Consider the following 576716-nt stretch of genomic DNA (forward strand, 5'->3'; position numbering starts at 1 on the left):
CTTTCAAATGAAATTTAAAAAATCTAAAAAGTGATAACATCAAAAATGTGATTTGTCATCAAAAACAAATACAGCTCTACCTCTGCTGTCGTAGCTAACGGTACATATTTTGTATTGCTGTCATGGACCGTACTTTCAGTTGCCTTACTTTCGACCGTTAGTATAAAAAACCTAGAATTTACTTCCCCTTTAGTTCTTGAAGTGATCAGAGCAGTCTCTTCAAACAGCTCCTTCATACCTATTAATTCAAAAGACTTCTTCAGGTAAGACAGCCAAGGAATCCAAGCCTCCCCAGTCAAAGCTAGGCAGTCAGAAATGCAGGGGCGAAAAAAGCTGCCTATGGATTTAACCATGACCTAACCCATAACAGTGATGGTGCCAGACTCAGGGAATCAGCCTAATTCTTCATAACAGATCAGTGGCTGTGCCCTGAGGTATCATTAGTAATCTCCATAAGAAGCTGTTTTCTACTCTTTGTAGGGAGTTTGTGTGTGCATATGATCATATGCTCACTCTATACGCTCCTGCAGTGATGCATTTAGTTTTGAAGAGATGGATCAGGGCCAGCTTTTGCGCAGTGCGAGTGGTGCTGCCGCACCGGGTGCTGACCTGGATTGGGAGGCGCTGACCTCAGGGGGCGTTGTGTTTAGTAATAACTTAGAAACTTGTGATTTAAAAGCACCTGCTGAAAAGTTCCTTGTGCGTCCAGCCTTCAGGAAACAATTAAAATGTCAAAATTAATCTTGTGAATAATGTTCCTGCCAGGGAGAGAGATGGAAGTTCTGTCTAGCTGAAGCTTAGACTCGCCATAAAGTAGCGCAGAGGGTTAATATGCCTGCTGCAAAGAACAGAGCTATAATTTATGCGGATAGCTGAGTGGATTAGTAAATCCAGCCTTTACAAGTGAGTTAAAATGAATGTATGTGAAAGGGGGGTTATGGAGAGATGAGAGGCCCATTTGCTGGTTGGAAGTGAGGGAATCCGAGGAAGTGGTCATGGGTAGAGGGGGTGGGGATGCCAAAAAAGACTGTTGCACAGGGGGCCACCAGTGCTAAAGCTGGCCCTGAGACTGATTATTTCTTAAAAACGTTTCTGACCTAGATTTTGGGTTAAATCTGAAAACTAGCTCTGTATTGCTTTTAAAATAATGGCCACTGACATTTAAAAGTGGCTTCCAGGTCAAGGATGAGCTAAAAGTATCCCTAGGTAATAAAAATTACTTACTTTCTCCAATACCGAAGTCTCCATTATGAAAGTTTTAGATTTGGTACTGCAGGGCCCACATGTTATACCAAAGGACTTTGCATGGTTTATTTTAAGATCTACTTTGGATATATATATGTAGAGAATGCATCGAAAGGAATTTGCAGGCCATTTGTCGTTAGCACTGCATCATCCGTATAGAGTAAAGTAGGAATTTCTTGCCCCCACTCCTATGCATGGAATATTCTACCCTAGCTTGGCTAGATGTTTTGATATACCATTAATATATAGCAAGATAGGAAAGAATCAAGAATGCAGCCATGTCTTATCCCCAAGTGTTTTTTATAAAGGGGGTGGTTTCGCCTTGCAGACTAAATAGGACCTTCACTGTCAGGTTATGATGTCATCGTTTGAGCAACAATAGAAGTTCAGCCTCTACTCCCATAGCTTCCATCAGGGTCCAGAGTTTTGCATGGTTCACCAAATCAAAGACACTAGATAGATCTATAAATGCTAAATGAAAGGACCCATTTTTTGCCTGGACATATTTACCAGATATTAGGTAACGGTTAAGATACTGATCAATTGTGCCCACCTCTGGTCTAAAGCCAAATTTCACATTCAACAACATTTTTGTTCTATGGCTGATGATTCCAGGTGCTCTAACAGCACCCTTCCAAGAATCTTCATGCTGGAATCTATTAATAATATGGGTCTATAACATGATGGACACTGGAATAATAATGGCAGTGTTCCAGGAATCAGGAATATGCCCCTTTAACGTGTTCCTGAATATATTTGGTAGCTGAGGTGACCACAAGTCTATATTAGATTTAATAAATGTCTGCTGACACCCCATCCAGGCCTGAAGCTTTCCACAGTGTGCATTTATTGATAGTCTTCACTACTTCACATACTTCTATGTGTAATGTGAGATCCTGGGTTCCTAACCCACTCTTAGCTAATTCTCTATTAGATTGAGTACTAGAAGGGGTGTTTGCTTCAGGATGGAAGATAGCTGTAAAATGGGCCACCCATAGATCTACGGCAATCACGACCTCAATCGTTGGTGTGTGGGTATCTGTGAAATAAGGCTGGTTAATCGTATCCCAAAAAGGCTTACCATCTTTTAGTGAGTCTGCTTTTTGTAGATCTTCCTACACTAATGCCTAAATCTCAATTTTCTGCACCTGTATTCTTTTTTTGTACAAATGTCTTGCATTTTTAATTTGTGCTACCGGTCTAGGATGTGTCTTAGAAGTGTTTCTAGATTCCTGTGGGCTGGCAAACATTCAACATTAAACTATCTAAAAAGGGATTTATCTCTGAAAAGGTATAGCAGAAATATGATTATCTGAGATGGCTTTGCATATACCCTTGAATCCTTCTTGAATGCAATGACCAGGAGTGTTTTTCGACAGACAAATAGATACTAAAGCTGAGTGCTGCGAAACTATTATCTCATAAAATGATCTGGATTCACCTTTTCCCAATTAATTTTGAGGCCCTTTATATTTGGTTATACAGGACTATTGTGCTTAACTCGTTTGGTAGCCCTTATTTGATGATTCAAGGCTTTAATGAAAGGGTTATGATCACTCATGCATTTGACCTCAACTTTAAAGTCCTGGATAGGAAATTTAAAATCAGAGGATAAAAGAATAAAATCAATTGAACTCCCCATGCTGTTACGCGTAAAAGTCGGGAGTAAAGTTTCACCTTTATCGACCATATTGTTTGCTAGGACTAAGGCATGTTTTAAAATAAGGCTATTCAAAGCTTCCCCATAAGGTTTGTGGTTGGTAAAGGTGGGTAAGATTATCATCATAGGCATTCATGTAATCGCAAACCTGTTTCGCACTCTGCTTGCAGAGCTTAATGTTAAAATCACCTGCCCAGATTACCACAATCTTGCATTTTGCCTTCAAAAGGAATGAAGCCATGAAATCATCAAAGGGAACAATAATCTCCGATGCCCTGGTCCTTAAAATTATTATTATTAAAGTTAAGCAGCATCACATCATGCTCTTTCACACAAGTCAATAAAGTGACGAGGAAGAAAGGGGAAGACCAGATCTTAAACACTTTAGATGAAGGAATTTGAGCAGTGATTAGCAACCCCAGGTCACCCTTGGCCCTACCAAATGGGGAAGGATAAGCAGGCTCCAAGAAGGCATGGTATCCCATTAGGTGAATATTGTCTAACATTCATATTTCCTGTAGACAAATATTGTCTCTAGAGCTTACAAATTAAATCCAGTCTGGGTTCTCAAGCTTTGTGCGTATCCCTGTAATGTTCCAAGAAATCCCATTGCAGTCCTCCTCTGCTGGAGTCTCGCTTGGACCTTTTCCTTTATAGTGTGCAAGTAAGGGAGGGGAGGACTCGGAAGATGATAGTTCAGTTGTAATTCAATCCGCTTGATCCTTATTGGAGATGGGCTCAAATCTTTTTGATGTTGGCCCTGAATAGGAAGTTGAATAGAAAGGAGGAAAAGATTGTAGAGGAGTTCTGGGTGGTATGTAGAAGAAGCCCAAAGGCAGGGCTTTTGTCCTACTTTGAAAGTGGCTGGATTGATTTAGCCCTATTAAGGGTTTTTTGCCATTACCTCACTTCTAAAATTAATTAAATAAGTCACTGTTATCCATTGTTGGCATTGTGCCCACCTAGTCAACTCTTCGCACATCATTAATTTGGTCATGTGGTAGACCAGGACTACTTACGTTTTTATTTATTCAGTGCACCACCTTAGTCCTAGGTTGATCATAGTCTTCTTTTGAGTCGCTCCTTAAAGGAGGACACCTTTTGAGACTAATACATAAGGTGTGCCTTGCACTGGCAATTGGAGCACTTTAAGATTCATATGATCCTGTAAGCAATCCCTGTTTTTTATGGTTTTAGTGTTCTCCTGAGCTAAAGGTTTATCTGGCACATTCTGATTGTTTTGAAGCTGTTTGGATTATAACCCCTTCTGTGCTTTCTACTGTCCTCTACGTGCAATTTTTCCCCATTGGATTAATTATCTGAAGTGTCTGATTAACAAGGAGCCCTTGCTTGTATTTGTTTCCATGCTGAGGTGGCCAGGCCAAGTAATGAGAGACCAGTCTGAGACCCCTTTTTGATGGCACTATTCAAGGCAGAAAGTTGCTTCTCGACTTTATCCAAGCAACTCGTTTTTGGTTTGAACGCTGCATTTAAAACGTTTGAGATGCAAGAGGGACTCTCGCTGCCTTTTGGGTTTTAACCCACCCTCCACTCTTTTCCTCTTTCCACTCTTAGGTATAAGTTGATCCTCACAGCATCAGCATAGGCTATATTGAGGAAGGTGAACAGAAGTTACTTTGCATTAACCCATTTAACTCCACATAAGGTGCCCTACAGGAGAACTACAATAATACTGTACCTTCAGGCATAGATTAAAATAAGGTGGCCCAGCACAGCCTTTTCCTGCCATTGATGGGCATAGACGGGCCCGGTCTTGGCCTGGGTACATGCCCGGGCGCATCCCTTGCACATCCTGCACTGCGGGAGCAGCTTGCGCTGTTTAAATGCTTCCTGTCTCGGACTCCTCTTAGGGCCTCAAGCACGCTGGCGGATGAACTCCCACCCCAGCGGCACCAACAAAATAAAGTGCAGGCAGGGAACTGCTCCAGGAGGTGCTGCATAGTACGGTTCTCCTGTTTCTAGGCACTGCAAATGACAGGTATTATTAGTTTTCAGTTTTGGGTTGGGCTGGGTTGGCTTTCATCAGAATGGTATAGGTTTCTGTGTTCTGTCACCATGGTACCATGCTGCTTGATAAGCAGTTATTAAAAGCGAATGCACATAATCAGAGCCTCCGGTCTCAACATAAAATCTAACTTGTGACCTACAGATATCTCAGCGTGTTATGCACGGTGCATCTTAGGCACAAACTATAAAATGACAATTTTTATTATTTAAATGAATCACAGGAAACAGAAAAGCTACACTGCAAAATATTCAAACAAGAAATAGAAACCAGGCAACGTATGGCATAATGGCCAAGAAAGTGTCTTCTTGACAGGGTGATTATAATGTTAAGAGCTTATGTCGAGCTCGCCGTGCGAGTCCTTACATAGAAAGTGGAGCTGCGGGAGTGAAAGCGTCAATGAGAATTGCACAAATTAACATACAGAAAAATGCATTCAAACAGACCACACTGCTTCAATTATTACCCCGAAATGGGCATAACAAATCTTAGTCACTGGCCACTGAGGCGAGATCAACGGGTTCCTGTTGAGCCAAGTATCTATGTCCAGCTTTTCAGTGTATCTGACTCTTTCATTTGCAACATAATCTCACCTCTGATATCCGGAAAAAGACCCTGTTTCCAGTGATAGGTTTTAACCAGCTTTGGCTGTCAGCTTCATAAAAATCGTTAAAAAAATCATATCACCCATAAAAGCATAATACAAACTCGATCATTTCAACAAGCTTAGCAAATAAAATTACATTCACACATAAATATAAATCGAAGTGCAATTGAAGGTTACAATGGAATGCCAAAACATTGTATTTATCTTTAGAAAGGTAATTCTGTATTTCAGAAAAGAGAAATGAGATGATTCTTACATTGCACAGCCACAGAGAGACTAATTGAGTATTTTAATAAGTTGGATCAGAATCCTTGGGGATTGAAGTTCATGTATGTAATTACTCTTTAATGTCTGAAAGCAAGCTAGGAAGTTTAGACCTGTGTCTTTAAGTGATGAAAAATGCTTTCAAAGTGTCATTTTTAGCAAGGAGACAGCTACCAATTCTATTTTATTAGGCTAAAACAGTGTTTAAAAATAAAAATGTTTTTTTTCTATCTGTTTGAAAGTTGGCATTGGTCCCCTGTTCCAGTGTCTACTCCCCAACAAACTTTACATTTTTAAAATATTCACAAAGAGAAAATGGAAGGTGTACCAAAGGAACATCTACCCCTTTCCTAATAGGATAACAGCTCCTTTGAGGTGGTAGTAACTTTTCAATGTTGGTGATCAGATTTCCGATACAAAAAGTTGATACTTAGCATGCTGATTCAGGGCCGTATTTATACTCTGGTTGCGCCGAATTTGCGTCGTTTTTTTCGACGCAAATTCGACGCTAAACTAACGCCAACTAACGCCATATTTATACTATGGCGTTAGACGCTTCGGGCGCCAAAGTGCCCGGAGTGTGCGTCATTTTTTAGCGTGAACCCCTTCCTTGCGTTAATGATATGCAAGGGAGGCGTTCCCGTCTTAAAAAATGACTCCCAGGCCTTTACGTGGTATTTATACTCCCGGGCAAAAATGACGCCCGGGAGTGGGCGTGGCCAAAAACGGCGCATTTGCGCCGCTTTTTAACGCCTGGGTCAGGCATGGCGTTAAGGGACAAGTGGGCTCAAAATGAGCCCAGAGTGCCCTCCCCTGCCCCCAGGGACCCCCCCTGCCACCCTTGCCCACCCCAGGAGGACACCCAAGGACGGAGGGACCCATCCCATGGACATTAAGGTAAGTTCAGGTAAGTATTTTTTTTTTTTTTTTTTGTGGCATAGGGGGGCCTGATTTGTGCCCCCCTACATGCCACTATGCCCAATGACCATGCCCAGGGGACAGAAGTCCCCTGGGCATGGCCATTGGGCAAGGGGGCATGACTCCTATCTTTACAATGATAGGAGTCATGTTGATGGGGGATGGGCGTCGAAAAAAAATGGCGCAAGTCGGGTTACGACGATTTTTTCGACGTAACCTGACTTGCCCCATTTTAAGACGCCCATACGCCATTTTCCCCCTACGCCGGCGCTGTCTGGTGTACGTGTTTTTTTTCCACGCAAACCAGGCAGCGCCGGTCTGCTTGCGCCGGCTAACGCCATTCCATAAATACGGCGCCCGCATGGCGCTTCAGAATGGCGTTAGACGGCGCTAAATTTTTTGACGCTAAACTACGTTAGCGCAGTTTAGCGTCAAAAAGTATAAATATGGGCCTTAATGCTATTCCGAGGTGGCAGATGATATGACAACCGGATTTCCAAACAGAGAATGCTCAAAAAGTGTGATTCAAAAAGCTAGGATTCTAGCTAATCAGAATGTGAGGAAACAATTGCTACAACTGTTTTCACTGCAACAAAATGATCAGTGCGACATCTATATTTTTAGGCATAGCATAAACATTAAAATTAACAAGCATTGGCACACAATATTTGCAGACTCTGTTCTTAATAACATTCTTTCTCTCGCTTTGTTAACAAGCATTTTATTCCAAACGGCGAAATTTTCAAGGATGAGGTTAAGTGATGTTGGTTGTTTTGACTGTGGAAACTATGCTTGTTTGTTTTATCTGACTAGGTATCAAGAAATAACAGAAAGCAATGAGGAAGTATTTGACACTGGCTAATGTCTAAATTGTAGAACCACAGACATTGTGTATAAATGACAGTCCTTATGAGGGTGGTACAATCCATCAATTAAGGATTATTGTAGTGAAACACATCATCAATACGATCAAAAGCTGAGACGAGAAATGCCAATTTCATTGTATTTGATGGAACAATATGGCAGTGAGTATGCAGAATTAAGACTAAATTTGAGGTATTTGGAGTATAAGATGTTGTCGACCTTGAGACTAAGGGACTGATTTAAGAGCACCTAGTGGCATCCTAACAACACAGGATCATTGTATTCGCTAATGTGGCGTTAGAGGGCAAACAATGGGGCACCATATTTACAATGTGGCGCAATGCATGCATTGCACCACCTTGTAACCCTTTGCAATACATTATTCCTGTGCAAGGCATATTGTATGCAAAGGGGGCGTTCCCCCTTTGGGGGGGGGGTGAAAAAATGGCGCAAGGAAATCTAAGAGATTTCCTTGCGCCATTTTTCTTGCCACTTTTAACGCCTTCTCAGAGCAGGCGTTAAAAGGGGGCATGCCATTGAATACAATGAACCCCTATGTACTCTGCAAGAGTAGCAGCAAAACTTTGCCTCCACGCCTGTTGAGTACATCAGTAGTGTGAAAAAAAATGATGCTATTGCCCCCTACCCTGCATCATACTGCGCCATATTTTCAGTGTGGCGAACATATGATGGCGGTAGGGGGTGCTAAGGGGCGCAAGGAAAATGGCGCTGTACTGGGTGCAGTGCCACTTTTCTTAAATCAGCCCCTAAATAGCCTGAATATACATATGGAAACATCGTGTTTCCTTAATAAGCAGTAACATCGTGGTATCTGAATCTGTTTATTTATGTCGAATTTTGTAATCTTTGCAATAATGCACTGTAATGATGAACGTGATCATATTAACTTGCCCAAAAAAGTCTTGTTAATCTCATTCATTTTGTGTGGTAATATGCACACAATAATAATAAACATATAAACACCAGGAACTAGATTACCCACAATTGCCAACAGTGTTTTTCACCTCATAACGATATCTTGAGGGAATTGTATCTGGTACAGTATTTTAATTTTATTTGGAGCACTGATGATGGTAGTTGGGTATCATTAGCACTCACTGGTGAGGCAATGGATTATTATATTATATATCATGCTGTTATTGCTCTTTGACATGCAAAAAGAGTATAAATGGAATCAAATACATGTGGTCATACAAATTTGTAGTATCACTGGTATTTTAGTTTTAGAGTGTTAAGAATGAAAGCCTTTTCCAGTTCAGATATCAGAGGTGTTATGCTGCTTGAAATGAATTTGTATAATGGGATTGGTTGGCAACAGTGGAGTCAATTAACAATGTGCAATAGATGTAGGCGAAACGTCCATGTTGGGTGTGGCTGTCAACACACCTTTTTGTAAATGTTGGCACTTTAATTTTGAACTTTGAAAAATATGGGTGCATAATGTATCTCATTTGTATTTTTTTTTTTTATAAAAGATGTTTTTTGAGTATTATTGCACATGCAGAGTGGGACAGAGGAGTACTGTGGTCACACTTAAAGGGTGTGCAGCAAGGGCTGATTTAGGGGACTAGTTATTTTGCAGAACAGAATAGTCGGCAAATTGGGACACTTAACAACAAATGTTTTTATCTTATCATACCATCCGGCCTGTTTCCTTCAAACAAACTCAAATTACAAACATATTTACATTAAATAAAAGTGTCTAGTTTTGATGTACAAATAGCATATGATCCCGAAATTTCCATTGAAGTTTAGAGAGGTAAGTGGTATTTTCCCTCATGCTCCTTCAATTGACTTTAGGGGCAAAAGAAGGCACGGAAAACTTTTATAATATGACCTCGCCTAAGTGCCCACATAGATACTCGAGCACGTCTGCATCGTACCACATTCTATGACATCATAGCACCCTACATAGCTATGCCTGCACGTAACTGTGGTTGGTTCACATTGGCTTCTTTTAATGGTTCATTTACTATCGTTACTCGAATTCCACTTGGATCACCACGGAAGTGAACATATTAGAGGAAAATAAATGTTATTTGCCTTTTTTGTAGTTAGGATATCTAGGCCTAGGGGACATAAGCGGTCCACCTATGAACTATTTGACCAGGAATGTAGCAACACAGGTGCCAAGAAGTAAGAGGACACACAACTGTAATATTTATCGTGCTAAAAACCTGGGAGCTGCCCTGTGCATAGGCCGCAGAATCTGTTTATTAGTCAGCATTCTTGGTTTTCACATCTTGAGTGACTGAAAGTTGACACAGAAAGGCAAGAATAACGGTAGCAAAGAGCATCTGCAGACACCTTGAATAAGTAGGGTTTATGCACATTGTGATTTATTCCTTAACTTCACATGATTTCATTTAAGGTTGTGGTCTAATGCTCTGTGAGACTGGATGAAAAGAGTCTGGGCGCTTCTGCACTTCATGCACATGCAGTGGGCAAAGTATTTGGGGGCATATTTATGAGTTCTTTGTGTCATGCTTGCACCACACAACATGGTACATGAGCGAAGCAGATATCTAAGTCAGATTTCTGAAGCCACACAAAGCCACTTTGCATGGTTTTGAATGGCTTAAAAATCTGGAGTAATGCAAAACTTTGCAAACTGCTGCATTGCACTACTCTGCGCAAGGGAGGTTTTACAAGGGCATTGTGTGGGTGTTCCCAGGCAGCTCACATGGTTTTCAATGTCTTCCAATATTTACCAAACCTGGTAAACCTGGGAATGTGCCAAAAAGGCACAACAATGAGAAATAGCTTTATTTCTCCTTGTTACTTCCTCTTCCTATATGTGCTGTGTTAGACTTGGAATCCTTGGCGTGGCCTCCCCTAACGTTTTGCCTCTGTTTCCCACATTGTTGATGTGTGCTGGACTCTGTTTTTGCTGTTTATGATACTCTGGGCACTGTACCACTGCTATCCAGTGCTAAAGGGCAAGTGCTCCTATGTAAAATGTATGTGTAATTGGCTTTCAAATATGGTTGGCATATTTTATTTACTAGTAAGTCCCTAGTACAGTGCAGTAGAGGTGCCAGGGCCTGTAAATCAAATGCTAGAAGTGGGCCTGCAGCACTGGCTGTGCCACCCACATGAGTAGCCCTGTAAACATGGCTCAGACCTGCCACTGTTGTGTCTGTGTGTGCAGTTTTAAACTACCAATTCGACTTGGCAAGTGTACCCTCTTGCCAGGCCTAAACCTTCCCTTTTCTTACATGTAAGGCACCCCTAAGGTAGGCCCTAGGTAGCCCCATGGGCACGGTGCAGTGTATGTTAAAGGTGGGACATTTACTTATGTGTTTTATATGTCCTGACAGTGAAATACTGCCAAATTCGGTTTTCACTGAGCAAAGTCTATCCCTCTCATAGGTTAACACAGGGACTGCCTTTAATTATTATTAAAGTGCAGATTCCCTTTCGGAGCAGATAGAAATTTGGAGTTTAGGGTCTCTGAACTCACAAATTAAAAATACATCTTTTTGTAAAGTTTGTTTTTAGATTGTGTGTTTGAAAATGTCACTTTTAGAAAGTAGGCATTTTCTTGCTTAAACCATTCTGTGACTCTGCCTGTTTGTGGATTCCCTGTCTGGGTCAGTTTGACAGTTGGGCTGTTTGCACCTCTCCTCTAGACAGTGACACAAAGGGAGCTGGGATGTATCCTGCATATCCTGATGAGCCATTTGTGCTGGGAGGGAGGGGAAGAGTGGTCACTCACACCTGAAGGGGCTGTGTCTGCCCTCACACAATGCAGTCTCCAACCCCCTGGTGTGTGTCTGGGGCCTGGGGCCTCATCAAGGCAGGATCTTACAAACAAGAAATACTTTCCTTTGAAGTTTGCCTACTTCAAAGGCAGAAAGAGGTACAAGTGGTGGACCCAAAATCCTTGGAAATCAGATCACTTCTGGAATCAAGAGGAACCTCTGCCAAGGAGAAGAGCTGAAGAGCTGAGGAGAAGTGCTCCCCCTGCCTGTGACTGTGCCTTGTTGGGCTGTCCTGCAGGTGCTGCTTCTGCCTGTGAAAGGGGACAAAGACTGGACTTTGTTGTGCATTCATGCTTGAGAAGAATCTCCAAGGGCTTGAACTGAGCTTGCCTCCTGTTGTTGAAGTCTCAGGGCCATCAAAGACTTCCTCTGCTAGCACCTGGACTCTGTGCTGAGACTCCTGCCCTGCCAAGTGGTGCCCATCTAGGCCCTGAGCCCTTGAAAGGTGAAGTTGGCAGACAAGAACTGAAAATCCACGCAGAGACTGCCGTGCGGGGACATTTTCAATGCAGCTGATAAATGAAGCGCCGCCGGCTTAGTGACTGAAATCAACGCTCCACCTGCATCTCGGCTGAAAGATCGATGCATCGTGGCTGGAGAAACGGTGTACAACACCTGCTTACAGATGCTGATAACGACGCAAACCCCACGCAGCGCGTTTTTTTGATACGGTGCAACCGGATTTTCCACGCATCACCGCTGGACATCCAAGTCAACCCGACCCTGCGTGGATCTGAGGTGTCCCGTCTGGAAATCAACGCATCCCTCTCTTGCGATGGAGAAAAACAACGAATCGTCGAACACGACCGGAGAAGGAAATGACGCACGGCCTCACTTGCGAGTAAGGATTCGACACATCGCTTTACGCTAACCAGATACTTTGTGTAACAACAGCATTATCAATGTTTTCTAAGGATTAAGACTTTTTCTTTTGAAAATTCATATCTTGACTTGTGTATGTTGGATTTTTGTTGTTTTGGTCTTGTTTGATTTAGATAAATATTATTTATTTTTCTGAACTGGTATGGTGTCCATTTTGTAGTGTTTTCACTGTATTACTGAGTGTGTTGTACAAATACTTTGCACATCACTTCTGAATTTAAGCCTGCCTGCTCGTGCCAAGCTACCAAGGGAGTGAGCGGGGGTTAACTGAGAGTTATTCTCCTTTAACCTAACTAGAGTGAGGGTCCTTGCTTGTACAGGGGGTAACCTGACTGCCAACCAAAGACCCAATTTCTAACATTGGTGATCAGCGGTGGCGATTGGACTTGTATTTGTACTTGACATGCAGTGCTTAAATGTACACTACTGTTTTTAGCGCAGACCATTACGTGACCACATACAGCTGGTTTTTGCTTTTTCTCTTTTTGGATTTATTTTCTTACCTCCATATTTTTTGCTGATCTTTTATTGACTTTTGAACTTCATTGGGAACTCTTTTTCTGCCTTGGAACATTGCACTTTTGTTGATTCTTCATCATGTCTCAATCTGTAGATGCATCAGCTGGAGCTGATTTTGACTTAGGGAAACTGGAGAGCTATACAGTTGCTCAGTTGAGGCAGTTCTGAAAAAATCGTGCCTGTCTTATTGAGGGCTAAGGAGGAGCTGCAGAAGGCGGCACTGGGGGCCTGGGGCACAGCCAAGGAAGCTGTAGGGCACACAGAGGGGGAGGAGGATAATCAGGAGATGCAATCCTTACACAATGGTATAGTGGGTGGGCCTGTTATGTCCAGCGAGAGAGTCTCCAGGGCAAGTAGCAGTGTGTCATCCAAGGATCTGACCCCTGAAGAGTTACAGGACAGACAGGCAGAGAGGGCTTATCAGTTGGACTTAGAGAAGTTTGGGATGCTAAGGGAGAACGGAGAAAGGAGGATGTCCATAGAGGAAAAGAGGATACTGCTGGCTCATAAGCTCAGCTTGAGGGAGCTGAATCAGAGGAGTCAGTCCAGTAGAGATGGTGGCAGCAATATCACAGTGCAGCCTGGGAGGAGAGTGTACATTCCTAAGACCTTGTGAAGGATTACAAAAGGGAGGATGACATATTCTTGTGGTTCAAGGGCTATGAGTCTCCTCTCCATACGAATCTGGTCCCTGAAGCTCATTGGGGGGTCTGTGGAGGCACTTTAAGGTAGAGGGGAGGGATACTCTGATATGCTTGGGGGATCCTCAGGGGCTCACTTACTCTGCCATGAAGGACGCCCTACTCACAAGGTATGGTTTCACTCCTGAGCAGTATAAGGACAAGTTTAGGTCCTATAAGAAGGAATCCCAAACATGGTTGGAATGTTTTGATTCTTTTTGCAGGTCACTGGATGGTTGGGTGAAGGGCAGTAAGGTGACAACGTATGAGGGGCTTTACAGTTTAATTGCTTGAGAGCACTTGTACAGTTTATGTTTTCCAGAGCTGCGCCAGCACCTGATTGACAGCAAGATGACTGACCCCAGGAAGCTTGCACACGAAGCGGACTGCTGGGCGAGCACCAGGGTCCGGAAGAGGTATTGGGGAGACCATGGCAAGGGGAGCAGGGTCCCTCTCAGAAGAAAGGTGGGGGTAAGGGTAAACAGGGGGAGTTCTCAAAAGGGCCCCAACCTAGTTCCCAGGGTAAAGATTTCCACCCCCCCAGTGAAAAGAAACCATGGTTCTCCAAAGGGAAACCTGTGGAAGGGGTCCCCTTCGTAAGTGTTATGCATGTGACCAGGTGGGTCATGTGAGAGGGGACCCCAAATGTCCCAAGGGTACACTGGCACCCACTGGTGCTCAGTCACAGGGTATGGTCAGCGTATCCCTTTGGGAGGAGTTGTTTCCAGGTGGGTGGGTGCCAGCTGAGATGACCCTTGTCTCACTAGGGTACAGTGAGATGGTCCAGAGAACCCAAGTGCCTGAGAACACTAAAAAGTACAGGCAGTGAGTGACCATTAATGGGCAGAGGGTGGAGGTTCTGGAAGGCACAGGAGCCAGTGTGACTACAGTGAGGAGTCATCTGGTGTCTGAGGAGCAGATAGATCCCCGTGTACTTCACCAAGTAGTTGCAGTGGACAGCTCAGAGCGCCTGTGCAGAGTGGCGCAGGTTCCCTTTGAATGGGGGGGTCTCAGGTTCCTTGAAGGTAGCTGTGAGTCCAACCATGCCTATGGATTGTTTGCTTGGCAATGACATGGAGGAATCCCCTTCGAAGGATGTGGAACACAGGTCACACTTGGAGATGCTGGGTCTGCCTGGGTGGGTATGTGTATCCACCAGGTCAATGGCAGCCGTCAGAATGGTCAGAAGCCCCTGGAGCCTGAAACAGTGGCCAAGGAGACTGCCAAAAAGAGGAAGGGCAAGGGGTGTGGATAACCAACCCCAGAAGTTCCCATGGTCCAGGAGGAGGCAGAGTCTGAGGGTGACACCCCAGAGGCTTCAGGGAACAGGTGGCTGAGCTGGGGGAGATCCTTGAGCTGTCACAGTGGCAGAAGGAAGGGTGGCCGACCAGGGAGGCATTCTGTGAGGCACAGACTACATCCCTACTCTAGTGGGTTTGTGGCAGCAGGCTGCAGATCAGGTGAATGGTAGGGAGCCAGGATCTCACCTGATTTACTGGGAGGACTGTCTCCTGTACAGTGAGCCTAAGGCTGCTGAGCCTGGGTCAGCCCGTGTGCTGGTGGTACTCGAGTGCTTCAGAGCCTACCTACTGAGTCTGGGTCATGATGTGCCTTTAGCTGGACATTTGACACAGTACAAGACCTTTGAATGGCTTGTCACCTATTTTTACCGGACTCCTAATGTGAAGGCACTCCGATGCTCATTGCAGGTCTTGCCAGACTTGTCAGGCAAGTGGCAAGAGTGGGGGAAATGTAAGGCTCCCCTACTACCTTTTCCAGTGGTTAGTGCCCCCTTTGAAAGAGTCAGTATTGACTTTGTGGGACCCCGGGATCCAAAGACAGCTATGGGCAACAGGTTCATCCTGGTCTTGGTGGACCATGCCACCCGTTACCCAGAAGTCATTCCTCTAAGGTTAATCACTTCCCCTGGAGTGGGTCGTGCATTGATGGGCATTTTTACCCACATGGGGTTCCCCAAGGAAGTGGTATCTGATAGGGTTACCAACTTCATATCTACTTATATGAAGTCTCTGTGGAAGGATAGTGGGGTAACGTGTAAGTTCACCACTCCTTACCACCCCCAAAGCAAAGGTCTAGTTGAGAGATTCAACCGCACCATAAAAGGCATGATCATGGGCCTGCCAGAGGCAGAAGGGGGACGTCCTCTTGCCATGCCTTTTGTCCGCCTACATGGAGGTGCCTCAAAAAGGGCTTGGATTCACTCCTTTTGAGTTAAGCATGGCCACCCTGTCAGGGGATATTTGAGTCTGGTGAAGGTGGGCTTAGAGAAAGCCCCCAGTAAACCTCCCCAGATGTATTTAGCTACATGCTGGCCTTCAGAAACCAGACTGCTCGCTTCAGATCTCTTGCACAAGAGAACCTGGAAGCAAACCAGGCAGACACGAAACAGTGGTATGACCAGAATGCCACTCTGGTCGAGTTTCAGCATGGGCAAAAAAGTGTGGGCTATGGCGCCAGTGGAGCCTAGGGCGCTCCAGGACAAGTGGACTGGGCCATTTGAAGTGGTGGAGCGCAAGAGCGAAGTCACCTACCTTGTGGACTAGCAGACTCCCAGGAACCCCTTAAGGGTCCTGCATGTGAACCGTCTCAAGCCACACTTTGAGCGGACTGATTTGTGCATGCTTCTAATGACAGATGATGGGGTGGAGGAACAGAGTAAGCCTCTTCCTGACCTCCTGTCTGCTGGAGAAAAATATGGGTCTGTGGAGGGAGTGAACCTCTCCCTCTCCCTGACCTCAGAACAACAGAGGGACTGTCGCCAGGTATTGGGTCAGTTCGCCTCCCTGTTCTCCTTGATCCCAGGGGTCACACACTTGTGTACACATGATATGGACACTGGGGACAGTCCACCCATTAAACAGATGGTTTGCAGGGTGACTGATAAGGAAAGGGCTAGCATCAAAGATGAGGTGTCTAAGATGTTATCCCTAGGGTTCATTGAGTTTTCTAGTAGTCCCTGGGCCAGCCCTGTGGTCTTGGTCCCAAAGGCTGCTGCTCCTGGCGCCATGCCAAAACTCTGGTTCTGTGTGGACTACCAGGGTGTCAATGCAGTCACTAAAACTGACGAGCACCCCATCCCCCGAGCTGATGAGCTCATCAATCGGTTGGGAGCTGCCAAATACCTCAGCACATTTGATTTGCCATCTGGGTAATGGCAGATTGCCCTAACTGAGGGGGCCGAAGAGAGGTCAGCATTTTCTACCACATATGGGCACTTCCAGTTTAAAGTGATGCCATTTGGAATGCAAAATGCCCATGCCACATTTCAGAGGTTGGTCAACCAGGGTTGACTGGGCTAGATGACTTCAGCGCAGCCTACCTGGATGGCATTGCAGTGTTCAGTTCCACTTGGGAAGAACACTTGCAGCACCTCTGAAAAGTGTTGGAAGCCCTTCAAAAGGCAGGCCTTGCTATTAAGGCAAGCAAGTGGCAACTAGGGAAGGGTTCAGTGGTGTATTTGGGAAAACCAGGTAAGGAGTGGCCAGGTGGCCCCCCTACTGCCAAACATTGACACCATTCTGGCTTGGGAGCCTCCCGAAACCCCGGCTGAGGTGAGGGCCATTTAAGGCTTCACTGGCTTTTACAGGAGGTTTGTCAAGGGGTATGGCACCATTGTTGTCCACTTGAATGAGTTGACTTCAAGAAGCAACCAAAGAAGTGATCTGGATAGAGGCTTGCCAGACCGCTTTTGATGCCCTAAAGGCTGCCATGTGCACAGCACCTGTGCTGACTCCAAGGAGTTTGTTGTGCAAACAGACGCCTCAGAGTATGGTATAGGAGCAGTACTCTCACAGCTTAATGAAGAGTGCCTAGATTAACCTGTAGCCTTCATTAGCAGGAGGTTACTTCCCATGGAACGTAGGTAGAGTGCAATAGAGCATGAAGCTTTTGCTGTGGTCTGGGTGCTGAAGAAGCTAGGACCCTACTTGTTTGGGACTCACTTCCGGGTTCAGACCGACCACAGGCCCCTCAGATGGTAAATGCAGAAGAGAGGTGAGAATCCAAAATTGCTGAGGTGGTCAATTTCTCTACAGTAGATGGACTTTACAGTGGAACACCGCCCTGGAACAGAACATGCCAGTGCTGATGGTCTGTCCAGATTCTTCCACCTTAGTGAGGAGAACTCCCATGAGGTTGGGTAGTTGCTTCCCATTTTCAGCTGGGGGGGACACATGTTAGACTTGACATCCTTGGTGTGGTTTTCCCTAACTTTTTGCCTCTGTTTCCCAGGTTGTTGATGTGTGCTGGACTCTGTTTTTGCTGTTTTTGATACTCTGGACACTTTACCACTACTATCCAGCGTTAAAGGGCAAGTGCTCCTATTTAAAAGGTATGTGTAATTGGCTTTCTATGATTGGCATATTTTCTTTACTAGTAAGTCCCTAGTACAGTGCACTAGAGGTGCCCAGGGCCTGTAAATCAAATGCTACTAGTGGGCCTAGAGCACTGGTTGTGCCACCCACATGAGTAGCCCTGTAAACATGGCTCAGACCTGCTACTGCAGTGTCTGTGTGTGCAGTTTTAAACTGTCAATTCGACTTGGCAAGTTTACCCACTTGCCAGGCCTAAACCTTCCCTTTTCTTACATGTAAGGCAGCCCTAAGGTAGGCCCTAGGTAGCCCCATGGGCATGGTGCAGTGTATGTTTAAGGTAGGACATATACTAATGTGTTTTATATGTCCTGACAGTGAAATACTGCCAAATTTGGTTTTCACTGTGCAAGGCCTATCTCTCTCTCTTAGGTTAACACAGGGGCTGCCTTTAAATACAATTAAAGTGCAGATTCCCTTTCTGAGCAAGTAGAAATATGGAGTTTAGGGTCTCTGAACTCACAATTTAAAAATACATCTTTTTGTAAAGTTTGTTTTTAGATTGTGTGTTTGAAAATGTCACTTTTAGACAGTTGGGCTGTTTGCACCTCTCTCTAGACAGTGACACAAAGAGAGCTGGGATGTAGCCTGCATATCCTGATGAGCCATCTCTGCTGGGAGGGAGGGGAGGAGTGGTTAGTCACACCTCAAAGGGCTGTTCCTTCCCTCACACAATGCTGTCTCCAACCCCATGGTGTGTGTCTGGGGCCTTGCCTGGGCAAGGCAGGTTCTTACAAACAAGAGAGACTTTCATTTGAAGTTTGCCTACTTCAAAGGCAGAAAGGGGTATAAGTAGTGGACCCAAAACCCCTGGAAATTAGAGCACTTCTGGAATCAAGAGGAACCTCTGCCCAGGAGAAGAGCTGAGGAGAAGTGCTGCCTGTGACTGTGCTTTGTTGGGATATCCTGCAGTTGCTGCTTCTGCCTGTGGAAGTGGACAAAGACTGGACTTTGTTGTGCATTCCTGCTTGAGAAGAATTTCCAAGGGTTTGAACTGAGCTTGTCTCCTGTTGTTGAAGTCTCAGGGCCATCAAAGACTTCCCCTGCCAGCACCTGGATTCTCTACTGAGACTCCTGCCCTGCCATGTGGTGCCCTGTCCAGTCCCTGGGCCCTTGGAAGGCGAACTTGGCAGACAAGAACTGAAAATTCACGCACAGACAGACGTACAGGGAACTTTTTGATGCACTTTCTACAACGCGGCTTAGAAACAATACGTTGCTGGCTGTGCAGCTGAAATCGATGCTCCACCTACATCGCAGCTGGGAGATCGACACATCGTGGCTGGAGAAACGATGCACAATACCTGCTTACGGAGGCTGATAATGATGCAAACCCCACGCAGCGCAGTTTTCTGATACCGTGTGACCGGTTTTCCATGCATCATCCCTGGGCGTTCAAGTCAACCCGACTCTGCGCGGATCCGAGGTGCCCTGTCTGGAAATCGACACATTGCTCTCTTGCGAGGGAGAAAAACGGTGCATCGCCGACCCGACCGGAGAAGGAAACGACGCATGGCTTACTTGCACGTAAGGATTCTACGCATTGCTAACCATGTCCAATGCACAATCACCCATGTGGCTTTATTTTTGACGCTAACCAGGTACTTTGTGTAACAACAGTATTCTCACTGTTTTCTGAGGATTAAGGGCCAGATGTACAAAGCAGTTTGCACGTCATAAACAGCAAATTTTGCTGTTTGCGACGTGCAAAAAGCACTTTGCAATGCACAAACCTCGTTGTGCGATTCGGTAACCTGGTTACCGAATCGCAAAACGGGTTTGCGAGTCGCAATTAGGCAGGGGTGTTCCCTTCCTAATTGCGAGTTGCAGTGAAATGCACGATTGGTTTGTGACCGCGGTCACAAACCAATTGCAGTTTGCACCCTTTTGAAATGGTTGGTAACCCATTCGCAAAAGGGAAGGGGTCCCCATGGGATGAATGGCACTCCAAACATTTTTTCAGAGCAGGCAGCGGTCCTTTAAGGAAAACGGGCTGCATTACAAAAAAAAAACTGCTTTATTAAAAAGCAGTCACAGACATGGTGGTCTGCTGTCTGCAGCAGGACACCATCCCTGTGAGGGCCGCCATTCGCAAGGGGGTCGCAAATTGAGATCCACCTTATGATTATTCATGAGGTGGGCCTTTGCGACCCCCTTGTGAGTTGCAGATGGTGTCAGGGACACCATCCAACATTCCGAATTGCGACTCGCAATTTGCGGGTCACAATTCGGAATGTTTCTACATCTGGCCCTAAGACTCTTATTCTTTTGAAAACTCATATCTTGACTTGCGTATGTTGGATTTTTGTCGTTTTGGTCTTGGTACAAATACTTTGCACATCGCTTCTCAAGTTAAGCCTGCCTGCTCGTGCCAAGCTACCAAGGGAATGAGCAGGGGTTAACTGAGTGTGATTCTCCTTCACCCTGACTAGATAGACGGTCCTTGCTAGAAAAGGTGGTAACCTGACTGCCAATCAAAGACCCCATTTCTAACATGCTGCATTCTGCAGCACACACAGATAGAGGGATATGTCCTAGGGGATTGTTTCTGTGCAGGAAAGAGCCCCCTCCTGCCCAAAAGCAATCCTGCATGCAACTCAGGCACCCTTGCAGCATTAAGCAAAGGCAGCTCAGGGGGAACATGACAGGAATGAGACATAATTCTTATATAGAGTGCATGTCTGCCCTTTCCCAGTGATGCAGTGCAGGGCAGCAAGGTGAGGCTGCGCTGCACTGTGCCACTTGCCCATAAATAGGGCCCTTGGTGTTTTTTCAGTGTGTTGAGTGCATACGATGTGACAATAGACTTTGTTAATGCAGCCTAGGTTTGGCTTCTGTATGTCACTCGTACACCTGAAGGATTTTATGACTGTTTTTAAGCATACCAAAAAACTGGGACAAAAACAACAGCACTTACTTTTCACAGACAATAATCGGGGAGGAGTATCAGGCAGTGTTGATAGAAGGTCATTAAGAAGACAGAGATATTGAAGTGAAAAATTGACTACCCCGGAGCCTTAACAGCTGCAGATTTACATGAAGGAGCCAGACATTGCAAATTGTTTAAGATTGTGTAAGCAATCTGAATGGGTGTTATGTGGAAATATGCATACAAAGCCCACGCTGTAGAAGCAATATCCTGTGAGCACCGTGCAATGACATCATCACATGTGGATCATGGGATACGGTCAAAGTAATGCTTGATGCAGTGGTCTGTATAACACATCAGGTGGATGTTGGTGGATATTGATGGTGTCTCATTTCCATGCTGTAGAAAACTTGCAAACTTTTCTTTGGGGTGGGGCGTGTGATACGGCTGTGCAGTTGAATGACAGCTGCCAATCTGAGAAAGCCATAAATCTGAAAAAGTATGCTTTGACCATACCAATGAACTGTTGTCATTTGGAAGGTGAAGTGGTCAGCCACATTACTTAGAAGTAAAATTATGACACTTGTGAGGATAAGAAACAATGGGACTTGTTGCACTACATGCTCCCCTGCAAAATTGTTTTTGAAATGTTACATCAGTAACTCTATCAATTTTGGTATGCCTGTACACATTTTTATGTTTTGCTTGTATTCTATTTTAAGTCAGCCATAAGGACAGCAGTCCTGTCAAGAGGAGCTGATACGACAATGGTGTAATGGCTATATTTTCCCCAGTTCTCAAACCAGCTTATGCAGCAATAATGAGGCAGATAATGACAGGTAGAAACATATGTAGTCGGAATCTTTGATGCTTGCAAAAGGCTGAAGATTGTAGCAGTGAGGAGTCAACAGCAATGCTTCTTGGGGCGAGGCGGTAAGCTGAAGAATAGGGTGCAGAACGCTGAAGACTGGCACAGGGTTGGGGGTATAGAGAATCCGTAGTGAATTAAGGTCAGAGTAGCTGCACAATAGAGAGGCAAAGTTTGGGTGCTGTTCTATGGGGCAAGAGAAAAGAACGGAGACACAATGGGAGGCTAAATATCTATAAATAAGCAGAGGAGTGGGAAGAACCGTAGGACACAAATACAGATAAAAATGGAAACATGACTCACAACAGGAAAGTGTTTGTAATACTTGCTCCTATGGGTACTGCACAAGCACAGTAGTGAAACGAAGCTCAATGCTCTGCAGTGGCTTTTATTTGTGTATACTGAAACTGGGAGGCTCTTATAGCGTCCTGGATGGTGCAAACTACACAGTATCTCCATCCACCCATAAATACACCTGATGCATCTTCCTGTCCACACTGCCATTACTTGTGTAGCCTTCTGTTTCCACTGAAAACACTACTGTACCAGTTCTCTCATGGCAGCAATGAAGCGGTGTCAATCTGTTTTCGGCCTTCAAGAAGGCATGATTGGTGGCAGTTCACAGGACAGTATGTTGGTAGCAAGCAGCAAGGCTCTGGGCAGAGGTGCTGTGGGTATCAGTTAGTTGATTTGATAGTAAAGCCCAATTCGGGAGATACTGAAAATGCATTCTTGATTTTATGCCTGCATTTTTCTTTTCTTACGGAACATCTTGACCTATTGTCTTGTATATGCAAATTGTCTCTATATGCGCTCCATTCATTTATTTGATCTAGACCCCAATACCAAATAGGGAATTGTTGGATCATGGTTGGTTTCCTATAGACAAGACATCTTAAGTCAGACCACTTCTTGATTTACTTTTTTTGGCTGTTTTGAAGTAAGCCACATAATGAGGAGGGTGATTTTCTGTTGTACATCTGATTTTCGATCTCTGTTGTATCATCCTTTTCTATGCTTTCTTCCTTAATTTACCCACCTTTCTCAATGTACAATAATTGTAATGCACACTACTTAATCTCAGGATTTTTTGTTTTCTATTTATGTAAAGTACAGGATAGGCTCTTTTTTGCATACAAACCTTTTACATACAAAACAATACGTCAACAGTAAGAACACCACATTGCGTGAGTTGGGTCTTTTAGAAAACAAATTGTGAATTTCACGAACATTTATTCTCTCTACCTAGGTTGACTATTCACCACTTATCAATGCCCCTTGGGACATGCCCAGCTCACTCGACTCATGTTCCACCACTTTTCAGTCTGCACATGGATCGCATATATCCAAACTTCTTTGTACTGGTCTCAAAAACAGAGTTGCTGCATTGGTTAGTTGAGTAAAGATTGTCTTGACTTCACTAGTGTCAATCCCATTTAGAAAATTACATCACTTCCTTAGCAACAGTCACACTTGTGTATTCCATATGGAGTGTGTGCCTAACAGTCATCATTAACTGACGTTTTCCTTGACTTTTACCGCCTCTCACTGCTGCTGACTATAGTATTCTCAAATCCAGCCTCCTCAATTTACCTGGGCCTGCTTGAATCTTAACATACCGGAGCAATAATATGAATTTTGGGGGTAAAGGCTTACTCACAGGAACAAGAATTTTGAAGACTATTAATGCAAATGGGATTTACCAATTTATAAATGCCAACAGAGTGTTGAATTTCTGCATAAGGAATTCCAGGGTTATGGATGGGTTTGTAGGTGGTTCTGTGTTGTTCTACAAGCAAAAAGTGGTGAAAACCCACAAAGCCCAATCTGTGTGGGTATTCATTTCTCTCTATGGAAACTCACACAGTTCTTCTCCCTGACAGGGCAGAAGCAAGTGTGTTTTCAGAGCAGGAATGTGGATGGAACAGCTTCATAATTGACAGGGTTGTTGTTGATAGGGTTTACCTCAGACAAACGGGGAAATTTAAGGATTGGCAGATTGTGTTTCATTAAGCCAAGGTAGCAGAGGCCCATACTCCGCTGTCCTGGTGGACCACAGTCCATCATATTTTAAGATCCTCACCAGTGCTGTTTAGATCTCTATGCCTTGAGAGGAGATCTCTATGCCTTGAGAGGAGATACCGGCATGGTAGCTCCTCTTAAGGCACTGTATGTTTGCTCAGTGGCTGCCATGTTTTATGGGGGCCTCCAAGTAAATATTCTTGTTTTTCAAACACAAATTCTCAAAGCAGAAACCTTTTTTCAAACAACAAAATGTTTAGGTCGAGTCTATCAGACAGCACTTCTTTCTAGTTGATAAAGACTCATTATGGGCTTACCAAGAACTTACAGTGGGCTTAAAGTCCACCCATTGCTTATCTTGAGAAGCATTATTTTACTCTAATTTCCTTACTTCTAGTTTAATGTGTTGACTCGCCCATCCTGTTCCATCTTGTGTTTCTCCCTGCCCTGCAGCATGGCCTTTTACCATCCTCTTTATTTGGCTACTTGCGTCCTTCCACTGCTCACTTTTTGAGAACTTATTTTTTATTTATGCTTAAGGACTCCATGAGAGTGCATGTATTTTCCAGCTCGCTGCCTCTCCCTCATGTGATCTCCGAAATCCCTATAGTACTGTCATGACCACACAAACTTGCCAAGTCAAATCAAAGAAGTGCATGAGAAAATCAAAGAGATATCCTCAGTGGAGACAGCAAAGCCCAAACTGGAAGAAGGTTTGCAGAGTAATCTTGCCCTTATTTCAAAGGAAGAATCAAGAAGAGAAGATCCAAGATGGCCGCTGTGAGTCCTGAAGGTTAGTTACAGTTCTAGTCTTGCAATCGGTTGGTTGCTAGGTTACGAGCTCTCCAGCTGGAAGCCTTGCACTTCAACTGAGGTCTGACAGGAATCAGCTGTGTGGAGAGAGAGCACGCTTCAGAACAGAAACTCCTGTGAGGTAAAATTACATTTGAAGATTATATTACAGAAAACGGATAAATATTGTCAAGGTTTATTCGAAGAGTTTGATAGTAGACCATTCCCGTGGAAGTCGGCATGACTACAGAGTTAATGTATGAATTAACCTTATGTTTACAAAGTTCTTGTTTAAGACATTAAAGTCAAAGAAAAAACGAACTTTAAAAGAGCAAGTATCTACAAATGTCAAGGTTATAAACAAAGGCCAAGTTTAAAGGAAACTGTTAACAAATAAGCATTTACAAATTCAATGGTAATAAACCAAAATAGAGTTTAAAAGAGAAACGAACTTAAATAAACAAGCATTTACAACTACAAGTTATCGACAGATGTCGAAGTAAGGAAGGAGAAACTAACTGTAAGAAACAAGCATTTACAAATACAAGTTATCAACAAATGTCGAAGTAAGGAAGGAGAAACTAACTGTAAGAAACAAGCATTTACAAATACAAGTATGGACAGAAGTCACAATAAGACAGGAGAAATTAAATAACATCAGCTGATTTGAAGAATACATTATCACCAACTATATATATATATATATATAGCAACATAAAACCAATCTCTAACAAAGGTTGAGAAGTTCTTCCAGAATCAGTAATAAGCATTTTTTTAAGAAGAGCTATCATTTATAGAGAGAAGCAAGACTACAGAGAACTCAGGGTGAGTGAAGAAATAATAGAATTAAAGAGAATTAAGTGTTGAGAGTAGAAAGTGAAAAACTGATGTTGTATGTCCCTAGTAATTGCGACTGTGACTCTTGCAGGTGCTGTATCCAATCTTAGATGTGAAGAGGCAGACTGAGTGCTGGCGTTCATCATCTCTGTGGCAGTCTCTCTACCATCCCATTCCCCTTTCCCCCTCCGGGGTACTCAGCACGAAGAATTAATATTCGTTGTGAGTAGCTCGGGTCGGGACTGAGGAGTTATCTTCTGCTTCTGAGGAAATCGAATTGAAGTATCCTGACAAGTACTCCCTGTTTCTCTCTCTCTGGTACATCTTCCTCCTGCCCCATTCTTTATGTTGTTCTCCCCCTCTTGTGCTTCTCCCACCACACCTTATGTTGTTGTGACCCTTGTGTGCTGGTTGCCCTCTTGAGTGTTTTTACTCTGACCCTCCCTCTATGTTCTTCTCCATTCTGCCTCAAATATCTTTTGTGCTTTTCCCCTGTGTTGCTATTTTTCCCACCACGTGTTGCTGTCTCTTTCTTGTGTGCTACCTTTCCCTTTCTCCACCCCATCACCTACTCATCCTTTTCTCTCCCACCTTTTCTCTCCCACCCAAATGTTCATTTTTTAATATTGTGCGCTTTTGCGTGAAGTAAACTTCATTGTTGAAATCACTAATCCTAGAAGTGCTCACCATCCTGGATTGATAAATGAAAAACAAGAAAATGGTGCCTGCATCATTCCCCAGGCACATACATGTATTAAGATGCAAGGCATGTAAGCGTAATGAACTGCCCTTCACAGGGCGGATGGACTGCGGTACTTAGACCAAAGGCCCTAAGTCCTTTGGACTGTTGTATGACTCTAAATACAGTGAGCAGACCATTAGTTTGGCAGACAGAGTCCTCCACCATGTTTGTGGCTGAGTGCCCTGCCACCCAAACTGTAAATAACCACCCCTAGTCCTTCCCTGTGGAAATTCAAAAGAAGGTGCAACATGCAAATGCATGTTTTCAGATAAATTCCACTTGCATTATTGCATAGCTGATTATAATTCAGCATGAAGGAATGCATACTCATTTCAGGGTTCTGGAATGCTGCACTTTGCTACGGATTTCCAAATCTGGCCTAGTAATCCTTTTAGTATTCCAAGAAATGTCTAAGCTTGCTTCAGAAAGACGGGTAACCTAACAGAGAAAATCCTGGACTTGTTTTTTAAATAAAACACTTTGAGTGGGTCGGTAATCAGTTCCAGATCTATTTCGTAAGCCAGTGTGCATTAAAATATAAATGTAGTTATCTGATGGTATCAAATTAGGCTAACCCATGTAAACCAACTCTTGAGTCACAATTTCAAAACAACATTCCTGCATTCATATCTGAAGTATCAGTTTGTTGAACTCATTGGCATCATTCAAAAATGCACTGGGATTGTGATGAGTGTTTTAAAAATAAACTTTCTCACTTACATGAACAAGTTAGAAACATGCACATAGGTGACATATAAACCAGTGACTGTGCAGGTATATTTAGACCATTTATTTTAAGGTAATTTTCTGGTGCCTATCATCATACTCTGAGAGCTCCAGTCAATATTTAAACATCCACTTGTCCATCCCCAGCGCCCTACACAGAAAAGTATTGACACTCTTTACAGGCTAGGCATGTAGCATTTTACTATTATCTGAATTTTAGTCCCTAATATTTAATGACCGATGCTGTTCTGCGTCTTTCTCCAAATACGTCCAAAATATAATCACTGTTATTATGCAGGTCATTATTTAAAATCGTATTACACACAGTAGAAGACAGGCTGCAGCAAAAAGTGCAGAGATATAGACCATGCTTAGAGTGAGTCAGTGTTTTCTGACCCCTGAGTCAACCCTTCTTTATGTAGGTGTCAGAATTAGCTTTTTTCCCATGCATTAATCACGGGGTGCGTTAAATATCTCACCCGTCTTAAATTTCAGTATGAAATTGGAGTGTACAATGCTTTTTGTACCTTGCAGATTTGAGTACAGTAAGCACCAAAATCTGAATATTATTTCTCAGACACTCTAATCGGCGCTATTTAAAGCACCCCATAAATAACTTCAGATACGCAGGGATGTGCTGTATTTATGAAACCTGTGTTTTCCCTAGCACTGGTGCTAAAATTAGCTGCCTAGCACCTACGCAGGCACCCTTGCTCCATGGTAGAATGCAGCACACATAGAAGTAGCAAATGGTCATTATTTAATTATTGTTTATGTGCAGGAAGGGACTCCTTTCTGCACATAAGCAATCATTCCCTGCAACACAGGCGTCCTGCACATAAATAATCATTCATGGCGTTTTGCACTTTCTATGTGTGCTGCAGAATGCCTCACATTTAGGAAAAGCAAAAACAAGGATAAATAAAAGTGTTTCTCCTCTTTGCACCGTGCTAACGCCACCCCTGCGGTGGCGTTAGATTTTGCCCAAGATATTTGTTGTAAATCTGGGGCAGTGTCAAAATGCAATGGGTGTTGCGGTAGAATGCTCACAGCAACACCCATTGCACGCTCCTTCACGCTAAGTGATGCGTGTAAATGTGGTGTATTTACAAGGTGGCATTAAGCCACAAAAAGTGACTTAACACTGCCTTATAAATATGGTGCAGAGCATTGCTCCACCAGAGCGTCGCTGAAAGTGGTGCTCGGGTGGCACAAGGGCCTTTTAAATGAGGGCCTCAGTGTTTAAAGTAAAACAAATGTGTAAAAAATCGTAATTTACGCAGTGCAAAATTATGTGGGCTCAAGTTGAATTATACTGGAGAAATTCACACAATTTTGGAAATGTACTTGTTACATATAAATCCCCAAATTACACCATTATGCCACTTCCCATATTTATGCCCCATTCACAGTAAAAATGTACCAAACAAATGGCACAGGAGCAACAGTACGCGAGTAGCTGTTGTTTGCTGTGCTATTGTTTTTTCTACACTACTTATTTAGTAGAAAATCCATATTTATGCTGAAATAGCATGTATTTTCATGAAAGCAAATTCACACACCCCTAATGCAAAGTTCACATAGAAGAACATGCTCTAGAACTCAGCTGATAAAACCCTAGCAATACCTCTCAAAGATAATACATCTTAAGAGGTAAAGAAAACAATGCAATAAGTGAATAACTCTGGGCCTAACCCAGGACATCAAAAAACTCCCCATGTTGGCTGCACAACAAATGTGCACTATTCCGCCAACGGTAGTGTGCTACCCCTCTGCAAAGGTGCTTTGACCTCTTGTTAATAGTATGAAGCACTGAATAAACACATACCTACAGTACGACATACACGTGCCCTTCTGTCCTGTGAGGCCATGATAATGTCAAAATCTCTATTTACATAACCCATCCCTATAATCTACAAATGCACATGCTTTACTTAGATCCTGTGCTTTTAATTTCGATCCATATGTATATGGATTTTGACAAACAGCTCAGAATTCTGGGGTGTGCATCAATTACCACATTCTGCAATTTTCTCCTGAAGCCTGAGAAAATCTATTAGGATAAAAGGTTAAGACACAAACGCAAGCCACAAAGTAATCAATGTAGTAAACACTAATTCAGCATGCTAGCTTCATTGTGAGGTGGGGAACTCATAGGAAGTTAATTATGTCACCCATTCAATACCCCACACCATGGTAGCAGCAATTACAGTGTGCACTAGTCATTACCCAAAAGCTACATAATTGGGAACCATGGTCTTAGTCAGAAAAAGGTACACAGCTTACAATATACTAGTCTCAGTTTTGGGTCACCAAGCCCACCTAGGTTGCCGATGTTTGCTTTCTGCTGCCATGTCACAACCTTTAACAGTCCTGATAATGTATGTCCAGTAAGTCCTCTAAAGTATTTATCTGTGATTTTACACCTGCTCTTGCTTCATCCCTAACACACCTTTTTCATATGGCTCTGCAACTAATGGGTAGAGGAAAGGGAGCATCAATCTCTTTTTGAAGAAGTCAGACTTAGACCACCGGGCAGAAGCTAACTATAGGCTCATCTTTTATTTGCTGTTGGTTAATAGAATTTGTGAGAGATTCTGGATCAACAGCTTTTAAAAAATCTTCAAGAGCATCTATTATTAGATGCCACCTGGATGGGTTTAAGGCCTGGATTGGGTATATGACTGCCCCTATAGTTGTATTGAATGACATCAGTAGTCTTGTCTGTTACCTCCAAATGATGATCTTGAAGAAAAACATTATTTTTTATTCTGTGGTACCTAAACGTTTGTCTTGTTAATATTGTCACAATTTCTAGATTGAGCTATGCAAAAGCTTGCCATGTGTGGTGGGTACCTAAAGTACTTACACCTTATACCAGGCCCGGGTTAGTGTAGTGTAGGCAGTGTCCAAAAGCCAGGCTCTCTAGAGGTGGCTGTGGATGAGCAGCCAAGGCTTATCTAGGAGACATGCAAAGCTCATGCAATACCACTGTAGTCACACAGCACTTACACACATGAAAGAAAACACTCAGTTATACAAAAATAAAGGTTGGAACAATTCACCACAAAATACTGGAAAGGCAACCTACCTTTAGTAGGTAAGTAATACACTAAGGGCCTGATTTAAACTTTTTTAGAGCCACATTTGTGTCATTTTTTTACGCAAAAGTAGCGCAAACTTACAGAATTCAATTATATTTTGTAAGTTTGCGCCGCTTTTGCATCAAAAAATTACTCAAATGTGGTGCTAAAACAGTATAAATCAGGCCCTAAATATATACCCTAGTAATCAGCAACAGGCATAGAAAAGGTTAGAAAACAGTGCAAATAGCAATAACCAATAGTGACCCTAGGTGGAGCACAAACCATAGACTAAAATAATGGAATGCGAATAAGGTACCCCCACCTAGGTAAGTGAAATGTTTAGAGATGAGCTGGGAGTACTAGAAAACCACAGAGATCCCCCAGCGACCAGGAATGCAGGAGTAAAACACTGGATTTTCCACAAACCACTCAAAAGGAGGAAAGGAAGAAAAAGAAGACACTCAGAAGAGACTGCAAGAAAACAAGTGGTGGATTCTTGAAGAGAGAAGACCTGTAGAGAGAGGGGACCAAGTCCAAGAGTTACGGTGGAGTCCAGGAGGAATAGGAGATATAACCCACCCAGCTGTGGATGCAGGAGTTGGCCGACTGTGATGAAGAACAGGTCAGTACTGCAACCCTTGAGCCGGAGAAGAGATCCTGATGGATGCAGATGAAGTCTCACGCTGGAAGGAAGATTTCAGATGGGTGTCGGTGCAGGAATTCCACCAACAAGCCTTGGAAAAGGCAGACTCGCAGTTAGTGGAAAAGAGGTGCTGCCGGGGACCAGCATGGTCCAGGGGGACTCAACCCAGGAGGCGGAGTCACAGGGGACCCTCGGTGTCACAGAGAGTCCACAGGAGCAGAGACAGCACCGATAGGAGTCCCACAGGACGGAGACACAGGAGTTGCAGAAGAAGCCCATGCAGCACTACAAAAGAGGAGAACCACGCAGGAGGCTGTGCTTTGCAGGATGGAGTGCTGGGAGCTGGAGCTACACGTCGCCTGAAAATCCCTTGGAGGAGATGCAAACAAGCCTTGGCAGCTGCAAGAGACTGTCCTGCGTGGGAAGGCAAAGGCTTACCTCCACCAAAGTTGGACAGCCGACAGAGAGGACCAAGAGGGCTACTCCGGATCACCACCTGTAATGCAGGATCCACACAGCTCAAGATGAGGGGAGATCCGCGCAGCCGGGCTTTGCTTGTTGTAGGTGCCTGCGGTTGTTGGGAAGTGACTCCTTCACTCCAAGGGAGATTCCTTCTTCTTATTGTGCAGGCAGAAGAACACGCACAAAATGGCGTCTCCGCACTCACAAAGTCCTGGAAAGAGGATCTGGATTTTGTGGATTTTAGAGAGATTTGGTGGGGACTGTGGGGTGGGCAGGGGGCATGCTTCTTCTCTTTTGCTGCTTCACCTATTTGAAGCGCACTCCACCTTGGCCTGCGCAAAATAGAGACCATTCTATGTTTAGGAAGGCTCTGAAAATTAATCTATGGGATTGATTATCTTTGCATGTTGCCTGATGTTAGTCATTACAGTGCCAAGATACTTTAGGGCACTTGTTACACTTTATAAGTAACAAGTCAACTCAATATCCTGCATCCATAGGTCTTAGATACATTTGGTGGGTGCCCTCGGGGAAAAGACACATGGCTGGTGGCAATTTTAGAAGGCCTCAAGCAGGAATTATGAATTGTGGCTCTTCTCCTTTGGTGACGGAGCATTGCCACTGACATCCACCACCTTGCTGAGGCTCCCAACCTTTGCGATTCCAACTCACAAATATCATAGCTTCACTTTAACCCAATTACCATTCCTTTTGGCACTGCACAATAGTTCTCTCCACTTACCCATTTTAAGGATTTCCTCTTTTTGCTTTATCGTGTCTGCTAAACAACATGGCCACTTCATACTTCCCTCTCTACCCCTCATTAAAGTGAAAGGCGTGCATCAATTCTGACAAAGTTTCTTCTTAGCTAACCTGCACTTTCAAGCTATTTTGATCATATCCTTCACTATGTGCTTTGCTCTCTTGGCCATGCTATTAGCTTGGTGATTATACACTGGTGTCTTTCAATGCTTCACCACAAATTGTTTCAAGAAGTCACACTTTTCATTGGCCATCAGCTGAGTGTCATTATCTGTCACCAAATTTGAAGGCAGTCTCTCTCAAAAATATTTTAATTAGATTCTTTACTGTGCTAGCTGTGTAATTATTATAACAAACTGCACTTCAAGCCATCTGATATGCACATCACCAACACAACCGCAGATTTCTGTGACTCCTGCAAACACATCATAGGTCCTATAAAGTCCAAACAGACCCTCACCCAAGGAGCCACAGGAACCTGAAAATAGAGTGTTTTTCTTCCACTTAACTTCAGTCTTTTCTCTGCCTTTTTGCACTCCATACACTCTCTTACCACTTGGATTTTCTTTGATGCAATTTATAATCATTGTTTGTTCTATTGCCCCTCATGTCCCAATGCAAATATCCTCTGATGTAGCCTCTAAGAAGGGACACAAGTTTCCCATCACAATATCACACCATCAGCTCCAACTAAAAACTCTGCTCAAACCTTAAAGAATGGGTTTACTCCCAAACTCAAACCGCTCTCTATTATAGCGGCCTTTAGAATAAAGCTTCTCACCTCTTTCAGCTATCCCTCATGATTAGCCATAGATACCCATTTGTCAGATTATATTGCGTCACAACTCTCCTGGCCACTGTGTCCTGCACACTTGCCACCACATCCTCTAACTCACTCACCTTCCCTCAATTCCCCAATTGTTCTAGTAGGTAAGACAGGCAATCGCCTTGACTATCCTTCCATCTGGGAATTTATTCTATTCTGTGATTCCAGGTCTGTAACATTGAAGCAAGCCTAGCTAAACTAGCCTAGGCATTTGCTGCACTACTTGATTGCACCACTCTTACCAATGGTTTACTGCCCATGTGTATAATCACAATCATACTGTGCAAATATGACCCAAAAATACTCCACATTCCATTTAGCTCCCAATACCACCTTCTAAATAGCAGAGTAACTTCTCTCTGAGTTGCAGAGCAAGAAACAAAATCCACTCGCTTTACTGTATTCCATACACCTGTGACAACACTGTATTCATTGTATTAACCATAATTAGTTTTATTCCTCCCAGCAAAGTATGGCATCAAAACTTTGATTTCACATATTTCCATTTTGATGTTTTGAAGCATTTCCTTCTTCATAATTCTCTACTCAAGTACATTCCTAGTAAAATTCTCAATGACTCAGGTTAACCTACAAAACTCCTGATAAACTTGCTTAATACTCAATTAAGCCAGTTAAGGGTCTCAATTATTCTTTGCCTCATGGCTTGGATGCACATCTAATAGCACTCACCAAGCCTGACTTTGGTTCGACATCTCCTTGGGGAATTGTGTATTTTACATACCCACACCTTTTCCTCCAGAAATCTACAGTTCTCTCTCTGCAAGTTCAATCCTACTCTTTTCAATTTGCCTTGAACTCCCTTAAATGCTAGCATCTGGTCTTCCCAGTCTTTCTGAAAACTAAGATGTCATCCTGCAAGAATACAACCTGGTACTAGTCCTTTAAAACATCTGACATCAGTCTCTGAAAATGCTAGCGGACGACACAAGGCCAAAGGATAGACAAATGAATTGAAATATGTCGACTGGAGTCAAGAAAGCTGTTAGGTCTTTTACTCAGAGTAAAATGTAACCTGCTGGTAACCACCTCTCAAATTAAGCTTTAAATAGCACTTTGTATCCCGTAACAACAGGACCAACTAAGATCCAATCTCTAGGTGATCTTGAAGTCAATTAATTCTTGCTGACTGTTAGAAATGGGGTCTCAAGTTGGCAGAGGTATGCACCCTTGCCCAAGTAGGGACCAGAATCTTAGTCAGGGTAAGTCACACACAATCCAAATTACCCTGTGCCCACACTCTGGTAGTGTGGTATGAGCAGCCAGGTGTAGCTATAGAAGGCAATGTGTAAAGTATGTGTGCAATAAATCATACAGTAACACAGTAAAAACACTACAAAAATACACCACACAGGCTTAGAAAAATAGATAACATTTATCTGAATAAAATAGGGTCATGGCGACAAAGATCCAATAAGCACAGTTAGAAATATCACTTTTAAAAGGATGAAAAGAGTCTTAATCCTTAGAAATAAACAATTGCCTCTTTGTTACACACAGTACCTGGTAAGCGTAAACAATAACGACACCCAGAGACCACAGAGGAGGAGATGCATGGAAAAATAGGGTGTTGCGTCGAATTTCCAGGGGTGACACAGACGATGTGTTGTTTCTTTCCAGGCTGCAAGGAGTTTGCATTGTTTTTCGGTGCACAGTCTTGGTTCCTCACTGCGGTGTGGGAATATTTTGACACCCAGGGACGATGCTGGGAAAATCCTTGACGTGCTGGAAGGCACAGGCACTGCGTCGATCCGGTAGGTGATGCATCAAATTTTCCACTGCAAGGCAGGAGTTGCATCGATTTTTCAGTAGGGAAGTCGGGGCTCTGTTGTTTGGGTCGGCTGTGTGGTGATTTCTCATTCGCAATGCAGGCTTTGCTTCAAATTCGTCAGGCTGAGTGCCAATTTGCAATGCGCAGGGAGTTTCTTGAAGAGATGAAGTCTTTTTGGCCCAGAGACTTCAGAAAACAGGAGGCAAGCTCAGTTCAAGCCCTTGGAGAGCACTTTTGGGGAAGGCAGAGTCCTTCTCAGCAAAGTCAGAGGCCAGCAGGGCAGCAGGGCAACAGCAGGGCAGCAGTCCTTCTCAGCAAAGCAGTCCAGAGGAGTCCTTTGGGCAGCCAGGCAGTTCCTCTTGACAGGGTGCAGGTCCAGAAGTGTCTGAGTTGGTGGGGTCAGAGACCCAGTTCATATACCCAAAAATGCCTTTGAAGTGGGGAAGACTTCAAAGAGTGGTTTTGAAGTGCAGAAGTCCCCCTTTCAGTTCAGTCCTACCTGTCATGTTCCCAGTAGGGGGTTAAGCAGTTCATTGTGTGAGGGCAGGCCACTGGCTTTTCAAATGTAAGTGTCAGGCTCTCCACCCTTCCAACCCAGAAAGACCCATTCAATAAGCAGACAAATGCAGTTGTGACTGAGTGTCCTGTGTTTGTTTTTGTCTGGGTGAAATGCACAAAGGAGCTGTCAACCGGCACAGACCAGACGTTGACTGGAGACAGGCTGTAAGGCACAGATGGTTTTTAAGTGCAGAGAAATGCTCACTTTCTAAAAGTTCCATTTCTAAAATAGTAATATAAAATCCGACCTCAACAATAAGAAGGATGTTCTATTACCATACTGGCCATACTAAACATGACCCGGTTACCCCTTTCAGATCAGAATCTACCAATCAAAAAGTGTACGAGGGCAGTCCTAGTAATTCCTCCTTAATAATTAAAAATGAAGGAAAAGATAGCACACACTATGGGCCTGATTACGACCTTGGCGGATGGGATACTCCATCACAAACGTGACAGATATCCCACCCGCCATATTACAAGTTCCATTATATCATTTGGAACTTATAAAAAGGCGGAGGGGAAATCTGTCATGTTTGTGACGGAGTATCCCATCTGCCAAGGACATAATTAGGCCCTATGTCTTTTTCTCTGATATCTAGACTTCGGGCTTGCAGTTAAGTAACCTTTATTACTCCAAAAACCCTTTTTCTTGTACCAGTACTTACTCTATGAGGTGTAGGCACCACATGGCCTACCTAGAGCCAATCAAAGAATAAACAAAGACACCCTCTGTCCTGCCTCAATGTCCCTCCTACCATTATGGCAAGAAAGAGTGCTGGAGTCCACCACATTTGTATATCCCCAGGCTGCAAGGGAATTCAGGCTGTAAATGAGCACTGGGCAGAAGGGTCATAAGAACTGTTGTGAAAAAAAGGGTTTAAAAGTAATGAAGATTACATGTAAGTAACTGAATCATTACCTCCTCAACTCACTTTCTCATACCAATATTTAGTCTATAAGGGTGCCTAAGAAGCAGCCATTTCACGAGTAGACCTGCACTGTACACTGCCACGCAAGACTGTATCTTGTGAAGCATAAACAATAGAAGTCTGTGTTCTAATCCAACTACTCAAAGTCAGAGTAGAAGCCTTTTGTCTATGTACAAAAAAACACCAGAATTAACAAATAAAATGTACTTTGTCTATATTACTGTGATCTTGACAAATACATTTTCATAGCTCTTAAAACATCTACAGGCACAATTACTGTTATGTCTAAAAACACGGCACAGCAAGGGAACTTGCTATGCTGCCTTGTGTGAAAGGGAGAGAGCAGAAATGCTCAATATTTACAAAGATATGGAACATTTTTGCATCTCCTTGCACAGGCGCACTGTGTTACAAGCAGGATTGTTTCTGTGCAGGAAGGAACACTTTCCTTCACAACCTTCCTGCACAAAAACAATCTCTAGAGGCATATTCCTCTTTCCTCATTTGCTGCAGAATGAAGAATTTGTACTGCAAATTGCAATCACGTGCATGTGCTCAGGGAAAGAAGGAAAGATCTAAAAGCACACTGATTTACTGAGAGAACCCATTCTGAAATGTTTGCCATGATCCTTAATACAGGAAAACATCCCATCCTCCACCAAAAGGGAGGCACCAGAATGAGATCCACCTCCTTCATTGTCAACAGTTTTGCATTTTTTCCGCAACAACCCTGTCCTGAAAATTTTAAGAAGAAAGCTGTAAAAAGAGCATTCTCCACATTAGTGAGGAGATCCAGTTGGAGAGTCCCAGATTTTTGCCATTCCTGTTACAGCCTGTTTAGCACTAGCACAACATGCTCCAAAGGCAACTTTGTTTGATTAACCCATCCTCTGAAATTTACCAATCAGACCCTACCTGATAAATGCTTGGGCCTCATCTGGCCAGACACCGAAAAGGATACCTAAGTTACAGAACAGAAAATTGGCAAATCGGGTGCAGACAATTTTTGCAAATATTTTTACCTTTGCTTCTGTTGAGAGTCTAGTAGAAATTGCTCAGTCTAGCAGAAATTACAGAGGTGATTGCTCACTAGGTTTTCTTACTTCAATTTCTCACCAGCTGTAAACTAGGGGTAAAAAACAACACTGATGTTTGAGAAACAGGTGAGAAAAACACTATTTATTACCTTTTTTTAAATGACAAAAGATGTTTATTTGATGATAGTACATAAAGTATGGTGACATGTATTCAGCAAGTAACATGTAGAATTATAGATGTATAACAATGAATTATGGGGATGTTCTCCAATGAGGGGTTCCAAGTGATATCAAATAGACAACAAGAGTGAAGCTCGAGTGGTCTATGATGTCACTCAGAACCCCGAGGGCCATATTTTATTTTGCGGAGGACAGTACAGGGCATATCAGGGATCTCTATGCTGGTGTCGCCCATGACTAAATAGCTGCATTATTTCATTGTGAGTTTTGTTTATAGCTTTAAAATATTGTTGGTAAGCATATGAGGATGGTTAAATATCTTATTAGGAAGAATCTCACAGTTGATTAAGCCACAAGAGAGATCACCTACAAGAAATGAATACTCTGCTCGTTATATCGTCTTACTTCCTGTATAATTGTTAATGAAATAAGAACTACAGTTTGGAGTCACATGCCATAGAAAAAGGCCCACTGGCGAAAAAACATGTGTCGGCTGATGATCATGTACGTGGTTAAAAGCATGTAAAACAATAAAGATGACCAAAATATATCTCATGGACTTGGATTTATGGACTGACTTTTCTGGTTATTTGTTCTTCAACAGTGTTACTTAAACAAATTGTTGGTCCAGTAGATAGTTTTAGAATAATGAAGGAGCTATAGATAACATAGACTTTCCTCCCTGACCCATATTAGAAAAATAATTACCTTACCTGCCATCCTTACCCACCCCACCCCCTTACCTGCTTTCCCCCCCCCACCCTCCTGCAGCTGCGCTTTCTTCTTTAAATCAAAGAAGGCAAGCAGCCTGGAAGGGCTTTGTAGCAACAGAGGATAAGGAGTTTTGTTCTCAACTGTTGCTATGTCATAGCAGTGAGTTATGAGCTTTAGAAACCGAAACAAAGGATACATGCTCTCTATGGGAGCAATACGTGACAGACTGTGTAACACAGTAGAAAGTATCTTGCATTAGGGAAAAGCATCTTATATTTAAATGATTAGAAAATAAGAGAGTATAGAGAACTAGGGAATGAGGATTCTGAAAATAAAGAGGTGAGTAGCTGTAAGCAATGTATAGCAAATGCTGAAACATACTCTAAAGGCTACTGACGTTGAGTACAAACTTTCTACATATAAAGTTATCAGTCACAGTAAACACAAATGGTGCCCTCGGTACACTACTGAATTTCCGTTGTGTGCATGCCCTTTGAGGACAATGGGGCGTTCTAAACAACTCCTTGACAGGGATGCAAACAAATCACACACATTGGTGTCAAACAGAACCAGTATAGGTTGGTTGGTGAAGCATGCCTACAAGGGCGCAGTGGTGACACATATTGTGATAGTGTCTCCATATTCACATTTTTCACCATTTCAGGCCCTCATTACAAATTTGGTGGTCTTTTCAGAAGACAGCCATGTGGTGGCCGCCAAAAGACCGCCAGAGTTGGCGGTATCCTGACTACAGTATTACGAGTCACATAGTGAAGACTGTCCAAAAACAGCTAAAAATCAGACATCACCAGGCCGGCCGAGGGCGGGAGAGAGGCAGTCCCATCACCAGCCCCGCCACGCGGACAACATCTTGCCCTCCAAATTATGACCCACAAATCAGCATAGCGGTCCTTCCACGGCGGTAAACCATTGGTGGTGCGGGCCGCCGCGCTCAAAAATGCACCCCCAAAAGAACCTAAAATCACCACACCTAGGACACATACACACATCAGACACACCAACACACACTAAGATAAAACACCCCTCACACATCCCACAATCCATTGAAAAAGGAATGGTTCACACAGACCCCGAGCTATTGGCATACCAAAAATATAGCACATATACACCATTGGAAAACTCACACTTCACACACAGAACGACTGCACACAAACACCACAACCCACCACCACACTAACCGAACCAACACACACCCCATCCAGCACCAAACACACCACCCTTGCGCACAACACCCCCCGATCCACTTCACTGCCACCATGTCCCCACAAAAGCACCCACGATTCACAGACAAAGAGTTAAGGGTCATGATTGATGAAATTGCCATGGTAGAGCCACAACTGTTCGGAGCACAGGAAAATTGAGTTATGGCAGAGGATCGTCAACAGGATCAATGAAGTGGGCAACCATCTAGGCACAAGGGAGGATATCAGGAAGAGGTGGAACGACCTATGGGGGAAGGTGCATTCCATGGGATCACAACACCACACTGCCATCAACAAGACTGGTGGTGGGTCCCCACCTCCTCCTCCAGAGTTCACATAGTGGGAGGATAAGGTCTTAGACATCCTGCATCCTGAGGGCCTGACTGGAATAATTGGAGGACTGGATTCCGGTAAGTCACTAACATTTCCCTGCCACCAATGACTCCTGTACAGCATGTATCCCAACCACCCTATCACTTCCTAATTCAACCCACCTCACAATTTCTCCCCCCACACAATCACCCAGTGCCCCTCCCTTGCATGCCACACCACCCCTCTGCCACCATCCCCAAACAGTCCACCCCTATTGCACGGAGGGCACTCACAATGGCAAGCATCACAACTCCCACAATGCATGACTCCCCACACATGAAAAGCTCCCAGTCCAACATCACAGTGGAACACCTGTACCTAAAACCATTGTACCAGCTACAATAACTGGGTGATTTGACTGTGTACCACTAAATGGCAATGACAGCTATGCTATTCACAATCCACAACCCTCCATGGATCATGAAACCAATTCCACAATCCATCAACCACTAACAATGTCTGCAGTGCTGCATCTGTCATTGCCATTATGGGGAAACAAGTCAAGCCACTGTATGCATCAGACAATGATACAAACAAGTACACCTCCACAAAGTAACTCTCCCCCTCTCCATCCACAGGTACCCCTTCCACACCCACCCTGCAGACAATGCCAGAGACAGACAGCCCTCCCCAGGATGAAGGCCCCAATGAGGACTACAGCTCTGCATGTCTGTTCATTGAAGATTTACTTGGCCCACCTGGGACATCTGGTCAGTCCACCACCACCAGCCACACCCTGCCCACATCTTAGCCCTCCACCAGTGTGAAAACAACAACACAGGCAAAACCTCATACCCAAACCTGTGTCCCAAATGCTGTTCAATCAGCAGTGTGCCCCACAGTACAGGGACCTGAGTCTACCCCTCACACCCTAGATGATGAAGGTCCTGGTGTACCTGGCCATGGGCACACCGTGCCAGGGGCATAGGCACAGGGGGCCAGGGCCAGTAGAAGGACACCTGTGGGCCAAGGGAAGGGGCACTCAAGGGAAAGGGCTGGCCAGGAGGCCATCACCCAAGTCCTGGGAGCATATCAGAAATCCTAGGACAAGATGGGCTAGATACTATCCACCTTGCAGGAGAACTAGAGGCTGCAGAGGGAATACCACTAGGAGGCCATGCAGCAGTGGCAGAGCCTCAATGCCTCCATGGCCACCATTGCAGGTGTGCTAAAGGAACTCACATCCATCTTGTGTGCATCCTCCTCCCACCAGCATGCCCCTTCCACCAGCTATATATCATCTGTGCCATCCACTTCCACCTCAGCTAGTGGAATGGAGGCCCTGCTAGAGTACCCACAGGCCACTAGCACCCCTTCCCCTGTAGCTGAGGAACCCTCACACAAATGAGGTCATCCATCCAGACATCCTGCAGGACCTGATGCCAAGACCACTGCCAGGAAGTGAGACTCTCCTGAACATTCTCCCTTGTGTGCCATTGATATTCCCAGTTGACTATCCACTGTCATCTCTCAATTACAATTTTACAATTTATTTTATTTATGATTTGGAACTCGACTGAGGTCCACATAAAAGAAGAAAGCAGAAAATCACATTTACCATTTACATCTAGCTGAGAACCACATAACATTTACAATATTGGTGAACAGAAGGTCGGATCTGCAATTTACACTTTACATCCAATCGAGTACCAAAAGGTGATATAAATGAAAAATATAGTGAGATGTTGCATCAAAATCCTATGCCACCTGACATGCCTTACAACGAAAGTTTCTTAAAATAAGCTTAAAAAACAATTAAAAAATTAAATATTTTAAAACAAAAACTTTCATTCAGAGGATCATACAGGGCTTGGAGAAACTCGGGCACTGACAATAGAGAAAACTGAAGATGAATTGGATCTAGCCATTTACGCCCAAATCAGGCAAGAGAAGGGCAGACAAATAATAGAAGGGTGTAAATCTTGGGAATCCGCCAGACAGAAGTTACACTCTTCTGCAGAACCGTACCATTTTGCCAATAGTGTATTCAAAGGGAGCAATTCCTGTCGGAGCAGCGCCCAAAAGCGCCTAACACTATGAGGGATGTTCCAAGTGAAGTACGGTTGTGTTTTTTTTATTACTAGAGTGTTAACTATATTGCATAAAAACTTCTTTTTTTACAGGACTCCAAGTCTTGGCGGAAGCTCAAGGCCCACGTTGCACTCTTCAAAGTCACCCTCAAGAGCAATGGGGAGAGTTCTAGAACTTGGCTGCGATCCAGCGCCAGCATCTCCAGGGCAGTAGAGAAATTCTTACAAAAGGCAAATTTGGGCTTGCTATTATCTAAAAAAAGTTATTTCTTCAGAAATTATCTTAAAGTGTTTTCCTCACTCTTTAAAATTGAGGTAGCCAATCGTGTAATCCCTGCTAATCCTTGAGCATACGCGCTTCGAAGCCCCATTTCCAGTCTCAGAGCCGCCACTGAGGCTGCCGTATTAACTGCTAGTAATGTTCGGAGAAGTTTACCTTCTGCCTGATTTAAGAACCCCCATTTGGAGGTATCAATGAGTTCCACCCCATATAGCAGGGATACAGGAATTGTAACTCGATAAGCAGATAGAAGGTAAGAGAAGTGCCTTCTCCCTGTAGCTGTATAAAAGGCCCCCAGACCTCTTGCCTGACATTCAGCCTTTGCTTTATTAGAGGCGATGTGGGCAACATCGCTAAGGTTCCCGCTCACTATTTTCCCTAAAAAGGGATAAGATTTGAAAATTTCAAGGATTTGGTTGCCCAATGTCCACTGATAATTGGGGAAGGTCATCTTTTTTTTCCCCAAGAAACAAAGGACCTTACTTTTAGATATGCTAACCTTCAAATAATGTAAGTCAGAATATTTTGATAAGCGCTGGAAGCGGTTCTGTAGGCCTTTGGGGGTTAAATCAAGGATTAAGATGTCGTCCGCATACAACAGGCAACAAATTGGACGCCCACCCACCCGTGGGGGAAAACCCTTGCCCTTGGACAAAAAGGAGGGGAGATCTGAAATATAGAGGGAAAAGAGCAGGGGAGCCGATAGGCATCCCTGTTTTAACCCATTAGATGTAAAGATCTTATGGGATAAACCTCTATCACCCCCCAAGAGGATTCTGCACCAGGTGTTGGAGTGGAAGGCAATTATTAACTCCAGAAGTGGTAAAGGTATCCCCAGGCTGCATAGCTTAGTCCATAAAAGATCTCTGTCTACTTTATCAAAAGCCGTGGAGAGGTCTATGAAAGCGGCATAAACAACCCCCCCTCTCAGTTTTACATATTTTTCAGTAATGGTTTGCAGCACCATGATGTTATCTAGAGTGCTATGTTTGCGCCTGAATCCGGATTGTTCCAAAGGGATGATGTTATTCTCCTCCGCCCAAGACATTAGTCTAGAGAGTAGACATTTGGTGAAAACTTTTCCCACCGCATCAAGGAGGGCAATCTGACGATAATTACCAGGACAAGATCGATCACCCTTTTTAAATAAGGGTACAATTATACTGCCGACCCACGAGGGAGGAATACATCTGGAATAGAAGCATCTACTAAAGACCACATGTAAAATCTTAGTCCAAGAGCTCCTATCCTGTTTTATAACTGATAAAGGCAGTTCATCTGGCCCCATTGCAGCGGAGGGGCGCATTTCACCGATAGCACAGTCAATCTCTTTTATTGACGGGGGAGGGAAAGTGAGAATACCTGGAGACTCTGGAAACCGGAAAGGTATGACCCCATTTGAAGCATACAGGGAGGAGATGAAATCTGACATCGGGCTTCGGAGATTGGAGCGGGGGGGGGGCGAATTATAGACCCACAACCTTGACCCACTAATGCCCAGAAACGCCTAGCCTGGTCCTTTGTAGCGGCTTCCCGGAGCTTAATCCAGAGCCTGTCCCCTGCTTCTTTTGCAAGGCGGATCTTCAGCCGCTACTTTCTCCTTTTTAATAGAGCAACCCTGATTTTCCTTTCCTCAGAGAAAACTAAAAACTGGGCCCTAACCATGTTATTTATTTCTCTGTTTAGGTCAAGCAATGCACGGGGAATAGCTTTCAGAGAGTCATATACGGCCTCTGGGGGCACATAAGCATTAATTAGAAGCCGTGAAGTAGGACCTAGCGTAGTATTATGCAGATGAATCGTAAGTGCCATAAAGAGGTTGCTGGGATCTTTACAGCAGGAATAGTCCCAATTGAGAGAGTTGGATAGTAGACAAGCTACCCCCCCCTTAGCATGACCTCTTCGAGATGAAGAGGCCTTACAATCGACTACAAAATAGTCGTCCCACAATAGATCCGTGTCTGCCCAAGTCTCCTGGAGACAGATTAAATCTGGTTTAAGTGTACTGAGGTAGGATAGTTTTTCCCTGCTAAATTTTACCCCGGCAGCATTCCAAGAAATTATTTTTAAACCTCTATTAGGAAGAAGGTTGGAGTAAGTCCCTGGATCCCCTCTCTTGAACAAGAGCTCCCGAGAGTCAACCCCAATCATCGAGGGCATAGGTGGTTTGAAGATTCGGAGCATGTTGTGTCTCCCTCAATAGCACCTGTCTATCCTTCCCTATTAGGGAAACTCTAAGGGCCTGTAGGTCTGATCTAGATCTACATAAGGAAGAGTCAGTGCCTTTAAAGTGGACCGGGGATCGGGGTCTCACAGGGCTCTCAGTCACAAACGTTTCCCCTCCGAAAGTGAGGTAGGGTAAGAGTGGGATTACATCGATCCCCCTACACTGCAGAAAGTCAGCGTGAGAGAGGGCCAGGTTCGCCACATGCAAAGAGCGAAAGGCGACCCTCGCCCTGAGAACTCCACTAACCATTATTAGGGAAACAAGGTCAATATCATAACTGGTGATGTGTTTCAGACAGGTAGATTCAGAAAAGCATCTTAACAAGGTGGCCCTCTTTAGAATTAAATCGGCATCAAAAATGGGAACAAAGTCAACAATCTGAGAGTTCGTGTTATAGCTTGCAGAGGGAGCTCCTTCCCCAGGCAACGAAATAGAGGGTTCAATAGGGATGGTCTCCCGTCTGAAGGGCAAAAATGGGGAAACAGTTGGATTCAAGGCTGGAATGGAAGAAAGGTCAGTTGAATGCATGCTTACAGGACCCCTTTTAGTGGAGTTGGGCCTACGTAGTGAGGGTGGACTAGGCTGCTTCACGAGTGGCTCTATGTGGGTTCGGGGGGAGGTTGTCCCATCAGTTATCACTTCGGGGAACAGTACTTTCCTTCTCTTTTTCCTGCTAATCTGTCAATTTATTTTCTTCGATCTCTTATGTTTTTTCCCACCTTTGGCGATGGTTGCCCTCTCAAGGACTTCTACTGGGGATGGCAAGTAGGGGGAGATTGTTGGCCCATTTTTTTGTGTGACTGCTCTTTCGAAGATGGGGAACACCTTCACAGGGGGCTGATGGCAATGTGCCCGGTGATTGCCTTTCAATGTGGGAGAGTCAAAGATAAATCGAACGAAATCCACAGGGCTAACCAGCAGTGGCTTCATATCACTAGGGCGAATGCCTTGAAAACTCCCCGCTTGGGTGCCTGCATCCATGAACGTGTGCATTTTTTGTGGCGCCCTGGGAAGAGCCCGGGAAGCCCTCTGGTTGACTAAAGACTGTCTAGAAACAACATTAGGCTGAGTCGGGTCGAGAGATACAAGCTACTTTTGGTCTTTAATCATCTCAGCCAAAATTGCTGTTACAGAGTCAAGAATACAGTCTGAGCCCCCTACGAATTTCTCCAGGAGCTTTAAAATAGAAGCAAGGAGATTTTCGAAATTAAACAAAGAAGCTGAGAGCCTGACCTCTGAATCCAGAGGAGGAGTGGGCTGGATTCCGCTGATGTCCAGAGCCGGCGACACAGACAAATGAGATTGAATGTATAATGAGTCTTGTAACAACGGAGTACTATTAAACAGCTCCAGACCAGTAGGGGTCGGCAGGCCCTTGGATCCGAAGATCGCAGGCGGACTCAAGGGTTCTTTTACCTGGGGGCCGTATCTCTGAACTAAAACTGGGTCCAAGTCCGGCAGAGTGAAATCACAGGGTCCGATAGCCATAGACATTGAAGAGGTGATGGCAGCACTTTCCTGAGAGTTTTTCGGGTCCTGGTCGGCTTGGGAAAGAGAGCTGACTGACCAGGCAGAAGAAAGAGAGGGAACATACAGCGGCCCCGACTGGCTCCAAACGTGCCGGACAGACCCAGTAGGCTCAACAAGAGGGGCAATAGGGCCCTGCTCCAAGACCCCAGCTCCTCCTCTCTGGCTTGTTTCCGCCTGAGATGGCTCGCTTGAGAGCCCCCCTGAAGACTCCCTAGGAGGACCTCCAAGGGACTCTGAATCCGGGGATGCGATGGAAATAGCTTCACCTTTTGATTCCTGTGATGGAGGATTCTCTTTACCCCAAAAAGAGAGAAGATGCTTCTGCGGTTGTCCCTTCAGCAAGAGAGACGAGTTGGTTTTGTTCCGAATGGGGTTGGATTTGGTTTTCAGACAAGACTGTCATCTCTCAATGTTCACATGCCACTTGGATATTGGACCTGTACTTCCTACAGCTGGATCAACTGCTCTTATGATTTAATACACCATGAACCCACTCATCACCCATTGCGCTTGTAAATCACAATAAACACCATTGCTCACAGCTACTGCTTACGTGTCTTTATAGTAACATGTATGAATTAACTGTTGTCAAATATGTCAGCCTATTTAAACCATTAAACAGCAATCTGTAAGATGGACAGAAGGGGGATGCACATGCAGCAAGTTTAGTAGTAAAACAGACTCATCCTCAAATCCTGTGTCAAGGGATCCACCAACCAAGGCAGGAACCTCAGTAGGTGTGGTGTATTGCCGCTTCCGCATGCGAGCGGTCTCCACGGAGACGCCGAACGCGTTTACCTCGAGCGGTCTCCGCGGAGAGCGGGTGCACGTTACGGAGAACGACGGTTGACGGACGTCGGATGGCTGGGGCTCAAAGAAATAAACTTATTTAACATACTTTGCCGGATCTTCTTGTTTTCTTACCTGGACCCCATTTCACATTGGCGACGAGGATGGCTCAAGGTGCCCCAACATCGTATTTGGTGACTCCGAAGATCGATTTGGTTCAGCTGTTTTTTCCCTGTTGGTCTACAGGCCGTGTGAAGCCCAAAGTTAGTGACGTGAGAAGCGCACAGCAGTGGAATTAATTGGATTTGATTTTGTCGAGTGTTATGCTTGGTATGCTGTTTCCTGGAGGCGTGGCCTAAGGGTTTTTTTCCCTTAAAGGGATGGTTTCAGCTACAGCATTAAAGGGGAAGGTGTTCTTTGCTGTTCAGCTGTCATAGACAGTTTCAAGAGGTGAAGTGGCTGGATGGTGACAACTGTATACGGTGACAGGCACATCTTCAAGAGCGCATTAGCCTGTCTCGTTGCTGTTCAGCTGTCATAGACAGTTTCAAAAGATGAAGTGGCTGGATGCTGACAACTGTGTACGGTGACAGGCACACCTTCAAGAACGCATTAGCCTGTCTCGTACATTGCACAGTGACAGGCACACTTTCATCATCTAAGAGCATTTTATATTGTTGTGTACATTGTACAGTTACTGGCACACCTATTTGGGTCTGGTGTATTTATTTTCATTAAGTACTTCTGAACAAACACTCATTTAATGGAAAGTGTATGCTGTTTATTTAGAATTTGTAGATTCAGAATTTTGTTGTAACACAGGACTAGCATTATTTTTAGGGAAGTGTTTTAGTTGGTTACTAAAGAATAACTAAAAAATATTATAATGCAGAATGTAACACCCCCTCCTTTCTTCTTAAGTAGTCCAGGGGATCCTACATATCCGTGGACTAAGTGGAAGAAAATGTTTGTTCATTACGCTAGAGTGTGTGGACCGACACTCAGTGCGGAGAGGAAACACACACTTTTGATGCACTGTTTGGGGGGAGAGGGTCAAGAGGTGCTTGAAAACTTACCAGATTTAAGTATTGAAGAGTCTAGAAATCTAAATGAATATGAACTCTGCATTAAGAAATTAGACAAACATTATATTCCGAGAGTCAGTACGATAATGGAAAGATACTATTTTGGCAGAAGGGAACAAGGAAAAGATGAATCGGTGGAAGAGTACATTACAGGTTTGAGGAAACTAGCAGCGTCTTGTAAATTTGGAACATTAGTAGATGAAAGAATAAGAGATCAATTTGTACTAAGGTGCAGTAGCAACAAAATAAGGGAGGAACTGTGGTTAAAAGACGAACCACCTTTGGAAGAAGTGATATTAGTGGCAAAAGGAGAGGAGCACATGCTTAAGTGTGTTAAAGAATTAAGTAGTAACAAGGGTATGACTGGAGAATATCCGAAGGTGGATGAGGTGGTATGTGAAGTGAAAAGCAAAGAGCTTAGTGTAATGAAGAAAAAAGATGATGAGTCTAAGTTTAAAGGAGAATGTTTTTGTTGTGGGAGGAGTGGCCACAAAGCTAATGCTAGCAATTGTCCAGCATTGAATGTAGTGTGCAATGGGTGCGGGAGGAAAGGTCACTACTATAAATGTTGCTGTAATAAGAAGAAAAGGAATGGAAGTAGAAGCATGACGAGAGAGATTAAAGAGGTGTCTCAGGATGTGGTTTTCCAAGTTAAAACAGGTGGAAAGAATGAGGAACATCCGAGTGAGGTGGTGAATGTAGAGGGTGTTGATTTGTTGATGAAGTTTGATTCCTGTTCACAATTAACAATTATTTCCAAGAAGAGTTTTGATTTATTAACAAATAAAGATAGAGTGCTAAAAAAAATGGATGTACGTACAGGTGGATATGGTGAACAACCAATAAAAATGTTAGGATATTTTGAGGGTCATCTTGAATTAAAAGGGAGACAATTAGTTGGGAAGGTCTATGTGTCCAACCAGGGGGACAACCTTTTAAGTTGGACACATCAGAGATTGCTAGGGGTTGTATTGAATCCAAATGCACAACCACAAGTGCAAGTGCAGTGTATTAACGGTATTGAAGGGGAGTTAGTCTCTGAATTTCCTGAAGTGTTTGTGGAGAAGTTAGGTTGTTTGAAAGGATACAGACATAGAATTAAACTGAAGAAGGGTGCCATTCCGGTAGTATCTAAAGTGAGAAAAAGTCAGTTGGCACTACAAGAGTTGGTGGTGTTAGAACTTAAAAGACTGCAGGATTTGGGTATAATTGAAGAAGTGGAAGCAACAGAATGGTTGGCGCCCATAGTTGTAGCAAGGAAGGGAGATGGAGACATCAGATTATGTGTGGACCTTAGGGCCTTGAACAGAGAGGTTGTAGTTGACAAATTTCCCCTTCCTAATATTGAAGAAATTGTGTCCACTGTTGGGGGAACAAAATATTTCTCGACGCTAGATTTAACATCGGCATATCATCAGGTAGAGTTGGAGGAAAATTCGCAAGAGTTGACGGCATTTATTACATCTTTTGGTGCCTTTAAATTTAAGAGGAGGCCTTTTGGACTTGTATCAGCAGCTTCTGTGTTCCAGCACATTATGCATAAGATTTTAGGAGATGTAGGTGGAGTGAAGTGTTATCAGGATGATATTTAGATTTTTGCAGATACAGCGACAGAACATTGGGAGGGTGTGAGGGTGGTTTTGAGTAGATTAATTCATGCAGGTTTTACTCTTAAAAGGAAAAAATGTAGGTTTGGTCTAACAGAAGTGGAGTACCTGGGACATTTGATCACAGGGGAAGGCGTAAAACCCAAACCTGAGTTGGTCACAACAATAAAAAGATTATCAACTCCTCAAACCAAGGATGAAGTGAGTTCATTTTTGGGGATGGTAGAGTACTATGGGAGATACATCAGGAATTTGTCAGAGAAGACGAAGAACATGAGAGGACTTTTAAAGAAGGGAAAGGAGTTCATTTGGGACACTGAATGTGAAAATGAATTTGTAAAAATTAAGGAAGAGCTGAATAATGCTCCGTGTCTTCAGGCTTTTAAACCGGGCAGGCCTACTATTATTGTCACTGATGCCAGTGCCAAAGGATTGGGTGCGATTTTGATGCAAGATGACAAAGGAAAGAAGTGTTTGATTGCTTGTGCATCTAAAGCTCTGAGTGGTGCCGAATATAATTACTCAATAATTGAAAGGGAGTCGTTGGCTATACACTGGGCACTAAAGAAATTCAGACATTTTGTCTGGGGTGCAGAGTTTGTAGTGTTTTCTGATCACAAACCTTTGGTGGAGGTGTTTTGCAGCAAAAGTTTGAATTGTATTTCTGCAAGGATAAGAAGGTGGATCATTTCTTTACAAGAATTCAAATTTAAAGTAGAATATCTTCCGGGCACATTAAATTTTAGTGCGGATTGTTTGTCCAGATTAGTTGTGAAAGATGGGAAGGAGGGTGAATGTAAAGTATTACCTGGGCAGGAGGATGATGCTTGTGAATTATTCTGTGATGTATGTGAAATTTCATGTGGGGTGATAACTGAGAGTGAGTGGAAAGAAGCTGTGAAGGATGATGTATAACTAAGTGAGGTGTGCAAAGCATTAGAAAATGGAAGATTTAGATCACTGAATAGAGTATGGAATTTGATAAAAAATGAATTAGCAGTGGATAATGGGATGCTGTTGAGAGGCACGAGATTAGTGCCACCTGAAGTGTTAAGGGCTAAGATCATGAACCAAGCACATGAAGGCCATCTAGGAATTGTTAAAACAAAAGAAAATGTGAGGGAAAATTTCTGGTGGCCAGGAATGGATTTGCAGGTCGAACGAGTGGTCAGAGAGTGTATTCAATGTTCACTGAGTGATAAAGTATTAAAAACTCACAATGTACCGATGTGTTGTAGGAAGTTGCCATGCAAACCCTGGGAGGAGGTCGCTATAGACATTGTTGGCCCTTTATCAGGGGAACATTTTACCACATATCTGATTGTGTTAATTGACTTATATTCCAGGTGGGTAGAAGTCAAAAATGTAGGTGATGTCTCCTCTTCCAGTGTGATAAGTTTTTTAGAAGACATTTTTAGGAAATAAGGTTTTCCAAAATCTTTATTATAAGACAATGGTCCACAATTTTGTTCTACGATTTTTGAGAAATGTATGAGTGAGTGCGGTATCAAGCACAAGAAATCAGCAATATATCATCCTGAGACAAATGGTGCAGTAGAGAGATTTAATACATTTCTCAAAGAAAGTATCCAACTGGCAAAGGCGAACACTTTGAATTGGCGGGCGGAGTTGTTGAAGAGGATCACAACTTATCGGTTTTCTCCGCATGCTACCACTGGAAAATCTCCTTTTGTACTGTTCAAGAAAAGGTTACCTAATACCAAGTTGTGTCCCGGTTGGATGGAGTGGAGGAAAAATGGTTTCAATTTAGACAATTCAGATTAGCGAGATAGAGAACTAAGACTCATAGAGAAGAGAAAGCAAGAATTTGATGCAAGGAAAAAGGTTTCAAATGTGGACATATCTGTGGGTGATATAGTGAAGATAAGGGCACCTACAGGGTGTGTAAAAGGATCAAAATTCACAAGACCCTATGTGGTTATCAAACTATTTAAAAATGCTATAAAAACTTCCGATGGGAGAATTTGGAACATGAAGCGAGTTGTTCGGATTAAGGATGTGGTTCAACCGGAATCGAGTATGGAAGATAATAACAGAGGAGGATTTTGGTCAAGATCACAAAATGACAGCTCTGATGGAGTGACTAGATGTGATGGGATGAGGAGAAGTAGTCGGAGGAAAGTCTCTCCTGAGCATCTTAAAGACTATGGTGGTCATTATGACCCTGGCGGTATTATAACCACAGGGCCAAAACGACGGGAGCACCGCCAACAGGCTGGCGGTGCCTCCCGGCGTATACCACCGCGGTCGCACCGCCGGGGCGGGCGGTTTACCGCCACAATGGCCCCGGCGGATGTAATCCACCAGGGCAGCGCTGCTTGCAGCGCTGCCCAGGGGATTACGAGTCCCCGACCGCCAGCCTTTTTCCGGTGGTCTGAACCGCCAGGAAAAGGCTGGCGGTACGGGGAGTCGTGGGGCCCCTGGGGGCCCCTGCACTGTCCATGCCACTGGCATGGGCAGTGCAGGGGCCCCCTGAGAGGGCCCCATGCGGCTTTTCACTGTCTGCTGTGCAGACAGTGAAAAGCGCGACGGGTGCAACTGCACCCGTCGCACGGCCGCAACGCCGCCGGCTCCATTTGGAGCCGGCTCCTATGTTGCGGCCGTCATCCCCGCTGGGCCAGCGGGCGGAAACCAAGTTTCCGCCTGCCGGCCCAGCGGGGATCTCCAAATGGCCATGGCCGCATTGGCGGCCGCATGGCGGTCAGATCTTGGAAGGTCGTAATGACCCCCTATGTCTTGAATTAATTGTAGTTGTACTATGGTTATGATAGGATGGTTTACTCTGTGTTTTTTTAGTAATAATATAGCATCCTCTTATTTATTGTGCGTATGTACGTAATACAGTTTTTAATGTTAATGTTTGTCAATTCTAAAAGGGGGAGATGCGTGGTGTATTGCCGCTTCCGCGTGCGAGCGGTCTCCACGGAGAGGCTGAGTGTGTTTACCTCGAGCGGTCTCCGCGGAGAGCGGGTGCGCGTTACGGAGAACGACGGTTGACGGAGGTCGGATGGCTGGGGCTCAAAGAAATAAACGTATTTAACATACTTTGCCGGATCTTCTTGTTTTCTTACCTGGACCCCATTTCACAGTAGGACCACCCATATTACCTTCAAATACACCAAGACAGGGACAACCATCACAACAGGAGTCCTTATTGCCCAGCCAACATACATGCAGTACATTGTCGTCCTCCCCAGTACAAGTATTCAAGTGGCATGTGAACACAAAATACAATAGCAGATCCACATTTTCAAGACATCCATTCCACAATGTTCAGCCCTCACAGCTCACAGTACCCTACTAAAAGCAAGTTCCACTGTTAATATGAGTTCACTACCATATCCGTCCATTGTGTACAGTGAGGATAAGTTGTCATACTGTTGACACAACCCTGGTTGCCAGTCCTTTTGCAGTTGAAACTTTATTACGGGACCATACAACATGGCCAATCCCTTGCAGATGTGATGGCGCCAAATGCACAGTAAGCACAGCACTGACATATTAACAGTAACACCTCCACTGATGGTCAAATTCTAATTGCCACAAACCATCACAGAGGGATAGCTGCACTTACCACCTCCACTGATGGCACACACCAGGATGAGCTATGTCACAAGGCAGACAGGAGTACAGTTCACATACAAGACACTTGACAGATACTTGTAGATCGTTGGAAGTATTGTTGGATCAACTCTGTCCTCGAGTCAGCTACATCCTCATCATTTGCCTCCTCATCAGTGTCTATGTCACCATCATCAGCCACAGGTCCAGTTGCCACCTCCTCAATATCCAGTAATGGTATGTGATGTCTCAGAGCCAGATTGTGTAGCATGCAGCAGGCAACTATGATCTGGCAGATCTTCGGTGGTCTGTAGAGCAGGGCACCTCCTGAGACATGTAGACACCGAAATCTGGCCTTTAGCAGGCCCATGGTCCTCTCCAAGACATGCCTCGTCCTGCCGTGGGCCTCATTGAAATGGTTTTCACCTTCTGTTGTTGGATATCTCACTGGAGTGAGCAACCACAGAAGGGGACGATAGCCAGAATCACCTGTGTGCCCAAAGATTGGACCGATCACAATATTGACAGAGACACAGGGTAGAATGTGAAGTGTCATTACAGTTGCACACATACTATTGGATACATACCAACAATAGCAGATCCACATTTTCAAGACATCCATTCCAAATGGTCCAGCTCTCACAGCTCACAGTACCCTACTAAAAGCAAGTTCCACTGTCAATATGAGTTTGCTACCATATCCGTTCATTGTGTACAGTGGGAATAAGTTGCCATACTGTTGACACAACCCTGGTTGCCAGCCCTTTTGCAGTTAAAACTGTATTGCTTGGACCATACAACATGGCCAATCCCTTGCAGAAGTGATGGCAGCCAAATGCACAGTAAACATAGCACCGACATATTAACAGTAACACCTCCACTGATGGTCAAATTCTAATTGCCACAAACCCACACAGAGGGATAGCTGCACTTACCACCTCCACTGATGGCACACACCAGGATGAGGTGTGTCACAAGGCAGACAGGAGTACAGTTCACATACAAGATACTTGACACATACCTGTAGATTGTTTGAAGTATTGTTGGATCATCTCTGTCCTAGAGTCAGCTACATCCTCATCATTTGCCTCCTTATCAGTGTCTATGTCAGCATCAGCAGCCACAGGTCCAGCTGCCACCTCCTCAATATCCAGTAATGGTATGTGACGTCTCAGAGCCAGATTGTGTAGCATGCAGCAGGCAACTATGATCTGGCAGATCTTCAGTGGTCTGTAGAGCAGGGCACCTCCTGAGACGTGTAGACACCGAAATCTGGCCTTTAGCAGGCCCATGGTCCTCTCCAAGACATGCCTCGTCCTGCCGTGGGCCTCATTGAAATGGTTTTCACCTTCTGTTGTTGGATATCTCACTGGAGTGAGCAACCACAGAAGGGGACGATAGCCAGAATCACCTGTGTGCACAAAGATTGGACCGATCACAATATTGACAGAGACACAGGGTAGAATGTGAAGTGTCATTACAGTTTCACACATACTATTGGATACATACCAACAATAGCAGATCCACATTTTCAAGACATCCATTCCAAATGGTCCAGCTCTCACAGCTCACAGTACCCTACTAAAAGCAAGTTCCACTGTCAATATGAGTTTGCTACCATATCCGTTCATTGTGTACAGTGGGAATAAGTTGCCATACTGTTGACACAACCCTGGTTGCCAGCCCTTTTGCAGTTAAAACTGTATTGCTTGGACCATACAACATGGCCAATCCCTTGCAGATGTGATGGCAGCCAAATGCACAGTAAACATAGCACCGACATATTAACAGTAACACCTCCACTGATGGTCAAATTCTAATTGCCACAAACCCACACAGAGGGATAGCTGCACTTACCACCTCCACTGATGGCACACACCAGGATGAGGTGTGTCACAAGGCAGACAGGAGTACAGTTCACATACAAGATACTTGACACATACCTGTAGATTGTTTGAAGTATTGTTGGATCATCTCTGTCCTAGAGTCAGCTACATCCTCATCATTTGCCTCCTCATCAGTGTCTATGTCAGCATCAGCTGCCACAGGTCCAGCTGCCACCTCCTCAATATCCAGTAATGGTATGTGACGTCTCAGAGCCAGATTGTGTAGCATGCAGCAGGCAACTATGATCTGCCAGACCTTCAGTGGTCTGTAGAGCAGGGAACCTCCTGAGACGTGTAGATACCAAAATCTGGACGTTAGCAGGAGGCCAATGGTCCTTTTGAAGACATGCCTTGTCCTGCCGTGGGCCTCATTGAAATGGCTTTCACCATCTATTGTTGGATATCTCACTGGTGTCAGCAGCCACGGAAGGGTAGGATAGCCAGAATCACCTGTGTGCACAAAGGTTGAACCTATCACAATATTGGCAGAGACACAGGGTAGAATGTGAATAGAAGTGTCATTACAGTTGCACGCATACTATTGGATACATACCAACGAGCCAGGCCCTCTCTCTCTTTAGTTTTGCCATCATGTGCAGGACATTGCTGTTCCTCAGGATGTAGGAGTCATGCACAGATCCTGGAAACTTGCCCGTCGCTTGTGAGATGTACTGGTCAGCGAGACATACCACCTGGACATTGATGGAGTAAAAGCCCTTCTGTTCCTGTACACTTGTTCATTGACCCTGGGAGGAACCAAAGCAATGTGGATGCCATCTATGGCCCCTAGCACATGAGGGATATGCGAAAACGCATAGAAGTCAGATTTAACAGTGTGCAAATCTGCATGTTGGGGGGAACCTGATGTAACTATCCATGTGTTTCAGTAAAGCACACAGTACATCGTTCAACACTCTACTGAACATAGGCTGTGAAATCCCTGCTGCCAAGCCCACTGTCATCTGGAAAGAGCCTTAGGCAAGGGAGCGTAGCACAGATAAGACCTGTACTGTGGGAGGGATGGCTTCTGGATTATGGATGCCTGGTAAGAGGTCTGCTTCCAACTGGATTCATAGTTCCATGATGGTCTGATGGTTCAGACGAAAAGTCTGAATTATGTGTCTCTCTTCCAAGGTAACAAGGTCGTCTAGGGGCCGGTACACCGGTGAATTTCTCATTCACCATTGCACGATATCTAGAAATGAGAGAGAGGAACAGCCACACGTTGATGTCGACAGTTCATATACCACCTAACACTATACATGTAGTTTGGTTACACACACATTTGGTTAGGCCATCTACGAGGCAGCAACTGACTGCACATGTGGGGGCATATTTATACTCTGTTTGCACCAAATTAGTGTCATTTTTTTTTACTCTAATTTGGTGCAAAACTAACTCCATATTTATACTTTGGTGCTAGACCCCTCTAGCACCAAATTTATGGAGTTAAAGTCATTTTTTGAAAGTGGAGACCTACTTTGCCTTAATGAGATGCAAGGTAGGCGTTCCCGTGCAAAAAAAGACTCTATGGCCTTAACGCCATATTTAGGGGCATATTTATACTCTGCGGCATATTTATACTCTGTTTGCACCGAATTAGCGTCATTTTTTTTTACTCTAATTTGGTGCAAATCTAACTCCATATTTATACTTTGGTGCTAGACCCATCTAGCACCAAGACCCTGATTGAAACTTTTTTTGCACCGCATTAACGTCATTTTATGAAGCAAAAGTGGCGCGAACTTACAAAATATTGGCCCTCATTTATACGTTTTGCTGCAAAACTGCACTAACTCAGTTTTGCACCAAAAAGTTTAGCACCGGCTTGCACCATTTCTGTGCACCAGCCGGGCACCATATTTATGGAATGGTGCAAGCCGGTGCAAAGGGTAGGCTAGAATTTTAAAAAATTACTTTATTAGGGTGGGGCTGGCAGTATAGAAGAAGAGGGTTTAGCACCAAAAAATGGCTTTAGGCAGGTTAGAGTAAAAAAAAATGACTCTAACCAGATTAGCGTCATTTTATGGGGCTAAACCTACCATGCCACATGACTCCTGCCTTAGAAAAGGCAGGAGTCATGCCCACCACCCCAATGGCCAGCACAGAGGACAGGGGTCCCATGGACATGGCCATTGCACCCTGTGCCATATATGGGGGCCCATTTCAGGGCCCCCTATGGCACTTTCAAAAATAAAATGCACTTACCTGTACTTACCTGGGATGGGGTCCCCCATCCTCGCAGTCCCTCTAGTGTGGGTGGGGGTGCCCCTAGGGCCTAGGGAGGGAACCTCTGGGCTTATTCCATGGTGTTCCACCATGGAAATAGGGCCACAGGTCCCCTAAGACCTGCCCTGACCCTGGTCTTAAAAAATGGGGCAAAGCAAGCTTTGGCCCATTTTTTGACCCCTCCTCCCTCCCTTGCACCATTTTTACATGGGAGTATAAATATGGTGTTAAGGCCATAGCGTCATTTTTTCGCACAGGAACGCCTACCTTGCATCTCATTAAGGCAAGGTAGGTTTGCACTTCCAAAAAATGACTTTAACTCCATAAATTTGGCGCTAGACGGGTCTAGCACCAAAGTATAAATATGGAGTTAGTTTTGCACTGAGTTAGAGTAAAAAAAAATAACGCTAAATCAGTGCAAACAGAGTATAAATATGCCCCTTAGCGTCAACAAATGATGCTAATCGGTCAGAATCATTTATTTTGACTCAAAACTGCCTAACGTCATTTTTTTTTAAGCTAGCCTACCCTTTGCACCGGCTTGCACCATTCCATAAATATGGTGCCCAGCTGGTGCTAAAAAATGGTGCAAGCCGGTGCAAAACTTTTTGGGGCAAAACTGCCTCAGTGCAGTTTTGCACCAAAAAGTATAAATAAGGCCCGTAGTGTCATAGTTATCAGTACACTCACTTGGCTATCCATGAATGTCACATGTGTGAACCTTGGTATGATGTGTGAACATGGTAAATCTATGCACATGCCACTAAAGATCATACATGACGCACTTATCATTCACCTACAATACACTAGATACATGTAAAATGGCAGCCGCCTGTCCTGCAAGCACAGGACAGATGAAAGTGACCTAATTCCCCTGGTGTTAGTCGTCATGGCAGTAGGCGGTCGCAACCACAGTGCAACTCCTCATTGGATAACATTGTTGCCTACGGGAGACTGGGGACAATGATGATCACCGCCTGCAGTAGCGGTCATGTACACGGTGGCCGTGACCACCATTTTGTGTTGCATAGCTCACTTGACTTCGGACGTTAGTGCAAGCAAGACCTCCACTGCATGTGCTGCTGTTTTCTGTCTCTGGGAGCCATTATGACACATCCTGCAGGATATAGGGCCCCTGCCTTCACCCAGGACGAACTGGAAAAGCTCGTGGGTGGGGTCCGACCCCTGTATGGACAGGTGTATGGGGCACAAGAGCAGCAGGTGAGTTCAATGTTGCTGTCCTGTCTGATTGTGATGTGTGTGGGGTTGAAAGGCGTGGAGATGATGCACATGGAGTGGATGCATGCAGATGGCAAAGAAGTAGGTGTGGAAGTGCTTTTAAGACATGTTGGTGTGGTCATGAGATGTGTCTGATGTGTGAAATCCACTGCTGTTGGTGTGATGCCACTCTACATGACTTTCTCCATCTGTCCGTGTAACCCATGCAGATCAGTGTACATCAGAAGAAGGGGATTTGGTGTGCCATCACCAAGCAAGTGCAGACCCTGGGGCTCCATGCCCAGCGGAGCACCCTCTGCAAAAAGTGGTGGGAGGACCTGAGACGCTGGGCCCGTAAGAAAGCTGAGGCCCAGCTGGGCATGTCCTCCCAACAAGGGAGGGGCGCCTGTTGGATCCTGACTCCACTAATGGCCCGCATTTTGGCAGTGGCCTTCCCTGAGGTGGATGGGCGCTTGAGGGCAGTACAGCAGCCACAAGGGGGTAAGTATGGACTCACACCTTCCTAATTGTAGGCATGTATGGGTTTGGGTTGGCTACTAGTTTGCAGATGTTGTGTAGATCATTGTTAGTTGTACATCAGCTATGGGTCTGAGCCACCCTAGCAGGAATTGTATTGATCATGTGTGTCAGTAGCATGCAGACAGTGACGCATGAGGGTAGGAAAATGAATTTTGGATATTGTCTCCTGACATTTGTCATCTTTTGGGTGACCAGCTCCTTCCATCAGCATCAGTATAACTGAGGTGTCAGGGCATTGCCATCACTAATAGTCTGCCACTATCTCAGTGGTAATTGGTGTGATCTAAATCAGCTGCCCCAGACTTTAGGTGTTGGTGGTTGCAGGGGACAAAATGTTACTGGCCACATTGCTTATGGATTTGTTGGCATGCCACCTTGCCATGCAGGTATCAGTAGAGTAAGGAGTATAGGGTAGGTCTAAGTTTACAACAATGGGTTTGTGCCAAGTACTGTGCTACTGTGCATTGTATGATCCTTCATGTAATCAAAAGTGGCAATGTTCCCACATTATTTGGATTTGAGTTCATAGCTCCTGTTTTACCTCTGATTTTCCAAAGCTGAGCATATCAATGTGTAGGCGTGCAACGGAATGGCATACCAGCAGTTGATTTGTGGTTGTCAGTGTGTGTGAATGATGTGCATGTATTGATCCATTGCTCCCTTTCTTTCTATCCCACTATCCCTCCCTCTCTTCCTCTGTCTTTGCGTGCATCAGCATCATCAGGCGAAGGAGAAGGGGCACTGGCAAGTGAGGAAGCAGCAGCCCACGGGTCCTAGGAGGCTGATACCAGCGGAGTTAAGGGGACCAGTGGGAGGGAGGGCAAGGGGAGTGACAGAGGAGACCGGATCTACAGCATCCTCTTTGGATTCCTCCTCCGGTGGATGCTCCGTGGCGGACACATTTGGGACAAGCCCAGCTTCATCCTTGTCTGCCACCCCCTTTACCAGCACCGCCCTCCCTGTAGCTCCCCACCCAGTTGCCTGTTCCCGCTCATCCAGGAGGTAGGGTGTCTCCTTTGCTGCAGGCACCTCTACTCATGTCCCATTCAGCCCTGCTGCCCTCAATGAGGAGGCTATTGACATCCTGAGGTCCATCTCTGTTGGACAGTCAACCATCGTGAATGCCATCCAGGGTCCGGCATCACAGATGCAACAGACCAATGCCTTCCTGGAAGGCATTCATGGTACCCTGAATCGCCTGCAGAGATCCTTTCAGGCTCTGGCCTCCTGGTTGACGGCAGCTAGTGTCCCTTCATCTTCCTTCCTCCCTCCAGCTACCTGTGCCCAATCCTACACCCCTTTCCCTACACCCATCCAGAGCATACAGTCAGACCAGCATTTATCCACCTCAACAGACACGGTTTGCAAAGACATAAACAGGCACCACAAGTCCCACCACCGCCATGCACACAGACTAGAGACACATGCAGACACAACAACATCCACTCCCTACAGTCTCCCCCTCCCCCTCCACCTCCACCCTCACAGTCACCACACTACTCACACCTGCTTTCACCACATCAACACTCCCAGATCCATCCACAAGTCCCCTCATGCCCACCGTCACCACAATAGCAGACCCCATACATCCACCCCATTCACCGCATGCACACTCACCACTACTACCGACACCACCACATGCAGCACATCAACTTACCTGCAGGCACCCCCCCAACAGACACTCAACCACCCACCCTGTCTTCTCCCTGCACCTCCCCCCTCCTCCCAGGACACCAAAACGCCTGCACTCACCCACCCAACAGACACCCAGCACACACATGGCTTCCACCACTTACCTGCACCGAAGGATCCTACCAAGACACACCTCTCAACCACTCCCACCCATTTTTCCCATGACCGCCCTTGTGTCCCTAAAAAAGGATTACTTCATGAGTTTGCCCTTTTCCCTCCCACTGACACTGTACCTGTTTCCCCTGAGCACCCTCATACCCTCCCCAAACCCAGTCCTTCCACCTCCCAATCCTCCCATGGCCCCCATGGTACTGCCCCTCCCACTCGCCCTCCCCCAGAAAAGACTACCACCCCCCCAAAGGGCATGGGTCCTCCTCCAAAGGGCCGTACAAAGGGGAAAGCCACCCCCCCCAAGTCAAAATCTGATGACCCCCCTCTCAAGGCAAACCCGAAGGTCCCCCCTCTCAAAGCCAAACCTAAGGACCCCCTCTCAAACCCAAGCCAAATGACCCCCCTCCCAAACCCATCCCCCGCCTGCCACCCCCTCATCGCCCCTGAAGTGCTTGCATGTCCAATTGATGCCCCTGACATGTAGAGGACACTTTGCAGGCAGGAGTCAAGTTGGGGCCAGATACTCTGCTCAGTGTGTCTCGAGCAATGGACACTTTTGGACTGGCCAGTAGGCTTGTATATAGTTGGTAACAATGATGGAACCTTTATTTTATTACATCTGCACCTGTCACCCCTTGGTGTTGAGGTTAATAACCTTGTCCTGCCTTTCCTTCCACATGTATGTGTTGTATATGTGTGATTTGGTGTGTGTCTTCTGTGTAGGTGATGTGTTTGTGTAGCAGTATGAGTTGTGTGGGTGAGTTGTGCTATGGAGTTGTTGTGAAATGTTGTGCTGTTTTGTTGCATTGTGTGGCAGTGATGCGTTTGTTGTGATGCAACTGTGATGCACTTTGTGTGTTGGGTGGGCATGGTGTGTGATGTGACACATTGTTTGGTAGTTTTATTGTTTGTATTGATTGTGCGCTGTTGTTACATGTTGCTGGAAGTATGTGTTTTCCTGTGGAGGTGTGCGTAGTGCCTCTCTACCCATGCGTTTGTGTGGTTACAATGGAGTTGTGGTTGCGTGACTGGGTGTTGTGTGTGGATGTGTCTGGCAGTGGTGGTGGTGTGTGTGCAGTGTGGTGTGTGTATGACACGTGCATGTTGGACATAGTGTGTGTTGTTTGTGTGTGTGTGTGTCTGCAGATGTGTTTATTTGTTGGTACGGGTGTATGTTTGGGTGTGTGTGTGTAGGCGTGGCTAGCCGTGTCTGGAGTTGTGTGTGGGTGTGTACTAATGGCCTTCCCTACAGTGTGTGCTAGGTGTTTGTACTTACAGGTGTTGTCTTTGTCACCATCGCTAGTTCTGGAGTTGCATGGCCAGCAGGAGCAGTGGGAAGACTTCCAGTTCGGGTTCCATGGCGGCTGCAGACATGTCTGTGTTCCTGAAGGTGAATGTTTCCTTTTATGTTGCTCATTACCGGCAGGCTTTTTGTAGCGGTGAAACTGCCCTGAAATTGTGGCAGTGTGCTGGATCGTAATATGGTCAGCGGGAACATGGTCTCCACCAGCCTGGAGATGCCTACCACCGGCCCTGGCGGTCCGCCACACTGGCAGTACTGGCGGTGTTTTGGCTGTGTTCTGTTGGGAACACCGCCCTGGTCATAATATGGCACTCTTCTCCGCCGGCCCGTGGCGGTGACACCGCCATCACCACGGTGACGGTCCTCTGACTGCCAAACTCGTAATGAGGGCCTCAGTGTTTTCATGTACAAGTTCACAAAGAGGCTTTTAAAGGCACATCAATGGTATTTTAATTAATGTAATCGTTCGGCCTATCATTCATTTGCATTAATAAATATGAAAGTTGCAGCTCCCAAGTCACTCAGTGGGCTGATATGAGGTTCTTCTTCATTCAACGTTTTATTAATAACACGTTGACAGATTGCAGTTATTTATTTCGACAAAAATCCCTTGAAAGGTGACAAAGTAATGTTGACCACAGGTGAAGGTACTTTTTTCAGACTTCAAGGGCTCCGTCCGTCAGGGCACAAAGACAAACGGAACAATTCAACTGAATGATACTAAGGTAGGCTGGTTTCTGGAGCTCACTCTAGGTTATGTATGTCTGAGGAGTGAGGGGTTACACACACTACCATTGTATCAAACATCCACAAATGTAACTTATCTATCAGTGAAGCCTGGAAACTACTCGAATGAAGGGGAACGATTCTCAGATTCTTTATGCGTATACATTGAAATGAGTTGGACTAGATGGTCACCTGCCAAACGTGCATACCAAGAGCCAAACTGACAGAATCGGGATCCACAGATATTTAGTCCCACAGATTTAATTTGGTATGGCGGGAAAAGCACTTGAAATAACAAAAATCACGCCTGGTAAATTTAAAGGTTTAAACATTTTGAAAGACCTTCCCCACATCTCCTGGGATGTAAGTAAAGGGATTTTTCCACAGAGCAGCGCATAGTTCTAGAACGGATTTCTTCTTTTCTTTCTATATGATGTGGTGGTTGGCGTACCTGAGAGCAAAGGCTTCGCTCCAGTCCACTGAAAAGTCAGCAGATGAAAGAAGCGGGAAGACCAGCAGGTCCCGATCCAGCTATTCATCAGGGGCGGTGTTTCCCATGAGGTGCAGACATGCTTCAGTTTCTCCTGGAAAGAAAGCTAAGGCTTCTGAATTGCCTATAAAAAGAAAGAATGTCTCATAATATAATGAATAGGGCGAGAATGATATAGCAAGATGTAAAAAGCATTACCATATGTAATCCGCACATTGCAAATTTACATTGCCACAGCTTGTTAGTGAGGAGTATGCCTTGGAAAATATGAGTACACTTTGAATAGAATAGAAATCAGTAATTTGGATTAATTTCCAATGATAGTCCTGTCAGAAATCGTCTCAATTCATGGACACAACTATATAATTATGAGATTTCTGACTTTTCTAGATATTTTAATCAATCGGGTCACATAGATACTTCAACGAAACAAAAAATCAGTGCTTAATTTGAGCAGGTATTTGCCAGGGCTTTGGCCCAGAATTAATTTTAAGACACTGGGACATAATCGAAGAACTTGCATTCATGATTGTACTTACTGTGCTGTGATGAGATAGGTGTATATTTTGCAAGAAAGAATAGCTGCTGCTGAGCAGCCTTACTAGTTACAAGCTATTTTTTATTTAAATAATTGCACTACTACTATGGGGCAGTTGCTTCAGTGGCACCAAAGCCCTTTCGTATGCCCCATCACACCCCCAAAACAGGGAGAAACAGTGTCTTGCCTAAAATTGCTTACTTTGATCCAGGTTGTAGAAAGCCCACTTTTTAGTGTCAACATGTCTTCGGTTCAGCCATTTAGTAATGTGGGACTGATTGACTGGGCTGGCTAAAATTACGTTTAGATTTAGACCTCCTGTTGTAACAAATAGATCTCATGTCGACCCATGGAGAGGATTAGCCAGCAATGTTTTTTCTCTGAATTCTGCTGCTTGTAGCTTGCTTGATTATTGCAAAGGTCAGTCAACAAAAGCTCTGAAAGCAAAGAAAGAACAAAATGGGATAGGACACTCACACCCCACCTAGAAAAACACGAGGATCAATTCAACTCTGCATATGTGAACACTGCTTATTTAAAATGTTGAAGCAGATATGCTAATTAGAAATATTAATTAATGTTTATGTGTTTTGGTTAACTAGAAGTTGATAGAAAAATTAAATAGAGAAATGAATGTGCACGTTTGAAAATGTGCCCACGAAGAGTGGCTGCCAATATTCACAAATTATAATAAAAATGACAAAAAATGCGTGAAATAATGAAAATGTGTGATACTAATGTAGTAGTGTGACATATTAATCTATGTTTTGCATTATATTGTAGAGTAAACTTAGCCGAAATTGTGTTCTAGTTGCCAGGCCTCACGCAGAAGCTGAATTATTAGCGCACTGTAGAGAAGCAAATGTGTTGAACTGACCATGACCACCTGTGTTAATAAAATCTGCTTAGCTAGAATTTTCTGCAATTTACCGACGGACAGGAGATGAGGGAATCAAAATTGTATCAACCCCGGTGTAAAGCAGACAAAGTATACTTTCCCAGGACTCGAACAATAGACACACTTACTGGAGAGGAAGATGCAACATTTTCGATACCTGATGAGACGGATGATGAGGACATCGTACAGTGAACCAATCAACAAAATAAGAACGGCGTAATATTAGAATTCATAAATTTGCAAAATTAATATTATTGAGTAGAGTCATATCTGGCGATTAATTGACCAATTTGGAATTAGAGGGATGGACTGAAAAACTTTAATAAAAAGTCATGACAAAGGGCAAATACTTCAGATGTGAAGGGTGAAATTCTGATGCCAGAAGACGCGATTCGAAATTCTGTCGTTGGGCTCATGCTCTGACAGCCTGATACGTTGCTGATCGATTGATGACCTGAAGACGAAGACTGACTTTGTTGCTGATTCATTCCGTGGATAGGTAGCTATGACAATGTGACTGATTAACTGTGTGCCTTTCTTTCTAGGTACCAACTGCGCTGTTTTTATAGTTTTTCTCCTAGCTAGATGTTTTTCCAAATTCATGTTCTAAATTGTTTTCGCATGAAGTCCCACATGCTAAATGCTAATCTGGGTTAGGTAAGGTTTCTTTGGGTGACGTTGACAGCGACAAATGATTGACGAACTGACTGCTGAACTCTGGTATTGATGTTACCATATTCATCTTTGTTAGCTTATACTGAAGCATTAGAGCATATGTTTTCTCAAGTTCTGATTAGATTATGTTATTGGTGATCACTAATGAATTAATTCTGAGCTAATTGAATAAAGTTTGAATTAATCCGATGTATTAGAATTGTAACAAATAGGGAAATAAAAATTGTTAAAACGTTATTGGGTTTTGGTTATTGATGAAATGTTGATATAGTGTCTAAGGATTAATGATTCTCTTAGTGGTTATTGATTGGTTGTATTGAATATTAATAACATTAGTCACTACATGGCTAGGATACTCCATGTGATCCAAAAGGTTAATCGGCCTATACGCGTCCCCTTGTAAGTTTACTTACTAAGGACCAGGCGTGCTAGCAGTTTTTGGTAGCAGCTTGATGGTTTGTTTCCTTGGAAATCTAGTTATGTGATGATTAGCGGTTGTGGTGGTAGTTTAAGTAAGGGTTAGGGGTTCATTTTATGAGGTTTGAATTTTTGTTTTTCAAAATGGCAATTGTAGCAAAGATGGTGTCCCCTTAAGCCCAAAAATGACTTTCCCAGATCCTGGATCCCGCTAGTAGAGTTGGGTATGTTCTCTGCATTCTAGTGATAGTGTGAGAGTGGTAGGTTGCGCTTGCAAAGGCTTAAGCAGACAGCAGGTGAATTGAGACGTATCTGGGAAAAGTAGGGAGTTTGCGTACTCCAGGTGAAGTTTAGTAGGAGTGTGCATACTCTGCAGTATGAGAGTAGGGAAGTCATCAAACTTCACATGTGTGTGGCGCTTTGTGCTAAAAAATTGTCCACGTGGTTGTTGGTGATGTACGGACCCTGCGTGGTCTAAGACTCCAGAGTATATTGACAAGTGTAGGAGACACTTGGTTATATGTTGTAATCTGTCTGGTTTAGTAGGTTGATCGGGTGCGGTCAACAAGTCGGTGTGTGAGATAAATGAGTAAGAGAACATTTCGACTGAGATTTGGCGAGTCCCATGTGCACCAGGACAGACCCACTGATCAGTTCAGAGTGAAATTCACGGGTCGAATTTTACTTGCGAATGTTGGAGACTGAGAAAGAGGAATAGCTGCATGACTGAAAGAGCCATCAGTGAAAATCAGTAAGGTTTCTGAAGCGATTGTGTACCTTGCTGTAGTAAACCAGCTGATTTGTTTTTGGTTATTGGGTTTTTGGTTAGTGCTTGCAATAATTTGCATTAGTTTTCGTGTGAGTTGGAGTTCAGGAGGACAAGCGGTAAGCCTTTGTCAGCTGCTGTGTGTGAGTGTGACGTCAGAGTGAGCCGTGCTGGGATCGGTTGGCTAAGTAAGAAGAGTCGCGAGTGGATTGGCAGCCGTCCGTAAGAGGCAATTGGTTGAGAAAGTGGGTGAAAGGAATCTTGGGAGTAAAAGTCATTTCCTTATTGAATAGAGTACACAAAAAGATAGCAAAGATTAAGTTTTTTAAAGCGTTCAGGAGTGCCATGAAGGGTGATTCTTGTATTAAGGCGACAGCTGGGGAGCCTACCCCACAGGAAAATTCTCCAGCATTTATTGTGATGGAGGAGCGAGGTGTCGCGCCATGCCTTTGGTTGAAAGAGTGGTGCAAATTGACAGAGAAAGAGGGAGCTTTAGCGTTTCCAGAGCATGGAACGTTCAATTTGAGAATTTTGGATCAGTTGCAAATGACATTATATGAGACAAAGCCACTTCCGAGACCAACACAGTTTGAGGCTTTAACAGTTTGGGAGCTTATAGCAAGACAACAGCAAGAGATGAAATTCCAGAGGAGGATAAGGAAGGTAGAGAAGTCCTTAGCAGAGGCAAGATGGGATTGGGAACAAAAGTGGAGAATGGTGACATTTCAGGGCGTTAGGTTGTTTCCTGCTGTCGCAGAGGAAGATGAGTCAGAAGAGAAAGAGGATACTAGAAAGAGTGATAAGAGTTCATCAGGGGGTAAGAAGAAGATAAAGACTTATGTAGAAGAGGAGGATTCAGATGTCGAGGATCTTATTACTCAGGTACTGAGGGACTGACCTCTACCATATGTGGTGTGGAAGGGGGGCCCAAGTACTAGTTCTGCTCCAACTGCCCCAGCTCGAGTGTCGGGGACAGAGGAACCAGTGCAGACTGATAATGGACAGGTACAAGGGGTAGTGCAGAGTACTCCTAATGCAGTGACTACTTCAGTGGTCCAAGCGCAGATAGACCCACCACCAGTACAGAGAATTTATCCAGAAGTACCGATTCTTGAGACAACTTCGAACTTAGTGGTTCCTACGGAGCAGGTGATTCCGAGACCAATGTTAGTTCAGACTGAACCAACTCCAATGTTTTTGCCTCAGGCACAGCCACAGGGTTTGCCGAAGTTCACACCAATGACAGGGACACAGTCAGATGTGACACCAGTGATGAATCAGAGTATGGGAGTAGTCCTTCCACAAAATGTGAGTGTCAGAGTGGCACCGGATGCAATATCGCTGCAGATTACTGTTGGTCCAGCGGTACCATTGTTTGTGCAAAAGAAGCCAATTGCAGGAGAACAGGGTGAAATGTCACAGAGCCTCGTGAGGAGGGGAGTGAGAAATCATGTGCGGGTATTATCATCCATGGATCAGACCTTTGATGGATCTAGACCGTTAATGGACCTTAGTCCACTTGTCGCGCTTCCAGATGCCATAAATGGCCCAAGTGCCAGTCAGAGCTTGAAGCTTTTGATGCCGCAAACTCCAGGTGCAGTGGTACAACAGATGCCAATGCCGAATGCAAGTAACATTTCGTTACAGGGATTGACAGCACAGCAGTTGAGTGAGTGGTTGGATAGTTTGAATACGCCTCGAAATGCTTCCACCTGGGAAGAGCAGATTGACTGTGTAAGGCTAGCTACAGAAATAACTGAACTAGTCGAGGGATCAATGGAAGTGAATAGGTTAGAATCCTAAACAGAAGAAAAGCTGAGATATTTGTGTCTGAGGATTACAAGAGAAGTAGGCAATATACATCAGAAATTGGCAGATGTGGCAGATAAACATGACATAGAAATCGAGAAAACAAAACATTTGAAACAAAGTTACAGATTAGATTTTGAGGCAAAAGATTTTGAGCACATGAGGTCAGCAGGGATGAAAGCGCATGTAAAGGAACTATTGCAAAGTGCTCAGATTTGGGGAGCATTAGAAAAGTGGGAAGGCAGATGGGCAAAGAAGAAGGATAAACAGAAAGGAGATTTACAAGAAGGGTCTGAAGGTGTTCAGAAAGAAAAGGATCCAGTAAAAGTTTTACTGATGAGTGAAATTTCAGGTGGGCAATTTGTTCATGTTCCTTGGCACAGGAGTGATATTTTGTCATACACAAATGATTGTCCAAAACTGAGAGAGAAACAGGTTGAATGGTACCAGCAGACAGAAAGATGTGTGAAACGTTCTAAGTGTCTGTGGGAAGGCTTGAATACCCTGTTGGAGATAGTGGTTCCAGCTGACTTGTGGGTTGAGTGCAAAAGAGCAGTGGATTGGCCGACAAGTGAACCGGAAAGAGATAGAGTTACAGGTGCACCATCACCTGAAGTAATGAAACATTATTATAAGGTGATTGAGTTCCTGAAGATGAGAATTTCGCCTAAGAATATATATTGGCAGAGAATTGACAGGACAGTGCAGGAAGTGAAGGAGTTGATACACACCTATAATGAGAAATTGCTGAAAGCGTTCAAGGAATACAGTGGTAAAAAAGCAATTGAGCCGAAAGACACGTTGCACTTTGTTTTCAGGATCGTGGAAGGATTGAGACCTGAAGTAGGGCAGATGATTAAGAGTCATTTGATCTGTTGGCAAGCGAAGCCGATTGATGAGGTGTTGCAGAATGCAAAATACTGTAGTGGTGAGATTGAGTTGAAGCAGAAAAAGTTGAAGGAGAAAGGGATGGTGATGCAAATTAAGGCAGCTCAAACAGGAGTGCAAGGAGCCTTAGTGCAACAGATACCACAGCAGCAGGGAACTGTCATGTTCCAACCTCAGATGAGAGGTAGGGGTCATGGAGTCAATATGAATCGTAGTCCGGATTTGAGTACTGTAGTGGTTCAGAATGATGTGCAAGGGATGAAAAAGATGTTACTGCGTCATCTGTGCGTAAACGTGGGACACTGGAAGCGGGAGTGTCCGTTGATGGTGCAAGATAGTGTTGTTCAGCAAAGTGGTGATGTCAATACATTCCAAACTGTGAAAGTCCGTAGAATGAGAGGACTTAATCCGAATCTTCAGAATCAAGTGCAGAATTTTCAACAAATGCAGCAGGTGCAAGTGCCGCATGCACAAGTGACACAGTTGCAACCGATGCAGCAGCAGGTTCCTATGGTACCTAGACAGCAAATGCAGATACCTCAAGCCCCTATGGAACAGCAACAGATGATGCTTACTCAGCAGGCCACAGGTCAGAGACAAGACAGAAGTAATGATACAGTGCACCAATTCCCGTTAAATAGTGAGAATGAAATAAACAATGAATGGATTAGTGTTAGTTCGGATGAAGAACCATGTATGCTTGCAGCTTCATTAGAAGTAGATCAGAGAGGACCCTTTGTGAAATGAAGGGTGATGAGTCATAGGGTTTCATTCTTAGTGGACACAGGAGCTACACGCTCTACAGTGAGGAGTGCAGAAGTGCCGAACTTACCTCTTTCAGGCAGAACAGTTCAGGTTGTAGGAGTAGCAAATAGACAGTTGATAAATCCAATCACACATCCAGTACAGGTTGAGATTGGCAACTTTCAGGGACTGCATCAATTTGTAGTTTATGACTCGAGTCCAGTATCTCTACTGGGAAGGAACTTGTTGTGCAAGACCAAATGTTCCATTAGTTGTTCGACTGCTGGAATAGCGGTTCAAACTAATAGTGATGATGAGGAAGAACAGACTCCTGAAACTGAGAATGAAAACATTAACTAGAGTACCCATTGACTGAGTTTTTCCCGATGTTTATGGTGAAAGAGTTGCATGCAGACTAGCAGGGAACAATACAGGAGAACGTGTGGGACCTGAAGGGTAAAGAAGTGGGCTTAATCAAAGGAGTGGAGCCAATTAAAATCACTTTGAATCCGAATGTGGTGTTTACGCAGCTTCCGCAGTATAACATGGCACAAGATGTTATGAAGAAAGTGGCGCACACAATTAGAGATTTTCTGAAACAAGGAGTTTTGAAAGAAGTGTTGAGCAGTCCATGCAATTCACCGATAATGGGGATAAAGAAGCCATGTGGGAAAGTGTGCATTGTGCAGGCTTGCGAAAAGTGAATGACATGGTGGTCAAGTGTTGTCCTGAAGTGTCGAACCCAGCAGTAATATTGTTTCAGATTCCATGCGATGCAGAGTGGTTCACAGTGGTTGACTTTTCACAAGCTTTCTTTTCTGTGCCTCTAAATGAGGATAGTCAGTTTCTTTTTAGTTTCAAATTCCTAGACAGAATCTACAGCTGGTGCAGGCTTCCTCAAGGGTACACGAGTCACTGTCTCTGTTCAATCAGATCTTGAAAAAGAATCTGGAGTCGTTGGAACTACCATACCAATTGGCTCTAATGCAGTACATTGATGATTTGCTAACTGTGTCCAAAACGAGGGATGAGTGTAAGTACGACTCGATTGCCCTGTTGAATCATTTGGGAAAATTTGGACATAAGGTGTCACCTTTGAAATTGCAGTACATTCAGAAGTCAGATAAATACCAGGGACACCAAATTGAGAAAGGGCCAAGAAGAATTTCCAGAGAAAGGATTACAATGATATTGCAGAGAAGTCCTCCAACTTTACAGAGAGATGTCAGAATGTTTCTGGGAATGGTAGGTTATTGTCGCCAGTGGATTCCAAATTTTGCTGAGATTGCCAAACCCTTGCAGCAGCTGACACATAAGGAGGTTACTGTCCCCATAACCTTAGCTGAAGATCAGATGAAAGCGTTCACTGAGTTGAGAGAGAGTTTGTGCAGGGCTCCAGCGTTGGGAATGCTTGATTACACAAAGCCATTCACATTGTTTTGTCATGAACGTGATGCTTGTTCTTTGTCTGTTTTGACACAGGTCCATGGAGGTGCTTATCGCCCAGTAGCATATTTTTCAGCTACCTTGGACCCAGTCGCAGCAGCTTTGCCAGGTTGTCTGCGTGCAGTTGCCGCAGTTGGTCAAAGCCTTTCACAAGGTGAGGGAGTAGTAATGGGATATCCTCTGACGGTAATGATTCCTCACTCTGTTGAGATTTTACTGACAAGGACGAAAACACAGTATTTGACTGTTGCAAGACTGACAAGGTATGAGACGAGCATTCTAGATGCTCCAAATGTAACATTGAAAAGATGTACAGTGCTAAGCCCGGCAACATTACTTACAAGTGATACTGTTGAAATTGAAAAAGGGGAAGACATTGAGCATGATTGTCTTGAGGTAACTGAACTGTGTACCATACCAAGGCCAGCCATCAGAGATACCCGATTGGAAGAAAATGACCAATTTGTCTTTGTTGATGGCTCATGTCTCAGAGATGGTACAGGGACATTGAGAGCAGGATATGCTATATGCACACTCACAGGTACATTGAAAGCTTCCTGGCTTCGAGGTGTATATTCAGCCCAAGTAGCAGAATTGGTAGCTCTTAGTAGAGCGTGCCATGTTTCCGCGAGACTGAGAGTCACAATCTATACTGACAGCCAATATGGATTTGGAATTGTTCATGATTTTGGTCAATTGTGGGTGCAAAGAGGTTTCCTGACCTCTACTGGTTCACCAGTAGGAAATGGCGACAAAATAAAAGAATTGCTGTACGCAATATAGTTGCCTGAAGAAATTGCCGTGGTAAAATGCAGTGCACATCAAAAGACACAGGACTACATCTCACTAGGAAATGGATATGCAGATCTAGTTGTAAGGTTTTGGGCATTGAACTGTATATCATTCAAAGATAAGTGGGAACTGATGTCAGAAAAAGGTAATACATGTACAGGTTTTGCATTGAAAGTGATTGATACTTTGGAAGAATTGAAAACTTTACAAAGTAATGCTGACAAGGAAGAGAAATGTCTCTGGGCCAAATTAAAATGTGTTCAGCGTCCTGATGATATATGGGTTCCTGTGGAGGGTCAGATGGTCCTGCCCAATAGTTTATTGTGGCAAATGGCCAGGTATTACCATGGTCAGGCACACATTGGGAGGGATGCCAGGGTTAGGTTGTTCAAGATTGACTGGTTTAATCCTAAGTTCAGGCAGGCAGCAGAGGCTGTATGTCATCGCTGCATAATTCGTCAGCAGCTAAACGTGGGAAAAGGGACAGTGGTGAACTTGAGCCACAATGGAAGAACAGGAGGTCCATTCAGCAGAATGCAATTGGATTTCATTGAGAAGCCTGTGTGTGGAGGTTTGAAGTACGTGTTGGTAATAGTGTGTGTCTTTAGTCACTGGATTGAAGCATACCCTACAAGAAGGAATGACAGTTTCACAGTAGCAAAGTTGTTACTCAGGGAGTTGATACCACGTTTCGGGTTTCCGATTTCTTTAGAACCAGATAGGGGAACTCACTTCAATAACGAGGTGATTAAACTCTTATGTGCAGCACTAAACATCGGGCAAAAGTTGCATTGTAGTCATCGCCCTGAAGCATCAGGACTGGTGGAACAGATTAATGGTACCTTGAAATCAAGAACTGCAAAAATGTGTGCAGCTACGAATATGAAATGGCCAGATGCATTGCCTTTGGTGTTGATGTTGATGAGAAACACATCTGACAGGAAGACAGGGCTGTCACCCCATGAGATCCTCATGGGCAGAGAAATGAGATTACCAGCAGTTCCAGCCAATGCACTTGTAAACATTACAGATGATATGGTGTTGGACTACTGCAAGGGTCTAGCTGATGTGGTTCGCTTTTTCTCTCAGCATGTGCAGGCCACCACCCTGCCACCCATCCATGATCCAGGGCACAATCTGAGAGACGGTGACTGGGTCGTTGTCTGGAAGCATGTTCGCAAGACGTGCTTAGAGCCGTGTTGGAGAGGTCCATATCAGGTGGTCCTGACAACTACGACAGCTGTGAAGCGTGCAGGACTCCCGAACTGGATACTCACGAGCCATACAAAGAGAGTGGTATGTCTGCAGGATCATGAAGAAGCGTTGTTGAAAGCACCAACAACAGCGAAACAGGTCGCCGCACCTGAATCAGAAAATGAATCAATAGAGCCTGAAGTTGAACCAGAGCTTGTGGAAGATGGTTCTATTACCCCTGTAAGAGATGAGAATGAAGAATTACAGGAGGGTGCGGAAGAATCAATCTCAACGGATACAGCAGGAGAGCTTAGCTCAGCAGAGGTTCTCCCAGAAGCAGATGGTGCTGAAAAGCAGACAGAGCAAGTGCCAGACCAGGAGGGGAAAAGAGTTGAGACGGATCAAAGCCAAAGTGATCCGACTCCTCCTGAGCCCGTTGCAGGTCCATCAAAGAAAACACCATAGAGAAAGAAAAGGAGAAGAGTCCAATCCTGAGAAGAATATTGACAGAAGGATCAAGAAAAGGATCAAGAAAAGGAGATAATTGGCCTGAATCACAGATAGGGAAGAAAAAGGAATTGGTCATAAACTAAACAATAGAGGAGGAAGTAGATACTTCGAGAAAAGAAGATTTGAGTGAAGGAGAACTAAGTGGTGATCGAAGGTTGAAAAGATAGAGAATAGCAAGTCGACGCTATGCAGGTCCTGAATGGGCGTATGCAACTACAAATGAATGGCAACACAAGTTTATTCCTTCGTCAGTAGAGGAAGGAGTTACGTACCATAGCTTACCTTTAACCTACGGAATAAGCTGTAGCTTGCTGCTAACAAGGTTCTATAATCAAGAGTATATACAATATTTTTATTCTAACCATGATGTTGTGTTTTCATTTGTTCCTATTATTAGATATCTGAGAAAAGTAGCTAAAGAGCATGATATAGTATTAGTTAGAGGATTCTTTGAACCTACACTAGCATTTGGACCAGCCTACGCGCATTAGAATAACCTTACGTGCTTGAAATGCTTATTACCGTCTTCCAAGAGGATGGTATGGGACATGTTATTTGGGGATAGTTTTCCCAAAGATTTACCAGATAGATGATTTGAAAAAGTTTCCAAAATTGACTGAATTACATTATAAGCGACAGAGGAGGGAAACCTCTTCTGCAGTTGTGGGAGATATCTTTGGTGCAGTGATTCCTTCAGTGGGAGTCATCCTAAATTCGATCAAGATACGAAAGTTGTCTACTATTGTGGATAACATGCTGTCAAACTTTACAGTGGCAATACTCCTGATAGATACTGAATTAGCCGCGGATAGAGCTATGACACTTCAAAATAGGCCTGCTTTAGACATTCTTTTAGCGTAAGACGACGGAGTCTGTAAGATGATTAATTCTAGGCATTGTTGCTCATATATTCTGGATAACAATAGGGAGATAAGAGACTTAGGCGGTCATTCTGACCGCGGCGGTCGGTGGTCGCCGCCCGCCAAGCGGTTCCCGCCGAAAGACCGCGGCGGCCATTCCGGCTTTCCCGCTGGGCCGGCGGGCGACCGCCAGAAGACCGCCGGCCGGCCCAGCGGGACAGCCCCTTCAACAATGAAGCCGGCTCGGAATGGAGCCGGCGGAGTTGAAGGAGTGCGACGGGTGCAGTGGCACCCGTTGCGATTTTCACTGTCTGCACAGCAGACAGTGAAAATCTTTGTGGGGCCCTGTTCGGGGGCCCCTGCACTGCCCATGCCAGTGGCGTGGGCAGTGCAGGGGCCCCCAGGGGCCCCACAGCACCCATTCCCGCCATCCAACAGGCTGGCGGGAAGGGGCTCAGAATCCCCATGGCGGTGCTGCAAGCAGCGCCGCATTGGCGGGTTCCCTGGGCCAGCGGGAAACCGGCGGGAAACCGCCGGCTCCCCTTTTCCGACCGTGGCTTTACCGCGGCGGTCAGAATCGCCCAGGAAGCACCACCAGCCTGTTGGCGGTGCTTCCGCCGCACTCCGCCATGGCGGTCATGAACCGCCAAGGTCAGAATGACCCCCTTACTCACTAATCTGACTAACTCAAGTAAGGATTTAAAGGAATTGAAAGAACCAGGTGTTTGGGAAAAGGTTGGAAAAGGATGTGCTTCAGTGGGAAATTGGCTTAGTCAAATTTGGAATGGGCTATTATTAAAAATCATACAAGGAATATTAATTGAGATTGCTTGCATATTAGGAATATGGGGCTCATGTAAATTATGTCAAAAGATAAAGTTGAGAAGATCTAAAAATAATCAGAGGAGGGAAGAACGAAATAGGGAAAGAATTTATAGGGAAGATTTGAGGAGGAGACAAAATTAAACAGAAACCGAATTGTGAAATGATGGTGAAGAATGGTGTGATGACATATTTAGTCATCAGAGGAGGGACTGTTGAAGCAGATATGCTAATTAGAAATATTAAAGAATGTTTATGTGTTTTGATTAACTAGAAGTTGATAGAAAAATTAATGTGCACGTTTAAAAATGTGCCCACGAAGATTGGCTGCCAATATTCACGAATTATATTAAAAATGACAAAAAATTTGTGAAATAATGAAAATGTGTACTAATAATGTAGTAGTATGACATATTAAGATGTATAACCTATGTTTTGCATTATAGTGTAGAGTTAACTTAGCTGAAATTGTGGCCTAGTTGCCAGGCCTCATGCAGAAGCTGAATTATTAGTGCACTGTAGAGAAGCAAATGTGTTGAACTGACCCTGACCACTTGTGTTAATAAAATCTGCTTAGCTAGAATTTTCTGCAATGTACCAACGGACAGGAGATGAGGAATCAAAATTGTATCAATCCCGGTGTAAAGCAGATGAAGTGTACTTTCCCAGGACTCGAACAATAGAGACACTGACTGGAGAAGAAGATGGAACATTTTCGATACCTTATGAGCCGAATGAGGAGGACATCGTACAGTGAACCAATTAACTAACTAAGAACGGCATAATATTGGGATTCATTGATTTGCAAAATTGATACTATTGGGTAGAGTCATATCTGGCGATTAATTGACCAATTAGAAATTAGAGGGATGTACTGAAAAACTTGAATAAAAAGTCATGACAAGGGGCAAATACTTCAGATGTGAAGGATGAAATGCTGATGCCAGAAGACGCGATTCAAGATTCTGTCGTTGGGCTCATGTTCTGAGAGCCTGATGTGTTGCTGATCAATTGATGACCTGAAGACAAAGACTGACTTTGTTGCTGATTCATTCCGTTGATAGGTAGCTATGACAATGTGACTGATTAACTTTGTGCCTTTCTTTCTAGGTACCACCTGTGCTGTTTTTATAGTTTTTCTCCTAGCTAGATGTTTTTCCAAATTCATGTTCTAAATTGTTTTCGCATGAAGTCCCACATGCTAAATGCTAATCTGGGTTAGGTAAGGTTTCTTTGGGTGACGTTGACAGTGACAAATGATTGATGAACTGATTGCTGAACTCTGGTATTGATGTTGCCATATTCATCTTTGTTAGCTTATGCTGAAGCGTTAGAGCATGTGTTTTCTCAAGTTCTGATTAGATTATGTTATTGGTGGTCACTAATGAATTAATTTGGAGCTAATTGAATAAAGTTTGAATTAATCTGATGTATTAGAATTGTAACAAATAGGGAAATAAAAATTGTTAAAACGTTATTGAGTTGTGGTTATTGATGAAATGTTGATATATTGTCTAAGGATTAATGATTCTCTTAGTGGTTATTGATTGGTTATATTGAATATTAATAACATTAGTCACTACATGGCTAGGATACTCCATGCGATCCAAAAGGTTCATCGGCCTATACACGTCCCCTTGTAAGTTTACTTACTAAGGACCAGGCGCGCTAGAAAAAACAAAATGGCAAAATCAATTACTTTGGTTCTGTGCAAAGCTTGTTGGGGATCAAAGTAACACATTATATAGTACTTCATATCGGAATTATGTCAGAGAAAGGGCATCAATAATATTGGCTGCACAGGGCAGCACCAGCATTGGGCTATGGCAGCATCAACCACAAAGAAAAACTTACGCCACAAGTTAGAGGAATCTATAGATAATAGGACAACAAAGCCCATCACCAGTTTATATACATTCTAAGTAGTGCTTAATTTGGTTGCAAGTGGGGCCCACCGCCCTCATTTCTGGGCACCGGCACTTGTTTGTCCTCAAGAGACTTCGACCAAGAACAAGAGGGAGAATAACATAAAAAGGGGAAAGGAGGAGGAGGAGCAAGGAAGACAAACATTTGCAATACAATGGGTCTCACGTTTGCTCGAGTTAGAGCTATTAGAGTTGTATATTCCTAACTCAATTTTCTTGCCACATAAATTGAAAATGAAAAGTAAAACAGTTAACATAAGTAAGCCAATTCAAAGCATCATGGCCGCCATCAGCGTGAGCGCAAAGGAGAGACACAAAAGGAAAAAGATCTATGTAACAGGGTCGATGGCCAAGGCGGTAACAAAATTGCCCCAAGGAGGGACAAACGTAAAGCATTTACCAACGATAACAAAGGATTTTTGAAAGGCAAGCCCATGAACGAGTGATAGTGATGGGTGTACGCTGGGCCTGGTTAAAAGCCCACAGATAGATTACAACACGTCAGAGTGCGTGGGTGCTCGACCTAAAAAACTGTGTCAAATAATGAAAGTATGGAATTAAAAGAAGCCAGACGTGAGCCAGAGTAGCAGGGAGAGTTTGATGATGGATTAAAGATGCATAAGATGGAATCAAGACTATGCAGCCTTACTATTCAGTACCAAGACCTTCTGCAGCGCCGATGCAACTTCTGAGCAATTGTTGGGGCCCAAGCACTTAGGGCCTGATATATACTTTTTTAGTGCCCCATTTGCGTAATTTTTTGATGCAAATGTGGCGCAAACTTACAAAATATAATTGAATTTTGTAAGTTTGCGCCACTTTTGCGTAAAAAAATTACGCAAATGCGGCGCTAAAAAAGTATAAATCAGCCCCTTATTATTTTACAAACTATGCACTGGTTCTAAGATTTGTACTTCTGTTTTTTTCTTCTACAAGTCCCTATTGTGTTTTAGTACCTACTTTTTAAAGACAGTCTCATGAGTGGTTTTATTTTATGTGTTTTTTGTGTGATGTGCACCACTGACAGTCATTCCATTACTATTGTGGTAACACACTTATCATTGATCTCAAATTAAGTAACACTGCAGTATTTTCGTACTACAGCACTCATGGTGCTTATCGAGCATCGTCGGCAGTATTCATGTTTCACTCTCTGTAATTTTCTGTTTTTTGCCAGTAGGGCCACCGTAGGCCAGTGCTTAGCAGCCATGTTATACACGACCTTTAATTATGACCTACATTTTATCTAGATCTTTAGTACATGCAAGTGCATGGCATACAATTTCACAATTTTCATTTAGGTACTTCCTGTACTTCCTGTACTTTTCTTGTAGCAATAATCATTTATGCTGATACTGGATTTTTGGCAGTGCTGCTTTCTTTTTGTAGCTTTCTTTCAGGTCCTGCTTTTTTATATTTCCTCTGTTCCTTTATCCAATGGAGAAAGTACGCAACAGATGTAATTCACTCTTTGGCGTGGCTCCTATACTGGAGATCAATTGTCATAAGCAACAAGGTGAATGCCTAACACATTGGTTGTCAGCCTTAAACAATGTGAACCCCTATTTTACTCTTTTATTTAAAACACACAGGGCGGCATTTAGAACCTGCTCTTAAATATGGCCTTAATGTCCAGCAGGATACACCTTTTCTGAGAGTCACTACTGGCTTATTTGGGTACTCAGCAATAAAGAATGAGGAATAACTAACTGACAGTCTTCAACACCATATCCCACCACATGCTGATCTAAAGACCCCTCCACATTGGCATCCAAGGGGACACGTTCAGATAGATCACCTCCTTCTTCACCGGAAGACCCCAGAGGATCCACCTCCCAACTTTCACCGCTAAACCCAAGGAGATCACCTGTGGTGTCCCCCAGAGCTCATCCCTCAGCCCCATGTTCGTCAATGCATATCTGACCCCGTTGGCCAACACTTCAGATCCCATAGTCACAACATAATTTCCTACCCAGATGACACCCAACACATCCTCTCACTCAGTGACGACCCATCCACCACCAGAGCCAACTTCCACAGATGCATGACAAGCGTCGTTGACAGGATGAAGAACAATTGCCTGCAGCTGAACACATACAAGACGGAAGTACTGATCTTTGTCAATAGCAGCAACACATGGAACAACTCCTGGTGGCCATCAGACCTAGGACCCACTCCCTTCGACCACGTCAGAAACCTTGAAATCATCATTTACTACAAGCTCAAAATGAAACCACAGATCAACGCCGTCTCCTCCACCTGCTTCCTCACTTTGTGCATGCTATGTAAGATCTTCAAGTGGCTATCCCTACACAAGAGACGCACTGTGACACAGGCCCTCATCACCAGCTGACTGGACCACGGAAATACCCTCTACATAGGAATCACCGCACACCTCCATACAGAATGCCGCAGCCAGACTCATCCTCCACCTTTCCCAATGGACTCATATTACACTCTACCTCTGGCAATTCCACTGGCTCCCCATACAGAAGAGATGCCAATTCAAGCTGCTGACCCATGCACACAAGGCTCTACACAACCAAGGAGCTGCATACATTAACCACTGCCTGAACTTCCACCAGCTGTCGAAAAGACTACACTCTTCCTCCCTTTCACTTGCCCACACTCCCCACACATACTGAAGCATAAGTGGAGGACACTTTTCTCACATCATGGCAAAAACATGCAACAGACACACCTCCAGACTATAACCCCACTTCCGGAATTCCGAATGGCCCTCAAGACTTGTCTGTTTGAATAAGCCTCCAGTAGCTGCAAATGGCTGGATACTCTATCAGGTGATTAGTTGTGCTTTATAAATCCTGATTGACTGATTGATTGAACGGTTACAAAGTTACTGCTTGTAAAGCTCACATCTTCACAAGGAGTTTACCAGGGAATACACTTTGCCTATAAGTATTAGGAGATCTCAGGCTATTACCAGTAATAACATGATGTGGCAGAACAATGAAAAAAAAAGCCTGGCACTCAATTACAAGATATTTTTACTTCTCTGCCAGGTTCTAACGGCAGGTTCCAGGTGTGATTGCATCTGTTATTCCAAATTATACTTACAGAGTCTCTCCCACAATTAGTGGCATTTGAATGCGTCTAAACTGCATTAGGCACCTGTCCACCAGATTATTATGTCCAGGAAAGCTGTGCCAGGCTACTTCTTTTATTATGCTGCACTGGGCGATTAATGATTAATATGTGTTCTTAGCTCTTTTATTAGCTTGCAGTTAGTACCTACGGCATCCATCATGCGGCTTGATGAATAGTTATTGTTAAGTAACTCATTTAATGGCACGGCAGAAATGCACCACACTTCTTTACCAGAAGCCTTGAGTCAGTGCACGATCCTCGTGAGTCATGTGGCATGCAGGTTTCATGGGAGAGCTGAGTGTTCCGCAAATCTCATACAGGTTTCACCATGCGCTCTCTATGTTCCCCGTGCCTTTGGATAGGAAGGTTTATTTATTTATAAAATGCTGAAGGTTTGTTTTCTGTCTGTAAACGGGACGTTTAAAAGAAGATTATTTGATTTTCATTGTATATGCTGAGTGGATAGTTACCTGCAACTAGGCCGACTGGGACATCATTTGTGTAATTATGCAACTATTTTAGTACATCTGTTGAGGGATGTTTTTTCTACAGGTTTTTCTTTTATGTCTTTCCTCACAGCTTATTTACTAGTTAGCAGCTATTAGTGTGTACATTTTGACCAGCAGAAGCAGGTAAAGCAGAGAAACTGCTCTCTTTACCCAGTTGCTATCTGAACAGCTGAACTTATGCATTATTATGCCTAACGCAAATTTAAACAGGCACTTGCCATCAGGTATAACTTCAAGCAATGAGTAAACACAATTGGCAAGTTAAATGCTGAAATGCCAAACAGCCTTAAATCATATGACTAAATGTCCCAATAGCCATCAAAGAGAATGTTTGAAGGTTTCTAAGTTAATTTGAATGACATGGCACAGATGGCCACTCCAATATCCCACTGGCCAAGACACAGTGAATTAGGAGACCCATTCTGGAGCTGTCACATATTCCACAATCGCTCCTGCTCCCTTAAGTTTACTTGGAGATGTGGCTAGCAATAAAGATCCATTGCAAGACTAGGTGCAGCTGATAACTTTTCTACAGCTATGGTAGTCATACAAGGGTGAGATGTAAGAGTCCCAAAAGGCTGCATGCTGTCAGAACAGCTCTTTTTCAGTGTCGAGTTTTCATACAAAAACAACATTACATTCTGGAATTGGTAAATTCTGGTGTAGGTCAGTAAACAAGCCAGAATAAAACACTTAGAAACAATGATTTGTAAAAGCAAAGGCCATAACTGGAGAAGTTATATCCCAGTGACATGGTACCATCTGATATTTAGCATGATCTTTTGAAAATAGAAACAATTGCTTATCCCTGAGACAAATCATCAAGATAGTCTAACTTGAGAGGCTTTTTTGCCATTCTTACGACATAGGAAGAGAGAAACTATATAATAGAATTTATGTGCCTAACCAAATGCCAGTCAGTGTTTTTGTCAGGTGCCAACATTTCTATTCTCAGCAAACAAATATTAAATATGACTAACTTTTTTTATTTCAAGGAGGAACAGGACCATACCTTAACTGGTTGCACTTTGTGGCCGTATTTAGTGCCACTTCGGCATTCCCTTGGCTGCCTCATCTAGATCCGCTATTTTTGTTTGTGGTCTAGTGGTTTGACAGCTTAAGTCAAAACCTACAAAAGCCACTCCATGATGCAGATGCAAAAAGAGACACACGAGTAATTAAACAGCGGCCATTCACCCTGCCACTGCCTCATCTTGGTGCTATGTGCTTGGTGGGGAGGTTTCTCTGTCCTTTTAAAACTGCATTTTAACTGTTTCTTAACTGTTTTTTATTTCAAGGAGGAACGGGACCATACCTTACCTTGTTGCTCTTCGTGGCCGTGTTTAGTGCCACTTCTGCATTCCCTTGGCAGCCTCAACTAGAGCCCCCATTTTTGTTTGTGGTCTAGTTGTTTGACAGCTTATGTCCGCCCCTACAAAAGCCACTCTGTGGCACAGCTGCACAGTGAAAGTGCACAGTAGGTGCGCTTCTGGCACTCAAAGGCAAGCACATCTGTGCCGGTCTGCGACCAATCAGGCCAGGGGGCAGAAGCCCTGCCGGTTTTTATTCATGCAGCTCACATACTCCGCTAGCGAGTTAAAATCACTTAATGAAGAACCAAGCACTAACAGCCTTCACTCCATGGCACCAATGACACGCCCCGTAAACTCTGGAAGACCAACCTAGGATTTCATGGCCAAACGGAGGTAGCAATGAGGCAACGTTATTGACTCCTTAAGCAGACAGGGTCAAAATGTTACCGCTAAACTGCAAGTCACTCCCAAAACATAGTACTGAGATTTTTACCCTCCAGAAGATAAAACCTGGATGCTTTGTTTCTCACAAGACATGGCAAAATGAAAATTTCTACCCCCGATAATTATGTCTCTTCCTCACGGGTACTCTATCACTATGCTTGATAGGAAAAGCAGAAAAGGTGGCGGATTAACCATTATCTTTAAAAATAAGTATAAATGCACCTGTATGCCAATCGACATTACAGCTAGTGAATACCTTATATACTCAGAAATTAACATGAAATGTCTATGAACTAATGCGTAATAATGCCGCATAGAAAATGTATTAATGTGTTTTGCTAAACGCGTGCTTGAAATGTGCCCACGGGGAGTGGCCGCCAATGTGTACAATGATTAATCAAACTGACTAATGATGTAGAATTAATATGTTAATGTATGGTTTTACACTAAATATAAAAGGGTTATATGCTAAAGTTCTGCTAATAAAACATTAGGCCTTAGTTAGCACGAGTCGAGGCCTAGCTGCCCGGTTTCATATTAAATGTGTTTTTCTAACGTACAGTGTGCTGACTTGCTGAAGGACATGAACTCGTATTTTTCGAAAAGCTAGAACATGAGTGTAACCATAGTAGATCCGTTCTCATGAAATTCGACTTGCTCAAGGAAACATTCTTGCTGAATGCAACAGTGTAGACTAGTCACAGGTACAAGGTAGCCTGAACCGGTACAGACAATGGAACCACTGACTGAAGATGCGAAAAGGACCACGAGAGTATGAAATCATACCAGACATTCTACCCGCTGAAGACGTCAATCATAAGAACCAATAAACTACGTGAGAACTGTTATGGGGTGACAATTTTGATGAACTCACTGGAAACCTATTGGATGAAGATAGTGGGGTGCCAACCTCAACCAATCAAGAATTAGGGGACTGTACAACAGAAAAGGGATAAAAACCCTATGACACTGGGAGCCATTAGGAGAGAGGGGAGATGCTATTGCGAAATTGTATGACCCAGACACTTTGTCACTCTGCATAGAGACTTTTCTGTTTGGTTCTTCAAACCAACCTTGCCCTTACCTTGCCCGTTTATACTTTACCTCCTTATGAGGGAAGTACCCTTTTACCTTGCCTTACCAAACTTTGCTGAATTCCTGGCTGATGGCGAACTAACTGATGTCCTGAGGACGAAGACTGAATCTGTATGCTGACCCAATACGGAGGGTAACTATATGACAATGAAATTATGATTGTCCGTTTGTTTTTTCTTTCCAGGTACCAACTGCTTCTTTTGACAGAGACCATAGTTAGATGTTTTCTAAATTGGTGTTGCTAAATTGTTTTGCATGAAGCCCAACATGCCAATGCTAATTCGAGGTTAGTTAAGGGGTTCACTAAACGGACGCAAATAGACAAATGACTGAATCTGTGCTTTGTTGAATAATGCGCTAACGTCACTCTGCTAAGGATAACCTATGTTGACGTCGTGCTATGTTCTAATATTCGTGATCCTTGCTTTGATGAAATCTTATCAGAGTTGCCATATTGTGACAATGCTAATGTGTTTCTTGGTTTTGAGACTAATAAACTTACTAGTAGAATTGTAATCAATAGGGAATAAACATCACAAAATCGTACTAAACTGGTGTGGTTATTCATGACTGAAAGGTCATGGTGGTTTCTGAGTCTTATTAATGTCTTTGACTAATCTGAATTGTCTTGTTATGGTAAATATTGATGACGTTAATGTCATATTGATTGACATGTTAATCAGTTATCTCGTCCTAAGGTGTCTTCAATCAGGGTCGAAAGATTCATTGGCCTAAAACGAGTCCCAGAGTGTATAAATTAGTCATAAAGGGACGCGTTAGCAGTTCTGGTAGCAGAGCGACGGTTTGGCCCTTTGGGGGCCCTAGGACAAAGGACCATTGTTTAGAATTGTTTTTCGAGATAATGCAAATTGGAGGTATGATGTGTCTCTAAATTCCCCATGACTTTCCCGGAATCTCGGAGCTTGCCTAAGTGAGTTGGGTATGTTCTCGGCGTTTTAGCATGTGTGGTGTAGAATTTGCGCTTGCTCAGCTTTTGCATATTGCATATGATTTGTGAAGTTTGTGTGGGTTTAGGCCAGGTAATGTTGTTTTAGGAGAAGTGGGCGTACTCCGCAGAATGAGAGTAGGGAAGTCGGCGAACTTCATGTGAGTGTGGCGCTTTGTGCTTAAAAATTGTCCACGTGGTTGTTGGTGATGTACGGACCCGTCGTGGTCTAAGACTCCGGAGTATATTGACAAGTGTAGAAGACACTTGGTTTATGTTGTAATTTGTGCGGTTTAACAGGTCAATCTGGCGTGGTTGACAAGTCGAGTTTGAGTCAAACTGTGTGAGTGAAACCTTCGATGGAGATTTGGCAAGTTCTAAAGTGCACTAGAACGAACCATTGACAAGTCGAGAGTAGGATTTGCGGGTCGAATTCTGCTTGTGAGTGTGGGAGCAGAGAAGGAGAGAGTGGCGGCCGAGGCTTCAAGTGAAATCTCTGTAAAGTTCTGAAGCGATTGTGTTACCCTTCCTGTAGTAAACCGGCAAATTTGGGTTTTTGTTGTTAAAGGTGCTTGCAATATATTGCATTAGTTTCTGTGTGAGGAAGACAAGCCGCAAGACGTTGTCAGCCGCAGTGTGTGTGGGTGTGATGTCATTTGAGCCGCGCTGGGATAGGTCAGTTGCTGAGAGAGGTCGCGCACGGATTGGCAACCGTCCGTGAGAGGCAATTGGTTGAGAAAGGTGGGTGAAGAGTGTTCTGGGAATTAAAGTCACTTCCTGATTAGATTCTAAACAAAATAAAAGACGCGAAAATGAAGTTTTTCAAGGCTTTAAAGTGTGCCTTGAGGGGAGATACATTCATTACAGCGAGTGTGGGGGAGCCTACACCGCCTGAGGGTACTCAAGCTTATATTGTAATGGAGGAGAAGGGAGTCGCGCCATGTCTGTGGTTAAAGCAGTGGTGCAAACCTGCAGAGAAGGAGGGATGTTTGGCGTTTCCGGAACGTTTAATATAAGAATTTTGGAGAATTTGCGATTGATGTTAAGTGTGCTAAAACCACCCCCGAGACCAGCTCAGTATGAGGCATTATCAGTCTGGGATTTAATGGCCATACAACAGAGGCAGCAGAAATTTATGGGGAGAATGAAAGGAGCAGAAAAGACTTTAGCAGAGGACAAATGGGATAATGAGACCAAGATGTGGAGAAGGGGAATAGTTGATGGAATTAAGATGTTCCCGGCAATAATTCAAGAAGATGAGACACAGGGAAAGAAAGACACTTGTAAGACAGACAAAGGCTCTAGTAAGACAAAGGAGACTCAGAGGTCTTGGGTAGATGAAGATGATTCAGACGATGAAGAGTTTCTTAATCAGTTGTTACATGATCGCCCGCCACCATATGCCATAAATGATAATGTACAGAGCACTAGTGTGGGTTCTGAAGACCCGGCACAAAATAAGGGAATCACGAATACAGTGCAGGCAAGTGATACAGTTTTGATACAGAATGGTGTCAGTGTACCCACTGCGCCAGACACGATTCAGAGGCTCTATCCTGATGTCCCAGTATTGGAGACAACTACAAGTTTGATGGTGCGGCCTGATCCAGTATATACGAGATCAAAGTTAGTGCAGATTGAGCCAACTCCACAATTGCTGCCCCATCCGCAGCAACAGGTGGTTCTGAGTTACACTTCTGTTGTAGGACCGCAGTCAGCAGCTACAGCACCCATGATGAATCAAGCAATGGGAGTTCATGCTCCGCAGGGTTTGAGACTTGGACAGTCACCAGCTGCTATATCATTGCCAATTACTGTTGGTCCACCAGTACCGCTATATACGCAAGGTAAGCCTGGCGTATGTGATCAGGGAGTAATGACCCAAGAGGCAATAAGAGGAGGGTCTACCGGAAACTTGCAGGGAATAGCACAGGGAGGACAGACAGCCGAAAGGTCTAGATCCTTGTTGAACTTTAGTCCGATTGGGGTTCCTTTGGAGACGATGAGGCAAGCAGGGTTAGGTACGCTAACCCCACAGGGTAATGAGTACAAATACGACACAGACACCAATGGTGCAGTCTGGAAATGTCTCATTGCAAGGCTTAACAGCGCAACAATTGAACAAGTGGTTAGACAAGCTCAACACTTCGCAGACTACTACAGTGACCGCGGAGAGGTCGGAAAGGGACGAATACCTAAATTTTGTGAGACTGGGTGTAGAAGCCACAGAACTAGTAGAAGGGACAATAGGGGTGAACAGATTAGAGTCATACACGGAAGCAGAATTGAGGTACCTGTGCCCCAAAATAACCAAGGAAGTGAGCAAGGTGCATCAGAGGTTGGCAAACTTGGCGGACAAATACAGCATACACATAGAAAACACTAAACATTTGAAGAGGAGCTATAGGTTAGAGTTGGAGCCTAAAGACATCGATCACATGAGTTCTACCGGAATGAAGGAACATCTTAAAGAGATATTACACAGTGCTCAAATTTGGGGAGCATTAGAGAAGGGGGAAGGCAGATGGGCAAAGAAAATAGATAAAGAGAAAGGTGACGGTCCGGAACCAAAGCAGGCAAAAGCTGCACCGGACACAGGTACAATAAAAATGTTACCAATGAGAGAAACAGCTGGAGGGGTTTTAGTTCATGTACCGTGGTCTAGAGGTGACATTCTGTCATTCACAAATGATTATCCCAGGTTGAGGGAGAAGCCGATAGAGTGGTGCCAGCAGACGGACAGGTTTGTGAAGCTTGCAAAATGTCTCTGGGAAGACTTGAATACCCTGTTTGAGATTATAGTTCCAGCTGATTTATGGCTTGAGTGCAAGAGGGGTGTGGATTGGCCGACAGAGGAGCCGGCAAGGGATAAGGGGCCAGATGTAGGTAGCCTTTTGCACATCGCAAACTGCGAAAAACACACCTTGCGACGTGCAAAAGGCCAAACGCGATGCACAACCGCAAATTGCGAGTCGGTACCGACTCGCAATTTGAGGCTGCGACTCGCAAATAGAAAGGGGTGTTCCCTTCCTATTTGCGACCGCATCGCCATGCTAAGTTGCTTTATGACCGCGAATGTGGTTGCAAACCAACTCGCAGTTACCATCCACTTCGCAAAAGGGAAGGGGTCCCCATGGGATGCCTTCCCCTTTGTGAATGCCCCCAAAAAATTTTTTTCAGAGCAAGCCTGCTCTGAAAAAACCGAAACCAAATGGTTTCAGAAGTTTTTCTTTTTGCAGCTCGTTTTCCTTTAAGCAAAACGGGCTGCAAAAAGAAAAAAAAAAATGCTTTATTAAAAAAGCAGTCACAGACATTGTGGTCTGCTGTCTCCAGCAGGCCACCATCCCTGTGAGTGCATGGACTCGCTATGGGGTCGCAAACTGAGACCCACCTCATTAATATTCATGAGGTGGGTCTTTGCGACCCCATAGCGAGCCGCAGAAGGTGTCTGAGACACCTTTCTGCATTTCGTTTTGCGAGTTGCAATTTGAGAGTCGCTATGACTCGCAAATTGCAAGTCGCAATTTTATACCTACCTACATCTGGCCCAAGGTTACTGGAGCACCGTCTTCTGAAGTGATGAGGTATTATCATAAAGTGATTGGGTTTTTGAAGCAGAAGGTGTCGCCGAAGGTGACTGATTGGCAGAAAATTGATCGAACCTCACAGGAGGCTAAGGAGTCGATACATGCTTACTATGAGAGGTTGTTGAAGGCATTCAAACACTATAGCGTCACTGAGGTCATAGAACCGAAAGGCATGAATCATCTTGTGTTCAGGTTTGTTGAGGGGCTGAGACCAGAGATTAGCCAGATGATTAAAAACCATTTGATCTGTTGGCAAGCGAAGCCGATTGATGAGGTGTTGCAGTATGCGAAATACTGTAGTGACGAGATTGAGCTGAAACAGAGAAAGTTGAAGGAGAAAGTGATGGTGATGCAAATTAAGGCAGCGCAAGCAGGGATGCAGGGAAATGGAGTCCAGCAGCTGGTACAGCAGCAACCACAGGGAAATGGAGTGTTTCAGGCACAACCAAGAGGATGAGGTCGAGGAGGTTTTGTGAACCGCGGTCCAGATATTAATACTGTTGTGGTTCAAAATGATATGCAAGGGATGAAAAAGGTGTCACCATGTCACGCGTGCGGGGGCGTGGGGCACTGGAAGCAGGAATGCCCAATGGTGGTGCAGGATGGTGTTGTTCAACAAAGCAATAATGTCGGTACATTTCAAAATGTGAGAGGTCCAAAAGTGAGGGGTCAAAATCAGAACTTCCAGAACAACATGGTTCAGATGCAGGGTCTACAGCCCATGCAACAGATACAAATGCCGTGTGTCCAACTAGCACAAGTGCAACAAGTGCAACAGCAGATTCCCATGGTACCTAGACAGCAAATGCAGATACCTTTAGCTCCAATGGGACAGCAACAGGTGATGCTTCCTCAACAGGTCACAGGTCAAACGATGAGTCAAAATAACACAGTACAACAGTTCCCATTGCGTGGTGAGGATGGAATAAACGATGAATGGTCGGATGATTGTTCAGATAGTGATGAGTGCAGGCTTGCAGCGTCCCTAGAAGTAGATCAGAGGGGTCCCTATGTAGAAGGAAAGGTGATGGGTCATAAGGTTTCGTTCCTAGTTGATAAAGGAGCTACACGCTCTACAGTCAGAAGCCCAGAAGTTCTGAAATTGCAACTTTCGGGGTGTACCATAAGGGTGGTAGGAGTAGAAAATCAGTTCCTGACAAATCCGATTACAGATCCGGTCCAAGTTGAGATTGGTAACTTCCAGGGATTACATAAATTTGTAGTCTGTGACTCGAGTCCCGTATCCCTACTGGGGAGAGACTTAGGGGGTCATTCTGACCCCGCCGCCCGCCGGGCAGAAACCGCCCAAAGACTGCACTGCGGTCAAATGACCGCGGGGGTCATTTCAACTTTCCCGCTGGGCCGGCGGGCGATCTCCAAAAGATCGCCCGCCTGCCCAGCGGGAAAGCCCCTGCAAAGAGGAAGCCGGCTCCGAATGGAGCCGGTGGATTTGAAGGGGTGCGACGGGTGCAGTGGCACCCGTCGCGATTTTCACTGTCTGCTAAGCAGACAGTGAAAATCTTTGTGGGTCCCTGTTAGGGGGCCCCTGCACTGCCCATGCCAGGTGCAGGATTCCCTGGGCCAGGGGAAAACCGGCGGTTCCCCTTTTCCGCCGCGGTCAGAATGGCCCGGGAAGCACCGCCAGCCTGTTGGCGGTGCTTCCTCTGCCCTCCACCCTGGCGGTTTGAAACCGCCAGGGTCGGAATGAGGGCCTTAGTGTGCAAGACGAGGTGTTCAATTACCTGCTCCAATGAAGTGATTGAGGTGCAGACAAACAGTGATGATGAAGGGGACGATGGTCAGATCTCAGAACTAGAGACGGAGATGGCAAATGAGGAATACCCTTTGATAACCTTATTCCAAATGTTCACAGTGACTGACTTACCAGCTGAATTACAGGGAACAGTGACAGAAAAGGTGTGGGACCTGACAGGAAAGGAAGTGGGACTAATAAGAGTAGTGGAACCGGTTAAGGTAGAGGTAAAGCCAAATGCAGTGTTTCCCCAGGTACCGCAGTACCATATGGCACAAGATGTCCTTATAAAGGTGACACAGATAATTGTGGACTTTGTGAAGCAAGGGGTTCTGAAAGAAGTGCTGAGTAGCCCGTGTAATTCACCAATAATGGGTTTGAAAAAGCCTTGTGGGAAAGTTCGAATTGTGTAAGACTTGAGGAAAATAAATGAGATTGTGGTAAAATGTTGCCCCATAGTCCCAAATCCAGCCGTGATCATGTTTCAGGTTCCATGTGATGCAGAGTGGTTCACAGTTGTGGACCTGTCTCAAGCATTCTTTTCAGTGCCTCTTCATGAGGACAGCCAATTTCTCTTCGGTTTCAAATTCCTGGACAAGGTTTACAGTTGGTGCAGAATTCCTTAAGGGTTTTCTGAGTCACCTTCCATCTTCAATCATATATTGAAGAAGGATTTGGAATCATTGGAGTTGCCTTTTAGTTCGACTCTAGTACAGTACATTGATGATTTGTTGATTGCGTCCAGGACAAAAGAAGACTGCAGGTATGACACAATTGCCTCACTGAATCATTTGGGAAAGAATGGACATAAAGGCCCTCATTCTAACATTGGCGGGCGGCGGGCGCCGCCCTCCTGTCGGGAACCGCCATATGGCCGCTCCGCGGTCGAAAGACCGCTAGAGCCATTCTGACTTTCTCGCTGGGCCGGCGGGCGCTAGCCAATATAGCGCCCGCCGGCCCAGCGGGAAAGGGGCCTGCAACACTGAAGCCGGCTCCGAATGGAGCCGGCGGTGTTGCAGGTGTGCGACGAGTGCAGTTGCACCCGTCGCGCTTTTCACTGTCTGCTAGGCAGACAGTGAAAAGCATACTGGGGCCCTGTTAGGGGGCCCCTGCACTGCCCATGCCAGCGGCATGGGCAGTGCAGGGGCCCCCAGGGGCCCCAGGACACCCGTTCCCGCCAGCCTGTTCCTGGCGGTAAAAACCGCCAGAAACAGGCTGGCGGGAAGGGGGTCAGAATCCCCATGGCGGCGCTGCTTGCAGCGCTGCCATGGCGGATTTGGGCAACCGGGGGAAATCCGGTGGGAAACCGCAGGACCCGGTTTTCTGACCGCGGCTTTACCGCCGCGGTCAGAATGGCCCAGGAAGCACCGCCAGCCTGTTGGCGGTGCTTCCGTCATTTTAGCCCTGGCAGTCTCGGACCGCCAGGGTTAGAATTACCCCCAAAGTGTCCCCAAAGAAGCTGCAATACTGTCAGAAAGAGGTGAAGTACTTAGGTCATTTGATTGGGAAAATATCCAAAGAGAGAGTGACAGCCATATTGCAAATGAATCCCCTGAAAACAAAGAGAGATGTTAGAATGTTTCTGGGAATGGTGGGCTACTGTCATCAGTGGATCCCCAATTGCTCGATTATCTCTAAACCTTTGGTAAGGTTGACGGTCAAGGAAATTCAGGATGGCCCGGGTGCCATAACCATGTCTGAGAAAGAGATGAAGGCATTCATGGAACTGAGGGAAAGCATGTGCAGGGCACCAGCTTTAGGTATGCCTGATTACACAAAGCCTTTTGTACTGTTTTGTCATGAACGTGATGCTTGTTCTTCGACTGTCCTGACACAGGTCCATGGAGGTGCAAACCACCCAGTAGCATATTTTTCAGCTACTTTGGACCCAGTCGCAGCAGCCTTACCGGGTTGTTTGCGTGCAGTTGCAGCAGTTGGTCAAAGCCTCACTCAGTGTGAAGGTATAGTGATGGGACATCCCTTAACAGTAATGGTCCCACATTCAGTTGAAATACTGTTGACCCGAACAAAGACTCAGCATATGACAAATGCACGTTTAACCAAATATGAAACAATTATACTAGGGTCACCGAATGTATCCTTTAACCCCTTCGCTGCCAGGCCTTTTCCCCCTCCTGTGCCAAGCCTTTTTTGGGCAATTTGGAGCAGTTTGCGCTTAGGCCCTCATAACTTTTTGTTCACATAAGCTACCCACGCCAAATTTGTGTCCTTTTTTTCCAACATCCTAGGGATTCTAGAGGTACCCAAACTTTGTGGGTTCCCCAGAAGGAGGCCAAGAAATTAGCCAAAAAACAGTGAAAATTTTGTTTTTTTCAAAAAAATTGGAAAAATGGGCTGCAGAAGAAGGCTTGTGGTTTTTCCCCTGAAAAGGGCATCAACAAAGGGTTTGCGGTGATAAAATCACCAGCTTCCCAGCTTTCAGGAACAGGCAGACTTGAATCAGAAAACCCAATTTTTCAACACAATTTTGGCATTTTACTGGGACATACCCCATTTTTACGATTTTTTGTGCTTACAGCCTCCTTCCAGTCAGTGACAGAAATGGGCATGAAACCAATGCTGGATCCCAGGAACCGCAACATTTCTGAAAAGTAGACAAAATTCTGAATTCAGCAAGGGGTAATTTGTGTAGATCCTACAAGGGCTTCCTACAGAAAATAACAACTGAAAAAGAAAAATATTGAAATTGAGGTGAAAAAATATCACTTTTTCTCTACGTTTTACTCTGTAACTTTTACCTGCAATGTCAGATTTTTGAAAGCAATATACCGTTACGTCTGCTGGACTCTTCTGGTTGCGGGGACATATAGGGCTTGTAGGTTCATCAAGAACTCTAGGTACCCAGAGCCAATAAATGACCTGCACCTTGCAGTGGGTTTTCATTCTATGCCGGGTATACAGCAATTCATTTGCTGAAATATAAAGAGTAAAAAATAGCTATCAAGAAAACCTTTGTATTTCCAAAATGGGCACAAGATAAGGTGTTGAGAAGCAGTGGTTATTTGCACATCTCTGAATTCCGGGGTGCCCATACTAGCATGTGAATTACAGGGCATTACTCAAATAGACGTCTTTTTTACACACTGTCTTACATTTGGAAGGGAAAAATGTAGAGAAAGACAAGGGGCAATAACACTTGTTTTGCTATTCTATGTTCCCCCAAGTCTCCCGATAAAAATTATACCTCACTTGTGTGGGTAGGCCTAGCGCCCGCGACAGGATATGCCCCAAAACACAACGTGGACACATCACAGAAAACAGAGCTGTTTTTAGCAAAGTGACTACCTGTAGATTTTGGCCTCTAGCTCAGCCGCCACCTAGGGAAACCTACCAAACCTGTGCATTTCTGAAAACTAGAGACCTAGGGGAATCCAAGATGGGGTGACTTGTGTGGCTCGGACCAGGTTCTGTTACCCAGAATCCTTTGCAAACCTCAAAATGTGGCTAAAAAAACACATGTTCCTCACATTTCTGTGGCAGAAAGTTCTGGAATCTGAGAGGAGCCAGAAACTTCCTTCCACCCAGCGTTCCCCCATGTCTCCCGATAAAAATGATACCTCACTTGTGTGGGTAGGCCTAGCGCCCGCGACAGGAAACGCCCCAAAGCGCAACGTGCACACAGCCAAATTTTTGAAGGAAAACAGAGGTGTTTTTTGCAAAGTGCCTACCTGTAGATTTTGGCCTGTAGCTCAGCCGCCACCTAGGGAAACCTACCAAACCTGTGCATTTCTGAAAACTAGAGACCTAGGGGAATCCAAGATGGGGTGACTTGTGTGGCTCGGACCAGGTTCTGTTACCCAGAATCCTTTGCAAACCTCAAAATTTGGCTAAAAAAACACATGTTCCTCACATTTCTGTGGCAGAAAGTTCTGGAATCTGAGAGGAGCCACAAATTTCCTACCACCCAGCGTTCCCCCACGTCTCCCGATAAAAATGATACCTCACTTGTGTGGGTAGGCCTAGCGCCCGCGACAGGAAAGGCCCCAAAGCGCAACGTGGACACAGCCAAATTTTTGAAGGAAAACAGAGGTGTTTTTTGCAAAGTGCCTACCTGTAGATTTTGGCCTGTAGCTCAGCCGCCACCTAGGGAAACCTACCAAACCTGTGCATTTCTGAAAACTAGAGACCTAGGGGAATCCAAGATGGGGTGACTTGTGTGGCTCGGACCAGGTTCTGTTACCCAGAATCCTTTGCAAACCTCAAAATTTGGCTAAAAAAACACATGTTCCTCACATTTCTGTGGCAGAAAGTTCTGGAATCTGAGAGGAGCCACATATTTCCTTCCACCCAGCGTTCCCCCACGTCTCCCGATAAAAATGATACCTCACTTATGTGGGTAGGCCTAGCGACAGGAAAGGCCCCAAAGCGCAACGTGGACACAGCCAAATTTTTGAAGGAAAACAGAGGTGTTTTTTGCAAAGTGCCTACCTGTAGATTTTGGCCTGTAGCTCAGCCGCCACCTAGGGAAACCTACCAAACCTGTGCATTTCTGAAAACTAGAGACCTAGGGGAATCCAAGATGGGGTGACTTGTGTGGCTCGGACCAGGTTCTGTTACCCAGAATCCTTTGCAAACCTCAAAATTTGGCTAAAAAAACACATGTTCCTCACATTTCTGTGGCAGAAAGTTCTGGAATCTGAGAGGAGCCACAAATTTCCTACCACCCAGCGTTCCCCCACGTCTCCCGATAAAAATGATACCTCACTTGTGTGGGTAGGCCTAGCGCCCGCGACAGGAAAGGCCCCAAAGCGCAACGTGGACAGAGCCAAATTTTTGAAGGAAAACAGAGGTGTTTTTTGCAAAGTGCCTACCTGTAGATTTTGGCCTGTAGCTCAGCCGCCACCTAGGGAAACCTATCAAACCTGTGCATTTCTGAAAACTAGAGACCTAGGGGAATCCAAGATGGGGTGACTTGTGTGGCTCGGACCAGGTTCTGTTACCCAGAATCCTTTGCAAACCTCAAAATTTGGCTAAAAAAACACATGTTCCTCACATTTCTGTGGCAGAAAGTTCTGGAATCTGAGAGGAGCCACAAATTTCCTACCACCTAGCGTTCCCCCACGTCTCCCGATAAAAATGATACCTCACTTGTGTGGGTAGGCCTAGCGCCCGCGTCAGAAAACGCCCCAAAGCGCCATGTGGACACAGCCAAATTTTTGAAGGAAAACAGAGGTGTTTTTTGCAAAGTGCCTACCTGTAGATTTTGGCCTGTAGCTCAGCCGCCACCTAGGGAAACCTATCAAACCTGTGCATTTCTGAAAACTAGAGACCTAGGGGAATCCAAGATGGGGTGACTTGTGTGGCTCGGACCAGGTTCTGTTACCCAGAATCCTTTGCAAACCTCAAAATTTGGCTAAAAAAACACATGTTCCTCACATTTCTGTGGCAGAAAGTTCTGGAATCTGAGAGGAGCCACAAATTTCCTACCACCCAGCGTTCCCCTACGTCTCCCGATAAAAATGATACCTCACTTGTGTGGGTAGGCCTAGCGCCCGCGTCAGGAAACGCCCCAAAGCGCCATGTGGACACAGCCAAATTTTTGAAGGAAAACAGAGGTGTTTTTTGCAAAGTGCCTACCTGTAGAGTTTGGCCTGTAGCTCAGCCGCCACCTAGGGAAACCTACCAAACCTGTGCATTTCTGAAAACTAGAGACCTAGGGGAATCCAAGATGGGGTGACTTGTGTGGCTCGGACCAGGTTCTGCTACCCAGAATCCTTTGCAAACCTCAAAATTTGGCAAAAAAAACACATGTTCCTCACATTTCTGTGGCAGAAAGTTCTGGAATCTGAGGGGAGCCACAAATTTCCTTCCACCCAGCGTTCCCCCACGTCTCCTGATAAAAATGATACCTCACTTGTGTGGGTAGGCCTAGCGCCCGCGACAGGAAACGCCCCAAAACACAACATGGACACATCAAATTTTTTCATAGAAAACAGTGCTTACCTGTGGATTTTGGCCTCTAGCTCAGCCGGCACCTGGGGAAACCTAACAAACCAGCTCATTTTTGAAAACTAGAGACCTAGGGGAATCCAAGATGGGGTGATTTGCGGGGCTCTGACCAGGTTCTGTTACCCAGAATCCTTTGCAAACATCAAAATTTGGCCCAAAAACACTTTTTCCTCTCATTTCGGTGACAGAAAGTTCTGGAATCTGAGAGGAGCCACAAATTTCCTTCCACCCAGCGTTCCCCTAAGTCTCTCCATAAAAATGGTACCTCACTTGTGTGGGTAGGCCTAGCGCCCACGAAAGGAAATGGCCCAAAACACAACCTGGACACAACATATTTTTTCACTAGAAAACAGAGGTGTTTTTTGCAAAGTGCCTACCTGTGGATTTTGACCTCTAGCTCAGCCGGCCCCAGGGGGGGGGGGAAATGCCCTAAAATAAATTTGACCCCCCACCCCTCCAAACCTCCCCCTGCTCAGGAGCGACCCTTGCCTACGGGGTCGCTCCCTCTGCGTGACATTGGCGCCAAACAACAAATCCCCGGTGCCTAGTGGTTTCTGCCCCCTTGGGGGCAGATTGCCCTAAAATTTACCAATCTGCCCCCAAGGGGGGCGGAAATGGTCTAAACACAGTTTGCCCCCCAGGGGAGCGACCCTTGTCTGATGGGTCGCTCCCCATCTCTAAAAAAACAAACAAACAAACAAAAAAACACAAAAAACAAATTTGCCCTGGCGCCTACAGGTTTCTGCCCCCCCTGGGGGCAGATCGGCCTAATAATAGGCCGATCTTCCCCCAGGGGGGGCAGAAATGGCCTAAAAAAAAATTGCCCCCCAAACCTCCACCCCCCCCCCCGGGAGCGACCCTTGCCTACGGGCTCGCTCCCCCTGCGTGACATTGGCGCCAAACAACAAATCCCCGGTGCCTAGTCGTTTCTGCCCCCTTGGGGGCAGATTGACCTAAAATCGACCACTTCTGCCCCCAAGGGGGGCAGAAATGCTCTAAATACTGTTTGCCCCCCAGGGGAGCGACCCTTGTCTGATGGGTCGCTCCCCATCTCTAAAAAAACAAACAAACAAACAAAAAAACACAAAAAACAAATTTGCCCTGGCGCCTACAGGTTTCTGCCCCCCCTGGGGGCAGATCGGCCTAATAATAGGCCGATCTTCCCCCAGGGGGGGCAGAAATGACCTAAAATAAATTTGCCCCCCCAACCCCCACCCCCCCACCAGGAGCGACCCTTGCCTATGGGGTCGCTCCCCCTGCGTGACATTGGCGCCAAAAAACAAATCCCTGGTGCCTAGTGGTTTCTGCCCCCTTGGGGGCAGATTGACCTAAAATCGACCACTTCTGCCCCCAAGGGGGGCAGAAATGCTCTAAATACAGTTTGCCCCCCAGGGGAGCGACCCTTGTCTGATGGGTCGCTCCCCATCTCTAAAAAAACAAACAAACAAAAAACAAACAAAAAATTGCCCTTGCGCCTAGAGGTTTCTGTCACCCCTGGGGGCAGATCAGTCTAATAATAGGTCGATCTGCCCCTAGGGGGGGCAGAAATGGCCTAAAATAAATTTGCCCCCCCAACCCCCCCCCCTCGGAGTGACCCTTGCCTACGGGGTCGCTCCCCCTGCGTGACGTTGGCGCCAAAAAACAAATCCCCGGTGCCTAGTGGTTTCTGCCCCCTTGGGGGCAGATTGACCTAAAATCGACCACTTCTGCCCCCAAGGGGGGCAGAAATGCTCTAAATACAGTTTGCCCCCCAGGGGAGCAACCCTTGTCTGATAGGTCGCTCCCCATCTCTAAAAAAACAAACAAACAAAAAATAAAAACACCCAAAAAAAATTTGCCCTGGCAACAAGAGGTTTCTGCCCCCAGGGGGGGCAGAAATGGCCTAAAATACATTTGCCCGTCCAACCCCCACCCCCCCACCAGGAGCGACCCTTGCCTACGGGGTCGCTCCCCCTGCGTGACATTGGCGCCAAAAAACAAATCCCCGGTGCCTAGTGGTTTCTGCCCCCTTGGGGGCAGATTGACCTAAAATTGACCACTTCTGCCCCCAAGGGGGGCAGAAATGCTCTAAATACAGTTTGCCCCCCAGGGGAGCGACCCTTGTCTGATGGGTCGCTCCCCATCTCTACAAAAAAAAAAAAAAAAAAAAAAAAAAAAAAATTGCCCTGGCAACAAGAGGTTTCTGCCCCCCCTGGGGGCAGATCGGCTTAATAATAGGCCGATCTGCCCCCAGGGGGGGCAGAAATGGCCTAAAATAAATTTGCCCCCCCAACCCCCACCCCCCCACCAGGAGCGACCCTTGCCTACGGGGTCGCTCCCCCTGCGTGACATTGACGCCAAAAAACAAATCCCCGGTGCCTAGTGGTTTCTGCCCCCTTGGGGGCAGATTGATGTAAAATCGACCAATCTGCCCCCAAGGGGGGCAGAAATGCTCTAAATACAGTTTGCCCCCCAGAGGAGCGACCCTTGTCTGATGGGTCGCTCCCCATCTCTAAAAAAACAAAAAACAAAAACAAAAAAAAAAAAATTGCCCTGGCGCCTTCGGCCTAATAATAGGCCGATCTGCCCCTAGGGGGGGCAGAAATGGCCTAAAATAAATTTGCCCCCCCAACCCCCACCCCCCCCCCCTCAGAGCGACCCTTGCCTACGGGGTCGATCCCCCTGCGTGACATTGGCACCAAAAAACAAATCCCCGCTGCCTAGTGGTTTCTGCCCCCTTGGGGGCAGATTGACATAAAATCGACCAATCTGCCCCCAAGGGTGGCAGAAATGGTCTAAACACAGTTTGCTCCCCAGGGGAGCGACCCTTGTCTGATGGGTCGCTCCCCATCTCTAAAAAAAAAAAAAAAAAAAAAAATAAACACAAAAAAAAAACTTGCCCTGGCGCCTACAGGTTTCTGCCCCCGGGGGGGCAGAAATGGCCTAAAATAAATTTGCCCCCCCAGCCCCCACCCCCCACCCCCCCCGGGAGCGACCCTTGCCTACGGAGTTGCTCCCCCTGCGTGACATTGGCGACAAAAAACAAATCCCTGGTGCCTAGTGGTTTCTGCCCCCTTGGGGCAGATTGACCTAAAATCGACCAATCTGCCACCAAGGGGGGCAGAAATGGTCTAAATACAATTTGCCCCCCAGGGGAGCGACCCTTGTCTGATGGGTCGCTCCCCATCTCTAAAAAAACAAACAAACAAAAAAATAAACACACAAAAAAAATTTGCCCTGGCGCCTAGAGGTTTCTGCCCCCCCTGGGGGTAGATCGGCCTAATACCAATAGGCCGATCTGCCCCCAGGGAGGGCAGAGATGGCCTAAAATAATTTTGCCCCCCCCTACTCCTCCCCCCGGGGAGCGACCCTTGCCTACAAGGTCGCTCCCCTTGCGTGACGGCGCAAAAAAAAGACCCTGGTGCCTAGTGGTTTCTGCCCCCTGGGGGCAGATTGACCTAAAATCGGCCGATCTGCCCCCAAAGCGGGCAGAAATGGCCTAAATACATTTTACCCCTCCAGGGGAGCGACCCTTGTCCAAGGGGTCGCTCCCCATCTGTAAAACAAAAAAACAAAAAAATCCCTGTTGCCTAGTGGTTTCTGCCCCCCTTGGGGGCAGATCAGCCAAATCAAAATAGGCTGATCTACCCCCCAGGGGGGCAGAAATGGCCTAAAATAATCCCCCCCCCCAGGGAGCGACCCTTGCCTAAGGGGTCGCTCCCCTTGCGTGAAATTCACGCAAAAAAAAAACTCCCTGGTGTCTAATGGTTTCTGCCCCCCTTGGGGGCAGATTGGCCTCATCAAAATAGGCCAATCTGCCCCCCAAGGGGGGCAGAAATGGCCTAAATATAATTTGCCCCCTAGGGGAGCGACCCTTGCCTAAGGGGTCGCTCCCCACCTAAAAAAAAAAGAAAACATAACAAAAATAAAAAATAAAAGAAATGATCCCTGGTGCCTAGAGGTTTCTGCTCCCCCTGGGGGCAGATCGGCCTAATAATAGGCCGATCTGCCCCCAGGGGGGGCAGAAAAGGCCTTCCCAAAAAAATGCCCCCCCTGGGAGCGACCCTTGCCCAAGGGGTCGCTCCCGTTGCGTGAAATTCGCGCGCAAAAAAAAACTCCCTGGTGTCTAATGGTTTCTGCCCCCCTTGGGGGCAGATTGGCCTCAACAATATAGGCCAATCTGCCCCCAAGGGGGGCAGAAATGGCCTAAATATAATTTGCCCCCTAGGGGAGCGACCCTTGCCTAAGGGGTCGCTCCCCACCTAAAAAAAAAGAAAACAGCACAAAAAAAAGAAAGAAAAAAAAAAAGGTCCCTGGTGCCTAGAGGTTTCTGCCCCCCCTGGGTGCAGATCGGCCTAATAATAGGCCAATCTGCCCCCAGGGGGGGCAGAAAAGGCCTTCCTAAAAAAATGCCCCCCCTGGGAGCGACCCTTGCCCAAGGGGACGCTCCCTTTTGCCAATTTCATTGAAAAAAAAAAAAATCCCTGGTGTCTAGTGGGGTTTCAAAAGCCGGATTGCAAGCAATCCGGCTTTTCAAAAGCCGGATTGCAAGCAATCCGGCTTTTGAAACCTGTGAGAGACTTCAAAGGGAAGGAAATACATTTCCTTCCCTTTGAAGCCTCTCGGGTCCTCCCCCATGGGATTGAAAGAGAAATGCAAAAGCATTTCTCTTTCAATCGCGCTGGAAGCTCTGCTTCCAGCGCGATGGGGGAGACCCTGTGACTAATCAACGCGCGCTCGCGCGCTGACGTCACAGGGGGGGTTGGGGGGTCGGGGGTGGGAGGGGAAGGGCTTCCCCTTCCATCCCTGACTTGGGGGGGTGGGGGGAACCCCACAGAGGGAGCGCTAGCGCTCCCTCTGGGCTCTGTGCACAGGACGTAATGGTTACGTCCTGGGTACAGCAGCACTGTGCCTCAGGACGCAACCATTACGTCCTGGGCACAGAAGGGGTTAAAAGATGTACTGTATTGAACCCAGCAACTTTGCTTCCTATCGAAAATGTGAACATTGATGATGCCGAGGAAGTAGAACATGATTGTCTTGAGGTAACAGATCTGTGCACCAAACCGAGGCCTGACATTAAAGATACTCAATTGGAAGAAAATGATTACATTATCTTTGTTGATGGTTCATGCCTGAGAGACGCAGTAGGAGTACTGAGGGCTGGATATGTCATGTGTACAATCACTGCTATCTTAGAAGCTTCCTGGCTCGAAAGAGTATACTCTGCTCAAGTGGCTGAATTAATTGCTCTTACTAGGGCATGCCACGCAGCTGAAAACCTGAAAGTCACTATCTATACAGACAGCAGATACGGATTTGGAATTGTACATGATTTTGGCCAACTATGGTCCCAGAGAGGTTTCATGACTTCTTCTGGTACTCCAGTGAAAAATGGCGAGAAAATTAAGGATTTGTTGCACGCGATTCAGTTACCTCTTGACATTGCCGTGGTGAAATGCAATGCTCATGTTAAGTCACAAAACTTTGTGTCAATGGGAAAGTCGCAAGATTTTGTGCATTGAACTGTATATCGTTCCAAGATCAGTGGGAATTGTTACCTGAAACTGAAAATTAAACATGCACAGGGTATGCATTAAGGGTGGTTGACACATTAGATGAGTTAAAATCATTGCAGGGACGTGACAGTAAAGAGGAGAAACGTTCCTGGCAGAGAATGCAATGTGTACAGAGATCTGATGACTGATGGGTTTCAGAGGAGGGGAAAATGGTTTTGCCAAACAGTCTTTTGTCACAGTTTGCAAGGTTTTACCATGGTCCAGCACATGTTGGGAGAGACGCAATGATCAGGTTGTTCAAAATCGATTGGTTCAATCCGAAATTTCAGACAAGCTGCAGAGGTTATCTGTCATAGGTGCATCATCTGTCAGCAGATGAATACGGGAAAAGGGACTGTGGTGAATTTGAGCCACATTGGGAGAGCAGGAGGTCCATTTAGCAGAATGCAGATGGATTTTATTGAAATGCCCGTGTGTGGAGGACTGAGATATGTGTTGGTGATTGTGTGCATTTTCAGTCATTGGATTCAAGCTTACCCTACACGTAGGAATGACAGTTTCACAGTAGCAAGGCTCCTGCTTAGGGAACTGATACCACGTTTCGATTTTCCGATCTCTTTAGAATCAGATAGGGGCAGACACTTCGACAATGAGGTGATTAAGCTCTTATGTGCTGCATTGAACATTGAACAGAAGTTGCACTGTAGCTATCGCCCTGAAGCATCAGGACTAGTGGAACAGATGAATGGTACCTTGAAGTCGAGAATGGCAAAGATGTGCGCCGCTAACAATTTGAAATGGCCAGATGCATTGCCCTTAGAGCTGTTGTCAATGAGAAACACACCTGACAAGAAAACAGGACTGTCTCCTCATGAGATTCTTATGGTTCGAGCTATGAGATTGCCCGCAGTGCCTGCAAATATTCTTGTGAATATCACGGATGATATGGTGTTGGACTACTGCAAGGGTCTGGCTGACGTGGTCCGCTCTTTCTCTCACCAGGAGGAGGCTACCACATTGCCACCGATAAGTGATCCAGGTCACACCCTGAAAGCCGGTGACTGGGTTGTTGTCAAGAAACACGTGAGGAAGTTGTGTTTGGAGCCACATTGGAAGGGGCCATATCAAGTAATACTGACAACTACTACTGCTGTCAAAAGTGCAGGTCTTCCAAATTGGATACATGCCATTCACACAAAGAAGGTGACGTGTCCAACTGATGAGGAACTTGAATTGTCCAAAACAACAGCTGTAGAGAAGGAAGTCTCAGGGCCGGAGAGTAATCAAAGGGGAACTGAGACTGAAGGAGAGCCTGCTGAGGACGGCTTAGTCACTCAAACAGCAAACGAGTTCCAGAGGGCTGACAATGAGCCTATCTCAGCCGAGGCAACAGGGGAACCGACACAAAGAGAGGTTCTCCCAGAAGCAGACGGATACGGGTTTGAAGTTGAGCCCATAACAGACCCTGAAGGCGAAGAAGGTGAGGTGGCAGAGGGTCAAAATGTTCTGACTCCTGAACCGCTTGCAGGTCCATCAAGAGAAAACACCATAGCACAAGAGGAGGGTGCTGTTCAACGTCCTGAAAGGCCAAGCAGAAAGAAAACACGAGGTAACTGGCTGGAGCCATAAGCTGCAGGGGAGAAAGTGATCCCTAACGACCCAATAGAGGAGGAGGTTGATACAACCAGGAAACAACCAGGAAAGAAGATCTCAGTGAGGGAGAGTTGCAGGGTGATCGCAAACTGAAAAGAAAGAGAGTTGCCAACAGAAGGTACGCAGGTCCTGAATGAGCGTCTGCAACATCAGCTGAATGGCAACAAGAATTCTTGGCTTTCTGTTTTGATCGAGAAATCCCAGGTCAATATTACGGTACCTGAATTCAACCTTCAGAGACTGTGCTAAATTGAAATTGAAATTGAAAACTGAAAAGTTGAGAAAAGAGACTGATAAATTACCGGATGTGACACTGTTCACCTGAATTGACTCTGAAAAAACGGGTATGACCGGGTATGACAAACTGCTAACCTGATTTGACAAAAGGGTCCTGGGAGTGAGTGAAACGCTGTAAATACTTGCTAAAAGAGAGAGACTTTCCACAGAGAAAAAAAAATAAGCTTTTTATATCGTCCTCAAGTTAATTGTTTGCTTTGTATTAATCTGCTTTCTGATTCTTTACAGATCATGAGTTACACTAGGGATAATAGTAATAAGGGTAGGACTCGTGCATGTTTGGCTGTTGGTGTGGGAATTATGTGTGCAATAATAATTATAAGTGTGATTGTGGGAATGCCATTGGTGGATAAGAAAGTGACTAACAATGCTTCAATTCCTGAGACTGCTACACTAACACCATGGGAGAAGTTTGAGCAGGATACAAAATATATGGATGAGGGAACTAATTCAAAAAGGGAACTATCTAAAATCCTTGAGAAACATGCTGATAAACGTCTATCTAATTTTTGGGAAAAACATTCCATCTTCCACCCTATTCAAACAGGATTTCGGCCAGGAAACAGCACTGAGACCACATTGTTAGTGGCTGCTGAGGAGCTCCGAGCCACTTTGGATTGGGATGGATCAGCAGCCATGATCATGCTGGATCTCAATGTCACTTTTGACACTGTCTCCCAGTGTACTCTAATTCAAAAGCTGGAAAATGTTGGCAATACAGGCTCCACACTTAATTGCCCTAAGGCATTCCTGAATAACAGAAGCCTTCAGGCCTGCGATGAGCTCCCCAAACAACATTCAGCAGCCCAAGCACTGGCTGCTCTACATTGGCTTCCAATACTAAAAAGAATCCATTTCAAGGACCTATGTATGGCCCACTGAGCACTGCAGGGAAAAGGTCCCCTTTTGATTCGAACATTGGTCTGCCCTTACGTGCCAAGGAGAACATTACATTCTGAGAGCTCATTCCTTCCGACCATTCCTAAGGTCAAAAGGACTAGGGGGGTCATTCTGACCCTGGCGGTAATTACTGCCATGGCGGAGGTTGGCGGTAGCACCGCCAACAGGCTGGCGGTGCTCCGCCGGGCATTCTGACCGCGGCGGTACAGCCGCGGCCAGAAGCGGAAAGCCGGCGGTGTACCGCCGACTTTCCGCTGCCCATGGGAATCCACCATGGCGGCGCAGCTTGCTGCGCCGCCATGGGGATTCTGACAGCCCATACCGCCATCCTGTTCCTGGCGGTTCACCCGCCAGGAACAGGATGGCGGTATGGGGTGTCGTGGGGCCCCTGGGGGCCCCTGCAGTGCCCATGCCAATGGCATGGGCACTGCAGGGGCCCCCGTAAGAGGGCCCCACAAAGAATTTCAGTGTCTGCTTTGCAACTGCACCCGTCGCACCTTCCCACTCCGCCGGCTCCATTCTGAGCCGGCTTCCTCGTGGGAAGGGTGTTTCCCGCTGGGCTGGCGGGCGGACTTTCGGCGGTCGCCCGCCAGCCCAGTGGGAAAGCCAGAATGACCGCGGAGCGGTCTTTCGGCGGGAACCGCTTGGCGGGCGGCGACCGCCGTCCGCCGCGGTCAGAATCACCCCCTAGGTGTGGCAGAAGCTCCTGCGCCTTCCTGACTGCCAGTTGTGGAATGCCCTTTCTGCCAATCTAAGACTAACTCAGCCGCAATTATCGTTCAGGAAACTCTTTAAAACCCATCTATTCTAATTTTAGCATGATTGCCAAGATCTTGCAGGTGTGTTTGTCTCAGTGCCGGGAGGCCCTTTGGGGTAGCTGTGCGCTAATAGAATGTATAGAATAGAATTAAAGTCTCATTCCTTTCCTAGAGCCCTTTGCAAGTGACAGAGAGAATGCAGAATAGGGAAGAGCCAGGTAATAGAGGAGGTGTTTTGGGAACAGTTTTTACAGCTGATCATTTTATCAGAGTCCAGGGTTCATATCCTCTAGCTTGAACTCCACCTGAAGGGAATCAGAAGCTTTAGGTCCTCCTTGAGCCTCGTTAAAATCCACTCTACATAAAGGAGAGAGAAAGAGATGGCAGATTGGGAAACATTCTGGCTACACGTCAGAGATCACCACTTCCTCTTTTTTCTCTCAGATAGTAATTGCCATGGAAATAAAAAGAGGCTGTTTGTGGGGAGAGTGGATGAGCATGCAAGCTACCCACTAAAGATGCACATTGCCTCTTTTTTCATTCAGTATAAGGAAGAATTTCCTGATGATGGTTAAGAAGGGAAGGATCTGGAGGTGTCAACTAATCCCCACCTTATGGTCAACTCATGGATAATGTCTTCTTTGCACACAAAGGAATGGGATTATGACTAATTGAAATGAATATCATTGGAACATCAAGGATATGCACAGAAAGTAAGAGGAAGACATTTAGGTATCATAGACACACAAAAAAGAAACTGATAGAGATATTGTATTGATTGACTTTATTACAGATATTGTAGGAAATAACACACTGTGAAAAAAGAGTGTTTTTTTGTTCCCTCCATTCTTTTGTAATTTGAGATGATCATTTACAGTCCCACTTTTATGCTTATTTTCCAGACAGGATGTTTGGACCCACTGTTTACAGTTTAGAACTGGTTTGGCTCACCACCCTTCAGCGACAGTCAGGGGACATGCTAAATGCACGTCAATGGTGCCAGCACCCAGACTTTCACTACACAGGGAGTCTTGTTTCTACAGACTTACTACACATTCACTGCACATACATACACTGACATGCACATGGAATGTTACAACAAAGGTCTAGGAGTCACACAGAGTCACTTCCTGTCACTGCCTGTCATTACCTGTCTTCACACTTAGGCCCATATTTGTACTCTGTTTGCGCCAGATTTGCGTCATTTTTTTTAATGCAAACCTGGTGCAAACTTAAGTCCATATTTATATTTTGGTGCTAGACATGTCTAGCGCCAAAATATTGGAGTTCACAAACTTTTTTGTCTGCGGGAACCTACCTTGCGTCAATGAGATGCAAGGTAGGTCTTCCCGGGGAAAAAATGCCTCTAAAGCCCTAGCGCCTTATTTATCCTCCCTTGCAAAAATCACACACAGGAGGAAGAGGGCCTTAAATAATGGCACTAAGCGTGCTTAGTGCCATTATTTAATGCCTGGGTCTGGGCAGGCGTAAGGGGACCTGGAGGCAGATTTCCATAGTTGGAGACCATGGAAATTGACCCCAGGTGCCCTTCCCTGTCCCCAGGGACACCCCCACCCACTTCTACCCACACCAGGAGGTCACCCACGGATGGGGGACCCATCCACGGGTAGGTCCGGGTGAGTATTTTTTTTGTGGTCCAACGCCGCTCGGGGGCCCTGACTTGGGGCCCCCTGCACGCCACAGGCCCAATGGCCATGCCCAGGGGACATTCATCCGCTGGTCATGGCCATTGGGGTGGTGGGCATGGCTCCTGAATTTACAAGGACAGGTGCCATGTCCATGGGGGTTGTGTGCCAGAAAATGGCGCTACACTGCTTAGAGGCAATTTATTTTGACTCTAAACTGTGTAGCGCCATAATTTGGCGCACAAGCCCCATTTCCCCCTACGCCTCCCAGGGCCTGTTTGCATCCTTTCAAAGGATGCTAACAGGGCCTTAGCGCCAGCTAGAGCGATTCCTTAAATATGGTGCCCGGCCGGCATATAGGTATGGTGCTAGCCGGTGCTATACGTTTTGCCGCAAACCTGCGCTAACGCAGGTTTGCGGCAAAAGTATAAATCAGGGCCTTACAGTCTTAGCTTCTTTGATGGACTTTCAAACAGTTCTGCTGCATAAGTACTTCCACAATGTTTTAAATTGCCCTCAGAGTTTTGCACACTACTTATCTGGTGCTATAGCTACCACTTATGGTTCTCAATCCTATCATAGCTGCCAATGAGAGCCCTTTGTTACTCAGAGTACTTCTGTGGGCCAGCTGACTCCATGTATCTGCAGCCTTCCTGATCCTGCCTTCAACTAGTCACAGGTTCTTATGATCTTTAGCTCCTGCATATTAATTTTAATAGTCATTGACCTCCTTTGTTAGCCATTGTCCTGTTTTGCTGACTTTAGTCCTCTTCAATTCTCAAACTCTTTCTGCCATCTTTCTACCTTTTTACCTATCCATAATTAAACCTCTCTGCCAAGTTTCAATACTTCTTTCATCTGATCCAAACCCAATCCTCAGTACCAGCATCAGAAAGCATCTGCTATCAATCATAGCTCAGAGGGTAACAGTCCTGGTGTTTTATTCATGTTGCATGCTCTACTTTTTCAGAAAATACTTACCATTAGTTCTATAATTGGGCTGAAAAACGTTGTGGTTTCTAGGGGTTGACAGCATATGAAGCATGAATAAGAAACATTTACAAAAGGGATTTCTTAATAAATGTGGCCTAGAATGACAAGGCGTCTCCCTGTTCTCACTCTTCTTCCTTCTCCACCCGTTCCCTCTATGTCTTGTGGTGTTGGTCCTCCTGCTGCTTCTGTTCTTTTTCTGGGTTGCTGTGGTACTCCTGGATCCTTAGCGCGAGTCACCATGCTACTGATTCTAGTCTTTCCTGACCCTGGTCTCTGGTCTTCCTGGTCTTGCTCCTTAATGGCTCTTTCTGGTTCTGGCCTTACCTATATATGCCCTTCCTGGTTCTCATGGTCCTGGTGCTAGTGAACCTCTCTAATCCTACTTATCTGCTAAGTCCTTTTCCAACTGGCCTTCTTGTCCTGGCCCTTTTGAGTCTGGCACTCCTAGTTCTCCTGGTTTGGGTGATCCTGATGCTACTGGCCCTACCCCCTTGTCCTCTTGGTCCACTTGGTACTTACATTAATTGGTCCTTTTTATCCTTATTAGGTCCTCTTGGAGTGGGCCTGGTCATCTTGGTCCTGTTTTGGTCCAAGTGGTTCTCCTGGCTCTGGGTACCCTGATCCTGCTCACCCTGGTTCTGCTATTCCTGGTCCTGTTTTCCACTTGGTACTTCAGGTCCTGGTCCCCTGGTTTCCTCCCCCTTGGCACACTGGCCTCTCTGCTAGTACACATTATGCTCATCCATATGGTCTTTGGGTCTAATGGCCCTAGTTCATCTGCTCCTTATATGATGACTTCTTCTCGTCCTCCTCCACTTGGCCATGAGACACCTCACCCTAGTCCTCTAAGTCCTCCTACAATTTTTAATCCTGGTTCTGCACTAACTCATCCTAATAGTCCTAATCCTACTTGTTCTGATCATCCTGTTCCAATCACCCGGCATTGTCATACTGGGTCTTGTCATCTTTGCCCCACTTGCCCTGGGCCTCCTTTTTGTCTTCACCCCGTTCCTCCTTGTCCTGATCATCCTGGGCCGTTTTCCCTTTATCTTCCTGACCACCTTGGTTGTGGCTCCATCGGGCCTCCTTGCCTTGGTCCTCCTAGCTCTTGTTCTTCTGGCTCTTGTTGCTTTTCCATCTGCTCCTGATCCAACAGGTCCTGTTCTCATACACGTTCTCACCTGGTCTGCCTCCAAGAGCCATCCTTGGTTCTCTTCATCCTGCTCCTGCTAGTCCTCCTTGCTCTGGCCCACCTGGTGTCCTTGATACTTCTCCTTTATCTTCCTTGTTATTCTTTGTCCCTAGCCCTCCTGACCATAGCTCCCTGGCTCTTGATCTTCCTAGTCCTGCTTCATATGATGCTAATCCCCCTGACCCTTGTACTCATGGTTCAACACCAACATGCCATGGTCCTCTTAGTTCTGATCCTCCTTGGTCTTTCCATCCTTTTTCTTATCCTCCTGGCCATCCTGTGCCTAGCTCTTAAGCCTGGCCCTTCTGCCTGTGTTCATCCTGGTCCTGATCTTCCTTGTCCTCATCCTCCTTTTTCTCCTCGTCTTGGTCCTTCTGGTGCTTGTACCCCAGGTCCTGATCCCCTTTGCCTTAATTTTTCCTGGCCCCTATGTTACTGGTCTCCGTGGTCCTCTGTTCCTGTTTTTTAGAGCGTATTCTTCTGGCTGCAGTTGCCTGGGCCCCTGGTGTCACTCCTATGGTTCTCCTATTCTTGGTTTTCATGGTCCTATTCATTCTCATGGACAAGAAACATTCAAACAAATATGCCAAGAGATTCATGAAACTAGTATTGATTCCATTCACTCTATTGACTGGGAGCCATCACTTCTTCACTCACTTCTGTAGCAAACAGCACCCTTTCTCCATTTTAAGAGAATAACAATGGAAGAATTTGGCCATGTCATCCTGACATGCAAATCTGGCTTCCCTTAGACCCCTGCCCATCTTGCTTTTTAGTGTTGGCATTAGAGGTTATTAATCCAGTTTAATACTCTTTTTTAACCTGTCATTAACGCCTGCCTCGATACTTAATATCTGGAAACAGGAACAGGTGATTCCTCTTCTTAAAATGCCATCATTAGATCCTGCTACACTTTCAAATGTTAGACCCATCTCTTTGCTCCCAGCATTTGCAAAGATGTTGGACAAGCTAGTCAACAAATATCATATTATTTGGAACAATATAATCCCCTTCATTCCTCAGTTGGGTTTTAGGTTAAGACCTTGGGCCTGAATACTCCATCACAAACATGATGGATACCCCGTCTGCGGTATTACAATCCCCATAGTATAAAATGGCAACGTAATACGTTTGTGATAGAGTATTCCCCTCCTCCAAGTTCTAAATCAGGCCCATAGTATTGAAATCACACTGCTGGAAGTATCACAATCTAATAAAAATAGCTTAGACCAGGGACAAAGCGCTGCCTTAATATTGTTGGACTTAGCTGCTTTTGCCACCATATCCCAAACAATTGTACTCCAACGGCTGGCAGGCATGGGTATCTGTGGCTCAGCTCTGAGGTGGATCCTATCTTTTCTAAGCAACAGAATACAATCAATGACTCTTTCTGCCTTCCTCCTCTGGTCAACAACACTTTAGCATGGGATACCACAGGGATCCGCCTTGAGCCCAACTTTATTTAATGTCTTTATGGCCCCACTGACCTCCATCATTCAAGCACATGGCATAACCATGGTATCCTACGCAGATGACACACAGCTTGTTTTGTCTTTTGGAGATAATTTGGGCAGTATGCAGGGGGCGTTCAAAGTATGTTTAATAGATGTAGTCAACAGGGTGAGAACAAAAAATGCAACTCTGATAAAACATTCACAAGGCAAGATCTATTGACTGGTGATCTTAGGAATTGGAAACACTCCATCATCCTAAGACTGTTGCTAAGTACTTTAAGTCAAGTTTAATACAGAGTTATCTTTCCATTCTCAAATTCTGTCAGTCACAGGGATCTTCCTTTTGTTATAGACCTTATTAAGAAATATTGTGGAGTGGCTATCCATTGAGATGAGGAACACTGTCGTACATGCTTTGATTACTGCAAGGTTAGACTATGCAAACGTACTCCATCTAGGACTCCCAAAGTATCCAACTGACTGTCTTCAGATTGGCCAAAACTCTGCTGCCAGATTGATCTTAATGATTATTCATTATCAGTTAATCTCAACACATATGACACAGCTTCAGTGGCTGCCAAATCATAAAAGAAGTTTCTTTAAATCTTTGGTCGAAACAGTGCATTACACCATTGCCCCTATATATCTCAGTAATAGTCTGGCTTCCTACCACCCCACCATGGCTGTAAGCTGATCTGAAGTATGCCTTCTCCAAATTCCTACGGTCCAGCTAATTAAAAGAGACAGTCAACCCTTCAGTTATTTATCAGCAAAGGCATGGATGAACATGTCCAGTACAATTTAATTCCATTTTGTTTCCCTGTGACACCCCATACTCTTTGTGTTATTTGTTGTGCACCCAGGGGATGCAGTATGGGGTCACAAATTTTTCTCCCCTCCACTCCCGTTGTTTTAAGATGAACATGGCCAAAGCCTTATGCCACACTGTGGATGAAATTTAACTGCATGCAGATGAAAACATGGCTTGTTAGCACATCTAAGTCTGGTTCCGATTGCTGTGTTGTCTGCCTTGTTACACGGTTGAAACGTGTCTTTGGGCAGCGGTAGCGCTCTACAAAATATTTCAGTGACAACATAATGATTTAAATTCTTAAAAACACGGAAATTCACTAGTTACAATTATCTCCAGTAACTATAACTCGTGCCCTAAGGTAACTCATGACATGTTCTATAACATCATTGATAACATCACTGCAGATTTTAAAATAACATTATTGATGAGAAGACTGTGCATAGGGAGGACGCAAGTTATAGGTACCTTAAGGCACGAGTTATAGTTAACAGAAATAACTATAATTGGTGAATTATAATTTGTGCCTTAAGGTAAATATAACTCGCTTTCTTGCCATGCACTGCTAATTACCTCACATATTACAGGAGTCATGACATCTTCTATGGCATCATTGAAATGATCACTGCAACATTTGCAATAAAATTATTGATGAGGAAACTGTGCATGGCAGAGGTGCGAGTTATAGTTACCTTAGGGCACGAGTTATAGTTACTTGAATTAACTCTAACTATAATTGCTGGATTTGTAACATGTTGTACATTTGCAATGTGAGCCTAACTATAACATCCTAGTACCCTTTGTTTTTTTCAGTTAACATACATATATATATATATATATATATATATATATATATATATATATATATATATATATATATATATATATATATTACCTACTGGCAGTTGACAGTAGGTAGTTATAGTTAGGACCTAGTTTCCATTGGAAAAGAGTTTTTGTTTTAATAATAACTTTGGCGCCATTTGACAAATCTTGATGTTATTTTCAAAACTAGTTTGCCACTCACTTCAGCTGCTGTCTGCAAACTTTCAGGGTGATTTGTCAAGTGGGGCCAGGAGACCGGGGGTCCCAAAATGGATTGTCCCCATGCAATTTGCCATAGGGATTTTTAGACACAACTACATCCCGAACCACTGGATGGAATTACACCAAACTCGGCAGAAAGCTAGATCTTGGGCCGGAAAGATCTGCTTTTGTAATTTGGTGTAAATCTGTTCAATTGTTTTGGAGTTGTTAAAGAAAAAAGACATGTATATCTACAGACACAGATCCACGTGCCAAGAGCAATGCAGTGATTGGCTGGTCGCAACCTGAGAGAAAAGTTGCGGCCACCATTTTGCGAACTAGGGCACAGTTCCAGGGGTGTGGGGAAGGGAATAAAGATTAAATAGGATGTAAGGGGTCAGGATAGCAGTATCCAGACCCCATGGGACTGATGAAGGGGTCTCTGAGGAACTCCTCATGGGCAGGAAGTTACCCAAAACCTTTTTTCCAGGGCACTTAAGGATCTTCAGATCTTATACGGCACTCAGTGCAGCCCTCGTGTGGGGTGAACCCATGACAGATCCGCAGATCCAGACATCAATTTAAAAAAATACACCCACCCACTCACTCACACACCCACTCACAGACCCACAAGGCCACTACCACATCCAGTCACAGATTCACACTCAGTCACAGACCCACACTGCCACTCACACACCCACTAACACACCCACAAACACACTCACACACCCACTTACACAGCCACACAACCACTCACACAACCACTCACACACCTATACAGCCACTCACACACCCACATAACCACTCAAACACCCACTCACAGACCTACGGAACTACTCATACACCCACTAACACACTCACACACCCACAAAACCACAGACCCACTCACTCACCCACACAACCACTCATAAACCCACTCAAACACCCATACAGATGCTCACATGCCCACTCACTGACCCCCAAAACACCCACACACCCACTCACAGACCCATACAGCCAATCACACACCCACTCATACAGCCACACACCCACACACCCTCAAAGCCACACACATCCAGTCACACACCCATACAACCACGCATACATCCACTCACAGACCCACAGTGTGGGGTTGGCTGTATATGGGGAGTTGGCCGCAGGGCCTGGCCACAGGGTCAGCTGCATGTGGGGGCACAGGATCAAGCCATCTGCTAACAACTCCCCCCATAGGCACGGGCTTTGCCCGTGCGCAATGGTGGTAGGATCAGAATATGGTAATTAAATATTAGTTTACATTAAAAAAAAACTAGAAATTCACTGAAAAAAATCAAAGGTTACAAGGACATTATAGTTAGGAAATAGAACTAATAAAACCTTAGAAATTCACTAAATAAAACAGAAGTTACAGGGACGTTATAGATAGGTTCAGATTTTATGCACACAAAACCATAGAAATTCAGCAGTTCTAGACATACGTATCTCAAGAAACTATAACTCGTGTCCTAAGGTAACTATAACTCGTGCCCTCACCTTGCACTGCTAATTACCCCACATATTACATCAGTCATGACATTTTCCTTGACACCATTGATAATATGAATTATTAATGAGAAAACTGTGCATGGGAGGGATGCGAGTTATAGTTACCATAGGACACAAGTACAGTTTCTTGACATAAATATAACAATAACTGCTGAATATATATATATATGTATTTTGAAAACAACAAAGGTGAAGTAATGTTATAGTCAGGTATAAATGTCAGTTAAAACGTGACCAGTTACAGTTAATTGAAATAACTATAACTCGCGGACCTTCCATACACACTATTGTTATCAATTATGTCATTTCAGATGCTGCATTGATGTTATCAATGATGTCATGAGCGATGTAATATGTAAGGTCATGAGCAGTGCATGGCAGGTGATAGCTACTTCAGTTAAGTATAACTGGTAAATTTCAGTGGTTTTTGGAGTTTTTTTTTGTTTAAAACATTATGCTTTAAATGACATTTTCATCTAACTATAACATCACTTTAACCTTTGTTTTTTGCCAATAATTTCTAGCGTTTTTATCATGTAAAGTAAGATATAAAAAGTGTACTTAACTTGTTTTGTAAAGTAAGATATAATTACTATAACATCACCAGTGGCGGTTTCTTCCTGAGGGCAGGGGAGTCTCACCCCACCACCCGCTGTGAGCCAATCAGGAAAAATAAAATGGCAATGAAAAGATTGCATACTCTCTCTCTCTCACACACACACTCACACACATTGATTACAAGCTGGTGACCCTCGTTACATGAATCCAACCCTTTCTCAACCCATTCCATACATTGTGAATGTGGGGGAGACATTCTGGCTGTCATTCACAAAACTGTGGGCCCTTTTTTACCTGTAGGATATAGGTATGAGCATATTCTCTCCTATTACTCCCTCGTCATCTACCTAAGTAGACATTCTGTCAAGAAGTGGGAAACATCCTGTGTAGGAAAGGGAGGAATCAGAGAACTGACATGCCAAAGTTGGACTTGATGCACCAAAGATTAGTGGTAGGTAAACTGAATATTTTCATTGTTTCCATTTATGCATTATGAGGATCTGCCCTAAAATACATGCTGATTTTGACACCACCAAAAACACCGTGAATGCTGACATACATTACATTTTAACATGAAACCCAACAATTATCGCCTTGCAAAGTACAGTAGTGCTTTGGCAAAATCTGCAGAGATAGAGGCCCCCTCATGGAATATGTAATATCAAATAAAGTGTGAAGCGACAAGTATGAAGAGGCCTCCATGGCACTGCCCAGCAGACCTCAGACATGTATACCAGAGATGTTGCTCCATCTTCAGTCTGTCCCTTGAGCTGTAATTTCCTGTGTTGATCCACCTGAGATACAGATGATGAAAGATGGTTCATTCTCATAAGATAACCTAATGGCTTGTTGCCCTGATCTACGTTTACTCAGTGTGGATATTTTTCCCCTTTTGGGAGTATTCTCAAAAGGTACGAAGTCCTTCAGTTTAAAGGCTGTGTTAAAATGATGTTGTAAGACCAGACAAGACATTACAGATACTGCTGGGTTTGGGTTTTCCCAGGTGCAGTAGTACTGCATACTTTTGCGTTCCACAGGGCTGATAGGGGATAATGCTGATATATTACATGTTTTCCCCTTTTCTGAGCTGCACTTGGAACATTGGAATATTTTCTCTGCACAAATTCTATCATATTTTACACAGCAAAATATTTTTCAGGGTATACGAATTCCTAAGAAATGCTTCTTATTCGTGCTCAGAGCACAACATTACATGTTTTTTCATATTACTTGTATTGATGATTCAGAACTTTCAACTTGGTTTTAATGAGTGCATAATAGTCAAATGTCCTGAAGTGAGTTTCCCAGTCCAAATACATTTAAAATGATCAGCCGACATCTAGTAGGGGAAACACCTCCTCATACCTCATGCAACTATCTCAGGGAAAGTATTCAGGACTAGCTCCTAATTCAAGTACCACTCTGAAAGTGAATTTACAACAAATTATAGAACATGTTGTAGAACTAGGGCACTAGGAATGAACTGTAAATATAGGTCACAATAAAAAAAGCCCTACAAATCAGCTAGATGATGGGATGAATTGATGGTCATGGAAATGACTGCCTTCAATGACAAAAAGTTCAGTGGGCACTCTGGCATAGGTTCATAGGCCTGTCATAGAAAGCTGGCAGTACAGAGCGAACTCAAGGTTCAGAGTAACCTTAAAACTGCAAGATGTGCATTGCGTACAATTCCCTTCTGGCAATGCCACTGCAAGTCTTCTGGAAAGCCCTGATCACAGCCTTCATAATCTACAAACTTTTCACTGATCACATAGCATGGTGCACAACCTCTTCGAGTCATACTAACTTCACAAGAATTGTCAGGTAGCTTTAAAAGCTTTTAAGGTGGACAGGCATCTGGATTGCATCAAGGCTATAGCCAGTTTACACCAATAACTGAAGCTGGTTGAAAGTCTAACACGAAAGAAAAACTCACCTTGGTAAGAGTTAAAGGGAAAGAGCACCAATTCCGGAGGCTCCACGAGCTACCTCATTTAATGAAACTAAGATTCCTGTACAAACCTAGGACTACCCCACAATTATCCATGTCTGCTCCTGATCATACGGGATTAGACAAACTGGTATATAAGCAAACCAAAGTTCACCTGCCCACTGGACAGTCAGGGTCCCTACCCATGCCAGAGGGCCACTAGACCATGTGCAATACCATAGAAGAAGCATATTTCTGCACCAACATAGAACATGGTTGAAGGAATTGCATACAATAGAAACTTTGTTAAAGGTCACAACATTCTGACTGAGGATTTTAGTGCATATAATTTGTGAGTCTTGAAAACACATTTCCTGTAATTAGATGCAGTAAGATTGCTTGCACAGTCATTAGATATTTGCTGGACCTTCAAGGACTCTGTAATGGGGTTCACCTGTTGAGGTTTTAACTGATCTTTATTAATATTTCACCAGAATATCAATGACTAAATATCGTGGTGCCAAAAATATTAAGGCTTATATACTGACAACCAAATACCATGATTTTAAGTAAGTACATTTAGGTAACTTAATATATATGTATCTTAACAATATATATTTTTATGATACATGCATGGGGAATTGATTTGTAAGTTTCTACTTACGTGTAGGCACTTACCTTCTTGATATTTTGGTTCTCTATTTTTAGTCCATGATGATTGAGCCCCATGATATTTGGACTTGATTTTCCGACATATAACCACTGCTACCCTAGTCTTAGATGAAAGGAGTGTATGCCACGAGAAGCCACCAGGTAGTTGAGGACTCCTGCCACTTTAAAGAACCCTTGATCTCTGCTACTTGATGCCATTCAATGCCATGCCATCCAATGTCACACCCAATCCCATCATGCTATTGTCCATGCTAATGCATGGGGCTGGATGGTCTATACACATCAATACAATAAAGAGAATGCATTGTCCAGTCACCAATTGATTTTCCCATATGAGGCTGCAGTGGTAAAGACCAGTCTCTGTCATTGTAGTATGGGGTTCCAGTAATGTAGAATGTAGTAATCAGAGGTGTGTGATGACAGTGTAGCCAGATAAATGTAACAACCGCTGCATACAGCACCTTAGACTCTAAGGCATGAACGATATGAACACCCTACAATTCCATCACAGTGTATTGAGAGAGGAAGTAGAAGCTCATGTACTCTCTGTGGAAGAAGAAGGACAAACTCTTTGGCAGTTTTGTACAGTGCTGCAATAAACTCTCCTCTGAAAAGGCACTGGGTGGGCCTTCTTCTGATCTGCGATTGTCGCATGTGATGTTCAAATATTATGCCCTATGGTTGCACATTCTTCAAAACTGCTAAGCGCGCACCAATGCAGCCAGCACATCTTTATTCAATGTTAGAGGACCCATTCTTAAGCTGAGCTCTAACCCTTGGAATACATACTGTTGTCCTATGAGTATGAACAAGAAGCATTTCTAAGAGGATAAGATAAATAAGGAATTAAAATGACATAATATGGATCTTGCAGCTTTATTGGAGACAGACACTTTCCTGGAGCCACCAAAAGGAGGATGATCTGGGCCTTGCCTATATTGAAGGTACTGACTTTTAAATGTGTTTACCTTCTTGAGTGGTTTTAAAAAATATTAGGGAAAGATGATAAATATAAGTATAAATATATACCATATTGTACTTTAAAAAATCTGATGACTACAAGCAAAACGTTCTGAACAATACAGACCAATCACTTGAAGGTGAAGAAGTTTGTGTCTTCATGATTCAAATATTATAGTGACTGAATACTTTAGTTGACATCACCTGATTCTATAAATCTGCACCAGTTTTCTTTTAAAGAAACACTTCCATACGAAGGCCCTTTTTCACGCTTTATTGCAAACTCAAGTTCATAGATCCAATATAACTGATTCCACCATTTATTCACCCTGGAATTGTAGCACTAATCAACTCCTGGACGATCCGTAATCCACATTATACACATAAGAAGCATTCCTTCAGCATAATATCTCACTTGTACCATGCACAGTACTGCTATATATATTGTATACATGCAGAAATTAATCCATTGATTCTTGACCAGAATTCAGTCGTATACATTCAACAAACATGTAAGTTGTGTCTTGAAAGCCACACCCTCAATCTTACCCTTTCATTTAAGTAGGGTTGATGGTGTGTAATATAACATATGTATAGTTTCAATTTGCTGCTATTGTAAATTGGGAGCTCTGCAAATGTTACATCCTGTTCGAATGCATTCGCAATCATCTTTTTGCTAATATTTCCCTAATTTCACAGACCATTTAGCAGAAAGGCTATCAAGGCCATCATCTGTAGTACTAATAAAACATTTTACATTATTTTGTGTGTGATTAACTGAGAAGTTCTATTAATTCTATTTTGCGTGTCTTCAAATTTAACATATATATTTTAAAAGTCAAATAATTCTCACTTTTTAAAAACAAAACTTACCCATGATAGATTATATTTTGTCTGTATATCAGAAAAAGTTTAAAATAATCAGTTCTTAAATAGCTCACCAACAATAGTCAAGGTGATAGGGACTATTTTTGTACCATCAGCATTATTAAATATGCTTAGCAAAGATAAGTAGTCCTTAGAGATGAGAATAGGATTAAATGGAAGATATTTTAAACAATATTACCCATTCTTCCCAAATAATTTTAGCAAGATTTATACTTTTGAAGCATATTCTCTTCAAATAGTAAGGGCAAATATATTTCATAGAAAGCAGCTAGCTTTGGGAACAAGGGCCTGAATTAGAATGCGACACGTGAAGACGGGCGTCAAAAACCTGTTTACTCATCTGCTGCCATGGATGTCAATCTGTCCCTGCATTTTCCTTCCTTCTTCGTCAGTAAGATACCCTAAACAAGACAGAGACAGCAATGAAAAGGTACTATTACGTCTGCTGTATTTAGAGTATAATTTCCATTAACTGAAACATGGCAGTTCATCCCCATGCCTTTGTTGGAAGAAAAAGAAACTCAGGGCCAGATTTACATGGCCCTAGCTCCACCTTGCGCCACACTAGTGTCATTTTTTATGCTAATGTGGTTCAAGGAGGTAATTTTTGCTGCGCCATATTTCCAAAGTGGTGCAATGCATGCATTGCGCCATTTTGCAACCCATTGCACCACATTATGCCTACGTCAGGCATAATTTATGCAAGGGGGCCTTCTGATGTTAGGAGGCCTGCAAAAATGGCACAGTGAAATCTACAGATTGGCCTAACATGCTCCATGGTGCGCTGTAATGTAAATATGGGGCACAGATGGTGTCATTAGGTGGGGCAGGGGCAATGCAAGAAAACTGGCAAATCAGCACTGATGCAGCAGTTTCTTGTAAATATGCCCCTAAATAACCAAATTCTGCCCACAACAAACACAAAACCTACTCTGCTACTCCAAGTTCAGGGCCTTTATCTGGCAATGCTGTATGAACAAAAAAAGTCAATCCATGTTTAACAGAATTGTATCCAGTCTCCCTGTCCAGCCATATGCAAGTTTTACAAATGTACATGGTCACACTAACATATTGCTAACATTCTATAACTAAGCTGTTTTAAATGTTTAAAAAAACACACATATATTACTATTTCACATTTGGAGCGTTCATCAAAACACAAACAACTATTGAGAGCCTGACCTAAATCCCACTTTACCCATTTGCCACACACTCCATAATCAGATGAATCAACCAGGTATCCCAAGTACATTGTTCCACTACCCAATCGCTGAAAACGTTGCATCTAAAAATCTTCCACATTATAGCAAGGGCTGGGCACACACTCACATGCCAGGCATTGCACTCATATCTTAAACACAGATGTGGGTATATGTAACGTAGAAAAAGGACGACACGTATACCACAACATCTCAAATTATTGTTCCATTTATTCACAAAGGTATTGGTATTAAGTTAAGTCTCATACACACACACTACCAATCTGAATTCCACTCACACTAGGCTTTTACAACACTACAACTTCCATCAACAGTTATAGAAAATAGAATTAACCACATCTTCCACAGTACAACTCATGGTAAATCTCTGGACCGGAAAATGGAAGTAAACGTTTAACCTATGCAAAATATTGGAATTTGCAATCACAAATAGCAAACAGTATTGCATTTTAAAATCAGAATAGATCTTCAAGCAAACATAGAGAAAAAGTTGAAAATGAAGTATTTTATTTTATTTTTAAAATAGAAGAGTATTCAATGTATTATGCAACAAAATGAACAGTGTAGACAGAATAGACAACACAACTCTTACTCCTCCGAGTAGCCAATGTATTATGCAACAAAATTAACAGTGTAGACAGGCTAGTGTCTATCACAATCTTTTTGCCTTTAGGCTCCTGGCACTGGGCTTGCCTTACAACAATTGTAGCAATGCTCTCCTCAGGGAATTCTCCATCCGCTTAGAGCTGATGTTATTCCGGGCACTTGCTTCTTGGAAGGACGGTGAGATTTTAAGGATTTTTAGGAGGGGCAGGGCCAGATGTTTCTGGGAAAGGAGAGCAGCAGTTTTGATGAAGTTTTGGAGAATGGGAGTGTTTTTGGGTATGGGAATGTTTTAGGGTTTTGGTTGTGGTTGGGATAGGTGGAATGGCGGAGGGAGGTGAAAGGATTTGGTCAGAAAGAGCAATTGGGTTGGTCTGTGGAATGAGATCAGGTCTTGAATGGATTCTGGTGGTGGAATGGAGCAGGGATTTAAATGGTGTTGGAGGAATGAGGCTGAAGGAGGAGATGTTGGGACTGGAGTACCAGAAACACTGGTGCCAACTAAGGCACTAGGAAAGATAGAACTTCTCTGTAATGCTCATTTAGTTGTGATACAACAATTCAGTATGCACCTTCATGTGTTTTGCCACTGGAAAGATGTAGGAAAGTCCCTCTTTTCGGCATGGTTACCCCCACTTTTGCCTATTGTCAGTGTGATTAGACTGTTTTCACTGGGATCCTGCTAACCAGGAGCCCAGTAATTGTGCTGCCTCCCCTAAATTTGATTGTCTTGGTACCCTTTACACCACACAATTGGCATACTGGTGTACCCCTGTAAGCCCTCATATATGGTACTTAGGTACCCTGGGCATTGTTACACTAGGGGTCACCCATGGGCTGCAGCATGTATTTTACCACCCATGTGAGCCCATGCAAATGGTATCTGCAGGCCTGTCATTTGCAGCCTGCATGAAAAGGTGCATGCACCCTTTCACTGCTGGTCACTACACCAGGTCACTCTAAGTCACTCTTATGGTAGGCCCTTCCAGCCCCTACAAACTCTAATTCCAATTCCAATTCCCTGGACTTTGTAAGTGTGAGGAAGCCATTTTAGCTATGCACTGGCCATGAGTCACTATCTATGGTCCAGCTACATAATGGTAACTCCGAACCTAGGCATGCTTGGTATCAAACATGTCAGAATCATACCCCAATACTGATGTCGGTATTGGTGGCAGGATTCCCTGCACTCTGGGGGCTCCTTAGAGGACCCCCCAGTATTGCCTCTCACAGTCTTCCAGCCTACCCTGCTGCAGCTCCTTAGACAGGATACTACCCTTCTGCTGCTTGACCAGCTCAAGCAGGGGAAGGCAGAACAAAGGATTTCCTGTGGGAGAGGTTGGGGTGCAACCTTCTCTCCCTTGGAAATAGGTGTTAAAAGGCTGGGGAGGGTAGCCTCCCCAGGCCACCAGCTTGCTTTGGTGCCCTCTTTGCATAATCTGGTTTGCACTCTGCTCTGGTGCAAAACTGCACAAAGGAAAGGGGTGTGGCCACTCCTCTATCCATCACCACACCAGGGGTGGTGCCCAGAGCTCCTCCAGATGGCCATTTGATTCTGCCATCTTGAAACCAAGATGGGCAGAGGCCCCTGGGAGTATCTGACTGATCAGGTTAGGTAGATAACGTCAGTGACCCCCTCTGATAGGTGGTCACCTTGCAAAGTGACCAAGCCCTTTTTTGGGCTATTTAGGGACTCCCTTGCAGGAGGGTCCCCAGATTCAGTGTGCAAGATTCCGCCAGGACTACTCTGCAAGTACCTCTTCTGCTGCTGGTCACTAGAACCGTTGCTGCACTTTACAGGAACCGAACAAGACTGCAACACTGAGATGACCTCTCCTTGCAACATTGTTTCAACGGCTTCTGTCAGCAACTTGCAACATTTCCATGGCTTTGCATCCTCTGGGGTCAGCAAGACTTCAACTGCACCAAAGAAGCAAGAAGGAATCTCCCTTGGAGTGAAGGAGTCACTCCCCCGCATCTGCAGGCACCTAAGGCAACTACGTCTGGCTGTTGAAATCTGCTGGCCTCTGGACCTGTGAAGATTCTCCAACACAGATGGTAGTTCTGAGGGGTCCCATGGGTCCTCTCTGCCTTCTGGCCGACTTGGTAGACGGTGAGCCCTAGCCTCCTCCTCAGGATGGAATCCCTGAGCACCACAACTGTTGCAGCAACTAAGGCTTGTTGACTCCTGCTCCAAGGAATTTTCAGGCTCCAAGTAGCCCTGGCCCCCATCACTCTACCTCTGCAAGGGCAGTCTGCACTCTGCTGCTCCAGCAACGTGGGACTCCTCTTCATGTGTGCTGCCTGGGCCTCACTGTGACTTACTGTGCCTGCTGCTAGTGGGTTGCTCGTGGGGGCTCCAACTGCTTCTGCTGGCTCACCTGTCTTATTGGGGTTAGCCTGGACTCTGCTTCAAGGTTCAAGTCCGCTGGACCTTGCTGGTCCTCTTCAGCCCAGCAAATCTTATTGCATGTGCTTGTGCTTGTTGGCGGTCCTCCCGGCCACTTACCCATCTGCAATCTGGCGACCGTCGGACAGCTTCTAGACAACATCCTAGACAACTGGGCTCTGCAGCTAGACTTTGTCCACCACTGTTGACCCTGGTCTTCACCCACAAAAGGGTGAACATTGCCTCCTGCCCCACTTGCACACTCCTGTGTGGACTGGACTCTGTTCCCTTCTTTTACAGGTCCTCTTCACACAGAATCCACCTTTGGGTTCCATCTGCCTGTTCCTGTTCTTGCATTGTTTCAATTCCAATCCCCATGTTAGTCGATGGGACGACCAGGTAACTTTCCTCTGCTCTCCTAGTCACTGGAGGTCTTCTAGATACTCACCTCTTGGGGTTCAATACTCTCCCAGCCTGTGGCTAGCTACTCCATATCCTCTGATGGGAGACCCATTCTCGCTTTCCACTAGTTTAGTATATGGTTTGGCTCCGCTTCTAGGGCCCTTGCTAGTTCTTGCTATTTCTAATATTTTTATGCTCATTCCTAGTACTTACCTGTGAATATTTTGTGTGTACTCACCTCCGGAAAGGGGGAATTGCCCATAGTATTCTAGTTCAGTGCTACTACAATAAAGAACCTTTATTTTTGCAACACTGTGTGGTTCCTTTCATGTATGATAAGTTACTGTGTGACTACTGTGGTATTGTAAGTGCTTCACACTCCTTCTAGGTAAGTCTTGGGTGCTCACTACTGCTACCACTAAAAAGCCCTGACTTCCTGGACACTGTAACTATAAGGGTTGACTGGACCTGGTATAAGGTGCCAACCCCATACGTGTCCACCACACACCAGGCCAGCCTCCAGCAATACAACAATGAAGAACCCTTCAACACTAGCACCTCCTTTTTAGGTTGCGCCTGCACAGGATTTGTGCTGTCCTTGTGAAGTCTTATGTTACTAAACAAACATTATTTAAAGGGTCTAAGAACCCACCCCTACTTTGCACTTACTTACCTGAACTTCCCGTTTGTTCATTCAAAGGCCGCGCCAACATCGCTTGAATTTACTTGCTTTTTATTGGCTAGCAAGTCATTTCCTGCTCTTCTGTTCTGCTTTTGCCATTGCGTGGAGCGTGGCTGAAGCACATCTTCTGGTTTTTGGTGATTGGTTACTTGTTAGTGTTTGCCCACGAAAAGATGAACTGAAATCGGGTCAATTCACAATGAAATGTGTGTAAACATGTCAGCCATCGTGCAATGAAGTATCAAGTGCAGATGTAAAGCAAGCAGCGATTGGGTTCATTATGTTGTGTTTTTCATTACTTAATATTTACATTTTTGAAGAGCAACAGTTGTAAATATTATAATTCTATGTTCAATTCTTAAAGTACCAGTCACTCATTTTTAAAGAAAAGTCATTCCCATATTTGGGTGACGTTTAATTTTTAATTGTTATTCTCTCAGTGGCTTATTATTAGATAGTCACAAGCGCAGTTATCTTGCAGACATTAAGGTCATGATTTGAATGGTGCAGCAGGTGCAGTGGAACCGGGCCACAGGGTGTCAGAACCCCTCTAAACACATATTATTGCTAAATGTTACTACCAATAATGCTGACACAAGTGCAGTCATCTAGCAGGCACAATGGTCATGGTTTCAATGGTGCAGCAGGTGCAGCGCCACCAGGTACAAAAGCTGTAGGCACCCCATTAAACATGTATTATTGCAACTAAACCGGCAGTTACAAGTGCAGATATCTTGCAGGCACTAAGGTCATGATTTGAATGGTGCAGAAGGTGCAGTGGCACCGGGGACAACAGCTGTCATAATTCCTGTAAACACCAAATATTGCTATATTTTACTACTAAACAGGCAGTCACACATGCAGTTATCTTGCAGGCATTAGGGTCATGACTTGAATGGTGTTGCAGGGGTGGGTGGCACCAGGCCCAAACGTTGTCAATACTCCTCTAAACATCAAACATTGCTATGTTTTACTACTAAACAGGCAGTGACAAGTGCAGTTATCTTGTAGGCACTAGGGTCATAGTTCTAATGGTGCAGCGGGTGCAGTGGCACCAGTGCTAAAAGGTGTCAGAACCCCTCTAAACACAGACTATTGCTAATTTTTAGTACTAATCAGGCAATCATAAGTGCTGTTACCTTGCTGGCACTGGGGTCATGATTTTAGTGGTGCAGCTGGTGCAGTGGCACCGTGCCCAAAAGCTCTAGGTACGACACCAAACAAAAATTATTACTACATTTTACATCTAAACAGGGAGTTACAAGTGCAGTTATCTTGCAGGCACTAGGGTCATGCTTTTAATGGTGCAGCAGGTGCAGTCGCACCAGTGCCACAAGGGGTCAGAACCCCACTAAACACAGATTATTGCTACATTTTACTACTAAACAGGCAGTCACATGTGCAGTTACCTTGCAGGCATTAGGCTCATGATTTGAATCGTGCAGCAGGTGCAGTGGCACTGTGCCCAAAAGCTCTAGGAACCCCAGTAAACACAAATTATTGCTAAATTGTACTTCTGAACAGCCGGTCAGAAGTGCATTTATCTTGCATGCATTAAGGTCATGATATGAATGGCACAGCATGTGCAGTGGCACTGAGGTCAAAAGTTGTCATACCTCCTCTAAAAATCAATGATGAATTTAGTGGTGCAGGAGGTGCAGTGACACTGGGGCCAAAAGCTCTAAGAACTCCTCTAAGCACCAAATATTGCTATATTTTACTACTAAACACAGGAAGTCACAAGTGCAGCTACCTTGCAGGCTATAAAGGTCATGTTTGAATGGTGCAGCAGCACCGGAGCCAAAAGTAGTCATTACTTCTTTAAACATCAAATATTGCTGTATTGTACTGCTAAACAGGCATCGCAATTGAGGTTACCTTGCAGTTAAAAGGGGCATGCTTTGAACAGTGCAGCAGCACTTTACTAACTATACTCTAATACAGTGCCATAATAAATAAGGTACAAATTATGAGTTTGGAACCCTGAGATATTAATTCAACATACATCACCACATAAACAACTATTAACGGTTTATCAAATTTAAAACAAACCTTTTTCTAATCCTTACAATCCAGTTAGTAAGATAGAATGCAAAAGAAAAACACAAAGGCAAAACCATCAGCTTTGCCAATTCTTCTGGTGTCAGCCACGACCTTTTGTTTTCCCCAAAAGAATCGTTTAAATTTTACTTCTGTATAAAAACATACATTGGGGGTGATTTCAGTCAGCTCTCTCCATCCATTGGTCTGTTGTGATGTCTTTCATATTTTGTTGCCGCCTACCACAGCATATAAAATGTGACAGTGGGTCCGCCTACTTCATTTACTGCCTTCCGTCACATTGAGTGTTGGCATTTTATCTCATTACTGCACCGTGAAGAGAATCTGTAATAGTGTACCAGCTCCTGTTCAGCCTTGGGCTCACAACCACCTCCTAAAGTACATCGCAGTCTGAGGATACACAATCACACTTTCCACTCGTTTTTTATTGTCAGTTAATTATAGGCAAGCAGCCCATCCTGATGCCTTGTGTGTGCCCCACTGCATTCCTCCAACATGACACTTCTCCCCTCACCCAAACATTCCATGGCTGCAGAGAGGTCTGCTGTAAAGATTTGAGCTCAGTGAGATACCCACTTTAATATTTTGTAGGCCAAAGTAGCTGGCTTACAAAGAAGTAAACATAAAAGAAGGAAAAACATGTTTCAATTGCCCTGCTGCTTTTCTATGTGTGTCTGTCTCTGAATCCAGACATTGGCTGTGATTGCTGCAAGCTTGTGAATATTTACAAACATTGCATACAGAAACTTTTTTGCCTATCAACGGATCTACAGCCAGGGCTTAATTTGTAAAAGATTGAGTGCCGGTGCCCGAAGCTCAGTTTGCCTGCAGCCAGTAAGATTTGGAGGGTCGTCAGATTTTCCAACGATCATGCTGGCATTTAATGTTAAAATATAGTATACGACGAGCAGGATGCCTGAGAGGAGCCTGAGGGGCAGTGGAAGGGGGGTGGGGGGTATGTGGAATGGTAGGGAGGGGTACTGTGCAAGAAAAAAATATATATATTTTGTATTTTGTAAAATAACCCACATTTTTGAAGTCCTAGACGGGAGAGTGTGTGTGTTTTTGTCTGTGTAAAAACCTCTGGTGAAATCCGACAGACACCTCACCAAACCCGACTGAAATCACTTATACCCAACTATTTTTCCCAAAATACATTTAATGGGGGAGGAGGGGTTACACCCAATACACCCCTTGAAGCTACTCCCCTGATGTCGGCGAGCCGAATGCCCAGGCTGCACAGCCTGAAAACCACCTAATGCCTCTTAACTCCAATACCCAGCTCTCACTGTCCCTTAATGTCACTCTTGCAAGCTCATGCTTTCCCCCTTTGTTGCGGGTTTTCAGTCGTTCGCCTCCTTCGTCTTTCCGCTTTGTTTGATTTCCATTTCCTGTTCTCAGAAAAAGTCTGCAAAGGCAATATAGTGACATTGATGAAGCAGAAAATGAAGGTTTTGATTTATTAACGCTTAAACGTAGTGCTGAAATAATCATGTGTGACTTTAACCGAACTAATAAAGATTGTACGGGGACAAAATGTGCCCTCAGAGTAGTTTGCCATCATTTGTACGCGTGCTTTATATAACGTGGTGTATTAGAATTGTACTAATCCGACATAATCATAAACGTGTGCTACGATTTGCTTGTTTGAAATGCTTTAGCTTAGCATTACTTTAGCGGAGGCTTTGGCCTAGTTGCCTGGTCTCACGGTTTAGATGCTCGTATTTTTCCACTGTGCTAATAAACGTGTATTTTTGCTTGAAGCTGTACTTTTCCACAGAAACTGTTCACATGCTCATCTTAAAGTTAGTGCCAGCTTGGCATATTTTCTCTTTAATTCAAGGTCGACTTGCAGGTGCGGACAATGGAGGCTCTGAAAGTGAGCTAATTGGGAAACAATGTTGCGATTTGCGTACCCATCTCCAAGGATAATGTATGCTTAAGTAAAAGCTTGAGAACTGTCGTTTTTGATTGGTCAATTTGAAGCTAACCTATGAACCCTCCAATGGAGACCCTACTGGATTCGAACTGTTGTCTATAAAAACCAGGTGCACAAGAAGAAGGTAGCCATTACCAGCTCGATACCCGCCATTTTGCAGACTTCGTAGCTCTTATGGCCCACTTTGCTGCGACGCCATTTTGAGAGACTTTGATTCTTTCTCTAATCGAGAGAAAGAGACTTTAATGATTCTTGCCCTAGAGACTTTAACTTTGATTTGATCCCTTTGCATGAAGTAATAGTTTTACCTTGCCGCCGTGAGGCAATTGCTCCGTTCACCCCTGCCCCTTTGCCCAGTCCCATGCCGATCGAAACGGTACCCATGCTGACCGAAGAACGGTACCTGTGAGACGAAGACTTCCTTGTATGCTGATCGTAATTGGTAAATATGAAAGGAAAATTGTAAAATTGCATTGTGTTTCTTTTAGGTAACCAACTGCTGATTTTGATAAGGGCCCTAGCTAGGAGTTTTCTAAATTAATGTTGCTAAATTGTTTTTGCATGAAGTCCCACATGCCGATGCTAATTTGAGGTTAGATGAGGATTCCATATGTCGCACGATGCAATTTGAGATCTTGTTATGCTGACTAAATGTACGCAATTAGCCCATTACAGATTATCGTATTAGTGCTTTGCATTGCTGTTATCGAATGCCTTGTGATTCAAATGCTACATAGACTGCACCTGTTTCGACGTTATGGACAGCTATTAATGTTCATTTACGTTTATCATTTGGTGTTGAGACACATTTATATTGTGCTAGCTTTGTTAATATAGGGAAATAAATTCACTAACTTTGCAATAAACTGGTGTGGTTATTCCTGGCTGAAAGGTCAGGGTTCGCCGAAATGTATTCTGGATTAATTGTTAAGTGTTATGTTGTTCAAGGTGTTGCTTATGTTCGTTATTGATTATCGATTTGATGAGATTGACCGATTAAGAGTACAGAGAGTTCCCACTAAGTCAAAAGATTCATCGGCCTAAAGAGCGTCCGAATACAGGTAAAATTATTACTACGGTTCGCTCTATAAGTAGATGGTAGCAGAGGATGGTTACGTCTTTTGGGACCCTGTACTATTAAAGTACATGGTGTTGAATTAACGGTTACGCATCTTGAGACCCCATTCGAGAAGTTGAATTAGATTTTTCTTGGATAAAACTGATTGACAAGATGATGATGGGCTAGGTCCACCGCGACTTTCCCGGGATCTCGGAGCTTGCGAATGGAGAGAACGGAGGTGTGGAATCAGCGTTGGCGGTACTAGTGATGGTATGAGTGAAGTTAGGGTTTTGCGCTTGCACAGCTTATTGCCGCAGGGTGTGTGAAAAGGTTGCGAGGATTTTCTTTTGAGGATAGCGGAGGTGCGACTCCGAGTGTAGAAGTAGAGAAGTCGTCGAACTTCATAGAGATAACGGAGGTGCGGCTCCGAGTGTGAGAGTAGGGAAGTCGTCGAACTTCATGTGCGTCTGGCGCTTTGTACATAAAAAGGTCCACGTGTTTGTTGTTGTTGAGACGGGCCCTGCGAGGTCAAGAGACTCCGGAGTATGTTGATCCATGTTGTGGTTTGGGCGGTTTAGTAGGTTGATCGGGCGTGGTCAACAAGTTGGTACGTGTGTTAAGGAGTGAAAGAAACTTCGACTTCGGGCTTTGACAAGATTCTAAGTGCACTAGAACAGATCATTGACAAGTTGAGAGTAGGTCTGCGGGTCAGATTTGCTTGCGAATGTGGGGACTGAGAAAGACGGAATAGCGGCCAGAGGCTAGTGAAAAGTCCCGAGGCTAGTGAAAGGTCCCTAAGGTCCTGAAGCGACTGTGTTACCCTTCCTGTAGTAAACCGACAGATCTGTTTTATTTTTGGTAGCTCGCAATATATGCAAGAAGTTGTTACGAGAGGAGGTGAGTGAAGGAAGACTAGCCGCGAGGCTTTGTCAGCCGCAGTGTGTGTGAGTGTGACGTCACTAAGAGCCGCGCTGGGATAGGTTGTTTGCAGAGAAGGGTCGCGCACGGATTGGACGCAGTCCGTGGGACTCGATTGGAAGGGGAAAGGCAGGTGAAGAGTATTCCGGGAATTAAAGTCACCTATTGATTACAAATCGTGTGGAATTAAAGTTACCTATTGATTATAAACTTTGTGAAATAAAAGACGAGAAAATGAAATTCCTTAAAGCATTTAGGAGCGCGATGAAGGGGGAGTCTTACATTAAAGCGAGCGTAGGAGAAGAGACGCCACCCGAGGGTACACCAGCTTACATTGTAATGGAGGAAAAAGGGGTAGCTCCGTGTCTTTGGCTAAAGCAATGGCACAAACTGACAGAGAAACATGGGAGCGTAGCGTTCCCGATACATGGGACATTCAATATAAGGATCCTAGAGAATTTGAGATTCGCGATGTACGACATGAAGGTGCCTCCAAGGCCAGCACAGTTTGAGGCTCTAGCAATTTGGGAACTAATGGCCAGACAGCAACAGCAGAAGAAGTTCGAGACCAGAATGAGGAAGGTAGAAAAGACCCTAGCGGATGCTAGGTGGGATAATGCACAGAAGGTGTGGAGGTCAGATGTATTGCAGGGGATAAAATTGTTTCCCGCAATTACTAAGGAAGGAGAGGAGACAGGGAAGAAAGCTACCTGTAAGACAGACAGAAAGTGTCCCAAGGATAGAGAGGACGAGGAAAAGTTGAGAAGAGAAGAGGAGTTAGAAGATGAGGAGTTAATAATGGAATTGCTGAACGACCGTCCACCACCTTATGCGGAAAATGGACAAGGTCCAAGTAGCAGTTCTGCCCCTCCGGCACCGGTACAGAACAGTGAAACACAGAGTCCAGGAGCGTCATCGGGATCTAAGGACCCGAGTCTGCTGTTCACCCCGCAGATACCGCAGGTTAGGAGAATATATCCAGATGTGCCCGTGTTGAAACCGGCAGAAAATTATCAGCCGCAGATGCCAGGGTACTACAGCAGTGATAACACTGCAGGAATGATCCTAGAGCAGACCGTAAGGGGAGGACAGAATGGTTACAACCCAACAATGGCACAAGCTGAATCAACTCAGTTTTTGATGCCTCAAAAGCAGATGCAGGGAGGAAATGCACATGTTCAAATGACGGGGAGCCAGATGGGCATGCCGGCAGTGATGACCCATGGTGTGGGAATGAACATGCCACAGAACATGGGGAATGGACAGAACCCAGACGCGATATCCTTGCCCATTACCGTAGGTCCAGCGGTACCTCTGTATAGTCAGCCTAATTCGGGTCTGAGCAGTCAGGGATCAATGCTGCAGAATGGGACAGAAAGAAGGTGCATAGAAAACACTCCGGGGATAACTCCGATAGCGACTCAGCCCAATGGGTCTGGATCCTTGATGGAGTTTAGTCCCATATGTGCTCAGTCAACACTGGTGAGGTCGAGCCCCCCACTGATAATACCTCTCACGTCGAACACTGAAAAGCTGCCACAGCCATCGATGGCAGTCGATGTGAATGCTACACTGATGGGAGTAAATGCGCAACAGCTAACCCAGTGGTTCAACAGTCTAAATTCCACACAAAGTTCAGACAGTGGGAAAGGAGAAGATTACTTGAATAGGATGAGGCTGAACATGGAAGCACAAGAATTGGTGGAAGGGAATATGGGTGTGAACAGATTAGAGTCCTACACGGAAGAAGAGCTGAGGTATCTATGTCCAAAGATCACGAAAGAAGTAAACAAGGTGCATAGAAGTTTGCAGGAAGTAGCGGACAGAAATGGGATTGACATAGGCAAGACGAAACACTTGAGCAGGAGCTATTGGTTGGATTTTGGGACTACAGATTTTGAACACATGAGATCAGCAGGCATGAAGGCACACCTTAGAGAATTATTGCAGAGTGCACAAGTGTGGAGATGCTTAGACAAGTGGGAAAGCAGGTGGGTAAAGAGGAAGGATAAGAGGAGGGACAGTGCTACAGAACACAATGAGAAAAGACCGCAGAGTAGTGATACAGTAACAATGTTACCAATGAGGGAGACAGCAGGAGGAAAATTGGTACATGTACCATGGCACAGAAGCGACATTCAGTCTTTTACGAATGATTTTCCCAAACTAAGAGAGAAGCTGATTGAATGGTATCAACAGACAGATAGGTTTGTGAAGCTTGCAAAGTGTCTCTGGGAAGACCTGAATACTCTCTTCGAGATTGTGGTTCCGGCAGATTTGTGGGAGGATTGCAAAAGAGCTGTAGGTTGGCCGACAAGTGAACCAGAGAGAGATAGAGAGACGGGTGCACCATCACCTATGGTGATGAGTTTGTACTATAAGGTGATTGAGCATTTGAAGACGAAGGTTGCCGCGAAAAATGTGGATTGGCAGAAAATTGATCGAACTGCCCAAGAGGTTAAAGAATCGATTCATAGTTACTATGAGAGGTTGTTGAAGGCGTTCAAGAATTACAGTGGCACGGAAACGATTGAGGCAAAGGACATGCTCCATTTTGTGTTCAGATTTGTGGAAGGGCTGAGACCAGAAATAAGCCAAATGATAAAGTCGCATTTGATTTGCTGGCAGTCGAAACCAATTGATGAGGTCTTGACTTATGCGAAATACTGTAGCGACGAAATTGAAGTAAAACAGAAAAGGCTGAAAGAGAAGGTGATGATGATGCAGCTTAAGGCAGCTCAAACAGGTTTGCAAGGTCTGCAAGGTTTGCAGGGTTTGCAAGGGATGCAAGGGTTCCCGCAGCAGGTACCGCAACAGCAGTTGCAGTTGCAGGGAAACATGGCGTTTCAGCCACAGGCCAGAGGCAGAGGCAGAGGAGGTTTTGTGAATAATGGTCCAGATTTGAACACTGTTGTGACGGGTGTGCAGGCAAAGAAGAAGGTGATGCCGTGTCACGTGTGCGGAATCGTCGGTCATTGGAAACGTGAGTGCCCGATGGTGGTGCAGGAAGGTGCAGGTGTAGGTGCAGGTGTAGGTGCAGGTACAGGTGTAGGTGTTGGTCAGCAAAACAATGATGTCAATGCATTTCAGACAATGAGGGGACCGAAATTGAGAGGTCCAAACCCAAATTTTCAGACTGTAAATCAATTGCAGGGATTACAGCCTATGCAGCCGCAGCAGATGCAGATGCCTCGTATGCAGATGACGCAAATGCAGCCGATGCAACAGCAGTTACCTATGGTACCTAATCAGCAAATGCAAATACCTTTGGCACCAATGAGTCAGCAGCAAGTGATGGTTCCTCCGCAGGTAACGGGTCAGGTAATGAGTACAAACGGCACAGTACGACAGTTCCCATTACACAGTGAGAGTGGAATAAACAACGTATGGGAGAGTGAAAGTTCAGGAGAAGAAGGAGATTGTGTGCTTGCGGCATCCTTGGAAGTTGATCAAAGGGGTCCGTACGTAGAGGGAAGAGTAATGGGTCATCGTGTCTCATTCTTGGTTGACACGGGAGCCACGCGTTCAACTGTTAAGAGCAGTGAAGTACCAAATTTGCCACTCTCAGGGAGGACAGTTCAAGTGGTGGGAGTAGCAAACAGACATCTGACGAACCCAATCACAGATCCGGTACCAGTCAGCATCGGTAACTACCAAGGGGTACATCAGTTTGTGGTATGCGACTCAAGCCCGATAGCACTGTTAGGGAGAGACCTGTTATGCAAATTGGGTTGCTCGATCATGTGTTCAAACGAAGGGATAACAATACAGACAAGCAGTGATGGGGAAGAAGAGGACAGTGTAGAGGGGGATGAAATGGAAACGGTTGATGAAGAGTATCCTCTGATTTGTCTTTTCCTGATGATAACTGAAGAAGATATCCCAGCAGAATTACGGGAAACAGTCGGAAAGGAAGTGTGGGACATGACAGGGAAAGAGGTGGGATTGATGAAAGGAGTGGAACCAGTAAAAGTGATGGTAAAGCCCAATGCAATCTTTCCCCAGACCCCACAATACCACATGCCACAAGATACCCTCATGAAAGTTGCTCAACTCATTGACGAATTTGTAAAACAAGGGGTACTGAAAGAAGTGTTAAGCAGCCCATGTAATTCACCGATAATGGGACTAATAAAGCCAAGTGGGAAAGTCCGACTCATGCAGGATTTGAGAAAAATAAATGACATCATAATAAAGTGCTGCCCAGTAGTACCGAATCCAGCTGTGATAATGTTTCAAGTCCCTTGCGATGCTGAATGGTTTTCAGTCATCGACTTGTCACAAGCATTCTTTTCTGTGCCTCTTCATGAGGACAGCCAATTCCTCTTTTGTTTCAAATTCCTAGACAGAGTATACAGTTGGTGTCGAATTCCTCAAGGGTTTTCTGAGTCACCGTCAATATTCAATCAAATTCTAAAGAAAGATTTGGAAGAACTAGAATTGCCATTCGAGTCAACCCTAGTACAGTACATTGATGACTTACTGGTTGCATCAAAGACAGAAAGCAACTGCACAGCTGATACCATTGCGCTATTGAATCATTTGGGAAGGAATGGACATAAAGTGTCCCCTTCCAAATTACAGTTCTGCCAGAAGAAAGTGAAATACTTGGGTCACCAAATAGAGAAAGGGTCACGGAGAATAATGAAGGAAAGAATTACAAGTATACTCCAAATGAGTCCACCTAAGACAAGGAAGGAGGTGAGGAAGTTTTTGGGAATGGTGGGATATTGTCGCCAGTGGATTCCCAACTTCTCGTCTCTAGCAAAGCCCCTACTGAAATTGACCCAGAAGGATGCCCTGGATGAAATTGAGCTGAAAGGAGATGAGATGGATGCTTTTGTTGAACTGAAGGAATGCATGTGCAGGGCTCCAGCTTTAGGTATGCCTGATTACACGAAGCCTTTCACACTGTTTTGTCATGAACGTGATGCATGTTCTTTGTCTGTCTTGACCCAAGCCCATGGTGGCGTAAACAGACCAGTAGCGTATTTTTCAGCTACTTTGGATCCGGTTGCAGCAGCACTCCCAGGGTGTTTGCGCGCCGTAGCAGCAGTTGGTATTAGCCTCACTCAGAGTGAAGGAATAGTGATGGGACACCCAGTAACAGTCATGGTCCCTCACTCAGTTGAGATACTTTTGACCCGCTCCCGAACGCAACACATGACTGGAACAAGACTCACAAGGTATGAAACGATAATTCTGGGCTCACCGAATGTGCAGCTGAAAAGGTGCACTACGTTGAATCCAGCTACCTTGCTTCCTGGAGAAAATGCTGAAATTGAGAACGCTGAAGACGTCGAGCATGACTGCCTTCAGGTGACTGAATTTTGCACAAAACCCCGACCGGACATTAAGGATACCAAGCTTGATGAAAATGACCAAATTCTTTTTGTTGATGGTTCATGTCTAAGAGATGGGATGGGGATTTTGAAAGCAGGATATGCTGTATGTACTGTAACAGGTGTCTTGGAAGCGGGATGGCTTCAAGGAGTCTATTCTGCACAAGTAGCAGAACTTGTAGCCCTTACCAGAGCATGTCAACTGTCTGCATTGATGAAAGTCACCATTTACACTGATAGTCAATACGGGTTTGGGATTGTGCATGACTTTGGACAACTATGGTCACAGAGAGGGTTCCTGACTTCTTCAGGATCCCCAGTGAAGAACGGGGAAAGAATAAGGGAATTGTTACATGCCATTCAAGTGCCAGCCGAAGTTGCAGTGGTAAAGTGTAGTGCTCACACGAAAGGACAGGACTATGTGTCTCTAGGAAATGCATATGCGGATCAAGTCGCAAGATTCTGCGCCTTGAACTGTATATTACTAAGGGATGATTGGAATACAATAAGTGAGCCAGAACTGGAACCAGCTGAAGCATTTGCCTTGAAGGTTGTAGATACAATAGAGGAACTAAAAGCATTACAGAATAATGTCAGGGAGGATGAAAGAGATTCCTGGATCAAATCACAATGTATAAAGAGACAAGACGAGTTATGGGTTTCACATGAGGGAAAATATGTTTTGCCAAATAGTCTCTTATCACAGCTTGCGCGGTTCTATCATGGGCAAGCTCACCTAGGGAGAGATGCCATGATAAGATTGTTCAAAACTGATTGGTTTAACCCCAGATTTCGTCAAGCTGCAGAAGCAGTTTGCCATCGATGTGTCACTTGCCAGCAGATGAACCCAGGAAAGGGAACGTCGTGAACGCGAGTCACATTGGTAGGGCAAGCGGTCCTTTTAGCCGTATGCAGATGGACTTCATTGAGATGCCTGTGCATGGAGGTTTAAGATATGTGTTGGTGATTGTGTGCATTTTTAGTCACTGGATTGAGGCATACCCCACACGTAGAAATGACAGCCTTACAGTTGCCAAGCTATTGTTGAGGGAGTTAATACCACGTTTCGGATTCCTGATCTCTTTAGAATCAGATAGGGGAAGTCACTTCAATAACGAGGTGATAAAGTTACTCTGTGAAGCACTGAACATTGAACAAAAGCTGCATTGTAGCTATCGCCCTGAAGCATCAGGACTGGTGGAGCAGATGAATGGTACGCTGAAATCGAGAATGGCAAAAATATGTGCATCGACAAATTTGAAATGGCCTGACGCATTGCCCTTAGTGCTAATGTCAATGAGAAACACTCCTGATAGAAAAACTGGATTGTCTCCGCACGAAATTCTCATGGGCAGGGCTATGAGACTTCCTGCAGTTCCCGCAAACATGCTTTTGAATATTACAGATGATATGGTGTTAGACTACTGCAAAGGTCTGGCTGACGTGGTCCGCTCTTTCTCTCACCAGGTGGAAGCGACCACCTTGCCACCGATCCAAGGTCCAGGACACGCACTGAAAGCAGGTGACTGGGTCGTGATAAAGAAGCACGTGAGAAAATCGTGTCTGGAACCCCGTTGGAAAGGCCCTTTCCAAGTGATCCTGACGACAACTACCGCTGTGAAGTGTGCGGGGGTTCCCAACTGGATTCACGCCAGTCACACAAAGAAGGTGTTGTGTCCCACAGATGAGGAAGTTGAAGCGCTGAAAGTGCCAGTGCCTGATAAAACAGTACCGAGTGCTGAGACAGAACAAAAGCGAACTGAAAGCGAACAAGCAGCAGCAGGAGAAAAAGAGATATTATTGGAGAACGAAGAGTCTGACTCACTTGGGGAAGACCAAGGAGGAAGTTCAGACAGCGACGAAGAAGCTGCAGGTGACAAAGAGCCTGAAGCAGCTGAGGGTAGCAAAAAGCCTGAAGCAGCTGAAGGTGACAAGGAGCCTGAAGCAGCTGAAAGTGATACAGAGCCTGACGAAAGTAACGGTGACGAAGGGCTCGAAAAAGGTGAAAAGGCAGGAGAGCCTGATCAGAGGAGGGCTTTCCCAGAAACAGACGATACAGAAAAAGAAAAAGAAAACGTGACCGATTCCCCTGAAGGTGGGGACAAGGAAGGCAAGGACGAAAGAGTTCAAGATTCCACAGAAAAGGTTGCAGGTCCATCAAATGGACATGGTGCAAAGAGGAGACTAAGTATCTCACCAGTAAAAGAAAAGGGCAAAGAAAGTTTGAACGAGGGAGGAAGGCCAAAAGTAAAAGAGAAAAGAAAGGAAGTGACTGTCGTGGAACAATCGTCAAGTGAAGAAAAAGACTTGGCAAAGGAGGAAAGTGCCAGCGAAGCAGAGTCGAAAAGAGAAGCAAAATTGAAAAGGAAAAGGATACCAAACAGGAGGTATTCTGGTCCTGAATGGGCATATGCAGTCAATGACGATTGGACTGACGAGTTTGTATCTCTAAGCATCGAGAACGAAGAAGAAGAAGAGATCCCAATAGAAAAGAAAAGTTTCATAGACTCTGTTGATTGAAAGGGTAATAAATGTTTGCTACAATATAACGTGAAAGAAACAACCAGCTGAGACATTGCTAAATCGGATGAGACCTTTGCTATACTGATAAGGACTGAGTTATTGCCGAATTGAGACAAATGCTGCTAACCGATAAGTGACTGGCCTTTTGAAGAAGACGGTGTGAACATTGTGCTCGTTCAGCTTTGTAACTGAATTGCTAAATAGTTTCATTTATAAGTGCTTCTAGCTCTCTGATTCTATACAGATCATGACGCAAAATAATAGAAAGAAATATTGTAAATATGTGTGTATAGGCTTGGTAATTACATGTGTAATAATAATAATGGCAATTGTGTTTGGAATGCATGGAAAGGGTGAGAATGAGACTATTGCTGCTTCCACTATTGCTCCTGTTACTGCCACTGAACTAACCCCGTTGAAAAGGCTAGCACAGGATGAGAGACTCTTGCATGATAAGAAAGAGCTTTCGTATAACGTTTTCTATCGCTTACTAACAGAGTATGTTGAAACTATGGATGCAAAAGATTGTTATGTGTGTACCCAGATACCGACATCAGTAAAGGAAGGGGTAATTTATCACCACATGCCTCTTACATATGGGATTACATGTAGTATAGTAATGTCTAGGTTTTATGGTCAATCTAACATACAGTATTTTTACTCGAATTATGATGTTACCTTTGCTTATGTTCCCATAATAGCGCAGCTAAACCAGACTGCAAAATATTGGGATTATAAAATTATGAGGGAATTTTTCGAGCCAATGCTACCTTTTGAAACGGCTCATGCTCATAGGGAGAACCTTACTTGCTCAGTTTCTGCTGTAGAAATAAGCTTTTTAGATCGCACAGATGATAGGAGGGCACAAATGAATGCGAAATTAGAAAAGGAGCTACATAAGAGGACTTCAGTAGATAATTATGATTTTGCTGCTATAAAGACACAAGGGAAAATTGCTTTAGATGCTTGGCATGTAGGGAAGTTTTGTATATATCGAGGGGAATCCTATTATGACAACATTTTTGTAGGAGCGAGTGAATGCAAACATACGTTTATTTTTAAGGCCAAATGGACATTCATGATGAACGGACTTGACCCTGTCATTCCGGGTGTATATTACATTTGTGGGCATAATGCTTATTATCGTCTTCCAAAGGGATGGTGGGGGAGATGTTATTTGGGTATAGTGTTCCCAAAGGTTTATCAGCTGGATGACGTATCGATGATTCAAAAGACATCTGGATCCCATCGTATCCAGAAAAGAGAGACCGCAGTTGCTGTGGTAGGTGATATATTTGGAGCCATGATTCCTTCATTGGGAGTTGTGCTGAATTCCATCAAAATAAGAAAGTTGTCTACTATAGTGGATAACATGCTGACAAAGTTTTCAGGTGCTATAATCCTGATAGATGCTGAGCTTGCAGCGGAAAGAGCTATGACTCTTCAAAATAGGCTTGCTTTAGACATTCTTTTAGCAAAGGATGGAGGCGTTTGCAAAATGATTGGTGCACGTCACTGTTGTACCTATATACCGGACAATAGTGTGAAGATTAAAACTATGCTTGCTAATCTAACAAAAGAAAGCGCAGATTTGAAAGAACTGAAAGAACCAGGAGTGTGGGAGAAGGTTGGAAAGGGAATAGCTTCAGTGGGACATTGGATTGGGGGAATTTGGAATGGAATATTATTGAAAATAATAGAAGGAATATTAATATTAATAATTTGTGTATTTGGAATATGGGGAATAAAAAGGGGAATAATAATGATTATGGAAAGAATTAAAAGAAGAAAAGAAGAGAAAATAATGAAAAGAATGGCAGAAGAATACAAAGCGCAAACTAGGGGAACTAAAAGGAAGAGGGAACTGACAGAATTTTAATGGAATAAAATTTGTGGGCTAAATTTGTGTGATGACAAGTAGTCATCAGAGGAGGGATTGATGAAGCAGAAAATGAAGGTTTTGATTTATTAACGCTTAAACGTAGTGCTGAAATAATCATGTGTGACTTTAACCGAACTAATAAAGATTGTACGGGGACAAAATGTGCCCTCAGAGTAGTTTGCCATCATTTGTACGCGTGCTTTATATAACGTGGTGTATTAGAATTGTACTAATCCGACATAATCATAAACGTGTGCTACGATTTGCTTGTTTGAAATGCTTTAGCTTAGCATTACTTTAGCGGAGGCTTTGGCCTAGTTGCCTGGTCTCACGGTTTAGATGCTCGTATTTTTCCACTGTGCTAATAAACGTGTATTTTTGCTTGAAGCTGTACTTTTCCACAGAAACTGTTCACATGCTCATCTTAAAGTTAGTGCCAGCTTGGCATATTTTCTCTTCAATTCAAGGTCGACTTGCAGGTGCGGACAATGGAGGCTCTGAAAGTGAGCTAATTGGGAAACAATGTTGCGATTTGCGTACCCATCTCCAAGGATAATGTATGCTTAAGTAAAAGCTTGAGAACTGTCGTTTTTGATTGGTCAATTTGAAGCTAACCTATGAACCCTCCAATGGAGACCCTACTGGATTTGAACTGTTGTCTATAAAAACCAGGTGCACAAGAAGAAGGTAGCCATTACCAGCTCGATACCCGCCATTTTGCAGACTTCGTAGCTATTATGGCCCACTTTGCTGCGACGCCATTTTGAGAGACTTTGATTCTTTCTCTAATCGAGAGAAAGAGACTTTAATGATTCTTGCCCTAGAGACTTTAACTTTGATTTGATCCCTTTGCATGAAGTAATAGTTTTACCTTGCCGCCGTGAGGCAATTGCTCCATTCACCCCTGCCCCTTTGCCCAGTCCCATGCCGATCGAAACGGTACCCATGCTGACCGAAGAACGGTACCTGTGAGACGAAGACTTCCTTGTATGCTGATCGTAATTGGTAAATATGAAAGGAAAATTGTAAAATTGCATTGTGTTTCTTTTAGGTAACCAACTGCTGATTTTGATAAGGGCCCTAGCTAGGAGTTTTCTAAATTAATGTTGCTAAATTGTTTTTGCATGAAGTCCCACATGCCGATGCTAATTTGAGGTTAGAAGAGGATTCCATATGTCGCACGATGCAATTTGAGATCTTGTTATGCTGACTAAATGTACGCAATTAGCCCATTACAGATTATCGTATTAGTGCTTTGCATTGCTGTTATCGAATGCCTTGTGATTCAAATGCTACATAGACTGCACCTGTTTCGACGTTATGGACAGCTATTAATGTTCATTTACGTTTATCATTTGGTGTTGAGACACATTTATATTGTGCTAGCTTTGTTAATATAGGGAAATAAATTCACTAACTTTGCAATAAACTGGTGTGGTTATTCCTGGCTGAAAGGTCAGGGTTCGCCGAAATGTATTCTGGATTAATTGTTAAGTGTTATGTTGTTCAAGGTGTTGCTTATGTTCGTTATTGATTATCGATTTGATGAGATTGACCGATTAAGAGTATAGAGAGTTCCCACTAAGTCAAAAGATTCATCGGCCTAAAGAGCGTCCGAATACAGGTAAAATTATTACTACGGTTCGCTCTATCAACATCCGTAAAAATTTGTCCCATTGCCCCCACCGGCAACTACGGACACAAATTAAGCACTGTATGACCAAAGCCACGCGTCTGTATGTGGTCCACATGTGCAACTCCCACTCTTAAACATCAGCAACCTTTACCGAGTTATTGTCCGTGAACACACTGTTGGTGGTTTAGGTTATGGATGCCACCGCTACTGTCTGAATTCACTGCTTCTTCTGACCCCTCAGTGCGCAGACGCCACTGCACACACGTAAAAACTTAAAACTGAATATAATGTAGTTTCTAGCTTTCCACCCCTGACCTTCGATGACATGCTGCGTGAGAGGGCGTTTCAAAACGCACAAATCCTGACTGGCCTGACCATTGAAGGGATCATGTGGAAACTGACACCCGCACGTCATTCTGAAACCTTTAATAGAAGTAGGTATTTATTCCTGTTTGAGATAAGTGTGTGTGGGTGGCTGAAGTTTGGCTGCACACATTGAAAGTGGTGCATGGTTGGCTGTAGGGTGTACCGCTGACCCCCAGTGCAAAGAGGCACTCACACATCTCTGTCTGTAAAACTAGTTTAATGAAGTGCGAGCAGTGAGGGTCAACTAATCCACATTGCAGCACACTTTATTATTTACCGGTTTACTGCTGAACAGAAAGTGCCCCAATTTATTGCTTTGTAGCGTATTAGGTGAGGTGGGCTCCAGTTACACAATGAAGCAAGTAAAACAACATTAAATTGCTGGAGTCCGATAGGATTTCTAATTCCGTGTTTAAGAAATATCCTACCCGGTCATGTAGTCTGTTTACCCTACAGTCATTCAAATTACACATTCTGTTGTTCTGCCAGACAGAAAAATTAAAAACCCTGTGATCTGACAACGTAAAATAACAACAGTTTCATTCGTGCTTCCGCTTTTTTATGTGTCTGCCTGTGAATGCAGATATTAGTTTAAAAAAAATCAAGTTTGCATGCACGTCTCTCTGTTACTATTGCTTTACACACGGTACACAGCCAACCTTGTCTGTAAATGTTTCTACTTTACCACGCACCAGTGCTTGATTGGAGCCGCGGTTGCCGGTGGGACCCGCGCGCACTGATGTTTTGAGGCTGGCATTTATTTTCTCTCATAATTTCCGAAGAGTATGAGAGGTTAAACGCACAAAGGGGAAAGACGGAGGAGGAGAAAGACTAAAAAATGTCGCAAAGGGAAAAAGCAGGAACCTGCAGGAATAGGATAAAGGGGCAGAGATTATCTGCCAGTGGATAGAAGAGGCCTCAGGTGGATTCCACATGTCGCAGCCTTGGCATCCGGCGTGATGACGTAATATCACCATCCGCGGGCTTCTAGGCTGAACTTTGGGCACAGGCATTCATTGTTTTGCAAATTAAGCAGGGGCATGCACCTTTTACATAACACCTTTGTATCTTTGTGCACAGAATATTATTCTCAGTTCTAGGTTTTATTGAAAAACAAAATGATTTGTGTCAAACACTGTAAACTGTGTTATCCTAGCCATATTTTAGGCTTATATCTATGTCTGATCTAATAAAGAACTTATGTCTCTTATTTTGAGGATATGATTGTCCAGCAGTGAGTACTACAGGCATTTTTTTTACATGGTTAAACGAATCAATCAATCAGCCAATCAATCATTCTATTCAATCTTTATTCGTCTGCAAACAGCCATAAAAGCAATAAACACACACAAAAGTAGCATATAAAATCACATAATTAAAATACAGTAAAACACCATACCATAAAATCACATTCAACAATTAAAAATCAGCTAATATTGCATAAGACCTAATCTTGGCACATCGACTTCCTTGAAGGAACAGCAGCCTGAAGGAATAAAAACACATGTTCACATATTTCCTCATCTGCAGTGCCAATAAAACATGCTATGTGGGTAAACAGCCGGAAGACTCCTACCCTTCAACAAGAGTACACGGAATCTTCAAGGGTACATTTTGTCGTATTCACAGAAAAAAAGAAAGTGCAATATAGTTTGTGCAAATTGCTACATGGACATACCAGAGATTCAAGTTTTGTCTGAAACCCACTCAGGAAACAAAGGGAATACTTCCCAATGCCAGCCCGAAAACTGAACAATAAAAATCTTCGCGTGCACATGTTATTACTCCATAAATAGTTGGTGAAAATAACACCAGGATTCAAGTATAAAGAACTCTTGACACTTGACTGATGCTCCTCAGCCTGAAGCCTCTCAGCTTTTGCATGCTGTAGCAATAAGTCTTGCACGCGCCGTCTTTCAATTGAAGCACTCTGCATACCATCTGTAAATAAATCCGCAAGGCCTATCGTCTCTAAAGATTTATTTACATTAGCTAACCAGGGAATAGTACGACCCTTGTCATAGGCCAGGCAGTCAGTGATTATCTCTCTGGACAACACTGCTTCCTCATTTCTCCAAATGAACATTCACAAAACCACCAGTCTGGACAGAATAAAGTCACACAAGTAGCTTAGACCCAACTTCACTGTGGCATATAAAACTGGAGGTTGTTTGAGGGGCTGATAATAGTCTCCCACAATTTACCTCCCTTTGCAAATTTGTCGGGTCCCGTAGTCCCCAGATCCCTGCCCCGTAGGTTGCTATCGGAGAACACTGCAGGTAATATATATGCATAAGCGAACTGAGAGGTGTTGCACACTTTGGAAAGGAAAGACTCAGCAATGAACCAACAGCCCTTGAGAACTTGGCTCTACTTTGTGCAATATGATGAGCCCAGGAGCCAGATAAGCTAAAAGTGACTCTCAAGTAAGGGAAAGTGCTGGTGCTTACTAAAACATTAGTGCCCATTGTAAGAGTTAAGGGGCGCTTACACTTTGACCCACATGTCATTGAAAAAGACATTAAAATTAGTTATTAAATCCAAATTTTCCATAAAATCAACAAAAGAGTGGACTAAAAGACACATGGCTTTGAGGGTACGGGTGATTAAACCGCATCATCTGCATAAAGCAACACAGGGAGGGGAGTGCCCTTTACCTTTGGTAAATCACGGGTACACTTACAGAGCTCCATAATCAAATCATTAATATGTAAAATAAAGAGTAGCAGGACAAGGCCACCTCTGCCTCTCCCCTGCCCAACATTAAATTCCTCTGTAATTACCCCATTATTCCCAAACATTACTCTTGCCTTGGTCCCTGCATACAAAGATGAAATCAGATAAACTAAAGAAAGGTTCATTTGTACATTAATAAGCATTTGCCACAGCCTTCCCCAAGTTACACAGTCAAAAGCTGTGGACAAGTCCATATAGGCCAAACAGTGCAGATTTCTTAACTACTGTATACTTTCCAACAATTAAACTTTAATTAAGACATTGTTCTGTTGTGCCCAAAGTCTCTGCGAAAACTGCAGTGTCATTTATGAATCATTTGACTGTCATTGGCCCAGTCAACTTGTAGTGTAGGCTCTCATTATTCTAATGAGACTACTGGATTTGAGCGGCAGAATAAATTGCGGTGTGGGAGACTGAGTCTTGACCCACTACAGGTAACACCTGTCACCCCAATCCAGGTTTTTGTTCCGGATAACTAGCAGTGCCTCATCTCCACCCAAGAGCAGGGATGATTGGGCAGCCGAGCGCATGGCACAATTAACTCCTCAAGGAAATTGTGGTCACTCAGATCTCATCCGTTTCTCTCATTTAAAGTAGTCTCACATATATAAGGACAAGCAGAGGCAGTATATGTTTCAATAAGGTTTTTAATGAAGCAACTGCATCTTAGACAATAAAGCATGTACTGCAATAACCAGGACGATAAAGCTTGACAGGATAAAATTGTGACAAGGAGAGTGAAGCATAGGAATAACTACCATATTGTCTCCTTTCAGCGGACACTAAGATAGCTTGGCAGCTTTGCACCTGGTAGTGTCTGATCTTGTTTGAAACTAACACCTCTAACCTTTTCACTTTTGTGGCATTGATTTTCAATAGAAAAAAAATAACCATTGCACGTGCTGGCCAAGGACAACCTATTGGCTTCGTCAATGCTTGTTTCTTTTGTGCTGCTGCAAACAAGCACACTGCATCCTCTTGGACCATCTGATGCTGTATTAAATGCATTCCTTATCAATGGGACACTGGACATCACTATTTCAAAGACCCTGGATTGTGAGGAAGAATAATAAATTCTGTGGCTTATCTGTATCAAATGATGTCCGGACAGCACCAGTCAAAATTGTTATGCAAGATTGCAAAAGTAGTGGTGTACCTGACATTAAGTCTCAACCACTGCAACTATCTCTTGGTCCAAGAGGGCTATGTATAGTTATTATGACTATTGCAGCCACTGTGCTGGCATAGCTCTACCCAAAAATCTTCACCTGATCAGCATAGAATGGTGGGCTGTTAGAAGGAATGCAGCAGCACCACGAGAGACATATATAGACCTGCAGGAGACAAACAGTTTGAGCAAAGAGGAAATGCCAGCTTCCTATCTTCAGCTGCCTGTTTATAAATTTCTCCCAGATGCAAATCTAAGAGCTTTTTACACACAAAATGAAGCTGAAGAAGAAATAGCTTGTGGGCATGTTCATTCTTGACCAACTTCAGGTATTGAAATAGTGGCATCACGCTCCAGCTGAGGTAGCTGCTGCCTTTAAGGGCTAGCACAGACTCTCAGATGAGATAATGAAAAAAAAACTGTCCTTGCTTCTCCATAGTGGCTAACAAGTTGGAAAACTCCAGGATTTGATGTCAAGACAGGAGGCTAGCATTATGCATAAACCTTTTATTTACTCTTCTGAGCAGCAAACCATTGAAAGAACCAAAAGAACCTTAACAACATCACAAAGAAAAAACAGATTATTCATGCCCATATAAACTGTGTGTCCTCCATTTTCCTCTTTTTTTTTGCTGCTTCTGAGCAGATAAGTATATGCACTTTGATTACTTTTATGCTTATTAGTTAGCAGTTTGATATATTCGTTTTTCCTTGTTATCCAATGTATGGGTAGTGTGGGCTTTAGTATTTATTTAGTACATGTTTGGCTTGTTTGGTGTTTCAGCAATTTGTTTTGATTTTTTTTATGTTGGTTGACTGATTTGAGATGCCGTCAGTTGCCGTGTCTTAGATTAGACTCAGTATGTTTAGCGGGGCTTCTAGACGCGCTGTTTCAGGAAATTAACGAGCGCGTTAATTGTATTTCTTTTGGAGTTTAATGAACGCGCTCTGTTGTTCAGCGTGGCTGTTTATTTAAGGATTCTCGTTGCGCTTCAGCGCGTCTGTTTATTTTTAATGAACGCGCTCTGTTGTTCAGTGCGGCTGTTTATTTAAGGATTCCCATTGCGCTTCAGCGTGTCTGTTTATTTTTAATGAACGCGCACTTCGTTCTTTGTAACGCTTGAGCGCATCTTTTCACTTTGAGGAATTTGCTTCGTTACAAGCATTTCGACTTGTTTCTGAAGCGGATTGCTCTTTGTTACACGTTTCCATGGTAACCTTTTCACCATTGGTGTATCGGTTCGAGGGAGACAATATTTTTAGTTTATTGTTGGTATATTGGTTAAAATTAATATTTAAGAGTTACTGATTGTTGTGATAGTATATAGATATATATATATATAGATATATATATATATCAAGCCAAGGCCCTTTCAGGGTTAGAGTGACGCATAAATTATGCAAAAAACAAAGGAGAACTCTGGGAAGTTCCCAATTTTAGGTGGAGAGCTGCTGTAGTAAGGAGCACCCTGCAACACCAGCGACACTCTAAATTTGCTCACCTCAAATGTCTGCTTATCTAGCAAAGTTTTTAAGCATAGGATTAGCACAGTGCTATCCTCGCCGAGCTAGATAGTGACAAAGTCTTTTGCCATTCATACAGCAAAATCTTTAAGCATAGGATTGACATAGTGTCATCCTCGCCGAGCTGTAAAATGACAAAAGCCATTTACCACTCCAGGCACAGTATTACAGCTTTGGACTGGTCAAATACCATCCAAGCCAACCTGGAATGAGTAAAGCAACCCCTGACACGTGTAAATGAGGATGATGACGAGTATGTGTTAGATCTGGAGTACAAGGATGATCTGGAGGATGATTTGGGGACTATTTTTAGGGTGAATTCTGGTGAAGAATTACTGGATCCTTTAGGAGAAAAACAGTTTGAGCCCAAGGATATTAGGCACCCTCGAGGAAAGGAGTGGTGGCTTTTGGAACATGTGGCAGGTTATATTAAAGATAGGCTTCGTGAGCCTCTTGAGAAGGATGAGAGAAATGTTATGAGGGCGGAATGTTCTAGGCTCGTGATTGATAAAGTGTGTTTGACTCCTAATTTGGACCCAGATATGATAACTTATTTGTTTAAGTTGGGAAGACATCCCAGAAAGTGTTCGGAAAAATCCCTAAAACAAGTGTAGGACAAATTGCTTGATGTTTTGGGTCCTTTGGCAAGAATTCTTGATACAGTGGAGGACGCTTACTTGAAAGGAAAGAATTTGGATGTACACCTCCTTCGGGGTTGGTGTCAAAGAGCTATTTGTTTTCTTGGTAATGCCAATGCAGGGCTTTTGGCGGAAAGGAGGAAAACAGTCTTGATGCATATAAATCCGAAGCTGTCGGATTTAGCTGGCAAAGTATTTTCAGAAGAGGCACGAGGTCTATTATTCGGGGACGGCATGGTGAAAGCTTTGACAAAATATGTTTGTGCTTTTACTAGTCTTGACAAGGTGCATTATTCAATGAAAAGAGTTTTCTCAAATAATAATTTATATGGAAGGGCTGGTAGGAGAGGGTGGCTTACCGGCCGGGCAAATTTTAGAGGCCAATATCATGGAGCAGGAAGTTTCAGAGGAAACTATGGAGGTACACAATTTTACCCTCAAAGAGGAAGGGGTCGTGCTCGGTCTACGAGATCGAGAGGTGGAAATCTGGGACAGGTCAAAGTCAAGGTGAGTATGAAGACTATTTCTACTTCTTTCCCGTTAAGGGTAGGAGGATGGTTGAAGTACTTCAAAGAAAATTGGGAATTAATCACTCAGGATTCGTGGATTCTGCAAACGGTTCAGGGTTATGTTATAGAGTTCGATCAAGAGCCGGTGCAGGTGGTAGAGCCAAGAGAATTGAAGTTTCAGAAAGATTTGGAAGAGATAGTTTGTATAGAAATAAGTCAGTTGTTGGAAAATAATGTGATTGTGAAGTTGGAGGACCAGGAGAAGAGTTTTGTAAGCACTTTGTTTTTGGTGGAAAAGAAAGACAAGGGTTGGAGACCGGTGATCAACCTGAGGAACCTGAATCAGTTTGTGACTTACAATCATTTTAAGATGGAGGGAATTAATCTGTTATGGAATCCTTTGCAGGAACAGGATTGGATGGTGAAATTGGATCTCAAGGACGCGTATTTTACAATTCCGATAGCTTAATGCAGTCAGAGGTTTTTGCAGTTCAGATGGAAAAACCAGTTATATCAGTTTCAGAGTTTACCTTTCGGTCTGGCTTCGGCGCCATGGTGTTTTACAAAGGTTTTGAGACCAGTGGTTAGTTTTCTCAGGGAAAGAGGTGTGAGAATGATTTTTTATTTGGACGATATTTTGATTTTGAACCAGGAAGAAGGAATCTTAAAGGAAAAGTTGTGTCTGCTGAAGGATTTATTGGAAAGTCTGGGTTTTATTATAAATCTGGAGAAATCTGTGTGGATCTCTGTGAGGAGGATAGAGTTTTGGGGATTTGTAGTGGACACAAATGTATGTCAATTGGTGTTACCAATAAGGAAGGTGAAGAAAATAAAACAAGAAGTAGAATCATTGTTAAGGAAGCAAGAGGTGACTTTGAGAGATCTAGCACGTGTGATTGGACTTTTGTCTTCACCCATTCAAGCAATTTTTCCAGGTCCGTTGCATTACAGAGCTTTACAGTGCTTAAAGATGTTAGGGCTAAGAAGAGGTCTATGGTATGGAGATCGAGTTTCAATTTCACAGGAGGCAAGAGAGGAGTTGATTTGGTGGAAGGAAAATTTGGAGGCTTGGAATGGTCGAGCGATTTTTGGCATAAAACCAGATTTTGTATTAGAAACAGATGCGAGCAAGATTGGTTGGGGTGCTCATAGTCTGGGTTTGGAGACAGGTGGAATGTGGACTTTTTTGGAGAAAGAAATACATATAAATTGTTTAGAGTTAGAAGCAGGAATGTTTGCCTTACAGAGTTTCAGGGATGTTTTGAAAGGCAAATCTGTACTTTTGAAGATGGACAATGTTACTGCGGTGACGTATATAAACAAATTGGGAGGTGCTCGTTTGAGGAATTTGGAACAATTGGCGAAGGAGTTGTGGGAATTTTGTTTAGGGCACAAAATCAGTTCAAAAGCAGAATATTGGCCAGGTGTGCAAAATGTGATAGCAGATTGGAATTCACATCAGTTGAGGGATTTTAGCGATTGGAAATTAAACGAGAATGTATTCAAGGAGATAAATCTTGCTATGGGTTCGTTGGAAGTAGACCTTTTCGCTTACAGATTAACCTGTCAGTTGCAAAAGTATGTCAGTTGGAGACACGACCCAGGTGCTATGGCAGTGGATGCGTTTGTGCAGGATTGGTAGAAGATGAACGGTTATGCATTTCCTCCTTTTTCGATGATTCAAAGAGTTTTGTGACAGGTGAGGCGTCAGCAATGTCAGTTAGTTCTAGTAACTCCATTTTGGAAAACACAGCCTTGGTTTCCATCTGTTATGGAGATGACTGTAGAATTTTCGATTCTAATAAGGTGTTGCAAAGGACTTTTGTCAGTAGCAGAAGGGGAGGAGCATCCTTTGGTGGAGTCAGGTTCATTGAACCTTTCAGTTTGGAGGATATCAGGGATTCAGGAGAATTCAGAAGTCTTTCGGATTCAGCTGCAGGATTATTGGATGAGTCATGGGCACCAGGAACAAAAAAGAGATATAGAAGTATTTGGAAAGTTTGGTCTAGTTGGTGCTTACAAAGGGACTTAGATCCTGTGGAGGCGGATGAAGTTCATGTGGTGAATGTCTTAGCAGAATTGTTTGATAGAGGTTTGTCTTCCAGAACCATTAATTGTTACAGATCTGCTATTTCAGCAGGTCACGTCGTTTGTCAGGGAGTTTCAATTGGTAAGAGTCCGTTGATTTGTAGAGTCATGAAGGGAATACGATTGAAACGTCCACCGTTTACTGAGTATCAAGTATTTTGGGATGTTAATTTGGTCCTTGCTTTATTTCAAAGGTGGCCAGTGAATAAATATTTGGGTGACAGAGAGCTTTCTTGGAAGTTAGTCACTCTACTTTGTTTAATTTCATTCAGAAGGGTTTCAGATGTAAGGGCTTTGGAAGTTAGTCATAGATTTTATCAATCAACTGGAGCTTTGTTTGAGGTGTGTAAATGTACTAAGACATTGTTTAGGATGATCTTTTATCCATATTTTGATGAATGTCCAAAAATGTGTGTAGTACGTTGTATGAAGGAATATGAATCTAGGATGTTGGAAAGAAGGGGAGCAGGCATTGAGCAACTTTTGATTTCTTATGTAAGACTGTTTAAAGGAGTTTCAAGTGCTACTATTGCTAGATGGGTGAAAGGTGCAATGAAGGAGGCTGGTGTAGATATTACAAAATTCACAGCACATTCGACGAGAGGAGCTATGGCAAGTAAAGTTTCTATGTTTGGAGGAAATCTGGATCTTATTCTGAAAGCTGCAGATTGGTCTTCAGCAGAAACGTTTAGGATGTTTTATTTAAAAAATATTGAGCATGTTTCAAAAAGTGTGTTGTATGACTTTAAACATGCATAATGCTAGCCTCCTGTCATGACATAAAATGGCGATTCTTAGAGGTTTACTGTATAAAGAATCGTGATTTTATTAAAGACAAGGAGGCTAGCATTATCCCACCCAACCCCCACCAAGGAGTAGGGAAGGTGTGTTTTTTATGTCTTTTTTAGAGATGTATTACAGTATAAATAAAGAAAGAGTTTGGTTATGAGTATTTTATATGTTTTTTAAAAAAAGAAGAGAAAAAAGAAGAGTGTTATTTGTTTGTGTTTCGCTTTCGTTTTTTGCAGATTCGTGAGAGAGGATAATTTTTGATTTGAGAGTCTCTGAGATGAAGAAGATTTTTCAAACAAAAGAGGAGGAAAATGGAGGACACACAGTTTATATGGACATAAACATTCTGTTTTTTCTTTCTGATGTTGTGATGTTGTTAAGATTCTTTTGGTTCTTTCAATGGTTTGCTGCTCAGAAGAGTAAATAAAAGGTTTATGCATAATGCTAGCCTCCTTGTCTTTAATAAAATCACGATTCTTTATGCAGTAAACCTCTAAGAATTGCCATTCTCTGCCATAATCGGTTAAAAGCATCCAGAAAATGTTATATAAGATATGTATACAATAATTTCCTACTCTGAGAGAGTGACGTGTATAAACACTTTAGTGATGTCTTTTTTTTTATCTTTCAATTTGCAAGCAGGCAGTAGAAGATAGGAAGCTGGTATTTCCCCTTTTCTCAAACTGTTTGTGGTAGCATGTTCGGAAGTCCGCATTGCGTACCCTCACGATATCCATATTAAAGGGCTCACTTTTACTGCAGGAGCTAAGTCCAGGCAGAGATGGAGCCTAGTTACAAAGGCCCAGATTTACAAAGGGCCTGTGTTGTCCTTGCAAAGCAAGTCCTTAGGTCAAATATACAAAGCCATGCCTGGTGGCTTTGTGTGTCTCTGGCTGGCTTAGTAAATCTAGTGTAACACAAGGCAGCACAAGTCACTGCCTTGAATTACTCTGGGTTGTGAAGGCATTCTATGGGTGGAGTGTGAGCGTTCCTATGCATCGACCCATGGATTTGGCTGCATTCCAAGATTTACTAAGAATAGAAAACCTGGGAATGTGTCAAAATGTTACACCTTACAACAGAGATGTAACAAGGAGAAATATGTTTATTTCGCCTTATTATTTCATCTTCCTATGTGTGCTGCATTCTGCAGGACACATAACATGAGGAATATACCTCTGAGAATTGTTTTTGTGCAAAAAGGTGTCCTTTGCTGCACATAAAAATCTTGTCTGTAATGCAAGCACCCTTGCACCATGGCACAAGGGTGCCTATGCTGGCACTAGGCAACACATAGTGAGCCAGTACAGGGAGAGAGAGCAGTAATGCGTCATATTTTAATAGATATGGACATTCCTGCTTTCTCCCTGTGATGCAGTACAGCAAGTTGTCTTCCTGCGTTGCACGACTTTTTAGTAAACCTGGGTCAATTTTGGGGTATTATTGCTTTATTTAATGCTCTGTTTTATTCCGAGCATATTTAGGGTGAAGGTACACACTTGCAGTTACTAGCGGTCCGATACCTACAGCAGAGAACATCATTCCCACAAAGTATAGGGCTGTTCGTGTCCGACTCAATATTCACTTTCATATGATTCTGGATCTCCTTCCTCATGTCCCTTTGGACATATATGCCGATTTCTTCCTGGGACCCTTCTTGCAATGGGTGTTTATGCAAATCTCATCTTGATTTTAGGTGGTGGCTCAGTTTCTCCATGTACTATTTGTTGTGGTGAAAGGCAATGTCTTGCCTACTAAATACTGCCTTTTTTGATGCTGGAACTGCTACTATGTTTCCAGTGGGTTGCACAGACAGACAAAGTGGGAGAAAAGTCAAAGGCAGGCGAAGCCTCAATGCATCACCGGCTTCAGCAGAACAGATCAAGTCACAAGGCCAGAGACTGCCGCAGCAGCATGTCTCACCACTTAGAGAGAACAAACTTCTGTTCTTCATAGTGATATTTTTTCAATGTGCTCAGCTGCCTACAAAAAATTAGACAAAGAAACTGAGAAAGAATCTAGTGGAATAAATAGTATACATGCGACCTGTGATGTTGAAGAACCATCAATGGTAGCTATTTGAACAAGAAGAAACAGCAATGTTAGCTATTCGAGCAAGAAAACAAATTAGTATATAGAGATTGTAGACATGTATGTGTAATCCTCTTAGTAGAAGAAGAAAAAATGTTGTGATTATCAGCAAGTTGCCTCTGTATTGTGAGGGCTATTCATCACGATTTAAGGATTGGGACAAGGAAGAGGGATAAAGAGAGGAGTCAGTCAGCAAAGCTGAATTTGATCCTTGTGGCTTTTGATCTTTCTGTTGTTCCTGACCACCACTGATACTGGCTTTTGGATTCTCCTGGCCACTTGACCTGGTACACTTCTTTAAGGAATACAGCTTACAGGGCTGGAGGATGAAAATGACAAACGAAAGAAGTATATCCTAAGATAAGTGGAAGATTACCAAAAGCAGCACCTTGACTGCATCCACATCAGAGGCTATGATCAATGTTCAATAATCATGCAAACGTCGGCACCAATTTGGCAGTGTGTCCTTCAGCAGTAACAGCAACCACCACCTAAACACCACGTTCATGCTCTAGTGGAGAGTGGCAAGTGCAAACTCCAAAATAATTTAATTTGGCACAGTCCTGGCTTCATGCTACCACCTAAGCAATCACCAGGAGCAGTATGATGACTTGCACAAAGACCATCATCTCCTACACCTGTACCACAACCATCAGCTCAATTCCAGCCATGACCACCACCGTTGACCATTGCTACTTCACCACACACCCACACAAATCAAAGGTAGGGAGTTAAAAGAACACCCCTTATGAACTAATATTAAATATAACTAAACTAATCCAATGTTTAAAGTGATATAAATATATTTTTAGTAATTAAAATGGTACCCAATTATCCAGCTCTACTAGGGATGTCCCCAAAGTTGCTAATGCCTCCATCCCGGCATTATTATATGCCAACCACGTGTTTTAAATGGCCAGGACACCCCATGCCTTGCGTTCCCTTGTTGAATCATTTGTAGCATTTATGGGTCGCCATGACATGTCAACCAACTTTGGGAAGTCCCATATAATGGCTCGTGGGCAAGGCAGGAAGACCATGTTGTCCTTAAAGCTACAGATCAAGATGTGAATTTGGAGCGTAAACCTCTGTTATTTGGGTGTAATTTGTGATACGGCTAACTAATGGCAACCACATGTGAATTCAGCGCAAGTTAAGTTAGAAAAGGCAGCTGGGCCTTGTACTGTACACACAACTTCCTTTTTACGTTGCTTGGCAAGAACATGCAAAATGACATATCAGCGACACGGGAGGCTGCTGTCATAGAGCAGGTGTATGGGAAGGTGTGATAGTCCCCTTTGGAAAATCAAAATAAATGAGAACGAAGGAGGTAAAGCAATAAGTTGCAATAGTGAACGTCTCCGACAGGTTTTCTATACAATATGTGAACTGTATAGAGATGTGGAAGCGGTTTCCTTAAAAGTCAGATGCAATAAAACAATAAGGCTACCGTAGTCAGGAGAGCAGCCTGGTAGGTTGTGGCAATAGCACAACCTCTTTCAAAGTTAACGGGTCCGAGAGTAGTTTCGTGGCGTAAGATGGAAAGGGGCCAGTGTGATGGATGGCAACACCCTGTCAGTTTTAATGGGACATTTCGAGGAACTATATTGTCTTGATACTTGCCTGTGTTGCAGAATGCTTTTGTACATCCCCATAAAATCCCGATCTCACTCCCGCCCCAACCCCCTGACTGCCCTTTATTTAAAATAAAGGGCTACAGGACTCGTTTCTCAACCGAAAAGATTGAAAATAGAGATGCTGGCACTGCATAGTCTGCACTATTACATCACACGTACGCAAGAGTATAATTTTTTTTTTTTTTAAAAGAATAGAATTAATCAATTAAAAGAATTGCAGCAGGAATGTTGCTTGTTGCATTATTTTCAGTCTGTGTTGTGCGATTCAGAAATCTCCAGCCAACAGGTGTTTTACCCTCTATCGGCGCGCAGGGCTAAGGTTGTGAACGTGAGAGCGGGATCTTTAGTTTTGGTTTCCTTCACACAGTCACAATCCATGGCCAGCAGTGCAGTCTGTCAAGTACAGGGGTCTGCTTGTGAGATTTGCCCCCAGGAGGGTAACCTTCCAGGCCTAGTCTGAAATCTGATAAGCCCCTCAGAAGACTATTAACCAGGTGAGGCTCGTGGCCCCACCCAAGTGAGTGCAATGGAAAAGAAGTGGAGGATGTGCCAAACTGTATTTTTGGGTGCAACGGAGAGTCAGAGTGCAACTGCGCACAGCAGTATGTCAGTGAGTGTTAGTGAGAGTGTGAGAGTATGAGCGTGAGTGTGTGTGTAAGCCTGTGTGAATGTGTGTGAGAGTGACACGTGTGTGGATGAGGAGAGTAAGAATGTGAATCTAAGGAATGTGAGTGAGAATGAGTGTGTACAAGAGGAGTGAGAGTGTGTGTGCAGGAAAGTTAGAGAACTGTGAGTGTGACTATTGTGATTGTGAATGCCAGTATGTGAGTGTGGATATGTGTGGGAGATACATGAGCGAGTGAGAGAAGTATCAGTGATGAGCGAGTGTGAGGGGTGTAAGTGTGAGAGGAGTGTGAGAATGAAAGAAATCTGAGAAAGGCAAACATGATGAATAGGAAGAGTGTAAATGAGAGGAGTGTGAGTGGCAGGAATGTATGGGTGTAAAGATAATGATTCTGAGTGAAAGAACGGAGAGCTCAGAACATCACGAGTATGAGTGTCAGGAATGTGAGTGTGAAAGAGAGGAGTGTGAATGTGAATAGCAGGGGTGTGGGTAAGAGGTGTAAACGTGTGATATCTATGAAGAGTGTGTGTCCGAGTATAACTGTGAGGAGCAGCATGAGTGGGAAGGGTGAGGTTGTCAATATGAGTGAGAGGACAGTGAGTGAGAGAAGTGTGTGTGGGTAAGAGGATTGTGAGAATGAAAAATGTGTTAGCGAGAAGGGCACGAGCAAGAGGGCTGTTAATGAGAGGAATGTATGTGGGAGTGAGTCTGAATGACAGGCGTGTTAGTGAGAGGAATACAAGTGTGAGACGTGAGGGCTGTAAGTATGAGCATGAATGCAAGGAGGAGCATACATGAGAGGAGTGAGAGTGTGAGTTTCAAAGAAAAGAGGGGAAGTCAGAGGAGCGTGAGTAAGACAAGTGTGAGTATGGGTGAGTGTGAGGACTATTGTGAGAAGAGTGTGAGTTGGAGGAATGTGTTTGAATGTGAGGACAGTGAGTGACATGCATGTGATAGTGTGTGTGGATGAAAGGAATGTGAGGAACAAACTGCTTTGTGATTTGTAGCATCTTTTTTTTTTCAAGCCACGTTTCCATGATTAAAATAAAGTCGAGTTTGCGATTAGCTAGCAGACTGTAATTATGTTTCTCTTTTTAATTAGGGATCTCACATTGATTCGCACACGAGAAAGTTACTTGTCGCCATATTTGGATGGTGTTGAAATTGGTTGTTGTTTGAGATCAGTTGAGGACTGGCTTTTCCTTAGGGAAAAAGAATATTCCTTGTTGCCATATACTGATTGGTGCTTTGTGAGCTTGTCAGTGGCTGTCTCAGCGTCTGGCTAAAATGCATCCGATTAAGATTCGTGCAGATCTGTGATGTGAGACAAACCTCAGGACAGTGACTATGGAACATATGCTAAAAGTTTCAGCCTCACTTGTTGATGCTCAAGTATTTGATCATAAAGAGACCCAACTGGAAGATGGGAGATTTCCAGACTAGCCCTAGAATCTGTAACTTCAGAAGGGTTGACGCACAGCTTGACAGGCAAGAGTAAATAGTGAATTCACTTTCTTCGGCTTCCACAAGACTCTTGTCCCTGGATCAGGTCACTTGTATCGGTAACATATGTTCTATATAGTGCTATACTGTTCTGCCTTCAGCCTATATACATTATTCAAACAAGTCCCATTCATCCATGTATGCACCCACTCATTAATTCCCCCGCTTATCCTACCGTGCACTCACCCATTCGTTGAGTCATTCATGCCTGCTCTCTCTCACCTCTTCATCTTTTCATACACTCATCCAAGCACACAATTGCTCATCCATTCATTCATACATCCATGGACTCAGTCATTCATCCACTCATTCATCTATGCACTCATCCATTTATTGAAAATAACATTGACTCATGCTACCATATACCCATGTATTCATCCAGACAAAAATACATCCAAACTTAAAATTACTTAGACCAAAGCAGAACTGTTGGATTTCCCAGTGCATGCTTCACCTGCGGTAGTACACATTTTAAAGGTACATACAGTGGAACACTGTAGTGACACTGGATTGAATCTTCGCTCTTCGAGTCCCAAGGCCAGCACACACCCAAGTGCGGTGTGAGTTAAATACTGAATTCGAGTTTCCTTTGTTACATCCATTATTGGGCTTGTGTAGGGTTCGCAGCCCGCATATAAGCCTCCTCTGGTCCCTCTTGACTGATCTGTCTAGAGTTCCACATCTGACTGTAACGTTACACTCTAATTACTGTTTTGCCAAAGTATATCTATTTTTAATCAGCTGTGCCTCTAAAAGCTGCGGAAGCTTTGAAATTCTATCCCGAAATCAGACTTCATACAGTAACAAACCTTTCTCTCAGAGTTTCTGTTGCAGAGAGAAAAAAAGTAAATAATAAAAGCATTCAGGTCGAGTTCAGCTCACTGTTTAGCCATTTTCATCTGCATGTTGCCCCTTGCGAACTCAAGGATGGTCTTCTTGGTTTCCTTTGTAGGTCTGGCTTGAAAGCATTGCTGTCGCCAAATATAATGTGAGCAACCTAAATGGACCTTTCAGGAGAACTACAGAGAGGGGCTTTGGCTCAGCCTATAACTTGGTAGCCAGGAGTACATATTTCGACTGGGCAAAAGTTGCGTGGTACCGCAGAACAAATAGCCTCTGACCGGGACATCTGTGATTATTTTGTTTATGAATCCACCTATCTGAGCCAGTGATCCAGCAGCAGTGTGGCCGCCTGAGCTTAAACTTTAGTAGAGTCTCACAAGGTATAATAATGCTGTTAAAGTGTCTTTGATGACTACATCATTTATGGTGTCTGTAATTCTCTGACAACAGCACAGATGGGGTTAGGACAGTCATTAACTTTACACTTCAGAGTGTCGTTTTGTGTCCAGAGCAGGATTCCCAGGGGTACACTAAGCTACTTGTATTTTAGGTCTGGCTTGGCAATGCAGATTTCATTTGACCTTACATGATCAACAAAAAAGAGCTTTCAGAGTACTAGAGTGGCAGGGGCCTAGATTCCACCCACATACATTTTTCCCTGAATGCAAGATTTAATTTGATTTGGCTGGATTTGTGCCTTTCCATTATAAATACTGCTTGCATTGCACTTTTGGGCTTGTGGCAAACCTTATATTAGATACAAAATGTGTTGTTTATGGTGGCAAGCCAATGATCTTGACTATAGGCTTGATCGGCTTATTATGAAACACAATGGGGAAGGCAAAGGTCTTACATATTTATTGTGAAAAGCATAAAAAAAAGAAAAGAAAAGCATATGTTAAAATCAATAGGCATTTAAGTGTGGATTGTTATTACTCTATATTAAATCCGATAGAAAGGTATTTTGTTACATGGAATTTCACCTATTACCGTACCAGGCAAGAGTTTTGGTGTTGGCTACCCTGTTTGACAACCTATGGATATGGAAGGTTTGCACTGTGAGAATGCTTGTTAGGCCATCCTAGGAGAAATAGAAATTTGCCTAGTCAACTGTAATTTTGTGTATTGTTCTCATTTTATGACTGTATACCTGACAGTGGCCTTGTAGAAAAGTTTAAGCTCAATACTGTAGATCTGAGTTGATTACGGTGACAAGCTTGAGGCCTTAATTGGTGCACTAGAAAATGGTATGCTTTATGCTATAGGTCTGGTCTGCTTATTAAGAAATGTTATTACAAGGGTTGTTGGTCGAGCTTATTTATTGTGAAAAGCACTTGGTAAAGACAGTAAACCTTTTCCTGTTAGGCCCTGTTGAAAAGGGTTGTATATTGTTTTGCAAGCTACATTCTTACAAATAGTTGTACATCTATCGCTGTATGCATGATAGCTGCCGGTTTATGTTCTTTTAAATAGGGCAGTATTGGATATGGTGTAAAGCCAATGGAAAAGGATATAAGCTTCATTGACTCACTAGGAAAGGTCATGCAGAGTTCATAGCTTTCATCTGTTTATTAGGAAATGTTATGACAAAGCCAGGAGGTCTGACTGACTTATTGTGAGAAAAATGTGTTAAAGACAATAGGCTTTGAATGATGGATTGTTATTGCACTGTTCTGAAGCCTGTAGGTGTGTGTTTTTTGTTACATGGCATCCAGCAGATAACTGTAGAAGGCAAGGATTTTGGTGGGGGTGACCGGCTCTAACAAACTATGGTGTTTGAACATTTGCACTATGGTAATCATTAATAGGCTCTATTAAGACGGAATTTATATTGTTTTGACAACTGCGATTTCCATATATTTGTCATTTTATTAGGGTGTACCTGATGGTTGCCTTTTTAAAACATTTTTTTTAGCAGGATCTGAGAAGATATCAATATCTTGAAAAGGAGACCACAAACAATAAAGTAGTGTTTACATTTTTAAGCTAATACATGAAACATTCATAAGAAGAAAGCATACATCTTCCCTTACGAACTATTAAAGTGCTACAAAATCTTAAAGTGTCACAGTGCCTTGCAGTTGACAGCCTCAACAATATATGAGATTTGCAAAACCCTAAGTGACATGGACCCAACGACTGACTAGACTTTAATGGGATTTGATTTTACATCATAGAACAGCTGTTTTCCTTCAACCAAAGCTTTCTCGACCCTTTTCTGTAAGGCGGACAGTGAAAAATTAAGTTTAGAAGTACTTCGGCTTAAAACCCAGTCCAGAAACATGGAAATACTCCCAATTCATTATGCATTTGCCTCCTCAAAGGCTTTTGTCCTAACCATTTTATCGTAAAAAATACTAGAAGATTGGAATATAAGCCATTCTCCAACACTGCAATATCAAAGAATGGGCCACCAAAAAAAGTGATGGGAATAAGTATTGCACATGTTTATTCACCTTCCTACGAAATTGAACACGTTTGCTTCCACTTGGAATGATCCCTCCTTAAACTAGTAAAGTACTGAAAATTTCACCAATTGCCTGTGTGATTTAATTGACACTAAAAGCATTGATCAGAGATTGAAGGAAGCATCTTATGCAAAGCATGGAAAATGTAATATGCCAACCATCTCGACAGAAAAGACATCCTTTTAAAATTTGTGGCATTAAGGGATTTGTTACTCATCTCAGAAATGCATTGCTATTCCCCAATTGTGATCTTGCAATTTATCATGCAACACATTATATAGAAGAATTCAGTAATTAAAGCCATATTAGAGTGTTAACGCAACACCTTATACCAATTACCCACTCCTGTCAGTATGTTCTTTGGTAGGAAATGGATTAGTACATACATAGGTTTCTTCACACATCACCTGCTAATCAGGTGTTAAAAAGCCAGGCATATGCATAAAGCTAAACACAAATGGATTGCTGTCCTTCCCATGACTCAGCATAATTTCCTCACATGTTATCTGGTTTTGACCTATAAAAAATCACACATTTTGTTAAACCCCTTAGACTTCAAGAATCCCAAAGTAGATTTGGACAATTCAAGTCCTAAAAAAATTGCAATCCTTTATTAGAGGGAAGCCATGGAAAGTTGGAACCTGCCAGTATTTAAAAAGACCCTTCATATGATTTTCCATTGCGTAAAGCACCTTATATCTAGTATTTTCAGAGAGCGTCACTGTCCATAAGAATGCTGATAAATCAATTGCAGATTCTTTCACTATGAACTAATAAAAAAATAACAAAAACTTTGGTCCCTAAAGCAAGTCGTACCATGTTATCCAGTAATGCAGGCTGATAATAAGTCTGGAAATGAGATAGCACAAAACCTCCCTGTGCTTTTCTAGCTATAAAATCAAGAGACTGACCCTTGAAAATGTACTGTTCCATAAGAATTTTCTAATAAGGGAGTCTAATTCTTTAAAATATGAATTATTTATTTTAATAGGCAGATTAGAAAAATTAATTCAACAGCAAATGTCAAAATAGACATTCATTAAACATTCTCTATCAATCAATGACAAGGGGAGTAAAGTTCATCTATCTAGTAAGGTATCAACCTTGGTAGGCATAACATTATCATTCAATTGAAACATTTCTGAATAATTTGTGATGAGTATCCCCAATTAGCAAATTAAAAGCTGAAAATTGAACTAAGACTGAAGGTTTTGAGGAAGATCTGTGGGCATCGCATTAAACAAGAGAAGCTCAGTTTTTGCTTGATTTTTTTATACATCTGAAGTCCAAGATTTCATTCATCACCCCGTGAATATTAGACTTTTAGGTACAGTATAATATTAGCTGCAAAAAGTTTAGTTTTTGACATCCCTTCTAATGGAGAAACAATAGAATTTGTATTACAAATTATCATTGCCAGGGGTTCAATTAAAAGAGTAAAAAGAATGGGGGACATAGGGCAACCCTGGAAGGGACCTCTTTGGATTTTCACAGAGCCTCTGGCCTTTGAGTTGATAAAAAATGTAGCTCTGCGTTTTGATATAGACTCTTGAACACATTAAAAAATTGGTCAGGAAAAACAAATTTGTCCAATATAAAAAATAAGGCATCCCAGTCAACCAAATCAAAGCATTTTTGGTATCCATCATCAATATAGCTGCTCTCACTTGATTGCTGTAGAAATAATCGATAGCTTGAATCAAGAAAGTTGTATTTGCGGCTGTAGAACCTATTGGGCAAAAAAAAAAAAAACATTCTGGTACTTGTGTATCAGAGTTTGGGCAATGGGGGATGACTGGAGATGTTAAAATTTTTGTTAACAATTTATACCAGCATTTAACAGACTTGTTGGCCTATACGAATTTACATTTATGGGTGATTGTTTTTTAAGAAAACTAATTATATTAATAGGTTTGTTATAAGACAGGGCAATCTTGGTGCCTCCCTAATTAGATTAAATAGATCAGTGAGAAAGGTGGAGCGAGTCTTTTGAAAATATCTTATACACCTCAATTGGTATGCCATCATTACCACAGGCTTTTGCACTGATCATATTTTGGAGTGATTTTGCCACCTCTGAAGTCAATATTTTTTCCAACAAAATTTCTTTATGGGCCCTCTGCCATTTAGGTGGGAGGAGCGATCTGCAATATTGTTGTAGCCTAGATATAGGGACAGGATGTGCTCTCTCATACAAATTGATATAATGTTGCAGAAAAACCTTGGTAACCTCATTATTCTCTGTTACTACTGTATGGGTTTTAGGGTTCTCGATCTTACTAATACGTTGTTTATTCTGCTTGATCCTGGATGACCAGGCAAGGAATTTGCCTGTTTGCTGACTTTCCTCATACATTTTCTGCTATGTTCTGTGATTACTAATCTCCTCATCCAACAAAAAAGTCTCTTAGATTCAGCTTCATCTACTGAGCATCTACCGAGCTGCTCTTTCAGATCAGATCTGTCTTCTACACTAACATACGCCCCTGTGGCAAGATTAACTGCCAATTGCAACTCCTGTATTCTGCTAGTTCGTATCTTATTTAAATTAGACATACATGCTATCACCCATCCTCGAAAAGTAGCTTTGAAGGCCTCCTATACTGCAAAATTAGAGGCGTAGTTACGATTAATCTAAAAACACTCCTTTATGAAGGCTCTTGTTTCATCCAACCAGATCTGAACTGAAAATAGAGACTTATCAAATTGCCACCTCGATCTCTCTGTTAACTAAAGTTTTACTCCAAATTGAACAGACACTATAGAGTGGTCAGAAAAAGCATTTCCCCAAACATCTCTTGCCCTCCATCTAATTGAACAGGCTATTAAAAAAACAGTCTAAACGTGAAGCAGTATTAAATTGCCATGAAGAGCAAGAGAACTGTGAAATAGCCACTGTGAAATAGCCAAGGATCAACTAATACAAAATTCTGCTTACTATTATTGAGAACCCTTGTCGTTTTTGGCTTTAGCTGCTTTTTGGTACTATTACAGGTGTCTAATTTTAGATCCTGAATAAAAATAAACTAATTTCCAAAAATCAAGAGCCCTTCTGCACCCATGGCAAGATTATAAAGATTTTTCAGCAGTTCAACCATAATAGTTCACGAGATTCAAAGCAAAACCTTTGACTAAGACCTTTATCCAGATCCTCCACCCTTTTATATCCCTAATTACATCCCTCATGCACCAATCAATAGACCTAGCCAAGTAGATCACCATGCCCCTCATTGCAACTCCTGCAGAAGCAAAGTATACATGGGAATATCTCTTAGAAATCAAGGGGCATATTTATACTCCGTTTGCGCCGGAATTGCGTCGTTTTTTTTGACGCAATTTCGACGCAAAACTAACTCCATATTTATACTTTGGCGTTAGACGTGTCTAGCGCCAAAGTCCATGGAGTTTGCGTCATTTTTTAGCGTGGACACCTACTTTGCGTTAATGAGATGCAAGGTAGGCGTTCACGTCTAAAAAATCAACTCCGAGGCATGAGCGTCGGATTTATACTCCCGGGAAAAATTCACGCCCGGGAGTGGGCGGGTCAAAAAAAATGACGTACGGCCGCTTTTGCGCCGTTTTTTTGCGCGTTAAGGGACCTGTGGGCTCTGAAGGAGCCCAGAGGTGCCCTCCCATGCCCCCAGGGACACCCCCTGTCACCCTTGCCCACCCCAGGAGGACACCCAAGGCTGGAGGGACCCATCCCAGGGACATTAAGGTAAGTTCAGGTAAGTGTTTTTTTTCATTTTTTTTTGTGGCATAGGGGGGCCTGATTTGTGCCCCCCTACATGCCACTATGCCCAATGACCATGCCCAGGGGACATAAGTCCCCTGGGCATGGCCATTGGGCAAGGGGGCATGACTCCTGTCTTTGCTAAGACAGGAGTCATTTCTATGGGGGTTGGGAGTCGTAAAAAATGGCGCAAATCGGGTTGAGGCGAAAAAATTGCCTCAACCTGACTTGCCCCATTTCTTGTCGCCCAAGCCCCATATCCCCCTACGCCGGCGCTGCCTGGTGTACGTCGTTTTTTTCCACGCACACCAGGCAGCGCCGGCGGCTAACGCCGGCTAACGTCATTGATTAAATACGGCGCCCGCATGGCGCTTCAGAATGGCGTTAGCCGGCGCTAATTTTTTTGACGCAAAACTGCGTTAGCGCAGTTTTGCGTCAAAAAGTATAAATATGGCCCCAAGTCTATTCTTCGGGTTCCACTGTCATTTTGGGTGATCTGAATTGCTGCTCAGACTAGAGTACTGGACTATCTGCGTGGCTGCATTAATTTACATAGTATGGCATTCCCTCAAAATCCACAACACGCACAAATGTATTCTCCAGGCCCATCATTGTTGTTGGCTAATATAGCCCATTGTCCCAAGGACCCTCTTAGAAATGAGACAATACAATTGTATGTTAATTACAGTGCATGTATAAAGACCAATTTTGGGGTGCAGGGGACGGACAGGAACAGGCCCGTTATTCTCAGCTTGTGGTAAGTGGCTGACAGAAGTGTTTACCAGTTGCCGCAATCTGTAGTCTGTGAGGTGTTTTGCATATTCCATCATTTGACACAGAGTTTAACAGCACATGCTCACATAAAATTACTTGACATATAGAGGGGGGAAAGCAAAAGAACTCATTGGGTTTTGTCATGTTCTGATAAGGACAGTCCCGATTGAATGTCACACACCTGACCCACAGCAAGCAATCATGTAAATGTACATTAACTCTGACTACCGGGCCCATCTGCAGTCTCATGCTGCTGGCTTCAGAACATCAACATTGCATTAATGCTTTCTGTGTGCACTGAATGAGTTTGCTGTGCAATGCCAAATGTAACTAGGGGTGGGAGGAAATCAGCGGACTAGCACACAGTTTTTATGTAACTCTGCGAGTTCTGCCCACTCCTAGAGATAAGGCATGTCTGGAAAGATCTGTTGTCTCATCTATTACAAACCCGAAGTCTCTCCCCCATATTATCAGTTGGTATGTGTGCACATTTTGTGAAGTACCACTTGCTAATATCCCGGGGGAACCTTGCCTGCAGGCTTTACTTAGAAGCAATGTAGAAAGAATTATGCAGCATACAAACAGTGATAAAGTGAAAACACAACAATAGAGAATTCCCATACCAATTTAGGGAAATAGAGTAAAGTTTACTAAACTATTTGGCACCAAAACAAACAAATTTCCATTAGTAGAACCAGAGTTAGGAATTTTTAAAGGTTAAGGTGAAGACTATTGCCTAAAATATCAAAGCGTCAATCACGGACATCTAGGGGCACAAGATCGGGTAAAAAGTAAAAAAAAATAGGACTGACTGTGATGGAACGTGAGTCAGATACCAGAAGTGGATTGGGGCTGGTTGGCGCTTTCCTTTGGACGTAGAAGAAATGTTAACAAAAATGTACTGAGAAAGTAGACATTCAGTAGGGCAAACCTGCAGCCAATGTCCATGGATGAAGCGTTGTCGTTGGAGAGCCACTGGATGAATTTGCTGTGAAGACTACATTTTCCAGGGGGATGAGGCTGGAGGCCGTGTCTGACGAGGATCCACAAGGTTGGATACCCCTTCTGCAAAGGATGGATGAGCAGGATTAGCCAATGCAGAGAAGAAGGTAGTCGTAGCTGACTTGTATCTAACTAAACAGTATTACAGTAGTGTTTTACGAGTGTTAAGAGTTTACACTGTGGTAAAAGACTCAGGGGCATATTTATACTCTGTTTGCGCCGGATTTGCGTCGTTTATTTTTACGCAGATCCGACGCAAAACTAACTCCATATTTATACTTTGGCGTTAGACCCGTCTAGCGCCAAAGATCTTGGAGTTTGCGTCATTTTTTAGCGTGGACACCTTCCTTGCGTTAATGATATGCAAGGTAGGCGTTCCCGTCTAAAAAATGATTCTGAGGCATGTGCGCTGTATTTATACTCCCGGGCAAAAATGACGCCCGGGAGTGGGCGGGTCAAAAAAAATGACATCCAGCCGCTTTTGCGTCATTTTTTAGCACCTGGTCAGGGCAGGCGTTAAGGGACCTGTGGGCTCGGAAGGAGCCCAGAGGTGCCCTCCCATGCCCCCAGGGACACCCCCTGCCACCCTTGCTTACCCCAGGAGGACGCCCAAGGATGGAGGGACCCATCCCAGGGAACTTAAGGTAAGTTCAGGTAAGTATATATATATATATTTTTTTGTGGCATAGGGGGGCCTGATTTGTGCCCCCCTACATGCCACTATGCCCAATGACCATGCCCAGGGGACATAAGTCCCCTGGGCATGGCCATTGGGCATGGGGGCATGACTCCTGTCTTTGCTAAGACTGGAGTCATGTCAATGGAGGGTGGGAGTCAAAAAAAATGGCGCAACTTGGGTTGAGGCAGATTTTTTGCCTCAGACCGACTTGCCCCATTCTTTGACGCCCAAGCTCCATTTTCCCCTACGCCGGCGCTGCCTGGTGTGGGTCATTTTTTTTGACGCACACCAGTCAGCTCCGCCGGCTAACGTCATTCCATAAATAAGGCGCCCGCATGGCGCTTTGGAATGGCGTTAGCCGGCGTTAAATTTTTTGACGCACAACTGCATTGGCGCAGTTATGCGCCAAAAAGTATAAATACGGCCCAAAGAGTTTAGGACTATTACTCTATTATTCTTGAGCCATGGCTCCTGAAGAAAATTCACTTCGGGCTTAAACAAAGACATCCAATTCATCATGGGACCATATTTGCATTTGCTTAACACACCATTAGTGTTACATGAAATTATCTTGACATTCTGATCCATTAGACCTCAACTTCTTCCTCTGGATAATTGTATTAAATACTGCCTCTATTCTGATCCTTTTTACTGATAGTGCTACCCCCTCATCACTACCCTGACCATACCACCCATACCCTCTATGAACTACTGCCACCAAGCCCCCTATGAAAAGGGGATGGCCTGCCTTACTCCCTACCCCAGCACCATTTCTCTGGTGCAATGTAACAGCACCTGACATTGCTCAAATCCTCTAATACTAAGAGGGACTCCCCTTACTCAGCTATCACTATGTACTATGCTATCAAATTATCAAGATATCTATGGCCTTTCTTAAGAACTAACTCTGTCTTTTAGACAGCAATTCTTAAGTCCCTCAACATTAAACAAAGATGAAACTGTCCCTTCAATAAAACCATCAACTTTGATTGTTATAACCCCAGGGAATTGAATGAACCCAAAACATTTTTAAATTCTGTGCAGAGCCAAGCTGCAGACATATCTGAGATAATACGAAATTAAAAGTTCTCTGAGGTAGAGAATGTTTTCTTTTGAATTGCTGTAGATAATATTTGTTGCTTAGTACGATAGTCTGCAAAATTGACAAGAATAGTGTGTGGATATTTAAAATTGAGTGGATGCTGTGCGAGGATCTGATGGGACCTCATAACTGGAAGATTCCCAGGGGCATCTGGCAGCACATAAGATTTAATCAGAGATTCGACCTATTGTAGCATATTTAGATCCTGAATCCCATTTGGGATACCCCAAACAAAAATTCGGCACATCGGGCATAATTCTACAACTCATCAACTTTATTCTTGAAATGGTATGCTTTTTTCTGTATGCTCAACATTCCTTTATTAAGAAATGCAATTTTGTCTTCAAGGTCCGATATTCTGCATTTTGCCTTTTGTAGTCTAGCTGGCAAATGTGCCATGCTCCCCTCTGGGATTTCAGTCAATATTGTTTCTAATAAAAACTTAACAGATTTGGGTTGTCCATTCCCCTAGGGGTAGTTGATCCTTGGCCTAACCCAGATTGCTGGAGATAACCATGTTGACCCATATTCATCTTGGGGCCTCCAGTACTTAGACTGATGACCTCTGGGTTTTTAGAAACTTCAGAGACTGAGCCAGTGCCTGCTGATTGAGAAGTCTTTGATTTTGATGAAGAGGCCTTATTTTCCAATAAAACTAGTTGTGAGCTAATACCTCCCATCGGATTGCCTTCTGCCGAAGGCATTGGCTGTGACACATCTTTATCTAAACAACTTTTTGATTGTTTCATGAAAGTGGGTAATTCTTAAGTCTTGTCTCACTAGAACGTCCCTCCAGCACCGGGCCTGTAAGCATCTCAAGGGTAGTATTCACTTGTAATTGTCCCATGGTAGTCTGCCCTGGGATTTGGGAGTTGAGATTCTTGAGCGAGACAATACTCTCTGATTCATCTTCATTTTCATGCTTTATCTGTGTTGTTGACGGGCTTACAATTGATAGCCCACCCTTCTGGAGAACCATTCTTGACAGAGTTCTTCAGTCCATACGAGCTGCTGCCGGTCAACTATGTGCACTGCGTCTTTTACTTATCTAGGAGTAAAGTGTTAAACTGCTACTAACAGCTGGTCCTCTTATGTGTTGCTGTTGCACTATCTAACAGATGTGCTAGCTTTCTTGATTATTTGACTTTGTCATACCCAATCATGAACCATTGCAAATCCTTAGTCAGTTATATTCCTTTTTAATGATACACCAGCAAGAGGCAACGCAAGGCAAAAAACAAGCCACTAGAAACATCGACTGGCTACTAGTCTGAATCCTCTTGGTTGGTATTCACTCACCCCAGGGTATTGATCCTCATTGCATGCCTCTCCCACGACACATACCAGTGTGCAACAATAAGTAAACCACCTCAGGGCCAGGCTGGGTAGTGACTTCTCATATTGGGCGGCTTCGTCTGATGTCGCTGCTGCAAGCCATCCTGCTTACATTCACACTGTTGCTATTTTGCCGTCTCTTCGGCCTTTGTGTATTGTCATATGAGTCTCACCTTTCAACTCCACCATGAGCAGGGCTTACTCTTGTGCATCCCACTGCTACGATGCTGCCTCAGATCCTTCCTGCCATGCACCATTGCACACCAATGACTACTGGGACTGTGAACTTACCAGAAACACTGAACAGGGCAGGGCACCTACTGTGCTAGCAGCAGATCTGCCTGCTGCTCCATCATCTCCAGTCCCTGATGGTTGCCTTCTTAAAAAACCTATGCCCAACACAGTAGGTTAAATAGGTTATGGTGACAAGTGATAATGATTATAGGTCTGATTCTTTATTATGAAAAGTTATGATAAAGGATGTAGGCCTGGCATATTCATTGTGAAAGAAATTTGCTAAAGGCAATAAGCATTTCTATATTAAAGCTTACTGAAAAGTATTGTATTAAAGGAAATCTAACAAATTACCTTATTAGGCAAGGGTTTGGATGTTGGTTACCTCCTCTAATAGACTATGGATATTGAAGATTTGCACTGTGAGAATACTTGTTTGATCATCTTAGAAGAGATAGGCCCTCATTACAACTGTGGTGGTAAATCCCGCTTGCCGCCGAGCTGACGGCCGTCAAGATACCGTGGCCGCGGTGGAAATCCGCTACAGGTATTACGACCCACATCTCGTTATCCATCACAATACAGACACCCACACAAGTCCGCCACACCAAAGGTCAGTGATATACTGGCGATAGCAAAACCTCCACCGTCACGCCAACAGGAATACGCCTAGACTATCACGACCCGCGAATCAACGTGGCGGTCTTTCAACCGCGGTAATCCATTGGCAGCACACACCGCCGCGCTCAAAATACACACACACTTACAAAACACAACCACATTGGACAATTCAAAATACACACAACTGATACACATACACACACACCACACCCACACACTCACAACACTATAAAACACACACCAACATTACCCACAACCCCTTACAACCAATTTTTTTGAAGACGCACAGAGAGAGAGAATAGCAAACACAACACCAGCATCCACAGGCACACAACACCATCACTCATACAACATCCACGCACCTCAAAGAACACACCCCAACACAACACATCACACAGCACAACAAACATCACCTCACACAACACCCACACCACATTATGGCACCTCAAAGACACCCCAGGTTTTCTGAGGAGGAGCTCAGGGTGGAGGAAATCATCCAGGTAGAACCACAGCTTTTCGGATCATAGGTGCAGCAGACCTCCATTGCTAGGAAGATGGAGCTATGGCGGAGAATTGTCGACAGGGTCAACGCAGTGGGACAGCACCCCAGAACACGGGATGACATCAGGAAGAGGTGGAACGACCTACGGGGGAAGCTGCGTTCCATGGTATCCAGACACCAGGTAGCAGTACAGAGGACTGGCGGTGGACCCTCACCTCCTCCCCCACAACTAACAACAGGGGAGGAGCAAGTCTTGGCAATCATGTATTCTGAGGGCCTCACAGGAGTAGCAGGAGGACTGGACTCTAGTAAGTCAAATCTTTACTACTACATCCCCCACCCTACCGGCATGTCCTCACAAACTCCTACCGCTACTCTCACCCCCATCACTCCAACACCTCACATATGCCCCACCATCACAACCCACCCATCCCAATACCAAGCCCTGCATGCAACACCTATGCATGGACCCCCATCACCAAAGCATGTCCAGTACAGATACCCACCCATGCCCCAAAATCACTAATCACACAAGGGCAAACACAATAATGCAAGTACAGGAGTAGAGGGTAACTCACCCGTTGCACAAGATGGCACACACAGATACAATAACTATGCATTTACACCCCAACAGGACCCATACCCAACGTCACCAGACAGGAGGTGCCAGACATATCCGGTCCCCCCACAGAAGAGGCCCACAGTGATGACAGCAGCTCTACACTCCTGGATCAAGATGACCAGCCCGGCCCATCAGGGACCTCTGGACAGTCGGTTCCCCTGCCACAGTCACAAACCACCACTGAACCTCCCCCCTCAGGAAACACCACCACAGCACCCACCCAGCGGGCCCATCCCTCCGTCCCCAGGACACGTCAATCAGCAGTGTGTCCACCACTATAGGGACCTCAGGCAAACCCACCAACCCAAGACAATCAGGGACTTAGGGTCAGTGGCAGTGGGCACACGGTTCGGGAGACAGAGGCACAGGACAACAGGGAAACTGGGAGGACTGCTGTGCGACAGGAGGAGGACAGGCCCAGAGAACCCACTCTCCATGAGGAACTCTCCAACATCATGGGAGCATACCATCATTCCCAGGAGACCATGGGCCCAGTACTGGCCAAGTTTCTGGAGTCCCAGCGGCTGCCGGAGGAACACTACCTGGGGATCAGGAAGGACTTGAAGTCCATCAACACCACCCTGGTCACCATTGCAGGGGTGTTGGCAGACATGGCCAACACCATGATGGACACAGTGGCACACAAACGGGCCCCTGACACTAGCCTGAATGATGAACAGCCCTCTAACTCCGCCTGCGCTAGTGGACAGGAGGTCCCGCCACAGGACCAACAGGCCACCAGCACCCCACCCCCTACAGAAGGAGAATCAGCCCGCAAACGTTCCCTGAGACCCAGGAACAAGACAGAGAACATTGCCAAGACCCCCGTCAGGAAATAAGACTCTCCTGATTGTCACCCTTTTGTCCCACTATGTCACCCTGACAACTTTGAACTGCCATTACTCCACTTCCTATGCCCCCTTGGACAATGCACCTGTGATACCAAGAGACTGGACTCTACCATGGACATTCCTCCACCATCACCCCAGCCCAATGCACAGCCCCCTCCACTTATTAGCACAGAAATAAACACCCTTGAATCACAAATCAATCTGGAGTCAGTCTGTACTTTCACAAATGTGTAATTGCAACCTCTCCGAAAAATATCAATGTCAATGTTCATGTTCACATACCAATGTTCGGCAATTGTTGGGCATCAGTAAACATAGCAGAAGGCAGAAAGTGGGGGCCAGATCTGTGAAATGGTAAACCAAAGTGACATGTCAGGGTCCATACACAGAGGTAAAAAGGCAGGTTCATGCAATGTCTAACAGTAGTATCATATGAGAGGAGCGGTGCCAGTCTCTTACCTGTGTCTCACTGGAAGTATTGCATGATAATGTTGTTTTGGTTGTCTATATCTTCTTCTTCTGCCTCCTCTGTCCACAGGCTCCACAGCTGCCACAAGACCAACATCAGGTCCATCCTCCTGCATAAAAGGCACCTGGCATCGCAAAGTCAGGTTGTGCAACATACAGCATGCCACGATGATCTGGCACACCTTCTTTGGTGAGTAGTGTAGGGAACCACCTGTCAGATGGAGGCACCGGAATCTGGCCTTCAGGAGGCCGACAGTCCGCTCAATTATCCTCCTAGTTGGCCCATGTGCCTCATTGTAGCGTTCCTCTGCCCTTGTCCTGGGATTCCTCACTGGGGTCAGTAGCCATGACAGGTTGGGGTAACCAGAGTCACCTGCAAATATCGAGGGACCACTGTTAGACATACACCAACCCTTAAGGACTCACCCATACCCAGACACCTATGTCAACTGTGTTGTGACCTTGGGCTCACCTATTAGCCACACATGGTGCTTCTGGAGTTGCCCCATCACATAAGGGATGCTGCTATTCCTCAAAATGTAAGTGTCATGCACTGAGCCAGGATACTTGGCATTCACATGGGAGATGTACTTGTCTGCCAAACACACCATCTGCACATTCATGGAATGGTAGCTTTTGCAGTTTCTGTACACCTGTCCATTCCTGCGGGGGAGGGGGGACAAATGCCAGATGTGTACCATCAATGGCACCAATGATGTTGGGGATATGTCCCACGGCATAAAAGTCACCTTTCACTTGGGCAAATCCTCCACCTGAGGGAAAACGATGTAGCTGCGCATGTATTTCAGCAGGGCAGATAACACTCTCCACAACACGTTAGAGAACATTGGCTGGGACATCCCTGATGCCATGGCCACTGTTGATTGAAAGGACCCACTGGCCATGAAATGGAGTACTGACAGGACCTGCACTAGAGGGGGGATTCCTGTGGAATGCCGGATAGCTGACATCAGGTCTGCCTCCATCTGGGCACACAGTTCATGGATTGTGGCATGATCAAGTCTGTAGGTGATAATGATGTGTCTGTCTTCCATTGTCGACAGGTCCACCAGGGGTCTGTATACCGGAGGATGACGCCATCTCATCACCTGCCCCAGCTGACCTGCCCTTTGGAGGAGAAGGGTGAGCAGAGGGTCATACACCACATGGGGTGTTTAGAACAATCGGGATGTAATTGGTGTGTGGCGCTGTCTATCCGTATTCCTGGCCAAAAGTGCTGTGACGCAGTTAGTTGCCCTGCCATGTGCCCCCTGAAATGGCGGTGCCTGACCTGTAAGGAGGGACAAGGGGAAATGAGATAACTGCACTGGCGTTGTGCTGCTTCGTGGGTAGGCGGTCGAAGACCGCAGCGCAAATCAGCATTGGCTATCATTGGGCCCTATGGGTTCCAGGAGCCAATGACGATGCACGCAGACGGTGACTGTACGCACCGCCGCGGACGTGACTGCCATTTTCTATCTGTTCACTCACTTGATACCCGACCTTCAACAGGAGAGGACCTACACTGCAAGTGCTGCTGTGACCTGAGTCTGGAAGCGACAATGGCTACAGTGTCTGGGGAAAGGGCCCCTGCCTTCACCGCGTAGGAGTTGGACAACCTGGTGGCTGGGGTCCTCCCCCAGTACACGCTACTCTAAGGTCCTCCAGACAAACAGGTGAGTACACTGTGAGCATGATGGATGGGACATGAATGTATGGAGTGGCATGGATGGAAGATACGGGGGGCCGAGGCCAGCATGTGAGGATGGTCAGTGAATGTTTTTCTGGGCCAGGGTGGGATGTTTGTGGCCAATGAGTAGGAAGAACCAGACGGGGGAGTAAAATCTATTCTTACTTCACTTTTCCTCTAGGTCAGCGTCCACCAGAAGAAGGGTATTTGGCGTGCCATCTCCAAGGAAGTGCGGACCCTGGGGGTCTACCAGAGACGGAGCACCCATTGCCGCAAAAGATGGGAGGACCTGCGCCGCTGGAGCAAGAAGACGGCAGAGGCTCAGCTGGGGATGGCCTCCCAATGTGGAAGGGGTGCCCGTCGCACCATGACCCCCCTGATGTACCGGATCCTGGTGCTGGCATATCCTGAGTTGGATGGGTGCTTGAGGGCATCACAGCAGCCACAAGGGGGTGAATACAGTCTCATTCGGCTGACTCTGCACGCTTTATGACGTTTCTGGGTGGGGGAAGTGGGCTGTGGGTTCCCCTATGCCAGTGCAAACGTTCCAGGGTCGATCCATTGTTTGGCAGGCTCAGTGGCACTCCAAACCCAAAAGTGGTAGTTGTCCTCTACACCTAGTCAGGCTCCTGTGGGTTCCAGGTGTGCATGAAATGGGTCAAGGCACAGTCCCCCATGGGCATGTGCTTTTCCCCTGAACTGTTAGTGCATGGGCTAGTGCATAGGGCTGCTCCCTGTGTGTTGTGTCCGCCAACAGTGGTATTGTTGCAGGCATTGACCATGTGTCTCTTCCGTCTTTCCTCCCCTTTTTGTTTTGTCACCCTGTCCTTGTGTGCATTAGCTTCATCTGGCGGAGGAGCATTGGTACCGGAGTACCGTTGCTCCCTGCAACCCACATGGCCCAGGAGGGTGAATGTACGGAGTCTGAATTCACCAGTGGGACGGAAGGCGAGGGGAGCTCCACGATGGGGACAGGAAGAGACACCAGCGACAGCGACTCCTCCTCTGATGGGAGCTCCCTTGCGGTGGCAGGCAACTCTGTGCACACCGCATCAACAGATACAGCCGCAACCCCCTCTACCAGCACTGCCCTCCCAGCAGGCCCTCAGCGTGTTTCCCGTGCCCGCTCACCCAGGAGGGTGGGCGTCTCCTTCGCCCCAGGCACCTCAAGCCCTGACCCAGTCAGCCCTCCTGCCCTCAGTGAGGAGGCTATTGACCTCCTGAGATCCCTCACTGGACAATCAACCATTTTGAATGCCATCCAGGGTGTCGAGAGGCATTTTCAGCAGACAAATGGATACCTGGGGGGCATTCATTCTGGCGTGGCAGCCCAACAGAGAGCACTGATGGCAGCCATTGTCCCTGTGTCCAGCCTCCCCCTCCAACTTCCACTACCCAGACCCTATTCCCTCTACATCAGCCTATCCCAAGCACACCATCAGACCAGCATACACACTCATATACACACAAGAGTGGACATGGCAAACATAAGCACCACACCTCCCACAGGCACTCACACAAGCACCATCCCCATGCAGACATGCCAACATCCACTGCCTCCACTGTGTCCCCCTCCTCCCTCCGAGTCTCCTCTTCACTCACACCTCCATGCACTACATTCTCAGCCACTACCTCCATCACCAGCACGCCCATCACCACACACCGCTCACGTGCAATCACCACCCCACTACCATTCACACGTCCCCTGTGTCCTCTCTCAGTGTGTCTGTGAGCCCTCCTCACAAACTACACAAACGCAGGCACACACCCACTCAAAAGCCACCCACCTCACAATAGCCTCCAGCCCATGCACCCTTACCCAAACTCAGCAGACGTACACCTCCTACAACCACTACCGCTGCTTTAACACCGACCGTCAGGGTTGTAATGAGAGCCATAGTGTTTTGCTTTCCCAACTGTAATTTTGCGTACCTTTGTAGTTTTAAGACTATATACCTGATAATTGCGTTGTGGGAATGCTTAAGCTCAATACAGTAGGTCTGAGTTGGTATGGTGACAAGCTAATGATAACAGCTACAAGCCTGACAGGTTCACTGTGAAAATTTACTCATTTACCACCTTCTCTGAGAAGTAAATGAGAGCGGGGAAAGAGGGTGCGAGGTTTGTGGGGAGAAGGGAAGAGGGAAAGGGAGTATATAGCATAGATTACCATTGTAGGCAAGATTTTCAGTGTTGGTGATCTATTCAAACAAATCAAGGGGATAGACGCTTTGCACTATGGTAATCCTTGTTAAGCTCTTTTAGTAGGGATTTTATATTGCTTTGAAAATTGTATTTTGTACATACTTGTAATTGTATTAAATTATACCTGATGATTGCTTTGTGGAAAGCTTATGACAACCCAGTAGGTCTGAGTTGGTTTTGGTGACAAGACACTGATAAAGGTTATAGATCTGTTTGTTCATAATGAAACATTTTGGTGAATATTGACTGTGATATATTGACTGTGAAAAGCATATGTTAAAGTCAGTATGAATTTAATTTTAAGGGTAGGTTGTTTTTACTCGGTATTAAAGTGTACAGATTGGTATTTTGTTACATGGAATCTCACAGATTACTGTAGCAAGTGAGGATTTTGGTGCTGTTCCCCCCTCTAACAAACCATTGGTATAGAAGATTTGCACTGCCAGCATTCTTGGTAGGCCCTCAAAGGAGGGAATAATATTTTTTGCCAACTGTTTTTTGAGTACTATATAATTGTATGACTGTATGCCTGATGGATGCTTTGTGGGAAAACGTATTCTCATTAAAGGAAGTGGGGGCATAGCTTGGCCAGTAAGATTGGGTGGGGTGCAGGGTGTTGAGCTTCAGAATTCCAACAATCACGCTGGGATATCTTGTAAAACAATATATTATATAAGAAGAAGGATGGGGGAGGGGCTAAGAGGCAGTGGAAAAAGAGAGAAAGATGGATTGTTAGGGGTACTTAAAACTAACCTACATTTTAAGCCCTTCAAAACAGAGATAAGGGAATATTGAGTGCATGAGCTTTGTCAGTGTGGGCATATAAAAACTCCAAGTGAAACCCAAAAGGCACTTAACCATATCCGACTGAAGGTACTTGTCCCCAACTATTTACTACAGAATATATTTTTTAGGGTGGTGTAACACTCCAAACACCCCCCTTGAAGCCATATTTGTGGCTGGAGGCCGCCTTATGATTATTGTGACCAGGCAATCATAACAGCTACAGGCCTGACTGGTTCATTAGGAATACATATTTCTGATGCCACTATGCTAATCTGTTTATTACAAAAAGTTATAATAAATGCAGTAGGCCTGACATTTTGATTTTTAAAATCATATTGTAAAGTCAATAGGCATTTGAAGGAGCTTTACTATTTCTCTGTATGAATTAAAGAATATAGATAGCTATTTTGTTACATTAAATGTTACAGACTAACTTTGTAGGGAAGGATTTTGGTGTTGGTTACTGCCTCTGTCAAACCCTAGGAGTGGAAGAATGCACTGTAATATTTTTTGCTAGAATCTTTTTTTAGCTGTCTACCAGATACCATTAAATAATACATATATAAATATATCCACATATAAATGAATATCCATACAGATATATATAGAGCGCTTGTGGGTCAGCTAATTTCTGCCATTGAAAGTGTACTGCATCGGGTAATAGTTCACAACACATTTTCTGATCATATGTGTACATCCCCCTCAAACGGAGTGTGCTTCAATGTCTGGGCTGAATGGCCAGTTCATTAATTTTCAATTTACTTAATTCATAGTTATCTTTTCATTTCTTTGCTTCTCCTCTTCTTTAAATGCCTCTTAATAGGATATTATAGCTCTCCAGGCAGTGACAGGTCACTTGCTTGCTGCTTTTGTCATCTGCAGTACGTCGCATCCCACGTGGCCACTTCCTCTAAACCAGAAGTTGTCCATGGTGTATAATTGTTTTAATATTCCGAGATTGCCAAGTCAATGATTCTAAATACAGTGGACATGCTGGAATTTTAAACAATGATATACTATTCACAATTCCTCTGCAAGACAGAAAGCAGCTGCTATGTTTAGTTTTGTTATTGAAAGCACAGTCCTGCTATGCTTAGGCAGCAGAATGTTTTCTTTTTTCTATTTGTATTCTTTTAATTTATTGAATATATTGTTGAGTTTGTATGTGTTTTATTGCAGTTATATCAGTGGGTGAATGAAGTAATGAGTCAATGGATGGATGAATGGATGCCTGAGTGCAAAGAGGAGTGACAGAGTGCTTACATTGTGACTTACTGAGTGCCATAACATACTAATAACACAAAAGCCATTTTTCATTCATACACCTGACCTATTGGCATTGCCAATGCTTGTTTCTGTGTGCTATTATCCTCTCCCCTCTTAGTCACAGGCCAACATTTTGGGATATTAAGCCACAGTACTCCAGCCATTTTACTGTGGGGCCAGTGTATAGAGTGCCTCGTGAGGGCTGGACTTTGGAAAGTGATGACAGCACCTCCCAACCAACTCCACCCTCATTGCACCAAAAGGTCAACTTTTCCAGATGATGCCTAAGATAACAGCCTCCTCCAACCTCAGAGCCTTCTCAGCCAGGAGGCTAGAATCCTCAAGCAGCTTGCTTGTGAGTGGTAGCTGTAATGTAACACTGTTGGTGCTTAGCTGCGAATACGCTTTTTAAACAAAACTGGAACTGATTCTGGGTTTGAAATTGACAAAAATGTGGCTGATGCATGAACTTGCAACACATGTGTACTTATTTTGGATGATAAATGGCATGTCAAAGTTAATCTTTTTTTACCATCATACAACAGGTAATCTATACATGCAGTAACAATGTAATACAGATGATATTGCCACCAACAACGCGGGTCTACAGTGCGATTGGTCAATCAACATGTATATGCAGATTCCGAGTAATGCCATGCCAGTTTTTAATGCATGGGCCTCAATTTTTTCAACCTCGCTTTGTTATACAGTTGTTCTGCTATTCAATTAGTTTGACACCCCGCTCCCTAGTCGTTCACATTATGTTCGCCTCTCCTCGTTCTCCTGGGTTCACTTGTTAGAGAATAAGCATGGTTCACACTCCTTGCTTGTAACGTGCACCTTCCCAGGCATCCCGGGATTCCCTGCCAGTTCCTGGTTGGCTTGATATTTCAGTTTCCTGTGCAGTGTTTATGACCTATACCTACTCAACCTTGCGATTCTACTAGATGTCTGTTGCTTTACTCATAAAAAACTACAAGTGATTCACATACAAAGAGCAACAAAAGATGGCTGTCATTGCACATAGTGGGTGCTGGAGTTAAAAATATATTCAACTTTACATTCAGGCAAACCACTGAACAGAGTGGGTGGAGGAAGGCTTCTTCACATAGACTCAGTGGGTTTTACTTGAGATACATTAACCACTGAGTGGATTTGCCACTTATCAGGTACTTGTAAAAGAACGAATTCAGAATGTCTAATCTAGCTCTATGTATAGAGACCCACAAACGTAGAGATAAACTAGTTTGGAAAGACATTTTGCTGAGAGCCATACCTATCACCCAGATAGTAAGGTGGTGCTGGAAGTTGGTCTGTTATAGCTGACCTTCTATAATAAGCCTATGTCTTCATTAAATGTTGTGAAACTGTTGTATAGTCCCAATGAGATGTAACAACTGTGACACTGATTTTTTTTCAACAAGGGCAATACTAGAGGACAATATATAAGGATGGAGTCCAAAGGTGTGGTAAAAAGCAAACATGCCTCTGGAAATGGTCTAGGAAGTGTTAGAAATTCTGAGAGATTACTCCACTTGCTCCATTCAATCATTCATCAGGAAAAAACATAAAAGATATTGTTCTTTAGACTGACTCAACCTCTATATCTGTCCCTCTGTCAAGGTGTGAAAGCTGGTCGACTTGTAGTATATGATATTGATATTTTTCTTCAACTCTGTTCAAAACTTGGCCTTGAACTGTGATGATGATGTCTATGGAGAGGGAAGACGTGCTCCAGCGGTTTTAGGGCCTGATTTAGAGTTTGATGGAGAGGTTACTCCATCACAAATGTGGCTGATATCTCATACTCCTTATTACAAGTGCATTATATCCTCTGCAACTTGTAATAAGGTGGACAGGATATTCGCCTCGTTTGTAAAGTCAAGTTCCAAAGCTGTTGGTAATTTCTTTAGTCATTTAAAGTAACCTAACTTAGTGAAATAGAACACACCCACTAACAAAGAGGTGTATCCCTATTATTGTCCGAATTCCACTATAAAGTCCATAGAGATAATGAGGAACGATTGTTGAAGAATGAAGATGAGCTGTAATACCCCGGCATTTCGAATATGAGAATTTGTTTGCTGGGTCACAAGTGGCACACTAGGTGGCATAGTTAACAGGCTGAGTGAGTTTGGCTACCATAATTAATGACACTATATTCTTCATCTTATTTGTCCTATGTATTCCGTTACCAAAGAGTTATGACACCAACTTAAGACACATCTCTGAAAATATTCCTCTGGTACATATCATGAATACATATGTAACAATGATGTTCCTTTTTTGTTTTTTTTTCAGGGTCTTGTTATAGCCACAAATGAAAGATTTATCCTTTGTTGTCAAGCTTAAACTTTATGGGGAAAAGAGGAGACCAGATCTATTGAAAATGCCAAAGATGCTAAGAGGACTAGGCACCATGTGTACTTCATACACCAGTCTGCACAGATCTTAATTCTTCTCTTGTAAATTGCCAGGAGCGGGAACAGAGAGTGGGTTGCCGCTCCATTGGTCATTATTCTCCCATTGCTCTATTGAGGATTCTGATGCAGTATCACTAAAGGAGAATGCCTGCCCAGGAAGGTCTGTGAAAATCACGGAGGAATTCAGCCCCCCCTGACATCGACCAACACCCCACCCTTCCTAGGTGACACCAAAGCCGGCATTGGACACTGAACCACGCCACAATGGGTAGAAATCCCCAAAAGAAAAATCCTGACCACACTGGTCGATCTCTGGATGGTGGTCATCCGACAACACCGTTGGCTGGGACGATGATGAAGGCTGCAAGCATGAAGGACGCAGTGGTGCAACACTAGCCACCATCGTCCAGGTCATAACTGCATCTCTGGAAGCACTAGAATCCAAAATAGATGTCATAGTCACAGACTGTCAACATCAGGGCAGTGCGCGCTCTACGGGCGACTAGAATGCAAAAACCCAGCACTTTCAAGATAACGTAATTTATGCCCTGTGCTGATATGCTGTTGTTTAACCTTTTGCACTGCAGAGCTTTATACTGAAGACTTATGTTCAAGGTACTTATAAATACTGTTCATTTGCAATGTATTGCTGCAGGATTTCCGAGTGTGTCAGGGTGTGGTTCCTTTCCAGGACCTTCTAGAAGCTTTCCCTGCAGCATGCCTGGGTGTGGTCTGTGGGCTGGGCCAGGACTCTATATAAGGGAGCCAGCCCAGCTCCACGTGCTCACTATTCAGAGGTCCTGGTGCAGAGCAGCAGCAACTTCCTGAGCTACTGTTCCGGAGGCCTACTTTGACCTTCCAGGCGTAGCCCTTTCACTTTGTTGGTGATTCTTGATCAGGGAGGTAAGACGGAGATCGGGCTGGGCCCCGATCCCATTCTCAAAGGCTTTCGAGTTCTTGGGCCTAATTTGTATGATAAAACAATTTTGCTCTTGTGCGTGTGAATGTGCGCTTGGTGTTTCATGGCATTTACATGCTGACACTCAAATCGGCAAGACGCGCGATTCTTTGCTCGTGTACAACTCTTGATATTCATTGTGCGCTACCATTTTATGGCATTTACAAGGTAGCATTCGAATCGGCAAGACGCGTGATTCATTTCTTGTGCTTAATTCATGTTATTCATGATGCGCTACCATTTCATGGCATTCACATGGTGGCATTCGAATCGGCAAGACGTGCGATTCATTTCTTGTGCTTAATTCATGTTAATCATGGTGCACTAACATTTCATGGCATTCACATGGTGGCATTCGAATCAGCAAGACGCGCAATTAATTTCTTGTGCTTAATTCATGTTATTCATTGTGCGCTACCATTTCATGGCATTTTACATGGTGGCCTTCGAATCGGCAAGGCGCGCGATTCATTCCTTGTGCTTAATTCATGAATATTCAGAGTGCGCTACCATTTCATGGCATTCGAAAGGTAGCATTCGAATCGGCAAAACGCGCAATTCATTTCTTGTACTTAATTCATGATATTCATTGTGTGTTACCATTTCATAGCATTTACGTTGTGACATTCGAATCGGCAAGACGCGCGATTCATTTCTTGTGCTGAACTTATGTTACTCATTGTGCGCAACCATTTCGTGGCATTCAAATGGTGGTTTTCGAATCGGCAAGACGTGCTATTCATTTCTTGTGCTTAACTCATGATGTTCATTGTGTGCTACCATTTCATGACATTTACTTGGTGGCCTTCGAATCGGCGAGACATTTACAAACTCTTGTGAAAAACCGCAATGTGCTCAAATCATGTTCCTGCATTTTAAGGAACTAAAGTGCTAGAATTCTAGATGTTATATTGTATGTGCATAAAAGGTCCCTTAAGTACAATTACTATGGTGTTATAGAATTCATTCAGATTATTTTCTGTCCTCATGCAAAAGACTATGCTAGACTTTGAAAACGTAATTCTAGAAGGTTCTGGTTTTTCTAGTCCAGGTATAACATTTCATTGAGAGGTTCATTGAAAAGTTGTATTAATCCTTCTTGATTCCTTCACAGGTAACCAGACGTCTTGAGGCCTAGTTATTTAGTCCATGCTAAGTTATCCATGGTTACAGTATGACAATGCTTAGAATCATAGTCTAGTAATGATTAATATGATGTCATCTAGATATTGTGTGTTTTAACCCTTTGCTTCCTACAGGTCTCCCACCTGTTCTCCAACGAATCCCCTTTTCCCCACTTGCACTCTCTTAAACTCTGTGACATTCTAATCAGAGTATTGGAGCTGTCTTGTGGTGGACGTGTTGGGAACGTGCGCAGACCCCGAGGATCTGGTGACTCTGACACAGACATGGGGTTAATGAGAGACGACCATAGGCAGCTTTCGGAGAGAGTCAGTACTACTGAGAGAACCCTGGATGATCTGAATCCCGAAACAACGACTATGCAGGGCCGGTTGACTAACATGGGAACAGAGTAAAGATGCTGGAACTATGCACGGTAGACACAGAGAACAGGGCAAGGAGAAATAACCTTCACATTGAGGGAGTACCCAAACACATAGAGGGACCAGGCACTGACATGACTACCTTCTTGGAAGCGTGGCTTCACACAGAGGTTGCGCCTGAGGACCTCTCCCCCATTTATGCACTTAAATATTCTCACCATGTACCTTCTCGACCTCCACAGCCTGGGGAGGGATCCTGTCCGGTAGTGGCCAGGGTCCTCCACTTCAAAGATCAAGATCACACCCTATCCCAAGCATGAGCCAAAGGTGGCATTATGGTGAAAAACAGGAAGGTGATGATATACCTGGATTTTACAAGAGAGGTACAGCAGCAGAGGGCATCGTTCACTGAGGCTAAATGGAAACTAAGGGGCAGATTTATGAAAAGTGCAGCACCACTTTTCTTGCGCTCCGTAGCGCCCCTCTAACACCACCATGTGTGCGCCGTATTTGATGTAAGGCACACCATGGGGTTAGTTAGGGAACTAGCATCAGAGGTTTTGACACTGGACTGGCGATTTGCAGGATTAGCCAAAAAAAATCTGACGCTGATTCTGCAAAGCACCCAGATGCCCATTGAAATTGGGAGCCTCCTTTTAACGCCTGCTTTGAGCAGGCATTAAAAGTAACAAAAAAAATGGTGCAAAGAAATCTTTTAGATTTCTTTGTGTCATTATTTCAGCCCCCCTAACGGGGGAATGCCCCCTTTGCATGCATTATGCCTGGCTCAGGCATAATGTAGTGTAAAGGGTTACAAAGTGGTGCAATGCATGCATTGCACTGCTTTGTAAATCTTGCTCTGAGATTTTGGCCTTGTTGTGCCGCATTAGTGTAAAAAAAGAATTCCGCTAATGTGATGCAAGGAGGCGCTAAGGGCTTTTAGATATGCCCCTAAGGACTTGGGGTCAAGTATGCTGTGCTGTTCCCGGCCCAACTTCGGGTGACATATCACAACACTGAGCAGTTTGTCATCTCTCTGCCACAGTTTGGGGAGTGGATTGAGCAACTCCCTTTGTGTGAGGGTGGCCCTGGAGTGAGAAGGGGGCGCAACGCAAAAGGGCTACAGAGAAGAAACCCAAAGACCACGATGAAGGCAGCACCATCTCCCTTACAGGCACTGCAGGAATGCCAGAGGGCAGCAGAGGTGTTAGAGGCCATTAGTGGGGCGGGCTCCACTCTGGCCGCAGAACTGGTTGATGATGATTAAGTGAACTCTGACTCGGAGCCTGTCTCCCTATCTTCCCATATTTCTGATGTTTTTCTTCATAGGTCACCCTGGGCACAGCAGATGAACTGATCTAAGCTCACTGCATAAATTGTGATGTGATTGCACCAATAGAGGCTAGATAATCTGGTTAGAAGCAACATATGTGCACTGGATCAGTGTCAGGAATGTTGGGGTGAGACAGATAATTTGTATTCTTCTTCAAGTTGGGAACTCCCCCTCTCTTGGGTTGAGCTGTGCGTATGGAAAATTCACAAATGTTACAACTTGGCTTGCTAGTTTGGATAGGGGTGACTTCACTTCTTGTCCTGGGGTTGTGGAGTTGTGGGAGTTTGGTTGTTTATTATATGGGGACTGTGATGGGATCTTTTCCTGCCTCCACTAATGCTCCCTTTTCACAGTCAGAAGACACTTCTCACCCTACACTGGACCTTGTGGTGAAGGTAGGAGCTCCTGGGTTAGCCTTCCATCCCTCGCTATGGCATCCCCTCTAACTTACAACTTTATCAGCTGGAACGTCAGGGGTCTGAATACTATGGCATAATGGTACAAGGTACATGAATAACTAAAGAGGTGGGGTGCTCACATAGCCCTCTTACAAGAGACACTCCTTATTGCATTAGAGAGGAATGCCTTACAAAAGAGATGGGGAATAGATTTATGCCTAATGGGAGGTATGTCTTAATCTCAGGCCATCTTGCACGCCGATATCTGACTATCGCCAGAGTATATGCCCCTAACTCAGATCAGGGAGGCTTTTACAATGGCCTATCTCGAACACTAGTACTAGAGCTGACACAACCTATATGTCTGGGAATGGACTATAATAGCATAACAGACCCAGTCCTCGATAGGGCCCATCCACCCCTGAGAGAGATACGACTGGCACGAACATTACAGACCTGACAAAATCAATAGGGTTTTGTTGATTCTTAGCGACGACTGCAAACAAAAGCCAGGGATTATTTGTTCTTCTTGGGAATGCACAAGCTTCATGTGAGGTTCGATGTATTTCTCTGTTCCCCAGACTTACACAGATTGGTGCACCATGTGGAATGCCTCTGTCGCAGTGTTGCTCACACTGGATTTGCGTAGAGAGCATTCTCTAATCCCGGATTGATGCCTACAAGTGGAGGTGCTAGAAGACCCTACATTTAAACAAACTATAGGTGATGCCATCAGAAATTCCTCCACGAATAATACTCACTTCTCAGCATCCCTTCTCGATGAGTGGGATGCATTTAAAGCAGTAATACAGGGTAAGTGTATAGATCAGGTGGTGAGAGTACGGTACACCCTGCTGCTTGAAGTGGAGGCACAGGAACAAGCCCTTAGGGAGATTAGGAGGGCCCGTTCTGGGAATTGGGAACTCCACCGGACGCTTCTTGGTGCGAAAGAACACCTCACAGTCAGTATTGAGTAGCTCAGATGTTTCGGCTATTGTGAATACATTACAAGAGCACATGCAGAAAGAGATAAAGCGGGGACACTATTGGTGTGGCTAGCTAACCTGAACCCCAGAAGCTCCCTGATACTTGAAATAGACTCAGCCACGGGTGAACTTGACTATGGGCAAAATTAGATTATTCAGATATTTGAGGCCTACTATGCCACTCTGTATGCCACTCTGTATCCCCCCGCTCAGAATCCCGCAGGAAAACCTGAGTGACTTTATAGGACCAGTAGCATTGCCTAGACTAGAGGATGGTGAGGAAATGGGAGGACCCATAACCTTGCAGATGGTCCGAGCAGCCATCAGGGCTGTGGCACGAGGAAAAGTGACAGGGACTAAAGGGCTCCCCATAGAATTTTATGCAACAAATATTGAGGACCTAGCTCCTAAATTGGTGGACTTGTATGCAGCAGCAAAGGATGCTGGCCACCTCTCCGCCACCACTGAAGAAGCTCTTGTGAATCCCTTACTGAAACCAAGCCGACCCACTCGGATGTGTGTGCATATTGTCCATTATCCATGTTGAATATGAACTATAAACTACTAAATCATATTCTGGCTTCATGCCTCCTCCTCACATGTCTACAATTATACAAACAGACCAAAATGGTTGTATTCCTGGCAGGATACAGCTCTTAAAGTTGCAGACTCCTTTCCCTAATGGACACTTTGAGTCCGGACAAAGACAGCACAGTGGAGGTCTCCATAGATATCGAAAAGTCTTGACAGCCTCCGATGGGACTACTTATACCAGGTGCTAGACAAAATTGGACTGGGAATGGGCTTCATCCAGTGGACCACGCTCTTTTATACAAAGTCCATAAGTGGCAATGCACCATCTGTAACATATCAATTACAATTGTTCACTGTTTAAAAATATTCTTCTTCTATTGGTATTCTTCACATCTTAATTCCAATCTTGTATAACAAGTAGACACAACCAGCCAACAAGTTTTGTCTACTAAACATAGTCTTCTTCAGGGCTGTAAAGAACAAAAACATATATACAATAGCACACATACATAAAGACAATACTCCAGTATCAGCTATATCGTTCTATTTTTTCACCAATTTCGCATCTATATAGCCAAAAAAATAAAAATAAAAATAAAAATTCAATCATTCAAAAAGAAAATATCAACCAATACAGTAGTATCTAAGCACTAAATCACATATCCAATAAAGTCTTTGGAATTTCATAAAATACACCAAACATTACATAAATACAGTGTTGACACTAGCAGGTGCAAAGCAGGCGGGACATGGAAAATTGATAAAGTCAAATGAGTAACATACCTTCCCAAAATATCATCATTACAACAATAAAATAAAATACAAATCCATGAGGATAAATATCAATCCTGTCACAAATATATTTGAATATCTTAATAAATGCCCTAAAACAATATACAATAAGCAAGAAGTCTTTGAATATCAATCTTTATTATAGCCCATTAAGGTCAGAAACACTCATGATGAGCACCTCATAATATCAAAATATAATATACATACCATAAAAATTATTAAGAAACAAAGTTGAGATATTGCTACAAATTTATCTCCATATGCTTTCTTGATTCCCAGGATCTCCCATATTTCCAGGCTTTCCTATAGATCGTCCTCCAATCGGGCACCTAGTAGCGAAATAACAGAGATTCCAATACCAATATGAATCATCATCCGTGTATACATCTCTGCCCTACCCTATTTGCATTACTTAATAAGCATAGGTCAAATATTATATATCAACAACCAAACTGTCTATAGGATACCAGAAAAAGTAACAATATTCACCCCCCTACTCACATCGAATATTTATTTATTTAAAGGGTCACCTTATGCACATCGACATGATATTCGGTTTACAAAGTAATCACAAATCTTAACATGCAATACCCCTTCCCATATATACATATGCCTCAAAAACATCATTCAACATAACTCATGGTGCCCCGTTACCCTTATCAGCGCCAAAGAAAGCACCTCAAGCTGTCAGTCGGAAAGGCTAAACCTGCTGTTCCTAACTAGGGAACTGTTACACAATTTAATATAAATGCATATGCAGAATGGTATTATTTTGTTACATCTGTAAGATCTTATTAGCCACAATATACTCACAGGCCGTGACCCAGCTCATCTCCACAATAAGAGAAGATACGGTCCGCCATCGATACCGGGGACCTTAAATATATCCGCTTCAACACCACAAGCAAAAATGGCAAATCAGAAGTTCCTAACACCATGGCTCTTACACACTATAGATACATAGCGAAAATGTCTTACTTGCAGTATTCATAATCCCATTCACTTTAATGCGTGCCAAACGAGCACAAATGCATATGCGGCATGGTGTTATTTTGTTATACTTGAAATATCTCATTAGTTACAATACACTCGCAGGCCATGACCTAACTCATCTCCGCAGTAAAAGAGGGTGCGGTCCGCATTTGATACTACGAAGTTTAAATATATCCTCTTCAACAACTCAAGCCAAAACAGCAAGTCAGTAGTTCTTAACAGCTGGGCTCTTACACACTGTAGATATGTAGCGAAAAGTTCTTTATTGCGGTGCTCATAAAATCCCATTTACCTTAATACGTACCAAACGAGCACACGCAGGCCACAGCCCGCACCACCACCGCGTTGCAAAGATGGCGAAACCCGCCATCTCAATCTGGGGAATTTAAATATCCCTCTCTAACCTCTTAAACACATTACACCTGTTCGAAACAGGAAGTAAGTCGCTTCCATATGCAAACCGGTAGTGAGGGTGAATGGTTTCGGCCATCTGAGCAGGGAATAGTAATGTAAATATTATAACACAGACAAAACCATTAGTCACAACAACCACGTAACAAAAACATTGATTAAAATACCCTGTCCCCATTTCTGGCCATTAGTCATGAATGGGTTACTCATATCAAAAAAATCCTAATCTTACCAAATTATACAAACAATAAGTATTCAAGCAAGTACCTTGATGAGTTGAACTTATTCTAAAATATTATTGAAACTGCTAATGCGTCCCTTTATGATAATTTGTTACACATTAGGACTCGTTTCAGGCCAATGAATCTTTTGACCCAGTTGAGAGACACCTTAGGACGAGATAGCTAATCAATACGTCTATGATGTCATCAATATTTATCACAAAAATACATTTCACTTTAGTCAAAGTCATTAATCAATTCAAAAGTACCACCACGACCTTGCAGTCATGAATAACCACACCAGTTTAGTAGAATTGTTATGAGTTTTATTCCCTATTGTTTACAATTCTAAAAGCAGATGCGTTAATCTCAAAACCAAGAAACATAATAGCATAGTCCCGATATGGCAACTTTAATAGGATTTCATTAAGGCGAGAATCACAAACATCAAAACATAACACGGCGTGAACATAGATCAATTTAGCAGAGTGTCAATAACGCGTCAGTTCAACAAAGTATAGTTTCGGTCATTTGTCTATTTGCGTCAGTTTTGTGAACACCTGTCCTAACCACTGATTAGCATTAGCATGTTGGACTTCATGCAAAACAATTTAGAACACCAATTTGGAAAACAACTAACTATGGTCTCTGTCAAAGGTAAGCAGTTGGTACCTAGAAAGGAAAAGCAAACAGACAAATCACAAATGCATTGCCATAATTACCCTCCAAGGTTTAGGTCAGCACACAGGTTCAGTCTTCATCTTCAGGACATCAGTCAAATCGCCATCAGTCAGAACTCAGCTTCAGGGCAAAAAAGGGCATTTCCCTCATAAGGAGGTAAAGTGTAATATGGACAATCTATGGACAAGGATGGTTCTAAGCGAACCAATAAGTCACCAAACAGAGTGACAGAGTTTCTGGATAAAATCAATAGCATTCCCTAACCCACCTAAATGGCTCCCCGTGTCATGGGTTTTTATCCCTTTTTCGTTGTACATTCCCACAAAATTCTATTGGACATTTGTTATACCACACTATCTTTAACCTATCAGAAAATACATTAGGTCATTTATCTTTCACCCCATATTATTTTACAAGTCTCTCATTGGTTCTCCTGTTCGATGTCTTCAGAGGTGGCACGTCCGGTATGATTTCATCTTTCTATAATTCTTTGCACATCTTTTGGTCAGTAACTCCATTGTCTTTACCGGTTTGAATGACCTTGTACATTACATTAATCTCTACTGTTGCATTTTGTTTTAATAATTTTCTACAAACAATGAAAAATGCATGAGAACGGATCTAGGATGGTTACATTCGGCTTCTAGTTTGAAGAAAACAAGAGGTCATGTCCTTTTGCGAGTCAGCACACTGCAAGATAGGAAAAAAACATTTAATATGAGAGACAAGCAGCTAAGCTTCGGCTCATGCTAACTTAAGGCCTACAAGGATTACAGCACAAATTCAATAACACAATGATTAATAATCAGTATAGAACCTATTCAATATAACATTTTATAAACATTTTAATCATCATTATTAGTCCACGTATACATTGGCGGCCACTTCCCATGGTTACATTTCAGGTGCACGTTTAAGCAAAATTTTACTATTACAGTTTCTATGCAGCATTATCACACATTAATTCATAAACATTTCATGTTAATATAGATTATATAAGCTACGCTCTCTCACAACCAAAAAATGTGCATCATGGATTGCTAGTTTTAATAAACTAATAACCAGTCCATTGCTTTTCTCTATTGTTTCACTTGTTTGACATCCCACTGGTGTGGCCTTTTAAGGCTTTCAGCTGTATAATGCATGCTGATGTTAAGGGATTATTGCTAGCTCTCTGTTTCTGTATGCTGTATATTGTTTTGAAAAATGAAAATTAAAATATAAAACACAAAACATAAAATGGGATGGATCAACATGGTAATAATAACATTCATCAACATAAGAATATACAAAGAAGCGATCAGGAAGTTTCCCGCTTCCATGTACAAACTGATAGTGAAGGTGAATAGTATCGGCCATCTTGGCAGGAAGTAGTAATGCTAAATATTATAACACAGATGAAACCACACACTCTTAACAACAAAGTTGATTAAACTATCCTGTCCACATTCCTGGCATTATTCATGAATGTGTTACTTATATAAAAAAAATCCAGATCTTACCAATTTATTAAAACAGACTACCTTGATAAGTTGAATTTATTCTATAATGTTATTGCAACCAAAAAATTCACATAATTGATTGCTAGTTTTAATAAATTAATAATCAGTTCACAGAACTTGCAATTATTTGAAACGGGATTGGATCAACATGCTAATAATAACATTCACATCATCCACACAATAATATAGAAAGAAGCAATCAATTGCACACTATATAGATGCTATCACATTTTGGTTCATTGTTGATGAAAGACAGGACAAGAACGTGGTTCCGCCGACAAGATTTGAGACTGAGAGCCAAGTTAACGGCACAGTACTCATTTTAAAATAATTGTATGAATTTGCTAAAAGAGTGGAATATATGAAGTGATTCGCCTTGGGGAAATGGAGGAGTAAGAAATACCCTCTGGATAAGGATACGATTTGGTGACTATCATTCAATTTTTTTTTTTGTTGTTGTCCTCATTCACCATGGCCGTCAAACTAACCCTTCTTACTTTACCAGCAATAGGGTAGTCCAGGCAAGGGGGTGCCATTAACTCTCAAACAATCATCTATCTACCAAGATTTCCGTGAGGATTTCAGAGCAGGGGGTAAAATCATTGGACCAATGACAAAAACACATAGCTTATTATTACATAATGCTTTCAACATATTGCCATTACCTAAATCGATGTTTCCAAGTCAGTAATGGGGCCCAAAGGTTCCCCCCAGTCCTATTACTCTTCCGTAACATTAAATCCAAATCCGCAGTACAAAACACAGCGTTGAGCCACTCCGAATATACTGGAGGGGAAGCCAACATCCATTTTCTACATATTTTTCTTCTCCCCAACAAAATTACATAAAATAAAAGTTTAAGTTTTAAAGTTGTACCTCTTCTACTCCTCCCCTCCTGACCCTGTAGTTGACCAACTATTACTAAAGGTAGAGATGCTACAATATCCCACTCCAATATGCTCGAAGCAGTCTCACATACCTTTTCCCAAAAAATACAAATATCCGTACATTCCCAGAACATATGAATGTCATTTGCTTGTATCAAGCCACATTTTGGACATTTCACCTCCTCCCCTCCTTTCATTTTAGACAGTTTCTCAGGAGAAATATAAGCTCTAAGAATCGTATAATAGTGATTCTTCCTCAAAGCGGCCGATTTATCTGTATCAAACAAAAAAGTAACTGATTTCTTCCAGCACATATGAGCTGACTCTTTAGAGAACAAATTACTCCACAAAACCTTAGGAAGTTCGAACTCACCATCCACCCATTCTAGAATGCCCCAGTACCAAGCTGCCACTCTGTGAGGACCTGCCCATGGGCTCGGAACAACATCTTCCAAAACGTTAGGCATTCCGACTCCTCCCTTAACCCCCTGTGCCCAATCCCTTATCTGCAAAAACTTCCATCTAGTCAGGGAGCCGCCCGTTTGTTGCTTCAGCTCTTCCCAAGAAAGGAGGACGCCCTCCTGAAAAAGATCCCCCCAGTACTCCATCCCTGCCTGTTTAATTGGTAGAGCCAAAACATCTTGAAAACAATCTGGTGTACCCGGAGAATCCCAGATAGGTGCATTGCAGTTGTAATATGTTACCTTTGCAGCTAATCTAAGATGATACCAAAATTCTGCCAATCCCCGCATAATTTTCAGTTTTACCTTTTTAAAGAACTTAGGATCACCAAATTTAAATATAAAATTCCTTGACGCACCCTTAATGGTGGAGGCCATCACCTTAAACATAAGACCTGTTGTTGTAGAGTCTGGAGAGAGAAATAACATCCTAGTATTCTTCAAAAGGAAAGCCCAAGCACAATACTGTAGTTCTGGTAGTGCCAAGCCTCCCTTTTCCTTACACCTACGCAGCTTTTTCCGAGAAATTCTAACCCCTTTAGAACTCCATATAAAATCATTTATAAGCTGCTGCATCTTATCTATACATTTTTTTTGCATAAGGTGTGGGGAAGCAGAAAACTAAAAATTCCACTTGGGAAGAATGGACATTTTTACCAAATTAACTCTTTCAATAATTGTTAAAGGAAGATGAACCCAACCATGCAATAATCCCTTACACTCCAATAACAGCTTTTGCTGATTCCTCTCTGCTAAATGCTTGATATCCTGGGTCACCAGGACACCCAAATACCTTATTTAATTCTTACTATAAGCCGAACTGTACTCCATATTCCATGCCATAGTCTCCGTCTTTTCCACATTTACCTGATAGCCTGATATTTTACCAAATCCTTTGGCTAATCTAAAAATCTCGGGGATAGCTGATGATAGATTATCTGTATACACCAAAAGATCGTCCTTATACAGAGCAACCTTTCTTTCCCAACCCTTACAACCAAAGGGAGTAATCACCGGATTCCGCCTAATCTTCCTAGCAAATGGCTCTATATATAGGTTAAATAGCACAGGGGATAGTGGACATCCCTGTCTAGTACCTCTTGTTATTGTAATGGTTCCAGTAAGATTTCCATTAACGAGTATTCTTGCTGTAGGGGCCCTATATATCTGATTCACAACCCCACAAAAGTTATCACCCAAATTAGCTTGTTTTAAAACTGATTTTAGATATCCCCAGCTAACTTGATTGAAGGCTTTCGCTGCATCAATAGTAATGATCCCCAAAGGGGATTCAAAAGACGCTGACATATCTATAGCCCCAATTAAATCATATGTCAATTCATACAAATATCTTCCCTTTGAGAAACCCTTCTGGTCCGAGTGTATCAGATTATTAACTGCTCTATTCAACCTATCTGCCAATATCTTTGCAAACAATTTATAATCACTATTTAATAGTGAAATGGGCCTGTAAGATGCGCATTTTGACGCATTTTTTCCTGGTTTCAAAATCAGCGTAATAATCGCCTCATTCCAGGTAGTTGGGATATCTATTTCGTTTAGAAAAATCTTCCCAAACAACTCTGTCAAGATTGGGATAATTATGTCACCTAGTGCTTTATACAGCTCCACTGGGATACCATCAGGACCCGGGGCTTTCCCATCTTTGCCTCCAGACAACACCGCAGGTACTTCGTCCATTGTTATAGGGCCATTAAGGAACTCCTGCTGCTGCAAAGTGATTCCCGGTAACACATCAGGGGCCAACCGACCCTCCACCAGTTCTTCTTGCCCCTCTACACTTTCAGTATACAATGATGCGAAGAATTCCTGAAACACATACTCAGTGTCCTCACATCGTGTCACTTTCACCCTGACTCATCTAATTTGATTTCCTTAATATGGTTCCTAACTTGGTCCGATTTAATCTTCCAAGCAAGCAGCTTCCCCGCATTTTCACCATATTCGAAGTACTTCAATTTGCTTGCCTCCCATCTTTTGACAATTCTTGCTTGTAAACTATTTTCCATTCATTGTCTTAGCTCGGCCATTTCCACCCTCGCTACCTCTGACTGAGTCGTTTCCTCTTTTCCGACCAATTTCTCACTTTTTTTAAGCATTTCATGTTCTAAAAAACTTACTTCATTTCTAAACATCTTACTCTTATAACATGCAATGCTCGTGATCTTCCCTCTTATGACGGCCTTGAAAGTATCCCATACCACCGATGGTGATGCAGAGCCTATATTAGTACTAAAAAAAACTTCTGTTTCCCTACTTAATTGAGATATCAAATCATCTTCCATTAGTAATGCACGCTCGAACGTCCATCTGTTATTCATTCTCCTCCGAGACAAGGTTATCTCCAACGACACCGCTGCGTGATCTGATAGATGAGAAGGTAAATATCCTACCTCATCCACGCTCTCAAGCAACCGGCTGTCAACCAAGAAATAGTCAATACGTGAAGCGTGTCTATATTTCTTATTGATAAAGGAGAAAGCCCTTCCATTCCCAGCCCTCTTACTCCATATATCACACAGGCCTAGCTCTTTCATCATTCTCCTTAGATATTGCTGAGATTTTGGTGTTCCTAAGGATCTACAAGTATCCGTCCTATCCAATTTATTTTCCAGCACCACATTAAAATCTCCCATCAAAATAACCGGATCTGAAAATTCTATTAACTGGGAGAACAACCCATCAATATCATCACGATTTGGAGCGTAATACCCGACCAATACTATAACATCTCCCCCAACCTGGGCTCTTACTATGACCCAACGCCCTGCTTGATCCGATCTTACTTCGAGTATTTCTACCCTAACTTGCAAGTCATGTTTAACCAAAATAGCCACTCCTCTTGTATGGAAATTATGATTAGTGCAGATACAACTTTGAACCCGTTTTTGGGTCTCAAATAATTTCTTACACTCATCGACCGCCAGATGGGTCTCTTGTAAGACAAGAATTTGTGCTGGCGAGTCTCTTAAGTATTGTAGAATTGTATTCCTTCTCGCGCTGGTCCTCAGACCATTGATATTCCAGGAAAGCATGTGCATGGTAAGCCATCCCTTCCCCTGACCTTTGCCTATACTAGCCATTTCTAACCAGTGAACTGCCCCTAAGCCTCGGTGAATTAGGTACATTTTTACTATTTCCCCCCAATTGCCCCCCACCTTGTGACCCACCTTCCCTTCCCTCCCTCACCCCTCCCGTAGAGAACCCCCCCACTTTGTCGGCCAACATGGCCCTATATTAGAACGCCCTGCCTACCTGGGAGACTTAGTGCAAGCGGCGGAAACTCCCCCTTCACATATGGTCAGCCTGCTCTCTCCTGATTACAGCCAACAATTCATCTGCCCTACCCACATCCCTTATATTATGCATTTTATTACTGTACATAACTCGGAGAAATGCAGGGAATTTTAACTGTGCAGAAGCCCCTAACTTCTTAAACTCATCCAGACGCTTCCCCAACTCCCACTGCCTATCCATAGTGATTTTAGACAAATCTGACCTAATCTCAAATGTCACATTTTCCACTTTTAAAGACTTTTGCTTTAATGCGCTAGTCAAAATCTTTTCTTTCAACTCATAAGTTAAAAAGTTAATCAAAATTCTTCGAGGTCTACTACTATTCAATCGTCTCATAAAAGGGTCACGATGTACTCTCTGAATGTCTTTATCGATCTCTTCTTTACTCTCCTCCAACTCACATGCAGACTTAATTAAAGAGACCACATAAGACTTCAAATTTCCCCCTTCCGCTCCTTCCAGAACCTTCAAGAGTCTAATAGACTATCATTCAATTTTGATATTAGTATAACCCACTAAGAATGCAGATATGGAATGAATGTGGATTGGGAGAATATAAAATCGTCCTGAGGAAGGTGGTAAAAGGGACTGTGAAAAACCATTGAAATGCGTCGATGCAAGTTAAATTGCTGGACTCATTGGAACTGGCCTAGAATAGGTGAGATATTGGTTCCATGAATCAATTGGACACAGTATACCTGATTTGGGACAGCAAAAAGACAATAGAACAGGGAGGGTGTCTTGTGTGTGGTTTCCCAATTTCTTTAGGCCATATATTGTACAGAGGTCTCCTGTGGGGCCTGTTGGCTTTTTTATGATTGTCTGTTTTTAATGTTTCTTATTATTTATGGGATTATTTATTAAATATGACATTTTTATATTCCTTTATTAAGATTGATCATTTGAGTGAATGAATGTATGAGAAGAGAATTGAGTGGTGGATAGCATGGTAATTCCCCCAGGGGATTATTTCTTTTAATTACAATGAAGAGTAATGTCTCTTGGTCCTACTGGATAACTTAGTGACCTTTGACCCTGTTGATCAAAGCATTCCCCTTTTCACCTGGCAAAACAGACTGGGGGCCTCATTTACGAGGCCCTAGCAGTACACTGTGCCACTGAGTGCCATTTTTTTTTAAGCTTCAATGGTGCAGTGTGCCTGTCCATATTCACAAGGCCACGCAAAGCCACCTTGTGTGGCTTTTCATGACTTTGTAAATATGGACCCCTTTCATGCATAAAACTGTGTGAAAGTGGCATTCCATGGGTGTTGATGTGGGGGTTCCCACATCAACACCCATGGAATCTGATGGAATCTGGCACATTCTCAGATTTGCAAGTCTGGGAATGCGACAGATTCGTATGACACCTCAGGTGTGGCATTAAAGTAGTGCAACAGGGAGAAAAAACATTATTTCTCCCTGTTTTTTTCCACTCTCTATGTGTGCTGCATTCTGTAGGATGCATAGAAAGAGGAAAACACCATTAATGATTGTTTATGTGCAGGAAGGTGTCCTGTGGTGCAAGGGTGTTGGTGCTAGGCAGCAATTTGTGAGCCAGCGCAGGGGACAAAGACAGGAATGTGCTGTTTCTTATAGATACAGTGCATTCCTGCCCTTCTGTTTTGATGCAGGGCGACCCAGCAAGAAGACTTGCGGCACTGCCCTGTGACAAAAAAATAGTAAATGAGGACCTGGGTGTCAAGGTCTCGGTGTTGAAATGGTTTCTGTCGCGTCTCTCAAATAGGATAACGGCAATCCCTATGGATGATCACTGCTCCCCAACTTTCTCCACCACCTTGTTTTATAAGTGTCTATTCTTGCTTCCTGGCTGTTCAACTGATATGTGGCCCATTGAGAGACCACCATAAAAAGTATTGTATTAAAACCCTGTAGGAAAATGGCTCCCTGTTGCAGTTACCCCCCACTCTTTGCCTGATATTGATGCTGACTTGACTGAGAAGTGTGCTGGGACCCTGCTAACCAGGCCCCAGCACCAGAGTTCTTTCACTAAAAATGTACCATTGTTTCCACAATTGGCGCACCCCTGACACACAGATACGTTCCTTGTAAAAGGTACCAGTGGTACCAAGGGCCCTGTGACCAGGGAAGGTCCATAATGGCTGCAGCATGTGTTGTGCCACCCTAAAGGACGCCTCACCTAAAACATGCACACTGCCATTGCAGATTGTGTGTGTTGATGGGGAGAAAAAGGCAAAGTCGACATGGCATCCCCCTCAGGATGCCATTTCCACAAAATACTGCCTGTGGCATAGGTAAGTCACCCCTCTAGCAGGCCTTACAGCCCTAAGGCAGGGTGCACTATACCACAGGTGAGGGCATAGCTGCACGAGCAACATGCCCCTACAGCGTCTAAGTCTATCCTTAGACATTGTAAGTACAGTGTGGCCATATTAGGTATATGGTCTGGGAGTTTGTCAAAAATGAACTCCACAGTTCCTTAATTGCTACACTGAATACTGGGAAGTTTGGTATCAAACTTCTCAGAATAATAAACCCACACTGATGTCAGTGTTGGATTTATTACAAAATGCACACAGAGGGGATCTTAGAAGGTATCCAATCCTTCAGTACAGGACTGACTGGTTTGTGCTAGCCTGTCACTGAGACGAGTTTCTGACTCCCTGGGATGAGAGCCTTTGTGCTCTCTGAGGCCATGAACAAAGCTTGCACTGGGTGGAGTTGCTAAAAACCTCCCCCTGCAGGAACTGTAACACCTAGCAGTGAGCCTCAAATACTCAGGCTTCCTGTTACAATGCCTCAGGGCACTCTAGCCAGTGGAGATGCCCACCCCCTGAACACAGCCCCTACTTTTGGCGACAAGTCCAGAGGAGATAATGAAAAAAAAACAAGGAGGATTCACCTACCAGTCAGGACAGCCCCTAAGGTGCCCTGAGCTGAGCTGACCCCTGCCTTTAGAAATTCTCCATCTTGGTTTTGGGGGATTCCCCCAATAGGGATAGGGATGTCCCCCCCTGAGGGAGGAGGCACAAAGAGGGTGTACCCACCCTCAAGGACAGTGGCCATTGGCTACTGCCCCCCAACCTAAACACCCCCCAAAATTAAGTATTTAAGGGTGACCCTGAACCGAGGAAATCAGATTCCTGCAACCTACAACTACACAAAGAAGGACTGCTGACCTGAAAGCCCTGCAGAGACGACGGAGATGACAACTGACTTGGCCCAAGCCCTACTGGCCTGTCTCCAGACTCATAGAACCTGCACAGCAATGCATCTGACAGGGACCAGCGACCTCTAAAGACTCAGAGGACTGCCCTGAACTGAAGGACCAAGAAACTCCTGAGAACAGCGGCGCTGTTCACCAACAGCAACATTTTTGCAACTTTGAAGCAACTTTTAAAGAACTCACTCTTCCCGACGGAAGCGTGAGACTTCACCCTCTGCACCCGAACCCCCCGGCTCGAGCTCCAGAGAACCAACACTGCAGAGAGGACTCCCAGGCGACTGCGACCTCATGAGTAACCTGAGGCGACACCCCTGAACCACCACAGCGATGCCTGCAGACAGGATCCAGAGGCTACCCCTGACCGCCACTGCCTGATAACAAGAACCTGACGCCTGGACAAAGCACTGCACCCGCAGCCCCAGGACCAGAAGGAATCAACCTCCATCAGGTGACCCTCTGCCTAGCCCAGTCAGTGGCTGGCACGAGAAGCCCCCCCTGTGCCCTGCCTGCATCGCCTAAGTGACCCCCGGGTTCCTCCATTGCTTTCCATAGCAAACCCGACGCCAACTTTGCACACTGCACCCGGCCGCCCCCGTGCTGCTGAGGATGTGTTTTGTGTGCCTGTTTGTGCCCCCCCCCCCGGTGCTCTACAAAATCCCCCTGGTCTGCTGCCCGAGGACGTAGGTACTTACCTGCCAGCAGACCGGAACCGGAGCACCCCTGTTCTCCATAGTCGCCTATGTGTTTTGGGCCCTCCTTTGACCTCTGCACCTGACTGGCCCTGTGTTGCTGGTGCGGTGACTTTAGGGTTACCTTGAACCCCCAACGGTGGGCTGCCTATGCCCAGGAAACTGAACTTGTAAGTGCTTTACTTACCCCAGAAACGTAACCATCCTTCCTGTTGATTTTTGCACTGTGTCCACTTTTAAAATAGCTTATTTTGCCATTTTAACCTATACTGTGTGTACAAATGTTTTAATTCAAAGTTCCTCACTTACCTGTGTGGAGTACCTTGCATTTTCTGTATTTACTTCAAATCTTGAATCTTGTGGTTCTAAAATAAATTCAGAAAAGATACTTTTCTATTAAAAACTATTGGCCTGGAGTTAAATATTTGAGTGTGTGTTCCTCATTTATTGCCTGTGTGTGTACAACAAATGCTTAACACTACCCTCTGTTAAGCCTACTGCTCGACCACACTACCACAACATAGAGCATTAGAATGATCTAATTTTGCCACTATCAACCTCTAAGGGGAACCCTTGGACTCTGTGCACACTATCTTTCACTTTGAGATAGTATAGACAGAGCCAACTTCCTACCAACTCTAAGAACTCTGAAACAAAGTACATATAAGCAGTGGCATCCTTGGTGTAGTCTCCCCTCACTATTTGTCTCTGTCGCCCTGGTTGTTGATGTGTGTTGGACTCTTTTTTGCTGTTTTTGATACTCTGGGCACTTTACCACTGCTACCCAGTGCTAAAGTGCAAGTGCTCCTATTTAAAATATATGTGTAATTGACTTTTCATGATTGGCATATTTGATTTACTAGAAAGTCCCTAGAGGTGCCAAGGCACTGTAAATCAAATGCTTCTAGTGGGCCTGCAGCACTGGTTGTGCCACCCACAGGAGTCTCTCTGTAAACATGGCTCAGACCTACAAATGCAGTGTCTGTGTGTGCAGTTTTAAACTGCCAATTCCACTCAGCAAGTGTACCCACCTGCCAGGCCTAAACCTTCCCTTATCATACATGTACGGCACCCCTAAGGTAGTCCTTGGGTAGCCCCATGGGCAGGGTGAAGTGTATGTTTAAGGAATTACATATATTAATTTGTTTTACATGTCCTAACAGTGAAATACTGCCAAATTTGGTTTTCAATGTGCAATGCCTATCTCTCTCATAGGTTAAAATGGGAGCTGCCTTTAAAAATTATTAAACTGCACATTCCCTTTGAGAGCAGATAGAAATAAGGAGTTTAGGGTCTCTGAACTCGCAATTTAAAAATGCATCTTTTAGTAAAGTTTGTTTTTAGATTGTGTGTATGAAAATGCCACTTTTAGAAAGAAGGCATTTTCTTGCTTAAACCATTCCGTGACTCTGCCTGTGGATTCCCTGATTGAGTCCGTTTGACAGTTGGGCTGTTTGCACCTCTCCTCTAGACAGTGACACAAAGGAAGCTGGGATGTAGCCTGCATAGCCTGATGAGCCATCTGTGCTGGGGGGGAGGGAAGGAGTGATCACTCACACCTGAAAGGACTGTGCCTGCCCTCACACAATGCAGTCTCCAACCCCCCTGGTGTGTGTCTGGGGCCTGGCCTGGGCAAGGGAGGATCTTACGAACAAGAGAGACTTTCCTTTGAAGTTTGTGTACTTCAAAGGCAGAAAGGGGTGAAAGTAGTGGACCCAAAACCCCTAAAGATAGATCACCTCTGGATTCAAGAGGAACCTCTCCCAAGGAGAAGAGCTGAGGAGAAGTGCTGCCTCTACCTGTGACTGTGCTTTGTTGGGCTATCCTGCAGTTGCTGCTTCTGCCTGTGAAAGGGGACAAAGTCTGGACTTTGTTGTGGATTACTGCGTGAGAAGAATCTCCAAAGGCTTGAACTGAGCTTGCCTCTTGTTGTTGAAGACTCGGGGCCAAAAAGACTTCCTCTGCCAGCACCTGGATTCTCTGCTGAGACTCCTGCCCCTGCCAACTGGTGCCCTTTCCAGTCCCTCGGCCCTTGAAAGGTAAAGTTGGGAGATAAGAGCTGAAAATCCATGCACAGAACGCTGTGTAGGGAAATTTCCGATGCACCTTCCTCAACGCGGCTGATAAACAATGCGACTCTGGCTTCGCAGCTGAAATCGATGCTCCACCTGCATCGGGGCTCAGAGATCTACACATTGCGGCTGGAGAAATGACACGCAACACCTGCTTACCGAGGCTGAAAACACCCAAACCCCACGCACCATGGTTTTCTGATACCGTGCGACCGGAGATTCCACGCATCGTCCCTGGGCATCAAAGTCAACCTGAGGTGCCCCATCTGGAAATCGATGCATCGCTCTCTAGCGAGGGAGAAACAAGGCGCATCAGCAGCCCGACTGGAGAAGGAAACGACACACGGCCTCACTTACGAGTAAGGAATTGACGCGTCGATACCCTTTTCCGACGCACGCTTGCCCGTGCGTCTTTATTTTTGATGCTAACCAGGTACTTTGTGTAACAACAGCAAGGATTAAGATTCTTATTCTTTTAAAAATTCATATCTTAACTTGTGTATGTTGGATTTTTGTCGTTTTGGTCTTCTTTTGATTTAGTCAAATATTACCTACTTTTCTAAACTGGTGTGGTGTTCATTTTGTGGTATTTTCACTATTTACTGTGTGTGTTGGTACAAATATTTTACACATAGCTTCTGAAGTTAAGCCTGCCTGCTCATGCCAAGCTGCCAAGCGGGTGAGCAGGGGTTCACTAATGGTGATTCTCCTTTACCCTAACTAGAGTGAGGGTCCTTGCTTGGACAGGGGGTAACCTGACTGCCAACCAAAGACCCCATTTCTAACAAGCAGACTATCTCTCGAGCTGAGCCAAAAGCATAAACTTCATCATATTAAAAGACAATCTCCTAACTTTGCCAAGAATGGTAGCTTTGAGGTGTAACACCCCAGTATAATAAGGTGCCCCAAGTCTTCCTCAATGCCAGGCACTTCCGGATGAACCCGGCTTCGGATTCTATTCTTTGCCCTGGCTGCAGAAATTATATCAAGTTTGATTTTATTTTTATTTTTAACTCAAATCCCATTCTGTGTAATTTCATGTCTGTTCTATTGCATTTCTCTCACTCCCTGACTATCCTGTTGTTGTAAATTGTATATTATATTCTTCCATGTACAATGAAGCTTGTCCAAATTGTTTTTTTTACGTTCATGTATAATTTCGGTTGTATGTCACAATATTGACTACAACAATATTGATCTGCAACAATATCGAGTAGGCAATATTGACTACCACAATATCATCATTGGAAAGTACAGATCTACACTCCCTTACTTCACATCCATGTACCTTGACAGTATAGTGTTGGCTGTCAATATTCTACAGGATAATATTTCAGCCATATCATGGCTTAGCCACCATAACTTCTATATCTCATACTCTACATCGCTACAATGCCCAAAAGGCCTGGCCCATGCACTATACAACCGTGAAATTAAATAAATAAATAAATGTTCACTCATGTCTCCGTGGCAACAATAGAATGTTCTGGAATCAATTTATACACAGTAAAGGAAATACACGTGACCCTTAAACAGTAATAATACAGTGAAAAGTTAAACTACACTGTACATGTTTGCTCTCAAACTGAAAAGTGATATGAGATGTAAAGTCTGTATGGTTTTCACCTGTGCTTGACTCTCGTTGCATGCCCCAATATAGAAATACTTTGTCAGTCTCAGTAGGAGTACGATGTAATAAAAGCTGCTATTTGAGATATTCCTTTTTATGGGCGAGCACAAAGTGTTCCGTCCATTCTGTAATCTCTCTTTGGGCTTCAAACCACACCCATTCCACGTCAGTCACTTACATTGGTTCGTGTGCTTGCCTTTTAAAATCCGCTTGCTTTAATTTGTGAAAGGCATGCATACGCCATGGCTTTACCAGTGTATAGCCCACCTACACAGCACCGGTAAAGTACCAAAAACATACGAGGCTCTATGTTTTCAGCCTGGAGTCCGGACTACTTTATCAGTTTATTTTCCACGCAGCGCGATCGCGCTGCATTTTACATAGCGCACTCGCTCTGCGTTTTTTTTTGCTTTACAATGCTAATAGCTCTAACTCGAACAAATGCAAAACCCATTGCATTGAAAATGCTTGTTTTGCTTGCTAGCGGGGAAGTCTTCAAATATAAACAGAAACTGCGCCTGATTAGTTGGTTTTGTGCTGAGGCTGTGCTGTCAGAGCATGCCTTTATGGGCAGCAGTGACAGAAAGCATTGCACCGGGGCTGCACTATCAGTGTGTTTGTCTTATTAATGCCATAATTGGTAAAGTATGTCTTTTTTGTTGAAGTTATTCTGTACTGCGTCTAATATGTGTGTCCCTGATTTCAGAACAAATGACATCCATATGTTGCTCGTGACCTCCTTGATTATGGAAAACACATGGCAGAAGGCCAGCCATGGATAGCGTCCAGGAAAGGGAAGATGTAGGGCAGCAATTTAAAAAAAAAAATCTAAATCTAAATCTCTGCAAGGTAGAGTAACACCTACAACTTCCAAAGATCTGCTCGTTCTTTAGATTCACAAAATCCCATTTAGTACATGTGGAAATCTGCAAGTCACAGACTTTGAGTTGAACATCATTTACCCCCAAGTTACATTCGTACAGGTAGTCCTTAGTGTGGACAGTATGCAAGGTAGGGTGTGCGATTGCTCTTCTCTTGTTTTCTTTCCCCTATATCGAAAGCCTGATTTTTTTTGTTTTTTGTTTTTAAACAAAATGTCTTTCCCTTTCACTCGCTGGAAATATGGAAGTGTTCATTCCACTTTTTTCACTACAGTTCCAAACTAAGCTAACGTTTTTTGAAGTAACTTTATATGTGCATCCTGACTGGTAAAAGCTTTTGTGAGTGTTTTTCACTTGTGAGTGTCACTTCTCCACTAAATAGTGTTTTTCGATAAGAAACATGATCCGTCTTTTCTATTGCACCTCACAGGAGGTAAACTTGTTTATGGTGAAGAAATGTGAATTCACGATGACTTTGTTTTCTTTTAATAACGTATTTGCATTTTGTATCGTTTTAACCAGAGATATCACAACTTAATTGTATTGTATTATTGTCAGCGTGAAAAGTGTTGCGAGTCTTCATGGCGTTGTTTTGAATCATGTATGATTCATTCCAGTGGCGTGGCCAATGTGTCATGGGCTCTAGTGCATGGATGGAAATGGACTCCCTGGCCGCTTTTTTAACTCTAAATATAGCAATATTCGGGGTTCAGTGGGCCCTTCAGGCCTCTGGGCTCCGGTTCAACTGCATATACTGCCCCAACGGAAGCTACGCTCTCATTCATTCGTAGAATGCCCGGGTATATATCCTATTCTTTTGCACAAAAGATTTAGGCTGATTTGTGGTGAGGGGGTGTTATTGTTCCAGTTTACATAGATTTCCCTGGGTTGGAGTACCCCACTGCTCCTTAATTAGAACCCAGCCACATCATATGCATGAGCTTTCAATTAAATAGGCTTGGTATGTCAGTAACATGTGACAACATGCTTAATGCTCACCTTGTCAAATATTTTTTCCTTCCTGGCCTGTCCCTTTGTGCAAATACCACAGGAAGAGCAGTGAGTGTGACACTGTAGTGAGGAGAGGTGCCTTTTGAGGTTGATCGCACAAGCACTCTGACGTGTTGTAAGTATTGTGGGCTTTTAACCACACCCAATGCACGCCTATCACTATCACTCGTTCATGGGCTTGCCTTTCAAAAATCCTTTGTTATCATTCGTAAACGCTTTACGCTTGTCCCTCCTTAGGGCGGTTTGGTTACCACCTTGGACATCAACCCTGTTACATGAATAATTGCACGTTTGGCGATACGTTTGACTGCAAGCAAACTTATTTTTCTTTTTGTGTCTCTTCTTCACATTCACGCTCATGGCAGCCATGGTGCTTTGAATCGTCTCGCTTATGTCAACTGTTTTACTTTTCATTTTCAATTTATGTGGCAAGAACAGTCCAGTTAGGAATTTATAATGCTAATAGCTCTAACTCAAGCAAACGCAAGGCCCATTGTATTGCAAATGCTTGTTTTTTGCTTACTGAGCCAAAACTGAAAAAGGGCATTTCAAATGTTTGCTTTTTGAGGCACACATTACATTCCAAAATACTCTTCTCTATGAGCTGGTGTGCACAACCACAGACAAAGTTTACAGCCACCATTCTTCATTGCAGCCACAGTGACTCAGCCCCAGGGTTGTCTGAAAAGGTTTCAAAACCAGTTTCAACTTAAGAGCAGATTGACAGAACTCATGGACGCCATTTTTGGTCGCAGCTGCGACCCGTGGCTTGTCCTTTGTTGCCCCTGGCACTTCATTTGCGACCCCTGGAATCAAAGGTGGCAAATTCAGTGCAAGGTAACACAGTGGCAGCTGGTCCTTCGGTTGGGCCTCCTCTCTCTTTGTTTTCTGTCAATTTGTTATCACACTAATAGTGAACAATAATATATTTTTCACTATTAGTGTGATAAATATGGAGTACAGTTAGCTGGAATATGCCCTTCCATGGTAGCTGAGGTAAGTAAAAAATGTTTGCAGATGAGAATGTATTTATGTGAGAGAGTGTGTGCGTGTGATATGTGTGTATGTGTAAGCATGTGTGTGAAACTAGAGGTCAAAGGGCGTGTGATGTCCCTTCCGCTAGCCCTGGCATTTCAGTAAATTGACGTCCATGACAGAGCTGGGCCTTGTTAGAAACGCTCGAGAGCCCTCAGTGTGCCAAGCCAATTTCAAGCAAATAAGAGGAGCTAAAGCACGTGAGATCTGTAACTGTGACGTTAAAACAAAAACAGTGTGTTTCGCTTTGGCTATGCACCTTTGTCAGTTGTAGAAACTGTCAAGATAAATTCAACCGCTCAGAGAAAAAATGTTTTTTACTTATAGGACCGTGAGTTAAAAGTGGTCATGGTAATATGTTTAATAGCTTCACATACCGAATTGAGCAACAGAAAGTATCAAGCGAGTTACCCATCTTTAGGAGCATTTGATGGATCTGGAATTCTTCGCTAGACAATTTAATGAAAAAATATGCTCATTTTTTAAAATGTATTCATTAAAAGGACATACAAAACTTACCTACGTTTTGGGAGGTCGGTGCCCCAGCTGACAGTGTTACACAGGCACCACACCAGCAGCAGAAAAAAATAGATATAGGTACACCAGTTCTGTGGGTATTTTTTCCCGAAATCAGGTCGTACCTCCATAGCGGGAGCTGCTGTGGGGCGAGAAATGTTTGGCACGATAAGTCCATCATGCCATCGTAGCATGAAGGTTTTGCCAAGGTGAATAAGAGTCCTAGAAATGGATCCCAAAAGTCGGGATCCACTCCCAGGACTCGAATACAAAATGTCCCTGACAGAGAGGGAGTTTCCCCTTACCTTGTGGGAGACATTTTTTATGTTTTTGTGCGAAAGCACCATGCTTTTAATAGCAGTCCTGCACGGAAAGAATACCATTGCTAATTGTTCCTTCACTCGGCTGGGGCACTGTTGCTGATCTGTTTTCTGGATATTTCACAACACAGCCTAGCAAATAGACTTTCTAGATCCCCTGGCATTAAGGACCTTGTCAATGTACCAAAATGAGACAGAAAGTCGGTTGGATTATAACAACCTTGCAGCCCTGTGAGCAGTACTTCAGCAAGATGCATTTCAGCTAACAATCAATTTTATAAAACATCACAGAGACAAGTATTGGAACCCAAGCCCTTTTTCATAACAAAATGGCACTACTCAAGAAAACTAGGAAACAATGGATATTTTTTAAAATTTAAATCCTAATCTAGTGCACACAATATGAGTAGTAAATATGATTAAATACACTGAATAGTAGCTACAACGTATTACGTATATGAAAATTGTGAATAGAAGAAAATATTACAAAATACTGGCTGTGTAACTTTATATCAATCTGACCCTCATATCTTTTGCTTACTGAGCTACACTTAGCACAAAAGAATAGCTTTATTCAAGTTTCAAAGAAGGTTCACACCCGCATATGTGATTTCACCAATGAGACTATTGTTCAATGGTAACATCTGCTATTCTCATCTGAGTTGTTAGGCAGACTGATAAGCCCAGCAAGTGAAGTCTAAGTGACCCTTCAAGTAGCCTTCAGCAGAATTAAGTGATATGGTTCTGCATGGCCTGTCTTGTCTCAGTCATCTGGCACGAATATTCTCTCTAGTCCTTTACATTCTATACTGTAACATTATCTGGTCATTGTTGAAGTTTTTGAAGTAAACAATTAGCTGGAAAAGTTGTGATTCCTTTTTTACCTATTATCATTCTGTGGAATGTTGCCCTCTGAATAATGATAATAACCCAGAAGTGAAATGATCAGCTTCCATGACACCTGGTTCACAACTAAACAATTACTAAGAACAGATAATCCAATGTAGATTAAATACTGTGAAAATATATTTGAGAAGACTTGATTATCATATTGCAATAACAAATTAAATTAATAAATGTACATTTTATCTTTGTCAATTATATAAAAATAACCAGTATATGTAACGTAAAAGGGGGATACTTAGAAGAGAAAGAACATGATAAATATATAATTACTTTGCTTACAGGAAAATTGAATTGGTAAATTCTTGGGGTAATGCATCTCAGAGTTGCTCTAGGAATTGCTACATGTGCTTGAGTACAAGCCCTTATGAATATACTAAATTACATTCTGCTCACATGTCAGATGACAGGGACATCACCTTTTATTTAGTGGTGGAGAAGCCTCTGCAGGACATTAAAGGCTATTGCTGCTTGATGGTTTTGAACACTTACAGAGCTCAGTAAGGATTGTGTTCGTTTAAACTTTGTGATTCTAGAGGTGTCAGCAGGTCAAGACTCCTAATGGGGCCCCTGCTTGAGAAGCAATTGAGACAGTTACGCTACAGGGGCCTGTCTTACAATGGCTAATTTTTTTAAAAATGATTTTGCAATACATTCTATGTGCTAATTGTGCACGGAAATAAGGCAAAAGTATTCTCCCTGTCTGCAGGAAAAACATTAACACACCAGGTAGAGTCCATTCTCTTCCCCAGTAACAATATATATCTAATAAGCAGGAGTACCAATCCACCTCAACATCACATGCCATTCAGCGGCGCATAGACCCACCATTTGCTTCACATTTATGTGTGTTTTTGGGGCAACCTCGTGCCTTATAGACCATTTCCTCAGTGACAGCACCGCGGTTCATCTCTCTTAACCAAGCTGCCACTGGGGCAGTGCTTAGTTTGTAAATAAGAATGTGCCAGTGCCCAAAGCTCTCCTTTGAAACACTCGCCTGCTGCAATTAAATGTGCGAGCACCGAATACTGAAGCAGAGTAATCATCAAGCCATCTCGGCTCTCTTGAATCCATTTACAATCATCCCCTGCCCCTTCAGCTCACTCTTGCAGCTTTCTGCTTTCTCCTTTTGTGACGCTTTTCCGTGGTTCTCTTCCTTCCTCTTTTCCAAAGGTATATTTTGCTCACAGTAAATGCCTGATGTAGAAAACTAAGAGCCAGTCGTCAAAACTAAGTGCTGGTGCCCGCACTGGAAACCACCGGCTCAAATTAAGCACTGCACTGGGGGCATGTCTGAAGCTTGTCAATATTTAGCAATGTCTCTTTTTAGCCACAATTGTGTCTAAGCCTGCAAACCATTTCTCATAGCTTGCACCATTCAACCCAATGAGAATTCCCAAAATGAGTAGTTTCAAATTAATTAGGATTAGTCTCCCCATCACTTTAATCATTATAGGAATGATCTGTTTCCAATATAAATTCACCTTCATTCAATCTCATTTTATGTGGTAAAAATGGGATTGGGGATCGTTGCACCTGGTGCACCTTGAGTTGGAAGGTCTACTCATCCTCCATAGTCTTTCAAGACACAAATAAAATCTATGAACATATTTCAACTGTACCATGTGAAGGTGGAAGGAAATCACTAGTGTTTGAGCTGCCCTCTTCACCTCAAACCTATCATAATCTTCCAGTAAGCCCTGGTCAGACTCCCATTTTGCTTAAAGTCATTAGTTGATCTGGGGAATTAATAGGCAGTTATCAATATAGCTGTGACACCACATTCGCCTACAGTTCATCCATCACTAATTTCACCTCCAGCGGGTTATACTCCGGAAGGCCTTGTAACCTATCTCTATAATGCCGCACCTGGAAATATATTTAGAACTGTGGTTTAAGTAACTGCAACTCGCTGGACAATTCTATTTAAGATTTAAGTCTCACTTTAGAGCATATGTCCCCAAGTGTGAAATGCCAGTTAAGTCCCATCTGTGGAATCCTTCTAACTCAGCAATGTGCACCAGATATGTGCCTTCCATAATGGTGTGGCTTTCATCAGTTTACCATGCCATTTTATGTACTTGAATGCTTCTTGCAAGCACAAGAATGGCAGCTTGGCAACCGTGGGCAGTCCAAAAGAGGTTGTTTTACTACATGATATAGACAGTATGTTGTGTTTTTGTCCAGTTCAAGCCTATATGCTGAGTCCCACCGCAATCCTGTATATATGATAATGAACTGCGTAGCTTAGTAATATAATAGCATACCCACCCAAACAAGGTCTGCATCATACTTGCTTTGGCTACACTTGGCAATTGTAACCTGCAAGACCATATTATTTCACAGAAATGCTACTATCTGTGATTTTAGGGTACTGAAGAAGGTGGGAAGAAGCGTGTAGGGATAGTTCTGGAGGACATAGAGAAAGCGGGGGAGGGCAACCATTTTGAATAGCACATCCTTCCCTACCATATATATTGGCAGGCATGTCTATGTGTTAATATCGGACTTTAGTCTCCCAAGCAAGGGGAGTATGTTTAGCTCCCATCCTCTCTCGGGTGTCTATATAATGTTCATTCCCAGCTATAGAACCTGCTTCGTTCTCAAAGCTTTGAGGCACTTGGGAGGGTCACCTGTTGCATGCATGTAAGTGGCTTTCCTCCAATTAACTTTCATGCCTGAAGCATCCTCATATACCTTTAACATTTCCATTAAACACAGGATAGACCTGCCTCGCTTTTGGAGATAAATTAGCATATTGGTTGCATACAATGATACTTGATCTTCATGATTGGGAGACCATCTGATCACCGGCATTGGGGCCTCTGTTTTGCTGATTCGCCTGGTCCTTAATAAGTAAACTTAGAAGGGGACGCGCATAGGCCGATGAACCTTTTGATTCGCATGGAGTATCCTAGCTATGTAGTAACCAATGTTCATCAATAATCAGTACACAAATCCATAACCACTAGGAAAAACATTAATCATCTGTCAATAGTATCGACAATTCATGAATAACCACAATTCAATATACGTTTTAACAATTTAATTTCCCTATTAGTTACAATACTAAGTCATAAGGTTAATTCAAACTTTATTACATCCGTTCAAGATTAATTCATTAATGAACACCAATAACATAATCTAATCAAAACTTGCGAAAACATGTGTTCTAAAGCCTCAACATAAGCGAACAGAGGTGAATATATTAACATGAGTAGCAGAGTTCAGCAAATCAGTCTGTCAATCATTTGTCTCTGTATATGTTAACATCACAGAATAGGACCCTCACGTAACCCAGATTAGCATTAGCATGTGGGACTTCATGCGGAAAACAATTTAGAACATAAATTTGGAAAAACATCTAACTAAGAGAAAAACTATTTTAAAAAACAGCGCAGTTGGTACCTAGAAAGAAAAGGCACAAATTTAATCAGTCACATTGTCATAGCTACCTATCCACGGAATGGATCAGCAACAAAGTCATACTTCGTCTTCAGGTCATTAATCGATCAGCAACACATCAGGCTCTCAAGAGCATGTGCCCAATGACAAAGTCTCACATCAATTTCAGCAAAGGTCTCTCCCCGGTCATTTGCCTCTAACGTCTCTCCAAAATATCTCTCCTAACATCTGCATCAGTTCTGAAGTTTTCCCCCTCTGTCATGACATTATATCAAAGTTGTCTAGACCATTCCCTAATTCCTAATTGGTCAGTTGATCCCCAGTCATTTCCTTAACCAATAACTTTAATTTTACAAATCTATGAATTCTAATATTACGCCATTCTCAGGTTGTCAGTTGGTTCACTGTACGATGTCCTCATCATCCGGCTCATCAGGTATCGAAAATGTAGCATCTTCTTCTCCAGCCAGTGTCTCCATTGTTCGAGCCCTGGGAAAGTACATCTCGTCTCTTTATACAGTCCTTCATACATTATCCCCTGTTTGTCGGTTCATTGCAGAAAATTCTAGATAAGCAGACTTTATTATCACAAGCAGTTCAGGGTCTGTTCAGCACATTAGCTTCTCTACATCGCACTAATAATTCAGCTTCTGCATGAGGCCTGTCAAAACTAGGGCACAACTTCGGCCAAATTAACTCTACAATATACTGTAAAACATACGTTATACATCTCAATATGACATATTACTACATTATTATTACGCATTTTCAACATTTCACATATTTTTTGTCATTTTTAGTATAATTCACGAATCTTTGCGACCACTCTCCGTGGACACATTTTCAAAGTGCACATTAATTTCTCTATGTTTAATTACTTCTACCATTTTCTTATTAATCAAAATGCATAAACACTCATTAATATTTCTAATTAACATATCTGCTTCATCAGTCCCTCCTCTGATGACTAAATATGTCATCACACTACCTTTACCATCATCATTTTCATAATTCAATCTCTTCAGTGTTTTGTCTCCTTCTCAAATCTTCTCTATAAATTCTTTCCCTGTTCCGTTCTTCCCTCCTCTGGTTATTTTTAGACCTTTTCAATTTGATCTTTTGACATAATTTACATAAACCCCATAATCCTAATATGCAAGCAATCACAATTAATATTCCCTGTATGATTTTTAATAATATCCCATTCCAAATGTTACTCAGCCAATTTTCCACTGAAGCAAAGCCCTTTCCAACCTTTTCCCAAACACCTGGTTCCTTCAATTCTTTTAAATCCTTACTTGAGTTAGTCAGGTTAGTAAGTAAGTCTCATATCTCCTTACTAGTATCTGGTATATAAGAGCAGCAATGTCTAGAGTTAATCATTTTACAGACTTCGCAGCCCTTCACTAAAAGGATGTCTAAAGCAAGGCGATTTTGAAGGGTCATAGCTCTATCCGCAGCTAATTCAGTACCTATCAGGAGTATTGCCCCTGTAAAATTTGTCAGCATGTTATCCACAATAGTAGACAACTTTCGTATCTTGATCGAATTCAGGATGACTCCCAGTGGAGGAATCACCGCACCAAAGATATCTCCCACAATCGCAGAAGAGGTTTCCCTCCTCTGTCGCTTATGATGTAATTCAGTCAATTTTGGAATCTTCTTTAAGTCATCTATCCGATAAATCTTTGGGAAAACTATCCCCAAATAACATGTCCCTTACCATCCTCTTGGAAGACGGTAATAAGCATTAAGTCCACAAATACAATAGATACCAGGAATTGCAGGGTCCTGACCATTCAACATAAAGGTCCACTTACTCTGAAATAAAAACACATGCCTACATTCACTCGTTCCCACAAATAAAGTGTCAGTGCGTGATTTTGGCCTATATATCCAAAGTTTCCCTACATGTGATGCATCTAGTGCTAATTTCCCTTGCGTTTTAATTGCAGTGTAAGCATAATCATTCTTATAAGTCCTTTTCTCTAATCCTTTTTCTAATTTTTCTTGTAATGCATTTCTTCTATAATCAGTATGCCCCATGAAGCTCTTTTCTAAAGGTGTAAGCAAGCAAGTGTGGTTATTTCTGTGTGCGTATGTGGTTCCAAATGTTAGGGTAGGCTCAAAGAACCCTCTAGCTAATACTATATCATGATCCTTAGCTATTTTACTCAGATACCTAATAGTAGGAACAAACAAAAACACCAAATCATAATTAGAGTAAAAATACTGTATATACTCTTGATTATAGAACCTTGTTAGTTGCAAACTACAGCTTATTCCGTAGGTTAATGGAAGACTATGGTACGTAACTCCTTCCTCTACTGATGAAGGAATTTAAGTACACACAAGAAAATCCCTTGCATCCATCGTCTCAACAGATTCACTCAACAAGTGATGGAAAATATTAGAAGAAAGCTCTCCTTGAGCATTAGTATAATCATGCAAGTATTTCTCATCTAACTTAAACTTCTCTAAAGCCATTAGTGTAGTAGTCTCAGGAGCAGAAGTACGATTGACTCCTTTCACATCAAGAACAGACATTCCCACAATCACTACTATAAACAAAATCCCACACATAATTGCCAATCCAATACTCATATATCTACAGCGCCTAGCACTCCTAACTTGATTATTTAACTCAGCCATGATCTATAAAGAATCAGAAAGCAGAAGTAACTCCTATATAAAGTGCAGTAAAAATCAAAAGGAAAAATTATTCTCTCACAGCTCTGTCTCACATCCAGAAACCCTTTCCGTTTGTCAAAATCGACTAGCAGCTTGTCACATCCGGTTTTTAATGTCTAATCAGGTTATCAATGTCTTTTTCAGTTTATTTCCAATAGTCTCTTAAGGTTTTTCAGATTAGTTCAACAATTCAGCCTCTTGTTCACCTTCAGGTTACATCAAAGTACTGACTCTGAACTTCTCTATCAAAACAAAAGGACATGAACTTGTGTTGCCATTCATTAGTAGTTGCATATGCCGATTCAGGACCTGTGTAATTCCTACTTGCCATTCTCTTTCTTTTCAACTTTTGATCACCACTTAGTTCTCCTTCACTCAATTCTTCTTTTCTCTGAGTATCTACTTTTTCCTCTATTGTTTCATTTATGACCAATTCTTTTCTTTTCCCTACTTGTGACTCAGGCCAATTATCTCATTTTCTCTGTCCTTCTGTCAATATTCTTCTCAGAATTGGACTTTTCTCCTTCTCTTTCTCTATGGTGTTTTCTCTTGATGGACCTGCAACAGGCTCAGGAGGAGTCGGATCACTTTGACTTTGATCCGTCTCAACTCCCTCTGCTTCTTGGTCTGGCACCTGCTCTGTCTGCTTCTTGACACCGTCTGCTTCTGGGAGAACCCCTGCTGAGCTAGGCTCTCCTGCTGTATCCGCTAAGATTGATTCTCCCGCACCCTCCTGTAATTCTTCACTCTTGTCTCTTTAACAAGGTTATAGAACCATCTTCCACAAGCTCTTGTTCAATTTCAGGCTCTCTTGTACCTTTTTCTGGTTCAGGTGCGGCAACCTGTTTCGCTGTTGTTTGTGCTCTTAACAACACTTCTTCATGATACTGTGGAAAAACCACTTTCTTCATATGACTCGCGTGTATCCAGTTCGGAAGTCCTACACACTTCACAGCTGCCGTAGTTGTTAGGACCATCTGGTAAGGCCCTCTCCAGCGTGGCTCTAAACACGCCTTGCGAACATGTTTCAGCCAACGACCTAGTCACCAGCTCTCAAATTGTGCCCTGGATCGTGGATGGGTGGCAGGGTTGTGGCCTGCACCTGCTGAGAGAAAGAGTGAACCACATCAGCCAGACCCTTGCAGTAGTCCAACACAATACCATATGTAATATTTACAAGTGCATTGGCTGAAACTGCTGGTAATCTCATTGCTCTGCCCATGAAGATCCCATGGGGCGACAGCCCTGTTTTCCTGTCAGGTGTATTTCTCATCGACATCAACACCAAAGGCAATGCATCTGGCCATTTCAGATTCGTGGCTGCACACATCTTTGCAATTCTTGATTTCAAGGTACCATGCATCTGTTCCACTAGTCCTGATGCTTCAGGGCGGTAGCTACAAGCAACTTTTGCTCAATGTTTAATGCTGCACATAAGTGTTTAATCACCTCGTTATTGAAGTGAATTCCCCTATCTGATTCTCAAGAGATCGGAAACCCGAAACGTGGTATTGACTCCTTGAGCAACAACTTTGAGACTGTCATTTCTTCTTGTGGGGTATGCTTCAATCCAGTGACTAAAAATGCACACAGTCACCAACACGTACTTTAAACATCCACATGCAGGCATCTCAATGAAATCCAATTGCATTCTGCTGAAAGGACCTCCTGCTCTTTTAATGTGGCTCAAATTCACCACTGTTCCTTTTCCCACATTTAACTGCTGACAAATTATACAGCAATGACATACTGCCTCTGCTGCCTGCCTAAATTTAGGATTGAACCAGTCAATCGTGAACAAACGAACCATGGCATCCCTCCCAATGTGTGCCTGGCCATGGTAATACCTGACCATCTGTGACAATAAACTATTTGACAGGACCATCTGACCCTCCACAGAAACCCAGATCTCATCAGGTCTTTGAACACATTTTAATTTGGACCAAAGTCGTTTCTCTTCCTTGTCAACATTATTCTGCAGTGTTTTCAACTCTTCTAAAGTATTGATCACTTTCAATGCAAAACTTGTACATGTAATATTAATAATAAACACAAGCTTTATTCGGTCATAAATAACCATCAAAGCAATAAAACCACAATACTCCATAGATTAGAAATTAGATTAAAAAATAAATAAGAACTATTAAAAAACCATTCAATATTTACAATAAAAATATAAATCTCTAATTTCTTGCCCTATACAATGCATATTTACAAATTACTATGTTTTTAAAAGACGAGTACGTATATGCCATGCAACCACAAGGAATTTGCTAACTGCATGAACTAAAGCAATCGAAGTATCGCTCTTTAAGATCCTTAGGGTGATAACAAATTGTCTTAAGCCTAAGTTCTGGCAAACTGGACAGATCCACTTACGTCGGGGAAAAGCATACACTGGGCAAAAGAACATAAAAAAGTCAACAGATTCAGGAGCAGCATTACAGCCAGGCCATGAGTTGGATACTGGCGGTGACCTCCAACTACCAGTAAAAGACAATAGCGGTAAACACCTGAAATGAAAGCGGGCGTACAGGCTCTTTCCTAAGGAGTCAGGAATAAGATCTAAGTAAGATTCATACTGGGGATACCACTTAAAATTAAGAAATTGGTTTGTCAATCGTCCATAAGATGTATAGAGAAGACAATTATTTCTAACATAGGACCAATAGACTGATTCCAAGGATTGTTTCTGGGCATTCCCTAAATTCTGTGGATTCTCCCTGTAATTTCCAAGTCCCAAAATACAAAACCAATTTGACACGTGCCTAAGCCATTGGATGGAGGCTGCATTGGGTCTTTCTAAAATATCAAGAAGAGAGTCCCTATAAATAGTAAGCTCTGGTGTGGTCCAAATACTTACCCAAAAGAGTGAAGGTCTCAGGGCTATCGTGTCAGAAATACGATTGAAACCAAGATCCAAGAAAACCGGAATCAAGGGTGTACTGCGTGGACACGCAAGTAGTACTCTGGTGAAACTATTTTCGCCCACAGACAGTTTGGTGGTTTTACAAAATCCCCACAACTCAGCACCATAGGTAGCAGCATTTTGTGCTTTTGCCATGCTTTCATGGCAGTACTTTTATAAAAGCACAAAATGGCACCTAATCTATGTTGAAGAAGATACACACTTTTACTATTCTGATCCTCCCAGTGTAGATTGTTTGAAATCCTCAAACCCAAATAGTCCATTGAACTGACTTTGTTTAAGGGAGCCCCATCTAAAGTAATGGTGCATCTCCTGGCTGGTCCTAGACTAAACACCATTAATTTGGTTTTACTAACATTTAATTCCAAGCCATGGTCTGCACAGAATGTTGTGAACCTATTAACAAGGATCTGGAGACCCATTGGAGTCTTGGAGATTAGGAGGGAGTCATCTGCAAAGAGTAATATAGGGATTTTCTGCGCATTTAAGGAGGGGGCGTCGTTTTGACAAAGAGACACAGCTTGTACCACCTCATTTATAAATAAAGTGAATAGTGTTGGTGCCAAGACACATCCTTGATGAACCCCCCGCTGAATGGCAATATGATCTGTTAATTTTCCCTGATTACCCCATCTCACCTGGGCATATGTGTCCTTGTGTAACCGTTGAAGTAGATGGATTTTGTTGGCAGGAGTACCTTTTCTATGTAGAACACCCCATAATTTTTCTCTGGGGACCATGTCAAAAGTGGACCGAAGATCCACAAAGGCAACATATAAAATTTGTTTAGCAAGGACTACATATTTCCGGTGTAGGAGCATCAGTCTGAAGACTTGGTCCACCATACTGGTTTTTGGGCGAAAGCCCGCCTGGAGTGGGGATAACACATGGTGGGCTTTGGCCCAGTCCAACAACCCATCCAGAAGCTGTTTAACGAAGATTTTTTGGAGATTATCAATAAGGCAGATGGTTCTATAGTTGACAGGAGAGCTCACAGCACCCTTTTTATAAATAGGAATTATTTCGGCTCCTTTCCAAGTACTAAGTATTGGGTCCCAGCTGCTATAGCGTTTGAGGTCATATTTATGTAACAGGACCAAATTGCTGGCTCAGATTTGTATAGATCCCCCTGTATCTTAACAGGGCCTGGGGCTTTAGAGGGTTTTAAAGAGTTAATTGCAGCAGTAGTTTCCCCCAATGTAAAAACAATATGGTCACCATGATGAGAAGCATTCATTCTTAAATCATCAGGCAAAAAACATGTTTTTTACCAACTGTTGGGGGGAGGATTCGTAAGTTGAAGAAATGCAAGGTGGAGCATAAAGATTAGAAAAGTGGTCCTCCCAACTTTCTGGTTGAATATGAGTGTGAATTATGCTCTTGCCCCCTCTGTGTCTATTGAACTATAACTTCCAGGATGTCGCATTGTCCTTATAGTTAGTTGCATCGAGCAGATTCTGCCAAATTGTATCTTCCCAACTTTTCTTTGCCTGTGCTATGGTCTTATTATAGGCGAGTCTGGCTGTTCTACTCCCCCCTGAGAACAAGACATAATAGCTGATTTTAGTGCTAGTTTGGCCTTAGAACAGTCCTTATTGAACCACTCCCTAATTTAGTGGGTATCAGCAAATTGCTTTATAGTGGTCTTCCTATAAAAGATATTCTGTAATTTATATATCATTTTCTCATGGATGCTGTGGATTGGAATATTACAAACCTCAAGCCCCTCGTAATTAGCCGAGACATCAACAAACAGTTTGTAAATCTCCTTAATCAGATAAGGGTTAGACATCACTTTTGGCCAGCTGACACGAATATAACTGTTGTCCAGAAGTGGCTCTGGGACCACAGTAAGATAGATGTTCTGCGATCTCCTAAATATGCCTTTGTGTAAAGTAAGGAGCTGGGGATTATGATTACTATTGTGGTGAAAATCTACCTTCATGTCTTCTAATAATGGCCACAGCCTGACATCCACTAAGAAATAGTGAATAACACTAAGAGACTGACCTCACTTAAAAGTAGGGGCGGTACTTGGGTCGGAATGCGTGTGACCTTTACAAGCTTGTTGTGGGTTCCCTGGAAAGAAAGAGGTTCTTTCTTGGAAAATGAAGAGACAAGAGTTGTTGTGTGCTGAATAATCTTCAGATCTCTTTATTATTCTTTCTTTGGTTTTCCAAGTGGGAAACACACAACGTTTTTCTTTCTTTTCCTTATTAAATAGTTTTTTTGTTGTCTTTTCTGTTGTTTTATTCCTTTTCTTTCTCTCTGATTCTTCTCTATGCTTCTCATTCAATCATGTGTCCTGTTCACTGTTCTCGTCTTTACTGTTTCCTTTTGGTATCATTGTCCATGGCTCTTAATTCATTTCGCTCACTCACTGTGTCTTTTTTTTTCTCTTCTAGGTATATTGCCTTCGGGTTGTTCAGCTCACGTTGTGGTAGCGTTGCGTGGGGAGAAAAGGATAGAGGAAAACAAGGTAAGTGAATTTGTTTGCTTATGCCTGTCTTCTGTAGATATTGTCTAAAAGGGAGGGGGAGGGGGAGGGAAAAGGAGTGTGCAGGGGAGTGAATAGGACAAAGTAAAATAACCAAAATGCCCTGTGAAGATGTGTAGGGATCAGTGCGCCATAATTCACAGTGCTCTCAAGTGCCCAACTCTCTCTCTCTCTACCCCTTTAGCACCCCTCGTCCCTCCTCCCAACGTCCACCAATATCCCCGAGTGCCAGGAATACGTGTATGCACCTGAAGTAGCCACGTCCCTCCATGGACGTGTCTGGGGTTTCCAGCGTTTCCAATCAAAGGTGTTGGGTCCTCGCTTGCCTCTGCATCCGGGCATGCAGAGACTGGTTCGCTCTCTTCGTCGCTCCTTCCAGCTGGTGGATCCGGCTCCTCGGAAGACGCTCCACGTTGTCTCTCGTCCTCTTTACGTATGCCTTCCGTCTCTGTTCAAATCTTTGTCATGTGTGCCGCCTCTTGAGTTCCGGTTTCCTTTTGGCTTATTGCCAAGCGGATATCCAGATTGGTGCTCCTATTGCTGGCCCCCTCCAAGGTACCCCTGTGGTATGTACATAGCGGCCCCGTAGGACCTTCGGGATACGGGGATGTTGTGACTCTGTTACAAAGCCCTAAGTCCATACTTAAAACACAAAGATGTCAACTGTAAGGCAGCAAGAGAGTGAGTGCACTGTCTCTCATTCATCAATTGTGGAATGTTCCAATATTCGTCCTCTTCAGCCGTTAGATCGCTACTTAAACAAGAGGGTTCAAATGTGTAATTGACTCAAAGAATGCAGGGTATCCATATAATCAGACAGCTGAGCCAGGGTCTGAGACTCTAATCCCTGTGGGACAGACCTAGCATATACATTAATTATGGTTACCTCAAAACCTCGGTTAAATACAAGCTGGATACCCAATATATTGGGGGAATCTAGTTTTAATGCAAAGTGATCACACTGCAATTTCTTATTTAGCAATATCAGTAGACCCCCCCTTGGTGCGGCCGGTACCCCCATCTGCAGGTTGGGCCACTGCATAGTAAGATATAAACCCATCCAAAGAAACTGGGTCCTCGTCCCAAGTCTCCTGGAATAAGCATATTGCTTATTTATATAGTTGGTCCACTCGGGATCCAACAGCTTCCTGTCCAGCCCAGCCAAATTCCAGGACATCATAGAAGGTTCAGTGCTATTTACCAAGGCGCTAGGCCTGGAACATTGAGCTTCCCTATAATTTTCAAGCTCAACAAACACTCCAGGCCTACCCACAAAAGTCGGAATTGAAGTTATAGGGTAGGAATCATTATATAGTCAATCAACATCTGATAGTGTGTGAGAATAATTAACTGCCGGAGTTGAAGCATGCTTTTGGCCAAGGTCGGACTTCCCACCTGCTGGACAACTGCAAAATGTGAGTGGGCTGCTGGCAGGCGGGGAGAGTTTAAGTCTGATACCAGCCCGCTAGAATTCCTGAGATAGCAGGTACGTAATTCAAAGTCAATAAGATTATCCACTAGCAACCTATTCACAAAACGAATGGAAATAAAATAAAAATTTGAACCAGACTGACTATGGCGGTCATTCTGACCGCGGCGGGCGGCGGTAGCCGCTCGCCATGTGGTCACCGCCATTTGCCCGCTCCGCGGTCAAAAGACCGCAGCGGCCATTCTGGCTTTCCTGCTGGGCCGGCGGGCGCCCGCCAAAGGAACACCCGCCAGCCCAGCGGGAAAGGCCCTGCAACATAGAAGCCGGCTCCGAATGGAGCCGGCGGTGTTGCAGGGGTGCGACGGGTGCAGTTGCACCCGTTGCGATTTTCACTGCCTGCTAAGCAGACAGTGAAAATCATGCTGGGGCCCTGTTAGGGGGCCCCTGCACTGCCCATGCCAGTGGAGCACCACAACACCCGTTCCCGCCATCCTGTTCCTGGCGGTAAAAACCGCCAGAAACAGGGTGGCGGGAAGGGGGCGGAATCTAAAGCAGCGCCGCCATGGAGATTCAGCCCAGACAGGGGAAATCCGGCGGGAATCCGCCGGATCCCCTTTTCTGACCGTGGCTTTACTGCCGCGGTCAGAATGGGCAGGGAAGCACCGCCAGCCTGTTGGCGGTGCTTCCGTCGTCATCCACCGCCAGGGTTGGAATGACCCCCTATGTCTGCCCACCTCTAGAATATCTGCTCGAAGAACAGAAAGGCAATTTCGTTGGACTCACAGCCAATAAATGACCTTATTTATCATGGAATCCTGGGTTTCCAAAGAGCCAGAAGACAGCTTAGGTACCCCAACCATATAAATGGTGCCTCCTTTGTTCCACAAATCTCGGGCATGTTTCTCAGGAGCTGGCCAACTCATTCCAGCCTGATGTAAAACACCATCAGAAGACTTAGTATGGTGTAATGTGGGAGTGGCTAATCCAGCAAGCGCCTGGGTACCCGCCACCCCCCAGGAACCCTTTGTATAGTCGACAAACTGGGCTTTAATGGGCCTATCCAACCCAGTGTTATTCCTGCCCATAGTATCAGTACTATTCTTACGCTTTACGGTCACAGACGTAACCTGGGATCCTTCAATATAGGGCACAGATGAACATACAGGAGGAGAAATAGTAACATCCCGTAGATGTTGCTTGCCTGATTGGGGCCTGGGTTTGGGCACAGCAGTGACAATAAACGTACCTTCTGTAGCAGGCAAAATCCCATCCATATTTGACCTCAAGCACTTACACTTCTGCACATATTCCCCCGTTAGATTGTTCATCAAAAACAACACCAGGCTCTATACTTCGTCCAGCTTTTGAAAGATACAAGCCAGATCGATTTTACCACAAGGCAATGACAGTCTACCCATGCCCAAGGATGAATTGACCACAACATTATCATCAACACATGCTGCAGAGTGTATATGTGTGGTATTGTCGCAGGTCACCCCATTCTCCACCAGGGGCCCATACCGATTAGAACACGGGATATTAGGAATCACCAGAACCTCAGGACTCAACGTAGGGCGAGAAGCCTCTTTTCCCACAGAAGGGCCACCTGTAACACATGACGCATTGTCCAAATCACTACACAAGGTAATGGCTGGCACAGGAGAGAGATTAGGTCTAAAGGCTTTGGGCGCCGTATTTTGTTCAATCTCCATGGAAGGATTGGGCAGCTGCGGCCTTTTTTTAAATATATCAGGAATTGTTTTAACAGGGGTACCACATTTTGTGGGTGGTATATTAGGATTACTTCTCAGAATGGCCTCCACTTCTTCAATTAAAGTATCAATTTCTTCGAAAAAGTTACTTCCTTTATTGGACAAGGAGCTCGTTTTGTTGTTTGACTGTTTTTTAGTTTTTTTTGAGCCACTAGTATGTACAGGGGCGTCCACAGCTTTACGTTTCCCTATCTCTAGTCAACAAGGGGTATGAGCTAAAGCAGATGGATAAAACCTTAAATCAGAATCCTGGAGCATAAACTTACTTCACAGAAATCAGGAGGGATGCACCCAACCCAGCCTCTGTCGGGCGATGACGGACGAAGACGGGCCCATCTTGGCCCGGTCATCGCCCGGGCGCTGCGGTGGTCAGAGGCGCTTATGAGCGCGAGTCAAGCGCAAAGGAGCCTGGGGGACACAGTCCCACCCCAGGTAATGTGGCCGAAGTGAAGGTCCCTGATGGAAGCGCGTCCCGCGCTGCGGGGGCCAGTGGCGCTTATGAGCGCGAGTCAAGTGCAAAGGAGCCTGGGGGACGTAGTCCCACCCCAGGTAATGTGGCCGAAGTGAAGGTCCCTGATGGAAGCCCGTCCCGCGCTGCGGGGGCCAGAGGCGCTTATGAGCGGGAGTCAAGTGCAAAGGAGCCTGGGCACGTAGTCCCACCCCAGGTAATGTGGCCAAAGTGAAGGTCCCTGATGGAAGTGTGTACATCTTGTACATGTATTATCTTCTTCTGACATCAATTCCCAGTTGTCTTTGAATGATATACAGTTCAATGCGCAAAACCTTGTGACTTGATCCACATATCCATTTCCCAGTGAGATGTAGTCTTGTGACTTCAGATGTGCACTGCATTCCCCCACAGCAATTTCTTCAGGTAACTGTATTGCATACAGCAACTCTTATTCTGTCGCCATTTCTTACTGGTAAACCAGTAGAGGTCAGGAAACCTCTTTGCGACCACAATTGACCAAAATCATGAACAATTCTAAATACATATTGGCTATCTGTATAGATAGTGTCTCTCAGTCTACCAGATACATGGCACGCTCTAGTAAGAGCTACCAATTCTGCTACTTGTGCAGAATATACACCTCGAAGCCAAAAAGCTTCTAATGTACCTGTAATTGTGCACACGGCATATTCTGCTCTCAATGTTCCTGTACCATCTCTGAAACATGAGCCATCAACAAACACAATTTGGTCATTTTCTTCCAATCATGTATCTCTGATATCAGGTCTTGGTTTTGTGCACAACTCAGTTACCTCAAGACAATCATGCTCAATGTCTTCTTCCTTTTCAATTTCAACAGTATCACTTGGAAGTAATGTTACCGGGTTCAGCACTGTACATCTTTTCAATGTTACATTTGGAGCACCTAGAATGCTCGTCTCATACCTTTTCAGTCTGGCACCAGTCAAATACTGTGTTTTTGTCCTTGTCAGTAAGATCTCAACAGAGTGAGGTACCATTACTGTTAGAGGGTATCCCATCACTACTCCCTCACATTGAGAAAGGCTTTGACCAACTGCTGCAACTGCACGCAAACAACCTGGTAAGGCTGCTGCAACAGGGTCCAAGGTAGCTGAAAAATAGGCTACTGGGCGATAAGCACTTCCATGGACTTGTGTCAAGACAGACAAAGAACAAGCATCACGTTCATGACAAAACAATATGAATGGTTTCATGTAATCAGGCATTGCCAATGCTGGAGCTCTGCACAAACTCTCTCTCAATTCAGTTAACGCTCTCATCTGATCCTGCTCTAGTGTAATGGGATCTGTATCATCCTTATGTGTCAGCTGCTGCAAGGGTTTGGTAGTCCCAGCAAAATTTGGAATCCACTAACGACAATAACCTACCATTCCCAAAAACATTCTGACATCTCTCTGTGAAGTCGTGGAACTTCTCTGCAATATCATTGTAATCCTTTCTCAGGAAATTCTCCTTGACCCTTTCTCAATTTGGTGTCCCAGATACTTCACTGACTTCTGACAATACTGCAATTTCAAAAGTGACACTTTGGGGGTCATTCTGACCCACAAAGTGTCACGAATGACGGAAGCACCGCCAACAGGCTGGCGGTGCTTCCAAGCCCATTCCGACCACGGCGGTAAAGCCACGGTCGGAAAACCGGGGGCGGCGGTTTCCCGCCGTTTTTGCCCCGGCTGGGCGAATCCGCCAGGGCAGCGCTGCAAGCAGCGCTGCCCTGGGGATTCTGACCCCCTTACCGCCAGCCTGTTTCTGGCGGTTTTCACCGCCAGGAATAGGCTGGCGGTAAGGGGTGTCCTGGGGGCCCTGGGGGCCCCTGCACTGCCCATGCCATTGGCATGGGCAGTGCAGGGGCCCCCTAACAGGGCCCCATGAAGCTTTTCACTGTCTGCCTAGCAGACAGTGAAAAGCGCGACGGGTGCAACTGCACCCGTCGCACCGCCGGCTCCATTAGGAGCCGGCTCCTGTGTTGCGGCCCCCATTCCCGCTGGGCCGGTGGGCGATAAGCACTTCCATGGACTTGTGTCAAGACAGACAAAGAACAAGCATCACGTTCATGACAAAACAATATGAATGGTTTCATGTAATCAGGCATTGCCAATGCTGGAGCTCTGCACAAACTCTCTCTCAATTCAGTTAACGCTCTCATCTGATCCTGCTCTAGTGTAATGGGATCTGTATCATCCTTATGTGTCAGCTGCTGCAAGGGTTTGGTAGTCCCAGCAAAATTTGTAATCCACTAACGACAATAACCTACCATTCCCAAAAACATTCTGACATCTCTCTGTGAAGTCGTGGAACTTCTCTGCAATATCATTGTAATCCTTTCTCAGGAAATTCTCCTTGACCCTTTCTCAATTTGGTGTCCCAGATACTTCACTGACTTCTGACAATACTGCAATTTCAAAAGTGACACTTTGGGGGTCATTCTGACCCACAAAGTGTCACGAATGACGGAAGCACCGCCAACAGGCTGGCGGTGCTTCCAAGCCCATTCCGACCACGGCGGTAAAGCCACGGTCGGAAAACCGGGGGCGGCGGTTTCCCGCCGTTTTTGCCCCGGCTAGGCGAATCCGCCAGGGCAGCGCTGCAAGCAGCGCTGCCCTGGGGATTCTGACCCCCTTACCGCCAGCCTGTTTCTGGCGGTTTTCACCGCCAGGAATAGGCTGGCGGTAAGGGGTGTCCTGGGGCCCCTGGGGGCCCCTGCACTGCCCATGCCATTGGCATGGGCAGTGCAGGGGCCCCCTAACAGGGCCCCATGAAGCTTTTCACTGTCTGCCTAGCAGACAGTGAAAAGCGCGACGGGTGCAACTGCACCCGTCGCACCGCCGGCTCCATTCGGAGCCGGCTCCTGTGTTGCGGCCCCCATTCCCGCTGGGCCGGCGGGCGCTAACATGGTTAGCGCCCGCCGGCCCTGCAGGAATGTTGGAATGGGGGCAGCGGTATTTTGGCCGCATGGCGGCCAAATGCCGGTTCCCGCCTCCTTTATGTCCAAATTTTCCCAAATGATTCAACAGGGCAATCAAGTCATACTTACACTCGTCCCTTGTCTTGGATGCAATCAGTAAGTCGTCAATGTACTGTACTCGAGTCGATTGGTACGGTAACTCCAATGATTATTTTTCAAGATATGATTGAACAGAGACGGTGACTTTGTGTACCCTTGAGGAAGCCTGCACCAGCTGTAGACTCTGTCTAGGAATTTGAAACTAAAAAGAAACTGACTATCCCCATGAAGAGGCACCGAAAAGAAAGCTTGTGACAAATCAACCACTGTGAACCACTCTGCATCGCATGGAATCTGAAGCAATATTAATACTGGGTTCGGCAATACAGGACAACACTTGACCACCATGTCATTCACTTTTCACAAGTCTTGCATAATGCGTACTTTCCCACGAGACTTCTTCAAGCTCATTATCAGTGAATTACATGGACTGCTCAACACTTCTTTCAAAACCCCTTGTTTCAGAAAATCTCCAATTATTTGCGCCACCTTCATCAGAACATCCTGTGCCATGTTATACTGTGGAAGCTGCGGGAACACTATATCCGACTTCAGTGTGATCTTAATCAGCTCCACTCCCTTGATCAGACCCACTTCTTTACCTGTCAGGTCCCACACATTCTCTTGTACTGTTCCCTGCAAGTCTGCATGCAATTCTTTCACAGTAAACATTGGGAAAAAGTTAATCAATGGGTACTCTTCATTAGTGATTTCATTCTCAGTTTAAGGAGTTTGTTCTTCCTCATCATCACTAATTATCTGAACCGCTATTCCAGCAGTTGAACAATTAAGTGAAGATCTGGTTTTGCACAATACATCCCTTCCCAGTAAGGATACTGGACTCGAGTCACAAACTACAAATTTGTGCAGTCCCTGGAAGTTGCCAATCTCAACCTGTGCTGGATCCGTATTAGGATTTATCAACTGTTTATTCGCTACCCCTACGACCTGAACTGTTCTGCCTGATAGAGGTAAATTCAGAACTTCTGCACTTCTCACTGTAGAGTGTGTAGCTCCTGTATCCATTAGGAATGAAACTCTGTGACCCATCACCTTTCCTTTCTCAAAGGGTCCTCGTTGATCAACTTCTAACGAGGCTGCAAGCACACATGGCTCCTCATCTGAACTAGTACTCATCCATTCACCGTTTGTAATGGGAATTGGTGCACTGTGTTACTACTTCTGTCTTGCCTCTGACCTGTGACCTGCTGAGTAAGCATCATCTGTTGCTGTTCCATCGGGGCTTGAGGTATCTGCATTTGCTGTCTAGATACCATAGGAACCTATTGCTGCATTGGTTGCAACTGTGTCAATTGTGCACGAGGCATTTGCACCTGCTGCATGGTTTGAAAATTCTGCACCTGATTCATGTTATTCTGGAAATTTGGATTAAGTCCTCTCATTCTAGGGACTTTCACGGTCTGAAATGTTTTGACATCACCACTTTGCTGAACAACACCATCCTGCACCATCATCGGACACTCCCATTTCCAGTGTCCCACGTTTCCGCAAATATGACACCGAACATCTTTTTCATCCCTTGCACATCATTCTGAACCACTACAGTACTCAAATCCGGACCGCGATTCATATTGGCTCCACAACCCCTATCTCTCACCTGAGCTTGGAACATAACAGTTCCCTACTGCTGTGGTATCTGTTGCACTAAAGCTCCCTGCACTCCTGTCTGAGCTGCCTTAATTTGCATCACCATCGCTTTCTCTTTTAACTTTTTCTGCTTCAGCTCAATCTCATCACTACAGTATTTTGAATACTGCAATACCTCATCAATTGGCTTCGCTTGCCAACAAATCAAATGATTCTTAATCATCTGACCTACTTTAGGTCTCAATCCTTCCACAAACCTGAACACAAAGTGCAACATGTCTTTCAGCTCAATCGCTTCCTTACCACTGTACTCCTTGAACGCCTTCAACAATCTCTCATAGTAGGTATGTATTGACTCCTTTACTTCCTACACTGTCCTGTCAATTCTCTGCCAATCAATATTTTTAGGCAAAATTCTTGTCTTCAGGAACTCAATCACCTTATAATAATGTTTCATCACTTCAGGTGATGGTGCATCTGTAACTCTATCCCTTTCTGGTTCACTCGTCGGCCGATCCACTGCTCTCTTGCACTCAACCCACAAATCAGCTTGAACCATTATCTACAACAGAGTATTCAAGTCTTCCCACAAACATTTAAAAAGCTTCACAAATCTATCTGTCTGCTGGTACCACTCAACCGGTTTCTCTCTCAATTTTGGATAATCACTTGTGAATGACAGAATATCACTCCTGTACCAGGGAACATGAACACATTGCCCTCCTGGAATTTCCCTCATTGGTAAAATTTGTACAAGATCCTTTTCTTTCTGAACACTTTCAGACCCTTCTTGTGAATCTCGTTTCCATTTAGCCTTCTTCTTTACCCATCTGCCTTCCCACTTCTCTAATGCTCCCCAAATCTCAGCACTCTGCAATAATTCTTTGAGATGCGCTTTCATCCCTGCTGATCTCGTGTGTTCAAAATCTTTCGCCTCAAAATCTAGTCTGTAACTCCTTTTCAGGTCCTTTGTGTTCTCAATTTCTATGTCATGTTTATCTGCAAATCGGCCAATTTTTGATGTATCTTGCCCACTTCTCTCATAATTATTGGACACAAATATCTCAACTCTTCTTCTGTATAGGATTCTAACCTATTCACTCCCATCGATCCCTCTACTAGTTCCGTTATTTGTGTAGCCAGCCTTACTCGATCAATCTGCTCTTCACTCTTAGATGTATTTCGAGGGGTATTCAGACTGTCTAACCACTCATTTAACTGCTGTGCTTTCAATCCCTGTAATGAAATATTACTTGCGTTCGGCAATGGCACCTGCTGTACCACTGCACCTCGAGTTTGCGGCGTCAAAAGCTTCAAGCTCTGACTTACACTCGGGTCATTTACGCCATCTGGAAGCCCAACATGTGGACTTAGATTTATTAATGGTCTAGACCCATCAAAGGTCTGCCCCATAGATGATATTACCTGCACATGGTCTCTCACCCTCCTCCTCACGAGGCTCTGTGACATTTCACCCTGTTCTCCTGAAATTAGCTTCTTTTGCGCAAACAATGGTACGCTGGACCAACAGTAATTGGCAACGATATTGCATCTAGTGCCGCTCTGACACCCGCATTTTATGGAAGGGCTACTCCCATACTCTGATTCATTACTGGTGTCACATCTGACTCTGTCCCTGTCATCGATGTGAACTTTGGCAAACCCTACGGCTGTGCCTGAGGCAACAACATTGGAGTCGGCTCCGTCTGAACTAGCATCGGCCTCGGAACTACTTGCTCCGTAGGCACCACTAAGTTCGAGGTTGTCTCGAAAATCGGTATCTCTGGATAAATTCTCTGTACTGGTGGTGGGTGCATCTGCGCTTGGACCACCAAAGTAGTCACTGCATTAGGAGTACTCTGCACTATCCCTTGTACCTGTCCATTATCTGTCTGTACTGGTCCCACTGGTGCCGTCACTTTAGCCGGGGCCAGATGGAGCAGAACTAGTATTTGGACCCCCTTCATGCACCACATATGGTGGAGGTTGGTCTCTCAACACCTGAGTAATAAGATCCTCAACATCTGAATCTTCTTCTTCCACATAAGTCTTTTTCTTCTTCTTACCCCCTGACAAACTCTTATCACTCTTACCAGTGTTCTCTTTCCCATCTGACTCATCTTCCTCTGTGATAGAAGGAAACAACTTAACACCCTGCAACATTGCCATTCTCCACTTCTTCTGTTCCCAATCCCATCTCACCTCTGCTAAGCACTTCTCTACTTTCCTTATTCTCCTCTGAAATTTAATTTCTTGCTGCTGTCTTGCTATGAGCTCCCAAACTGCTAATGCCTCAAACTGTGCCGGTCTCAGAAGTGGTTTAGTCTCATACAGTGTTGTTCGCAACTGATCCATAATTCTCAAATTAAACGTTCCAAGCTCCGGAAACGCTAAAGCTCCCTGTTTCTCTGTCAGTTGCACCACTGCTTTAACCAAAGACATGGCCCGACACCTCGCTCCTCCATCACACTATAAGCCAGAGAATTATCCGGTGGGGTTGGCTCCCCACTGTTGCCTTAATGTATGTATCACCCTTCATGGCACTCCTAAACGCTTTGAAAAACTTAATCTTTCTCTGTTGTATTTATTTGATTCAATAAGGAAATGGCTTTTACTTCCAGGAATCCCTTCACCCGCTTTCTCAACCAATTGCCTCTCACAGACGGCTGCCAATCCGCTCGCGACTCTTCTTACTAATGAACCTATCCCAGCGCGGCTCACTCTGATGTCACACTCACACACTGCGGCTGACAAAGTCTTGCGGCTCCTCCTCTTAATCTTTGACTCACACAAAACTAATGCAAATTATTGCGAGCACTAACCAAAAATCAATAACCAAAACAAACCTGCTGGTTTACTAGAGGAAGGAACACAATCACTTCAGAGACCTTACGGATTTTCACTGATGGCCCTTTTCGCTCATGCAGCTATTCCTCTTTCTCAGTCTCCCACATCTGCAAGCAAAATTCGACCCACAAATTTTACTCTCAACTGATCAATGGGTCTGTCCTGGTGCACATAGGACTCGCCAAATCTCAGTCGAACTTTTCTCTCACCCACTTAACTCACAGACCAACTTGTTGACCACGCCTGATCAGCCTACTAAATCAGACAGATTACAATATATAACCAAGCGTCTCCTACACTTGTCAATACACTCCGGAGTCTTAGACCACGTTGGGTCCGTACATCACCAACAACCATGTGGACAATTTTTTAGCACAAAGCACCACACACATATGAAGTTCGACAACTTCTCTACTCTCATACTGCGGAGTACACAGAAGCCCTACTTTACCTCACATACATCACAATTCACCTGCGATTTGCATAAGCCTTTGCAAACGCAACCTACCACTTTCGAACTATCACTAGAACGCCGAGAACCCAACTTTACTAGCGGGATCCAGGATCTGGGAAAGTCATTTCTGGGCTTAACAGGACATTATTCTTGCTACAATTGCCATCACGAAAAATAAAATCCAAATCACAATAATAATGAACAACTAACTCTAACTCAAACTACCACCATAACCATCAGTCACCACATAACTAGTTCTCTAAGGAAGCTAACCATCAAGCTGCTACCAAAAACTGCTGACGTGCTTGGTCCTTAGTAAGTAAACTTACAAGGGGACGCGTATAGGCTGATGAACATTTGATTTGCATGGAGTATCCTGGCTATGTAGTAATCAATGTTCATCAATAATCAGTACACAAATCCATAACCACTAAGAAAAACATTAATCATCATTCAATAGTGTCAACAATTCATGAATAACTACAACTCAATATACATTTTAAGAATTTAATTTCCCTATTAGTTACAATACTAAGTCATAAGGTTAATTCAAACTTTATTCAATCCATTCAAGATTAATTAATTAGTGACCACCAATAACATTATCTCATTAAAACTTGCGAAAACATGCTTTCTAAAGCCTCAACATAAGCCAACAGATGTGAATATATTAAAATGAGTAGCAGAGTTCAGCAAATCAGTCCGTCAATCATGTGTCTCTGTATATGTTAACGTTGCAGAATAGTACCCTCACCTAACCCAGATTAGCATTAGCATGTGGGACTTCATGCGGAAAACAATTTAGAACATAAATTTGGAAAAACATCTAGCTAAGAGAAAAACTATTAAAAAAACAGCACAGCTGGTACCTAGAAAGAAAAGGCACAAATGTAATTAGTCACATTGTCATAGCTACCTATCCACAGAATGGATCAGCAACAAAGTCAGCCTTCGTCTTCAGGTCATCAATTGATCAGCAACACATCAGGCTCTCAAGAGCATGAACCCAATGACAAAGTCTTGCATCAATTTCGGCAAAGGTCTCTCCCCGATCATCTGCCTCTAACGTCTCTCCAAAAGATCTCTCCTAACATCTGCATCAGTTCTGAAGATTTCCCCCTCTGTCATGACATTATATCAAAGTTGTCCAGACCATGCCCTAAATCCTAATTGGTCAGTTGATCACCAGTAATTTCCCTAACCAATAACTTTAATTTTACAAATCTATGAATTCTAATATTACACCATTCTCAAGTTGTCGATTGGTTCACTGCACAATGTCCTCATCATCCGGCTCATCAGGTATCGAAAATGTTGCATCTTCTTCTCCAGTCAGTGTCTCCATTGTTCGAGTCCTGGGAATGTACATTTCGTCTGCTTTACATAGTCCTTGGTACATTATGATTCCCTCATCTCCTGTTCGTTGGCTCATTGCAGGGAATTCTAGCTAAGCAGACTTTATGATCACAAGCAGTTCAGGGTCAGTTCAGCACATCAGCTTCTCTACAACGCACTAATAATTCAGTTTCTGCATGAGGCCTGGCAAAACTAGGCCACAACTTCGGCCAATTTAACTCTACAATATAATGTAAAACATACGTTGTACATCTCAATATGACATTTTACTACATTATTATTACGCATTTTCAACATTTCACATAATTTTAGTCATTTTTTGTATAATTTATAACTCCTGATGACCACTCTCCGTGGGCACATTTTTTACATGCTGTAGGAGGCTGGTCTGGCTTATAGTGGGTACCAATGGTACTTACATCTTGTGCCAGGTCCAGTTATCCCTTATTAGTAGATTAGTAGTGTTCTAGCAGCTTAGGCTGATAAAGGTAGCTACAGCAGAGCAGCTTAGGCTGAACTAGGAGACATGCAAAGCTCCTACTATACCATAGGTACTGTATCATAAGACAGATATTACTCAGAGTTACTAAAAATAAAGGTACTTTATTTTAGTGACAATGTGCCAAAAATATCTCAGAGGATATACTCCCTTCGGAGGTAAGTAAAATACGCACAATATACACACAAACCAAAATCAGGTAAGTAAAACAGTCAGAAAGTAGTGCAAACACTGTAGAATACAATAGGATGCAATTAGCCTACAGGCAACACAAACCATATACTAAGAAAGTGGAATGCGAACCATGAGTGGACCCCAAGGCTAGTGTAGTGTGTAGAGGGTCACTGGGAGTGTAAGAAAACACTAAGGGTGTCCAAGATACCCCACCCCACGACCCTGGAAAGTAGGAGTAAAGTACTACTATTTCCCCAGAAACACACTAAAGTCGTGATAGAGGATTTTGCAAAGACCACAACAGACTGCAAAGCACTGAAGACGGATTCCTGGACCTGAGGACCTGCAAAGGAAGGGGACCAGGTCCAAGAGTTGTGAAAGTGTCCGGGGGGCAGGAGCCCACTAAACCCCGGATGAAGGTGCAAAATGGCTGCCTCTGGATGGAAGAAGCTGAAGATTCTGCAACAACGAAAGGTGCTACAGAATGCTGGAGGATGCAGAGTTGTTTCCATGGCAAAATACCACAAACGAACCTTGCTAGCTGCAAGAGTTGGGGTTGGAGAAAAAGGGTGTTGCCTGGGCCCAGGAAGGGCCAAGATGTCGCCACTTGGGAGAGGAGACAGAGGGGAGCCTCAGCAACGTAGAGAGCCCACGCACAAGAAGGTAGCACCCGCAGAAGTCCTTGAACACGGGTTCAAGAAGTCTGAACACGGCGGTCGTATCAACACTGCAAAAGAGGGTCCCACGACACCGGAGATCAACTCAGGGAGCTGAGCATCGCAGGACAGAGTGCTGGGGACCTAGGCTTGGCTGTGCATGCAGGATGTCATGGAAATGTGCACAGAAGCTCTTGTAGCTGCAGATCACGGAGTGCACAGGATTATTGTATGGGGAGGGGAGGCAAGGACTTACCTCCTCCAAATTTGGACAGTCAGACCACTGGACAGTCTGGGTCACTTGGGTCCACCACCTGAGTTCCAGGGGCCATGCTCATCAGGATGGAGTACCGGTGACGCTGAAGTTTTGTGCCTGCTGGAGCAGGGGGAAGATTCTGTCGACCCACAGGAGATTTCTTCGTGGCTTCCAGTGCAGGGTGAAGGCAGGCAGCCCCCAAAGCATGCACCACCAGGAAACAGTCGAGAAAGCCAGCAGGATTAGGCGCTACAATGTTGCTGGTAGTCTTCTTGCTACTTTGTTGCAGTTTTGCAGGCGGCCTGGTGCAGTCAGTGGTCGATCCTTGGCAGAAGTCAAAAAGATAGGTACAGAGGAACTATGGTGAATTCTTGCAAGTCATTATCTGAGGAAAAGCCCACTGGAGAGACCCTAAATATCCCTCAGAGGAGGATTGGCCACCTAGTCAGGTAAGCACCTATCAGAGGCCCCCAAAGTGCCCTCACACCTCTGGAACCAAGATGGCAGAGGTCTGGGACACACAGGAGGAGTTCTGGGCACCACCCCTGGGGTGGTGATGGACAGGGGAGTGGTCACTCCACTTTCCTTTGTCCAGTTTCGCTCCAGAGCAGGGACTGGGGGTTCCCTGAACCGGTGTAGACTGGCTTATGCAAGGAGGGCACCATCTGTGCCCTTCAAAGCATTTTCAGAGGCTGGGAGGCTACCTCTCCCCAGCCTTTAACACCTATTTCCAAAGGGAGAGGGTGTAACACCCTATCTCAGAGGAAATTCTTTGTTCTGGCTTCCTGGGACTGGGCTGCCCAGGCCCCAGGATGGCAGAACACTGTCTGTGGCCATGGCAGCAGCGGTAGCTGCAGAGAAAACCCCAGAGAGCTGGTTTGGCAGTACCCGGGGTTTATAGTGGAGCTCGGGGGATGCACGGAATTGGCTCCCCAATACCAGATTTGGCATGGGGAGACAATTCCATGATCTTAGACATGTTACATGGCCATGTTCGGAGTTACCATTGTGAAGCTACACATAGGTATTGACCTATATGTATTGCATGCGTGTAATAGTGTCCTGCACTCATAAAGTCTGGGGAAATGGCCCTGAACTATGTGGGGGCACCTTTGCTGGTACAAGGGTGCCCTCACACTTAGTAACTTTGCAACTAACCTTCAGCAAGTGAAGGTTAGACATATAGGTGACTTATACATTACTTAAGTGCAGTGAAAATGGCTGTGAAATAACATGTGCGTTATTTCACTCAGGCTGCAGTGGCAGTCCTGTGCAAAGGTTTGTCTGAGCTCCCTATGGGTGGCAAAAGAAATGCTGCAGCCCATAGGGATCTCCTGGAACCCCAAATACCCTGGGTGCCTAGGTACCATATACTAGGGAATTATAAGAGGGCTCCAGTGTGCAAATTAAAATTGGTAAAAGTGGTCACTAGCCTATAGTGACAAATTTAAAGGCAGAGAGAGCATAATCACTGAGGTTCTGGTTAGAAGAGCCTCAGTGACACAGTTAGTCACTACACAGGTATACACATTCAGCCCACAAACTATGAGCACTGGGGTCCTGGCTAGCAGGATCCCAGTGAGACAGGCAAAAACAAACTTACATACATGTAAAAATGGAGGTAACATGCCAGGCAAGATGCTACTTTCCTACACATGCACATTAATTTCTCTATGTTTAATTATTTCTACCATTTTCTTGTTAATCAAAATGCATAAACACTCCTTAATATCTATAATTAACATATCTGCTTCAACAGTTTGCATCCATTCTGGCAAGGTTTCTATCACTAAAGCAAGTAACAAGGGAAAAATGGGCACCCCTGCCTTGTACCCATTCTAACTGGAAAGGGGGATGGCAGTGCACCGTTTACCCTGACTTCGGCCCTTGGATCTGTATATAGAGTTTTATCATAGTGACAGAATCTCAGCCTAAAGTTCATACATTCCAGTACACAGCAGAAAAAAGGACCAATAAACCATGTTGAAGGTATTCTCTATGTCTATCAGGACAAGGGCCCTTTTAGCCGTCAACTTACTTTTATTAGCCATTACCACATGAAGACATCCTAGACAGTGCCTAGTGTCTTTCTTGGGGATAAATACATTTTGTCTTCTGGAACCAGTGTACACTTTACTTTCGATAGTCTGGTGGCTAGGACCTTAGGGGGACAGTCTCATGAGTGGCCTCACAATTGTTTCTGGACATTTCTGCTTAGTGGCACCCATGCTCTTATCTTTGTCCTTTGTCATCCTACATTGAGGGGATGTTAGGCCACTCCAACCTTGTCAGGACCAAAGCACAGGATTGGGCTAGGGGTGAGGATGGCATCTGTGGGAGAAAGCCTGCAGTTAATCATGCTGAAGACACACTGCTCCTGCTCCAATCTCACCAGTGCACCTGTCGGACATGACAGTCTAGCCCCACCTTCAGTCTGTGGGGGGAAAGGAACTCGAGGACGTAAGGTCCACCTGAAGTCCATTGATCAATCAGATCATCTTTACTGTACACAGCACCCTTGTCATCTGAAGGAACCACCAGCAGCTGCCATTTGCAGTTGGGCATTGTGAGCCCAGGATATGGTGCAGCATTACCCAGGAATGCTGATAACACCTTGGGTGCATGGTGTAGGTCATAGTGCAATTGAAGCACAGGATGTTGTCGGATCACTGTTGGAGCAAGCATAACCAATGGGAATCAAGTCACATTATGGGAGTGAGCCCACCTCATCCAGTTCGTGGAATTGCCCAAAATGGAGGCAGCTGAATAAGAACAAGTAGACCTTTCTACAAACAAGTTGTACAAGTTGTGACATTGAGAAAGGCTAGAGTACCCGATTGAGTGGGGACCGCATCCTTTTGTGTGCGATGGATTAGAGGCAGGTACAGTATCCAAAAAGCCCCCCCTTTCTCTCTTAGTGGTTTCAGAATCAAGTCTACTAGTCCATCTTGCTTGGCCCTACCTCAAGACAGCTGCCGCAACCAATGTTAGCCAAATACATTCAATTACAATTTCTTAATTTTTTTTAATTCGTTTTGGAACCTACTGAGGTTCGGCTTTCTACACACTTTTGTCATTTTCAGGTTTTGGCACACTGATAGCCTGCCACGTTTCTTTTAGGCAAGGCAAGGAGTACAGTGGAAAACGTGTAGCCTGTTCTGACCTGGGCATTCCCCTAGTGAATAAGGAGGAAGGATATTCCTTGTCTACCTATGAAATCAAAACAGTGTTTTTAATTTCTAATCTGGACACTTATCAGCCAGATCTACAGAACTGCAGGAAGAGACACCTACAGGAGCCTTAATCCTTAGGCAAGGGAAACATATTTTTGCTCTAGATTTTTCCTATCACTTCTTCTAGCTACCTCTCCTTCAATTTAGGGGATCCTCAACAAAGGTGCCAATTTTGAGACTGTTTATGCTCAGGCCACATAAATGAGATGAATGCTATTCTCTCATGTCCTTCTGAAATGCAGCCATACCAATGACTTAATTATTTCCTCTATATAAGGAAAGATGTAGTGTCCTTGTAACCATCACATGCATCACATCAAACCCACCAACAACCTCGAGGGCAGGAATATTGGAAGTGAGACCAGCATTGACTGAAAGGTCAATCCCTGTGGTCCAGTTTGCATGAGACCTGGAGGGCATTCACAATAAGCATGCTATGACTTGGGGTTTATGAACATCTGACCTCACCGTCTGCATATGCTGCATTCAGGATATGGTGCCTTCAGTGAGCCTAATGCAGAGTCAGTAATTGGGTCCACATATAAGATGACCCATGGGAGTCCATGTGGTGCTCAAACGCTTTTGGTATTTCTTAGGGTTCCAGACAGTGGAGGCTTATGGACAGAATATGACAGTCATAAAGACATCAGGCCCCTGGGCAGCAACATGTATTGGATCCCTATCACGGAAGAAGTAATAGGCTGTTATGTGATACTATGGCATCATTATCTAAAAAGGGGTAACTGAACACTAAGGTCAGTAGACAAGGCGTTCCTTCCCCAACAGTGCTGCTATTCCTAGACTCTGCCAGCACACCCCAAACGAGTTAGACTCTTAAGTAGGTGTTGCGGTTCATTGAATTCACCAAGAGAAAGATTTCTTATGTATCTTTGGTAGGGGGGACAAGGATAATGTCCAGGAAATTTTATAAGTGCACTAATGGGATCAGTGGCATGACCATATTAATCTGCTCACAGAAACGTATGGCAAGCAGTCACCCAGGCAGGAGTTAAGACTGTTACTAGTTATGAACAGATGATATCTGTGACAGTGAAATATTCAATTGCTCCCAAAATGCTGCCAGGACCTGGTTCAAGAAGGCAACCAGTGTCCTAGGATCTGCACAGGTACCATGAAAGGTGCATTGAGTTGAGAGATGCAGGAGTATATTAGAAAGCCCCAAAGCAGTTTAATTTTTTCCTTTGCAAATAGTTCCAAAGGACTTGTGCTGTCATATTAATCTCTTGCTTTTGAATGCCGGAATCCACTTAGGCCAGGTTACTGTGGTCAAAGTAAGGGTGCCAAGAAGGGCACACATGCTGCTTTGAATCTGGAGAAGAAAGCAAGCCAAGGGTGTGTCTCTTGAGAGGGAAAGCATATGACATACAATAACTCTATTACTTCCTCTGAGTCAAACAGCAGCAGACTGCCAGAGTGAGCCAATCAAATACATCATGTTTAAAAGCCTAGATCAGAGCAGGGTTCCAAATTCAAGCAAAACAAGGGCCAAAATTTAAGAAACGTGGCACTGTCTCCAATGCAGCACAACCTTTCTTGTGCCCCTTAGCGCCCCTCAACCTCCACCACAGGGTAGGTGTAATAGTGTCAACATTTTTGACGCTATTGATGTACTGTGCAGGATTAGTACCAAAATGTTAAGGCTAATTCTGCAGAGTACATAGGGGCCCATTGAAGACAATGGTATGCCCCCTTTTAATGCCTACTCTGTCCAGGTGTTAAAAATAGCTGCTAAAAAGTGGTGCAGTGGAATCTCTTAGATTCCACTGTGCTATTTTTGCAGTCCCCCTAATTGGGGAACGCCCCCCCTGCGTACATTATGCCTGGCGCAGGCATAATGTGGAGCAAGAGTTACAAAGTGGCGCAAAGCATTCTTTGCGCCACTTGTAAATATGGCACCACAAATTTGGCCTCGTTGGGCCACATTAGCGTCATAAAAAATAATTACTAATGTGGCACAAGGAGGTGCTAGGCTCTACTGAAGCTGGGCCAAGGAATGTAAAGTCAATGAAGAGACATGACTCAAAACTGAAGAGACAGGTCTCTAAAAGGGATGCCCTTGGAGCCTTTAAGAAGCAAACTGAGCAATGCCAGAAATGTTGAGTGATGAGTAATTTCTAAAAGCAATATACTCTGCATGTAAGTGAACAACAAGGTAATAAGTTTTATCAATAATGTTGAACCCAACAACCCCTCTGCTAATGTGTAGGAAACATAAAGGGTTGGTCAGTTTCATGCCTGTGAGCAATTGTGAAAGAATGTGAAGTGCAATTACAAAGCCATGCTTAAAAGTCACTCTGGGGTGTAGAGTCACTGGTTCCCACTACTATGTCAATGATACATGAACCATCTGATCTCTTGAAGAACAATTTTGTTTAAGGGCCCAAAACCTTTGTGGCTGAACATAAATACTGCACTGAACATAGGGAATCTGTTGGTGTTGGCTGTTAATGGAAATTTCTCCCATTTCTGGAGGAAGTAGTAAACCTGAAGGAGAATCCCTTGGTGGACTGTCCGGGACCATAAGTATAGCGAGTAGGGGAGTGGCCAGAAACATGGTCAACAGTAAATAAAATCTGCTTGCTCTGGTATCCTAACTGTAATACTGTAAAATCATGGTATAGCCTTGTTATTTGACTTGCAACACAGAAAGATCGGGCTCATGAGGTGTTCCTGCTCCTGAGTCGACCCTTTGTTTCTGCAGTGAGTGTCGTTCAAGCACTATTTTTCCTCAGGAGACTGCTGTACCCTCAGGCCTTTGTTACCTTTGATGTGATAATGTCAACTTCAATAATGGCCACTGCAGAACAGGCGCTGTAGAGGTGTATGGTTGATCCTGATCCCTGCTTGATCTGTGCAGTCCTAGTGGATGTTCAGGAGAGACTAATTTTAAAGTCAATGAGCAGATCTGGGAAGAGGCCCCCAGCCTTGATAGGCCTGAATATTGGGTGAAAGCACAATTAGCATTAGAGCTAAGCATGGCTGACCTTGATGGTGTAGTTGTGGGTGGCTGGCTACACAGGGACCTTAGGCTCCAGTCTCCTAGAAGGACACAGAGGGGGCCCCAGAGGGAGAAAATGATCCATCTGATCCAAGCCTCATCGCCATGGAGACATAAAACTATGTTGCCTGAAGCACTGTAGGACCCAGGAATGAAATAGTTGGGTGCTAGATCAGGCTTTCAGCCTAGCACATACACTTAAAATAAGTCCTTTCCCTATATAGTACCTTGACAACTGTTGCTAGGTGGATTATGGGGGTCATTATGACCCAGGTGGTGAGTGTTAATGTGGCGGTAGTACCGCCAACAGGCTAGTGGTTCATACAGCCACATTATGAGAATGGTGGGTTTGCTGCAGCCAACTCACCACTTCTCCACTCATACCACCATGGCGGGATCAGCCGTCGGCTGGCACATTATCGCCAGTGGCAATCTGCCTACCACCATGGTTTTCGTGGCCCTACCGGTGACAGGGAATTCCTTCCCTGTCACCGGTAGGTGGCTACCCCACCCCCCCAACACACACTAGAGGCCCCCCACCCCTCCGTTCAAAGCCCCCGACCCCATACACACACTAAGCCCCCCACCACTTACATTCAAATACACCCCCATCCCCGCTCCAAAAACAAACCCACACCCCATCCAATCCTCTCACTCACCCCCACCTCCCATACACGCACACACCCAATCACTCACACTAGCATACATGCATTCATACACACACTGCCACACACACATTCATACACACACTGCCATACACGCATTCATACACACACTGCCATGCACGCATTTAAATACTTCCAGACATACTCACACACATTGTTTCACACATTCACACTGAAATGCAGACACGCACTCACTTCACCATTCTTACATGCATACACTCACACGCATACAACCACACAAACAACACAACACACACAGACGCATTCAACACACTCACTCACACATTCATGCACACACTTAGACACACAACACCCACCACCCTCCCACTCCCCTTCCCGGTCAGAAGCCTGACTCACCTTTGTCGAGGAGGTCTTCTGGAAGGGAATGAGAAGGGGCGCTGTTAATACCAGCAGCGCCCCGCCAGCAGAACACTGCCGGGCTGTATTACTTGTCATAATACAGCTGGCAGCGTTCAACTGGCGTGGCGGTGCTGGTGGTAGCAGCACCACCTTACCACTGTCCGCCACCGGGAACACTGCCGGATTTCTGGTCTTCTTGTGGCGGAAGTCCGGCAGTGCTCATAAGATGATGGACGGATAGTAGCCGCGGTGGCAGTATTTTGCCAGCCGTCACCGCGGCGGTAGGCGTTTTTTACCACCAAAGTCAAAATGAGCACCTATATGTCTTCTTGGAAAAATATTAGCCTCCACATTCAGAATGTAATGTTTGGCGCATGGGAAAGACTAACTACTGCCTTTGGGACTGACTCCCTGGTGCCTCCAAAATGATGTGGAAGCCAGTTATTCATGTACTCCTTGTTTCCTCACATCAGAATAGCTACAGGTCCAAATTAGGGATTAGAGACCTTGGTGAAATTTGAAGTATTTAATTGTGTCCTGAAAAGGAGCATGATGGAGGTATCAGAATCCTATGAAAAACTCGTAACATTGTGGGGACTTGTTTTCACTGCTGTATGTCTATCTACTCCCCTCATGGTGATGGATAAAAAGGGCAGAACAGTGCAGGTGAACAAAATAATGAAATACATTCAGGAACTAGTGGTGCAGCTATGGGAATGCAAAAGGCACTACCCTCTGAATCATGGTTGGGTATTAATCTACTCAGAACTCCTCACAGTCTTTAAATAATATAAGATTGCACTTGAAAACAAGATAGATTGTGTCTCTGTGGAGAGTAATCTAATCAAAGCAGACATTAGGCAGGAGACAGACAGAAAACATGGACCCCACAGAAATGTGAAATACAGTCATTGAAGTGCAAGAGACAACTTCTGTGCTGGAGGCTATAATTGAAGATACGGAACAATCAAGACATAACTTCCAGGTCATGGCCTTTAAGGAGAAGACATATGGCCCCATGGTTGAGTTTTTCTTGAGAAATGGATAGTTGGCAGTCTGAACCCTAAAGTTTTTTCAAAGCTGTTCTCAACAGACATGGCCATAGAATGGAATCTATTCCAAAGCCTGGTTCCCTTCCGTGGACTATAGTTGTGTACTGCCACTTTTCAAGACAGACTTTAGTCTATAATGTACTTTCAATGTGACAGAATCTTAATATGAGGGATTGGCAATCAGGGTACTTTTCGATAATTCTTAGATGGTTCACCATTGGAAGAAACTTTACAATGCATATTTCAAGTTTATTACAATTGAGTTACACCTTAACTGAGGTCAAAAATATCAAACTTAGACAGAAATAAACATTCCATCAATAAATAATAACATTTCAACTGTTTAAATATAATCTGCTAAAAAATTGTTTTTTAAATGTGAACAGATTATAACATACTTGTTGAGTAGGTAGACATATTTTAAATTTCACAAATTCACCAATTCTTGATATATTGTACTTATAATACAATAGACTTTAAAGAAACATCTTTATGATTCTGTGAGTAACGGACAAATGCACCGGGCCATGTATCTATATGAGTATTGAGAGATAATTTAATTCTTAGCCAAATTATTAGTCTTCTAACATTATGGCCCTTATTATGAACACAGCAGTAAACACCTCACCGCCGGCGGTGGCGGTAACGACCGCCAACAGACGTGCAGTCCGAACCACCAAATAATGAACCAACTGAAACAGGCATCCTGAAAACCACTCACTGCCAGCAGAGGAGTGCCGACAACGATGGCAGAGCCCCACCACAGGACGACAGAAAGGCCCTACCCGCCCATCAAATAATGAAGCACTAGACCCCCGTCAGTTCCGGGGTGGGAACCACCACCACGCAAAGCCAGGCGGAAATGAACCAAATATAAGGAAACACTCACCGGAGGCCCACACAACACGCCAAAGCAGACATGGAGAGAGAGTTGCAGATCATGACAGCCCTGCTCCTTGCCATATAACTCCACGACCAAGACCGCATACGAAGACGACAACGGTAAGTACCGCAACCTACTAAACAAAGGAAGAAAGGGCACAGTTACATACGCACCCACTCCACCCACCCTGCAACGCTAGCACAACCCTTAACAGCAGCACAAGCCATACACCCCACAGCAAGAGGTACTTACCCGACACAAGGCAAATCCAACCTGCCCAACACCCCCAAACAATGAAACAAGAGACCACGGATCCAGAGTGTGCCTCAAACAACACAGGCCATACATTAACCTTTATTGTGCTCACTGAGCAACAGAAGTGCATAGTCAAATAAGTCTGATGGGCCCCAATGGCCCCAATTTGACTCCTACAAGTGCAACAGTACTCTACCTCATAGGGGCAACAATGGGGCATCCAGGCACCTCAGGGAACAGGGGCAGGGGTTGGGGATTTACGACTGGGAGGCGGGGCTTAGATTTCCGTTTGGAAGGTGGAGGGGGCTTAGGTTTTGTCACAGCAGCTGGTGGAGCGGACTTGGCCTGGGGTGCAGCAGATGTTCCTGGGCCAGCATGGGATCTCTTCCTCGCAGGGGAGGTAGCACAGGAATGGGAAGAGCCTACAGGGGCAGGATGTGACGTAGGAGGAGTGGACAGGGCAAGGAGGTGAGCATGTTTAGGGACGAGATGGGGTGGGCCAGTGGGTTCAAATAGGTCATCACGGGATAGGAAAAGTTTCTTAGGTACAATTGGGGTGGACCTGGAGGAAGGCGTGGGAGTGGAGGTAGAGGGAGTGGGTGTGACAGGTTTAGGTGTGCGTGACGTGGGTGCAGGTGACTTGACAGTATGCTAGGTATTGTGGATGTTGGGTGGGTGGGTGTTTTGGTAAGTTTGAGTGTCTTGGGAGGAGGGGGGTGGACACAGTGGGACAAGACGGGTTGCCAGTGTAAATAGATGTTGTCTGGGTGTCTGCAAGTCTGGTGAGTGTGCTGCATGTGTCAACTAAAGTCATTGTGGTGAGTGCAGGTGTGGTGCCTGGGGTGCATAAATGGATGTGTGCTACTGTGGTGACTGCAGGAATAGGGTCATCAACATTGAATGAGGATGCAGTGCCTGTGGGTGTGCATGTACAGGGGACAGACAGGGAGGCAGAAGATGTGGACACACTGGGGGAAGTGGATGTTGGTGTGTGTGCATGTGTATGTTGGCTGTGTATGCTTGTGGTGGGAGGTGTGGTGCTTGTGTTTTGAAGTGTGCTTCTTGTGTGTTGAGGTGTGTGCCCGTGTGTCAGAATGTGTGCATTGGACGGGTGAAGGGAGTGGGATGCTGGAAGGGGTGGAGGGGGGACGGAATGACCAGGGACACTGGTTGCCGTCAAAGAGGAGGTCAGAGCCTGAAAAAAGATCTCTGTAGGCCAGACATGGCACCGTGAATGCCATCCAGATAGGCATTGGTCTGCTACACCTCTGATGATAGCCCCTGGATGGCATTGACGATGGTTGTCTGCCCTACAGAGATGGTTCTCAGGAGGTCAATAGCCTCCTCTGTGAGGGCAGCAGGGCTGACTGGGGCAGGGGAGGAGGTGCCTGGGGTGAAGGAAACGCCCACCCTTCTGGGTGAGTGGGCACGGGCAACTCGGTGGGGAGCAACTGGGAGGCCGGTGATGGTATGGGGGTGGCAGAAGATGACACAGTAGGGGGGGCCCACTAGGGTCTGCCACCGCCAGGGAGCTCCCATCGGAGGAGGTATCAGAGTCACTACCTCCAGTGGTAGTTGCCTCCCCCGGGGTACTCCCCTCACCCTCTAACCCACTGGTCCCCTTGGCGTCAGACGACTTGTAAATAGCTGAATGGAGGTACATTAGTGGTTCACACATGCACCCACCCAAAAAATATTCCACCAGGCAGCACCTACCTCTATACTCATGGCTATGCCCCTGACTAGTGGGCAGAACCCTGCTCTACAGCCATTCTCCAACGAACCTAAAGATCTGACGTACTGCAGACTTGACCCAAACACCCCTACTCCCCATGAGGCCATTATGTAGATGGACATCAGTCAGAGTCCCTGCCACTAGACAGCATAAATACGAACGTACACACACACATCCATCAAGGAGCCAAAATATGGTATATATACTCACCCTCTTGTGACAGCTGTGCAGCCTTCAAGCGCCCATCCAGGTCCGGGTACGCCACCGCCAGGATGTGTTGCCCGACGGGCACCCCTTCTTTGTTGGGAGGACTTCCCCAGCTGGGCCTCACAGATCTTCCTCACCCAGCGCCGCAGGTCCTCCCACCTCCTCCTGCAGTGGGTGCTCCCTCGGTTGTAGAGCCCCAGGGTCCGCACCTCCTTGGCGATGGCATGCCAAAGTCCCCTCTTCTGTTGGGCGCTTACCTATAAGGGACACACAGAAATGTAACACAGAAGCCAGATACTAGCCAATCATATACAGCTGGCTATACGTCCACTATGGGCGGACATTTCGAACAGCCTAACAGCACACACACACACAGCATGTCAGGAACCCTGGACCATACAGTGTCACAAATGCACACATGTATGCAGCCAACAACCACCATTACACACATCCATGCACCCCAATCCTCCTACTCACCGTTACCTCTGGCTGACCGTAGAGTTTGGCGTACAGGGGAAGGACCCCGTCCACGAGCTTCTCCAATTCCTTGTTGGCGAAGGCCGGGGCCCTTTCCCTGCAACACGTGCCAATTCCATGACTAGAGTCAGTCAGTGGAGTACCTGCATGCACGAGATCCGGGAGTCAAGTGAAGTTAGGGTGACGAGTTCGCATACGCACCGCGGCGGTGTGCACCGTTACCGCCGGCGGCAATCATGATACGCTAACAATGCCCATTTACAACCATGTTAACCAATGAATTTGCGCACGGCGGTAAACACCGCCTTACGGTATTACGTCAACCGCTAGCAGTATGAGGTCACTTCCACCACAACACTTCTGGATTACAGGGGGCAGACATTTTGGCCTTTGCTATGCAGTTGTAAAACCCTCATCAGCACAATGCAGGCCCTATTGCCCCCTAAACACCCATAGGCATGAAACAATGTACATTACCTAACCGGACCAGTCCTGATATTTCATTGTGGTCATGTTGCTGTAATGTCACACACACTAAACATTTGTGTCGTCGACAATCATGCCAGCAGTGCTGAATGAGAAACAATGTATGCAGATGTATGTGTGTTCCTCACATGTGTTTTCAACTCCTCCTATGTACAGACCCTTGTGGCGAGGGAGGGCCCCAACGGTGTACAGACCACTTGTTGATTTGCAGACCATAGTGGAGCATCACATCATTATCAATTACAGACTCACTCGTGCTACTATTCATGAACTTTGTGCATTACAGGATCCAGCAATGAGACCGGCTATTTGCAATCAGCATGCCATCCTACTGAAGAGCAGGTGCTCTCTGCACTCCATTTCCTGGCCACAGGCTCATTTCAAGTGACAGTGGGCATGGGTGCAGGTTTTTCACAGCCAATGTTTAGCATTATACTGTCAGGATTCCTGAATGCATTTGTATGACACCTGCAGTCCTATGTGAGGTTTCCCCAAAGTGCTGACCTCCCTGCCATTAAGTCAGATTTCTATGCCTTTGCCAACATACCCCATGTGATAGGTGCCATCGATGACACCCACATAGCTATCATCCCCCCAAGAGTCAGTGAACAGGTGTACAGAAACAGGAAGAACTTTCATTCCATGAACATTCAAATGGTGTATACTGCAGATCAGTACATCTCACATGTGAATGCCATGTTCCCTGGATCAGTCCATGATTCCTTTATGCTGAGGAACAGTAGTGTGCGACACAAGATGGGATAACTACAAGAGGACAGAGGATGGATCATAGGTAGGTGTTTCTGACACTTATTGCCACATAGCAGACAGCCAGGCTGTCTGCCTCTGACGGTTGTCATTGACGGTCCTATTTTGAACACCATTTTCTATGTGATTCTGGTTATCCCAACTTGCGTTGGATCCTGACACCAGTGAGGAATCCTGGAACAGATGCAAAGAGGAATTGCAATGAGGCCCATGGACGTACTAGGAGGGTGATAGAGCGCACAATAGGTCTCCTGAAGGCTAGATTTCGTTGCCTACATATCTCTGGTGGTTCCCTGGCCCATGGGCCTGAAAAGGTGAGTAGAATAGTGGTGGCCTGCTGCATGTTGCACAACGTGGCTGTGAGAAATTGTATCCCCCTCTTGAAGGATGAGGGTGCTGTACATCCAGACCAGCTTCCTCAGAGAGGAGATGAGAGTGATGGTGATGATGAGGAGGGGGAAGATGTAAATTCCAGGACCCAACTGATACAACTCTACTTCCAGTAACTCTGTGGGGCAATTGGGTGAGATTACTGTCTGTGCAGCATACTGTCAGTGTGCCTTGTCATCTAGGGGGGGTATTGGGTCAATACTCATTGCCATTGTGACCAGGTCTGCATAGGACAGGTTACATTATAGTATAATAGTTCAACACATCTGTAGGCACAACAACATGTAATGCGTGTGGTGCATTTCCTGCTACTCAGATAATTATAAATGAGTTATCATACAGTTGCATCCATACTTCACTTTGTTTCAACATAATGACAGGGGACATTGTAACAGGTGAACTGGTGTTTTATTTGGTGCAGGTATTAAATCGTGCAGATTACAGTGATGGGAGTGGGCTACTGGTGGTTGAACAATATGGCAACATGGTTGCAGCATTTGTTGGCAGTAGTGGTAGGTCCATCAATGTTTACAGGAGTTTGTTGTAGTTTTCACCCGGTTTGGTCATTGATTCAGTGGGACGCTTGGAGGACAGTTCTTGCCAGAATCACTTCTTTGAGGGGGCCTTGGTTTTGGCAGGTGTTCCAGTGCCATATCTGGGCCTGGGGGTGCCTGATGTTGGCCTGTACGGGTTGAGATAGATGTCCCCTGTGTGTCCTGAGAGGGTGGAACATGTGCAGTTGCTACTGATGCTGTTGTTGGACGGTCTGTATCCTGGCCTGTAGTAGGGGCTTCCTGGTCTGTGTGGGCCTCAGGCTGTGTTGGGACAAGGTGCAGCACCGCACCTGCTATGCTGGCCATTGTGGCATTGTGCTGTTTCCACTGCTCCATGGCCTCTTGGTGATGTGCTAGCTGCATCCTTTGACTCTGCTCCAGGGTGGATACTATCTGGGCCAATATGTCCTGGGTATGGTGATATGCTCCCATGACCTCAGAGATCATGTCCTGGGCTGCAGCATCCATCCTGTGGCCTCCCCCATGGGCCACTGATGCCCTCCCACTGGGCCTAGCCCCCTTAGCCTGTGTCCCCTGCACAGTTCTGGCGGTACCACTTGTACTGGGGCCATCGTCTTCCTTCCTTTTGGTAGGGGGTGACTGTGGCCTCTGTCCATGTGTTCTACCAGTCTGTGGCGTGGATACACTGGTGTGGGGACGGTTGCCCTGGTCTGATGTTGGCTGGGTGGTAGGGGCGTCAGTGGTATCCTGGGTGAGGCTGCTGGGTGGTGGCAGTCCAGGACTGTGTGAGGGGCCAGAGTGATCGTCAATGTCCATTGTTTTCTACCCAGTGTCCTGCGAGGTGCCTCTGTCTCCCTGTGGGGCACTGCCACTCCTTGTCCTGTCCGTTAGGGTGGTGTGGGTGCCTGTTGGGGGGAATGGACATGTCTGTTACAATTGCATGATCAGATGGGATGCACAGGACTGGGCAGTTTTGTGCAGGTTTTCACACTTTGGGGCCATGCAGGATGCTTTCATGAGATTAGCATTGCTTTTTGCTTAGGATTTGGAGGTGCATTGTGGGTGGTGTAGGCCATTGTGATTCCTTGCAGGGGTGGGTGGCTGTGCACAGGGGGAGGGATGTGGGCCTGTTAGTGGGTTTGTGGGCATGCAGGGGGACTGGATGTAGTGATTGTTGCCTGGTGGGGTTGTGGTCCTGGTGGTAGTTGGAGGGGTGAGGTGGTGCATGCATTCCAGGTGTAATGGATATGGGGTAATTGTAGATGACTTACCCGAGTCCATTCCTCCAGTGAGTCCAGTGAGTCCCTCAGGGTGCAGGATGGCCAGTACCTTTTCCTCCCAGTCAGTGTAGTTGGGTGGTGTTGGTGAAGGTCCTCCCCCAGTCTTCTGGACTGCAATGTGCTGCCTGGATGCCATGGACCTGATATTCCCACGCAGGTCATTCTATATCTTGTGGATGTCATCCCTGATGCGTGGATGGTGTCCCACTGCATTGACCTTGTTGACTATTGTCTGCCAGAGCTCCATCTTTCTGGCGATGGGTGTGTGCTGGACCTGTGCCCCGAATAATTGTGGCTCCACCTTCAGGATCTCGTCCACCATGGTCCTTAGCTCCCTTTCTGTGAAGCGTGGGTGTTTGGGGGGTGCCATGGTGAGTGTTGTGAATGGTGTCTTGTGTGGATCTAGGTAAGGGTGCTCTTGTGTGGTTGGGTGTATGTATTGTGTATTGTTGCGCTCGGTGTCTGCTTCTTGGGTTCTCTGTATTAGTTGGCCTAATTTTGTTGCAAAGGATTGTGGGGTGTGTCTGTCAGTGTTTTATAGTGTTGTGGATGTGTGTCAGGTGTTTGGGTTTCAAACCTGCCAATGTATGCATTTCTTGGTGTCGGGTCCACTTGCCCCCTGTGGCGGTCTGTACCGCTAATGGTCATTTGGCTTCCACTGACCGCAGCGGTGATTTGTGCTTCGTTATTTGGAGGGCGGGGTGTTTATGTGCTCGGCGGTGGCGGGGTGGGAGGTCCAGCATTTCTGCTGACAAGGTTCTGGCGGTGACTGGTGGCAGGGAGATTTTTGTTGGTTTCTGATTTTTTCATCATTATATGGTGGGTTTCTGTTCACTGCCAATGGCAGTCTTCTATTCGCCGTCACCACGGCAGGCAACGGTGTTTACCGCCGTGTTCATAATGAGGGCCTGTGTATTAGAGACAAAAATGTATGCAGTTGAGCTTGGTTAAACAATACTTAATTAGTTAGAGAGTTATATGATTTAAGGTGGCTGCAACGTTTAAAACCCAGAATAAAACTTAGGGCCTGATTAAGAGTTCGGCAGGTGGTTTTCCCCATCAGCTGAACTTCTGACAGGGAGGTTGCCACCACACTGGCTACCTCCTCGCTGGACCCATTAAGAATTTCCTGCTAGGCTGGCTGGTGGAAACCTGGTTTCTGCCCGTCAGCCGAGCAGGAAACAGGCAACAGCATTGGCTCCGGTTTGAAATAGAGCCAGCAACAATGATGTAGCCAGCAGGGTGCACCAGCAACCTCACAATGTTCACTGTCTGCTGAACATTACGGTGGTGCTAGGCAGGGGGGACCTGCACTGCCCATGCCAAGTGCATGGGCCCGCCTGTTTCCCCCTGCACCTGTTCTCACAGCCTTTTCATGGAGGTGTTACCGCCATGAAAAGGCTGGCGGAGAATGAGGTTGTAATCCACAGGGCAGTGCTGAATGTAGCGCTTCCCCGGCAGATTACGATCTCCACCACTGCCCGATCACCGGGATCCAGGATCCTGGTGGTGTTGTCAGGCCGCCAGGGTTGGTATGTGGTGGTCGCATTGCTACATAGGCAGCAGTCCAGACCACCACCACGAATGTGGCAGTCTTAAGAAGTCCACACTTGTAAATAGGACCTTAATCTTGGAATAGCATTTTTCAGAAGCAATCACAAATAATCTGAGGAAAAAGACTGAAGTTCTATAGTCTAAAATATCTAGCGCAAAATGGAGATTTGCTGCAAAAGGGGTTAATTCCTGTTGGAGCTATAAAAGTTTAATCGTTTAACAGTTCTCTCAAAGTTCCCTTTTTGGCATGTACTAAACAGTAGGCCGAAAAATCAACTTTTGCAATTGCTTGAGAGTAAGTGCCTGAACAAGTTCCAAGCAAAATGCTTGAACTGCAAAAGCTGAATTCACTGTACAAAATGACTTTAAAATTTCTTTAAAAATGTACTCTCATAAAGGTTTCTATAAGATCAATTTCCTACAGGGATGTATTCAATAACTTAACTCATGGGGTAGATTGTAGATTTTTTTGAACAAGTGCATAAAATGTCTTTTACTTCTAGATTTATCAATGCACCTGCCTGGGCTTTAGCCTTACCATGCATTTGTTTAGAGTGCAGATTATTTTTCAAGCCTTGCAAAAAGGTTGTACCAAGATAGGCATAGGTCTTCACCAGCTCCAATTTGCCCTCCCTCCTGCCTTTGTATGTTATCACCTTTATTTTAGAGATGTTTATTTTTAGAAAATGCTTTCTAGACTACACAAGCAATGCTTTTAGATTTCTTTCCAAATCAATTTAGGTTAGATCAAATATGGTTACATCATCAATAAAGACCCAATCATGAAATAAAATGAATTACATGAGAGAAATGAGTAGGTAAATCTGGAAGGTGCAAGGAAAACAAGGGAGCAAATATGCAACTATGTTTTAGGCAATTTCTTGTTTTAATATTACATGCTAGAGCGTTACTGGTGTACAGCATGGCCATACACCATGTTGATGTATGCAATGCAAAAATAACCTTACTAGATGTGGAGGAATACCTAACTTTGAAAGTTTCTTCCACAGATTATGCCTATCCACCTGGTCAAAAGCTGCTGAGAATCAATGATGGCAGAATAAATTATTTGAGATTTGGATAGAACATATTTATCAATTAAAGCCTAAACAATAGCAGTATTATCCATTACCAAGTGTTTGGGACAAAATCCTAATTTTTCAAGGGGGATGATATATTCTTCTCAAAGGCCCAGTCTTACAAGTGTTCAAGAATACTCTCTGCAGTAATCTTTCCTGTTGAGTCAATTAGTCTAGAATTACTGGAGTTTGTCCAACCAAATTTCTTAAATAATGAAACAATACTACTCCATTTCCAGGACCTAGGTATTTGACCTGTTTTGTAGCAAAAAGAAAACAAGGGAGCTAAAGATTTTACCCATGCCTCAGAATTTTCTTTCAACACTAACACCAGAGGCCATATGTATCATGCATTTTTATTGTCGCAAATGACCAGACTCAGAGAATCAGGCCTGAATCAGGCCATTTGCGACCGCAAAAATGCATTTTGGTATGTATTAATTCCAATTTTTTGATTCAGGTACCTGTTACAGAATTGCAATTTGGAATTGCAAATACATACCGATTCGGTATTAGGAAGGGTCGTGTATAGGGCGTCCCTTTCTAATACAGAATCGCAGAGGTATGTAGGAATGTTTTGTGACCGAAATGCGATCGCAAAACATTTACATTTGACCACCTCCTTCAAGTAGATGGTAACCCATTCGCAAATGAGAGCGGTCCCAAAGGGACCCCTTCCCCTTTGTGAATGCACACAATATCAATTTTTAAGAGCAGACAGTTGACCCACTTTATTTAAAGGCAATCACTTACATGGTGGTCTGCTGACCCCAGCGGGCCACCGTCCCTGTGATTTCTGTGTTTCCTTATGGGTCACAAATTGCAACCTACCTCATTAATATTAATGAACTAAGTCGATTTGCGACCCAGTAGGAAGCACTAAATGAAACTCATGGAGTTTCATACATTAGAATAGCGGTTACCTAATTGGGATTCACAGAGAATCGCAATTAGGTAATTGTTATTTGGAATAATGATACATCTGGTCCCAGAATGTGATGTGGGTCAATGGCTGGTCAATCTAGCACTCTTTATGGAATTCAATGTTTGTTCCTAGGTTGAGGGAGCAAATCCCTCACAGATTTGAATTTGGGTATATGTGGAGTCTAGGGTTGTTTCTTCCATCAGCTACTCTATGTTTGCTGCTTGAAGGTTGGTAATATAATCAATGCAATCTTGCTATGGGACTGACTCAAGTTAAGTGGCTTTCTTTAAGCCTTAGTAAATGCAACTCATCTCCAATGATCCTTTGTGTTTTTCCCCGGGCGGCTTGATGTAAATTATTCCTGTTTGATCATGGTCTATCTACCTTTGTACTATTCTATTTTTTCTATTTCTTCCTATGGTCCTGAATATCTTTACTCCAAATTAAAAAGTATTGTAAAAATTGTTTCTGAATCACCCTATTTTGGAAAAAAAATAATTTTGCACCAAGGTAGTCTTTTTCAGATTAATTTGATTACCTGTTGTATAATTCATTTTCTCTATTACCTTTGATAAACAGTCCTCATATTCTATTATCAATTTATTCTTCACCACATTTGTTAGATGCAATTTTGCAATTACCTTTTCACAAAAATGACTTAAGTGAATAGCATTCCAATACAAAATACGAAATTAAACTTTTACATGCTTGCAAAGTTCCCCCATGTTTTAAGGTGTATAGAAGGGACACATGTTCATATTTGACCTCCAGCACATACAGAATACCTGTTTAGAAATAGGAAAAATACACATTCCATCAGCATATGTATGTGATGCCCATAACATGATCACAGATATAGGGGGTCATTCTGACCCTGGCGGTCTTGGACCGCCAGGGCAAGAATGACAGAAGCACCGCCAACAGGCTGGCGGTGCTTCATTCCCTATTACGACCGCAGCGATAAAGCCGCGGTCGCACCGCCGGGGACGGTGGTGTCCCGCCGATTTTCCCCCGGCGGTGATAATTCGCCAGGGCAGCGCTGCAAGCAGCGCTGACCTGGGGATTATGACCCCCTTACCGCCAGCCTCTTTCTGGCGGTTTACACCGCCAGGAAGAGGCTGGTGGTAAGGGGTGTCCTGGGGCCCCCTAACAGGGCCCCGGCCTGCTTTTCACTGTCTGCATGGCAGACAGTGAAAAGCGCGACGGGTGCAACTGCACCCGTCGCACCGCCGCAACACCGCCGGCTCATTAGGAGCCGGCTCCTGTGTTGTGGCCTCATTACCGCTGGGCCGGCGGGAATGTTGGAATGGGGGCCGCGTTATTGCGGCCGCATGTCGGCCGCTTGGCGGTTCCCGTCTACCGCCGCCCGCCAATGTTAGAATGACCCCCATAGTGCCCAGATACCCAGGGAGCATCCATGATGCATACATCTTCAGGCACAGTGGAATACAGCAACCCCTGGAACGTGGGAAGTTTGAGGATGGGTGTTTGCTAGGTAATCTGATGCTGCAACATAGAACACATGAATGTGTTTATCCAATCTCAGGTCCTGCCACGCTCGCACAGCTTTCTTGTACTAAGTGAGTGCATATGCGATAAGGCCTTGGCTATTGACCCCATACCTTGCCCCAGCTAACCAAATTGAAAGGCGTTACATCGTTGGGTCAAGCCCCATTTGCTGTCATAATTCATGGATGGTGGTGGTGAGGCTGACGGCACTGGTGTTCATTGTCACCAATTGGGTCCCAATATTGTCAAAGCCAAAAGATATGCACTGCTGCATGTTCTGCATCATTCTGCTTATGATTTTCAGCTGCTTGTTTTGCATGAGCTGGGTTTGGAGCAGAGATGCCTCCAGACCTACATACAACTGTGCATTGGCACCAGCTACTACAGCTTGACATGCTTCATGATGCCTGCTGCACCCACGCCCTGGAACACGCTGGTGTTGCCTAACACATGGCCATTGGATGGGACTTATTTGCAGAGGGACTTCATCATCCTCCATTGATGTGGCCTGTGGTGATATTGATAGAGTGCTACATTGGGGTGGTGTGGTGCTTGGGTGACTAGTAATAGGGATGGGCTCCTCAGCTGCCATGTTTGCATCCTCCAAATTGCTGTCCTCACTATGTACCTTAGGGAGATCTGTGAGACAAATGAGATTCATTATATTCACCTTTATGATGGGATTTAAAGCCTATGTTATTGGAGCAGTAGCCCAATCAATGTGTACATATGAATCCTAAGCTGACTTTTTGACTACATTGCCCATAATGCACTTTAATAGTATTTTTATTTTAATTGGGGAACAGCAGTGAGATGGCTGTTGCAGTTCTATGTGGACTTGCACATAGCTGTGAGGTCTGAGATGTGACAAAATAAAATATTTAACACTTACTTTGTGAGGTTCCAGGTGCAGAAATGTTGATGCTCCCAATCCCCACAACAGATTCAGGCTCCAAGACCGCCTCCACTATGTTCTCCAGTGCAGTTGGCTGTGGTGCATTTGAGGGAGGGGGCACCTCCTGTTGCCCAGGATTCTGACAGTCGCATGGCCACCATTTCCTTTGTCGCGACCGGAGGTCATACTGTCTCATCTATGGAGCACTGGGTGACTCCAGTGGCATTAATTTTTTATTACATTTCCTGCCAGATATTTTTTTTCTGGGACTGTCATGGATGCCCTTCCAAATAGGACAGCATGGTTCTCACAGCACTCCTATGTGAGTATCTCCAACAACTTTTCAGAAAACTTAGGTTTTCTTTTCCTGCCTCCAGCAGTCTCCAATTTGGCTGGCCATTGGTGCTGCCTGTGCTCCTTTGGGGTTGTAGGACCTGTGCTGTGAATGGCAGCTGCACTCCGCCTCCACTGAGACTGTCTCCAGGCAGGTACTGCATGGCACTTCTTGGTTCAGAGGTGATTAACCATGACCAGAAAGAGCTTTTTCTCTATTTGTGGTTATGATTGCAATTTGCAACGCAATTTGCAGTTTTGGCAATCTCTTTTTGCAATTACCAAAATTATGAAGCAACTTGTAACAACTCGCTATCAATCAGAGCATTTGTAAAGCGCACTACTCACCCGTGAGGATCTCAAGGCGCCGAGAGGGGGGGGCTGCTACTGCTCGAACAGACATGTCTTGAGGTGTGTCCTGAAGGTAAGTACGTCCTGTGTCTGTGGGTGGAAAGAGTGTTCCATGTCTTGGCGGCGAGGTGAGAGAATGATCTGCCACCTGTGGTCGTTCTGTAGATGCGTGGGACGGTGGCGAGGGCAAGGCCGGCGGAGCGAAGCTGTCGGGTCTGGGTGTAGAAGGAGAGGCATCTGTTGGGGTACTCTGGCCCGGTGTTGTGCAGTGCCTTGTGAATGTGGGTGAGGAGCTTGAACATGATTCTCTTGTTGACGGGGAGTCAGGTGGGCTGTGATGTGGCAGTGGCAGGGGATGTCCAGGGTGAGGCGTGCGGAGGCGTTCTGTATGCGTTGCAGTCGTTTCTGGAGCTTAGCTGTGGTTCCTGCATAGAGGGCATTGCCATAATCCAGTTTGCTGCTTACGAGGGGTTGGGTGACCGTCCTGGTTTCAGTGGGGATCCATTAGTAGATCTTCCGAAGCATGCAGAGAGTGAAGCAGGAGGAAGAGATGGCGTTGACTTGCTGGGTTATTGATAGTGAATAGTCCAGGATGAATCCCAGGTTGCGTGTGTGGTCGATGGGCGTCAGTGCGGTTCACAGTGTGGCAGGTCACCAGGAGTCATCCCATGCAGAAGGGGTGGAGCCGAGGATGATACCCTCAGTTTTGTCAGAATTCAGTTTCAGGCAACTGTTCTTCATCCATTTGTCGATGGGCTTCATTCCTTCGTTGAGGTTGGTTTTGACGATGGCGGGGTCCTTGGTGAGGGAGAGATGGGTGCCATTGGCGTATGAGACGATGTTGAGGTGTTGAGATTGGGCGATGTTGGCGAGCAGAGCCATGTAGACGTTAAATAGGGTTGAGCCGAGGGACGATCCCTGGGGTACGCCGCAGATGATTTTGGTGGCTTCAGAGCAGAATGGAGGGAGGCGGACTCTCTGAGTTCTGCCGGTGAGGAAGGAGGTGAACCAGTCCAGGGATCTGTCGTGGATCCCTGCGTCATTGAGGCGTGTGCGTAGGATGTGGTGACAGACGGTGTTGAATGCGGCTGAGAGGCCTAGGAGGATGAAGGCCGCGGTTTTGCCGTTGTCAAGTATGGTCCTGATATCGTCAGTGGCGGCAATTAGGGCGGTTTTGGTGCTGTGGTTGCTGCATAATCCGGATTGGGACTGGTCCAGAGTGTTGTTCTCCTCGAGAAAACGGATCAGTTGTTTGTTGACAATTTTCTATATGACTTTTGCATGGAAGGAGAGCAGGCAGATGGGCTGGAAGTTCTTGAGGTCCTTTGGGTCTGCCTTGGGTTTCTTGAGGAGGGCGTTGATCTCGGCGTCTTTCCAGCTCTCCAGGAAGGTGGCGGTCTCGAAGGAACTGTTGTTGATCTTCCAGAGCTGGGGTGCGATGACGGAGCTTGCTTTGTTGGCGATGTGGTGAAGGCAGGGGTCAGATGGTGAGCCGTAGTGGATAGTGTTCATGATTTCGATGGTGTCGTCGTCGTTGACGTGGGTACAGGAGAGCAGGAGCCTGGTGGGCGGTGAATCTGTTGTATCAGTGGTTGACGGGGGGTCTGAGCATTGAAGCTGTCATGGATGTCTGCGATCTTGCGGTAGAAGAAGGTGGCTAGGGAGTCGCAGAGGTCTTGTGATGGCGGGATGTCGTTGACATTGGAGCCGGGGTTGGAAAGCTCCTTCATTATGTTGAAGAGCTCCTTGTAGCTGTGTGCGTTGTTGTCAATGCGTTCCTTGAAGGCGGTTCGGATGAGTTGGTGGTGTCTACGGCTGGCGTTCTTGAAGGCTGTGTGGTTGTCTGGTGACAGTGGTTCTGTCTGCACCTCCAGGCCGAAAATACTGCCACGGTCACAAGGCTGCACAAGCAGGTCGAAGGAGCCTGTTTCCGCCAGACACATTGCCAGGTTGCACACCGCCAATGTGACCGTGGTGGTCCTACCACCACGTCTTAGCAGGCAGAAACGGACAGTATAAAGGGAGAAGCTCACCTGCAGGCAGCCTCACATTTCCGCTTGTCCACTGCTGCCATGGAGTCCATCACACACGTCCTGCCGCTGCTAATGATTCCACCAACCATAGGTACACACACGGCCGTGTATCACAAACCTTAAAAACAGATTGTAGCGCTGTTGTCCACTTCATATAGGGGTCACACTACAGGCACCAAGTACACATCTCATCCTGTGCACAGTCCAATCAAAGATGAAGCGGGACACATTCACAGTCACAATACTTCTCCTTTGGGCAGGTCACTCACATTGCAGAGCAACACTACACAAAAACAGACAGCCACACATCTCAGTCACAGGGACAGTGAAGGCTACACAACATTGAATCACACATCACCAACAACACACAAATATCACGTCTACCAATACAAGTCACATACTCACATTCCACACAGGTCAGGGACTGTTGTCACATACAACACACATATGTATCAATGTGGCATGGAACACAAACAATACTCCTAGTAAACAGCCCTGCAATGGACATGCACATCACACACATCACAGCACAATGGAAGGACAATGGAATGTACAATAGACAGGGAGACAAATAGACAAAAAGCACTATGCTAACAATACATGCAAACTTGAGATGCGGGCATCAGGAACCTTCAGGGAAGTAGGCTGCACTGGGACACAAATCACTTTGCCCACACCCATAAAACAACATGTGCACAGGAAAGGGCCCTATATGTGTCTCAGGGACAAACAGTACTAGACCCAAATGTCATGCCCATCTGCACGATGTGGAAGTGCAAGTCAACAAGCACATACACCTTCAACTGCATGGGACATACCTCTAAAGGATCTAGCTGCAAGGGAACACACACCTAAGTGGACACATGCTGAGTCAAATGCAAACAAAGCTAGCACAACTGGACACACTCCATGTTTGCACAAGCAAAACTCAAGCTGACACACATCAGATGAATACATAAGCCATATCAGGGGGACAAGTCTAACACCATACATGCTCACTGGACAACACAAGATGAAATACTCACCATAACTAACACCACACAATGCCATGACACCACCATTGCATGAACACCCACATATCCATACCCTCAATGTATACCTTTTTCTTGGGGGACACCAGCACTGCCCACAAAGTCAGATAATGCAAACAACAGCAAATGGAGCAGCAAGCCAGCGGAAGCACACACAACTCCAGGCAGACAACACAAGTTACTCAGAAAAACATAAAGGTAGGAAAGGAACTGCAGGAAAAATGTATACCCCATAAATACAACTGTTGGGTTTATTAACCTTAAAATACTTCAAATTCCAAAGGCCCTTGGCCAGTCCATATATACATAATCCAAAAGTAGCACAGTGTTGTGCCTAAACTTCCCAACTGCCATTGAACCTCCACAGGAAGGGGCGTCAAGGAGGCAAGCAGGCACCTCAGAGAATAACCGGGATGGGGTGTTCAGATTTGGTAGGGAGGGTTTGGGTTTGGGCTTCAGAGGGGTGTTCTTCTTCTTGGGAGGGGCAGGCTTCTTCTTGGGGGAGAGGTATGGGTGCTTGCAGGGGGCAGGGGAGGCCTGAGAGGTAGAAGGGGGGGCTGTGAGATGGATGGGGGCCTCTTGGGTTTGAGATGGGGGTGGACGGAAGAGGGTAAGGTCAAGGTCTAATAAAATAAGTTTTTTAGGACCACAGGGTTGGTCATCAGAAAGGGATGGAATTTGGAGGTTGATGGAGTAGTTGTATGCTGTGTTAGTGTGGATGTCATGGGTGCATGCTTATGGGGGGTATGCTTGTGTATGGTAGATGTCTGTAGGTTTGTGAGTGCGTTTGTGTTTCTTGGGGTATGGGAGGTGGAGGTGCTGGGAATGGGTGGTGGATGTGTGTGTGGCTGTTTGGGTGGTAACTGCAGGATGACTGGATGTGGGGGATCTCTTTGTGTATGTAGTTGTTGTGTCTGCGGAAGTGGTGCTTGGTGGATGTCTGGGGGTCCGCTGGGGTGGTGTCTGCGAGTATGATGGGTGTGGTGGGTGTGTCAGTGACTGTTGTTGTGGTGCCTGTAGGTATGCTGGATGTTGTATGTGTGATGCTGGGGGTGGTGGGGGTGTCCAGGGAAGTTGTGACTGTTGTTGTGTCTGTGGCTATCTGTTGTTTGTGTGTGTGCCAGTGTGTTTTGTGGTGCTTGTGTTTGAGTGTGGTGCTCTTGGGTGTTAAGGTGGATGCATGCAGATCTATCTGTGTGCTTTGGGTCAGTAGAGGAAGGGGGGATTTAAGTTGGGGGGGAGATGGAAGGTGGGGGGTGACTGGCTGTTGTCAGTGTGGAGGCCAAAGCCTGAGACGATCTCTGTAGGCCAGCCATTGCATCATGAATGCCTTCCAGGAATGCGTTGATTTGTTGCAGTTGGGTTGCCAAACCCAGGATGGCATTCACAATTGCTGACTGACCCACAGAGATTCTTCTGAGGAGGTCAATAGCCTCTTCACTGAGGGCAGCAGGGGTAACAGGGGCTGGGGCAGAGGTGCCTGTGGCAAAGGAAATGCCCACCCTCTTTGGGTTAGCGCACAGCACCAGCTAGATGGGGAGCAACAGAGATGTCAGTGTTAGAACGGGGGGTGGCAGACAAGGATGGGACAGGAGGTGCCCGATCGGTCCGCAACCAGTAGGGAATGTCTACTGGAGGAGGAATCCAATGATGATGAGGGTGATGTTCCCGTTTCACCCTTAGCACCCCCTTCACCCTCATGGCCACTGAGTTCCTCTGTGTCAGTTGTGTCTTGACCCAAGGTCCCATAGCCAGATACTTTTCCACTTGGCTGTGCCATGTCTCCTTTGCTTGCTGGTGCAGATGCTGCAAAGACATAGAGGAATAGGGCCATCACATGTCCATTATCACACTTTAACAACAGATCTGATTAGCAAATATTACCATAATGTCAAGTAGGCCTCATCAACAAGCTCCACCTAAGTGGCCCATACATGTGCCATACCATATGCATGCATGCCATCTGAACTGTCAACAGTGGCCCACAGGAAAATCAGAATCTCACAAAACTGCGATTGCAATGCTGTAGTTGTGCAATCACAATAAGCAGTCAACAGGGAGGTGACCTCATCACCTACAAAGATTTGCCCTGTAGAGCAGACCTCAGTTACCTGTTGTCATACAATATAAGGCCAACGCCAACTGCATTCCCACAGATCCCACACAAGGTCATGCACACATCTATTTGTCACATACACAATGACCCTACAATAGGAAATGATGCTCTAAAGTTCTGTCATGTCGATGACAAAAGTACAATAGCCAGAGAAGGTGACATGGAAATACTCATGTCACACTGGAAACATATCAACAATGTACACTTTACCAAGTGACATTTGTCCCATTGGAGTCAAAGAGGTAGTATTGATGTTGCTCAGACAGGCCACACATGTGGCATGGAAATGAGCACTGTAGACATCATGTGCCAGATGTCAGGGAGAGATGTCCCCAAAATACACAACACAATGATTCAGCAAGCCCCAGGCTAATCACAACTAATGTCTGGCACCCCTTACAATGACATAATCTGAGTGCTCCCATAGTAACCAGTAGCCCTTTGCATTTAGGAAAGACACAGAAATTGCAAAGACTTGTAGAAGGTCTTCAACAAGTTGTCAAATGGGAAGCTACATAGATGTCTGTCTGTGAATGAATGTCTCTACCCAAACACGTGTTTTAAACATAACTGCAAGTCACTCCACAATGCATAGCAACAGTTAGGACATATACCTTAACCATTACACATAAGTAGTGCACTTTTTCACCCGATGCCACCTCAAGGGCATAGATATTCACATTGTGGCTCAAAACTCTAGGCCTACCTGTCATGTCCCTCATTGACACTGCAGTTGCACATGCCAGATGACAAGCTATGGTGCATGGGGGAATGTGTCAGGCCATAAACAATGATCACACACTCCTGTAGGTGTCACAACATCAATTATATCCCCACTGAAATTGTACTATTCCACAAACAGTTTGCCATGCACATATATATAACTGAATGCAGACATCATCCCATTAATATAGGTAGACAATGCATGAAACTGCAGCTTACAAATATTTTCTAAAGAGAAAGGGACCTTAGTAAAGTGCTACTGTTGGCATGGTTACCCCCCACTTTATGCCTAGTGTTAATGTCAACTTTGATTGAAAGTGTGCTGGGACCATGCTAACCAGGCTCCAGCACCAATGTTCTTTCCCTTAAACTGTACCTTTGCTTCCACAATTGGCACTGCCCTGGCACACATTTAAGTCCCTTGTAAAATGTACCCATTTTACCAGGGCCCTGTGGCCATGGAAAGTTTCTAAGGGCTGCATCATATATTATGCCACCCTAGAGGACCCCTCACTCCGCACATGCACACTGCCTGGCAGCTTGTATGTGCTGGTGAGGAGAAAAAGGTAAAGTCGACATGGTACCTCTCTCAGCGTGCGATGCCCACAAACCGCTGCCTGTGGCATAAGTAAGTCACCCCTCCTGCAGGCCTTACAGCCCTAAGGCAGGGTGCACTATACCACAGGTGAGGGCATAAGCAATATGCCCCTACAGTGTCTAAGGCCATTCCTAGACATTGAAAGTGCAGTGTAGCCATATTGAGTATATGGTCTGGGAGTTTTGTCATTACGAACTCCACTCCACCATAATGGCTTCACTGTATACTGGAAAGTTTGGTATCAAACTTCTCAGCACAATAAACCCTCACTGATGCCAGTGTGGGATTTATTGAAAAATGCACACAGAGGGCATCTTAGAGATGACCCCTGTATGAAACCCAACTTCTAGTGTAGGACTGACTGGTCTGTGCCAGCCTGCCACTTTCAGACGAGTTTCTGACCACATGTGGTGAGTGCCTTTGTGCACTCTGTGGCAGAAACAAAGCCAGTCCTGGGTGGAGGTGCTTCACATCTTCCCCTGCAGGAACTGTAACATCTGGCGGTGAGCCTCAAAGGCTCAAGCCTCGGGTTACAGTGCCACAGAGCACACCAGCTAGTGGAGATGCCCGCCCCTCGGACAAAGCCCCACTTTCAGCGGCAAGTCCGGTGGGGAAATTAGGGAAAACAGGGAGGAGTGACCACCCCAGCCAGGACCACCCCTAAGGTGTCTAGAGCTGAGGTGACCCCCTCCCTGCAGAATCCTCCATCTTGGTTTGGAGGACAGGGACCAATAGGGATAGGAATTTTCCCTCCCTCCCCAAAGTGAGTGGGCACAAGGAGGGTGTAGCCACCCTCAGGGAGATTAGCCATTGGCTACTGCCCTCTGATCCATAAAATGCCCCTAAATCTAGGATTTAAGGGCCTCCCTGAACCCAGCTCACCAGACTCCTGTCGACCTACAAGAAGAAGAAGGACTGCTAAGCTGAAAACCCCAGCAGAGAAGAAGGAAGATGACAACTGCATTGGCCCCAGCCCTATCGGCTTGTCTCCTGCTTCAAAGAACCTGCAAAAAGAACAGCGACAGGTCCACAGGCCCAGCAACCTCTGACAACTCCAGAGGCCTGCCCTGCCCCTTGTGCACCCGACGCCTACGGCTGTGTCCAGGTGGTCCACCCAGCAAGAAAGGGCCCCCAGGCGATTCGGAGAAAGAGCCCACCCTGGGTTGACCCCTCCAAACCTCCAGGATGACGCCTGCAGAGGGAATCCAGAGGACCCCCTTGACCTCGAGCTCTGGACGAAGATATCCAACGCCTAAAGGACACACTGCCCCAGGCCTTGGAGAACCTGGTCCCTGGGGCAGCATCACCAGCAGGCGGCCCTCTTCCCTGCCCAGCCGGTGGTTTGCCTGAGAAGCCCACCTGGACCTTGTCTGCAGCCTCAGGGTGACCCCCGGGGTCCCTTTATAGAATTGCATGGAAAACCCAACACCCTGTTTGCACCCTGCACCCGGCCGCCCTAGTGCTGCTGAGGGTGTGTGTTTGGTGCCTACTTGGGGCCCCTCCAGTGCTCTCTTGCCCTCCGAGTCACATCTACTTGCCTGCTGGCTGGCCGGATTCCGAGAACCCCCCTGTTTCCATAGGAGCCCATGTTAATTCGGTTCCTCTTTGACCTTTGCACCTGACCGGCCCCGTGTTGCTGGTGGTGGGCGTTTGGGATTAACTTGACCCCCCAACGACGGACTTCCTAAAACCCAGAGATTAGAACTGTATGTGGAATACTTACCTGTAAAACTGGACTACCTTTTCCTTCCCCAGGAACTGTTGAAAATTGTAGTGTCCATTTTTAAAATAGCTTTATGCCATTTTAAAGAAAACTGTATAGATTGTTGATTCCATTCAGCATCCTGATTATATCTATGCAAAGTACCTTTCATTTTATGTACTTACCTGCAAACTGAATCTTGTGGTTCTAGAAATAAATTAACAAAACCTATATTTCTATATAAAATCCTATTGGTCTGGAGTTAAGTCATTGAGTGTGTGTTTCTTCTATTGCTTGTGTGTGTAAACAATTGCTTAACACTACCTTCCGATAAGCCTAACTGCTCGAACACACTACCGCAAATAGAGCATCAGTATTTTCTATTTTTGCCTCTGTCAAGCCTCTGGGGAACACCTGGACTCTGTGCACACTGGCCCCCATTACAACTCTGGCGGTAAATCCCGCTTACTGCCGTGCTGAAGGCCGCCAACATACAGTGGCTGCTGCGGAAATCGACTACAGGTATTACGACCCACATATCGTAATCCGCCACAATACAGACACCCACACAAGTCCGCCTCAGCAAAGGTCAGTGATAAACTGGCAATAGCAAAACCTACACTGTCACGCCAACAGGAATACGCCCACAGTATCACGACCCACGAATCAATGTGGCGGTCCTTCAACCGCGCTAATCCATTGGTGGTACACACCGCCGCGCTCAACATACACACACATTTACAAAACACAACCACATTGGACAATTCAAAATACACACACCTGATACACATACACACACCACACACTCACACCCACAACACTATAAAACACACACCCACATTACCCACAACCCCTTACAACAACATTTTTTCAAAAAGCAGAGAGAGAGAATAGCAAACACATCCCCAGCATACACAGGCACACAACACCATCACTCATACAGCATCCACGCACCTCAAAGAACACACACCAACACAACACATCACACAGCACAACAAACAGCACCTCACACATCACCCACACCACATTATGGCACTTCAAAGACACCCCAGGTTCTCTGAGGAGGAGCTCAGGGTCATGGTGGAGGAAATCATCCAGGTAGAGCCACAGCCTTTCGGATCACAGGTGCAGCTGACATCCATTGCTAGGAAGAAGGAGCTATGGCAGAGAATCGTCGACAGGGTCAATGCAGTGGGACAGCACCCCAGAACACGGGATGACATCAGGAAGAGGTGGAACGACCTACAGGGGAAGGTGCGTTCGGTGGTATCCAGACACCAGGTAGCTGTACAGAGGACTGGCGGTGGACCCCCACCTCCTCCCCCACAACTAACAACATGGAAGAAGCAAGTCTTGGCAATCATGCATCCTGAGGGTCTCGCAGGAGTAGCAGAAGGAATGGACTCTGGTAAGTCAATTCTTTACTACTGCATTTCCCACCACACCTGCATGCCATCACATACCCCCACCAGTGGCGGCCCGTCCTTTAGGGCGGAGGGGCCACACACACCCACCTTTTGCCCCTCATGAAGAGTGTCTGTCAGGCTGAACAAAGGCCAGCCTGACAGACACTCTTCATTTTCAGCTCAGACAGCCAGGAGTGAGCCATGCACGATTTGCGCAGACTCCTGGCTGCCTGAGCTGAACTTTGCTGGGCTGAGGAGGTCACAGCTCCTATGGCGTGACCTCCTCGGCTCAGCAAAGCTGCCTCGAGGCCCTTCCCTGGGTGACAATGAAAGCGTCACCCATTGACACTCGCCCTGGGCGCTTCTGGTTTAAGCCCTGAAGCGCCCAGGGCGAGTGTCAATCAGTGACACTTCGTCACAGAGTGGGGTGGGGTCAGCAGTCTCACTGACCCCATCCCACTCTGTGACGAGGCTAAGACTGCTGCCTTCCCTCATTGGCTGACCCAGGATCAGCCAATGAGTGAAGGCAACAGTCCCAACCCTCCAGGGACCTGGAGGCTGAAGGTAAGTGTGTGTGTGTATGTGTGTGATGTTTGAAATTGAATGTTTGGTGCACACGTGCATGTTTGAGTGTTGTGAGTGTTGTTAATGGATGTGCGTGTGTGTGTGTGTGAAAGAATGAGTGTGTGTGATCTTTTCAAATTAATGTTTGGTGCATGCGTACATGTTTGAATGTTATGAGTGTTAATGGATGTGCGTGCGTGCGTGTGTGAAAAAATGAGTGTGTGTGATGTTTTAAAATGAATGTTTGGTGCGTGCGTGCATGTTTGAATGGTGTGAGTGTTGTTAATGGATGTGCGTACGTTCGTGCGTGTCTGTGTGTGAAAGAATGAGTGTGTGTGTGTGTGTGTGTGTGTGTGCTTCCCGCCCGCCCCCTCCCTCCTAAAGCTGCCGGCCGCCACTGACCCCCACCCTCAACCCCCATCACTCCAACACCTCACATATGCCCCACCATCACAACCCACCCATCCCAGTACGAAGCCCTGCATGCAACACCTATGCATGGACCCCTATCACCAAAGCATGTCCAGTACAGATACCCAGCCAGACCCCAACATCACTAATCACACAAGGGAAAACACATTAATGCAAGTACAGGAGTAGGGGTAACTCACCCATTGCACGGGATGGCACACACAGATACAATAACTATGCATTTACACCCCAACAGGACCCATACCCAACGTCACCGGACAGGAGGTGACAGACATATCCAGTCCCCCCACAGAAGAGGCCCACAGTAATGACAGCAGCTCTACACGCCTGGATCAAGATGACCAGCCCAGCCCATCAGGGACCTCCGGACAGTCGGTTCCCCTGCCACAGTCACAAACCACCACTGAACCTCCCCCCTCAGGAAACACCACCACAGCACCCACCCACCGGGCCCATCCCTCTGTCCCCAGGACAGGTCAATCAGCAGTGTGTCTACCACTACAGGGACCCCAGGCAAACCCACCAACCCAAGACAATCAGGGACCTGGGGTCAGTGGCAGTGGGCACACGGTTCAGGGGACAGAACCGTGTTTCCCGTGCCCGCTCACCCAGGAGGGTGGGCATCTCCTTTGCCCCAGGCACCTCAGGCCCTGCCCCAGTCAGTCCTGCTGCACTCAGTGAGGAGGCTATTGACCTCCTGAGATCCCTCACTGTTGGGCAGTCAACCATTTTGAATGCCATGCAGGGTGTTGAGAAGCATTTGCTGCAAACAAATGCATACCTGGAGGGCATTCATTCTGGCGTGGCTGCCCAACAGAGAGCATTTCAGGCTCTGGCCTCAGCACTGATGGCAGCCATTGTCCCTGTGTCCAGCCTCCCCCCTCCAACTTCCACTACCCAAACCCAATCCTCTCTACCTCGGCCAATCCCAAGCACACCATCAGACCAGCATGCACACTCATCAACACACAAGAGTGGACATGGCAAACATAAGCACCACACATCCCACAGGCACTCACACAATCACCATCCCCATGCAGACACGCCAACATCCACTGCCTCCACTGTGTCCCTCTCCTCCACGTCCTCCTCCTCCCTCCCAGTTTCGTCTCCACTCACACCTCCATGCACTACATCCTCAGCCACTACCTCCATCACCAGCATGTCCATCACTACACACCGCTCATGTGCAATCACCACCCCCACTACCATTCACACGTCCTGTGCCCAGTGTGTCTGTGAGCCCTCCTCCAAAACTACACAAACGCAGGCACACACCCACTCAACAACCATCCACCTCACAACAGCCTCCAGTCCATGCACCTTGACCCAAACTCAGCAGACGTACACCTCCTACAACCACTACCTCTTCCTCCACTTCCAAACCTCCTCCATCTTCCCGTCCCAGTGTGTCTAAAAAACTTTTCCTGGCTAACATTGGCCTCTTCCCTGCTCCTCCCCCCGTCCTTCCCCTAGGGCCAGAATGTCCAGATCCCAGCCCAGCACCTCAGTCGCCAAATCCTCCAGAACTGTGGTCCCTGCAAGTCCAGTAACATCGCAGGCGGCACCCATCAGGGCTGCCAGGGTGCCACCTAGCGAGGCCAAGGATCACCAAATTCCGTCACCTGCCAAGGTGAAGAAGGGGCCCACATGCCGTAGGGAAAAGCTGCACCAACCACCCAGCAAGGAGTCCTCCAGGACAAAAGGGGGCAGTGCCAAGGTCCCTACAGCGACTTCCAAGGTGGGGAAGGGACACAAGGCTAAAGGGAATTCAGCTCAGGGCACTGAGCCTCCGGTTGAGGGACTGGTGTCACCCCTTCTGCCAAACAGAACAGCAACATGTATGGCGGTGGCCACCGCCGCAAACACCGCCACCTGCACTGCCACCTGCACGTCTGCTGCCTCAGCAACAGTCCCCAGCATCATCCCCAGTGGGCAGCCGTCCGAGGCTGCAGGAGACGTCCTGCTGTCTCCCTCCACAGGTGCTGACACATGCACCACCGGCAGCATCTCCACCACAGACACTGCTGCAACCACCGCCACCTGCCCTGCGATGTGCACAGACATTGCCACCACAGCCGACATGGACAAAATTCCCAGTGGGCAGCCGTCCGAGTCTGCAGGAGACATCCTGGACCCTGCACAGACTACATGAGGTACCACAACCAGCACTGTTAGTACCAGCAGTTGGCAGGCAAAGTCGCAGCAGGGTGGAGTGTGTCTCTTACTCCATGGAGTATCATGCTACCTGTTCCCAGGAAATCTCATGGCAAACACACCCAGGTGAGGGAATGGGAACTACCACACCCCAGGTGCAGCACTCTGGGCACAATGCCCCCTCCAGAACCAGTGGAGAACAGCATCCACTACCTCAGTCCTTGGCAGGATGAAGCACACTGGGCACAAAGCTCCCTCCAGAACCGGTGGAGAGATACATCCACTCACCCTATCCTTGGCAGGATGATGCACACTGGGCACAAAGCCCCCTCCAGAATCAGTGGAGAACAGCATCCACAATCTCAGTCCTTGGCAGGATGAAGCACACAGGGCACAAAGCCCCCTCCAGAACCAGTGGAGAGATACATCCACTCACCCTATCCTTGGCAGGATGAAGCACACTGGGCACAAAGCCCCCTCCAGAACCAGTGGAGAACAGCATCCTCTCACCCTATCCTTGGCAGGATGAAGCACACTGGGCACAAAGCCCCCTCCAGAACCAGTGGAGAACAGCATCCACTCACCCTATCCTTGGCAGGATGAAGCACACTGGGCACAAAGCCCCCTCCAGAACTAGTGGAGAACCACATCCACAACCTCAGTCCTTGGCAGGATGAAGCACACTGGGCACAAAGACCCCTCCAGAACCAGTGGGGAAAACATCCACTAGAGAGACTGTGGCTTTGCACTCCCCAGGACCAATCAGTGGGCAAAACACCCACTTGAGAGACTTGAGAGACTGTGGCTTTGCACTCCCCAGGGCCAATCAGTGGGCAAGCCACCCACTTGAGAGACTTGAGAGACTGTGGCTTTGCACTCCCCAGGGCCTATCAGTGGGCAAACCACCCACTTGAGAGACTTGAGAGACTGTGGCTTTGTACTCCCCAGGACCAATCAGTGGGCAACCCACCCACTTGAGAGACTTGTGGGACTGTGGCTTTGCTCTCCCCAGGACCATTCTGTGGGCATGGAACCCCCTTATGGAGCACTGGCATTGTTCCTTCATCCGGCTGAGGTGCCCCCCTCCCCATCCCCCTGAGGTGCCTGTTTATTTTTTACCTTATGCCCCAGCAGTGTTCTCTCCGTTTACAGGCAGGTATCATGTGTGGGCTTCGTCCATGCAATTTGGGACCACTGGTTCACGGACAATGAATGGAACACTGTCCGGACTTGTGTAGTTGCTGTACTTATTTGTATATAATGATCTGTTACAGACCTGTTTCCATATCTGAATTTTTGATGATTACACTTGTTACAATCATTTCCTTTTGTCCGTGCGTTCTTCCAGAGGATTACGGGGTGTATATGTAATGTTGTTGCATGTATTTGTGTGTATAGTATTGTGGGTGAGGGTGGGGGTGTTGCGTGTGTGTGTCACTCTATTTTCTCCCACCCTCCCCTGTGTACTGGGTGCAGTACTCACTGTGGTCGTCGCCACCGTCTTTGCTGCTCCTGGTAGAAGAGGAGGTGAACCAACAATGGTAGCACCTGTAACTCGGGCTCCATGGCGTCCTGGTTCCTCGTAGGGTGTCGAGAGGTGAGTGGTTTCCGTTCCAAAGACTGTTTCGGCCATGCTTTTGATGGCATTAGCACTGCCCCGGAAAAGGTGGCGGATTGGTGCCTTGTAATACAGTGGGCGGTACATTGTCTTCCGCCTTTCTGTTGGCGGTTACCGCCGCAGTGTTTGTTTCTACAGCCGTGGCGGTCAGAGTGTTAAAGTGGCTGTCTGTGTTGGCGGTTTCTGCCATGGTCGTGATCCCATTTTTTTTCCGCCAGCCTGTTGGCAGTATTACTGCCGTTTTAACACCGACCACCAGGGTTGTAATGAGGGCCTATATCTCATTTTGATATAGTATATACAGAGCCAGCTTCCTACAGGGACACTTGCTGACATGTAGGCACAAGGAATGTTGGCAGCAGTGATGGCACATAAATCATGTCAATGGACATTCCCCACTTAGAAGTAGTGATCTATAGCTGCATGCAAAGAACAATGTAAACCCTGTCACATTTATGTTGGAGACATTCACATTACAGACTGCAGTGAGGCACCAGCACCCATCATTCTCTGAAGACAAGTGGCCTCTGGGTGGGGGAAGCCAACATACACATTTACCCAGACACATAGCATAGGACAGTGATTAATCACCTTTGGCCTGCAACACTGAGGTGTAGTGGTCTGTTGCATAGAAATTAAACACAATACAACCACAAACAGTACATGATTGATCAATGTACCCAGCCATATGTGGTCCCTGCAGAGCATGTGGTTTGAGGTTTCTACTCAGTGTTGTCCCAGGTCTCTAGTCCAATAAGCAAGTCACATCAGCATACAACACATGACAAAACAACAACAACATGGCACACAAACAATCTCTCATCGACTGTGTGACACATGCTCATCCCTAATTGTCAGGAGGAGCTGTCAAAACCTAACCAAATCACTTGGCAAAGGTACAGGCAGAAATATGCCCTGCACTCACCCCCTTGTGGCTGCTGTGCTGTCCTCAAATGCCAGTCAAGGTCCAGATAAGCCACCACCAGAATACGGACCATTAGGGGAGTCATGGTCGGATGGGCACCCAGCCCATGTTAGGAGGACAGCCCCAGCTGGGCTCCCATGATCTTTCCGGCCCAGCATCTCAAGTCCTCCTAATTTTTTCTGCAGTGGGTGCTCCACCAGCTGTGGACCCCTAGAGTCCGCACCTTCTTGGAGATGGATCTCCATATCACCTTCTTTTGATGGGCGTTAACCTCCGTGGATACAAAAGACTAATTAAGAGATCATGTTCACAAGTTTCATCACAAATGATTGAGTCATATACATGTCAGTAACATCAAGCTAGTGCTTTCCCATTTGTCAATACTCCCCAAGTGTGACACGTGCAAGCCAATGAGTACAGGGCCATGACTACAAACATACATTTCCCAATCTGAAGAACAACCCACCACCCTGCTCAGACCCAACAGTGACTAAGCAAGCTTACTGACATCATGTGGGACATTCTCTGAGCCACAATGAGTCACATCACACCTGTGGCTTCTGAAAGGTAAACTCCTAAGGCATGAATGGACTAACACATTCACACACTGTGAGGATGACTCTCTGCAGACAGTTCCTACAGGCTACTGCCAGACTACAAACATCAACATTACTCATGGATAACAATGAAGGGACTGGCATTGTGGGTACAGAAAGGGTCTAGCCTGTCCATGTGTGGATATTTGCAATGACAAATGCAGACTAATTCCACTTCAGGGTATGGGGTTCTGTGTTATGTATCTGTACCACAGAACATGCTTTTGGACACGTGTCCATCCTACAGAGAGGGCATCCAACAAACAAAGGCATGCACTGTCATTTTTCTGCTATGTGACCAAGCTACAGAGTCACATATCATGATCTCCCAGGAATCAACACACTGTCTGCACTGTGGAAATGTCAGCTATGCAATAAGCCTGCACAGGACAAATATGACCACTGTGAAGGTGACAACATGGCTGTGGGAGTAAGGGACCTGTCATGCACCAGAGACACACATTGACAATGATGCTTAGTGCACATATGTAATATATCAGTAACTCACCCCTATACCCATTCCTAATCTGGTCAAAGGAATGAGGCATTCTGGGCAACACATTACACCAGAGCCTCATATGGCCACATGACAGGATCTGCTGGGGTACAGGAAGTGGGTACCGTGCAACAGTTGCATAGCCACAGTGACTCCACCCTAGCCGAGACTACGACCCGTACTGGGAGATACATATGACAGGCCTTGGTCTCTGCAGACTGAGCAGACAGAACCTACAGGGCACTGCATTCCCATTACTTCCCTGAATGACAGTATACTATGTAGCCAACAACTAATTGGCAGATGGTGTGTGTGGCAACAGAAATGGCAGAGAGAGTGATGACATGGCTTACAAACCACAGCCTAGCAAGGGCAGATGTGTGAAGAAATCGCTGTGGCAATACACACATAGCTCACATTACTCACAACTTACACATACAACATGCATACTCAGCTCATGCTACAATGCACATACATGGTGTTTCACATATACAACAATCATGAGGAAAGAGCTGTCAATGAATGGCTGTAATATCACCTCACCTAGTTATGAGCACCCAACACAAGGTGGATCTAGTTACACAAAAACCACACATACCACATTGTGATTTAACTCAACATATGGCACTGGCACAAATACCTGCACTTTGACCCTCCCATTGAAGCCACCCAGACTGTACCTACAGGCACATTAGCAGTCAATCTGGAACACATGGGCACAATCTAGCCTGTGGGGAGGAAAAGGATGTTGAAGTACAGAGAAAACTATGCATATGAGGCACTTACCTGCTCCTCTGGTGCACCGTAGAGCTGTCCATACAGGGTTAGGACCTTGTTAACTAGCCTTTCCAGCTCTTCTGGAGAGAAGGCTGGGGTCCTATCCCTTGCTTGACGTGGCATGATTGCTCCCAGAGTGGGTACACAGCAGCTCAGTAGTGGAGGTGTTTCTAGTGGCCGTGTAAGAAGTCAAGTTAGGGAATCTGCAGAAGATGGCGCTCAGATGCGCCACGTATGCGGTTGTCACTGCCGGTGGACACAGCTATTGCCCTGCGACCGCAGCTGGCAACAACGTTATCCTATAGCTGTGTTCGCCATGTTTGTAACCACCTGCTGTCATGACTACTTCCACCAGCGGTCGCGGGTGGTTCCTAATGACCAGTGGAGTAGGTAAGGTAGCCTCCATTTTAGAGGCCTGAAATGCGGAATGGGGCTTCAAAAATGGCATCACACCTCCAAAAATGTTGTTTTAAGCACACAAACATGCTTATCCTGTCTTGTCATGTAGGTCCTAAAACTCAAACACCATGTAGTATGTTGCAGGGAACAGATGACAATTTACAGTGGGGCACAGTCCACCCCCGTCAAAGGTCATTTTTGAGGTTGGGACATCCAGTCACATTCCAAGGGGCATTTTTGATGCACGTTTTTGATTTAGGTCTCAATACATGATGTCCACACGTGTGGCAAACCAAGGGGGTCACATGTGAACCTTGTGTCATTAGCAGCTGTGATGTGCACTGTTTGCCACGTCCAGCCCTTCTTAATTGTCTTGTCACATGTTATCATTGACATGTATCATGTATGTAGTTGGGAACACAATGACTAATGTCAGAACTCACTTCTTGTTATATATAGATACCTGTGGAGAGGGAGGATGTGACAACCAACTGTCTACCGTCCACTACCAGACCTAATGACCATGGAAGAATGCCACATAATCCTCCTTTTACCGTCTGAATCAGCAAACAATAGTGGACTTATGGCGTCAGTTGAAGCCAGATCTGATGCCAGCTATTAATAATCCAACCAGCATACCATCCATTGTATAATTCATGCCAGTGTTACACTTCCTAGCCACAGGGTCCTTTCAACATACAGTAGCCCTAGCTGCTGGTATGTGTAGAAAAGTAGCCTCTTTCTAGCATGGTTGCCCCCACTTTTCGCCTGTTTGTGAGTGTGTGTCAGTGTGTTTTTACTGTGTCACTGGGATCCTGCTAGCCAGGACCCCAGTGCTCATAGATAAAAACCTATATGTCAGTGTGTTTTACCTGTCTCGCTGGGATCCTGCTATCCAGGACCTCAGTGCTCATAGTTTATGGCCTAATATGTATGCCTGTGTAGTGCCTAACTGTGTCACTGAGGGTCTGCTAACCAGAACCTCAGTGCCTATGCTCTCTCTGCTTTTAAATTTGTCACTGTATGCCAATGACTTCATTTACCAATTTCAATTGGCACACTGGACCCCCTTTATAAGTCCCTAGTATATGGTACCTAGGTACCCAGGGCATTGGGGTTCCAGGAGATCCATATGGGCTGCAGCATTTTTTTGCCACCCATAGGGAGCTCAGACAAACCCTAACACAGGACTGCCATTGCAGCCTGTGTGAAATAGTGCAAACACTATTTCACAGCCATTTTCACTGCACTTAAGTAACTTATAAGTCACCTATATGTCTAACCTTCACTTGCTGAAGGTTAGGTGCAAAGTTACTAAGTGTGAGGGCACCCTTGCACTAGCAAAGGTGCCCCCAACTAGTTCAGGGCCATTTTCCCAGACTTTGTGAGTGCGGGGACACCATTACATGTGTGCACTACATATAGGTCAATACCTATATGTAGCTTCACAATGGTAACTCTGAATATGGCCATGGAACATGTCTAAGATCATGGAATTGCCCCCCCATTCCAAATATGGTATTGAGGACCCAATTCCATGCATCCTGGGGGCTCCACCATGGACCCCCAGTACTGCCAAACCAGCTCTCTGAGGCTTGCACTGCCGCTACAGCTGCTGCCACCTCAGTGACAGGGTTCTGCCCTCCTGGGGTCTGGGCAGCCCAGTCCCATGAAGGCAGAACAAAGCATTTCCTCTGAGAGCAGGGCGTTACACCCTCTCTCTTTGGAAATAGGTGTTAATGCTTTGAAAGGCACAGATGGTGCCCTCCTTCCATAAACCAGTCTACACCGGTTCAGGGACCCCTTCTCCCCTGCTCTGGTGGGAAAATGGACAAAGGAAAGGGGGAGTGGCCACTCCCCTGTCCATCACCACCCCAGGGGTGGTGCCCAGAGCTCCTCAAGTGTGTCCCAGACTTCAGCCATCCTGCTTTGCAAGGTGTGGGGGCACTCTGGAGGGCTCTGAGCAGCCAGTGCCAGCAGGTGACGTCACAGACCCCTCCTGATAGCTCCTTAGCTGATAAGGTAGTCAATCCCTCTCTCAGGGCTATTTAGGGTCTCTCCTGTGGGTTCTCTTCAGATTCTGCTTGCTAGTTTCCTTCAGGAATCCTCTGCAACAACTTCAGAATCCTCTGACGATCAACCGCAGCCTGCTCCAAGAAATGCTGCAACTGCAACAAAGTGTCTACAACAGACACTTTTCTTCAGCAACCTCAGCTCCAAGTCAGCAACTGCAACAGTTTCCATGGTGTGCATGCTCTGGGGACTCCCTGTCTTCATCCTGCACCAGAAGGACCGAATAAATCTCCAGTGGAGTGACAGAGTCACTCCCCTGCTCCAAGCAGGCACCTTCCAAAGGGAAGACCGGTACCCTGGGACTCCTCTCACGGCGATGAGCATGCTCCTAAGGACAAACAGGGTAGACATCATCGACATAGACTGTCGTGAGGTCCTGCTGACACAATTTGGAGGAGGTAAGACCTTGCCTTCCCCAAGAACGACGGTACCCCCTGTGTTTGTGTCTACTTCGCCTCCTGAGGCCTCTGTGCACTCTTTGCAAAATTCCTTTGTGCACAGCCTGGCCCAGGTCTCCAGCACTCCACCCTGTGACACTCAACTTGCTGAGTTGTTGTCCAGCGGCATGGGACCTTCTTTTGTTGTGCTGCATCAACTGCATTTTGCACCTCCTTTGAACTCGGATCCTGCGGCTTCTGGGGGTGCTGGCTGGCATCCCAAGGGCTCTCTAAAGTGCTGAGAGCCCTCTCTTTGTCCTCACACAGAGTTGAGGCCCCCATGTCCTTCCTGGGTCCATCCAGTGCCATTTTGATGAAAAACACACTTTTGCCATAGCCAAGGCTTGTTGGTGCCTTCCAACATGAAATCTCATCTACAACAATCTTCACGCCGTGGGACATTTTTTGCATCATGCAGGAACCTGCTGGCATCTTCCTAGGGTGCATTTCTGCAGTCTTCAACTAACCAGGGACTCTTCTTTTGCACCCTCTTTTGGGTTGGCAGGGGCTCCTGTCCTTCCTGGAACTTCTTTCAACTTCTGGAGTTGGCCCCCTTCCTTTGCAGGTCTTTAGGTCCAATAATCCAGCAGTTGTTCTTTGCAGACTTGGTTGGCTGCTGCAAAATCCCCAAAATGAGGTGTAATGTGTGTCCTAAGGAAACTTGCAGTACTTTACTCCTGCTTTTCTGGGCTCTAGGGTGGGGTAATTTACTTACCTTTACTGTATTCGTACTCTCCCAGCGATTCTGCACACACTACATGTGTCTAGAGGGCAATTTGTGATTCACATTCCACTTTTTTAGTATATGGTTTGTGTTGCCCCTAGACCTATTTTCTCCCATTGCATTCTATAGGATTTCCTACTGTTTGCATTGTTCTATGACTATTTACTTGTCTAATTTTGGTGTCTAGTGTATATATTGTGTATAATACGTACCTCCAGAAGGAATATTGCCTCTAAGATACTTTTGGTGCTGTGTCACCCAAATAAATACCTTTATTTTTGCTAACACTGAGTATTGTCTTTACTTGTGTATAAGTACTGTGTAACTATCAGTGGTATTGCATGAGCTTTGCATCTCTCCTAGTTCAGCCTAAGCTGCTCTGCTATAGCTACCTCTATCAGCCTTAGCTGCTAGAACACTACTACATTCACTAACAGGGGATAACTGGACCTGGTGTAAGGTGTAAGTACCCGAGGTACCCACTACAAACCAGGCCAGCCTCCTACAGTATGTCCCAACCTATGTTCAGTGTGGTGTTGTAGGATGTTCTCTCAGCAATGTTGAAACACATTGACAGCTATATCCAGTTTCCCTGAGGGGAGGATTTAGCCCATGTGAAGGCTGACTTTTATGGTTTTGGACACATCCCACATGTGGTGGGGTCCATTGATGGCACAGATGTTGGCTTGGTCACACCACATGCCAATGAATAATGAACAATTATACCGCAACAGAAAGAACTTTAATTCCATCAATGTTCAAGTTCTATGTTTGGCGGAACTACACATATCACAGGTCTGTGCCTGTTATCCGGGTTCAGTCCATGATGCCTTCTTAATGCAGATCAGCTCTATCTCCCAGCCGATGTTATGACTGTACCAGAGAGGGCCTGGATGGGTGGTAAGTCACATCTGTCTTGTTTGTGTGTGCACAATGTTAGGGGGCACAATTCTGATGAGAGAGACTAATATGTCCCATTCCTTAACAGGAGACTCTGCATATCCAAACTGACCTTGGTTGTTGACGCCACTAAATAATCCAACTACGCTAGGGGATGTCCGCTTCAATTAGGCCAATGGAAGAACAAGGTGGGTAGTGGAGCGGGCTTTTCGGCTCCTGAAGGCCAGATTTAGGTGTCTGGATCGCACTTATGGAGCCCTCCTCTACTTACCCAGAAAAGTGTGTCATATCATTGTGGCATGCTGCATGCTCCACAACATTGCCTTGCGGAGGGATATCCCATACATCCCAGAGGAAGGGGAGCCTTCAGTGCCACTGGTGAGCCTCCTGAAATGCCAAGTGAGGATGACTGTGGTGAAGAGGAAAGAGCTGACTTGCGAGAAGATCTCATCAATAGCTACTTTTAAGTATGTCATGTGATGTAATGTCTGTGACTGTTCAATGTACTGTAGTTGTCAGAATCTGGAGAGTAGAGTGTTTTGACAAAACACTGGTGAGCCAATGCTTTGCACTATTCAGCCAAAAGGTGCTTGAAGAGATAGCCTTTGGCATATCCCCAGCCTTTATGTAGCTACTTTGTGTCTATCTCATTGCAATGTGATTCCTTTCCAGATGCTTGCTATGTGAGTTGTGTAATAGGTATGTTTTCAAGTCTATACGGCTTGTTTTGTCTTTGTCCAGGTAGCTTCACCATGACATCCTCATGTGGGTATTTCAGAGTTGCAACATTGGCAGGTATCTGATGCTGTTCGGACATATGAAGTGGACATGGATTATTCCAGGTAACTTAGTAGGTCACAGATTTGGGGTGTATGAGACCAGTACCAAGGGAGCTTGAACAGTGTTTGCGTGGAAGGTCTGAAGTACACATTATACTTGTTTGTTGTGCTGTGTTGGCTGATTGCATCATGTTTGTGAGCATGTGGGCATGGAATATATTGTCATCAAGTGAAGGCCAGGCATTCACCCTTCACATAGGCAGAACACTCTTCTTGTATGACCTATATGTAGCTGTAGATGTGTTTCATCTATGCAGGCCAGAGTGTCTGTGCCACAACATATGTTTGTGTCATACCACCAGAGGCATGGCCATTGGATAATAATGGTCCTGTGATGAGGGACTGTTGTACTGCCCTCTGCCTGTATCTTGAACTAAGTGATGTTGGATTTCTTTGGTTTGGTATGTGATAAGGCTCAAACTGGTGACACCATCCACTTTTTTGTTTGCCTATTCTACAGGACAATGTCTGACAAGCCCTTTCTTTCTGTGTGCTGAAGGGATGTACCTTGGGATATCTACCTTGACACAATATGAGCCAGCCATTCTTGGCTCAGACATTCCAGACATCTCGACAGTCAGCCTATGTGCTGTACAGTGAAATAAATTGTTTGGAGTGACAGACACTTGTAGCAATGTGTTGCTGTGTGTTGCTAGTAATCCTTAGCAGGACTCTCTGCCTGTTACATACCTCTCCTTGCATTAGTATCTTGTGTCTACCTCATTTACTTCACATGGTCTTACAGCTCTACATAGCAAAATGTGGAACAAAAGCAAGTAGACAATGATTTTGTGATAGGTGGATTTATTGTAATATTGTGCCATTAAAGTGATTTGGTGCGTGGTTGGACAAAACAGTGAAGGGTTCAATCATGGTGGATGAAATCATTGGATTGGATACCACACAATTGTCAGTCCAAGGTCCAGTGTACTATTCCCATAGGAAATGGAAGGTGGTTGAAGGACAGTCAACAGAATGAATATGTGGCACACTCAGTCCTACTCTATTCAATCTCTGTGTTGCCCCTTTGGCTAAACTGGTCCGTTCATTTGGCTTTCACGTGGTATCCTATGTAGACCACACTCAGTTAATCATTCCGGTTAACCAAAACTGGGATGAGGTTGCAGTCAGATTCCATGACTGCATGAGTAGGATCAATAGCTGGATGAGCCATTACTGGCTCAAAATGAACAGTGATGAGACGAAAATTCTAATTTTTGGCATGGATGCTAGTCTTTGGAGTTCACGCAGGTGGCCCACATCCTGCAATGACTGCCCAGCCCCAAGCTCGTCGGTCACGAATCTAGGTATCACTTTTGACAACACTCTCTCTTTTGAGCAACAAGTCAACCAGACGGTTAGATCTTGTTATTGGTCTATGAAAATGCTAAAGAAAATATTTCCTTTTCTCCAAAATGAGCTTAAACCAATGGTAATTTTAGCACTGGTTATTTCCAAACTGTATTATTGTAACGCTCCCTTGCTGAACATAAGCAAGGCTGCCCTTCATAAACGTCAACTCATTCAGAATGCAACATGCCGCCTGGTCTTGTATCTTCCTCACACGGCTTCTGCGAGTGAGAGCCTGAAGCAGCTCCACTGGCTTTCTGTCGAAAAACGGCTCAAATTCAAAGTTTTATGTCTTACTTATAAAGCATATCACCAGGAGGGCTGCTTCTATCTGAGCTCTGTCTTACAGCCCTCTCTGCCGTGCCGACAGCTTAGATCGGCGCACGCGCAATTTGTCTCTGTACTTCGCTGTAACCGAGCACTTTGGGGTGATAAAGCCTTTTCCATAGTAGCTGCTACACTATGGAATACTCTTCTATCCTACATTAGGTTGGAGGAAACATACTTCCGTTTTCGGAAACAGCTCAAAACCTGGCTGTTTTCACGTTAGGCAATTGGTCTCCCACTCTCACTTAATGACTTCCTGCCTCGATTTGCAAACTGGCTCCCCCTGCCTCTCATTTCTTTCCTCCTGAGCGCTTCGATGCTAAGGCCTGAATGCGCTCTATAAATACCACAATACAATACAAATTAAGGAAGAGGTCACTTGATGGCAGTGGTGGCTGTATTGCCATCTGCACCTCCTGGATTCCTTGCTGGATGTCCCAGCTGGTGTGGGGGTGATCTGCTGCTACAGAGGCAGGGGTGTTTGTGGCAGATTCTTTCCCTGACAGGGCCTCCCTTCTAGTGGCTAGTACCAATGAAGGGCTTGGTGTTGCTGTACCAAAGGAAGGGGTAGATTGTTGGTGACTGTCAATGTCCCACAACACCCCTGTTAGGGAATCCAGGTTGGTACTGGTGGCCTCCCACTGTTTATCTCTATGGTTGGCCCTCTGCAGCTGCTTGATCTCCCAGAGTTCTGCAAGTACCGGGCCCATCATGACTTGGGACTCCTGATAGACCCCCAAGAAGTGGCCTCACCCCACTGGCCCACAACATCTCTCCCATGCACCCTACCACCACAGGCCTTTGTCCTTGCCACAGGGTGCCCCCTCCAACTGGTTCAAGGACCATCAATGTCTTTTATAGGTGTTGTGCTGTGACTCAGTATCCTAGAATGGGGGGCACAAGATGGTTGCTACTGTCCTAGGGACGTAGGCTGGGGGGCGAATAGCTGCCTGTGTTGTTGAGGCAACGGGCTGGGAGGTGTTGATATGGCCACAGTGAGTCTCACTGTTATGGTCTGACCAGCTTGTCCAGATAGGCCAAACTACTGTCCTCCAAGTCCAGATGTCCAGGAGTGTCTTCTTCACTGAGGGCTTCATCCATGGGGATAGTTGCAGTCCTGCCTGTGGCCTCTGTATGCCCAGTGGCAGCTCGACCTGTTGATGTGAAAGATAGAAAGTTATAGGTTGTATTGTGACATCTACGTCCATATGTTTACAGTGACATTTTGTAAAGCCCATGTACATAGTTGATTTGCAGGTTATCTTATTGTGACAGGTACCCATGCTATTGGTTGGATTGACTTGACATTTGTGAAGCATGCCAGTTCCATGTAAGGCAAGCAGATGCTGAATTTAGCAGGTCATTAGCACTTGTGAGGATGGGCAGAGATTAACATCTTGCCACCAGTGCAGGCAAAATAGTGGCTAGGCATGATGTGGCTTTTACCATTTTGAGGCCTAGTTCATTGTGATTTAGGCAGACCCAGGACTTTGTTGTATAAGTGATTGAAGTCATCATGTAGTCAGTGCATTGTGAATGTGTATGCTGTTGCAAACTGGGTGAGCTGTCCTTCCTGCCCTCAATGGTTTCACCTTGGCTTAACAGTTCAAGATGGCGCTGGATGGCCAGACACATCTCTGAGTTGAGCATGATCTGCATCTTGGTCCCTCACAGGTGAGCAAGCATCACTTGAGAGTGAGCAGGGAATAGTTTTTGGACAAGTGACCACTGTTCTGCTATCTAGATTCACTCAACAGTGCCTCCTGGGAGTTGCATTCAGGTCACTCCCTCTAGTTCCCAAAACTTGTCAAATGTTATTCTCCCAGGTTGAAAGTTCATAAATAGATGGCTTTGGGCAACTGAACTTGTTTTTGTGGGTGGGGTTAGTGGCACAGGGCCTATGAGGCTGATATGACTACAACTCCAAGCAGGGAATTTGGGCTTTGCATTCAGGTCACTACCTCTACTTCCCAACACTAGACAAATGTTATCCTCCCAGGTGAGTACACTTCATTTGAGAGTTAACAGACAGATACTCTGGGCCAAGTGCACACTGGGCTGGTGATTGGAGTCAACGGGACAGGCCCTCCTGGGTTTTGCAGTCATGTTACTCCCTGTACTACACACAGTATACAAAAGTTATCCTCCCAGGTGAGTGCACTTCCATTGAGAGTTAACGAACTAGGATACTTGGAAAAAGTAAACACTGGGCTTGTGTTTGGAGCTCAGGAGAGACAGAGCCTCCTGGCCTTGGCAGTCATGTCACTCCCTCTACTTCATAGACTTGATAAATGTCATCGCCCCAGGTGGGTCCACTTCATGGGTGATTTCCCAAACATGGGTCTTTGGGGAAGAGGACATTGGACTTGTGAGTGCAGTGACAGTAACAGAGTCTCCTGGGAGTTGCACTATTGTAACTACCTGTACTACATACATTACACAAATGGTTTCCTCCCAGGTGAGAACACTTCCATTGAGAGTTACGACATAGGGATCTTTTGAGGAGGGAACACTGGGCTGGTGTTTGGAGTTACTGAAACAGTGTCTCTTGGGAGTTGCAGTCCTGGCACTCTCACTAGTCCTCAATACTTGAGAAATGTTATCCCCTCCCCACAGGTGAATAAACTTTATTTGGGAATTGAAAACCAGTGGTCTTTGGAGAAGAAAACACTGTGCTGGGGTTTGGAGTTGTAGATACAGGACCTTATGGTAGATGCAGTCATCTCACTCTCTCTAGTAAACACACCTGACCAATGTTCTTCCCCCTGGTGAGTACTCTTCAATTGAGAGTTCACTGACAGATGTATTTGGGTAAGTGAACACTGTGCTGGTGGTTGGAGTTAGAGAAACAGGGCCTGCTGTGAGTTGCAGTCATATCACGTCCACTACTTCTCAACACTTGACAAATGTTATCCTCCCAGGTGAGTAAACTTCATTTCTGAGTTTACAAACATGGGTATTTGGAGAAGGAAACACTTAGGTGGTGTTTGGAGTTACAGAAACTGGGCTTGCTGGGAGTTGCAGTCATGTCACTATCTCTAGTACACACACTATACATATGTTATCCTCCCATGTGGATACACTTCATGTGTGAGTTCAAAAACATGGGTCGTTGGAGAAGAGGAAACAGAGTAACAGTTCCTCCAGGCCTTAGAAGACATGTCAGTCCTGCTACTACACACATTATTCCAATGTTATCCTCCCAGGCGAGTACACTTCAATAAGGAGTTAACAAACAAGGGTATTTGGAGAAGGAAACACTGTGCTGGTGGTTTGAATAACAGTAACAGTGCCTGCTGGGAGTTGTGGTCATGTCACCCGCTGTAATATACACACTATACAAATGTTATCTTCCCAGGAAGGTACACTAGAATTGGGAATTAACATACAAGGGTCATTGGGGAAGAGGACAGTGGGCTGGCTGAGTAAAGTAACAGTGCCTCCTTGCCTTGGCAGTCATGCCAGTCCCTCTCCTACACACACTTGACAAATGTTATCCTCCCAGGTGAGTACCCTCCAATTTGAAGTTGACAAACAAGGGTATTTATAGAAGTGACCACTACTTTCGCATTTGGAGTTATAGAACCGTGCCTGCTCGGAATTGTAGTCATGTCATTCCCTGTACTACACACACTTTACTAATGTCAACTCACCAAGTGAGTACACTTCAGGTGTGAGTTGCCAAATATAGGTCTTTGGACAGGTGGACACTGGGCTCGTGAGTGGAGTGACAGTAAAAGTGGCAAAAGCTGAACTGTGAGCATGCATGACATAGCATTTTGGTGACATTATTAGTATTGTAACTTACCAGACTCCACTGCCCCAGGTATTCCTGTCAAGCCCTCATGATGCAGTATGGCCAAGACCTTCTCCTACCAGGGATAGAGTTGTAAGGGAGGAGTGGAGTGCCACTGCCAGTCTTCCTGGCCTGTAGATGGTGCCTGGAGACCACAGAATGGACCTTTCCCCTGAGGTCATTCCACCTCTTCCTTTGTGTGCAAGGTGTAGCCTACAGCATTCGCTCTGTCGACTATCCTGTCCGAGATTTCCATTGTCCTACTAAAAGGAGTGCGCTGGACTTGTGCTCCAAACAATTGTGGCTGTAATCTTATGATTTCAACCACCATGACTCATAACTCTTCATCAGTGAAATGGGGATTTTTAATACGTGCCTTGGTGGAAACAATATACGGGTGAAAGTGGCTTACTAAAGGGGGAGGTAGTGCAAAAGGGTGTTGTCTGGAGAAAAGTCTGTGCTGGATGTGAAAAGAGGTGGTGAACCAAAAATTGTGCCAAGTATAGTTGCTGTATGGTAACGACTTCGCTCTGGCTTATGTCTTTGGTGTAGTAAATGCAAAGGATTTTTGCGTATGAGGGAGTGTGTTTTATGATGTCCTTTGCAGGTATGTCCAGTGTGGCAATGTGTGTCAGCTGTGTTCTTTTCAAATCCATCCAATGTGCTGTTGTGTTTTACTTTGGTGACTGCGAACCGCCGTGGTTTCGACCACCATTGGCTGACCACAATGGGTGACGGCCACTGCGACTTTGGACTTATAATATGGTCAGTGGTTGGTTGCTGTGCTGTTGGTGCTGGAGTTCGAACTGCCTATTTACGGCCTCCAAGCCACTGCGGGTCTGCCTTTCTTGGATGTCGGACAACAGTCCTGCTTATATTACGTGTAATAGGGCAGTGTGTGCGGCCGCCAATATGGTGGTATTTTTGGGATCGCCAACATGACAGCCTAGAGGTCTGACTGCCAAACTCGTAATGAAGCCCAAAGTGCTTATTTAGACCGGGAGACATAAAGGTAATGTGAGGGAATGTGAGACTCAAAGAACTAAAAAGTGATAGTAAAGGTGTAGATGTGTTACTGTAAAAGGATCCTATCCCCCCTTTATTTTCAAGGTGTTTGGACAAAATATTGATTTAAAAATATTGAGTTACGGAAATATTGAGTTTTTAATATTGTGACACAGAAATATTGTGTGCAAAAATAACTGACAGAAATATCAATTCTTTAAGGTAAGAAATATCATTTTTTACGTTTCTTTATGTGTTTAAATAATATTTTAATTGTCTATGTTTTATGTTGTTTGTGTAATTGTTGTTAATGTTTTAAATATAGTTCACAATTTTATTTATATTTTTTATTTAATTGTAAAATAGTATTTTATAGTGTTGTAGTGGGTTGTGAGGTTTGTAGCAGTACAGAGAGGGAGGTTGACAATGTATAATTAATGTATATATATTTTTTAATTAATTTTAATAATTTATTTTATTTTTAAGTATGTAAATTGTGTAAATAATATTTTTGAGTTAAATTTTAGGTGAGGGTTGTTGGGTTTGTAGCTTTCTATGGTGGGAAGTTAATTAAATAATAAACTATTAATTATTCATAAATTATTAATTAGTTAATTGTTAACTAATTATGTAAATTGTGTAATTATTATAATTTTGTAATACATAGTTTAGGTGTGGGTTTGTGAATTTGTAGGGACACCGGGTGGGAAGTTCATTAAATAATAATGTATTAATTATCAATTATTGATTTAGAATTAATGAATGAATTCATTGTTAATTAATGATGTAAATGCTGTAAATATGATTTTTTAATCTTGATAAATGTTTAATGTGCAACCGTAGTGTGGGAATTCGTATTCTACTTATTTTAATTGTTTGATTGTTTTTAATGTATATATTTAATTTTATGTTAATAGTTTCATAATTTTATGAAATTAATACTTGTATTAAAATAAGGTATGTGTTTGAAGTGAAGTACTTTCCCTACTGTTGCACAGACTGGAGTGGGAATAGTTTGTTTTACCCCTCCTGAGCCCAATGTTTTCCCTACTATTGCACTGACTGGAGTGGGAATAGTACATTTTAACCCCCCCCCCCGAGTGCAGCACTTTCCCTACTGTTGCACAGAGTAGAGTCGGAATATCATATGTTTTATTCCTAGAGATGTATAGTTTTTTTTATATTGTTTAAAATTATATTATGATTTTTTTCTGTGTATTTTAATTATTTTGAATTAGTAATGTTTGTTATATATAAAATATATGTTTATTAAAATGTACTTTTTATATTGTTTACTTTTTTATATGTAATTACATTGATTTAAAAAAAAAAGTTTTATAGCTCATTTGTTATCGCTTTCATCTATTTTGTATATGTATGTGTGTGTACATATATGTACAGTATATAATATGTGTGTTATATTATTAAATTTAAAAAATATTTCAAATTGTAATAGAAATTAAAAGTAGTATTTTAATAGTAGTTTTACATTATATATATGTAAATAAACATACCCATATATATATATTTGTGTGTTTGTTTTTACTAAATATATAATTAGATATATTTTAATATTGTTCAAATATATTTAATTTACATTACATTACATTACTATTACATTTGAATATTTTAATGTTTACTATTTCAAACTATATATATTTCAAGAAATATATTTTTGTCTATAGTTTTCAATATTAGTGTAAATCAATATTTCTCTATCTCAATATTTAGAGATTCGATATTTTGTCAGTGAACCAATTTTCAGAGAGACCTTGCTTAAAACTGCCTCACTGCACTTTGTAAATCAGCACGTTGGGGAGTCACAGACTGCCGTGCGTTCCACCCAACTCCTTCAGGAGGAAACACAGTGACAGCTGCTAAAACCCCTACCACAGCTGCAGTGAAGACTGAGGATCGAAAAGGAAGTGGGATTGTATGGGTTAGTTCCTGCAGATGACAGAAGGAGGTTGTCCTAGTTCTTGTGTCCTCAAATGTCACAAAAGTATTACACTTATGTGAAAACACCTTTCAGTATATGTTACTAAACCCTGCGAAACTGAGGGTCATCAATGGTGAGGGTAATACATCTCAGTGGAAATGGTATGGGATTCACTGGACGGATGATAAAAAATGCATCGAGCACAGAGAAACACTGTTGACAGAATAATGGGAGATGCAATGTTGGGACTGTATCCCAGATGAACCAACTTGAGGTGAGGGCAGTGTAAACATGTTTCAGTCTAGGCAACAAATATTTGTAAATGAGATTGGCACACTGTTTATAAAGCACTGGGTGGGTGAGACCCTTGTCCAACTTCAGATCTTCACTTTCCGAGCTCACTAATGTTCTGCAAAATGTGCACACTATGGTGTACTTAGCTGCATTGTGCAGATCAATTAGATCTCCTTAGTGATTCTCTAGCACGTTATCAAGGTTTAATATGTCCTTCTAAAATGTTGATTGCTGTTTTACGGGAACACCTGACCCAATTCTACTGGCTGAAAAATCCACCTGACAGCATAAGTCCATGCTCCCTGCCCATTTCCCTTCACCCCCACATCTTCACCCTGGCTCTACCTCCCATCCTACTCCCTTCCCAACAAACCAGGAGCCACTCTGACCCCCTGCTCTCACATATCACATTCTCAGAGAAGGTGGTAAATAAGTACGTTTTCCCATTGTACCAATCAGGTTTGTAGCAGTAGTGATTAGCTTGTCACCATACCAACTTAGAACTACCGTATTGAGCTTAAGCTTTCGCACAAGCCAAATATCCGGCATACAGTCATAAAACTGCATAGTAATACACAATTACAGTTTGATAAAGCAAAAGGTTACCTCCTTAAGAGGATCTAACAAGGATTCACACAGTGCATATCTTCTATACCCACAGTTTAGTAGAGGACGTAACCAATACCAAACCCCTTGCTTACTATCGTAACCTGGGAGATTCCCTGTAATAAAATACCTTTCAGTATGCTTTAGTATAGTTTTATAACAATCTACCCTGAAACGCCAATTATCTTTAACATATGTCTTTCACAACCAACATGGCCGGCCTTTATTGTACCTTTTCATAGTAACAGTCAGACCTATAATCTTCATCATTGGCTTATCACCATAACCAATTTAGACCTACTGTGTTGAGCATAAGCTTTTCAGCAAGGCAACCATCAGATAAACCCTGATCAAATTACAAATATGTGCATAATTGCAGTTGACAAAATAATATAAAATCTCTTTTTATATAACCTAGCACTGAATACCACAGTGTAAATAGGTCACCAAAACAAAAGTCCTTGCCTTCTACAGTAATCTGTGAGCTTCTGTGTAACAAAATACCTGCCTAGAGGTTTTAGCACTCTGTAATAACAGTTGACCCATAAAGGCCAATTGCCTTTACCACATGCTTTTCATGATAAGTAAGTCAGACCTAATTGTTTTGTCATAACTTTTCATTATAAATAGATCACACCAAATGAATGGCCTCAACACATGCTTTTCTCAATAAATAAACCAGCCCACTGGCTTAGTTGTAGCTTTTTACATTAGGCAGACCAGACCTATGGCATCTAGCCTATTTATTCCAAGCACACCATTCCAACCAATTACTTTTATCATTGGCTTGTAACCTGAACCAACACAGGCCTACTATACTGAGCGTAAACATTTTCAGAAGGCAACCAGCAGGCATACAGTCATAAAATTACAAATGTATACAGTATTACATTTGGCAAAGCAAAATACTGTCTCTCCTGAGAAGTCATAATAAGGATTCTTACAGTGCAAGTTTTCTATACCCATTAATTTCAGAGGGAGTACACCAAAATCCTTGCCTACCACAGAAACCTGTGAGATTGCAAGCAGTGCTTAATTTGTAAATAAAAATGTGCTGGTGCCCAAAGCCCTCCTCTTAAACACGTGGCTTCTGCAATTAAATGTGCGAACACGGAATACTGAGGCAGTGTAATCCGGAAGCCTTCTTGGGCCTCTTCAATCCATTTAAAGCCACTCCCTGTCCCTTCAGCTCACTCTTGCAGCTTTCTGCTTTCTCTCATTGTGATGCCTTTTCATTTTTCTCTTCCTCCATATTTCTCGTATGAGAGTTTTGCTCGCAGTAAATGCTTGAGCCAGAAAAATAAGTGTCGGCCTTCAAAAATAAGTGCTGGTGGTCCGCACTGGAAACAACAAGCACAAATTAAGCACTGTTTGCAAGTAACAAAATCCTACTATGCAATCTTCTGCAGAGTAATAACAATCCACCCTTAAATGGCTTTATGCTACCATATGCTTTTCACATTAAATATGTCAGGTCTACTGCTTTTTTTGTGACATTTGGTAATAAACAGATGATGTCTATAGCAATGGCCATTGACTTGCCAATATAACTCTGCTCTATTGTGTATTATTGTGCATTAGCTTTGCCACAAATCAAATAGTGCATACAAGCACTATTTTCAGAGGAAGCACACAACTTTGATACAAATAAATTCTGTACTCTGGGAATACAACATGTGGGTGGAGCCAAAGCCCCTCTTTCAATGGTACTTTGAAAGCTCTTTGGGTAAAGCATATAAGTTCTGGCACAGCATGCTCTCAAGCCCAACTTAATAACAAGAGAGAGAGATAGAAGGAAGAAGAAAGAGAAAGATGGCGAAACGGTGACAAAGTTGGAAAGTAGGGATGAAAAATAACTTGCTAGAGTGAGAAAAAGGGACCGGGAGGAGGTCTATTGGTGGATTAAAGAGGCAAGAGGTGGACTTAATACTACATATTTGTCACGCAACAATCCATAGCACCTGCCACAGCTTCTGAGCAAAACTTTGGACCCCAGCACTTATTATTTTACAAAATCACTGCAAACATTGCAGTATTAATAATAGCTAAAGGGGATTGTTATGTACTTCTACTCTCACCAGCATACATTACAGGAGATGCATAACTTGCCATTTGAAGCAGTTTTCACAGATAATGGGAGATGCAAGAGCTCACACAGCCATCTCAGAGAGTTGTCGTTTGTGTCCCACAAGAAACCTGCAGTTTGCTATTACAGGAAGTTATAAAACAGGCCTCGGAACACTGGCGGGGAAGTGAAGATGGTATCTCCCATGTCTCGAGCATGAGATACGAACCTTGGCAGTGGTCGAATGCAAGGGCTGATGTTATCACAAATCCTGGCGTTGGCCCAGTACGCATGTCTGTACTTCAATTAGGATTATGCCTTCAGGGTATCGTACTGATTGAAATAGCAGATGAAAAGGAGGGCCGAGGCAGCTTAATGTTGCTGAATGTCATCACTCGCCTCTATCAGGCTTCTAGGAAGTAACTGATATTAAGACTTTAATGTACACTTAAAGATACGGCTAAGCTATATCAGTGGATGCGGCAACCATTGTGAAAAAAGAGTGCGTAGGGGAGCCACGTTGGATAGTTCTATGAATGGGCCCATGTCAGCTTTAGAATGGTAAAGTAAATTACCTATGGACATGTGCTTAAATAGGGTCTTGTTCATTTATATTCATGTTTGTTTATTTTACAGGGTAACGCACAGATTCAATTATATCTTGGCCCCAGAGCTGGGAGCAAGTTAATTGTGGGGCGGTCAAGGGAATGTCTTTGGCTATATTTATCCCACTTTGTGAAGGTTGCATCTGAATGCAATTGTTGGCTACACAATAATAGTCATATATATACAGATATGTTTTTGGTGGCATCCAATGTTTTAATACACTTTACTAAAGATTTAAAGACACGTTACATTTCAGTCATTCCACAAAGGTGGTATGCATTTCTACCTGCCATGCCTTATGTGCATGTTCATAATTAGGTTTCCAAAAACTTTTAAATACAATTACATCACCCTTACTTTGGGTGGTCGATTCTCAAGTTACCCATTCATTCCATCTTTTTTTTGTTGCCACTTTTTCTCCGCCTCCTCCCTTCCCAGAGTTGTAATATCCGCCCAAAAGAAGGTCGACATTTTATCCCAACTGATGTTTATGCAATCTTTACATTCAAAAGCTGTATGTTGAAATAACTCGCGTTTTCTCGTCAGCCAAATACTTTATTTAGAAGAAGACAAAATCTGCCAGAGTTCTGTATTTTTCTTTTTGGCATTTAGAGTCCAAACCATATAGGATTAATTCATAGTTTAAGTATGTTTGTCTTATTTATTTTATCAGGAGACCCTAGCCTTCCGTGTGGGTTGAGCAAATTAGCAATTCCATAGCAACTGAAGCACTATTTCCTCTACTGGACACTGTTGTCTCGGCATTTTGCTTGTCTCGCAGGACGTCTTCTGTATGGCAAGCTTTTCACCAGGAGTGGGTTGTGAATTGCCAACCATGAGATGTCTTTTTGTGGCATCCAATAGGTTTTAATTGTGTGGCATTTTCACATTGTTCATACAAAAGAGAGGATTCCCTCAACAACCACAGATTAGACCATTCCTTGATGGGGTTACACGGGTTAATCGTTGTGCTCTCAGTGTGGTATTGTCACCTTAGCATTCATTTTATCTGCATGAATCAGACTGAACAACTTACCGCTTCTGTTAGAAGTATTTATGTTTATTTTCAATAGAACGAAAAATAAATTTAACAAATTGCTGAATATCCCTGACTCATTTCTAGTAGGCACACGAGATCCACAACTTCCGGGTTGCACGTTGTTGTGATATGCTTGTGACTTGTACGAAAATGAAAAAGAAGGATTCTTGGCAATGGTTTTGCTTTGGGCCATAACACAGGCAACTTGCTCTTTTTGTGAAACAATTTTCGCTTGAGGAGTTTTAATATGTGCTTAGAAAAGTATCTAATTTGCTAAAAAGATCTATTGGGGTACATACCTTACTGATTGCGGTGCGTTATACTAGGCTATACGTTATTCTATTGTAAACATAAAAAAGTCTTTTTTTATACTGAACGTTCTGACCTTGGAATGATGATGAATACTCTCTTTATTGTGACAGAAGTTTATCACGTGGGTAAAAAAGCTTGGTGGTAAGAAGCATCGGGGTACAAAGTACACAATGTTCATCACTCACTGTTTGTTCCTTTAGTTTGTGCCTGGTCGTGTTTGTTTTCTTAAAACAAGGCTGAGAAAAGTGAAAGCAGTCAACTGTATGCTGAAGTCACTTAGAAGCCGTGGTGGAGGTTGGTGTGGCTGTTGAGGTATCCGTACGCATTATGGTTGTCAGATTCATCATAACCTTAACAGGCTAGACCAACTACTGTAAAAAGTTAGGAGCCGTTGACACATCAATGAGGATTCTTTCTCAACCTTAGAACTGACTTGACCCCAACATAAGACACCTCAGGGAGTTTCGAAACAAGACAACCACACTTCACACCTCTACCCTTAACTTTTGTCCTCAATTTTCAGTTGAGAAGTAAAGAGGGCACGCTAGAACACGGTCTATCTAACGACGAACATGTGCCAGGCTCATAGATAGACCATCCATACTGAATGCAGGCTCTTTAATTGATAATGTGACCAGGCCAAACTGAATCAGAACTTCGCATAAGACTAAAAAAAGAAACATGCATGCCCTGTGCTCCATGACAAGATTCTGCTATAGCACCTCAAAAGAAGGGCCTACAAACCCAAAGTGTACCAATAACCACCTCATCTGACTACAAATACTGAACACAATGTACCCTTAAGAAAAATCCTTCCCCCACACACCCATCAGTTTTGTGTATGCTATCTCTTTTTTATTATTTGGAAACACACATATTGCTGCCATTTTCTATGGAAATCCGTTGGTCTTTCAGGGATGAAATCTACGTATTGTGCACACCACAAACACATACATGTGTGTGAGTTAACCAACGTTTAGTGATGTTGAAACCAAGAAACACCTGCAAGCCCTTCCAGATTCCAAAATTGCAAACTGGGGAATTCCACCACAATACCACACTTTCCATAGTGACAAACTCATTTTTGAAGACACAAGTGCACAGTTCATGTTTCTATAAATCATTTACATGACTTTATGCTTGCAGGTGTTTAATTCACCTAAGGTGGACTTTGCAACACAAACTTGTATGCATGTGGCATAAGAAAGAACTCTGAAAATGTGAAGAGCTACTTCAGCCTTCCCCAGTCTTGGTGACTTCTCATTCACAGGCGTACACAGTGACGATCAGTATGTTGTCAAACTACTCTGCCAAAAGATGGTATCCAAGATGCCTGATGAATTAACAGGAAATTGAGGGGTCACTTTGATAACAGTTTCTTGAGTTAAATAAAGCTACCCTGCTTCCTTTAATGTTTAAATGAGGTTTCAACTATGCTGAAACTGCAACTTTTAAGGGCTTTCTAATGAATGCATAAAGATCGGATAAAAATGTTGCACAAAAAAATCTTATTTGATGTTAATGACAGGGCGATAAACGATAAAATGTGAGAGTATTACAGAGTTTGTGAATCACCAAACGACCGGGAAAGATGAACGGGAATCCAAGGCAATGTACTGTTTGCTCAGCATGAGTTGTTCCAGTAGGCTTGATTCTGCAATTGACAACACAACAGTGATGTTCTGGGACACACTTCTTTGTTGTAATGGGACAATGTTGTGTTCCATACCATTCCCAAAGCTGTTCTGGCTGAAGGTGTCTATTGGTGAAAACGTCTCTACTTGTGATGGTGAAGGTGAAATCAACATAGAATAATCCAAAGTAAAAAATATGTCTCTTGTAAAATATGGCAACCTTGACGTTTTGAGCCTTTTTTTTAACTATCCTGCATCTATTTCTAATTTTCCCTTCAAAGTTTCGAATTGGCTGAGAAATGTTATGGCTCCCCAAACCGTAGACCCAACTATGAGAGGAAATTCGACCTGCAAGTTCTTTTCTACCTCTAGAAAACTGTAAATAAAGTATTTTAACCAACTTTTCATGTTCGTCTCTTTATAACTTGAACCATCTTTGTCAACCAAAGAAACTAAGGATGGTGGTGTATCATCATTCATGGGCAGGGCCATAGCTACCATTGGTGCAGCAGGTGCAGAGCACTGGGGCCCAGAGGCCTGAGAGGCCCATTGAGCCCTGATGTTTACTGTATTTTACTACCCCAACAATAGTGAAATGGGCAGATTTCCTTGCTTGCAACAGGGGCTGTGGCATGATTCCTATGCTACTGCTCGTGGGGCAAAAGCAGAGCACACGTGGGATAGTGTTTTTATCAAGGCAAGTGGGGAAACAATGGGTGGTAGGAATTTATGGTTCCCTGCATATTCCAGAAGTTTATGTCACAGAAATACAAGGAAAATGTGTGATTTTAAGCACAATTTTAAGTTTACAGAACACTGTGAATATGAAACAGTTGTGGGATTCATGCGAGGGACACCACCCTGGACTTCCCTGGGTGTCTAGTTTTATGAAAGGTCTTGGTTTGGTAAGTTTCCCTCAATGGTTGTCCAACCCAGTCTCAAATATTGCAGCAACCCCTATTGCCAAATCACATAAATTTTTTAAAGGAAATATTGATGACTTTACATTGTGTTTTGGGCAGTTCCTGTCACATGCGTTTGGCACACCCACCAAATGAGGTACAATGGAGGAATGCTGAGTGGTCGGATATTTGTGACTCCCTTCAGGCTCCAGAACATTCTCTCAAAGAAATGTGAGGAAAATATATGTTTTTAGTCAATGTTCAGGTTTACAGGGCCTTGTAGGTAGGAAAGTGTTGTGGGATACATGCAGGGCATACCTCCCTGGACTCCTCTTGGTGTCTAGCTTTTAGAAATGTGTAGGTTTGGTAAGTTTCCTTGGGTGCAGACTGAGCTGGAGCCCAAACTCCACACTGTAGGAAAGTGCCACTGTTTGCATGGTTACCCCCCACTTTTTGCCTAGTGTTGATGCCAACTTTGATTGAAAGTGTGCTGGGACCCTGCTAACCAGGCCCCAGCACCAGTGTTCTTTCCCTAAAACTATTCCTTTGTTTTCACAATTGGCACAGCCCTGGTGCACCGTTAAGTCCCCTGTAAAAGTTACCCATGGTACCAAGGGCCCTGTGGCCAGGGAAGGTCTCTAAGGGCTGTAGCACGTATTACGCCACCCCAGGGGACCCCTCACCCAGCAGTGGCACACTGCCTTGCAGCTTGTGTGTGTTGGTGGGGAAAAAATATAAAGTCGACCCCTCTTAGGGTGCCATGCCCACAAACCACTGCCTGTGGCATAAATAAGTCACTCCTCTAGCAGGCCTTGCAGCCCTAAGCTGCAGGTGAGGGCATAGCTGCATGAGAAATATGCCCCTACAGTGTCTAAGTCCATTCTTAGACATTGTAAGTGCAGTGTGGCCATGCAGAGTATATTGTCTGGGAGTTTGTCATTACAAACTCCACAGCTCCATAATGGCTCCACTGAATACTGGGAAGTTTGGTATCAAACTTCTCAGCACAATAAACCCACACTGATGCCAGTGTGGGATTTATTGAAACATGCAAACAGAGGGCATCTTAGAGATGCCCCCTGTATGCTAGCCAAACTGCTAGTGTAGGACTGACCGGTCTGTGCCAGCCTGCCACTTTCAGACAAGTTTCTGACCACATAGGGGGAGTGCCTTTGTGCACTCTGTGGTCAGAAACAAAGCCTGTCCTGAGTGGAGGTGCTTCACACCTCCACCCTACAGGAACTGTAACACCTGGCAGTGAGCCTCAAAGGCTCAAGCCTCGGGTTACAGTGTCCCAGGGCACTCCGGCTAGTGGAGATGCCCGCCCCCCGGACTAAGCCCCACTTTTGGCAGCAAGTCCTGTGGGAAAATTAGGGAAAACAGGGAGGAGTGACCACCCCAGCCAGGAGCACCCCTAAGGTGTCCAGAGCTGAGGTGACCTCCTCCCTGCAGAATCCTCCATCTTGGTTTGGAGGACAGGGACGAATAAGATTAGGGTTGTGCCCCCCCTCCCCAAAGGGAGTGGGCACAAGAATGGTGTGGCCACCCTCAGGGACAGTAGCCTTTGGCTATTGCCCTCTGACCCCTAAAACACCCCTAAATCTAGGACTTAAGGGCCTCCCTGAACCCAGCTCACCAGATTTCAGATGACCTACAGTAGGAAGAAGGACTGCTAAGCTGAAACACCCAGCAGAGAAGAAGGAAGACAACAACTGCTTTGGCCTCAGCCCTACCGGCCTGTCTCTTGATTCAATGAACCTGCAAAAGACAGCAACATGTCCAGTGGAACCAGCGACCTCTCCCCAACTCCAGAGGACTTCCCTTCACCCAAAAGAGCCAAGAACTCCTTAGGACAGTGGCTCTGTCTAAAGAAACTTACAACCAAGGACTCCCACCACACTCCAGATGCGTGAGTCCTGCCCCTGTGCACCCGATGCCCACTGCCCGTGTCCAGGTGGTCCAACCAGCAAGAGAGGGTCCCCAGGCGATTGCGAGCAAGGTTCCATCCTGGGTTGACCTCTCCACCCCTCCACGATGCTGCCCGCAGAGGGAATCCCAAGGACCCCGCTGAATGGGAATGTCCGGACCAAGATATCCGACGCCTAAAAACACACTGTACCCGCAGCCCCCCAGGCCCTGGGCAAAGTGACCCCAGGTGCCTCAACAGTCAGCAGGCGGCCCTCCTCCCTGTCCGACCAGTGGTGTGCCCAAGACACACCCCCTGGACCTCGCCTGTAGCCTCTGAGTGACCCCCTAGGTCTCCTCATAGACCAGCATTGGAAACCCGATGTTCTGTTTGCACCCTGCACCTGGCTGCCTCTGTGCGGCTGAGGGTGTGTGTTTGGTGTCTACTTGTGGCCCCTCCATTGCCCTTCTAATCCCCCCTGGTCTACCCTCCAAGTCACGGGTACTTGCCTGCTGGCCGACCTGATTCCGAGTACCCCCTGTCTCCATAGGAGCCCACATTAAATTTGCTTAACTTTGACCTCTGCACCCGGCCGGCCCCGTGTTGCTGGTGGTGGGTGTTTGGGGTTAACTTAAACCCCAACTAGTGGACTTCCTAAAACCCAGAGACTGAAACTGTAAGTGTTGTACTTACCTGTGAAACGATCTAACATTTCTTCCCCCCAAGAACTGTTTCTGGAATTTGCAGTGTCCATTTTTAAAACAGATTATTGCCAAGATTTCAAAAACTGTGTTGCTTACCAATTTAAAACAAAGTACTGTTGATACCTATGTGAAATACAAAACCTTTAAGGTACTTACCTGCAACTTGAATCTTGTGGTTCTAAAAATAAATTAAGAACAAATATTTTTGCAATATAAAAAAACATTGGTCTGGAGTTAAGTCATTGAGTGTTTGATTCTTCTATTGTCTGTGTGTGTGTACAACAAATGCTCTGAACTACTCTCTGATAAGCCTAACTGCTCAACCACACTACCACAAAAGAGAGCATAGTATTATCTACTTAAGTCTAAGTTACGTTTCTGGGGAAACCCTGGACTCTGTGCACACTATATCTCACTTTGATATAGTATACACAAAGCCAGCTTCCTACATTGGTGGATCAGCGGTGGGGTCTACGACTTTGCATTTGCTGGACTACTCAGCCAATATCTGATCACACAACTAAATTCCAAAATTGCCTTTAGAAAACTGATATTTGAATTTGACTATTTTTCTATTTTTTTAAAAGTCCTGCTAGGGCCTTGGTTAAGTCCCCTTAGCATCTCTTTTTAAGTTTAAACATTATTTTTAAGTTAGAATTTAGTTAATAGAAGTTGTTTTTAGTTTCTTAAAAAGTAATCCCAACTTTTAGTAACATAATGAGCAGTTCAGAGGAAATAGTGGTGGAACTCAACCTCACTCCTTACCTCCATCTAGGGACGGCACAGTTAAGGTCCCTCTGTAAGCTGAAAAAGATTGACAGGTTCCAACACTACCAAGGTCAAGTAGCAGGAGATCTCCAGAGTAGACCAGGGACCACCCTGCTGAGGAGGAAGAACTCAGACAGAGAGATGAGGAGGATGACCTCCCCTTCCTCACTTAACTAGGGAGACCAGGGTCCCCAGACTCCTGTCTCCAAGGATAGAACTCACTGGATCTTCTACGGGGAGTCCTGCTCCTCTGGGAACATTGAGGGCAGCCTCAGTGATGAGGACATCCTTTTAGCAAGGATGGACAAAAGGTTAGCTTTGGAGCAACAACTCCTAGCTATAGAAAGGGAGAGAACAGAAATGGGCTTAGGACCCATTAATGGTGGCAGCAATATAAATAGGGTCAGAGAAAATACTGATATCCTAAAAATCCCCAAATGGATTGTCTCAAAATATGAAGAAGGTGATGATATCACCAACTGGTTCACAGCTTTTGAGAGGGCTTGTGCAACCAGAAAGTTAAACAGATCTCACTGGGGAGCTCTCCTTTCGGAACTGTTCACTGGTAAGTGTAGGGATAGACTCCTCACACTCTCTGGTGAAGATGCAGGGTAGCCTTCATGTGGTCATAGGATTCTCCGCTGAGGAGTATTGAATTAGGTTCGGTGGGGGTCACAAAACCCCAAGCCAGACCTGGGTTGATTTTGTTGGCTACTCAGTGAAAACACTAGATGGTTGGATAACTGGCAGTGGAGTGCCTGACTATGATGATTTTTATAATTTTGTTTATGAAGGAACACCTGTTAAGTAACTGCTTCAATGACAAGTTGTGTCAACATCTGGTAGACCTAGGTCCAATTTCTCCCCAAGAATTGGGAAAGAAGGCAGACCATTGGGTCAAGACTAGGGTGGCCAAGACTTCCACAGAGGGTGACCAAAAAAAAGGGGTCACAAAGCCTCCCCAGGGGAAGGGTGGTGAGACATCTAAGGACAAAAAAAAAGAGTCTTCTCAATGGCCCCAAAAACCTGCTCAGGAGGGTGGGCACGAGCCTCTTCACAGTCCACAGATGGGCACAAGGGTGAATACTTTGATCCCAAGAAGGCCTGGTGTTACAACTGTAAACAACATGGACACCAAACTGGAGACATGGCCTGTTCCCAGAAAAATCCTACTAGCACTACTCCAGTTAGTACTGGAATAGCCAGTCTCCAGGTGGGATCAACAGTGTGCCCAGAGCAAATCAGGGTTCACACTGAGGCTACTCTAGTCTCTGAATGTGGGATGGATATAGCCACACTGGCTGCCTGGCCGCCTAACATGAAAAAATACAGGCAGCAGCTCTTAATCAATGGGACGGGATACAGGTGCCAGTGTCACCATTGTGACAGAGAAACTGGTTTCCCCAGGGCAGTATTTGGCTGGAGGAACATATCCAGTTACCAATGCTGACAAAGTGACTAAAATCATCCCATGGCTATGATGACTTTACAAAGGGGAGGGGTTACTGGCCTGAAACAGGTAGTGTCCTCTCATGCAATTCCAGTGGATTGCTTGCTAGGGAATGATCTTGAGTCCTCAGCATTGGATGAGGCAGAGCTCAAAACCCATGCTGGGAATCCCTGAACTAGTGTGTGTGTGAAAACAAGAGCCAAAGCAGAGCACAGGGTGAAAAATAACTGTTGCAGCCTGGAATAATGTCCCAAACTTCCAAGAGAAAAGGTAAGAGCACTGGGGGACCAGCCTCTGAACAGCAAAAGAAACAAGACCTCTCTTCACAGGAAGATGTCTTATCCCCTGAGGGAATTGATTCCATGGAGTTGAAACCTTATCAGGTAGAGCTCTTGGACCCAGGGGGACCCACAAGGGAACAGCTGTGCCAGGGACAAAAGACGTGTCCCACTCTTGAAGGCCTGAGACAGCAAGCTGCTGAATAGGAAAAAAGAGATGTCAGTGGCTCCCACAGGGTCTACTGGGAAGATGGACTCCTTTACACTGAGGCTAGAGACCCCACACCTGATGCCACTAGGAGAGTGGTAGTGCCTCAGGAGGTTAGAGAGTTTATCCTCATTTTGGCCCATGACATCCCCCTCGCTGGGCATTTGGGACAAAACAAAACATGGAGCAGACTTGTGAACCATTTTTATTGGCCCAACATGTCCAAGAACGTTAGGGAGTTCTGTAGCTCCTGTGTCACCTATCAAGCCAGTGGCAAGAAAGGCGGCCACCCAAAGGCTCCCGATTCAACTTCCAGTGGTGGGGTTATTCTTTGAGAGGGTTGGTCTGGACTTGTGGGTCCACTTGAACCACCCAGAGCCTTAGGGAATCAGTACATACTGGTAGTAGTAGTGGATCATGCTACCAGATACCCTGAAGCAATTCCCCTTAGGTCAACTACTGCCTATGCAGTAGCCAAAGCCCTAATTGGTATTTTCACAGAGTGGGTTTCGAAAGGAGGTGGTTTCTGACAGAGGAATAAACTTCATGTCAGTTTATCTAAAACGCATGTGGAATGAGTGTGGGGTGACTTACAAATTCACCACACCATCTCATCCACAAACCAAAGGACTTGTTGAGAGATTAATGAAGACATTGAAGGGAATGATCATGGGGTTCCCTGAAAAACTCAAAAGAAGATGGGATGTCCTCCTGCCATGCCTGCTTTTCGCCAACAGAGAGGTGCCACAGAAGGGAGTAGGGTTTTCTCCCTTTGAGCTTCTGTTTGGCCATCCTGTAAAGTGGACCACTGGCACTTGTAAAAGAAGGCTGGTAGAGACCTCTTCATGAGCCTAAACAAGATGTGGTGGACTATGTGCTTGGCCTCCACACTAGGATGGCTGAGTACATGGAAAAGGCATCCAAAAACTTTGACGCCAACCAACAACTCCAGACCTTTTGGTATGACCGAAAGGCTGCAATGGTTGAATTCTAAACAGGGCAGTAAGTCTGGGTTCTGGAGCCCGTGGCTCCCAGGGCCCTTCAGAAAAGATGGAGTGGCCCTTACCCAGTACTAGAAAAGAAGAGTCAGGTCACTTACTTAATGGACCTGGGCACTAGCAGGACACTCATGAGAGTGATCCATGTTAACTGCCTTTAACTCTACAATGATAAGGCAGACATAACCATGCTGATGGTTACTGATGATAATCAGGAAGCAGAGAGTGAACCTCTCCCTGACCTCCTCTCAACTGACCCTAAGGATGGGTCAGTAGATGTAGTTGTCTATGCAGACACCCTCTCTGCTCAACAGCAAGCTGACTGCAGGCAAGCCCTACAGCAGCATGCTGAGCTCTTGTCTTTCACCCCTGGTCAGACACACCTGTATACCCATGATGTGGACACAGAAGACAGTTTACCTATCAAAAACAACATTTATAGACAATCTGACCAAATCAAAGTGGAAGTCCACAAAATGCTGGAGTTAGGGGTAATAGAGCTCTCTGGTAGTCCCTGGGCTAGCCCAGTGGTCTTGGTCCCCAAACCTCATACCAAAGATGGCAAGAGAGAAATGAAGTTCTGTGTGGACTACAGAGGGCTCAACTCTGTCAACAAGACAAATGTCCACCCTATACCCAGAGCAGATAAATTCATTGACAAATTAGGTGCACCCAAATTTCGAAGTAGCTTTGACTTAACTGCAGGGTAGAGGAAAATTAGGATGGCACCTGGAGCCAAAGAAAACACAGCATTCTCTATATCTGATGGGCATTATCAGTTTACTGTTTTGCCCTTTGGCTTAAAGAATGCCCCTGCCACCTTCCAAAGGTTGGTGAATCAAATTCTTGCTGACTTGGAGTCCTTTATTGCAGCATATATAGATGATATTGTTGTCTTTAGCCCCGGCTGGCAGGATTACCTGGTCCACCTGGGGAAGCTTATAGACCTTGCAATCAGCAGGCCTCTCTATTAAAGCATCTACGTGCCAAAAAGGGCAGAGCACAGTTGTATACTTGGCCACCTTGGCGGTGGAGGCCAAGTGCAACCTTTACAACCCAAGATCCAGACAATTCTGGACTGGGAAGCTCAAAAAACCCTGACTCAAGTCAGGGCATTCCTTGGCTTGACTGGGTATTACAGGAGGTTTGTGAAGGGATATGGTTCCATTGTGACCCCCCTCACTGAACTGACCTCCAAGAAGATGTCAAAGAAGGTAAACTGGACTCTTGACTGTCAAAAGGCCTTTGATAACCTGAATGAAGCAATGTTCTCAGCTCAAGTTCTTAAAGCTCCAGATTATTCTCAGCAGTTCATTGTGCAGACTGATGCCTCTGAACATGGTATAGGAGCAGTCCTGTCCCAAACCAGTGATGGTGGCTTTGACCAGCCTGTTGCTTTCTTTAGCAGGCGGTTACTCCCCATGGAGCAGTGTTGGAGTGCCATTGAAAGGGAGGCCTTTGCTGTGGTTTGGTCCCTGAAAAAGCTGAGCACATACTTGCTTGGCACTCACTTTGTTGTTTAAACTGACCACAGACCTTTCAGGTGGCTAATGCAAATGAAAGGTGAGAACCCTAAACATTTGAGGTGGTCCATATCCCTACAGGGAATGGACTTTGAAGTAGAACACAGACCTGGGACTGCCCATGCCAATGCAGATGGCCTTTTCAGGCTCTTCCACTTAGACAATGAAGACTCTCTTAGGAAAGATTAGTCTCATCCTATTTCATTAGAGGAGGTTGTGTAGGAAAGTGCCACTGTTGGCATGGTAAACCCCCAACTTTTTGCCTAGCGTTGATGACAACTTTGATTGAATGTGTGCTGGGACCTTGCTAACCAGGCCCCTTTGGGTACAAAACTGTACCTTTGTTTTCACAATTGACACAGCCCTGGCACACAGTTGAGTCCCTTGTAAAAGTTACCCATGGTACCAAGGGCCCTGGGGCCAAGGAAGGTCTCTAAGGGTTGTAGCATGTATTATGTCACCCTAGGGGTCCCCTCACCCAGCACAGGTACACTGCCTTGCAGCTTGTGTGTGCTGGTGGGGAATAAAAGTCAAGGTCGACATGGCACCGCTCTCAGGGTGCCATGCCCCCAAACCACTGCCTGTGGCATAGGTAAGTCACCCCTCTAGCAGGCCTACCAGCCCTAGGGCAGGGTGCACTATACCAGAGGTGAGGGCATAGCCTGAGCAATGTGCCCCTACAGTGTCCAAGTCCATTCTTAGAAATTGTAAGTGCAGTGTAGCCATATTGAGTATGTGGTCTGGGAGTTTGTTATTACGAACTCCACACCTCCATAATAGCTCCACTGAATACTGGGAAGTTTGGTATTAAACTTCTCAGCACAATAAACCCACACTGATGCCAGTATGGGGGTTATTGATAAATGCACACAGAGGGCATCTTAGAGAGGCCCCCTGTATGTTACCCAAACTGCTAGTGTAGGACTGACCGGTCTGTGCCAGCCTGCCACTTTCAGACAAGTTTCTGACCACATGGGGTGAGTGCCTTTGTGCACTCTGTGATCAGAAACAAAGCCTGTCCTGGGTGGAGGTGCTTTACACCTCCCCCCTACAGGAACTGTAACACCTGGCAGTGAGCCTCAAAGGCTCACGTCTCGGGTTACAGTGCCCCAGGACACTCAAGTAGTGGAGATACCCACCCCCCCAGACAAAGCCCCACATTTGACAGCAAGTCCGGTGGGAAAATTAGGGAAAACAGGGACGAGTGACCACCCCTAAGGTGTTTAGAGCTGAGGTGACCCCCTCCCTGCAGAATGCTACATCTTGGTTTGGAGGACAGGGACCAATAGGATTAGGGTTGTGCCCCCCTCCCCAAAGGGAGTGGGCACAAGGAGGGTGTACCCACCCTTAGGGACAGTAGCCATTGGCTATTGGCCTCTGACCCCTAAAATGCCACTAAACCTAGGATTTAAGGGCCTCCCTGAACCCAGCTCACCAGATTCCTGGCAACCTACAAGAAGAAGAAGGACTGCTAAGCTGAAACCCCTAGCAGAGAAGAAGGAAGATGACAACTGCTTTGGCCCCAGCCCTACCAGCCTGTCTCCTGCTTCAAAGAACCTACAAAAGACCAGCGACGTGTCCAGCGGGACCAGCGACCTCTGCCCAACTCCAGAGGACTGCCCTGCACCCAAAAGGACCAAGAACTCCCAAGGACAGAGGCTCTGTCTAAAGAAACCAACAACCAAGGACACTCTCATCCCTCCGGATGCGTGAGTCCTGATCCCTGTGCAACTGATGCCCATGGCCCGCGTACAGGTGGTAAAACCAGCAAGAGAGGGTCCCCAGGTGATTGCGAGCAAGTGCATACACTTGGGTTGACCTCTCCACCCCTCCATGACGACACCTGCAGAGAGTATCCTGAGGACCCCCCTGACTGCGAAGCTCCGGACGAAGATATCCGAGGCCTAAGAACACACTGCACCCGCAGCCCCTGGGCCTTGGAGAAACCGACCCCTTATGCCTCTACGTTCAGCAGGTGGTCCTCCTCCCTGCCCGACTGGTGGTGTGCCCGCGACACCCCCATGGACCTTGCCTGCAGCCTCTGAGTGACCCCCGGGGTCTCCTCATAGAACAGCATTGGAAACCTGATGTCCTGTTTGCACACTGCACCCTGCCGCCTCTGTGCCACCGAGGATGTGTTTGGTGTCTACTTATGGCCCCTCCAGTGCTCTTCTAATCCCCCCTGGTCCACCCTTCCGGGTACTTACCTGCTGGCTGACCTGATTATGAACACCCCCTGTCTCCTTTAGAGCCCACGTTAAATTTGCCCAACTTTAACCTCTGCACCCGGCTGGCCCCGTGCCGCTGGTGGTGGGTGTTTGGGGTAAACCCCAACTGGTGGACTTTCTAAAGCCCGAAGACTGAAACTGTAAGTGTTGTACTTACCTGTGAAATGATCTAACATTTCGTCCCCCCAGGAACTGTTTCTGAAAATTGCACTGTATCCATTTTTAAAAGCAGATTATTGCCAATATCTCAAAAACTGTGTTACTTACCTGTTTCAAGCAAAGTAATGTTGATACCTGTGTGAAATAAGAAACTTTTAAGGTATTTACCTGCAACTTGAATCTTGTGGTTCTAAAAATAATTTAATAAAATATATTTTTGCACTCTAAAAACCATTGGTCTGGGGTTAAGTCATTGAGTGTGTGCTTCTTCTATTGTCTGTGTTGGTACAACAAATGCTTTGCACTACCCTCTGATAAGCCTAACAGCTCGACCACACTACCACAAAAGAGACCATAAGTATTATCTACTTTATCCTTTGTTAAGCCTCTGGGAAACCCCTGGACTCTGTGCACACTATGGGGGTTATTACAACTTTGGAGGAGGTGTTAATCCATCCCAAAAGTGACGGTAAAGTGACGGATATAACACCAGCCGTATTACGAGTCCATTATATCCTATGGAACTCGTAATACGGCTGGTGGTATATCCGTCACTGTACCGTCACTTTTGGGACGGATTAACACCTCCTCCAAAGTTGTAATAACCCCCTATATTTTACTTCGATATAGTATATACGGAGCCAGCTTCCTACACACACCTAACCAAATAGCAAAAAAAGTTTGCCTTTCAGTAGAAAATGTTGATGTGTCCATGTTGCATTTTGGGCCCTTTCCTGTTGCAGACGCTATGCTCACCCACACAAGTGAGGTACAATTTTTATCAGGAAATTTTGTGGAATGCTGGGCGATAAGAAACTTGCAGCTCTCTGCAGATTTCAGAACGTTCCAACAAACAAAGTTGAGGACAATAAGTGTTTTTAGCCAAAGTGTTTGAGGTTTGCAGGGGCTTCTGGGTAAAAATAAAACTGGTGTAAGCAATGAAAGGCATGCCACCCTAGACTCTCTCAGAAGTCTGCTTTTCGGAAATGTGCAGGTTTGGTAGATTTCTCAGGGTGCTGGCTTGGCTAGAACCCAAATTCTGTAGACACCAACAATGCAAAAAAGGGTTGGTGTTTGGGTGGAAATTTTAGTCTGTTCATGTTGTGGGTTGGGTCTTTTCTCATCACGGGTGCACGGCACACTCACAAAAGTGACATACCATTTCAAATGGGAGACAAGGGAAAACACTGGGTGATAGGAAATTGATGGATCCCCACAGATTCCAGAACTTTCTCTCACAGAATGTGAGAATGGTGGGTGTTTTTATGCACTGCAAAGTTTGAATTTCGCAAGGGCTGTTGGGTAAAACACCTCATTGGAACCACAGAAGTCATTCCACCCTGGAAACCATTGGGTGTCTACTTTATAGAAATGTATGGGTATGATAGGTTTCCCTGGTGTCAGCTCAGCTGGGGCCCAAAGTCCACAGCAGCTACCAAAGTTGTGAAAAAAGCATGACTTCTGCTGAGTAAAATATGATGCCGCTAGGTTGTGTTTTGTTGTGAATTGTGTCACAGGTGCTAGGCCGAACCACACAAGAGTACCATTTTTATCGATAGACATGTGGGAATACATAATAGTAGAACATTTGTGATAATCAAATGCATTTCTCTGCATCTGTACTTTCCAAATGAAAGTCACTTTGTAAGAAAGAAGACATTTTGCAAAATGCCCTCTGAATCACATGTTGGTATAGGCACCCATAAGTACAGAGATGTGCAAATAACCACTACTCCTAAACTCAGCATTTGATGTACATTTCAGAAATAGACAAGTTTCATTCATACCCATTTTTCATTATTTATATTTTACCATCAGAATTGGACTATGCTTGGTACACAATGGAAAACCATTGTAAAGTGCAGCCCAGTTGTTGCCTCTGCGCAGCTTAGGTCCAGGGAGAAGATTCAAAACTTACATATTCCAGTGACCATAAGGGTCTAGTTGGTATACTGGTGTTTTTTTCTTTTGTAAATTGGCCTTTGTGACAAGAAGTTAGAGGTGAGAACATTGTCACAAATGTCTGTTTTTTCCAACTCATTTTTCATATTTTTTTATTTCAATAATTAGTTTTCTTGGGAAAATCTTCCAGGATCTACACAAATGACCCCTTATTGAATTCAGAATGTTGTCTGCTTTTGAGAAATGTATTGCAGTTTCACACCTGTTTCCACCACAAACTGGAAGTAGGTTAAAAGCACTAAAATTAGGAAAAATGGGCTAACTTTTAGACAAATGCCAAAACCTTGGTTAAAAAAAAGGTTTTTGATACAGCTGTGCATGTTCCTAGAAGGTGGGAAGATGGTGATTTTAGCACAGAAAACCTTTCAATTACGGCATTTCTAGGAGAAAAAAAACCAATATTTTTGGGCAGAGCATTTATTTAAAAAACAACACTGATCTGTATTTTGGCTATTTTCTCAGACTCCTTCACGGCATCCACAAACCATGGGTATCTTTAGAATCCCCACAGTGTGGGGGGAAAAAGTGACGCAAAATTCGAAAATAAAGATGTAGACACTTGTAAGAGTTTTTTTGTAATTTAATTAATATATGAGCACTTTGTTGAAACTATGTAGTGTGCAATATTTAGCTGCATGTGCCCTTTCAGTTTCCCACTTACAACGCAAAATTCACTTTTTGACTACTTTATGCTCTTCTTTGAGAGTACAGCTTAACTCTTCTAATGCAGCCTACTCAACAAATGGGCCTACTCTCAGCTTACACGTTATTGTAACCCAAGATGTTACTTCATTGTGGGTGTTCTTTTCTTTAACAGCTAGGAGCAACACACACAAACCCGACCAATTATTACCAAACAATTCCCCTGTCAAAAAGTGAGACCTATTGGTTTTGCCTGTGTTTGCTTTGTCATGACATGCGCTTGCATCAGTGTTTTTAGGTAGCCAATGATAGAGAGTACATGTTATTAAACAAGGTGTATTCAAATAAGATAAATTCCGCTACCGTAAAGGAAACTTCCTAATGCTAGGCTAAGGCTGTGAGTCATTCAGGAAATTTCGAAGTAGCAGGTGCCAGCACAAATATCAAAAGAATAACCAAATGATGGTTCCAAATAGAATGAGAACTAATGCACTTACTCTTGAGAATAATTCTCTGAGCAGGAAAGGTGCATTTGATCTCAAGAGAGGGAAAGGGGCTTTGGTCTGTTAAGGTGGACAGAGGCAAATCATCATAACTAAATCAACTTCACACAGTTAAAACATTAATTTTATCCATATGATACTTTCTACAGGTTCCCAACGAGCAGGAGAAAGTAAAAAAATAGTGTTCCCACTGTGCTTGGTGTTTGCTTGCTTCTCACAAATAATACAGTGCCAGCTTCTTCCCTCATCAGGGCCTTCAGAATATCACAAAAATGAGTATTCACCTCCTCTGCCTCCCCTCCACTTCAGGTGTTGAGAACAATATTAAACAAATTATTTGTAAAAAGATGTCCTCAACTTAAACTAGCAGAAACAACTTCTAAAGAGAAAATGATGACTCGGCTGCCTGAAACAAAGAAAAAATATGCACAGAATGTTAAGATGCCTATACCCTCTCTATTGTTAAACAAACATATAAATCATTCGTTTTACTAAATTGAAATGTAGCATAACGTGCACACATGGAGATAGTGTCTATGCGTGCTACAGGTTACATTTCATTAAGCACAAATAAATGATGGTGACTGCGTCCCCACCAATGACTTTGCTATTGCACCAAGGGTTGTGTGGTCTTTTGAGCGCTTAATCCATAGGGGTTGTCTGATCAGGGGTGTGGCTGGTCTCCATGTTTTACCTGTTCACTCATGAGCTCGGTATTCTGTTATAGTCAAGCTTGCCCCTTTCACTAAAAGTCACTAATCTGGCACATGTTCAGCACTCTACACTTCACGGTGTCTCAGTATTTACACCAGCAGGCACAGCCGTTTTAATCCAAAGCAATGCAGTCAGTTCATAAAAGCATTTGAAGTAGCACTAGCGGAGTGTTACTTTATATACTCTTTTACTTGCCTTTGTGAATGGGACCCAAACTATCTAGCTTCCTTATTTGACCACGTTCCTATTTACCATGGGTTTTTTAAATAGAGGAGTCAGAACTTCTAGAACAGATAATTTCTCTTTACTTGGCTGCAGCCCACAGCGAACGTGTGAAGAGCAGGGAGTATGGAAAAGATGCGCCTCTTCCTTCTGCCGGCTCGGGAATTCCTGTGGAATGCAGAGCGGTACCTACCTTAAGGGTCTCCTAGTAACAGCCTACCACGGGTAGCATTGTCACTCGGTCCTTTCATTGTCTTTTCTTTACGACGATAATTAAATATTTCCAGCCGTTCTGGACGCAAAGCCCATGCAGGTTTCTATGGTGCAATCTATCCCATCTTGATTTTTAACCCAACTCTTTAGAGGTTCAGTGGAGTGGAACTCATGCGACCTACGTCACCGCCGACATTCCACACCCTGCCATTAAAAGAAATGAACATGGGCGTGTCCAGTAAAGACCAGGAAGGGCAGAGGGAGCGCACAGGGGTCTACAGCCGGAAAGGCTAACTATTTTGTTCAGTTGTATGCCAGATTCCGCAACATGCTGGTGCGCATTGTTATACAATACAATGGAAGACAGCGGCATCGCCCAGACCGCACACCCCGAAAGAGAGGGAGAAATTAGGGGGGTTTAGGGCGGTGGACTGAACTGGTTCTCAACACTGGTGTTTCAAGGCAGCAAAAGAGCAATGGAAGGGATGCCAAATGGAAGGAAATAATTTGCTAGGCGTCAAACAAGTATTTCCTTTTGACATGTAACTTAGGAAACACTCTGTGAAGCATTTAGCGAATTAAATATTGTTTACACCCTCAGAGGCTCTCAACAAGACATTGGCAGGAAAATAAAGCAGTTCTTTTATTTTTGCACTGTGATTATGGATAAAGCCAATAGCCCTGGTTTATATTGTATAAGCAAATGCACTTCTTCATTGAGTGGCAAAATTGTGTATGTGGTTTTGTGGATGAGTGACTGGGAGAATGCAATGACGAGTTAATGGAGGGATGAATGGCTGGATGAATGATTGAATACATGGAAGGATGAATGGGTAAGTGCGTGGACAGTTAAATCAGTGAATGGATAGGTGAAATTGATTTTTTTAAATGTTTGTATAGCCGGCTTAGTGGGGCTTCATTCAACAACCTCTCAAATGCTTCCACAAACTATCTCTCACAGTTCTGCTACCAATTATTTAGTAGAGCATGTAAGCTGATTCTGACAATATTGCCAAAATTGTTGCCTTAGTGCTGGGGCCAGAATTATGCCAGATGTGGGGACCATCATACTATTATGCCAGTAGCCAATGATAATCGCAGTTTGCCATTTGATCACTAACATTATACCGGTAGGAGAATTATCTAGGTATAGGTGCTATTAAGCAAATCTCACAGGACATTTCCCTGATTATCTGATGTCTAACAGGTTGTTCTCCCTAAGAACAACTTCCTCTTTGATTTCACTATAAAGTGTATCATCCTAATGGACGTTGGTGCCCTGTCCTCCATTGTTTTCCGCAACGTTGTTGGTATATTATTACAAGTGAATAGTAGGCTACTTTTCACAGTTAGTATAATAATAAATGCTGCCTCTGACTGTGAAGATCAAATGCAGTGACATCTGTCTGAGGGCTGGTGCAAGTGCATAGATGCGCCTGCACTAGTCCTCAGACAGATTGTCCAGGGCTGATGAAGTCTGAGACCTAGCCTCAGGAGCCTGCCACGCCATTTGTCACTGAAAGAGATAGCCCCGGGTGCTTTAGGTTTAAGTCAGGGGCTGAAATCTGGAAACAGTGACTGCACAAGTTTGAGGTTTCAGTTCCCTGCTTCAGCTGTGTCCTGCCTAGTGGGTCAATGGAGCACCAGGAGCAGAAGCAGAACCTGTGCGGGCGCAGAACTAAGACAAAATGAAAATTTAAATGTATGTTGTGTGCATGCATGCATATGTGAGAGAGAGAGGGAGAGTGTGTGTGTGAGAGGGAGTGTGTGCGTGAGCATGTCTGTAAGTGTGATCCTATGTGAGTGAATATGCACGAGAGTGAGTGAGTTACAGAGTGGGTTAGCGTGAAGGCGAATTAGAGACAGTGGGTGAGTATGAATGAATAAGAGTGAGTGGTAGTGAGAGTAAGAAGCACTGAAAGAGACTGAGAATGACTAGGAATGGGTGTGAGTGTGAATGAATGAAAGTAGTAAATGTGGGTGTGAATATGTAAGTGAGTGAATGAAACACTTTGAGAGAAAGAGTAAGAATGAGATACCAGTGCACATAAGTGAGAAAGTATAGTGAGTAAAAGAGCGAGTGTCAGTGAGTGTGAATAAATGAGTGATAATGAGTGAGTCATAGTAAGTGAGAATAAGTGAGACTGAGAGAGCAAGAGTGCAAGTGAGAGTGAGTTAGTGTGAATGAATGAAGGAGTAAGGGTAAAACACCAAATTGAGCTAATGTTGATTTTTGAGAGCATCTATGGCACATTTTGAAGAAATGTGGTCAACTCCTGGGGATCATCAGGTTTCATTGGCTCGGCATACCCTGAAAGAACTTGAATATTCTTTCAGAGTTCATAGCTTTTTAGCAAATTTATGTGAAAAATATGTTTTAAAATGCCATATTTGACTCAATTTTTTTCAAATTTTTCTTGGGGTAGGAATGCTTTTTAGAATAATTTAGGCTTGCTTGTTCACTACAATTCAGGATAAGAATTACTCCCTATCACTTTCAAAGCTGACAGGCTGCTATTTGATATACCCAAATGCAAGCCTTCATCTTTCTCGAGAACCATAAAACCCACAAACCTCTTCTAAAGACTTCAGTGTCTACACATAAATATAAAATACAATACCTCACCTTTGTCAAAACCAACAGCATCAAATCTGTCTCTCCTATACAAATTGATTGACATGATCATTTTCACATTCCGATCCACATTCTTATCTCAAATTCTGTCAAACCCAACAAGACACCAGACTTGGAACAATGAATCAGACTTATAAAAACACTTATCATCTGCTTATCTACAAGAATCCATTGGTTCCAAAAAAAACAACAACACGTATTTGCTGATCTTTGTATCACAGTCAAAAATTACAGTAAGGTAATGTAGATAACAGTCAAAGAAGTGTCTCCTCTATAATGACATAAATTAAAAATAAGACCCAGCCAAACCTGATTTTTCCAAAACAGTACTCAACAAAGGACATTTGATCAGAATTGCCTAAAACAAACAGACGAAAACCGAACCTTCCTCATTATTCTGCAAACCATCATTCTAACCAGGCCCAATTTCATTCAGCATCAAAACATGCCACACAGTAGTATCTAATCCTTCTTTAGGCACATCACATCCAACACAGTTTTCTGCTCAATGACCTCTTTTTAATCTTAAACCCTTCCCTCTCGCAAGGCACCTTGCAATTCTCTTGAAAGGCTGCTGAAATCACTATTATTCTAAAGAAATCAGCAATCTTAAACCAGATCCGCTCTAAAACTGCTATTCATTTTTCAAATCTACCAAATCAAGGGAAAGCTATGAAAAGATGTGTTACTAAACAACAGAATTACTTAATTGTTAAGGAATTTCCGCAGGTGCAATAACCAGATTTTTCCACTCTTTGCAGCACTGAAAAAGGGTGTGTTCCTTGATATCGATCTCATAATTTGGATATGACACAATATTGCGGACAAGCTACTGACTGGTAACTCAGGGCCTCATTAAACCTTGGCAGACAACCCACTGTTCTGCCATGGGGTCGGAGTAAGTATCTCCATCCCCATGACACATGGACCACCCACCAAATGTATAAATGACTGCCAAGCAAGCAGTCATTTAGAAGACATTGGGGGGAACTGCTCTCATGGTGGTTCTTGTCAATGTAATCCGCTGTTTGGTGCAGGGCTGCGTCAGCATGATGCAGCACTGCACCAAATAGTATTCTTTTTTTATTTTCAAAAAGAAAATCCTGAAACTGGATTTTTTTTTTAATTCAGAAAGTAATGCTCCCCTTGCCATAAGAGACATCTCCCACAGGGCGAGGGAGGGGGGGGGAGCTTTTTTTGGTTTTGACTATCCCTTACCTCCTTGGTTTGCCTGGCAATGACTGACAATAAAAAAAGGCTAGATATCCACCCATCCTCATTAGGTGGGTAGGCATGTAGTCATTTCTCCGATGGCCTGACTAAATAAGGGCCGTCAGAGAGTTTTGGCTATGACAGTGATGGTGTAGTTGCAGCCGAGGCGAAACCAAAGGTCCACCCGCATTTAAATTGGATGGGCAGACCTTGATGTTGATGGTATGTATACTCCGTCTCCTTTGCAAAGCAGAATAAGTATTGCAAACATATCAATGAGGCCCTAAGTCTAGATTTTCCATTCCTAACTCCACATATATCTACCTATGCAGAACATATCTCTTCAAGGTGAGCAGATGTGGAGTTAATAGTAAATATATCTATCCCTATATGTACATATCTTTCATTATTTTGTTCCTTGATAGTCTGCCCTCGATATTCTTTCATCAAGATAGTCTGGAGGTGAATATTCTGTAGTACAATCTTGAAATTTCTATGCTGAAGAGTCTGTACAATGTGCATTGCATACTAGACAAGGCAACACCCTCCTATTTATCGTCAGAACCTTATAAGTGGCTTATGATGCAGTTGAATAGTGTTTGTTAACTCAGAAGAAAGAGATAGGCTTTGGAGGGTTGGTCCTAAACTGATTCTTGTTTCTCACCGACAGGCACCAAAGGACAGTGGACTTACTGTTGGGAACATTCAATACAATTTAGGGTGCATCCCAGTTACCTATTGTGACACTCCATTCATTGAATTTGTATCAAGAGGACCTGGTCCTTCAGAATATAGGCATGTCATCCCACCATTCAGCTTCTGACATGGACATTTACCTTAAAATATTTATTAATTGAGGGCATCCACACACCTGCCTGCAAAGTCTCCAGATTTGAATATTGTAAAAGTTAATTTTGCTTAATTTACAATAATATAATTATTTCTCCTTCACTTTCTCACAAATGCACACTCAATCTAATTATTCCTGATTCATTGAAAGTCAATGAATTCCATCCGACAATCTCGCCCATAGCAGAATTATTAATGATTGACCTCATTGTTTTCATAGTCAGTGAGTTCCTTTGGGTGCCAATAAATGTAAGGATCCAATTGAAACTATCCTGTTGGGACAGAAAAGTCTCTTGTGTGGTAACGAGTGTGTACCTGTTTCCTTAGCGTCCCATCTGCAATGATATCTCAAAACTTGCTAACGAATTTCAACACAGATCATGTATGGGTGCCATGATCTAAACCTGCTTACGGACTGTGGTCTGGTTAGACCAGGATGGACACACCAAGTGCTACCTTCATAATGGCGGCGGGCGGCCAAACACACTGGGAGCTGAGTAGCATGAGCGCTGTGGTGGCAGCAAACTGTTTTCGTGGTGTGAGATCAAGTATCAAGTATCATGGCCAGGCCTCCTGAACCATGCCATGAGAGTGCAGCCTTCTGAGCCACTCATAGGAAGTTCCTCAGCTGTGTGCTCAGCTCAACCATTGGTCTACATAAGGATAGATGTGGGGAGAGAGTGACTGCCTGTTTGAGTGCTCCACCACAGCATTTACATGGGCCAGAGTGTGCTACAGTACATGGAGAGTGAGTGCCTGTTTGAGGGCACCACACTAGTATGTACGTGAGCTAGAGTATGCAGAAGTACATGGAGACAGCGCATACCTGTTTGAGTGCGCTGTGCCTGTATGTATGTAAGCCAAAGTGTGCTACAGAACAGGGAGCAGGCACTTGCCTGGTTGAGTGCAGTAAACTGATATGTACATGAGCCAGTGTGCTACAATACATGAGGACTGCATGTGCATGGTCGAGCGCACCGCACTGGTATGTATTTGTGCCTGGGAGAGATACAGTATGTGAAAGGTGATGCATATGTTTGCGTGTTGCACTAGGGATGCGTTGGTACCTCTGAGGGGTAGAGTGCATGAGGGTTCATAGGTCCCATGCTAGGAGCTCCAGAGCATGTTGGAAAAAACAAGAGGAGGTAGAGGAGTCCCACAGACAGATTTGTGAATTGCTGCATCCTGAGAGCTGGGTGAGATGCATACTGGAAGAAGGAAGGAAGAGCCTGGCTCTTTGGTGCACTTCAGTTCACTCCACCCAATTTATGAAGTGCATGGTTACCTGACACCAGGCTTCCCAGCGCTAAAAGGGCTCTTTGATTTTAAGGAAAGGTCACTGATCAAAGGGCCTGAGCAGGTCTCAGAGAGGAGATCGGACTGATAAGGGAATTGTTGTAACTCTTTGATAGATCACTGATGCTGACATCCGGGAGTGATCCTCTAAGTTACTTCCACGGCCTGTGTTTGGGACTGTCGGATTTGGAAATACTCCTGCTGTGAGAGAATTTGCTCTCCGGCGGAAGAGCAAGATGGAGGAATGGCCACTTCACAGTGGGCAGCCCCTAGAACCAGAACTTCAAAGACAGAGACACTAAAACTCATTAGTGTCTGGAAAAATATTATAAAAAGGGAGGCTTAAGGGTCCTGAAAGAGTCATACTGAAGCTGTACATCAGCACAGGGAAGCTCATCACACGTTCTGCCAGTTGTGACCAGGATTGGGGAACAAGTGTCTGCCAGTCTTCTATGGTGGGTGAGGGGGCATCATCCAGGAAAATCCAAAACACTCAACTGGAGCCTTGAGCACCAACATCTGCCTGACCAAAGACCAGAGGACCCTGTGAGGAGAAGTAAAGTGCCTGGAGGGAGAGAGGTGCAGTGGGGATGCTGCTGAGTTGACCCTGGGAGCACAGTGTGAGATTGCGGCCTTCACACCAATAGGGTAGCCTTCCTGTGTGTGGCAAATGCACCCCTCTTGCCTGGTGGGCGCTACAGTGAAGAATTAGGGCCACCGCCCTGCTGCAGCACTATATTGAGAGGTGGACCATCACCAGAGGTAGTACTGTAGCCAGAAAGGGGCTGTCACCTTGAGTATGCTGTATGCTGAAAAAAACACTATATGCCAAGAGGGGGTTTGGTGAAGTGGCAGAGTCATCACCCTGAAAAAGTGTGCAACCATGAAGAAGCAATGGAGAAAAGAACAGCAATTCAACTCTCTGAATACAGGTGCACTCAAGACCTGCCGTGAGACCTTGAGAGTGTCTTACCATATGACTGGAGAAGTGCAATGGACATCTGCTGTCTTGACTGCAGAATTCTGACCCTTGATTACTACTGGGCTGAGGAGTGTGTCTGGGACTCAGAAACAACACATCAACAGGAACGGGTAAGACTGATTACCAAGCTATAGGGCTCTGGGGGGAATTCACTCTGAAGTGCTCTGAAGCAGGAACGCTATGACTTTGGAAAAGCCAGTGTAGAACTTCTAAGACTTGAACTCACTCAAGAGCTGACTTGGGTAACTCAAGCTTGCTTGGCTTAAGAAGACTGTATATTGTTTGTGGTGTGCTGCATTGCAATTTGCATCAGTAGATAAATGCATCTCTGTTTTTTTATAAATGCAAGTATTGAACTGGACAATCTTTTATTTTGAGTTGTGAGCCTATGATAAACTTACACCTACCTCCTCCCCAAGAAGTCTTGGACTGCTCGACCCGAACTCCTACTAAGAGTCAGATGTGGAAGGGGTACTTGACCCAGTTGTTCAGAGCCCACAGTTCGCCGGAAGCCAGGACGCCCGCAGTGAAAGGCCTTAATCCCCAGGACTAGTAACGCCTGTTCATCCCCGTCATCCTCTGAAAGGGGTTCTGATTTATTTCTGGCTTAAAAGGTGATTCATCCCCTTTATTAATCTGAATAGTGATCCATCTATAGCTGACAAAGAAACCCCAGAAACTGAAATATTCTACAAATTTAGACCGCTAGACTTAGAACACGCCAGCCTAAAAGTTGTCCTTCATTGGAGGCATGACTACTGCCTTGAGCTCCTTAACCTTGAGCATTAGCACTGAGAACATTAACCTTGCCTCCAGGAAGCAGTGAAAGATTAATCTGCTTCTTCCTGAATTAAATGACAGAGCCTATCCCAATTACCATATGTTTATGCCATGTGATTTTTCCAATCGTATTTGTATTTCTCTATAACTCCCCATCTCTTCTGGGGAAACACTCATATAAATAATAAGTATGTTCTGCGATTTAAATTGTGCACTGCTAAATTATGTGTAAAGCATGAGAATCTGAATGGTTCAAGGAGAGCTACTTCAGTGTGTTTAATAAAATAAATACATAAACAATGGGCGTCCATAAACTGCAAAGGATTATTATCATTATGCCACGGCCAGCTTTATCTTAAGCACAATCAGGCTACCAGTGCCAACATCGGCCCAATATTACCATGACATGAATTATTACAACTATGTCAGAGGGGGCTTCATTTGGTGGAAGAGGGGTCAGCCGGCCAATGATGCCATGGTTGGCTTGAGATGAAGGGGTTCGAGCACTAGCTTCAGTGCCAGAGATCACACACACCCTTGGACGCCAGGCCCTGGTATGCCTCTTGCCACCTCTGGCACTCAGAGATGGCAAAATCAGTTTCAGGAACACATAGGCAGCTTGTGCTTATGGACTTCCAGGGAGCTCTACTTTACTTCTTTTATGTCAATTTCTTATTGCACTATTAGCAAATAATGGTGCATTATTCATTATAATTGCAATAAAGAATGGAGTACTGGGGTACATAGCTCTGGAAGGTGCCACAGATGCTGCTGAGAAGGCACATTTCAAACACCCTGCAAGGTGTGCTCCTATATCGGTAACTGTATTGGGGGTAGTTAGCAGAATATGGTACACTATTTGGGTTCAGTGTAATTAACCTGATTACATGCATAAGCAGCATTTGCGTTTTACCCCGTGGGAAGTTAAAGTATCTTGATAGGCGGGAGAGGTAGAAATAACTGGCGAAATCTAAATGTGAGATTATCAGGAACGGTGGATGTTGAAGAAGGCAATATGAGTTAATGGCGGATCTCTGTTTCTTTTATTGTGGTATTGTGTTTTCTTTTTTGTGGGATAGTGGTTAAAGATATTCCACTTTAGCCCCAAAGCAGAGTCCAGATTAGGAGGCTGCTGAAAAAAAGATCGTTTTTCTGACAAGGGAGGAAGCAGAGAGGAATTATGGGAAGCCGTTCATGTCAAAACTACAGAAATCCATATAGGATACATCCTGAAATACATAGCTACTGCAAAATGAATATGGCACCCACCAGAATAAACGTAATATGTGTTAAAATAGATTTGATATCTGGCAGAGTGAATCTGACTTGAACCAAAACAAATATGAAACCTGCCAGAGTGAAAATGCTACTTAGTGATTAATATGAATAACCCACACTTCGAATTTAATAAGAGAGATACTGAATTATATATCAATCATACTGAAATTAATATGGCCTGCACTGTAAACAATAAAGTAGTCATTGAAACATACACAATATTCATAAAAAGAATAGGACATTTCTTAAAATGACTGAGATATGCCAAGAGGAATGTGGCATACATTGAAATGAATGTGACAGGTTGAAATGAATATAAGGTACTGAAATGAATATATTAGATTTTGTAAAGAATATAATGCACATCAAAAGTAATATTTCATACAGTGACATGAGCATTACATGTTGAAATGAATATGAACTGCATTGAAATGAATATTACCCATATTGCAATGAATGAGATATACAGAAATGAACAGGAGATGATTTAAAATGAATATGGTTTGTGTTGAAATTAATATAACCCCCATTGAATTCAATTTGACATGCCTTCAAATGAGTATGACCACAGCTGAAATTGTCATGACATTTGTCAAAATGAATATGGCATGCATTGAAAGTAAAATGATACATATTCAAATGAATATGATATATGTTAAAATATATAAGTTGCATGTTAAAATGAATATGACAAGCGTTAATGTGAATATAACTTCATTTGAAATAAATCTAACAGTGATTGAAAGGAATGTAACACATATTAAAATGAATATAACATGAGTTTAAATGAATATAAGCTTCATTGAAATAAATCTGACATGTCTTAAAATGGATATGAGCGACGTTAAAATTAACATGCCATTTATCAAAATGAATACGGCTTGAATTGAAAGTAATAAGGAACACGTTGACATTATTATGATATGTGTTGCAATGGATATAATTCATGTTAAAATTAATATGATGTGTTAACATGAATGAGACATCCATCGACTGGAATACAACACATGCTAAGATGAATATGATTTGGATTGAAATTAATATGAGCCCCTTTGAAATTAATTCAACATGCCTTAAACGGAATATGACCAATGCTGAAATTAAGATGAAATGTGTCAAAATGAATACGTAATGCTTTGAAATTAATATGACACACATCAAAATGAATATGGCATTATTGAAATGAACATGACTTATGTTGAAATGGATATGACCCATGTTAAAATTATTATGTCGGGTGTGAAGGTGAATATGACACCCATTGAAAAGAATATGGCATGAATTGAAAGGAATATGACACCTTGTGAAATTAATATGGCCCTGTTGGACCTGGCCCTTTTTGCAGGGTCACCTCCAAAGGTTTTGCCTCCTTCCTCCTAATTTTTCTGACCTGTTTTTGTTGGCTTTAGGACTCTGGGCACTTTACCACTGCTAACCAGTTCTAAAGTACATATGCTCTCTGTGTAAATTGTATTGGTGATTGCTTTATCCATGATTGGCATATTTGAATAAGTCCCTAGTAAAGTGCACTAGATGTGCCCAGGGCCTGTATATCAAATGCTACTAGTGGGCCTGCAGCACTGATTGTGCCACCCACATGAGTAGCCCTGTAAACATGGCTCAGACCTGCCACTGCAGCTGTATCCATGTGTGCAGTTTTAAACTGCCAATTTGACCTGGCAAGTGTAAACACTTGCCAGGCCCAAACCTTCCCTTTTTATACATGTAAGGCACCTCTACGGTAGGCCCTAGTTAGCCCCATGGTCAGGGTGCAGTGTATGGTAAAGGTGGGACATGTACTGTTGTTTTTTACATGTCCTAACAGTAAAAAACTGCCACATTCAGTTTTCACTGTTGCAAGGCCTGTCTCTATAATAGGTTTACGTGGGGGCTACCTTTAAATATCCTTAACGTGCAGTTTCCCTTGGAGAGCAAATAGAAAAATTCAGTTTGGGGTCCCTGAACTCACAATTTAAAAATACACCTTTTAGTAAAATTGGATTTTTAAATTGGCTGTTTGAAAATGCCACTTTTAGGAAGTGGGTATTTTCTTGCTTAAACCATTCTGTGCCTACTTGTGTATTCCCTGTCTGGTTCAGACTGACAGTTGGGCAGTTTGTGAACCCCCTCTAGACAGTAACTCAAAGGTAGCTGGGGTGTGGCCTGCATATCTTGATGAGCCATCTGGGCTAGAGTGGAGGGAGGAGTGGTTTTTTATCCCTCAGCCCTTCCCTTCTTCTTTACTCCCCATTCTTTACTTCTCTTCTATGACGTTTAGGGCCTATTTTACATTTTTTGTGGAGGGGAACAGTGGTAACTGTCAATTGGGCCAACAGACATTTTAAAATGTGGGGGTTGGCTCCTCCTCCTGGGCAACGTGGTAATTTTGGCCATCTCCCCGGCGGAGGACAGGCCAACCGCCAAAATATAAAGGAGGCCCTAAATGCCCTACTTCTTCCTCTAACCTCACTCCTCATCCTCCACCAGCCATTAGCCATCCTCAAATTCCCCATACATAAGTCAGCTCTCACTTCTGATTTCTAATAATCACCTCACATTCCTCACTGTGCATCACTCAATCTACTTTTTATGTTTCATCCCTTCACCTGTCATTTGATCCTTCACATCCTTTGCCCCTTATTCCAATGTTCAGCCCTGATTTCCAACTACTCATCCTTCATTTCTCATTTGTCATCTCTAATCCCTCACTTTTAATCGCTATTTCCTCATGTCTCAATCCCCAGCCCTCACTCTCACCCTTTCTCACATCTGTCACTCGCCATCTTCTCCTCCTTCACTCCTCATCCTCACAACTCAAACCTCCTCCCTTATTCCTCTCATCGCTCCTCCTTTCAACTCATTCATCTATCCATCTTTCACTCAGCCATCTAATCATCCATCCTTCTTTTCTTCCTTTGTCCCAACCACTCATCCATCCACCCATTGACTCTTTCTCTCATCCATCAATCCACTCACTCATCCACCCATGCTTTCATTCCTCTGCCCACACACTTTTTCTTAAATCCACCCTTCCTTTCACTCATCCATCCATCACCCTTTTCATTCATCCATCCATCAATCCATTCATTCATCCACCCTCCAATTCAGTCTCTCACCTATTCTTAACTTATCCATCCTCTCTCATCTATCCTTTATTTTATCCTTTCATCCTTTCACTCATCCATCCATATTTTCATTACATCCATCCACCCTTTCACTGTATCCATCTGTCCATCCTCCTTTTCATTCATCTCATCCATCAATTCACCCACCCTCCCTTTCACTCAGCCATCAATTCTTTCACTCACTCATCTATCCATCTTTCTTTTTTCTCACCATCCATCGCCCTTTCACTTATACATCCATCCACCCTACCTTTCATTCTTTCATCATTTTTACTCATATATCCATCCATGCATCCACCCTTTAACTCACCCATCTATTTTTTCACTCATCGACTCATCCTTTCTCTGCCAAGTTGCACACAGAAGAGACCCATCAATAACTCCACCCTGCTGTAGCTTCTAAAGTTGGGGGCGGGGGGGGGGTCACAAAGCCCCAGCATAATCCTTTCACTCATCCATCCCTCCATCCATTTACCCATCCATCCTTTTGCTCATTCAGCTATCCATCCTTTCATTCCATCCATCTATCCACTCTATCACTTCACCCATCCATCCATCCTTTCACTAATGCATCTTTCCTCATCATCCCTCCACCTTCAGTCATCCATCTACTTGCCCTTTCAAAAATACATCCACCCTCTTTCATTCATCTATCCATCCTTCACTTATCCATCATGCACACTTTTATCCATCCATGCATCCACCATCCCTTTCACTCATCCATTCATTCTTTCACTTATCCATACTTTGACTCATACATTCATCCTTCCATCCACCATTTCACTCATCCATCCACCCTTTCATGTCCCCACCTATCCATTAGTCCTTTCACTCACTCAACCATCTACCCACCCACCCTTTCAGGTTATGAGCCTTTGTCTGCTGAGCTGTGGACGGAAGAGGCCCATTAAGAGCCCCACCCCTCTGTTAGCTGCTAAAGCAGGGGGTTCACAACATACTTGCCTCCAGTCCGTCATCCCTCAGTAGTAAGTCCCTAGCTCTTGGACCTCAGCACTCACTCTTCTTCCCACCCCTCTTGGCCGTAATTGTTCATTCTATCTATCCTGTGATTCACCCTTTCTCCTCACTTTGTGTAATGAGTGAAATTGATTAACAATGATGTCCTAAAATGTACTCACCCCTGTCTATTTTAGGATAATCTAATCACTCATGCTGCTGTTTTCATTCTTCATTCCTTATCACTCATCCCTATTTCCATCTTCCTTTTGTTATAATTCACTGATGACCCCTCATGCATCAAACCTCTCCTTAACCCTCATTATCACCCATCAGCTCTTATTTATCAATCCTAATTCCTGACCCCTAATTATTTATCCCACACTCTTCTGCTCTCACACCCATACCTCATTCTTCATCTTTCATTCATTACTTCTCATTCTTTTTTTCCTTATTGTTCTTTGTTCCTTGCTTCCTGTCCCTAAACTTTCATTTTTCACTTCTCATTCTTCATTCCGCATCCCTCACCTCTCATCTTTTCTTTATCAGCCCTCATCACTCTCGCCTCAGTCCTTACTTCTCATGCCATATTCCTTGTCCCTCACTCTTCACAGACTTTCTTTGGTTTCAGGCCTCAAACCGCAGTCATCATCCCCAACTTTTAACTCTCACATCTCATTCTTTACCTCCCTTCGCTCACTGCTTGTCCTACAATACTACTCTCTTACTCTTCATCCTCAGTCATTGCCACTTGTCCCTTAATCACCATTCGCACCTCTGTCTTAAGCTTTCACTCACCATTTCTGACTTTTTAACTCTCATCCCTTTCTCCTCATTCCTTATTTCCTCTTCCTTTATCCTTCATGTTTGTTTTTGTGTTTTTACTCTTCAGTCTTTATTGCTGCCTTACCTTTACTAACCTTTAAACTCTAAAAGCATCCTTACCTCCCTTTACCTCTATGGCCACATAAAAAATTGTTATTTACAAAGAGACTTACCTGCATGATAAATTGAAATGTAAAAATACTTATCTGCACTGTAAATGGATGCATGTTATGGATACATTGTAAAAGCTGGTTCTTTGTTTTATATTTTGTTAACTGTGTGATGTATTAATTTTTGTTAATCTATTTTAGTCCATATCATATCCTTTCACAATATGGGCCTCATTATGAGTGTGACAGTCTTCAGACCGCCACACTCGCAGTCAGGGCCGCCGCTGTTGCAGTGGTCCGTCGGCCACATTAAGACTGCCAGCACCACCAGGATCCATGATCCCGGAGTCCCAGCGGTTGCGGAGATCATAATCCGCCAGGGCAGCGATGCATAACCCAGTTCTCTGCCAGCCTTTCCATGACGGTTACACCGTCATGGAAAGGCTGGTGGAGAACAGGTGCAGGGGGCTCCCTGCACTGCCCATGCACTTAGAATGGTCAATGCTGGGACCCCCCTGCTCTGCACTGTTGCAATGTTCATTGTCTGCTTTGAAGACAGTAAACATTGAGAGGGTGCTGGTGCACCCTGCAGGCAAAAGCATTGCCGCTGGCCCGATTATGAGCTGGAGACAATGCTGTAGCCTGTTTCCTTCTAGGCCTGCAGGTGGAAACCGAGGTTTCCGCCCACTGACCTAGCAGGAAACTCTTAATAGCTCTGGTGGGGTTGTCGCCATGAAGGCAGCAGCCCCCCTGTCGGGAGTTTGGCAGACGAGCTTTCCCGTTCGCCAAACTCGTAATAAGGCCCTATGTAATAACAATTTCAATATGTAATAATAATTTTAAAGCAAATCAAGATAATTTCAATGCAAGCCATATTAATTTAAACAGGGGTCATATTCAGTTAAACATGGCTTGTGTTCATTTCAATATGTGCTTTGTTCATTTCAAAGCATACTACATTTATCTCATAGTTTCATATTCATTCAAAAATCAGTCATTCATTTTGGTGTGGGCCATATTTTTTTCACCAGGTGTCAAATTCATTTCAAAGTGATTGATATTCATCTTAAAATGTGTCCTATTCCTTTCAATGAATATCATATTCATTTTAATGGATCTTATATTCTCCTTAACCCTTGTCATAATAATTTTTAGATGGGTCATCCATTTTGACATAGGTCATATTCATTTCAATATATACAAGATGCAGTTCGATGTGTATCATATTAATTTCAAAGCATAACATATTAATTTTGACAGGTTTCATTTTAATTTCAGCATTGCTCATATTCATTTTAAAGCATGCTGAACTAATTTCAGTAGGGCTCATATTCATTTCAGTTCATGTCATATTCATCTTAGCATGTCATATTCCTTTCAATTTGTCTCATTAAAATTAACACATCATTTTAATCTTAACATTAATCATATCCACTGCAACATGTATCATAATCACGTCAATGTGTATCATACTACTTTCAATGCAAGCCATATTAATTTTGATAAATGTCATGTTCATTTTAACATATCTCGCATTCATTATAAAACATGTCAATTTTTTTTCAATGTAGCCCGTATTCATTTAAACTCATGTCATATTCATTTTAACATGTGCTATATTGCTTTCAATCAATGTTATTTTTATTTCAATGGATGTCGTGTTCATATTAACACTTGTTATATTCATTTTAAGATGCAACATATCCATTTTAACATATATCATATTCATTTGAATATGTTTCAGACTAATTTCAATGCACACCATATTAATTTTGGCAAATGTCATGACAATTTCAATTTTGGTCATACTCATTTGAAGGCATTTCATATTAGTTTCAATGGGGCTTATATTGATAATGGAAGATGACATGTATGTAAATGAATATGGTGCGTCTTGAAATGCTTCTTTTGCATATAGAAATTAACATGGCCTGTGTTGTAATTACTTTGACACATGTATAAGTGAATATGACATATGTTGAAATGAATATGGCAGACACAGTAGTCTACATGACACACATTGAAAGAAATATGACTTATGCTAAAATTAATATGGCACTTTTGCAAATAAATATAATTTACATCTAGATTAATATGATTTGCATTGAGATGAATGTGACTACTATTACATTGAAAATAATATGACATTTGTTGAAACCAATATGGCATGGATTGAAGGTAATGTGGAGCATTGAAAGCTATTCTGCATAATTTGAAATGAATGACACATTAAAAAGAAAATGACACCCAGTCAAGTACATTTTGCGTATCTAAAAATAATATGACCGAGTCTGGAATGAATATCACATTGTTAAAAATGAATACAACACACATTAAATACCATGCAATGAAATAAATATTACGTAATTTGAAACAAGTATGAAACATTTTGAAATTAATATGACCTACATTGAAATCTGTATGACATATCGTAGAATTGATACAGCACCTGCTAAACTAATAATAAAGTCAAATTAAGTAAATAAAAAATGTACTGAAATAATGATGGCATGCACTGAAATTGATGTGCATTTCACATACTTAACTATGAAGTCCTGTGATAAATATGACATGCACATAAAAGAAAAGAGACCAACACACTGGATCAGCAACCACCTAGGTCAATAAATAGTAATGAGGTGGCTGATTTAGCAACACTAGAAAGCACATGACATTGAGGCCCAATCAAATCACAGTAGAAATCAAACAGGAAAACCAATTCCTAAAAATTCTCAGTCCTTGATATTTTTGCCCTTATTGAGCATGGCTTTAACAAGTGCATCTAGATTTTGTTTTATGCTCATTTTGCTTCTTTGTTTCTTTAGTGCAGCCTTATCAGATGATCTTGTGGACTATTTCACTTCTTTAAAATCATGCTTTTTTGCTTTAGAACGAGCTTTGATGTCTGTTGATATTAACTATTTGGAACACCTGCAGAGAAAACTGGAGAGCCATTTGGAAATTCTAATTGCCATATTAACAGCTTACAATCTTTCTGGAATTTCAACTATCCCTGTGAGCTTAATTTTAGAAGAGTTGTGTAGATTCACTTCTGTTTCAATTACAAACATTGAAAACAAGATCACCAGTTTGTCACCTGTTTCTGCAAGTACTTTCCGTACACTCGTCGTAAATCAAGGTGTAGGAAGACCAAGGTCAGTTCAGTTTTATTATTTCTTTCACACTATTTTACAAATAGCTCCTTATATCCTATTTTATTTCTGTTTCTGCAGGTTTCTTGTTCCAAAAGAAAACATTGAGTACCTATGGGAGATTGGATTTTCATGGGCATCAATTGCATCATGTTTGAACATAAGTTCCTCCACTCTTTACCGACGAAGAGTAGAAATGGGTTTGTGTACATCTTCTGAAAATAGGTTTACCAATATAAGTGATGCAGAACTTGATCAACAAATCGTAAACATTCTAAGTTCAACACCTGATTCGGGAGAAAGTTATGTTTGCGGAAGCTTGAGAAGTAAAGGACTAAGAATTCAAAGATGGAGAGTGAGAACTAGACTTCATCTTCTTGACCCTGTTGGTAGAGCAATTAGACAACGTACAGCTATTCGGCGAAGGGTGTACCATGTGCAGGGTCCAAATCATTTATGGTAAATCATTTCAGATGAATTATCTATCTATCTATCTATCTATCTATCTATCTATCTATCTATCTATCTATCTATCATTTATAGGTTGCTTCTCTCGCAAAGAATGTGAATGGTTCACTTTAACAATGTATTATAAGTGAATTATTTAGGCCAGAGCAATGAAAATCTACCAACATCTTTGGCCCGCAGCAACAACTCTTAGCTTCAGATAATGCCCTGTGTCCGGGGGTTTTGCACCACGCCCATGTCCCCATAGAATCCATTGACGTAGCCTTCAGCCTTACATAGTAATCTCTATAATCCTCCAATCATATTGAACATGACTGTGTTTAGTGCTTAAAAGCATTGACCTTTGTAGTATTATTATTTTCTGTTGTGTTCGTGTGGTTTTGTATGTTGTAGTGTTGTTGTGCCATGTTTGCTGCTTTGCTTTTATTATGTGCTTTTGATACATTTTCTGATTTTGTTATTTTCTGCAATGTTGCTGGTTTTTGCTGTGTTCTTGTGTGTTCCAGTTGTGTTTATATTGTCACACTATCCACATGAATGGGTCTGGACACAGGGACTGCTCTTGGAGACCATAGTGAGGCTGTACAAAGTTGAATGCAATTTCCAGTCAGCACAATGTCTGTGACTGCTTTTTAAATAAAACAGTTTTTGTTTTTTGAAATACTGCCTGTTTTTATTAAAGGACAACAGCATGCTTCAAGCGCGATGCGGAAGAGAAATGCTCAGCATTTCTCTTCTGCTTCAGAGGAGGATGCAGGCAGATGGATGAAAGGAAAGGAAAGGCCTTTCCTTTCCTTTCATGTCTCTGCAAGCATTTCTGCAAGCAAGCTTAGCGCCATTATCTAGGCCCGCCTCCCTCATGTGCACCATTTTTGCATGGGAGGATAAATAGGGCGCTAGAGCCTTTGAGTAATTTTTTTGCCCAGGAACGCCTACCTTGCATTTCATTGACGCAAGGTAGTTTTCCGCTTGCAAAATATGATGTTAACTCCAATATTTTGACGTTAGACTACTCTAGCATCAAAATACCAATATAGAGTTAAGTTTGCGCTGAATTAGCGTAAAAAAAAAATGACGCTAATTCAGCACAGAGTATAAATCTGGGCCTAAATTTCATACTCTAGGACCACTCTCTGAGAAAGCTATTGGGAACCTTTTGTTTATCTTCAAGGGTGGGGTCTACAGTAGGAGAGAGTCTGCACTCTGCACTATACTTGGCCCAGAGAAACTTGTCAGTGAAATAGCTGCGGGGGAGGTGTTGTGTAAAGAGCAATGGACAGTGAGAGCTATTTTGTAAATACCTCTGTTTTCTATGAGAATCTGTTTGAATGAGTCCAATGGAGTGATCTGGTATGATCAGACATCAACCAAGTTAGAGGGCTGCTTTTAATGGAGCAAAGAGAATTAACAAAATTCAGAAAGTAAGGAAACATGCTGAGAAATCATAGAGAGGACAAAGGTTTGTACCACTGATCTGAGGGTATTTTGTGGAATGATGCATTTAATGCCTCCTACTAGCCTGGTTTGGTAGTGAGCATTTTTAGCTTGGGAATTGATGTTATTATTTAAGTTCATTTTTCCAAGTGTCAAGCACTCATTACAATTGTTTTCAATTCAGCAAGTTATTTACATTTAACCATGTTTTCCCTGGAGTTGTGCATGTCAATGCAGAGAAGGAGGTGAATTCACTTTTCAGAGTGTTTAGTTTAAGGTGGCGGTGTCAAATTAATGATTACAAGAATTTTAGTATCTCTGCTACTTCACATATTGCCTTGTAGTTAGGAGACTTTTAAACAGAGCTGCCTGTTGTTCACATTGAGGCAACAGGAGATGTTTGAATGATTGAGAAGTAATGAAAGGTGTTTTGTGTATGCTTTAAAGAGAGTCAGGGAAGGATTGGACTGTTTGACTACTCCCTGGTAGTGAGGCTAAGTGGTTTGACAGTATGTTTGTCAGTTTTATTTTCAGAAATCAGTTTTTCTCAGTGTTTTTCAACCACCGTTCAAAAGGCTAGCATGATGGAATCTATTAAGTAACTCTGTCAAACTGGGAAGAATGAGACAACATCATTCAACGTAGACCAGGATTTTGACAGCATCATCTGCTATTTGTACCACAGTGGTTGTTGTGTTACTGCCAACACAGAATCTTGACTGAAGATCATCCAGGGGCTGGTTGCATTTCATTGTTAAAAGGCAGTAATTATTTAATTATGTAGCTTTCCAGGAGTTGGCTAGGACATCCACATTGAAAAATAGTCAGAAATTATGTGGGTTTTCTGAATTGGATCACTTGAGCACAAGAATGACTTGGCTGATTTTTACATTTTCTTCCACTATGTGCTGCCTTATGGAGATTGACTAGGATTGTTATGTGTGGACTATATGCTTCATTAGCTTGGTTGGTATAGAATGGCAGAAGTAAGAAGAAGGTCTTAGTTCAGTGTCAGTCTTTGTCTATTCTGTCTGCTTTATCTCATACTATGGAGACCATATCTATGCGGACTTGCAGACTAGTGCGAAAGAGAGTATCTCATGAATGTCAGGTATCAGAGTTCTATTTTTCCTATTTTTTCCTGGAAGAAGGTAGATAATGTTTCCCAATTTGTTCATTAGTTTGGTAATGATCTTCTATTCAGGATAGAGCTGCATGAGTCTCTGAGGTTTCTTGATCAAATCATTTGTTTCTTTTTATTGACCCATTACATCTATTTTGGTAAGTAGAAGGTTAAAACATAGTGGGAAATGGTGAAAGCCGTCAATCGAAATTGGGTTTTGACTCTTAATGCAGCCAGTTTTGAGTATTGGGAAGTTGTGAGTCGAACTTTGACATGTGTGGGTGCTGAGCAAATGTCATTGAGTCATTGTATAAGGTTAAGTTGGGTCCCTCCAGTGACGACCAAAGATACCTATGAAGATGCATTTTACCACAGAACGTATTCAGTTTTGTCTTTTCCATAAAAATGATTTAACTTCTGGGCATTCCTTATCTTCTGGATAAATTCTTCCTAGTCAGAAGATGATGAGATAATAAGAGAAGGTCTGATTTGACCCCACCTTTTCATCTGCAAATGTAGTAATCAGCAATCAATGTTTACAGTACTGCTTTCTACGGACCAAAACACATGATGAGTGATTTAGTTATAGTGGTAGAGGCCACAACAGGAGATTTCCCCCCATATCCGCCTATAAATCCAGTCAATTCATAGTGAAGGTTATAGTGCCATTTTTCTTTTTTTTTTAAAGTATAAAATATTTATTCACCAATCTAAAACATTTTTGTTTCATTTATTAGGCACGTTGACAGTAACCGCAAGCTGATACGGTGGAGGTTTGTTTTCCATGGCTGCATCGATGGCTACAGCAGAGCAATTATATATGTGAAATGTTGCACTAACAATCGTGCAGGCACAGTTCTTAATCTTTTCAGAGATGGAATATCCAGATTTGGACTACCATTGAGGGTTAGGGGAGACATGGGTGTTGAAAACGTTGATGTTGCACGTTACATGGTACATAGAAGAGGTTTAAACAGAGGCAGTTTTATTTGTGGCCGAAGTGTTCACAATCAACGTATTGAACGATTGTGGGCAGAGTTAAACAGAGTTGTTGTTCGTTATTTCAAAAATGTGTTCCTTTGGATGGAACAAAATGGAATACTAGATATTCAAAATGAAGTCCATCTTTTTGCAATGCACTATATTTACCTAAGAGAGACTAAATAAAGCAGTTGTTGAGTTTGTAAACCAATGGAATAATCACCATATGCGTACAACAGGGCATTTAACTCCTTTACAGCTATGGACCGCTGGCATGCTCAGTGCTACCTCAATGTTAGACACCTTCTGTGAGGGAGATGATTATGGGGTTGATAACTATGGTTACACATTTACTGCTGAAGGAAACAATTGTGTACAGGTCCCAGAAAATATTTTAATTTTAAGTGAAGAAGACAGGGTGGCATTAGAGACTTTAATAGACCCTGACACCAATGATTCTAATCATGCAGTAGACATTTTCATTAACACATGTCATTTTCTTGCAAATCTGAACTATAATGTAGCCAATGATTAAAATCTAATTCGTTTGTTCTGCTTTTCAATATACTCCAATGTCTTGTTTTCCTTTAAAAAATACTGTTCTTGTTTCTATGCATCAATGAGCAAGGTATATAGCATTTTATTTACCAATGTAAAAATTACACATTTTGTATAACACATTTAAATATCTGTGATGTCAATGATTGTATTCAATACTGTGGACCTAGAATTACTGTACCAATGAAGAAATTGTTATAAAACTTGGTCCATGAGGGTCTCATTAATCAAAATAATAAACTGTGGGAACCGCGAGCTGGATAGTAAGCGGAAACTCCTTTAAGCTTTACAATGTTGGTGCAAGTTGCGATTGTGTGTTTCAATGATCAATAAACATGCAGTAATTGTAAATATATTCTGAGTGCAAAGTCAGTTTCAGATTATTGTCAGCAGAAGATCTAACTGAAACACATGCCTTTCATGGTACCATGACTGATGACATGTTCTACCGATGCAGAAATAAAGTTAAATCAAATATCTATATTCTGCATAACTCATTAAAACTATGAGGAAAATGTCCAGGCACTCTAAATTAAAATAAAACACACAAACATACAAATGTAATAGTGAACCTTAATGGCTTAATGTATTGGCTCGAAAGGGCAGGGCTTTTAATGGTCACACCATGGAATTTAGAACAAAAACATTCAAATATGGGTGACTGATTGAAGGCACAAACAGGGCATTTGAGCCCAGAGAGAGTAGGAAATAATTGTCTTTTCCAGTTGTGATTTTATGAACTGGTGTTTGGAGACTAAACTGCAATCAACCAATCAATCAAATATAGCATTTGTAAAGCTCAGCACTATTACCCCTAAGGGTATCTGGGTGCTGAGGGTGCTGTTTCTTCTTTGAAAAGCCATGTCTTGAGTCCCCTTCTAAAGATCACCAGGGAGAGAGCTGTTCGGAGGTCGAGGAGAAGGCTATTACAGGACTTGGCTGCTATGTTGGAAAAGGAGCGACCTCTGTTGTGGCTGAGATGAATGAGGGGTGTGTGGCCAGGATTTCGCGAGGTGGAGCATAGTTGTCTTGCTGGGACATAGAAGCTCAGTCGATGGTTGATGTAGGATGGCCCTAGGTTGTGTAGAGCCTTGCATGCTAGTGTGACCTGCAGATATTATGTGAGTTGGATACATTGTCATACTTCCAAATTGTCGGGAATGGAGTATAGATTCTGAGCTTTGCTTTTGTAAGGGTGTGTTCCTATTTCACTATTCTTTAAATTATTTTTTGCTGGTTGTTTCCGTGATACTTTTTGTCAGAAATTATCCTCCTTGAGCGAAGGTGATACCATGTTTTGGCCTCTTCAAAATGGGAAATTATTCTATGTCTTGCACGATACCTGCTTGTCAAGAAGACACCATTGAATGTTTCCTATTGAAAGACACATTTTTTGCAACTATCCCACACACATATACCAGTATTATCCCCATGCGCATTGTTAAAGGTATGTAATTTATCTGATCGCCTATTAGCATTGTTTTCATTCAGGTGTTTACTTTCATCTGCTGCCGGAAATAGTGAAAGAACATGTTGTTAATGCATTTTCCTGAGAAAAACATTCAAAAGCTCTGTGGAGTGCTCAACAACTAAGGTGACCCTTTTGGAAATGTCCTCAGAAAGTGTTTACATGCACCTTAGTTGTACATACAGTGATGAAATCCTCTTTTTGCTGCAAGACAAACTCTTGTTTAAAATGATAAGGGGGCATTAGAAATAAATAATTTTTACATACTCACCCTATTTGTTGCTGCATTTACTGCTGTCCAGTGTATGTACTCTGAACCCTAAAACATTTATAATTTTACTAATCATTCGCTGTCATGCTAAGGCTATAGTTAGTGTCTGATGTAGAAACTGGGGCCATGGCATGGGAATGTAAAAGTTAGTTCAGGACTGAAACACTTATTCTACCCTTCACTCATTATAACAAAGGAAACAAGACGTCAGGGCTACTATTGTAGCCTGACTGCTGCAGTGTAAAAAGTCCTATTAAAATAACCCTTTTTAATAGGTAAAATCCTCTTTTTTAAATATTAGGAAGTCACCTCTATGTAAGTGCTGCTGTCAACAAATTAGAGTGCATGGTATTTAATAGTGCCACATGTTGAAAATTAACATTGCAATGTCACTATAGCAACAAGTCCCTAAGGCCCTCATTATGAGATTGGCGGCAAATGCCACCTACTGCCACAGTGACAGCCGTCAAGATACCATCGCCGTGCCTACTGACCATCCCTGGCATTATGACCGTAGCCCGAATCCCGCCAGCATGCCAGCAGAATTCCGGCTACGGTCATGGCGGCAGACGGAGGTAAGGTGGCACTGCTGCGAGCAGCAGCACCACGCCAGCAAAACACCGCCTACCGTATCATTTTACATGATATGTCCTGGCAGTGTTTTGCTGGCGGATGCTTCTGCTGGCAGCAGCGCTGCATCCCATCTCCTGTCAGAGGACCCCTGCAAGCAGGTAAGTTGGGTTCTCCGACTAGAGAGGGGTGTGGGGGGTGTTGTGGGCATGTGTGGGGGTGCGCGTGACTGTGTTTGAATGCGTGCATGCGTGTGTAATGCATGTGTGCATGAGTGGGTGTGTGTGTACAAGCATGTAGTGTCATGTGTTTCGTGTGTCCCTGGATGTATGTCCGTGAGTGTTGCTCTGAGTGTGTATGAATGTATGCATGTGGTAAAGCGTCCCAATCTAGCTAATTTATTCACTCTGGGACTCGTTTTAGGCCAATGAATCTTTTGACCCTGATTGAAGACACTTTAGGACGAGATAACTAATCAACATGTCAATCAACAAATCAATAACATTATCAATAAGACTCGGAAACCACCATGACCTTTCAGTCATGAATAACCACACCAGTTTAGTAAGATTATATGATGTTTATTCCCTATTGGTTACAATTCTACTAGTAAGTTTATTAGTCTCAAAACCATGAAACACATCAAAATAGTCATAATATGGCAACTTGAATAGGATTTCATCAAAGCAAAGATCATGAACATTAGAACATAGCACAACGTCAACATGGATTAACCTCAGCAGAGTATCATTAGAGCATTGTTCAGCAAAGCATTGATTCAGTCACTTGTCTATTTGTGTCCGTTTAGTGAGCCTCTTAACTAACTTCGAATTAGCATTGGCATGTTGGGCTTCATGCAAAATAATTTGGTAACACTAATTTGGAAAACATCTAACTATGGTCTCTGTCAAAAGGAAGCAGTTGGTACCTAGAAAGGAAAGGCAAACAGACAATTACAATTTCATCATCATATAGTTACCCTCCGTATTGGGTCAGCATACAGGGTCAGTCTTCGTCCTCAGGACATGAGTTGATTCGCCATCAGCCTGTGGATTCAGCAAGACGGGTAAGGAAGGGACACTTCACTCATAAGGAGGAAAAGTATAGAACGGGCAAGATAAGGGCGAGGATGGTTTGAAGAACCAAACAGCAAAGTCTCTAGGCAGAGTGACAAAGTGTCTGGGTCATATCAAAAGTTCGCAATGGCATCTCCCTAATGGCAGGCGACCTTGTACCTGTAACTAGTCTACACTGTTGCATTCAGCAAAAATGTTTCTCTGATCAAGTCGAATTTCATGGGAACGGATCCACTACGGTTACATACATCCTCTAGCTTTGGAAACATACGAGTTCATGTCCTTCAGCAAGTCAGCACACTGCACATTAGAAAAACACATTTAATATGAAACCGGGCAGCTCGGCCTCGACTCATGATAACTAAGGCCTAATGATTTACTAGCAAATCCTTAACATATAACTCTTAATATTAGTGTAGAATCATTCATTAACGCATTGTTATTTCATCATTAGTCAATTTTATTAGTCATTGTATACATTGGGGCCACTCCCCATGGGCACATTTCAAGTGCACGTTTAGCAAAACACATTAATACATTTTCTATGCGGCATTATTATACATTAGTTCATAAACATTTCATGTTAACTTTGAGTATAAATCTATGCTCCCTCACATGCGTGGGTGAATGTGTGTATGCGTGTGTGTATGTGGGGGGTCAGGAGGGGGCGGAGACCCCTATCAGTGCCAGGGAAGGAATTTCATGGCAGTGATAGTGCCTACCATCATGATTTCCGTGGTAGTACAGAACCCACAGAAACCATTGCGGTGGTCGGGGTCAAAATGCCATGGACGGCCTAGTGACGGCCGCTGGGCTGGAGACTGTAGTCTCCAGCCTGGCGGTCGTTACCACCATGGCAGTCGGTGTGTTAACTTGGCGGTTTGGCTTTGGCCAAACGGCCAGTGTCATAATAGTGGAGGTATGTACCGCAAGCCTGTTGGCGGTAATACCTCTACTATAACACCGACCACCAGGGTTATAATGGCCCCCTAAAACCTATTTTCATTTTTCAAGGTCTTGCTGTCATATGTATAAGACCATATTGAATTCTGATTTTTAATTAAAATAAATAATTGCCTGAGCTGTCAGAAGGCTTAATAGCATTAACCTTTGCAAACTCCCAGTCTGTGCTCAAGCCCGGGAGTATGTGAGAAAAATGTCCAAACGGCCTCCCAGAAGCAAACAATAGGCTGACCTTAATAAACAGAGATGACCCCTAGGAATCCCATAGAATATTCAGAGGGTAGGTTGTGGACATCATTTTGACACTGTAATGTCAAGTCCTGCTTAACAGCTCTGTTGGGAAACATCCCCAACCATGACTCCTGAACAACGAAGTCGCGAAAAACTAAAGTGGAACAACGCTTTCATTAACCACGACTTTGTTGTTCTGTGCCTTAACCACGCATGTGCTGAACCACACACATGCGTGGTTAAGGCACAGAGGAAGGGAGTCGGCATAGTCGGAGGACACGATCAGGTAAGTGGGGCTGGGACCGTTTTAGGGGCAGGGGTAGGGGTCGTTGTAATTTTAGGATGGGGTGGCAGGCCAGGGTATTTTTTGTTTTTAGGGGTGGGGTTGGGGGGCAGGGTAGTTTAGGTTTTAGGGGGTTGGGGGGCAGCGGTACTTGTAGGGGCAGGGTGGAGGTGGGGGTTCGGGGTATTTTTAGTTTTTGGGGCGGGATGGGGGTCGGGTAGTTTAGGTTTTAGGGGGATGGGGTTGGTGTAGTTTTAGGGGCGGGGTGTGGGGGGTCGTTATATGTGTAGTTTTTATGGTTGGGGGTCAGGTTAGTATAGGTTTTAGGGGGGTGGGGAGTGTGGGATTGCGGTACTTTTAGGGGTAGGGTCGATGTAGTTTTGGGGGTAGGTGGGTCAGGGAATTTTTAGTTTTTAGGGGTGGGGTGGAGGGCTGGGGTAGTTTAGGTTTTAGGGGGTGGGGATTGTGGTAGTTTTAGAGGTGGGGTCATTGTAGTCTTAGGGGTTGGGGTCTGTAGGGTGCGGGTGGGGGTGTCGGGGTATTTTTAGTTTTTAGGGGCAGCGGTGGGAGGTAGTTTAGGTTTTGGTGGGTCGCAGTAGTTTTAGGGGTGGGGTGGAGGGTTGGAGTATCTTTAGTTTTTAGGGGCTGGGTAGGGGCGGGGTAGTTTAGGTTTTAGGTGTGGGGGTTGGGGTAGTGGTAGAATTGTTTTAGGGGTGGGGTGGGGGTTGGGTACCATTGTTTTAGGGGTGGGGGTCAGGTGGGGGGAGTTGCATGCTGGAACCACGCATGCCGTTCCACGCATGCCTTTCCCAGGAATGCCTCTACAACGAAAAACCGTTGTTAAGGCATTAATGGTAAAGGCATTTGTGATAGCAATGGTGTTGTTGTTCTGACCGCGTTGTTTAGGCATGCATGGTTCCAGCATTCGTGGTTCTGACTCCTATTCGTTCTGTTGAGCCACATCTAACATTTGACAGGAAGAAAACAGGATGCCAAACCAATTCTTGTGTATTTGATGCCTTTTAACTCAAAGACTCTGTTTGTGACTTACCAGGCAGCTGTCTCTGGGTTTGTTGTGGTACAGTGAGTGCTTCAAACTGGATTTTAGTGTTACCACAGTATACCCCCCACTCACATACCCAGCCTCAGAGCCCAAGTTTAATGTGGCCAAAGACCTTGGCCACCATGAGTTTGCCCTGACACATTAAATGTTTGGCCTGTTTACAGTAAGGCAAACAGGAACTACAGAAAAAGTAGGTTGGTCATGGCCTGGGAGCTATTACTCTATTGATCATAGAGGAACTAGCAGTATCATAGGGTGTTCCCCACCTACTTGCTGGTGGACCTTACAAGACTGGGCCCTCATCCAGCCTTTATCAGGAAAATACTAAACTTGCTAAAGGATGCCAGGCAGACTGAATATGCTGCACTTGGCTTCTCTGGCATGTGAGAAGGACCTGAGGAGTTCGGACCAACTTCCTCTTGAAACCCAAGGATACAAAGGTCTTCTAGGATTATGAGGCTGATCCTCTGGGTACCACCAGGAACATAAACAAGCTGAAGAGGACTTTCTTGTGAAGAAATCCATTTGAACAGTAGCAACTGGATCTGGTCTGGAATTTGCTGTTTCACTCGGCCAGGTACCCTGATAGTCTATAACTACTCCACCTGAGGTCTGGTGGACATAATCAGTGTATTCCTGTGGTTGTTTGGGCACCCCAAGACGTTTGTGAAATTAGCTCCAGAGCTTCAAGGGGACTGACTGCAAAAATTATTTGATTGGCAGTTCCACACTGTCAGATTGAAATTCCTCAGAGAAATGTAAATGTTTGGACATGGAAAATGTTTCTAACTTTCCTACTTCCATGTCCTAGCAAGGCCAATCTGCTTGGTGTATCCAACTGGATGAGGTGGCCCTGCTGTCAAAACATACAACACTCTTTTATTTGATGAAATTCCTCTCACTTTTGAGGCAATGCCCTCCTGTGAAGGGCTCTGGTTGTCAAATCTCTCCCTCTCTCTCTGTGTCTTCCTTTATGCGCTTCTGGCAGGAAGGAACTGAAAAGGCTTCTTCAGTAATAATAGTTCTGAATATTTTCCTTTTGTATATAGACATCAACACAGCTACAAAGAATTGTAGGTACTTCCATACCCAACTTCTTTGTTAAATGCCCTCCATTTTAGATGCAATGTGTCTGTAAATAGTATGGTAGGGTTCATCAATCTCCAGATGGTAGTCACCATCACTACATAAGCTATCTTTGCCAGTGATTAATAAAAAGTTGTTCTGAATCTGTACTTATTCTACAGTCATAAGGGCATAGTTTTCACTGATGCGGGCCTCTTCAACAGGGGTAGGGTTGTTTTCCATCGACGATTACGTCAAAAACGGTCAAAGGGACAAGGGAAGATGTCTTGTTCTTCTGCTTCAATGAGAACACAAACAGAAACAGGACCAAACTCTTTCCACCTTTTCACATATAGAAAGAGGCAAATGCTTCTTTGAATTGTTTTTGCAGGATCCTGCACAAAAACAGACTTGCCCATAACGCAGACACACTTGTGTCATGGTACAAGGGTGCCTACATTGGTGCTAGGCAGACACATGTTTGCCAGCATTGAAAGACTGCTAGAGTGCCATATCTTTTCAATTTGGCCCTCGTCACCTCCCTCCCATTCATGCAAAACAGTTCAGAAACTTGCATTGGTGCACTATGTTACGTGAACTCTTAGTAAATCTGTCCATAAATCTGAGATCTGAGCCTGTTGATCTTGTGGAACAGTTGCGTCATCCCCTTTTCAACTCTGGATTGTGGTGTGATGCTGTCTGGAAGGTGCATCCTACTACATGGGTCCATGTTGGGCTCCATCACATTTTTTTGCAATGTATTTGCTAGGGCACACAGACTACAGCTTAGCTAAAGGCAATTTATTTAATAGTTTGTGCATACTATTTTGAGAGGTACCTGTGGAAGAGTCAATTTGTTTCAGCCTCTGGCATACAATTTGAAATGTTCTTTCTTTGTGTCAGCTTCCTTGTTAGTGTGGTTTGTATTTGGAATGCCGACTTATCTCATCCATTCAGTCCTCTCCCTTAAAGAGCATTGACCCCTTTGACTTCTCCGTTCCCCCAACTCTTTGCACACTTCCATGCACCATTTTCTCCCTTCATCCCATTCCTACCTGGATCCAATCCCTGCATTTGATCCTCTACATTTACATCTGTACCCTGTCCTGGTATTGTTTGCTTAACACACCTCCTTGACATGGTAAGAACTCTAGTAGAATTCTCTTCATGGCCTCACCTCAATATTGTGTAATTTCTTTCTTCCACTCCCTTGCCCATAGTGGGTGTATCCCCTGCAGTCCCTTTTCCCTTTCTGTCTTTATTCTTTGTTTGTGCCATTCTCTACCTTATACCATGCTTCGTTCTTACTTTGCTGTGTTTTTGTGACTGGACTCCTGGATACCCTCATGCGTCCTACCTTCCTTTTGCACGAAAATACCATTTCCATCATCTGTCCCAACAAAACCTGATCTCTGTCTATATGTCTCCCCAGCTAAACTCCTCTTATTCAATTGCCCACCTGTTCTCTCTCACCATTGCAGTCCGTTGCGTACCTCCACAACAAGTTACTTACCTTTGGTAATGCCATATCTGTGAGAGACTCTATCTAGCCACATATTCCGTACCTTACAATAATCCCTAGGTGTCACACTTGATCTGGACATTTTCAAGCAGTACCCCTGCGTGCATGTTGTTGGAGTAATTTGGCCCCGTGTCAGCATTCTCCACACTGGAAATGATGTGTGCTGTTCCTATATAGGTGCCACACCAGCATGCGGACGTGCCTTCCATTTGTGACTTGCTACAACAGGAGTGTGGAGCCATGATGAAGACTGACACCCGGTCTGAAATTCTAAGGACCTTAGAATGGTGACCCTCACACTGTAGTCAGTTTATAGTGCGGAGAGGATGTTAAAGCCAGTAAGGAATCTGCAGATAGAGGGCCATAATTATGACTAGGTTTGCATCGATCATGCACCAAGCAAAGTGGTGCAAGAGTGACGGAAACGGAGAGTCAGATATTTGAAGACACACAAAGCCACTTTACGTGGCTCTGAGTGGCTTCAAATGTCAGAAGTAACGCAATGCCGTGCAAATAGCTGCTTTACGTTATTCTTCCCTGTGAAGGCGTTTCATGGGTGAAGGAGAAGGGATTAGGATTTGCTCCTACAACATTAGCTAATACATTTGCATTAGAGAATAACATTAAGGATTTGTTTATGAAGGTAAGGAAATTATTTGCAGAGAACGAACTAATAGTTAAAGATAATCAGTCTGGGTTTTAACCTCCTTCTGTGTGGACACAATCTATACAAATGTTAGGAAAGGAAGTAGAGACATTTGAGAGAGAAATAGAAAAAGGGGTTGAAGATCTCTCTGCTAAGAAATTGTGGAGTAAGAACAACTTTTCTAAGAAACACAGAGAAGCCCTTAAACTGTTTGAGAGCTGTGATAGTGTAAGGATTAAACCAGGGGACAAAGGAGGAAGTATAGTGGTTATGGATACGGGTGATTACATGAGGAGGATGTACGCTTTGTTGAATGTAGCAGCACATTATAGGAAATCCAATAGAGAGGAGTGGAAGGCTCTAGTAGTAAGAATCAAAAGCATTCTAAGGTTAGCTAAAGACAATGAGTTAATCTTGTCAGGATGAATATGATTTTCTTAATAATGAACACCCAATATTACAATGCCTGTATGGGTTGCCCAAGATTCATAAAAATATCTATGATCCCCCTATGAGACCAATAGTCTCAAGTCTGAGTTCCCTTAGGGACCCCCGCAGGAAGTATGTAGAGTATTTTTTTGAACCATTAGTCTTAAAGCACCCTTCGTACATCAAAGATGCAGCTGATATGATTTGCAAAATTTAAGACAGCCACGTGGTGTTCATAGACCACAGTGCAAGGCTGGCAGAAGAGAACATCCTCTTCCCAAAGGTATCCAGCTTTTTGGATTTCCGGTCCAGTGGAGTGGTAGGGAACATGCCCAGTTTGACTGGAGAGGTGGAGGCGTGCACCACAAAGCTCTCCGGGGTGAGGTGTTGAGTAAAGAAACTGGGGTCCCCAGGATTGGAGCAATTGTGGTGGCCAATTGTAGAGACGCATAGAGATGCACATGAGCCCCTGTGCAGGACTTGGACCAGGCCCTGAGTAAGACATCACTACGGGCTTGCTAAAGGTAAGTAAGGGTTCAGATGGGAAACTCATGGCTAAAGCACTTCTGTCAAGACATTTGTCTTGACTGCCACTGTAGGTCCCAAATACCTTAGCTGACCTATGCACTACCAAAGCAAATGAGGCACCCTCCTCTGGAGATACTAGTGGGAGAGACCAAGCCAGATTCTGATGAAGTGTCTAACCCACTGGCATCTGCCAGTTCCCAATACCAGTTGTCCTAAGTATCATCTTAGGTATGCTGGAATCCATACGTTTCCTCAGACCCCTCCCATTCATCTCCCCCTCCAGGCCTGTCGAATGAAAAAGGTACTAGCTCCGACCCAGAGGGCATGTACTCAGTTGGTGCCGGAACTGGTGTTGGACGCCAGTCCAGCTCCATATCGTAGTCAGGAATGACAATAGGGATGGTGCCACCGTGGGTCAGCGGCGGGACTGTCGGTACTGGAGCTGGTGCCTAGGAAGGTCTTGGTCTCACAGTCAACTCTACTCGAGATCCAACACCAGATCTATAGGCCAGACTGGCACCAAGGGCGAAACTGCCAGCCAGGATCCAGTGGGGGCCATTCCTGAGTCTGGGGGGCCCAAAGGTATTACAGAGGGACCGGGCCGCTCAAATATGAGGTGCATGGCCGGATACAATTTTTAGCAGCTGCGTAAGGGTCATTCCAACTCAGGGAAAGTCAATAAAGCACACAGCTGACCCTATCCCAGGCTTTGCTCAAGTATGTGACTTAGGCTGCTCATTCTGCTGTGCCTTGCATTGGTGCGTTTAAGTCGAAGATCTCTTTGGCTTCTTGGATCTCTTCTTGCAGTCGGACTTACCCGATGACTTTGAACAGGACTGCGACCGCTGGGTGTGGCTCTACGAGCAATCCCAGAACCTTCCTTGCAACCAGGGTCTTGATTGTGGTGGCATCATCCAACATTAGAAGCAAATGTTCTTGAGAGAACGGTCCTTTAGTGCCTTTGGGTGCATTGCACAGCAGTCCTCCCAGGTGTTAGAATCATGGTTTCTCTCCAAGTACCACAGACAAACCAAGTGTGGACATCTGCTTGTGACAGGCACCACATGGCTTGAAACCAGTATTTTTCTTTGGGGACATCCTGTCAGACCAGGAGAAAAATCTCTTTAAAAAACTTTGACAAAAAGTCAAGGAATAAACATTTAAAAGTTGACTAAGTTAGTTCTTCATGGATCAGCGCTATCTGGGATGGAAAGGAAAGAAGTTAAGTAAAGGTTGGCTCCTATATAGACACCATGCATGTAATTTCCATTGTGGGTGATGCTGACAATGCCAATGTGGACCCGAATTACACCACCTACCGGCATGTGGGGGTGTTGCTTGAAAACATCCAGATCCAGTCTGACAATTCTAAGGTAAGGAATTTGGAGATGGAAATCTCTATCAGATATTCCAGTTGCTTGTACTGTTCCCTGACTGTGCCCTTCCCAAACACCTTGTATGTGCTTTTACCTCTTCCACCATGGCCCTACTGAGTCTGTACTATTTTAATTTCTAATCTTCTCAAAACACTCCATCTTCATTGTTGCATTTACTGTCATTAGCCCCATTATCCCTTGATATTCTCTTTGTGCTACTTGGTTTATATATTTTGCGTGTCCTCAGCCATGCTTGGACTGGAGACAAATTTCTACTATTTGATACTTCCAGTAAAAAACCCTTGCTTTTTTTTCCTTGAGAGCTCCATTGTCCCTGTATTCTGTCCCTTGCCGTACTAGCTGAACACCCAGACACTCTACCCACAAATTATCCTTATTTGTTCAGTATTTCTTCTCCTACTGCTGGACCACCGTTTGTGACCCCAGTTGTTTGTCTCTACCCACCTATGCACCTTACATGTGCCATTCTATCTCCTGATTACACTACACCAAATTATCATTAACATATCTTATTAACAGTGAACCGTGAAATATTTCCTATCTGCCCAGAAGGACACTCAGAGACTGGCTGCATGGGTCACAACACCATGACATTTACCCTGCTCAACAGTGGGTTCTCCACCTTGATCTAGGTTTCTTCATTCATGTAGCTCAATGCCAAACAAGCCTACACAGGTGGGCCCGTTCTCGCCTTGCCTAAGCTACAGAGATAAGTCTGCAGGACTGATCACATAACATTTAGATATTACATCAGTTTACATATAAACCTAACAAGACTTCTAAGCAGAGTTCAAACTTGCAAGGTCTAAGAAACTCTGGCACTGATTTATACTTTTTGGTGCAAAACTTTAGCACCGACGTGCACCATTTCTGTGCACCAGCGGAGCACCATATTTATAGAATCGTGCAAGCCGTTGCAAAGGGTATGCTAGCAGCAAAAAAAATGACTTTAGTTTGGTTGGGCTGGCAGTATGGAAGATGGTGTTTTTGCACCCAAAAATGACGTTAGGCAGGTTATAGTGAAAAAAATGACTCTAATCTGTCTAGAGTCATTTTCTGACGCAAAACCATCCATACCACATGAATCCTGGGTTTGAAAAGACAGGAGTCATGCCCACCACCCCAATAGCCAGCACAAGGGACCAGGGTCCCCTGGGCATGGCCAATGCACCCAGTGCCATGTAGGGCAGCCCATTTCAGGGCCCCCAATGGCCCTTTAAAAAATAAAATAAAATACTTACCTGTACATACCTATGATGGGGTCCCCCATCCTCCGCTGTCCCTCTGGTGTGGGTGGGGGTGCCCCTGGTACCCGGGGAGGGCACCATGGAAACAGGCCCAAGGTCCCCTAAAGCCTGCCCTGACCCAGGCGTTAAAAAATGTCGTTTGCACCATTTTTGACCCCTCCTCCCTTCCGTACACCATTTTTGCATGGGAGTATAAATATGGCGTTAAGGCCATAGAGTCATTTTTTGCACAGGAACGCCTACCTTGCATCTCATTAGGGCATGGTAGGTTTCCACTTCCAAAAAATGACTTTAACTCCATAAATTTGGCGCTAGACGGGACTAGCACCAAAGTATAAATATGGAGTTAGTTTTGCACCGAATTAGAGTAAAAAAGAAATTACGCTAATTCAGTGTTAACTGAGTATAAATATGCCCCTCTGATGTCTAAACTTAATGCTCGCAAGTCTTGGACATCTTTACGGATAACTGTGTCAATGAGCTGTTGATTTATCACCTTCATCCAACCAGTTGAGGTGGGCTGACATTCATCCGACTGCAAGCCTAAAGTTCGATAAAGTTAATTAAAAAAAATTAAATCACCTTCACAAACACTCACCTTCACAAAAGAATCAGTCCATCCTTCCCTTACACTGTGAAGAACTCCCTTCTCATCTGCTACTGCTGTCATTTGAAATCTGACAGCCTTCCTCCCAATAAAACCACATCATCAAAAAGTCACTCATTTCTTCTTTCCTTCTATGCAACTCATTCACTAATTGTCTTATCTTGGCTGAGAAGAGACTGGTATTTAATTTCTATAACTGTTAAGCTTGACTTTCTGATTACTGCTTTCCTCCACTGGAGCAACCCAGTTTCCTAAAGAACATGCAGGACAGGTCGTCTGGCGTGTACAACACCATACAAGGTGCCTTTGACTATAGCAATATTACACAACACCAAAGCCGATGTAATTACACACAATTTCCTAACTTACCATATCAACTGGTAAGTATCACTACTACTCAACACAGTTTCAATATGCTAGTTAATCAGATACCACTGAAGACTGAACAACAATCCACTATTCAACATTGTATATTTTCTGTTTGGTCAAGATATAGTTGTTCTATCCAATGCTCACAATAAGAATGATAAATGCAGTCCTGGAGGCAATCAGCTGGACGCCATGGCACCATCGACTTGTAGGACATCAAAGTCAAAGTAATTTGCTTATCTACAGCAGAAGGTCCTCAACTCATTACATTTTACAGAAGTACCTTCAATGCTAGATGTAATCCTGGGAAAAGGCCTGTCACTATTTATCTTTTTTGTGGCAGTGGCATTTCTCATCTAAGGTACAACTAAGCAGGAGAAAACTGATTTAAATCTGTTAAATCAATTTTTGGGTTCTATATATTTGTAAATCCTTCCATTAACAGAAATGGCTTGGTGAAATGGATTAATAGAAGGCTAAAAGTTACAACCTCAACTGCAAATGTACTTGAAGATTTTTTTTTCACCTTACACCAACAAAACCAAATCAGCACATCTGCTGCTCATCGTGTGCTCAAAAAGCATTATTTTTGAAGCAGTTTGCATTACTCATGCAAACAAAATTACCACAGTGCAGCAGAGAGGAAAGGTCTACTCAGCTATCAAGAGAGCTATGTGTATGGAGCAGCATTACAAGGTCACCCAACCCAGGATAGACAAATGTGGAATCATGTTTCAATACATTTGCTCACCTATTAGAGATGCATCTAACTGAATCATTGTTTGTTCTATGGTACAGATTCGAGAGACTGACCACCAACTTTCCCTTCCCTTTCCCGAAAGAATTATTGGTGAGAAAATTGTAAACAGACCTACAAATGTGGGCCCGGAGTTTGGGAGAGCAATACAAGAGGACTGGTTGCTTTTGGGAGATGCTTCCGCCCAACTGCAAGCTTTCAAATGCATTCAGTGGCAAAATATGAACTGGCCTAAAATAGTTGGGGAAAATATTAATCATTCACTAATATAAAACCCCCAAAACTGCTACTATTATAGATGTAGTTGTTATGTATGGTTTAGGACAATTCATGCCCAATAGCAGGGATGTGTGATATAAAACATCCTGGATTTTTCCAATTTGAAAAAAAAATTCTAATATGACTGCAGAATTTATAATATTTTCCCTTATTCTGATACACAAGGATTGTGTGATTATTGTATATATTACTAACCTATTATTCTAAAACATCAATAGCTGTGTATGGCTGGACTGTCTAACTCATAAAACTCTGGATCTAGGTGAGCATAACTCATTGCAGAGAAACGTGAGAGACACCAATTGTTTTAACTGTTCTGTGACAGCTGTGTAATAACCAAGATCCCCAAGGAGATATATGAATCTTTGTGGGTGCAACCTACGATTTGGGAGGGTTCACAACAGTGCAGTAGGTCCCTGATGACCACTCCTGGTGGGCTGAACAAATTCCACAGTGATGGGAACTGTCACACAGGTCTGCTTGAGATAACTTAGTGCACAAACTATTCTAAAAGGTTGTACGACGGAATGCCGACTAACAAAACAACAGGTGCCTATACAACAAGGTCGGAACACCGACCTCGTTGTTACTACTAATGCCTTTACCACGAATGCCTTAACAACGATATTTTGTCGTAAAGGCATTCCTGGTAAAGTCATTAGTAACAGGCACCCATTGATCCTGCATGCCTCACCCCACCCCCCCCAACCCCACCTCAAAACCTAAAACCCCCGACCCCCCACCCCCTCCCCAAAACCAAAAACGCCCCACCCCCCAACCCACCCCAATACCTAAAATCCCGACCCCCAACCCCCTCCCCAAAACCTAAAACGCCCCACGCCCCCAACCCCACCCCAAAACCTAAAAACCCCCACCCCCTCCCCAAAACCAAAAACGCCCCACCCCCCCAACCCCACCCCAAAACCTAAAACCCCCGCCCCCCACCCCCTGCCCAAAACCAAAAACGCCCCACCCCCCCAACCCCACCCCAAAACCTAAAACCCCCGACCCCCTACCCCCTCCCCAAAACCAAAAACGCCCCACCCCCCCAACCCCACCCCAAAACCTAAAACCCCCGACCCCCACCCCCTCCCCAAAACCAAAAACGCCCCACCCCCCAATCCCATCCCAAAACCTAAAAACCCCCACTTACCTGAGTCGTCGCCTCGTCATCTGCGTCGTCCTCCTCAGCCGACTCCCTTGTTTGTACCTTAACCATGCATGTTCGTTGTTCATGACATGCGTGGTTAAGACACAAAATAACGAAGTCGTGGTTAAAGAAAGCGTTGTTCCGCTTTCGTTAACCAAGACTTTGTTATAAAAAAGTCGGCATAAAGGATGTTTCCCATTCTAAAAGGCGATATGCACCTGCCCTTGTTACTGGCCCTAGAGAGCCAAAACCCAGAAACATGGAAACACCTGGTAGAAGAGGACTAGGATGCAAGGCACAGTTGCTCAGTAGAGTAATTGTACCTGTTCTGTGAAGCATTAATTTTTACATATGCATATATACATCATTATCTTTACTAAGCAAAATAAAGCAATGGGTTGGACGATCAGTTATTGTGCTGCAGGCCATTTGATGATTTCATGGCTTGCACCCCCCCATTACACTACATCCCTGAGAAGCTGTCACTGCTTGCCATTGCAATACATGAGAGTCAAGTGTTAAAGGGATTGTACTTGGCCCAGTTTGCAGAGCCATAAGGTGATGTACCCCCAGACATCAGAGGCAAATGGCAGCAGGCCTCAGGCCCTGTAGCCCCTGAAACCCTGTAGCCAACCAAACATTGTCTGACACTGACACAAGAAACAAGAAAAAATGTAAAACAAGAACTCTGTCGATATGAAGAACTTCTATTTATTGTTAACCATTGTAGGAAAATACTTTATTGGTCATTGCAACAACAAACATTGTCAAAGATTTAGAAAAAATAAGGTCCTTAGCAGTCCTTTGTAATATACCAGGATAAACAAATCAGGAAGGGAAATAAATGTGCTTTTCTAAAGGCACAGAGACATGCACCTTGCTATCAAATGAATTTGCAGAAGAAAAAGGCCTTTGAATTATATGAACTTCCACAAGACTATCACATGCACCTTGCTATCAGATGAATTTGCAGAAGCAAATGGCCCTTGAATTTTACAAGCTTCTGCAAGACTATCACACCTTCATAGACAACAGCATGGTCAATCCTCTCTATCTAAAACACATGCTACTACATCAAATATGGAAGCTATCTACTCATCATCAAAACATGACTACTAAGCCCGCCCAAATCCCGGTGAATTCAGTATCCCAAAGTCCATGTTTGTTTTAAATTCTTCATAGGACATTGAAAGAGGGAGGCGCAACACATTTCCACAAGTGTTTGCCTCTGGGAACATGGACAATTGGACTTGGCCACTGCATACATGAAGAAACTCTATTGATGGTTGAGGGTTGAAGCCAAGTGGTGGAACTGTGTTAGCACCAGTTACAAAACACAGAATGTCTTTTATTTTGGCTTGACATGTGAGTTCTAAAAAAAGGAAAAAAAGTATGAGTCAAAATAGCAAAATAGATTCCATCTGCTAAATGAATACTTCAGTGACGGTTGATACATGATTAATTAAAACCCCTCATGATTTGCTATGCATCATTTCAGAAAAACTCATAAATTCTAGATTATTTGCTGTTAACAACAGAGAAAACGTCTAGTCCTGGCTTGAGCATATGTTACCATCCGCACAAGCCTGCTCACCTTCCCCTCCCCTTAATAGGAGACTTACTACTGCTCAACATGTAGTAGGCATGGGTAGTCCATGTTGCTAGACCTGAATCTGACACATTCTCTGCCACTTCAAACACACGCTCCTTTTCTAAATAATGCTGGCATGCCAATAAAGGAATCTCAAAGACTTGGGACTGGAGGTAACTGCTACCTCCGCTGTGCAAAGGCTCTGCTCTGTTAGAAACACACACAGCAGACCCATTTATTCACCATATCTGTTTTCATTACTTTTCCTCGATGGACAGCACACCTTCCTGTTGAACTGGAGATACCTCTGCTGCTTCAAACTTGCCACCACTTTTGTCACTGGACCACTGCCTATTGTGTAAACGCATTTTTAGTTTGAATCAAGCAAATCATAAACAGATGAAAGGAATGGAAAGATAGAGTAAATGAACTGTGAAACATTGTAAGGATCAATGAAGAAAGTGAGAGATTAAGAAAGCAACAATGATGAAGAAATCATGCGGTGGCGTGAGATTGTGAAAATACAGAGTAAGGTAAGCAAGGGAGGGACCTGGTGGGATAAAAAGAATACTGAACTAGATAAAAAAAATCAAGGCACTGAAAAAAAGGAAAGGGAGAAATAATATTTTAATAAAAGAGAAGTGGGGGAGGAATGCTGGCAGGAATACATGAAAGGCAAAGTTTAACTGGTTTATCAGGCGCTCATGCACTGCCATATTGGCTATCTTGAAACGGACAGTGTGTGCCCATGTTTTCTTGTTCTGTGGACCGCAATGTGCCAAAAACAAAAAGTTAAAGAAAACAGCCCACATACTGGCCCTTCCAGGAAACCATCTGGCATTGCCAAAGACCCTGACATTCCAACACTGATTAATGTATGTAGAACTGATGAATAAAAGAAAGGAACAAGGTAGGTAAACAGTGCTGACAACAATGAAGGCAAGGTTAGTATACATTTCAGCTGAATGGACAAAAGAGGAAAATGACGGTAAAAGGCTTAAAAATGTGAAGATATGGATGGAAGAGAGTGTTGCTACATTTATGAAGAACATGAAAAGAAAGAGTAAAATAAAGCAATGTGGAGGGAAATATCAATGGAAGGACAAAGGATGTCTTCACAAGTAGTGGAAGGAATTAACTAAATGTCGATGACAGAAAGAATGATAGCATAAAGGATGCAATCTATGAAAAAAGAAAGGTGATGATAGAGCAAAGAGTGTAAAATAGGGAGCATATAATGTAAGAAAGATATAAATACTGTTGTGAAGTAAGGAGAGAGTGGATGAACGAAAGAATGGGCTCAGATGAGATACCTTTAAAAAAATATATGTGCCTTGAATCTTTAAAACTTGGTTCTACTAAATCCTTTCCCATGTGACTCAAACTGTATGATACTGAGCTATTTGTTGTATTAGTTCCTGAATTTCACAAAGTCAATGTTGAACAGCATTGTTTTTCACCGTATTTCTTTATTCATTTTAATTATAGGAGTACATGAAGCATGATTACAATTGGGTAGCTACCTTTTACTGCGATGACACTTCAGTTAAGCTGCAACAACCTTGTCAATAGTCATATCACACAAAATTGAGTTGAGAAATGAAATAAAGTTTGCACATACTTTCCAATTATTTGCACATTTATCCTTTTGTCCTTGCAATGGATTTTACTCTGTGAAAATTAATCCAATCCGTGTGTCCTTCTTTTTCTCTCTATACTATACAGTTATCTTTAGGAATTCTTACATACGATGCTTGCTATAATAGGTTGTTTTGAATTGTAATTTTAATGGCTGTCTAGCCATAAATTGAACTATAATGGAACACTTTCACTTGCCTTCGCAATCTTGTAGGTAATCTCTCCAGTAACCAATGATGTGTTCTTCCTGTATCTGGTAGTTACTGCCTGATGGACTGAATTTAATGTTGAACATTCCATTAATAGTATCAGTGGTGATTTCTTGTTCCATCCAAACGAATGCCTCTTCAAAAATATGTTTATGTATTTCCATGGCCTGCAACACGCCCAGAGTTTTTAACCCCTCCTTTAATCTGCAATAAAGAATACTTAACTATAATTAGGCATACTACTGGTCAAATTATAATTTAAAAGTAATTCTAAAATGAACATGTCAATGATACATCCAAAAGTAATTCTGTGCCCTATATTCAAGCTGTGTTCATAAAAAGTTCAGTCTAATTAGGGTCATTTGAAACTAGCTGCTGGAGACCACTGACAAAGGTCAATTCTCTTTTTCCTGAGGTCTTGTGATAATTTCCTAGCAGCAAGGTACCACACAACCTGCAACTTTTCTTCAAAAAGCTGAAGAGGATAACTAATCAGACTGACCATGCACATTATTAGAGGGCAAACTGTGTGAGTTTCTGAGCCTTTTGGGTATATGGACAAGTAGAAAATATCAGAACTGCAGTATGTCTAGGTCCCACCCTGCTGAGATGGCACCTAGTGGCTGAGTAATGTAAAAGGTGCTCCGTGTTCTGTGGTTGTGAGCCCACTGCTCTTCAGAGACGCTTGGTAGATTGAGGGGTAGATATTTAGCATGGTTGGAATCAGTGGCAATCCCAAATTGGCTAAACAAAGACCTTGTGATGAGGCAAGAAAGCATGTCTCAGTGATTTCCCTGAAATAAATCTTCAATTTCTTGTTTGCCTCATGCTCCCCAATAGAACAGAACGTACACATTTTGATGAGGAGGGCATCTGCTTCTGGTGGTGGAGCAAGGGCCCCCTTAAACACAAGCACAGACTTTGGTCTGTTTTGTACACTGAACTGCCTGACATTTCCAGTCCAACCACAGATAGCTAATTAGTAGAGAGTTAACACACCTGTGTCCTGCTGTATATCCCCTTGCCACCTAAATAGTAGCTTATTTAGCAGAACAAAGTATCGAGCAATTTTATCACCGCTGCCTCGAGCACTAGGGACACCCATAAATCCACAGAGGAGATCTAGCCCAAGGAAGGCATTGACACTTACAAAAGAGAATTTAATAATGATCCTTCAACAATTCAAAAAAGAAGTGAGTGAAGAACCTGAAGTAAAACTTAACACAATCACTAAATGATCTCAAGTCTGAACTCAAACATAAACTAGCTGAGCTACATCATGATGTCCACTCAGTGAGGATTTGGATTATAAATGCTAAAAGCTAAATTTAGATTCTAGAATACTGGACTGACCACTAAGGTGAACCCGCTAGCCAAGTCCAGAACTTCTGACAAGCCACGATACTCAATTGCAAAAATCCTGAAAATGGATCCCAAAGGGCAAACATCCACATCTGCGAACTGGAAGAAGGTGTGGAGAGAAGCAATTTGGAAGCTTTTGTAGCTAGCACATTCTCATCTATTCTTGAAGACGATCATCCAGATGTTACAAATTGATTGTGTACTCAGAGTTGGCTGCCAATCACTCACAAACCTGAGATGATGAAAGGATATCCTTGCAAAACTACAGTTTAAAGGCAAAGGAGGCCATCCTCTAGGTGGCCCAGGAAAAGGATACCATCCCTTTTCAAGAGGCCACATGTTTCCTATCCCCAAATATTGCACTGGCAACCTTAATACACAGGCAGCAATTTAGAACCATAAACTAAAAGCTATGAATGTGCTGAAAACATGTGCTATCCTTTGACTTATCCATTAGACTGTTGTTCGACCATAAACAAAAATAACACCCATTGAAGAGGTAAAACCTCCCACAGAGGTCACACACACAGAGGGAGGTTCCCCTCAATGACTAAGAAGTGAAGATGGCAGTTAAGGTGCTTAAGATGCACAAGACCCCTGGTGTCAACGGCTTTACAAGTGATTTCTATAAGAAAAACTTGGCAGTGTTGCTACCCCAGCCTTAGTTATTGGTATCGGGCAAAACAGCAAACATTCCCAATTAATGAGTGAGGCCCTAATTACACTAATCCTGAAACCCAAGAAAGCTCACAGGCTCTGTGCTTCTTACAGGCCAACAGCCTTGTTAAATCTTAATACCAAACTTTTCTCTACTATAGCTTGATGCCACAGCCAATACAACCTGCCCAGTCAGGATTGATCAATTAAGACAAGACACAAAATAACATTTTGAGAATTGTCCAGCTGGTTGGAAAGGTCAACAAGAAGATCCCGGTCATATGTTAGCCTTAGACACTGAGGAAGTCTTCGACTGGGTGGCCTGGGTCTTCCTCTCGAGTACTCTAGAGAGGTTTGAATTTGGTCACTAATTTATAGTGATAGTTTTGCCAAATTATAATAATCCTACCTCCTACATCCTAGTTAATCACAGAAGATTGAGGGAGTATACATGTGTAGAGAAACAGGGAATAGTTAGCCATCCTCCCTGCTTTTTTATGCTCTTAGCATAGAACCCTATGCATCACATAATGGAGTGGAGAGAGAGGTGGGAGGCACAACCTTTGGGTAGGAGTTTCACAAAGCATTCTTGGTTTCTGATGATGTCCTCTAATCTCTTAATGATCCCTCAAGATTGCTCCCATGATTTCAACAACTTTTCACTTGATTTAATGGAGTATCGGGCTTCAAGGTAAACATAGCAAAGTTCATTACTTTCATTTTTTTCAACCTTACACGATCTTTGAGTAAGGTTGGTGAACTAGCAAAAACACCCAATAAGACAAGCAAATGCCTGGGTCTTAAATTGACTCCTAAGACTGGGAACCTTTACAAAGCCTACTTTACTCCACTTCTACATTCTACATGACAGGACTGCCGGAGACTGTCCCCTCTTTACCTATCTTGGTTGTGAATGCTCAATTCCATTAAGATTACCTTTCTAGTTCTCAATCATTCCAGGCACTTCCTATAATGGTCTGCAGTGAATTGTTTACCTCCCTCAAACAGTTGGACAATATACTCTCCTATAAACATATGCGACTACTGCAATATGGGGGGATTGCCCTACTGGACATGCTCTTATACTGTACACCAGCCCAAATAAGGGTGATGGTGGACTAGTCTCTCTGAGAAACTGTGAAGCATTTGCCACACATGGAAAGGATGTTGATAATATGCTACATTTGGGACCTAACATAGAAGTCAGGATCTGCTTGGCCACCAAATGTACGTTTATGTAGTCCCAGAAAGACAACTTTCACAGGCTACACACGGTTACTAAGAAATCAGCATTGGCAACATTTCCCTCCCCACACACACACACACTCACTGCTTTCACAGAGCATTTACACCTGCACTAGAACCGAATCCCTTTGATAGCATGTGGATGGGGAGGGGGGGTTACTATATGTTATGTTTCAGGGGAAAGAGATATTGTAACCGTTGATGCCTGCAATAGTAAATTTCATGTAAATCATAGAGAGCGTTTTAGATACACACAATGACATCATTGGGTTCTTAAAGAAATGGCTTCTAGGGAGTTTGAGATCCTCTACCATTTGAGATGTCTGTGCAGGAGGCAGGAGAGACTAAGGTGAGGACCACCTTTCCAAATCACCTCTACTAACATCTGTCCCAACTCGTACTCTACCTATGCAAGCATTTTCCTATACAATCTCTGTCCTTGATGAGACAGAACCACACCAGACTACCCTATGGCATGACTCCCAAACAATGTTGCATACACTAGCAGGAAGGGGCGCTCCTTATAAGGTGATATTTGATTGATGCCTATATCTTGTTAAGTTTGGAGAACAAGCCAACACTCTTTAATGGAGAGGTTGTGGATTATCAGGAGACTTTAAACATATGTAGTGGGAAAGTCCTCATGTCTCCCCTTTCCAGAATGAAATCCTTGTACAAATTGAAGTGATACTTGGCTATCCAGTTCCAGCTTTACCTCCTTTGGTGAGACTGCACTCTAACTTCTTTAAGTAGCAAAAAATTGCTAATGAATTGAATATGTGGAATTATTTGGGGGCAAATAAAACAACACCGGCACCCGAGAGGAATAAAGTGGACCCTCCACCTGTGTCAATGTGGCATCACAGACTCTATTCGGACAATGGTTAAACAGTTCAATGTCCTTGTGGATGCATTTAAAATAAGGCAATTTGGAGCTGCCCTTACTTTTGTGTCTCACAGACACGAGCCCTGATTCTGTTAGTTTTTTATAACTCATTTTAGGTTGCAAGGCGTTGAATATAAGTCTTCTGCCTCTGTAACTCAGTTGTTTATGCTGATGCTCAGGGAAGGTAGCCAGTGCATATTTTCAAGTGCATTTTCTAGTTGTGGAAGGTGGAAAAGAGGGGGAAGGGTGGTCCGTGGACTCTCTTTTTAATTCTTCCTGGATTTTTTCTCTATTTTGAATTGTGTTGGGTGGGTCAAACCAAAGGGGATTGTTGGGATTTCTGTACCTTTTGTTAGCCGTATATTTACATCCTGTTGCTGTAGGACTGCATAAGTTGCACTGCAAAATGCCAATAAAAAGACTGAAACAAAGTAAATTCAATATATATTTGATAACAATAATGTGATTGATTTCTGATTCTATCATTGGATATTCATGGAAATGTGATTATGTATGAAGCCATTAGGATGGACAGTGATTTACGGTAATTACATTTTTAAAATGATATAGTGTTATAGCATATATGCACATAAATATCACCGTACCTAACTAGCGAAGGAACAGTCCTCCCCACAATGTACCAATTGATGAAATCCTCCAATAATTCTCTTTTGTCATTCAGAGATTTCAATGGGCGGAAGCAACCTGCTATACTTAGAACTGTGCTGTGTTTTTGAATCAATTCTTGAAGATTCTCAAGAGAAGAAGCATTCTCAATCTGTGGAAATTGTAAGAATGTAAGAATGTGATATTGTGATTAAATATTTTTAAAAAAAACAATGATACTGTAAAAAACATTAACTAAACCATATTAATGCAGAAAAAGTGACTTGACCATCTTGTTCAGTAAGTTCAATGTTTCTAAAAGTATAGCACTCAATAGACTAAACAATATTACCTGGGACTGTACTTAACGATACTGTAGAAAATTAAAAAATCCACATTGAGTGAATTAATCCAGTACGCAGATATTGAGGTACTCTCCTATATCATATTGTTTGTGGAAACATGGTCAGAAAGGCTCCTTCTATTATATTAAAAGTCAGTGCTGTAAACTGTAGCAATTCGTAGGACGTCCGATGGGGCAACTGGAAGTGGCTGTTGATATGCCTCTAGTTATGTGCCTGAAGCTTTTTCTTCTTGGAATGTAGAGACCCAGATATATCAAGCAGATATCACATGTTGAAACAAATATGGATCAAAAATGGTCCCACACGAGGGCCTCCTAGGTTGATCACTTGTGCAAGAACATGGATTTGTCTATGGCGGTGGAGAGAGTGGCAAATAATTGTAGGCTGCCCTGGAAAGTCTAAAAAAATTATGGAGCCCCTGGAATAGACATTCTGAATTAACCTGAATCCATATAAGAAAGATAAGTGCCATTTTTTCATTTTTGTTTATAGTACATATAGTAACATATATAAATCCATGATACATAAATATTAACCATAACAAATTAAGTACAAATGAGTTGCATGTTTTTATCTAGTTCACCTAAAACTAAATGAAAACAAAGTAGGAAAACTAGATAAAGATTTCTCAGCACCAATGTTCAGTATCTATTGCTTACCTCTTGCAGCATGTCTTGTGTCTCAGGATCTACCACATCTCCCAAACTGGAATGCACATGTTTTGCATCAGAAACTAAACATTGATACAACACAGGAGTCACAAAATTTGGAGCAGGCCCCCCGTGAACTAGGGAAACGGCCATTGCTTGGCCAGCAAGGTAGTACTCATCATTTCGCATACCTGAAACAAGAAAAAAACAATTCAACATAATGTGTTCTGCTTTACTATAAAACATTTAATAAATCTCTGCTCCTACATTTATTGCATAAAATGTAGAGAACATGTTGTCCAAGTACCCATGTCCCGATTCATGAAGGTACTTTGTGCAGTCAAGTAAAGAGTGTGGAATCTCGGGATGGAATCTCTTCACTTGAGGCAGAATCTCCGCACTGCAGTTCAGTGTGGAGATTCCACCACAAGTACGGAGACTCTGCATTTATAAAGTTACTGCATATAAGTACCTTAGTGAATCGGGCTCCCAGTGTATATTTGAAGGAGAGAAGATTTTCCGACTAATAGCCTGATTACAAGTTTAGATGTATCTTAACATTCCTGATAAATAAGATACCTCAGGGTATGTTATTTGTTTAGTGTGATAAATTACTCTTATTACAGGTTTGTGAGAAATAACCTAGTGGATTTCTGTACTTAACGCCCCAAATTACACATGATCCAGTAAATATCCTAAGCTTTGCCCTTTTTAAATTTCAGCAAGTCTGACCAGTCATAATTGAATGAATCTTGAGTTATATTACCCACCTGATAATTACTGGATGTGTTAAATACCTTAGAACTCTTAATTCCAACCATCTGCAAACAGGGGTTTACACATGAGTCACAATTTACATACCTCTCATAAAAAGGCACAAAGTGCTTTAAAAAACGGGGGTAGTCCTTTCAAATTTAGCACATTGTCATCATAACTGAACTTGAAATAACTAGTTAAGGCACATTTCATAGCAAATGTGCATTTGCACAATATTACCAGCGGTGGAATACTGATGTGCCAAAATCTGGTGGTAGCGCATCATCAGGAGTGCAATAAAAGAGAGGAATATCGTAGGAGGCTGACCCTCTATGTAGTGTGCAAGACTAGGCACACTGTGCAGGGGGGTCCAGGCAACCCACACCTTGGTCTACAGGGGTAAAAACTAGGGGGGTCATTCTGACCCTGGCTTTCGGTGACCGCCAGGGTCACCGACCACGGGAGCACCGCCAACAGGCTGGCGGGGCTCCTAAGGGCATTCTGACCGCGGCGGTTCAGCCGCGGCCAGAAAGGGAAAACCGGCGGTCTCCCGCCGGTTTTCCGCTGCCCTACGGAATCCTCCATGGCGGCGGAGCGCGCTCCGCCACCATGGGGATTCTGACACCTCCTACCGCCATCCTGTTCCTGGCGGGTCTCCCGCCAGGAACAGGATGGCCGTAGGGGGTGCCGCGGGGCCCCTGGGGGCCCCACGTAGTATTTCAGTGTCTGCAAAGCAGACACTGAAATACGCGACGGGTGCAACAGCACCCGTCGCACCTTCCCACTACGCCGGCTCAATTCTGAGCCGGCGTCCTCGTGGGAAGGTAGATTTGCCCTGGGCTGGCGGGCGGTCTTTTGGCGGCCGCCCGCCAGCCCAGGGCAAATCTCAAAATACCCTCAGCGGTCTTGCGACCGCGGAGCGGTATTTTGTCGGGTGAAAACTGGCAGGTGGCCTCCGCCGCCCGCCAGTCTCAGAATCAGGCCCTAGATCACCTAATGCTCAATTTTTAAGTTAGATTGGTCGAGCAGTTAGGCCAATCTTGGAGAAGTGCAAAGCATTTGTTGTACTCACAGTATCACTCTTGCAACTCACACACTCAAAGGAATAACTCAAGACCAATTAAAAAAAGTACTTCTGATTTTTATGTAATTTTTATGATCAAGATGATCAAAATCGGTTAAGTACTTTTTGAGGTATGAATTTTTGAAGTCTAATAAAAATAGTATTTTGTGCGTAATTATGCACTATAGGAATCAATGGAAGATCTCCTTAAAAAATACATATAAAATCATACAGTTGGTTTACCAAGTTTTTCTTTTGCAGGGTGGTCGAGGTCCTCAGTGGGCACACTGTGCCAACTGGAGAAATTTGGGTGGTTCCTGGTTCCAGTGGGAGCAGCAGGAGAAGGTGTCTGGAGCTGGTGCAGGGCCACTCCGGGGGATCACTTGGAAAAGCACTGCAAAGCTAAGTTTAAAGATGGTTTCTTCGGGTCCCCTTGAAGTATCAAGGTCATAGGTGAGGGGGACCCTTAGGTCACAGCAGGTTAGTAGGTTCTTTGGTGCAGGGCACAGGGCACAGGGCAGCCGGATGCATAGCTAGTCGGTGAGCCAGGAGATGTGTGCAACGGTGCCCCCTGGAGCAGGAGGTAAGTTGGTTTAAGGGTTGTTTGGAGGACAAAAGGGGTTCTCTAGCAAGAGGTCCAGGGCGTTCATGAAGTCCCTTGACTGGGTCTTCTTCCTGGTCCTTTTTCAGACCCAAGCGAGCTGGTTTTCTCGATGTCCGATGTTCAATCAGTCAATCAGTTTTTGTAAAGCATGGCTACTCACCCGTGAGGGTCTCAGGGCGTGGGGAGAGGAAGGGGGCCTCATCCAAAGAGCCATGTCTTGAGGTGCTTCCTGAAGATGGTGAGCGATGGACTTTGTCTGAGGTGCAGGGGGAGGATCGTCCACCGGCGGTGGTTCTGGTAGGCTGGTTCTGCGCTGTGCATGGCCTTGTACGTGGGGGTGAGTAGCTTGAAGGTGTTTCATTTCTTGACCCGGAGCCAGTGGGAAGTCCTCAGGTGTTGGAAGATATGTTCTCGGCGTGAGAGGTCCAGGATGAGTCTGGCAGTGGCGTTCTGGATGAGTTGTAGTTTTTTAATGTTTCTAGTCGAGGTGCCAGCATGGAGGATTTTGCTGTAGTCGAGCTTGCTTGTGACTAAGACGTGGGTGACTGACCTGCGGCAGTCTGCTGTGATCCATCTGAAGATTTTCTAAAGTTTGCGGAGTGTGTGCCAGCAGGAGGAGTTGACTGAGTTTACCTGGAGGGTCATGGAGAGGGAGGAGTCCAGGATGATGCCTAGGTTGCGGGCGTACTCAGTCGGTGCATGGGGGCCCTGAGGGATGTGGGCCACCAGGAGTCATCCCAAGCTGAGGTGGCATTTCCAAAGATGATGAGCTCAGTCTTGTCAGAGTTGAGCTCGAGGTAGCTTTCTCTCATCCAGGTGGCGACGGCTTCCATTCCTGAGTGGAAGTTCCTTTTGGCCAAGTCCAGGTCTTCGGTGAGGTAAATGATGAGTAGTGTTATCAGCATATGACACGATGTTCATTCCATGGCTTCCGACGATGGCTCTGAGAGGGGCCATGTATATGCTGAACAGTGTGGGACTCAGTGAGGATCCTTGGGGGACTCCACAGTTGACTCCTGTGGGTCAGGTTATGTAGGGCAGGAGTCTGACCCTCTGAGTCCTCCCGGAGAGGAAGGAGTGGATCCATTCCAGGAGTCTTCTATGGATTCCTATGTCGTAGAGTCTGGTGCTTAGAGTGCTGTGGGAGACCATGTTGAAGGCTTCTGAGAGATCAAGGAGTATGGGCGCTGTGGTGTGGCCGCAGTCTAGGAGTGATCGGATGTCATCGGTGGCTGCCAGGAGGGCTGTCTCCATGCTGTGGTTGCTGTGGAATCCTTACTGGGAGCTGTCCAGGGAGTTGTTGTCCTCGATGAAATTTCATAGTTGTGGGTTGGCGGGATAGGGTAGCAGCGAGATGGGCCAGAAATTCCTTAGTTCTGATGGGTTGGACGAGGGTTTCTTCAGGAGAGGGCGTACTTTGGTGTGTTTCCAGTCCTTGGGGAAGGTGCCAGTTTTGATGGAGCAGTTCATCGTGTTTTGGAGCTCGGGCGGGCAGGGGTCAATGGGGGCTCCGGAGTGGGTGCTGTTCATGATGCTGACTGTTTCCTCCATGGTGAGCGTGGATGGGTTCTGTGGGGGTTGGGTCGGTCGCAGGTTCCTGTGACAGGTTTTTCCGGGATGAAGCTATCGTAGATGTCCTGGATCTTGCATTGGAAAAAGATGGCGAGTTTGTCGCAGATGTCCTGTGACGGAGGATGCTGGTGGCTTCAGAGGGGGGGATTTGTAAACTCGTTGAGGACTGAGAAGAGTTTCTTGGAGTTGTGTCCAGAGGAGTTGATGCGATCCCGGAGTGCGTCCTTCCTTGCGTTCTAGATGTTTCGGAGGTGGGTGGCGGTTGCAGCTCTGAATGAGGCGAGATCTTCTCTGGTTTGGCTGTTCCTCAATTTTTTCTCTAAGCGTCTGTGGGTGCACTTTGATTCTTGGAGTTCGGTGGTGAACCAGCGGACTTTCTTAGGTACGCTTTTGGCTGATGTCAGCCAGAGGTGGGCTACAGTGTCGGGGCATTCAATGATCGTGAAATGTATGCAGCGTTGGTCGGTGCAGTATGAGGTGGATATGGTCTCAATAGTGATCCGGTTGTTTGAGGTGAAGATGGGGTCCAATGTGTGTCCTGCGATGTGTGTGGGCATGGAGACCAGCTGTCTGAGGCTGAGGGTGGTGAGGTAGTCGAGTAGAGCGGGTGTGTTTGGGTCGGCGCAGTCCTAGCAGTGGAAATTCAGGTTGCAAAGGAGGAAGTAGTTGTCTGACGCCAGGGCTAGGGGGTAGAAAAGTCTACTCCATCGTCTATGAATGCTGGGCGGGGGCGGGTGGCCAGTACACCAGAGTGCCACGGATGGAGGAGTTGTGGTTGGAGTTTACTAGGAAGGGAAGGTGTTCCATCGTGGCGCATTGTTCTTCTGGGACGACCTTGACACGTAGTGAGGACTTGTGTATGATGGCGAGTCCTCCGCCCGGGCGGGAGGGCCGGTCCTTCCTTAGGATGCTGTATCTGCCGGCAATAGCGATGGCGATGTCTGGTCCTGAGGTGGGGTTGGTCCAGGTCTCGGTAAGGAAGGCGATGTCCGGTCGGCCGGTGTAGATCAAATCCCAGAGTTCAATGGCATGTTTGTGGAGGGAGCAGATGTTCAGGAGGAGGAACTTGACGGGGTTGTGTAGGGTGTTGGTATCTCTGTGTGTGGAGAAGACCTTTAGCTTGTTGAGGATGGCGCTGAAGCTGCATTTCCTGCAGGTGAAAGGTCCGTGGGTGTCTTTGGGGGAGATAGTGCAGCAGTTGCTGAGACATATTGTGTTAAGGCAGTGGAGGGTGTCGGTGTCGTAACGGAGGCTGGCCAGGGCTGGCTTAAGAAGATCAAGGGTTCCTGGTGCTGGGAGTTGGTCCTTGCACGGATGGGCACAGATGGGCTTGCCTTTGGCATGCCAGTGGCGCGGCTGCTGCGCCCGCCCGCTGTGCGGCTGCCATTTAGAAGGGGAGGGGGCAGGGGGAGTGGTCAGCTGGGAGGCAGGAGGATGGGAATGGTGATTCGTGGAGGAAGGGGAGTGGGGTCGCAAGGGCCGGAGAGGTGCGGGAGGGAGGCAGGGACAGAGGGGAGAAAAAAAGGAAAAGAGATGGAAAAAACAGAAGTAAAAGGCAAACGAGTGAAAAGGCAAGAGTGAAAGAGAGATAGAGAGAAGATACTTTTTGATGGCCACTAGACCACCAGGGGTGAGGTGCAGGGACGAGCCTGCGGGTGGAGGAGGGCCTCAAACTGAGAGTTGGGAGTCTCTCAGTTCATCCCAGGCAAGGGCAGAGGCAGCAGCAGCCAGAGGAGCTGGGAAGGACAGCAGACGCTGACCAGGAGGTCAGATGTTAGCTGACCAATACCCACGGTACTGGTACGGTTTGACCTCAGGAGGGTACAGTGCCACCAAACTTGGCACACTAGCTTCGGTTGTCCTCCTGGTCATTGGTGTGTCATTTGGTCCAGCTGCGGCATCCGGTTCTGGAGTTAGCAGCTGGTTAGTGAAGTGACCCTCACTGGCATGCTGGTTTCTTGCTGTTGTAGAGTGGTACCTCTTGAAGAGAGTTCTATGGCAATTGTCGAAGCTTGGAGGCCTTCTGGGGTTCTTTGGGGTTTTTCCAGCTGTCCAGCAGCGGCGATTGCCGGGTCCTGGGTGCAGAAGGTAGGGTTTGGTGCCTTTTTTTTTGCAGCAGGTCCACAGTTCTCGTGCTTTGGATCTTCTTGGTGCTGGTCTTCTTATGTCCGTCGAATCTGATTTCCTGGTCTAGGAATGCCCACTATATACTGTATTTAGTGAGCGCTTTAGGGGGAACCTGGTAGTGACCAATGGGTCACCTACCTTTGGGCGGCTACACCCACTAAAGTGGTCACTTGCTGTTGAAGGGTCACTTCCCTATCCCCGATTGGCTATTTTCCTTGCATCCAAGATGGAGGGAAATGAAATGGAGTGCCCACCTCGCAGGCAACACCCTAGGGGTCGTACAAGCCAGATGGGGGGCACTCCTCCTGCTCTTTGTTTGAGTTTCCCAACGTAGCTCCCGCCAAAAGTTGGGGTTTCCACGCGGTTACTGTATGCGGCAGGCCTGGCTTATAGTGGGTCCCTTATGGTACTCACACCTTGTGCCAGGTCCAGTTATCACTTATAAGTATGTTGGTAGTGTTCTAGAAGCATAGGCTGATATAGGTAGCTATAGCAGAGCAGCTTAGGCTGAACTAGGAGACATGCAAAGCTCCTACTATACCACTAATATCATATAGCACTATATCATAAGAATCACAATACTCAGTGTTACTAAAAATAAAGATACTTTACTTTAGTGACAATGTGCCAAAAATATCTTAGAGGATATACTCCCTTAGGAGGTAAGTATAATACACAAAATATACACACAAACCAAAATCAGGTAAGTAAACAGAAAAGTAGTGCAAACATTGTAGATTACAATAGGATGCAATAGCCTAGGGGCAACACAACCATATACTAAGAAAGTAGAATGCGAACCACTTAGGGCCCCCTGGCCTAATGTAGTGTGTAGAGGGTCGCTGGGAGTGTAAGAAAACACTAAGGGTGTCCAAGATACCGCACCCAAAGACCCTGAAAAGTAGGAGTAAAGTGACCCTACTTCCCCAGAAACACACTAAAGTCGTGATAGGAGATTCTGCAAAGACCACAACTGACTGCAAAGCATTGAGGACGGATTCCTGGACCTGAGGACCTGTAAAGGAAGGGGCCCAAGTCCAAGAGTCACAAAAGTGTCCATGGGGAGGCAAGAGCCCACTAAACCCCGGATGAAGGTACTAAATGGCTGCCTCTGAGTGGATGAAGCTGAAGATTCTGCAACAACGGAAGATGCCAGGAACTTCTCCTTTGTACAGAAGATGTCCCACGGAATGTTGGAGGATGCAGAGTTGTTTCCTTGCAGAAAGACCGCAAACAAGCCTTGCTTGCTGCAAAGGCCGCAGTTGAAGAAAATGGGTCCTGCCCGGGCCCAGGAGGTTGTCAATTGGAAGAGGAGACATAAGGGGCTCTCAACAACACAGAGAGCCCACGCAGAAGAAGGCAGCACCCGCAGAAGTACTTGAACACGGTTCAAGAAAACTGAGCATGGCAGTCATCTCAACACTACAGCGAGTTGAGCAATGCAGGATGGAGTGCTGGGGACCTGGGCTATGCTGTGCATGAAGGATTCCTTGTAAAAGTGCACAGAAGCCCTAGCAGCTGCAGTTCATGCAGTACACAGGATTACTGCCTGGCGAGGGGAGGCAATGACTTACCTCTGCCAAATTTGGACAGATGGACCACTGGACTGTTGGGGTCACTTGGATCCAGCTCCTGTGTTCAAGGGACCACGCTCGTCACGATGAGAGGGGACCCAGAGGACCGGTAAAGCAGAAGTTTGGTGCCTGCGTTAGCAGGGGAAGATTCCGTAGACCGACAGGAGATTTCTTCTTGGCTTCCAGTGCAGGGTGAAGGCAGTCAGCCCCCAGAGCATGCACCACCAGGAAACAGTCGGGAAAGCCGGTAGGATTAGGTGCTACAGTGTCGCTAGCAGTCTTCCTGCCACTTTGTTGCAGTTTTGCAGGCGTCCTGGAGCAGTCATCGGTCGATCCTTGGCAGAAGTCAAAGAGGGAGATGCAGAGGAACTCTGGTGAGCTCTTGCATTCGTTATCTGAGGAAAAGCCCACAGGAGAGACCCTAAATACCCCTCAGAGGAGGATTGGCCACCTAGTCAGGTAACCACCTATCAGGAGGGGTATCTGACATCACCTGCTGGCACTGGCCACTCAGAGGCCTCCATTGTGCCCTCACACCTCTGGATTTAAGATGGCAGAGGGATGGGACACACTGGAGGAGCTCTGGGCACCACCCCTGGGGTGGTCACTCCCCTTTCCTTTGTCCAGTTTCGTGCCAGAGCAGGGCTAGGGGTTCCCTGAACCGGTGTAGACTGGTTTATGCAAGGAGGGCGCCATCTGTGCCCTTCAAAGCATTTCCAGAGGCCAGGAGAGGCTACTCCTCTCAGGCCCTTAACACCTATTTCCAAAGGGAGAGGGTGTTACACCCTCTCTCAGAGGAAATCTTTTGTTCTGCCTTCCTGGGACAGGCTGCCCAGACCCCAGGAGGGCAGAAGCCTGTCTGTGGGTTGACAGCAGCGGTAGCTGCAGTGACAACCCTAGAGAACTGGTTTGGCAGTACCCGGGTCCATGCTGGAGCCCCAGGGATGCATGGGATTGGCACGCCAATACCAGATTTGGCATGGGGGGGGACGATTCCATGATCTTAGACATGTTACATGGCCATATTCGGAGTTAACATTGTGAAGCCACATATAGGTATTGACCTATATGTAGTGCACGTGTGTAATGGTGTCCCCACACTCACAAAGTCCGTGGAAATTGCACTGAACTATTTGGGGGCGACTTGGCTAGTGCCAGGGTGCCCTCACATTAGTAACTTTGCACCTAACCTTCACCAAGTGAGGGTTAGACATATAGGTGACTTATAAGTTACTTAAGTGCAGTGCAAAATGGCTGTGAAATAACGTGGACGTTATTTCACTCAGGCTGCAGTGGCAGTCCTGTGTAAGAATTGTCTGAGGTCCCTATGGGTGGCAAAAGAAATGCTGCAGCCCACAGAGATCTCTTGGAACCCCAATACCCTGGGTACCTAGGTACCATATACTAGGGAATTATAAGGGTGTTCCAGTGTGCCAATTAGAATTGGTGAAAATGGTCACTAGCATATAGTGAGAATTTTAAAGACAGAGAGAGCATAAGCACTGAGGTTCTGATTAGCAGAGCCTCAGTGACACAGTTAGTCACTACACAGGGACACACATTCAGGCCACAAACTATGAGCACTGGGGTTCTTGCTAGCAGGATCCCAGTGAGACAGGCAAAAACAAACTGACACACAAGTAAAAATGGGGGTAACATGTCAGGCAAGATGATGCAGTTAGCAGCAGGCCTGTGGGTCGAGTTTCAAAGGCAGTTAGCCCTTTGAAGCTCACTGCCAGGGCAGTGCACATTCCTGAGGGAGGGGGTGTTTGCACCTCCACCCAGGAAGGGCTTTGATATACAAACCAGAGTGAGAGGTCTCTCCCCCGAGGTTTGTAGATTGGGTGTCTGAAGGTGGCAGGCTTGGTAGAACCAGTCGACAACCATGCCAGGGTGGTTAGCTTTTGCAGGGGGCACCTCTAAGGTGACCCAGGGGAACCTTTAATAATAAATCCAACACTGGCACCAGTGTGGATTTATCATTCTGAGTTGTTTTATACTAAACAACCCAGTGTTAAGAGTGGCCATCATGTTGCTGTGAAACTCAAACTGACCAGTGTTCAGCACATGTATTGTAAAATGGCTGCTCTGTTCACTTACTATGTCCCACGTTAGGCAAGGACACAATGGGAGATATTGGTCATGCAGTTATGCCCTCACATATATTGCGGTGCACCCTGCCTTAGGGCTGGAAGGCCTGCCAGAGGTGTGTCTTATGTATGGTGTATGCAAAGTATGGTGGACAGTGCACACAGGCTGTGTGCCATGTTGAGTTTGTGTTTTAGGCTTGCACCAAGACACTCAGCCTGCAATGGCAGTGCTGGGTGCATCTGGATGTATGGCACGAAAGGGTGGCACAATCAGTGTTGCTGTCCTCAGGGGCATACTCTTAGTACCCCATGCCCTGGGTACCTAAGTACCTTTTACTAGGGATTTATAGTGGTAGCTAGAGGTGTATCCAATTGTGCCAAAGCATCACAACAGTTTTAGGGGAAGAGCTCTGGCCTAGGGAACATGGTTAGCAGGGGCTCTGGGCACTACAATTCCTAGGCTACATCATACATCATGCCACAATGGGGGCTAACCATGTACAAAAAGATGCCATTTCTCACAAATATACTAATTAGTACCTTAGGTTTTGAGGGCATTTATGAACACTGATGCGTAAGAACATGTTAAGTCATATCAAGCAGAACCTTGCATCAAGAGTCATACACGCTTTGCAGAATCTTAAGGTCCACAATGTACATTTAGGGATTTATGAGAGACTTCAGGCCTCATTACGAATCTGGCGGTCCTGGGACTGCCAGACTTGCAGTGGCAGTTGGACCACTTCCAAAGCAGCGGTCCGGCCTCCACATAATGACCGTGGCGGAGCTGCCACTGTCTGAATGCTGGCATCACCAGGTTGCTGCCAATCAACAGCCTGGTGGTGCCAGCAATCTTAATCTGCCAGGGCAGCGCTACAAGCAGCGCTGTCCTGGGGATTATGACTCCCCTCTCTGCCGGCTTTTGTATTGCGGTGGCACCAGGTGCTGGTGGCCCCTGCACTGCCAACATAGTTTGCATGGGCAGTGCAGGGGCCCGCATGGACAGCCCTGTTGTGCTTTTCACTGCCAGAATTACAGGCACTGAAAAGCGCAAAGGGTGCTGTCGCACCTGACGCACCGCAACATTGCTGCTGGCTCGATTGCGAGCCGGCATCAATGTTGTGGTGATTTTCCCGCGGGGACAGCGGCTGGAAACACTGTTTCCGCCCGCTGGCCCAGTGTGAATCTCATAATATGGCCAGCAGGCGGAAAACCGGTGTGGTGGTTTTCCGACCTAAAGCGTTTTGGGTCTTAATAAGAGCCTCAATCTAACTTTGAGAAGCTGTCTGTAGAGGGGAAAGTGGATTTCATTAAAACTATTGAAATTGTGTTGGCTTGTGATGACTGAATGAAAAGAACACTGGTTATGACCGCATAAAAGGACTGGGTATGCAGTCCAAGGACAGTGCACACTTCCTTCTTTTATTTACAGGGAGTGCAGAATTATTAGGCAAGTTGTATTTTTGAGGATTAATTTTATTATTGAACAACAACCATGTTCTCAATGAACCCAAAAAACTCATTAATATCAAAGCTGAATATTTTTGGAAGTAGTTTTTAGTTTGTTTTTAGTTTTAGCTATGTTAGGGGGATATATGTGTGTGCAGGTGACTATTACTGTGCATAATTATTAGGCAACTTAACAAAAAACAAATATATACCCATTTCAATTATTTATTATTACCAGTGAAACCAATATAACATCTCAACATTCACAAATATACATTTCTGACATTCAAAAACAAAACAAAAACAAATCAGTGACCAATATAGCCACCTTTCTTTGCAAGGACACTCAAAAGCCTGCCATCCATGGATTCTGTCAGTGTTCTGATCTGTTCACCATCAACATTGCGTGCAGCAGCAACCACAGCCTCCCAGACACTGTTCAGAGAGGTGTACTGTTTTCCCTCCTTGTAAATCTCACATTTGATGATGGACCACAGGTTCTCAATGGGGTTCAGATCAGGTGAACAAGGAGGCCATGTCATTAGATTTCCTTCTTTTATACCCTTTCTTGCCAGCCACGCTGTGGAGTACTTGGACGCGTGTGATGGAGCATTGTCCTGCATGAAAATCATGTTTTTCTTGAAGGATGCAGACTTCTTCCTGTACCACTGCTTGAAGAAGGTGTCACCAGGAACTGGCAGTAGGACTGGGAGTTGAGCTTGACTCCATCCTCAACCCGAAAAGGCCCAACAAGCTCATCTTTGATGATACCAGCCCAAACCAGTACTCCACCTCCACCTTGCTGGCGTCTGAGTCGGACTGGAGCTCGCTGCCCTTTACCAATCTAGCCACGGGCCCATCCATCTGGCCCATCAAGACTCACTCTCATTTCATCAGTCCATAAAACCTTAGAAAATGAGTCTTGAGATATTTCTTGGCCCAGTCTTGATGTTTCAGCTTGTGTGTCTTGTTCAGTGGTGGTCGTCTTTCAGCCTTTCTTACCTTGGCCATGTCTCTGAGTATTGCACACCTTGTGCTTTTGGGCACTCCAGTGATGTTGCAGCTCTGAAATATGGCCAAACTGGTGGCAAGTGGCATCGTGGCAGCTGCACACTTGACTTTTCTCAGTTCATGGGCAGTTATTTTGCGCCTTGGTTTTTCCACACGCTTCTTGCGACCCTGTTGACTATTTTGAATGAAACGCTTGATTGTTCGATGATCACGCTTCAGAAGCTTTGCAATTTTAAGAGTGCTGCATCCCTCTGCAAGATATCTCACTATTTTTGACTTTTCTGAGCCTGTCAAGTCCTTCTTTTGACCCATTTTGCCAAAGGAAAGGAAGTTGCCTAATAATTATGCACACCTGATATAGGGTGTTGATGTCATTAGACCACACCCCTTCTCATTACAGAGATGCACATCACCTAATATGCTTAATTGGTAGTAGGCTTTCGACCCTATACAGCTTGGAGTAAGACAACATGCATAAAGAGGATGATGTGGTCAAAATACTCATTTGCCTAATAATTCTGCACTCCCTGTACTGTGTTTTTGGCTGAGCGAAAATTAATCATTCAACACCTGCAGGCCCAGACTCACAGTAAACTTTGAAATCATTCCATCCTTACTGCCGGTTTTAGGAGACAAGAATGTCTGGCACAGTGGCCACTTATGTTTATGTCTTTATTGGAGTGTTGATCAAAGGTTGTACCCTTGATACCTTTTCATTCATGTTAGTCAAGGCACAGTGTGGGTTCTCACAGAGTCATCCCTCCTGCATTTGCTTTTCAGTACTCATTTCAGGCTTCCTACCCAACTGATATGAGATGTACTCTTGACACAAACTTTGCTGTGCTTCTCAACCATGCTGTCATTAGTTCATTGAACAAACTCAGCACGTGTCTCTTGAGCAGTCACAATTGATGTGCTAAAATGGTTAAAGTAAAACGAAATGGAGTTGCTGCTGGCCGTTAAACACAAGAATTGTTGGCATGATTATTTCCAGCCTTCTCATTTTGTTGAGGCTCCTACAGCCACTGGCAGTTATATTGATGGGAACATGTCTTAATAACCCAGATTAACTGTCTCCTAGTCGTGCTTCCATATGTTGTATCTGATTAAAACGTATATCTCATTCCTACATAAAGAGATTCACACCAGGGTTTTTAACCAGAAATCGAATATTGCATACTCTACTTGGACCTTCCTGATGTTTCTTTCTCTAATCTGCAACACATTCAGAACTTTTCCTTAGAAGTAAAGGGTTGTACATAAATAAGTCTGTTCTGATCTAAACTCCTAGGAAATGTCTAGATGGGCTCCAGTGGCGGAAGGAGTCTGTCCTATTATCCTGTGTTTTAGGCACTGCATCTACAATGGACTGGAAGGCTTTAGCTTCAAGGCCAGGGCTTCTACACACAAGATCTCACATTTTGGTGTTGTTCTGTGCTTTAAGTCTCATGTATCAAAATAACCTAAGCAGTGTGTTGTTTCCTTTAATACATGGGCCTATGTTTCAAAACAAACTCCAAGTACATAAGCAAGATGCATCTGTACAGTTAGGGTGATTATTTCATATACACAGCTGCATCACAGCATCTGCTAGGAGTAATTAATGCTGAATCTCCAAAAATATTTGAAGTACTTGTCAAAGGAATTTTCTAAAAAACGTTAGTGGTAACTACTGCAGGGAAACCTTAGTCACTCATTTAATGCAAAGTAAATATAAGATATATAGCAGGGGAGACATCAATGGGAAGTACTTTTGCCCCATGTTTAGCTTGTCTATATGTGTATGACTTTGAGCAATGGTTCATCCTCAATGCAACTAATCTGTTTTCTGACAACATTAGAGTCTGGCGAAGGTACATAGAGGACATCTTAGTGATATGGCAAGGGGACATCCAACTTGTCCCTTCCTTAACTAACTGGATCAACAGTCTTGACCCTTTTTTGAGATTTACATCTACAGTATCCACAGAGAGTATATCCTTTCTTAACCTTACGATTTCTATCACAAATGGCAAATTACAATTCTGTACTTATCATAAAGACACTGATCGCAATAGTTTGCTTTTGTATGAAAGTTATCATCCGAAGGCTCTAAGAGATAATCTCCCGTATGGCCAATTTTTACGGTTATGTAGGAATTGCAGTAGTCTTTCCACCTTTGAACAACAAGCAGGTGATTTATCTCAGAAACTTCTCCATAGACATTACCCAATGAAGAATATTAAGATGGCTCGGAAGCCAGGGCGTAACAACAATAGAGAGGCCCTTCTATCAACCCACAGAAGAATATGGAACCTCGTTTAACCTGTGTATCCACATTTTCCCCCAATTCGAATCTTTTGAAGAAACTGATTAAAAAACATTGGTCGATTCTCACTAGTGGAGGTACCCCTATTCCAAGACCACTGTTTGCATTTAAAAGAGCATCCAACATAAAAGACTCAGTGGTACATACCAGACCACCACCTATTAATGTGGAACGTGACCAACAGCGATTGTGGTCTTTACCACCAGTGAAGGGTCACTCAACTTGTGACAATTGTAATGTTTACCGTCTCACTGAGTGAACAGAAATGGTCATGTTAGAACCTATTGACCCATGGCATCTTAATAAAAATAGCAATTGCAAGACTTCTAACTGCGCATCTGATTCGTTGCCCATGTGGATTACGCTATGTAGGTATGACCACAAGATCAGTTAAGATCAGGATCAACGAACATAGAAGTAATGTCAGATGTGGTCGTTTAACAACAAAATTAAGCACACATTATCGTGATGCCAAGCATACTCCTGATGACATGTGGTGGATTGTTTTGTAAGTTGTCAAAACGGCGTCAAGAGGGCTTTTTGGAATTGTTGGGTTTCTAGATTAGGTACCCATTTCCAGGGCCTTAATGACAATATACCTTGGTTTAATATCTCAGGAGGTGGAAGATGACTCTAGTTTAGTAGCCATCTTTTTACTTCTCCACACTTATTCTTGTTGTGTCATTTTGATAGGGTGAGTTTAATATATTCCCTTTATTTTGGGTCATTGTTCCAGGATTCAGATTTGTTAGCTATAATGTATAAACAACCATTTAGAAATCTATCCTTTCATATTGTTTCATAGACTCACAGACTATGCTACCTATTTAGGAATCATTGGAAAGATATATCTCTGGTTTCTCTAAGCAGTGTTTATCACGATCTTTGTTTAATTTTTGCTCGGCTCATGCAGCTTAGGACTTTGTTGGATTGAGATCTTGGTCCCTTCTCTATGTCCATGAATGAACCAAGCAGTCCCGCCCTTTGTTTGGTTTCATTGGACGATTTACGTCCCAGTACGTATTTGTATCTGCACTTCCGCGTCCTGCTATTGTTAGAAAGTTGGGCGGCACGTGGGGCACGAGACAACGGCATCTCCAGCTTCAACAGGTATTTACTGATGTATGCCGCGATGGGCGTTCGTTCGCTGTGTTCGGTTTTTGTATGAACTTGATACTGATTGCTGATCGTTCTTTTTTCCTCAAGTATATTCCCCCTTTTTCAGGTTACATGTATAATGGAGAATCAATTTATTTTTAATATACTTGGCCCTTATATTGTTGTTTAGCAACTGAGTTTAGGTAGCTAAGGTATTAAGTTATAGTCAATTTGTTTTACACAGAGTGGCCTTGGTTCTACTTTAATTGATACTGTTTGACAGTTTATTGAGAATATTGTTTCCTTAGTATATGGAAGATGATGTATAAGACAAATTTGTACTGAAGGTATTTACATCAGTTCCACTTCCGTTTTTCCTTTTTTTCCTTTTTTTATTTTCCTTATAGCAATTATGACTAATTGTCTACTCGCCTGACTTAATAAAAGACCAAGCTACAATATTGATTGGTAAGCAAGATTTTGTTATTAGCTCTTCATTAGAGTTCCAGATGGTGTTCGTGTATTATTATAGTGAGTACATGGCTCTGATTTAAGAGGGAGGCAGATTTTCTTTCCTCTTTTTGTTTTTGTTCTGCAATGTCTTCCTAGTTTGTTTTATCTTTGTAATTCCAGGTATTTCCTGCTACCCGGAGGGTGCTACAGGATGGTCAGTGGGTCCATCTCTAACAAGGCTTCTCTGTCATCTGATTTTGTAAAAGGGGTTTTCCCTTTTTCTGGCTTTGCCATATAATTTCCTGTTTTCCACAGGGTTATTCCTTTTTTTATATTCCCTTCCATTTTCCCTTTCTACTTAAAATGCGTTGAGGAAACCTGATCAGTGGGATCAACTAAACATTGAAAAATTCAGTAAGACATTAAACCATAATCATTAATGACACTTTTATGTGTTCATAAATGATTGAATGTCATAAATCAGAGGTACCTTAGGCATCACAACTGAGTGTCTTCCTGTTTTCCGGGCCCTCAAAGAGTTTACTGTGTTGCAAATAATGCATTAACAATCGCAGAAATTCCCGTGTTGGACCACCAAAATCAACAGCTCCTTCAGAATTCCCAGATGAATCAGTAAACATAACAGATATACGGTTGGTTGCTTTATATGTTTTGCGAAGGAAGGCACGGCGTGCTCCATCCCAAAGGTTTCGCCGGTTTATGTTGAACTTGGATGTCTTTTCAGAGTCAATTTGTAGAGCAAGGTTTGATAGTAGATCCTTCAAAGTTATATCATTGCTCTCACTAAAATACAGGAAATGAATGTAAGCTCTCAAATTTATTAATACAAAATCAAATGTATAAATCAGATTTGAAAGTTTTAAAATTACCTTTCATGCACCTCATTTCGCTCAGCAATATTGGTAATTGAGTCATCAAATTCTTCCTCGTCAGGAATTTGCACGTTATCAATCAACAGTTCAGTGTAACATCTAAAACAATAACCATTACTCGTTTTAAAAAGAAGCAACCTGTTAAATTAATAGATTACACGCTCTTGTTACAAGTCAACTAAAGACATGATTTATAGGTTTTACCAAATGAAGCAACAATCATCACAAGAGAACTTGTTATGTAATTTGTTCACACAACGTATCCCAATGTAACCGACCAGTGTATTTTTAAATATTTATTATGCTTTATTATGTATGGCAATTACTTTAGTGGTGTAGAAATTGCCAGTTATGTCTTTGCCATACACATTTATTTGTCAATTTAATACAGATTAAATGTACCATAGACTGAAGACAAGGTAGTAGTAGCAGAAAGTCAAAATCCATTAAGTCTGTAGCATATGAAAGAACTACTGCCTCCATGTCACACACCAGCTATTATAGCTATGAGGTACATACATGTGGTACTCAAGATTGACTGTTAGGCCTGAGACATTTGGTATAACATCTCTCAAAGTGAGAATTCCATAACTCTGATTGCATGTTGAGATGCCATGGCCACCAAATTACATTACCTACCCACATCTACCGCTTAAGATTAGACATCTTACATGGTTGTATTCCTACATCGCTAAGTGTATGCTGTGCATACCATTGCTTGCCTTGATGTATTGACTACTGTTTGTAAAAAGTATTAGACCACTCCATATGCATTGTACATCGACTGTATGATCTAATAGCCATATATCATGGTAAAGATCCAGTAAAACATTCCTTCAGGGACCCTGGAGAGTGGTCTGGTCATGGCAAAACTTTCAAGAGTCTAGCTTTTTTATAACAGGCAAATGCTTTTCCAATGATCTGACAATATTTAAGTAACATGCAAACCTCGTATTGAGTATGTGGTATGAAAAAAGCAGTAGCGATAATGGTCATCAAATCCTTCACTAAGGACACTGTGAGAGGACGATATCTGCAATGTAGTTTCTCTCGCCATGTTTGCAGACACTGCAGTTGCTGTATAGTTGCTAACATTCAGTGGATCCGAACTATCCTCTTTAACTGGATATTCTGATTCTGCTGAATTACTGCTGAAAGTGGCTTCACTCTCCAGCCACATCACCAAGTCAGATTTTTCCTCTATGCCTTTCTCCTATAAAAACATCAATAGCACATAACATGATTCTTGAGAATTTACTAGCAATGTTAGTAAACAACCAATTTGGAAATAGCCACATAAGAACTACTTCTACAAGACAGCATCACACAAGCTTCTCCAGTTTCGCTGGCAGCCGACCATACCCAAATCCTCCTCCTTCGGTAGTTTACAGTGCCGACCAAATCACCCATAGAACAGCTCCATAATTTTCAAATGTACATTCAGACAGAATATGCAGAAAGGAACTCTTAGCTTAAGCTAGGAACCATTTACTCACCATCATGTACTTCAAGAAGACTTGAAAAAAAATAGGACATCTTCCTCTTTTCAGACATCAGATAAGAAACAATAAGAATCAAATGTAAATGATGAAGGCAATGACAATCAGATTGTTGACAAACAGATGACATCCTTTCCTTAGAGTAGAGCCTGCACACCTGCACTTGAAGAAGTAGTATAGGACACACTCACTAGATATTAGGCATGAACACAGGCTTATGTATTTCTCATTACTCATTTCTCAGCTCCCTGACACATCAGCATCACAATCAACACAACTTGGTAAGAATACTTCTCTGGTCATCACCCAAAATACCAAAGATCTTGCCACACTATAAACCCACACACTATCAACTTAACCCTTTTGCAGATTTGTGTATTTTACTAAATAACCATACTTGTGCGGATGCACAATTGAAGAAGTAGTTATTTCCGTCATCTCTGATTCCATTAGTTTAGTCACGTACACCTCTGCATCTAATACATACAGACATAAACACACTCACACACTCCATATAAGTACTCCATTGTTCACATATGTTGTTAGTCAATTCACCCACTGTAAGACAGAAACATATTGGCTGATGGCACATGAGTGTATAAACATCGTTACAAATTGGACTGTACTATTTAATGTACATATTAAAACAAAGAGGATCTTACTTAATTATGTAGGTAAGTTTTTTGGGTTTTAGAAAACAACTACATTTCAATATTTATAGCTAAAGTGATGTTTAGTTTTTTTGTATGCAACCAAACAGCACAGTCCAGTATTTTCAATGAACATTAACTTGATATAAACCTTTTTTCAAGCTACCTGCCCGATAATAAACATGTAATGTAAAAAATCTCTTTGAAATATGAAAATACGTACATATTCATTAACGGATATGTTTCCTATCCGTTTCAAAGGAAATTCAGGAAGTTCTAGAATTTGCTTTGATGGTTGTAAATAGACTGATTTCTGTTTAAAGAGTTTTGAGATTATAAGTCCTGACAGACTCTGTTTGTCCATTAGCAGAGGCTGCACTAATTTGTTTTGGCACGGCATCAGAAGTTTTATGCTACAAAAACAAAAAGTGGAGTGTTAATATAATCATATATGAACTTTTAAATTAGACGTTTAAACATATATCAAAATATCAGAAATGCTACATCTGTATCAGCCAGAATTCCAGCCATTGTGGGAGGAGTTAACCTTTATGTCATTAAGCTGGCCAACTTTTATCGATGTTGACCATCTACATAGTGGATAGGAGATAGAGCTGTGGATAAGAATTTAACATTATCTGAGAGTATTTTAATTGCTACTATATTGATTGTGGTGTGGTACATGATCTTATGCTTTTTATAAGTCAGAGTAATTTCATATGGTGCCGCTGCATCCAGATCTGAATAAAATGAAGTTGTTAATCTATTGAACTACTGAATTTTTTTCACTAATCCTTTTAGAAAAAACTCTCTATTAACTGTCTTGATCGAGGTAATAAAGAGTTTTTTTAATTAGCACGTGATGTTGCCTTGCCCCTGTTATCTGATCACTGACTCTCATTTTTTGTTTAACATCTCTGTATTTATGAGTTATTTTCCCTAAACATTAATAGAACTCTCTTGCCACATTGAAAGTATGTGGTTATGATTTAAACAGTAGATTAAATGAAACTGCAAGGCTATTACCTTTGTAGGTGGAAATAGATAACAATTTTATATACAATTGCTGATATTTTCTAAAAAGTGCATTTCCTTGTCAAAATATATATAAAAAGAAAATGTTCTCACTCAATATTGTCAATTTTTGGGCTAAAAGCCATATGGAGATGGTTCTGCACCTCAAGGTTAGTCCATAATTTGTTAAACTCAAATGTTGTGATGATACGTCCACTTTCATATAGAAATTGCTTTGTTCCTTGTTTCACCACAATCGCATCATGGGGACCAGATAAAAGAATTACTTCTTTAGTGAATGTAGGAGGTCCACGAAAATGCCTGAAATGAAAAGTTGTATCTGGATGTTAATCTTATATTTAGAAATTGAATACAATGATACACTTTGTACTCTGTCAAAATTTAAAAACCAGTTGCTGTGAAATACCAGGAAAAACCCTAATTTGATCATAAGAAAGAATATTTCATAGGCACAATAATGCTGAAAAAAGAAAGTGTTCATAAAATCATAAAGTAAGAAGTTTATTATCTAATTTTTGTAACTGCTGAATCACCTCTACCCTAATCATTCTGTATATTTAGTGAGTTCACCATTTTTTGTTTGGAGTTCTTGGCTATTACCCAAATGTCTGCACCTGTGCTCATCATATCTTTATATGTCAGCTATTACAATGTCCTTGACGAGCAGGAGACTTTTTGGTTACTCATTACTTTTTACCTTAACCATCAACCTCTCTGTGAAAGTAATGGTACATGGGGTGAGTGAATCACTCTCACCAGAAAAACACACAATATCATGTGTAATGGTTGTGGTCCAAGAGGGTCATTATAAGCGTAACTATAACTACTTAATTTCTATGGATTTTTGTGGGTAAAACATGAACCTAACTATAACGTCCCTGTAACCTTTGGATTTATTTCAGTGAATTTCCATGGCTTTTTTTCAACAGTAAAGTCATATATACTTCCCATAAGCTAATTTAACTACCCCTGTGCACAGCCTTTGGCCATGCGCAGTAGTAGTTGGCCACAGGAGCTGGCCTGCAGCCAGGCCCTGCATCCAACCCCCGCAAGCAGCCATCCCCCACACACAGCGCATGGCCTTTGAGCATGTACGGCAGGGGTTTGGTGTGTGAGTAGTTTTTTTTCATTGTTAATCAGCTCCTTATATCCTTCACAATCTTATAACTCCTGCATGTGTCTTATGGAGCCAGAAAACCTCTATTGTGACCCCTTAAGTGTTTTTTGGACAATATCTTTGTCCTCCTCCCGACCAAACAACAAAGAAAATGGCAGCTGCTACTTTCCTGTCAACAAACCATCAATTTGAGCGTTTGTTTCTAAAATTAAGAAATGCTGTCTATGTAACCATTACATAGCACTGCATTGCATTTTTCCCAAATGAGCTCCTATACTGAGCTGGACAAAGCAATTCCTCTCTGAAGAGCTTCTCTTCTGTAAGCACTTTTGGTAAACATCACCGACACAGCAAGAAACTATACATTTGGCAGGTGAGACATCCCGTTTCCGGAGGAAGGAGAGCCTCCACCACCCTAGTGGTTTGCTGGCCACCCACACACTTAAAGTGAGACACATAGTAGACTATAGCTTAACAAAATTATTTGGGAGACAATAAAGGCGATAAATAAAGTATAAAATATGCCATCTAACCTCCTGGTATAATTTGGCTGGTGCGTCCTTTCAGCATTCTGTCTTCCAAAGTTGCGGGTAAAGCGAAATATTGGTGCCTGTGCCACAGCGCTTGGAACATGTGTTTCTGACTGTTCTTGGCCTGACTTAGCTGATTCGATTGAGACTGAAGAACACCTTCCTCTTGAAAATACGTGTCTTACTTCTTCATCCACATCTTGTCCTCTATTTCTGTATCGTGTATTGTAGTTTGATCTAGAAATGCTCAGACTGTTGTTATTGGCAGTACTACTCCCCAAAAGGGTTTGATTGGACTGAACATGGGTTTGAGGATTCCTTGGTACATCTAGAGTTTGGCTTATTGCCTCCAAAATTGAGGGTTGAGATAAAAGGCTATCAACAAGGTCACAAACTACCTTTGAATCTGCAGCCATCCTTTTTATTGAGGTCTGCAAAAAACCAAAATATCAGTCAGTATTTTATAGTGCCGTACACAACATTTAACATCATCTGACAAATAGCCAGCTAGATAAGGTATAGAAATTACCCCACTTATCAGATTTTCCCTGCATGATTTTGTCCACATCTGTGTAGGAGAAAAATGCAAATAATCTGAGTTTTAAACACGTGAAATAGTACTACCACCTTGATTCACCATTCTGAGGTGCAGGACTTGGAAAGATGCAGTGATACTGCACACTTCATAAAATTAACCCTGCATTTAATACAACAATTAAAATGAGCCCCTGCTGTGTCAAAATATACATTAGAGGCACCTCAAGAGATCCCCCAAGTTCATATGTTGTTCCCTATCAAAGCAATCCCAAACGGCTGGAAAAACACCTGAAAATGTTTTTAAGGGTGGTGTAGGAACCTGATTCTGTATAAACTATATCAAAATGAGATATGGTGTGCACAGAGTCGAGGGGTTCCCCAGAGGAGTAACAGAGGCTAAAGTAGATAATAATAATGTTCTCTTTTGTGGTAGTGTGGGCGAGCAGTTAGGCTTATCATAGGGTAGTGCAAAGCATTTGTTGTACAGACAGAGACAACAGAAGAAGCACACACTGAATGACTTAACTCCAGACCAATGGTTTTAATATATCAAAAATATATTTACTTAATTTGTTTTTAGAACCACAAGATTCAAGTTGCAGATAAGTACCTTAAATGTTTCGTATTTCACACAGGGATCAACAGTACTTGGTTTGAAATAGCTAAGTAATACAGTTTTTTAATTCTTGGCAATAATCTGTTTTAAAAATGGACACAGTATAATTTTCAGAACCAGTCCCTTTGTGAAGAAATGTTAGATTGTTTTACAGGTGAGTACAACACTTACAGTTTGAGTCTGCGGGATTTAGGAAGTCCACCGTTTGGGGTTCAAGTTAGCCCCAAGCACCCACCACCAGTAAAACTGGGCTGGTCGGGTACTGAGGTCAAAGATGAGCAATTTAAACGTGGGCTGGTATGGAGACAGGGGGTACTCGGAATCAGGTCTGCCTGCAGGTAAGTACCCACGGCTTGGAGGGCAAACCAGGGGGATTTAGAAGAGCACTGAAGGTGCCACAAGTAAGCACCAAACACACACCCTCAGCAGCGTAGGGGTGGCTGGGTGCAGGGTGCAAACAGGACGTCGGGTTCTCAATGCTGGTCTAGGAGGAGAACCGGGGGCTCACTCAGAGGCTGCAGGAGAGGTACAGGGTGTTGTCTCGGGTGCACCACCAGTTGAATAGGGAGGAGGGCCGCCTGCTGAATGTAGCTGCACCAGGTGTTGGTTTCTGGGGGGCTTCGGGTGCAGTGTGTCGTTAGGCGGTGGATATCTTCGTCCCGATCTTCGCGGTCAGGGTGTCCTTGGGATTCCCTCTGCAGGCGTCGTGATGGAGGGGTGGAGAGGTCAACCCAGGGTGGGCACTTGCTCAGCGTCGCCTGGGAATCCTCTCTGGCTGGGTGGACCACCTGGACACCTGCCGTGGGTGATGGGTGCACAGGGGTCAGGACTCACGCATCCAGAGTGGGGTGGGAGTCCCTGGTTGTTCGATTTCATAGACAGAGCAGCTGTCCTCTGGAGATCTTGGTCCTTTTTCGTCGCAGGGCAGTCCTCTGGAATTGGGCAGCGGTGCTTGGTCCTGCTGGACACGTCGCTGGTCTTTTGCAGGTTCTTTGAAGCAGGAGACAGGCCAGTAGGGCTGGGGCCAAAGCAGTTGTCGTCTTCCTTCTTCTCTGCTGGGGGTTTCAGCTAAGCAGTCCTTCTTCTTCCTGTCAGGTCGCTATGAATCTGGTGAGCTGGGTTCAGGGAGGCCCTTAAATCCTAGCTTTAGAGGCATTTTAGGGGCCAATGGCTACTGACCCTGAGGGTGGCTACACCCTCCTTGTGCTCATTCCCTTTGGGGAGGAGGGCGCAAACCTAATCCTATTGGTCTGTGTCCTCTAAACAAAGATGGAGTATTCTGCAGGGAGGCGGTCACCTCAGCTCTGGACACCTTAGGGGTGGTCCTGGTTGGGGTGGTCACTCCTCCCTTTTTTCCCTAATGTTCCCGCAGGATTTGCCACCAAAAGTGGGGCTTCATCCAGGGGTGGGCATCTCCTCTAGCTTGAGTGCCCTGGGGCACTGTACCCTGAGGCTTGAGCCTTTGAGGCTCACCGCAAGTGTTACAGTTCCTGTAGGGGGAGGTGTGAAGTACCTCCACCCAGGACAGGCTTTTTTTCTGACCACAGAGTGCACAACGGCACTCACACCATGTGGTCAGAAACTTGTCTGAAAGTGGCAGGCTGGCACAAACCCATCAGTCCTACACCAGCAGTTTGGTTAACATACAGGGGACATCTCTAAGATGCCCTCTGTGGGCATTTTTCAATAAAACTCTCAGACCATATACTCAATATGGCCACACTGCACTTACAATGTCTAAAAATTGACTTAGACACTGCATGAGCATATTGCTCATGCAGCTATGCCCTCACCTGTGGTATAGTGCACCCTACCTTAGGGCTGTGAGGCCTGCTGGAGGTGTGACTTACCTATGCCACAGGCAGTGGTTTGTGGGCATGGCACCCTGAGAGGGGTGCCATGTTGACTTTGTCTTTTTCTCCCCACCAGCATATTCAGGATGCAAGGCTGTGTACATGTGCTGGGTGAGGGGTTCCCTAGGGTGGCATAGTACATGCTGCAGCCCTTAGAGACCTTCCCTGGCCACAGGGCCCTCTGTACCTTTTACAAGGGACTTAACTGTGTGCCAGTGTTGTGCCAATTGTGGAAACAAAAGTACTGTTTGTGGGGAAAGAGCACTGGTGCTGGGGCCTGGTCAGCAGAATCCCAGTACACTTTCAATCAAAGTTGGCATCAACACTAGGCAAAAGGTGTGGGGGGGTAACCATGCCAACAGTGGCGCTTTCTTACAGGTGGCATTTAATCTAATATGCAACCTACATACATTTAAATGTGCTTACATAATGACAAATTTATCATTTCAGGTTAGCACCTATTACATAGAGGCCCAGAGTGGGATATCTTGGGAACTACCCAGAGACCAATTTTTGCCTAATTTATTTGACCTGATATTTTACTTTACTTATACTGGGTGCTCACTTGTTCCTAGACAAAGCTATTCCTCTCTGAAGAGCTTCTAACAAGAATAAAGCATGCATTTTGCCTTGGATTGTTTTTTACCAATCCAAAGCTGTAACACAGTGCCCGTGGTGGTAAAAGGCTTTTGTCATTTCTCTGCTCGGCATCAATGGCACAGACTAATCCTATGCTTAAAGGCTGCTGTACAAATGGTAAAGTACTAAGGACCAGATGTAGGAAATTTCTGAATTGCGACTCGCAAATTGTGGGTCAGAGAGACTCGCAATTTGCGAGTCGCAATCCAGGATGCAGGAGAGTGTCCCTGACACCATCTGCGACTCGCAAGGGGGTCGCAAAGGCCCACCTCAATAATATTAATGAGGTGGGTCGCAATTTGCGACCCCCTTGCGACTCGCAGCACTCACAGGGATTGTGGCCTGCTGGAGACAGCAGACCACCATGTCTGTGACTGCTTTTAAATAAAGCAGTTTTTTTTTGTAATGCAGCCCGTTTCCCTTAAAGGAAAACGAGATGCATTACAAAATGAAAAAATGTTTTCCATGCCATTCACAAAGGGGAAGGGGTCCAAAGGGAACCCTTCCCTTTTGCCGATGGGTTACCACCAGTGTGACACTGGTGGCAACTGCGATTGCTTTGCGACCGCGTTCGCGGTCACAAAGCAATGCAGCATCACGCTGCGACTCGCAATTAGGAAGGGGAACACCCCTTCCTAATTGTGACATGCATTCCCGTTTTGCGAGTCAGTAACCAGGTTACCGACTAGCAAAAACGGGAATTGGGCATCGCAACGTGGGTTTTGCACGTCGCAAACAGCGAAATTCGCAAAACCTTTCTTACATCTGGCCCTTAGTCCCCCCTTTCTTACATCTGGCCCTTAGTCCCCCCTTTCTAGCTTGGCCTAGATGTCACTGCGCTAATCCTGTGCCTAAACTTTTTTTTCCAAGATTTTTGTTTTTTTATGTGAGCAGTGTCAGAATGTATCTGGTGTTGTTGGGTGCTCTATATCGGAGCTGCTCTCCACCTAAACTAGGGAACTATGCTGAGTTCCTTGTTTCCCATTTGTATATATATTTAATTTTTATATATATATATATTTTATACACATCTATATATATATACAATATATGTATATCAATAAATATGTATAAAATAGACAATCATTTTCAATTTCAACCACCCCTTAATGTTGTCCCTCCATCATCCCGAAAAATGCCATACTACCCTTAAAACGCTACCCTTTCCTGATCCCTAAAAGCCCTTACTACCCCTTTATACTCTCATTCCCTAACTCCTAAAAATGTCTAACTCCTCTTTAATGCTACCTTTCACTGAACACGAAGGTCCCCTTACTACCCTTTTTATACTACTCTACACTGAAAACTATAAACCCTTTACTATTCTTTAACCTCACTCATCCCTGAACCCTAACAAATGTCTTACAGCCCCTTAACACTGCCCTTCCCTGAACAGTAAACCCCCTTACTACTCCTTAACCCTTCTCTTCCCTGAACACTAAAAGCCCCTTAGCACTACTCATCCCTAAACCAAAAAAACCTTACTACCTCTTATTACTACCATTCCTTAAATTCTAAAAACCATGGCTACCCTTTAAATCATTAAGGCCTATTACCTTAAACCCTTATACAATTTGATATAACCATAACACATTGTCACTTACAACATTGCAGCCATATTATGGCCCTCATTACGACCGCCAAAGCCAGCGTGTGTCAGAAGACCGTCAGTGCTGGTGGTCTTCCACCCGCCATATTACAGGTACTTCTGAATTTCCGCCACATTTTGGGTGGAAATCCAGTAGCAGTCGTGTTGGCGGGTGGAGGCGCAGGGGCAGTTCTACCACCGGCACCGGTCTGCCAGTAAGACACCGCCTGTCGTATCATGTGCTGTAATACGTCATGGCGGTGGGGCGCTGCCGGCAGTGGAAGCACCCCTTCCTGTTCCCCGCTGGACAACTTCCTCCCCAGACCAGGAAAGTCGATCGAGGGAAGGGGGCTGGGAGGGTGGGGGGTGTTGTGTGTGAGTGGGTGTTGTCTGCGTGTGTGAATGTCAAAGTGAATGCATGTATGAATGCTGAAGTGAATGCGTGTATGGATGCATGTGAGTGAATGCGTCTATGTCAGTGTTGGTGAATGACTGTATGTGGGCTGCGTGTGTGTGGGTGTCTGTGTGTGTGTGGATGTAGGCGGGAAGGGGGCGCTCTACCTTAAGGCGGTTGGGGGGACGGGGGGATTGCGCTTACTTGGGGGGGAGCCATCTACCAGTAACAGAGAAGAAATTCTCTGTCACCAGTAGCCTTTCCGCAAGGGTTTTTGTGTCTGTACTACCGCCATGGAGACCCAGGTGGAAAGGCGGCTCATAATACCGCTGGCAGTCTTCTGTGAACCCCAGGCCAGAGATGCTCATCTCTGGCCCAGCGGGTCCGACCGCCCTGGCGGTACAAGTGGGGATGTGGCAAGTTGGCTGCAGCCAACACGCCACACTCATAATTTGGCGGTTTTCACCACCATCCTGTTGGCGGTGAATCCGCCACTGTGGCTCTGGTTGGTCAGTAGACTGCCAGGGTCATAATGAAGCCCTATGTTCTTTTCAACCTAACTGTGAGTTAAAATAAGATGTTACCCTACTGTTGTGTATTATTACCTTTTGCTGGGACAGGAGTGGCCCATCCTTAAGAGCGGAGGTGTCTGCCCGCCAACTTTTTCCACACATGAAGAATGTCTATCAGGCTGAGCAAAAGTCAGCCTGACAGACACTCTCCGTGTTCAGGTCAGGCAGCCAGGTGCTGTACATGGGCTAAATGCACAGGTGCCTGGCTACTTACGTCCCAATTTTCTGGGCTTAAGATTTCACAGCCATGTGAGCGTAACCTCTTCAGGTCAGCAAAGTGCTTAGTGGTCATCCCTCTCATGAAAAAAAGGCACGTCATTGAGACTCGGACCTAGGGGCTTCAGTTTTAAGCCCTTAAGTGTCCAGGGCAGTCGGTCCCTCAGTAGCTCATGGTCACAGAGTGGGGTGGGGTCAGAAATCTCACTGACCTCATCCCACTCTGTGACCTCTGTGACAAATAAGGGAATACTGCCTCCTCTTATTGGCAAACACATAACAAAGTCAGCGAATGAGAGAAGTTGACAGTCCCAATCCTTGGATCAATGACCAAGGCTTGTCTTTCGCCAACCGGTATCATCACCTCATACCATGTATATTTTTTTTATTGTTATGTGTGTTTATGAATGTATGTGTTTTTGCATGTGCATGCTGCGAATGGCTGTGTGCCTGTGTATGTGCTTGTGAATGTTGGGGTGTGAGTGAGTCTGAGTATATATCTGTGCCCCTCCTGCCCTTCGCTCAAATTACCAGTCGCTCATGCTCTGGCACTTACTAACTCCGAGCTATGGAGTGTGGACACACAACAGATTTCGGAAGACTCATGATGTGATGAGGTCACTTTTCCTAAAAATGACAAAAAGCCCAAGGGAAACACAACAGAAACAAGCATTGGCATAGCCAATAGGTCTCACCTTTGGGACTTTGTCAGCATCAATTTGTGAGTCAGAAAGCATCGAAGTGTCTGTATTCCTCAAGTAATGATGTCATGTTGCAACCTTTCGAGCATCCGATTTGGGTAAAAAAAGCACTTGCTCTAATGTGCTAATATTAATGAGTACAATAGAAGTACTGTAAAAAAAGTTACAATGCAGATGATTTCACTTGATTATAAAGAAGCCTGACCAGCAGTTGACATTACAGGATCACTCTCTGTATGGTTCCATTGCAGAGGGAAACAGTGGTTGCATGTAAGTAACGGGAGTAATTAACTTGCCAGACGTTCTGGCAGAGCTACCAGCTCATTCTGTAAAAAAATAACCACACATCCTGCTTTCCTACGTGATTTAATGTTGCAGCTTAGCATAGTGGCACCTCCTTTCACAGACATCAATATTCAATTAATGGAAAACAACTCAAAAAACACAAAATCGCACACCACAATCACAACACAGGCACTTTAGCTGCAAGAATGGATTTCCAACAGCAAAGGAACATGAAGAGGCTGTTTATCCAGATTACGCATTCCTCTAGACTAATACCCTGTCCTGGGCGCAGCGAGCCTGTATCTAGATTTAAAACTCATGCTCTCAGCAGTGGTATTCATTGCCTTTGACAGCATTGCCATTTGCTGCTACAGCATTTATTGTTAAGAAAACAAATTGTACAAAAATAAATCACTCACAGCTCTAACATATACTGCGTGTATGACCAAGATGCATCACTTTACATGGGGCCCACGGGCGGGGCTCTGACTGGACACCGGGCAGCAACTGCTTTACACACAGGTTGAAGGTATGCAGATAAAACTAGAAGTAAATATGGCCATTTGTTTGTGTTATGCGTGGAAAGTTAAAAACAAGCCCACAGAGCAGCTCTGGCTAGACCCCACCCTTCTTCCAATGAGTGGCTGCAGAGCCCGGGGGAGGAAACAAAGACAACAGGTTAAAGGAAACACGTGGCCACCTAAAAACAATTGCATGTATGAAGAGCTCTTTACAATTTAAACAAGAAGACAAACGAAGTGTGAGGGGCACATAGCCACTTCAAAAGAATTGCATGTGTGAAGAGCTGTTCACAATTTAAACTAAGGCCAGGGGGGAGTAGGAAGGGATGCAGTGCCTAATGCGCTCCACGGAAAATCTGGCAAAACACCATTGTAATGACAACCAACGGAGCAAGAGGTACGGTCGCAATGATGAACAAAACAAAAGTAAATAAAAAAATAATGCATCAGACAAACAAGAAAGAAACGAACAAGAAAGATCTCATCTAACAGGGGCAGTCTTCATGGAAGGGAACCGAACACCAAAAGGCGGGACAAAGACAACAAAGGGACCATAGAAAAGCAACATTGTACAAGGAGTACTACAATGAACCAATGATAAACGATGGGCATGCACAAAGCCCACAGGGAGAGATACATCATGTCTCCCGACAGCGCATAGGTGCTGCATAGGCTCAACCTAAAAAGCTGCAAAAACCAAGCCCAACCTGAGGGATCTTTTAAGTTTTCCTTGAGCCTGAATTGAGTTGACCCATCCCAAGACCAGGGATAGAGACAGTCTGGCAGCCTTCTTGACTGTCAGTCATTTCATGGACATTCTTGTTGTCCTATCATTCTGAGTTAAATGTATTATTAGGCTTCACACACTGTGTTGCCCTGATGTTTGCAGTTTGGTCATTTACTGGAGAACTGTGGGCAACCCTGAATGTGCCTTTTTGTTCAACTGGCTGCCCACAGCACACTTTTCTGAGCCCTGCCTTGGTGCCTGTATCCTAAGAGGCAAGTGATAGCTGGATAGGTGCAGTCCCCCTGTCATAGTCAGGCCTGGGATAGTGCTCTCGAGACCTTTTATGATGGGACTAGTTAAACTACTGTAGTGTACCACACATGCAAACCAGCCTCTATTAACTTACATAGAGATGCTTTTGACAGGCTACTAATCAATATCATTTAAACATGTAGGTTAATTTATTGGAGAATTTATTTTTTTATACAGCACACATCTTGAACACATGTATTTTAATGTGTTCTTGTATGTGTTAATGACATCCCTAGTGCGTATGACAGGTTATCGAAATACTTAAGCTCATTATGTGTGCTGCACTATAGAGGTTGATGAACCAATAATTTATCATGGAGAGCAAACCCAGCGGTGGACTCTGGCTCAAAGATTCTTGTGCTGAAGTCAAACCTTCAAAATAAGTGCCATAAAAATCATGCTGCAAACATGTTTGAATCCGATAAGATGTTCACAATTTAAAAAAGTGTAAATCTTTAAAACTCAGAATCTTTACACCTTAATACATCACACAGTAGTATTACAAATAAGAGTTTTGTAACATGCACTAAGAAACGTTCCTGCTCCTGCCTTCATGACACTATCAGTAAACTAAGAGGTAAATCACTTATGTTTACCTTAAATGTAGACTAAGGGGCAAAATAACAAAGATTTTGTGTCCAGGTTGTGTCACTTTTATGTCACAGCTCCAATGCGAAATCATTTCTGTTATTTAATAATTCATGTAAAGCTACTCATAGGCATAGGGCCCCCTTGCTTTTGGAAGAGGTTCCATGGGTGGAGCATAAGCGTTTCCATGCATCCACCCATGGATTTTGAAGCATTCCCAGATTTACAGACTTGTAAACCTGGGAATGTGCCAAAATCCTCCATCTTCCAAGTGAGGCGCAGGAGGAGGAATATCTATTTCTACTTGTTATTTCCTCTCCATGGGTGCTGGATTTTGTAGCACACATATGAATTGGAAAAGGGTGTTAAATATTGTATTTATTTAAGAAGGTATCCCTTCAAGCACAAATCAATACTGGCTGTAACACAGTCACTTTTGCACTATGTTCCTAGGGTGCCTATGTTCACGCTAGGGAGCACACAGTGTGCTAGTGCAAGCAAGCAGTAGAAAAGTATCATATTTTAATTAGTAGGGCACACATCTGCATGCAACACAGTGCAGCAACTTTGCTTGCTCCCCTATGTTGCAAGAAAAATGAGTAAATCTGTCCCTAGATTCTAACTATGGCTGGAGCAACATGCAGTCTATTATCAAGTGTATGTTATTCAATAACCTATTGTTTTGGTTTAATTGTAATTGTATTTATATACCGCTTACTACCCCTGACGAGGCGTCTAAGTGCTTTTCAGCGAGGAAAGGATTAGTGGTGGATTAGCCTAGGGAAATATGAGTTAATATGAGCGGTGGACCTGTGAGTCATTCGGTTGGATTAAATAGAATATTGGAGGGATAGAACAGGGAAAAATATAGAAAGTGTTAATTGGTAGATCATAGCAGTGAGATGAGGTACGAGATGAGTAAAACAAGTGATGGAGGAGGGAAGAGTCTGTTGAAAGAGATTAGTGGGAACATAGTAGTAAAATTAGGTTTGGGGATGTCAAAGGAGAGATACTTGAGGGAAAAATGTAGGGTTGTTTGGGGGATCATAGTAGGAAAATGAGGTAGCAGATGAGCCAGGAGGGATAGAGGGGGCAGAGTCTAGGAATGGTTATGTTGGAGATTTTAGTAGTAGAATCACTTTTGGGATGAGTCAGAGGTTGGAAAAAGAGACTAGATTGAGAGAGGTAAAGTGTAAGGCAGTAGTGCATTGGAGTGATTTGTTTCCTTTTTTACAGTAGGAGTAAAGTAATAAATATATAGATACTTGGAGTTAAGTTGTAGACAAGTGTGCACTTTAGCCCGCTGCTCCAGTCACAACATATTTAGATCTTTCTTAAACTCATGTTAGCAATATTTGGCACGCAGTTCCTTCTTTGTAATAGGAAATAAACTGAACCTACCCAACTCTCCTTCTGTTAATGATGCGCTATATTGATGCTTTTTTGTACCCGAGGGACTGTCGACTGAGATGTTAAAGTACTTCCTAGCTATCTCAGGAAAATGTCATCAATTGACTGTGGCATCTACATTCTTTGCAGTTTGTGCTATTGAACAGGAGATGTGTGGTCATTTTCTCCCAGAAACATGGCTTGTAGATCAAGCCACATTTGTCAGGTACTGAAGTATTTCAGTCACTGGCAAAACAAGTGGACAGAGGTCATGCAAAAGCAGTGCATTGATAGAGGTTTCAAAGTCACAATAATAAAAAAGGATAATTTATTTAACCTATGAGGTTCTGTTTGTTTAATGTCACTGGTCTGTCCAGGACAAATTGTTTAAGCTATGAAGTTCTGTAAATTTAGGGGCATATTTATGAAAAGTAGTGCTTATAAATACATGACTGTTGTCAGACCTCACAAGGATGAGCAGTCACACTGTTCATGCAGAATATCAAGCAGGGACTACCGAATTACCTCAGCAATGGGCACTCCACTCAATCCAATGAGCTATTTTCGTGGCATTGAATCTGCGCTCAGAACTCCATATAAAGCTGCCACTATTTGTACACACCCATTGCTGTGACCTTTTCTCTGACACCATTTTCGTTTTTCTGCACTTGGTTTTAGCAGGTCAGGGTGACAACAAATCCGTGCATTCCAAAGAGGTGGAGATTTGAAAGTGAGGTAATTGAAATGCCTCTCGTAGGCCTTTGGATGAGTTACAACAACAGTGGAGGCCAGCATTTCATCTAGCTCAACGGGTTGTGCAGTACTGAAGCATAAACATGCTTGGTCCGTGAGTGAAGTGAATATCATTTTTATCAAGGGTGCTGAAGTGAAAAAAGGCGAGATCGACATTCACAGCAGCACACCAGGGCCAGCCTTAGCGTTGGTGGCGCCATAGTGCGACAATGTTTGATGGCGTCCACCAACGACCACCTCTGCAACGGATTCCCTTACTAACACTTTTTAACAGAGCCTCTTAAGTTTCCATAACCACTCTCTGTCGCAAATCCATATAATTATATAGCGCCACTCAGACCAGTGTAGGGTGTCAAAGCACTTTACATTGTACAGACATTACACAGAGGCAATCAATTATAGGTGTATAAATCAGTGTATGAGCAATGTTACATAAGACATAGAAGTACAAGGTTTATGAGTGACATGTCATCCACACTAGTATGCTGTATAGTTTAATAATGCTTGGTCTGGAGAAACACGCCCTCAGAATTTAAATTGTGATATCAAGTTTGGGGTTTCTCTTTAATAATAATTGATTTCTACCAAAATGAACCCGTTTTCCAACATTAGGATAATGAAAGGTTGGGGAAAAAATCATAACGCAATAATCTATACCTTACAGTAGGCATGCATTTCATTAATGGCAGATAATAGCTCACTGTTCTATATTAGGATTTTAAGTTGTAAACTGCAAGCAACAAAATTACCTCTGACAAAAGAAGTGACCCACTAACCTGTTTGCATTTTATGCACATTGTGATCTGCATGTTACACCTTCTTTGCAGCAGGCATATAAACCTGCTGCACTACCTTAAAACTCCCACTGCAGAAAACTCGATCTCTCTCCAGCCAGCACATTAATCGGCTGAGGTATGGTGACATCTTTAATATTGCCTGCAAACTTCTGGAGACAAGGAACGCCACGGCATGTCCTTTAACAATAATATTCTTCCAAATCCGGCGCCCCCACCCAGAGTCATCACCCGGTACAGTGGCACCTGTCGCACCGCCCTAGAGCCCTTGCGCACACATGATAGGCACCTGCAAGACAGGGGAAGCAGCACCCGTGCCTGATGTATATAACACAACCTAGACCGGCCAAGTTGCAGAGGCAATGCCCCGGAGCTCTGCTGCTGTTCTGAAAGATTAGGTCTATGTGCAGCCGTTCCTCTTAGCTGCGAGGTGAGCAGCTCAGGAGTCCGAGAGTCAGGGCCTCCGGAGAGGGCAGGGCTGGAGGCCTTTTCCACAGGTTTCAAAAGAATATAATGCATGATTATGAAGGTCATTTATTTCTGTGTTAAAGTTATTTTCCAAATTGGAAAGGAACTTTAACACAGCTGAATGTCAGCACAATCCTACAGGGACCCATAAATAACTGGCCTGGATAATCCTGCAATAAATTCTTTTGAAACCAGTGAAAAAGGCCTCCGACCCTGCCTTCTCCCAGGCCCTGACTCTCGGACTCCTGAGCTGCTCACCTCGCAGCTAACAGGAAAGGCTGCACACGGACCTAATTTTTCAGAACGGCAGCAGAGCTCCGGGGCATTGCCTCAGCAACTCGTCCAGTCTAGGTTCTGATATAGGCATCAGGCAGGGGTGCTGCTACCCCTTCTCTCATGGGTATTACTGCATCTTTAATAAACCCTTCAACAGTGCAAGCTATTTAAAGAAAAAAAATCAGAACGAAAGTCTAAACAAACAGCACCTACCAGAAATGTTTCATCCTGACGTGCGAAGGAGGCAGCACAGAGCTGCTGGACTCAAAAGTCAGGCTGGGACAAAGGTCACTGATTGTGGAATGAGGGAAGGGGCTATGGCAGGCAAGTGCCACTGTCAACCCCAAAAAGCAGAGCAGAGAAGGGTGTAACTGCTCTGTGTGCAGCTTGTTCATGCACGTGTTGAAAACGTGCTGCTGAGATGGCCGATTCAGTATCCAATGTGAGCTCTGCAGTATTGAGCTCCACAGTGATTGGCTGTTACTGTCATGTGCTTTTCAGTGTGTCTTACACACACATTTCACCTTATCCAATTGATTCACATCCTTATTCAGTTCATTCAGTATTGTATGCAATTCAATGTGATTCATACCACATTTCAGTGATGCACATATTCATTTCAAGAGCAGTGTTATTTGCTTCACTGTTATTTATATCTATTTAAAGAAATATCACATTTGAATCATTCCATATATTTTTTTTTTTTTTTTTTTTAATTAGCTGTTATGTTATACAAACTCTATACAAAACAGCACATTTGTATCCAGTAAATTACAGTACCTTAACACATGGGCAGCATATTGATAAATACATTAATGGTCCAGCAGTATCCCTCTTTTCCCAGAACATATTTCTCGCACATTAGGAGCCATATTACAAAAATGCCTCGGGTGGCAATGGGCGTTTGCGCCCGCTTTGCGCACCACGGGGCACTTTGGTATTACAGAAGGGGCGGCAGACGCTTGTGATGCCCCATCTGTAATACCAACAGTACTGGCACACATATAGTGCCAGCACTATCACAACAGGGTATTCCCTTATTTACATGGGGGAGTCGTCCCATGCAAATGTCGGAATCTCTGCCTCTGCTCCCTGGCAATATTATAGACGTGTGGGCAGAGGCAAAGAAGATGTTAGGAGGCACATTGAAATTGTGCCACTTAAAGGGTCTAGAAGGCAGCCCTCTAGAAGGAGAAAAGGGGTCCTATGGAGCCCCAGAATTCTCTTTGCAGGTGGGTGCAGTCACTCACTGCACCCGCCTACAAGGGCATCTCTAATTCCCCTTCAAAATGCAGGCAGGTTGCTGCTTGCTCAGTGATGCACAAAGCAGTTTAAAGCAGCCGCTCCATTCTTCACATGAGTGCACTGCCCCCATAGTAGCATGAACTCTTGACTGCCGTGACGGCAGAGCATTCATGCTGATACTGTGCATCTTCCTTGGTTGCGCTGGGCAAACCTTTTAAAGGGTGCGCCTGGCGCAACAATTAAAATGCATTGTATGTCTGATATGGCCCCATGGTGGCACCTCCAAAGCACAGTGCATTTTGAGCTCTAGTCCAGGAATCAGTTTGAATACATATTGCCACCCTGCCGCCATTTCTCCCCCATTTCCCATGTTTGGCACAATCTTTAGCAAGTTTCCAAGCCATTAATATTGTGAGTTAACAAGTATGCTTGCAATGGGCCACCGATGTTCTTTGTCTGGAGACCCTGGATAATAGTAGAGTTCCAGTTGGTCACTGTAGTATATCATATCATGCAACCAGGTCCTCATTGCAGGTATGAGATCCCTACCCCTCACACATGACACATGCCTCTTTGCCAGTAGTAGTACCATCAATGTGAACCGTCACATGCTGCATGGTGTGCCATTAGTATAGTCCCTAGAACATGAAAAACTTTGCCACAGTACCTTGCAATCAGTGGGCATGCTCAGGTCAGGTGAAGGAAGACCACTTCTTGCATGTTGCATCCTGCAAACCAGGAGTGGGACGTAGTTTCTGTGTAAACAATTTTTAGGAGAGTATGGTTTGCCCTGTATAAATATACCGTTAGGAGATGGCTCCCCAATTCAGCTACAACCATAAGATGACTCCTTATGGGTAAATAAATCTCCCAGGTCAGCACCCCACAGCACCTTGTTATTAGGCCTTACTGATAAGGCATCGGCCTGTATAGAGGAGCAGAGCTTGGTTACCAGTTGTCCAGCCACCTGTACATTCAAGAACATGGTTAATGTCTTGGCTTCTGCAGCTCCACAGTAAACATAAGGTAAATATCCCTGCACAATGTACGAAGGCAAAAATAGGTGAATGTGTCCATCGAGGAAAAATTGGCTGCGTTTGCAAGTGTTGGGCAACCAAAAAATGATTGGTAAGGAATAGCTCACTCAGTGAGTGGATCCCTGTTTAGTCAACCTCTAGACGACAACTTTATCTTTAATCAGCAGTATTAAAAGGAAGTGATGCGAGGATTGTTCAGGGGAATAGAGCATTCGGTAGCCCAGCCATCTACAAATCTCCTCCCAGGCCAACTGTGTGCATGCCACAAACTGTAACTCTACTCGGCCGTAGCGCAGGATGTGCCCAGCAGGGCTCCCAATGGATTTGGGTGTGCTATGTCATGTTCAAAATTGTGTCTGCCATGTAGGGGTAGTTGCATAATGCAGTAGTGTGCAAAGTGTGCTTGAGCACAATGGTAATTAAACTCTAAGAAACAAATTTACTAGAAATTACACACTGCTGCTGCAGCGAGGCGTCAAAGTTTTTAATGCCATGTAACAACAGCTCCTAACGCCATGCTTGCACCAAATTAACTAAGCAGTGCACCATTCATGTTAGAATTGGTGCAGCATTAAAAAAACTATGCTAGCCTGTGTGCCATGGCACTAAAAGAAATTACGTTTGTGCTGCAAAAGTGACACTAGCCTGATTAGTGCCACATAATCTGACGCTACCCATCCTAGCACCACTTTTGCACCTAAAATTGTAAAAAAGTACAGCCGGAAAATGAATTAAAAACAAAAACAAAGAGTAGACACTGGAGAAACAGAAATGGAGAACCTAGAAGACCAGAGACCCCACGCCAACCCCAACAACCTCAGTGCCAGCCAGGCTGTCCAGTCACACTCCAAGGAGAAGGGGAAGAGAAAGATGAAGTGCAAGTTTAGTGAGGAGGAGAACAACATCCTGATCACCGAGGTGACGGAGCATCAACACCAGCACTTAGTCAACTCAAAATTGCCATTATAAATGAAGGAGGCTATATGGCAGTCCATTGTGGACAAAGTACATAGTGTGGCAGAGGTGACTAGGACAGTCATTAACTGCAAAAAGCAATGGCATGATTGCAAGCGCAGAGCAAAGGAGAAACTGGCCTAAAAACGCAAGGCAGTATTGCAGACCAGAGGTGTAAGTCCAGTGCCCAAGGAGCACCTGGATGAGTTGGAGGAGATGGGGTAAGCCGTCATACCTCAGGAGTTGGTGGCAGGAGTCAAAGGACAGGACAGTATGTCACAGCGCCCAAACGCACAGTCTGCAGTCCAAAGGATAGTATGCTGGCACTCCTATGGTGAAACAGCAAAGACATGTAATGCACACTGACCACCCACAATCTGCACAGCCCAGTCCAGCACCATCACCTCACTCACCTCATTCTCCGAAGTGCAGCATATGTCAACGTTTACCTTATATTGTGCCTCATGTATGAGTAAATGACAAAGTGCAGTGCAGAAAGCCAGCAGCTGCGCCATGCTGTGTCAAATAGAAAGTTTGCTGATGCGTTGTATGTAATGAAACTCAGGGGCTTATGTACAAGCCCTTTCTGCCACTGATGTGTCACTTTTTCTCATAGAAAAAGTGACACACCAGCGGTGCAAGGGGCTTGTAAATAAGCTCCTGTATTGTTCCCAGCTGACATGGCAGGCAGGGTGAATGCCCACTGCTCTCAGTTGCCATGGACAAGACTACAGGAACTCATTCAAAATAATCAATGGGGGGTTAATCTAAGAGATGCACACCACTGGTCCATGTATGGACAAACTAATGATAATATGTGGGCATAGTAGAACACTGCTACTGCTCTGCATGATAATTGCTGACTGTGGAAGCCAAAATGACATTTCCTCTGAATTGTGAGACTGTGCATACTGGGGAGATGGAAATGTGTACTGCATGGTACCTACACAAATACACAGGGACTACTGGGTCTGAATCTGCAATGCTTGTGGCATACCTGGGAAGGGATTGCAGCGAAAAGCCAATTGGGGGACTACAACCTGCATGTCATGTAGCTTGCGGGCAACATGTGGCATGTGCCAGTAGGGAGTATGATGCAACATTATCTCATGGTGAAATATGTACAATTTGGAGGATGTCAAACAGGGATGTGAAAGGGATACGAAGAAACACCTGTCCACTACAAATCAAAGGACCCATGGAAGAGCCCAGGCTGAAGTGGGTGGGCCTCTGATGTGGGACTCAGATGTAGGTACTTGACACTAATCACACCGCTAATACAATGTGGGGTGATGCCCTAACAACTGCTGTCTATAAAAAAATAACATGTAAAACTGGATACGGTCATGCATGATCAACGTGTTGAAAGCATGTGAGAACGAATGTTGATCTGCATATGAACACTGTGTGCCACTTACCCAGGTACAAGGAACCAAAAGTGGGTAATCTGACAGGGTCCACAGTCACATGATGTATGACACTCTGCAGATAAACAATTCACATCAGGGTTTTAGGGAGGAATGTAACTGGACTAAACTCCCCAGTAGTACAGGGCCCATCCACTCAGAGCAGACACACAATGCTTGTGACAGCAATCCATATGTAATGCAAATATTGCCAAACTGTGCATCAATATCCATGCCCAACATGTGTATTACACATCACTATTGATCTGAGGGCCCCATGTTTGTGGAAATTACATAATGTGGTGCTGCAGCCGGCTTGCTGTCCTGTGTTGCATCTGTTGTGGCCTACTAACGGTTTCCTAGATGTGGGTGTGCTTTTTTAAGTGGGACTGTGACAAACATTCCAAGATATATGTTAGATCAAGTCATTTATTTACATATTTAACAATCATGCCTTTACTCACATATGCTTAGCTAAATAAGTTCTGCATGACGTGTGCACACCTGCGTGCACCTGCAGCAGTGTTCTGGGGATCACAATGATGTGTTGGCTTGTCCTCCCCCTCTTCCCTTGGTGCCTCCAGTTCTTCATACCAGGGGACATTTATCCTGACAGAAATATTGTGCAGTATTCCCGCCAAAGGGGATGAATACAAGAGTCTCTCACCTGAAACATCCTGGCAGCAAAACCAGGCCTATAGCAGGCCAAAGGTCCGCTCGGCGATGCTTATCATAAGGATGTGCACCTGGTTGTAGAACTTTTCTGCCACAATTTGTCGATTTCCAAATGGTGTCGTGACTCACTGTTGGATGCCATGTCCTTAGTCAGCTGTAATGTAAAAGAAAAGAAACAGTGTCATTGTTTTGGATTATTGTATTTGCATACGTCCTGCACATGTGCGTTATGTGACCAAATGATATGTCAATCATGGCAGTTGCTTCCATGTCCAGGGGCCTGTTCACTCACTGTATGTGATGTCAAATGCAGTGCATGGGCAGATACATCATACAATTCAACTTCCTTACTGTCATGTTTCTGCAGCAGATTTTGATAGTGGCTGATTCCCATCACTCTAGTCACATGTTCACTTTACATGTGTGGTGAAAGAAAATGTGGATGTAAATCTTTTTTATAGGTCCAGCCTTCGTTGTGGTGACATGCCAGACACGGCTGACACAGACACATGTATAGGTCCATGCTCATACCAGATGTTGGTGTTTCCCTACATTACATATGCCCATGCCTTTGATTGACCTATATTGTCCATGATAGTTGGTATGATGCCATCCATACAGTATGCACTCACACATCACAACTGAGTGATATGATGTGACAACTGCCTATTCCCAATCCATGATTGCATGTCACAGTGGGGGAACATTGTGTACATGTGGGATGGCATTGTGCCCAATTTGAGCACACAACACATGTATCCTGCAGATTTGTGGGTGGTCATCTGCAGTCCAGCTATACGACTTCCTGCATTGTACTACGTAACTGAGAAGGTGAACTTGTACACAATACTTAGGACCTTGTGAAAATTCAGGGTCCGTACAACTAGACTTAAACACAGGTTGCCTAGCAAGTACACATTCATACGTGCAGCAGGGGTTGTAGGTTTTCATCTTTGCTTTCAGAATGGAATTTGTGTATGGAAAAGCATCTTCCAGCCAAGACAGCTGCCTCAAAACCATGGTGAGTGATGTCTGTGTGTAGCATCACACTTCACACATGTGAGATGGGAGTTATTTTACATACCAATATACATTTGTAAGGTTACATGTCACCTGCCTATGGGCCATAGTTTCTCATCTAGCACCTGGGGCCTCATTTAAGAGGCCCATGGCACAGGGCAATGCAGCAAGTGCCTTGGTGTGCTGCTGTACATCATCGGAAAAGGGCAGAAATGTGATGTATCAACAATATTATGGTGCCTTTCTATCCTTTCCACCTTTGCTGGTGCACAAATTGCTGCCTAGCGCCAATGCAGGCAGCCTTGCAGCATGGTGCAAGGGTGCCTACATTGAGGGCATGATTGTTTTTGTGCAGGAAGGAAGACCTTCCTGCACAAAAACCATCCCACAATATTGTTCCCTCTTTCTATGTGCGCAGAAAATGCAGCACACATCGGAAGTGGATAAAACGGGGAGTAATAAAGATATTTCTCCTTTTTGCGTCACTCTTCTTCCACCACGGAGGTGGCATAGGATTCTGGTGCATTCCCAGACTTGTAAATCTGGGAATGCATCAGATACCCTGGCTTCCATGGGTGTTGGTGAGTACACCCCAAGTAACACACAAGGAACGCATCTTTCATGCAGTGTTATGAATGAAAGGTGTCCATATTTAGAAGGCCATGAAAAGCCATGTAAGGTGGCTTTACATGGCCTTGTAAATATGGACTGGCACACTGCACCATGGGAGAATCAAAAAAATGTTTGCTCCAGTGCCGCAGTGCACCACTAGGGCCTCGTGAATTAGGTCTCTGGTTCCTGATGGGTTAGCTATGACACAGCCGATGGTCCATATGTGTTGCATGTGAACACTCCCCAGTGTGCATGGACCAACTCACGTGCACACAGAGATATTGAGCAGAGTTCCTGGCTGCCATGCATGGCTGTGTCCCTTTTATCATGCAACATGTGCAAAACTGGCTTGAGATGTCTTCACCTGTAGGTCAGGGTGATATGCATTACATATGTGTACTGATGCAGGGTGCATATATGTGTAACAGGCCTCACCCTGCACTTCCTATCTGTGCAGGCAGAGAGTTATCTGTGTGCTGTGTCCCCCATATCTATTTGTTATTGTGTCTGTTAGGTACTTGCTATTTGCTTACCTACAAGGAGGCCATTTCCATATTGTCCATCCTGGAATGTCTGGTTAATGATTGACTGCTGGAGGATGTTGGCATCATATACACTGCCCGGGTATTTGGCCATCACATACAGGATCCACACATGATGGTCAACCATGGCCTGTACATACATTAAGTGGATATGTTTCCAGTTTCTGTATAAGTGGGCAGTTGCAGCATGAGGACCTAGTTGCACGTGTGCAGTCCAGGGCACCTAGCACATGCGGAAAATGAGGAACGACGTAGAAGCCTTGTTTTATTTCCTGCTGCAGTTGCTGGGTATTAGGGAAGATGATGTGGCAGGGTGTGAGGCGAATGATGGCATCCAGGACAGAGGGGAGGAATGTTGACAGGGATGGCTGTTATACTTCTACCACTCGTAGTATAGTGGTCTGGAAGGAACCTAATGCAAGCATATGTAGATTTGGCATGTGGGGACAATTCCATGATCTTAGACATGTTACATGGCCATATTCGGAAGATACATATAGGTATTGACCTAAATGTAGTGCACGCATGTAATGGTGTCCCCCACACTCACAAAGTCTGGGGAAATTGCCCTGAACTATGTGCGGGCACCTTTTCTAGTGCACGGGTGCCCTTACACTTAGTAACGTTGCACCTAACCTTCAGCAAGTGAGGGTTAGACATATAGGTGACTTATAAGTTACTTTAGTGCAGTGTAAAATGGCTGTGAAATAACGTGTGCATTATTTCACTCAGGCTGCAGTGGCAGTGCTGTGTAAGATTTGTCTGAGCTCCCTATTGGTGGCAAAAGAAATACTGCAGCCCATAGGGATCTCCTGGAACCCCAATACCCTTGGTACCTAGGTACCATATACTAGGGAATTATAAAGTTGTTCTAGTGTGCCAATTAGAATTAGTAAAAATGGTCACTAGCTTATAGTGACAATTGTAAAGTCAAAGAGACAGCATAAGCACTGAAGTTCTGATTAGCAGGGTCTCAGTGACACAGTTAGGCACTACACAGGTATACACATTCAGGCCACAAACTATGAGCACTGGGGTCCTGGCTAGCAGGATCCCAGTGAGACATATAAAACATACTGACAAATAGGGTTTTCACTATGAGCACTGGGGCCCTGGCTAGCAGGATCCCAGTGAGACAGTAAAAACCCACTGACATATACTCATAAACAGGCTAAGAGTGCGGGTAACAATGCTAGAAAGAGGCTACCTTCTCACAAACCAGGAAGCCATTTTAAGGAATGTGCTGGACACTCGTCAGCATGAGTGACCCAGATACATAATGGTTCCCCGAGCCCTATGGTGTTTGGTATCAAACACCTAATATTCATTAATCCAGGTTGATGCCAGCCTCTGATTTATTCGGATGTGGACACAGAGGGCCTTAAAGTTGCCCCCTGAACTCTACGAGTCTCTTGGTGTGCTGACTGACTAGTTTGGTCCGATCGACCGCTGACTGCTCAGGGACACCTGCAAAACTGCAACAAAGTAGCAAGAAGACTAACAGCAACATTGTTGCGCCTAATCCTGCTGGCTTTCTCAACTGTTTCCTGGTTGTGCATGCTTTGGGGGCTGCCTGCCTTCATCCTGCACTGGAAGCCACAAAGAAATCTCCCATGGGTTGACGGAATCTTCCCCCTGCTCCAGCAGGCACCAAACTTCAGCAACACTGGTACTCTGGGACCCCTCTCATCCCGACAAGCATGGCCCTGGAACACAGGTGGTAGACCCAAGTGACCCAGACTGTCCAGTTGTCCAACTGTCCAAATTTGGAGGAGGTAAGTCCTTGCCTCCTCTCTCCAGACAGTAATCATGTGCACCGCGTAAACTGCAGCTGCTAGGGCTTCTGTGCCCTTTTGCAAGGAATCCTTCATGCACAGCCTAGCCCAGGTCCCCAGCACTCTGTCTTGCATTGCTCAACTCCCTGAGTTGACCTCCGGCCTTTTGGAACCCTCTTTTGTAGTGTTGAGATGATCACCATGCTCGGTCTTCTTGAACCCGTGTTCAAGGACTTTTGTGGGTGCTGCCTTCTTGTGCATAGGCTCTCTGGGTTGCTGAGGGCCCCCTCTGTCTCTTCTCTCAAGTGGCAACATCCTGGTCCTCCCTGGGCCCGGGCAGCACCCTTTTTCCTTTAACTGCGACCTTTGCAGCTAGCAAGGCTTGTTTGTGGTCTTTCTCCAAAGAAACAACTCTGCGTCCTACAGCACTCCGTGGGACATCTTCTGCATAAAGGAGAAGTTCCCAGCACCTTTAGTTGTTGCAGAATCTTCAGCTTCTTCCATCCAGAGGCAGCCATTTTGCAACTTCATCCGGGGTTTAGTGGGCTGCTGCCCCCCTGGACCCTTTCACGACTTTTGGACTTGGTCCCCTTCCTTTCCAGGTCCTCAGGTCCAGGAATCCGTCTTCAGTGCTTTGCAGTCTGTTGTGGTCTTTGCAGAATCCTCTATCACAAGTTTAGTGTGTTTCTGGGTAAGTAGTATCACTTCACTCCTACTGTTCAGGGTCTTGGGGTAGGGTATCTTGGACACCCTTAGTGTTTTCTTATACTCCCAGTGACCCTCTACACACTACACTAGCCATGGGGTCCATTCATGGTCACATTCCACTTTCAGAGTATATGGTTGTGCTGCCCCTAGGCCTATTGCACCCGATTGTATTCTACAGTGTTTGCACTATTTTCTAACTGTTTTACTTACCTGATTTTGGTTTGTGTGTATATTTTGTGTATTTTACTTACCTCCTAAGGGAGTATATCCTCTGAGATATTTTTGGCACATTGTCACTAAAATAAAGTACCTTTATTTTTAATAACTCTGAGTATTGTGTTTCTTGTGATATAGGGCCAGATGTAGTAACCGTTTTACAGGGCGCAAACTGCAAAAATCACAGTTTGCGCCATGCAAAACATACATTGCGATGCACATTCCCATTTTGCGAGTCGGTACCGACTCGCAAAATGGGAATGCGACTTACAAATAGGAAGGGGTGTTCCTTTCCCATTTGCGACTTGCACCCCGATGCAGAATTGATTTGTGACCGCGAAAGCGGTCGCAAAGCAATTCGCAGTTAGCACCCACTTGAAGTGGGTGCTAACTCATTCGCAAAAGGGAAGGGGTCCCCATGTCGCCATAAATGTTTTTTCAGAGCAGGCAGTGGTCCAATGGACCACTGCCTACTCTGAAAAAACTAAACCAAATGGTTTAATTTTTTTCTGTATTGCAACTCAGAAAAGACATGCTTTATTGAAAAAGCAGTCACAGACATGGAGGTCTGCTGTCTCCAGCAGGCCACCATCCCTGTGAGTGCAGGGAATCTCAAGGGGGTCGCAAATTGCAACCCACCTCATTAATATTAAGGAGGTGGGTCTTTGCGACCCCCTTGAGATTCGCAGAAGGTGTCTGAGACACCATTCTGCATACGATTTTGCGAATCGGAAATTGTGGGTCGCACCGACTCTCAATTTCCGATTCACAAAATCACATTTTGCTACATCTGGCCCATAGTACCTATATGATATACGTGGTATAGTAGGAGATTTGCATGTCTCCTAGTTCAGCCTAAGCTGCTCTGCTATAGCTACCTCTATCAGCCTAAGCTGCTAGAACACTACTAATCTACTAATAAGGGATAACTGGACCTGGCACAAGGTGTAATTACCATCAGGTACCCACTATAAGCCAGGCCAGCCTCCTACATGGTTCACTTGCAATTCTCAGCAGTGGGGCCGAGCATCACATGGACATATCCACCCATGCAGATATGTCCACACACCAAGTGTACTGCACCCTGTCTTAGGGCTCTTAGGTCTGCCTTAAGGGTGTCTTACATACACTTACCTGCAGTGATAGGGGCATGGTACAAAAAGGGTGTCAGGTTTTCTCCTAGTTTGCACCCGGTCACGCAGTCTGCAATGGCAGATGCATGTTTCTTGTTTTAAGGAGGGACCCTGAGGGTGGCACAACCTGTGCTGCAGGCATTAGTGACCCTCTCCTCAACCCAGGCCCTCGGTACAAGAGGTACCATTTACTAGGAACTTAAACGGCTGGAATTGTGTGCCAATTGTAAACCAATGTACATGTTTTGGGGAAAGAGCACTGGCACTGTGGGCCTGTTTAGCAGGGACCCACTGCACCTCAGTCAAAAAATCTCTATACCAGTGACAAAAAGTGGCGGTGACTATGTAAAAAAGGGGCAGTTTCCTACAGATAAGTAGAGCATGATATCAACAACATAGACACTATCAGATTTCATGGAGAAATATCTGTTTTTATTTACTGGGTACCCATATCATGATTAAAAATCAAACATCCAATATTGCTGACATGTTTGAGACAAAGAATTATACCCATATGTGTCATTTGACTTTCATCAGGGCTTCTCTACCTTCTTTCCTAGGGGTAAATATCTGTGGTATACCAATAACCATTTCTATTACTGGATCCATGCATCTGGCCAGAAAAAGATCATCTATGAGCTCCCACTTTTGTGATTGAGTCTCAGGGGTAGGAAGGGAAGAAGAGAAGGAACTGTAGTCCACTAAATTCACAGAAGGAAGATGACATCGAAAAGCATGCTGTCTAGAGTGGAACTCGCACATCTCTGAAGCCTTGGACCTGGCTGGGGAGCTTCTGTCTCAATATCAGTAGTTGTGGGGCATACAAGGCCATGAGGTTCAACTGTCAAGTGGCTACCTCGAGCAGAGGTTTCACAGTATTTCAGAGGGAGAAGCTATTTTAAACTTATATCAATACTAATGTTGATTAGCTCAGTCCACGTCGCTGAAATCCTCCTCTGGGACAGGAGACCCATGTGGTGACACAGACAGCCTATGATGAGTTTTTACACAAAAAGGTGCAGTGCTTTCAGGAGTCTGGAAAAGACAGGGCCTGTTGCAATGCATGATCTCAAGGTGCACCAGATACAGCAATGCATATTGCATTCAAGCATGGCACAGTTTCCCCTTGATGTCAAATACACACTCTGTGCCTCTTGGACTGTTTGTGTGAAATCAAAAAAGATGGAGAGCGTGGAATCTGGCATCAGATGAGAGTCTAGGGCCCAAGGATCAGAGAGCCCTTTCCACAGTAAAGAAAACTAAAAAGCTGCCAGCTCCAATGAAGAATTTGAAAAGCCATATTGCCAGTGTTTGTTGCCTTAGGCACACCTATGATTTGCAGGTAGTTGCATAATAATCTGGGTCCAAGTGTTCATTTCTCACTGACATCTAGCACTTTACTGATGTTTACTGCTTTTTCATTATAGCCATCCATGTTGTTCTTGAGAGTGCAAATTTGACTGTCAGCTGTAGTAATCGATTTTTCCTGCTAGCTGAGAGTAGTGGTTAGCTTGCCCATTCTGGAGTAAAACATTTCAATCTTGTTACATATGGCAGTCAGGCTTTATTGGATATGCCCTAGGTGTGACTTTATGTTGCCGTCATCCATTTCTGCGGTGGCACACTGAGAGGATAATGCTTATTCTGATGAGTGAGCTATGCCTGTCTTCATGGCTTCACTGTGTAATTTAGCTTATATAGTGTCACCCTTCCACATTATGCATACAACAGTGAAGGCAGTTGGGCCCTTCCCAGTTCGCAGAAGGGTGCCAAGGTATAATCATTGGGGAATGATGTGGCTGCTGGAGGAGGTCAGCTACTAGTAGAGGCTTCATCACAATTTGCGATTCCTCAAAAGGCTTTGTACATATAAAAACCTATTTTGCATTTCTTAATGGCCCAAAATAGCAATTCGGACCATTAAGAAATTCATACTGGCTTTGTACATCTGGCCCTATATCTCTTGCGGTTCACATTTTCTTTTTGCTTTGGTTGATGAGTGAAATTGGCAAACTATGATGTCCTAAAATGTACACCACCCTGTCTGTTTTAGGACAGTCTAATCCTGCACGCCTCATGCCTCTGATCTTATTCTTCGTTCCTTATCACTCATCCCTATCTCCAATTTCCCCTGTCCACATGACCTACTCATCACCCCTGATTCACCACACCTCCTTCCTTAATCGTCACCCTCAACCCACCTCCTTCCCAAATATTGGAAAAAACACCGCAAAACACTAGTGTTTTTACAATTTTGAACATTTTTAAATCTTAAAAAAAGTCTATGCGGTACTGCAATAATTCCTAGGGATTACTATGCTACTTACAAATTTTAAGTATTCCACTGTATGTCACTCCACTCTACACCACTCCACTTTATGCTATTTCACTGTATGCCGCTCAAATCTCTGCCCCTCCACTGCATGGTAATCCACTCCACCCCACTCCACTGTGAGCCGGGCCAGACTATGCCACTTCACTGTACACCTGTGCTGTACATTAAATCCTAAAATTACCCTAAACTCCCTTTCCATTCACCCACCCTTAAACCCTAACATCACCTAACAAAAGTAAGACTTACCTGCATGGTTATGTACTGTGTGGTAAAGGTAGAAATACTTCCTTTGGTGGTACTTACCACTTACCAGCATGGTAATGGATGTGTGATAAAGGATGTTTCCTTCTTGTATATTTTTGTTAGTCCTGGCATCCTTGTCGTGGTTTCCCCTGCCTTTTTACTTCTGCTGCCTGTATTTTTGACTCCGTGCTGGATTTTTTTCTTGCTCGTTTTTGGTACTCTGGGCACTTTACCACTCCTGATCGGTGGTAAAGTGCTAGTGATCCCTGTGTAAATTGTGATTATGATTGGTTATCCCTGGTTGACATATTTGATTTACTAGTAAGTCGCTAGTAAAGTGCACTACAGGTGCCAATGGCCTATAGATCAAATACTAATAGTGGACAGGGTGCAGTGTATTTAAAAGATAGGACATGTACTGGTGTGTTTTACATGTCCTGATAGTGAAATACTGACAAATTCAGTTTTCACTAGTGCGAGTCCTATCTCTCCCATAGTCTAACATGGGGATTGCCTTTAAATATCTTTTGAGTGTAGTTTCCCCTTGGGAGCAGAGAGATATGTGGAGCTTAGGGTCTCTGAACTCACAATTTAAAAATACATCTCTTGGCAGAGTTGGTTTTTAGATTGTCTGTTTGAAAATGCCACTTTTAGAAAGTAGACATTTTCTTCCTTAACCATTATGTGCCTCTGCTTGGCTGCTGAATCCACGTCTGGGTCAGAGTGACAGTTGGGCTGTGAATTCACTTTAGACAGTAACACAAAGGGAGCTGAGGTATGTTCTGCATATCCTGATGATATAAGGGAGGGAGGAGCTCTCACCTGCACTTGAAAAGGCTGTGTCTGTCCCCTCACAATACAGTATCCAACCCATTAGAGTGTGGCTGGGGCAGGGCAAGGAGGAGGCAGGGCCTTGTGCACTACAAATACTTTCCTTTGAGGTTTGCCTATTTCAAAGACATACATGAGTATAAGCAGTGGACCCAAAACCCCAGACTTTTAGAACACTTCAGGATCAAGAGAAGATTCTGCCAAAGAGATTAATTTAAAAGCTATGAGGAGGAGTAGTGCCCCTTTGCTGTGTGTGTTTTGCTGGGTTGGCCTGCAGTTGCTGCTTCTGCCTTAGAGAGGACAAAGACTGGACTTTGCTGTGTATCCTGCTTGTGAAGATACTCCAAGGGCTTGAACTGAGTTTGCATCCTGTTAAGAAGTGTCAGGGACATCAAAGACATCCACTGCCAGCACCTGGGCTCTCTTGCTGAAACCCCTGACTGCCAAGTGGTACCACATCCACTCCCTGGGCTCCTGGAAGGAGAAGCTGGCAGAACCTGAGAGTAAATCCTCTCACCAGAGCTGAGCCACAGAATAATCGGCTCAGCACTTGCACTGCGGCTGAAAAATCAATATAGTGTGAGTGAAATCGATGCATCGCTAGCTCAGCACGGGTTCATTGATGCTGCGCGTCCGGATTTTACACGCATTGTCCCTGGGCATCAAAATCTTCAATATCACCGCACGGACCCGAGGCTGGTGGTCCGGAAACCAAAGCATTGCTTAACTGGCAGAGAAATAATCAATGCACGGCCTCACTTGCGAGTAAGGAATCAACGGATTGCTTGCTTTTCTGATGCACGCTCACCCGTGCAGCTTTATTTTTGACCCATACCAGGTACTTTGTGCTAAAACATGCATCCATTGATTTATATGGATTACGACACATTTTACTTTGAAAATTAATTTATTTCCTTTTGTGGTGGTTTCACTGTGTTACCTTGTGTGGTTGTACATATACTTTATACATTGCCTCTGAGATAAGCCTGATTGCTTGTGCCAAGCTACCAAGGGGGTGAGCAGGGGTTATCTTAGGTGTTTGACTCCCTTACCCTGACTAGAGTCAGGGCCCCTACTTGGACAGGGCGTAAACTAACTGCCAACTAATTACACCATTTTCAATAATTTGGTTAATATTTTCCTATAGTCATGTTAAATAATTAATTTTAGTCCATATCATGTAGTTTCAGAATATGTGACACTAATTTCAAAATCAACTATTAGTCATACGTGCTTTATTCATTTGAATGCAGGGCACATTTATCTTACATAGTTTCATATTCATTTCAATGCTTTTCATGGGCCATATAAATTTCAACAGGTGTCATGCTCATTCAAAAGTGGTTCATATTCATTATAACATGTCATATTCCTTTCAATTAATGTCATTCATTATAATGGATGTCATATTCACATTAACACTTGACATATTCATTTTACCATGAGTCATATACATTTTAACATATGTTCTAATTATTTTAATACATGCCATATTGATTTTGATGTGTATCATATTAATTTCAGAGAATGCCATTTTAATTTTAACAAGTTTCATTGTAATGTTAGCATTTGTCATATGCATTTTAAGGCATGTTGAATCAATTTCAATAGGTCTCACATTCACATCAATGAAATTCATAGGCAGCTTAGCATGATGTTATGTTTGTTTCAATCAATTTCATAATCATATTAACACTTGTCATTAAGTTTACCATGCATTATATCCATTTTAACCTATGTAATATCCATTTCAATAGGTATCATATTAATATCAATGCATGCCATATTCATTTTGAAAAATGTCATGGGAATCTCAATGTTAGTCATATTCATTTTAGGCATGTCAAATTCAATTAAATGTGGCTTATATTAATTTCAACACAAGTCATATTCATTTTAAGCCATCTCATATTCATTTCTGTATATCTCATATTCACTCCAATCTCAGCAATATTCATTGCATTGCAATTCATAGTCATTGCAACATGTGTAGTGTTCATTTCAAGGTATGTGATTTTATTTTCAGTGTACCATCTATTCATTTCAAAATATAACATATTCACTACTGTAACAGACATTCATTTCAATCTGTTGTAGTCATTTCAACTTATATCATATTCCTCTTGCCATATGTCAGTCTTTAAAAAAACTGTCCCATTCTTTTTGATACATATTTTATTCATTTCAGTGCTTGCTATATTGTTTACAGGGACTGCCATATTCATTTAAGTATAACTTAAATATATTTCAATATATCTCTTAATCAATTCAAAGTGTGTGTTATTCATATTAATCACTAAGTAGCATATGTGCTCTGCCATGTTTCATATTTGTTCTGGTACAAGTCAGATTCATTCTGCCAGGTATCATAATAATTTTGACACATATTACATTCAGTCTTATATGTGTTATATTCATTTTGCAGGACGCTATTTATTTCAGGGGGTGTCCTATATGGATTTCTGTAATTTTGACGTGAACGGCTTCCCATAAGGAATGCTGAGTGAAAAAACGCTAATATAGGAGTTGCTTAAATACCAAAGGTGTGGATGCCGAACCAGTTAGTGTACAATGTATCCAGCCATTCAACAATTGCACGAACAGCCTTTTCTTGCTTTCCAGAACTGAGGCTGAGAGGAAAGCAAATCCTGCAGCATGCGGGTCCTTTTTCACCCTGCTGTAATCGGATTGCGCGTTGTACTACATGTCTTGCTGTTGCACCATATTTGAGCAGCTCAAATCCTGCTTGGAACAGGTAGCGAGCGGGAAGAAGAAGCTGTCAGAGAGGCAGCAGAAGGCATCATCTAGTCAGGTTTCTGTATAATACTAAGCTATTCCAAGATCTGTAGCAGAGCTTAATATGTGAAGAAAAGATGCAGCGGCTTAACGGTTTTCTTACAGGGTGCTTTATTTTGATTTTTTTTTAACTTTCCCTTTGATTTGTGAACACATGAAGAGCAAAACTGTACTATAATAAAATACAAAAGTTTTTATTTATGAAACCGACCCGGTGGAGTCGGAGATCTTGAGCCAGATATACAAAACCTGTTACAGTTTCAAACACTCCGATTCGGTATTTGTGACCACAAAGTTATTTTCAATGTAAGGAACCCATTTTAAGAGGTGATACAGTTTTACCTAAAATTGGTTTCTGAATGGTTGCCAAAACATAATTTGCAAGGAGCTTGTTTTGGGTGTGCTTTCTAAATTGTGGTTTGGTAATATACATATCAATGGTTTGCGACCAGAATTCCAGGGGACTACTGCCAACTCTCTGTGAAATGTTTTTTTTAAAAGGTAGCCGTAATTTCCCATACGAAAATTGAGATGCTTTAGAAAAAAGTTTATTTAAAGTCAATCACAGACATGGTGGTATGTTGATCCTTTCAGGCCACCTTACCTGTATTGATGACCAATTGGAGTCACAATTTGTGGTCTCCCTAATGAATATTAACTAGGTGGATCAGATTCCAACTCACTCTGATCCTTATTTTGCAAACCCGCCTATTAGACTACCATAGCTAACAGGGGGTTGAGCTCTTGTTAATTCTATGCGTTTGAGGGTTCACCCTGACAAGGTTTCTTTGAGGTGGGTAATCACCCACTACAAATAATAACCCAATAGGCTTAAGTAAGGCAATGTGTAAAGTATTTATGCACTACCAGAATAGTTATAAAGCCATAAAGCAAAATAATACAGACAAAAAATACAAATAATACAAACCCAAAACCTAATTAGACAAATAGAGAAACATTTAATAAACTAAATGCCACCAAACTGACATAAATCCAATAGGGGAAATGGAAATACGATTTAAAAAAAGTTTTAAGTAGGAAAAGTGCCATGAAGCCTAAAGTACTATTGATAGTCAAGGCTACAGTAGGCGAACCCAGGCACAAACTGACACTGTCCATCACAGAGCATGGATCGGATTCACCAACCAGATTCATCCTGGTCACAGATTTTACCTTCTTTTTTTGTAAAATTTTATTAGAGCTTTAGCCAAAACAAAAGGCAGTTCTGGCACAAAACATACAAAATAAACAAACCAGTCGTTGTCATCACAGCACAATTCCGCTCTAAGCATTGTGCCCATACATCAAAAATACACAGAACCACAACCCTGTTACCCACAGTACCATAAAAGCCAGTGGGCCATGGGGCCAGTAAAATTCCCCTTCCAATGCTCAACGCAGTGGGGCCTCAAAGGAGTGTGACTCATTGTCCATAGTCCAAGGCCCGAGTGGCCCATTTAAGTCCAAACCCAAGCGGGATCCCGTGCGGGATCTGAATACCGGTGCCCGGAGCCCAGCTTGAGTCCATCAGTGTGGAGTCATAGGAGCGTGAGGAGCGAGGATCCAGGAGTGGCTATAACAGCTATAACAGCCACAACAACCACAACAGTGCACTGCAGCGCGGCATACTTGACGTCAGGAACCGGGTGCCGGGTGACCTCGAAGCACCTTGTCTCTGCTGTGTTGCATGTGCATATCCCTCTGGCTGCTCTTCAGAGGATCTTACGGCACTCTCTTGTTCTGCTCTGCCTGTTGGGTGCTGGCCCAGTGCCAGGTGATGGGAGACGGTTTGTTGGTCATTGCAGTAGAGTTGTACAACTGGAGCTAGCGGTGGAAATTCTCCTGCCCGTTAATTTGCCTTCTCCTGCTTCTGCTGCTGTTTCTGCCTCTCCCAAAGCCTCCCGTTTGCCCCTGCTACAAGGTACTGTCGTTCTGCCAGTTTATATTCTTTTTGTTCATCTCTTACGGCAGCTTTGTTGTCCTTCTCTCACTTGACTGACATCTGTGCCCCAAGCCTTCCAGCTGAGCTTTTTGCTTATTGAAACATTTTTAATTGTGGTCTAAGGAAAACACCTACCATAGCCCCGAAATACACAATGACTGCTAAAAAACTGAGATCTGGCCTTCTACTCTCAGGGAGATCTTGCTCTAAAACCAAATCCAACCCTCTTCGTAATAAGGGAGGAGCTGTCCTAGGCCTAAAATGCAGAAACCACATTTTCTCTCAATGGGACAAAGAAAAGGCTACCTCTAACCCTTCGAAGCCCGGATCTCTCGACAGCAGAGTCATTTTACCATTAGGAGAACTTCTCTATTCTAGTCCTATCCATGAGGAGTCAGCATGCTTTATCGAGGTTCCTGCTTCCCGCAAAGTCACACCGCCTTCCCCAGTGTAATACCCACTTCAGCTTATGACCCCACCTGTTCGGCCTCTGTAAGGGAGGATTTGCCTCTCAGAACTGTCAATGAAGCTCCCCCCCCAACGTATTGGTCTGGAAAGCCCTCTGGCTGACTTCACCCTTCCCGGTTTGACTTAGAACTATTTAAAAGATATGGGTCCTATCAGGGAGTGAATTCTCCCCAGCCTTTCTCCCTGCCACCATCTACGGGGTTGCAGCTTTTTAGTAGCACTCCCTCCAACCACACTTCATTATGTTCACATCTCTCAGTGACTCCCGATTTGATCTTTAATGTTAATTCCCCAAGTAATTCCCCTGACCAAAATGTGTTGGTCTCTTCATCCCTTTTAAGCTTAGAGCGAATTTTATCTTCTATTTTAAATCTCTTAGAAATAATTGTTGGGGGATCAGACTGTATCTTCAACTCCATAACAGCTATATTAAAAGAACTAATCGCCAATAAAGGAATTAACTCTGAATTACTTACACCACAACGAGTAGAACCTCTAGCACGGTCCTTCGCTTTTGTGACTAAGGGTATACCTGCCAGTACTGACTTTTGTTCCCAGGCTGGCACACCCCAGATTGAGATACTACCCAAGAATTTAGTCTCCATCGAGAGTCCAGTAGACTCCATTAGATTTGTCTTGAGCGACTTCTAATCAGGGAAAAGCCTGGATTTTGATCTTCAAAGTTCAGGACAGGATATGTTTCCAATCTTCAAAGCTCGACCAAAGGCAAACACTGTGATCGGGGTCCCCTGTCTTTCAGAGTAAAAGCTAACTTGCAAAAGGAAAAAAAAAACTTAAGACGGTTAAACAAATCAATTCAAAAGATCACCAAAAAAGGTCGGAGAAAGGTGCGATTTTCTGAGGATTTCCCTGAGTCACAAGAATCTCTAACTCTGGAGGCTCCCGTTCTGCAACACCATACTGAAAACACTGACTCTTGAGTAATGGACATTCCTCTACGTCCCCCCTGCATGTCAGGTACTGATGACTCAATCCTGATCCAAAATATGTCTATATCTCAATCAAAGAGGCTACCTTTAAATCCTCTAGCGTAATCTTTTGGAGTTCCTCATGGGCTTAAGCTCAAGAATGTCTGGTTGCCACCATCAAAAAGGGAAAAGAGACGAAACTCTGAGGATGCTTTGATTCTTGACTTTATGCTTCTGTTTGACACATATTTTTTCCTAAATAGATCTCAATTGCTAAAGTGGTTTTCTGAGATAGAATTGCTCAGTTTAATTGAAAGTGGTGACTTATATCTGGTTATTCTGGAGGATTTGGGGTTTGGTCCCAAAACTAGAGTGTTTTTCCATTCAAAACTGATTGTCAACAAAATGTTAAATAATGTAGATTTTCCTAGTAATTTATGACGGAAAGTCTTAATTTTATTAAAGACATGGAGACGAGTATTATACTTCTCTAACTTGCTTTATTTTAAATAACAGCAGTCAAGAAACTACAACTCCCATGGGGCTTAAAAAAAATAGAAAAGCCAATGGGAGAACAACAAAAGGAACAGATGCACCAATCAAAATACACAGCCATACGTGACCACTAAGCTTGACTGCGACCAGCCCTCTTTCTTGATGCGAGAGGTTAGTCCATGTGTGAAAACAACGGAAGAATAGTGAAATAATTGCAACTGCCAAGATCAAAGAACAAAGTTCCTGAACAAAGTTCAAGCAAAAGAAGAGACGAGGAGAAAGTCTGGAAATGTTCAGGAGACTCCACTGGAACGAAGTCGGGGCTTCAGACGGAGCGTATGAGCTCGGTATAACCAGGGTCCGATCAGGTAGCTGGTTGAGATTTCGAGGATGTTGCTGTGAGGGAGGGAAAAGAAGACAAAATCAGGAAATTGTCCTACTTGAGGCGGGATAATACTCGCCTCCGTGTCTTTAATAAAATTAAGACTTTCCGTCATAAATTACTAGGAAAATCTACATTTTATGTCAAGAACAGAGGCTCCTATTATGCTTTTTTAAAGCATATTAATCACTACAGAAGTTGCAGTATGTACAGGTTTACAATAGAATGTTCTGAAAACATTATCATTAGACCAATCAGCTGATCTCAGAATGTATTCCAAGCTAGAACCAACCCAAAAGGCCTTGGAGGCCATAGCACCTCTAGTGGAATGAGCCCCAAAAACAGAGGTATCTATACCTGCCAGAGACATTACCCAGCGAACCCATCTGGCAAGAGTTGCTGAGGAAACAGGTTTGTGGGGTTTGCCAAAAGAAATAAGCAACTGGGAAAAAGAAGACGTTCTGAGATTAGCCGTGCGTTCTTCGTAACATTTAAGACATTGTCCAACACATAACTTGGGTTGATTGGGAAAATATGGGTAAAAACCTGTATGCAAATTAGATTTGGTGCGTTTGTGAACAGAAAATAATACCCCTGTAGGGGCAAACTGTCGAGAAGAAACAACTAGAGCTTGAACATCAGATAAACATTTGATGGACACTAGACAGAGTAACATAGTGAGTTTGGCCGAAAGCATTTTTAAAGACAACTCATAATTATCTTGCCAAGATAAAAACAAATTCAGTACTACATTCACATCCCACAACTTTGAGTATTTAGGTAGAGGAGGAGAAAAAAATTGTACTCCCTTTAACAAGCGGCAAAGAAGGGGATGTTCCCCCACAGGTTTCCCATTGATGTGATCATGGTACATGGAAATCGCTGATCGATATAGATTAATCGTCCTGTACGACTTACCTAAGCCAGCCTGTGCAGCCAAACAATTAATTACATAATTTATATCTGCTGAAACTGGATCGAGGTCCCTTCCCACACACCAGCTAGACCAAAGCGACCAGGCGGAACTATATGCCTTTCTGGTACCTGGGGCCCAGGCCTTACTGATGAGGTCCGTAGCTTCATCCGAAATTGGGATGGAAGGTCGGGAAGTCCCGACACCTTCCATGCCGAAAGCTGAAGAGTGTTGTTGATGACAAGGGGATGAGGATTCCCGCGCGGGTCCAGAAGAAGAGTAGGGAATGAAGGGAGAAGGAGAGGGGAGTCGATTGCCAATTCCAAGAGAGGGGGAAACCAAATTTGCGACTGCCAGAAAGGGACCACCAGCACTGATGTGGCCTTCTTGCACCTGATCTGGGCGAATACCCTGGTGATCATTAAGAAAGGAGGAAACGCATAATTGGTCGTCTGGGACCAGTCTTGTAGAAAAGCGTTCGAGGCCAAAGCGGAAGGGTCTGGACGCCAACTGAAAAAGAGGGGTAACTGAGAGTTGAGACGGCAGGCGAAAAGGTCTATGGCAAAAGGGCCCCATTTGTGAAGTATAGAGCGGAAAACTGAGGGATGAAGCTTCCAATCGCTGTAGTCTTTGAGGAAGCGTGAGTGCCAGTCTGCCGTTTGGTTGAGGGAGCCTGGGAGATATTCTGCTGAGAGGGAAATTTTGTTGAGGAGGCAATACTCCCAAAGACTTTTTGCCAGGTCTACTAGGGGTTTCGATCTGGTTCCTCCAAGATGGTTTATGTAACGGACAGCCGAAACATTGTCCATGCGGAGGAGGATGGTACACTGCACTCTGTCCTTTGCTAGACTTTTGATTGCAAAGGACCCCGCAAGCATCTCTAAATAATTGATGTGCAATCTGGACTCCTCGAGTGACCATGTACCCACAGTCGAGATTGAGCCACAGCGGGCGCCCCAACCTGTCAGGCTTGCATCGGACTCTAACACAAGATCGGGGGCTGATGGAAAAATAGCCCTGCTGTTCCAGGCGTCTAAATGGTCTATCCACCATTGGAGTTCTAAAAGAGACTCGTGATCGAGAGCTACCATCTCTGAATAGGCAAGACCTCTTCTGAGATGACGAATTTTGAGCCTCTGAAGAGCCCGGTAATGGAGAGGGCCAGGAAATATGGCCTGAATTGAAGCAGACAGAAGACCCACAATCCTGGCCAGAGTTCTGAGAGAAATTTGCGATCTGCTGAGTGTTTTCCGAATTCCTGTCTTTATGGTATGTACTTTTTGTGACGGGAGATGGAGAGTAGAGGAAGATGAGTCTATCTCGAACCCTAAGAATACTATCCTTTGAGATGGGAGAGTATTTGACTTTGCTTCGTTGAGAAGAAAACCGAGTTGGGAGAGAAGGGAGCAAGTTATTTTCAACTGAGATAAGAGAGTGGAACGATCTTGATGTAGTAAGAGAATGTCGTCGAGATAAATTAAAAGTCTGATGCCTAACGACCTGAGATGAGCCGTGACTGGCTTCATTAACTTGGTGAAGCGCCAAGGTGCGGAAGATAGGCCGAATGGGAGGGAGGAAAACTGATACGACTGACCTAGGCATTGAAACTGAAGATATTTTCTGTGACTCGGATGAATGGGAACTGAAAGATAAGCATCCTGAAGGTCCAGACGGACCATGAAATCGAAGGGAAGGAGAATGTCCCTGAGATGTATAATGGTCTCCATTTTGAAATGTCGATAAACGACAAACTGGTTGAAATCTCTGAGATTTATCACAGGTCTGAACTTCTTGTTCTTCTTTTGCACCAAAAAGAGAGAACTGAGGAAACCGGAGGGATCTAGGGGAGCTTTTTGGATGGCTTGCTTTGACAGAAGAGATGCTATTTCTTCTGAAATGAGGGTGGACATCACTGTGGAAAAACGAGGGGGCGGGGGAAAATAACTTTGGAAGGGAGTGGCATAGAACTCTATTTGATAACCTAAAATTGTATTGAGAACCCAAGGATCTGAAGTCAGTGTGTGCCATTTTTGGGTGAAATAACGAAGTCGGCCCCCGATTGGAGGAAGGCCAGAAACAGGGCTTACCTTGGTTATTGTTGGATCGGAATCCACGTTGACCATGACCCCTGTAGCCTCTGCCACGTTGTGGGTAGAACTGGGGCTTGTAGGCTTGAGATGCGTAGGTGGAATGAGAGGAGTAAGAGGAGCCTCTGTTTCCCTGGAAGAACCGGCCGGTAGAGCGGCTCCTGCCTGTACCGGCCCTGGCAAAAACACGTTGATTGAAAACCTTTTTTATGTTTTGTTGAGCCTTGTCAATAGAGGAAAAAGTGGAAACAAATTTTCCCAAGTCTTTAATGAAAGTATCGCCAAAAAGACGACCATCGGCTTTAATGCCAGGATCCATGTTAGCCAGGTTTCACAACTTGGGGTCCAACTTTAGGAGTAATTATTTCCTTCTTTCGTGAATCATGGAGGCATTAGCGTTGCGAAGAAGACAAAAGGCTCTCTGAGTCCATAAAGATAGCTCAGCAGGATCAATGTCTGCTTCGTCCATTTTTGCTGATTCTGCCAGGTCTAAAATATGAGCCAGGGGTTCCACTACATCCAGAAGTTTGTCCTGGCAGTTTGACCAGGCCTTGTCTACCCCCTTACGGGGGTCCTTTCCGAATTTGGAGAAAAAGGTGAGGATTGATTCGTCAATAGAAGGAGTCGCTGTAATATGAGAAAAAAGTGATGGTCTGGGGCACTCAGATCTCAATTTGGCCCTTGTCTGCTTATCAAGAGGAACTCTTAACCTGGAAGCAATGTATTTGCCCACGTGGGATGACGGAGACCACTCTGTGGAGTTAGGGTGGTGAAGGAGTGAGGGATCGAACATGGGGTTACCATCCGCATCTAAAACAGTTTTGTCAAAGAACGGGTCCAAAACATTTAGTTTAGGCTTTTTAGCAGGGGAAGCCTGAGACTGTGAACCCCATATATCTGAGGCGTCATCCGCGTCATCCGCATCACCGATATCCTCATCGGTATCTGAAATGTGGGAGATCACAATTTGCACAAGTCTCCAAGGGGTGCTGCTATTTTGGATTACATGGTAACGAGCTATCAGGCATTCTCCTTGGTACAGGACATAAAAGTGTTAGAGTCCGTCCTAAGCAATCATAATCCCTTGTTTGTTTCGCTCAATCTGAAAGTGTTCCCTGCTGATCCCTGGAGTTTTGAGGGGCAGAATTCACAGTTTAATGTCAAAACGGGTAGAACGCATTGGTCCCCCAGCAGGCTTGAGGGGCTCAAAGGTATCTCAGAGATCATCTTGGATGACCTTGGTAAATGGGCAGGAAATGTTTTGGAGAGATTCACTGAGTTAATGCAGGAGTTAACTCTGAACACCCGCCAGAAGGCCCAGAGCAAGTATACGGTAAAATCTTGCCCCCTACTTTTACTGAACAGAGAAATGAATGCTCTCACTCATAAGCAATTTAGGGAATACAGTTAAAAAGGCAATCTCGGTTAGACCTATTCAAAAGAAGAAGGAAGCATTTAAGAGCTCCTCTGAAAAAGGATACTATGGATAGATTCTGGATTGCGGTAAGGGAAGCAGCGTTTAATGGCAATACCAGGCGTTTCTGGTCATTAGTTGCAGACGGGTGTGGCACGAGAACCAGATCTCTCCCAATGACCATTAATGAAACCAGCTGGTTTACCTTTTTATATGGCCTTTACGCTTTTAATGGGAATACTGTTGAGCTCCCTCAAGTTGGGGCAGATTCCTTATACACAGATGACTCTAAAAGAAATTGAGGATGTAATCAGAGGCATGCAAAGTTCGGCTGTAATGGGCCCTGATGAAATCCCTATTCTGGTAATAAAACACGATTTAGCCACCTGGTGCAAAATCTTGTTCCAGGTTTTTCAATGCTGCTACGAAACCAGGAATATCCCCCCATCTTGGAAGGGTAGTATTATTGTTCTCCTACACAAGAAATGGGACATTATCTGTACCAGGAACTATTGCCAGATTGCTCTTTTGGATGCGGTCAGAATTTTTTTTGCCAAATATCTGCTTTCCCAGATTAGTGATTGGGCGGAAAGGAATCAAATTATCCCCCTGGAGCAATCAGGCTTTAGGAAAAAACATGGTGCAATCGATAACATCTTGGTCCTTCAAGTAATAAATGAGAAATATGTCTCCCTGGATGGAGAGGTGATTTATGCAGCCTTCATCGACTTCTCCGCAGGATTCGATAAAGTAGATTGAGTTAGGCTGTGGAAAAAGCTCCTAAGATTAGGCATGCCTTGCATCCTTTTAGACCTGGTGGTTGCTCTCCATTCCTCCACCTGGTGTAGGGTATTTCTAGTGGGGGAAAGAGGCTTGTCCTACGTAATCCTAACTCAGAATGGCCTAAAACAAGGTTGTATGCTGGCCCTGCTGCTGTTTTCCTTGTAGATTTCTGATCTACCCACCTATTTAACCAAGTGCAAGGGTTTTGCCCCAAAATCGGGAGGAAGACTCTTAGGTTGTCTGCTTTATCTGGATGACGTAATTATATTGGACCGTACCCCGAAAGGGCTTAACAATCGCTGTGAAGCCCTTGGACAATTCACTGAAGCCAATTTTTTTGAAGTAAACTGCTCTAAAAGTAATATCTTGTTTTTTCACAGGAAAAAAGGTTTAAATATGGCAGTTTCTGTTGGTTTTTGGGAACTCAGCAACTTGAAAGAGTAAACTCATACATCTTTTTGGGTAAAATTGTCTGTGGGAACCTTAACGATAGGGAGCATACAGAACATAATCACACAAGGCTCTATCCCAGGCTAACGGCTTGAATGCCCTATATAGGGCAACGGGCAGGAGACATTTCAAATATCTCCTAGAGGTTTATCTGGCAAAGATACCCCCGTCATTGCTCTATGGCATAGAACATATTGATGTTTCTAAATGGGTCTTTCTTGATAAACTTGAGGGCTGTGTCTTCAGGAACCTTACATTCGCAAATTCTGCCTTTTCTGCAGCTATATTAACGCTCGAGTTGGGCTTGCGCAGTGCTTTTGTCCAAGGTTCGGCTGCAGTCATTCGCTGGGTGGCGAGCTTGATGACGTGTGGTGATGACTCTTTGCGGTCATTGTTAAAAAAATTAATTTTGTCTGGCAGCAGAATTAAATACACTATAGGCAGGAATTTCATACATGCCATAGATCTTTTACAATTAGACCCCACAACCATTTTTAAATTTTCTCCTGCGCTGCTCAAATCTACAACTAGGCAAGTAACTTGGTTCACGAACCTTCACCTGGACAAACAGGCTCGTGTACACAGGCAGAGTTTTCATTTTATGATTGACACCATACGATTGAAGGTAGTGCAGCCCTATCTTAGCTGGAACCTACTCATGGTTGAGAAGATTCTGGCTCCTGCTGCGACAGGGGCTGCTTTCTCTTAATATATTATCGGCTAGATGGTACAGATCCTCAGCTATTTCTAACCTTTGTCAAAATGGAGCCCAAGACTTGAATCATGTTGTTTTTATTTGTCCGGCTTTGTCGCAATATCGTCGTAGATGGCTGCATCCTATTTGCCTCACTCTCTCCTTACGCACTGCTTCGGAGTTATTGCAGGCCTTCTCCGTTACCCCAAATGAAATTTTTTGTATTAGAATTTTTAACTTTTTAAAATGTTTTTTTAATCTTTGTATTAACTCATTTAGCTGTATTTGAATGTTTCATTTTTTATTCTCTTTTAGGCTTTTCACTAATGCATGTGTTTTATGTGGACCTCCTGCTAAATTCTGTATCATAAATAAATAAACTTGAAACCATACTACAGGTAATGAAGATAAAAACTCAAAGCTATCCTGGAGGCAGCAGATTAGTGAAAGGCAAAGCAGCTGTTTGAAGGAGCTGTTCCATTATGCAGAATGCAGGCAGCACCTGAACTGCATTTCAAAGTGAAAAAGAAATTCCCCTGCTGCTGTATGTAATGAGTGACTGTCCCCACCTGCTTGGGGCATGTAGGGGGATCCATATAATCCTTTGTACCTCTTCCAAAGCTGGCCTTTTGGGGGGGGCAGCAAAAAACTATAACATGGCTGCCTTAATACTAGAAGAACAAAGTAACACTACTCAAGAAGTTATAGAGGCTCATTGGAGCACGTAGGGTACCAACGTAGCACAGGTGTATAGGAAAAAAGATGTATTAACTGTATAGAATTTTGTTTTAATGTTTATCATTCAAAGGTATGCTACATTAACCAGAAATGTACAACAATTCATAGACTTGTGATGAAACACACACATATCTGGGTCACAGACATCACTATCTAAGAAAGACCATTCATTCATGCCAACAGCTACACTCACACCACACTCACTGTCATACCATACACAAAATCCTCTCAAGAGAAAATATAGTTGAGATGAGGCCAGTCGTGTCCCATCCAACTAATGTACAATTTTTCCACAAGCATCATTAAGGACTTTGACCCCACTGACTGTGCGCCACCTCTTTGTGGCGTCTCTTGATGGCTTCTTTGCCTCTGCACCTGCATCCATCCATAATGCAGAGCGGGTGCCGAGACAAAGTATTTCCCTTGTAGCCCCTTGCAAATGAGGGAACAGCCCCTTAAAATAGTACCAGCACACATATATCATGTGTGCATGAGCTATTTGTATGAAGGAAGGGGTTGCACAAGCATTCCTTCTGCAATACCAAATTGCCCCATGGACACAGAAAGCAGGGGGAGATGCATGTTGCACCCCTGGGGCACTTTTTGTAATACAGCCACAGGAGAACCATTATGCCCACTCCTGGTTTTCTTGTCAACAGAACTTTGCATGTTGTTATTTGTACTTTCACTTTCCCTTTAAGTCCCAAGAGGCAAAATGTTGTTGGCTGAAAAGCCAGAAATTGAGTTTATTCTACATATATTGGGCAAATGACAAACTCTGCAGTTTTTTCTTGCCATTTTTTAACTAAATGTGTGTTGCTTCAAGTGACTCTTGCACAGTTTGAAATAATGGATGATATGCAAAGAGATACAATGGAGTGAAGTGAAGTATCAAAAGGCTGAGGGCGAGAGCCACAAGCCTATTTGTGCACCATGGTTGAACAAAGGATGGCACATGAATTGATTTCTGGGTGTAAACTAATTACTGATATCCCCCAAACTTAACTTTAAACTTGCAAATAAATTAATTTGCATGTAAATTTGTAACAGTGTGGCCTTGTCATAAAGTTTGCACTAGTGGGATTCCCTTGAAAAGTTTGCATTCACAAATGTTTGTTAGGCACATTTTCATCTTGAATCGATTCCAAGATTTACTTTTATCAAGGGCAGGAGTAACCCTCTCTGAAGGGCAGAAATGAAGAGGGAGCAATCACAATATTGGAATGGTTTCTCAATTGGCAATTATATTTTTGCTACGGTGGAAAAAAAGAAATAAGTTTAAACTGCAGAGCCGTTTTGGACTACACGTGTACCTACATATCTGCTAAATAAATTTACTCATACATTAATTCTAAGATATGTTGTATCCCTGAAAGGTTGCAACTCTCACAGCTTCCCATACGTACTCCTGTGATTTTTGGGGTAAATTTATAAAATCACATTTAATCTGAATATTTCAAGAGGGTACACTTTTGTGTTTCCCTTTAGTAATCTAACGGATGTCAAGTTGCTATGCCAAACACCGCAGACCTGAATTCCGAAAGCTTAGTGCAAATAAATTAGGCAACTAAATTAGGCAAACAAAAAATGCCATTTGCACTTTGAAATTCCTCATCCCGCCCCACAGAGACAAGAGTAGTGGGATTTTCTGAATGCAGTATTTATTATGATAACAGAGAATCTCAACTCTTGATGAAATTTCCATTTAATGAATTTAGATTTAGGAACTCATGGGTTTGTAGATATTAACAATACTTTCACAGATGACATCTCATTTTGAAAAGCATGTGACCACTTCCGCTACAGACTGGAGTAAATGCATTTAATGTGTAGCAAAGGGAAGGAAGAATTCCCACACTTCGTTGGGGTGTAGGGTAGTGTCTTCTCTACAGGAAAAATGCATTTTGCTTGAAAAAATGTACTACCACCAAAGATGAAGGTGCAAATGCACCCTGCTGTTTGTACCCAAGTGTTTTTCTGCTGGTAGAAAATCCACACCAGTAAATAAGGCTCAGTAGGGTAGTCATGAACATCTATGTCAGTCGTAGATTGCCTGGAGTACTTTTGGGATTCTTTCTGACAACCCCAAATTGTTGATGTCATCTCCAATCAATGGAAGAAAGAGAGCCGGGGAGAGCTAGCTTTCAGGTAACACATCTTAGCATTTTCGGACCAGCAGTCTTTATTGAACCTTTTGGAATGATACCGCAAATTCCAATGATTTGTAAAGGGAAATCCCAGGACTGGATACATGCTGTTGGCGTATATGGAGAGAGACAGTAACCCTATTTGAGAATCTAAACCTTCACTGGAAATCTACCTGTGAGTTGCCAAGTGCTTCAGGTGTACAAAAAACACAAAAGTGCAGAAGCCCGAGTGTTCTTAGTAGTTCGTCGCTAGTGCTGCCAAATGCGTAGGTAGCCATCTTGATTCCACCTCTTGCCTCTTTCAGCCACCATAATACACTTCATGTCTCTTTATCTCACTCTTTCGTGGTATTTTTCACCCACGCTTCCCCCCTTTGTCACTATTTTTCTACGGTTCCCTTCTTCCTTGTTGCTACCCTGTCTGCCTTTCTGTAACTCGTCCCGAGTAAACGTTCCCTGATGAAAAATAAGTCCCATCCTCCACAAATGGGTTCTGGTGCCCACTACCTACAACCATTGGAATAAAATTAAGCTTTAGATATGTCGCAAGAAGGTTTATTTCCATCAGTTTTCCATCCCGCCCATTCACGTGGCAAGGCAGTGCGCCTCCCCAAACGCATTGGGAAAGAAGGCCTAATTTTAAAAACCCGAGGCAGGCGGCCACCTATTAGGACAAGTGTGAGCAAACATCCAAACCCTTTCGCGGGGTCTACTTCCCAGCCAATGTAGAATTAATTAAAAACAGCAATTCCAAAAACAACGAGTACAACGTATGCTTTTCACTTTCCTCAAAGAGGGGATGCGCTTTGTGCACGTTTTATGGCGGGTCAGCAACAATGGCTATTTTATCATTCTGCAACATGCGCTGTCCACATTCCCCTGCAAGCCAGTGGTCCCGAAGGCCTCGGGTTTAAGGGGCTTGAAAAGGGTCTCCGTTGGCAACCACGGTGCAGTATTCACTCACACTTCAATGTGGTGCTGAAAAGAAGCGGCTCTCGCGGCGTCTGCAGATTTATCTCTGACGAAGGGCTCCGCGGAACCTCTCTCACACTCACAACCTATAAATCAGCACAAAGCGTCGACTCCAATTCTCTGAGCCCTGTGCGCTCGCAATAAAGTCTCGGAGAGGAACTGATTTTACGCGAGGTAGATGGTCCCCCTATTTGCTCCCGAGCGCCATTGGAAGAGACGTCTCGAGGTGAGGCCCTTGTATTCCCTTGCTTTCGAGGATTTCGAGCGGCTTTGTCTTCACGGCTTCCATAGAGGGCTGAGCTTGGGAGCCAGAAAATCTTTGTTCATGCAGAGAGGTATGGGCGCAACCTTCCACATGGTGCCCCGGCAATGACCCCAGAGTGGGACCTGGTGACTAACTTCTCAGGGGTACAAGGGTAATTCCTTTTGTGGCTCGGCCATGAGTGCCAGGACCTCTTTCAGTAACTTCCAAAGCCACTGTGTTTCATTAATGGGGTAGACACAATTGCCAGCTGTATGAGCTGGTGATTAACAACTCACTATTTCAATTAAGAAGGAAATGTCTCAAGGGAATTTATGTATTGTGTTTTATAAAGTGCGGACATGACCACCATGGTATCAGAGCGCTGTACAAAGAGAAAACTGATGAGTGTTGCAGTACAGCAGGAGAACTAAAACTGGGCAAAATATCTCTTATTATACGTTAAACATAGCAGAGGAAGAAGAAGGTAAAAAACAATAGGATACAATATGACATAAGGTAAACAACAATTTCCAAAATATTTCTCTTACGACACATGTTTTTCTCGTAGAAAGGCTTTAACTTACTTCTTGAAAAGCCTGAATGAGACAATTGCTCTCGTTGAGGGTGGTAGGGAGTTCCATATTTTTGGAGCAGATCTGGCAAAAGTGCAGTCATACGTTTTCCTTTTTCTTAAACTAGCTGATTCCAGTATGAGGGATTTAGCACTTCTAGGATCCCTTCTGTCTCCTGATACCTTGATCCTGTTTGGCATGTAATTAGGACCAGTTGTGGAGAGTTTTGTTTGTTATGCATGCAACCTCCAGTTAGATCCTAGCTTCAACTAGAAGACATTTGTAGGTTCTGAGTGATGGGGAAATGCGATAACAACTATGTGTACCTGTTAATAGTCTTACCGCTGTATTTATTGTTGCTTTTACTGGGGCTAGGCTGACTTTAGGTAGCCCTATATGTGTCGCATTTAGATAGTCCAGTCTTGGGAGCACTAGAGATTGAACCACAGTTTTAAGGTCTCCTTGCAGGATAGAAGGGTTTTAATTTTCCTAGAAGGTGCATATGTAGGTTAGCGCTTCTGAATGAAGCTTGTATGTGAGATTACATGTTTTAATTTGACTCTAGTGTGATGTCTCGTAATTTTAGGGAGTTGAAGAGGGTAGGGGTGCAGTTTAGAGATTTAGGGTTATGTGGCCATAGTTGAGGTTGTCGGGACCTGTGGGGTAGGGAGAAAAGAATGACTTTCAGTAGAAAAATGTCTGCTTACTGGGGGTAGGGCCTAAAGGTTTTGAAGACATTAGCCTAGCAAAGCTCTCCATAATCGATGCTAATGTAGAGATGTATTTAACAATGACACATGTTTCGCTAGTAGAGTGAGATTGTTAACACATATGTGTTTGGTATTTCTTGGATAGTCAGTGATATTTAACGTTCCATTGCACCACTAGTGACAGCTACTGAAGGGTTTTTTACATAAAATTTCTCACACATCAATTTATCAGAAGGCTTCTTATAATAGCCAAGATGCAGATTCTTGCTGTTTTGTTTTGAGAGGGTTGGCGTCCCAGTATAATTTTCTTTGTACTCTGCCTGAAACTCTGAAAGGAAAATTATACTTTTGCAATAAATATTATGTCGCAGAAGAGGTGTCTTTCCAGTCACAGAGAAGAACTGTAATGACTCCTGCTGAGGACATATAGATGTCTCTTGATGCAGAGTCCTTCAAAAGTGAGAGTTCTTTAATACTGACAATGTCACACAGCTTTTAATGTGGCATTGTAATGCTCAGTAAAGACACCCTTGGAGCCTATTCACAAAGATACATCTTCATGTGTAGATTTACTACAAGTAAATGTACTCTTACACTTTTTAAGTAACTTTACTACGTCTGGCTATTCACCATTTGTGATCTTGAAGTTGCTGTAGGAGGCTGACTCTCTAATAGTGTACAAAAACGATGTTCATTGCACAGAGAGTCCAAGCAACCCCACCTTGGTATCCAGAGGTATTAAGTAGACCACCTAATGCTCTACTTTCAGTGGTAAATTGATTGAGCAGGTAGACTAATCTTGGAGATATGCTCAGCATTTGTTGAACCCCTTGTATCAATAAATGTGGACACACACGCAAAAGAATAACTCAAGACCAATTTACAATACTTCTGATTTTTATAAAATTTTTAAGACCAAGATCATTGACATCGGGTAAGTACTTTGTACGATATGATTTTTCAAAGTTTAACAAAAATAATCTTTTTGTGCATAACTATGCACCATTGGAATCAATGGGAAAAGGTTTAAAAATGTGAATAAAATCAAGCAATGCTTTCACAAGTGTCACCTTCTGTTTTTAGGTCAAGGTCAATTAGATGTCCTGTGAGCCAGCTGGAGAAGTTCGGGCAGTTCCTGGTTCAAGAGGGAGCAGCGTCTGAAAATCTTGGCAGAACGGAGAAGGGGACCACTTGGAAACACACTGCACAAGTGGACTTAAAGGTAAGTCCGGTGGGTCCCCACGAAGTTTAGAGGTTGCAAGGGTTTAGAGACCCCTATAGCACTGCTGGTTTTCTGATTCAGGAGCCAGGGAGGCTGGGTGCAGTGCAGATAGATCAGCCAAAGGTCGTGCATCCTTAGGTCCTTTGAGCCAGGTGCAGGTCTAACAGAGGGTATTGCAGCGCAGCAGGGCCACTCTGGGGGACGGTTCTTGGGTGTCCTAAAGTCTCTCAACTGAAACTTGCTTCTGGTCCATGGAAAGTCCGGAGTGGACTTTTCTTCTGGGTGTCTGACGTTGGGGGTCCAGTACCCTGGGCTATGCCACTGGAGATTGCAGTGCCAAAAAACTTGGCACACTGGCAGGGTTTGTCCTCCAGGTCCGTTGGATGAAATTTAGTCCAGCTGCTATGTCTAGTTCATTGGTCAGCAGCCAGTCAGTGAACTGGACTTCACTAGTTCTTTCTGCTGGGAGCATGGAACAATGCCTTCACTCTTGAGGGAGATTCTTAGCAATTTTTATAAGGTTGAAGGTCCTCTGGGGCTTCTTACAATCTGTCTGATGTCCAGTCAACCCCTCAGCCGTGATTGTTGAGTCCTGGGTACAGCAGGCAGGGTTTGGCACCTTTTAATTCTTTCAGCAGGACTTCTGTTCTCGAGCCTTGGGTCTTCTTTGTCACTGGCCTTTTTGTGTTCTTGGAATCTGATCTGCAGGTCTATGGGTGCCCACTAAATACTGTATTTAGTGGGCATTAGAGGGAGAACCTGGTAGTGGCCGTCTGTCACCTTTGGGTTTCTACACCCACTATGTGACTACTTCCTGTGGGAAGGGGTCACATCCCTAACTCTGGTTGGCTATGTTCCTGGCATCCAAGATGGAGGAAAATGAAATGGAGTGGTCATCTCACCTGCCACACCTTAGTGGTGGTGCAGGCTGGGGTGGTCACTCTCCCACCTTTTGTTAGTTTTCCTGCCATTACTCCTGCCAAAAGTGGGATCTGGGATGGATGGTGGTCATCTGCCACTAGCGTCAAATGGCTACAGTGATACTTTAAAGGTGGCATGTCATTTGAAGCTTCCTGCCAGAGCAGGGCACATTCCTGGGGGAGGAGGTGTGACACCTCTACCAAGGAAAGACTTTGTCTTCTGCTCCCAGAGAGCAGGAGCTCTCACCCCTGATTCTTGTCTGGCATTGTCAGGCTGGTTAGGACCAGCCAGCAACCATGTCAGGGTGGTGTAGGTTTCGTAGGGGCACCTCTACGGTGGCTCCCAGCTACGTTTTATAATAAATCCAAAACTGGTACCAGTGAGTATTTATTACTCTGAGTTGTTTGATACCAAACATCCCAAGGTTCAGAGTAGCCATCATGTAAGTAGGAAATGTGTAATGACCAGTGTCCAGCACAGGTAGTTGCTATGGCTCCCCTGTACACTTACTATGCCTTAAGGTTTTATAAAGACACAGTAGGGGCATATTTGCTCATGCAAACATATTCCCTCACAGGCATTATAGTGTACCCTGCTTTAGGGCTGTAAGGCCTGCCAGAGGGGTGGCTTACCTATAGTGCATGTAGTGTTAGTGGACGGAGCACTCTTGGTGAGTGCCATGTTGAGCTTGTAACTTTTAAATACACCAGGTCATGCACTTGCAATAGCAGTCTACATGAGGCTCAGAGTGGCACAATTGGTACTGCAGCTCTGGGGGACCCTCTTCAGTACACATGCGCTAGGTACCAGGTGTGCAATTTAATAGGGACTTACAAAGGTGGCTGAAGTACCAAACATAGTACAGTTTCGGGGAAAGAGATTTGGCCCTGGGTACCTGTTTAGCAGGGGCCCAGGGCAGATACAGTTCAAAACCGCATCAGGTTCCAGGCAAAAAGTGTGTGTGGGGGGGAGAGGTGGTACTACAACCAAAACCCAGCTTCCCACAGTTGCTCAAAAGTGTAGACTTGCATGTCCTCTCCCACTGAAGTAGGGGTTGGAGTCAGAATAAAAAATCAAATATGACAGTAAGGTTAGTACTAGTAGTAACTTTATGACTGTGTTTGTTGTCCCAAACACTCAGCGGAGATCTTTGCAACCAGGATCGAGAGGTCGCTATTTGGCAAAGTATTGTTAAAAGTTTCAACGTTTACAAAACCTTAAAATAAAATTGGAAAAAAATATGTCAAATATTAATGCTAACTAGGTTTATATATTTACTTTAAATGTAGAACAATGCAAAATGTTACAGCAATTAGAACTTTATTTTAAGCTAAAAATATTTTTAAAATATATTAAATTAAAAAAATATTTTTCTACATTTTAAATTTATTAAAAAATTCCTGGCTGAAGGATATATTAAAAAAACATTAAAATTGATGTATAAAATTAAATTAAAGTAGTTTAACTATGTTAAGTTAAGCTATTTTAAAATAAAATAATAATTATGTTTTAATTAAATAAATTTTTTTAAACATCGGATAAAATGCATTTATAGATTTTAATAGTTTAAATATTTTATTTATTTTAACATTGTTTTCTACGGGGTTTATTTTAAGTCTCTAACTCCATTATGTTCTAAGTGTTGCTTTACCAGTGGTTGGCCATGTGTGGTGCTGGACTTACGCCAGCTCAAAGCTAGATTACATTTACTACTGTTCTGGGTCTGTTTTGCCTTAGAAACTATAGAAGGGCATTTTGTAAACAGCAATGGACTTACTCTTTTGTGGGCAGGTGCATGTCCCTCCCCAAACCTCTCACTAACTCTCATGTAACTTCTCTTTAACTTCTTAACCCTTCCCATTTAATAGTAAGGGTTCCCCATTTTGTAGCCACTCCCCATCCTCCCACAATTAGAGGCAAATCTTATACCTATGTGTGAGGAAATCTCCAGGGTGGATATCTCTTCACAAAAATGACAGGAGAGGCAGAAGTGGAGACCACTGCACACAGGTTTGTGAATAGCATTTTGTAGTGCATTAGGTTAGGAAGCTAGCTCTCTATATTGTGCACTAAAAATAATGTACATCATGCAGAGAGTCCAGTGGATCCCCAATTGGTTTGCAGAGGCAAAAACAGATAGGACCAATGCTCTATTTTTTGGTAGTGTGGACGAGCGGTTAGGCTTATCAGAGAGAAGTCCTAAGCATTTGTTGTACTCACAGAGGCAATAAATGTCACACACTTTCAAAGAATAAATCTGAGACCAATTTAGAAAAAGAACACTTCTTTTTATATATACTTGAAACCCAAAAATGTCTTTATAAGGTAATTGAGTTTTTAAGCATAAATACTTTTCACTTGCATAAGTCGACACAGAGCAATTTCAGAGTTCTTCAATGTTAGCCTATGGAAGGAAAAAACGTACAGCAAACAAGCACTTTATGATGACTCACAGGACCAATTTTGTAGACTTAAGGCGAGCAATGGGCAAGGGTTAGGACCACCCCAACAGGTAACTTTGGGCAGCACGGGGCAGTCAGGTGCAGAGGTGCAGTACAGCATTGGGTGCGGAATGTATTTTAAAGGGGATTGGCCTCCGTGAATTAAGGCTGGGGGCTCTGGCTGGGGGGGCAACCAACAGGTAAGTTGCAAATGTGGGGTGCTCGGGGACGTAGGTGCACCTTTGGTCCTCTTCAACAGGGCCCAGGGGTGAACGATGGAGGGGTGTCCTTTGGTATTGGATCTCCTTGTCCAGAAGCACTTGCGGTTGGGTGGGCCTGTGAGCTGAGGCTGCAGGTGCCGTTGTGGAGTCCAGGAGGGGTGAAACCACAGTACGCTCGAGCTCATGAGAGCTGGGGGATGTCATTGACACCAGGGGTCCAATCCAACTCGGGCTGGCGGAGTCGACAGGTGCAGTGGTTGCTTTAGTTGTTGGGTTTCTCTCACCTCTGAGGCTGAGGGAGAGGGGACCTGCATGCAGAGCCTGCATGCAACTTCAGGGAGTCCAGGAGGGGTGAAACCATGTTGGACTCAGACTCTGGACAGCTGGAGAATCTTGTTGGCACCAGTGGCCCACTTGATCTTGGGTCATGGACGGTGGGTAGAGTGGTGACTACAGGAGTTGGGTCTTTGTGATTCTAGGGGCTGCTGAGTCCTTTCTTTGGAGTCGGTTGAGGAGCAGGTCCGCTGCACACAGGAGTCTTGTCGAAGGCAGGTGGTCCTCCTGGGTTACTGGAGGCTCAGTTGCAGGATGGTGGAGTCCGTCGAGGAGTGCAGATGGGCCGGCGGGGTTGGTACCAGGACAGCTGCTTCTTCTTCTCCTCTTCTGTTGTGCGTCTTCTTTGCCCTTTATCTTCTTAGGTCATTAGGATCCGAGTTCTGGGGTTAAAGGGTGTCACCTGAATACTCAATTTAGGGGCGTTAAAGGGAGTGCCTGATGACAGCCAATGGGTTGAGCACGTTTAGGGTGTGACTACTCCCTTTCTATGACCACTTCTGTAGGGAAAGGAGCACAACCCTGACCCTCTTGGACTAATTCCTTTCAAACCAAGATGGGGGAATTTAAAAAGTGGTGTCCAGTTCAGCTCATCCACCTTAGAGGTGAGACTCGCATGAAGTGGGCACACCTTCTAATCTGCCTAATTTTACCATCTGTCTTGCTGCCAAAAGTGGGGTCAGGATAGGGTGATTGGTCATCTCTGCTATTTGGAGAGACCTGGGTTGCATTACAAAGGCTGTTAGCCCTTTGAAGCTTCCCACCCTGGAATGCCTGGAGGAGGCATCACCATCCCGCCCAATGCAGGCTTTTGTCTCTGGACCCCGAGAGCATTGGCTCTCACCTTAGGGCATTAGAAATGTGGCTAAGGTGGCTAAACTTGTCAGGACAGGTCAGTTAACATACTAGTAGCTGGTAGGTTTTTAGCGGGCACCTCTAAGGTGACCTCTGGGTGCATGTTTTGGTGAATCCAACACTGGCATCAGTGTGGGTTCCTTGTATTTTCACTTTTGGTTGCATGTTTTGGTGAATCCAACACTGGCATCAGTGTGGGCTCCTTGTGTTTTCACTTTTGTCTGCACCAAGACACACAGCCTGCGGTGGTAGCCTTTCATGTGCTTGGTGAGGGGTTCCTTAGGGTGGCACAATTTGTGCTGCAGGACTTGGGGACCCTCTTTAGTACCCCAGGCCCTAAGTACCAGGTGTACTATTTACTAGGAACATACAGAGGGTGCTAAAGGCTTTGCCAGTTGGGGGAAACAACTGTGCAGTTCTAGGGGAAAGAGATCTGCACTGGGACTGGGGACCTGGTTAGCAGGAACCCAGTTCACTTTCAGTCGAAATTACATCAGATACTAGGCAAAAATTAGGGGGCTAACCATGCCAAAAGGGTGCTTTCCTACAGTAAGTAGTACTATTGTAGTACTACTGAATGTAATACAAAATGTACCTTGTGAACAGGGCCCCATTGAGTCATGGAGCACAACTAGATACAGTTCTTGTACGAACTGTGTTGGTATGGGAATGTCCTCTACATGGTGTATAGCTGTGTTTTTCTACCCTAACTGCTCTACTGTATGCATCTAATATGTTTGTTTTGATTTGGGCCCTATACCTAGATTAATTGAAAAGGCTTAGACCTGTCCCTTGACATGAGTGAGGTCCTGGGCCTGTCTTAGACCTGAAGGTGTGGATGAAGTGTGCCGTCATTTCACTGACAGTGGATTACTGCCCCTTCATGGGATTAGTACATAGAGGATTGGTTTCAGAGTACGGTGCTTTGTGAAACCATAGTTGCTAGAAAACCTTTTTGTCTATGTCACTGGAGTGGAGGCGCACAAACCCACTTGTTTAAAGTTCCAGTTCTCTGCTCTAACCCAGATGGAAGTACTAATAACCCAAGTGTGTGTTGCACATGCTTATATATCTGGCCTGCTTGCTACATGCCTGTGGGATCGATTGTGTATGCCCAAGACCTGTCCTTGTGCACAAGATGGAGATGAGCTTCCCATACAGGGAAAGTGTAGTGCTTACATTCCTGTTGCAGGTGGAAGGAGTCCTAGACACTCAAGTGAGAAAAGAGGAGGCAAGGCTCAATTACAAATTCAATTAGGGCTTTTTTCTGATAGGAGCTGCTGATTAGCCTTCCTGTACATTATCATTTGGTAGATGGCGAGGAGGGAAATGATGGACTGCAGTCTCTGTTAGGAAAAAAGAGGCGTGTCAGGTGAGGCTAGCCTTTTGCCTTTTTTCTTATCACTCTTCTATGTAGCTGATAACAGCTGTTGGAAATGGCCTTTTCTGCAGAGTCACCCCCAAACTTTTTGCCTTCCTCCTTCTCTTTTTCTGACCTCATTTTTGCTGGCTTTAGGATTCTGTTTACTTTACCACTGCTAATCAGTGCTAAAGTGCATATGCTCTCTCCCTAAAACATGGTGACATTGGCTCATACCCAATTGGCTTATTTAATTTACTTATATGTCCCTCGTAAAAGTGCACTACATGTGCCCATGGCCTGTAAATTAGATACTACTAGTGGGCCTGCAGCACTGGTTGTGCCACCCACATAAGTAGCCCCTTACCATGTCTCAGGCCACTGCAAGGCCTGAGTGTGCAATTTCACTGCCACTTTGACTTGGCAATTAAAAGTAATTGCCAAGCATTAAACTCCCCTTTTTCTACACATAAGTCTCCCCTAAGGTAGGGCCTAGGTAGCCCATAGGGCAGGGTGCTGTGTAGGTAAAAGGCAGGACATGAACATGTGTGTTCTATATGTCCTGGTAGTGTAAAACTCCTAAATTCATTTTACACTACTGTGAGGCCTGCTCCTTTCATAGGATAGCATTAGGGCCTCCTCATATACTGTTTGAGTGGTAGATTCTGATCTGAAAGGAGTAAACAGGTCATATTTAGTATGGCCAGAATGGTAATAGAAATCCTGCTTACTAATGAAGTTGGATTTAATATTACTATTCTAGAAATGGCACTTTTAGAAAGTGAGCATTTCCCTACACTTAAGTCCTTCTGTGCCTTCCAATCCATGTCTGGCTGGGTTAGTTGACAACTCCCTTGTGCATTTCACTCGGACAACCCCAAACACATGATGCTCAGTCACACCTGGACACATCTGCATACTGAATGGTTCTTCTTGGGCTGGGAGGTTGGAGGGCCTGACACTTACATGTCAAAGGACAGTGGCCTGCCCTCACACAATGGACTGTCAACCCCCCTCCAGGGACCCTGGCAGACAGGATGGAACTAAAAGGGGACCTTGTGCACTTCTAAGCCACTCTTTGAAGTCCCCCCCCACTTCAAAGACACATTTGTGTATTTACACTGGGCCTCTGACCCTACCAACTCAGACACTTCTGAAGTCAGACACTTCTGGACAAGGTTCCTACTAGGGAAGAAACTCTGAACCAGAATCTGCAACCTGCCAAGAGAAGCTGCCTGGCTGCCCAAAGGACTTACCTGACTGACTTTGCTGAAAAGGACGGCTGCCTTGCTGTTGCCCTGCTGTCTTCTGCCCTCTGGTTCTGCTGAGGAGTGGTCTCCAAGGGCTTGGATAGAGCTTGCCTCCTGTTTTCTGAAGTCTCAGGGCCAAAAACACTTCATCTCTGCAAAAAAAATCCTTGTGCAGTGAAAATCGGCACAAAGCCTGCCGGAATCGACGCACAGCCTGCACGGCGGTGAGAAAATCACTGCACGCCGAACCGGAACGATGTAGCCCGGCTCCCCGATGTGGAGATCGATGCAGCGCCAGCGTTGCGACTGGAACTTAAACGCACGGCCCACTGGGTCGAGGCATAGCCGAGTGAGAACGACACAGCCTGACTTCCTGCGAGAGGAATCAATGCAGCACCTGCTGTGCAACAGAAATTTTCCCGCATCGCCCACCGGATCGATGCGGCCCCCGTGACTTCACCCTGCACGCCCAGGATTTCTCTGCATCATTCCCGGGGCATCCAAATACCCTGCAACCCAAATAGGATCCAAGTCTGCGCGCCGGAAATTGACGCAAAGCCGTTGTTGCGTGAAAAAGCATTGACGCATCATCTGTGGGTGCTCAGAGAAACTGATGCACACCTCCCTGTTTTCCACGCATCTCCTTCTCTGCAGTCCCTTGCGGATAATTTGGACGCAAACCAGGTACTTTGTGCTTGCAAGAGACACTTATTGCTTTTAACAACTTAAGACTCTTTTTTAATCATTTTCTAAAGAGAGGTTTCAACGTATGCTTATCAAATCTTGATCGTTTTGACCTTATTTCATCCAGATAAATATTCTATATTTTTCTAAACCTGTGTGTGTTTTTTTTGTGGTGTTTATACTATGTTATTGCATGATTTATTGCACAAATACTTTACACATTGCCTTCTAAGTTAAGCCTGACTGTTCAGTGCCATGATACCAGAGGGTGGGCACAGGATAATTTGGATTGTGTGTGACTTACCCTGACTAGAGTGAGGGTATTTGCTTGGACAGAGGGCAACCTGACTGCCAACCAGAGACCACATTTCTAACAACAGCCAAATGCAGAAATCTCACAACTCTTTGTGTCTAAGTTGTGGGTGCTTCATACAGTAGACTCCCCTTCTGTGAGGGCCAAAACCCTACACAAAGGCTGTGTCTTCAGCACAGCCTGGAAATGACTCTTGAAATGAGAACTACCCTAAATCGTTTATGAAAATGCAGATAGTGGATCCACATCATCTGTCTGCTTTGACTATATAGACCTGGGATCCACTTAGCCAATTTTTGTTCCTCTTCCAAGTGCTCTTTGAAAAGGGAAGGGAGCGCTCTGCAGAGTACTCAGTGGACTGCTGTGCAACCAGGATTGGAGTCTGTCTGACAGCCAGCTTCCTAGCGTGTCACCTGATTCTTACCGGAAGATGCTTTTCATTTGACCGGAGGTGCCTAGAAGCCAACCTACCTACTATGAGAGAGCAGGAGCATGCTAAACCTGCAGGACAATTAAATGTCCAGAAAGAGCCAGAAGCAGTGAGACTCCAATAATGTTGGGGTGTGGTCCCCCTAGGTGTGGATGGGCATCAGTATCTCCTGGTTATAGTTCCAGGTGGTAACCGCCCAATCATGGATACTCAGTGCACCTAAACCAAGTTATTGTGACTGTCGCTGAATCTGAGCCATTGTGATGCAAACAAGTGTAACCACAGCTCATCCCATGCTGCTGTGACCCAAGGAAGTGCAATTGTGGGCCATCGATTCAAGGGTCATCCTGTGCTGGTATGATCCAAAAAAGTGTGATCTAAAAAACTGTGACTACAGCTCAACACATGCTGCTATTACCTAGAGGTTAGTGTGACTTCCTTGCACTGCTGCACCACAACTTAGCACCTTGAAGCATGGCCTGATTGAAAGTCTAGCGCACAGAAGTGGGTGGGAGTGCGTCTATGGTGATATCAACCCATGGGACCACTGCAACACCAGGTTACCTAAATGTTCAGCGCTGATGTCCTACTGTATATCCTGCTGCAGCAGAAGGAGACCATGTCTGAGCCTAAGCATGCGTTTCTCCCAGAAACCTAAGAGAGACTGCAGGCTGCCTCCGACTTGATGCCGGGTTAAGCTATATGCTTACTGGACACGAACTATGATTGGAATTTGTAGACTATTTTCAAACAGAGAACACTAAGCTTACTAGAGTGTGTTATTCTGCACCTGAGTCTTTATTCATGCTACCACAGCAATCCCTCCCACACAGGGATTACCATCTAGCCCAGGGGAAGAGGTACTCAGAGGAAGAAAAAAAGGTTAACCCGGCACCTAGTTCACAAAACTATGCTTTGTCATTATTACTTGTGTAGTAGTACGTTTTGGTATTTAATAATGAAAGTAAAGCACTGTGTTAGATAATGAGTTATTGTGAAGTTGCCCAATTGTTGAGTTCTGCGCTTGGGCACCATACCTCTCTGAGAAGCCTGTGACTGGTTGCCATCACTATCACTGAGATTTAAGTTCTGAAGGGGTTGTACTTGTTTTGAGAGCCATACTAGGGTGGTCCCTGGGATATCATAGGTAAACAACCGCAAATTCCTTGATGGAGGCATTGTAACTCCTACTTTCCCTGTGTCCCACCTAAAGGGATCTAGTAAACTGTGTGACAAAAAGTTTTATCTTAACCTTTATAAATTAGGCTTTAATGGCATAAGAAGATGACACTGCTACACAGCACGCCGGGGACTAGGTTGCATAATAGCAACCGTTGCAATGCAATTGTGACTGACATTTGTAGGAAAGATCAGTGTAAAAAGCACCAATCAAGCTCCACATAAAGCTTCTTCAACAGCTGCTTAGTGCTAATGACATTTTTGCATCGGACAGTGGCTGCTAATTCTGTTTTAGTAACACTTGACCAATGCAAAACTGCTGAGGGACAAACTTTATTTCAGGAGAAATTTGGGAATGCTGAGTGGTAGGAATTTTATGGATCCACTCAGATTCCAGGACTGACCCTCATGAAATTGTAAGTGAAATCAGTGATTATAGCCAAGGTTTGACAGTTATATAGCATTTTGGTTAAGAATACCTTGTAGGATCCACCGAAGTCACACCAACTTGGAATCCCCTGGTTGTCTAGGTTTCAGAAATGTCTGGGTTTGGTAGGGTTGCCAGAGTGCAAGTCAAGTCCAGGCCCAAATACTGCAGCTACCCACTTCGCCACAATGGTTCAGTTTTCAAGTCAAAATGTTAATGAATCCATGTTGCGTTATGATGCCTTTTCTGTCAAGGACAATTCACCCAGACATGCAAGTGGGGTGCTGCTTTTTTATGGAGAAGTGTGGGAACACTGGGCAAAGTAATTTTCTAGCTCCTTACAGGTTTTGCAACTTTTCCATGAAGACATTTGAGGAAAATGCTTGATTTTAACCAAAGTTGTTTTTTTTTTTCAAGGCATTATGGGCATGAAAATGCATCTATGCAAGTCACACATCCTGTACTCCACTGAGTGTCTGGTTATCAGAAATATATGGGTTTGGTAGGTTTCCTTGCATGGTGTCCCATCTGCACAGAAATACTGCAGCTACCCAAATTGCCAGATTGGTTCAATTTTGAAGGTGAAATCTTGATGCGTCCATTGTGTGTTTTGTGCCCTTGGTGATGGGCCCAGTCAAACAACTGGATGAAGGTTTTATTTGGAAATGTGTGGGAACACAGAATAATACAACATTTGTTATCATGTATTGAATTTCTCTCAGTTTTTGGCTTTGAAATGCATGCCTGTGTGCAAGAAAAAATACATATTACACAATGCTGTCTGAATCAAATGATAGTATAAGTAACCCCAGATTCAGAGTTTTACAAGTAACCGCTATTCTTGAACTCTGTATCTTGGATACATGTAACAGGCGCATGGGTTTCTTGCATATCTATTTTTCTTTCACAATGAAAAATCACTATAAGCTCAGTTAGTTCTAGGCATAAGATGTTTTTGGACAACCAACAAACACTATAAATCTGTGCAACCAGAAGAGTCTGGGGACATAATGGCATATTAGTTTTGTAAAAAGACCATCAGGACAAATGATTTCAGGTGAAAATAGTGTCAACTACTTCCTTGGTAAAAGCATTAGCGATCTACAGAACTGACCCTTTGCTGAATTCTGAAGTTTGTCTACTTTTTAGAAATGTATAGCTTTCGGGTACACCCATGGGTTTCTAATCTCTTTCCATCATAAAATGCAAGTAATGAGACACCACAAACAATAAGAAGAATTGACTACCAATTAGGAAAAAATGAAAGTATTGTGGTTAAAGTCTTTTTCACTACTCTGCCGGCTTCTGGAAACTTTGAAGAGGAGATATTAGTACAGCAAACCATTTATTGATGCCATTTTTGGAAAAAAACATACATTTTCTAGCACTACACTTTTGTTCCCTTTTATAACAACATTTTGCTATATTTTGGCTATTTCTTTGGTTCTCTATGGAGAATTTGAAAACCTCGGGAACTTACAGAATTTAAAACGTGTGGAGAAAGGATGTAATTTTGACCTGGATACCTTTTCTGGGGAAAATAAACTATGGAAGTGTAAGCGCGAAGTATCCCAATCATCAAAAATAAAAAGGCTCAGCCCAAGGGCGGTGGGTTGAGGGGGGTATAGAAGTCTCATCGGTAAAAGGGTTAAGGTTTGTTGATGATTGTTAAAGTAAATTTAGTAATTTTAGTGGAACACACTATGGTTCTGAAGTGATGCAATCAGAAGTGCTTAAAACACAGAAGTGCTATTTCTCAGTTAAAGAAAACACTAACGTAGAACAATCAAATGAGGCCTGGGGCTCAGGGATACAGCGATTAGACCACCAATTCTTAGCTCCCTTTGTGGATCAGAGATGAAAACTCGAAGTATATGCTCAGTTCTCAATCACCAGAGGTTTGGCATCTGGTGCAGTAAAACTGAGATCTTATCAAAATGAAAATAAGTTATAATTAGTGTCACGCATATTTACTTTTTAAAAGGAATATCTCTTTTGATACAGAACAATAACTGCACAGTGAGGTACATAAAAGACAGGCAGAATGTTCTAACTCTAGTTTTGATAATGGTGTTCTTGGAAAGTTTCTAAAGGAGTAACCCGATCAGTGTTGGAGCACCAGCACTGTTAGACTATAGCCCTTTTTATGGGCGAGCGCAAAGAGCTCCGTCCATAAAGTAATCTCTCTTTGGGCTTCAAACCACGCCCAGGTCACGTCAGTCACTTTCATTGGTTCCTGGGCTTGCTCTTTAAATCTGCTTGCTTTCATTTGTGAAAGGCATGCATACGTCATGCCTTTTCCAGTGTTTAGCCCACCTACACAGCACCGGTAAACTACTAGAAACATACGAGGCTCGATGTTTTGAGCCTGGTTTCTGGACTACTTTATCTGTTAAATTTCCCTACAGCGCGATCGCGCTGGGGTTTACATAGCGCGATCGCGCTCCGTTTTTTCATTTTCAATTTCAGCGTGATCACACTGCATTTTACATAGCGCGATCACTTTGTGTTTTTTTTCTTTTAATTTGTGTGGCAAGAAAAGTTAGGTTGCGAGTTTACAGCGCAAATAGCTCCAACTCGACCAAATGCGAACCCCGTTGCATTGAAAATGCTTGTTCTCACTGTGAGCACCATGCTGCAGGACAATGTCCTCTCTGGAGATGAAGCTGCTTGTATGATAATGGTAATGGTCCTCTTAAGGGAACAGAAGCTAGTTCCGGGGTTGTGACAAGCTGTGTGGATGCGGTACTCTAGACTCAGTAATAACGGTGCAACCAGGATTATTCCAGCAAGCCTGTGTCACAAACCTAGGTTGCTAGCATTGTTTTTGGGAGAGAGTGACCAGACCAACACGCGTTCATCATGTGTGTAAAAGCACGCTTTATTGGAACAGGTGCCCTTAACCCTACCCCACCTGGCCTTTGCCTTACAAAACTAAAACCTCACTAGACATCAATTCACCTGCCCTCCCATCCCCCTCCCCTACCCCGATCCCTCCCCCCCTTATTCTTGTCCTGTCTCCTCCTTCCTCTTGTCTCCTTTCTTTTCCCCGTTCCATCCGCTTCTTTGAACCTGTCCGCTAATGAGCAGTCTCCTGCATGTCCCTGTCTAATTAATACTCCTTCCCGTCCTAATACCTGAATTGCCCTGCCAACTCCGTCTTCCACCCGAGCTTTAAATAGCTGCCCTGCAGCTGTCCCCGCCACCAGAAAAGGCCCTGACTTTTCTGCCCCCCCCTATGGTTCTTTGAACAAATTCTTCAACTGCTCCTTCACCTGCAATAGGTACAACTCCATCCCTACAAAAGACAAGTGTACCCCATCATCCCTAAAAAACTCGACATCGTCAAACTTCAAATCTGCATGTTCCAAAAAGGTTACCCCTCTACTGGCACAAAAACCCTTCATTTCTTTATTAACCTTACGCCTAGCCCTCTCGATCGCTCCAGGCTTCCTCGCCCCTCTCCATACCCGACGTGGAAGAAATGCCGTAAACACTACGTGGCAACCTTTCCACTGCTCCAGCAAAGGCTGCAAATCCCTTTTCATAATTTTCAACAGGTTTAAACCTGTGGTTCGCACTGAATCATTCTCTCCCAAATGAATAACTAGCACGTCCGGACAATGTCCCCTACCCATTGTGGCTTGAAGGCGAGGCAACAGCTCATTCCATAGCATCCCCCCTTTTCCTATCCACTTAAACCGGTAGCGCGCTGAATCTATCCCCAAGTTATCGCCTATTGCTGTCCGCCGAGCCTGTCGTTGTGCCCACTTTATAAACGAGTGTCCAATCACCCAAATCGCCAGGTAATCCGCTTCTGGCCCCAGTACAACACCTGAAAAAGAGAAAAAGACATGAAGCCACTCAAAAACACAATAAACTTCGAAAAAACCTTAAACTTCCCAACCCCGAACATAACGCTTAAAACAATCTGATTTCCACCTCCCAGGGCCATCAGTTCCTCTCTGCCCCATCCCTTGTTCCCCACCTCAGTGGCCACCCCAATCCGAAAGGAGTGCGTGCCAAATTTCATTGCGTCCAGGCCAATACTGGCCAATCCTTTTCGCAAAACTGCTAGCACTTGTGCTGCAGATACCCTTCTGCCATCCGCATGACAAAAAACCTGACCGCCCAAGGAGGTAGACCGTTCACGCAAGCGTTCGCCCCAAAAAACTGGGCAAATATACCCCACCGGAGGTCACTATTCTTGAACTCTGTATCTTGGATACATGTAACAGGCGCATGGGTTTCTTGCATATCTATTTTTCTTTCACAATGAAAAATCACTATAAGCTGCAACTCAGTTAGTTCTAGGCATAAGATGTTTTTGGTTTCTGGACTACTTTATCTGTTAAATTTCCCTACAGCGCGATCGCGCTGGGGTTTACATAGCGCGCTCGCACTCCGTTTTTTCGTTTTCAATTTCAGCATGATCACACTGCATTTTACATAGCTCGATCACTTTGTGTTTTTTTTCTTTTCATTTGTGTGGCAAGAAAAGTTAGGTTAGGAGTTTACAACGCAAATAGCTCCAACTCGAACAAATGCGAACCCCGTTGCATTGAAAATGCTTGTTCTCACTGTGAGCACCGTGCTGCAGGACAATGTCCTCTGTGGAGATGAAGCTGCTTGTATGATAATGGTAATGGTCCTCTTAAGGGAACAGAAGCTAGTTCCGGGGTTGTGACAAGCTGTGTGGATGCGGTACTCTAGACTCAGTAATAACGGTGCAACCAGGATTATTCCAGCAAGCCTGTGTCACAAACCTAGGTTGCTACCATTATTTTTGGGAGAGAGTGACCAGACCAACACGCGTTCATCATGTGTGTAAAAGGCCGCTTTATTGGAACAGGTGCCCTTAATCCTACCCCACCTGGCCTTTGCCTTACAAAACTAAAACCTCACTAGACATCAATTCACCTGCCCCACCCCCTCCCCTACCCCGATCCCTCCCCCCCTTATTCTCGTCCTGTCTCCTCCTTCCTCTTGTCTCCTTTCTTTTCCCCGTTCCATCCGCTTCTTTGAACCTGTCCGCTAATGAGCAGTCTCCTGCCTGTCCCTGTCTAATTAATACTCCTTCCCGTCCTAATACCTGAATTGCCCTGCCAACTACGTCCTCCACCTGAGCTTTAAATAGCTGCCCTGCAGCTGTCCCCACCACCAGAAAAGGCCCTGACTTTTCTGCCCCCCCCTAGGGTTCTTTGAACAAATTCTTCAACTGCTCCTTCACCTGCAATAGGTACAACTCCATCCCTACAAAAGACAAGTGTACCCCATCATCCCTAAAAAACTCGACATCGTCAAACTTCAAATCTGCATGTTCCAAAAAGGTTATCCTCTACTGGCACAAAAACCCTTCATTTCTTTGTTAACCTTACGCCTAGCCCTCTCGATCGCTCCAGGCTTCCTCGCCCCTCTCCATGGCCACCCCAATCCGAAAGGAGTGTGTGCTAAATTTCATTGCGTCCAGGCCAATACTGGCCAATCCTTTTTGCAAAACTGCTAGCACTTGTGCTGCAGATACCCTTCTGCCATCCGCATGACAAAAAACCTGACCGCCCAAGGAGGTAGCCCGTTCATGCAAGCGTTCGCCCCAAAAAACTGGGCAAATATACCTCACCGGAGGTCACTATTCTTGAACTCTGTATCTTGGATACATGTAACAGGCGCATGGGTTTCTTGCATATCTATTTTTCTTTCACAATGAAAAATCACTATAAGCTGCAGCTCAGTTAGTTCTACACATAAGATGTTTTTGGACAACCAACAAACACTATAAATCTGTGCAACCAGAAGAGTCTGGGGACATAATGTCATATTAGTTTTGTAAAAAGACCATCAGGACAAATGATTCCAGGTGAAAATAGTGTCAACTACTTCCTTGGTAAAAGCATTAGCGATCTACAGAACTGACCCTTTGCTGAATTCTGAAGTTTGTCTACTTTTTAGAAATGTATAGCTTTTGGGTACACCCATGGGTTTCTAATCTCTTTCCATCATAAAATGCAAGTAATGAGACACCACAAACAACAAGAAGAATTGACTACCAATTAGAAAATAAAAATGAAAGTATTGTGGTTAAAATCTTTTTCACTACTCTGCCGGCTTCTGGAAACTTTGAAGAGGAGATATTAGTACAGCAAACCATTTATTGATGCCATTTTTGGAAAAAAACATACATTTTCTAGCACTACACTTTTGTTCCCTTTTATAACAACATTTTGCTATATTTTGGCTATTTCTTTGGTTCCCTATGGAGAATTTGAAAACCTCGGGAACTTACAGAATTTAAAACGTGTGGAGAAAGGATGTAATTTTGACCTGGATACCTTTTCTGGGGAAAATAAACTATGGAAGTGTAAGCGCGAAGTATCCCAATCATCAAAAATAAAAAGGCTCAGCCCAAGGGCGGTGGGTTGAGGGGGGTATAGAAGTCTCATCGGTAAAAGGGTTAAGGTTTGTTGATGATTGTTAAAGTAAATTTAGTAATTTTAGTGGAACACACTATGGTTCTGAAGTGATGCAATCAGAAGTGCTTAAAACACAGAAGTGCTATTTCTCAGTTAAAGAAAACACTAACGTAGAACAATCAAATGAGGCCTGGGGCTCAGGGATACAGCGATTAGACCACCAATTCTTAGCTCCCTTTGTGGATCAGAGATGAAAACTCGAAGTATATGCTCAGTTCTCAATCACCAGAGGTTTGGCATCTGGTGCAGTAAAACTGAGATCTTATCAAAATGAAAATAAGTTATAATTAGTGTCACGCATATTTACTTTTTAAAAGGAATATCTCTTTTGATACAGAACAATAACTGCACAGTGAGGTACATAAAAGACAGGCAGAATGTTCTAACTCTAGTTTTGATAATGGTGTTCTTGGAAAGTTTCTAAAGGAGTAACCCGATCAGTGTTGGAGCACCAGCACTGTTAGACTATAGCCCTTTTTATGGGCGAGCGCAAAGAGCTCCGTCCATAAAGTAATCTCTCTTTGGGCTTCAAACCACGCCCAGGTCACGTCAGTCACTTTCATTGGTTCCTGGGCTTGCTCTTTAAATCTGCTTGCTTTCATTTGTGAAAGGCATGCATACGTCATGCCTTTTCCAGTGTTTAGCCCACCTACACAGCACCGGTAAACTACTAGAAACATACGAGGCTCGATGTTTTGAGCCTGGTTTCTGGACTACTTTATCTGTTAAATTTCCCTACAGCGCGATCGCGCTGGGGTTTACATAGCGCGATCGCGCTCCGTTTTTTCATTTTCAATTTCAGCGTGATCACACTGCATTTTACATATCGCGATCACTTTGTGTTTTTTTTCTTTTAATTTGTGTGGCAAGAAAAGTTAGGTTGGGAGTTTACAGCGCAAATAGCTCCAACTCGACCAAATGCGAACCCCGTTGCATTGAAAATGCTTGTTCTCACTGTGAGCACCATGCTGCAGGACAATGTCCTCTCTGGAGATGAAGCTGCTTGTATGATAATGGTAATGGTCCTCTTAAGGGAACAGAAGCTAGTTCCGGGGTTGTGACAAGCTGTGTGGATGCGGTACTCTAGACTCAGTAATAACGGTGCAACCAGGATTATTCCAGCAAGCCTGTGTCACAAACCTAGGTTGCTAGCATTGTTTTTGGGAGAGAGTGACCAGACCAACACGCGTTCATCATGTGTGTAAAAGCACGCTTTATTGGAACAGGTGCCCTTAACCCTACCCCACCTGGCCTTTGCCTTACAAAACTAAAACCTCACTAGACATCAATTCACCTGCCCTCCCATCCCCCTCCCCTACCCCGATCCCTCCCCCCCTTATTCTTGTCCTGTCTCCTCCTTCCTCTTGTCTCCTTTCTTTTCCCCGTTCCATCCGCTTCTTTGAACCTGTCCGCTAATGAGCAGTCTCCTGCATGTCCCTGTCTAATTAATACTCCTTCCCGTCCTAATACCTGAATTGCCCTGCCAACTCCGTCCTCCACCCGAGCTTTAAATAGCTGCCCTGCAGCTGTCCCCGCCGCGGCCCGCACCTGTCCCAAGCGACAACCTATCCCTAGAAGGACACCCGCTCCAACAAAACCAACCTAAGAATAGGGAGGGAGGGAGGGAAAGAAAACGCGGAGCCCAAGACTAACGTCCCAGCCACCAGGTCACCTTTATCAAAATGGTGGCCGGACTCACAAAATGTCCGGCTAAATAAAGTATCCACCCCCCTTTAACTGGCACCCCTGACGCCCAACCGCGTCGCGGGTCGTGCCACCTCCCCCAAAAACCCCGGGGGGGAACTCCTCATTCCTCCTCTTCCCCCCCGAGGCCCCATTGGGAGAGAGTGACCAGACCAACACGTGTTCATCATGTGTGTAAAAGGCCGCTTTATTGGAACAGGTGCCCTTAACCCTACCCCACCTGGCCTCTGCCTTACAAAACTAAAACCTCACTAGACATCAATTCACCTGTGCCCTCCTCCCCCTCCCCTACCCCGATCCCTCCCCCCCTTATTCTCGTCCTGTCTCCTCCTTCCTCTTGTCTCCTTTCTTTTCCCCGTTCCATCTGCTTCTTTGAACCTGTCCGCTAATGAGCAGTCTCCGGCCTCTCCCTGTCTAATTAATACTCCTTCCCGTCCTAATACCTGAATTGCCCTGCCAACTCCGTCTTCCACCCGAGCTTTAAATAGCTGCCCTGCAGCTGTCCCCGCCACCAGAAAAGGCCCTGACTTTTCTGCCCCCCCCCTATGGTTCTTTGAACAAATTCTTCAACTGCTCCTTCACCTGCAATAGGTACAACTCCATCCCTACAAAAGACAAGTGTACCCCATCATCCCTAAAAAACTCGACATCGTCAAACTTCAAATCTGCATGTTCCAAAAAGGTTACCCCTCTACTGGCACAAAAACCCTTCATTTCTTTATTAACCTTACGCCTAGCCCTCTCGATCGCTCCAGGCTTCCTCGCCCCTCTCCATACCCGACGTGGAAGAAATGCCGTAAACACTACGTGGCAACCTTTCCACTGCTCCAGCAAAGGCTGCAAATCCCTTTTCATAATTTTCAACAGGTTTAAACCTGTGGTTCGCACTGAATCATTCTCTCCCAAATGAATAACTAGCACGTCCGGACAATGTCCCCTACCCATTGTGGCTTGAAGGCGAGGCAACAGCTCATTCCATAGCATCCCCCCTTTTCCTATCCACTTAAACCGGTAGCGCGCTGAATCTATCCCCAAGTTATCGCCTATTGCTGTCCGCCGAGCCTGTCGTTGTGCCCACTTTATAAACGAGTGTCCAATCACCCAAATCGCCAGGTAATCCGCTTCTGGCCCCAGTACAACACCTGAAAAAGAGAAAAAGACATGAAGCCACTCAAAAACACAATAAACTTCGAAAAAACCTTAAACTTCCCAACCCCGAACATAACGCTTAAAACAATCTGATTTCCACCTCCCAGGGCCATCAGTTCCTCTCTGCCCCATCCCTTGTTCCCCACCTCAGTGGCCACCCCAATCCGAAAGGAGTGCGTGCCAAATTTCATTGCATCCAGGCCAATACTGGCCAATCCTTTTCGCAAAACTGCTAGCACTTGTGCTGCAGATACCCTTCTGCCATCCGCATGACAAAAAACCTGACCGCCCAAGGAGGTAGACCGTTCACGCAAGCGTTCGCCCCAAAAAACTGGGCAAATATACCCCACCGGAGGTCACTATTCTTGAACTCTGTATCTTGGATACATGTAACAGGCGCATGGGTTTCTTGCATATCTATTTTTCTTTCACAATGAAAAATCACTATAAGCTGCAACTCAGTTAGTTCTAGGCATAAGATGTTTTTGGTTTCTGGACTACTTTATCTGTTAAATTTCCCTACAGCGCGATCGCGCTGGGGTTTACATAGCGCGCTCGCACTCCGTTTTTTCGTTTTCAATTTCGGCATGATCACACTGCATTTTACATAGCTCGATCACTTTGTGTTTTTTTTCTTTTCATTTGTGTGGCAAGAAAAGTTAGGTTAGGAGTTTACAACGCAAATAGCTCCAACTCGAACAAATGCGAACCCCGTTGCATTGAAAATGCTTGTTCTCACTGTGAGCACCGTGCTGCAGGACAATGTCCTCTGTGGAGATGAAGCTGCTTGTATGATAATGGTAATGGTCCTCTTAAGGGAACAGAAGCTAGTTCCGGGGTTGTGACAAGCTGTGTGGATGCGGTACTCTAGACTCAGTAATAACGGTGCAACCAGGATTATTCCAGCAAGCCTGTGTCACAAACCTAGGTTGCTACCATTATTTTTGGGAGAGAGTGACCAGACCAACACGCGTTCATCATGTGTGTAAAAGGCCGCTTTATTGGAACAGGTGCCCTTAATCCTACCCCACCTGGCCTTTGCCTTACAAAACTAAAACCTCACTAGACATCAATTCACCTGCCCCACCCCCTCCCCTACCCCGATCCCTCCCCCCCTTATTCTCGTCCTGTCTCCTCCTTCCTCTTGTCTCCTTTCTTTTCCCCGTTCCATCCGCTTCTTTGAACCTGTCCGCTAATGAGCAGTCTCCTGCCTGTCCCTGTCTAATTAATACTCCTTCCCGTCCTAATACCTGAATTGCCCTGCCAACTACGTCCTCCACCTGAGCTTTAAATAGCTGCCCTGCAGCTGTCCCCACCACCAGAAAAGGCCCTGACTTTTCTGCCCCCCCCTAGGGTTCTTTGAACAAATTCTTCAACTGCTCCTTCACCTGCAATAGGTACAACTCCATCCCTACAAAAGACAAGTGTACCCCATCATCCCTAAAAAACTCGACATCGTCAAACTTCAAATTTGCATGTTCCAAAAAGGTTACCCCTCTACTGGCACAAAAACCCTTCATTTCTTTGTTAACCTTACGCCTAGCCCTCTCGATCGCTCCAGGCTTCCTCGCCCCTCTCCATGGCCACCCCAATCCGAAAGGAGTGTGTGCTAAATTTCATTGCGTCCAGGCCAATACTGGCCAATCCTTTTCGCAAAACTGCTAGCACTTGTGCTGCAGATACCCTTCTGCCATCCGCATGACAAAAAACCTGACCGCCCAAGGAGGTAGCCCGTTCATGCAAGCGTTCGCCCCAAAAAACTGGGCAAATATACCTCACCGGAGGTCACTATTCTTGAACTCTGTATCTTGGATACATGTAACAGGCGCATGGGTTTCTTGCATATCTATTTTTCTTACCCAATGAAAAATCACTATAAGCTGCAGCTCAGTTAGTTCTACACATAAGATGTTTTTGGACAACCAACAAACACTATAAATCTGTGCAACCAGAAGAGTCTGGGGACATAATGTCATATTAGTTTTGTAAAAAGACCATCAGGACAAATGATTCCAGGTGAAAATAGTGTCAACTACTTCCTTGGTAAAAGCATTAGCGATCTACAGAACTGACCCTTTGCTGAATTCTGAAGTTTGTCTACTTTTTAGAAATGTATAGCTTTTGGGTACACCCATGGGTTTCTAATCTCTTTCCATCATAAAATGCAAGTAATGAGACACCACAAACAACAAGAAGAATTGACTACCAATTAGAAAATAAAAATGAAAGTATTGTGGTTAAAGTCTTTTTCACTACTCTGCCGGCTTCTGGAAACTTTGAAGAGGAGATATTAGTACAGCAAACCATTTATTGATGCCATTTTTAGAAAAAAACATAAATTTTCTAGCACTACACTTTTGTTCCCTTTTATAACAACATTTTGCTATATTTTGGCTATTTCTTTGGTTCCCTATAGAGAATTGGAAAACCTCAGGAACTTACAGAATTTAAAACGTGTGGAGAAAGGATGTAATTTTGACCTGGATACCTTTTCTGGGGAAAATAAACTATGGAAGTGTAAGCGCGAAGTATCCAAATCATCAAAAATAAAAAGGCTCAGCCCAAGGGCGGTGGGTTGACGGGTGTATAGAAGTCTCATCGGTAAAAGGGTTAAGGTTTGTTGATGATTGTTAAAGTAATTTTAGTCTACCTGGTCAAAACAAACCAAGGTGCTGCTTTTCACAGTAACACTGCACTTAATCCATTACAATGGAACACACTATGGTTCTGAAGTGATGCAATCAGAAGTGCTTAAAACACAGAAGTGCTATTTCTCAGTTAAAGAAAACACTAACGTAGAACAATCAAATGAGGCCTGGTGCTCAGGGATACAGCGATTAGACCACCAATTCTTAGCTCCCTTTGTGGATCAGAGATGAAAACTCGAAGTATATGCTCTGTTCTCACTCACCAGAGGTTTGGCATCTGGTGCAGTAAAACGGAGATCTTATCAAAATGAAAATAAGTTATAATTAGTGTCATGCATAATTACTTTTTAAAAGGCATATCTCTTTTAATACAGAACAATAACTGCACAGTGAGGTACATAAAAGACAGGCAGAATGTTCTAACTCTAGTTTTGATAATGGTGTTCTTGGAAAGGTTCTGAAGGAGTAACCCGATCAGTGTTGGAGCACCAGCACTGTTAGACTATAGCCCTTTTTATGGGCGAGCGCAAAGAGCTCCGTCCATAAAGTAATCTCTCTTTGGGCTTCAAACCACGCCCAGGTCACGTCAGTCTCTTTCATTGGTTCCTGGGCTTGCTCTTTAAAATCTGCTTGCTTTCATTTGTGAAAGGCATGCATACGTCATGCCTTTTCCAGTGTTTAGCCCACCTACACAGCACCGATAAACTACTAGAAACATATGAGGCTCGATGTTTTGAGCCTGGTTTCTGGACTACTTTATCTGTTAAATTTCCCTACAGCGCGATCGCGCTGGGGTTTACATAGCGTGATCGCGCTCCGTTTTTTCATTTTTAATTTCAGCGTGATCACACTGCATTTTACATAGCGCGATCACTTTGTGTTTTTTTTCTTTTAATTTGTGTGGCAAGAAAAGTTAGGTTAGGAGTTTACAATGCAAATATCTCCAACTCGACCAAATGCGAACCCCGTTGCATTGAAAATGCTTGTTCTCACTGTGAGCACCATGCTGCAGGACAATGTCCTCTCTGGAGATGAAGCTGCTTGTATGATAATGGTAATGGTCCTCTTAAGGGAACAGAAGCTAGTTCCGGGGTTGTGACAAGCTGTGTGGATGCGGTACTCTAGACTCAGTAATAACGGTGCAACCAGGATTATTCCAGCAAGCCTGTGTCACAAACCTAGGTTGCTAGCATTGTTTTTTAGGCAGGTGACCAGTGAATAATCTTGACTACCAGGGATAGGTTAATTACCGTTCGATATCACTTCTGCCTTTTCCTGCTAAAGTTCTAAAAAAGCATATGAATCAGGAACTGATGGCGGTGATTGATCATCACTTTATCTTACATTTTTACCCAAACATAACTTTTATCCAAAGCTTTAATGTAACCGTTACACTGATACAAATCCCCTTACCATATTTCCCTTAAATATTTTTTTCTCTTGTCCACAGAAGAGACAATTGCCTACGAAGATGGGAAAGTGTTAGAAAATACACATTTACTTGCAGGAACAAGCACTCGCAGAAATAGTCAGAATCTTCAAGCCTACAAGATCGGACCGAGTCTTCAACTGCATGAAAAAATAGACACGCTCTTAAATCACATGAAGGAATAGACATTCACGAAGCACAAGAAGGGAAAGGCAGAATCTCATGAAGAACGGGCGAGAGATTGAAAAGAAACAATCACATGTATGACCAGGCTCGTGCACGCACACACAAACTTTTGCAGTTATATCCATATCTAATGCAAGCGAAGTCTTACGTACAGCCTTAGGCACAAGAAACCCAGTCAGCTACATAATAGCTGTACTCGATCCACCTGCACGCACAACTATCACTTTAAGGTGGCACAGATTTACGATTCTTTTGTGCCAGTGCACGGGTGATGCACTGCGGCACTATGCAAAGCCAAGCTTGGCAGATGGCAGTACAGATCAACTTTTGCTTGTAAAATATTTTCTTGCACCAGAATGTTAAAGTGAGTGCACATATAATGACTTGTATTGCGGGGCGCCAACCCTCTTTTAATGTAAACAAAAGGGAAGTAACAGCGTCTAAACAACACATATACTCCCAGAAAACGCGTTCTTTACACCCCTTTGATATTTCCGAGCTATTTTTTCTGCAGCAAGTTGCGCGGTGAGCCCTACTAACCACAAAAAATAGTTTTCGTCATGTTTGGAGCTGGGTGGCAGCGATTTTCCTGTATTGAGACCTGGAAGAACAAAGTACTGGATAATGCGTAACCTCTGCCACACAGCAGAAAATCGTTTGTAGCTGTTCCCAGCCAGAGCTATTATTTTTAAATACCTGCCTTGGCCTCTCTGTGCAAATTACTGGAAGCCTCTCTTTCTTGTAAAATAAATACTAGGAAAGACATTCTTTTGAATTGAGGCTTGTTGTAACTTTACAAAACTTAATTCCTCCAATAACATAAGTCTATCCAAAGGACCCTTCTGGGAATTTGAAAATGTTCCCTGTATTTTTGGTTAACCTTGGCACAACATGGTAAAGTTTTACCCATTTATGAATTTGTTAAAAATTATAAGTGGACTTCTGCACAGTGGATTACTGTGATATATTAATGCACTTCAGATCTTCCTCGTTATTCGGTGTCCCTGTTGTAACTGAAAAGTCCTAGCATGGTGATGGGCGTGCACCTCAGCCCTAAGTGCCCCCACTGTACTGATGTCTGGAACCCTGACGCTGATTTTTATTGTCATGGGTGAACAGGGATCATTCGGGTGCGCGATGGCATAGGACTATCTCGTATTATGGTCTTGTGAGACCAAAAGGGGTGCCCAAAGTGCTACCGTCATGGTCGTGAAAGGCTACTGCCTTTGCCAAGAGTTGAGCAGCACATGCGCCGACATGGCGGCACACTGTGCAGTGATCACAGAGAGATCATTGTGAAGGGACCAAGGCACAGCTCAGGAAGAATATGGAGCTGAAGGGAGAATCATAACGAGTAGGGCCAAGGCCCTTACTTAACCTTTTGACACACATATCAGTGTGGCTGACATCCAGATATGAACCTCTAGTCACTCTCATTGCCTGTGAATTACTGCTTCCTGAGAGCTGGATGAGACAAATTCTGGAGGGAGGAAGGAAGAGCCAGGCTCTTCAGTGCACTTCAATTCAATTCACCCGATTTTTAAAGCACACAGCAACCCGACACTGGGCTTCCCAGTGCTAAGAAGGGCTCTTTGATTTTAAGGAAAGGTCATTGGTCAAAGGGGCTTGGTCACATCTCAGAGAGGAGGTGGGACTGACAAGGGGTTTGTATAACCCTTTGATACACATATCACTGATGCTGACATCCAGGAATAATCCTCTAAATTACTCCCAGGGCCTGTGTTTGGTACTATCAAAGTTAAAGTCACTCCTGCTGTGACAGACTGCCTTCTGGAGAAAAGGCAGGGCAGAGGAGAGGGCACTTCAAAAGGAAGAAGACCCCCAACATAAACTTTGAAGACTCAGATACTAAGTGACATTTGGTGTCTAGAAATGGACTATACGAAGGGGAGCTTGAAGCCCTCAAACCTGTTAACCGTCAATCAGCCAGTCAGACTGTTTGAGGAGGAGAAGCTCTCCAAGACCAGGACTGATAGCCAGGGCCTTCCAGTCTCCCAGCAGGATGAGGGGACATCACCCAGTGACTTCAAGACCACCTACCCCGGAAGCGTGGAGCACCCACACCTGCCTAGTTGCTAAGACCAGTATATCCTGTGAAGATGAGGAGAGCACTGGAGGGAAACAGGCCCACTAAGGACTTTTGTTGACTGAATCCTTGTAGTGAGGTGTGAGGAGGCGGCTGAAGCACTAATTGGGTAATTGCCCTTTTGCAAGAAAAAGTCGGCAACTTCTGTATGCCAGAGTAGGACAGTCATGGAGTGAGGTGTGACCATAAAGGCATTGATCGGGTTATCGCCCATATGCAGTGTGTAAGTCAATTACACCATATACTCGTTAGGGCCACCGTGAGGAGCACTGCCATGCCGATCTGGCCATATCCTGTGTGTAGATGAGGTCGATGACCCTGTATGTGTGGGGGGGGCACCATGAAGAAGTACTGCCTTGCCGATTGGGCTGTAGTCCGTGTCTGAAGCTAAGTAGGCTATCCCATATGCAAGGTCGGGCCAGCATTAATATTGCTGATGTGTTGATCTGCTGTAGCCCGTGTGCAGAGTCCAGATGGTGGCCCTTATGCGAAGGGGCTACCAGGGCAAGGCAAGAAGTGTAGTCTGACAGAGACCATTGTCATGTGGAGGAGGCGGCAGAGTGACCGACTGGGCCCAAGCCCCGACTAAGGGCCTAGAGAGTCACAGCTCCCTAACCTCACCTGTGTGAGTATCCCAAGAAACTTACCAATAATTGGAGGAACATCAAGGATTAATTCATGCTAACTGTACCGCCTAGTCTCCGTCTTTGTTCCCCGTAACATTGACTTGATTTGTACTTAGGCCTCAGCCACTCTATTTGTTTCACAAATAAATGCATTACAAGATTCATGTTTTGCACCTCCTCTGCAGATGCAGTATTAAGAAACATGTGTTAATTATAATAGGGCCCTGTTTATTTTTGAGAACTGTTGGATTTGCTAGCATGATTGGAACCTCAATGTGGATGTGCAGTGTGTGGAGATATATATTTTTCATATAATATACAAATTTAGATTGGATAATTACATAGATATTTATGCTTTTTGGATACATTGATTTGCTAATTGATTGATTTATAACTCTGTACTTATTCTGCTAATAAACCTTCATGGTTTGGACACCATTCTCTGCCGTTTGTGTAAAGCCACATTGGTTTCACTGTTATTGAATGCGTTGTAGATGCTAGCTCCTTTTATAATGCTTTCAGTCAACAACCAAAGGTCCAACAACCAGTAGAGGCTCTTGTATAATGACTACACAAGAACATAGAGATACAAGGAACTCCGCTTCATCAAAACCAAAAATACACTGTAATTCACCAGCCATAGTTTACCATGCTAATTATAACTTGCACCCCTGTCATGTCCTGCTAATGACTCACATATGAAGTCACCCATGACATGTTAAATGACATTATATTTTAAAAAGGTTTTATTTGTTTTGCAATCATATTTAATAACAAAAGAAATATTAAAGTAAAACATGTAAAAATGCTGCCTAATGGTGGTAATTATATGTTTTCAAACAAAAAAAGGAACCAGTGCAGTGTTTAGCCCATCAGCCCTGGCACTGAACACTGAAGCACATTATGGGGGTCATTATGACCCCGGCGGTCGGATGTAACATGGCGGAAAGTACAGCCAACAGGCTGGTGGTACCTACCGCCATATTATGACATTGGCGGGTTGGCTTCCACTCCGACCGCCATGGCGGTGACAGCCGCCGGGCTGGAGGTATCTATCTCCAGCCCGGCGGCCGTCACTGTTCCACCGGCAGGATTATGACCCCGCCTACTGCCATGGTTTTCGTGGCTTCCTTACCGCTACGAAAACCATGGCGGTAGGGACTATCAGTGACAGGGAAACCCTTCCCTGTCATTGATAGGGGTCTCCTCCCTCCCCCTCCCTCTCCAGTTTCCCCCCCACTCCCTGCCTCTCCAATGCCCCCCACCCCTCCTACATTCACGCCCCCTTCACACACACACATACACACACACATTCCCACAAACATTCACGCATGCATACTTCAACTCACACACACCCGCACACACTTTCAAACATGCACGCACACACGCATTCACAAAACACAACATACACGCACTCACACCTTCATATATGCACACTCGTATCCAGCATGCAACACACACCCGCGTACACGCACATACAAACACACCCGCACACACTGTCACAACACCCCCCACCCCCTCCCCTGTCGGAGCATGCACTTATCTGTGTGCAGGGGGTCCTCCAGCAAGAGACGGGATGCGGCGCTGCTGCCAGCAGCAGCGTCCACCAGTAGAACACCGCCAGGCAGTATTATTGGTCATAATACGTCTGGCGGCGGTCTACTGGCATGGCGCTGCTGCTGGCAGCAGAGCCACCTTACCGCCATCAACCAGCATGGCCACAGTCGGACTTCTGCCATCCTTCTGGCGGACATCTGGCTGGGGTCATAATATGGTGGATGGCTGGTAGCCCGGCAATGGTCTTTTGGCGGCCATCGTCGCAGCAATAGGCGATTTGTACCGCCAATGTTTTAATGAAGGCCTATGTTTTTTAGATGGATGTGAAAATGTAATCAGGAAAAATCCAGTCTCTCAAACTGCAATGCAACCAGTGGCTGAAGTGGACTGACCTATTGGTGCATGCTTTAAGCTGTTGTTTGAGGCAGCAAAATGTGAATCACACTTGAACAGACCAATGTTTAAAGAGGACTGAAACAGAGCCCCTCTATGTAAGTGATGCTTATATTTTTAATTATGAATTTCTCTATTTACTTGAAGCTTGTGAGACAGCTGAAGCTGTTTGCAGGCCAGAACTAACATATGTCCTGACAACATGGTTAGTAACAGTTAATTGTTCACCTCATTCCCAAGCCAGGTTTATTAATAAGAATAGGGCTGCCTTCCCCTGGCACTTTATTTTTGTTTTGACAGCCAGTAGTGAGTAGCAGGGGCAGTATCTGTGTGCTTATATAGCAGATGCTGAATTAAATGTCCCTTTGTCTTTGTGGTAATCATCCAGCTTGAGGAGGCTAACAGATAAATCAGACAGTCTTCTGTTAATTCACATTAACAATGAAGGCCAATATTGGTGCACTTGTGGTTGGAAGGTCCGTAGCTTGAGATGAGCACCCTATAACTGTCCACTTGCTGAATGAGGGATCAGAAATTAGAAGCTTCGGAGAAACAGAGAAATACTGTGACCATGATCTTAAGGGAGAACCTTTGTGGGGAGTAGTTGCCCAGCACAAGAGGATGTTTTCCAAGCACAATTAGCTCAGGCGATCTAAAATTACAAGTGCAGTCTGTAGATACAACAGAATTTCCAGAAATCTCCAGCAAAAATCCACATTTTTCTTAATGTGTACTTTTATTTTTGCTTTTTGTCTTTTTGTCCTATCATTTGGGGTCATAGGAGAGCAAGGAGACGCCTGAACCAAAGGAAGAAAAGGCTACTACCTAATCACTGATCTCAGAGTTTGTTTCTTCCGAACCTTGCAACAGATTTATGAAAAGTAGCATTGCAATTTTTTGCACCCCTCAGCGTCTGCCTAACCCACCATATGTGTGCACATTTAATATATGGCGCATCATGGTGGTAGTGAGGGAACTTGCGTCGGAAATGTTGGTTGGCGCTAGTTCAGAGGATTGCAGGATTAGAGTAAAAAATGTTGATGCTAATCCTGCAAAGCACATTGAGGCCCGTTGTAAACAATGGTGTGCCTCCTATTAACACCTGCTCTGAGCAGGCGTTAAAAGTGCCAAAAAATTGACGCAAAGAAATTTCTTAGATTTCTTTGCTCCATTTTTTCGGCTCCCCCTAACAGGGGAACTGCCCCTTTTCATACATTATGCCTGGCGCAACCATAATGTAGCGCAAAGGGTTACAAAGTGTTGCAGTGCATGCATTGTGCCACTTTGTAAATTTGGCGCAGTGAGTTTGAACTTGTTGGGCCACATTAGCATAAAAAAATGACACTAATGTGGCCCAAGGAGTTGCTAAGGGGTTTAAAATCTACCCCCTTGTGTGATTCTGCTAACAGCCATCCAAAGCTCTACCTGCAGGCTAACCCTAAATAGAAGGAAGTTGAATTCCTAAAAGCAATCAGGGGTGCGTACAACCAAATGTAATATTAAGCTTTAAATCACCAAGAAACCCCACTTAAAGTTGAAGTTCTTTTTTTCAGTAATTCAGGTGTAGATTTCCCATTGAATGTTCTTGGAAATGTCTTAATTGTTTACATTTTCATTTGCATTTATTAAAAAAAATTACAAAAACAATTTATTTCTTCCTCCCAGGCTTGAGTAAAGTTATTTTTTAATAGTCTATTTTAGTCCATTTTGTTTTCCCTAACCTGTGTTCAATTCTTCTCCAAAAAACCGCTATAAAACAGTCTACAATTTTAAGTTCTTTTAAGTCTTCTATTTTTACAAAATACTACCTCCTGCATACTTGTATTTTTCACTTTTGTTGATTGTGTAATCAACTTATGATTCTGCAACGCGCTTGCATGCAGAGTTTTTTTGGCACTGAAAATGCTGCCAAGGGCAGCCCATGTCGCTTTGATATGTTACTCACGCGACTGGGTTGCAACGTAAGAATAGAGGCCATTTTTAGACAGTGTGCATGGGCTGACAAAGCGAGAGCTTCCAAAGGTTATGAGCTTGCAAATTATTGCGTACAGGTCAAGGAAATAGAAGAGAAGCAAGCATTGGTAAATGCATTAGTTTTCACCTGTGGGATTAATATTAAGTTAAGAAGTGTGTGAGCAGTGTATGAGTGCAGGGAGAATGGCACGAGTGCTCTCAGTGCAGGGTGAGTAGTGCATGAATACAGACTGATAAGTGTCTGACTGCAGGGTGAAAGTGATTGATGTGTGTTCAGAGCAGAATGAGAATTGTCTGAGTGTACAGGGTGAGGAATGTTACCCTGTACAAGGTAAGAGGTGTGCAAGTATAGGATGAGCGGTATCTTAATAGTGTAAGAGAAGGATGAGCGGTTTGAGTTCAGTATGAGAGGTTTGGGTGGAGGGTCAGAGGAATGTGAGTGCTGGGTGAGAGGTATGTCAATGGTGTATGAGTGCAGAGTCAGCACAGTGTGAGTGATGGATGAGCAGTATCTGACTGCCAGCGCAATGTCAGTGTGACTGAGTAAAGTAAATGATAGGTGAGAGTGCAGGGTGAGCAGTGTCTGAGACTAGGTGAAGTGTATGTAATTGTTGTGCAGCAGTTGTGCACTCAGGCAGCTTCTTTGCATCTCTGAAGGGGTGGGCATTGGAGGTAGGCACTGTCCACATAGGAGCCTGAACCAAAAAACCCTGAGAGACCACTTACTTGCCTCTGTATGAATCGCTATTTCAAGGCCAAGAGGATTCTGATTGGAGCAGGAATCAAAGACTCCAGACTCTGACAACCTACTTGCCATGACTTCACGGTCAAAAGAGCAGACAAGAAATTAGAAGATTGGTTAGCTGTCGGCCACACTCCAAGGACTTCAATAAGTTTATGCAAAAAAAAACAATACATGTGCAACAACTCTATAATCTCAGAAGGATGGCAACACATTTCATGTTTACCCGCAAAATGCCCTTAAATTCTATGTGCCCTCTTGTTCGGCACGCTGGGCATTTTAATACAACTAAAATGCACTTTAAAATAATGTTTTGATTGTTTTTTCGTACATGCCTATGTTTCTGGGACAGAGAGGATGGGATGCAGAATATATGTCCTCATAATTCTTACTCATTAGAAAGTATATTTTACAAACTACCTCTGGATAGAGGGAAATGTCAGATGTTGTTAAACCTGAATCAGGGACTGGCTGAAAGATCGATTGCAGTTGCACAAGAAGGGAAGGTTTGGAGACTCGATCGCCTGCCTCCATGTAATCGCTTGTGAGAGCAGGGCCAATAGCAGTAGGGCTGCGTTATGCTGTACCTGTGTACCTGAAGTATCCCATGACATTAAAGGTTAGCATTGTTAGTGAAATCAGTTTGTTTGTTCAAGTGGTGGGACGCAATGGAACAGGGCACAAGTCCTATCTAGAGTGAGTGCCTGCTTCGGCCCTAGGGGGACTGGTGATTGTGCATTGCCCCAGGGGAATTGGTGAGTGCCATTGCGATCCATACCCAAAGTGGGTGAACACAGTACTTGTGCCTCAGGACACTGATAAAAGCACACACACAAGGAACAAACATTGGTAAATGCAGGAAATAGTGCTACAGTGAATAGAAACAGAGGAAAAGTAAGTAGCAAGCACAGAAACCAATGAAAACCAAGGAAAGCAAGGGGGAGGGATGTAAGCCCCTTTTAAGATTTATATTAAACACAATAGACTTCACAAGCACAGCAGAAGTACTGTGCAGGCAAAACCTAAAAAGCAGCGACTACACTGATGACTTTACAATTGTAAAACTTGCAAGCCCAGAAACCACCACAGATGAGAATGAAACCGCAGGGTAGAGGACAGGGCTTTGACTTTAATAGTGGTGTTACAGGAGATGCTGGAGGGTGGAGGAGGGGGAGAGGGATTACTTTCCTCACCTCAGAGCACATGACATAATGTTGATTTATTGGGGCATTGGAAAATTGAGTGCCCTGCAAGGACTGTCCATTCTGGAAGGCTCTCTTCTATTCCCAGCCTTTGGAACATAATCCTAAGGGTATTAAATTTCAGGTGCCAGTGTCCATGGTCACCTCCAATGCTACATCTATCTAACTACCATAATAGACAGGGTAACCCAATATTCCCCCAAGAACTAGGTACTTAGAATTCTAAAGTGACAAATGTTCAAGGTGGACTAATTTTGATAATTAACTCAATATAGAAGAATTTCAACATTTAATATTCTAGTACAGGCATGAACCTATTCTATATTTGAACAAATCCTCATAAAATGGATGTCAATTTTATTTTATCATCAAGTTTATACAAGAAATTAGAGCAGCAACAGCAACACTGATTAATCATGTATAGAAGCACAGGTAACCTACTCCAGTCCCACTAACTCCACATCTAGGGGACACAAGGAGGGCAGCAACCCCCTGATTATCTGATACAAACAACAGTTAATAATTAATCAGTCCTGTCTGATGTCACGCAGGCAATCAGAATCCATCATCAAATATTCCAGCAGATATGCGCTGAGTTTTATCACGGGGGTATATGGTTGACGTTTTGGTCTCCTGAAGCTCAAACCGTCCCTGAGGCCATCCTCAGGACAATGGGTCATGAAAGAATTAATTACAATTCTTGCTCCCTGGTTCTGAGACACTGTATCAGGACACTATTAATTCATCCAACTTCTCGTTGCAGTCCAAATATCCGCTCAGCTCACCATAATATGCCTCATACTTCCACCCACAGTGAGGAATGCGTGGGGAATCCTTAATACTGCGTCTACAAAAAGGTATCCAGACTAGGTTAATTCATCCTGGTTATAAGCGTGGTACACAGATCCGCGGTAGATTGATTCTAGCCGTCGGGACTTGACGAATGGAGCGGAGCAGAGTTAGAAGGGATCAAGATTTTCCATCAGGCTGACAATGTTGCTGGCTCTAGAACTACTCCTGTTTTTAAGCTTACTAGTAGCATAAGAAAAGCAGTATGTATTAAGAATAAAGGGGAAGCAATAGAAGGGTATAACTAATGCAACAGATTTACAGCTGAATGAAGCTAAGTCTTCTCATGGCATTTACAATACTAAATATTTTATTGTGGTGTTAGAGCTTAGTCTTGTTTGGCTAAGGATTGGGGTAAGTTATAATACCTGGCTCATGTTTACCTTGCCAGGTGTCATGTAGAGATTGTCCCAGCTTCAGGATCAAGGAGGTGTAAGAGAGTTATGCAGTGGGCATGAAGGTAATGGTGGCACTTGTAGGTATATGAATGAACACAGTAGGAATTAGAAAACTATTGACTATTTTAGAGTGTCAGACCTGGCATCCTTGGTGTTTTCCCCTAACTTTTTGCCTTCCGGTTTCCTGTTTTCCTGACTTTGTTTTTGTTGTCTTTAGCAGTGCTGAAGTGCTTGTGTTCTCTCCTTAAAACATGGTAGAAATGGTTTATACCCAATGGGCATATTTCATTTACTTGTTAATCCCTAGTAAAGTAGTACTACCTGTGCCCAGGGCCTGTAAATTAATTGGTCCTACTTGGCTGCAGTTCTGATGGTGCCACCCACTTAACTAGCACTTTAAGCATGTCTCAGGCCTGCCATTGCAGGATGCGTGTATGCAGATTTAAACTGCCAATTTGACCTGGAAAAGTAAACATTTTTCCAGGCCCAAACAGTCCTTTTTAATACATGTGAGTGACCCCAAGGGTAGGCTGCGGACAGCCAAGAGGGGAGGGTGCAAAGTATTTAAAAAGTAGGACATGTACTTTTACGTTTTACATGTCCTACTAGTAAAAAATGTCTTAAATTTGTTTTTCACTATTGCAGGCCTACCTCTCCCATAGGATAACACTGGAGTTAACTTATTACATTAATAAAGGTGTAATTAATTTCCTAACGGGGAACAGGTAACCAGTTCATGTTTGGTGCCTCTGGAATTTTAATGAAAAATGCTAACTTGTGTTGAAGTTGGATTTTAAATTACAACTTTGAAAATACCACTTTTGGAAAGTTGTCCTTTCCCTCTCTTAGCCTAATTCTGTCGGGAGTCTGTATCTGGGTCGCATAACTGGGTGTAGTTGACAGTTGTGCTTTGTGTATTCCTTCTAAACAGCCACATACAGTAGGGAGCTTAGGTGTGCCTGGATGCGCTATCAGTGGTAGGATGAAGGGGACGGAGCAGGGCACAGCCCCAATTGGACTGGAATAGGCTGTGTCCTGTCTCCACTCCCTGTAGTTAGTCTGTAACCAGGGCCGGGAAGGCAGTGCTGCTGCACACTTCAAAAATATGTCTCAAGAAGCTTTTCCACACTTCAAAATCACAAATGGATATAAACTCAACCTCAGACACCAATTCTTCAGTATACTTCTGGGCCTGTGGATACTCTGCCAGGAAGAAGGACTGCAGTGCTGCTGAAAGGACTGCCACTTTGCTGGACTGCTGCTCTCGAGGACTACTGTCCTCTGTGCTGACCTGCTACCTGCTGCCCCCTTGCATTGGTGAGAAGGACTGGACCTGCATCTCTTGAATGCAGAATTCCAGAGTGACTCTAAGGGCTAGTTGAAGGGCCTCCTTATCTGACACCTCATGTGCACAACAGGCTTCCAACAATCTTGCACCTGCACCTGGACTGTGACATCTAGAAGTCTGTCCTGCGAAGTGGTATTCCCCCCCCCCCAGTTCTGGACCCTTGGAAGTGGGCTTAAGGTACTCTGCTAGCCTCTGTGGAGCCAGCCGAAGCAACGCAACTTTTCTGCTGTGTGGCACAACTCTGAGCAGAACCGTTGCATCTCCACTGCCGCATGGATTGGACGACAGCAAACACCTACATTGGAACCGCCGCTGCATGATGCATTCTCGGTGCAGGCCCTCGACTCCCCCATCAACAGCATACTTGATCATGGACTCCACATCGTAGCCTTGCAACTCCTCAGAACCGACACATCGACCTGACTGCGGAACGCCTCTTTGACGCTGGACTTCGCATTGTTTCGGATGAACGATGCATCTTTAACACTTATTCTCACAATACTCAACAAACCAGGATTTAAGGTACTCTGTTCAGCGGACCTTACTAGGTCCCTGTTGCTAGCCCACACTCCATCACGGGATGAACTGTCATGACTAAATATCCACAGTTGGCGCTTTGTGATTTTTGGAGCTATTTTCACTAACATCTTTAAAACTGCACATCTCCGGTTCTACTGATTGGATTTTTGTTGTTTTGGTCTTGTTTTATTGCTAAAAATTGTTCTCTTATTCTAACATGATTTGTGATCCTTTTTATGTGATGCTTTTACTTTATTACTGTTTGAAGTTTTGCACACATACTTCACACATTGCCATTCAGTTAAGCTTGACTGCTCTGTGCCAAACTACCAGATGGTAACCATGGGTTAATTTAGGTTTGGCTTGATCTTCACCCTGACAAGGGTTGTGGTTGTTGGTTGACCAGGGCTCAGACCCCAGTTAACCGACAACTCAGTTTCTTACACAGAGCATTATAGCAACTTCTGCCATAAATCCTTTAGGTAATAAAATGGGAGAGATTGGAATGAAATAAAAAGTGAAAGAGAATAGAATAGCATTAAATTACATATTAACCAGCAAGAGAGGAGTTTGTAAGATAAAAGGACCAGAATATTCTACTTTTATTCCTGAAAATTCCTAGAATACACATATGGCAATAGATCACATCAAGGAAAAAGAAGGAGATTTCAACATCAGGGCTAAAGGAAAAAGTTAGTAGTTGGCAAGAAAGTCGGGAAACTTAAATTTTAGAGAAAACACTTGCAAAGTTTGGAGGAATTATAGCTATTATAGGACTGCTCAGTTGCTTATGTGCCTTATAAAGTGTTGCATTAAGAGAACAGGAAAGGACATTGAGAAGACCACAATAAAGCAAATGCTGTCAATGTAGGGGGAACAGGAAAGAATTGACCAAGAGGCAATTGATGCATTGATAAATATGGACTACTCAGTGACTGATCTTTTCCCAAGGAACAAATGAGCGAATATGGAAGAGGAAAACTACAGCGCTGCTTTGAGTGTGGCCTTAGAAGCATGGACTAGAGCATGAAGGCAATGCTACATGCAAAGTTTTGAGGAGATGATGAAAGCAATGAACAGAACAGTAGCTTCGCATTATTCAATGGTAGTAATAAGTAAGCATGAGCAGAAATTGATTTTGGTGCTAAAACAACAGTCCCATGGGAGAGGAAGTAAGGGGCCTTAAGTTTAAATAGGAAGGTCCTTTACAAAAAGCAAGTCCATTACCTGGAACATTGGGTCAGGTAGGCTTTTCTGAAACTTGGTCAGTAGACTGGCATGCCCATAATGTCCAAATTGACACCTAAATGTGGAAAGGATGAGCTGTTGCCATGCTGGTGTAAACTGGTGTTAAATTCTCTGTATGTCAAATGTAACAAATAGAACGGATAATCAGAGTGTGCACAATGTTTGTTACAGTAATGCTGGTCTTACAAAATATTGTCACAGGACAGCCACTAATTGGCTGTGTAATGATCACATGCATTCTGTTGATAGTGTATAAGAAAGTAATCATGTATGTAATCAAGAGAGCTTCATGTATCATTGTTATGAGGGCTCCCAGTGATAATTGCTGTTTTCAATAAGTACTCTATGCTGATACCAGAAACATCCTAAAATTCACTCAGAAGTGGTAGACAATGTTTTCTGAGTCTGTAGCATGTGCACGAGCCTTCTCTAAATCAGTTTGTTGTTCAGTAAGTCGTTTTCTACTTAGGTTTTCTTGAAGTACTTACCTATCAAATAGGAAGTAGAGACAACATGACTCATTGCCTCTAATGAATCCTATAAGTTCAACATGGAACTTATCCCTTCAGTAATCATGTAATAATCTCTTTCACATGGGCTGATTGCATTGAGTCCATGCATGGTTGCCAATCAAGGGGGTGAGTGGAAAATGTGTAGAGAGATCCCTAGGAGGATCTTGACTGTACTATGTCTCCACTGTGGCCCTGCACTAAGGTGATCTGTACACCCCTTTGAGGTCAGTGTTTTCTAGGGAGTCAGGGGGCCTTCCAGATGTGGATCCTCACAATTCTTTGATCCATGAAGCACCAGTGCTTCTCCGAAAGAGGTCTGGTTCACCCCACCATATAGTGAAGATGTGGGGCACCAGATAATTAATGGTTGTGGTGAAGGATTTTCAAGCTGCCCTCTACTACAGAGATAAGCTCTTTTCCTAGCCATGTGTGGTTTCTTGCCTCTCCAAATGTAAGTTTCCACCATATGTTGTAGTTTGTTAAGAACGTATGGAGGTGGTTGTAGAGGAAGGGTTTGCATGACGTACAATATCTTAGGAAGGAGAGTCATTGTTACTGCAGCGATTTACCCCACCCAAGAGAGTCCACCCTCTCCATTAGTTAAGGTCTAGAGGGGTTGTGTCAAGGAGGTCAGCATAATTACGCTCTGCCATTTTCTCCAGAGATGGGGAAAAGTTTTAGTCATAGGTTGGGTACCCAGTGGCTCCCATGGAAAAGGAAATTGCAATTTTAGACAGTCTTTCTGAATGTGGTACTGAGAGGCTGAGGGCCTGCAATTTATGGGGATATTTACTTTGAAGCTGGACACTGAGCTGAATGCCTCCAGTTCACTCAACAAGGCTGGCACAGAGGTGTGAGTCTGCAATAGTACCACCATAATGTCATCTGCGTACAAGGCTGTTTTGTGCTCTTGTTGACTGAGAGTGATGCCTGTGATTTTTTTGTTTGCCCTGATGCGGTCAGCAAGTGGTTCATGTACAGGGTGAACAGGAATGGGGAGAGGAGGCAGCCTTGTCCCATGCCTCTGGCTATAGTAAAGGGTTGTGAAGATAGGCTGTTAACCCGCACATGAGCTTTTGGAGAAATGTAACTACACTCCACCCATTTTTGGAAACGTGGACCAAAACCCACCCTCGCTAGTACGCCCCAGAGGAAAGGCCAATGCTCCAGATCAAATACTTTTTCTACATCAATAAATATAAGAAGTGCTGGGGTGTGAGACCGGGTTGAATTATCTATGACGTGCAGTCGGATTTAGAGTTATCTCTGCAGCCTCTCTCCAGTATGAAACCTGTTTGGTCCGGGTTCATAAGGCCTTGCATGTAAGGGTGGAGGCCGGGGGCTAGTATGCCCATAAAGAGTTTAGTATCACCATTAAGCAAAGATATAGGATGATACGAGGAATATTTGGCAGAATCTTTCTCTGATTTAGATAGCACTGTAATCACCACCTCTTGCATAGAGTTAGCGAGGGTGCCCACATTGGCAAAAGAGTTGCAAAGATGGGTAAGGATGGGCGCCAGTTGGGTGCCAAAGGTTTTATAAAAACTGGGAGTGAATCTGTCTAGGCTTGGCGCCTTCCCAGATTGTATGCGTGTGAAGGCAGAAAGGACTTCTGAACTAATATCTTCTTCTGTGAGAGTGCTTCCACAGGCAGGAGTGGAGTCGTTGTGCATGTTGAGAGGTATGGACGTGATCTAAATGGATTATATCTTCTGCTTGGTAGCAGTCGGCATACAAATGTTCGAAGGCTTGCCGAATCTCACTATCAGAGTGGATGTTTCACCCATCCTGTGTTTGGATCTCAGTGATCCGGCTTTTATGATCTTGGGCCCCCAAATTGTGTGTTAAAATCGGCCCAGCTTTATTGTCACCCGCACAATATTTGCTTTTGCTTTGTGCTTAAGAGGGCATATTCTGCCTTGTCCAGATCTAGTGCCCTGAGCAGTTTCTGTGTGAATTTCCTCTGATCGCTGAAGGCTCTGGATGTCTTATGAGCCTCCTCAAGATCCCTTACTCACTCATCCAGGATCACATGAGTATCACTCCTTAGCTTGTTGAGGAGGATGGAAATAGCTATCAAGGACCCTCTAATGACTGCTTTCAGAGAGTCCCATAAAAGGGAGATGGAAGTATCTCGATAAACATTGACTTGGAGAAAGTACTGGATTACGTCCTTCATCTCATCTATGGTAGAGTCATGTGTTAGCAGCTTATCAGTAAGGCATCATGCCCTGCGAGGCATGGTAGGCCCTATAGCTTGGAAAGAAAGGGTGATGGGGGAATGGTCTGAGAGTCCTGGCAATCCAACATCAGTCTGGTCCTTGGGCTGCTGGAAAACAGCTCGAAGTCAAAAAGTAGTTGAGCCGAGCATACATCTGATGGGAGGCCAAAAAGAACGTGAAATGTCTTGGGATGGTTGGTTGGAGGAGCCATCAGTCCTGTTTTCTCTAGCCAGCACAACCCCTTCTTTGTGAAAACCCCACTCTGGCCCACACTGTTGGATGATCTTTCCATATCTGTGTGGGGTACAAGGTTAAAGTCCCTGCCTCCAATCAGATCAGTGTCGGGCGAAGATGTGACTAGACCCCTTGCTTTGAGTACAGACTGTTCCTGGTGATCGCTAGGTGCATATAGCATGGCCAGCCTAAAAGTGTATGAGTGAAGGGCTCCCCATATAGAAGAGATGCCAATTCAAGCTGCCTACCCACAAACACAAGGCTGTCATCAACCAAGTACACTCATACATTAACCACCACCTGAACTTCCACCATCCATTGAGAAGACTACGCTCTGCCTCCCTTTCACTTGCCCATACTCCCTGCATTTACTGAGGCAGAAGTGGAGGATGCTCCTTCTCTAACATCGCAGCAAAAACCTGGAACAGCCTCCCGACGCACCTCCAAATACCTCACTTCCAGAATTCCGAATGGCCCTCAAGACCTGGCTGTTTGAAAAAGCCTCTGGGACCTGCAAGTGCCTGGATTCCCTGTCAGGTGATTTGCCCCGCTTTATAAATCCTGATTGATTGATTGATTTGTAATGGTAAGAGTCTCCCTGGTATCTTAGCTTGTGTTTTTGTGACCCACCCTGGAATTTAGTCGCCAGCAGGATTGTCACAGCTCCCTTATTGCTTGGCCCAGAGGAAAAGTATTGGCAATCGAATTGGCTGGGTTTCATCCGTCCCCAATCTTTCCTTACAAGATGTGTCTCCTGTAGGAGACATACATCGCAATCAGCATCCCTAAGTAGAGGCAGGAGTGCCAAGCATTTTACGTGAGCATTCAGGCCACGGACACCGAGGTTCAAAATTTTAACCAGTGAGGGTAAGGATGAGTGGAGAGCATGTTAGTGATTAGGGTAGATCCATATTCCACCAAATGCTGGAGTCTTCAGGAGTCATCAATATGACCTAGTATCGGGAGACTCAATAGGGGTGAAGAGCTAGGGGCAACTGAGGAGTTAACAAACAACTCAACCAATCACCCCATGGGAGCCACATAGACTGGCAGTATGGGGTTCGTTGTGTTGGACTTGACAGGCATGGGAGGTGGTTTTCAGAAGGATGACTCTGCAAGCCCATATAGTAGCAAATGCCAGCATACCTATGCCTCAGATTCCTTGTCAGTAGCTGTAGTTGTAAAGGCCCACCTTTGCGTTTGGGTTCATGGAATTGGATCCTTCAGAAGGTGGGAGCCTCTGGGAGAGACAGATGAATAATCAATCAGAATCTTGGTCGCCAGTTAGTTCATGGTGTTAAAGGTGCTGTTACAGTGCTGATCATTCCCGATGGTTCTTGTCAGCAGTTGGTTGGAATGCATGTCTCCTGAAGGTGTGCCGCTCCCGTTTGTCTCTTGAGTGCTGTGGTTCCTGTTCCCGAGATCAGCCATTTTGAGATGCCTCTAATTTGTAGTCATCCAGGCCCAGAAGGTAGCAGGCCTCCTCAAGCATGTGGATCATATGCGTTTCGGTGTTGCAGGCAAAATCAAACGAAATGGATGCCCCACTTGTTTCTGAGGCCTTTCTCGTGGAGAAAGGTCATTGAAAGTTTAAGAGGGTGATGCAGCTGCAGCATGTTGGGGGAAAGATCCTGGCAGAGCGATATTTTCACACCTTCAAACAAAATAGGGACCAATCCTGCACTGCTGCCATGATGGCCTCCTTCTGACTATAGTGATGGATGCAGGTCAGGATATCATGTTTGGTGTCTGAAGGTGCAGACGGGTGTTTCGCCCTGTGAGTATGATCTAGGACAATGTCTTTCACCTCCAGGTCTGAGAGGGTATGGCAGGAAAAGCAGGTGACATGGTCCTCCAGATTCCTTGACCCTGCCTGGAGGGGATGCCTCAATTCTTATATTGTAGCACTTTGAGTGGGTTTCAAGATCCTCCAGGCAGAGTTGCAGTTCTGTGTTGTGGCCTTGGAGCTTCAGCAGTTTGTGTAAGTGGAGGTCAAGCTCTTCCTCCATTACATTGCTGGTATCTTCCAGGGCAGATACTAGCTCACCAACTCTGCCACGTTTTTTCTGGTGTCTTTTATCTCTGTGGCAATGTTGGACCTGGCCCTTTAGTGCAGGGTTATCCCCAAACATTTTGCCTTCTTCCTTCTACTTTTTTTGACCTGTTCTTTTTTGGCTTTAGGACTCTGGGCACTTTACCACTGCTAACCAGTGCTAAATTACATATGTTCTCTTTCTAAAATGTAATGCTGATTGATTTCTCTATGATTGGCATTGTATTTACTAGTAAGTCCCTTTTACAGTGCTGGTGTGTGTCCAGGGCCTGTAAATCAAATGCTACTAGTGGACCTGCAGCACTAACTGTACCACCCATATGAGTATCCCTGTTAATATGCCTCAGGCCTGCCATCACCATGCCTGTCTGTGCACTTTTAAACTGCCATTTCGACTGGGCAAGTGCACCCACTTGCCCAGCCCAATCCTTCCCTTTTACTAAATGTAAGTCACCCCTAAAGTAGACCTAAGGCAGCCCCATGGGCAGGGTGCAGTGTATTTGAAAGGTAGGGCATGTACTGGTGTGTTTTACATGTCTTGATAGTGAACAACTGTTAAATTTGTTTTTCACTATTGTGCATGGACTATTTCTCCAATAGATAACAATGCTGAATGCCTTGAAATAACCTTTAAGTTATTTAACAATTTTGAACAAGATCAGGAGCAGATATGGAGTTTGGGGTCTCTTAATTCACAATTTACAAATACAACTTTTGGTGAAGTTGGTTTTTTGAATTGTAGGTTTGAAAATGCCACTTTCAGAAAGCAGGCATTTTCTTTCGTAACCATTTTGTGCCTCTACCTGTCTGTGGAATACACTTCTGGGTCAGGATGACAGTTGGGCTGCTTGTGCATTCACTCTAGACAGTCAGACAAAAGGAGCTGAGGTGTGCCCTGCATACCTGCCCATCGCCAGGCTGATGCGTCTTCCTGAGCTACAGTGATGGAAAGAGGTGACACTTACACTTGAATATGGCTGTGCCTGTCCTACAAGGCAGTCTCCAACCCCCTGGAATGTGTCTTTGGGCCAGGGAAGAGCAGGGCCTTGTGTACTACAAAGACTTCTATTTTAAGTTTGCCTAATAAACAGAAATGGGTATAAGTACTGGACCTCTGACACCACAGAATTAGAACACTTCTGGACTGAGGACATTCTGCCAGGCAGAAGAGTTAATGCTGTAGGAGGGATTGCTACTCTACTTGTTGCTTTGCTGTGCTGGCCTGCTGCTTTTGTCCTGGGAGTGAATAGACTGGACTTTGGTTTCTACATCCTACTTTCCAAGGTTCTCCAAGGGCTTGAACTGAGCTTAAGAAGTCTCATGGACACCAAAGACTTATTCTGCCAGTGCCTGGCCTCTTCTGCTGAGAGTTCTGACTTGCCAAGTGGTGCCAACTCCAGTTTCTGGGCCTTTGGAAGTGTGAGCTGGTGACCCGAAGGAGAAAATCCATGCACCGACACACCATGGCTGAAAAATCGACACAGCACCTGTCCAGTGGCTTGAAAATCGATGCAGCGCCGGTCTCAGGGCTGCAGAGTAGACACAGCACCTGTTTCAGCGCAGTTCCATCAACACAGCGCGTCTGTTCCACGAACCGTCCTTGGGCATCAATTTTTCATCAATCCTGCACCACAGTAAGGAAGTCAGGCCGCGTGTCCAGAAATCAATGCACCACCTTTCCTGCGAGGAAAGAATTGATGCATCGCCTCCCCTGCCAGTAAGGAACCGATACATCGCCTCTCCTGTGAGGAAAGAATCGATGCATCACCTCCCCCACCAGTAAGGTACTGATGCATCACCTCCCCTGTGCAGTAAGGAACGACTCATCGCTTTGCTTTTTCTGCGTCTCACCTCCCCTGTGGCCTGCATCTCAGGTACTTTGTGCTAAAAAGATAAAACCATTGGTTCCTATGTAGTAAGACTCATTCAACCTTTAAAAAGTGATATCTTTACTTGTGTATGTTGATTTTTTTGTCGTTTTGATCTTGTTTTACTCAAATAAATATTGGCTATTTTTCTAAACTGATGTGGAATACTTTTGTAGTGTTTTTACTATGTTACTGTGTGTATGTGTACACATTGCTTCTGAGATAAGACTGACTGCTTGAGTCAAGCTAACAAGGGGGTGGGCAGAGGTTATCTTAGGTGTGTGACTCCCTTACCATGACTAGAGTGAAGGTCCTTCCATGGATGGGGTGCAAACCACTGCCAACTAGAGACCCCATTTTTAACATGCAAAGTCATCCCTTAGGGCAGCAAAGTTATCCTTCAGCTTGCCAAACATGAGTGAGTGAGAGGTGCTTCTGGCTCTGCGAGACCTAGCTCCAAGTGCTGTATATCATAGGCCGTGGAGCGTCTCCAGAGGGGTCTGTTTTTTTTGGAGGAATCCTTGGCTAGTATCTCTCTAGGACTAGAGTCCTTCCTGCCCTCTACAACACCATATTGGGTGTGAGACCGCACCCTGCAGGATTTGTTGGAGGTGAGGGGGCCCAGGTCCCCATCCTAATGGGAAATCACTCCAGCTGGTAAATCATAGCAGGAGTGAAGGCCAAAGAGCTGTCCCCCACTCCATGTCAGCAGCGCTGTGTCAACCAGCTCAGCATTCTGTGCCCTGGGGGTGTCTCAACATATTTGGGGAGGTTAGCCACCCACCTATTAGGTTTGTGGAGCTGATCCCTCAATGCGCATTGAGACTGGCCCTGCCACTCTTGGGTCCTAGAGAAAGGCTGCAACCATGCGCCGTGCTCCAAGAGCGAGGCACTACGGCCGATCTATGGTACAAGAGGGCCTATTGTTACACCACATCACTACTGCTGCCTCCAACAGCAGGGAGCCCCAATGTGTCCTTTAAGCTCCGAATGAGACTCAGGCCCACATTATGATACTGGCAGGAAATACTGCCTACCGCTGTGGCGATGGCTGTCAAAAGACCATCACCGCGGCTACCATCTGCCCTAATATGACCACAGCCGGATTTCCGCCAGAAGGATGGCGGAAATCCGGCTGTGGCCATGCCAGCGGATGGTGGTAAATAATACGGCCTAGCAGTGGTCTGCTGCCGGATGCTGCTGGTGGCAGCAGCGCTCTGTCCCTTCTCCTGCCGGAGGACCCCCTGAACACTGGTAAGAGGGTGCTCTGACAGGAGAGGGGGGTGTTGTGGGTGTGAATGTTTGTGCGTGTATGCGGGTGTGTGTTTCATGTTGAATGCGTGTGTGCAGGTATGGAGGTGTGAGTGCGTGTATGTTGTGCTCTGTGAATGCGTGTCTGCGTGTATGTATGAAAGTGTGTGCGGATGTGTCTGTGAATGGATGTATGCATGCGTGGATGCAAGTGGGAATGGGTGTGTGTATGCGTGTGTGTGTATGAAGGGGGTGTGTGAATGTAGGGGGGATTTGGAGACATAGAGGTGTGGGGGGTATCTGGAGAGGGGGTGGGGGTGGGTAAGACCTCTATCAGTGACAGGGAAGGGATTCCCTGTCACTGATAGTTCCTAACACCATGATTTTTGCCTGCTGGCAGTACTTTCTGACATATTTCCACCAACCGCCAGGGTCGTAATGAAGGCCTCAGTCTCCAGAGAGGTCGGTATCTTAAAAAGCTTCTGTGGTGTTGCCCTCATTCCAAAATCAGCTATTTCGGGTCTTGACGGTGTCCATGCAGACCCTGCGTCTAAGGTGGCTCTTCACTGCCGGTTGCAGGCCACCATCTTGGCCACGGCACCCTATCAACATTTTCTGGTGTCTACCTTACAGGTCAGAGATTTATGGTTAGTGATATTGAGGGATGAATACATGATTACATTGGAAACCCTTCCGATGTGGCATCAAACCTTTCTAAAGACTATGGTGATCTGATTTAGAACTCAATAAAGTAAAGTTATCCACAGCCACCTCACAACTCCCCAGAAGTAGAGTAAGATATTTAGGGCCGTATTTATACTTTTTGGCGCACAACTGCGCCAACGCAGTTGTGCGTCAAAAAATGTAACACCGGCTAACGCCATTCCAAAGCGCCATGCGGGCGCCTTATTTATGGAATGACGTTAGCCGGCGGAGCTGCCTGGTGTGCGTAAAACAAAATGACTTACACCAGGCAGCGCCGGCGTAGGGGAAAATGGAGCTTGGGCGTCAAAAAATGGGGCAAGTCGGTCTGAGGCAAAAAATCTGCCTCAACCCGAGTTCCGCCATTTTTTTTTTACTCCCACCCTCCATTGACATGACTCCTGTCTTAGCAAAGACAGGAGTCATGCCCCCTTGCCCAATGGCCATGCCCAGGGTACTTATGTCCCCTGGGCATGGTCATTGGGCATAGTGGCATGTAGGGGGGCACAAATCAGGCCCCCCTATGCCACAAAAAATATAAAAAAATACTTACCTGAACTTACCTTAAGTTCCCTGGAATGGGTCCCTCCATCCTTGGGTGTCCTCCTGGGGTGGGCAAGGGTGGCAGGGGGTGTCCCTGGGGGCATGGGAGGGCACATCTGGGCTCCTTCCGAGCCCACAGGTCCCTTAACGCCTGCCCTGACCAGGCGCAAAAAAATGACGCTAAAGCGGCTGGACGTCATTTTTTTTGACCCGCCCACTCCCGGGCGTCATTTTTGCCCGGGAGTATAAATACGGCGCACATGCCTCGGAGTAATTTTTTAGACGGGAATGCCTACCTTGCATATCATTAACGCAAGGAAGGTGTCCACGCTAAAAAATGATGCAAACTCCAAGATCTTTGGCGCCAGACGGGTCTAACGCCAAAGTATAAATATGGAGTTAGTTTTGCGTCGGATTTGCGTAAAAAAAAACGACGCAATTCCGGCGCAACCAGAGTATAAATATGCCCCTTAGAGCTTGACCATCTATTAAGGAATACCAAGGACAGAATCTGATTTAGGGCCTGATTTAGACTTTGGCGCGATGGACTTTAAAACACCGTCAAGTCGGCAGTGTTCTGCTTGCAGTATTTAGATGTCCTGCTGCTTAGCTGCAGACTACCATGATGGAGTGCTCTACCCAGCCGTTGGGCTGGCAGGTTCCTGACAACCGTATTTAGATGTCACAGTCTTGCAGTTGGTGTACTGGCAGCTGTTTACTGAGGGAGGAGGATGGTCGCTGGAACCAATGGGGATCCTACAGTGGCGGTGGAATAGAGGTAAATGACACACTCGCTGTGCATTCTCCATGTGTCCATCTGTACAACACACTACACAACAGACTACATACACACTATTATCCATTGGCATTCATCACCACACACCACGTACATGCTGAAAATCCACATTGCCATACATCCATGACACAACTCACACACATTATTGACACTGCACCAAGACCACAAGCACAACAACCTACACAACAACTGCCACAACTACACACTCATCTATACAAACACACACAAGCACAACTACACACATCATGACAACGACCAACACACAACACCAATACTCACTTGAATGTTGCACACAGCACACAGCAACACAACGCACATCAAACAAATACAACAAATAGCAGACCCACATGCAAGTGGTACACATAGAGACACAACCACATCACCCTCTCCAGCTCCTGCCAACTTGAGCAGCCAATCAAAAACAGACGCACATACACGTAGTGACTCCGATACACAACTGGACTCACAATATCACAGGTATAGGTTCTCTTGCAATGTGCACACATAGACATGTGGACACGTGTGAAGCCATTGTTGTTGTGATGCCATCATTCATTTGGCAATGAATACTGACACCACAATAACAATTGTGTATGTATGCGATATGTGTCTTGTACCAGTGTGTCCGCAAAATGTGTTGCCGACATGTGCATGTCAGCGGTATTGTGAAAAAATACCTGTGGTGTATATATTTGTGCAGGCGTCCAGAGCTTATTTGTGGTGCCCATACAATGTACACAGTTCATGCAGAATTCCTACCTTTGAGTCCGGTGAAAGGCGGGCTATGTGTCCTCAGTGGTCCAATGGCAGCAGTGATGGCAGGCGATGTCCAGTCAGGTCCAGTCTCAAACGGAAACGGAAATGTGGAAAAAGGTAGGTTTTGGGCCCCTACAATCCACCAACTCAGGTGTGGAGGTAACACCACCATAGTTGGCTTGGCAGGAATGCACATTAGAATCTACTCAGCAGGAAAGGTGGCTTGAGTCCTACTGCCAGCCCCTACCTCCAATCCCGTTGTCAACGAGGCTGATGATTTTTGGTGGAATCGGAGGGACTCAGGCGGTCTTTCACCTATGGTCCTGCCAAAATATAAATTGGGCAGGCGGACAGCCAAGGCTGCAGACAGGTTTTCTGAGAAAACCGGTGGCAGGACCGTTACCACCGAGATCTAAATCAGGTCCTTATTCTGAAGGGATGTGGCATGATAGTACCAAAGAATGATCTTACTATTGTGAGACGAATTGTATGTGGATCATATAGTCACAGTCTACACAATGATTCTTGCAAAGAGGCTATCCAGAGCATTGGAGACAATGCTGCATCCTTAGTGACATTTTCTGTGTCTGGAGGGGCATAACAGTACATATTGGCAAAGTGCAGGAAACTGTCCCTCGCAACCATAATCCTTTCTGATGCATAGGAACTGTTTATTAGGGTCTCACTAATTCTTGCGGATACTAATTTCTTGACTTTGGGTGAGTAATAAGCTTGGTTGGCAGCAAAGTATGTCTATTACCACACACACACATGTGCTGAGCTAGTTCCACAGGCCTTCCGCATCTCACTGACAGTATGGGACTGCCCTGCATCTGCTCCATCACTGGCACATTACTCAGTAACCTGCACCAACAAATGCATCCTTGGACCCCAGAGCAAATGCGTCTGTGTTGAGGCATATGTCCATGCCCCTGTTCTTATCCCTCCCTGAACAAATAATGGTATACCATGCCAACAATGGCTGGCCACACACTATTGTCAATACATCCATGATTTTAATCAGTCAATGTGCAGGTAGGTACAACTATTTTCACATGAGTAAACTCCCATTGCATTAGTGATGGCACACACATATTACTTACTTCACAAAAGGATGTATCACGGCATTCCTCAACACTTTGGAATACCCACATGACTCCTAGGCAGTTGTTTGTCAGTTTGCTGTCACAATGAGGTACATTTCTACAACATCTGGGGCAGGCTCAAATGCTAAGGGTGTCACAATGACATAGCCACCGCAACAACCATTGCATGCCCCTTGGATGCAGTATACAGTGTCATGCAGTCACATATGGTCATGGAGGTGTAGAACTAACAAACACCTACATGACAATGCCATGTGTAAATGCTGCAGTGAAAAGCACCATAGGAGTGTCAGGGACAGTGATGGTTTGTAGGTGAGTGGGTCTACATTATCTGAGAATATGTGTGATTGACTGATCATAGATATTTGTCAGTTGCTCTGATCTTCCACTAGGATGACATGCTCACTCAGCCTAACAAATTGACAGTGAACAATGTTCTGATATGTACAAATTACACTAAGCAATGTTTTCCATTCATGTCTTGCAGGTGGACCTCCACCCTACACCGTTAGTGAGGTGTCCTGATTTGAAGACACCAATGCAGCTTGTAAGTGTCATCTTGTGCGTCATGTGTACCAATCCAGGGTTTGGTGTGAGTCAATATGAAGTGTAGAATGCTATGAAATATGATTTTGCCTGACCAATGACATGATATCATTGGAGAACTGATGGTGACATCATGTCTGTTGGAATGTTGTGCAATGAGAATGGCTTGCTTGTAGCGCAAGGGGCAATGCGTGCTGGCATGGAATTGTGTGTATTAGAAATTGTAATGGCTGGCCACATAGTCATTGATGTCTACCATGATAGGTGTCAGGGCAGCTGTTGATGTACATAGCATGCCTGTTGACAACCACTTTGACACAGCACTATTGACAGCACTGTGTGCCACACATAGCTTACTCACAAGACTGTACATATGTGGGTTATATCTTCAGAAGTCTCTAGGGGGCTTATGTAGGAGACACCTATACCACAGGTGCCTCACTACCCTTCAGATCAATGTAGTACTGCAAGGACCCATATTGTGCTGAACAGCAGTCAGTAGTGTACACAATTGGTAGACAACTCAACTCCAGATGGTTGTGGGAAAAGTCTATGATTTTTCCCATGCTGGATCTCAGCAGTTTTCACAACATGGTCCTGCCACCATGAAATTTGTGAGTGATGTAGGTTACGTCACATAGGCAAATGATCATGAATGCTGTGTGCGTATCTGGTACTTTGATGATGTCTGACATGCATATGCAAATGATGTACAATGTTTCAGGATACTGGGCAGCACCCAGTGCTGTGCCAAAGTCACTGGTGGCATAAGGGCACCCATATAGCCACCATGTGTGTGTCGTTTAACACATGTAGCACAACATAACACAGGGTAGGGGGCTTTTGTTCTGTAATGTGTAGATAACTTTGATGTGCAGGTCAGGGTTTGGCCAAGCTTTCTGGGGACATTGCATCAGTTGTACATATGGGCACATCATGGGCAATGGTGTGCCCCCTTGTAATGTATGTTCATGCCATGTCTTACACCGGGACACATAAATGATGATTTACCAAACCTTAGAATCGCCATAGTTTCAAGAACCCCTATCATATGGCCCCCACCTTGCATCCATGATGGCTGGGCAAGCCTTGATATTTCACCAGGGGTGTCGAGGTGGTGGATTGCATGCACAGCCTCCTTATGCAGAGGGACAGAGGAAATCCAGACTTCTTGGGGGATGTGATCCTCACAAGTTTGATGACGCAAATGTTGATCGTGGACAATTTTGTCCACTCACCTCTGGGCCATGTTGGTTAACAATGGATATCTGTCATCCTAGTGACATGTACATGATACTGAAGATGGCTGGTAGGAAATAGTCATAGATGAGGAGTAAGTCATTGTTGAGGAATGTGTGGTGGACTGTATGTGTTATCTGCATAATATTATGTCTGTTCAACCTCCACCCAATGCTGAATCTGATGCTTGATTCTCCTCCTATTTCAGCTGCCAATATGACACCAGACCAGATGCATGCATTTCATAAGAGGGCAAACGCTACCAGCACATAATGGAGGGGCAAGCATGATACCACAGTGAAAAGGTAACTGGGGAATGGTGTGCATTTGCACATGGTAGACCTCCACAGCACCCACAGCAACACAAGGACACTGTTGAAAAGACATCAGGGGTGCAGGGGGCCTCAGCAAGTCCAAGGTCCTCCACTTCAGCCTCACCTGTCAGGAGCCAGGCACCTGTTCAGCCACCTGCTGCAGTTGTAAGCCAATTTGAACATGACATGAGCCTGGACATGGCCAAGATTTTAGCCAGACTTGACAAATTGGAGGAGTAGAGTGCAGAAAACAGGAGGATGTTGTGGTACATCAAAAAGAAACTAAAGAAAATTAAGAAATTAACTTATATTGTTCTACAGCCTCCCAGCTCCTTCCCCTCCCATTTACTGTTGTACATAGTTTTAGATTGGGTTTTAGATTGGTAGTATTAGGTTAGTGTAAGGAAATGCCTTCCTTGGCATGGTTACCCCCTGACATGTTGCCTTTTGTTGATGCCAGTTATGATTGAAGGTGTGCTGGGACCCTGCTAACCAGGCCCCAGCACCAGTCTTCTTTCCTTAAACTTTACCTTTGTTTCCACAATTGGCACAGCCCTGGCACACAGATAAGTCCCTTGTAAATGGCACCCCTGGTACCAAGGGGCCTGTTGCCAGGGAAGGTCTCTAAGGGCTTCAGCATGTCTTATGCCATCCTGGGGACCCCCCACTCAGCACATGCACACTGCCTCACAGCTTGTGTGTGCTGGTGGGGAGAAAATGACTAAGTCGACATGGCACTCCCCTTGGAGTGCCATGCCCACCTCACACTGCCTGTGGCATAGGTAAGTCACCCCTCTAGCAGGCCTTACAGCCCTAAGGCAGGGTGCACTATACCACAGGTGAGGGCATATGTGCATGAGGACTATGCCCCAACAGTGTCTAAGCAAAACCTTAGACATTGTAAGTACAGGGTAGCCATAAAGAGTATTTGGTCTGGGAGTTTGTCAAACACAAACTCCACAGTTCCATAATGGCTATACTGAAATCTGGGAAGTTTGGTATCAAACCTCTAAGCACAATAAATGCACACTGATACCAGTGTGGGATTTATTGTAAAATACACCCAGAGGGCATCTTAGAGATGCCCCCTGAATGCCAGTCCTCTACAACAGCATCATCCATGGCACAGGAGGCACCACACACATCGGAGGATGAAGATGTGGAAGGAATAACATTCACAAGGAAAAGTACCTGGTAGCACCAGTCTGTGCCACATGAACACTTTGGGGGTCATTCTAACTTCGGCGGGCGGCGGAGGCCGCCCGCCAAAGTTCCCCCACCAGAATACCGCAGCGCGGTCAAATGACCGCCGCGGTAATTCTGACTTTCCCGCTGGGCGGGCGGGCGACCGCCAAAAGGCCGCCCGCCCGCCCAGCGGGAAAGCACCAGCAACGAGTTGCTGGTGTGCGACGGGTGCAGTTGCACCCGTCGCGATTTTCAGTGTCTGCCAAGCAGACACTGAAAATCAATGTGGGGCCCTGTTAGGGGGCCCCTGCAGTGCCCATGCCAGTGGCATGGGCACTGCAGGGGCCCCCAGGGGCCCCACAACACCTGTTCCCGCAGCCTGGTTCTGGCGGTGAAAACCACCAGAACCAGGCTGGCGGGAAGGGGGTCGGAATCCCCATGGTGGCGCTGCTTGCAGCGCCGCCATGGAGGATTCCCTGGGGCAGCGGGAAACCGGCGGGAAACCGCCGGCTTCCCTTTTCTGACCGCGGCTTCACCGCCCCTACTTCTCTCTTCTTGTTAAGTTTAATAACTGCGGTCTACACAACTAAAACTCACCCTATATACACACACATATATATATATTTTTTTGTGTATTTGTGCACTCACCCTATATACACACACATATATATATGTTTTTTTATGTATTTGTGCATGCTGGGGGTCTGAATCCCCAACGACACCGGTCTTCTTCACTGCACATGCAGTGCTTCCCCCAGCTTGCCTCTGCCTTTGCAGAGCAGCACCTTATTCAGGAGAGAAACCATTTCTACTGTGCATGCAGTGTACCTGCTTGCTTTAACACCATTCTGCTGCTGTATTCTCCTGTTCACTTCTGCCACTGTTGTTGCTGCATCTTTATCACATGAATCCCTAATATACCTGTGATACTTTACCAGTGGTGCTGCTGCTTTATTTTTAGTGGCAGTCACGCCTCCTCCTAATTTCTCTGCGATATGTACCCTGTCCCCTGCAACTGCTGTTTACAAGAAAGCTGGTGGATTCAGCTAAATAGGAACAAACTGCATTTGCTGAACTATATTCTCTAGTAGAGTGGGGAGCTCCCCCCTCACTGATGACTCCTTTTGCATTTACCCCTGCCAACACTAATGTATGTTCTGAATATACCTTCATACCTTCCTACTCATACTCTGCTATATTATACTTAAAGGTATATGTAAATAATATGTGTTTCCATTAATCCCCCTTGGCATTTGAAGTCATTATTTTTAATACATACTCAGTGCATGAAGTTCACACGCCTGTGTCTTTTCATTTAACAATGCCTGCCTGCTTTTATATTGATACTCACTATTAGACGTTCACATGCTACCTTTAGTGAGTGTGACTAGTGTAGTTAGTGATTTCTGCCGAATATTCTATGGATCATTCAGTTATTGACAGGCAGTCCGTGGTGTGAGTTGATAGTTTCTGGATATTTAATGTATGAGCAGATGACTTGAATGATAACCTAGTCCAAGCTTTGCCAACTGAAATCTAATGCAATTTAAAGAAAGGGGTAATAGGAGCAACACAGGTAGCCGGTCATACATTAGTTTTTATTTGTAGTTCTGCCAACTGTGCAAAACCAGTCAGCCATTGCTATTACTGTGGAAAATGTCTTTATTCCTTTTGAGAACTTTGGAATCTATTTTGAAGGAGTGCAGCATAAAACCATACCAAATAATTGAGGCCTGACATTAAATAGTGGTTACTCCTGAGCAACTGTGCAATAGTTTTGATACCACAGTTTGCTCTTGGACAATACTTATAAGGTTGCTCTCCAAGTGAATAAATTGGGAAAAATAACAAAAATATATTTACCACCCTTAATGAATTAGAACAATGCATTTATTTCTGCAATGAAACCAAATGAGAAAAATGCAAATGCTAAATTGCTGATTTAAAATTGGAGGCAGAAATTCTAAGAAATGTAGAGAAGACTTGGAGACCGAAATATACCTCTTACGCAAAATTAATTTTCTGAAACAGGAGAAAATAGCCCTATCTTGGCAGATGTGCAAAAAATAAGAACTACATTGCCTCAACAAGATTTAGTGAGCAACAATGATGGCATGGGAGCTATTGAAATCCCGTGTAAGGTTTGCACCCCCTTTGAAGCAAAGCAGAATGTTGAGCCTCCTCAGTTGATGTGATTGAGAACTTAATTTTTTATTGACATGGTAAGGAAGATCTCTGAGAAATTTCCCAACACCCTGCTATCAGTCACTGATAACTATTGCACACATGTTGGTGTTGCAATAGGAAAACGTAAGAAGTTGAGAAATAATTTAATGAGCTTCATAATGGCAGCAAGTAGCCTGGATCACCTTTGTACAATGCTAAGTGATGGGCAGGACCCCTAGCAGATTTGTCTTATGTGAGTCTAAGAGTATTAAGCTTTATAACTATTTTATCTTCAGAAGACTACTCAAGAGTTGGCTCTTTCCCACATAACCACCATACTCAAACAGAGACAAACAGCAATGTACTGCATATCCCTGTGTTTGTAAACATTTATAATTTGATCATATGTTTCTAACCAAATATGTGGATTTCTTTGTGCAAATATGTATAATAACTGTTTTTTCTTAGGCCTGCTTAACAAATGTATATATTACTTACAGTTTTATATATATGTATATAGATAGATAGATATAGATATATAGATATATGTATATAGATATATATGTATTATGTATCCAAGAAGTAATTTACCACATGCCAAAATTCCTTTAGGCAGGTTTATTTTTAGAAATAGCAACCACCAACACGTTTCAACTCCACTTGAGTATTGTGCATGCTTAATGAGTCTCTTTTCCCTTTTTCCCCTCAAATAGTGTAATTTCATTACTACCGCCTGTTAGAAATGGGGTTTCTGGTTGGCTAGGGTATGCACCTCAGCCAGGCAGAACTTACCCACTCTAGTCAGGGCAAGGGAGTTACACGTCCAAGATAACCCCTGCTCACCCCGTTGGTAGCTTGGCACGAGCAGTCAGGTTTAACCCTGAGGCAATGTGTAAAGCGTTTGCACAACACACACACACATGTGACGCAATATCCCCACCACAAAGGAAACACAACACCAGATTATATGAAAATATACTGTGTTGTACACAACGCAATTATCAGACCAAACATCACATATCAGTACTATCCTGCTACCTTAGCAGTTGTCAGAACGTTACACATTAGTTACTCTGCAAATTAGCAGTAGTCACACATAACACACAAGTTACTCAGTATTCTGCAACATAAGCAGTAGTCAGGAAACACGTTATCACATTAGAACACTTGTCATAAGAATATCATAAAACGCCCATAGTAGGAACATTAGAAAAAATATGGCAAGTTAGGGAAACATATTAGCAAGTCATGCCCATAAAAGGAACATTTGCATATGCCTATGAAACACCATCAAAAACAGGTAGGCAACATATAAATCAGACGAAGTCTCTAGTAAGAACTTATGTTCTATATATTGTTCCTTTAACAGTACCTGGCTTGAGGAAGGCACCTCCAGTGCCTAGAAGATGAACAATGGGGCCCCAGGCGCTACTATGCGCAGAATGGGGGCCTCTGACATCCTTTTGAGGAGAAGAGGGTGGCACGCACCTCCTCTAGACCATTGACGGGCCCCTCTGGGGACCGTGATTACTGGGGGCCATCCAGGAAGCGCTTTTCAAAGCGCTAAGACCATACTTATAGCCTGGGTTGCGGCAGTGATTCCAGCATGAAACAGGTGCCTCAAAGTGCCTGAGGGCACAGAAGAGCACTCTCTCAGCGCAAAGGGGATATCAAGGCAGCACTCCTCGTGCAGGGAAAGGTTACAGGGGTCAGGGGCCACGGCACCCTGCCCCTGGGAACAATGAAGCAGGAAGGAGCACAAGGCTGGTGGGTCCAGCTACAGGCCAGCATAAGGGGTGCAGATGATGGCAGTTCCTCCTAGTGACCAGGCAGGTCACAGGTTAGCACAGCAGCAGCAGTCCAAGGCGGTTTCCTGGTGAGTCCATTCAGCAGCGTCTTGTGTCCAGGTTCAATTTCCAAGAGTGTTCAATTTGTGGGGAAAATTCCCCTGTACTTATAGTCAGTTCTTACAGTGTTTTACAATGGTAGGGAGAGGAGGTTTCAGCCAGTTACAACTGGTTCTGGGAGTGCCCCCTCTCTCCTTTCAGCACAGGCTCCAAACATCAGTGGGGGGTTAACAACCCTATTGTGTGAGGCCAGGGCACAGCCCTTACAAATGTAGGTGTGCCCTGCCTCTCCCTTCTCTCAGCCCAGGAAGACTATTCAGTATGCAGATGCACCTCTGTGACACCTCCACCCTCCCTGTGTACAGGCTGTCTGAAAAGTATGCACAAAGCTCCAACTGTTACTCTGCCTAGACGTGGATTGGAGTCAAGCTGCAAAACACCAGAGTCATAAGCACAGATAAATGCGCACTTTCTAGAAGTGGCATTTCTGTGATAGTAATAGAAAATATACCCACACCAGTAAGCAGCATTTATTATCACCATCACAACCATACCAAACATGCCTACGCTACCCCTCAGAAATCAGACAATACCCCTTACACATAAGGCAGGGCATTTTCAATGCAATCCTATGAGAAGGCAGCACTCACAGCAGTGAGACACCAAGTTAGGCTGTTTGTCACTACTAGGACAGGCCATGCAATATGGCACGTCCTGCCTTTCTACATACATGGCACCCTGCCCATAGGGCTAGCTACGGCGTACCTTAGGGGTGACTTACATGTAGTAAAAGGGGAGTTCTGGGCCTGGCAAGTAAATTTAGATGCCAGGTCCCTGTGGCAGAAAACTGTGCACACAGGCCCTGCGCTAGCAGGCCTGAGACAGGTTTGAAAGTCTACTTCAGTGGGAGGCGCAAGCAGCGCTGCAGGCCCACTAGTAGTATTTAATTTACAGGCCCTAGGTATAGAGATACCACTGTACAAGGGACTTATAGGTAAATTAAATATGCCAATTAGGTATAAGCCAATCATACCAACTTTAGATGGGAGAGCACCTGCACTTTAGCACTGGTCAGCAGTGATAAAGTGCTCAAAGTCCTAGAGCCAACAGCGAGAGGTCAGAAAAACCAGGAGGAAGGAGGCAAAAAGACTGGGGATGACCCTGCGTAAGGCAAAAAGTCCAACACAACCCTCTACCAGCCAAAAGCCAGGGGAGAACAATCAATACCTTGATGTACTTCCCTGATTGGGGCGATAGAACAAGGACCCAGGCCCACAACAGCACGGGCATGTTCCAGTTCTACGCCTTCCTGACTCCACTTGGATCTCTCTGTCAATGCTTCCCAGGCAGCCTAGACCAACCCACGGGGGTTCTCTAGCTGCCAATGGCCAGAACCAGGCCCCAGGCCATCTAGGGGCCTCTGGTCTCTGAAACCATAACGAGTGGGGGGCGGTAGCCCCAGGTGCAAAGCAACCTGTCTCCACTCCATTTCCAATCAGTTCAGGGGCTCTACCCTGCCACTGATCCGCCAACCTAGGGCCCGCACCCGTAGGTTCTACAGGGGCTAGAGGCGAGGCTCTCCTCCCTCTACCCCTCCGTCCAGGATCTGGCCCTCCTCTCCTAGGAGGGGTATCACCAGAATCCACACTTGCCAGGGTGCTGGGTACAGCAGCCCTGCACAACTCTCTCGCCAGCCCAGGATCGCTACCTGGCGACTGACCACCCAACCTAGGGACGACACCCTTGGGTTGCACCGGGTTCCGGGCCGGGCTTTCCCCTCCCTGAACCCCACTTCCAGAGTCCTCCATCTCCCCACCTCGGGAGAAGCCACCAGAAGTTTCACACGGGGAGGTGAGCACACTAACCGCCCCCCCAACCAGGTCAGAGTTTACCCCCTGAACCTGTCTATCTAGTCCAGGGACGACACCCTTAGACTGGACCATTGCCCAGCGAACCAGGACTTCCTTGGGAGCACATCTACCCCCTACCAGATCAGAGCTTACCCCCTGAATCTGGCAATCCAACCCAGAGTCCCTACCCTGCGGTTGAACCACTGCCTGGCACACCAGAACTTCCTTGGGAGCACACCTACTCCCCATCAGGTCAGAGTTTACCCCCTGAACCTGATCATCCAACCCAGAGTCACCACCCTGCAGTTGAATCATTGCCTGGCGCACCAGGACTTCCTTGGGGGCACACCTACCCCTCACCAGGGAAACACCTTCCCCAAGGGCCACACAAGAGTCTGGCTGGCGCAGGTCTCCTGAGTCTGGATTCCTCCCAGCCCAGAAATGGTCTCCCCAATGTCATTCCTGGGGGGCTCTGCTCTCAGAGCTGACCCCTGACCCTCCAGGTTCTCCACTGGGGCCCGCAGCCCCCTCTCAACCCTATGCCTAGATTTAGGCCTCCTCCGCTGAAGAGCGAGACTACCAGACACCAGGACCGGCGGAACGCTATCACCAGCCACCCGCCCAAGTCCTAATGACAAAATGGGATCCTTCTGAACAGCTGGCCCTACGGCACAGGCTAGGCTCACCTCCTGGCGTTCACTCATGGAACCCTCCAGGACCTGGGACTGGAGCTCAGGTACCCTGGGCCTTAGCCCAACCCCATTCCCTCTCCTCTGAGACTGGACATGGTGTGCCTTACGCGCCCCAATACACTGGGACCTACCTGGGACACAAGCCTTTCCCACCACACCTGGTTGGGAAACACCTAGACCACTCTCATTAGGAACACCCCCTAATGCCACACCAGACCCTCTGGTACGCAACCAGAAGTCTGCCTCCTTTGCAAGCTCCCTGGGTTCAGAGAGCTCACACACTGACAAGTGTTGGCGTAACTCTGAAAAACAACAACGAAGCAGGTGCTCTCTGACAATCAGGTTAAACAGCCCTTCAAAATTGTTTACTGTGCTACCCTTCACCCATCCATCTAGTGCAATGCAGCAATCCTCCACAAACTCCTCCCAAGACTGGTGGGACAGTTTCTTACCACCCCTAAACCTTTTTCGGTACTCCTCAGGGGAAAAACCATACTTCGCAATCAGTGCATTCTTTACAGCGGAGTACCCAACCCTGTTACTCTCTTCCACGGTCAGTAGGGCATCCCTCCCCTCCTCAGGAATAAAGCTCCCTAGGCCAGTTCCCCAATCCTTCTCAGGGATCCTGCGCTCTACCAGAGCCCTCTCATATTCCTTTAACCACTGACGTATGTCACCCCCCTCTTGGAACCTAGGTACCAGATCTATGGGTATGTGAGGAACATCTTTGCTACAGCACTCTACATTGCTGCCACCACTGGACTCCACCTGCAGCGCTGGTGAGCCCAGAACCTTCAGACTGCGCTCTAGAGCGAGTCTTTCTCTGGCAAAGGCCCTCTCTGCCTCTGCCATCATCTCCTGTACTAAGGCCTTCTCTACCTCAGCCCTTCTCTCCTCAACAGCTAGGCGCGCTAACTGCAACTTCCGGTCCCTCTCTTCACGCCTATCTCTTAGCTCACAAGGCGTCAAGGAATGAGAGGTAGCCCTGCTTCTTACACTGGACCCAGCAAGGGACTCCCTATCACTGGGGCCTTCCCTGTCAACTAGCGTCCCCACCCGGTCATTCTCACCCTCCTGATCAGTCTCTCTACCACTCTCTAGGGATGAGGTCTGGGAGCCCTCCCATTGGGAACCCTCGCTACACTCAGGATCCTCTGGGTACCCCCTAAGCACACTCCCTCCCTGGGTATATGTCACAAACCTTTCAAAGAAATTCAGAGATCTCCTGAGGTCCCCTTCTACAGGCAGCCCTCTCTCTCTACAGAACCCCTCTAATTCCTCCTGGGTGTAAAACGGCAGGTCCTCTAAATCAAAGGTAAGCCCCATCTTGAAAAGGTACGAATAACTCAAATGTGACAACCACAATATCCAAGCGTGGGAACTGAAAACAGGAAAAATTACCAAAGAGAGAAAGTTAAGAGAAGCCAAACATGTGATGGTCTAAACGCAATCCTTGTAGTGAAATAATGAGTCACAATGGTATTGTGCAAGCGCAAGTCCTATCCTCACCGCTGACAACCAATGTTAGCAATGGCTAGGGTATGCACCTCAGCCAGGCAGAACTTACCCACTCTAGTTAGGGCAAGGGAGTTACACGTCCAAGATAACCCCTGCTCACCCCCTTGGTAGCTTGGCACGAGCAGTCAGGTTTAACCCTGAGGCAATGTGTAAAGCGTTTGCACAACATACACACACATGTGACGCAATATCCCCACCACAAAGGAAACACAACACCATATTATATGAAAATATACTGTATTGTACACAACGCAATTATCAGACCAAACATCACATATCAGTACTATCCTGCTACCTTAGCAGTTGTCAGAACATTACACATTAGTTACTCTGCAAATTCGCAGTAGTCACACATAACACACAAGTTACTCAGTATTCTGCAACATAAGCAGTAGTCAGGAAACACGTTATCACATTAGAACACTTGTCATAAGAATATCATAAAACGCCCATAGTAGAAAGATTAGAAAAAATATGGCAAGTTAGGGAAACATATTAGCAAGTCATGCCCATAAAAGGAACATTTGCATATGCCTATGAAACACCATCAAAAACAGGTAGGCAACATATAAATCAGACGAAGTCTCTAGTAAGAACTTATGTTCTATATATTGTTCCTTTAACAGTACCTGGCTTGATGAAGGCACCTCCAGTGCCTAGAAGATGAACAATGAGGCCCCCGGCGCTCCTATGCGCAAAATGGGGGCCTCTGACATCCTTTTGAGGAGAAGAAAGAGGGTGGCACGCACCTCCTCTAGACCATTGACGGGCCCCTCCGGGGACCGTGATTACTGGGGGCCATCCAGGAAGTGCTTTTCAAAGCGCTAAGTCCATACTTATAGCCCGGGTTGCGGCGGTGATTCCAGCATGAAACAGGTGCCTCAAAGTGCCTGAGGGCACAGAAGAGCGCTCTCTCAGCGCAAAGGGGATATCAAGGCAGCACTCCTCGTGCAGGGAAAAGTTACAGGGGTCATGGGCCACGGCACCCTGCCCCTGGGAACAATTAAGCAGGAAGGAGCACAAGGCTAGTGAGTCCAGCTACAGGCCAGCACAAGGGGTGCAGATGATGGCAGTTCCTCCTAGTGACCAGGCAGGTCACAGGTTAGCACAGCAGCAGCAGTCCAAGGCGGTTTCCTGGTGAGTCCATTCAGCAGCGTCTTGTGTCCAGGTTCAATTTCCAAGAGTGTTCAAATTGTGGGGAAAATTCCCCTGTACTTATAGTCAGTTCTTACAGTGTTTTACAATGGTAGGGAGAGGAGGTTTCAGCCAGTTATAACTGGTTCTGGGAGTGCCCGCTCTCTCCTTTCAGCACAGGCTCCAAACATCAGTGGGGGGTTAACAACCCTATTGTGTGAGGCCAGGGCACAGCCTTTACAAATGTAGGTGTGCCCTGCCTCTCCCTTCTCTCAGCCCAGTAAGACTATTCAGTTTGCAGATGCACCTCTGTAACATCTCCACCCTCCCTGTGTACAGGCTGTCTGAAAAGTATGAACAAAGCCCCAACTGTCACTCTGCCTAGACGTGGATTGGAGTCAAGCTGCAAAACACCACAGTCATAAGCACAGATAAATGTGCACTTTCTAGAAGTGGCATTTCTGTGATAGTAATAAAAAATACACCCACACCAGTAAGCAGCATTTATTATCACCATCACAACCATACCAAACATGCCTACGCTACCCCTCATAAATCAGACAATACCCCTTACACATAAGGCAGGGCATTTCTAATGCAATCCTATGAGAAGGCAGCACTCACAGCAGTGAGACACCAAGTTAGGCTGTTTGTCACTACTAGGACAGGCCATGCAATATGGCACGTCCTGCCTTTCTACATACATGGCACCCTGCCCATAGGGCTAGCTACGGCGTACCTTAGGGGTGACTTACATGTAGTAAAAGGGGAGTAAATTTAGATGCCAGGTCCCTGTGGCAGAAAACTGCGCACACAGGCCCTGCGCTAGCAGGCCTGAGACAGGTTTGAAAGTCTACTTCAGTGGGTGTCGCAAGCAGCGCTGCAGGCCCACTAGTAGTATTTAATATACAGGCCCTGGGTATAGAGATACCACTGTACAAGGGACTTATAGGTAAATTAAATATGCCAATTAGGTATAAGCTAATCATACCAACTTTAGATGGGAGAGCACCTGCACTTTAGAACTGGTCAGCAGTGATAAAGTGCTCAGAGTCCTAGAGCCAACAGCGAGAGGTCAGAAAAACCAGGAGGAAGGAGGCAAAAAGACTGGGGATGACCCCGCGTAAGGCAAAAAGTCCAACACCGCCCCATTGCATTCTGGTTATGGTAGTTTAACATTATACAAAAAGAAATTATATAAAAAATGTATAAAAAATCACACAAATTTAAATCATAAAATTGAAAAAATGTACAGCGATTGTTGCAAAATACTAGGTTAATGGTAATTGCTTTCACAAACCTAGATTTCCTACCCAATACTTTTTCTCTGCATTTTAGCATAGTCATTACTATTTTGCAAAAACTCAATTTTCACCATATAAAATATTTTTCATACAAATTTTTACAATTTTAAGGAGGATAGGATTACCATGGGCCTCATCGTAATATATTATCAACCAATTTATTTCTGAGCTGAATGGATTTATGTTTCTAATGATTGCTTGTAACTTAGGGGGTCATTCTGACCACGGCCGGCGGCGGAAGCCGCCGGCCTGGCTGGGACCGCCAGAATACCGCTGCGCGGTCAAAAGACCGCCGCGGGTATTCTGGGTTTCCCGCTGGGCTGGCGGGCGACCGCCAGAATGCCGCCCGCCAGCCCAGCAGGAAACACCCTTCCATGAGGATGCCGGCTTCGAATGGAGCCGGCGGAGTGGAAGGGGTGCGACGGGTGCAGTTGCACCCGTCGCGATTTTCAGTGTCTGCATGGCAGACACTGAAAATCTTGGTGGGGCCCTGTTACGGGGGCCCCTGCAGTGCCCATGCCACTGGCATGGGCACTGCAGGGGCCCCCAGGGGCCCTCACGACACCCCATACCGCCATCCTGTGCCTGGCGGCCAAAACCGCCAGGAACAGGATGGCGGTATGGGGGTCGGAATCCCCATGGCAGCGCAGCAAGCTGCCCCGCCATGGAGGATTCCCCAGGGCAGCGGAAAACCGGCGGTACACCACCGGTTTTCCGTTTCTGACCGCGGCTGTACCGCCGCGGTCAGAATGCCCAAGGGAGCACCGCCAGCCTGTTGGAGGTGCTCCCGCGGTCGTTGGCTTACGTGGCTTGGTGTTTTGTCTTACAATTGCAAGAAATTCAACAATTTCAGATCATTCACTGCTGCTTATTGCATATTTAAATACCTATTATATAATTATTGGCTAAGTGCCTTTGCAAATGAAATACATTGTTTTCTCAACAATAAGACTATTTAAAATTAAATCCACAGCCATATGCTCCAATCCTACATCAAGGATTAATTCCAATGATAGATTTTGAATATTTTATATAAATCACATCTATTCCCACATGTTGAATTAAGTATTATATTATCCATATCCTCCTTATTCAAACAATGATAATATTTCATTATAATTATTTTGCAAACCAATATGAGACTTTGCATTTATCAATGAATGACCCTGCTGTTCTAGTAGTCATTTGATTCAATATTACACTAACCACTTTCACTTTATCAATAATTATATTCCTCAGCACAGATATTACTGTTAATGTGATGAGGAATACAATTATTGAATTATTGAGTGACACATTACCTATGGGAATATTGTTTTAGGAGGTCCTGAAGAAATCCAGGGGCACTCCCCGGATGAAACACGTGTTGACGGACAGACGGACAAGCTTGACAAGATTTGGAACTTTTGGATCACAGACCTTTTGAACTGTGGACTTTACGTTTACGAGGATACATTTATTGGATTTTTGGAATGATTATTTTGGGATTAATTGTGTGTATAACATAAAAAGGAAATTCATTTGGGTCAGATATTGTTTGAATTTTTTATTCAGTGATTGATGTACTGTTGCATTGTTAATTGTACACGTGTGCAATACTTTTTGCTAATTTTCTGATAACTTTGTGTTATCATGTGGGGTGGTTGGAGGGTGAAACCCTAGTATTTGCACCGTGTAGGTTTGATATTCTGGGTTGTCGATTTAGAGGGTAGGAGCGCCTTTTCCTCTTTTTCACCCTCTCTTTTTATATGTAGTCAATTTTTGAGTGGGCAGCTCCTTATCCTTATTTTGTGATAATATATACTAACATGGAGGATCAATTGAAATCAGCAGAAGAGCTTTTCAGGAGCTTGGACAGGGGACATACAGTACGACAGGCGATGGGTAGTGGGAACCGAGTAAATAAGGAAGGACTTAGAGACAAATTCATAAGATTGGAGAAATTGAAGAAGAATGAGATGTCGAGATGGTGGGATGCAGTTACATTGAAACAATATAAGAAATTGGATAGGATACCGAGGGGTTTACGGTCACATATTTTTCCCACATATGATTACTTGGATGGTGGTTTATTAGTGAGGTGGGAGGACGAGCTGAAATCTAATTCAATGAAATTGATGGATATTCTAATAGAAAATGCCGAAAGAAAGGTTGGAAAATTGCAATCAGATATTGATGTGTTGGAAAAAGAAATCATGGATTTGAATTTGAAAGTAGCTACTGATAAGAACTATGCTATTTTGAATGATGTAATTATGAGGTTTCAAGATGTGGATTAAGCAAAGAAAAGCTAGAAAACTAAAAAGAGAGGAATTAGACTATTTAAACGGGAGAGTATTTACTTTTTCACGTAAATATGATCATTTGGTAAAAAATAATGTAACTCCTGCAGTTGAATCAAGCAATTCTGTAGACTCTGTATCAACATCTAGGAGTAGTTTGGCCACAAACATGAGTGATGCTGATACTACCAAATCACACATCGGATCTGATACTCTTGAGGTAGGTTTTTTACAGGAATTGAAGAGAATGAAACAGGGCAATTGGGAATTAAATCAAAAAAGGAATTGGGTAGGAAGACAAGAAGAGGGAAAAGAGGAGGTAAGAAGCGACACCTATGTGGGTATGAAGACAAGATCACAGGACAAAAAGACGTGAATACACACATAGAATTGGAAAATAATGTAGTAAATTTGTCTGATAAACAATTGTCTTCTGATATGCTATTACTTCTGAACAAAGGACTAGGGTTTTGTCCATCATCTGTGGAGAATACTTGTAAGTCTAAAATAGATTTGTAAAAATGTATTAGAAAGCTGAAATTGAAAAGGTACTTTGATTCACGATCAATAGATAGAGAGGTTACCCCACAAACCAAATTGATACACAGTGGCTTATCTATTCAGGATATTCATGATACGGTGGCACTGATACCAATTACTGATTATGAGGAACACCCAATAACAGTATCTACGGTGTTACAGGATTTGAATTTATCCTCAGACATACATGTTACCAGTGGTCTAAAACAGAAATCAACTTGGATGTCTAGATCGACAATGGATAACAATATTAAGACTTTTTTCAAGTTAGTATGGGATGATATAAATAGAGAGGAGTTAAAAAAGGCTAGATTGAAAAAACCTAATTTGAAATAGGAGGAGTGTGTTGCTTTGAAAACTCTCAAATCTGATGATGACTTAATCATCAAGAGAGCAGATAAAAGTGGGAATATAGTTGTTATGAACTGTGTGGGCTATGAGCACGAGATTCACACACAATTGAGTGATACTAATTGCTATGAAAAACTGTCATATAATCCGACAATGGCACTAACAGGCAAAATAAATAGTATGTTGAAAAGTTGGAGAGATTTAAATTTATTGGATGAGGACGAATATCTTTATTTACAGGTGTATTGCCCAAAATGTCCTTGTTTATATACGTTGCCAAAGATACATAAACAGCTCAAATTTCCATCTGGGAGACCTACAGTTTCGGGTTCGGCTTTGATAGCCGACTTAGAGCGCACTCGCCAGGTTCATGCGACCGCAAAAAACAGGTAAGACACGCTTTTTTGGGGCTCCACGCTGTTTAGAATGGAGCGGTTTTGGTTTTCAGATTAATGATTTAGATATTTTGGGCATCTATTATAGGAGACGTGATTACTAATGGGAGGAATTACACACATATAACATCAATACCCTAATATTGGTGAGTAGTTGTGAGGACTTAATTAATGCTATGTGTTAAATTAGCAAGGAGTATAGGGGATATATAATATCGATGTTTGTATATACATTTTGCTTTTCAGCTTTAGCATATGGACACCTACTGAAGCAGTCCAGAACTTTGGGTTTTTCGAAATAGCTGGACTAATAATTTGAACTATATTTGGAAGGTATATTCTGTATATAATTCACTAAGGAGCATGTATTGGTTCACATTTGAGGGGGTATGTGGGTTTGGTAAATGTATCACTATTGTAGTGGTTGTTTCACTGAATTGGGTATGCTGGACACACAGCACTCTTTTTATTTAGTATTTATTTGTAGATTTTTACATATTATGACATTATTGAATGTTAAGATAAAGTTTGTTAACACGGTTCCCTCTGTTTGCCATGGAGAAGCACAGATATTACTGTTAATGTGATGAGGAATACAATTATTGAATTATTGAGTGACACATTACCTATGGGAATATTGTTTTAGGAGGTCCTGAAAAATCCAGGGGCACTCCCCAGATGAAACATGTGTGGACGGACAGACGGACAAGCTTGACAAGATTTGGAACTTTTGGATCACAGACCTTTTGAACTGTGGACTTTACGTTTACGAGGATACATTTATTGGATTTTTGGAATGATTATTTTGGGATTAATTGTGTGTATAACATAAAAAGGAAATTAATTTGGGTCAGATATTGTTTGAATTTTTTATTCAGTGATTGATGTACTGTTGCATTGTTAATTGTACACGTGTGCAATACTTTTTGCTAATTTTCAGATAACTTTGTGTTATCATGTGGGGTGGTTGGAGGGTGAAACCCTAGTGTTTGCACTGTGTAGGTTTGATATTCTGGGTTGTCGATTTAGAGGGTAGGAGCGCCTTTTCCTCTTTTTCACCCTCTCTTTTTATATGTAGTCAGGAGTAGCAGGAGGACTGGACTCCCACCCTCACACCCATCACCCCAACAACCCACAGATACCCCACTAACACAACCCACACATCACAAAACCAAGCCCTGCATGTAACACAATGCATGGACACCCATCACCAAAACATGTCCAGTAGAGAGACTCACTCATGCCCCAAAATCACCAATCACACGAGGGCCAAGCTAATAATGCAAGCACAGGAGTAGAGGGTAACTCACCCATTGCACAAAATTGCACACACGCATACAATAACTATGCATTTACACCTCAACAGGACCCCTACCCAACGTCACCGGACAGGAGGTGCCAGACATAGCCAGTCTCCCCACAGAAGAGGCCCACAGTGACGACAGCAGCTCTGCACGCCTGGATCAAGATGACCAGCCCAGCCCATCAGGGACCTCGGGACAGTTGGTTCCCCTGACACAGTCACAAACCACCACTGAACCTCCCCCCTCAGGAAACACCAGCACAGCACCCACCCAGCGGGCCCATCCCTCTGTCCCCAGGACACATCAATCAGCAGGTTGTCCACCACTACAGGGAACCCAGGCAACCCCACTAACACAGGACAATCAGGGACCTGGGGGGAGTGGCAGTGGGCACACGGTTCAGGGGACAGAGGCACAGGATAACAGGGAAGCTGGGAGGACTGCTGTGCAACAGGGGGAGGACAGGCCCAGGGAACCGACACTCCACAAGGCACTCTCCAACATCATGGGAGCTTACCACCATTCCCAGGAGACCATGGGCACGGTACTGGCCAAGTTTCAGGAGACCCAGCGGCTGCAGTTGGAACACTAGCTGGGGTTGAGGGAGGACTTGAAGTCCATCAACAACACCCTGGTCACCATTTCAGGGGTGCTGCCAGTCCTTCTCAACACCAGGAGGGACACAGTGGCACACCAACGGGCCCCTGACACTAGCCTGGACGATGAACAGCCCTCCACCTCCGCCGGCACTAGAAGACAGGAGGCACCGCCACAGGAACAACAGGACACCAGCACCCCACCCCCTGCAGATGGAGAATCACCCCGCAAATGGTCCCTGAGATCCAGGAACAAGACAGAGAACATTGCCAAGACCCCCACCAGGAAATAAGACCCCCTTGAATGTCACGCTTCTGTCCCAATTGGACACCCTGTCCACCTGAAACTGCCATTGCTCCACTTCCTATGCCCCATTGGACAATGCACCTGTGAAACAAATAGACTGGACTCTGTCATGGACATTCCTCCACCATCACCCGAGCCCATTTTACACCCCCTCACCTTATTTGTACACAAATAAACACACTTGAATCACAAAACAAGCTGGAGTCAGTCTGTGCTTTCACAAATGTGTAATTGCTAAATCTCTGGAATATAGCAATGTCAATGTACTTGTTCACATACCAATGTAACACAGCTGTAGGCCAGCAGTAAACATAGCACAGGGCACAAAGTGGGAGCCAGATCAGTGAAATGGAAAGCCAAAGTAACAAGTCAGGGTCCATACACTGAGTGAAAATGACAGACTTATGCTAGCTCCAACAATAGTATGAAATGTGGGAAGCAGTTACATCTTCTTACCTGTGTCTCACTGGAAGTATTGCATGATGATGTTGTTTCGGTTGTTGACATCTTCTTCTTCTGCCTCCTCTTCTTCACTGTCCACAGGCTCCACAGCTGCCACAAGACCAGCATCAGGCCCATCCTCCTGCAGGAAAGGTACCTGCTGTTGCAAAGCCAGGTTGTGCAGCATACAGCAGGCCACGATTATCTGGCACACCTTCTTTGATGAATAGTATAGGGAGCCACCTGTCAGATGGAGGCACCGGAATCTGGCCTCCAGGAGGCCGAAGGTGCGTTCTATAATCCTCCTAGTCCGCCCATGTGCCTCATTGTAGCGTTCCTCTGCCCTTGTCCTGGGATTCCTCACTGGGGTCAGTAGCCATGACAGGTTGGGGTAACCAGAGTCACCTGCAAATGTCGAGGGACAATTGTTAGACACACACTAACCCTTAGGGACAACCCCATACCCAGACACCTATGTCAACTGTGTTGGGACCTTGGCCTCACCTATTAGCCAGACACTGTGCCTCTGGAGTTGGCCCATCACATAAGGGATGTTGCTATTCCTCAAAATGTAAGCGGCATGCACTCAGCCAGGATACTTGGCATTCACATGGGAGATGTACTGATCTGCCAAACACACCATCTGCACATTCATAGAATGGTAGCTTTTCCGGTTTCTGTACACCTGTTCATTCCTGCGGGGGGGACAAATACCACATGTATACCATCAATTGCACCAATGATGTTGGGGATATGTCCCAGGGCATAGAAGTCACCTTTCACTGTGGGCAAATCCTCTACCTGAGGGAAAACGATGTAGCTGCGCATGTGTTTCAGCAGGGCAGAGAACATTGCTTGGGACATCCCTGATGCCATGGCCACTGTTGTTTGAAAAGACCCACTGGCCAGGAAATGGAGTACAGACAGAACCTGCACTAGAGGGGGGATTCCTGTGGGATGGCGGATAGCTGAAATCAGGTCTGGCTCCAACTGGGCACACAGCTCCAGGATTGTTGCACGATCAAGTCTGTATGTGATTATGATGTGTCTGTCTTCCATTGTTGACAGGTCCACCAGGGGTCTGTATACCGGAGGATGCTTCCATCTCATTACCTGCCCCAGCAGACGTGCCCTATGGAGGAGAACAGTGAGCAGAGGGTCATCCCACACAGAGGTATCACAATGTGTTATTTGCTGAAACGTTGGTAATTCACAACGTGACGATATCTGTCTGTATTCCCGGCCTAGATAGGTGTGACGCAGTTTTTTCCATCCCATGTGGCCCCCTGAAATGGCAGCTGCCTGACTTGTAAGGTGGGACAAGGGGAAATGAGGTAACTGTGCTGGTGTTGTACACCATCACGGTGGGCAGTCGAAGACCGCAGCGCAATTCAGCATTGGTTAACATTGGGCCCTATGGGTCCCAGGAGCCAATGACGATGTATGCCGGCGGTGACGGTACGCACCGCCGCGGACGTGACCGCCATTTTCTTTCTGTTCCCTCACTTGATACCTGACCTTCAACAGGAGAGGACCTACACTGCAAGTGCTGCTGTGACCTGTGTCTGGAAGCAACAATGGCTACAGTGTCTGGGAAAAGGGCCCCTGTCTGAACTACGGAGGAGTTGGAGAAACTAGTGGATGGGGTCCTCCCCCAGTACACGCAACTGTACGATCCTCCAGACAAACAGGTGAGTACACTGTTAGCATGTTGCATGGGCAATGCCTGTTTTGAGTGGTGTGGATGGAAGATACATGGGGGGGACTGAGGCTTGCATGTGAGGATGGTGAGTGTATGTGCGTCAGGGCATGGGTGGGAACTGGTGGGCAATGAGTATGACGGTCCGGACGGGTGAGTAATTTCCTTTCCTCCTGTACCTTTCCTCAAGGTCAGCGCCCACCAGAAGAAGGGTATTTGGCGTGCCATTGCCAAGGACGTCCGGACCCTGGGGGTCTACCACAGACGGAGCACCCACTGCCGTAAAAGATGAGAGGACCTGCGCCGCTGGAGCAAGAAGACCGATGAGTCCCAGCTGGGGATGGCCGCCCAACGTGGAAGCAGTGCCCATCGCACCATGACCCCCCTGATGTACCGGATCCTGGCGGTGGCCTAACCAGAGTTGGATGGGCGCTTGAGGGCATCACAGCAGCCACAAGGGGGTGAGTACACTCTCATTTAGCTGACTCAGCGCGCATTACGGGGTGTCTGGGGGAGGGAGGTGGGCAGTGGGTTCCCCTAGGCCAGGGCCGACTTGGTAGGCAAGGTCCCTTGTTAGGTAGGCTCTGTGGCACCCCAGCCCCACTAGTGGTAATAGCCATCTACACGTAGTCAGGCTCCTGTGACTTCCAGGTGTACAGCAATTGGGCTTAGGCCTCGTACCCCATGGGCATGTGATTTTCCCAGGAACTTTAGTGCATTTCGTAGTGGAGAGGGCTGCTCCCTGTGTGCTGTGTCTGCCAACGATAGTGGTGTTGCATGCACTGAACATGTTTTTCTTCGGCCTTCCCCCCCTTTTGTTTTGTCTCCCTGTTCTTGTGTGCAATAGCGTCATCTGGCGGAGGAGCAGTAGCACCGGAGCAGGAGGGAGCTGCAACCCACTTGGCCCAGGAGGGTGAAGCAACGGAGTCTGAAGCCACCAGTGGGACGTAGTGCGAGGGGAGCTCCACGACGGGGACAGGAGCATACACCAGTGACAGCGACTCCTCCTCTGATGGGAGCTCCCTTGCTGTAGCGGGCACCTCTGTGCCCACCGCATCAACAGGTACAGCTGCCACCCCCCTACCAGCACCACCTTCTCAGCGGCCCCTCAGCGTGTGTCCCGTGCCCGCTCACCCAGGAGGGTGGGCATCTCCTTTGCCCCAGACACGTCAGGCCCTACCCCAGTCAGCCCTGCTGCCCTCAGTGAGGAGGCTATTAACCCCCTGAGATCCCTCACTGTTGGGCAATCTACCATTTTGAATGCCATCTAGGGTGTTGAGAAGCATTTGCAACAAACCAATGCATACCTGGAGGGCATTCATTCTGGGAAGGCGGTCCAATAGAGAGCATTTCAGGCTCCGGCCTCAGCACTGATGGCAGCCATTGTCCCTGTGTCCAGCCTCCGCCCTCCAACTTCCTCCACCCGACCCAATCCCCTGTACCTCAGCCTATCACAAGCACACCATCAGACAAGCATGCACACTCATCAACACACAAGAGTGGCCAAGGCAAACATAAGCACCACACATCCCACAAGCACTCACACAAGCACCATGCCCATGCAGACACAGCAACATCCACTGCCTCTACTGTGTCCCCCTCCTCCTTATCCTCCACCTCCCTCCTAGTCTCGTCTCCACTCACACCAGCATGCACTACATCCTCAGCCACTACCTCCATCATCAGCACGCCCATCACCACACACCGCTCATGTGCACTCACCACCCCCACTACCTGTGTCCTCTCCCAGTGTGTCTGTGAGCCCTCCTCCCAAATTACACAAACACAGGCATACACCCACTCAACAGCCATCCACCTCACAACAGCCTCCAAACCATGCCCCTTCACCCAAATTCAGCAGACGTACACCTCCTACAACCACTACCTCTTCCTCCACTCCCAAACCTACTCCCTCTTCCCATCCCAGTGTGTCGAAAAAAACTTTTCCTGGCTAACATTGACCTCTTCCCTACACCTCACCCCATCCTTCCCTTAGGGCCAGGATGTCCAGGACCCAGCCCAGCACCTCAGCCACCAAATTCCCCAGCACTGTGGTCCCAGCAAGTCCTGTAACATCATGGCGGCACTGATCAGGGCTGCCAGTGTGCCACCCAGCAAGGCCTCCTTCCAGCCAAAAGGGGACAGTACCAAGGGCCCAGCAGTGACATCCAAGGTGGGGAAGGGACACAATGCTAAGGGGAAGTCAGCACAGGGCACGGACCCTCTAGCAAACAGATCAGCAACCTGTACAGCGGTGGACATCGCCACCTGCATGTCTGCTGCCTCAGCAATAGTCCCCAGCATCATCCCCAGTGGGCAGCCGTCCGAGGCTGCAGGAGACGTCCTGGTGACTCCCTCCACAGGTGCTGACACATGCACCACCGGCAGCATCTCTGCCACAGACACCGCCGCAACCACTGCCACCAGCCCTGCGACGTGCACAGACAGTGCCACCACAGCCGACATGGCAAACATTCCCAGTGGACAGCCGTCCGAGGCTGCAGGAGACATCCTGGACCCTGCAAAGCGTACATGAGGCACCACACCCAGCACTGTTAGTACCAGTCAGAGACCCACTCCACCCTGCTGCTGCTGCAGGCATAGTCGCAGCAGGGTGGAGTGGGTCTCTGACTCCATGGAGTATCATGCTCCCTGTTCCCAGGCACTCTCGTGGCACACACACCCAGGTGAGGGAATGGGGCCTACCACACTGCATGTGCAGCACTCTGGGAACCAAGCCCCCTCCAGAACCAGTTGAGAAAAGCATCCACTACCCCAGTCCTTGGCAGAATGAAGCACTCTGGGCACCAAGCCCCCTCCAGAACCATTGGAGAAAAGCATCCACTACCCCAGTCCTTGTCAGGATGAAGCACTCTGGGCACCATTCCCCCTCCAGAACCAGTGGAGAAAAGCATCCACTATCCCAGTCTTTGGCAGGATGAAGCACTCTGGGCACAAAGCCCCCTCCAGAACCAGTGGAACATGTCACCGACTTGAGAGACTGTGGCTTTGCACTCCCCAGGACCAATCAGTGGGCAAACCACCCACTTGAGAGTCTTGAGAGACTGTGGCTTCGCACTCCCCAGGACCAATCAGTGGGATAACCACCCACTTGAGAGACTTGAGAGACTGTGGATTTGCACTCCCTAGGATCAAGGAGTGGGCATGGAGTCCCCTTGTGGAGCAGTGGCATCGTCCCTTCATCCGGCTGAGGTGCCCCCCTCCCCTTCCCCCTGAGGTGCCTGTTTATTTTCGAGCTGATGCCCCAGCAGTGTTCTCTCTGTTTAGAGTCAGGTATCAGGTTCGCCCATGCATTTTGGGACCACTGGTCCACGGACAATGATTGGAACACTATCCGGACTTGTGTAGTTGCTGTACATATTTGTATATAATGATCTTTTACAGAGCTGTTTCTATATCTGAATTGTTGATGATTACACTCGTTACAATCATTTCATTTTGTCCTTGCGTTCTTCCAGGGAGTGACGGGGTGTATATGTAATGTTGATGCATGTATTTGTGTGTATGTTGTTGTGGGTGAGGGTGGGGGTGTTGCATGTGTGTGTCACTCTCTCTTTCCTCCCCACCTTCCCTATGTGCTAGGTACAGTACTCACCGTGGTCGTCGCCGCCGTCTTTGCTGCTCCTGGTAGAAGAGGAGGTAAACCAACATTGGTAGCACCTGAAGTTCGGGCTCCATGGCGTCCTGGTTCCTCGTTAGGTGTCGAGAGGTGAGTGGTTTCCGTTCCAAAGACTGTTTCCGCCGTGCTTTTGATGGCGTTGGTACCACCCCGGAAAAGATGGCGGATAGGCCTGTTGTAATACAGTGGGCGGTACATTTTCTTCCGCCTGTCTGTTGGCAGTTACCGCCGCGGTGTTTGTTTCTACCGCTGTGGTGGTCGGAGTGTTAAAGTGGCTGTCTGTGTTGGCGGTTTCCGCCATGATCGTGATTCCATTTTTTTCCGCCGGCCTGTTGACGGTATTACCGCCGCTTTAACACCGACCGCCAGGGTTGCAATGAGGGCCATAGTCATTTCAAACCTAAATCAAAATTCTGCCCTATTCTCAATCCAGGTAACAAAGTGGATTTGTTCTATGATGCTGTAATAGCAGAGTTGGAAATGGTACAATATCAAAAGCAAACTCATGGAGGTGAAAATATGACTCAATTGGAAAGAAGAGCTCTTAACCAACTAATGAGCAATGACAAAATCATCATAAAACCAGCTGATATAGGGGGTAATGTAGTCATCTTGAATTCAAGTGACTTCATCAAAGAAGCAATGCGACAATTGAATGGCATACAAAACTATCAAAAATTGGATACAAATCCTACACAAGAAATAGTGAGTCAAGTCAACATTCAGTTAAGGCGGTGGCGTCAGGAATTGTTGATTAATTCAGAAGAATTTAAATTTCTAAGTCAAGACTTTCCGATCACACCAACGAAATATTTTCATCCTAAAATCCAAAAAACTCTCAAGAATCCACCTGGAAGACCGATTATATCTGCTTGTAGATCAGTATTTGACAATATGTAGATTGCTATCTTGCTCCAATGGTAGCCACGTTGAGTTCATATATAAAGAACACAAGAGATTCCTAAAAGCAATAGCAGACATATCATGGCAACCTAATTTTTTCTTGGTGACCATAGATGTGGTGTCACTTTATACACCGATTCGTCATGAGCTAGGTCTCCGTGCCTTGGAATATTTTTTGAAACAGAGAAATATAAAACAAACAAGGCATTCAGTTGATGCTGATAGAGATGGTAAAAATGTGTCTCCAAAATAATGTCTTCCTGTTCAATCGTCAAGTGTATAAGCAAAAACAAGGTACAGCTATGGGAATCTCATTATCTCCAAGCTATGCAAATTTCACTATGGGATGGTGGGAACGAGAAATAGCATGGCAAGATCAGTATCAGGAACATCTGAATAGGATTGTCCTGTGGCTATGTTACATTGATGATCTCTTTATAATATGGAATGGATCCAAGGAGGACTTTGTATCATATTTTCAATTACTAAATAATAACATATATGGTCTTCAATTCACTTGATAATAGTTCAACACAAATACATTTTCTAGATATTGAAGTGTATGTGGACATCAATTACATACAACGATGTATAGGAAAGAAACATCTATGAAAAGTGTATTACATGGGACAAGTTTCCATCCGAAACCACTACTAAGGAGTATTCCATTTGGTGAATTGTTAAGAACTAGCAGAAACTATTCAAGTGATGCAGAAATGGAAATAAAATTCAGCAATGTTAAACAACGATTCCACAGGAGAGGATATCCAAAAGTAAATGTAGAACTAGGAGCACTAAAAGCTCAAAAGAGAACCCGTCAACAAACTTTGATTGATAACAAAGTCAAGATCTCTGAAAAACAAGAAGGCAATGAGAGACTGCAAAAGTAAAATGATTGAGAAAATCTTTAGAAGATATTGGAAGATCCTAAGGAGTGATCAGGATTTGAAACAAATAATAGGAACAAGACCAGAAATAACATATAGGAGATAGAGATCCTTAAAAGACATGTTGGTCAAGAGCCATTATGTAGAACATCCCAGAACAAATTGGCTAAATAAAAGTGCAACAGGGTTTCATAAATGTAATAAGTGCAAGGTATGCCAAATTGCGAAAAACACAAAGGCCCTCATTACGACCTTGGCGGGCGGCTGCAGCCACCCGCCAAGATCAGACCGCCGGGCGGCCGCCAATGCGGCCACACTCCCGCCGTGGCCATTAGGAGATCCCCGCTGGGCCGGCGGGCGGAAACCTAGTTTCCGCCTGCCATCCCAGCGGGGATCTCGGCCGCAACACAGGAGTCGGCTCCAAATGGAGCCGGCGGTGTTGCGGCCGTGCGACGGGTGCAGTTGCACCCGTCGCGCTTTTCACTGTCTGCATGGCAGACAGTGAAAAGCTGCACGGGCCCTGTCAGGGGGCCTCTGCACTGCCCATGGCAGTGGCATGGGCAGTGCAGGGGCCCCAGGGGTCCGTGACTTCCCGTACCACCAGACTTTTCCAAAGGCTGGCAGTAGGGGGACTAGTAATCCCCTGGGCCGCGCTGCTAGCGGCGCTGCCGTGGCGGATTAAATCCACCTGGACCATCGTGGCGGTAAACCGCCGGTCCTGGCAGTGCGACTGCGGCGCTTCTGCCGCGGTCGTGATACCATGGGAAGCACCGCCAGCCTGTTGGCGGTGCTTCCGTCAGAACAGCTCTGGCGGTCTTGGACCGCCAGGGTTGTAATGACCCCCAAAGTCTTTTATAGATTACAAAGGAAAAGAAGTACAGATTATGCAACAATTGACATGTAATAGTCAATTTGTGGTATATTTAATCCAATGTGAATGTAGATTACAATATGTGGGAAGTACAATATGCCCACTGAAGAAGAGAATATTGGAACATATTAGAGCAATCCAACATCAAGATCGTAGCTATGCAGTGGCTAGACACCATAATAAATGCCACACCACAGATTAGAGAAGTATAACGTTTTTTGGTATGGCACAGGTAAATGTTAATGAATGTGGAGGAAATAGAACATTACTGTTGAGACAACTTGAAAGCAAATACATTATTCAACTCCGTACAAGGATTCTGTACGGGTTGAATGTGGACGAAGAACTCTTTGTACGTCTATAAGGGATAAATAACATCAATAATGGATAGTGGAAGTGGTTAGTGTAATATTGAATCAAATGACTATTAGAACAGCGGGGTCATCCATTGATAAATACGAAGTCTCATATTGGTTTGCAAAATAATTATCATGAAATATTATCATTGTTTGAATAAGGAGGATATGGATAATGTAATACATAATTCAACATGTGGGAATAGATATAATTTATATAAAATATTCAAAATCTATTATGGAATGAATCTTTGATGTAGGATTGGAGTATATGGCTGTGGATTTCATTTTAAATAGTTAGTCTTATTGTTGAGAAAACAACGTACTTCATTTGCAAAGGCAGTTAGCCGATAATTATATAATAGGTATTTAAATATGCAATAAGCAGCAGTGAATGATCTGAAATGGTTGAATTGAAGTTGCTTGAAGTTACAAGCAATCAATAGAAACATAAATCCATTCAGCTCAGAAATAAATTGGTTGATAATAGATTACGATGAGGCCCTTGATAATCCTATCCTCCTTAAAATTGTAAATATTTGTATGAGAAATATTTTATATGGTGAAAATTGAGTTTTTGCAAAGTAGTAATGAATATGCTAAAATACAGAGAAAAAGTATTGGGTAGGAATTCTAGCTTTGTGACAGCAATTACTATTAACCTAGTGTTTTGCAACGATCGTTGTACATTCTTTCAATTTTATGATTTGAATTTGTGTGATTTTTTAATATATTTTTTATATATTTTTTTGTATAATGTTAAACTACCATAATCAGAATGCAATGGGGCACTAGTAATAAAATTACACTATTTAGTGGGGAAAAGGGAAAAGAGACTCATTAACCGTGAACAAGACTCAAGTGGAGCTGAAACGCGTTGGTGGTTGCTATTTCTAAAAATAAACCTGCCTAAAGGAATTTTGGAGTGTGGTAAATTACTTCTTGGATACATACTATTCTTCGAGGGTGGTCTCCTTTGTTACCAGCACCAGCAGCGGAGTGACCCTTTGAGAAAATGACTCTGACCATTTGGATTAAAAAAAATATATATATATCAAGATTCTTGTAATCGAAATCCGTTGGCGTAATATCATTTTATGTGGTAACAATAAAGAAACTGGATAGTAATCATTTCCTTGAGTGCGATTTCGTAGTTATGGACATTGCAATTTAAAACAGAACATGGTCGGGCTCTAGAAATCAACACTGGTAAAAAGCGTGCTGTAATTGAACTGATCATGGAGGGGAAAAAAATATATAGCTATATATCTCTATCTATCTATATATATCTATCTATATATATATATATATGTATATATATAGATAGATATATATAGATATATATATTAGCAAATTACAGTACTACGTAGTACTAATAGAGGGAGGTGAATTTGAATTCCCCCCTCTGGCAAAAGGAATAATTGGGCATACCTGCAATTTTTGTAAATCACTTCAGTGACTGGAACCAAACAGCAAATTGTATTGTATTGTGTTGTAATCGTATTTATATAGCGCTTACTACCCCTGACGAGGCGTCAAAGCGCTTTTCGATGAGTAGCATGCTACTCTGGAACCCAACAAGAATTAGTGATGGATTAGTATCGGGAAATTATGAGTACAGTTTTAGTATTATTATGAGTTAATTTGAGCCTCGGATATGAGAGTTTGTTAGTTAGATTGACTGGAGTAATGGAGGGGTGGAGGAGGAAAGAAATCCAAAAGTGTCAATTGGGAGTATATCCTTCATTTACTCAACCCAAAGGCTTGGGATGAGTAAAGGGGGCTGGAGGAGAGAAGAGTATGTGGAAGGGTTAGGGAGAGCTTAGTAGCAGGGCGAGATAAATGCGGAAGAATTTAGTAGGGTTGTGTGGGAGGTCACAGTAGTAGAGTGAGGTTTGATGAGTTAGATGTGGAAGCGGAGGGAAGAGCTTAGGCAGAGTTATTTAGGAGATTAAAGTAGTAGAAGGGATTTGGGATGAGTCAGAGTGGGGATGGAGGATAGTTTGATAGAGACATGACATATGATGATGAGTAGATAAGTGTGATAAGATAAGAGCAGGAATTCATAGATATCTAGTATAACAACCCACCCAGGAGCCATGCAATGATCCACGAAACATGCCAAGCACAGAAACATATACACATACATATATATATATCTATATACACATACATATATATATATATATATACACACACACATACATATACACACACACACACACAAATACACACACATATGCACATACAACACATAATTAGAACCATGGGTAAAAAATACTTAGTCAAACAGTTTTAAAGAGTGTGTGTGTATTTTATTGTTATGACATACTAGTGATACATATTTTCTAAAGAAACTATAAATAAATGGAAATACACACAATCTGAAAACATATCTATCAACATAGGCATATACAGTTCATAGTTGTTTGAATATGGTGGTTATGAAGGAAAGAGCCAACTCTTGAGTAGTTTTCTGAAGACAAGAAAGTTGTCTGTGGCTCTTATAGTTGGGGGTAATGAATTCATTAGTTTGGCTGCTTGGACGGAGAAGGATGTCCCACCTATAGTCTTTTTCTTGTATAGTGGTGTTCTAAGGCGGGGTGCCAATCTTGAGCGGAGGTTTCTTTGTTGGATGTATTTGGTAATTTTCTTTCTGATAAAAAGCGGTCCTGTTCCATGTATAGCTTTGTGGGTGATACAAAGCAGCTTGAAAGTGCATCTTCTGGCAACGGGTAACCAGTGTAGTGCTCTCAAGGCAGGGGAGATGTGGGCTTGCGGCTTTACATGTAATAGTAGCCTGGCTGCGGAATTCTGGATACGTTGTAGTTTTTTCATAACAGATAGAGATGATCCATGGTAGAGGCCATTGGCATAATCCAGTTTGGCTAGAACAAGCGAGATAGTAGCTTGCACCTTGTGTGGAAATCCGAGGTGGGGGAAGATGCGTCGTAAAGTCTTCAAGGTGATGAAGCTTGTTCGTGCTAATTTGTCCACTTGGGCATTCATAGTTAACTTGGAATCCATGGTGATTCCTAGGTTTGTAACTTCCTTGGATAATTGAGGAGGTGGTCCGAGATCGTCAGGCCAGACGCACAGAGGGTCATAATTTTTCCAGTCACCACATATGAGCATTTCTGTTTTGGAGGTATTTAGTTTGAGATGGCTCCAAGTCATCCACTGATCAACGGCTCTGAGGCAACTGAAGATTTGTGAGTTTTCAATGTTTTTGGGGCATTCTAATTTAAAGTATTTGTGTGTCATCTGCATAGCTGTAGCATGTGAGATGGAAATCATTGATCAGTTCTGGTAAAGATATCATGTAGATGTGGAAAAGCAAAGGTGAGATGATTGACCCTTAGGGGACCCCTGCTTTTGTGAGGTAGGGTTCAGACGAGAAGGGGGGCGAGTGGATGATATTCGATCTTTTTTGAAGATAGGAAGTAATCCAGTCGAGAGCAATCCCTTGTATGCCGGCTTCGTGGAGTCTTTGAGTTAAGGTGCCATGGTCAACTGTATCAAAGGCAGCTGAGAGGTCCAAGAGAAGTAGTGCAGCAACTCCATTTCGGTCGACTGTGTTTTTAAGATCATCCCAGATTGCTATGAGTGCCGATTCAGTGCTTCTTCCTGGGTGGAATCCAGTTTGGAAGTCTGAAAGTACAGAATTGTCTTCAATGAATTGACATCTGGGCGAATGCTGCTCTTTCTATCAATTTGCCCAGGAAAGGTCCATTTGTGATAGGTCTGTAGTTGTTGGGGTCTTGCGGGTCTAGTTTTGTTTTCTTTTAATAACGGTTGTATGTATGCCTTTTTCAGGTCTACAGATTCATCCTCATTCTCCAACACACAACTTTAAATCTCTGCATTTAAACCAGAGATGCAACACCTTAATATCCCTTTTGATGAAGAACATTTGTTTGACCAAATGTTAGAAAAACGTAAAAAGGATACTGACACCGGCTAAGGTCACGAGGCTTTTCAAACCGCTAGTCAAAGGAGGTCCTTTCGCAGGTAGTATTATTGTGCAGTTTCTAAGACCATCTTCCCTACAAGCAAGCTCCTCATAAAGACAACAGCAGAAGAGGCAACCCTATCAGCCTTAAACCGCTAGAGGTTACACAACAGGGGGATATGGGGTAACAGCACAGGAAAAGCCAAAGGAGGTTCCGGTCAGGCCACCTTCGCCACTGCAAAACATTGACTGCCTACAACTCACACCTAACCACACAAGTCTTGCAAAAAAAGGATTCCTCATTACAGCACTAACTACTAGACTAGCATTAGTAAATCTTCCTATATGCACCAAATAAGCAGAACTATCATAAAATATACAGGGCCCTATGGGGTGGGGGCCGAACCATATACTAAGTAAGTGGAATGCAAAATAGGGAACACAACCAAAGTAAGTGTTGTACTTAGCTGGGGAAGGATGAAGACACCAGAAGTAAGTACACCAAGTGTCCCCAGCGACCAGGTGCAGTGTGGTTACCTACCCAGTTGTCCCATAGACTAGAACAGGGAAGTAGTGTTTGGAGTTTGTGTGTTTGGCTCTTTCATGTTATGATGCCATTTACAGTCTTGGCATGTGTTAAAAAACAGTCCATATTTCAATTTTACAAGAACACCCAATGCATACATAAAATCATGAGAAACAATAAAACCAACTATTACAGAAATGACAAATTATGTCCTGTGATGTACTGTGTTAAAAATAATGTGATAGAAAAAAAAATAATAAGAAAATCGTATTGCAGAATACTGCACGCTCATTAAGAACACATAGCTACCCAAATGTTTTCATGTTTGAGTGTTTAAAATGTGTCTTTTATGCCTGCTCATACTTGATATAATACAATGTGAGTGTTCTCATATGTAACTGTTTATCAAAAATTAACTCTTATACAAAAAATGTGGCAAAGTCTACGTGAAAACAATAAAATATGGTTTCTTTTTTTTAAAGTAAATAGACTAAATTAGCGAATGCAGCCTTTTTTTAAATAAGCTTTTTAAAATTTCTAAAATAAAAGTGTATTTATAGATTTATATTTCAATACACTTCAGTTCTTAGGACTAATAATGAAGATCCACTGCAAAACATTAACACTACCAAGAGCAGTGACATTACCAGCATCTGGGATGCAAAGACCTTTGCCCTAGAAAATGGAGTGGGACCTCTCACTCATTTTATACGACCAGAAGTACATCATGGCCTCAAGACAGGATCAACTGCTGAGATGTTTAAAAAATAAAGTTTATATGGAAGCCATCACCTAAAGCAAAAACAAGATGCACTCCACCAAATGGTCCTTTAAATTGATGTCAGAATACCTTCAGATGTGCATACTTTAAGCTGCAATCACTTATTGTCAAAGGAAGAGTAAACTTACTGGCTGATGTGAGGAATGAGTTGACCAGTTTGTGGCGGTCTTTGCGGTTGGGATCTGGCAGATTGCATGGTGGTGTTGGCGTTTTATGTTTCTGTGAAGGTTTTTTGGGAGACTTGAGCTTCTCAAATGGCCGGTTCTGCCACTGAGATTTAAGAGATGCCTGGAAATGCAAACTTGATGGGATATCATCTGGGAATGACAGGGTAACTTTCAGCAGTGATACAATTACTGATTTTGGACTTCTGCTGTCCATGAGTAATGTGTACCCTCAGCCCAACCAGCTTTTGATGCACTCATTGGAACGTGTTCACTCAATGTATTCTCACTGGAACACAATATTCTTCATACAGCACTTTCTAAGACCACAACTATGTCTTTTTCTGTAACTACCTCATACAAGTTCTCACGATTCATCCTTCAATAAAAAACTGCATTCCTGTGTGTTAACTTTAATATATAACTTTCTAAATAACACATCTATACATTACCTAACACCTAAGACTAAGTGGTCTTTTTGGATGTAGAAACATCTGTATAAATGAAAAAAACACATTTTGCACAACAAATCCTAATTGCAAAAAGAAGTCTTCCAAAAGGTCAAGATCAGGCCTTGTGCCTTCTACACAATTTCCTTAGCTTAGTTAAGTAAAACATGTCAGTATTGAAATATTTCAGGCCTAGAACATTTCAATATGATTGCCTACTACAATTTTGCATTTATTCATGTTTTAAGCATTATTAGCTTTGCACATTATTTCAGCATTATATTTTCTTTGTCTTTTCTCAACACTTTTAAAATGCTTTCCCAGCCCCAAACTCCTGCACAGGACAGTGCCTGTCTGCACCGGGACTGCTTCCCCAGCCATTCTGATTGACTTCATACATCAAATCACAATGGGCTAAATATAGAGATTATTAATGGCTGGTCAAAAGTTAGGAATATTGGACCAGTCTGCTATATCTATCAATTGTATTGGCTATTCTTCACTTCAACCAGTCAGAAGTGGTCCCTGTGTTCATGCTATACTGGTTATCTGCTTGACAGCCAATACAAATAGCTCAGACCTTATGCACCTCTGTGGAACCCTTGAGGTCCACATAGCTAGTGGCACACAAATAGGGACATTTACCTGACATATCAGCTTTTTACTACGTAGGTACTCAACTATAAACAAGCACTGGCAATGCCTATTGGTCACACTTACTTCTACATACAAGCATGACTTATTGGCATTGATAATACATGTTTATAGTAGTCTGTAAAGATAAAAGTTGCTTTTTCCACAATTCTACTGTACGTATTGTAGTGACCATTAGTGACACTTAAAGGCAGACCCATGAAGCTGTTTAAACATGGTTCTGTTTGAAATGCCATTTTTGGAGCAAGAAGAATGACAACTTGTTAGAAATGGCTAGAAATGGGGTCTCTAGTTGGCAGTGATTTGCATCCTGTCCAAGTAGGGACCCTCAATCCAGAAGGGGTAAGGGAGTCACCACCTTGGTAGCTTGGCACGAGCAGTCAGGCTTGTCTCAGAGGCAATGTGTGAAGAATTTTTACACACACACAGTAACACGACAACACCACAAAAGTACTCCACAGCAGTTTAGAAAAATTAGCAATATTTATCTGAGTAAAACAAGACCAAAATGACACAAATCCAACATACACAAGCAAAGATATCACTTTTAAAAGACTGAGGCCCTCATTACGAGTTTAGTGGTCAGTGGACCGCCGTGGTAGAGACGGCAGTCACACCGCTGCGGGCCTGGCGGTTCAGTCCGCCATATTACTGAGTACTGGGAAGGCACCGGCAGAGCATAGTCAAGTTTCTGTCCGGACTGCAATTGTGAACAGACCGTTGTTGCTGGCGGAAGGCCTCTTCAGGCCGGTGGTCACACAGTTTCCACACACTGTATTATGAGGTTGCACACCACCAGGACTTCCGGGGCGATCTAACCACCGTGAAAACCATGGTGGAAAGGATAAACATAAAAGGAAGTACCGACCTTATGGAACACAGGCACGTCCATGGCACGCGAACAGCAAGTCTTTCCAATGCTCCTGTCGGCTACTGACATCCAGGACCAGCAACGCCGATATAGACACCAGCCGTAAGTACCCCAGATTAGCACACACTGGAGGGAAGGACATTAGTACACACAAACACACGCGCACAAACGCACATTCGCCACACATACATGAGCAAGAAAAGCCAGGACAAGCTATGTAGCATTGACACCAACGTTGTCGTTGTAGATAAATATAATTATATATATAAACAATGTAATGAAAACAACTATTCACATAATGCCAAAAGGGCCATTTGACTCCTGACTGCAATGTGCAGACCTCCACAGGACAGGGGCATCAGTGGGGCATCCAGGCACCTCAGGGATGAGGGGTTGGGGGTCGTGTGAACAGGGTTTGTATGGGGGGTCCCTCCTCTTCTTTCCAGGCTTCCCCTTCTTACTGTCCAGCTTTCTGGGGGACACTTTAGCCTTGCCCCTCTTTCCTACCTTCTTTGGTGGGATGGCAGGGGACCCAGATGGAGTGGTTCCAGGCCTGGAGGTGTGAGGGGCAGGTCTGCTTGTCGTAGCAGCACTGCAGACTGCTGTCTGTGGGGCATGGCTCAGCCCAGAGGAGGACGGGGAGGTGGAAGGCAGGGGTCTGGGAAGGGCTGCAGGGCATTTGGGGGGAACAGGGATTGAACCAGGGGATGGGAACAGGGAAAACTCAAGTACGAATCTTTTTTTGGGGCAGCGGTTAGGCCATGGGTAAGGCGTTTGGGAGTGGAGGGAGAGGGGATGGTTGACAGGTGTGTACGTGGATGTGGTTTGGCTGCTGCTGCATGGGTGTATGACGTGTGTGCTGGGTGTGTGTTGGGTGGATGAGTGTGGGTGAATGCGTGTACTGGGAGGAGGAGTGGAGGAGACACAGGGAGATGGCAGGGGGATGGGTGAGTGAATGTTGGGGTGGTGTGTGCACGTAGGGTGGATGTGCTGCATGTGGTAGTGTTGACTATTATGGTGCGTGCAGATGTGGTGTATGGGGTGCATGTATGGGGGTCTGCTGTTATGGTGACGGTGGCAGTGACGGCACATGTGGCTGAACCTGGGACTGATGATGTGGTGCCTGCAGCTGTGAGCGGCGATGTGACTGTGAGGGGGAGGAGGTGGGGGAGTCAGTGTAGGGAGTGGATGTTGTTGTGTGTGAGTCAGAATGGTGGGTGTGTGCATGGTGGTGGTGGCGTGTGTGGTGCATGTGATTGTGTATTGCGCTATGTGTCTGTTGGAAGGGATGCATGCTGGTATGAAAGTGTGCTTTGGATGGGAAATGGGAGAGGGATGTGGGAGTGGAAACAGGTAGTTGGAGGGGAGACGGAAGTAGAAGGAACACTGGCTGCCGTCAATGAGGAGGCCACAGCCTGAAACGATCGCTGAAGGGCAGACAGGGAACTGTGATTGCCTTCCAGGAATGCACTTGACTGTTGCATCTGGGATGCCAGTCCCTGAATGGCATTCGCGATCGTTGTCTTCCCAACAGAGATGGCCCTCAGGAGGTCAATAGCCTCCCTATTGAGGGCAGCAGTGCTGCCTGGGGCGAAGGAGATGCCCACCCTCCTGGGTGAGCGGGCACGGGCAACTGGGTGGGGAGCTACAGGGAGGGTGGTGCTGGTAAGGAGGGTTGCGGAGAAGGATGGTGCAGGCATAGGGCCTGAAGGTTCCACCACCACCAGGGAGTCTCCATCAGAGGAAGAATCTGATGATGATGTAGTTGTTCCTGTCTCCCCCGTGGTGCTCCACTCCCCCTACGTCCCACTGGTCCCCTCGGCTCTGCTGGTGTCAGCCTCCTGGGTCCCGTGGGATGCAGCTTCCCCACTCACCAGTGCCCCTTCTCCTTCGCCAGATAATGCTGATGCACACAAAGACAGAAGAGGGGATGGTGGGACAGTGAGAGGCAGGGTGGGAGAGAGAGACAGGGAGCAATTGGTCAAAGCCAGCCAACAACCACACACAAGTCACTACAACATTCTCTAATGCCATGTCATTACAAGCCATGCCTTCACTCACACATGCCACTCCATTAACAGACCATGCGTGCCACCAGAGTCATGCACATGTGTACCACTCATGCTGACACACATTCAATCCTGTACAGGATGAAAGCCATACCCTCAACACATGGGCTGAACCAGCCAATTGGTTCATGGCTCTTTATGATCTTGAGACCCAAACTAAATACTCTACAGGCGTTTGGAGGCATACTTGCACAGCCACATAACCCATGCACATATAGCTGTGTGATGTGAAACCTCAGACTTCGCAGACTACACATACACCACATGCCAGCAGACAGCAGATAGGGATATGGCCCTAGCCACACTGTTTGGATAGTTGGGACTACAGTGTGTGAACTCCTGAAGCAGGGACCCTGTCCACAAAAATACCCTGCTCATCTACTACACAGTTGCCATGTCATTGATACTACTTAGCAGTTAAGTTAAGCTCAACTCACATCTTGCATGGCATTTTAACACATGTATGTAGCACATCCAGCCTCAATGTGTCCCAAGCCTAGTCCGACAGTAGCTACCTAGCACACATTCCACAGCCTTCAACACTGCACAGGCTGCACATATCACTCACCACATAACCTATGTACGAATGTGAACTCACCCCCTTGTGGCTGCTGTGCTGCCCTCAAGCACCCATCCACCTCAGTGTACGTCACCGCCAAAATGAGAGACATAAGGGGGGTCAGGGTCCGACTGGCACCTGTCCCTCACTGGGAGGACATCCCCAGCTGGGCGTCACCGGTCTTCCTGGCCCAGCGTGTCAGGTCCTCCCACCACTTTCTGTAGTGGTTGCTCCGCCAGCATTGGACCCCAGGGTCCGCACTTGCCAAATCCCCTTCTTCTGATGGGTGCTCACCTGCATGGATGACACAGAGAAAAGGAGACAGTCATGTAGCGTGGCATCTTAGGGACTGCATTGGACACAACACATCTCATGAACATACACACATTTCAACATTCCAGTTGCCCTAACAGGCCTCAGCCAGGTCCTTCCACAAGCCACTCATCCTTGTCCCAAGGCCACGTCCACATTTGTACCACTCATAGACAGTACACTCACAGTGGACTCACCTGCTGCCGTGGTGCCCCATACAACTGGGCATACCCTCCACAAGCTTCTCTAGTTCTTCCTGTGAGAAGGCTGGGTCACTATCCCCTGCAGCATGTGGCATCTTGGCTACCAGGGTCAGCACACAGCAGCACACTCAGTGGAGGTCTTCTCAACACAAGTGCTAGGTGTCAAGTGAACATGAGCACATGAAATGGTGGTCATGGCCTCAGCGGATATTACCGTCACTGCCGGCGGTGATCACCATTGGCTCATGTCTCCCATAGGCAACCATGTTAACATATGAGGAGGTGCACAGCAGTTGCAACCGCCATGACATCTTACGCCAGTGGGATTCGCTCACTTCCATCTGTCCTGTGCATGCAGGACAGAAGGCTGCCATTCTACTTCTACAATGTGTATAGAGAGGGTTTATGAGGTGCGTCATGGATGTTTTACAGTGACCTGTGCACAGCTCCAATGCGTCCACACAGTCCTTAATGCACATAATGATTGCTACTCCCTCCTATTCCAAGGTACGGTGGAATAATGATGGTGAGGAATGCTCCAGTCTACAGGTCCCTGGTAGATTTTGCCAACCTTGAGGAGCGGCACGTCATCTAGTGCTATTGGCCATCATGGAGCTTGTGAGGTTCTGCAGCCTGGTATTCATCATCCCAATGCCATCACACTCACAGTACAGGTGTTGGCAGTCCTCCACTTCCTTGCCTCAGGGTCCATTTAAATTACAGTGGCCTGGGTTTCCGGAATGTCCCAGCCCATGTTCAGCCACATCTTGAAGAACGTTCTATTTGCCCTACTCAAACATATAGGCAGCTATATCAGGTTCCCTCATGTAACGATATGCCCACTGTGATGGCAGCCTTCTACGCTGTAGCACATATGCCACATGTGATTGGGGCTATTGATGGGTCCCACATTGCCCTGGGGCCACGCAGGAGGAGTGAACCGGTGTTCAGGAACCGTAAAAACTTCTACTCAACCAATTTGCAGGTGGGATGTCTCGCAGACCTCTACATCACACAGGTGACTGCCCGGTTCCCAGGTTCAGTGCATGATGCCTACATTCTGCAGAACAGCAGCATTCCACACCTGATGGCACCACTGCAAAGGGATCATGCCTGGCTCATCAGTATGTATTGTGTCATATGTGTGCCTCTGTATACTGAAGAATCTACACCACCAGCCCAATTTACCTTCAGTTTTCAATATGCCTATTACCTCTGTGCACGCAGGTGACTCTGGATATCCCAACCTGCCATGGCTACTGACACCTCTCAGGCATCCGACTACAGCAGCTGAAAAACGTTTGAATCAGGCCCATAGAAGGACTCGATGGGTCATCGAACGCACCTTGGAGTGCTGAAAGCCAGATTCCAGTGCCTGCACCCGACTATAGGGGCCCTACTGTACAGATCAGCGAAAGTGTGGCAGATCATTGTAGCATGCTGCATGTTACACAATTTGGCAGACATCGCATTACATTCCTGGATGCTGAGGAGGGTACAGCTGTGCCAGTGGCTGATGAAGGGGACATGGGGAGTGATGAGGAGGTGGATGACGAGGATACAGCCGATTCTAGAGCAGAGCTGATACAAAAATACTTCCACTGACATACAGGTATGTGTAAAAGCCATGCTATGCAACCAGTAGCAATGTCTGCCATGTGCACGGCTGCACCAGGGTTGTGTGTTCAATGTTGGTTTTGGGTGAACCCATAACCTTAGATGTGGTGCTGTTATCCGTATTTCAGAACTTAATAATGATTGCACCCCCTTCTGGCACTGTCACATACATTGGTAGGACAATTGTAATGAAATGGCTCCCTGTTGTAGTTACCCCCCACTTTTTGCCTGATACTGATGCTGACTTGACTGAGAAGTGTGCTGGGACCCTGCTAACCAGACCCCAGCACCAGTGTTCTTTCACCTAAAATGTACTTTTGATTCCACAATTGGCACACCCTGGCATCCAGGTAAGTCCCTTGTAACTGGTACCCCTGGTACCAAGGGCCCTGATGCCAGGGAAGGTCTCTAAGGGCTGCAGCATATCTTATGCCACCCTGGGGACCACTCACTCAGCACAGACACACTGCTTGCCAGCTGGTGTGTGCTGACGAGAACAAAACGAGTAAGTCGACATGGCACTCCCCTCAGGGTGCCATGCCAACCTCACACTGCCTATGCAGTATAGATAAGTCACCCCTCTAGCAGGCCTTACAGCCCTAAGGCAGGGTGCACTATACCATAGGTGAGGGCACCAGTGCATGAGCACTATGCCCCTACAGTGTCTAAGCAAAACCTTAGACATTGTAAGTGCAGGGTAGCCATAGGAGTATATGGTCTGGGAGTCTGTCAAAAACGAACTCCACAGCTCCATAATGGCTACACCGAATACTGGGAAGTTTAGTATCAAACTTCTCAGAATAATAAACCCACACTGATGCCAGTGTTGGATTTATAAAAAAATGCACACAGAGAGCATCTTAGAGATGCCCCCTGTATTTTACCCAATTGTTCAGTGCAGGACTGACTGGTCTGTGCCAGCCTGCTGCTGAGAGACGAGTTTCTGACCTCATGCGGTTTGTGCCCTCTGAGGACAGAAACAAAGCCTGCTCTGGGTGGAGGTGCTTCACACCTCCCCCTGCAGGAACTGTAACAACTAGCAGTGAGCTTCAAAGGCTCAAGCTTCGTGTTACAATGCCCCAGGGCACTCCAGCTAGTGGAGAAGCCCGCCCCCTGGACACAGCCCCCACTTTTGGCGGCAAGTCCAGGAGAGATAATGAGAAAAACAAGGAGGAGTCACTGGCCAGTCAGGACAGCCCCTAAGGTGTCCTGAGCTGAGGTGACTCTGACTTTTAGAAATCCTCCATCTTGTAGAAGGAGGATTCCCCCAATAGGGATAGGAATGTGACCCCCTCCCCTTGGGAGGAGGCACAAAGAGGGTGTACCCACCCTCAGGGCTAGTAGCCATTGGCTACTAACCCCCCAGACCTAAACACGCCCTTAAATTTAGTATTTAAGGGCTCCCCTGAACCTAAGAATGTAGATTCCTGAAACTACCAGAAGAAGAAGACTGCTGAGCTGAAAAACCCCTGCAGAGGAAGAACAGAAGACACCAACTGCTTTGGCCCCAGTCCTACCGGCCTGTCTCCTGCCTTCCAAAGAAACCTGCTCCAGCGACGCTTTCCAAAGGACCAGCGACCTTTGAATCCTCAGAGGACTGCCCTGCTTCAAGAAAGACAAGAAACTCCCGAGGACAGCGGACCTGCTCCAAAAAGACTGCAACTTTGTTACAGAGGAGCAGATTTAAAGACCCCTGCAATCCCCGCAAGAAGCGTGAGACTTGCAACACTGCACCCGGCGACCCCGACTCGACTGGTGGAGAACCAACACCTCAGGGAGAACCCTCCGGCGACTCCGAGACTGTGAGTAACCAAAGTTGTCCCCCCTGAGCCCCCACAGCGACGCCTGCAGAGGGAATCCCCAGGCTCCCCCTGACCGCGACTGCCTGACTCTGAATTCCCGACGGCTGGAAAAGACCCTGCACCCGCAGCCCCCAGCACCTGAAGGAATGGAACTCCAGTGCAGGAGTGACCCCCAGGAGGCCCTCTCCCGTGCCCAGGTGGTGGCTACCCCGAGGAGCCCCCCCCTTGCCTGCCTGCACCGCTGAAGAGATCCCTTGGTCTCTCATTGAAAACCATTGAAAACCCGACGCGTGTTTGCACACTGCACCCGGCCGCCCCCGCGCTGCTGAGGGTGTACTTTTTGTGCTGACTTGTGTCTCCCCCGGTGCCCTACAAAACCCCCCTGGTCTGCCCTCCGAAGACGCGGGTACTTACCTGCTGGCAGACGGAACCGGGGCACCCCCCTTCTCTCCATTGAAGCCTATGCGTTTTGGGCACCACTTTGAACTCTGCACCTGACCGGCCCTGAGCTGCTGGTGTGGTGACTTTGGGGTTGCTCTGAACCCCCAACGGTGGGCTACCTTGGACCCCAATTTGAACCCCGTAGGTGGTTTACTTACCTGCAAGAACTAACAATACTTTACCTCCCCCAGGAACTGTGAAAATTGCACTGTGTCCACTTTTAAAACAGCTTATTGTGTTTTATGTAAAAAGTATATATGCTACTGTGATTATTCAAAGTTCCTAAAGTACTTACCTGCAATACCTTTCAAATGAGATATTACATGTAGAATTTGAACCTGTGGTTCTTAAAATAAACTAAGAAAATATATTTTTCTATAACAAAACCTATTGACCTGGATTTGTCTCTGAGTGTGTGTTCCTCATTTATTGCCAGTGTGTATGTACAACAAATGCTTAACACTACTCCTTTGATAAGCCTACTGCTCGACCACACTACCACAAAATAGAGCATTAGTATTATCTCTTTTTGCCACTATCTTACCTTTAAGGGGAACCCTTGGACTCTGTGCATACTATTCCTTACTTTGAAATAGTGCATACAGAGCCAACTTCCTACAACAATGGTCTGCCTGTTACACATGTCATGGCTGTCTATTTTGCATTCATGGTAGATAGACAGAGACGTAGGCAGTAACTGTGCTCAGAGGTGTTTATTTTATAAGACAAGTGAAAGGGCTGATGAGAGGGGTCATTGTGAGTGGGATCATCAGAGTACTTGGAGTCGAAGTCCATTATGATGGCCATGTGAAAACTGAGTTATGACAGTGGACAGTCAACAGGGTGTTGCTGTGATACACAAGGGGGCATGTTCTGAAGTGGCTCACTTCCTGGTGGTGGTCTTGGTCTTGGCATCAGTGGAGGCTGGATGTCTGGTTGGACGTCCTCGTTCACGTGGGGGCTCCTCAGCTACAGGGAAAGGGTTGCTGGTGTCCTGCGTGTCCTGTGGCAGGGCCTCCAATCCACTGGCTGAGACTGACATGGAGGGCTCGGATGTGATCTGTCTAATGGTAGTGGCCTGCTGGTGGGAGGTGGACTGACACAGGATGGTGGTAATTTCTGTCTGTAAGTTCTGTCAGCACCCCTGCTGTGGAGGCCATGGTGGCTTTGTGGGTCTACCACTGCTGCATGGCCTCCTTCTGGTTCTCCCTCTGAAGCCGCTAGGTCTCCTGCAGGGAAGCAAGGATCTGAGCCAGGGTGTCCTGGGTTTGGTGTTATGCACCAAGAACTTGGGTGAGGGGCTCCTAGCCAGTCTGATGTTGTTGCAGATCCACTCCCACTACCCCCGGCCCCCTGTGTCCCTGACACAGTGTGCCCACTCCCAGTAGCACCAGGACCTTCATTGTCTGGGGCGAATGCCCTTAACTCAGGCCACTGTACTGTGGGGCACACCTTTAATTGAATGGTCCCTGAGGCACAGGTTTGGGGTGGAGGGGCTATCTGAGGTGTTGTAGCCACACGATGATTCCAGTCAGGCCCTCAGGATGAATGATGTCCAAGACCTTCTCCTCCCAGGATGTCAAGTCAAGGGGAGGAGGTGGGGGTCCACCGCCAGTCTTGTTGAGGGCAATGTTGTGCCTGGATGCCATGGAACGAACCTTAACCCTGAGGTCGTTCCACCTCTTTCTAATGTTCTCACTTGTGCGTGGGTTGCTGCCGACTGCGTTAACCCTGTCGGCGGTCCTCTGCCATAGCTTGGTTTTCCTGGCCATAGATGTTTGCTGGACTTGTGGTCCCATCAGTTGTGGCTCTACTCTGATGATCTAGTCCACCATGACCTTCAACTCATTGCCGGTGAAGCGTAGGTGATTGTGGCATGACAGGTTTTGGGGTGCGTGCACAGTGTAAAATAAATGCTCAATGTGCAGTGGTTCGTGGGTCGTGTACCTCTGGGTCGTGGTAGGATTCGCAGGGGTTTGAGGGGGCCTGAGGGGGTGTGTCTTATGGTGCAGTGAACAGGTGTGTGTAGTGTGTGAATGTGTTTCGGGTGTGGGGTATTCGACCTGTCCAATCTGGTGTTTCCTTCTATTGGTGGTGGGCACCACCAATGGTTTCCCGCCATGCATGTTCTGCTGTGCTGAAATGTGACTCATAATATCATGGGCGGAATGGTCTCATCATGGTGGGCCCGGCAGGCGGACATTCGCCCTTTTGCCGCAGTGGCACTGGCGGTGTTGGATTTCTGGCTGTGTTTTGTCGGCTTAGTGATTGTGGCTCGTAATACGGCAGCCACTGTACCGCCAAATGGCGGGATGGTGGTAGCATTTTTCATGGCCGTCTTGCCCGAAGACCGCCAAACTCGTAATGAGGGCCTATATGTCATTATAGTTCCTCCAAATCAATAAAGTGCTTGACTGAGGCAAAGTACCTGAGATGCGTCAAAAACAAAGATGATGTTGGCCGCAGGGATAGTGATGAGTCGAAAGAGCCGGAGATGCGTTGCTTCCTTACTGTTGCAGGGGAGATGATGCGTCAATTCCTTAGTGTTAGGCAGGGGAGGTGATGCGTCGGTTCGGAATGATGCTTTGAGTCTCAGCAGAGGAACCCAGGTGCTAAAAGATGAAGTCTTTGATCTTCCTGAGACTTCCTAACAGGAGGTAAGCTCAACTCAAGCCCTTGGAGAACCTTGGAAAGAAGGATGTAGAAAGCAAAGTCCAGTCCTTTCACTCCCAGGATAGAAGCAGCAGGCAGCAGGCCAGCACAACAAAGCAACAGGCAGAGTGATAGTCCCTCTTACAGCCTCTAGCTCTTCTTCCTGGCAGAATGTCCTCAGTCCAGAAGTGTTCTACCCATGTGGTGTCAGTGATCCAGTATTTATACCCATTTCTGTCTTTGAAGTAGGCAATCTTCAAAGATAATTCTTTGTAGTGCACAAGACCCTGGCTTCCCTACCCTGCCCCAGACACACTCCAGGGAGTTGGAGACTGCTTTGAGTGAGGACAGGCACAGCCCTATTGAGGTGCAAGTGTCATCACTGTAGCTCAGGAAGACCCATCCGAAATGCAGGGCACACCTCAGCTCCCTTTGTGTGACTGTCTAGAGTGAATTCACAAACAGCCCAACTGTCATCATGACCCAGACGTGTATTCCACATACAGGCTTAGGGACAGAATGTGTTATAGTTGGTTTCTCACTCCTAAGCGAGACTGCTGGTTTAAGGATGACAGTACTTTTGTTTGTAGGCAACTGAAGAAGTCGTGACTGTCGGCCCAACCCTCCCGCCTCACCAGCAGTACCTCACCAAAACTCAGAAAGCATATGTTATTTCTGGCAGCCTTACGCATGGACTCTAAATTAGACCTCTCAGGGAAGTTGTGGTGGAACGGAAGTTATCCTTTTCTCTCATTGGCAACAAGTCTCATTCACAAAAAGGCAATGAAAGAGATGCAGGAGAGTTTTCAATATATTTATTGAAAAGGCTACAATTTACGATAAAATGTGTGTGCTGCATGATTAGGATAATGAACAGTAAAAGAAGCAGAATTGTGAAGATGAGAGTTGTGAATATAAACCCCCCCATCATCTTACAATAAACATGATATATAAAATTCCTAACCAAGAAAGCATAATCTTTAGAGAGAGCTGCTAGGTATGATAAACTCTTTACCTTGGAATGAGGTCTCTAGGTCAGACTCCATGGTGACACAAAGACTGAGTTCTGCAGCAAGGTGACGTGCAGCATAGATGGCATCTGGAAGGAACTCCTCAAAGACCTTGACTGTGTGAGGTGTATTTATTCAGATAATGTAGGATCCCTGACGCAGGTATGTTCCTAAACAGCTGATAATATGGCATACTTGTTGTCGGCAATTGCATAAAAAATCCCTAACAAGTGCACATGATGTTCCTATATCACACGTAAGTGGGAAAGGGATATGATGACAATACCTACGTGTATCACTGATAGTGATGCCGATAATAATGCCTTCTCAGAACGGCACTGATCATGAAAGTCAAAACATTTCTTATAAAATGTAAGCACATGGCGAAAGCAAAAAGGAATAATGGAGAAAAAAAAAACAGAGCAAGCTAAATAGGTAAAAGGTCAATAAGTGACGTGAGCACAGGCCTGCACGCCAAAGGCTAAGCTGACTCCTGTGTTCCAAGGGGAAACAAAAATGGATTCACCATACCCTCCCCATTGTCGAAACAAGGATGCTCAGTCACTATCGAAGGTGCATGAGTCCAAAGCTAAAATGTTCTGAGCTATAAGTCTAAAATCTAATTAAAAACTAAGCTAAAAACATACTAAGAGATATAGGTCCTCATTATGACATTGGCGGTGAGTGTTAAAGTAGTGGTAATACCACCAACAGGCTGGTGGTAAATACCGCCAAATTATGACCATGGCCGTGATACCTCCCATAGACAGCCAATGTACCACATCAACCGCCAGGGTGTTAACACCACTGACCACGTCGGTAGCCATCAACAGCCAGGGGGTAGACAAGGTACCACCCACCATATCATGACATAGCAAACCAACAAGATTCACTGGGCAGTACCAATGCCATCAAAGCCTGGCGGAAACACTGCACAGAAGACAAAAGACTCACCTTCAGGGGGACAGAAGATACCACCGCTGCCATGGAACCAGAACTTCAAATCTTCCCAATACTATTCTAAGCCATGGCTCTCCTGAACACCAACGCCGACGAAGATGACGACTTTTAGTACAGCCACCTAGCACACAAGGGAGGGCGGGAGGAAAAGGAGAGTGACATGCACAACACACACCATTCACACACACACACACCATAGACAGAACCAGCTGCAGAGTAAAATGAATGTCACATGACGCATGCCAAATTAAAACAAGGACCACAATGAGAATAAACGAACACTGTAATTTGATGCCCACAGCCACTATAATGTCTATTCGAAAGCAAATTCAGGCATCAATGTCCAGAATGGGACAAAGGCCAGTCCAAAGTACAAAAGGGCCACATGGCCACAGGGCACAGTCCAAGGCTCAACTTGACTCCTGACACAATCCAGAATCCACTGTGCCGGGGCATCATGTTGGAAATGGGCAGGCACCTCACGGGAATGAGGGGCTTGGGGGGGGCACCTCTGCTGAAGTGGGGAACATGCCTACTGGTTCTGGAGAGGGCTCCTTGCCCAACAGTTTCTGGAGTGGGTAACATGCCCACTGGTTCTGGAGGGGGCTCCTTGCCCAATTGTCTCTGGTGGTGAGTCTAAGGCCACAGTCTCGGAAGTGGGGAACATGCCCACTGGTTCTGGAGGGAGCTCCTTGCCCAACAGTTTCTGGAGTGGGTGACATGCCCACTGGTTCTGGAGGGGGCTCCTTGCCCAATTGTCTCTGGTGGGAAGTCTAAGGCCACAGTCTCTGAATTGGGGAAATGCCCACTGGTTCTGGACGGGGCTCCTTGCCAAGCAGTTTCTGGAGGGTGGGCAACATGCCCTCTGCTGTTGAAGGTATAACCCTGGCTGCCTCTGCTGGAGGTGAGGGCTCCTTGCCCATTGCTGGTGGAGGTGTAACATTGGCTGCCTCTGCTGGAGGTGAGGCTCCTTGCCCACTGTTGGTGGAGGTATAACCTTGGCTGCCTCTGCTGGAGCTGAGGGCTCCTTGCCCACTGCTGGTGGAGGTATGAGCCTGGCTGCCTCTGCTGGAGGTGAGGACTCCTTGCCCTCTTCTGGTGGAGTGGGAACCTTCCCTTTCTTTGGTGGTGGAGTGAGAACTTTCCCTTTCTTTGGTGGTGGAGAGGGATCCATGTGTCCCCTCTTGTGACAGGTCCCCTTGGACTTTGACATGTCACTTGTGTTCTTGCCTCCAGGACTAGGAGGTGCCTTCACTGTCCCCGTCTCCTATCCATTGCTTTTCACCACCCTAGTCCTCCCTTTCTGAGGGGAAGGTGTGCATTCAGTAGGAGTGACAGCAGTCACACTCTGGGGCCCCTTTGTGCCAGCAGCTGATGATTTGATGGGAGCACTGGCAGACTGTTTGGCTGAGGTAATGTGTGGGCTCGTTTGGAACCTGCTCTTACATGCAGGACGGGAGGTGTAGGGTAAGGGAAGAGGTCAAGATGTGCAAGGAAAAGCTTCTTAGGGACGTTGGGGCGGGATGGGGGAGGAGGGATGGGAGTGGAGGTTGGGGGAGTGGCTGTCGTAGGTGTACATCTGCTGGACTTGGGTGCAGGTGCATGGACAGTATGCATGTGTGAGGTGGATGGCTGTTGGGAGTCTGAGTGCATGCGTTTGTGTCTGTTAGGAGGGGGAGCAGACAGGGTTGGAGAGGACAAAGGGGAAACGTGGATGGATGTTGTGGAAGTGTCCTCAAGTGAGGTGTGTGCTGCTTGATGTGGTGATGGTGGTGTCTGTTGATGCAGTACTTGCAGGTGTGAGTGCGGATATGACTGTGAGGAAGGAGGAGGAGGGGGAGACAGTGGAGGCAGTGGATGTTGTGTGTGTGCAACTGTCTGTTGTCTCTGTGAGTGCTTGTGGCCTGAAGTGTGCTGCCTGTGTTTGACTGTGCTACTCTTGTGTGACGTTTTGTGTGCATGCTTGTCTGTATGTGTGCATGGGATGGGTTGGGGTTCAGGAGACTGGGACTGGGAAGTGGTAGTTGGAGGGGGACGGTAGGAACAGGGACACTGGCTGCCATCAGAGAGGAGGCCAGAGTCTGAAACGATCTCTGTAGGGCCGCCAACCCACTGTGGATGCCCTCCAGATAGGCATTGCTTTGCTGCATCTGGGATGCCAGCCCATGGATGGTATTCACTATGGTTGACTGCCCTACAGAGATGGATCTCGGGAGGTAAATAGCCTCCTCACTTAGGACAGCAGGGCTGACTGGGGCAGGGCCTGAGGTGCCTGGGGCGAAGGAGATGGCCATCCTACTGGGTGAGCAGGCATATGCAACTCAGTGGGGGACTACTGGAAGGGCGGAGCTGGAACGGGGGTGGCCGCTGTAGCTGGGATGGTTTCAGAGGTGTCTGCCACCACTAGGGAGCTTCCATCAGAGGAGGAATCAGAGTCAGTGTTGCCACCTCCTGTCTCTGCCATGGTGCTCCCCTCGCCCTCTGTCCGACTGGTCCCCTCGGCATTGGTGGACTATGCCTTCAGGGTCCTGTGGGAAGCAGCTCACTCAGTCGTCGGTGCCCCTGCTCCTCCACCAGATGATGCTAATGCACACATGGACAGGATGACAGAAGAAAATAGGGGGGAGAGAGAGAAAGGGAGCACTTGGTCAATTACAGCACCAACACCACAGATGGCATACACATTACCATCACACACAGGCATCAAGATTGAGCACTATGCATCGCAGTGGCATTCCATTGGCTAGGTACCACAGCAAGATGTGCACCCCTCCTGGGACTCACTAATCCCTGTCTGACATGGAATGCCACCTAGCTAGGTTACAAGATTTTGCTATACACCCATTTCCCTTGAGCTGAACCACACAGAAATGTCTGATCTGGTGTTAAGGGGCACCCACTAACTGAAACCCACCACCAGGATCCCATGCCAGCCAACAAAAATGGTTGTCACGCTCACTGTACTCACCCCCTTGTGGCTGCTGTGTTGCCCTCAAGCGGCCATCCCGCTCTGGGTAGGCCACTGCAAGTACGCGGGCCATGAGGGGGGTCAGGTTCCGACGGGCACCCCACCCTCATTGGAAGGCCATCCCTAGCTGGGCCACTGCGTTCTTCTGGGCCCAGCATCTCAGGTCCTCCCACCTTTTCCTGCAGTGGGTGCTCTGCCTGCTATAGACTCCCAGAATCAGCACCTCCTTTGCGATGGCACGCCACAATCCCTTTTTCTGATGGCGCTGCCCTGCAGAGGTAATACAGACAGGAGGACATCATTAACCATACAATCCAGCCTGTCACACATATGGCCCACAAAGACCATTTCCATCTCCATTGACACACACATAACCCGGAGCACTGCATGTACACTACCACCAGACATAGCCCGCACCCAAATGACACGCTGCCAGCACCCAAATGACACGCTGCCAGCACACACATCTCCATGCAACCTTGTTGCATGCATCTTCCCCATGGGGTACTCACCTCTTGGTCTGGAAGCCCATACAACTGTTCATACAGGGGTAGGACCCCATCCACCCGGCTCTCTAACTCCTACGAAGAGAAGGGAGGGGCCCTTTCCCCGTCACACGGGCCATAGCAGGATCAAGCCACAGGTCACAGCAGCACATGCAGTGTAGGTGTTGTCCTGTGGAAAGTCAGGAATCAAGTGAGATTATAGACAGAAAATGGCGGTCACGTTCGTGGCGGTGTATACTGTTACCACCACTGGTGATCCCCATTGGACACTGTACTCCATAGAGCCCAATTTTAGCCAATGAGGAATAGCACGGCGGTGGAAGACCGCCTTCCGCCATGACGCCCAACGCTGGTGGAGTTACATCACTTCCACCTGTCCACACTTACAGGACAGGCGCTTGCTATTTTATGGTGGTGGGCAACAATCAGGAATTGGAAATTGCGTAATTGGTGTAAATTGTACATACCTTGCCATTCACATTGTCCGATTACATACATGCTCAGTTACACCGAGGTGGTGATTCCATTGTTCAGTTTGTGACACCCTTTTCACTCTTGTGTCCCTTAGATACCTACCACTGCGGAGGAATAGGAGGAAGAAACAAGACCCCGTGTACAGACCCCTTGTGGACGTGGCTACACTGGAGGACAGGCACATAATACTGACCTATAGACTGGACAGGGCCACAATCACAGAGCTGTTTACTCACTTGAAGCCTGATCTGATTTCAGCTATCCGTCATCCCACTGGGATCCCCCCTCTTGTGCAAGTTCTATCAGTGCTCCATTTCCTGGCAACTGGTTCTTTCCAATTGACAATGGGCTTGGTAGCAGGAATGTCACAGCCAATGTTCTCAATAGTGCTGGCAAGGGTTTTGTCTGCCTTACTCAAACACATGTGCATCTACATAGCTTCCCCCCCCAAGTGGAAGATTTGGCCACTGTGAAGGCTGGATTCTATGCAATGGGACATATTCCTAATATTATTGGGGTGATTGACAGAACATATATCGCATTTGTCCCGCCCGGCACAATGAACAGGTGTTCAGGAATCGGAAGAGTTTCCATTCACTCAATGTGCAAATGGTGTGTCTGGCAGACCAGTACATCTCCCCCGTCACTACCAAGTATCCTGGGTCAGTGCATGAACCTTCGTCCTGAGGGATAGCTGCATCCCAAATGTGATGGCACAACTACAGAGGCACAGGGTGTGGCTGATAGGTGAGCCTAAGTCCCCACCCAAAGTATGTCAGTGTATGCCTTCAGGAGTCATCCCCCATACCATTGTGTAAGGCTAATGTTTGTCCCACAGTTCTTGCAGGTGACTCTGGCTATCCATACCTGTTGTGGCTTCAGCCCCTGTGGGGAATGCCAGGACAGGGCCTGAGAATCGGTATAATGATGCACATGGGCGAACCAGGCGGATAACAGAATAAACCTTCGCCCCCCTGAAGGCCAGGTTCAGATGCCTCCATCTGACAGGTGGATCCCTGTGCTACTCCCCTGAGAAGGTCTGCCAGATAGTTCTAGTATGCTGCATGTTGCACAACCTGGCCCTCAGGCGGCATGTGCCTTATCTGCAGGAGGAGGAGAGTGGAAATGCCCCTGTGGCAGCAGTGTACCCTGAGGACAGTGAGGAAGAGGAGGCAGAGGATGAGGATATGGTAAACAGAACATCAGTAATATGGCAGTACTTCCAATGACACACAGGTAAGACAGTGGAACTGAACATTCCTTTGATTATTTGTGTTTTCAGTGTGGCTGTAGCAAGATGGCAGTCACTTCCTTTGCTTCTCAACTGACTGTCACCTATGCCTTCTCATTTTGCAGATGCTGGTGTTATGACAACTGAGTACTGATGTGATGGCTACAGACAGCTACAGGTCATTACTTGTATGCTATCACAAAGTTCAGGTCAATTGCACAAGACGTGACTGTTAACATAGTTGTAAATTTTCATCACATAAGGCACTATCACTCAAGTTGTGTTCAAGGGTGTTTATTGTAGTGAAATTTATAGAAGGAATAGTACAATGGAATGGGGTGATGGTAGAGATAAGTCCAGGGTATTGGTCCAGTCTGTTTGTAGCACAGGTCCAGTGTCCAAGGGGCCATAGGAAGGGGAGCAATGGCAGTTCAAAGTGGTCAAGGTGACAGAGTGGAACACAAGGGGGACATTCAGGAGGGTCTTATTTCCTGGTGGTGATCTTGGTCTTGGAAAGTGTCTCTGGCATCAATGTGGGTCGCAGGGAACGTTTACGGGGTGGTTCATCTTCTGCAGGGTGGAGGGATGCTGGTGGCCTGTGGGTCCTGTGGCAGGGTCTCCTGTCCACTAGCTGAAGCAGATGTGGTGGGCTGTTCAGTTGACTGGCTAGTAGAAGGGTCCCGCTGGTGTGCTGTATATTCCTTCATGATGTTGGCCACATAAGCCAGAACCCTTGCTAAGAAGACCATGGTGGTGGTGAGGGCTTGCACATTTTTTCAGATCTCCTGATGGTGTTCCTCCCGCAGCTGCTGGTTCTACTGAATGATGTTAAGAATCTGGCTCATCTTGTCCTGGGATTGTTGCTAAGCCCCCAGGACATTAGTGAGTGATTCCTGGGCAGTCGGTTCCCTGGACCTGTCCTCCCCATGGCGCACAGCTGTCCTCCAAGTGTCCCTGTCCCCCTGTGCCTGTGTCCCCTGAATGGTGTACCTACTGCCACTAACCCCAGGACCCCAATTGTCTTATCTGTGAGGTGTGGACTGGAGTCCCTGTACAGGTGGGCACACTGCTGATTGACGTGTCCTAGGGACATAGGTGTGGGGATGTTGGATGGGTGCTGTGGTGTTGGATACCTAGGGGGGAGGCTCTGTGGTGGACTTGAGGTGGGCTGCGGTGGCAGGCTGACCAATGGTCCCTGATGGGCCAGGAAGTGCATCCAGATCCAGAAGTCCTGAGTTACTGTCATCACAGGGGGCATCTTCTGTTGGGGGACTGGATAGTTGTGGCATCTCCTCACCGCTGAGATTGGCAGGGCACCTGTGGGGATGTAAGTGATGTATTATGCTTCATGTCTGTGACATATTCTACATCCCTAGCTTCCCCTTTATCGTTGCTGTTGCCCTGCCACCTTTGTTTGTGAATGTTGATGTACTGTGGGATTGGTAGTTCTCCATGCTGTGCATGCACTGGTGGTGGGTGTACATGCAGGGCTGGGAGGGCTGTACATGCAATGGTATGGCATGCAGGGCTTGGCATTGGGGTTAGTCAAATGTGTAGGTGCCCTGTGTGGGATGGAGTGGAGTGATGGGAGTCAGGGTGAGGGGGTGATATGGCCTGCAGGTATGGGGGTGATATGTATTAAATATTGACTCATCAATGTCCAGTCCTCTAGCAAATCCAGTGAGTCCCTCAGGATGCAGTATTGCCAAGACTTGCTCCTCCCATGCTGTCAGCTGTGGGGGAGGAGGTGGGGGTCCACCACCAGTCTTCTGGGTAGCAAGCTGGTGCCTTGCTGACATGGAACGCACCTTCCCCCTTAGGTTGTTCCACCTCTTCCTGATGTTGTCCCTTGTTCTTGCATGCTGTCCCACAGTATTCACCCTGTCCACGATTCTCCGCCATAGCTCCATCTTCCTTGCAATGATGATTTGCTGTACCTGTGGTCCAAACAGCTGTGGCTCTACCCTGACTATTTCCTCCACCATGACCCGCAACTCCTCATCAGTGAAATGGGGGTGCCTTTGTGGGGACATGGTTGTTGTGTGGTGTGTGTTGTACAGTGGGTGTTGTATAATGTGGTGGGGTGTGGGCTGCATGACGGATGGTTGGGTGTTAGTGGTGTGTGTAGTTGTTTCTGTGATTTATGTGGCTATCTCTTGGCTATTTTTCATGTTGTAAAGGGTTGTGGGTAATGTGGGTGTGTGTTTTATTGTGCTGTGGGTGGGTGGGTGGGTGTGGTGTGTGTATCAGTGTCAGGTGTATGTTTTTGGAATTGGCCAATGCTGTGTTGCTTTGTATTTGGGTGGCCATTCTGACCATGTCGGTGTGTACCGCAAATGGTTTACTGCCGTTGAATGTCTGCCCTGGTGATTCGTGGGTCTTAATCTGGAGAGTGTTGTTTTGTTGGGGTGACGGTATGGGTGTTCCTGTGAACACTTTACCCCTTACCTTCGGACTGGCGGGTATGTGCTTGTGGCAGTATTCTATCGGTTTAGTGTGTGTGTGTCATAATATGGCAAACGGATGTTTGCTGCCGCGATGGCATGTTGGCGACCGTCACTGCACCTGTAAGCGGCATTTACTGCCAATGTCATAATGCCCCCCATAATGTCAAACATGACAAGCAAGGCAGACCAAATATGAGCCAAATTCCTAAAAGGCAATTTGGTGTTACATTTCATATTTTCATACTTTTGTAAAAGCCAATTGTCCACTTCATTAAACAAAAGGTATGGTCATGTAGAAGGTCTCAGAAGACATCAGATGGGAGTGTGTTCAGGAAGGACTCCACGTCGCCTGATGTCAGATCAATCAGAGGGTTGGCAGAAGGATCCACGGATAAGTGAGCACATGCCTCAGACGCAGAATAACCCACGTAGACAGCACGATCCATAGTGCCAGTTGTCATTGAAGCCAAATAGTTCATGAGTGGTGGCTCATAACTGGCCTTGCGAAGCAACCTCAGTCTAATGGGGCACGACCATGAATGATCCTTCATCGGGAACATTAGCAGTTCCTTGTACACAGGAGGCAGCGGCTTTATAGCAAGACACACTGACGGTGGACACTTGAAGAGGCACCAGGGGCAATGAAAGATTGGTTGCACGCACCACAGGACTAGCCAGAATGACAATGACCAATCACCTCCAATTTGTCCAGCAAAGGAGCACTGAAGAACTGCATCATGAGATCACAACACAGCTAGGCTGGTGGTAGCTCCATCCTTTTGCTTAGCTGAGAAAGCAGTACTGCTGCGTATTGGAAATAGCAGCAGCAGTATTCCAGCATTCAGCGCCAAAGTTATAGGAAATCCACCAGGCACACTCGAAAAGAGTAACTGAAGGAATGACTCCGAGATGGTCTGGAAGGTGGAAACAAATCCAGACCCAACAGCCTTAAAGAAGTGTACAGTCCCTGCAGTGCCCGTGGCATTGACAATTCTGCAGACCAGCAAGTATTGTATCCCGGCTGATGATCTCACTATCTGGAGAGTGTAAGTCTCCTTGGCCGATGTCAATGCCAATTGTCTTTGGAACAGTAGCACCTTTAGTCTGCTCAGCTTGTCAAAATTTACATTAGTAGTATCAATGTGAGGCCACATTTCTGTTACTCTTATCTCTTGTGTGGGGGGGGGGTAAAACATGTCCAAAACAAGTTACAATTTGAGAAACTGAAATTGTGTAGGCAATTCCTTGTCTCATTCCACAACAACTCTGATCGTTCAGGACCACATAACTTGCATTCAAAAGTATATGAAATTCTGGAAGAATAAAAGGCATGGGAGTACCCTTCAAAAAGCAAGGCAAGTTTGCAACTTCTACATTGCAGAAACCATGAAGTGACACCTGCTTCCAAATCATTGAATGACTAGCAGTAGTCTCACATTTGCTTCCACTCAGAAAGACCTCTGTTTCATCGGTCAGACGTTTGAACTCAAAAGGCAGCTCCCACTCTTCCTTAATATACCTATCTCGTAGCCACTCGTATATGCCCACAGAAAAATACTTCAAGCACTTTGTGAAACTAAAGGTGGAAATCGGCAGATTTATAACTCCATGTATTAGCCATGCTGTTGATGGTGTCTCTGCTATGGTGAAAGGCAGCTTTTCTAACTTTTCTATGTTACGCATGGTGTAACTTGCTTATTTTTTAGCCATTCGCTGTTGCTCCCTGGACAAATTAAAAGCAGCAAACAAATCACTACTGTTAATGTGTTTTCAATGAATGCAGCCATTCTTCACAATCTGCAATGTCCAACCCAACTGTCTGATAGGACGCAGCTGATTTTGCCCATGTTGTAAAAGAGACATGGCATTCTGAATTATGTCAATTGCAGATGACACAATATTATTACGTGTGTATATTCTGTTGGACAGAGTATTGATACCATTATCGACAACAGCTAAAGCCCTTTCCATATTTTCTTTATCTATCTGCTTAAACATGCAGCTGCTTTCATTTGATAAAGCTTCCAGATCTCGTTGTATATGTGTAGGAGGCTGGCCTGGCTTGTAGCGGGTACCAAGGGGTACTTACACTATGTACCAGGTCCAGTTATCCCTTATTAGTGTAGAAGAGGTGTTTCTAGCAGCTTAGGCTGATAGAAGGTAGCTATAGCAGAGCAGCTTAGGCTGAACTAGGAGACATGCAAAGCTCCCACTATACCACTGGTGTCATATGCACAATATTATAAGAAAACCCAATACACAGATATACTAAAAATAAAGGTACTTTATTTTTATGACAATATGCCAAAAGCATCTCAGTGAGTACCCTCAGTATGAGGATGCCAAATATACACAAGATATATGTACACAATACCAAAAATATGCAGTAATAGCAAAAGGAAGTAATGCAAGCAATGTAAAGTTACAGTAGATTGCAATAGGAGCACATAGGTATAGGGGCAACACAAACCATATACTCCAAAAGTAGAATGCGAACCACGAATGGACCCCAAACCTATGTGAGCTTGTAGAGGGACGCTGGGACTGTAAGAAAACAGTGAGGGTTAGAAAAATAGCCCACTCCAAGACCCTGAAAAGTAGGTGTAAAGTGCACCTATATTCCCCAGAGAGCACAGAAGTCGTGATAGGGGAATTCTGCAAGGAAGACCAACACCAGCAATGCAACCAAAGTGGATTTCCGGACGAGAGTACCTGTGGAACAAGGGGACCAAGTCCAAGAGTCGCGACAAAGTCGAGAGTGGGCAGATGCCCAGGAAATGCCAGCTGAGGGTGCTAAGAAGCTGACACCGGATGGTAGAAGCTGTGGATTCTGCAAGAACGAAGAGGACTAGGAACTTCCCCTTTGGAGGATGGATGTCCCACGTCGTGAAGAAGCTTGCAGAGGTGTTCCCACGCAGAAAGACCGCAAACAAGCCTTGCTAGCTGCAAGGGTCGCAGTTAGGGTTTTTGGATGCTGCTGTGGCCCAGGAGGGACCAGGATGTCGCCACTTGGATGGGGAGACAGAGGGGGCACCCGGCAAGTCAGGGAGCCCTCACAGAAGCAGGCAGCACCCGCAGAAGTACCGGAACAGGCACTTGGAAGAGGAGTGAACTGGAGCTCACCCGAAGACACAAAAGGGAGTCCCACGATGCCAGAGGACAACTCAGGAGGTTGTGCACTGCAGGTTAGAGTGTCGGGGACCCAGGCTTGGCTGTGCACAAAGGAAATCCTGGAAGAGTGCACAGGAGCCGGAGCAGCTGCAAATCACGCGGTACCCAGCAATGCAGTTTAGCGTGGGGAGGCAAGGACTTACCTCCACCAAACTTGGACTGAAGAGTCACTGGACCTTAGGACTTAGTCACTTGGACAGAGTTGCTGAGTTCCAGGGACCACGCTCGTCGTGCTGAGAGGGGACCCAGAGGACCGGTGATGCAGTCTTTTGTTGCCTGCGGTTGCAGGGGGAAGATTCCGTCGACCCACAGGAGATTTCTTCAGAGCTCTTGGTGCAAGAAGGAGGCAGGCTACCCCCAGAGCATGCACCACCAGGAAAAAGGCGAGAAAGCAGCAGGATCAGCGATACAATGTTGCAGTAGTCGTCTTTGCTACTTTGTTGCAGTTTTGCAGGCGTCCTGAGCAGTCAGCGGTCGATCCTTTGGCAGAAGGTGAAGAGAGAGATGCAGAGGAACTCTGATGAGCTCTTGCATTCGTTATCTAAAGAATTCCCCAAAGCAGAGACCCTAAATAGCCAGAAAAGGAGGTTTGGCTACCTAGGAAGGAGGATAGCAACTCAGGTAAGAGCCTATCAGAAGGAGTCTCTGACGTCACCTGCTGGCACTGGCCACTCAGACCAGTCCAGTGTGCCAGCAGCACCTCTGTTTCCAAGATGGCAGAGGTCTGGGGCACACTGGAGGAGCTCTGGGCACCTCCCCTGGGAGGTGCAGGTCAGGGGAGTGGTCACTCCCCTTTCCTTTGTCCAGTTTCGCGCCAGAGCAGGGCTGGGGGATCCCTGAACCGGTGTAGACTGGCTTATGCAAAGATGGGCACCATTTGTGCCCATCAAAGCATTTCCAGAGCCTGGGGGAGGCTACTCCTCCCCAGCCCTGACACCTTTTTCCAAACACCCTCTCTCTGAGGAAGTCCTTTGTTCTGCCTTCCTGGCCCAGGCCTGGCTGGACCCCAGGAGGGCAGAAACCTGTCTGAGGGGTTGGCAGCAGCAGCAGCTGCAGTGAAACCCCGGGAAAGGCAGTTTGGCAGTACCCGGGTCTGTGCTAGAGACTCGGGGGATCATGGAATTGTCTCCCCAATGCCAGGATGGCATTGGGATGACAATTCCATGATCTTAGACATGTTACATGGCCATGTTCGGAGTTACCATTGTGAAGCTATACATAGGTAGTGACCTATGTACAGTGCACGCGTGTAATGATGTCCCCGCACTCACAAAGTCCGGGGAATTTGCCCTGAACGATGTGGGGGCACCTTGGCTAGTGCCAGGGTGCCCACACACTAAGTAACTTAGCACCCAACCTTCACCAGGTGAAGGTTAGACATATAGGTGACTTATAAGTTACTTAAGTGCAGTGGTAAATGGCTGTGAAATAACGTGGACGTTATTTCACTCAGGCTGCAGTGGCAGGCCTGTGTAAGAATTGTCAGAGCTCCCTATGGGTGGCAAAAGAAATGCTGCAGCCCATAGGGATCTCCTGGAACCCCAATACCTTGGGTACCTCAGTACCATATACTAGGGGATTATAAGGGTGTTCCAGTATGCCAATGTGAATTGGTGAAATTGGTCACTAGCCTGTTAGTGACAATTTAGAAAGCAGAGAGAGCATAACCACTGAGGTTCTGGTTAGCAGAGCCTCAGTGAGACAGTTAGTCATCACACAGGGAATACATACAGGGCACACTTATGAGCACTGGGGCCCTGGCTGGCAGGGTCCCAGTGACACATACACTAAAACAACATATATACAGTGAAATATGGGGGTAACATGCCAGGCAAGATGGTACTTTCCTACAATATGGCATGGAGAAATCATTTAGAAACATGTTTCCTTGGACCTAGCAAGTAATCCTGGAAGTCTACCTTCTCTAATTGGAGACTAAGATGTTTTTTAACTGCTGCTAAGGTGTTAGTGCATAACCATTGTTGGCACAGTTTTCCCACAATGTATGTAGTAACTATACCAGAGTGTTGACCTGAAACATAGCGCAGATCTGTCCAGCTATTCTTGAAACCCCCTGTGGAATTAGCAAAACATGCATGACATCCATTGGTGTCCAAGGGCCACAATAACCACCCGCCAGGACTTGAAAGTGTGGAATTACTGGTACCATTCTGAACCCAAGCATTTAGGGGCAGATTTAAGAAAAGTGGTGCTGCACCCAGTGCAACACCACTTTTCTTTGACCCCTTAGCACCCCCTTACCACCACCATGTGTGCACCATATTTAAAATATGGTGCACTATGGCACTGGGTAGGGAGCAATAGCTTCAAGAGTTTGACGCTGTTGATGTACTGCTCAGGGTTAGCGCCAAACCTTTGGCGCTAACCCGGAAAGTACTTAGGGGCCCATTGTAACCAATGGTGTACCCCCTTTTAATGTCTGCTCTGACCAGGAGTTAAAAATGCAGCAAAAATGTTGCAAATAAATCTTTTAGATTTCTTTGTTCCATTATTTCGGCCCCCCTAATGGGGGAACACCCCCCTTGCATACATTATGCCTGGCACAGACATAATGTGGCGCAAGGGGTTACAAAGTGGCACAATGCCTGCACTGCGCCACTTTGTAAATCTGGTGCAGTGATTTTGGCCTCATTGGGCCACATTAGCGTAAAAAAATTACACTAATGTGGCGCAAGGAGGCACTAGGCCATCTTAAATCTGGGCCTTAGTTCTTCCTCTGTGACATTTCGGAATGTTTGCCAATTGGTGAATTTGGCTGCTGTGGGGATACTGGGCACGTTAATTTCTTTTATTTTTGCTAACCCTAAGCAGGATGGTTGTTGAACTGTGTCATTTAGGAATATCATTTGGACAGGAATAAGGCATGCTCTAGATAAAGCTTGTCTACCCTAATTTGCCAACCTTGTGTTCCCCAGACACTTTTTACACCAATAGTGCTCTTACAGTATTCATAACCTTCAACGGCAAGTCAGGAAACAACAGAATCTGAATAGATTAATTTGATGCAAACTATTCTGCATTTTAGAGGATGGCAATTTAAAATAAGCTGAATTTGCATATGTATTTTCATGGCCGAAAAAAAAAAGCAAATATGTCTACATATACTGTGGGGATCCCCACTGGTGGAGTTGAACAATGTTCCCATTGTGTGTAGTTAAATACTGCTCTATTTGTAGTTGCTCGGTGCAGGAAGTAATGTCCCCAATGATGATAACAGAACATTTCTTCATAATTCGCTATGTTCATATACACATCTTAACTTTCAAATACATGTAAACCTGCAATATCAAGCATTGAATCAACTGTTTTAACATCCCAGTCATCAGAAACAACACCAGGTGTAATTACATCAGTCATTGAAATTTTACCTACATATGGAATTTGTAGGCCCATATATAGTCCCATCGGAAATTGGTACTGCTGAAATGTTCATTAGGGACAAGTCTCTTTAGACCTTATGTGAGGAAATATATGGTGTTAGAACTTCATCCACTGGCTCGACAGAGGAGTGTTCAGGAAGATAATGACCATTTATTAAGAAGAGGAAAATAGTCACAAAACCAATCCATACCAGAAAGACAATCAATGTTAATAGTATCCACAGATAATGCAATGGATAGACCAAATAGTTATTTTTAAGCCATATGTACAGGTTATGTGTCTTTGAAACAGTTTCAGTTGCAGATGAAGTTGTGGAAAAGCCACCTTGGTTGATGATGTAAAAAGAAACGGTATGTGCAAATACAAGAGCTAGTGATGAGTTGATGGATGGATCCACTTCACGTGGAGGTTCATAGTAGACGATGTCATCAGTTTGTGCAGCCACATCTTAGACAGTTCTTGTCGGCAAAGTAGTGACAGGAATTAGCAGAAGCTCATTCTCTACCCTCCCCATACTCGAGGAGGTATTTGTAGCATTGTTGTACATGCAGGTATATTCAGAAGCATTGTTGTTTCTTTTTTGAAGAGGTATATCCTGTTGGGCAGTGAGAGGGGACTGGGAACTACCCAAGGGACCTTTGGGTCTACTGTGCAGGATTGGCCACATGATGCAATATGATGTTGTCAATGGAGACGTATTTGCTCCCTTTGGAACCTGGCAGCGGTGGTAGTATGACAGTTCTGGTGCCTTGAATTCCCAGGAATGAAACTGGTGCTCTGTAAGATGGGCCGAATGCCTTCTTCACAGCAATCTTCTCAATAACCAGATCCCCAACTTTAGGACTCCAGCCTATAGTTGTTGTTGGTAAATTCATTATTCCTAAGGTGGTGGCACTGATGGATGAATTATCATCACACAATTGTTGAAGCTCCTGTAAGACAGTGGGATGTTTATTTATGTCAAAAGGTGGGTCTGCCGCAACCCTACCAGGGCTGTCTAGATCTGGGACATGCATAGGTATCCAAAGAGGACCTCATAAGGAGTGTGCCCCCCCAAGGACTGCCTTAGCAGATTATTTAGTGCTCTCTGAACCCCAGATAAGTTATGAAGCAAACTGCAGCCTGAACCTACTACTCTAGCTGTTAAGGACTGCCTTAGGTCACAATTCCTCCTTTCCACAACAGAATTACCCTCTGGATAATATGGAGAAGAGTAATCAACATCCGTCATCCTCATGGTGTCCCTGAACGCCCTAGAGGTAAAAGCAGGGCCCTGGTCCGAGTGGAATGCTGAGCTGCATATGTACTGATAAAGACCTGCAAGTCTTTTAAAACAGTTTGAGCTTCAGCCGATCACTTGAGCCATACCAACAGGAATCTAGAGAAAGAATCAACAGCGACTAAGATGTATTTGTAGGCAGCATCGGGTTGTAAGGGACAACAATGGTTCATGTACACACATTGTAGTGAACTATTGAACACTAAGAGGGACGTCTGCGGTAGGCGTTTGATGGTGGAGCTCTTAATTTGCTGGCAAATATCACAACAAAGGACATATTGCTTGGTCTGTTTGTATAGACTTGGCCACAAGAAGTGTTTCTGTGTGAGTGGTATTGTGGCAGCGACACCACCATGAGCAGATGCAACACTGCTTTGATGAGCTCTAATCTCTGGTCTTGGTTGGGGATCACTCGATTTCCCACCCCAGGAATTGTCGCAAAGGCAACATTCTGTGTACTGATATGGTAGGAATATTTTGTAAGGTATGCTTTTGGAAAAGGCTTTCACAGCAGCCTGAATCTCATTATCCAATCTTGTGTGAGAACGAGTCACTGCAGCAACAGAAGCCATAGCTACTGCGAAATTGGTCACTTCATCAACCAAAGTGTTTCCTACAATGTATACTCCTACATGATGATGGCCCAGTGTATGTACTACATGAACATCTGGTACCTTATCCTTCAGATCAGCCAGCTTCCCCACAGAGTTCTGTGTTCCCCTTTGAGTCTCTGAACCCATTCAATTGCCAATGATTGAGATAATCATTGTAGGACTGGATACAGTAGTACGAATTACACACAATCAATGTGAGTTGTTCTGGATCTGTATGTTCCAGTGCCAAAATAAGAGCTTTGAGTTCAGCCACCTGTGCTGTGCTGTTCCCCAAGGTCTGCGTGTAGGTATGTTGAGGGTGGAATACACCATCCTTCATCACTCCGCTCACAGCTGCGCTAGCGGCTGAGTATTGATGTTTTGTACCTACAGCTGGTTGTGCTGAACCATCAGTGTAAATGACAGTTTGGATTCTGTCAAGTGGCAGGATGATGGTAGGTGCAGGGTACTCCTGTTCATACTGGAGAAATTCTTGTGCATGAACATTTGGGTCAAAGATGTAGTCAACATCAGTGCCAGCCAGTAAGGTTGCCCATTGAACCTAGCATGGATGTAAAGCTTTAGCATTAGGAATGCTTGCTCTCGTGATAGCCTGTAAGGTCGGCACAGGGGTAATGACAATAATTTGTTTCCCTTGTGCAAGTAGCCTCTCCTTGATGACAGCCATTTTTACAGCCGTCAGAATCTTTTCTTTGGGAGCAAAGCATTGTTCTGCAATTGAGTATAAATGTGATTTGCATGCAATGGGCACCATATCGCCCCCATTAAAGGTAACATAGGTGAACCTGATGGCACCAGCAATTACTCTGATGACCAAATTTGTTTTGATGTTACATGTGTGAAGTGTTTTGCTTCTATCATGTCTTAATGCAATCATCTAAGGATGCATGTGTGGTCAACTGTCCAGTGTCTGGTTGAGAAATCTGAGAGAATTAAATCATAGAGTTGTTTTATGCAGTGTGCCTAATCTGTAATGTAAGTTCTGCCAAAGTTAAAGAAACCAAGTACTGACTGTACAGGGAGTGCAGAATTATTAGGCAAATGAGTATTTTGACCACATCATCCTCTTTATGCATGTTGTCTTACTCCAAGCTGTATAGGCTCGAAAGCCTACTACCAATTAAGCATATTAGGTGATGTGCATCTCTGTAATGAGAAGGGGTGTGGTCTAATGACATCAACACCCTATATCAGGTGTGCATAATTATTAGGCAACTTCCTTTCCTTTGGCAAAATGGGTCAAAAGAAGGACTTGACAGGCTCAGAAAAGTCAAACATAGTGAGATATCTTGCAGAGGGATGCAGCACTCTTAAAATTGCAAAGCTTCTGAAGCGTGATCATCGAACAATCAAGCGTTTCATTCAAAATAGTCAACAGGGTCGCAAGAAGCGTGTGGAAAAACCAAGGCGCAAAATAACTGCCCATGAACTGAGAAAAGTCAAGCGTGCAGCTGCCACGATGCCACTTGCCACCAGTTTGGCCATATTTCAGAGCTGCAACATCACTGGAGTGCCCAAAAGCACAAGGTGTGCAATACTCAGAGACATGGCCAAGGTAAGAAAGGCTGAAAGACGACCACCACTGAACAAGACACACAAGCTGAAACGTCAAGACTGGGCCAAGATATATCTCAAGACTGATTTTTCTAAGGTTTTATGGACTGATGAAATGAGAGTGAGTCTTGATGGGCCAGATGGATGGGCCCGTGGCTGGATTGGTAAAGGGCAGAGAGCTCCAGTCCGACTCAGACGCCAGCAAGGTGGAGGTGGAGTACTGGTTTGGGCTGGTATCATCAAAGATGAGCTTGTGGGGCCTTTTCGGGTTGAGGATGGAGTCAAGCTCAACTCCCAGTCCTACTGCCAGTTCCTGGAAGACACCTTCTTCAAGCAGTGGTACAGGAAGAAGTCTGCATCCTTCATGAAAAACATGATTTTCATGCAGGACAATGCTCCATCACACGCGTCCAAGTACTCCACAGCGTGGCTGGCAAGAAAGGGTATAAAAGAAGGAAATCTAATGACATGGCCTCCTTGTTCACCTGATCTGAACCCCATTGAGAACCTGTGGTCCATCATCAAATGTGAGATTTACAAGGAGGGAAAACAGTACACCTCTCTGAACAGTGTCTGGGAGGCTGTGGTTGCTGCTGCACGCAATGTTGATGGTGAACAGATCAAAACACTGACAGAATCCATGGATGGCAGGCTTTTGAGTGTCCTTGCAAAGAAAGGTGGCTATATTGGTCACTGATTTGTTTTTCTTTTGTTTTTGAATCTCAGAAATGTATATTTGTGAATGTTGAGATGTTATATTGGTTTCACTGGTAATAATTAATAATTGAAATGGGTATATATTTTTTTTTGTTAAGTTGCCTAATAATTATGCACAGTAATAGTCACCTGCACACACAGATATCCCCCTAACATAGCTAAAACTAAAAACAAACTAAAAACTACTTCCAAAAATATTCAGCTTTGATATTAATGAGTTTTTTGGGTTCATTGAGAACATGGTTGTTGTTCAATAATAAAATTAATCCTCAAAAATACAACTTGCCTAATAATTCTGCACTCCCTGTAGTTTCTTGATCGTGTTTCGTGCTTGAAGTTGAGCATATTTTTCTAAAAAGTGTGGTGTCAGGCTCTTGCCATCATCTGATAGATCGTATCCCAGGAACAATACACTGAGAAAGGATGTTTTAGTTTTCTTGAAATTGAAGTTGAAGCCGAGGGCGGCAAATCCTAAAACGATCAGATTGACCCTGGCAAGATGAATGTTGAGGTCATCATTTGTGAGATAGATATTATGCACGTAGGACAATGCCTCAGGATCAATATCATGCAGTTTTGATGTTACACAGGCAGATTCGAACCGTGGGCTGGTCAGGTCTTGACTCTCATGCACCAAGTTTTGGCAGAAGAAACCGTCGGAAATAGCCATGGTTTTGTATTTTTTATGAACCATTTTGTTAGTTAATGTGGTGCTGTGTGCATTTTGTATTGCATATGTGCATGTGTAATTGTTTAGGTGTCTGTAATCTAAGACTGTTCCATATGAATGGTCTGGTTTTGCAAAAGGGAGTAATGGGTTATTTATTGAAGAGATGCAGGACTCTATTACTCTCTGGTACTCGAGTTGAGTGAGGAACTCTCTCACTGGAGCTTTAGCTTTGTGTAACAGGATATTGGGGCTGAGGCTGAGGTGTAGACCTGATGGGTGTTACATGGTTGCGGTACAGTGGGGGTGCCTGCCCCAAAGCTGAGTCAACAGCGTAGGCTTCTTTCACCACATCCGGAAAAAGATCTGAGAAAGAAGGCAAAATGACATGTTTCCCATGTGGGAGCTTACTGACGTACTTGGATGACCAGTCTCTTTCTGCCAATAGGATATCACAGTTAAGTTCTTCCCAAACAATTACACTAATAATGTGCTTTGCATCCCTCAATATGGATATTTAAATCATAATCGCGGTCAGGGGAAAATGCGCCCGTCCGCTGTCTCAACTAGAGTTGTTAGCTGCTGTCACATCCAGATGATCTTTCAGACTCTGGTGATATACCGTGACTTCTGCCGCGCTGTCCAGCAGGGTCACTGGCCACGTCTTGTTCCTCAGCAATGTTCTCAAGTGTGCTGGCATGTTTTATTGAAATCGCTGCCACCTTCTTCTTTTTAAATTGTGGATTTTGTTGTGGGGATTTGTCCTCTTTCTTTTCTGAGGAATGCTGTGAGTCTTTCTTCTGTTTCACATAGTCAATGCGTTGCTCTGACCAGCCCATTCTCTCACTCCGTCTTTCCTGTGTGTCCTGAAAGGAACAAGAGGGCCATTGTAGGAAAATGACACTGTTGGCATGGTTACCCCCTAGCATTTGGCCTTTTGTTGATGCCAGCTTTGATTGAAAGTGTGCTGGAACCCTGCTAACTAGGCCCCAGCACCAGTGTTCTTTCCCTAAAACTGAATCTTTGTCTCCACAATTAGCACAGCCCTAGCACACAGATAAGTCCCTTGTAAAAGGTACCCCTGGTACCAAGGGCCCTCTGGCCAGGGAAGGTCTCTAAGGGCTGCAGCATGTATTACACCACCCTGGGGACCCCTCACTCAGCACATACACACTGCCGCACAGATTGTGTGTGCTGGTGGGGAGAAAAAGACTAAGTCGACATGGCACTTCCCTCAGAGTGCCATGCCCACAACCCACTGCCTGTGGCATAGGTAAGTCACCCCTCTAGCAGGCATTACAGCCATAAGGCAGGGTGCACTATACCACAGGTGAGGACATAGCTGCATGAGCACTATGCCCCTACAGTGTCTAAGCCAATTCTTAGACATTGTAAGTGCAGGGAGCCAGAAAGAGTATATGGTCTGGGAGTTTGTCAAACATGAACTCCACAGGTCCATAATGGCTACACTGAATACTGGGAAGTTTTGTATCAAACTTCTCAGCACAATAAATCCACACTGATGCGAGTGTGGGATGTATTGAGAAATGCACACCGAGGACATCTTAGAGATGCCACCTGCGTGCCAGCCCAACTGCTAGTGCTAGGCTGACCGGTCTCTGACAGTCTGCCACTTCCAGACTAGTTTCTGGCCACATGGTGTGACTCTGTGACCAGGAACAAAGCCTGTCCTGGGTGGAGGTGCTTCACACCTCCCCCTGCAGGAACTGTAACAACTGGCGGTCAGCCTCAAAGGCTCAAGCCTGGAGTTACAACACCCCAGGGCACTCCAGCTAGTCGAGATGCCTGCCCCCCGGACACAGCCACCACTTTTGGCGGCAAGTCTGTGGAGATAATGAGTAAAACAAGGAGTCACCCCCTCAGCCAGGTCCACCCCTAAGGTGACCAGAGCTGATGTGACACCCTCCTTAGAAAATCCTCCATCTTGCTTTGGAGGATTTAGCACAATAGGAATAGGGACGTGCCCCCCCACCCCAAAGGGAGGAGGCACAAGGAGGGACCCTCAGGGGCCATAGCCATTGGCTACTGCCCTCCAGCCCTAACACACCCCTAAATTTAGTATTTAGGGGAAACTCTGAACCCAGGAAATCAGATTCCTGATGACCTTCAAAGAAGAAGGACTGCTGACCTGAAAACCCCGCAGAGAAGAAGGAAGACAACAACTGCTTTGGCCCCAGCCCTACCGGCCTGTCTCCTGATTCAAAGAACCTGCACCACCAACGCATCCTGCCGGCCCAGCGACCTCTGCCGACTCAGAGGACTGCCCTGCAACTACATAGAACCACAAAACTCCTGTGGACAGCGTCCCTGTCTAAAAAAGCAAGAAGAAACCATCTTTAAAGGGACTCCCACCTCACTCCAGAAGCGTGAGTCCCCACCACTCTGCACCCAATGCCCCTGGCCCTTGTCAGAGAAGAGAAACCAATGACGTAGAGAGGACCCCCAGGTGACTTTGACAACGTGTCCACCCTGTGCCAACTTCTCTGAACCCCCATGACGACGCCTGCAGTGGGTTTCCCAAGGACCACCCTGACTGCGACTGCTCAGTGAAAAGAAACCCTGCCTGGAAGAAGCACTGCACCCGCAGCTCCCATGCCTGTGAAGAACCAACCACTGGTGCAGCAGTGACCAGCAGGTTGCCCTCACCCTTGCCCAGTTGGTGGTTGGCCCGAGAAGCCCCCGTGCCCTGCCTGCAACGTATGAGTGACCCCTGGGACCCTCCCTTGGATTTCTATCACAAACCTGACGCCTTGTTTTCCCACTGCACCCGGCCGCCCCTGTGCTGCTGAGGGTGTACTTTTTGTGCCTAATTAGGACCTCCCAGTGCTCTACAAAACCCTCCTAGCCTGCTCCCCGAAGGACACAGGTACTTACCTGCTATCAGACTGGAACCGGAGCACCCCCTGTCTCCATAGGCGCCTATGTAAACTGGGCTTCTCTTTGACCTCTGTACCTGACCGGCCCTGTGTTGCTGGGTGTTTGGGGTTGACTTGAGTCTCCAACGGTGGCTGCATATGCCCCGGAGACTGAACTTGTAAGTGCTTTACTTACCTCAAAAACTAACATGTACCTCCCTCCCCCAGGAACTGTTGAATTTTGCAGTGTGTCCACTTTTAAAATAGCGTATTGCCAATTTATGCCAAACTTAGTACATTACTGGTTTGATTCAAAATTATATCTATACATTTGCAAAGTACCTTACATTTAATGCACTTACCTGCAATTTGACTCTTGTGGTTCTAAAATAAATTATGAAAAGAATATTTTTCTCTATAAAAACCTATTAGCTTGGAGTTAAGTCATTGAGTATGTGTTCTCATGCCCACATGCTTAACACTATCCTCTGATAAGTCTAAATGCTCGACCACACTACCACAAATAGAGCATTAGTATTATCTATTATTGCCTCTGTCAAGCCTTTTGGGGAACCCTTGGACTCTGGGCACACTATCTTTCACTTTGAGATAGTATATACAGAGCCAGCTTCCTTCATTGGTGGATTAGCGGTGGGATCTAAGACTTTGCATTTGCTGGAGTACTCAGCTAATACCTGATCACCTGACTAATTTCCAAAATGGTCATTAGAAAATTGATTTTTGAATTTTGACTATTTTTCTAAATTGTTAAAAGTCCTGCTAGGGCCTTGTGGAAGTCCCTGTTAGCATCTCTTTTGAAGTTTAAAAGTTTTGTAAAAGTTAGGATTTAAGTACTAGAAGCAGTTTTTAGTTTCCTAAAAAGTAATCGCAACTTTTAGAGACATAGGCCCTCATTTCGACCTCGCCGTGCTGAAGACCGCCAGTGCAGGCGGTTTTCCGCGCAGCGTATTATGACTGCTGGCAGCTCTCCGTCCTTTTTTGGACAGAGAGCCGCCAGCAGCCATACTGACGGTCGGCGGGGAAGTGGAGGCTGCTCCACCTCCACCGCCCCGTCATCAGAACACCTCCCACCGAATCACGTCCCATGATTCGGTGTGGCAGTGTTCTGGTGACGGGGAGCTGGCGGCGGAGCAGCCCCCATGGATCCCGTCCCCTCCCGGAGGATCAACAGACAAGGTAAGTTGATCGTCCGTTAAGGCAGGGGGGTGGGGGGATGTTGTGTGTTGTGTGCGTACATGGGGGTGTGCATGTGAGTATGTAGAGGAGGTGTTTGAGTGCGTGTATGCATCTGGGGGTGTATTGTGTGTATGGGAAATGTGTGCGGGTCGGTCTGTGTGCATGTCCGTTTGTATGTGCGCGGGTATGTGTTGTTGTAGTGTATGTGTGCGTTTAGGGGTGTGTGTATGTGCATGTTGGGAGTGGGGGTGGGAAAGGGGTCCTGTCACCTTTGGGGGGTGGCAGGGGTGTCAGGGGAGGACTCAGGGGTGGGGGAGGGGGTGGATGAGACCCCTATCAGTGCCAGGGAAGGAGTTCCCTGGCACTGATAGTGCCTACCGCCATGGATTTCGTGGCGATTCCAAACCACCCAAAATCCATGGCGGTATGCAGGGTCCTGATACCGCCAGCGGTCTGGTGACGGCCGCCGGGCTGGAGACCGAAGTCCTGGCGGTCGGAATGGAGAAGTGGCGGATGACCATGGCGGTAACCGCCATGGTCAAAATTCCATTTTTGTTTCTGCCGGCCTGTTGGCGGTTTTACCGCCACTTCTCCCCCGTCCACCAGGGTCGTAATGAGGGCCATAATGACTAGCACAGATGAGATGGTGATGGAACTTAACCTCACCCCTTACCTCCATCTAGGGATGGCAGAGCTAAGGACTCTCTCCGTAAGCTAAGACAAATTCAAACTGGTTCCAATCCTACCAAGGTCAAGCTCCAGGAGCTCTTGACAGAATGCACCAGGGACCACCCTACTGAAGGGGAAGACCCCCCTAAGATGGGGAAGAATAAGCTGGGGATCTGGAGGCAGAACTCCCCCCTCCTACCCTAACTAGGAGACCAAGGCTCCAAGAGCCCTGTCTCCACAAATCAGAGTCAGAGAGTCTGGTTCTTCCACAGGGGAGTCCAGTCCCTCTGTAAACATTGATGACAGCCTCAATAAATAGGACATCCTTTTAGCAAGGATGGCCAAAAGATTAGCTTTGGAGAAACAGATCCTAGCTATAGAGAGGGAGAGAAAAGAAATGGGTTTAACACCCATAAATGGTGGCAGCAATTTAAATAGGGTCAGAGAGAATACTGACATCCTAAAAATCCCAAAAGGGATTGCTACTAAATATGAAGAAGGTGATGATATCACCAAATGGTGCACAGCTTTTGAGAGAGCTTGTGCAAATAGAACAGTAAGCAGATCGCACTGGGAAGCTCACCTGTGGGAAATGTTCACTGGTAAGTGTAGGGATAGACTCCTCACTCTCTGGTAAGGATGTAGAATCCTATGACCTCATGAAGGCTACCCTGATTGAGGGCTTTGGATTCTGAACTTAGGAGTATAGAATTAGGTTCAGGGACCTCGCAAAACCTCAAGCCAGTCCTGGGTTGATTTTGTTGACTTCTCAGTCAAAACACTAGATGGTTGGATAACTGGCAGTAGAGTAAGTGACTTTGATGGGCTGTGTAATGTATTTATGAAAGAACATCTTTTAAGTAATTGCTTCAATGATAAGTTGCATCAACAGTTGGTAGGCCTAGGTTTGATTTCTCCCCAAGAATTGGGAAAGAAGGCAGACCACTGGGTCAGGACAAGGGTGACCAAGACTTCCACATGGGTGACCAAAACAAAGGGGTCACAAAGCCTCCAGAGGGGAAGGGTGGTTAGACATCCAAGGACAAAAATAAAGAGTCTTCTCAAGGGCCCAAAAAACCTGCTCAGAAGGGTGGGTCCCAAGCCTCTTCACAGTCCACAAATGGGTACAAGGGTAAAAACTTTGATCCCAAGAAGGCCTGGTGTCACAACTGTAGACAGCATGGACACCAAACTGGAGACAAGGCCTGTCCGAAGAAGAATCCCACAACTACTACTCCAGTTAGCTCTGCAATAGCCAGTCTCCAGGTGGGATCAACAGTGTGCCCAGAGCAAGTCAGGGTTCACACTGAAGATACTTTAGTCTCTGAGGGTGAGGGTGGATCTAGCCACACTATCTATCTGGCCGCCTAACATGCAAAAATACAGGCAGCAGCTCTTGATAAATGGAAACAAGGTAGAAGCCCTGAGGGATACAGGTGCCAGTGCCACCATGGTGACAGACAAACCGGTTTCACCAGGACAGTATCTGGCTGGACAGACATATCCAGTCACCAATGCTGACAATGAAACTAAAGTCCATCCAATGGCAATGGTGACTTTACAATGGGGAGGGGTTACTGGCCTGGAACAAGAAGTGGTCTCTTCTGCAATTCCAGTAGAGTGTTTGCAAGGGAATGATCTACAGTCCTCAGCATGGGCTGAGGTAGAGCTCAAGACCCATGCAGCCATGCTGGGTATCCCTGAACTGGTGTGTGTTAAGAGAAGAGTACAGAGCAGAGTACAGGGTGAAAAAGAAGTGTTGGAGCCTGGAATAATGGCCCAACCTTCCAAGAGAAAAGGGAAGAGGACTGGGGGACCAGCCTCTGTACAGCAACAGAAACAGAACCACTCTTCCCAGGAAGATGTCCTATCCCCTGAGGGAACTGAGTCCATGGAGCTGGAGCCTTACCTGGTAGAGCTCTTGGCCTCAGGGGGACTCTCAAGGGAACAGCTGTGCCTGGGACAAAAGACTTGTCCTACTCTTGAAGGCCTGGGATAGCAAGCAGCTGAGCAGGAAAAAGGAAGTGTCAGTGGATCCCACAGAGTCTATTGGGAGGATGGACTCCTTTACAGTGAGGCAAGAGATGCCAAACCTAGTGCCAATAGGAGAGTGTTAGTGTCTCAGGAGTTTAGAGAGTTCATCCTCATCTTAGCCCATGATATTCCTCTAGCTGGGCATTTGGGACAAACCAAGACATGGGAAAGATTAGTTACCCATTTCTATTGGCCCAATATGTCCCAGAAGGTAAGGGAGTTTTGCAGCTCCTGTGTCACCAGTCAATCAAGTGGCAAGACAGGTGACCATCCAAAGGCCTCCCTCATTCCACTTCCAGTGATGGGGGTCCCCTTTGAAAGGGTTGGTGTGGACACTGTGGGTCCACTTGAATCTCCCACAGTCTCAGGGAACCAATACATATTGGTAGTAGTGGATCATGCTACCAGGTACCCTGATGCAATTCCCCTTAGGTCAACTACTGCCCCTGCAGTAGCCAAGGCCCTAATTGGTATCTTTACCAGAGTGGGTTTTCCTATGGAGGTGGTTTCTGACAGAGTTACCAACTTCATGTCAGCTTGCCTTAAGCACATGGGGGGGAATGAGTGTGGGGTGACTTATAAGTTCACCACACCTTATCATTCACAAACCTATGGTCTTGAGGAAAGATTTAACAAGACATTGAAGGGCATGATCATGGAGCTCCCTGAAAAACTCAAAAGGAGATGGGATATCCTCTTGCCATGCCTGCTTTTTGACTACAGAGAGGTGCCACAGAAATGAAGAAGGTTTTCCCCCTTTGAGCTTCTGTTTGGCCATTCTGCAAGAGGACCACGAGCACTTGTAAAAGAAGGCTGGGAGAGACCTCTCCATGAGTCTAAACAAGATGTGGTGGACTATGTGCTTGGCCTATGCTCAAAGAAGGCAGAGTACATGGAAAAGGCAAGCAAAAACCTTGAGGTCAGCCAACAACTCCATAAGTTATGGTATGACCAAAAGGCTGCAATGGTTGAATTCCAACCGGGGCAGAAAGGCTGGGTTCTGGAGCCTGTGGCTACCAGGGCACTCCAGGACAGATGGAGTGGCCCTTACCCAGTGCTAGAAAAGAAGAGTCAGGTCACTTACATAGTGGACCTGGGCACAAGCAGGACACCCAAGAGGGTGATCCATGTTAATCGCCTTAAACTCTACAATGACAAGGCAGACATAACCATGTTGATGGTTACTGATTAGGATCGGGAAGCAGAAAGTGAATCTCTCCCTGACCTCCTCTCAACTGACCCCAGTCATTAAGTGTGTGTTCTCATTTATTGCCTATGTGTGTACAACAAATGCTTAACACTACCCTCTTATAACCCTAACCCTAACTGCTCGACCACACTACCACAAATAGAGCATTAGTATTATCTATTATTGCTTCTGTCAAGCCTCTTAAGGAACCCCTGGACTCTGTGCACACTATCTCTCACTTTGAGATAGTATATACAGAACCAGCTTCATAAAGCTGTGTATCAGTATATCTGCAAGGAGCCTTTAAAGTTTCTTTATTTCTGAGAGTATATATCCTTTTGGACCGCTCTGGATGTTGAGAGTCTGCTCTCTGACTTCTTCTGTGTTGATTTCGTTTTTGTTTATCCCAGCATTTTTTAGAACCCTCTTGTGCTTGTTTCGTACCGTCCTTAGGGGTGGTACTCTGAATGTCAGGCTTCTTTTGCTTGAATCCCAAACAATCCCGTCCTATACTAGTATAGGTTTCAGAAATCATTTTCGGCAGTTGGCACTCCCGTACTAACTGTAGAATTTCCCAGAGTTGCTGGCGTATAGCCAACACTACCGCTTTCCCTTTAATGTTACTCAGTAATATTGAGGAGACTGTGTTGAAGTTATGCATCAGTTTCATCCCCAAATCTAGGGCTGGAGCAGCCCCGGATCATTTTGAATTTGTTTTAACACTTCCAGTAAGTTTGCAAGTGTCGGGGTACAATGTGTGGTAGTATAAATTGCAGCAAAAACTGTACCCCATGTGGTGCTGTCTTCCACTGAGGGAACCATTCCAAATACAAGCATATGGTGAGAATTCTATGTTTATCTTGGGCTCCTGTATGGAGAAACTCTGCTTCCAGCTATTTCGTTTTTTTTGTGCTATCCAGAACGGAGTCTTCTCACAGGATAAAATGTACTGTTTGTGGGTAAATCCAGTAAAGGCTACTTTGTGACCAGCTGGTGCAGCCCGTGCTGGGGCTGTATTCAAAGTTATCATAGCGAATTGTACCAGTCTTCTGTAAAGTTGTACTAGCTCATTATAAAGTGTGTGTACGTCAGCTATTTGCATTGCCTGTACGGCAGGATGTGGCGTATATATGTGGCAAACATAGGCCACGTCAGTCTGTTATCACTTAAAGGACCTAATCTCATGGGTTGTATTACATGTGGTCTGATGCCATTAATCAATTTTGATGTTCTTTATAGGAAAGCGGTATCTCTAAATACCGGTAAGCTTGATACCGCTGTGGTACGTTCACTATTTTATATGTGTGAAATGTATGTTTTGTGTCATCTTCTTCAGGAAAGGTGACACAGGAATAGAATATTTCTGTTTAGTAAGCCTTGTGAGCTTCCACTATAAATATGACATCCCTGCCCTCATCTGTTAAGACATGGGCTACTAAATGTTGTTTTAATGTGTGTCTGACAGTTTCTGAAATGTTGAATAATGGGTTCAGAGAAGGAATACCAGATGGGGAAAATTCCTTTTAAGGGTTCAAGTTTGGTGCTGCCTATTCAGATGAGGAGGATTACACCTAAAACCACAGATGTCTCTGTATAATGGTGATTAGGGTACCTGCTGTGTGTAAGACAGAGATATTCAGGTTATCTGTAAACTAGTGTAAAAACACCATAATTTGTGGCGCCATGTCATAGTTGGACTCTCGCTCCTAAGCAAGACTGCTGGTTTAGGGATGACAGCACTTTTGTTTGTAGGCAACTGAGTCACTCCTACAAGAAGTCACGACTGTCGGCCCAAGCCTCTCATTTCACAAGCAGTACCTCACCAAAACTAAGAAAGCAAAGGTGATTTCTGGCAGCCTTACACATGGACTCTAGATTAGACCTCCCAGGGGAGTTGTGGTGGAACAGAAGTTATCCTTTTCTCTCATTGTCGACAAGTCTCATACACACAAAGGCAATGAAAGAGATGCAGGAGAGTTTTAAATATATTTATTGAAAAGACTGCAATCTACGATAAAATGCATGTGCTGTAATGATTCGGATAATGAACTGTAAAAGAACCAGAATTGTGAAGATGAGTTGTGAATATAAAAATCCCCACCATCTTACAATAAACATGAGATATAAAATTCCTAACCAAGAAAGCTTATTCTTTACCCTAGTGAGAACTATGTATGATAAACCTAATCTGCCAGTGCAATGTCCATGAGAAGCGCCCCCAACCTTTGTTACCTTGGAATCAGGTCTGTAGGTCAAACTCCGTGGTGACACAAAGGCTGAGTTCTGCAGCAAGGTGACATGCAGCATAGATGGCATCTGGAAGGAACCCCTTTAATGACCTTGTCCGTGTGAGGTGTATTTATACAGATCATGTAGGTTTCCTGACGCAGGTATGTTCCTAAACAGCTGATAATAGTGGCAGACTTGTTGACGCCAATTGCACAAATAATCCCTAACAACTGGCCATGATGTTCCTATCACAAGTAAGGGGGAAAGGGACATGATGACAATACCTATGTGTATTACTGATAGTGATGCTGATAATGACACCTTCTCAGAATGGCACTGATAGTGAAAATCAAAACATTTCCTATAAAATGTAAACAAATGGCGAAAGCTAAAAGAAATAATAAAATAAGTGAAATGAAACACAGCAAGCAAAACAGGTAAAAGGTAATTAGGTGACGCTGAGTCCTATCAAACTAAAATGGATTCACCACAAATAGTTAAGCAAGAAAATGCCCACTTTCTAAAAGTGGCATTTTCAAATCTACAATTCAAAAACCAACTTCACCAAAAAATGTAGCTTTTGACTGAGTTCAGAGACCCTAAACTCCATACCTCTATCTATTCGCAATAGGAAATTACACTTAAAAGGTATTTCCAGGCAGTCACCATTTACCCTATGGGAAAGATAGGCCTTGAAATAGTGAACACCAAGTTTAGCAGTATTTCACTTGTAATGCACACCAGTACATGTCCTACCTTCCAATTACACTGCACCCTGCGGTGGGTCCCTTCTCCCCTCCTACTGCACTGGGACCTGTCTTGGCCACTGCAACCCTCACCCTCACTCTGATGGAGAAAACACAAGCCATCCTTCTTGGGATCACTCCCCAAAGCCATCCCATCCACACTCTGGCACTCACACAGAGGTCTGGCTCCGGTGGAAGCTCCCTGCAGTCAGAGAACTCACACTCCACCAGGTGTTGGTGTAGCTCTGAAAAACTGTGACTGAACATATGCTCTCCAGCAATAAAATGTTACAGCCCCTCACATGTGTTAACCATAATACCCTTAACCCAACCATCCAGTGCCTTGAAAAAGTACCCCACATCATCCCCCATGTGGTGAGAAAGTATCTGATTGCCCTCCAAACTCAACCTATCCTCCTCTGGGATGACTCTATACTCCCTAACTAGGGTTTCGCTGTGGGTGTATACTTTCCCTGTCACTTCCTTCTAGAGTCAGTAGAGCGTCCCTACCACCACCAGGACTATCACTCCCCGTGCCAGTTCCCCAATCCACCTCAGAGACTCTGCGCACCTCTGTAGCTCACTTATATGCCTGTGCCCACTGGTGTATGTCACCTCATCCTTATAAACCAAGGTCAAAATTTTATAAAATTTTCTTGCGCCCATCAGCGCCCCCCTAACACCACCATGTGTGTGTCTTATTAAACATACGGCACACCATATTGCAGGTTAGGGACAATAGCATCAACATTTTTGATGCTATTGTAGTACATTGAAGGATTAGTGCCACACATTGGCGCTAATCCTGCAAGGTACATAGGGGCCCATTATAAATGATGGTGTGCCCCCTTTAAATGCCTGGTCTGTGCAAGCATTAAAAGTAGTCGCTAAAAATGGCACAGTGGAATCTCATAGATTCCACTGCCCCAGTTGGATGGCTGGCCCCCCAACTCAGTCATCCCAGGTGCAGACTTTGTTCCTCCTCCTCCACATCATTCTAATCCTCTGTGTGCTCACCAGCTACCTGTCTGCCAACCAGGCACTCAGCACCCTTTGCAGCTCCTTCTTCCTTGTGAGGCCTTTAAAAGGACATTTGAACTTTCTGCAGAACTTTTTGAGCTGAGGCACTGTTAGGTTTCCAACTTCTCCTGCTCAAACTCCAAATCTGCAGCTACCGCTTATAGCTCACCAGACTGAGACATGATTGTAGCTAAAACTCATGAGTTGCAAAAACAGAATGAGATAAACAGTATGCTGCTATGTAATGGTCTGAGATACGGAAGTAGTGTACACCAATCATTGTATGTAAAGCACAAATACAAGCCCTATCCTCACCACTGGCCACCAATGTTAGAAATGGGGTCTCAAGCTGGCAAAGATTTGCACCAAGAAGGGACCCTCACTCTAGTCAGGGTAAGGGAGCCACAAAGATAAATCCTGCTCACCCCTGTGGTAGCTTGGCACGAGCTGTCAGGCTTATCTCAGAGGCAATGTGTAAAGTATTTGTACATACACAGAGTAACATAGTGAAAACACCACAAAAGTACTCCATAGTAGTTTAGAAAAATAAACAATATTTACCTGAGTACAACAAGACCAAAATTACAGATATCTAACATACACAAGCAAAGATATATCTTTTAAAAGATAAAACATATTTGTTGTTCCTCCAAATCAATGAAATGTTTGACTGGGGCAAAATACCTGAGATGCATCAAAAACAGAGATAAAGCAGGCCTCAGTGGAGGTGATGCGTCAAAAGAGGCTGAGATGTGTTGGTTCCTTAATTTGGCTGGGGGAGATGATGTTTCTGTTCCTTACTACTAGGTAGGAGAGGTGATGCATTGGTTCAGAATGACGCTGTGAGTCGATGCATGGATTTTCTTTTTTGTATCACTAAGAACCTCCTTCAAGGGCCAGACTGGATTTGACATCACTTGACAGGACAGTCAGGAGAGGAGCCCAGGAGCTGGCAGATGAAGTCTTTTATGTTCCTGAGACTTCTTAACAGGATGAAAGCTCAACTCAAGCCCTCGGAGAAACTTGTAAAGCAGGATGTAGGATGCAAAGTCCAGTCCTTTCACTCCCCGGACAGAAGCATCAAGCAGCAGGACAGCACAACAAAGCAACAGGCAGAGTGGCAGTCCCTCCTACAGCATCCAGCATTTCTTCCTGGCATGATGTCCTCAGTACAGAATTGTTCTAACCATGTGGTGTCAGAGGTCCAGTACTTATACCTGTTTCTGTCTTTGAAGTAGGAAAACTTCATAGAAACGTCTTTGCAGTGCATAAGAACTTGACGTTTCCTGTCATGATCCCAGGTACACTCCAGGAGGTTGGAGACTGCTTTGTGTGAGGACAGGCACAGCCCTATTCAGATGCAAGTGTCCGCTCCTCCCACCACTCTAGCTCAGGAATACCCATCAGAAAATGCAGGGCATACCTCAGCTCCCTTTGTGTAACTGTCTAGAGTGAATTCACAAACAAGCCCAACTGTCATCCTGACCCAGACATGCATTTCATGGAGAGAAAGAGGGACAGAATGGTTAAGCAAGGAAAACACCCACTTTCTAAAAGTGGCATTTTCAAACCTACAATTCAAAAAACAACTTCACCAAAAGATGTATTTTCAAATTGTGAGTTCAGAGACACCAAACTCCATATCTCTATCTACTTGCAATGGGAAATTACACTTAAAAGGCATTTCAAGACAATCCCCGAGTTACCCTGAGAGAATGATAGGCCTTGCAATAGTGAAAACCGAGTTTAGCAGTATTTCACTATCAGGACATGTAAAACATACCAGTAAATGTTCTACATTTCAAATACACTGCACCCAGCCCATGGGACTGCCTTGGGCCTACCATAGGGGTGACTTACATGTAGTAAAAAGGAAGTTTGGACCTGGCAAGTGGGTGCACTTGCCAGGTCGAAATGGCAGTTTAAAACTGCACACACAGACATTGCAGTGGCAGGTCTGAGACATGTTTACAGGGCTACTCATGTGGTTGCCACAATTGGTGCTGCAGGCCCTCTTGTAGCTTTTGAATTATAAGCCCTGGGCACACCTGGCGCACTATACTAGGGACTTACTAGTAAACAAATAAAAAAAAGAATTAACAATTTATATTAAATGGAGAGCATAAGCACTTTAGCACTGGTCAGCAGTGGTAAAGTGCCCAGAGTCCTAAAGCCAACAAAAACAAGTCACAAAAAATAGGAGGAAGAAGCCTAGAAGTTTGGGGATAACCCTGAAGAAAGGGCCAGGTCCAACACAAATCTATGGATGGCAAAAGCAAAATGTTTAATAGATCTAGTACTGAAAGAGAAAAAAGCAACACATTGGAGCAATGCAACCGGATGTGAACAAAAGCCATCCATATTAGGCAAAGAGTGGCTCAGTGAAGTATGGTATACTGTGCTGTCTCCCAACAGATAGCAGAAGCTGTCTGTAGCGAGATTGTAAAAAGGCAGATTCTGCTATTTCTGTTTGAGGTGGATATTGTTTCTCAGGACTAATAAGCAGAATTTTTGCCAGGTTAATGCTGTTGTGCGGGGTCAATAATCAGTGTTTACATTTAATCATAACCAAGTAAAACATTGATTTTTGCTACCACAAAACAGCACTGATGTATGTTATGTCACAGTGGCTGGATTCACCTGTAGGTGACCAGACAGACACATGTACCTTTCTGGTCTATTCTTTATTAATTGCTCCCATTCAACTCCATTTGTTCTTGTATTGCAGGAGGAGTTACTCTCAACTTACACTGTCCCTGCGATGTCCCACAATTGCATGTATTTTGTTCTCTTCAGTTCCTACCTTTCCCCATATACCCACTAGAACGGGTGTCCAGTGAGCAGCTGGCATCCCCAAAGCCCTAGTACCCTCCTGAAATGACAGTAAACAAAAAGAAATAGCACAATATAGTAACACCTTACAACTTGGGAATATTGACTCAATTGATAAATCAGGTGATGGTAATTCAAATTACTATCACACAGCAGTTTGTGCAGAAATGTATCACCTCACAAAAGTTCTACACTTAGCTTCATTTTTAAAAATACAGATCATCAATAATGAACCTTTTTTGGACATGTGCACACTACGTTATGTTCAGAAAATGTAAGATATAATGGAAAATTGATACTCAGCTTGGGGCTGCACAAAACAAATGTTAAGAAAGGCAAAAGAAAGATGTGTAAAGCAGGAGAGAAAATGTAAAAACTCGCAAAATGTACAATCGATATTGGGAAGATCATAGGAGAATCGTTGAATTAAACTGGAGCCATTTGAGCATGACAGAAGACGGAAGGTGTGGCGAAAAGAAGCCTCAGTGGTTTTAGATTGAAGAATGGAAAATCTGGCTGATTTAGTGATATTATGTTGGTTCAGTACCAGATGGAAACATGCAAAAACGTTATTTTCCTAGTAATAAACAAAACACTGGCATGTATTCACAAAGCAACAGCAGAGTGGGTCCTTTTCCGGAGAGAACGTTCCTGTTAGAACATCTATAAATTAAAACATGGAGTGGTTCGTATGACTTTCCATATACAACTGTCAGAGAAGCCACTCCAAGCTGTGAGTCTAAAATCGCAGGGCTGCAGGAAGCAAACAAAATGACGGCACACGCTGTAACAATGAAATATAACTATACTGTTGTAAAGACATGTATTATGGACATGTTGGACGAGTAAAGTTTTGTATAATGAAACTGTCTGAAACACAAAAAAAGTATGTTTTATAAAAGAGGATGGAATTTTTGTCCATAAATTGAGAACGAATAATGCGTCACTTACATTTTTATTATTAAATCAAATATATCGCAATATTTTGATATTATTTTCAATCTCCAGGCTAGGCTTTACTAACTACAAAATGAATGGCTTCATAAATAGCATATTCAAATGTAGTTATATGTGCCTAAAGAAAAAACTACTGGACTGTTTTAGAACTAAAATGCAAGTAAAATCCATGGATTATAATCACATTGTTTATAATTATTCCGCGGTCTGCACTTGCCTTGCAGCTCTGTCCACTGGGCGCAGATGGCAAATCAATGGAATCGTGGAGCATCACCCACTCGTCGTTGAGTAATTTAGGCATTTTACCCCAATGTGGCGTGATAGATCTGAGTTACGTAAAAGCCCTCTCAAGGTGCTCACAAACACACTCGCTGGCGAGAATTAATCCCGATTTGTTGAGTGACTCGACAGAGGATTGCAGTGTAGTGTATAGCTGTTTCCCTTCCAAAGTCCTGCATTCCGTACCTGAATTGGTAAGTTTGCCCTTCATGGTGCAGTTTGCCGTTGTCTATTACATCTATTTAGTTCAAAGTAAAGGTATTTAAATGCCAGGCAGCAGCCATTAAAGCGGTGTTAGTGGCAGGTGAGTACCTGAATAGGAACCACTTCAGGTTCTGGTGGCAGCTTCCAGCCAGCGCTCAACCGTGAGACATCAGAGTGGCACTGCTATCACAAGACCTGGCATCTTATCGGAGAAGGGCCCGTCCGTGGCTGACATCTTGCTAGGCAAACATTTATTGAAGAACTTCAGAAGTTGGATGAGAGCAGATCAGGTAACCTTTGCCACCACAACAGAGAGACAATAAACTGGTAAAGAAGCTTAAACTCTGAGAGAGATTTAAAGACACATATCACGCAATCTTGGATGCTTTTCAAAAATTTGAGTGGAAATAGGAAGGTGTTTAGAGGCGTGAAAAAATTGAGTCTTTGCCCACCTTGCTTCGACTGGAACATTTTACCATTCTGGAATGTCCTATAGCAAGATTTTAGGGCTATGATGACATTTATACTACGGGAAAGATGTACATAGCCTTTTCTTGGTCGCAACAGCCCGATTCAGAGAATCGGGTTGTTTGCAACAAAAAAAGCATTTTTCAATGTACAAAGCTAACTTTGTGATTCGGTAATCTATTTACTGAATCGCAAAATGGGTTTGCGGGTCGCTATTAGGAAAGGGTGTGCCAAGGGCACCCCTTCCTAATAGCGAGTTGCAGTTGCATGTATGATTGCGACCGTAAATGCGACTCAAAACAATCACATTTACCACCAATTTCAAATTGGTGGTAACCCATTCGCAAACATGAAGGGGTCTCCAAGGGATCCATTCCCCTTTGTGAATGGGGCGCGAACATTTTTTCAGAGTATGCAGTTTTTCCACAGTCCACATCCGGACTGCATTACAAAAAAAAAATAAAGCTTGTCACTGACATGATGGTCTGCTGACCCCAGCAGGCCACCATCCCTGTGAGTGCGGCCATTCCCAAATGGGTCACAATTTGGGACCTGCCTCATGAATATTAATGAGGCAGGTCCCTTGCAACCCATTGGGGAATCGCTAACAGTGTCTGAGACACTGTTGTATAACATCAACCTGTTGTACATCAGATTTTGGGACTCGCAAATTGAGAGTCTCTAACCCTTGCAATTTGCAAGTTGAAAAACCTGACCTTTGTACATCTGGCTCTAAGTTTGATAACTTAGTTAAAGCCATGGATGAAACAAGAGACAAATATCCCCATTGAGTAAGATATTCAGTTACATAATATGCAAATATGCAATCAGCAAGATGTTCTAGGCTACTTTAAACCACAATTTAAAAATTATCCTGTCTATCAAGCAAAATTCGAAGTGCATTTAAGGGCACCGTTCGCTCAACTAAGTCCGAGCAATTACAGGAGGTAATGGGCCAGATGTACGAAAAAGGCAATTTTGCATTTCCTAAATGACGAGAACGTAGAAATCGCTAGTTAGGAAATGGAAAATGATAAGTATGAAATATCTGATTTCCTAATAGCCATTCCTAGGGAGCAGGAATGGCTACTAGGAATTCGAAATAGGAAATCCCATGCCATTTGTCCCAATAGGCTGGTTTAGCATTTCCAAAATAGCGATTTTGGAAATGATAAACCAAGGATGGCTATGGGCATAAGACCCCTCCATGATGAACCCCAAAAACAGTGGTGCACATGTAGAGCTCGTATATACCCTAAGGGCATGTGTGCGCTCTATCGCCGTTTAAAAAAAGCATGAGTGGGTGCTTTTTTAAAATTGCACATGGTTACCATCGACTTGGAGTCAATGGTAATTGCATTTCCTAAATACAGATAATCCCTATTTGCGATTTCTTATTTAGGGGATCCCAAATTGCAATTTCGTATTAGGTAGAAATTGCGATCTGCGACTGCTTAAGGGCCTTTGTACAAAGACTCGAAATAGCAATTCGGTCTGTTAAGAAATGCCAGAACACTTCATACGTCTACCCAGCATTCCTCGAAAACAGCCCAATCACAGGCTAGCAAGCCCATCCAGACAACACCAAACAACAACACAAATTACATCAGATACTAACAACTTAAACTACCATGGGCAAAACAAAGTGTACACTCATGCACACACAGTGTGCATTGCAACAACTGAATCAACAGCAATGCCTGCAGTTTCCCACACTTGCACAAAAACACTTGTATGTAACACCCCCCGATTAAGGATCATAGGCAAGTGAACTCGTCAAACAGTGCTATCACACAGGATGATAACAGGCTACCCACCAGATAAGAGTTAGGATTATTGTTACATATTAACAACAAGAAATATATTGTCCCACTCATGCATATAATTATGAGAAAGTGCACAATAACACAGCAGCACATTACACCTGCTCTGGGGAAATTAAAAAATGCCACATAGCACACACAAGTAAAAAACAAAATACAGAAAAAAATATGGAAGGACAGAACACAGCCAGCCAAAGGGTATGACGAGGACCCCAATGCCCAAACTGCAGTTACAACAAAACTAAAACAGTAGGTTCAATTAAACGTGTAAAAATATGAATGCCGATTGTTAGACAACTGCAGACCATTGTAACAAGTACATAGTGGCTCCTGCACACACAAATAACAGTCATAGATGACATAGAAACCACAATGGGCAGGATGAACCACCATGCTGATGGAACTCATAAACATCTAACACCACCAGCCTGCGCAGCCCCATACAGGAGACCACAACTTTAGAAGGCAAGAGTAGTTCAGGATTCATTGAAGGAAGACAAGGCCATATATGTTGCAACTTGCACAACACTCTCCATCACAGAGTGCCACGCTTCCACACAGATATAGCCACAAGATGGATAAAAATTCATAAGAATTGCTGAGACATTGTTGCTAAAGTGACTTGTAAGGCCATCTGCAACCTCCCATTCTGTACTGGAAGGTACGATTAGTCGTGTGGAGATCTCCCTTCTTTAGGACTTGAGAAATGTGGCACATTAGATGATGGAGGCCGTAGGCTTGATCGATGACTCAGGGCACACTGCTGACCAGTTCAGAGGTCACCCGCCACCAAAAGGCCACCCTACTTTTAGAATGGCAGGCAGAAGATTCCAAGGGCTCATCCAGTTGGAACAACCTCAAACTCACAGGGTAACAGGAAAGCTTGTAGGTCCCCAGCCCGGAGCAAATCCTAACAACTTGGCTTCAATCTTGAGTTCCTGCACAGGAGTCGTCAGCATGCTTTGTCATTGAAAGGGCCCACTTGGCACTAACAGAATGCTTCCTCAGTACACCCTTCCAAACCCTTTATTGCATGGATGCTACACTATTTGGACCACAACGCAAGACAGAACTGCAGATTGACTTCTTGATGATCAGATCATGGTCCTCCAAGACTACACGTCTCAGGTCTGCCTGCAGCAAACGTCCATTGCGGAAATAAAGCAAAGTTCAGACCAATGCAAATGTCTTACATGCTGCTGCACCCAGGCAAGCTAAAGATGCTCTTTCTGGACGGATCATATTTCATTGACATGCTAGATAGTGCCTGGGAGAACATGGAGTAACGGAAGGACCAAGGGTGGAGACAGAGACATCATCTGAGACCCATGCACACTGTGCCCCAGGAAATGCCTTGGCTCTGAGAGAAGCACCAACCATGAAGAGGCCAAGTGAGAGCCATTGGCAACTGAGGTGGCAACAACAGGGGAGACCCAGCCACATTATATGGCAGCACAGGTGAGGGAAATGATGCCCTCAAGCAAAGGAGTGGGATAGGGGATACAACCTGCCCTGAAATCTGACAACAGAAACTCTCTTGAGCTTCTCATTTTTGTCTTCATCATGGTATCCTGATTTGCTTTCCCCCCCTTTTATCTTTATAGGGGGCAGGGATGGACTGAGGTGTTCTTGCTCTCCTCTGCCCATGACGCCTGGGAAACTGGACTTGGATGGCAACAATCTCCATTTTGTCATTGTTGATGCTTGAGGGCCACCTATACTGTTAGGGAGTCCTTGGGGCACAGTAGCTATTCTTTGGGGCGCTGCCTGGAGTTTGGAGTAACCATAGGTAGCTAAGTAGCAGTATGAAGCTGGCTCTTTATATAATTAATCAAAACAAAAAATATTGTGCAAAGAATCCAGGGGTTCCCTTACTAGTAGACAGGGGATTGTTCTAGGAATTTCCGGGTGCTCTTTTAGGGGGTAATGTGGTCTGGTAGCCTTAGGCTTATCAGAGAGGAGTGTGAGACATCTGCAAATGCATACACAATCAATAAATGAGACACATGACTCAAGTAGGAAATCCACACCAATTTACAAAAATATCAAGTATCTTTATATATGTTTGGCACCGGAATCAATTCGTTCAGGTAAGTACATTTTGCAAGAATAATCTTTACAGTTTTGAAAAGTCAACAGGGTACAACTTCTGAAAAGCTGCAATGTTATCTTATAGAGAGAAAAACAAGTACTGCATTCACGTATAGTAGAGCGACTTACGGGACCAATCTGCAGGACTTAAGGTAAGTATTGAGCAAAGGTCAGGACCACACCAGCAGGTCACACCAGGTGGCCCTAGGGTGGCTGGGTGAAGCATTGTAGTACAGCATTGGGTGCCCAATGTTAGTCAATGGGGATCGGTCCAGTTGAAAAGAGGCTGCAGGTCTGGACAGGGAGTCCAGTCAGGAAGAACCAACAGGTGGGTTCAAGTCTTGAGATGCTCAGAGACAAAGGGATACCTTTGATCCTCTTCTCAATGGGCCAGGGTGACGAGTACAGAAGTGTCCTTAGGCATCGGGTTTTCTCCACTGGAAGCACTCATGGTTGACGGGGCTTGTGGCAGAGGCTGCAGGCGGTGTTTGTGAGTTCACAGCGGGCAAGTCCAGGGTGGTTCTTGTCTCTGGAGGGCTGAGGGACCACATTGGCATCATTGGCCCACTTCAACTCGGTCCAGGCAGCATGGGTGCAGTGATGCTTTTCGGTGTCTTTTTTTTGTGGTCCGGAATCCTCGCATTTGTCCTGGTGTACCTGAAAGATGCAGGCAAGCAGCTTGGCTTCTCCACAGGAGTTACGGGGTCTTTGTTGAAGGCAGGCAGGCAGGCTTCACAGGTTTTTGGAGGCACATCAGTTTGCAGGACAACTCGACTTTGGCGCAAATCGGTGGGAACAGCAGACAGGCCAGCAAGGATAGGGCCAAATCAGGTGCTTCCTCTTCAGGCTTTGCTTTTGCATGTCTTGGGTGTCCTTCTTCTTTGTAAGTCAGCAGGAATCTGAGTTTCTGGTACCAGGGTCTTCTCAAAATGAGGGTGTATTAATATGAGATGTTTGATACCAAACATCCGTAGTTTCAGTGAAGCCATCATGTAGCTGGGGAACTTGCAGTAACCAGTGTTCAGCACATGTTCTGAAAATGGCTTCCCTGTTCACTCACCATGTCTAAAAATTGAGAAAGACATGCAGATGTGTCCTCACATACAAAGTAATGCACCCTGTTTTAGGGCTGTAAGGCCTGCTGTAGGGGTGACTATATATTTTGCATGCAGTGTTTAGCGGACATGGCACACAGCTGTGCGCCATGTCTTGTTTTCACTTTTAGCTTGTCACGACCCCCCAAACCTGCCATGCAGTAATGGTGAAAAGTCCAAGAAAGCAATAAGAATGCAGGCAAAGAAGTATCCACAGTGGAGACAACTACGTCCTATTTGGAAGAAGGTTTGCAGGGTCGTGTTGCGTTTGTTACAAAGAAAAGGGCAAAGAAAGGAATCCAAAATGGCCGACGAGAAGCTGGAAGGTTAAGTTGTGGTTCTAGTGTTGCATTCAGTTTAGTTGCTAGGACACGCGCACGCCGCTTGAGAGCTTTGCACTTCAACTGTGATCTGAGAGGAATCCAGATGTGCAGAGAGAGCGCGCCTTTTGAGGTAAACGTTTTTGTGAGGAAAACTAGAAGTCGCATGTATTTTTACAGATAACGAATTAACTGCAGATAATAATAATTCATGGAGAAAAAGCATTTACGGATACAGAAAGTTCTTCGAGTGTTCTAAAGAGTTTTCAGCTGGAATGGACTATTAAGAACATTAAAAGAATATAAAGATATTTTAACAACAAACCAAATAATCTAGTCACCAATATACAATAACGAACTTAAGAAAACTACAACTTGAAGTTCAACACGCATTGTTTACTAACAAGGCACACAAGGTATTTTTTTATAAGAACAGTAATTAAAAGACAGGCAGGAGGAAATCGTTACCTCAACTAATGCAACCAGCAACCATAAATAACTATATATATATAACTATATATATATATATATATATATATATATATATATATACTGTATATATATACAGGGAGTGCAGAATTATTAAGCAAGTTGTATTTCTGAGGATTAATTTTGTTATATATATACAGGGAGTGCAGAATTATTAAGCAAGTTGTATTTCTGAGGATTAATTTTATTATTGAACAACAACCCTGTTCTCAATGAACCCAAAAAACTCATTAATATCAAAGCTGAATATTTTTGGAAGTAGTTTTTAGTTTGTTTTTAGTTTTAGCTATGTTAGGGGGATATCTGTGTGTGCAGGTGACTATTACTGTGCATAATTATTAGGCAACTTAACAAAAAAATATATATACCCATTTCAATTATTAATTATTACCAGTGAAACCAATATAACATCTCAACATTCACAAATATACATTTCTGACATTCAAAAACAAAACAAAAACAAATCAGTGACCAATATAGCCACCTTTCTTTGCAAGGACACTCAAAAGCCTGCCATCCATGGATTCTGTCAGTGTTTTGATCTGTTCACCATCAACATTGCGTGCAGCAGCAACCACAGCCTCCCAGACACTGTTCAGAGAGGTGTACTGTTTTCCCTCCTTGTAAATCTCACATTTGATGATGGACCACAGGTTCTCAATGGGGTTCAGATCAGGTGAACAAGGAGGCCATGTCATTAGATTTCCTTCTTTTCTACCCTTTCTTGCCAGCCACGCTGTGGAGTACTTGGACGCATGTGATGGAGCATTGTCCTGCATGAAAACCATGTTTTTCTTGAAGGATGCAGACTTCTTCCTGTACCACTGCTTGAAGAAGGTGTCTTCCAGGAACTGGCAGTAGGACTGGGAGTTGAGCTTGACTCCATCCTCAACCCGAAAAGGCCCCACAAGCTCATCTTTGATGATACCAGCCCAAACCAGTACTCCACCTCCACCTTGCTGGCGTCTGAGTCGGACTGGAGCGCTCTGCCCTTTACCAATCCAGCCACGGGCCCATCCATCTGGCCCATCAAGACTCACTCTCATTTCATCAGTCCATAAAACCTTACAAAAATCAGTCTTGAGATATTTATTGGCCCAGTCTTGACGTTTCAGCTTGTGTGTCTTGTTCAGTGGTGGTCGTCTTTCAGCCTTTCTTACCTTGGCCATGTCTCTGAGTATTGCACACCTTGTGCTTTTGGGCACTCCAGTGATGTTGCAGCTCTGAAATATGGCCAAACTGGTGGCAAGTGGCATCGTGGCAGCTGCACGCTTGACTTTTCTCAGTTCATGGGCAGTTATTTTGCGCCTTGGTTTTTCCACACGCTTCTTGCGACCCTGTTGACTATTTTGAATGAAACGCTTGATTGTTCGATGATCACGCTTCAGAAGCTTTGCTATTTTAAGAGTGCTGCATCCCTCTGCAAGATATCTCACTATTTTTGACTTTTCTGAGCCTGTCAAGTCCTTCTTTTGACCCATTTTGCCAAAGGAAAGGAAGTTGCCTAATAATTATGCACACCTGATATAGGGTGTTGATGTCATTAGACCACACCCCTTCTCATTACAGAGATGCACATCACCTAATATGCTTAATTGGTAGTAGGCTTTCGAGCCTATACAGCTTGGAGTAAGACAACATGCATAAAGAGGATGATGTGGTCAAAATACTCATTTGCCTAATAATTCTGCACTCCCTGTATATATATATATATATAAAAAAAATATATATATATATAGCGATCAAACAGAATAATTAAGAACGTGTAAAGAAACGTATTCAGAACTGAAAATCTCATCACATGAGTCAAGAAGCAGACAACTCTTCGTGTTAATTTGAGAACTATTCCACGAAGTCCATTATCATATCCATAATAAACATTTACACAGTCAGAGAGAAGCAAAACCTCAGGGAGCTCAGGGTGAGTGAGTATAACATTGAATGTCACAGAGAATTAATTGTTAATTAATAAGAAAGTATAGTAACAGATAATAGTGTGTCCTTAGTTATTGCGAATGTGATTTTTCAGGTGCCGTTATCCAGTCAAACAAGATGTGAGGTGGCAGACTGAGTATTTGATGAAACTGAGGCAGTCTCTCTAAATCCCATTCACGTGTACCTTTCCAGGGTGCTCAATAAGGAGATTCAAATTTGTTGCGAAGTAGTCTAGGTTGGTTCTGAGGATTTTTCTTCTGCTCTTAAGGGAATCAAATCAAGGTACTCTGACATAGCCACATCGTGACACAACCTGCAATGGCAGTCTGCATGTGCTAGGCAAGGGGTCCATGAGGGTGGCACAATACATGCTGCAGCCCTTGGGGACCCTCCTTTGGTACCCATGTCCTAAGTACCAGGGGTACCATTTACTAGGGACTTACAAGGGGGGCAAAGGTATTTGCCAATTTAGGAACAATTGCACAGGGAAAGAGATCTGGCACTGGGGACTTGGTTAGCAGGAACCCAGTGCACTTTCAGTCAAAATTACATCAAATACCTGGCAAAAAGTGGGGGTGACCATGTAAAAAATTGACACTTTCCTACAGCTACACAGATCCAGCATCACCGGCCAGAGCAGAACTCCAGTGGTTGACAGATACTTCAGAGTTGTGGTACTGCAAAGCAGAGGCACAACTCAGTGCTTAATTTGTAAATAAAAATGTGCTGGTGCCCAAAGCTCTCCTTTAAAATACGTGGCTGCTGCATTTAGCTGTGCAAGCACATAATACTGAGGCAGTGTAATCCTGAAGCCATCTCGGGCCTTTTTAATCCATTTACAGCCACTCCCTGCCCTTCAGCTCATTCTTGCAGCTTTTTGATTTTTCCCTTTGTGACGCTATTTTGTTTTACTCTTCCTCCATCTTTCCCATTTGTGTCTCTTGTTCGCAGTAAATGCTTGAGCCAGAAAAATGGTGCCCACCCTCAAAAATAAGTACTGGTGTCCAGCACTGGAAACCACCGGCTCATATTAAGCACTGGGAGTACTTAGTTCATTTGGTTCAGGTGTTTAATTTATAACAGCAGACAGTAAGGGCATTTAGTATGCAGTCTAATCCATTTTCATAACCTTCCTGACACAAGCTAGGAGACGGCGAAATATTTATATTATCTGGAATGTGAACAGACTACAATAAAATTAAAGTGGGCCTACAGTGATTCAGTTTGCTAAAAACCACTCTATGGAAGTACTCCTATTACAGGAAACACATCTGCTGGGCAAAAGTTTTAGTCATGGGTACACACAGGTCTTCCACTGTGGTTGCACCAGTGGTTCAAGAGTAGCTTTAATTCTGCTCCTCAAAACCTTCATTAGCTCACTTGGGAGATGAAGTAGGACTCTTAATAGTGACTCTTCCTGGCCCATTCTAAATGACACTACCCATGGGCCTTTACGACGCTCCAGGGGGATGCCCTACCAGGAATGACAATTGTTGGGGGGCACTTTAAATGCAATCATGGACAGTGCATTAGACTTTAGAACTCTAAGCATGTTGGACAGATGTAAGACAGGCTCTCTAACTAGGTGGCATCATAGGGGCTGAGCGATGCATGGCGTGCCTGGTATTTGGGGTACAAGGAATATACGTACTAGGTTGCAATCACCACTTACTTGAAAACCCAGGAGTTGTGTAGGGGTGAAGCTGGTCTACCCACTCCACCAGAAAAAACTCTCAACGGAAGAGTTAGAGAACCATGAGCTGGCAGATGTTCCAGAGTGCAAGTGGGGTTGAGAGAAGAGACAGTAAAGAAATCTGCGTGACTTTCCGGACTAGCAACCTTATCCGTGCCATCCTACTTTTATGGGTTCCTCTTAGCTTCAAACGATCCCTTTTGCTACAGCTTGGACTCTGTGATTCTTTGGCTCGCAATCTGGAAATCTTTAACAATATGTTACATCAAATCTTAGAGTCAAGCTTATACTTGGCTAAACCGAACCTGTGATTACATCCTTGAACCCTGCATTATATGAGCAAGCATACCTTCAAAGATGAAGTTTCAACTTGAATCACCAACTTTTTTCCTCTCAGGGTTACATCAAATTTTCCCTCATCCTTTCTCAAGGATCCATTCTCAAGGATTGATCCAACCTTTTCTTAGTAACTGGAATGGTAGTATTTTGTATGTATTATAATGCCACAAGATTCTTTCTTGGCAGTTTGTGAGAAAAGAATGTTTACTGATGAATTCACGTTGAAAGAATTTTCTCCCAGTGATGTTGTTAGGTTTAAGGGGAGGGTGGAGAATATCATGTAATGTAAACTTTGGAATTGCTTAGTTGATTGGGCTGGGGTGATCCTAATGCCACAACACAACAAAACCAAGCAATGTCTTATGTTCTTTAGTGGGGGTCAAGTCACATTCGCGTTCTGAAATCTCACAGGTTTTCACAAGATCTCAAGCATTATTTTTAAGAAATTATGGCAGCACTATGGTCTGTTAAATGGTATCTCTCGGATGGGAAGTGGGGGCCACAAAAGGGGGAAGGACTACTTGCAAGTTAATAATAATGTAGTTGCAGTCAGATCAGACAAGAGGGACAACTGGAACTCTGGATGTGAAATAAAGACATGTAAGAGTGGAGAAGGATTTAGGGTCATCCCAATTATGCATCCGGTGTGATGAGCATTCCAACGTACTATTACCCCCTCCTTAGACCATGGTGACCTCCTGTCTGACTTCTTTCATGACGTGATAACATTTTTTTACTAGAATCTTTTAATTACTACAGGTAATATTAATGCTTTGCCTACTATGGAGCCAACTGTCTAGCCTAAAGGCTGCATCTGCCTCAAGTTAACATCATCTCACTGGAGGACTCAGCCCAAGCTTTGTTTAAGCGTAGGCCCTGCCACACCTTCTGACACTGGTTGCTGTGAATGCTTAAGCCTTTACGATGCTCCAGGGGGATGCCCTTCCAGGAATGACAATTGTTGGGGGGGCACCTTAAATGCAATCATGGACAGTGCATTAGACTTTAGAGCTCCAAGCATGTTGGACAGATATAAGACAGGCTCTCTCTCTAACTAGGTGGCATCAGAGGGGCTGAGCGATGCATGGCGTGCCTGGTATTTGGGGTACAAGGAATATATGTACTAGGTTGCAATCACCACTTACTTGAAAACCCAGGAGTTCTGTAGGGGTGAAGCTGGTCTACCCACTCCACCAGAAACAACTCTTAAATGAAGAGTTAGAGAACCGTGAGCTGGCAGATGTTCCAGAGTGCAAGTGGGGTTGGGAGAAGAGAGAGTAAAGACATTTGCGTGACTTTCCGTACTAGCAGCCTTATCCGTGCCATCCTTCTTTTATGGGTTCCTCTTAGCTTCAAACGATCCCTTTTGCTACAGCTTGGATTCTGTGATTCTTTGGCTCACAATCTGGAAATCATTAACAGTATGTTACATCAAATCTTAGAGTCAAGGTTATACTTGGCTAAACCGAAACTGTGATTACATCCTTGAATCCTGCATTATATGAGCAAGCATACCTTCAAAGATGAAGTTACAACTTGAATCACCAACTTTTTTCCTCTCAGGGTTGCATCAAATTTTCCCTCATCCTTTCTCAAAGATCCATTCTCAAGGATTGATCCAACCTTTTCTTAGTAACTTGAATGGTAGTATTTTGTATGTATTATAATGCCACAAGATTCTTTCTTGGCAGTTTGTGAGAAAAGAATGTTTACTGATGAATTCACGTTGAAAGAAATTTCTCCCAGTGATGTTTTTAGGTTTAAGGGGAGGGTGGAGAATATCATGTAATGTAAACTTTGGAATTGCTTAGTTGATTGAGCTGGGGTGATCCTAATGCCACAACACAACAAAACCAAGCAATGTCTCATGTTCTTTAGTGGGGGTCAAGTCACATTCGCGTTCTGAAATCTCACAGGTTTTCACAAGATCTCAAGCATTATTTTTAAGAAATTATGGCAGCACTATGGTCTGTTAAATGGTATCTCTCGGATGGGAAGTGGGGGCCACAAAAGGGGGAAGGACTACTTGCAAGTTAATAATAATGTAGTTGCAGTCAGACCAGACAAGAGGGACAACTGGAACTCTGGATGTGAAATAAAGACATGTAAGAGTGGAGAAGGATTTAGGGTCATCCCAATTATGCATTCAGTGTGATGAGCATTCCAACGTACTATTACCCCCTCCTTAGACCATGGTGACCTCCTGTCTGACTTCTTTCATGACGTGATAACATTTTTTTACTAGAATCTTTTAATTACTACAGGTAATATTAATGCTTTGCCTACTATGGAGCCAACTGTCTAGCCTAAAGGCTGCATCTGCCTCAAGTTAACATCATCTCACTGGAGGACTCAGCCCAAGCTTTGTTTAAGCGTAGGCCCTGCCACACCTTCTGACACTGGTTGCTGTGAATGCTTAAGCCTTTACGATGCTCCAGGGGGATGCCCTTCCAGGAATGACAATTGTTGGGGGGGCACCTTAAATGCAATCATGGACAGTGCATTAGACTTTAGAGCTCCAAGCATGTTGGACAGATATAAGACAGGCTCTCTCTCTAACTAGGTGGCATCAGAGGGGCTGAGCGATGCATGGCGTGCCTGGTATTTGGGGTACAAGGAATATATGTACTAGGTTGCAATCACCACTTACTTGAAAACCCAGGAGTTCTGTAGGGGTGAAGCTGGTCTACCCACTCCACCAGAAACAACTCTTAACTGAAGAGTTAGAGAACCATGAGCTGGCAGATGTTCCAGAGTGCAAGTGGGGTTGGGAGAAGAGAGAGTAAAGACATTTGCGTGACTTTCCGGACTAGCAGCCTTATCCGTGCCATCCTTCTTTTATGGGTTCCTCTTAGCTTCAAACGATCCCTTTTGCTACAGCTTGGATTCTGTGATTCTTTGGCTCACAATCTGGAAATCATTAACAGTATGTTACATCAAATCTTAGAGTCAAGGTTATACTTGGCTAAACCGAACCTGTGATTACATCCTTGAATCCTGCATTATATGAGCAAGCATACCTTCAAAGATGAAGTTTCAACTTGAATCACCAACTTTTTTCCTCTCAGGGTTGCATCAAATTTTCCCTCATCCTTTCTCAAGGATCCATTCTCAAGGATTGATCCAACCTTTTCTTAGTAACTGGAATGGTAGTATTTTGTATATATTATAATGCCACAAGAATTTTTCTTGGCAGTTTGTGAGAAAGGAATGTTTACTGATGATTTCACGTTGAAAGAATTTTCTCCCAGTGATGTTGTTAGGTTTAAGGGGAGGGTGGAGAATATCATGTAATGTAAACTTTGGAATTGCTTAGTTGATTGGGGTGGGGTGATCCTAAGGCCACAACACAACAAAACCAAGCAATGTCTCATGTTCTTTAGTGGGGGTCAAGTCACATTCGCGTTCTGAAATCTCACAGGTTTTCACAAGATCTCAAGCATTATTTTTAAGAAATTATGGCAGCGCTATGGTCTGTTAAATGGTATCTCTCGGATGGGAAGTGGGGGCCACAAAAGGGGTCAGGACTACTTGCAAGTTAATAATAATGTAGTTGCAGTCAGATCAGACAAGAGGGGCAACTGGAACTCTGGATGTGAAATAAAGACATGTAAGAGTGGAGAAGGATTTAGGGTCATCCCAATTATGCATCCAGTGTGATGAGCATTCCAACGTACTATTACCCCCTCCTTAGACCATGGTGACCTCCTGTCTGACTTCTTTCATGACGTGATAACATTTTTTTACTAGAATCTTTTAATTACTACAGGTAATATTAATGCTTTGCCTACTATGGAGCCAACTGTCTAGCCTAAAGGCTGCATCTGCCTCAAGTTAACATCATCTCACTGGAGGACTCAGCCCAAGCTTTGTTTAAGCGTAGGCCCTGCCACACCTTCTGACACTGGTTGCTGTGAATGCTTAAGCCTTTACGATGCTCCAGGGGGATGCCCTTCCAGGAATGACAATTGTTGGCGGGGGCACCTTAAATGCAATCATGGACAGTGCATTAGACTTTAGAGCTCCAAGCATGTTGGACAGATATAAGACAGACTCTCTCTCTCTAACTAGGTGGCATCATAGGGGCTGAGCAATGCATGGCGTGCCTGGTATTTGGGGTACAAGGAATATATGTACTAGGTTGCAATCACCACTTACTTGAAAACCCAGGAGTTCTGTAGGGGTGAAGCTGGTCTACCCACTCCATCAGAAACAACTCTTAACTGAAGAGTTAGAGAACCGTGAGCTGGCAGATGTTCCAGAGTGCAAGTGGGGTTGGGAGAAGAGAGAGTAAAGACATTTGCGTGACTTTCCAGACTAGCAGCCTTATCCGTGCCATCCTTCTTTTATGGGTTCCTCTTAGCTTCAAACAATCCCTTTTGGTACAGCTTGGACTCTGTGATTCTTTAGCTCACAATCTGGAAATAATTAACAATATGTTACATCAAATCTTAGAGTCAAGGTTATACTTGGCTAAACAGAAGCTGTGATTACATCCTTGAATCCTGCATTATATGAGCAAGCATACCTTCAAAGATGAAGTTTCAACTTGAATCACCAACTTTTTTTCTCAGGGTTGCATCAAATTTTCCCTCATCCTTTCTCAATGATCTATTCTCAAGGAATAATCTAACCCTTTCTTAGTAACTGGAATGGTAATATTTTGTATGTATTATAATGCCACAAGATTCTTTCTTGGCAGTTTGTGAGATAGGAATGTTTACTGATGAATTCATGTTGAAGGAATTTTCACCCAGTGATGTCGTTAGGTTTAAGGGAAGGGTGGAGAATATCATGTAATGTAAACTTTGGAATTGCGTAGTTGATTGGGGTGGGGTAATCCTAAGGCCACAACACAACAAAATCAAGCAATGTCTCATGTTCTTTAGTGGGGGTCGAATCACATTCGCGTTCTGAAATATCACAGGTTTTCACAAGATTTCAAGTATTATTTTTAAGAAATTATGGCAGCACTATGGTCTGTTAAATGGTATTTCTGGGAAGGGAAGTGGGGGCCACAAAAGGGGGAAGGATTACTTGCAAGTTAATAATAATGCAGTTGCAGTCAGATCAGACAAGAGGGGCAACTGAAAGTATGGATGTGAAATAAAGACATATAAGAGTGGAGAAGAATGCAGGGTCGTCCCAATTATGCATCCAGTGGGATGAGCATTCCAACGTACTATCTGACTTCTTTCATGACGTGATAAAATAAACAATGTACTAGAATCTTTTAATTCCTCCAGGTAATATCAATGCTTTTCCTACTATGGAGCCAAATGTCTATCCTAAAGGCTGCAACTGCCTCAAGTTAACATCATCTCACTGGAGGACTCAGCCCAAGCTTTGTTTAAGCTGAGGCCCAGACCCACCTTCTGACACTGGCTGCTGTGTATGCTTGAGAAAGCACTGCAGGACATCATCCTGGATATTAACATATTGTATAACCAATCACTGGGGAACTGAAATTCTTTCTGACTGCCTCAAGCATGCCTATGTTGTACCGCTGCTAAAAAATAATTGGTGAATCCTAACATATCAAATTATTGTCCAATACCTGTGCATCCAGCAGCCTCAAAGATGCTGGAAAAGTTAGTGAGCTATCTAATTATGTAGAACAACACAGGCACCTGCATTTAACCCAGTTTGGTGTTCACACATATCACAGGATATATACTGCTTGAATATTCTGCATTTTTTAAATTCATCTTGGTTCAAGGCCACTTTCTGCCATGGTGCTGTTGGACTTATTCACATCATACAACACAGTGTAACACCACACCATTTTGCTTGTATGATTTGCCAATTCGTGGGGGAGGAAGGATCAGCCCTCAGCTGGATAAAAGCTTTACTTTCTAACAGAAGACCATCATTCACAATCTCTCTCTTCAGGTCAAAATCTAAAGCGCTAAATTATGGAATGCCACAGGTCTCTTCATTAAGCCTAATGGTTTTTAATGTCTATGTGGTCCCAGTACCTATTATTGTTCAACCCTGTGGCCTTGGGGTGTTCAATAGATGAAAACCATTTGTTTGAAATTAAACTTGGAAAAAATGTAGATTTTTATCTTTGTTGGCCTTCAGTCCATCTGGTCACCTGAGTTATGGCCAAAGGGACTGTGAGATCCCTCTTGCCCCACTAGCACAGCACAAAATCTGGGTATTAAATTTGATCCCAAATTATTCTTCTGCCCTTATTAGTGTCAACTGCTGGCACCATTCTATCTGTGTTACACTCTGGCTACATCCAGATTGCATTATGTTGACACATTTTTTCTTAGGCTTCCTCAGTGTTTGGGTGGCTTCGACTGGCACAAAATACAACGGGCAGGCTGATTTGAAGGTACCACATCATCAACATATAAAATCACATCTCAGGTCCTTACAATGTTACCGGTGAGCAAAATAATTAAGTTTAAAAATCAGGGGCCTAGTTATGAAAAAGTAATGCAGTGCAGAGCAGCAACTCACCTTGCTGTGCTGTGTGACAGGGAAAGGGCAGGAATGCACAATATTTAAGGCAATACAGCACATTCCTGCCTTTTCCCCTGCACTGGTGCTCTTTTGGCAGCTTAGCGCTAATGAGGGCACCCTTGCACCATGGTGCAAGGGTGCCTCAATTGCATGCAGGATTGTTTTGTGTAGGAAGGGCCATTTTGTGCACAAAAACAATCCTACAAGGCATATTCTTCTTTTTATTGTGCTGCAGAATGCACCTTTCCGCCAGACACCTGTGCTCCACCTCCCTCTGCTTCGGCCACCACCTTGCATCTGCTGAAGCAAAAGTGGAGGATCTCCATCTCCTACTAAGCTGCGAAGTCCGGGAGCGACCTCCCACCTAACCTATGGAGCGCATCCTCTCTACTGGAATTCAGAAAAGGACTCAAGACATGGATGTTCAACTGAGCTTCCTGCAGCAACATTCTCAGCACCTGGATACCCTTGTGGGTGATTAACTGTGCTATACAAATCCAGATTGATTGATTGATTGATTGATTGAGGTGCAAGAGACAACCAGCAAGATGCTGGTGGGAGGACACTTGGAGCTAATGGCCTCCCCCTAGTGCTTTTAGGAAATACCCATATCTCCTAGCCCCCATATTTCAGCAAAGGTTGAGAAGCCTCTGACCGAGTCAGAGACTGAGATGTTGACTAAAATCCTAGTCAAAAGACTGGCTAGAGTGGTACAAACCCTAGTCCACAGAAATTAAAGTGGCTTTATGCCAGAGCAAAGTATGCGTCATTGTCTAAGGCATTTACTTTAGCATTAGCATGAAAGCTAAGCCTAGGCCTGTGGACTTTGAAAAGGCTTTAGATTCAGTAAAGTGTGTCACAACTCAATCTTGTGCTCTATGTGCGGCGGATATTGGTTTCCGGCCTCATGTCATCCCTTCCCCTGTGGCGTCTTAGTGTCTCAAGTACTCCATGGCTCCCCCTTCCCTGAAGACCTAAACTGTGAGCCCTTCAGTTCTATTGCTATGCAAGTTTAGACTAGTTAGCACCTACAGATGTAACATGTTTATCTAGGATAGTCACGTTTCCACTGTGAACCATTGGATTGTACCATCATGCACTTGAGTTCTGTTGTACTTGTTGTCAATTACCATTAGCATCTGCTGCCTGTTAGGCCTCATATCCGATGTATATAACACATGATTTTCCCCAAGTTCATTGGAAGATTCCACATGGGACACATGCCTTTCTGAAACACTCTTGACTTCCTATATAAATAACCGGTTGGAACCTCCATCGGGTGTTCGCCTCATACCATACCTGGAAAAGCCCCAGTTCTGCTCATGCAGCTTCCCTGCACTCACCTCTTGAGTCGCCCAGATTTTCCTGCATCCCTGTCCAGAGCAAGCTTCATCCCTGCACTCATTTCCCGAGTCATTTGGAAACTTCCAGTGCACTAGTCTTTCAAGCCTTCCTGATGACTCCGAGATCCTGATTTCTGCAACTCTTCCAGTGTCTCCATCCATGAACTATAACTTCACCTCTTCTTGAACTTCTTACTCCGCCTGCTGTGTTTGAACTCTAGTTAAAGTACTAGTCCAGGCTGGGTACTTGCCTCCAGGGTAGTGCACCGTAAGCCTTAGTAGTAGTTTCAGGCCTGTCTGTCATCCCCTTCAAGACCGTAGACTTCAGCACTCCTTACTTGTCGTGGATCTGAACACTCTCTCCAAACTTTGGCTCCTGAACTGTTTTGCTCATGGACTAGAGACTGTCTCCTGAATGAACCTTGTTTTCTAGTATACCTTGGGAGTGCCCCTGACTCCAACCTATGTACCATGTGTAACCTCGTTTTCTAATATGTTTTGGGTGTTCCCTTGACTCCAACCCATGTACCAAGTGTAACCTTGTTTTCTAGCATATCTTGTGAGTGCCCTAACTCCAACCTTTGTACCAAGTGTAACCTTGTTTCTAGCATATCTTGCTAGTGTCCCTGACTCCAATCCATGTTTCAAATATAACCTTGAGAGACTGTTAGTAACTCCAACCTTGTGCCTAGAGAAACCCTGTTTCAAGTATAGTTTGGTTCCTGAGTCTAATCAATGTATTGAATACAACCTTGAGAGTGTCAGTAACTCCAACCTTGTGCCAAGTATAGCCTTGTTCCGAGTATTACCCAGTTCTGAGTGTAACCTATTTGTGAGAGTAATCTGGTCTCTAGCATACCTTGAGGGTTTGTGTAAATTCCAACCTATGTACCTAGATCCACTTTGTTTCTAATTTCCTTTGTGAGTGTTCCCGATTCCAATCCATGGACGGAGTGCAACCTTGGGAGTGCCAGTAACTCAAATTATGTTCTGAGTTTGCCCTTGAAGTGCCATCGACTCAAACAAGTGTTTTAAGTTCTTCTCCGAGAGTGCCAGAAGATTTTCATCTGAGTACTTGTTTGTTCTGATTTAATGTTATGATTATGAAGAAACCAGCAAGTGTGGATAATTGAAGCATTGTACTGTAACTTGTGTAGAGGAGTTGATGTATTGATGGTAATTGCGGCTTCTTTCTGTTCCCAGTATATTGTGTCTTCACGAAAAAACAGAAGTGCTGGTCCTGTAAATATCCACCTTTGCATAACCTCAAGGTCCCAGGAGTGATGATCCTGTTAAGCGGAGTAGTACCGTCGCTGAGCAGAACCAGTACCGCAAGAGTTCTTTTATTATATTATCCATTCCCTTTCTGGAAGTAGCCTGAAATCTAAGAGTACTGTCCCTGGGTCCAGCTTCTTTCTTTGAGGGAGTGGGGGTCCAGCATTGGCTCCAGTTTCGTCCCTGTGGTTAGAACCATGTGAGTGCATTACAGAAGTCCAAGCCTGCACTTTCCACCCCTCAGACAACATGGATGGCTGGATGTATATTTTGGATCTGACCCGACCCCATTGAAGGATATCTTGAAAGTCACAGATCTTGTCAGAGCCTTAGTGGGCGTGCAGTTTGTAGTCCATTTTGGCAAATTGAGAAGTCAAGTAAATGCATTCGCTAATGGAAGTGTTAATCCTGATCCTGACACTGTTATCTGGGAAAATCTACCTCCTGATCGTACTACCCTGTCCTTACATGTTCTTGGAAACCTAAAAAAGACAATGCTTTGTCTCCTAGATCTGCATACACTAGTCCAGACCATCGATATCAAGTTGTTAAATCAACATGAGGATTCTAAG

Source organism: Pleurodeles waltl, chromosome 1_1, assembly GCF_031143425.1.
Source record: "Pleurodeles waltl isolate 20211129_DDA chromosome 1_1, aPleWal1.hap1.20221129, whole genome shotgun sequence".
Classification (NCBI taxonomy): domain Eukaryota; kingdom Metazoa; phylum Chordata; class Amphibia; order Caudata; family Salamandridae; genus Pleurodeles; species Pleurodeles waltl.